This window comes from Pleurodeles waltl, chromosome 9, assembly GCF_031143425.1.
Source record: "Pleurodeles waltl isolate 20211129_DDA chromosome 9, aPleWal1.hap1.20221129, whole genome shotgun sequence".
NCBI lineage: Eukaryota > Metazoa > Chordata > Amphibia > Caudata > Salamandridae > Pleurodeles > Pleurodeles waltl.
In genome coordinates, this window is record NC_090448.1 from 39,052,402 (window position 1) to 39,629,117 (window position 576,716).

General features: G+C 45.5%; 2 protein-coding genes across 2 annotated transcripts; both read left to right on the forward strand.

Moving 5' to 3' along the window:
• Positions 1–112,933: 112,933 nt before the first annotated feature.
• LOC138258905 (solute carrier family 26 member 6-like) lies at positions 112,934–382,525 on the forward strand. The gene is made up of 21 exons (XM_069206227.1): positions 112,934–113,117; positions 189,936–190,136; positions 203,669–203,808; positions 220,254–220,364; positions 222,736–222,902; positions 241,079–241,243; positions 249,422–249,574; positions 269,329–269,411; positions 276,027–276,174; positions 295,736–295,849; positions 309,042–309,119; positions 312,909–313,004; positions 317,389–317,495; positions 320,516–320,585; positions 321,290–321,382; positions 332,744–332,875; positions 347,429–347,497; positions 355,101–355,283; positions 359,345–359,399; positions 369,947–370,077; positions 377,129–382,525. Exons 2-21 carry the CDS (start codon positions 189,991–189,993, stop codon positions 377,141–377,143), a joined length of 2,256 nt encoding a protein of 751 aa, XP_069062328.1. The 5' UTR covers positions 112,934–113,117; positions 189,936–189,990; the 3' UTR covers positions 377,144–382,525.
• Positions 382,526–419,380: 36,855 nt separating this feature from the next.
• Positions 419,381–462,925, forward strand: UQCRC1 (ubiquinol-cytochrome c reductase core protein 1). The gene is made up of 13 exons (XM_069206228.1): positions 419,381–419,521; positions 434,011–434,151; positions 434,808–434,894; positions 435,671–435,800; positions 436,214–436,412; positions 443,920–443,999; positions 447,167–447,282; positions 448,273–448,416; positions 453,018–453,178; positions 454,672–454,757; positions 455,254–455,342; positions 455,790–455,865; positions 462,664–462,925. Exons 1-13 carry the CDS (start codon positions 419,459–419,461, stop codon positions 462,726–462,728), a joined length of 1,437 nt encoding a protein of 478 aa, XP_069062329.1. The 5' UTR covers positions 419,381–419,458; the 3' UTR covers positions 462,729–462,925.
• Positions 462,926–576,716: the final 113,791 nt, after the last annotated feature.

The window sequence follows — 576,716 nt, forward strand, 5'->3', positions numbered from 1 at the left end:
GGAGCACGGGACCCACGTTTGGGCATACCCTTCCCACTTGGGGCAGCAAATGCACAAAGAACAAGTGATGGACAGAATGCTGAACAATGTCAAACATTCACCCTCAGTACATAGATCTGGGCCTAAATCCATTGTTTTTTTGCTACCCATGCCGTTCCAGTTTGGACCCAGCCATATGCAAATCAGTCTTGACCCTGCTCCCCATGGGAACAGTCCAGCCCGAACTGCCAAGCCAGGTCCTCCTTGGGAATGTGTCCTTTGGATTGTGAGTGTGGAGTTTCCAAACAAAGTCTAGCTCAACTTGCTGGTAGAACCATGCTGAGTGTCCCAATTATCCTTCGGAGCCTGGTACAGTACTTCTGGGACTCTCTCTGGTTCACTTTGGCACCATTTTCAGCGTGACCTACAATTGTTTAGCAATGCTATTGTTAGAGTTGGTTGAAACATTTTTGTATAAACACACGAAATCCGCCCGCGGAGGACTTTCATGCTGTGTGTTTCTGCAACCTCTTCTGCATTGCAGCATTCTGCAGCTCTGTCGTTTCAAGGGAGCTTTCTGAACGCTTTGACAATTCATGGTGGTTCAAGAGGTTGTAATCACCATGACACACTGAAGCACTTCAGAAATGTTGTGCCTCGTGGCATGGCTTTGGTGCATCTTTTCCTTTAAAAAATCTATATTTCGCAAACATGACTGTTTCAGTAACATATGTAGTAAGGAACAAAGTAGTCCAAGCCGGGGCCAGGGTGGTAGGGTCCTCTGGTGTCTGAAAACCAGGTATTCAGGAAACTCCAAAACAACAAGATGATGGACGGAGTGCTGAAACTTTTCAAAAACACCCCAGTCACAGATATCGGTTGAATCCATCGTTCTTTTGCTCACCGTTCCACTCCAGTTTGGACCCAGTCATATGGAAATCAGTCTTGTTCCTGTTTCCCATGGGAACAGTCCAGCCCTAACTGTCAGGCCAGGACCTCCCTGGACCAGAAACAAGCATCCTGTGACCGATTTTAGGGTATCACTCCTCATCAGCCAAGCTAGCTTGACTCCAGTGGCACAGTGAGCAAGGAACCCACGTCTGGGCATATCCTTGCCACTTAGGGCGAACAAAGCAACACAACAAGATGATGGATGGAGTGCTGAAGCTTCTCAAACAACCACCACCAGTCACAGATCTGGTTTGAAGCCAATGTTCTTTTGCTCACCATGCCACTCAGTTTGGACCCAGCCATATGCAAATCAGTCTTGACCCTGTTCCCCATGCAAGCAGTCCAGCCCAAACTGCCAGGCCAGGTCCTCCCTGGACTGGAAACAAGCATCCTGGGACCATTCAAGAAACTGCTTTAAGTCCTAGCTGTTGTAGGGGGGCCGTTGTATGACTTAAAAAAGTTTAGTATAACATATGTCTGAATGGGACCAAAATGACCCTTCTGCTGCAATACTCAGCATTGGAACAACCTCAGGAAATCTGAGGTTTTTACCTGTTCCCATCGCCAAATGCTGACCAGTAGCATTAGGGCCAGAGAAGTCCACCCTGACCCCTTCCTACACCTCCTTTCGCAGAAGGAACATTCGAATGGGCTCTTAGGCACTCTCCCTTCCTTAACTCTGACACACTTGACAGCTCCATAGGATGCTTTCAAAACTTCACACAGGAAGAGGAACCAATCTTGTCTGTGTCCTTCGCTGGCCAGTTAAACAATCCTTTTGCTAAACGCCTTGGAGTCAATGAAATGGTTGCCTCCCAGGAGTAGTCCTTTCCAATGTTGTGTTAAAATCACACTATATTTGTGGTCCATTATGATAGATTAAGATTTCTCCACTGCTGTGATTTAAAGTGTTTGATGACTGCAATGAGAATAGAATCTTCCTTGAGTAGCTTCTCAAAATTCATGTTGGGTGAATGTAAAACTCTTCGTCAGTTACTATTATATAAATTTACATAGCACAGGTCTAGCCACATGGACAGCATAGTGCTCTACAGTAAACAGAAAATACGATTGAGAACAAGCAAGGGTGAATTGACAATACTAAAATAAAAACAAAAAGGGTGAGATATGACCAGGTAAGGAAGATAGTGGAAGAGCTATTAAAAAGGGTTTTGAAGAGTTCCTATAGTCTTAGAGATAATTGTGAATATGTAGATCTTCAGGTTTCGCCTGAATGAGAGTAGGGATTTGTTTGATCTGAAATCTCCAACTAGTTTGTGATTTCCTAATAGTCAATCGGAAACATTCGCTATTAGGAAATCTTGAACTGCTTTTCTTGTACATCGGGCTCCAAGGGAACTAATACAAAGACAAACAAACAGATACAATCAAGCAAGGTGGTCAAGTGGAACCCAGAGTTTGATTAATTCTTTTGTCAAAGTAACTATTAGATCAGATCTCTTTAGGAATAGTATGGAATGGAATGTTAATGTCTGCATGTGGATGGTGAGTGGTGATGCCCATAGAGTTTGTATGAGATCACAACAAAGGGATGTTATGCGATGATCCCTCCAGAGGTGGTATGTGATCTCCGTGGAACCATAGCCCTCACAGAGATGGTGTCTACAGCTGTGTCAAAAGTATCTACAGATGTAGAGTGTGAAGCCCCCACAGAGACAGTGAATAAATATAAGAATGTTCAAGTTCTTACAGAAATGGTGGCTGAAGTTAATTATGGTCAAGTCCCCACAAAGATATTGTGCTATTATGGTGATATTCATGTCTCTGTAGAAACGGGGTGTGGGTATTGGGATGTTGAAGTTCAGACAGACAGAGTATGTTACAATGATTATGTTCAAGTCCCCACTGAAATAGTGTGTAATGGCAGTAGTGGAGACTCCACAAAGCTAAAATGAAGATAATGATGCTAGTTACGTTATAGTCTGTGATTATAGTAGTGTTCAAGTCCCCACAGAGATTGTGTGTGATTGTGGTGCTTTTCAAGTGCCCACATAGATAGTCTGTGAATATAGTGGCATTCTAGTCCCGCAGAGATAGTGTGTAATGATAATGGTGTTCAAGTCCCCACAGAGATAATGTGTGATTATAATGGTGTTCCAGTCCCCACAAAGATAGTCTGTGAATATAGTAGTGTTCAAGGGCCGGATGTATCAAGCCTTTTTGCATTCGCAAACGGTGCGAATGCCCGTTTGCGAATGCAAAACGGCCTTTCAGAATGTATGAAAGGCATTCTGAACGCCATTTAAAGGAATCGCTAAAATAGCGATACCTTAAAATTGCGACCCCGTTTAGAGAATCGCAATTTGCGATTCTCTAAATGCGACATTGCAAATAAGGAATCCTTATTTGCGATTCCTGAGGCACATGTATGAAGCAATTCCTTAATGCGAATTGGGCATTAAGGAATCGCTATTACCACCAAGTTGAACTTGGTGGTAACCATGTGCAAATTTTTAAAATGCATTAAAAATGCATTTTTAAAATTGACATGTAAGGCACACATGCCCTTTTGGCATGTGTGCACCTTATATGTCTTCCAAAATTGTTTTGGGGTGCAGCAGAGGGGGCCTTAGGCCCCCAGCACCCTGGAGTTTGCATTTCCCAAATTGCGAATTCCAGTTAGGAATTCGCAATTTGGGAAATGCAAAAAATTTGCACTTATGGGCCGACAGGCCCATAGGTGTGAATGGGGGCTGTATCGCAATTTGCGATTCGGTAATAGCATTTGCGATTTTTAAGAAATCGCTATTACCGAATCGCAAATATGATACATAGCATATTGCGACTCAGAAATAGCGAATTCTTAAAAATCGCTATTCCCGAATCGCAAAAGGCTTTTTTCATACATCTGGCCCCAGGTCCCCACATAGATAGTGTGTGATCATAGCGGTATTCTAGTCCCCACAGAGATAGTGTGTGATGATAATCATGTTGAGGTCACTACTGATCATGTGTGACGATAATCCCCTCATAAATAGTATGTAATTATAGTGATGTTCAAGGCTCCACAGAAATACTGTGAATATAGGACTAATGGAACTTCATAGAGATGGTGTTAACGTTAATCTTTTTCAAGTCCCCACAAAGGGAATGTTTACGATAATCTCAACTGCCCACTGAAATAGTGTGAAAGGCAATTTTCAAGTCTCCACACATGTACAAAGTGAACATAAGAATGTTCATTTCTAAACAGATATTGTGTAAAGGTAATTATGCTCAAGTCCCCTTAAGATAACATATTATTATAGTGATGTTCAACTCTCCAAGAAATTCTGGGGATGATAACTGTGTTCAAGGCCACTGAGATAGTGCATTAACATAATGTTCAAGTTCCCAGATAGCCACTGTGTGTGAAGATAACAAACTTCTAGTCCAAACAGAGATTGTGTGTGATCATATAAATGTTATAGTCCCTTGTATAGATAGTGTGTGATTATACTGGTGTTCAAGTCCCCACAGAGATAGTGCGTGATTATAATGGTGTTCAAGTCCTCACAGAGATAGTGTGTGATTTTAGTGGTGTACAAATCCCCACAGACATTAACAAGTTACTTACCTTCAGTAACGCATTATCTTGTAGAGACAGGATCTAGATGCAGATTCCTTACTTTAGAATCCTACCCTGGCGTGAGACTGGATTGGGAAACGTTTTTCCATATCATGTCTGTGCGTTGGAAGAGGGTGTTGCATGACTCCGTGTCAACGTCGTTCATCGGATGCGAAGTCAACGGAGTCCATATAACCTCCTCTCTGTCTCGCCAGTGTCAGTTTCTTTTGTAACTTTTGTAACTGTTTTCTGCACTCAGAACATGGAGCCATACATACAAACTACCTATCAAAACAGCATGCTAGAACAAAAGACACCCTTGTCTCAAATAATCACTGAACTCTTAATTCAAGGTGTAGACTTCCATAACAAAATCTCTGAGACCAAAGAGGACTCAGTTTGCAGAGCTGGGAGGATGGAAGGGTCATTGAGGAATCTGCAGGTAGATCCTGTCTCTACCAAATAATGCATTACCAAAGGTAAGTAACTTGTTCATATGATAGAGATAGCTGTTACAGGTTCCTTGCTGTAGAATCAGATGCCAAAGACAGGAGGGTCTGCAAACTGATTCCATTGAGAATCTCTAACCAGAAGAAACCCAGTCTAGAACAAAAGAAATAGACTGTGCATTCATAAGAATATATATGAGTAACCACATACTCTTTACTAAAAGAACTGTGTAAAGGACCACAGTAAGAAAAATCATAAAGACATTCAAATGGAAATAACATCATTCATTACTGAGACCAATAAAAGTCTCTCACTAGAACAAAACCAGTCTAGAACAAGATAACAAGACCACACATTTCTACAATGTAAAACTTAAGGAAGGTGCCAGAGGTAAATAAAGTCCTAAGACATCACAAATCGATGGAAATAAAATGATCCATGTTAGTATGACCCACCTGTGTCAGCAGCCAACCAACAATATGAATACAAAACTATTCGCACCCATAATGGGATCTGAACCCATGCATGATCATCCCATAAGAATTGTGGAAAGGGCCACAGTAATGAAAGATAAAGATAATTAATAGATTTGGAAAACAATGCTATCCATGACAGATAGACAATTTTGCCAAATGACCTAATGAAGAGAAATGTATTTGGTCTCATATCCAGACCCGAACTGCATGTGTGATACTCCTGGAACACAGAGCAGCAGGTCCTGCCATGGAGCAATACCTCTTTGTCATATAAAGGTATACTCTAACCAGACCTACTCCACAAACACAGAGAATATCCATCTCCTGTGGAGAAAGCATAAAAATACTCACTTTAAAAAGAAGTTGAAGACAATAAGAGCAACCATTAGCATATAAGCAGTCTTTTCCCTAGGAAAAATAACTAGAGATAATACAAATACCTTTAGGATATCATTAATATATATACTGACATAAGAGTAAACTAAATAAACGCCTATGCACTTACCAAAAGATATAAAGAAACCTCAGAGTAATTAGTCAGACAATAGTGACATAATAGAATGCTACCTATAGTGGGTATCACCCCAATAAGGAAACCAACAGCCCCCCAAACCATCAGAGTAGTGCAATTTGCTTGAGATACCATCCTCAAGCAATAGTAGTATAAGGTTGAATAAGATGGTAGGGATGTAAAAGACTTGATATTCCGGCGAAGGCCAAGGTTAGTATGTCACCCCACTATATGAATAGAGACCCATCTAAAGAAGAGCTAACAAAGGTCTCCATACTTAAACCAGAAAATGTAAGGGGTTCTGTAGGAAAAATAATCAAACTGATTTTATATATTCCCTCTCAGGACAACACTTCACAAAGTGTGAACCCAAACTACAACAACTAGGGTCAGTCAAATGATGAAAACAGTTGTCACCTAGAAGAGCAATGATCCTTTATAAAGAAATGAAAGTCTTCTTCAAAACACAGACATGATGAGGCAAACCCATATGCTGTCATGTACAATGAATATGAATATCCTCGTAGAAAAGAAAAAAGTACCCCGTAAAATAGTTAATCCTTCAGAAAGAAGGAATTCTTCAATAATAACGCAGAAGCATTGGAACATCCTAAAGAGTGAGGAATAGTAAATACTCTATACACAAGAGTGAATGGACTCTGCCGAGAGACTATTGGGCAGATTTAAGAAACGTGCCGCTGCACCCAGTGCAGTCCTTGCGCCCCTTAGCTGCCCACTACTGCCACCATGCGTGCACTGTATTTAAAATACGGCGCACCGTGGCGCAGGGTAAGGAGCAATAGCGTCAGACTTTTTTGACCCTATTGATGTACTGTTCAGGGTTAGCGTCAAAATTTTGGTGCTAACCCCGAACAGTACATAGGGGTCCATTATAAACAATGGCATGCCCCCTTTTAACACCTGCTCTGAGCAGGCATTAAAAGTACTGAAAAAATGAACTTTTAGATTTCTTTGCACCGTTTTTTCAGCCCCCCTAATGGGGGAACACCCCTCTTGCATGCATTATGCCTGGTGCAGGCATAATGTGGTGCACAGGGTTATGCATTGTGCCACTTTGTAAATCTGGCACAGAATAATTGCCATAATATCGTCACATTAGTGTAAAACAAATGATGCTAATGTGGCATATTATGGCGTAAGGGGCTCTTAAATGTGCCCCTATGTCTCAATGGAGACCTATGATAACATGACGTAATGCCAGGAAATTCAAAGAACAATGTTCAATGAACATGTCGAAACTATACAAAATGTCTACACAAAAGTGTAGAATATACACAAAACTGGGATGGCTTAGGAAAGAAAACCCTTAAAACCAAAACAAATAAAGCCTCAAAGTCCACAGAATGTTACCTTCTGGTTTAGAATGAATCAAAGCTAGTAAAAGTAGAAAAACCTTTTACAAGTATCAAAAGTATCAGGAGCAAAAGTAGAACACACATAAACAAACAATATAAACAAAAGCTACCTTGTTTGAAAGTTCAAGAAGGACTTAGTAGACATACCTCTTTTATTGATGTGTAATCCCATCATTGGGATATTATCTACTAATGAATTCTCATAAAAGAAGCATAAGGTCACCAACTGCCACACAAGAACAATAAAATCTTTCTAGTAAAAACCATGATCTATAAGAGGATTATCTGAAATACTCTTAACAGAAATTCAATAATATACTGACACTCCCACGGAGCTGCCAATATCAGACGTTCCCTATAAGGGATACTAAATCTCATAATTTTATGTATATAAATGCCCACCAGGCATACAATAACCAATGCTCCACTTAGAGTACGTGTTAGAAATGGGGTCTTTGGCTGGCAGTCAGGTTCCCCTGTCCAAGCAAGGACCCTCACTCTAGTCAGGGTAAGTCACACACAATCCAAATTATCCTGTGCCACCCTCTGGTAGCTTGGCACTGAGCAGTCAGGCTTAACTTAGAAGGCAATGTGTAAAGTATTTGCGCAATAAATCATACAATAACACCATATAACACCACAAAAATACACCACACAGTGTTTAGAAAAATGTATAATCTTTATCTGATAAGATGCAGGTCAAAACGATTAAAATGCAATAAGTAGATGTTGAGATATCATTGTAAAGTGATATTAAAGTGTCTTAAGTCTTTCAAAAGCAAACAAAGTCTCTTTCAAGCACAAAGTACCGGGCCGCAGAGGAGGAGATGCGTGAAAACAAAGGGGTGTGCGTTGATTTCTCGGGTTGCACACGGCGATGCATCATTTAGTTTCCACGCAGGGATGGCTGTGCGTTGATTTCCGCCGCTCGGTCTTGTATCCTCTTCGGGTTGTGGGGTTTTCAGACGCCTCGGGGACGGTGCGTGGATTTCCTGCACTGGCAGGATGAAGTCACAGGAGCTGCGTCGATCCAGTGAGTGTTGCGTCGAATTTTCTACTGCACGGAAGGTGATACATTGATTCCTTTCTGGAAGTCGGACTGCATCGTTCTGGCTCGGCTGTGCGTCGATCCAGTGGGCCGTGCGTTGAATTTCCGGTCGCTACGCTGGCACTGCGTCGATCTTCTCGTAGTGAAGTCGGGCTGCGTCATTCCGGTTCGGTGTGCAGTGAAATTTTCACCGCAGTGCATGCTGTGCATCGTTTCTGGCAGGCTGTGCGTCGCATTTTGCCGCACAAGGATTCCTTCTTGAAGAGATGAAGTCTTTTTAGTCCTGAGACTTCAGGGAACAGGAGGCAAGCTCTATCCAAGCCCTTGGAGAGCACTTCTTCACCTCAGCCAGAGAGCAGCAAGGCAGCAGGGCAACAGCAAGGCAGCGGTCCTTCACAGAAAGCAGTCAGGTGAGTCCTTTGGGCAGCCAGGCAGTTCTTCTTGGCAGGATGCAGGTTCTGGTTACAAGTTTCTTCTCCAGGAAGTGTCTGAGTTGGTAGGGGCAGAGGCCCTATTTATATACCCAAATGTCCCTTTGAAGTGGGGGAGACTTCAAAGAGTGGCTTAGAAGTGCACCAGGTCCCCTTTCAGTTCAATCCTGTCTGCCAGGTTCCCAGTAGGAGGTGTGGCAGTCCTTTGTGTGAGAGCAGGCCCTCCACCCTCCCAGCCCAGGAAGACCCATTCAAAATGCAGATGTATGCAAGTGAGGCTGAGTATCCTGTGTTTGGGGTGTGTCTGAGTGAATGCACAAGGAGCTGTCATCTAAACCCAGCCAGACATGGATTGTAAGGCACATAAAGATTTAAGTGCAGAGAAATGCTCACTTTCTAAAAGTCGCATTTCTAAAATAGTAATATTAAATCCAACTTCACCAGTCAGCAGGATTTTATATCACCATTCTGGCCTCACTGAATATGACATTCCTACTCCTTTCAGATCAGCAGCTACCACTCACACAATGTATGAGGGCAGCCCCAATGTTAGCCTATGAAGGGAGCAGGCCTCACAGCAGTGTAAAAACGAATTTAGGAGTTTTACACTGCCAGGACATGTAAACTACATAGGTACATGTCCTGCCTTTTGCCTAGACAGCACCCTGCCCTATGGGATAGCTAGGGCATACCTTAGGGGTGTCTTAGATGTAGAAAAAGGGGAGTTTTAGGCTTGGCAAGTACTTTTAAATGCCAAGTCGAATTGGCAGTGAAACTGGCAGGCCTGAGACAAGGTTAAGGGGCTACTTAAGTGTGTGGCACAATCAGTGCTGCAGGCCCACTAGTAGCATTTAATCTACAGGCCCTGGGCACATATAGTGCACTGTACTAGAAACTTATAACAGCCACATTGGAGGCCTTCCCCTAGTGACTACAGCCTGGGATTCAGGTGTTGCTCTTGGATGGCTTTCTGCTGTGTAGATAGGGATGGTCAAGCGCTCAGCCCTTTGTTATGTTGAACCTGGGATAGAGCACATTGACACCTGATGGTCACCCATTGTCATGACAACAGAGGTTGACAAAAGAAGCTCCAAGGTAACAGAAGTATGGGGGAGGGCTGCCACAAGGGATGGGACACTGAAGATGTTCTGTTAAGAAGAGGAAACGCTGTGTTCATCTCATTCACAGTGGTTTACATTCAATGCATGTTCAATTGTTAGCAGAGACAGGAAAAAGGGAACTTCCATACTCAGGCCGGTAAAAAATATAAATGGGCATTGCAGCATCTTGAGGTCTTTGAAAATGTTAAAATCGGCTCCAACCATACGACACTTTTGGAAATTAAATTCGCATTACTACATGAAACACACATCCCTGGTAAAAGTAAATGTTTAACTTCAAGTCCCCAAAAGTGCCCCAATGGTTATTTGAAAATAACCCTCTTTTTGCATTATGGAATAGGTAAGATTGAAATCTGCACAATGTGAACTAGTTTTTAAAAGCTTGCATTTTTTTCCTTAACTTAAGTTTTACAGGTACAGTGTTTCCTGACAGCTCCACATCTGGTCCTAGGAACAGTACACAAACCTCCCGGTTGTCTGTCAAGTTAGGATTTTATTTGTTGCATTCTGCAAACTGTAGCTTTGCTTTCCTGGCACAATCACAGGACTAAAAGCACTTGTGAGCGACAACTTTTGATAACTTTGGAACTGTATGTGGATGTTGGTATTTATATAGCACCCACCTAGCCAGTGGCAACGGAGGGAAGTACAAGACAAAAGGAAAATAATGTAATCAGTGCTTTAAATGGAATGAATGAATGTTTATTTTATTAGTTAATTAAAACCACAAAAAATATTCCTTCAACATAAAATTTAACAGAACAATGTTGGTGCAATAAGACATTTATGCTACAATAAAAGTTATGAGATAAAAATAGTATAATACATTCTACAGATTTGGTTAGCCCCTACTTAATTCTGATTGTTGGTACAAAACGTTGTTACCGCGCTGGCTGTATCCCCTGCGATGTTTCCTAAGAACCTTCCATTCTTTGATGCCTTCATACTGGGTCGAAGGATTTTGTTGCCATTTTCGCCCTCCCTATCACTGGGTTGTTTCGGCAGAGGAAATTTTGAGGGAAAAAATTTCCAGCAGTCGAACCAGCCCAATATTCAATATGGTGTATTGTGGATTGAATGCTTCGGTTAGTGCTTGTCTACAGGATCTTATCCCTAAGCCGTTTAGTTCTTTTTTCAGTAAACGTCTTCTTTCAGCAGCCAAAGCTGGGCAAATGCAGACCACATGCGCCAAGTTTTCTTCTGCCAGATGACATAGGCGGCACTCGGGGAGCCTACTCGCGGCCCCTTTTTCCATTTTGGCATGAGGTCCAGCATTGGGACTTCACCCGACCTGAGCCTTAGAAAGCGTTGCTTGATTTTCCGTGAGTAGGGGGCAGCCATAAGCGGTGATTCTTTCAGAGTTTTATATGTGTTAAGAATCAACCAACCATGCAACCTTTCATCCAGAACCTCCCTGTCTTCTAGCCAGCTCTGAAATTTACTTGATTTATTCACTGCTTTCTTAAAAGCCGGGGTGGGAAGCGACTGGTCCCATACCTCACCTAGGTTCAAAAGACTTTTTCTCTTTTCCAGATACCTTTTGTAATTGCTGTTCCCTCTTTCTAAGATAATTTCCTGCCAGACAAGATTAGCTAATGACCCTTTTGGAGCGCGGCTCAGTTTGTAACAGCATTTGTTATATGCCGGAGGACGGGCTAGCGACTGCTTAACCAACATAAATTCCAGTCTGACCTAGACTGGGGAGGCATGCCCTGGTAACCGAAACACACGCTTATATGTGTTTATCAAATGCTTATCCAGGAGAGCTACCTCCATCCCCCTCATAATTTCGGCCCCATAGGTAAGGGTTGGCAGTCATTTTGCTTTCATTATGGCTGTCAGTGGGGTCAGAGCATGACCACAGATTGAGTTTGAGAGCTTGCCAAAGGTGTGAGCAAGTGCCTGCGCCTTATTTTTTATTGCTTCTTTTTGTAGCGCTTAATTAAATCTGGCATCGACCACAACTCCTAGGTATCTGTATGAGCTTACTTCCTCTAGGGTCTTTCCGTTCAAGTACCATTTACGCTGGCTAGTGGGTCTGCGATTAAGAGTGATTATTTTAGATTTATTATGGTTGATTTCTAATTCGTTTGTTCTTGCATACTCTTCTAATTTGTTAAGCAGTTTTTCCATGCCTACTCTGGTGTTATTAATTAGTAATAGGTCGTCTGTGTATAACATATTAAATAGTTGTCAGCCATCCAGGGAGGGAAAATGGGATGATTGATCATTTAATTTGGAAGAAAGATCTGCTATGTACACATTAAAGAGTGTTGGGGCCAATACACAGCCTTGTTTAACACCAACTGTTGTTTTAACTGCCATAGATAGGTGAGAGCCTCCCCCCAGTTTAACCTTCACCCATGTATCGGAATAAATAATTTCGATGGCATTTAAAATATTTGGTGGTAGCCTCCAAAGTTGTAGTTTGGCCCACAGTTTGCCACGACGGACACAATCAAAAGCAGCTTTAAAGTCAACAAAGCACAAAAAGGTGGGAGTCCCAGTTGCTTTTGCTCTGTTGGTGATCAGCCCCAGTGCCATAAGGTTTGTTAGCGTTCCTTGGTGCTTGGTGAAGCCGCTTTGATTTAAGGGCAAAATGTTTTTATCTGCAATCCAGGTCTCTAAGTGGTTTAGCACACAGGATGAGAAATACTTGAGGTCAACGTCTAAGAGAGCAATTAATCTGTAATTGTTTGGGGGGGGGCGCGTTCCCACCCTTGTATATGGGGTGGACTATACAGCCTCTCTAGGTGGCCGGGACAGTACCTGTTGTGAGCACACGGTTGAACATTGCAGCCAGGAAATTGGCCCATCTTTCCGTTTCCTGTTTAAACAGTGCTTGTGGTAAACTGTTTGGGCCAGGTGCACAGTCAGTTCGCAACTTCCCGATGATTTTTATTATTTCTGATGCCGTGAACTTCAAAACTTCCGGACCATCGGGTTCCTGGTTATTAATGCACCCCTCGATTTGCGGTCCTTCTTCGATGGGCAAATCTTTTAGATGGGACTTTAGATGGCATACCCATGCTTCCTCTGTTATGTTTGCATTATTAGCTGCCTTTGGACCCTTATCCATTGTATTAATGATTTTCCAAAAACTTTTGGAGTCAGATGTTTTGGACATAAAGTGTAGTTTGGCCCAAAGCGTCTCCTGCTGATGTTTTTTAACGGTCCATAGTTCCTTTTTAAGCAGTGTCCTTTGTTCTTGCAAGGCGGCCCGTAATGATCCATTGTCTGGGAATTTACGCACTTCCTTAGTAGTTTACCTACAGCTGCTTTCCTTCTGCGGACTGGCTTCGGTAAGTGTGAACGTTGGTGATAATTCAATAGTTCACCCTTTCTTGAGTTTCCTGAAGAGTCTTTGTTTATGAGATTGGTGGCAAAGTTCTCCCAGACCGTTGTAAAATTTGCCCCCGCTCGTGGCCATTGATTCTAGCTTTCGTAGAGCCTCTTCTGCTTGGCTTTCAATAGTGTTGGAAGACCATTTGAGTCACTTTAGATTTTCGTTGCCAATCACCCCATCCAGGGCTACCGCTTCCTCTGGCTTATATGGTGATGAACTAATCCCAATTGCCTGCGGCTTGTGATCACTTTCCGCGTGGTCCATGGTGCTGAAGTCACTCACTAACGTGTACAGAGCAGGAGTCACCAGTGTGTAATCTAGGTGGGAGACCATTTTCCCAGAGGATCTTGTCCATGCTAGAGGGATGTCGGGCGTCTTCCGACCATTTAGCACAAAGAGGCCTACCGATTCACAGGTGCGTATAAAACTCTCTCCTGACTTGTCTTTCCTGGTTTTTATTGGGAGGGTTTGACTGGGCACCATTGCCACTGTCTGGATGTGATTCCTTGTGGAATAGGTAGACATTTGAAATCAACCAAAATTAGCCAGTATGCTGATTGTACTGTGCTTTTTATCCTTATCATTTGGTTTAGTAACTTATTTACTTCAACTGTTTTATTTTTTGGATTAATATATTTATTGACTAGGATCAGTGGTTCCTGGATAGTCTTTCCCCATCCATCAAGCCTGACTAGTTGAAAAGGTAGATCTTCCTCCTTGTGCTCTACGATCTTTACTAAGATGCTCGTACTAACATAGATTGCTAGGTCTCCCTTCGACCTGCCAGACCGGTTGGTTTTTGTGGCTGGACTGAGATATTCTGTGAATCCTATTAACGGTGTTGATTCCATTGCCCAGGATTCCTGTAGGAGTATAATATCACATGAACTAAAAAAAATTGTTACTGCAGGATCCTCCATCTTTGCACGCAGGCCACCCATGTTCCATAAACAGATGTTTAATACTCCTTGGGAGGGTTGTTTTTAACTATTCAGCTGTTGCCCATCGGTCCTGGGGGTGATGCCATTGCTGCCCATTCCCTTTCAGGATGCAGTCGCTGACCTAAAACCACTTTTTTCCTCCCTTCTTCTTTCCATATTTGAACTCTCAAAGGGGCCTTGGGTGGTCTCCTCGCGCTAGTTGTTTCTTCAGTGGCTTTGTTGTGATGGGTGGCAGCGTGTGCTCCTTGCAAAACAGACCACATGCCTTGGGGCTTTTCCAGGTGTTGAGAGCCTAGTAGCGGGGTTGGATATCGCTCGTCTTTGTAGATGACCACCTCAATACCCCAGGCTTTCAATAGGTCCTTCCTCTCCATAATTTGTTTGGGGACGTCCGGTGCTGAAAAGATAGTGAGTGTTGGGTCCATATGTTGGTTGCCTCTTGCTTGAATAAATTTTATTGCAGCAATGTCATCTGAGGCTCCATGCTGTAGGTCCGGGAGTGCTTTTATGAGACTTAGAATAGTAGAACGATTGAGAACATCTGTGGAGGACCTTGAGGTGAATTCTGGAATCCAAAGCAGCTGGTGAATAGGTTCGTAAGTGTTTGTGCCTGTTTGAAAGGACTGGTTTTGCCCAGCGTGCCTGTTTTGTTCCTTGTAGCCACCTTCACACTGTCTAGTACCAAGTTTGTTTCTCTTGCTGCTTAAATTAACCTGTGATAGTTGGCTAAGCTGCCCAGGCATAGTGGATTTTAGCTTTGTACTCTGGTGACCCCTTAGGGAGCTTGCTCTTATGTCTGTATATTTGCCAACTGCTGCGGACAGCCTTGAAGGTGACCTTGATGACTGAGCGGCACCTGCTAAATCAGGGAGGGTTTTTACGTCTGCTATTATATCGGTACTTGTACTTGCATGGACAGCAATGTCTCTGTTGTACCTTCCACTTGATGCCGTGTGGTCCTTGCTTGGTTCGTTTGGGATAATTTTCGGTGGCTTTTATAATAGCTAGTTGAGGAGATTGTGTGGACTTCCTTCCTTTTCTTTCCCGTTTTCATTCTCTTTTTGATAAAACCTGAGTTATGGGTTTCTCAGGGTTCCCAGGCTTGTTGGTGGCTTGTGACGGAAAATGATTCTCCAGGGATTCCATACTGAGGCTTGCTGAAGTGTTGCTTTCAGCCAAAATTATTTTTTCACTTATAGTTGACGATGAGGGCATTAGAGGGGGGTGGTACATCTCCTCTTGTTTCTGCGCAAGCGGTACAGATGTTGGCATAGTAGCGAGAGGGTTGATGTATGTGTGTTCATCCTTTGGAGTGGAGCAAATTTCTTTTAGTATTCTTTCTAGGATTAGCGGCAGTTGAGATATTTTATCTACCACCTCCTTGCAGGAGCAGATAGTAAAGTCATTAGAAAGTTTAGCTTGCGCCCTTGTTATTAAGGCATTAAGGCCCTCATTACAACATTGGCGGTAAATCCCGCATACCGCCGTGCAGAAGACCATCAACACACCGCCGCGGCCGTGGAATTCCGCTACAGCTATTACGACCCACAGCTCAGAATCCGCCAAAATCTAGACACCCACACAAGTCCCCCACACCAAAGGTCAGTGATAAACTGGCGATAACAAAACCAACACCGTCACGACAACAGGAATACGCCCACACTATCACGACCCACGAATCCACGTGGGGTTCTTTCAACCGCGGTATTCCATTGGTGGTACACACCGCTGCGCTCAAAATACACACACTTTTACAAAACACAACCACATTGGACACATCCAAATACACACACCTGATACACATACACACACCACTCCCACACACACAATACAATATAAAACACACACCCACATTACCCACAAACACTTACTACCAAAAATTTGGAAGAAGCAGAGAGACAGCAAAGCAAAGACCACACCAGCATACAGAGGCACACAACACCATCACTCATACACATCCACGCACAAAACACTACACACCCCTAAACATCACCCCACACATCACAACACACACCACCTCACACATCACCCACACCACCCCATGGCACCGCAAAGACACCCCAGGTTTTCTGAGGAGGAGCTCAGGGTCATGGTGGAGGAAATCATTCGGGTAGAGCCACAGATATTCGGATCACAGGTGCAGCACACCTCCATAGCTAGGAAGATGGAGCTATGGCGCAGAATCGTGGACAGGGTCAACGCAGTGGGACAGCACCCAAGAACACGGGATGACATCAGGAAGAGGTGGAACGACCTACGGGGGAAGGTGCGTTCCGTGGTCTCAAGACACCACATTGCGGTTCAGAGGACTGGCGGCGGACCCCCACCTCCTCCCCCACAACTAACAACATGGTAGGAGCAGGTCTTGGCTATACTGCATCCTGAGGGCCTCGCAGGAGTAGCTGGAGGAATGGACTCTGGTAAGTCAAATCTTCAGCTACTTCATCCCCCACCCTACCTGCATGCTATCACATACCCCCACCCTCGCCCTCACCCCCATCACTCCAACTCCTCACATATGTCCCACTATCACAAACCACACATCCCAACACCAAGCCCTGCATGCAACAAAGCATGGACATCCATCACCAATGCATGTCCACTACACATACCCACACAGACCCCTAAACAATTATCACACAAGGTCCTACACAAGAATGTAAGCACTGGGGTACAGGGTCACCCACCCATTGCACACCATGGCACACACAGATGCAATAATCATGCCTTTATACCCCTGCAGGACCCCTACCCAACGTCACCAGACAGGAGGTTCCAGACATGTCCACTTCCCCCACAGAAGAGGCCCAAAGTGATGACAGCAGCTCTGTCCAACTGGATCAAGATGACCAGCCCGGCCCATCTGGGACCTCGGGACAGTCGGTTCCCCTCACACAGTCACAGGCCACCACAGAGCCTCCCCCCTCAGGAAACACCAGCACAGTACCCACCCAGCGGGCCCATACCTCTGTCCCCAGGACACGTCAAGCAGCAGTGTGTCCACCACTACAAGGAACACAGGCGGACCCACCACCCCAAGAACAGCAGGGACCTGGGGACAGTGGCAGTGGGCACACGGTTCAGGGGACAGAGGCCCAGGAAAACAGGGGAACTGGGAGGTCTGCTGTGTGACAGCGGGAGGACAGGCCCAGGGAACCCACTCTCCACGAGGCCCTCTCCAACATCATGGGAGCGTACCATCATTCCCAGGAGACGATGGCAACGGTACTGGCCAAGTTTCAGGAGACCCAGCGGCTGCAGGAGGAACAGTATTTGGGGTTCAGGGAGGAACTCAAGTCGATCAACACCACCCTGGGCACCATTGTAGGGGTGCTGAAGGACCTCGTGAGCACCAGGAGGGACACTGTGGCACAAAAAGGGGCCCCTGACACTAGCCTGGACGATGAACTGCCCACCACCTCCGCCGGCGCTAGTGGACAGGAGGCACCGCCACAGGAACACGACACCAGCACCTCACCCCCTGCAGATGGAGAACCACCCTGCAAGCGGTCCCTGAGATCCAGGACAAACACAGAGAACAATGCCAAGACCCCCGCCAAGAAATGAGACCACCCTGAATGTCATCCCTCTGTCCCACTTTTTCACCCTGTCCATCCTTAAACTGCCCTAGCTCCACTTCCTATGCCCCTTTGGACAATGGACCTGTGAGACAAATAGACTGGACTCTGCCATGGACATTCCTCCACAATCACCCCTGACCATTTTACAACCCCCTCCACTATTTAGCACTTAAATAAACACCCTTGAATCACAAAACAATCTGGAGTCAGTCTGTGCTTTCATAAATGTGTATTTGCAATAACTGAGGGAAATAGCTATGTCCATTGTATTGTCAACATACCTATGTCACACAGCTCTAGTCCATGAGGTAACATAGCAGAGGTCACACAGTAGGACCCACATCTGTGAAATCGAAAGGGTAAGTGACAAATTAGGGTCCATACACTGGGTGAATGTGACAGACAGATGATAGGTCGAACAATTTTATCAGATGTAGGAGGCAGTGATGTCTTCTTACCTGTGTCTCACTGGAAGTATTGCTGGATCACTGTGTTTCTGTTGTCTATGTCCTCTTCTTCTGCCTCCTCTTCTTCACTGTCCACAGGCTCCACAGCTGCCACAAGACCTCCTTCTGGACCATCCTCCTGCAGAAAAGTCACCTGTCATCGCAAAGCCAATTTGTGCAGCATACAGCAGGCCACGATGATCTGGCACACCTTCTTCGGTGAGTAGTAGAGAGAACCACCTGTCATATGGAGGCACCGGAACCTGGCCTTCAGGAGGCCGAAGGTCCTCTGTATAACCCTCCTAGTTCACCCATGTGCCTCATTGTACCGTTCCTCTGCCCTTGTCCTGGGATTCCTCACTGGGGTCAGTAGCCATGACAGGTTGGGGTAGCCAGAGTCACCTGCAAATGTCGAGGGACAACTGTTAGACACAGACTAACCCTTAGGGACAACCCCAGACCCAGACAACTATTCACACTGTATAGGGTCCTTGTCCTCACCTATTAGCCACACAGGGTGCCTTTGGAGTTGCCCCATCACATAAGTGATGCTGCTATTCCTCAGAATGTAAGCGTCATGCACTGAGCCAGGAAACTTGGCGTTCACATGGGAGATGTACTGGTCTACCAAACACACTATCTGCACATTCATAGAATGGTAGCTCTTCCGGTTTCTGTACACCTCTTCACTCCTGCGGGGGGTACCTAGGCCACATGTGTCCCATCAATGGCACCTATGATGTTGGGGATTTGTCCCAGGGCATAGAAGTCACCTTTCACTGTAGGCAAATCCTCCACCTGAGGGAAAACGATGTAGCTGCGCATGTGTTTCAGCAGGGCAGACAACACTCTGGACAACACGTTTGAGAACATAGGCTGGGACATCCCTGATGCTATGGCCACTGTATTTTTAAAAGACCCACTTGCCAGGAAATGGAGTACTGACAGGACCTGCGCTAGAGGGGGGATTCCTGTGGGATGGCGGATAGCTGACATCAGGTCTGGGTCCAACTGGGCACCCAGTTCATGGATTGTGGCACGATCAAGTCTGTAGGTGACAATTACTTGTCGCTTTTCCATTGTCGACAGGCCCACCAGCGGTCTGTACACCGGAGGATGCCGCCATCTCATCACCTGCCCCAGCGGACGTGCTCTATGGATGAGAACAGCGATCAGAGGGTCAGCCAACACTGAGGTACTAAAACAACAACTTTATTGCAGACATTTGTCAATCCGCTATGTGCCTGTCTTAGTGTGTATGCAAGGCCTAGAAATATGTGACGCATTTCAAATTAATGCCATGTGGCCCCCTGAAATGGCGGCTGCCTGACCTGTAATGTGGGACAAGGGGATATAAGGTAACTGCACTGGCGTTGTACACCGTCGCGGTAGGCGGTCGAAGACCACGGCGCAATCCTGCATTGGTTAACATTGGACCCTATGGGTCCCAGGAGCCAATGACGATGTACGCTGGCGGTGATGGTACGCACCGCCGCGGACGTGACCGCCATTTTCTCTCTGTTCACTCACTTGATACCTGATCTTCAACAGGAGAGGACCTACACTGCAAGTGCTGCTGTGACCTCAGTTTGGAAGCGACGATGGCTCATGTGTCTGGGGAAAGGGCCACTGCCTTCACATCGAAGGAGTTGGATAAACTAGTGGATGGAGTCCTCCCCTAGGATACGCTACTATACGGTCCTCCAGACAAACAGGTGAGTACACTGTGAGCATGCTGTATGGACAATGCCTGTTTGGAGTGGTGTGGATGGCAGATAGGAGGGGGGGTGATGCGTGCATGATCCGACGGTGAGTGTATGTGCGTCAGGGCAAGGGTGGGAACGTGGGCCAATGACTGTGACGGTCCAGATGGTTAATGTTGTACCTTTTCCCCTGTACTATTCCTGTAGGTCAGCGCCCACCAGAAGAAGAATATTTGGCGTGCCATCACCAAGGACGTCCGGGCCCTGGAGGTCCACCACAGACGGAGCACCCACTGCCGTAAAAGATGGGAGGACATTCGCCACTGGAGCAAGAAGACGGCGGAGGCCCAGCTGGGGATGGCCTCCCAACGTGGGAGGGGTGCCTGTCGCACCATGACCCACCTGATGTTCCAGATCCTGGCGGCGGCGTATCCGGAGTTGGATGGGCACTTGAGGGCATCACAGCAGCCACAAGGGGGTGAGTACAGTCACATCCATCTGACTCTGCGCGCATTGGAGGTGTCTGGGTGGGGGAGGTGGGCTGTGGGTTCCCCTAGGCTAGGGCGAGCCTTGTAGGCAAGGACCCTTTGTGAGGCAGGCTAAGTGGCACCCCAACCCCACCAGTAGTAAGAGCCATCTAAACCTAGTCAGGCTCCTGTGACTTCCATGTGTGCAGCAATCGGGCATAGGCCATGTACCCCATGTCCCTGTGAGGAATTAGGGAACTCTAAGTGCATGGCGTTGTGCAGAGGGCTGCTGTGTCTGTAGTGACCGCCAACGGTAGCGGTATTGCATGTACTGAACATGTCTTTCTACTTTCTTCCCCCCCCTTTTTGTGGTCTCCCTGTTCTTGTGTGAATTAGCATCATCAGGCGGAGGAGCTGTGCCACCGGAGCTGGAGGGAGCTGCATCCCACATGGCCCTGGAGGGCGAGACTACGGAGTCAGAATTCACCAGTGGGACGGAGGGCGAGGGGAGCTCCACGGCGCGGACTGGAGCAGAGACCACCGACTCCTCCTGTGATGGGGCCCTCTCTATGCCCCCGCATCTACAGGTACAGCCGCCACCCCCCTACCAGCACCGCCCTCCCAGCAGCCCCTCAGCGTGTGCCCCGTGGCCGCTCACCCAGGAGGGTGGCATCTCCTTCACCCCAGGCACCTCAGGCCCTGCCCCAGTCAGCCCTGCTGCCCTCAGTGAGGAGGCCATTGACCTCCTGAGATCCCTCACTGTTGGGCAGTCTACCATTCTGAATGCCATCCAGGGTGTAGAGAGGCAGTTGCAACAGACAAATGCATACCTGGAGGGCATTCATTCTGGCCAGGCAGCCTAACAGCGAGCATTTCAGACTCTGGCCTCAGCACTGATGGCAGCCATTGTCCCTGTGTCCAACGTCCCCCCTCCAACTTCCTCCACCCAGACCCAATCCCCAGTACCTCAGCCTATCCCAAGCACACCATCAGACCAGCATGCGCACACCTCAACACACAAGGGTAGCTCTGGCAAACATAAGCACCACACATCCCACAGGCACTCACACAAGCATCATACCCATGCACACATACCAACATCCACTGCCTCTACTGTGTCCCCCTCCTCCACATCTCCATCCTCCCTCCCTGTCACGTCTCCACTCACACCTGCATGCACTACATCCTTAGCCACTACCTCCATCACCAGCACGCCCATCACCACACACTGCTCACGTGCAATCACCACCCCCACTACCATTCACACATTCCCTGTGTCCTCTACCAGTGTGTCTGTGAGCCCTCCTCCCAAAGTACACAAACGCAGTGACACACCCACCCAACAGCCATCCACCTCACAACAGCCTCCAGCCCATGCACCTTCACCTAAAGTCAGCAAACGAACACCTCCTACAACCACTACCTCTTCCTCCACTCCCAAACCCCCTCCATCTACCCGTCCCAGTGTGTCTAAAAAACTTTTCCTGGCAAACCTTGACCTCTTCCCTTCACCTCCCCAACCCCTTTCGTCCCCTAGGGCCTGCCTTTCCAGGTCCCAACCCAGCACCTCAGCCACCACATCACCGGGCACAGTGGTGCCAGTAGTAACTGGATTCTGGAGTGTGCCAGGCAGCAGGGCTGCCAGTGTCCCAAGGAGCGAGCCAAGGACATTCCCCCACCCCCAAAACAGAAGAAGTTGCCCACATTCCGGAGGGAAAAGGCCAAAACACCTGCCACCAAGGGCTCAGCCAAGACAACAGTTGGGAGTGGCAAGACAGCGGCGCCACCATCCAAGGTGGGGAAGGGCCTGAAAAAGAAAGGCAAGTCAACGTCGCCGCCAACCTGCACGGCGGACAAGACCGCCACCGCCACATGCACCGCCACCACGGGCACCGCCGCCAGCACCCAAGATACTGAGGCCTTCAGCAGCACTGCAGACACTGTGCCCTTCAGCAGCACCGCGGTCAGTGAGCCCCCCACCAGCACCTGCGCTCATGACACCGCCGCCAGCACTGAGGTCAGTGAGCCCCCCACCAGCACTGCCGCTCATGACACCGCCGCCAGCACCGAGGTCAGTGAGCCCCCCACCAGCACCGCCGCTCATGACACCGCCGCCAGCACCGAGGTCAGTGAGCCCCCCACCAGCACCGCCGCTCATGACACCGCCGCCAGCACCGAGGTCAGTGAGCCCCCCACCAGCACCGCTGCCCAATGACTGCCGCAAGCACCGCCGCTACTGAGCCCGCCTCCAGCACCACCACCGGCCACGCCACATCCTGAGCCAGTGGCACCACCGAAGTCATGGCTGCCATCCCCAGTGGTCATTCGTACGAGGCTGGTGGTCAGTTCCAGGGGCCTGGGCAGCTTCCATGTTGCCAGTGGAGAATGACATCCGCTACGTCAGTCCTTGGCAGGACGAAGCACTCTGGGCACCAAGCCCCCTCCAGAACCAGTGGAGAATGACATCCACTACCTCAGTCCTTGGCAGGACGAAGCACTCTGGGCACCAGGCCCCCTCCAGAACCAGTGGAGAATGACATCCACTACCTCAGTCCTTGGCAGGATGTAGCACTCTGGGCACCAAGCCCCCTCCAGAACCAGTGGAGAAAGGCATCTACTACCTCAGTCCTTGGCAGGATGTAGCACTCTGGGCACCAGGCCCCCTCCAGAACCAGTGGAGGAAGACATCCACTTGAGAGACTGTGGCTTTGCACTCCCCAGGATATAGCAGTGGGCAAATCACCCACTTGAGAGACTTGAGAGACTGTGGCTTTGCACTCCCCAGGATGCAGCAGTGGGCAAACCACCCACTTGAGAGACTTGAGAGACTGTGGCTTTGCAATCCCCAGAATGCAGCAGTGGGCAAACCACCCACTTGAGAGACTTGAGAGACTGTGGCTTTGCACTCCCCAGGATGCAGCAGTGGGCAAACCACCCACTTGAGGGACTTGAGAGACTGTGGCTTTGCACTCCCCAGGATGCAGCAGTGGGCAAACCACCCACTTGAGAGACTGTGGCTTTGCACTCCCCAGGATACATCAATGGGCATGGAGCACCCTCGTGGAGCTGGCATCGTGCACTCATCTGGCTGAGGTTCCCCCCCTTCCCTTCCCCCTGAGGTGCCTGTTTTTTTTTAATCTGATGCCCCTGCAGTGTTCTCTCCGTTTCGATCGGGTATCTTGTGTGGGCCTCGCCCATGCATTTTGGGCCCAGTGGTCCACGGACTATATTGGTGGAGTACCTTGACTTGAATTCTTGGTGTACATATTTGTTTATAGTGTATATACATTTTTGATTAATGGATTTTACATGATTACAATTGTTCAACTCATTTCCTTTTGTCATTGTGTTCTTCCAGGGGGGGTTAGGGGGTGTAAATGTAATGTTTCAGCATATATTGGTGTGTGTGTTGTTGTGGGTGAGGGTGGGGGTGGGGGTGTTGCGTGTTGAGTGTGTGTGTGTCACTCTCTTTTCCCTCCCCCCTCCCCTGTGTTGTAGGTGCAGTACTCACCGTGGTCGTCGCCGCCGTCGGTCGTGCTCCTGGTAGAGGAGCAGGAAGACAATCGCAGGGAGTATTTGGAGTTCAGGCTCCATGGCGTCCTGGTTCCTCGTGAGTTGTGTAGAGGTGAATGTTTCCCCTTCCAAGTTCTGTTTCCGCCGTGTTTTTGTTCGCGTTGAATCCCCCCCGGAAAAGGTGGCAGATTGGCCTGTCATTATAGTGTGGGTGGTACATTGTCTTCCGCCTGACTGTTGGCGGTGACCGCCATGCTGTTTGTCTGTACTGCCGTGGCGGTCAGAGTGTTAAAGTGGCTGTCTATGTTGGCGGTTTCCGCCGTGGTCGTAATCCCATTTTTTTTCTGACGGCCTGTTGGCGGTCTTACCGCCGCTTTAACACCGACCGCCAGGGTTGTAATGAGGGTCTAAGTTTTTCCAGCTTTCTGTCAATTCTGGAAACAAATACTGCCATTGTATTTAACAAGTCTACTTGGATGTCCATTTTGTTTGAGTGGAACTGCAGCGCCATGACCGTTGCTTGCATTGAGTTCAGGATTGCAGCCCACATTTCGTCTGCCCTTCTTACCGCTGGGGGTTGTGACTGTGAGTTGGACTCTTGGTCGCCTCTTGAAGCTCCTTCAATTGTCTTTACTTTATAGAGGTCATTCTGCGAGGCTATCACTGTTTCTACCTTTGAAGTTCTATTTGGAAAAACCGGTTCCGAATCCCAGAGCTCTTGTTCCTCGCTTTCACAGCTGTACATCGGGAAGTAGTGGAGTTTGTGGCTTTGACAAAATGGGCCACCTTGCTGGGAAACTTGTTCTAGGTTTTCCGCAATTGCTACCATCTCTGAGTCCAGAATAGGTAGCTTAGCTGGGCTGGATGTCCGGTGGTACTTGGTGGGACCTGAGTAAGTGTTCCCTAGATTTCCTCTTTTCTGATAATATGGGGGCTTCTGTTGGAGAGTAGAGGCTGCCTCGGCTACCTCGGCTACCTGGGCTGTGCTCGGTGCGTCTACTTTCAGAGGCTGCTTTCTGATAATCACTACTGTTGGAGATAGAGGAGGGGGAACGGGTAAATTCACTCTGATTTTCTTTTCGGCGCTTCCTTGATTTTGAAATCATGTATAGGTGATGTGTCCTCCCCTGAGTTTAGTTGGATTGGAGCCGGCGATTCAATCCTTCTTTTGGCGGCTTGCGTTCTTACAGCAGTGAAGTAGTCAGTTATCTTACGATGATTGAGTGTGGCAGTGGAGCCTAGTGCCCCATCTAGAGAGATCCCAGTTTTCCAAAAGTCTGGCGCTCCCCAGTTCGTTTCTTCCATGCTGGAGTTTTGCTCAGCCGCTCCCCTGTCTGTTCCGTTGGTTAAGCTCTTCCTCCTGCACGGTGAGGGGTGGTCCAGGTCGCTACTTGCTCTCCTTTTTGCTACTGCTTCATCCAGAGTCAGTTCTCTTTTCCTTTTCCTCTTTGTTTTTCGGGTTGGTTGGTGATGTTGCTTCTTGCTTTACCTGATCTCATGCTCCTTTCCTGGTTGGTCAGTCTGTTACCTTAGAATGGGGTAGTCTGCTCGAAGGGGCCTTCAGTCTGAACTGGCTGCGGGTCGGCAGGTAAGCAGTGGAGATGCTCACTGAGTCTTTTAGATACTGATAACTTGCCCCCAAGGTGCTCTCCTACTGCTAGCTTGCAGAACCTGCTTCGATTGTAAATGTTGTGGCACTTTATTTCCTTGTGTTATTGAGGGATAAGCAGGTGTGGAGACCGGTAAGCAGGCTTGCCAAAGTGCCTGCTATTCTGTGATTTGCACTGGCCTATGGTGGTCTGTGGTAGAGTAGTATTTTGGTTCCGGTGCTGGTGCTCGACAGAGTTAGCAGGGTTACCTCTTACCACTTTCTGTTTCTGGGTAGCATGGAGTTATGTCCGTGGTTCATCTGTGCTCCGTCCCATAACGTTCCTGCTGCTTTCTGCTGCTGATGCTGTTCACTGAAAAGGCACCCTACCACACGCTGCACATCAGGCCTCTTAGGGCTCTTGGGGCTCTTGGGGCTCGCGGAGCTGGGACTAAAGGACAGCACGGCCCCCAGTTGCCGCTCCTGTCCAGACCTGCCCAGTCCTGTACAACGCCCCACTGGCTCTAAGCATCCTGAGGAGGATTGTGGGCGCGATGTGGGCCAAGTCCAATTGGGCAGGGGTTAGGGTCAAGGCCTGCCTTGGTAGGCAGGCAAGGCGATGGCAAGGGAGTTGGCGTGCTGGGCGGCAATCAAGGCAGTGTGGTCAAGAACCTGAAAACGACTCCTTTCCCCCCTTGCTACTTACTGCCTGTGGGGTCAACTGAGGGTTGGCAGCTTGTGGTTTATGCCTTTATGCCTTGGGCACGGGCTTGGGCTGCAGCAGATGGCCCCCGCACTGCGTTGCGTCTGCACCTCCAGCCACCTCCGGCCACTCCCAGGTTGAGTAGGGAAGGGGTGTTCTTTGTACCTATGCCTGTAGATGTATCCCCTCTCAAGCTGAGTTGAGGAGGGAAAGGGAGTTCTTATCCCCCCTTGCCCCTTTGCCCCTCCCCGCAAGCCGCACCCATGATTGGGCCGCTTCCGCAGGGCTCTGCAGAGGAGCCCGCTGCCGCTCCTGCTGTGGGGGCGGTACTCTAGGGCTCCGGCAGGCGTAACCACTCACCACTCACCCGGGGGAAGGCTGCTGCTGCAGCGGGCTCTCCGCAGGTTCCCCTGGCGTAGTTTAGGGCATAGGTTGAGACCGCTCGGCTCGGCCGCTCTCAGACTGCTCACTCTGCTTGTACTTCTGCCGGTAGCAGTATTGGGAAGTGCTGGTACGCACCCATTAAATGTATTCCAGCAGCGCTGAGAAGTGCCAGTACTCTCCCATTAAATGTATTGCAGCAGTACTGAGAAGTTCTGGCACGCCCCCATTAAATATACTGCAGCGTTACTACGAAGTGCAGGTACTCTCCCATTAAATGTACTGCAGCAGTAGTGCAAAGTGCTGGCACTTTCCCATTAAATGTATTGCAGCAGTACTAAGAAGTGCAGGTACTCTCCCATTAAATGTATTGCAGCAGTACTGAGAAGTGCCAGTACTTTCCCATTAAATGTACTGTAGCAGTACTGAGAAGTGCCGGTACTTTCCCTTTAAATGTACTGCAGCAGCACTAAGAAGTGCAGGTACTCTCCCATTAAATGTATTGCAGCAGTGCTGAAAAGTGCTGGTACTCTACCATTAAATGTATTGCAGCAGTACTGAGAAGGGCCGGTACTCCACCATTAAATGTATTGCAGCAGTATTGAGAAGTACGGGTACGCTCCCATTAAATGTATTGCAGCTGTACTAAGAAGTGCAGGTACTCTCCCATTAAATGTATTGCAGCAGTACTGAGAAGTGCCGGTACTTTCCCACTAAATGTACTGCAGCAGAACTAAGAAGTGAGGGTACTCTCCCATTAAATGTATTGCAGCAGTACTGAGAAGTGCTGGTACGCTCCCATTAAATGTATTGCAACAGTACTGAGAAGTGCCGGTACTCTCCCTTTCAAATTAAATAAGTGCAGACACTCAGTACCAGACAGGAGCTGCCCATTTAAATCACTGAATTTAATCAGAGGTTGCTTACAAGGTGATAGCATTGGAATCTGAGTTCAGAAAGAGGAAGGAGACTTTCAAAAGGTTGTGAGATACAGTGTCATCTATGTGCTGTCAAATCTGTATAGTAAAAAAGAGGCTCGTGCTGTTGCACTTGCATACTGAGTGTGGGGCTAAATAGTCTTGTAAGGGTTTGGTGCAATGTTGCATTGTTTTGAATAACATTCTGCTTGTGTTTGGCTACCTCATTGATGGTACTGCTGTGGCATGCATGGATTTTAGAAATATGAAGTCGTCAGTAGATTGGCTGTTCTTCCAAGTCCTTCCTTATTGATCAAGGGCACAAGTGTTGTCTTCACCATACTAGAGTGCCATTGGTTTAGGAATATATTACACATGGATTTTAGTGGGGTAGGTTGTACCATGTCTGACATCCAGCAATAATTAATAACAAACATTGGCAAAGCCAATAGGTTTCTCTATACAAAACTATTGGCTTTGGCAATGTGTTTTTGCTATGTTGTACATCAGTGTGGCTACTGTTCAGCATGGCTAAAAGTTAGCAACATGGAGTGTCATTGAGGGGAGTGGGGGAGTAGAGATTTTGAAGACTGTATTTGTTGGAGTAGAGTGTTGTAGAGTGAAGTAGGGGGAGTAGAGTATCATAGAGTTGAGTAGAGTTCAGTGGCAGAGAGCGTCATAGAGTGCAGTGTCGTAGAGTGGAGTGACAGAGCGGAACGCCATAGAGGGGAGTTGGGTGGAATAGAGGGGAGTGGGTTGTAGTGGACTGAGGTCTTGTGGTGGATTGGATTGGAATAGATTAGGGAGGATTAGATTGGGGTAGCTTTGGTTGGATTGTGTGAATTGGAGTGGATTGGAGTGGGTGGGGTGGATTGGAGTGGATGGGCTGGATGGGGTGGAGGTGATTGGAGTGGGGTGGAATGGAATGGAGTGGGGTAAATTGGATTGGCGGGAAATAGATTGAATTGCAGTGGGGTGAACTGAATTGCAGTGGATTGGATTGGAGTGAGGTGGATTGGGGTGGATTGAATTGATCCAGTCCACCTAAATAGTCCCCACCCCAGTTCAAACAATCTGCCCCACTCTAATGGATTGGGTTGGGGTTGGATGGATTGTATTGAATTGGACTGGATTGGTGTGGGAGTGATTGGAGTGGGGTGAGGTGTGTTGTGGTATGGATGATTGAAGTAGGGTAGACTAGATTTGGCTATATTGGGGTGGATTGGAATGGGCTGGGTTGGGGTGAGGTGGATTGGATTTGAGTGACGTAGATTGGGCTGGAGTTGGGTGGAATATTTTTGATTGGAGTGGGAAAGATTATTTTGGATTGGAGTTGATTGGATTATGGCAGATTGGAGTGGGACAGTTTGTCACCGTTGTGACGGAATAACCCGTCTGTCAAAATCTAAATCAGGATAGCTGTCCACCGTATTACAATCCCATTAGATCCAATGGGAATCGTAATACGGCCGAAGGGATATCCGTCATGTTTGTGATGGAGTAACCCGTCCCCCAAACTCTAAATCAGGTCCTAAGTGTGCACGGTAGCAAGTGCCAGACATTAAGTAAATACGTGCGGGCCTATGCTGATAGGGCTGTATCCACAGCAACCAGTGAATTCTCCAGGAACTGGGCCCAGCCAAGGTATGTAACCTTTACCACGTGTTTTTACCCTTCATGACCTTTATTTGTCAGTCTTTACCATGCAGTAAGTAATATGCAGGTATATGATGCTAATGGGTTTTTACTTTTACCTTGCAGGCTTTAGCATTATGTTAATGTTATTTTTAAGAAAATATGGGGTAAAGGTGAAGTAGAAATAAACGGCTAAAGGTGATTTTAGGGTTAGAAGGTGGGTACATGTAAAGGAGGATAAGGGTCTTTTTTCGGTTGAGGGGTGGCTAGAGGTAATGAAGATAAGGGTGATTTTAGAGTGAAGGGTGGGTAGTGCTAAACTGAGGTAAGGGTAGGTTTAGGGTGAGAGTTGGAAAAGGTAAAGGGATGTAAGGGTGATTTTAGGGTTAAGGGGTGGATAGAGGTAAAGGGGGAAAGGGCTTTTCTCTAAAAAAGAGAAAAAAGGGGGGAAGGTCCTACCTCCAATATGTATGTGTATGTATATATATATATATATATATATATATATATATATATATTTATAAATATATATATATATTTATAAATATATATATATATATCATGAGAAGCCAGAATCGATGGCTGCAATAAGTAGAAAAGATGCGAGATCCGAGTGTCTCACTCATTTAGCAGAACTTAGGTTGTCTGCAGAATTGCAGAAACTTGGGGCCAGATTTACGACCCTGAGTTTTGCGGGCCGCAAAACCTTATGTACAACAGTGTACTTTACACTGTTTGCGATTCGCAACGGGGTCGCAAATGACCTACCTTATGAATATTCATGAGGTAGGTTGCTATTTGCGACCCCATTGGAAATGGCCGCCCTCACAGGGATGGTGGCCTGCTGGAGACAGCAGACCACCATGTCTGTGACTGCTTTTAAATAAAGCTGTATATATATATTTTTTTTAAATGCAGCCCGTTTTCCTTAAAGGAAAACGATATGCAATTCAAAAACAAAAATGGAAAGCTTTCTTTTCATTTTTTCAGAGCAGGCAGTGGTCCGTGGGACCACTGCCTGCTCTGAAAAAATATTTTCGCTGTCATTCACAAAGGGGAACGTGCCCCGTGGGGTCCCCTTCCCGTTTGCGAATGGGTTAGCACCAGTTTGAGACTGGTGCTAACTGCAATTGTTTTGTGACCGCATTCACGGTCACAAAACAATGGTACATCACGCTGCGACTCGCAATTAGGAAGGGAACGCCCCTTCCTGATTGCGACTCGCAAACCTATTTTGCGATTCGGTAAATAGATTACTGAATCGCAAAATAGGGTCTGTACATACCAAAATGTTTTTTCCTGTCGCAAATGGTCAAATTCTGTGAATTGGGCCATTTGTGACAGGACAAATAGTACGTGCATGTGCCCCTTAGTGTCTTAACAAATCAACTTATGTTGACTACGGACGGCATGCAGCCCTACTTAAAGTTTGTAATGAATGCCAGGCACCGGTTTGTTCTTGCTCGCCTGAGATTGGACACTTTCCATCGCTTGATTAGCTTCCCTGATATGAATGACTGGTCTGACACTAATGAATTGTCCCTGTGATTCTGTTTCACTACAAAGAACAATGCATGTTGTTTTCTTTTGTAAGCTGTATGGCAGCCAGAGGAAGCTTTATGTAATGCCTTTATTAAGCTCTCTCAATATACACCAATGCCGCCCAGCCTTTTTATATCCACAAACTCTTCCGACCATCGAAGTATGCTGTGGTCTGTCAAATGCTCTACGCACTGTACTTAATGCTAGAAAGAGATTCAAATAATTAAATGTGCATATAACCAGAATAGATGATCAACTGCAAGATGAAGAACGAACAATGATTTGTAAATAATATGCTTTTGCATTGCATTTTAGGATCTGTTTTTCTGGGTATATTTAAATGAATTTTATGAAAAAAAATTATGTTTGTGTTTTTATGATTTTTTGAAAATAATTGAATAAAGCTTCAAATATATCTATATCTCTCTCTATATAGATATAGATATATCAGACTTCACAACATCGGGTAAACACCCATGTTGGTACAGCTGATATTCCTGGCTCACACATGACTCACTGCTTTGGCCAGCACAGCAAGCAGTGCGCTGTACCAGCATGGCTCTAGTGCAACAACTCCCCACAGACTTTGAGCCCTTCAATTATTATGCGTGGCATTCCATTTTAGTACAGTGATGCACAGTTCCTCCCCAAGTCTTAGAAACATGTGTCTATTTATTATCTATTGCATACACTGCAGACATGAATTGCTTCTAGGTGCAGGCTAGGGAAAAGCCGTGAGAAGAGGGAGAAGAGGGAGAGGAGTGAACATTGGAAGCAAATTGTTTTTCATCTGTTTTCTGAAAGAGAGGAAACTGTTGGAATGTCAAAGGGAAGGTGTAAGACATTCCACCAACAGGACTCTGCAGTGGATTAGCATCTGCCTTCTCAAGATTAGCACTGGATTTGGGAGTGTTAAGGAGGATGAATTTGGCGAAAGACAAGGGTCTAGCTAGGCCATATGTTTGTATTTTGTGCTGTGGGTAAGAGCGAGGTGAGTCATTTATGCCTTTGAAGGAAAGGCTTGGAGAATCACAAAGTTATGTTAAGGTCGATGATGATAACATCTGTAAGGAGAGAGAGTTCTGTATCTGTTCAGTGTAATAGGATAGTTAGGGAGGTACACGTCCATCTGTAAACCCAGATGGATGGGATATTTGGAAATGCAGAAGGTTGATCTCCAGCTCTTCAAGCACTGCTCGCACGTTTACTATGTGCTTTTTCACATGAAAGGGAACACAGATGTTTTGGAAAGACTCCAGATGTACTTATGGATCATTGTGGGGTTTCATCTTCTTGTCCTTCAGATAGCCCATACCAGGAATAACTGTTGGAAGATGTCGAGGGTGCCTTTGATGGCAAAGACACTGATGTCAAGGGTGTGGTATAAAACGCAGAGCTCCTCTGCAGTAAGTAAGTCTATGAGGATACTAGTTTATGTGTGAATGTTTTATTTTTTGTACTTTCCACTTTCTCATTATGGGACGATTTTGGCCCCAGGGACCCCATCCCCCAGGTCCCAGCCAGGACCGCAGGGAAAGCCTGAAGGGCCCCACGGCCTCAGCCGGCTCCCCGCCTCCTGTTGCTTTTGAACACAGGGAACTGCTAAACATGTGGCTCCCTGCATGCAAAAGCATTTGTTTCCATTGTTTCCCTGTGCGCATCTCTATGGGCAGGGAAACAGAGGAAACCTCTGCTTCCAGTGGGTGCGAGCTGTTTGACACCTCTCATCCACAGGAGTGTTTGCTTTGACTTTGCTGGAGCTGTCAAAGCTCCTGCCAAGTCAGAGCAAACAGCTATGTCTTCAAAATTATTTTTAAGTAAGTCCAGATTCACACGAGATTTAATTTTGGAATATTATTTCAGTTATGGTTGTTTATTATAAACACATAATTATTATAAAATTGTTTGAAAATTGAGGATGAAACTAATGGTAGCATAAAAGTAATTGAATTAATTGTGAGAATAACAGAAGTTGAATTGTAAATGAAAAATGAAGTGAATTTGTTATTTGGTTATTTCTTTATACAATGTTAGAATTCTAATATGACTGTATTCTCCCTTAGAGAAATTAATATTGGTGAAATTCTGCTTTAAAATGATTCATTTATGTTTGAACTATAATTCCCAGCATGCATCATTATGGTACAAAAGTTTTCACTATAAAAGAGATCTGCAGTGTGAACTGGATGTTTGAACTCGAGAAAGACCTTACGGTCGAAACGCGTTGTTCTGTTCCCTTGTTTCAAATTAAATCAAGAATTACTCGTACCTTGATGGAGTGCACTGCTAATTTTGGGATGTAATAGTTGTTTATGGGTTTAGTTCACCCAGAGCGGTTGCACCGGTATTTTTGAGTGCAGCGCCATTCACATTGAACCGCTTTGCTCTTCAATATATATATATATATATATATATATATATATATATTTTACCTACTGGAGGTCGCCAGTAAGTAGAAGTAGTTACAGTTACAACCATATATATATATATATGTTCCCAGAGATAGGAATTCCTCAGATTTCTGCTTGCTAATAACTCTGCCACTGTTTGACCAATCTTCAGGAAACTATGCAGACCTGTTGCTTTTTCTTCATTGGCTGATGATTTGTTGTGATCATTTACAGGGGTGCAAAGCAAACAGAAGGGCCTAAAACACATTTTTCCACCAATGGATTTTCCATAGACTTTTTTTTATCAGAGGTAACGATAAAACTGCTGAACAGATTTTAATGAAATTTGACAGGAATATAGATTATGGTATGGAAAGGTTTCCTGCTGGTATTTCATGAAGATTGGTGCAGGAGGTTTGTAGTAATAAGGGACAGAAACTTGATATATTGTGCCAAGGTATTTCACAGTATACCGCAATACAAGCAATGACAAAACACAATATTATTGCCTAAATAAAACTGGAAAATGAAAAAGGAGCCATATTGTTGAGACCACACTTTGACTGTGTTGTGGGCTTTTACATCAGATATAACTTAGTACTATGTTTTTATGCCACTGAACTCTGCCACTGCACTCTACAGCTGTTCCATTCTACGGTACACCACTGCACTCTATGCCACTCTACTCTATTGTACACCACTACATGCCACTGTACTCTATGCCATTCTACCCTACTTTGCACCACTCTACTTTATGCCACTGCACTCTACATCAATCTATTCTACTGTGCACCACTGCACACCACTGCACCTCTCTAGTCTATGCCACTGCACTCTATGCCACTGTAGCCTACATCGCAACAGTATTCCCCCCCTACTGTGCACAACTCTATTGTACATCACTGTACTCTACACCACTGCACTCTACACTATTGCACTCTACATTATGGCACTGCACTCCACACCACTCTATTTCCATTTGCACCGCTCTAGTGTACGCTACTGCAATGTATGCTACTGCACTATAAGTCACTACACTGTTAATCACTCTACTCTATGCCATTGCATTCTAGGCCACACTACTCTATTCTGCACCACTCTACCTCACTGCACTGTACGCCAGGGCAGTATATGCCACTCTACTGTAGTCTGCACCACCACACTCTGCCACTCTACTCTAATGCGCACCACTCCCCTGTATGCCACTGCATTCAATGTCACTGCACTCTAAACCACTTTACTCTACTCTACTATATGCTACTTCACTCTACCTAATGCCACCGTACGCCACTCCACATCACTCTGTCACTCCTCTATGCTTCTCCACTCTATTGTACACCATGCTACTCCACGCCACACAGTGCCACTCTACGCATCTCTACCTCACTCCACTCCACACAATGCCAATTCACTGTATGCCTCTTTACCTCACTTCACTCTAACCCACTTCACTCTACCTCACTGTACTCTATGTCTATGCACTGCACTCTACTCTGCACCCATCTATGCCTCTGCACTCTTTGCCAATGTACTCTGTTCTGCACCACTGTACAGTACACCACTGTTCTCTACTCTGCACCATTCTAGTGTAGGCCATTGCACTCTACTTTGCACCACTGCACTCTGTACAATTGCACTGTATGCCATTGCACTCTATTCAGCGCCACAACAGTGTACCTCTGTACTCTGCTTTGCACCTCTGTACTCTCTGCCACTGCACTGTACACCTTTCTACTTTATGCCACTACACTCTTTGGTACCATATTGTACTCTGTATCAGTGCACTCTACACCGCTCTATCTACTCAGCTCCACTGCATTGTATGCCACTGCACTATACGTCACTCTAATCTACTCTGCACCACTCTACTTTATGCCACTGCATTCTTTGCCATTCTACTGCGCACCACTGTACTCTATGCCAGTCATTCTATACCTTTCTGCTCTTCTCTGCACCACTGTACTGTGTACCACTGTACTCTACACCATTGTACTATACACTGCTCCAGTGTACTCCAGGCCACTGCACTGTACTCCATTACACTCTATGCCATTGCACTCTAAGCAATTGCACTCTAATCCACTGCACACTGTGCCACTGCACTCTACTATGCGCACCTCTATGCCACTGCACTCTACACCACTGTACTCTACACAGTGCCACTCTACCCCACTCCACTCAGTGCCAAAATACTACCCCACTTCATTGTGCCCCGCTTAATTCTACCCTCTTTACTCTATGCCACTCTACTCTATGCCACTGCACTGTACACCACTCTATTCCATGCCACTGCACTCTATGCCACTCTTCTTGACTATGCACCTGTTAACTCCACTGCACTTTACACCACTGTAGTCCAGTCTAATATACTCAATTCTTCACCACTGTACGCTAAGCCACTCCATCAGAAATGTCAGTGCTTAATTTGAGCTGGTGGTTGCAGTGGGGGACACAGCACTTATGTTGGAGGGCAGGCACTTATTTTTCCTCTATCAGATATTTACCAAGAGCAAGAGAGGGGAAAACACACCGATCCAAAAAATGGGGGAAGAAAAGGACCGCAAAACTATCAAAAACAGAATGCAGGAACCTGCAAACGTGAGAAAAAAGGGGCACGGAATGTCTGGTAGTGGATTAAATACTACCGGCATTGGTATTAGGCATGCCAACATTTAATTGCACCAGCCACCGGCTTCTGAGCAGAGCCTCAGGCACTGACACTCTTTTTTTTACAAATTAAGTACTGGTGCCATTCCCTCTCTAATTCATTTCTTCTTCTGCAAAACATGTATTTCAAGTTTTGAGCTCTCAAATCTCAAAACGGGTCAGAGAAAAGCATGATTTGTCCTTCATTTTTTAAGAGGCCAATTGAGTGAGATTGTCATGTGTTATATCTTTGTCACTGATATTTACACTGTGGCCTCAATGGTTTGAGAGCTTGGTGTCTTGGGGACATGGGCTAATGCAGTATATGCCTTCTGCTTAGAGACAAAGAATGGAAAGCCCAGGTTTGTTTTTGGAAATTGCTTCAAGGATATTTACAATGATGAACCCTCAACCAGCTCTGAAAAGCCAATAAATCTGCGTTATTTTGCCTGGACCTACCTTTAGCCTCTTATACTTTCATTTCCAGCATCATCTGCCTTGACACGTTAAGGCGCTCTGAGTGGCACCAACACTCTGAATGAATGATGCCACAGCAATCTCTGCTTCAAAGTCCTGTCCGAAAATGAGCATGTAAAGCTTATTTCCTAGTCTTGTGTGTATAAATTGTTTCTGAGTGTTGCATTGGAATTTTGGGTGGCCTTAAGCTAGTCTGAACCAGGGCGTTTGATGGCCTCATCTTGTTCATGGAGACTTGTTGCCTTATTTACCACTCCCAGAATCAGCTATTTACCCTGTACTCACCCTGGTATGTTGCAATGTTTACAGTTCAGCAAATGAGTACTGGATTGTGAGAGCTCCATGAGCTCAATATAACTCTCATGGTAATGTGGATCACTTCTTAGGTATCAGGCGTCTTTGTGGAGTGCACCGAAAATGGAAAATCACAGGTTTAAATGGTGGGATTATTCTCTCAGCAGGGAATTGTATTTTACAAGGCCATCATTTTGTTGCCTAGGTCAGTGCACAAGGGTCAGGAGTGATGGGACATTGAAGGATTCAGTGCCTTCCACAGTCTCAAAAGTAGAACAGGGTCATATTTGCACAAGCAAATTTAGAGCAATTTCACGGCCGCAAAAAAAAAAAACTGTTTTAGGTTGCATCAACCACCTCCTTCAGGGTCATTGCTAAGCATGGTTTGGAATGTGGGGATAATGAGTAACATGCATCAACCAGAGTCATGTTAATTACAATGGAAGGGTGATGCAGGTCAAGTTGCTCCTTTGCCTTACATGCTCTCTCATCCAGTCAGGTTGCAGGTGTTCACTGTCTCTTTGGTTTCATGGCAACAGGACCTCAGCTGGTCCACACTTTGAAAGAACATGAACGAAGACAGTCACCAACCAGAGAACCTGAACCAAGCAAGGTCCCCTGCTATATACCCCTGCAATATTTTATTAAAAAACTATAGCCCTCATTATGACATCAGTGGTGAATTCCGAATACCGCCATGGTGACAGCCGGCAACATATCGTCGCGGAGGCAAACATCCATCTGCCAGATTATGACATACACAAACAAAACCAATAGAAACCAGCCACAACCTCAAATCCGCCAGACCAAACGAATGCGATAAACCATTGGAACTAGCACCCATACTGTTATACCAGCAAAACAACTCCCTCCAAATAATGAACAAGGAATCACCACAGCAGTCATTTAAAGGCAGTTTACTATAGGTGGTGCACATTGCCGCGGTGGAACTGGCCACCCAAAAACAAAACAAGACAATATTGGCCAGTCCAAAAAACCCACACTTGACACAAATATACACATCCGACACACCCACCAACAGTACCATAAAAAACACCTCCACATCACCCACAATCCTTTGCACACGAGAAGCCCGCCACACCTTGCCAGGCCAATCCCAGAGATAACTACACACACATACCACAACTACCCATCCATCCGACACGCACCACACACGCCACCACATCACTCAACACCCTCTGCACAAAACACACACACCACACAACATCCATGTCCCCATAAAGGCACCCATGTTTCAGTGATGAGGAGTTGCAGGTGATAGTGGATGAAATAGTCAGGGTCGAGCCACAGCTGTTTGGAGCACAGGTACAGCAGATCTCCATTGCCAGGTAGATGAAGCTATGACAAAGGATCGTGGACAGGGTGAACGCCGTGGGAACAAACCCACGAACAAGGGACGACATAAGGAAGAGGTGGAACGACCTATGGGGGAAGGTGCGTTCCATTGCAGCATGGCACTAGCTCGCCATCAGGAGGACTGGCGGTGGACCTCCACCTCTCCCCCACAGTTGACAGCATGGGAGGAGAAAGTCCTGGCAATACTGCATCCTGAGGGCCTCACTGGAGTACCCGGAGGACACTGGTGAGTCACCATTACCAACCTACCACTACCCATACCTGCATGCCATGTCACCCCCTCACCCTTACTCCCTACACCCCACTCCATCCCACACAGTGCACCAGCCTGATAACCAAACCTAAATGTCTACCCCTGCATGCTATACCCACTGGAAGCACATCCCTCCCAGCTCTGCATGCACACCCGCCAGCAATGCATGGACGGCATGTAGAACTACCAATCCCACAATCCATCACGATACATTACCAAAGTTGGGAGGACAACACCAATATCATTGGGAAAGGCAGAAATGCGGAATATGTGACACACTAACAAATCACTCACATCCCCACAGGTGCACCAGCCAATGTCAGCAGCGAGGAGGTGCCACGGCAAGGTAGTCCACCACCAGACGATGCCCTCAGTGATGACAGCAACTCTGGAGCACTTGAACTGGATGAATTCCCTGGCCCATCTGGGACCACAGGTCAGTCGGCTACCACATCCCACAGCCAGTACACCACAGGACCTTACCCCTCAGACTCAAACACCACAGCATCCAGCCAACACCCCCAAAACCCTGTCCCCAGGATACTTCAATCAGTAGTGTGCCCACCTGTACAGGGATCTGAGTCGACACCACACAGGCAGGATGATGAGGGTCCAGGTGTAAGTGGGCACACCATTCATGGGACACAGGCACAGGGGGCCACGGACAGTCGGAGGACAGCTGTGCGCCAGGGGGAGGCCAGGCCCAGGGAACCGACTGCCCAGGAGGCACTCACCAGTGTCCTGGGGGAATACCAACAATCCCAGGACAGGAGGGGTCATGTGATCAACTTCATGCAGGAGAGCCAGCGGCTGCAGTGGGAACAACACCAGAAGGTCATGCAACAATTGCAGTTATTGAATACCACCATTGTCTCCATTGCAGGAGTGCTGAGTGACATGGCGAACATCATGTGTGAATACACAACACACCAGCGGGCCCCTCCCACCAGCCGCTGTACTGACCAGCCCTCCACATCTGTTGCAGCTAGAGGCCAGGAGGCCCTGCCACAGGACTCACAGGCCACCAGCACCTCTCCGCCTGCAAAAGGTGAGCCACCCCGCAAACGTTCCCTGCGATCCAGACAGACAACAGAGACTGTTGCCAAGACCAAGACCACAGCCCCCTAGAAAGTCCCATTTGTGTTCCACAGATTCACCTTGTTCACTTTGGACTGCCATTGCTTCTCTACCTATGGCCCCAGGGACACTCAACCTGTGCAACAAACAGACTGGGCCACTACACTGGACTTTTCCCACCCATCACCCCACTCAATAGCACTATCCATTGTTAATGTCAATCTCAAATAAACACCCTTGAACACAACTAGAGTAATAGTGCTTTATCATTAAGAAATGTGCAATGTATAGGACTGTATTGAACTGCATAATCCTGTGCAAATATCCTGTAATCTGTGGATACATCCAACAAATGTGTTCCAGCAGTCTTTAGACATCACATCAGTACACTGTTCTGACCACACCAACATCTGCAATAAGGGAAGGCATGGGTGACAGTCAGTCGGGATGCAAAGGTAGTGACTGGCACAACACAACAGCCACACTGCACTTTACAAAAATGGAGACATGCATAGATCAACAGTGTTACCTGAGTGCCATTGGAGGTACTACTGAATGATACGTTTCCTGTTGTCCACATCCTCCTCCTCCTCCTCCTCCTCCTCCTCTTCCTCCTCCTCACTGTCCTCCGTGTCCAATGCTGCCCCAGGTGCATTGTCAACCCCCTCCTCCTGCAGCTAGGGCACATGGCATCTGAGGGCCAAATTGTGCAGCATGCAGCACACCACCACAAAATTGAAGACCTTCTCAGGGGAGAAGCATATAGATCCACTTGTCAAATGGAGGCACCTGAACCTGGTTTTCAGGAGGCTGAAAGTGCATTTCACAATCCTTCTGGTACGGCCATGTCCCTCATTGTACCGATTTCCAGCCCCTGTAATCGGATTCCTAACAGGGTCAGGACAGGTTTGGGTAGCCGAAGTCACCTGGAAGAAGTGAGGGACACACATTAGCCATGCACAGTGGCATGGGTATGACTTCAATAAGGATAAATGACATACATTGGGTGGGGACTCAGGTTCACCTATGAGCTACACTCTGCAGTCGTGCCATCACCTGTGGGACACTGCTATTCCTCAAGACATAGGCATCATGCACAGATCCAGGAAATTTGGCAGTCACATGGGAGATGTACTGGTCAGCAAACCAAACCATCTGGACATTGAGAGAGTGGAAAGTCTTCCTATTCCTGTACACCTGTTCATTTGCCCTGGGAGGGACTAAGGTAATATGAGTCCCGTCAATGGCCCCAATCACATGTGGTATGCATTCCATGGCGTAGAATCCAGCCTTTACAGTGGGCAAATCATCAACCTGGGGGAACACAATGTAGCTGCTCATGTGTTTGAGCAAGGCAGCCAAAACTCTTCCAAGCACAATCGAGAATATTGGCTGTGACATTCCTGCAGCCAAGCCCACAGTCACCTGGAAAGAACCAGTTGCCAGGAAATGGAGCACTGACAGTACCTGCACAAGAGGGTGTAAAGCTGTGGGGCTATGGATAGCAGGTATCAGATCAGGCTCCAATTGTGCACACAGCTCTGTGATTGTAGACCAGTCCAGATGATAGGTGAGTATGATGTGCCGGTTCTCCAGTGTAGCCAGGTCCACAAGGGGTCTGTACACAGGTGCCTGCCTCCTCCTCCTAGTCCTCTGCAGTGGTTGGTATCTAAGTGAGCCAAAAGTAAAATGGGTGTGACTACAGGACCAATGGAGATACAACAACATAGTCCACAGTACATGTATATACGTTGGACATCAGATTTCTCTCGGTGTGTACAATCGACTCCAATGAAGCACATATATTTTCTAATAATATGTACCAGCTGTAGGAAAGGGCAACTGCCTGTCCTGTATGCAGAGACAGGTGGAAGTGACCTCACTCCGCCGGCTTTAGGCATCATGGCGGTATGCGGTTTGCACCGCAGTGCAATTCTTCATCAGCTAACATGGGGCTCTATGGAGTACAGGAACCAATGCTGATCAACACCGGTGGTAACGGTGTTCACCGCTGTGGACGTGGCCGCCATTTTCCTATCCACTACTTCACTTGATTCCTGACTTTCCACAGTGACACATCTCCACTGCGTGCACTGCTGTGACCTGTGTCTGGAACCGGCCATGGCCTGTGCCACAGGGGAGAGGGCCCCAGCCTTCACGTCAGAGGAGTTGGAGAGGCTGGTAGATGGGGTTTTACCCCTGTATGGGCAATTGTATGGGCTTCCAGACCAACAGGTAAGTGCATCATGGGTACGTTGTTTGAGACATGGATGCATGTGGATGTCTGTGTGTGCTAGCCGTGTGTCATTTGGGGGGGGGGGTATGGCTGCAGGCAGTGTGAATGCAGAGGAACAGGTCATGTGTGTGCTTGATGAGGGGCAAATGCTGTATGTAAGCCATTTGTGTGACAGGCTGGATTGTCAGGTTCATGGTACCCTTCTGTCTGTGTTTCCTCTGCAGGTCAGCTCCCATCAGAAGAAGAGATTGTGGTGTGCCATCGCCAACGACGTGCGGACCCTGGGGGTCCAAAGCCGGCAGAGCACCCACTGCAGGAAACGGTGGGAGGACCTCAGACGCTAGGACCAGAAGATCGCAGAGGTCTAGCTGGGGACAGCCTCCCAACATGGGAGGGGTGCCCGTCGGAGACTGACCCCCCTAATGGCCCACATACTGGCGGTGGCCAATCCTGAGTTGGATGGGTGCTTGAGTGCAGCACAGCAGCCACAAGGGGGTGAGTCCAGACTGTGTGGTGTTTAGTTTCTTTCCCTGTCATGGGGTTTAGGTGCAAGGTCCTAGTCAGTGGATGGCCCAAAATGCCTTGTTAGCTCATTCTGTGTGGTCCTGCTTTACGTTGTAGGGTGGTTTGTACACTTGATAATGGTATGTAGCTTGCATTCCTTGCCTGACAGGGCTTAGTGAGTCCCAGTAGGTGTGCAGATGGTAGTGTTTGGGTTCTTACTGCTGTTGCACCCAGGTATAGGTTCCTAATTGTGGTCCATACTGCACAGTGCTAGTCCCAGCGAGTGATAGTGATGTATATGCCATGTGTGCTGTTGGTGCTATGATTGACCCCGTGCTCCCTTTCTTTCTCCCCGACCCTCTCTCCTTTTCTCATCCTGTCCTTGTGTGCATTAGCATCATCTGTTGAAGGAGCAGGGGCACCTGTGAGTGGGAGAGCTGCTGCCCCTGGGACCCAGGAAGCAGAGAGCACGGACGCCGAGGGGACCAGTTGGATGGAGGGCAAGGGGAGTACCACGGGGAGATAGGAACGACAACATCTGACTCTGATTCCTCCTCCAATAGAAGTTCCTTGGTGGTGGCGGACCCCTCTGGGACCACCCCAACTACAACATCTTCCACCACCCTCCGTACCAAGACCGCCCTCCCAGTAGCCCCCCACCCAGTTGCCCGTGCCTGCTCACCCAGGAGGGGGACGTCTCCTTTGCCCGAGGCACCTCAGGCCCTGTCCCAGTCAGCCCTGCTGCACTCAGTGAGGAGGCTATTGACCTCCAGAGATCCATCTCTGTATGGCAATCAACCATAGTGAATGCTATCTAGAGGCTGGCATCCCAGATGTAGCAGTTCAAAGCCTACCTGGAGGGCATTCACAGTGGCTTGTCTGCCCTACAGAGCTCGTTTCAGGCTCTGGCCTCCTCTCTTGCAGCAGCCAGTGTCCCTGGTCCTTCTGTACCCCCTCCAACTACCTGTTCCCAGTCCCAAAGCCCTCTCCTCCCACCCATCCCATGCATACATTCTGACAAACGTGCACACAAAACAACAGACAGGAGTTGCACACACAAACACAGGCACCACACTTCACACCACAAGCACACACACAGCCAACACACAGATGCACATACTCCAACAGACATTTCCTCCACTGTCTCCCCCGCCTTCTTCTTCCTCTCCCTCACAGTCACAGCAGCACTCATACCTGCATGCACTGCATCAACACTCCCGGATCCTGCCACCTGTACACCCTTGCCCACAGTCACCACAACAGCAGACATGCAGTCATGCACCCCACACACCACTTGCACAATCACCACCACCACAATCATCACCTCATGCAGCACACCCACCTCAACTGCAGACACCAACACAACATACATCCACACGTCCTGTTTGTCCTCCCCCACCCTGTCTGCCCCCCCCAAAGACACATAAGCGCTCTCACACAGACACCCAAAAGCCATCCACCTCACACATGCACACTGTCCATGCACCTGCACCCAAGTCTGGCATATCTCACCCTCCTACAACCACTCCCTCAATCTCCACTCCCATTCCTCCTCCCCCACCTTGCCCCACTGCTCCTAAGAAGCTTTTCCTTACCCGCCTTGACCTCTTCCCTGCCCCAGCCCCCAGCCTGCCCGTAAGAGAAAAGTCCCCTCCCGCAGCCCAGTCCCTCCACCTCTCATTCCACTCCTGTTCCTCCCCCTAACAGTTCCCTCACCACTAAAGGGAAGAAGAGTGGGACTCCGGTCCCCTGTTCCAAGGCCAGTCCTCCCCCTCCTAGCCAGAAGGGCAAGGATCCGCCCCCTCCCAAGTCAAGGACCCCATTCCCAAGAGGAAACGCCCCCACCCCATCATTCCCCTTGAGGTTCCTGCCTGCCATCTCCATGATGCCCCTGCCCAGTGGAGTACCCAGGTTGTCAGGAGTAAGGTTGGGCCTTAGACGTTGGCCTGTGGGCCTTTGCAGCCTTTAGACTGGCCAATTGCCCTGCATGCACAAACATATATAGTTATTTATTTGCATTTTCTATCATAATCCAACAAATTACAGTGGTTGGACCAGAGGTTTGGGTCCTAGCATTCTTTGCTCCTGGGTTCTGTTGCCATCGATTTACTCTGCAGATTGTTCTGTGTGTGTGGTGTTTGTGTATGGTGTGTTGTCTGCTGTGTGTGTCACTCTCCCCTCCCTCCCTTGTGTGCTAGGCGGCTGTACTCACTGTCGTCGGCGGCGTTGGTACTCCTGGAAGGCCATCGTGTGGTACAGCATCGGGATGACTTCAAGTTCTGGTTCCATGGTGGCCGCGGAGTCCTCTGTGTCCCTGGCAGTGAGTGTCTCCTTTTATATGATGCGTTTCCGCCAGGGTTTTGGTGGCGGTGCTAATGCCACGGAAATCCTGTCAGTCTGCTGTGTAGTAATATGGTGGGCTCATACTCGTCTTCCGCCTGCCTGTAGGTGGCTACTGCCGTGGTCAGTGGTGTTAGCACACTGGCAGTTGGGGTGGTACACTGGCTGTATATGAAAGGGATCACTGCCATGGTCATAATTTGGTGGTCGTTACCGCCAGCCTGACGACGGTAATACCGCCATCGCCGGTGTGGCGGCCAGCTGACCGCCAATGCCATAATGAGGGCCTATGTGTTGTCTTGAACGTTTTGAAGAACCTATCCTCATTGTTTCCCCTCAGTTGTAGAATGCAGCCTTGATACCTATCCATCATTATTAGTCTTTAATGTTGACTACTCCTCAATGGGTGAGAAGTGTGCACTGTTCTTCCCTGCACTGCATTTATTCTGTGAGTGAAGAATGCTTACATCGTAATAGTCATGGCTGTGTCCATATTGTGCGTATGAGTTAACACTGCTAACACTCGTGCTGTACCTGTTCTAGAGTGAGCGAAGCTTGGACTGCTTCAGCTAGGGTTCTGTTCATCTTTATGGTAAAGCTGTAATTGTCTGTCTTTTAAGCAACCAGACTGTACTTATCTGGCATGTGAGTTAAGCTTGCTCTTTATGCTGTACCCATTCTATGTATAAAGGACACTTCTTGCACCGCTGCAGTTCCTGTTCTGAGTTATGCATGTCTGTTTGGTGACAAAAAACCTGTAAAGCCTGCCCTTTTTTTGTCCCATATGTGTAAAAAAGCAGAAAGCTCACCCTGCTGCTGCACATGAGTTTTACTCATGCTCTGTGTGAAGAGAGCATTCAGTTCTGTTACACTGTGCTTGCTCTGTGTGTCATGGGCAGACATACACTGCTCGGGCAGTGAAATACCTGTGCAGTATGCAAGGGAATTGTTTAATGTTTATTTCTGTATGATACCTGTTCAATGTGAAAGTGAAGCTGCTGCTGGTGCTTTCCTTGCAATACCTTCTCAGTGTGTGTATTGAGGCTTGCATTGCTGCTGCTAATATTATGTACTAAGGCCCCTATTAGAGGGCCTAGTTCCATATATCGCCACATTAACAATATTTTTTCGACGCAAATGTGGCGATATTATGGCAGAAACGCTGCTCCATACCTTCAAAGTGGCGCAATGCATGCATTGCGTCACTTTGTAACCCCTTGTGCCACATTGTGCCTGCACCAGGCATAATGTATGCAGAGGGTGTTTCCCCGTTAGGGGGGCCAAACAAATGGCGCAATGAAATGTAAAAGATTTCTTTGCGCAATTTTTAGCAGCATTTTTAATGCCTGCACAGAGTAGGCATTTAAAGGAGGTACACCATTGTTTTCAATGGGCCTCAATGTGCTTTGCATGATTAGCGTTTTGGCACTAATCCTGCAAAGCGCCAAATTAGCGTCAAAAATTGACGCTAGTTCGGTCACTACTGCCATGGTGCATTGTATGTTAAAATATGGCGCACACGTGGTGGCGTTAGGTGGGCACTAAGGGGCGCAGGAAAAGTGGCGCTACATTGGATGCAGGGCCACTTTTCTTAAATCAGGCCCTTAATCTTTGTCAGAGGTAAGCATGCAATGCAGTTACCTTTGCTATACACTTCCTATAGGAGTTAGTAAGATTGATCCTGTATCAGCTACATGTATGAGAAAAGCATGCAGTGATGCTGGCAATGCTGCATTTGTTCTGTTCTGAGGTATATTTTAAACTTCTGCATTTTGTGTGGTTTTAGTGTATGGAAGGAGAACAGCTTGGGAGGATTAATATTCCACTGTGTCTACACTGGCTGTAAAGGAGCCTTTACTGTACTCCACAGCCTGTTTCAGCTAGGACAGAAGGATGCATTGCTAGTTAATCTGTTATATCTGTTCTGTATTTGTGTGTGACAGATGTTGTTGCTGTTGCATGTGCTATACCTATTCTGTATGTACAAAGGAAGCATGCACTATTACTGCGTACGGGCTATCTGCCTGCTCAGTGTAGGGGGAGCTTGCAGTCCTCAGCCCTGAGTTGTACCTGTTCTATGCAGGTGAGGGAGGTTTGCTCTCATCTGCACGTACTGCGCCTATTTGGGGCATGTCAAGGAAGGTGAAAGGATGTGCTGACAGCTAAGTTGTACTTATACTGTACATATAAGTTGTGGTACTGCTGCTGCCTCAATTACGCAAAAGGGAGTCTTGCACTGCTGATGACAAACTCTACTTTGTGTGTTTTTTCAGCAATATTTGCTTTATCAATAGTTATTTTATTTATTTTTGGTACAACCATTTGTGGAATATTAGAAGGGGACAAGAAGGAAAGGGTTTGCATGAATTTCGCAACAGGTAATGCATAAAGGTGTTATTGCAAAGTACATTTGTGATGTTTGCGTGCATCGTTTTGTTAGTTTAATTGATACAAGAAGGCATTAGTCTCCACTGTATCCCAAACACAAACATGTTTTAAAGGAATACTACGACCACCACTACTACTACTAACAATAATAATTGTAATACGGTTCAACAATCACCCATTCAAATTTCCAGGACTTACACCTGCGCGACATCCAAGTATCTGGGCAAGCATTCAGCTCACTCAGTGATCTCATCTGGAAACTTCAAGCGTAGGGGAAACTAAATTATTTGCAACATGTCTGTCAATCAATCAAGCAATTATGGAATTTGTAAAGCACACTACTCACCGCGAGGGTCTCAAGGCGCTGAGTGGGAGGTGGGGCTGCTACTGCTTGAACAGCCATGTCTTGAGAAGTCTCCTGAAGGTAAGAGGTCCTTGGTCTGATGCAGGTGGGTGGGAAGAGTGTTCCACATCTTGGCGGTGAGGTGGGAGAACCATCTTCCGCCGGTGGTTGTTCTGCGGATGCGTGGGACGGTTGCTAGGGCGAGGTCGGCGGAGCAGAGATGCCGGGTCGGGGTGTAGAAGAAGAGCCGTCTGTTGAGGTATTCTGGTCTGGGGTTGTGCAGTGCCTTGTGAGCGTGGGTGAGGAGTTTGAACGTGATTCTCTTGTTTACGGGAAGCCAGTTTAGGTCTCTCAGGTGGGCTGTGATGTGGCAGTGGCGGGGATGTCTGTGCTATGTAATTAATATTTTTTTCAAACTGCTCGGTCCCATATGTCCGTGTATCATTTTAAAGCTGCATCATTCACTTTTGTTACATGACTAAAGTAATCAGTTTGTTGCAGAACTCCTCTATCTTGTCCTGCCACAAACATCTTGGGGGCATTTACAAGTCCCTTCTTAGGACTTGAAATGTGCACCTTTATCCCTGTGTGAGGCAGAAGCTTTGCTCCGTACACTTCAGTGGAGTATGATGGTCATCAGAGAATCTGCACTATAACTTTTAAAGATTCGGTCTTTTCCTGATATCTCTTTCCCTGTCTTAAAATACTAGAAAGGTTGTAGGTTGAAGCCTCTGAGACATTGAACATTCAATTAATTGAGGACTGTACGTTTTCTCTTTCACCATTTAATTATTTAAACACAACAATCGGCACAAATGTGGCAAAAAGTGCTGAGTAAAATCAAGTTAATATTATGGCAGCAAAAGACGAGGTGTGCCCTGCAAAGAAGCCCTCAAGAAATGAGGAAAAGAAACCTGCCACTTCTTGGGAAGCGAGCACTGTATTAACAGCACAATGCTTTCTAGTGCAGTGGTTCCCAACCTGTGGTCCAGGTACCACCGGGGGGGGTCCACGAAGCCTCCGCAGGGGGTCCACGACTGCTTAGAAAATTAAATAATATTAACAGATTAGGTCCCCAGCTTTCAGTAATGACTCAGTAGGGGGTCCCCGTATTCCAATAATGGTTCAATGGGGGTCCCCCGGTTCCAGTAATGATAAAGTGGGGGTCCACAGATGTCAAAAGGTTGGGAAACATTGTTCTAGGGTATGCAGTGATGGGCAGTCCACGTGTTAACGTATGCAGATTGAGGCCTTTGTGTTTTATCTTCCCAGCCTGGCAACAGAAGTCAAAGTCAAGGAAGCTAATGATGAAATCCGAGCTGATGATTCAATGAAAAGAACACTCTCCCTCCCCCAGCCCTCCCCAACACGTTTTGGTTGCAGTGGAAAATACCCTTTAGAAGCAGCATTGGGCACACCCCAGAGATAAATGTTGCTGCCCAGGGCTTATAAAAGCTAACAAGAAGTTACATTTAAAAAACCATGAATGCTTTAACTTGCAATAGTCGATTCATTTGGCATCCAGTAAATAGCAGTGCCTATGATTTTGAACAGTACAGAGCTACTTTAATTGAGATCTACCATGTTTCCTAGAAAGTCCAGCGTTCTTACCTTTGACGGGCCAAGCACTTTAACTTGTTCAACCTAAAAGTGTTTTTAGACATGCACTTCGGCAAAAAAGCGAAAATGCAGACGGTACAATATTCTTCTCTCTGCTGCAGTATCACGAGTCATGTTTAGTTTCCGAGGCTCAACAAGACTGGCCGGAGCGCAGTGACGTGTGTTGAAGGGCTGCTCCTGCTTCTATTCCAGCGCTTAGAACTAACTAGGTTTGTAACTCGGCACTATATAAAAGCTATCGTTTGGCGGCTATTGGCACACTCATTGATCTGTGTATTTTACCAATCCTTTCACACGATGGCGACGTTTTTAATTTAAAGCGTGTTCTTTGGCACGAACATTGGAAATGCAACAGACTTCAAACATTAGATGAGAATTTGTGTATGTTTTTGACAGGATTGCTGAAACGCGAAATGCTTCTCCTGTTTGCAAACTAAAGGAGCACCTCAGGAGAGTTCTCAAGTATGCAGAAAAAGCATGCATACAACTGCACTGCCTGTCAGCTGGTGCACACTCACACACACTTCACACACAAAATCTATCCTACATTCCAGTGCTTTAAATGGGCCGGTACTGAGTACCGGCACTTTTTATGGCCGAGCACAAAGCGCTCCGTCCATTCTGTAATCTCTCTTTGGGCTTCAAACCAAGCCCATGTCACGTCAGTCACTTTCATTGGTCCGTGGGCTTGCCTTTTAAAATCCGCTTGCTTTCATTTGTGAAAGGCATGCATACGTCATGCCTTTTCCGGTGTTTAGCCCACCTACACAGCACCGGTAAACGACTGAAAACATACAAGGCTACATGTTTTCAGCCTGGGGACCGGACTACTTTATCTGTTTATTTTCCATGCAGCGCGATCGCGCTGCGTTTTTTTTCTTTACAACGCTAATAGCTCTAACTCGAGCAAATGCGAGTCCCGTTTCATTGAAAATACTTGTTTATTTTGAGATGGAGAGTACCTGCACTTCTCAAGAAAAAAGTTATTCTATTCATTGGAGAGTACCAGCACTCCTCAGAAACAAGCAGGTACTCTGATACAGAGCACCCCACTTCTATCTTTCCATTTCAAGCACTGACTGCAGACCCTGATGTAATTAAGGTAGAAAACAGTTATGGGGATTGGACGGACATTAACAACCTTTAGGTAGTCTTCCCAAAGGGAAACAAGTGAAAAAAGCCAATGGCAATGGACTAGAATCATGCTCTGACCATCATCACCCCTACAATTGCATTTATGAAATCATTCCATATTGCTTGATAGTATTTAAAAAAAAGTTATGACAAAAGAAAGTGTCCAGATTCATCATATTAGCCTCTAAATGCAAAGATGGACGGTTAAACTTTCTATTTAACAAAAAAAAAAAAAAATATCAGGTAAGGAGTTAAGCGTTGTGCACTTAAGTACTTTCAATGAGAACCTGTCACAGAAGCTAATGATTCAACTGTAAGGCAAAGCTGAAATGGAGAACGTATCACGTAATGACATGTAAGATGCATGAACAAATTGTTTATAGATCTGCTTTTAATATATGCATTCACATAATACAAAATGTGCCAAATTTGATGTAAATCCACTCAGCAGTTCAGGCTGTAGTCCTTTTCAAAAAATGATAAAACGTGTAGGCATTGCATGGGGAAAAATAATTTTAGGACCCGCCCTTTTTTCTAGGCCCCCGGTTAACAAATGTCCCCTAAACTTTCCAGACAACAGCTGAACTAACTAGCATACAAGTTTTAAAAATCACAAGATTCATCAAAGGGTACCAAAGTTATTAGCAAAACAAAAAAATGTTTTGTTTGTGGGAAAAGTTGATTCTAATCATAGCTACCTACTGGCTATCGAGAGTAGGTTATATATATATAGGCCCATATTTATGAAAAATGATGTGCAACTGCACTAGCGCAGTTGTGTGTCAAAATATTTAACGCAAGCTACCGTCATTCCCTAGCGCCACCAATGCGCCATATTTAAAAAATTACCCACAATAGCACTAAGGAATGGTTAGCGTAATAGAAAATGTCGCTAGCAGGTGATGGATGGCATTAGGACAATTAGCACTAGTTGGCCAAAAATTACACTAGACTGATTAGTGGCAAATAATCTGCCACTAGTCAGCCTAGCTTCATTTTTGGCCACACAAGCAGCCAAAAAATGACACCTGTTTAAGAATAGACAGGAGGCAGTACAACAACCACAGTGTCCAACACAGGAGACAAGTGTCCCAGGACAACCCCAACAGAACCAGTGCCAGCCAGGGGGCCTCATGTAAGGAATATGTGACAGAACAACTAGGTCCTAAACAACTATAGCCTAAACCACTACTGCTAAACAACTAAAAAGTCTCTACAACTAAGTACTGAACAACTACTGTCTGAACAACTACTGTGTCTGAATAACAATTGCCTGAACAACTAATATATATATACATATTCTAAACAACTAATAAACCATAAAAACCAAAAGGAAAACCTTACCTTAAAATTAGTTGTTCAGGCAATTGTTATTCAGACACAGTAGTTGTTCAGACAGTAGTTGTTCAGTACTTAGTTGTAGAGACTTTTTAGTTGTTTAGCAGTAGTGGTTCAGGCAAGTAGTGGTTTAGACCTAGTTGTTCAGGATGTTTCCCTCATGTAAGTGTCTCCCAGTGGCACACAACAGTTAAGCATGTGTACTTACCTAGGATGGGCTCCCTTAACTTGTAGTGTCCCTGTGGTGTGGGTGGTGGTGATGCTGGGGTTGGATTGAGCCCCTATGTGCCCAAAATAGTAACATCATGGTGGACTCCATGTTGTTTCCCTATAGAAATGTGCCTAACATCACTTTAACACCTGGTCTGACCAAGCGATAAATTTTGACGCTAATCAGCCTTAGCGTCATTTTTTGGGTCACTTTCCTTAGTGTGCGCCGTTTGTGCACCAGGAGGTAAATATGGATCGTGAAGGCTAGCATCATTTTTTTGGGAGGGAACGCCTACCTAGCATATCATTGTCGCAATTCAACGCAAGGTGGGTTGCTGCTCCCCAAAAATTACGCTAACTCTGATATTTTGACGCTAAACCGGTCTAGCGTCAAAATATAAATATGGAGTTAAGTTAGCGCCGCTTTTACGTACAAAAAATGGCGCTAAGACGGAGCAATCTTTCCATAAATATGGATCATAATGTTTTAATATACTCTAAACCTTCCTTTACTACTACCCCCCTAAACCCTAAAATTACCCCAAGTGTCATTTACCACTACCTACTCCATAACCGTGAACTACCCTTCCCACCCTTTACCACTACCCACACCTAAACCTACCCATACTAGCCACCCCATAATCCTTAAATTACTATTAAAACCCTTTCCCACTACCCACACCTAACCCCTAAAAGCGCTTACAACCCCTAAACCCTAAAATTGCCCTTACCAGTTTTTACCACTATATATATATATATATATAGATTTATAGATATATATAGACATATGCACACACATACCATCCATGGATGATAATGGCAGGTGTGGTTAAGGTACAGAACTTTGCCTGCGTGGTAAAGGTATGCATGGTAAATGTTTTGTTCTAAAAGCATTGTGTCGTAAAGGCATCGTTGTAAAGGCTGTTTGCCATCTAACCATCATCTAAAAGAACAATTCCATAAGGCATATTAGAATGTAAACAAAGCAAAATAAGACTTTGAATTTCAGGTACAGACATTCAAATGTAGCAATAAGCGGTGATGCCTTTAACTTTTTTGCCAAAAATCATAAAACTAGTTTACGTTGTATCGCAACATAGTGCACCATCTTTCTTTAATTGCAGTTAAGAATCAAACAGCAATAGTGAAGTATTTTGGGATTCGAAATGGACTTGAGTAGCTTTTACCAATAGTTATAAAACCAATAACAATCTTCAGGCACAAAAAGTCTAAAGGCCCATATTTATACTTTTTTAACGCTGCATTTGGTAATTTTTTTACGCAAAAGTGGCGCAAACTTGCAAAATATAATTGTATTTTGTATGTTTGCGCTGTTTTTGCGTCAAAACGCAGCGCAAATGCGGTGCTAAAAAGTATAAATATGGGCCTAAATTCAATACTTCATGTAATTAAAGTTTTATTTTAATAAATAGAGAAAAAGTTAATTTGCATGAAAAATGTTTGAATAAACACAGGGTTATGCAGCATTTCCTTTGAAACGTCTGTCCTTTCTGCTGCTAGTGTGTTTCTGGTAAGCAAAGTGTGTTTAAATGCTAAGTGTTTAAGACTGCAGTACTGCCTCCTGTCTTCAGGGGCAGAGCTGAGCAAAAATGTAAACACAGTTGGTGAAACACAGGTCCCCACAAGGCAGTTTTTAAACAAAGTTGTAAAAATCGACACAGATGTTCCTGAAACCATTTTTTACCATTTAGAAAACATTGCCTTATGGGGACCTGGGTTCAGGTCACCACAATGCAATCAAGTCCCCAAAGCATGAGTGTGTTATCACACCCAAGTCCCCACAAGGATAGTAAAAAAAAGAAAAAACACACACACACACACACCACACCAGACCACACACACACACACTCTCTCTCTCTCTGTCTCTGTCATGGTGGCTTGTCGGTACACAGACACACAGATTTATACTGGGCTACAGAGCAGAAAATTTGACATCATTGTGCACAAGGGAGTGGCAAGATAATCTTATTTTAAGTGAGTGGTAAAAAGTTCTTACCTATTTTAAATACCTTACCTTTTACACATTTAGTAATCTTCAAATCCCAATAATTTTGTCAGCAGTGTCTGAAGGTAATAGATTCTTTTTGGCAGTATGGGCTTGATTCAAGAGGGTGAGGCAGTAGGATTTTAGCCCAAAAATGGTAGGTACCTCATCCTCACGACTCTCAGTTCCTCCACTTGATTTTGAGGGATTGCAGTATTTGCAATGGTTGTACCTCTGCTATTTATTTTGAAATCCCTTGTGGTGGATTCTACACTGGTGGAAAGGGAATCAGTGGGACCCCCACATTATCATGGCCCTTCCAGGGCTGTTCTCACTAGTGTCCTTTCGATCCGGGTCCTTCTTGTATACCAAGGTGCTCCTGGACTGTAAAAGTCTACAAATGTTGGCTGGTCCCCCTGTTCAGCATAGATGCTGCCACGACTTTTCCCATGAATCTGCCCTCAGCAATAATATATATTTTCATAGTCATTTTCACATTTCTCATTCATTCAAAATAGCTTTATTTCGACCACTAGGGCCATAAAAGCACACCTAAGAACACAATAAATCATTAAAACTGCACTTTTAGCATTAAAAAGATGTTTCGAATACATCAAATCTTAAAAGATCTGAATTTAACAATATAAATCAAATGGACAGCATGGCATCACATTACATTAGGAATCATTCTGTGAAGTCGCCACGTAAATATGTAAGGCGACACGGTGCCTGGGCACACCCAAACTCCTACAGATAGGGGCTAGCCATAGGCCACTTGGGCCGGCATGGGTCGGGCAGGCAAAGAAGACATAAGCAACACTCTCTGCTGAGCAAGTGCAAACTGGGCAAACATCCTGGAGCCAGTGGCCCACCTTGCTGTAAAGGATCTCAGTGGGAGGGTACCCACAGGAAAATGGAAGTATAGGTTGTGATCTGGAGGGACAGTAAGCAGATCCCAAAACGCTTGTACATAATGACAGGCTTAAAATAAAAAATAAAAAAGTAATTAGGTAGCCTGGCGGAGACACCCTTCCTGGAGTCGTTCACTGCCACGGTCTCCCATCAGAGTGACTTCAGTGCATCCTTAGTTGGGAAGACGAAGAAGCAGGGTGTCCCCAGAGGTCTATCAGCCCAAGAGAATTGAGTGATTCTTTGATGTATGAGAGCCACAGCATTTTATGAAATTGGTCAGCTTCAATAGTGACTTTTAAAGCTAATGCATAGTGGGCTAGCTATGGAGTGCCCCACAACCACTTCCAGAATAGCAAAGGGCATAACCTGGCATTGACCACATGACTTTTCAGGCCCAAATCATGACACAGGGGGTTCAGGAAGGGTACTCAGGGGAGGAGAAGAAAGATTATGAATGAACTTATTCTCCACGCTACTGAGTGGGCCGAGGTTGGAAAAAGCCCTACAGATCTGTCCCATCAAGGGCAGAGGCTAGGGCCTTGGCCGCATAAATGCAAAGGGCCAGAGAGATTTGTCTGGTGTGAGAAGAACAACATTATTTTAGAAGGGCACCCACACTTCTCATCTTTCACTCCGTGTGGATATTTCCTGTAGATTTTTACATATTTTACCCATGAGTTGAACTTCTCCCTGCTCATTTAATAGACTGCTCAGCCCCGCCAATGAGCATATTTTTTTTATTCTTGATTACAAAGTACATTCTGAAGTACTGGTGCATATTGTCCACAACCTGTGCCAGAATTATGAGCAAAGTGTTCTAGGAAAAGCCACTCTGCTGTTCAAATATTACACAAATCTTCTGAACTGACCTGGAGTCAGGATCAGGGAGAAGAGAGCAACAAGGACGTGTGAGACCAGTGTGCACCCCTTTCCCAAGTCACCGGAGGAGACCCTGGGCTGGGAGGATTTGCAAGAGGCTTGATGGAAGGAACACAACAACGTAAGGAGCTGAAAAAGTTGTAAATCTTCCTCGCCGTGGGTGGCATCCGCTAGCCCTCTCCAGCTCCATTACTTCTGTTCTGGGTGGAGATGACGTGCCGGGGAATGGTGCTAGATTACTGTTGCTTAGGTATTATCCAGGCTCCTTCAAGGCACCTGCACCCCTAAAAGTGGGGGAAGCAACAGATGGGATTTTTAGGGTTCTTGGTGGCACCATGTTTTGGTTCTTCTCAGTTTACCGCATTCATGGTCATAGCGCTTACGTGTCTGGAGGCGGGACTTTATGAGCTCCTGTGGCGGAAAATTGATCACCGACCACGACACTGCAGCTCCTACCTGGTTGTGTCCATCTGACAAGCTAAGCCAGTTGTCCACATTCACACCACAATGTTTCGTGATTGGTTGCTTTGGTGATGCCTCGAGCGCCTTCTGCCCCGCTGACCCAGTTGGTTGCCCACAAGCCATTGCCTGAGGACAGAAAGACCCTCCCTTGCTTGTCCCCCTACAGGAGCCTGGTAAGTCTCTTCATATCGCTTTTGAAAAAGAACAGTATTTTAAATGTATTTTTTTATGTATTCTGACGGTAATACATTAATTAGCATGGTTCTCGTAACTGCCAAATTCTACAGAAAATTCAGTTTTGTTTATAAAAAAAATAAAGATAATTTTTTAAGTGATAACGTAATTTCAAATGCGGGGGTGATCGTCCTGCCTTCTACTCCTCCCAAAAAGTGGGCATTCTTTCATTAAATCAAAGGAATGAAAAGCAACCCCAGGCTGACCTGTCCCTCCTGTGATTAAAACGGAAGTGTAAAACACAAGTTCACATCATCACAAAGAGAAGGTTGAAACGGGGGAGAGTAAAAGTGTGTTTGTCAAAGTCAGGTATGACAGAGTCAGTGGAGACAAATTAATGGGGCTGCCAGTGCCAGGGGGAGCAAGGAGAAGGGGGCATGCAGTTTGTTCAGATGCCTCATTCTTTGCTGCTATGTGATGTGCTTTCGCGGGACGAAGCTGCTGTGATCACCAAGACATCGGCTCCGGGGGGTCAGGGCAGCTGACATTTTTATAGGAGGGAAATGCTGGCTATTTGGTGAGAGATTTTGGTGTGGTCAAGGACTGCATTTGAGTAACAATGGGATCAAATACCCCTGATACACATCTTTAATGTATACTTGCTCCTAGTGGGGCATCATATAGATGTATACTTGTTGCTGGTGGAGTATCCTAGGAGGATACTTCCTCCTGGTGGGTGTCCTACAGATTTATACTTACTCCTGAATGTATACTTGTCCCTGGTGGGTATCCTGCAGATTCATACTTACTCCTGAATGTATACTTCCTCCTGGTGGGTATCCTGCAGATTCATACTTACTCCTGAATGTATATTTGCTCCTGGTGGGTATCCTACAGATTCATACTTACTCCTCAATGTATATTTATCCCTCCCTGGTGGGTATCCTGCAGATTCATACTTACTCCTGAATGTATACTTGCTCCTGGTGGGTATCCTGCAGATTCATACTAACTCCTGAATGTATATGTTAGACTTGGCATCATTGACATCCCCTAACCTTTTGCCTCTACTTCCCAGGTTGTTTTCTGTGTGTTGGACTCTGTTTTTGCTGTTTTGTTTCCTCTGTCCACTTTACCACTGCTGAACAGTGTGCCCTGTATAAAGTATATGTGTACATTGGCTTATCCATGATTGGCATATTTGATTTACTATAAGTCCCTAGTAAAGTGCACTAGAGGTGCTCGGGGCCTGTAAATCAAATGCTACTAGTGGGCCTGCAACACTGGTTGTGCCACCCTCATTAGTAGCCCTGTAAACATGGCTCAGATTTGCCACTGCAATGTCTGTGAGTGCAGTGTTAAACTGCCAATTTGTACCCACTTGCCAGGCCTACACCTTTCCTTTTTATACATGTAAGGCACCCCTAAGGTAGGCCATAGGTAGCCCCATGGACAGGGTGCAGTGTATGTTAATGGTGGGACATGTACTTATGTGTTTTACATGTCCTGACAGTGAAATACTGCCAAATTCGTTTTTTACTGTTGCAAGGCCTATCTCTCTCATAGGTTAACATGAGGGCTGCCTTTAAATATTCTTAAAACGCAGATTCCCTTTGGGAGCAGATGGACATGTAGAGTTTGGGGTCTCTGAACTCACAATTTAAAAATACATCTTTTAGTGGTTTTTAGACTGTGTATTTGAAAATGTCACTTGTAGAAAGTAGGCATTTTCTTGCTTAAATCATTCTGGGCTCTGCTTGTTTGTGGGTTCCCTGTCTGGGTCAGTTTGACAGTTGGGCTGTTTGCACCTCCCATCTAGACAGTGACACAAAGGGAGCTGGGGAGTAGCCTGCATGTCCTGATGGGCCATCTGGGCTGAGGGGAGGAGTAGTCACTCACACCTGAAAGGACTGTGCCTGTCCTCACACAATGCAGTCTCCGACCCCCTGGTGTGTGCTTGGGGCCTGGCCTCGGCAAGGCAGGATCTTGAAAACAACAGAGACTTCTCTTTGAAGTAGGCCTACTTCAAAGGCAGAAAGGGGTATAAGAAGAGCACCCAAAACCCCTGAAAATCAGATTACTTCTGGAACCAAGAGGAACCTCTGCCAAGGAGAAGAGCTGGAGAGCTGGAGAGCTGGAGGAGGAATACTGCCCCTTTGCTTGTGACTGTGCTTTGCTGGGTTGGCCTGCAGTAGCTGCTTCTGCCTGAGAGAAGACGAAGATGGACTTTAGTGTGACTTCCCACTGGTGAAGAATCTCCAAGGACTTGAACTGAGCTTGCTTCCTGTTGTTGAAGCCTCATGGACATCAAAGACTTCTCTCTACCAGCACCTGGACTTTCCTCTGAGACTCCTGCCCTGCCAAGTGGTGCCCTAACCTGTCTCTGGGCCCTTGAAAGGTGAAGCTGGTGGAAAAGGACAGAAATCCACAAACAGACTGCTGTGCGGGGAAACTTTCTACGCACCATCCGCAACGCTGCTGATAAACGACGCACCGCTAGCCTTGTGGCTGAAATCGATGCTTCATCTGCATCTCGGTTGGGAGATTGACGCATTGCAGCTGGAGAAACGACACACAACACCCGCTTGCGGTTGCTGATAACTACGCAAACCCCACGCAGCACGGTTTCCTGACACCATGCAACTGGATTCCAAATGCAACATCGCTGCGCGTGAAAAGTCAATGCAAAGCCTGCCTGGACCTTGGGTGCCCATCTGGAAATCGATGCATCGCTTTCTTGCAAGGGAGAAAAATGATGCATCGCCGACCTGACCGGAAAAGAAACGATGCACGGCCTCACTTGCGAGTAAGGAATTGACACATCGCTGACTTTTCCAATGCACGCTCACCCGTGCAGCTTTATTGTTGATGCAAACCAGGTACTTTTGTGTAACAACAGCATTGTCACTGTTTTCTATGGATTAAGACTCTTATTCTTTTTCAAATTCATATCTGGGCTTGTTTATGTTGTATTTTTGTCGTTTTGGTCTTGTTTGATTTAGGTAAATATTACCTACTCTAAATTAGTGTTGCGTCCATCAGTAGGAGGTTACTTCTCAGGAAACGTAACTGGAGTGCAATTGAGCGGGAAGCTTTTGCTGTGGTCTGGGCACTGAAGAAGCTAAGACCCTACTTGTTTGGGACTCACTTCCGGGTTTAGACAGACCACAGGCCCCTCAGATGGTTAATGTAGATGAGAGGTGAGAATCCCAAATTGTTGTGGTGGTCCATCTCCCTATAGGGAGTGGACTTTACGGTGGAACACCACCCTGGCACAGAACACGCCAATGCTGATGGTCTGTCCAGATTCTTCTGCCTTAGTGATGAGAACTCCCATGAGGTTGGGTAGTTTCTCCCCGCTTTCAGCATGGGTGGGACACATGCTAGACTTGTCACCCTTGGCGTGGTCTCCCCTAACTTTTTGCCTCTGCTTCCCATGTTGTTTCTGTGTGTTGGACTCTGATTTTGCTGTTTGGTTTGCTTTGGACACTTTACCAATGCTGACCAGTGCTAAAGTGTAAGTGTTCCCTGTGTAAATTACATGTATAATTGGTTTTCCATGATTGGCCTATTTGATTTACTAGTAAGTCCCTAGTAAATTGCACTAGAGGTACCTAGGGCCTGTAAATCAAATTCTGCTAGTGGACCTGCAGCACTGGTTGTGCCACTGACATGCATAGCCCTGTACACGTGGCTCAGACCTGCCACTGCAGCATCTGTGTGTACAGTTTTAAACTGCCAATTTGACCTGGCAAGTGTACCCACTTGCCAGGCATAAACCTTCCCTTTTTCTCCATGTAAAGAACCCCTAAGGTAGGCCCTAGGTAGCCCTATGGGCAGGGTGTAGTGTATGTTAAAAGTGGGACATGTACTGATGTGTTTTACATGTCCTAACATTGAAATACTGCCAAATTCAGTTTTTACTGTTGCAAGGCCTATCCCTCTTATAGATTAACATGAGGGCTGCCTTTAAATAAAGTGCAGATGCCATTTGGGAGCAGATAGAAATATGGAGTTTGGGGTCTCTGAATTCACAATTCAAAAATACATATTTTGGTGAAGGTGGTTTTTAAATTGTTAGTTTGAAAATACCACTTTTAGAAAGTGGGCATTTTCTTGCTTAAACAATTCTGTGACTCTCCCTGTTTGTGGATTGCCTGTCTGGGTCAGACTGACAGTTGGGTTGTTTGTGAATCTCCTCTAGGCAGTGACACAAAGAGAGCTGGGGCCTGCATACCCTGATGAGCCATCTGGGCTGGAGGGGAAGGGAGGAGTGGTCACTTACACCTGAATGGGCTGTGTCTGTCCTCATACAATACAGTCTCCAACCCCCTGGTGTGAGTCTGGAGCCTGGCCTGGGCAAGGCAGGATCTTGCCAACAAGAGAGACTTCCCTTTGAAGTTTGCCAACTTGAAAGGCATAAAAGAGTATAAGTATTGGACCCAAAACCCCTGAAAATCAAATTACTTCTGGAACCAAGAGGAACCTCTGCCAAGGAGAAGAGCTGGAGGAGGAGTACTGCCCCTTTTCCTGTGACTGTGCTTTGCTGGGTTGGCCTGCAGTAGCTGCTTCTGCCTGAGAGAGGACAACAACTGACTTAGTGTGACTTCCCACTGGTGAAGAATCTCCAAGGACGTGAACTGAGCTTTCCTCCTGTTGTTGAATTCTCAGGGACATCAAAGACTTCTTTCTGCCAGCACCTGGACTCTCTGCTGAGACTCCTGCACTGCCAAGTGGTGCCCTAACCTGTCTCTGGGCCCTTGAAAGGTGAAGCTGGTGGAAAAGGACAGAAATCCACACATAGATATGTAGGCAACAGAATCTAGCCTTCAGGAGGCCTATTGTGCGCTCTATCACCATCCTAGTCCGTCCATGGGCCTCATTGTAATTCCACTCTGCATCTGTCCTATGATTCCTCATTGGCCAGAATCACCTGAGAAAGGGGGCAAAACAGGACTGTCAATGACAACCCTCAGTGGCAGGCAGCCTGGCTGTCTGCTATGTGCCAAAAAGTGTCAGACCCACCTACCTATGATCCATTCTCTGTCCTATTGTAGTTGTTCCATCTTGTGTGGCACACTACTGTTCCTCAGCACAAAGGAATCATGGACTGATCCAGGGAACATGGAATTCACATGTGAGATGTACTGTTCTGCAGTACACACCAATTGAATGTTCATGGAGTGAAAGTTCTTCCTGTTTCTGTACACCTGTTCACTGACTCTTGGGGGGGATGAGAGCAATGTGGGTTCCATCAATGGCACCTATCACATGGGGTATGTTGGCAAAGGCATAGAAGTCCGACTTGATGGCAGGGAGGTCAGCCCTTTGGGAAAACCTCACAATGGACTGCATGTGTCGTGCAAATGCATTCAGGAATCTGGACAGTATAATGCTAAACATTGGCTTGAAAAACCTGCACCCATGCCCACAAATTTCACTTGAAATGAGCCCGTGGCCAAAAAATGGAGTGCAGAGAGCACCTGCATTTCAGTAGGGATGGCATGCTGATTATGATTAGCCGTTCTCAGTGCTTGGTCCAGTAATGCACAAAGTACATGAATAGTAGCACAAGTGAGTCTGTAATTGATAATGTGACGCTCCACCATGGTCCGCAAATCAACAAGTGGTCTGTACACTGATGGGGCCCTCACTCGCCACAAGGGTTTGTACCTAGGAGGAGTATAGAACACAAGTGAGGAACACACATACATCTGCCCACAATGTTTCCTATTCAGCACAGCTGGCATGATTGTCGACAACACATATGCATAGTAGGTGTGACACTGAAGTAACATGTCCTCAATGATACATCAGGACTGTTCAGGTGAGTAACTTCCTATGAGTGTTTGGGGACAATAGGGCCTTCACGGGGCAGATGAGGATTTAACAACTGCGTAGTTAGGGCCAAAAGGTCTGCCCCCTGTAATCCAGAAATGTTGTAGTGGATGTGACCTCATACCACTAGCGGTTGACGTAATAGCGTAAGGCGGTGTTTACCACCGTGCCCCAATTCATTGGTTAACATGGTTGTCATTGGGGATTATTAGCATATCATAATCGCCGGTGACAGTGCACACCGCCACGTGCGTATGCTAACTCGTCACCCCAACTTCACTTGACTCCCGGATCTCGTGCATGGAGGTGCTCCACTGAGTGTGCTGCTGTGTCCTGCCTCTGGTCATGGAAATGGCACATGTGGCAGGGGAAAGGGCCCTAGCCTTCACCAATGAGGAATTGGAGAAGCTCGTGGACGGGGTCCTTCCCTTGTACGCCAAGCTCTATGGTCGACCTGAGGTACAGGTGAGTAGGAGGATTGGGGGGCATGGATGTGTGCAATGGTGGTAGATGGCTGTAAACATGTCTGCATGTTTGACACTGTATAGTCCAGGGTTCCGTACATGCTGCGTGTGTGTGTGCTGTTATGCTGTTATAAATGTCCATCCCACAGTGGACGTTTAGCCAGCTGTACGTAATGGCCATTGTCTCACCTCTGTGTTCCTTTTTCTGTGTGTGCCATATAGGTCAGCGCCCATCAGAAGAGGGGACTATGGCAGGCCATCCCCAGGGAGGTGCGGACCCTGGGAGGTCTACAACCGGTGGAGCACCCATTGCAGGAAGCGGTGGGAGGACCTGCGGCGCTGGGCGAGGAAGATCTGCGAGGCGCAGCTGGGGAAGTCCTCCCAACGAGGAAGGGGTGCCCGTCGGGCACTGACCCCCTCATGTTACGCATTCTGGTGGTGGCGTACCCGGACCTGGATGGGCGCTTGAACGTTGCACAGCAGTCACAAGGGGGTGAGTACAGAAACCATAGTATGGCTCCTTGATGGATGTGTGAGTGTGCAGTGGTATGTATGCTGTCTAGTGGCAGGTACTCTGACTGATCTCCATCTACATAATTTCCCCCATGGGGTGTAGGGTTGTAAGGGTCAGGTCTGCAGTACTTCAGGCCCTTCAGTGCTGTGGGGGATGGCTGTAGAGCAGGGTGGTGGCCACTAGTCAGGGGCATAGCCATGTGTATAGTGGCAGGTGCTGCATGGTCTAAAAGTTGAAGGGTGGGTGTATGTGTGAAGCTCTTCTGTACCTCCATTCAGCTATTTACGATTGTCTCTCCTGTTTTGTCTCCCCATCCCTGTTCTCTTGTGTTGTCTGTGTACATCAGCATCATCTGGCGAGGGAGCTGAGGCACCGGTGAGTGGGGATGCAGCGTCCCACGGCTCCACGGAGGCTGACGCTAAAGGGACGAGTGGGTTGGAGGGCGAGGGTAGTACCACGGGGGAGGCAACTACCACTGGAGGTAGTGACTATGATACCTCCTCCGATGGGAGCTCCCTGGCGGTGGCGGACCCTAGTGGGCCCACCCATTCTGTGTCATCTTCCGCCACCCCCATAGCATCACCGCCCTCCCATTTGCTCCCCACCGAGTTGCCCGTGCCTGCTCACCCAGAAGGGTGGGCGTCTCCTTCGCCCCAGGCACCTCCTCCCCTGCCCCAGTCAGCCCTGCTGCCCTCACGGAGGAGGCTATTGACCTCCTGAGAACCATCTCTGGAGGGCAGACAACCATCGTCAATGCCATCCATGGGCTAGCATCAGAGGTGCAGCAGACCAATGCCTATCTGGATGGCATTCACTGTGCCGTGTCTGGCCTACAGATATCTTTTCAGGCTCTGGCCTCCTCTTTGACGGCAGCCATTGTCCCTGGTCATTCCATCCCCCCTCCAACCTCCTCTACCCCTTCCAGCACCCCACTCCCTTCACCCGTCCAAAGCACACATTCTGACATGCAGGCACACACCTCATCACACAAGAAGCACACTTCAAAACACAAACACCACACCTCCCACCACAGGCATACACACACAGCCAAAATACACAGGCACACACATCAACATCCACTTCCCCCAGTGTGTCCGCATCTTCCGCCTCCCTGTCTGTCCCCTCTACATGCACACCCACAGGCACTGCACCCTCATTCAATGTTGCTGACCCTATTCTTGCAGTCACCACAAAATCTGACATCCATTCATGCGCCCCAGACACCACACATGCACTCACCACAACAACTTTAGTTGACCCGTCCAGCACACTCACCAAACTTGCAGACACACAGACAACATACATTTACACTGCCAGCCTGTCTTGTCCCACTGTGTCCACCCCCTCCTCCCAAGACACTCAAACACACCAAAACACCCACCCATCACACATCCACCACACCTCAGCATACTGTCCAGTCACCTGCACCCACATCACACACACCTACACCTGTCACGACCACTCCCTCTACCTCCACTCCCACGCCTTCCTCCAGGTCCACCCCAATTGCCCCTAAAAAACGTTTCCTATCCCGTGTTGACCTATTCGAACCCACTGGCCCATCCCGTCTCGTCCCTAAACGTGCCCACCTCCTTGCCCTGTCCACTCCTCCCATGTCACAGCTCGCCCCTGTCCCCCCTTCCCATTCCCGTGCTACCTCCCCTGTGAGCAAGAGACCCCGTGCTGGCCCTGGAACATCTGCTGCACCCCAGGCCACGTCCGCTACACCTGCCTCAAGGTCCAGATCCAAGCCCCCTCCACCTTCCAAACGTAAGGACAAGCCCCCCCCAGTCGTAAGTCCCCACCCCCACCACACCCTGCCCCTGTTCCCTGAGGTGCCTGGATACCCCATTGTTGCCCCTATGAGGTGGAGTACCTTTGCACTTGTGGGAGTCAAGTTGGGGCCAATTTGGCTCATCGGACTACGTGCTCTGTACTGGCCATTGGCCTTAGGTTGCACTTATGTTGCTCATTGAGCTTAAATAAAAATCATGTGTGGCCAGTGTTGTTTATGGCACACTCAGGATCCGTGGTTCATTGTTTCTTTGTTTGGGGGTGTTGGGCACATGTGTGTACTTTGGGCAGCTTGGATTTGCTTTGTGTCGGGTAAGTACCTCTTGCTGTGGAGTGTATGGCTTGTGCTGTTGTGAGGGGTTGTGGGTGGGTATGTAACTGTGCCCTTTCTTCCCTTGTTTAGTAGGTTACAGTACTTACCATTGTTGTCTTCGTTGGCGGTCTCGGTCGTGGAAGTGTATGGTAAGGAGCAGGGCTGGCATGATCTGCAACTCTCTATGCATGTCTGCTTCGGCATGTTGTGTGTGCCTCCAGTGAGTGTTTCCTTTTATTTGGTTTGTTTCCTCCTGGCTCTGCGTGGGGATGCTTCCCGCTCCGGAACTGACGGCGGTCTAGTGCTTCATTATTTGATGGGCGGGTAGGGCCTTTCCGTCGGGCTGTGGGCGGGCTCTGCCGTCGTTGTCGGCACTCCTCTGCTGGCGGTGAGTGGTTTTCTGGCTGCCTGTTTTTAAGGTGGTTCACAATTTGGCGGTCCAGACCGCACGACTGTTGGCGGTTGTTACCGCCACCGCCGCCGGTGTGGTGTTTACCGCCGTGTTCATAATGAAGGCCTATGGGGGTGACTGTTGCATGTGTGTGTTGAGTGATAAATCTCAGGTGATGTATCCTTCCCAGGTGAACCTGATTCAGGTTAAACATGTGCCATGGTCTAAGTTGGCGTTTGATATCTCAGGACCATTTGGGGTAATTGGAAGAACAGTAAAGTATGCCCTGGTAAAGGTGGACTACATTACCAAATGGCCTGAAGTGAAATTTGTGGATCACGTAAACACTGATTCTGTCATAATTTTTTTTAAAGAAGTAATTCCTGAGGGAAGGTTTCCCAGAAGTAACTGATAATGGGACACATCTAGTTTCAAGAGAGATGGCAGATTTCTTAGCTGTCTTGGGAATAACGCACATTCAAACATCCCTTTATCATCCTCATAGCAACGGGTTGGTGGAAAGGTTGAACGGCATCATAAAAGACAATTTGCAGTTGGCACTTGTCAGTGGGCTACAGTGGAAAGAAGCTGTTGAAGACTTACTGTGGGGGATTAGGAGAACACCCCATATTAGCACAGAGATATCCCCATTAACATTACTAAGATGAAGAATAGCTGGTTCAAAGTTAAATAAGGAATGGATGGCTAGGAAGAATTTTGATATGGATATGTTGGGAAGTGTGGTGGATGTGAGATTTGGGGTGCAGGAGAAATTCAAAACGAAGGAGAAACAACACAAAGGTCTGGTTGTTCAGGAAGGAGATTGGGAGAGAATTAAGAAACCGGGTTTTGTGCGAAAGGGGTTGTCTAGGTTTTCTTATCCTGCAGAGGTGAGCAAGGTTCTAGATCACATAGTTGTGTTAGAAAATGGGAAAAATTGAACAAATGTTTTCTTTTCAATGTACCACAATCTAAAATGGACTATGTCGGCTGAAGGATGGGTGTAGAAACAAGAGAATATTACATGGATGGTAGTGTGGACAGGAGAGTGTCAGGAAGAGAGAAGTCATGTCCTATGAAATTCAAAGACTACAACGTGTATTAATGGGTATTAGCCAATTACGTGTGTCATTGTGTAAAAGCTATTTTTGTTGTTCACAGTTTTCATTCGATTATTGTGACGGAAGGGGGATGTGATGGGATGTCATTTGTAGAATGGTGGGGATGTGTGGGTCCACTTCCCTGTGTGGAATGTGGAACCATGGGGGGCGGTGGAATAATGGCAGTTATTGCCAAGACGGGTGACAAAGAAGAATAAAGAGGAAACTCTCCTACCTGCTGTCATCTTCCTTTCAATATTTAGACAAACTTGAGGGAAACACAGTTATTAAACTTATCATTCAAAATCAGGTAGAATATAGAGTTTTTGCATATGCAAATGATGTGGCTGTGGTCATGTTAGATCTTGATACCACCTCACCTGAAATAGAGAACCTGGCTAAGTAATTTGAGGCATATTCAGGATATAAAATGTACAAGGCTAAAACCCAGATAATATGTACGGACCAAAATGATACCAGAGATCAATGGGCTATCTCTAATGCAGTGTTTCTTGAGATTAGAATAACAGCTGCATTACATCAACTGATAGAGAACAATATGGCTCCATTGCTGGAAGAGGTCAGGCATAAGCTGGATAGAATAGATCATTTACATCTTTCATTGAGGGGTAGATGTAATGTACTGAAGATGAATATACTACCAAAAGCGCTATGTGGCATATTTACAAGCCCATTGTGTCACCTTGTGCTGCCCTAGAATAATTTTTTTTATGCTAAGGCGGTGTTAAGAAGGCCTTTCTCCCGCACCATATTTACAAAGTGGTGCAGTGCATGCATTGTGCCACTTTCTAAACCCTTCTACCACATTATGCCAGCGGCAGGCATAATGTATGCAAAAGGAGGTGTTCTGACGCAGGGAGGTCCGAAAAAATGGCACAGTGAAATTTGCAGCATTTCACTGCATCATTTTTTCTGTCATTCTTAGCACCTGCTCAGAGCAGTTTTAAAATGAAGCACCCATATTAACCTATGGGCCTCCCTGTGCTTTGCTGCATTAGCTTCAACATTTTGTAGAAGTTAGAATTACTTTGCGTCAGCTTCTTCTATCAATAACCAAGAACAGCAGTTACATTTATGACGCAGCCATGATCACAAAGTGGATTGTCTGTTCCAAATTTTACCCTATATTATTGGGCGTGTGTTTTACTACATATGGCCATTTTAATATTATATGGGACTCATGGAGTAGGTACGGGACAAGTACCAATGATATCTGAGATGGTGCTGGGAAGTAAAGCCAAGGGTAACCTTCTGAGGATTATAGAGCCCAAAAAATTAGATTTAAAGTATCCAAAGAAGTGTATAAGGTATGGACTCTGATTAAACACAGTCTAGAGATTTGTAAGATTTATTTGTATACACCTATTTCCCCCTCTGTCTTGTTAACCTCTATCTTTCAAGGGGTGGTAATGGAAAGATGGAGGCAGAAAGGCATCAAGGCAATAGGTGTTTTTTCTATTGACTCCCAACTCTGGTCTTTCGCTGAACTACAAGATTCTTTTGGTTTACTGAAAGGTGATTTTGTTTAAGTTTTTAGAAATTTGAGATTTTATTCTTAAAATTAGAAAGGACTTAAAGGCAATGATTAAGATTCCCTTAATTGAGGCCGTTAGACAAAGGCATAGAATTGGTCCTATATATGATTTACTCGCATAGGCTCAGAAAGCTGATTTAGAACTTCAGAATTTCAAATGGGGTCTCAGGCTGGACATTTACAGAAGTCCTTGGATCTTAGCGATAAGGTCTTATTAACAGCAAGTCTTAGGATCCAACATTTTAAGACAGATTTTAATCTCTATTACACTCCTGCTAACATTTTTAAGGGGGGAGGTGATTGCAAATACAAATGCTGTAGCGAAGAACAGGTGGAAATTATCCAAAAGTTATTTGCGTGTCCAAAGTTAGAGCCTCTGTTATGAGGGATTGGTGGGTCTTTGAGCGCTATCATCAAAGGGCAGGTCTCTGCGACCCCATTGATGACCATGTTAGGTTTGGTGGATGACATAGAAGGCAATGACATATTAAAAAGAGAATCCCATTTAGTATTTATTGTTATGGCAGTGGCTTGGCTCTGTATTGCTTCAGATTGGCTGAATCCAGAGCCTCCAACATTTGCTATGTATAATACGGAATTAAGGCCCTCATTCTAAGTCTGGCGGGCGGCGGAGGCCGCCCGCCAGACTTCCCCCCTCCAAAGTACCGCTCCGCGGTCCAGAGACCGCGGAGGGTATTCCAAGTTTTCCCCTGGACTGGCGGGCGGCCGCCAAAAGGCCGCCCGCCAGCCCAGGGGAAAACGACCTTCCCACCATGAAGCCGGCTCGTAATCGAGCCGGCGGTGTGGGAAGGTGCGACGGGTGCTACTGCACCCGTCGCGTATTTCACTGTCTGCTACGCAGACAGTGAAATACTAGCGGGGCCCTCTTACGGGGGCCCCTGCAGTGCCCATGCCATTGGCATGGGCACTGCAGGGGCCCCCAGGGGCCCCACGACAATCCTTACCGCCATCCTGTTCCTGGCGGGCGAGCCGCCAGGAACAGGATGGCGGTAAGGATTGTCAGAATCCCCTCGGCGGCGCAGCAAGCTGCGCCGCCTTGGAGGATTCTTAGGGGCAGTGGAAAACCGGCAGGAGACCGCCGGTTTTCCCTTTCTGACCGCGGCCAAAGCGCCGCGGTCAGAATGCCCAAGGGAGCACCGCCGGCCTGTCGGCGGTGCTCCCGCCCCCGTTGGCCCTGGCGGTTCTCTACCGCCAGGGTCATAATGAGGCCCTAAGTCTGTATAGACTTAAGGGACATAGGAAGTGACACTGGAGTGACAGTAAATAGTCTTCAGTTACCGGATGGTTGGAGGACAGTCAGAAGCACAGTAGATCTAATCTTTGTTTATGCACTTTATCACATTATAATTGATCTGTATTTTATTAGGCACTGGAACGTTCTTGGTCTTGCACATTATGAACTGTTTAGATATCTTTAATTTGGCTGATGCAATCAAGTCATTATTCATCCGAAATTAGGACCTGACTATTATATATTTTGCTATAGGACACCGCCTGTATTTTGTTGTTTCTTGATGAACAAATAAAATTAATTAAAAAAATAAAAACAACACAGTTTGTGGAAATTTACAAACTCACATTCCCTATGGCACCCTGGAAAGGATTGGATTTTCAGTCTAGAACCAAGCTCAAATAAATCCTTTCAGGTTCTGAAGGAGAATGAAACACCCCCAGATTTGGAGGCCGTGAAGGCGAAGAGGTTTCTCTATGGGGAAAATATTTTTCAGGGGGAGTAAAACAGTATTAAAAATGTATTTGCACAGGGTCTGCTATTACCCTGTGCGGAGTTCTCTTCCACGAAGACCTCCACACAGAGCCGGCTTTAGAGTTAGAGGTGCCTGGTGGGGCAATCTTTTTTGGCGCCCCCCCCAAGACCTCCTTCTTCACAGATTCCTTCACTACCACCTTCCAAATAGTGCCCCTCACCTCTCTACAGCCCCTCGTACCTGCATTTCATTTGTTTTATAGCTCTACTCATACCAACCCTAGGGTGTCAGAGCACTTTACATCATACACGTTATACAGATGCAATGGATCAGGCGTGTGTAAATCAGTCTATAGGAAATGTTACACAAAACAGTGAGGATTACTGTTCTATGATCTGTGTGTACACATTCTTGGCAGCAGGCATATTAACCCTCTGTGCTACTTTAGGATGAGTCAAAGTTGCCACTAGACAAAACTTGCATCTCCCTCCAGCAGAAACATTAATTGACTGGTTAGCTTGACATTTGTATTGTTGCCTGAAAACTGCTGGACACAAAGGAAACAGCAGGAGCTTTTAAAACCAGAAGTTATTTCTGAACACCGACCCCCCTGAGGTCAGCGCAAGGTGCGGCTGCACCCGTCGCACCGCCCTAACTCTGCATGGCAGGACTGGGATCCCGATTAGAAAATCACATGACTTCTTAGATAGCCTCATGGAATCCTGTGCCTGGCAGAGCTTTTAGTGTAGAATCATGGGAATTTCTGTAAATTTCAGAAAGGAGTAAATGTAACTGGACTGTAGGTGTAAATCTTCACTGTAGATTTACTACTTTCTTTCTGGCTCGAGCTCATAGTGCACATAATGGAAAAGCTCTATTTTTATTTCAAAATGTTAGTTGGGCATTGTGTATTCAGAAAATCTGAATTATGTAACATCCTAGGTACTCTTGCACATGGATTGGTGCATTGTAGTGCACACACAGAAGCTGTACTTCCGCAATGACACATCTGGGAACCCCATTCACACATTTTCACCAAAGTGCGTAAACTCTGACAATGTACAATTCTGACTGCACCCTTCAGGTTTAATGTTCTTGGACACCTCACATTGACTTGCCATAACATTTTCACTTACATTAAAAGACCTAAGTAACTCGGTGTACTAGTTATGCTTCACAGGAGTCTTTGTTTCTCTCGAGCAGATGGACATGGGCCAGCATACACGGTGTAAATGAACGCCAGGTAGCCCTGAATGACTTCTCATCTAGAAACGTAATTAAAACGTACACACACTTTCTCTCTCTCTCTCTCTCTGTCTCGAAGGCCCAGATTTAGGAGGGCCTAGCGCCTCCTTGCACCACATTAGCGTAATTTGTTTTTACACTAATCTGGCCCAAGGTCAAAACCACTGCACCAGATTTACAAAATGGTGCAATGCATGCATTGTTCCACTTTGTAACTCATGCGCCAGGCATAATGTATGCAAGGTGGGTGTTCCCCCGTTAGGAGGCCCGAAAAAATGGTGCAGTGAAATTTAAAAGATTTCACTGCGCCATTTTTTCGGTCACTTTTAATGCTTGCTTAGAGCAATTGTTAACAGTTATGCATCCATTTAAATCAATGGGCCTCCTTTCACTTTGCTAAACTAGCATAACATTTGTTGACGCTATTTTTCTAACTACTTCCACGGTGCCCCACATCATAAATATGGCACACACATGGTGGCGTTAGGGTGGTGCAGGGAGACGCAAGAAAAGTAACGCTCCATTGGATGCAACGCCACTTTTCCTAAATCTGGCCCTATGTTTCTCTATGTTTTTATCTCTGTCTCTATTCCCTCTTCCCCCTGTCCCCCCAGGAATGATTTGAATAAAATAGGACCAAATTATTTATTCCATGGCATTGTCTTTAGAAGAAATTTAAATAAAAAGCCATTCGGCTGGGAAGGGATAATCTCCATGTAGCATTCGTAGACCTCAGGTTGGCATTTGACCTGGTGCCTGGAGCAGTGTTGTGGTCAGTACTAAAGCAGATGTGTTGAGGAAAACCCATTGGCCATTCTAAAGAGTTGCATGAAAAGTCTTTTGCAAGAGTAAGATGGGGCCCTATGGGGGAATTGACTAAACAAATACCTATTGGGAAGAGGGTGCAGTAGGGCTGTGTCCTTTTCCCTACCTTGTTGACATTGTCCATCAATGGAGTGGTGGATTCTCTGAGCTTTTGTTGCAGTTATTCACCAAAATTGTGGCAGAAGGTGATACCAGCCATTCTGTTTTACACTACTGATCTGTAGGACGCCCAGGTGCCTGCAGAACTTGTTGGATCAGTTTGATGTCTTCTACCAGCAGAGTGAACTGGAGCATAACACTGCAGCACCCAAAAACATGAATTCCAACCCTCATAGATGCTATTGAGGTACTCCACTTTAAATGGGGTGAATTTGAAGAGGCAGGGGACCTTTGATTACCTGGGTGTCAAACTGACTGCCAAATTATCATGGAGTGCACAGACTGAGAAATGTATCTTAAAAATGTCAGAATACAACTCGGGTATATTAGGATTTCTGCGATCATCCTCGGGCAGGGCTGCCTCACCTGCATTATAAATTTATACCTCCCTTCACTGTTATTACTGCTATATATTGTTTTCTGCCGCTGCTGCCTGCATCTCAGTGAAGGCCTGCTCCCTGGCACGGGACCACATACCCCCGGGTACTGCTGGGCCCTAGGAGGGGCTGCCTGTGTTTACGCATTTATAGCGCTTCCAGCGCCCCATGGCGTGGGACATTGTTTTCTGCAGCTGCTGTCGCATCTCAGTGAAGGACTGCTCCCTCCAGTGGGAAAAGCAAAGGCCACCCCCAAAGGGGGCATAACAGTCCGGTGCCAAAACGGCTGCCTTGGACCCGGAAGGAACCGGTCAAACCGTTTTTTGGGTAATGTTGCACCTGCACATTGATGACGCCCTCCCCCCCCGAGCGGCAAGTTGGGGGGAAGGTGTGAAAAAATAGAAAGGCCAATGGGGGGGGGGGGAATTAATGCCTCACCACAACAAATGATTTTAAATACTTATGTCCAATCGCATATATGTCTTTTAATAAAGCGGCCAAGTTATATCCACTAAAAAATGTTGCACAGTGCCGGTTTTGTCTTTGAACGCCATTGGTGGGTGAAAGCATGGGTAAGATAAAGTACTGGAGTGAGACAAGTGCAGGAGTTATACATTCCCCAGGTTAATGCTGGGGACTAGGAGGGGCCCCCTATGTTCATGTGCTTATATCGCTTCCAGCTCCCCGTGGCATGGGACATTGTTTCCTGCTGCTGCTGCCCACATCTCAGTGAAGGACTGCTCCCTGGGATACGGCTACATCCTCCAGGTAGCTGCTGGGTGCTGGGAGAGGCCACCTGTGTTCACAAGCTTCTACTGCTTCCAGCTCCCCGCGGGATCGGACCTGCCTCCAGAGAAGACCGGGAAAAGATGGGGCCCAGCTACGCCCGTCCGCAGCCGGACGAGGCTGGGCTGGCCCCAGTCTCTTAAACCTAATGTTAGCCCAGATTTTCCCCAGAGGAATATAGAGGCTCCGGAGAAGAGGAAAGCTGCAGGGGATAAGGCTGGTGTGTCTAGCATTCAGCCTAATGGTACAACTTTGGACTCCTTTTTTAGCCCGAGCTGTGAATGTTATTCCTAAAGAGATAAAACTAGATGAGAGGCGGTTGTCTCGGGATTTTGAATTTGCCCCCGATGCTCCTCTAGTCGTGCCAGAATATTTACTTGAGGGCCCAAGCCACTACAGCTCTGCCCCGTGTTGTGGCTGAGGTACAGGTCATGGCTGTGCCAGTTAGCTCTTCTCCCTGTGGATCTGATGCCATGCTTCTTAGCGATATTGGTAACTGTGCCAAGAAAAAGTGTGAAGCAAGGAAAGGGGGTTGTGCTAGGCTATGGGTGAAAAAGGTGGTAGATCTGGTGGACTCACCGTTGGTACAGATCAATCCTTTATGTACTGTTGATTGAGATAATGTTTTGGCCCAATCTGAAGTGCTGCTTCGGGCATGTTTGTCGCCCCTGGCAGAAAAACTACATTCACTTGAGCTTATGGTGAAGCAGCTAGTTATACCAGCAAATCCCCCCCCACACATTTGCCCAGCAGGTTGCTGCACCTGTACAAGTTCAAACAACCACACCTGAGGTCGGCTCTGCTTGAGAGGTGGCCTCCCATCGTTGTGTAGCCATTTTTATCTATAGTTTTATACTCGTTATTTTAGCAAACTAGGCCTGCCGCTGTGCACTTTAACCTAGATATGTTTTATTTTAGCTTTGTTATATTATTTTAACGGTAGCCACATTTGCAGTCTTGTTTTATTTTCTAACTGTTCTTCGCCTAGGTCAGCATTGCGTTCTTAAACAAGACATTCCTTTCACTCTGTGCTTTCTCAGGGATGCAGTAAGATAGGTTGCCGGCAAAAGTGGTACGCTTTGTCTCCAGTGTTCACAGAAACATACACACTCCTAGGTGGGGACGTGGAACATCAGCTGTTTTATTATAAAAACACTAATTTGACCCATGTACATTAGAGGGAGATTCCATCCAGGTGACCACGACTGTATGATGATTGCTGATTATTTAGTTGTAGCTGCTTATGTAGACTACAGGCCTCTTGCTCAGGTATGAGGGATGATATCCTCCCAGGGGGGAACCTGAAGGGCAGAATTAGAGCTTAACATGCTGTGCTCTAACATAGCTTAGGTAGGAACTACCCTTAAGGACCTTAGTGACAATATGGTAGCGTTATTCTTGTGTTTTACTCTCCTTGTCACAATTTTAAACTTGTTGTGCTTCATTGTCCTAGTTATTGCAATGCATGCCTTGTTATCTAAGATGCGGTTATTTCAATAAAAATTTATTGAACTTTACTTTTCCTCTGATTGTCCTTGCATATGTGAGGCTCATGTAACTGAGAGAAACGGATGAGATCTGAGTGACCACGATTCCCCTGAGGAGTCATTTATGTCATGCGCTTGGTTGCCCCAATCATCCCTACACTTGGGTGGAGATGAGGCACTGCTAGTTAGCCGGAACAAAACCCAGAATAGGCCGACAGGTGTCAAATGGTGGGGGTTCAGACTCAGTCTCCCGCAGTACAGGTGATTCTGCCGCCCACATCCAGTAGTCTCATTAGGATAATGAGAACCTATGCGACACCATAGGCCTTCCAACAGTAAACGGCGTGTCTGGCCTTGCAGAGGCCTTTAAAACAATGACAGGCCATGTCCGGCTTCTGGAAGGTCATTGTGTTTGCCCCACTTGCAGATGGCTACCGACGTGGCAGGGAATTTGGGGGGGGCAGGCTTCAAACAATAGTGTAGAGTCTGGGGTACGCTGCCACCAGCAGGCTAAAGCAACTAATACATGGTCCCAGCTTCAACTGAATCTTCCCCCAACCTGCAGTCCTTATGTGGTAGTGCTTACTGGAATCCCCCCACCCCCTAGTCTCCAATGTACATTATACAGATGATATACTCTACCACCCAGAAATGATAGGGAAATACATTTAGGGCCAGATGTATCTAAGGATTTTGCATTCGCAAACGGTGCAGATCGGTAAGTTCCACCGTTTGCGAATGCAAAATCGCCTTTCACGATGTATGAAAGCCATTCGCAGTGCAATTTTAAGGAATCGCTAAAATAGCAACGAGATATTGCAAATCGCATACTGCGATTCGCAAATAGCGATGTGAATTTGCGAATCGCAGTATGCGATCCACAAAATCCGAATCGCCATGCAATGCTTCAACAAGTCGCAAATTGCGATTATTCGCAGAATGTGTTTTTGAACGTGCAATTTACCACAAATTGAGATCAGATGGTAAACAGATGCAACCTATATAAAGAGGCCCAGAATGACTCAGCCTCTTTTCCACAATGGCTGCACTCTACGTCATGGCGAGGAGGATGAGGATCCTAGCAGATTTGAGGACAGGGAGGAGGAGACAGGAGCGCATTTTCAGATTGCACATGATTCATTTTGACCAGTCAGAGGAGGCGATATATGATAAGTACAGGTTAAACTCAGCCATGATACTTGACCTGATAGCTGATCTACAACCCCTACAGCAGTGAAACACACACAGGACCAGTAGCATACCCACCCATGTGCAGGTATTATGCTCCCTGCACCTACTAGCCTCAGGGAGCTATCAAGGGGTCATAGCAGCAGCTGGAGGTGTCTCACAGAGTGCGCTTTCACACTTCTTCAATGTTTTCCTCAATGCCATGCTTCGCAAAATCCATCTGCACATAAGATTCCCCAACACCCCACAGGATTTGCAACAAACCAAATACAATTTCTACCAGATTGCCCAATTCCCATGTCATTGGCTGCATCGATGGGATACATGTAGCTATATGTCCACCATCTGCCACAGAATATGTTTATCGGAACAGAAAGAGTACACATTCCATGAACATACAAGTCATAAGCAATGCCACTAACATTATAACGGATCTTGTGGCCAGGTACCCAGGTAGCACACATGACTCCTACATCTTCAGGCACAGTGGAATACACACAAGACTACTTGCTGGGGAGTTTGGCGAAGGATACCTACTTGGTAATGTAACAGTTGACAATTTCGCCTTGATGTAAATGTGATGTCATGGATAACAATTACTCATTTTACTCTCCTGTCATTCTAGGAGACAGTACCTATGCAGTGCGGTCCTTCATACTAACTCCCTATCTGAATCCTGCCACGCCAGACGAAAGGAGGTACAATGCAGCACACAGAACGACATGCAGCGTTGTAGAGAGGACCTTCGGCCTGCTGAAGAGCTGTTTCCAATGCCTGCACAAGAGTGGTGGTGCACTGCAATACAACCCCGAAAATACCTGCAAAATCGTGGCTACATGTGCTATGTTGCACAGTATCGCAACAATGAGGGGCATACCAGTGGAACCCACAGAGCCTGACTCCGATGAGGATGACGATCCCTTGCCACCCCTTCAGCCAGCAGACAGGAGCAGTGCAGCAGAGGGCCGACAAAGACGTGCTGAGATCATGTGCAACAATTTCTGATGTAAGTAATGACAACACCACGTCAACCTTTATGTATTGCTGTTGGTAGCATCTTTATTGCCTTGACTTCAGGTAATATATGTGTAATTAGGACATAGGTAAGCACTATACACAATCAAGTCCTAGTGACAGTGACACTCTATTAGCATCAAAGTATCACTGTATTGCTACATGATATGCAAGTCCCCTGTACCTCTCAACATTACTTTCTACGTCCACCCACGCAGTGACACCTCTTGTTGCAGGTTCCTAGACAGTCCTGTGTCTGGTACTGCGACGCCTAGGATCCATCAAAGGGGCTGGGAGACTGCTGAGGCTAGAGAGCTCCTCACTATCCCAGCCACCCAGTTTGCTGTTTGTAGCACTCCGTGCTGTCTGCATTGTCTCCAAAACATTGGTGATTTGCACCAATCCTCGTGCAACGTCCCGACTGCAATGTGCCATTTCCACTTGCATGCCCACAGCACGTCATGGCACCAAAGCAGTTGTGGTAGTGAGTCGATTGACAGATCTGCAGAACCCATCCAACTTGCCCATCAATTGGTGATGGCGCCTACGGTGGCTGACATGCTCCTGCTGCATCACAGTGCAGAGTTCCCTAATGGCATTTGTCATCTCCTTTGTGTGTTCTGCTGCTGTTTGCTGTCCCTCATGCAGCTTGCACATGTTTTCATTGAGAGACTCCAACTGCTTGTGCATTGATCCCATGTTGTCATTGAGAGACTCAAACTGCCTGTGCATTGCTCCCATTTTATGATCGATTGACACCAGCTGCCTGTGCATTGACCTCATGTGTTTACATTGCAGGCGCTGCACTTTCAGCATGGAAGCCTCAAGGCCACCAAACAGTGATGGGCCCTCACCTTCCTCTGTGCACTGTCTGCCTTCTTTGCGACACCTCCTGAGGGGAGGGGAGTGGACTGACGCTGGGGCAGGGACTGCTGTCGGTGCTTCTAGCCTCTGGGGGTGGTGTGTGTACTTCATCCAGCATTTCATCTGAGTCCAGGTTATACCCAGGGAGGGCTAGCACTCTTTCCCTGCGTCTAGTTGGTGCTTGTATGAAAGACTCACTGGTGTTTGAGTTGAACTGTGGCTGACTTTAGCAATCCCCCACATTTCCACCTTCTTCTGCGTCAGGGCCTGGTACATACTGCAACAACAATGCGCAGCATGTCATTCTTGGAAATGTACTCTCCCAGTTGCGTAATAGGATTAAATATATCCTGGCATAGAATCTCTGAACGTCTTTTGTGTTGTGTATCTGTTTGGTTTTACACTATCTCGCTATTTATGTGGTAGATGCCCTTCAGGGGTGTGGACTACCACTCGCATAATACATTGTTGTGTTGTATGTAAAATGTGGCATGGACTACTTATCACACTGCATAGTGCCATAGCTATCTTCTAAGGGCCATTTGTACATGCACATATGGGGAAACACATTACTGCACTTACCTTTGCTGGTGCTGGGTGTGCCTGAGGTGTCAATGTCAGTGACACCACTGACAGCTTCAGGAAGCAGTGTTGACTCCAACATTTCTTCCATTGGTGTAGACGGTGTCTGGGTGGGTGGTCCTCTTCCAGTGCTCCTTGCCTCCTTCAGCCTGCTTGCTACCCTCTCTTTGGCATGTGAACGCAAGTCGTACCAGCGCTTGCGTATCTCCTGGATGGAGTGCTGCGCAACACCCACTGTGCATATTTTTGTCTGGAGGTCTGACCAAATTTTTCTCTTCTCACTTTCTGGTACCTGTAGTGAGTGTTTTACAAATAACTTGTCATGGTTCCTGACCACCTCCTCTGTGAGCACCTCCAATTCCTGCTCACTGAACTTAAGTTTGCGCTTCCTCTCGCCTTTCTCCTTCACATTCCCATCAGTAGCCATTGTTGTTTTTTTTGGTCCTGGCTCACTCTCAAGACTGCCTCACTGGTGCTTGGCTGGGTCTCTCTGCCTGCTCCTGTGGCTGGGGCTTCTGGAAACAGCATGCACTGACTCACTTCCTGGTTGTGATGTCATCAGGCTGTTCCAGATTGCAGGTATCGCAATTTGCAATTTGCAAATATCGAATCGCTATTTTTGCGATTAGGTATTTGGAACTCGCAAATTGCGATTGCAATTTTAAAGAAATCGATATTACTGAATCCCAATTTTCATGCATCCCATTTTGCATTTCTTAAATAGCGATTTCTTAAAATTCGCTATTTAAGAAATGCAAACCATGAGCTTGCTACATGTGACCCTTGCTATCTAGGCTGCCCAAATTAACAACCTTAAGCGATGAGCTGCAAATGATTGATTTGATCAGTGGACATCTGTCTGCCCAGAATAGTGATTTTTTCAAGTTAGTGGCAGGTGCCTTTAATTACAAATTTGAACCTTTGGCTGCCCTCCACGGGAACCCTTGTAATGGTGAGGATAATATCTGTGAAGTTCCTGGAGTTTCTCTCTCTCAAGAGAAAAGGTGGTCAGCTGCTGCTTTGCAGCTAAATGCATTTGTCCTTAACAATGGCCTGAGGGCGTGCAACGGGAGAACAAAGTCTGGGGCACAAAAAGGGGGGGGGGCACAAGCTTAATCACCTGCAATGCTCTAGTTTAATTGATTATATTCTTCTGGATGCTAAGCTATGGCCGATATTGGTTGATATGGAAGTAATTTCAAGTGAGGATAGTGATCACAATGCTTTGGGTCTGACATTAGTAGCCCTAGGAGACTCTTTCCAAGCACCCCCAAGTGGGATCCTAGATCTAAGGCTTTTCCCCGCTATAAATCGGCTCAGACTTAAGTGGAGTGTGGTGGCTGAAACAGAAAAAACCTTGACAAAAGTGCTAGGGGTTGTAACAGCTGGATTAGATGCTGTGGTTGCAGAAAAGGTGCCAAATCATTGCCTGGATTCTCTGATGAAACTATGCAATCCATAACTCTATGTTTGATTTTCTTAGGGATCTGCTTACGAAAGAGACCAAGGGCACCTTGAAAAAATCACAGAGTGGCCTCATGGTATACTACATCCTATGGGGTCCCTCAATGAGACTTACTAGAGCCAATTAAAATATGGTCTAGAGAGGCTATTCGGGCAGCCAGGTCACTCTACAAAGCATCCATTTCAAAGGCTAAAAGAGATTGGGAGTATGCGAAATGGGTCTCAATGTCATCAAATGTAAAGATATTAGTAGCTTTTGGCGATCAGTTGTGGGAGGGGGTTCAGGACGCCATGCTCCGCTTGATAGTAACATCGCTGTGGATGCTTGGGTGGAACATTTTTCCCAGTTGTATTCTGGTGGTGGTGCACCGGAGTCAACAGTGGCATTAATGGTTGATGCTGAACAGGTATTGGTCTGGGCTCGCCCCATGCTCAGGGATCCAGGGTAGACCCTAGAGATATAGCTAGGGAGTCATCAGTGGTACCTATGGTTGGCATAGCACAGGAATCACCTGGGGGTTGATAGCAGTACTCCTTCTCCTGTAGCCTCTGATGATTTTCCTGGTGAGGATTATTCTCAGGCTTCGCATGGTGGTGACAGACACCTTTTGAAGGGTGTTAAACCTGTTGATCCGATGCCTGCTGAGACCACCATTGAACCAGTCTCGCAGCAGGCACCTTTAAATATCCAGTTTGGAGATTCTCAAAGCTGCGACAAAGCACCAGGACTGCATAAAGTGCCTGGCGATTCATTTAAGATGTTCAAGGATATATGGTTCCCCTATTTTGTCCTGTTTTTTAATGCAATACTAGCTGGTGCACCAATGCCTCCTTCTTGGGTGGAGGAAGAGATTATCCCAATCTTAAAGAAAGGCTGCCGATCCTCATCTGCCAACTACAGGCCAATTAGTCTTATAGATAGTTCACAAAATTATTTTGTTCATATAATACTGGATAGGTTGAGCAAATGGATGGTTGAGACAGAAGTTCTGACCCCATTGCAACCTGGGTTTAGAGAGTGGGTTGGAACGATCAATCAGGTATTTTGATTGCAGTTGTTGCTTTGAAGTATGTTTCTTTGAGCGGGGTTGACTGTATGTAATCTTTATGGATCTTTAATCGCGTTTGACCCTAGAGAGTCTATGGAGGGTGTTGTGGGAGATGGAGGTTCCTGCCTACTTAGTAAAAACTATTGTTAGATTACACACCAAGATTTATGCCCGGGTCAGATGTGGGCCTCAGAGTGAGCTCACTGACCCAATCCTCGTAAATCAGGGAGTGAGGCAAGGCTGTGTGTTGGCGACAACCCTTTTTCTTCTTTATATTAATGATCTAGTGTCCCAATTGGAAAAGTGCGAGGGTGATGCTCCATTCTTGGCTGGGGTAAAGGTCCCAGCCCTGCTGTTCGCGGGTGATACTCCGCTGCTTGCCAATTCCCCTATGGAAAAACAAAAACTTTTGGATTGCTCAGGGCCTTCTGCAAGTAACCAGGGCTGTAGATCAACCTTAGCAAGGATAAATACATGGTGTTTAACCCTGACCAACATCTCGTTCCAACCCAATGCTTAATGGTGAAAGGCTGGAGTGTGTACTGGGCTTTGAGTATTTGGGGGTTACCCTTAATGAACACTTTGATTGGTCAGCTCCCCTCCAGAAATGAAGGCTTAAGCTTGAGCAATAATGTAGTGGCATTTTGAGAGCACAGCGTAATTCTTCCTTCCATCCAAAATTCTCCGTCCTTGAGATATAAAAGTGTCAGACCCTGGGGGCTTCTATATATGGTGGAGAATTGTGGGGTTATTTAGACACTAGGACTGTCATACAAGTGGGAAATCGATTTAAGAGGAGTGTGAGTAACCTCCCATCATGTACTTCACTGTCCCCATTGCGCCTATACTATGGCCTAAAACAAATTAGTGATGGTGTTGGTCTGAAACCACTCCTGTACTGGTGGAGGTTATGGTCAGCCCCTGAGCTCACACTTTTTTGTAGTGCTCTAGAGGAGGTTATAGGGATGGCTGGGGTAAATAAGATCCCATGGCTTAGGATGATAAAGGTTAGACTAAGGCAGATTGGCTTTGGGAACCTGTGGTCTTCACCAGCTGATTCTACACTAGTCTTGAAGCAGGAGTTAAATGTGCCTTCTGGCAGTATATTGACAATCATATCTTAAGATGCTGTAGGCAAGGACATTTAACTGTCTCTTTTCTGGAGTTCAAAAGTGATCACAACCTGGAACCCTTTCTGGATGAGGTTGAACCACCCTTTGTGAAAACTCTTCATATCAAATTTCGTATAGGCATTCTCCCCATCCGATCGTTTACTGCTGTCTGGAAACACTGAGACTCCAACTCTAGCAGATCTTGCCCTCTCTGCCCTGGGAGGTAGAAACATCAGTTATTCTTTTTTGTGAAACCTATTTGAGTTATAGGAAAAGGTGTATCCTTCCCGTTTGTCGTAATTTGGGTCTCAGGAACGTTAGGCCAGCTTTGAGAATTTTAAGAAGCGACACCAGGCAATGTGTAGTCTTAGCAGTCTCTGGGTTTCTGATGTATATATATATATAGACTCAGACAGAAGAAGCTGTCCACTTGAGCGATTGGGGTGGGTATCTCTGCTGTTTGATTTTAAACTAACTTTTGATTTCAAAACTATATTTTGTATGTGTATTCTATCCTGCTTTTAAGTGATCACTTACCTCCCAGTGGTTCAATAAATGTTACTTATATGTATTTATTTATTTTGTATGAATTGCAATTTTTAACTGTTGGGCTATTGATGAATTGAATGTATTGTATTTTTTTATGGCTAATTTGGCTGAAATAAAGACTTGGATTGATTGATATTACTAATATATATGGATATGGGGACTAAAAATGTCTCTCATCTGGCTAACTTAAGACTGGTCCATTACTGGAGAAGACTGTGGCAAATGGAGGAAATGCCCATATATAGAAATGCATGAATTGGGGGCCAAGTGGGTATACTGTGGTTGAAATATTTTTGCACACAACTCCATCATTTTGGTTTAGATCATTTACACCACATTCGGCAAGAAGATAGATCTTGGTTCGCTTTTTGTAATTTCATGCAAATCCGTTTAGAAGTTTTTGAAAAATTAAAGGTAAAAAATAATTGTATGTTAGATAGTCGGGCTTGCAAGAGTCCCACAAGCCTCCTGTGTGAGCACGGATTTAAAAATGGAGGCCTGTGATTGGTCAGGAGGCCAAGTTTTCCTGTGAGGCTTCACGCTCTCGTGGGAGCAAGAGGCTCCTATGAGCCTCGAGAGAGCAAGCACTCTGAATGTCTGGCTGTTGCAATGTTAAATATGAAATGGTGACCATTACTGTTTACTTTGAAAAATTTGAGGGGTTGTGGAAAAAAAGTATACAAAGGGACAGCAGAAAGGCATACCTTCCCCTTAGATTAATAGAGGAGTTTTCTATGGGACAACTACTGTGATAAGAATAAATGTATATTGTTTTTAACTAATTTTTATGATCTTCCTGAACTCTCGAGGGATTGTGAATAGTAAACACGGGGCAGATGAGTTCTGAACACACTCCATTAGTACAAATGCATATTGTGGTCATTGTATTTGAGAACAAGTGTGTAAGAGATAAATACTGTGATGAGTAGATGGTTAACTCCTATTTAAAAAAAAAAAGTTAGGATCTCGCAAGACTCTTGTGGGATCGTGAACAGTAGAAAAGAGTAGGTGATCTTTTAATAGACTGCACTAAGCACACTTGCTACTGCAGGAAAGAGTATTACTCGAGATGGTGTTTGTCAGAGTGTACTATTTAAGCTCATCGGCTTCAAAAGAGTTGTGAGGAGGGTATAATCTCTTTTCAGACCCTATTATGCACACCCATTATCAGAGAGACAGTCCTTGGACAGAGCATACTATACACACCTGTCATCCAAGAGAGAGATCTCACTGGAGAGTCATAGCTGTCATCTGAGACAGAGTTGTAACAGAAGAGGTTACTTCATGTACACAGCCTTGTATGCACGCCTGTCATCTGAAAGAGATGGCGGACAGCAGAGGCTAGTTTATGTAAATGCCCTATTATGCACAGCCATCATCTGAGACAGAGGTCTCACTGGCTAGATCATTCTTTCTCCACACACCCTACTATGCACACCCGTCATCTGAGAGAGAGGCCTGGAAGAAGAGGCTAGTCAATGTATAAACCCTACCACACACAGCCATTATATGAGACAGAGATCTGACAGGAGACTAGTCCATGTGCACACCCTAATAAATAGGGTCTGAGAGAGAGAACTTAGTGGAGAAGCAGTCTCTCGCCATACAGCCTACAATGCGAATCCATCATCTGAGAGAGAGGTCTGGAAGGAGAGGGCAGACCATGTACACACATTCCTGTGCACTCCTGTTATCTGAGAAAGAGATGAGGAAAGAGGCCAGTCTATGCAGACACTCTACTATGCACAGCTCTCATGTAAGAGAGTTGTCTGAGGGAAGAGGCCAGTCTCTTCTCACACCATACTACACACACCCATCATCCAAGAGAGGGGTCTCAGTGAAGAGGCTAGTCCCGCCATACACACTACGTACACCTGTCATCTGAGATAGAGGTCTGCTTGGAAAGGCCAGTCTCTCCGCACACCCTACTAGACACACCCATCATCCAAGAGAGGGTTCTCAAAGAAGAGGCTAGTCCCTCCATCCACACTACATCTGAATGGAAAGGCCAGTCTCTCCCCACACCCTACTACACACACCCCCATCATCTAAGAGAGGGGTCTCACAGAAGCGGCTAGTCCCTCCATACACACTCCGTACACCTGTCATCTGAGATAGAGGTCTGCGTGGAAAGGCCAGTCTCTTCCCAACACCCTACTACACACAGCCATCATCCAAGAGAGAGGTCTCAGAGAAGAGGCTAGTCCCTCCATACACACTATGTACACCTGTCATCTGAGATAGAGTTCTGCATGGAAAGGCCAGTCTCTCTGCACACCCTACTAGACACACTCATCATCCAAAAGAGGGTTCTCAGAGAAAAGGCTAGTCCCTCCATACACACTATGTCTGCGTGAAAAGGCCAGTCTCTCCCCACACCCTACTACACACACCCCCATCATCCAAGAGAGGGGTCTCAGAGAAGAGGCTAGTCCCTCCATACACACTCCGTACACCTGTCATCTGAGATAGAGGTCTGCGTGGAAAGGCCAGTCTCTCCCCACACCCTACTACACACCCCCATCATCCAAGAGAGGGGTCTCAGTGAAGAGGCTAGTCCCTCCATACACACTATGTACACCTGTCATCTGAGGTAGAGGTCTGCATGGAAAGGCCAGTCTCTCCCCACACCCTACAACACACCCCCATCATCCAAGAGAGGGGTCTCAGTGAAGAGGCTAGTCCCTCCATACACACTACGTACACCTGTCATCTGAGATAGAGTTCTACATGGAAAGGCCAGTCTCTCCCCACACCCTACAACACACACCCATCATCCAAGAGAGGGGTCTCAGAGAAGAGGCTAGTCCCTCCATACACACTACGTACATCCGTCATCTGAGATAGAGGTCTGCATGGAAAGGCCAGTCTCTCCTCACACCATACTATGCACACCCATCATCCAAGAGAGGGGTCTCAGAGAAGAGGCTAGTCCCTCCATACACACTACGTCTGCGTGGAAAGGCCCATCTCTCCGCACACCCTACTACACACACCCCTATCATGTCAGAGATAGGTCTCAGTGGAGAGGATACTCTGTCTCACATACTGCTATTTCACTACAATTTTGTTGCAATTCCATGAGACTTTATTTTTGAAAGATTTATTAAGGTAAAATATTTGTATTTACTTATTATCGATTAAAAACTAACACGTCCCCATCTGCCAAAACAAAAAAGAAAAGCTTTCATGCCATGCACCAATCCTTCCAGCCCATTATTGTTGTTGCTTCCTTCAATCCCTTTGTTATTGCACGCACCAATATTTAAAAAAAGCACTTTGATGCAGACACAGCTGTGCACATCAAACTGCAGCTATTCAAACTTAACAGAATATACAAATCATCATAAAAAAAGCTAAATAAAAGCTACTATTCAGACAGAATACAAAATACTAAATCTGCAACCAAAGAATTTTATAAAATTCTCAATGAATTTCAAAAACCTAAATGTATGGAAGGAAGTCATTCCACTACTCAAGATTTCACAAACAAACTGGCAACTCATTACACAACCAAGGCAGACACATTGGACTCCTATTTAAAGCAGAAGAAAACCATCAGTGACAACCCCTTTCCTAAAATAACCTCTAAGAATTAACCAACCCAGCCTCTACACTCTTTCAAACAAATATCACAAGGTGAATTTATGGATTTGGCCAAAGCAAGCAGGCCTTCCGGTTGCCCTTCTGACCCTTGTCCCCCACACATATTCAAGAACATTCTTTTATCTACTTCTGCTGCCACACCTGTAAGAAGAATTATCAACAACTCTTCAACTACAGGAATTTTCCCTGAAGACCTGAAAAAGGCATACATACGACCTTTATTAAAGAAAACAAACCTAGACCCGCAGGACCCCAACAACTACAGACCAATCACAAATGGACCTTTCATGGGCAAACCGATAGAAAGAGCAGCATTCGCCCAGATGTCACAATTCATTGAAGACAATTCTATACTCTCAGACTTCCAAACTGGATTCCGCCCAGGAAGAAGCACTGTTGTTTCTTGATGAACAAATACAATAAAAAAAATAAAAACAACGCAGTAGAAAGAAGAAGAATCATCAATAACTCTTTAACTTCAGGAACTTTTCCTGTAGACCTGAAAAAGGCATACATACGACCATTATTAAAGAAAACAAACCTAGACCTGCAAGACCCCAACAACTAAAGACCAATCACAAATGGACCTTTCCTGGGCAAATTGATAGAAAGAGCAGCATTCGCCCAGATGTCACATATCATTGAAGACAACTCCATACTTTCAGACTACCAAACTGGATTCCGCCCAGGATGAGGCACGGAATCAGCACTCATAGCAATCTGGGATGATCTTAAAAGCACAGTCGACCGCAATGGAGTTGCTGCACTACTTCTCTTGGACCTCTCAGCTGCCTTTGATACGGTTGACCATGACACCCTCATTCAAAGACTCCATGAAGCCGGCATAGAAGGGACTGCTCTCGACTGGATTACATCCTACCTTCAAAACAGAACTAATATTATCTATTCTCCCCCTTTCTCATCCAAACCCTATCTCACAAAAGCAAAAAGCAAGGGCTCCCTAAGGATCAATCATCCCACCTTAGCTTTTCAACATCTACATGATATCATTACTAGAACTGATCAATGATTTTCTACATACATGCTACAACTATGCAGATGACACACAAATACTACTTAAATTGGAATGTCCCAAATACATTGAAAACTCACAAATCTTCAGTTGCCTCAGAGCTGTTGATCAGTGAATGAGTTGGAGCCATCTCTAACTAAATGCCTCCAAAATGGAAATACTCACATGTGGTGACAGGAAAAAGTATGACCCACTCTGCTCCTGGCCTGACAATCTCGGACCACCTCCTCAATTATCCAAGGAAGTTAAAAACCTCGGAATTACCATGGACTCCAAGTTAACTATGAATGCCCAAGTGGACAAATTAGCACGAACAAGCTTCATCACCTTGAAGACTCTGCGATGCATCTTCCCCCACCTCGGAATTCCACACAAGGTGCAAGCTACTATCTCTCTTGTACTATCCAAACTGGATTATGCCGATGGCCTCTACCATTGATAATCTCTATCTATTATGAAAAAATTGCAACATATTCAAAACTCCGTTGCCAGATTACTATTACACGTAAAGCCACAAGCCCACATCTCCCCTGCCTTGAGAGCACTACACTGGTTACCTGTTGCCAGAAGATCCGCCTTCAAGCTGCTTTGTATCACCCACTAAGCTATACATGGAACAGGACCACTTTTTTATCAGAAACAAAATAACCAAATACATTCAACAAAGAAACCTCCGCTCAGGATTGGCACCCCGCCTTAGAACACCACCATAGAAGAAAAAGACTATAGGTGGTACATCCTTCTCCATTCAAGCAGCCAAACTATGGAATTCATTACACCCAAATATAAGATCCATGGATAACTATCTTGTCTTCAGAAGACTACTCAAGAGTTGGCTCTTTCCTTCATAACCACCATACTCAAACAGCAATGGACTGTGTATGCCTGTGTTGATAAATATTTTTAATCTGAATATGGGTATATTCTAGATATGTATAGTTCTTTAGGAAATATGTATCACAACTTTGTCATAACAAAAAATTACACACATACTCTTTGAACCTGTTTACCAAATGTATATTTACTCACAATTAAATGTGTATATGTATGTGAATATATATATATGTATATATATATGTGTGTGTGTATAAATAAAAATACATACATTAAAATATATAAATAAAACTCAAATTATAAATAAGTAAATTAAGGTAAAAGAGAAATAAAATAATAATAATAATGAATAAACAAAAATAAAATAATGATTAAGAAAAGTATATGTATATATATATATACATTATACATAAATAAATAAACATAATATCAATTTACTCTCTTGTAAGTTTTACTGTGTCTACCCATCACCATATGTCATGTCTCTATCAGTCTATCCTCCATCCCCACTCTGACTCATCCCAAACCCATTCTACTACTTTCATCTCCAAAATAACCCTGCCTAAGCTCTTCCCTCCTCTTCCACATGTAGCTCACCCAAACCTCACTTTACTACCATGATCTCCCAAACAACCCTAAAAACTACTCCCTCATTTATCTCACCTTGACTCATCCAAAACCCCTCCTGCTACTATGATCTCCCCAACCCTTTCCACAGACTCTTCCCTCCTCTATCTCTCTTTTACTCATCCCAAGCCTCATCCTATTACTGTAAGCTCCCAATTAACACTTCTGGATTCTTCCCTCCTCTATCCCTCCATTACTCTAGTCAATCCAACTAATAAACTCACATATCCTCTGCTCAAATTAACTCATAAAAATACTAAAACTGAACTCATATTTCCCTATACTAATCCACCACTAATTCCTCTTGGGCTCCGGAGTAGCGTGCTACTCGCCGAAAAGCGCTTCGACGCCTTGTCAGGGGTAGTAAGCGCTATATGAATACTATTACAATACAATACAGTAGTGCTTTTTTCACCACACCCTCTGTGTTGCATGCCTCCCCTCCCTCTGAGATGCCTCCCATTCCGCCCACTCAACAGCAACAATAAAATGCCATGGCGGTGTCATAGCACTTTTTAATTTTTTTTTACTTTCAGTCATTCTGTACAGCAAACACACTCTCCCCAGATCTCAAAATGAGGGCCATAAGCTCTTCTGAGTGGTGAGTTGCAGTCTACTTGAGCTAAAGGCAGTACATTCTAACTCCTCCTTGGTGGTCCTGCCAATATTTCTTTGTAGTTTCATTGAATAGTTCAATGATTTCCTCCCTGCAGTGACTGATGGAAGAGATGAGCAGACCATACTATTTTTGCCTAGCAGTTTATATTTCCCAATGCGGTGCACCACATTGTATTGGCTTTGGAAAATTGAAAGGCAGTCTGACTAGATACAACCCTAGTTTCCCTATAACAACAAAAATTTGGTGATCTTGGATAACTGTTTTTTCTTTATCTCCCAGTGCCTCAAACATATATGTAAATATATATGGTGTGGCAAAAAACTGCATTTATTTAAATATGCAGTATTTATTCATTTATTAGTATTTGTATAGTGCAACAATCACTGTGAGGTACCTTAGCACTAGCAGAAATTCCTATCTTCATCCCTGCAAGGCTTCATAGTAAGTGTGTGAACAACCAGGTCTTCAGTCATTTCCTAAAGTTGGAAACCACCCTACTTACATGTTCCCACCCCATTTCTCATCATACCCTGGTGCTAGTAGTCCAGGGTGACCAGAGCACCCATCCGTAATTTTCACAGATTGTGCATAAATTAGCCCTAACATCCAAAGTGGAAGGGAGGGAGTCACCTGTGCTGCATTCCGGGGAAAGAGGCAGAAGGCTTAAAATAAATGAGCCTTCTTGGAAGGGTGTCTGCTTCCCCAAAGAAATGCAAATGTGTGCAATTGGTTAATCTGCAAAAAGGCTGCTTGTCAGGTGTTCTTTGATGGAGTCACTAGAAACTTCCTGACAAGATATTTTCTTTTTGAGAGGGTACTGTAAGGGTGTTTCAAGATGAACTATGGAGTGCATGCTTTTAATGGTCAGTTATAAAAAATGTGTGCACTAGGTATAATCTGCATATTACTGAAATTTATACTTTAGAAGCACTTTTTAATCTTTAACCTAGAGTTATATGCGCATTTAGTGGCAGCCTATATTATACGGTGTATAGAGCACATTTAAAATAATGACTTAAACATTCAAAGTGCTTCCAGGGATCTCCAAGGACTAAAAATACACAATTCACTTTTCCCTGCTGTGCCAAACAGGAGTCAGTTCTGTAGGCCTCTGGTTGCACACATACGCATCTGTAGTGATCCCATTAACCAATAGAGGATTCATAACATAAAATAGTGAATTTTCTACTAATTAGTTTAACTTTTATTTATTTTTCAGTTGAGGTCTGCATTATTTTATATGTATTTACCTGAAAGTGAGAGAGCAACACAATAGTTACAGAATATTTTGCTCTTTTTAGCCACCTCCGTGCTCACTCATCCCATCCCCATGGCAGTATCCATACTTTTTTTAAATGCCCTTTAACCACTGCATTAAATAGCTTTAAGGCAATGAGCCAACAAATTAACAAACAGAGCTGAGCCAAGAGTCTGGCTCGGATCTTAGTATGTGCAAGAGCCAAACTCTGATGTGTTTGTTATGTATATAACATAACAAACATGTAAAATATTAGAATATTCAAGGGAAGTGTATTTCTTTAACATGTGAAGCATTGTCGTTAATATGTCATATTAAAGACTATTAAAACAAATACAATAAGTTTTTGTACAACTGGTATTCAGAACTCACATATTTGTAAGTGCTTTCTTATGCATGAATGAAGAAAAAAGACTTTTGTTGAAGTAAACATTTTCCTAAAATCACACAATTTAAGCAGGGAAGCCACGATTTATCCTGGTACAAATTGGGGTGTGGCCTGGCAACATGGCTGGTCGGCAGCGTTAAGGCTGAGCTTTGAAGCCCCATAAGTAAATGCTACATAATCCTGCCCAAAATACTTTTTCAACTGCTCAGTGCCCAGTGTACCCCCTCTGCGATGGAATGAGCAGTGGCTGACTGGGCCTGGGAGCTGCAAAGAGTGCGGTGAGGCGACGTGGCCAACGCAGGACTTTAGTGTGGGAGCACTGGTCGCGGCGGCTGGCTTGGGTGACGCCTCAGCGGAGAAGGGCCCCCCTCTGGAGACAATGGTGATTGGAGGTGTACCGCCTGGGGCCCGAGGATCTCTGCTCTGGGCCTGGTACAGCTGACGCCTGGCTGGGCGTGGCGGGTGGGTGGCGCAGCTAGGCCTGACTCACAGGTGGGGCTATGCCCACCACCGACCTAAAGAACGGCTGCCAGTGCTGTGGAGACTGAGTCGGGGCAGCCACCTGCACCCTCTGTGGTGGTGACTGGAAGACATCCCATCATGGCCCCAGGGAGGAGCGTGTAAGGAGCCAGGACTTGTGGCTGGATCATCCACCTACTGGTGAAAGGAGAGATCTCCTGAAGTGCTTGGCCCTGAAAACTGGGTTGGATGGGGCAGAGGAGCCCCAGAGGCTTGAGCAGTCAGTCCTGGTGCCCAGTGAATGCCCCCCTCCACACATATGTGCAGGACCGGAGAGGACTGTGGTGCCTACCCTGATAGATAGACCATGGTGGCTATGGTGTGTGGGTACCACACATTATATTTCACTGCCCCCTCGGAGACTGCAGCTGATTGCCCAAGAGGATACCTGGGCCCCATTTGGAGTGAAGAGATCCCTGGACCCTGATGAATGGAAAGTGGGGAAGGTGGGTTGACATAATGCTTTGGGCCCCGTACTTTCAGGCTGCACCTTGCTAGCAGGGCGTGCACAATTGGAGAACCAGCTAGTAATCAGTTTAGCTGAGCTGTCCAGGATGGGGCAGCTTGGGCTGACTGGATCCACCCAAACAGCATGCTGCACGCCCTCAGTGGTTGGAACATGGAGAAAGATAAAATCTCCAAGGGCAAGCAAGCCAATACAATCACCCAATATGCTTTACAGCAGGGTACCTCGGCATCCAGTATGTGCCACACTGGAGCGCAGACAAAAGAAATGGAGGGTAAGCCCTCATGCATGACCCTGCTGGAGGCGATTCAAGGACGCTGTGCTACATTGGAGAGGAAGATAGATGTGGTGTCGATCGAGGTGGGCCTCCTGTGCGTGGATCTCCGCAAAGTGCAAGAAAGGGTAACAACTATAGAACAAACGCTTGATGGACTAACTACAGATACAGTCACTCTCAAGGAACAGGTCACATGACAAATCACTGACACCAAGGCATTGGAAAACAGGTCTGAAGACACTGAGAAAATGTCTTGGTGCAATAAACTTCACCTGGTAGGGTTTCCGGAGAGTGCTGACTGCACTACGACAGAAGTCTTCATAGAACAGTGGATACTTAACACTCTCAAACTGTGGAGGAACTCTCTGCGGTGTTTGTGGTGGAATGAGCACATAGACCCCTCATGGCATGCCCCCTCCCAGGGCAGTCATTGCGTGGATCCTCATATATCGCAACAGGGACTGTATCCTCAGAGTGGCAAGAGAGAAGGAACCCTTAAAATAAAAAAATCACACCATTGCTGTAATCTCGGACTACACATGCAAAGTACAAATTTAAAGACAATTTTTTTATTGAGGTCAAACAAAAACTACATGTAGTGGGACTCACTTACATGCTGCAGTTTCTGGTTAGACTGAGAGTGATTGCCAATGGAAAGACACACTTTTTTGAATGGCCTGAAGATGTGTGAGGGTGGTTGAAACAATGGGATAGAGTACCAGGCTCGGCTCGCAGGACCCAGCAGACAAGATTTGGAGGTGGACCTGGGCAAACAAATGCCCACTCACTGGAAAGGGGAAGATCGACCTGCAGGATACTGGTACAAGATGATGGTACTGGCAGATGTGACGATGGGCAGTGGGGGCAGCACTGCGCACCAGAGTGATGCTGAGGAAGTTGTTGCCCGGACACCTTCAGATGTTGGTGGGGTGAACCCTGACTGAGAAGCTAAGTATCAGGAGTGGGGACAGGTGGTGGGGGGATGTGTAGAGAAAAGAAGACACTCCACAGACTGCTGCAACTGAACCTGGGAGTGCTGGTAAGGACATCCTTAAAGGGATGATGGGAGGGGGGCACCCTAAGAAAACTCAGACTCAGTGATGGATACTTGGGACGGTGTAAGAAATATGTATGCACATTATGGGAACACATGTAGGGCAGGGTAGGATGGCTGGTGCAAGACCTGATGTGGGACACTGCCCGGTATAGGGTGGAGAAAGCACTAGATTGACTCGCTCCTGCACATTGGGACTTAGTAATGAGTTTTTGCCTCTTATATTGGGGATGGTAAACAACACACAATAAGAGACAAATCTACCAGTTATAACACAGGGTAAAGGGATGGGGTACCTGTGCTACCACAGCGCAGGAGGGTGGGCACTCACTGTTCCTTTATTTGTTGTTGGCTGGTGGCTGCTCAGCGAGGGAACTGATTGGGGGGAGATGTTACTTGTTGGGGGAAAGGGATTTATTGGTACATTGTTTGCCCACACAGTTGAACAGGATCCCACAGGATGGGTGCCCACACCCACTAGGGGGTGGAGAATGGACAAACACTACCAGGTGATATGGCACATGTACACAGAATAGTCTCATGGAATGTTAGAGGGTTGGGTGGCTACGTGAAAAGACACAGAGTTTTATCATTTCTGTGGCGGCACAAAATTGGTATCACCTGCCTGCAGGAAACTCACCTCACAGAGGACAAGGCAAACAAGCTTAGCCGAGAATGGAGGGGACTGCTGATATCATCCATAAACTCCTCTTATGCTCGAAGGGTGGCAATCTGGGTGGTGCCTGGTGTGCCGTTTCGGCTGATATACTCTGAGTCAGATCAGTGTGGCCGGTATGTATTGGGGCAGGGGACACTGGACAGTGTGGACTTGACGTTACTTAACATCTATGTTCCCAACACAGACTACAGGGACTTTTATCTGTGACTGCAGACATTAGTGACAGAGAATTTCACTGAAAGCCCCTTCTAGTTTTGAGACTTTAACTGGGTCCTTGATGCCTCAATGGATAGGATGCCCCAGATCCGCTTACCAAGCTGGGTATGGCGGACAGACTAACCACAGTTATGCACAAGTTGGCGGTGCACGGATCTTTGGAGAAAGTTTACCCAACCAAAAGGAAATTTTCCTAATACTCAGACACACATAATACTCACAGCAGACTAGACCACACACTGGGTAATGCCCGAAGACTGAATTGGGCCAGCTGGCGCCTCAGAGCGGACGCCCTCCTGGATCCACCATTTCAGAAAATGATTGGTGAGCTGAACATGGTGTATATGGTGGGCAACTGGGGCACCAAGGAGAGATGGGGAACTGAATGGTAGGCGTTGAAGGTGGTGATACGGAGTGAATGCCTTCACAAGGTGTGTGGTCTGTGTCAGCAGCTAGAGGGTGAGCTCACAAAACTGGAGAGCTGAGGCTTAAGGGTGGGGGGAGGACCTGGGCGACGATGGGCAGACAACAGTAGCACTGTGAAGGCACATGGGGGATACGTGGGCAAGGCTGAACAGACTGAAGTGGAAAGACTACAGGCAGCACCTCCACCGGGAAGGGGACAAACCAGGCAAATGCTGGCATGGATGCTCCGGTGGGAGACAGCCTGGGGGTACACTTGCGGGCACTTTATATGGGCAGATCAGCAGCTTAACTAAATCAGTGAATGCCTACCTGAACAGTGCAGATCTACTGGTCCTGACTGCCCCACAGTGAGAGGAAGTTGAAGCAGATATTATACTTGAAGAGCTGAGGGGGGCACTGAGCAAAACGAACAGTAGTAAGGCTCCGGGGAGGAAAGCTTCCTGGCAGAGTTTTGTCAGGCTTATGCAGCGCAGCTGATGGAAACACTGTTGCCTGTCTTCTGTGAGGTGGGGGAGAAGGGGCTTCTGCCGAGTCTCTAAAAGAAGGGGTGATATGCATGATTCTGAAACCAGGGGGTGACACAACATTCCTGGCAGCATATTGCCCTCTCACAATGCTCAACACAGATGCCAGGATTCTCTGCAAGGTGCTAGCGAAGCGACTGCAGGAGGTGGTAGTGTCCCTAGTACACGAAGATCTGTGTGGGTTCATGCGGGGTGCAGTACTGCTTTCAACTTATGATGCTTGGCACACGAAATGCACTAGGTGGCTGCCTGTGAGGAGTACCTGGCACTGGTGTCAGTGGATATCACTAAAGCGTTTGACACCCTTGCATGGACATACCACTTATCAGTACTCCAAAAACTGGGATTCAGCCCCAAGTTCACCTGGTGGATCTTTTTATGATTGTTATGTCTTTTATGACTTGGTAAAAGTCGAATAAAGATTTTGTACTACTACTACTACCTGGTGGATCAAGCTCATGTATACGGCCCTCACCACTTGTGTGTGGATTGGACACATATGCCCTCATTATAACTCTGGCGGTTGGTGTAAAAGTGGCGGTAATACCACCAACAGACTGGCAGTAATTAATGCCAAATTATGACCATGATGGAAAGATCTCAGAGAGACAGCCAGTTTACCACACCGACCGCCAGGGTGGAAATAAAAGGCACCACGGCAGTAGCCGCCTACAACCAGGAGGAAGTCAATGTTCTGCCCACCGTAATAAGACATGCCCATCCACCACCTTTTCCGGGGCGGTACCAACGACATCAAAAGCCTGGCGGAAACACTGCACAGAAGTGAAAGGACTCACCATTGGAGACACAGGGAACAACCACGCCGCCATGGAGCCCGAGCTGCATGTCTTTCCCATGATCTTCTATGTGCTGCTCCACTACAAACACCAGTGATGGCAAAGCACACAAAGGAGGGAGGGAGGAAAAAGAAAGTGACACTCACATGCACCACACACACCTGACATACACACACCATACACAAAACCAGATGCACAGGAAAACAAGTTATTTACCCTAAATCGGCTGAATAATGCAAGGACAAAATGAATTTACTAAAGTGAGTGTAATAATATCAACACAGTGTAAAAATAACTCAGTCAGTGTTACAGATATATACAATTGTACAGTTCAATGGACACTGCCCAGTCCACAAGTTGCGTGGGCCAATGGCCACAACTCAATGTCCAGGGCCCCACTTGTCACCTGCATCAACACAGAAAGAACACTGCAGGGGCATCAGTTGGTAAATAGGCAGGCACCTCAGCGGGATGACGGGGGGCACCTCAGCCGGAAGTTGAAACAATACCACTGGTTCTGGAGGAGGCAACATGCCCTGTGCTTGGTCCTGGGGAGTGCAAGGCCACAGTCTCTCAAGTGGGTGGCTTGTCCACTTGCCCTGGAGGGGGCAACATGCCCTGTGCTTGGTCCTGGGGAGTGCAAGGCCACAGTCTCTCGAGTGGGTGACATGCCCACTGGTTCTGGAGGGGGCATCATGCCCTGTGCTCTTGATCCTGGGGACGCTGGGGTTGGTGGGTGTCTTACCCACTGGTTCTGGAGGGGACATTGTGCCCTGTGCTCTTGATCCTGGGGAGTGCAAGGTCAAAGTCTCTCAGGTGGGTGTCATACCCACTGGATTTGCAGTGGGCAGGCAGCACACCAGCCCATGGAGGCAGGACTACATACCGTCTGCCCGCAGTGACGGCTGCTCAGTGGTGGTGGTGGTGCTGTTGCAGCCGCTAGTGGGAGGAGGCTCCTGCCTATCCCCTGCAGCCTTAGATGGCTGCCCACTGGAGGTGGCGGTGCTGCTGGTGGGGAGAGGCTCCTGCCCATCCCCTGCAGCCTTGGATGGCTGCCCACTGGAGGTGGAGGTGCTGCTGGTGGGGGAGGCTTCTGCCCATCCCCTGCAGCCTTGGATGGCTGCCCACTGGACGTGGCGGTGCTCATGGTGGGGGGAGGCTCCTGCCCATCCATGGTTGGTGGCGGGCGCTCCGTCAGAGTTCCTGCCCCAGGCCCCTTGCCCTTCCTGCCTGCTGGTGCTGGCTCCTTGGTCTTCCTTGCAGCAGCTGGGGCAGGCTCCTTGGTCTTCCTTGCAGCAGCTGGGGTAGGCTCCATTCCCTTGAGGCTGCCTGGTGCAGGCTCCTTCACCCTCAGGACATGTGCCCTGGATCCTTTCCCACCACGAGTGGGTGTGGTGACTACTGGGTCCGTGGACTGGGTGGCTGAGGTGCTTGGCTGGGTTTCTGCCACCCTGGCCAGACGTGCAGGCCGGAGGGGGGGTAGGGAAGAGGCCAATGGTGGAGAGGAAAAGCTTTTTAGGGACATTAGGGGGGGAAGAGGGAGAAGGTTTGGGAGTGGAGGAAGAGGGAGTGGTTGTAGGAGGGGTCTGACTGCTGATTTTGGGAGCAGGTGCATGGGCTGGATGCTGTTGTGAGGTGGATGGCTGTTGGGTGTCTTAGTGCTTGCGTTTGTGTACTTTAGGAGCGGGGACAGACACAGTGGGAGAGGACACAGGGCACGTGTGCATTGCTGTTGTGGAGGTGTCTGCCAGTGAGGTGTGTGTTCTGCTAGGTGTGGTGGTGATGCTGATAGTGGATGAGGATGTAGTGCATGCAGGTGTGAGTGTAGACGGAACTGGGAAGGACGTGGAGGAGGATGGGGAGACAGTGGAAATTGTGTTTGTTGGTATGTCTGCATCTGGATGATGTTTGTGTGAGTGCCTGTGGGATGATATGTGGTGCTTGTGTTTGCCAGTGCCACTATTGTGTGTTGTCTTGTGTGCATGCTCGTCTGCCTGTGTGCTTGGGATAGGTTGGGGGGAATGGGATTGGAAAGAGGAAGTTGGATGGGGGAGGGTGGAAACAGGGACAATGGCTGCCATCAGAGAGGAAGTCAGAGCCTGGATTGATCTCTGTTGGGATGCCAAGCCAGTGTAAATGCCCTCCAGAAATGCATTAGTCTGTTGCATCTGGGCTGCCAGCCCTTGGATGGCATTCACAATGGTTGACTCCCCTACAGAGATGGATCTCAGGAGGTCAATAGCCTCCTCACTCAGGGCAGCAGGGCTAACTGGGGCAGGGCATGAGGTGCCTGGGGCGAAGGAGATGCCCACCCTCCTGGGTGAGCGGGCACGGGCAACTCACTGAGGGGCTGCTGGGAGGGCAGTGCTGGTACGGGGGTGGTGGCTGTACCTGTGGCTGGGGTAGTCACGGAGGTGTCCGCCACCACCAGGGAGCTACCATCGGAGGAGGTATCTGTGTCAGAACTGTCCCCTCCAGTCTCCGCCATGGTGCTCCCCTCGCCCTCTGTCCCACTAGTGTCCTCACCGTTGGTGGACTCTGCCTCCTGGGTCCTGTGGGATGCAGCTCCCTCTGTCGCCGGTGCCTCTGCTCCTCTGCCAGATGATGCTAATGCACATAAGGACAGGGAGACAAAACACAAGGGGGGGGGGGAGAAACAAAGGATACACTTGGTCAGTGGCTGCACCAACACCATGTTGGTGTACACAGCACCCTTACACAGAGGGTACAGGCCTACGCACAATGCATTGCACTACCAGTGATATTGCTATCCACCAAGGCATGGGGAGGGGCACACACCTGCAAATCCAGCACACCAGGGACCCACGCAGCCTTGACCAGTAGTGGATGCCTGCGAGCTAGGTAGCAGGATTATCCCTTCTGGACCCTTGCCACCAGGGGACATATGCTGCAATGTCAGGCCTGGCCTAGGGGCACCCACTGACACTCACCCCCCACCCGGATACCACCCTACCATGCGTAAGTTGTAATGATGGCACTTGTGGCTGTTGTGACACCCTCAAGCGCGCATCCAGCTCTGGATAGGCCACCGCCAGTATGCAGGCCATCAGGGGGGTCAGGGTTCGACGGACACCCCTTCCTCATTGGGAGGCCATCCCCAGCTGGGCCTCCGCCGCCTTCCGTGGCCAGCGTCTCAGGTCCTCCCACCGCTTGCGACAGTGGGTGCTCCGTCTGCCATAGACCCCCAGGGTCCGCACGTCCTTGATGACGGCATGCCATATACCCTTCTTTTGATGGGCGCTGACCTGCAGAAGCAATACACACAGGAAAATAGTATTTGTCACACAGTCCTGCCTGTTAGACTTATGGCCCACCATACCCCTTCACATCACCATTTACACACAGGTAGCCCAGCACACATCCTGTACGCCACCCAGGGGACATTCACCCACCCCCCTTACATGAGGCCTTCACACACCACTCCATGCATTCATGCCACATGCATCGTGCCCACAGTGTACTCACCTGTTGGTCTGGAGGCCCATACAGCAGTTCGTACTGGGGTAGGACCCCATCCACCAGTCGCTCCAACTCAGCCGAAGCAAAGGCAGGGGCCCTTTCCCCAGTCACACGGGCCATGGTAGGTTCCAGACACAGGTCACAGCAGCACATGCAGTGTAGGTCCTTTCCTGTTGAAGGTCAGGTAGCAAGTGAGGAATCGGATAGAAAATGGCGGTCACGTCCGCGGCAGTGCATACCGTCACCACCGGCGTACATCACCGTTTGCCTCTGTAACCCATAGGGCCCAATGTTAACCAATGAGGAGTTGCACGGAGGTTCCCGACTGCCTCCCGCAACGGCGCACAACGTCAGCGGAATTACCTCACTTCCACCTGTCCCTCCACACAGGACAGGTAGATGCCATTTTGGGGGGCGGGGCAGGCCCTGGATAATTACTGCGTCACTGTTTAAATTTGGACATACAGGACAAATCTCACTGATCCATTACAATTTGACAGCATGCATCGTACTGTTGTTGCCGCATTGTTCAGTTTGTGACTGGCTCCTCACTCTTTTTTCCCTTAGATTGCTACCACTGTGGATGAATAGGAGATGAAGACATACCCCTGTGTACAGATCCCTGATGGATTTGGCAACAAAGGAGGACAGGCACATAATTCTCACCCATAGACTTGACAGGGCCAGACTCACAGAGCTGTGTACCCAATTGGAGCCTGACCTGATATCTGCTATCCGTCACCCCACTGGGATCCCCCCTCTTGTGCAAATTCTATCAGTGCTCCATCCCCTGGCAATGGGTTCTTTCCAAGTGACAGTGGGTTTGGCAGCAGGAATGTCACAGCCAATGTTCTCAATAGTGCTGACAAGAGTGTTGTCTGCCCTGATTAAACACATGTGCAGCTACATTGTTTTTCCCGGTGGAAGATTTGGCCACAGTGAAGGCTGACTTCTATGCAATGGGACATATCCCCAACATAATTGGGGCGATTGATGGAACACATATTGCATTTGTACCCCGCCGTCAAAATGAACAGGTGTACAGAAATCGTAAGAGTTTCCACTCAACGAATGTACAAACGGTATGCTTTGCAGACCATTACATCTCTCATGTCAGTGCTAAGTATCCTGGGTCTGTGCATGATGCCTTTGACCTGAGGAAGAGCAGCATCCCAAATGTGATGACTCAACTACAGAGGCACAGGGTGTGGCTAATAGGTGAGCCCTAGTCCCCACCCAGTATATGTTGGTGTATGGGTATGGTGTGGGTCATATGGGATAGTGTGTGGCTAAATGTTGTCCCTCAATATTTGCAGGTGACTCTGGTTACCCCAACCTATCATGGCTACTGACCCCTGTGAGGAATGCCAGGACAAGGGCAGAAGAACGTTATAATGAGGCACATGGGCGAACCAGAAGGATCATAGTAAGAACCTTTGGCCTCCTGAAGGCCAGGTTTCGGTGCTTCCGTCTAACAGGTGGATCCCTGTGCTACTCACCCAAGAAGGTCTGCCAGATAATAGTGGCATGCTGCATGCTGCATGTTGCACAACCTTGCAACCTTGCCCTGAGACACCATGTGCCTTTTCTGCAGGAGGAGGAGGAGGCTGGAGATGCCCCTGTGGACAGTGAGGATGAGGAGGCAGAGGATGAGGACAACAGAACAGCAGTGATGAGACAATATTTCCAATGACACACAGGTAAGACAGTGTTACTTCACATTTCATTGTCATTATTTTGAAATTCTTTGGCACTGGCATGCTGTTATTTCCCACGCCTATGCCCACTGACTGTACCCTTTGGTAATTCATTTTCCAGATGTTGGTGCCTCACAATAGCTCCTGGTGTGATCACTGCAGCCAACTACAGGTCTTTCATATGTGCTCATTTACTGTACAGTTGAATTGCAATGTTTGTACATGGTTAAACGTATACATACTTAAAAAATGTGACATACTCCATACCTCTATTTTTCCAAGGGTTTTTATTGAAATGCTCATATATTGAGGGGCATATGCATTGGGATGGGGTGATGATGGAGGAAAATCCAGGGTATAGTTCCAGTCTGTAGCACAGGTGCATTGTCCATGGGGACATATGAAGGGGAGCAATGGCAGTTCAAGGTGGACAGGGTGACAGAGTGGGACACAAAGGTGACAATCAGGAGAGTCTCATTTCCTGGCGGGAGTCTTGGCAATAGTCTCTGGCTCCTGCCTGGATCGCAGGGAATGTTTGTGGGGTGGTTCTCCTTCTGCAGGGGGAGGGGTGCTGGTGGCTTGTGAGACCTGTGGCGGGGCCTCCTGGCCCCTAGCGGCAGTGGAGGTGGAAGGCAGTTCAGATGTCTGGCTAGTGGCAGGGGCCTGCTGGTGGGATACTGCCTCCCTCATAGTATTGGCCATGTCTGCCAGCACCCCTGCTATGGAGACCCTGGGTGGTGTTAATGGCCTGCAAGTCCTCCCTGATCCCCTGGTACTGTCCCTCCTGCAGACGCCTGTTCTCCTGCACATTGTCCAGGATCTGGCCCATCATGTCCTGGGAATGTTGGTATGCTCCAGGATCTCTGCAAGTGCCTCCTGGAGAGTCGGTTCTCTGGGCCTGTCCTCCCTCTGGCGCACAGCAGTCCTCCTAGTTTCCCTGTTGTCCTGTGCCTCTGTCCCCTGAACCGTGTGTCCACTGCCACTGATCCCAGGTCCCTGATTGTCTTGGGTATGAGATGTGCCCTGGGGTCCCTGTAGAGGTGGACACACTGCTGATTGACATGTCCTGGGGTCAGAGGTGTGGGTACGCTGGGTGGGTGCTGTGGTGGTGTTTCCAGGCTTTGTGGTTTTCTGTGACTGGGCTTGCGTAACCGACTGTTCAGAGGTCCCTGATGGGCCAGGCTGGGGTTCCCGATCCAGGTGACCAGAGTTGCTTTCATCACTGTGGGCCTCTTCAGTTGGGAGACTGGATATTGCTGGCACCTTCTCTCCTGTGACATTGGCTGGGAAACCTGTGGGGATGTAAATGATGTGTTATTGTTTCTGTGTCTGACATATTGTGCATCTGTGGCTTGCCCTCTTTGGTTGCATTTGCCCTGGCAAGCTTTCACTTGTGTAAGTTGATATGTGGTAGGCTAGCTGATTCTCCTAAGTGTGCATGCTTTAGTGCTAGGTGTCCATGCAGGGCTGTGTGTGATGTCCATGCATTGGTAGGGCATGGAGGGCTTGGCACTGGGATGAGTGAAATGTGATGGTGGGGTGTGTGGGGAGTGGTGGAGTGATGGGAATGAGGGTGAGGGTGGGGGTATATGATGTAATGCTGGTAGGAGGGTGATAGAAGTAGAGAGTTGACTTACCAGAGTCCAGTACTCCTCCTACTCTGCCCAGGCCCTCAGGATGCATGATTGCCAAGACTTGCTCCTCCCATGCTGTTAGTTGTGAGGAGGATAAGAACACAAAGGCCAGGGCACACCAAACGTATGATGTTCATGTAGTATATCCAAGTGGTGATTCAAGAATTCAGTCGAAGTCCAGGTAAGTAGGTGACACAAAAAATGTATTGAAGGTGAAAGCAAATGGTCACAGTTCCAGTCAGATGACCATGTATGATTAAGTCCAAGACAGCAAAACAGCCGACACGTGTTTCGTCTTCCAGGCTTTGTCAAGGCTTTAGCTATGTGGACACGTTAGGATGAAGATAAATGCATTGGAGTCCCGAAGGTTCATATGCAAGAAGAATGGCTCCTGATGAGCCAATCAAGTGCAAGTACAGGTAGCAACAAGGGCTATGATAATCCTTGGAAGTAATGTAATAATGCTGTGCTGATCGCGTCGGTGCTATGTATAAGTTGTGGGGAGGAGGTGGGGGTCCACCGCCAGTCTTCTGTACAGCGAGTTGGTGTCTTGCTGTAGTGGAACGTACCGTCCCCTGTAGGTCGTTCCACCTCTTCCTGATGTCATCCCTAGTTCTTGGGTGCTCACGGCGTTGACCCTGTCCATGATTCTCCACCATAGCTCCATCTTCCTAGCTATCGATATCTGCTGCACCTGTGCTCCAAATAGCTGAGGCTCTACCCTGATGATTTCCTCCACCATGACCCTTAGCTCCTCCTCTGAGACTCAGGGTGTCTTTGTGGTGCCATGGGTGTTGTGTGAGGTGTGTAGGTGAGGGTGTGTAGGGTAATATGTTGGGGTGTGTGATGCAGGGTACCTGAGTGGTGTATAGTTTTGAGTAGTGTGTGGCTCTGGTTTTGTCTGTGGTCGTGGTGTCTGTCTCGTGCCAATGGTTTGTAGTCGTAAAGGGTTGTGGGTAATGTGGGTGTGTGTTTTATAGTGGTGTGGGTGTGGTGTGTGTATGGGTGTCAGGTGTGTGTTGTTTGAATTGTCCAATGTGGTGGTGTTTTGTTTGTGTGTGTGTATTTTGAGCGCAGCGTTATGTACCACCAATGGTTTACTGCAGTTGAATGTCCGCTGTGGTGATTCGTGGGTCATAATGTGATGAGCATTGTTCTGTTGGCATAATGGTGTGGGTTTGGATACCGCCAGTTTATCACTGACCTTTGGTGTGGCGGACTTGTGTCTGTGGCTGAATAGTGACGGATAGGTGTGTGTGTGTCATAATATGGTGAACAGATATCCGCCGCAGTCATCGTGGCGGTAAGTGGGATTTACCGCCAATGTCATAATGAGGGCCATAGTGTCTGCGGACTGGGAGGTGAGGAGGGGCAGGAGACAGAGTTCACCCCTCAACTCTCTACTGAAGAAACCCACCGCCGACCCATCAGACCTCAAGAACTACCGACCCATCTCCCTGCTCCCCTTTCTGGCCAAAGTCACCAAGAAGGCAGTCAACAAACAACTACCCACCTTCCTAGAAGCCAACAACATCCCGGACCCCTCTCAGTCAGGATTCAGAAGCAACCATAGCACCGAGACGGCCTTCCTCGCCGCCACAGACAACATACGCACCCTCCTTGACTGAGGCGAGACCGTCGCCCTCATCCTCCTGGACCTCTGCCACCTTTGACACAGTCTCACATGACACGCTACGCACCCGTCTCCACGATGACAGCATCAGAGACTCAGCACTACAATGGCTCTCCTCATTCCTCACTGGCAGAACACAGAAGGCCCGACTCCCCCTTTCTCTCGGAAGCCACCAAGATCAGCTGCGGCGTCCCCCAAGGATCCTCGCTGAGTCCCACCCTCTTCAACCTCTACATGATCCCACTGGCTGCCATCTTCAGAAGCCACACACTGAACATCGTCTCCTACGCCGACGACACCCAACTAATAGTCTCCCTCACCAACAACCCGACCAGGAGCAAGAACAATTTCCACAAAGGAATGAAAGCAGTTACCCGCCGCCTGGATGAAAGACAGTTGTCTGAAACTGAACTCGGACAAAACAGAAGTCCTTATCCTCGGCTCCACATCCTCCAGCTGGAACGATTCCTGGTGGCCCACTGCCCTCGGAAACGCCCCCACCCCCACCGACCACGCCTGCAACCTCAGCATCATCTTAGACTCATCGCTCTCAATGGACCGACAGGTGAGCGCCGTCTCATCGGGCTGCTTCCACACCCTGCACATGCTTCAAAAAATCTATAAGTGGATCCCTACTGAAGCCAGAAGGACAGACACCCAGGCCCTCATCAGCAGCTGCCTCAAGTACGGCAATGCACTCTATGCCGGAACCACCATCAAGACCCGGAAAAGACTACAACGCATCCAGAATGCCTCCGCCCGTCTCATCAAGAACACCCCACGACACAGCCACACCTCTGCCCTTCTGAGAGACCTACAATGGCTGCCTGTCGACAAACAAATCAGCTTCAAGCACCTGACCTACACCTACAAGGCCCTACACGGCACCCGACCAGCCTACCTCAACCACAGACTCTTCTTCTACACTCAGGCCAGACAACTCCACTCCGCCGACCAGGCTCTCGCCAACGTCCCCCGCATCCGGAAACCCAAAGCGAGAGGAAGATCCTTCTCCCACATTGACGACAAGACTTGGAACACCCTTCCCATCCACCTCAGGTAGCCTCCGACCCTGTAACAGTTCAGGAAGGACCTCAGGACCTGGCTCTTCGACTGATCCTCAGCACCTCCCACATTACCTCCCCAGCGCCTTGAGAGCCTCAGGGGTGAGTAGCCGCCCTTTGCATATCCCAGATTGGTTGACCCCTCTCCCCCTTGCTGTTTGCCCTGGCACTTGAGCCTTTGGCGGTGATGCTGCATGATGACATGGATGAGTTTGGCATCCGAGTAGGAGAGATTACCCATTTAATTTTACTGTATGCAGATGATGCCCTATTTTACCTAGAGAGACCGACAGAGTCGGTCTTGCTCCTACTGATGCGGCTGGAGACCTTTGACGTGGTGTCCGGGCTACCTCTGAACAGGCAGAAGTCTCTGATTTTTCCAAAAAGGTCACTTCATAGGAAGGCAAGTGGGGAACTACCACCAAGACAGTGGTCTTTCGATATCTGGGAGTCGTGGTTGGACACTTGCTGGAGAGGCAGCAGGAATATGGTATTGACCCACTAGTAACTGGACTGAAGAACTCGGTAGGATTTTGTTACACACTGCCCCCGTCAGTGATGGGGAGAATCGTGGTGGTGAAAATGGTGCTCTTGCCCCAGTGCTTATATATCATACAGAACACTTTGCATACACTCCCTTGCAGTCTGATTAAAACCCCTGATCAGTTATTGGTTTCACTGATATGGGCAGGGAGGAGAAGCCAAGTGGCACTGTCTTTGCTCAAACGAGACATGATGGAAGAGGGCATGGGTCTCCCAGATCTGAAAATGTATTATTATGTATCTAAGCTACAATATACTGTACATTAGTTTGCTGAATACAATAACCGGGACAGGAGACTCATACAAGGCACATAAGGTACACACTCATTGTTGACGCTACTTAGGGGCAGCTCCCGACAGGCTCCTAATGTACCCTATGAAGTACGGCAGGTTGCAGAGCTATGGGAGCGGACAGTCACTAGAGTCTTTGAAAAGTCACCCTTCCACAGTAAACTTAATATCTGGGAGCTCAAGCCTTTCAGCTGCACCAGTGCCAACATGATTGTCGCGCGCTGGAGGGAGGGAGGGTGCAAGACACTGGTGGATCTCCACCCTGGGAAGACATTCCGCACCTTCACGGAGGCCCGGGAAGCATTTGCAGTATGGGGTGGACAATTTTTGCAATACGCTAAACTGACAAAGATGGCATGGGAAATATGGAGAACTTTCCCCAACACACCCAAACAAAATGAAACTCTACACCTCTTATTGACAGTGGAGGTGGCACGCCACATGGTAACATTGTTGTACAAGACACTTAAGGAAGACAGACCTGGGAATGTATCAAAGGCATGCACAGAAGGGTGGAGGATCTGGCGTGCCCCTGACAGACCTGGAATCGAAACAGACATGTGTACTAGCTAAGGAGGTCTCCTGCAACCCAAGGTTTAAAATTTCACACTTTAACTATGTTCATCGCACATAACCAGTCAAGCTTAGCTGGATGTATGAGGATGGGGGGGCGAACAGCCCCAGGTGTGAGGTAGGGGGTGTGTCCTTCCTCCACCTGGCACGGGAGTGCCCCAGTGTTCAGGCATGCGGTTACAGGTGATGACATGACTGCGAGTGATTATGAAGCTCCAATTGGATGAGCCGCCCAGAGGCGCCTTGCTGGGACTGGTCAGTAGGCCCAAGAGAGGCAAAAGGGCATAGAAGTTCTTGCAACTGGCTCTGGTGCTGGCCAAGAGACGAGTGGCTATGGGTTGTCTGGGAACCCAGCACCATTGCTGGTGTTGTGGAAGACGGATGTCGTGGAGTGTGTGGTGGCAGAAGACGCTCATCTGAAACTACCCCGACAAGACGATGCACTATGGGGTGATCTGAAGGCCTGGGCAGGGCTCCTAGACAGATTTCAGCGGGAACAAGATAGGAATGGGGACGTAGGAACACAGACAGACTGATGTGAATGCAACTCCACTGGGGCAAAGGGCAGGAGGGAACGAGGATAACAGCGACAGCCACCCACATGGCGGAATCCACGATTTACTACAAGAGGACTTGGAGGCAGAATGGGACCGACAAGAAGGGAGGGAGGAAGGAACGATACCCAGGTCGCGAGACTGATGACACATTGTGAGCATAGGTCTACGGGTCCTGCAGGGGACCTGCACTGAAGACTAGTGGGATTGGGTGGGTTAATACTCAACATCGCCCCCAGCCCCACAGGTGGGAACTCTATATGCAACATACTTATGAGCTTTAATGGAGCTCCTATACCTCTTATCGCTGTGGGAAGAAAAGTAATATGACACATGCTCATTGATGATGCCCTGACACTATATGGATCGTACTTTGATATTTAATTTTGATCCCACAATGGTGAGATAGTTGTTTAAAAAAACAATGTAAATATTGTTGTTGTTTTTTTAACTTTGTACAAATTGGTATTTGTCTTTCCTTTTGTTAAGGCTTTGTTTTTACTACTTTGTGCTTTTTTCTGTAGTTTTCATATAGCGTGAACTCGACCCAAGGGTACTGGAGCACTTTACATGAGCACCACTTACATTACACAGGGGCACATTCATTGTTTGTAGGCAGGGGGAGATTAAGAGGTTCTACCAGAATCACAGGATGTTGAGCCAATGTCGAGAATGGAACCTGGTTCCCCAGTTCCAAAGTCAGAAGCCCTGGCCCTAATGGCACATCGTGGGTAGAGGGAAGGAAACAGGCAGAAGCTACTTGAAAGCTCGACTCGTTATGGGCTTGAGGTTGCAACAGGACTTCGAGCTGAGCCAGAGCCAAGCTTCAGGCTCAATCCTGGCTCAACCTTTCAGCGGCTCGTCCACCTCGGGAATAGGTATGTAGGGCCGGATAACGACCTTGGCGGATGGGATATTCCATGACGGATATCCCGCCCGCTGTTTTACAAGTTCCATACAATATAATGAAACTTCAGTATGGCGGACAGGATATCCGTCACATTTGTGACAGAGTATCCATCCGCCAAGGTTGTAATCAGGCCCATAATGTCTAAAAATTCAGTGAAATTAGCATATGGTGTCCTACCTTCCCTTACCTTTATTATGGGCCTTTTTTAAATATTGTGTCAGATTAACCTGTGATCTGTATTTATTTAACACAGTATACCATTCCTATTACAGAATTGTACAAAAACACTGTCTTCTAGTTTTAAAGGGGGTTGAGAGAAATAAACTAATCTAGTCAGTGACTTAGGTGCACTATGTGTGTCAGGGAAGTCTGGCTTCAAATCTTGGACCCCCTGCATGGCTAAATGGTGTGATCTTAGTCAAATCAATTAACTTCATGTGTCTTATTTATTTGATAGTGACATTTGAGAGCACAAATTGACTTGATTAACATCACACAATTTAGCCAAGCAGGAAATCCAGGATCTGAACCTAGGCTTCCTGGTCACACACAGCACACTTAAACCACTGACTAGATTACATTTACTTTATGTGTCTAATTTATTTGATAGGGACATTTGAAAGCACTTTCAAGTAATTCAGCTTCAGATTGTCTGTGTGCAAAAAAAGTGTAAGTTTTATGAGCCTGGAATGCTCACCTATCCATAAAAATAACATTGACCTGGATGTATGGGACACCTGAAAATTGGTATACTTTGTTGAGTCCTGGGGTTGTCAAGAGGAAGGTTTAATGCATGTTTAAAGTCTATGTTTAGAAACTTTTACTGCGAATAAATGTCAATGCAATGTTGTGATCTAATCCGCGAAACAGAAGCACTACCATATTTTTGTTCAAAAGATGTTATTGTTGTGTGCCTGAAGAGGTTACACAGCATGATGGTAGGCAGGTATTTAGCACTAGATTCCATCAGACAGTTATAGAAGAACAGTGCTGGGCAGTTAGGACACAGCTTTTAAATGATTCTGTGTAACAAACGTGCCCATAGTAAACTGTCTGTCCCACACTACCCTGCCCAGTTGCCTCTGATTTAACTATCAGTGTAGGGAAGCAGAGCAATGAACTATCTGGTGCTTAGAAGAAAGTGTTCTAGAGAGGAAATCATAGCAATATGTCAGAGATAGGTGCCCTTAAACCACTGCCTTGAGGTGTTGCCTAGGTGTGGCAAGAACAGCTACTATATAGAAACCGAGAGTATGGCCCTCATTATGTCATTGCCCCAAAAAGACCGTCACTGCGGCTACCATCCGCCCACCATACTATGATCACTGCCAGACTTCCGCCACAAGAAGGGCGAAAATCCGGCAGTGTTTATACTGGCGGATAGTAGTAAGGTGGCGCTGCTACCACCAGCACTGCCACACCAGTAGAAAGCCGCCAGCTGTACAATGACCTGTGATACAGCCTGGCGGTGTTCTGCTGGTGGGCGCTGGAGGAAGGTAAGTTGGGCTTCCGAAAGGGGAGAGGGGTGGAGGGTGTTGTGTGTGTGTGTGGGGGGGGGGTTGTGTGAATGAATGTGTGAGTGTGTGCGTGAATGCGTCTGTGTGTGTAGTGTTGTTTGCGTGGGTGTATGCGTGTGTGTGAATGCGTGTAAGAATGGTAATGTGAGTGCGTGTTTGCATGTCAGTGTGAATGTGTGTACAAATGTGTGCGAGCGTGACTGGATGTATTCGTGTATGAAAGCGTGTATGCCAGTGTGAGTGGGTGTATGCCTTGTGCGTGTCTGTGGGTGTGTGCGTGTATGGGGGGTGAGAGGATCGGAAGGGGGGGGGTGTGAATGGAGGTGGGGTGGGGGGCGTCTGGGGAATGTTGGGTGGGTGGGTGAGCCGCCTACCAGTGACAGGGAGGGAATTCCTGTCACCGGTAGGGCCTACCTCCATGGTTTTCGTGGTGTTGCTAACGCCACGAAAACCATGGTGGTAGGCTGCCCCAAAATGCCACTGACGGTACTATAGTGGCTGCCGGGCTAGAGATTGACATCTCTGGCCCGGCGGCTCCTACAGCTATGGCGGTCTGAGTGGAGAAGTGGTGAGTTGGCTGCAGCCAACCCACCATTCTCATAATGTGGGGGTATGTACTGCCAGCCTGTTGGAGGTACTGCTGCCACATTACCACTCACCGCTGGGGTCATAATGACCCCCTGTATGTGTTAGGGGTGGATAATGGGGAGAGTATCATCCTTGGTGCTTTTTTTAAAGCCCTCCACCAAAATATCCTGTGCCTGTGCAATAAAATAATTTATCAGATCGGTTCCTTCCTCTGTGTAGCAGGAGCTCTCAGATGGAAACCCAGAGAGCGAAACCTTGGTCCTGCTTATGATAACTGGAGGAAGTGAATCATCCAGAGCACTGAAATATTATGTTTTGCTAGAAAAAGAACTTTTCGACAGTCCTGTCCAGAATTTGCCTCCATGTCAGGTGGTCACCTTATGGCAGAGGTCTTTAATCTATGGTTTGCGACCCCCAGGTGTCATCGGAAGGGGGTCGCGCATTCAGCTGCCTCACTTCTGCCACAAATCCAAAACGTCTTACTTTTGGAAAAGAGTGACTTCAGCTGAAATTTCCTTCAATGAGTCTCCTGTTAAGTGAAACTAAGGGGGGGGGCAGACATGTAAATAAACATTTTTTTCAGAGTGCCTGCTTTACCTGAAAGAAATGCAAATATGTATTACAAATTAATCTGCAAGTGTAAAGGGAAATCTACAAATGTAAAGGATGCTTGGGAGCCTTGCTGGCTATAACTGATCGAATCACTAGAACCTTTGTGATGACAAAGATGTATTCTTTTTGAGTGGTAGTAAAAAGAGTTAACAACTGAACTCTGAAGTGCATGCTTTTAATTGTATTTGTATTTACAATTGTGTTTACCCCTCAGAAGGTGTTGAAGGAACAGTTATTTTAAAACAAATTGTATTACTATGGTCTGGGTATCACTAAAATCTATATTTTGGAATCACCATTTTATGGTAAAACATTTTGCATATTTTATAGTAGCCTATTTTATACTGTGTGTAATGTGAATATAAAATAATGACTTACATATTCACTTTGCTTTCTGTCACAGGCTGTGCCTCGTAGCACTAAACATACTCAAGTCACTATTCTCCACTGCACCAACCTAGATTTAATTATGTGGTACTCTGGTTACACACAGACCTCTGCAGTGTATTAACTAATAGAGATTTCATAATGTACTATAGTGCATTTCCCACAGAGTAACAACTTTTTTTATATGTTTTTCATTTAAGTTGCCCGTTATTTTATATGTAGCTACCTGGTAGTGAAAGACTAAAAAACTGAAGTCAACAACAGCTGCAAACTGATATAACTAGGAGTCAGTTTTTGTTAAAATAGAAGTGTTTGTTTTCATTTAGTTAAAAATAAAAACCTTTTTAGAAAAAAATTGAAAGAAGATTAAGGGACCACTTCCTCCCCTACAATTAAAGAAAGCATCCTCCTTTGACCTTACAGTTCATCACTAATGACTGTAAATAGTATGTTTTAATTTTTGATGAATGATGTTAGGCAACCTCCAGTTCCATGCAGTTGTAAAAGCCAAGCCGTCAGCATCCCATGAAATATAGTATGGCTGACCTCAAATGTAGTGCACTAAAGTTGCAGCCCGTGCATTACAGCCATTATACCCAGTGCTACTGGGATTATGTGATTGTGCAGTGATTTTCACATAAATACAGATTTGCCACATAATCCATCATCTGCCGCATAATCTGATGATTTTAACAAAAAATTAATTTGTGTATAGCTCAAACGGTTCAAAAGTCACTAAAAAGCAGCAACACATGTTGCCACACAATAGAAGGTCCTTTGCAAAGCTGGACACCTTTTTGTTGCTTATTGCTATGTTTAGGTGTTAAACTAGTGTTAATGAGGTTCAACCACAGACTGACCATCTCTTTGGAGAAAAACAGGCACATTCATCACATTAGTTCAGAAAGATGTTGTCATCTATATAACTTTTGCGAAATTATGTTTTTTTTGTGGAAAAAGTGCCATTGTGCATTTTGGGGTCATTGTTTTTGGAGACTTTTTGTTTGAGGTGTGTGTTAATCCTCCGACACTGAACCACAGTCACCCACTAACATTTGGTTTGCTAAACACTGTTTAATATTATTTTCCCACCGTAAAAATGATTTGCGGTGGGAATTGGAGGCGTTTATGGTTGTCGATAATGAGGAGTACCAGGTTTTAGACATTTTTGTCAGGAGGGGGCCCCTACACCTAAAAAAAATTGACAGGGGGGGGGTCTTGCATCGAAAAGTTTGAAGACCTCTGCCTTACGGTAATCTAGTTTGAAAATAACTCTTCCCACTCCCCAAAAGCACACTTGTCTGAGATTCTCCTAACCCACTAAAATGTTTTCGGGGGCATTAGTGCTAGATCCCAGCCGCAGGCGCTTGGACCACTGAGCTATCTGGGCCCCAAGCTGTATGTAAAGGTTGACTGTGGTGGACCAGGTTTCTGCCACCCTCTGGCCTGAGTAAAGCTAACTTCTCCTCGGCACGAGCCTCTAGTCTGCGTCATATTAGTGCGACTCTTCCCGATGTGGAACCAGAGATGCTCTGTGATGGGCCTCCCAGGTCCCTGCTCTCCAAGCAGTGTTTTTCCATTAAACAGCAAGTGTCTGCAGGGCACTGTACCAACCCGACACCTGTTGTGTGACAGCACGCGCCACCAGGTGACAGAGGGAACACACACAAGCGCCGGGTGATAATCTGACTTGTTTCGTAATATTTTGAGGGCTTTGAAGCGTCTGGCTCCCAAGCGCAGGCTACTCAGCTCTGTATAATGATAGCTCTTTATCTCTGCCTCACGAGGGGGAGGTGTAGTTAGAAAAACGGATCTGTAAACAAGCAACTGATCAAATATTTGTGTAGTTCACGTCCAAAAAATATGAAACCATACACACAAACAAGGTGTATTTTTGTAGCGGCCTCTGATTGCGAGAGTTTGAGGGCTGCGTCTCTGGGACCGGTGCAGCTCTGTTCCTGAGGTGATGCCCTGGTCCATGAGGAGATCGTGTTACACAACTTGACGTGGCCCTGGGGTGGGTATAAAGGGCCTGAGAGGCAGAGGAACGCGAAAGCCTGGAGACAAGGCTGGAAGCGAGGGTTCAGGTGTTGGAAGTCTCAGCAGTCAACTGGTTGCCCTCCCCAGCAGAGCCAAGGGGTGGAACTGGGGCTCGGCCAGGGCAATCGGAGTGTGCCCGAGGTGAGTGTCAATTGGGAGGAATTGGAATTAAATAGCGCTTACTACCCCTAATGAGGCGTCTAAGCGCTTTTCGAGATGTGGGGTCAAATGTACTTCAAGGGCCATTTATTTACTCCTTGCTTCTCTCTCCGCCTCAGCGCTTGTGAATGAGGCCGGGCCATGCAAGCTGTTGGCACTTTACAGATTTTAACAAAAGGGACAGCAGTAGTTCAAGTCCTACACTCACTCCACTATTTATTTACCTATGTATCAGTCTTTGTATAGCGCAACATCCACCACGAGCCACCTTGGCAATAGTGGAAATCCCTGTCTTCATCCCTGCCAGCCTATGCAGTTAATGCGTGGTCAACCAGGGCTTCATTCGTTGCCTAAAGTTGGAAAGGTCGCTTCCTTCCTTAATTCCAGAGGGAGGCTGTTCCACAAGGTGGCCGCCAAGAGAAGGACATTCAGCAAGAGCATATTGGACGAGTACAAATTTCTTTTGTCCTCCTAACTTGAAAATCTTTTGGATGAAGTGTTGGATTTTTTGCAGTTGCAAAAACCTTTGTGAGATTGAATCATTCCTTTGAATTCTCAACACCAGTCTTGCTGTGGCATTGTTCAAAGATCCAACTGGTAAGTCTAGGTAGATGGCACCGCACAAATATAGTCTGGATGACACAATCGCATTCACAAGCTGCAGTTTTTGATGCCGGATTAGTGAGTCATATACTGTAAGCGTAGTGTTGCTTTCTTCGTAGTAAAGTCTTAGGGGCTTATTTTCAAGCACCCATGTGCCACGGAGTGTCACTTTTTGTGACGCACCTGCAGGGCATTGTGCAGACCCAAATCTACAAGGCCACACAAAGCCACCCTGCGTGCCTTTACATGGCCTTATAGAGATGTTGTAAGGCAACGCAGCGCCAGTCGCAGCGTTGACTCGCACTGCGTCGGGGAGGCGTTCCATGGGCGTAGCTGTGGGTATTCCCACTCAACACCCGTGCTTTTTCACACTGCCTCAGATTTACAACATAGCGTAAATCTGAGGCAGCATGAAAAACCGTACGCCTCCCAGAGCAGGCGTAAGGAGGAAAGATGTTTACATTCCCACTCAACACCCGTGTTTTTTCACACTGCCTCAGATTTACAACATAGCGTAAATCTGAGGCAGCATGAAAAACCGTACGCCTCCCAGAGCAGGCGTAAGGAGGAAAGATGTTTACATTCCCACTCAACACCCGTGTTTTTTCACACTGCCTCAGATTTACAACATAGCGTAAATCTGAGGCAGCATGAAAAACCGTACGCCTCCCCAGAGCAGGCGTAAGGAAGAGAGATGTTTACATTCCCACTCAACACCCGTGCTTTTTCACACTGCCTCAGATTTACAACATAGCGTAAATCTGAGGTAGCATCAAAACCGTACGCCTCCCCAGAGCAGGCGTAAGGAAGAGAGATGTTTACATTCCCACTCAACACCCGTGCTTTTTCACACTGCCTCAGATTTACAACATAGCGTAAATCTGAGGTAGCATCAAAACCGTACGCCTCCCAGAGCAGGCGTAAGGAGGAAAGATGTTTACACTTCTCTTCGCTTTTATCTCTGCCCACGTGTGCTGCATTCTGCAGCACACACAGAACGAGGAAAACACCTCTTGTGATTGTTTTTGTGCAGGACGGTGCCCCTGCCTGCACAAAAACAATCATGCTAACAACACAGACATCCTTTCATCATGACGCAAGGGTGCCTTTGCTAGCGCTCCGCTGCTATTTTGTGCACGTGCGCTGGCTGAAAAGACGGGAATGCACCGTATTTTGTAGATACAGTGCATTCCTGCCCTTTCGAATTGGCGTAGAGCAGTGCAGCAAATTGACTCGCAGCGCTGCCCTACGCCAATTCTTTGTAGATAAGGCCCTTGGGCCCATATTTATACTTTTTTAGTGCCGCATGTGTGTCATTTTTTGACACAAAAGCGGCGCAAACTTACAAAATACAACTGTATTTTGTAAGTTTGCGCCGCTTTTGCGCCAAAAAGCGGCGCAAATGCGGCACTAAAAAAGTATAAATATGGGCCTTAATGTTTCAGTCTGGCTTACGTCACAGTTTCTATCTGGTTACAGCTCTTCAAAAAATAGTGTTTAAATTAGTTTCCCAAAAACTGAAACTAGTGCCTCTTTTCAAAAATATCACTTTTGAAATCTGGGGCTAGCCAAGATCTTTTGATCTAATTACAGTTGTATACATAATATATTTCCGCATAAAGACTTGTACCAGCCCTCTTCATCCATTGGCCTTTTTACGTGTCATTCACATTATTGTTCTGCCTACTAAAACATAACAGCATTGGACAGTGGATCAGCCCACTTTAGCCATAGGCTAACTTCACTCTGAGTGACACCATTCTGCTTTTCCTCTACTACATGTTTACACGCCAAGTAGTCCCTTAAATACTTGAGCAATATGCACTTTCTGAGACTAAATGCATATTTTTGCATTTAGCCAAATATACTTTTTAGTATTGACAAATGCCTGGCATCTCTCACAACATTAATGTTTTACATCAAACAATGATGTTTTACGAAACAATGACCAAACGGAAGAAGCACTCACAAAGCCCAAAGAAATACCTATTGGCTTTGCCAGTGCTTGTTTTACTGTGTCTAAGGTCATGATTGAATGGCGTCCTGAGTACTTGCAGCCTGGGATAGTCGAACTGTCACACTTGTAGAAGTGTGATGGTTAGTAGTTGTGTTGGTACTGTCACAGGCAGCCCTGGCAGTGGCAATGGATGGCCCAGGCTGCAGTGACCTCCGGACAAGCCTTGGTGCTTAATTTGCCTTTACAAATTAAGCACTGGTTCCTTTCTAGGACTAAAGTTGCTTGTGTTTATAGGGAGTGACAATCTATTGAGAGTGGTATGTTGTTACCTTACGTTTTGTTTGTATAGTCAATGTGTAGCCAAACTTTCCACTTTCTCAAGCAAAATGCCAAAATATTGCCCAAGGTACATATTGTGCTCCTTTGACAGATAGTGACTGCCCAGCCGGGGGAATAGGAGATTTCCCAACAGTTAATTATTTCTGAGAGTCCGTTAAGACTTTGGCAACGTCAGACTTGTTTGACATATCATTGACTTTGCCCAACCCTGGCGGCTTCTGAGAAGCACTGGCCTGTTTTGAAATCTCAGCACTTCACTACAAAGAAAACACTTATGGAGCTGAGAGAAAGTTAGAGATGCCAAACCATCATCTCTGAAAGACCATCATGTGCAGGGCCAAGTCAAACACGACAGGGTGGGCCTCACCCTGTCTGAGATGTGACTGACCCTGCCCCAGCCCTACCAGCCTTTTCATGCACCGACTTGCCTGGAAACCTCCTAGCTTGTTTCCCTACGTCCCACAGACAGGCTCATATGAGTAATATGATTTAATGGCCGCATTATTTTATGCACATGTATGGGTTTGCTCACATGTATGCACGTTACGAAAATGCTGCTTGTAGAGTGTGTGATCGGTGTTCCTCCCAGTTATCCAGTTTTTTATATTAACCTGCACTTTCATGTAATCCAGAAGGCCCATCGCCGGCATGTCGTCTACATCCATAGAAGTGAAATTAAGAGTAAATCCATACTCAGTGCTTAATTTGTGCTTGTTGTTTCCGGTGCTGAGCACCTGCACTTATTTTTGAGGACCGGGGCTTATTCTTCTGCCTCAAGCATTTGCTGCGAGCAAAAGACACACATGGGAAAGACGGAAGAAGGAAAAACTAAAAAGCGTCATAAAGGGAGAAAGTAAAAAGTTGCATGATGAGCTGAAGGGGCAGGGAGTGGCTGTAAATGGATTGAACAGCCCCGAGATGGCTTCTGGAATAGCTGCCTCAGTATTCAGTGCTGGCAGATTTAATTACAGCAGCCTCATGTTTAAGAGGAGGGCTTTGTGCACCGGCACCTCTTTATTTACAAATTAAGCACTCTCCATACTTCTTTAGATATGCCTAGCTTGATGATATCTTGGCAGTCCATGTTGTACGCTGGTAGTCCACATTGTATGCTGCTATTCCATACTGTATGTTGTTAGTCCATATTGTATGCTGGTAGTCAAAATGTATGCTGATAGTCCATACTGTACGCTGGTAGTCCATATTGTATGTTCCTACTCCATACTGTATGTTGGTAGTATGTTGGTAGTCCATATTGCATGCTGGTAGTCCACATTGTATGTTGGTAGTCCATATTGTATGCTGATAGTCCAAATTGTATGTTGGTAATCCATACGGTATGCTGGTAGTCTATAGTGTATGCTGGCAGTCCATATTGTATACTGATAGTCCAGACTGTATAATTGGTAGTACGTTGGTAGTCCATATTGTATGCTGGTAGCCCATATTGTATGCTGATAGTCCACATTGTACGTTGATAGTCCATATTGTATGGTGATAGTCCATATTGTATGTTGGTAGTCCATGTGGTATGCTGGTAGTCCATCATGTATGCTGGTAGTCCATATTGTACACTGATAGTCCATATTGTATGGTTAGTAGTACGTTGGTAGTCCATATTGTATGCTGGTAGTTCATATTGTATGCTGGTGGTTCACATTGTTTCGAGTAGTCCATATTGTATGCTGGTAGTTCATATTGTATGCTGGTAGTTCACATTGTATGTTAGTAGTCCATATTGTTTCTGCTAGCCCATATTGTATGCTGGTACTTCATATTGTATGCTGGTAGCTCACATTGTTTATTAGTAGTTCATATTGTATGCTGGTAGTCCATATTGTATATTGATAGTCCATATTGTATGGTTGGTAGTATGTTGGTAGTCCATATTGTATGTTGGTAGTTCACATTGTATGTTGGTAGTCCATATTGTATGGTTGGTAGTATGTTGGTAGTCCACATTGTATGTTGGTAGTTCACATTGTATGTTGGTAGTCCATATTGTATGTTGGAAGTCCACCCTGTATGTTGGTAGTCCATATTGTATGCTGGTAGTCCATATTGCATGCTGGTAGTTCAAATTGTATGTTGGTAGTCTAAATTGTATACTGATAGTTCATATTGCATGACTGGTAGTCCGTATTGTATGCTGGTAGTCCATATTGTCTGCTGGTAGTCCATATTGTCTGCTGGTAGTCCGTATTATGTATTGATAGTCCATATTGTATGTTTTTTTAAAAAAATTGTTCATTAAGGTTTTTTATCCACGAGCAAACATTACTCAGAAAAACTGTTCCAGTGAAACATCTTGACAATATGTTCTGCCCAGCCACTGGCTGGTGTTTCCCACAGGATTACAATAGAACTACAAAAACAAAATCCCCAATCACATCCCATTCCCCTCTCCTCTGCAACCTCCCCCTCCTGCCTTCTCTCCTGAAAGCATTTCACCACCTGATTGCCACATAAACCCCTGAAGTCCAATAAATTCGCTAGTCTAGTTTATACTCAGAAACTTAGATATGTACCAGATCAGGATTTCCCTGCTCATCCTCTGAAGAGTCTACATGCACCTTGGCACAGTTTGCCCATCAAGATCCGAACCCAGCAGCTCCTGTATCATCAGTCCCCATACAAGCAATAACTCAGGCAATTTAGCATCTTTTCTCGTTTGTCTCATGTGGTCCTCCGCCACACACGCCCACTCTCGCAGGTCTCTCACCCAGCTCTCTTTAGTTGTGGTCCAGTCTCCCATCCAATGTATTGCAATTCTTGGCTTAGCCACCATGAGGCCCAAAACTGCAAATCGCCTGCTAAACTTTTGCTTCTGGTCACGAGGCAGTAATCCCAGGAGACAGCCATTGACGGTCAGGGATATATCCTACCTAGTGGTTGTCTTAATCTGTCCCACTGCTTTACCCCAATACTTCTTTATCACTGGGCACTGATAAATCAAGTGCAGAATGTCGGCCTCTATAGCCAGGCATTTAGGACACCTGGGGTCCCGGGCCGGCTAAAATGTGTGGAGTCTTTTGGGAGAGAGATAAGTCATATGAATGACATTGTATTGTATTTGCTTGAATATAGTGCAGACCATCAGTCTCCGGACCACCGCAGGGATTTGAGACCAATCATCTTGGGAGAGTGGCTCATCACTAAAGGCCACCCATTTCTCCTCTACTTTCAGTCGTTTAACTGGTCTATCAGGTCATAATGCCCGATACATATGAGTCACCAGCCTACGTCCCCCCGCCATTGACAACATGCAGAGTAACTTGTGAGTAGTATCCAGGGCTTCAGGGAACATCGGCCACAACTGTCTTGCTGTGGCCGGACTTTTGGCATTTTGGAGAAACTGTCCCTTGCCCAGTGCAAAGGTGTCTATTGCGTCTTGGAGTGTTATAAATCTCCCATCCAGATATAGATCGGATAACCTCAAGCAACCTCCCTCCTACCATTTCTCAACTGACTTTGATTTCTGTATCCGTGTAAAGGGGGTTTGACCCAAATATCCAGATCGGGTGCATAAGGCGCTCTCTTTATCACTGTGTGCACCGTCCTTTCCCATATTTTGGCCATTAAGCGTATTAGGTATGGGTAGGTGCCCGGGAGAGCACTCCCTCTCATCAAGAGTGTCCCCAGTGACTGTGTTGAAAAGTGCTTGTCCATAGGGATTGCTCCAAGCTAGGGTCTGTATCTAACCAATATATGCCATGCTGGAGTTGTGACGCTAGATAGTAAAATTCTAGATCTGGGATCTCTAGACCCCCTCGCTCCCACTCCCTCTACAATATGGCAAGACTCACCCTACACCCTCTGCCATTCCACAATAGTTCCACCAGGAGCGAGTCTAAATCACAGAAGGTTTCATCGGTATCTCAAAAAAAGTGCCTTGCATGATGTAGAGGCATCTCAGCAACACGACCATTTTAATTAGGGCTATCTTACCCATCAAAGACAATTTGAATGTATTGCAAAGCTGGATGGATTGCCGAAACCCCCTTAGCACCGGTCCCATGTTCAGCTTGTAACTTGTGCTTTCTTCCAGCATTATGAACATTCCAAGGTATCGTATTTTGTCTATCGCCCAGGATAACCCAACCTGTGGGAGACACCCCAGCTGGGATCCAGTCAGCCCCTCTAATGAGAATAGGAGAGATTTCGCCCTATTCACTCGGAGCCCAGAGACCCTTGCGAACTTCGCCAGTTCTATCAGCATCAATGGGACCGATTCAGCTGCTCTCTGCAGATAAAGCAACACATAATCCGCATAAAGAGAGATGATGTGCTCCATCGTACCCACTCGAATCCCCCATCCCTGAAGCTCTTGTCTCATACAACATGGCATGGGTTCCATAGCCAAAGCGAAGATCAGATGCAACAAGGGACATCCCTGTTGGGTACCACACTAGAGTTCTATAGCGGCCAGGACTGTACACCCTGTGCGTATCCTGGCCTGTGGATTTATGTAAAGCAGTTTTATCCATTTAATATATTGCGGGCTCAGTCCCACCTTATCAAGCTCCTGGCAGACATAGGGCCTGATTCTAACTTTGGAGGACGGTGTTAAACCGTCCCAAAAGTGGCGGATATACCACCTACCGTATTACGAGTTCCATAGGATATAATGGACTCGTAATACGGTAGGTGGTATATCCGCCACTTTTGGGACGGTTTAACACCGTCCTCCAAAGTTAGAATCAGGCCCATAGTCCCATCGGGCCATATCAAACGCCTGCAGTATATCAAGGAAGGCCAGCGCATAATCCCTAACCTCCCCCGTTGCCAGCCGGCAGATACTACGGAGGGTGTTCCTACGCGGTATGATTCCTGACTGGTCCTCGTGCATTAATTGTGAGAGGAAGGGCAGCAATCTTGCCGCCAAAACATGGCTAAGTACCTTGAGATCCACATTCAGCATGGATATGGGCTTATGTGAGCCTGGTTCAGTCGGGTCCTTTTCAGGCTTTGGGATCACCACAATAAGAGGCTTTTTCATGGATCGTGGCAGGTCACCTCCATCAAGGGCCTCAGCATAAACCTCAAGTAATTTGTCTACCAGTACGTCTAGAAATTGGCAATAAAAGTTCTCCGGGAGGCCATCGGCCCCACGGGATTTAGCTGGTTTCAGAGTCCGTATCACCTCCAGGAGCACCGTTCTGCTTACCGGGGCCGCTAGGGTCTTGCAGCTCTCTGGGGTCAGACACGGGAAAGTAATTTCCCTCAAGTATGTGAGTATTCCCCTGGTTGTCCACTGCTCCCTGTTCCTCCGCGTAGACCCCTCTCAGATGTGTTGCTAAGGTATTGTTGATTGCTTGTTGTGTGTGCGTCAGGGTTCCGTTTGCGTTGCGAATCTCCAAAATTGGGGGGATTGGTTCTCCACTTTTATAGGACGCTCTAATAGGCATCTGGATTTGTTGCCATCTAAGTACCACTGCCTACGATTGACTGATCTAATATACTTATCTAGTCTGTCCCACACCTCCACCATCTTCTGTCGCTGGGCATTCTTTTGTGCCACCTCTGCATTCCCCACAGTGAGAGACCGCTCAAGTATCAATAACTCTTTTTCTCGTGTGGATAGAGCCTCTTCTAGTGCCTTCCCTATGTCGCCAAGATCCAGGCCCCTCTCACTACCACCTTCATTGCGTCCCATTCCGTGGCCCGCCTATTTGTGGACCAGCAGTTGTGTTCAAAGTAAATTAGTAAGCTTTGCGCAATTTGATCTCTAAATATCGGGTCTGTATCTGATTGGGCATTCAATTGCCACAATGGAATCCGGGACTGCGGGCTAGACTGCGAGTAGGTAATAAGTAATGGGGAGTGGTCAGATAAATAACGTGGCAGGTATTGTGTGTCAGTAATGTTTTGTGCCTCTGACGCCTGTGCGAACACATAGCCCAAGAGGCTATGGGCCTCATTACAACCCTGGCAGTCACCGTCCTCCAGGGTTAAAGTGGCGTTCGTACCGCCAACAGGCTGGCGGTACGAATTGCCATATTATGACCGTGGCGGTACCACCGCGGTCACACTGCTGAGACCGGCGGTTTACCGCCATGGATGTCCTGCCGGTCAGAATCCACCAGATACCAAAAGCATTGAGCCCGACTCGACCGTCAAACTTTTTCTCAATTGAGCGGGCACATAGGACACTGGCTCCTGCCCCTAGGCCTGGAATGCCTCAATGGGCCATTGTAGCATGAGTGTTCAACCATATGGACAGAGATGCAATTCTCCAACATGTTCAGGTGCATGGCCCTCCCTGCTTTGACGACAAACAAATTCACATCTACCCGGACTATAACTACAAAAGTTCAGGACCTCCGTAATGGTTTTCTGGGGGTCAAACGTCGGCTGTGTGACCATGATATCCGATACAGTCTGGTGTTTCCAGCCAAGCTCAAGGTACAACATGATGGAAAGGCTCTCTTTTTTTAGACCCCTGGTGAAGCAATAGAATGGATGGACACAATAGGCGTGAAGCAAGCTTCATAAGACCTGGAATGGAAGGAAAGACAAAGGAAAGATTGGAGGTGCCCTGCTCACCAGAGGGCGTCTTTGTTGAATTTGGACCTCAATTCGGAGAATCGACCCACGGGACGAATAGTGGTCACAGAAGATGTCATTCTAAGAGCTGAACCCGGCCCCCTGGGGACGAGAAACTCTTTTTCACCACTCTCTCTGGCACAGAACACTCAGGAGGAGGAGAGACTGCTAACGGATAGCCATGGATACTTGCCAGCAGGAGATGAGAGTGTGTCCACAGGAGGCGCAGGATGACAAAAAAAAGGGGGAGCTGAGGGACAGTTCCGCGATGAGGAGGTAACTGTGTGATACACATAAGAGTGCTCCTAGTGCTATGACATGGCAGTGGACCCACCAGTCATGCCCTGCCCTGGGGGCACCAGCGCTGCCCTGGGGATTTTGACTTCCCTTACCGCCAGCCTGTCCATGTCGGTAGACACCGCCATGGAAAGGCTGGCAGTAAGGGGACTAGCGGGGGCCCTGGGGGCCTGTGCACTGTCCATGAACTTGGCATGGGCAGTGCAGTGGCCCCCAGGCACAGCCCCGTCATGATTTTCACTGTCTGCTTGGCAGACAGTGAAAAGCACGATGGGTGCTGCTGCACCCGCCGCACCGCCACATTGCCGCCGGCTCCATTAGGAGCCGGCTGCAATGTTACGGCCGACATCCCAACTGGGCCAGCGGGCATAAACTCTGTTTCCGCCCGCCGGCCCAGCAGGGAGGTCCAAATGCGGCCGGCGGATTTCCGGCCGTATGGGCGATCGACTGGCGGTTCAGCCTTGGCGGTTGGCCTCGTCCGACCGCCAAAGTTGAAATGAGGGCCTATAAGTTTCTGTCACTGGGGAGTAGCAGGAATAAGTTTGAGCTATTGTGTTTCAACTCCTCCAAATGTCTATCCAGCCTAAACTATCCTGCACCAGTCTCACAGCTGCTACTGAGTTAGGTTTGGTCCCTCTGCGGAGTGGGGTTCTATCCATCTTGCCATTTAAAACACAATTAAAGTCTCCAGCCATTATAATCCCTGTGCCAGGGGAGGGGTGGACTTTCCCCAGCATTGCTCCCAGGAAACCCCCATCATCTACATTCGGAGCACACACATTTAGTAGACTGATAGGATGGGCATCAAGTGTTCCTTCTATCGTTACATAACGACCCTTATCATCAGTACATTTTCTGACAGGCTTAAAGGGGACAGTAGGGGAAAGCAGATTAAAGTACCCCATGCATAGCCCAAGTGAGAGGTAGCATATAGTTGCCCCCTCCATCGTCTCCTTACATATTTAATACAGTCCCCCCACAGATGCGTTTCCTGAAGAAATGCGATTGAGACCCTGTATCTCCTCAAGTAGGCATAAATCCGATTACGTTTAACATAATTATTTAGTCCACGTACATTCCATGTAATGATTTTATAATCGTTCCCAGTTCCTTTCATATGTCAGTGTTATTGGTATAATCACCCTTCAGACGGCAATCAGTCTAAGTTCCCCAGCACAGTAGTCCCTCCCCCCAAAAAAACTCTCTAACTAAAGCATCTCAACAAAGAAAACTGTTTCCCTTTCTGAAAACCCCAACTAGAACTTCACCCATCCCACCTTTCCCTACCTGCACCCTTTAAGCCTAATCTAAAAACATGTTAGTAACTGCTAAACGTACAGTCTGACCAGTACACCTGAACCCAAGTCCAGCGCGAATCCTCTCTAGAGGACCTTAGCCGTGCACATAATATCCTGCTATAATTACTCAAACCTGACTGGTGGGTCCACTGCCATGTCATAGCACTAGGAGCACTCTTATGTGTATCACACAGTTACCTCCTCATCGCGGAACTGTCCCTCAGCTCCCCCTTTTTTTTGTCATCCTGCGCCTCCTGTGGACACACTCTCATCTCCTGCCGGCAAGTATCCATGGCTATCCGTTAGCAGTCTCTCCTCCTCCTGAGTGTTCTGTGCCAGAGAGAGTGGTGAAAAAGAGTTTCTCGTCCCCAGGGGGCCGGGTTCAGCTCTTAGAATGACATCTTCTGTGACCACTATTCGTCCCGTGGGTCGATTCTCCGAATTGAGGTCCAAATTCAACAAAGACGCCCTCTGGTGAGCAGGGCACCTCCAATCTTTCCTTTGTCTTTCCTTCCATTCCAGGTCTTATGAAGCTTGCTTCACGCCTATTGTGTCCATCCATTCTATTGCTTCACCAGGGGTCTAAAAAAAGAGAGCCTTTCCATCATGTTGTACCTTGAGCTTGGCTGGAAACACCAGACTGTATCGGATATCATGGTCACACAGCCGACGTTTGACCCCCAGAAAACCATTACGGAGGTCCTGAACTTTTGTAGTTATAGTCCGGGTAGATGTGAATTTGTTTGTCGTCAAAGCAGGGAGGGCCATGCACCTGAACATGTTGGAGAATTGCATCTCTGTCCATATGGTTGAACACTCATGCTACAATGGCCCATTGAGGCATTCCAGGCCTAGGGGCAGGAGCCAGTGTCCTATGTGCCCGCTCAATTGAGAAAAAGTTTGACGGTCGAGTCGGGCTCAATGCTTTTGGTATCCATTCCTCTAAAAATAATTTGGCAGCAGGGCTCTCTGCCTTCTCCAGGAAGCCAAGAATACGCAAATTATTTCTGCTGGATAGGCCCTCTGTGTCCTCAACATGCATTTCCATTTGGGTTGTCTCAGTTTGGAGCCTTACCACTGTATCCTGAAGTGTCTGTACTTTTTTCTGAGTTCTACGGCCTCTCCCTTAGTTGATGTGACTCTCTCCACACCCTTGCGGAGATTGCGTCGTAGATGATTAATGTCCATTGCCATAATGTCCATTTTATTTTCAAGAGCTACACAAGTTCCTCGTATGGCCCCCAGTATTTTGTGAGTGTCTTGTGCCTGTGTTTGTTTGCTGTGACTGCGCTGTCTCCCATCTTCTCGGTCACCCGCACCCTGGCCAGTGACATTGTACTGCACTATTTTGTTAGATTGCACCCCTCTCTGGAGTTTATCCTTCCCTATCTCCTTTCCCTGTTGTAACGTTCGCCGTCGAACTGTGGCTACTGTATTTGGGCTATGACCGTGGCGCCCTTCTCTTTCTCAAAATCGCCTCATGCATCAAGACCAATTCTTCTCGGTGGCACATAGGGACCATTCTATGTGTCTCATAGTGCTCCCTCCACCCGCTACTCAACTGGAGCTTCCCACCTCGGACAAGGGCCCCCAGATTATGCCCACACCTCCACCGGGATCACTGGTGTTATCATCATAGGGCTCGCCCTCTACCTCCAGAATCACTGACCTCGTCATCTCCTCGTCTGTACTGTTGGAAGCTCTTCCAGCCAGATCTCGCAGCGGTTCCAGGCACATCTACTCACCCATCTTTCCAGGCCATGCCCCGTCCATATTGTATGTTGGTATTATGTTGGTAATCCATATTGCATGCTGGTAGTCCATATGGTATGTTGGTAGTCCGTATTATGTTGATAGTCCATATTGTATGCTGGTAGTCCATATTGTATGCTGGTTGTTCATATGATGTGACGTTAACTGATCACTTTGCACCTCTTGCTTGCTATATTCGGTAGCTTAAGATGGGTGGATTTCACTCAGCTGGCGTTAATAGCCCTAAAGGATGGACTAGAAGAAGTAGTTTTGTTTATTGTAGGAACCAAAACCCCCTACATATTTTCATATAATTCAGAGTAGAACAAATATTTTTTTCTCTAGCATGAACACAGTCATCATTATTACTGTTTATTTCAGATTCAAGCACCGTAAACATAATTAAATAACATACAATAACATCAGATACTTATTGAGCACAGCCAGATTTCTTACACTCTAAAATTCAACGTATAAAATTACATTCGGATTATATAATATGAAACACATAAAAAAATGAATAGCCAAGGTACATTATGCAAAGACACCGATATACCAACAATTCCAACGATAGAAATGGCTGTGCAAGTAAGCAGGAACATGCTTTCTTTAGGGACGTTTTGAGGCATAAACCATACGTAGGAGTATAATGCGACGAAGATTTTTAAGGTCCTACTAATTTGATAATACCAAGAACTGGGCCAGCAATCATTTTTAAAAAGTGATCAACATCACAATCTAAAAAATTCTAATATATAACCCATGCCGAGTATTAAAATTTGGCAACATTAATGACGATTGTTTCATTGGTATCAGATGTCAAAATTCTTAATTCACATTGTCTAATTCCCTTAAAATGACACACAGGTTTGATCCATGTGAGATTGCATACCCATTGAGAGAAAAAAAAGAGAGATGATGCAGCATTTCAATATGTGAACTACATGACGGACACGAAGTGCTAGTGCAGTACTACTCTCCCCTGCAAATACAGAAGCTATTCATGGGTAAGATCCCATATCAAAACCTGATATACAGCTGCTTGGGGACGAGGGATCTTATCAAAGGATGGTTCATACAGGGGATTCTCTTCATCATCTATAAATCTATCTCTCAGGCTACCTGGCTTTCATCTCTGAATTTCCTGAAATGAATGAAATTAAAATTATTTTTATATAGAGCAGCTACTAACCGAGGGCTTCTAGGCACTTACTGCTACGGAGGTTGATCAACGGAGACAGTGTGGAATAAGCAGAAGTCAAACCAAGGGTGGAGAGTAGGAGCTATTGAATAAAAAGCCAAGTTTTCAGGGCTTTCCTGAAAGCACGAAGATCTATACAAGTCTTCAAATGAAATGGGAGGGAGTTCCATTTCCTGGCAGTACAGTAGATGAAGCTCCTACCTTCCCAGTGGCTTCTTTTGATCTTGGGAACAATTACATGTAGTCCTGAGGAAGACCGCAAGGTTCTAGAAGGCCGATACCAAACAAAGTTCTCTTTCAAATATTCTGGGCCGTGGCCAGTCAACGCCTTAAATGCAATGGAAAGTGCCTTGAAATCAACTTGCTTACGGACAGGTAACCTATGAAGCCGAGCCAGGGCTTGAGATACTGAATGGAACTTTGTAATCTTAAGTAGCATGTGTGCTGCAGAATTCTGCAAGACTTGTAGTTTTATTAATGAGTCCTTGTTGTAAATTATCATATAGTGCATTACAATAGTCGAATTTTGAAAGCACTAGAGCGATAATCACCAGATCCCTGCATATCTTGTGGGATAAAAGGACAGATCTTCCTCAAGATTTTGAGCACAAGGAAAGCTGAGGAAGCCACTGTGTTGATATTTTTGTCAAAGGACAATTTGTCGTCAAAGATGACACCCAGATTTGTAACTGAGGCAATGGGCGAAGGCAGAACACCAAGATCCTGAGGCCACCAAAAAGGGCACCAAAAGGAAGGACTACTGCCAAACAAGAGCACCTCAGTTTTGCCGAAATGTAATTTTAAGCAATTGTTGGACAACCAGTTGCTAATTTCCTGCATGTAGCTGTAAAATCTCCTAGCCGTATCTTCTGGATTACCAGCCACAGATACCATCATCTGAGTGCCATTGGCTAACTGATGACTGAGAATCTGAGCTTTTTAATAAGCTTGACCAGGGGAGTAACATAAAGATTAAAGAGAGAAGGGCTCAAAGAAGAGCCCTGATGGACTTCACATAGAAGTGAAAAGGTGCTGGAGGAAAATTCATCCAGAGCCCCAAATTGCTGTTTCTCTGAGAGAAATGATTTAAAAATAGCCAGAGCAGAACGCCTAATGCCTAGAGAATAGAGCTGGACAATCAGTATGGCATGACTGATTTATCAAAGGCAGCCGAGAGATCCAACTGGATCAAGGCTGCCCTTGATCCTTAGTCCAAAGCAGTCCGCAGCTCTTCCGAAGCCACTATCAAAGCTGATTCAGTGCTATGCTCGGCCTTAAAACCAAATTGTGAGTGGTCCAACAAATGATTAGATTCAAGGACTGTTACCAGTTCTTTATTAAGTGCCTTCTCTGATCTTGATGGGAAAGGAAAGGCGAGATATTGGCCAATAATTGTTTGAGTCTAAAGGAGGCAGATTTAACTTTACTTTAATTACTAATTTTGTTACTGAACTTGCTTTGACTGGAGACTCCCAGAGAGAGGGAAGGTCTAATCTTTGTAACGTAGATTTAATATAGGCTAACCAGGGAACTTTCAGATGATTGTTTGAGCGTAATATCTCCATTAGTGGCAATCTATAAGGCACTAATTCAACAGTGAACCACAATCAATGCCAATGCAATAGAGGTTTCCATTATAGATTTGAAGCAATCAGATACACACCTAGATCAATTAACTCGGGAGGATGTGAAGTACTCTGGGGGGGGGTTAGTAAAGACCTAATTAACATATTTTCAACCACAGCGAGCCTCTTATCTTTAACATACCCAATAGTTCTGAGCCATATAAGGCTGTCCCTCTTCGCTTTGATGTTGCATATTTCTACAGCTGGGGAGAGCTCTGGCTTTGGTTTTCTTGACTAGCTTAGTACTGCCCCGGATTCCTGCTGTAACTTTAATGCACTCTTGTTAATTTGCAACAGCCAAATACTTTTGTTGGTCAATCTAATTCCTAAATAGTCAAAGTCTTGGACTTGCTCAAGCAGTTCATTCTGTGCTTTAATGCAACTCTTTACAGCTTAAAAAAGGTTGAATGCCATAAACCTGGTTTTCCTGATGTTGAATTCTAGGCCCCTCTCTGTACAAAAGATTAAACAATGATCCACCAAGGCCTGTAAACCAGCAGACGTTTTGGAAATAAGGTGTGTGTCATCTCTGCAAACAAAAGTGTTGGAATTTTTAAAGCACCCATTTTCTGGGCCTCGGTTCCCGGTGAAGTCTAAAAATGTCATCAGATCATTTATATATAGCTTAAAAGGAACTGAGGCCAGAACGCAACCCTGGCAAACTTCCTTCTCAATTCTAAAGGAAATGGACAGCTCGCCCATTTTACCATATCTAACATTGCTTCATGCAGTCATATTAAGACGCATAGAATATTATCTGGATCCCCCATGTGGGCTAAAACACAGCAGAGCTTATGGCGGGGATTAAATCAAAAGCTGGTTTTACGTTGACAAAGACCACACACAAATGGCCTGTTTTAAGGTGGATTATTATGACGGGCAGGTAGATACCTCCACTTAGTAATAAGGCCTCAATCACACATAAGGTCCAGTCAAGGTCTAAATAAATTAACCCTTGCTCAAACCTTGGGAGCTTAGCTCATTAGCAGTCAGGCTTAACTTAGGAGACAGGTGTGTAAAGCATTTAAAACACTAATACATTAAATAAGTAAGACACAACACACAATAAAAACCCAACACCAATTTATATAAATAGGAAATATTTTTATGATTAAAATGACACCAAAATTACAAAAATCCAATGTATGGAACCAGATATATGCTAGCTCTTAGAAGCAAATAATGCTCAAAGGGTTAAAAAAGGTCACGCTGGACTGGAACAAAGTCAAGAGTTCTGGCTGCCCCTGAAGTAACACTTTTCCACTTGCTTCCAGAAGTGTTTCCGAATGCAGGAAAGTGGTCCACAGAACCAGCCAAGAGTTTAGAAGCTCTGGTTTGCCCCCTGGAGTCTAGGCTTCAACTCCCACAATGCACCTGGTCAATCCAAGTAAATTTCAGGTGATGCTTGTCAATTGGAGTTGTCCTTGTTGTTGACATTAAAGATAGCCCTTCAGCACTTTTCTACCTGTTGTTGATCAGGGGGTTCACTCCTTATCCTTGAAGACAGGCAAAGTCCTTTTGTTGTGAAGCCTTGTGAGAGCAGCAGGTGCAGTCCCTGTGAGAGCAATCCTCTCTTGTGCAGTCCACAGGTCCATCAGGGCAGTCCTTCTTGTCTAGTTGAGTCTTTTGGGTCTTTAGGAGTCCACAGCACCAATCCAAGGTTCCAGAATCTCTGAGTTGCTCCTTGGGATGCTGGGACTACAACTCCTACAATGCACCTGGCTAGATTCTTAGAGGTCCACTGAATGCTGTCCAGCTGGACTTTTCTGGCAGGAATTGATGCAGGTGACTCTTGGTGGCTCCTTGATACATGTCACTTACAGGAAGCCCACTCCTGAATCCTTTAGAAGCCAGGCAAAGTCTTCTTTTGTGAAACCCAGTGTGTGCAGAAGGTGCAGTCTTTGTGAGTGCAATCCTTCTTGGTGCAGACCAGGGGCTCATCAGGGCAGTCTTTCTTTTTGTTGTTGTTACAGGCAGGAGTCTGAGTTGCTGGGCGGCTTTCCCATATTTATCCAGTGTTCCTGGGCGACAAGCAAGGGGGCACCCCTGACCAAAGGGGAGCAGGGTGACACTCGGAAGTATTACAACTTCTTCCAAAGTGTGGCATATTCTTGCCCCAGAAAGCACTATTCCTTTAAAATGCCAAATGGAGAAACTCTCTCCTGGAGGTTAAGATATGGCTAAGCCATCCCACTGGTGTGGCTAAGTTTTCTTAACACTCCCCTTCCAGCTCCTCTGCTAATTCAATTACTGGGGCTCCGATCTGGCTGGGGGTGCAGGAATTGGGGGTGAGCCTGTGTCCTGTCCTGTCAATCCTTCTTTGAAGACCAGTTTGGCTACCCAGCCCCCTTCCTGCCTTTTGCTCTGCAACTTGCAGATCTCCACCCACTAGATTCCCTTTTGTCTATGGAGGCCACTTCAGAACTCATTAAAACAACTTGGTTTAGCCTGGCAGAGGCTGGCCAATCAGAGAATGGCTTCTGGAAGGCTGAATTTTGGCTCATCAGAACTGAGGAATATATATATATATATATATATATATATATATATATATATATATATATACAACCAGAGTCAGAAAACCAGTATCTAGTAGCCAAAAAGGGGGCAAAAAAGTTGGGGGACACTGCAAAAAAACTCTGGTTTCACACATGGCCCTTCTCCATTACTACCATATCCCAATATATTGTACAGAAACGGAAACTTTGATCTATTTTACTTGTCTTCTGGCTGAAATCTGCATGGGGACCTGTTAAGATATTTTTTGGGTGTCCCATTTAGTCAGCTTGCCCAGAATATGTTAGCAAAAGAGTTTATGCAGTCCATCAATCAGGTTAATGGGCCTGCAGTTACGAGGACCTTTTTGATTACCCTTTTTGTAAATTGGGGTAATCTCAACATATTGCCAGGACTGTGGGAGAGGCGCACTTTCCAATACAGACTTTGAAAGCTGAATGAGATATGGACCCCATATACATGGTTCTGCTGCAAACAGGTCTCCTGAAAGGCAGACAGGTCCAGGGACCATCCCTGGGGCTATGGCCGACGACTTGTCAAGAGACTCTTTAAGAGATATTTCAAGGGAAGGTATTATTTCCTTTGATATTGTGAGTCCCTGGTTTGATGTTTCGCCTAGAGTCTTTCCACTATCTGATGACATGGCACTGTCACTTCATAGGGGGGCACCACGGAAGGGGGTTCACAAGCTGTCTCAATTCGAGGAGGCTCCTGAAAAACACAGCCATTTGTAAGAATGGAGGGCTTGCTGGCCTGAAGGCCGTGAGGCTTACAAGGGTTACTGACCTTTTAGTGAACATTTTAGCTAGAGGTTTCCGATTCTCCTTAGATCCAGGGGGTGAAGTGAAAGTAGAAGAGGCAGGTTTTAGAATTGTTTCTACCTTCTCAATCAAGTCATTAATTTCTGTCAGCATACTTCAGCTACTAGGCTGCCTAACCCTTTTCTTTGAAGAAGCCCCCGTAGGTAGGAAGTGCTTAATTTGTGCTTGTTGTTTCCGGTGCTGAGCACCGGCACTTATTTTTTAAAGCCGGGGCTTATTCTTCTGCCTCAAGCATTTGCTGCGAGCAAAAGACAGAGATGGGAAAGACGGAGGAAGAGAAAAACGAAAAAGTGCCACAATGGGAGAAAGCTGCAAGAGTGAGCTGAAGGGGCAGGAAGTGGCTGTAAATGGAGTGAAGAGGCCTAAGATGGCTTCATGGTTACGCTGCCTCTGTATTCCGTGTTCGCACATTCAATTGCAGCAGCCGCATGTTTTAGAGGAGGGCTTTCAGCACCGGCACCTTTTTATTTTCAAATTAAGCACTGTAGGTAGGGTGACCAGATTTTGAGGAGCAAAAAACCTGAACAGGTCAGACATAAAAGAAGGACTAACAACTTTACACTCACTTTTATATGTGGCCTGTCCCGTTTTTTGCATAGCTTTGAGAATGTGTGCCTATATATATATATATATGTATATACATACACACACACACACACACACATTTACAAGACTACACATATAAAATATGGCCTGAACTCCCACCCTGCTCCCGCAACCTGCCCCCACCCACACCTCTCTGCTCCCCACTCTTCTCCCCGCTGGGAGCAGACAGTAACATATACATTACTTTAATTATTGCATACTTTGTAGGCCTCTGTTAAGGGAGAGCATACCTTGAATTTATGCTTCCCTAGATAATCTGACATTTGTCCTCAAAACCGGGACATTTATGTAATGATCTGACCTTTGTCCCCAAGACCGGAACATTTTATTAAAATCAAGAGATGCGTCGGGACACCGGGACAGTCCTCTAAAAACCGTGACTTTCCGGGGAAATCCAGGACGTCTGGTCACCCTACCCATAGGAGTCTCTAGCTTCTTTCCTTTCCCCATTCTGGAGGTACAGGGGAGACTTAAGGCGCTTGCTTCAGCCCTGGGGTGACCAGTGATCACTGATAGTAGTTGAGCAGCCGGGGTTTAAAGAGATTGAATATGAAATCCTAGCCCAAAGTACCTTCTCGCTGGCCAGTGATGTCAATTGAAGCCAGTGCGCATAGGTTTTTGAAAGCTGCCAACAGCCAGGGGGTGGCCCAGCCTCTTCCAGGTGATGATGGGGGAAGATGTGCCCGCTCTTGGCCCGGGCGCATTGCTGGACGTGGTCCGTGCGCAGCCCACACAGAGGGTTTGTTAGCTGCGGTAAATAGCTCCGTGGAGCTAGTGTTGGCGTCTCTCTGGCGCTGAGGGTTATGGGACTTGGAGTCCCCCAGCAGAGTCCTGGCGCCCCACACAGCTGGGTTTGCTAGCAGCACTAAATAGCGCTGTGGAGCTGGCGTTGGCACCTCCCTGGCGCTGAGAGTTGTGGGGCTTGCAGGCCCCCAACAGAGTCCTGGTGACATGAAAACTGTTTCATTACCGATGACACTACGTGCTTACACTGCAGTATTCTCAAATCAGCAGCTGTTTCAAGGCACTAAGAACTGCAGACACTGCGAACATTTCTAATCTCTGGTCTGATGGCTTTAGTCTTAAAGTGCCTCCTCGTGAGATATGTACATGATTCACCGGAAGCGTGCAGTGCTGTTCCATAGACCTGTTTCTTCTTGGACCGGGGTGCTTCCAGAAGTCCAATATTGTGAACACAGAATAAACCAGCAGCCCAGCTCCGGGAGATAGAATTTAACACATAGCTGGGATGTGCAGAATAAAATCTGTACCTCTGACAAGTGTGTAGACGTCGGTCTGTTTTGTGCTGAGTGCAGCTCTATCTGATAAACTCAAAGTGTTTTACTCTGGAATGGATTTTGCTAATAAAATAGTGAATTCCACTTCCATTCAATGCAAAGCCACGACGAATAACATTTTGGATAGTATCTATAAAATGTGTGTAGTTTTCACTCTTAAGAAATAGGTGTACTTACTATTTTCAATAATATTGGAAACCGTTTTATATTAATCCTAAAGTATGTTAAGATGTCAAGAGTAGTGCCAGATAAACTGCTGTGCATCCCTTAGTATGCTGCATAATTTACATTTCCTCACCGCATAATTCATTTAACTTTGCCACATAATTTGGACCTTCATTGCAGCATTATTGCAGAGACCGTGCCTGTGGATTACTCTTCCCCTGGGTAATGTCTGCACTTGATGAAGGCTGTGACTGCCCAGCTTTGTACACAGCCTGACCGGAGCAGCTGCACAGGCCCCAGGCTTGTGTCTGAGCGGCAGTCTGAGCCACTCAGACCAATCCTGACGTTGCTTTCATGCTAGTTTGAGCATGAAAGCAGCGCCAGGATTGCAGAGGAGCCTTTTCTGCTGTCCCAGAATAGGAAAGGATGACGAGCGAGGCGGCAGGAGAGGACAGCCGCAGCGCTGAGCAGTAAGTCTTTTTTTAAAAATGTTTTCCCTCCCCCATCCCTAACCTAACCCACCTCCTCCCACCCCTCCCCTTGATATTTGCGGCAGCTACCACTGCCAGTAAGTGTGAGTTGGAGAGCAGGGAACATTATGCTGAGTAACACGATTGAAGCATTCCAAAAACTTCATCCCAGAATCCCGACTGGAAAGGGCAGGCCCAGACCATATGATACATTTTTGCCTTTACTTTGTCACATCTAGGGCCGGTGGCCCCGGCAGTACGGTAAAACCTGTTCACCCTGCCCGGTATAAAGTAGGCCCTGTGAAGGACATAAAATGTAATTAACTGAAACCAAGTGTTTCTAGGCACCTTCACGATTTGTTCCAGACTTTCCACCTCTCTTTGGTCAGGGTCACTTGATCTTCCTCCCATTTCTCCCAGAGGCCAGTCAGGGGTGCACTGATATCCGCCCGAGAGCCCCATAAAAGCTTGTAACTGCTTTATGAGGGCTTGTGGCTGTGCAGATAAAATGACAGCTCTGATGGGTGGGGTTCAGCCATCCCAGGCCGCCATTGCTTCCTAATCGCCACCACTACAACCTCAAGTAGCAAGAAAAGACTCCCTGGGAATTCATACTCCAGCTCCAGGTCCTCAAACGGGATCAGCACAACCGTACGAAACAGGCCGCCCAACCAGGGAATACTAGAGGTTGTCCACTCTTCAGCCCTCACCAATCACCACCGCGGGACAGCACCTCCAGCGGCTGCAACGGTATATCAGGAGAGTGCGGGAGCTGAGTCTGTCTTCTGCAAACAGCACGTCCAATATTGCCTCATAACCTTGAGCCCACTAGGACCCTGCCGGGACAACCGTTAGGGAGTCAGAGGTTGTACTAACGAATGGGGCGTGGGAACGAAGGGAGGCATCTCCCTATCAGTCTACCCACTGAATGAACCACTGCATCTGTGCCACCAAATATTAAGCCTCAAAATCCAAGGTCACCAGACCACAATCCATGACCGACGCTAGAACTTTCCCATCACCGCCCTAAGTCAACCCCAACCCCACACAAAATCAATCATGAGACTCAAGCTCCCAAAACATACATCGAACACCAGTAGTGGCAGAACCATGAAGAAGTAAAGCAGTTGGGGAAGTGCTACCATCTTGGAAATGGCAATACTGCCAGTCACCAACATTGACAATGACTTCCAAAACTCCACGCTAGACTGAAGGCCCAGATAGCCGCGCCTACATTACTATCCAAGAGATCCCACGTGTCAAGGTTTATTTGACCCTCAAGTATCTCAAGCAGGTGAGCTCCCGCACCAATCCCCTCGGAGCCGGGTCCAGCTGCAGTCCCACACACATAGGGAACAAGCTAACTTTTGCTAGCTCATACTGAGCACTGCAACTGCCCCAAAGTGATTCAGTAATCCAGCTGCTCCTGCCGTATCAGTGGCCGCATTATTTTAGCATATAGCATATCATCAGCATATATATCAGTGTGATGCGTGGAGCCCCTGCAGGGGGTCCCGGACCTCGTGCTGCAGGCAAAGGCTCAACCACAAGCATGAAGAGCAATGGCGATAGTAGACATCCTGCCAGGTTTTCCCCTCCCACTGCCTACTACTCAGATATCACACTGTCCATCTTCACACAGACGGTAGAGCTGGAGTACAGAAGCCTAGTCCAGTTCACAAGACCACCCCCAACCCATTTTCACCACCGCTTTGTAGAGGAACCCCCCCCTCCTATCGAAGGTCTTCTCAATATCTTCTGCCATACCCACTGCAAACCACGTCTCATAAGAGTCATCCCCCATCAGTTCCAAATGCCTTTGGATATCAAGTGCAGTATTCCGGCCCGGAAATAATCCTGCCTGGTCCGTGTGCACCAGCCAAGAGATAAAGGATAACAGCCAGGACACTGCTCAGAATTTTATAATCAACATTAAGCATCATTAAAGGCTTATAGGCTTTTGTATCTTGGAAGGGACAGTTAGGTTTCAATAACGAAATCACCAGCACCTCACAAATAGAGTTCGGTAAGTAGGTGAGGGTTTGCTCCGCTCTATAAACATCTACCAGTTGTGGGGTCAACTAAATCAATAAATACGTAGCATAAAACTCGACCGGGAGCCATCCGTTCCTGGCATCTTCTCACGGACCATATATTTCACCGCAGCTTTGACCTCTAACCACGTAATGTCCCCGCCTAAGACTGTAGCCTCCTCCCAAGTAAGGATCAGGAGGATGAGCTGGTCGAGAAAAGCACCAATTCTCTGCATCATTTGGTCAGAACACTCTCATAGATGGATGTATAATACTCCTGACAACTTTCATTTATGTTGTCCTGCCTATAAATCCTCTCCCACCGTGTCTCAAGCTCCATGATCCTAGAGCCTCTCTTACTAGGGTTAGCCAGTCACGCCAATAGGGATTCAGATTTGTCCCGCTCATCATGCACCCAGACCAGATATATAGTGTCCTTGACCTCTAAGAGCGCCTGCTGCAAAGCAGGGTTACTCACCTTAATCCTCTCCACATCATGTACCACTGCCTCAACTTCCCACAGTAGTGTTTGCCGCACTTCCACAGCTTCTGCGGTACATTGCCCCAGGATCACCACTTTAAAGTTGTCCCACTCAAGCTGCTGCATAGATGCCATAGATTAAATGATCTCAAAGTACTGCCTGATTCCCGCCCCAATCGAATGCTGGAACACTGGGTCTTTTAACGCCTAAACCTGTAAATACCAAGCAGGGATGCGGAGGGTGGCAACTCTCAGTTCAAGGATAACAGAACCAGATTGTAATCCAAGAGCTTTCAGGACAGTTATTCAACATCGTGCACTGCCACATGCACCAAAGCAGAGCAAAGTAAAGTGTCAGGGTGGACTTGCAGCTTGTATAAACCTAAGGAGAAGGAATAGTCCATGGCCATCAGGTGGGTGCGCCGCCATGAGTCAAGAAGTCTCTGATGGAGCTCCCAACCCTCAAACTTCCAAGTTAGTCTGGTAACAAGAGAGTTGTGCAAGGGCAGATGGACCCTATCCAAAGCAGTGTATGTAACACTGTTAAAGTCAACCCCAAGAAGTACACAGTGCACCCCTGGTCCACATTCAGAGCATATTTACTGACACAGTTAGGTGAGTTTCCTGCAAAAGGACAATATGAACACCTCATCCCTTAAAATAGGAATACACTTTATAACGTTTGGACATATTATGAAGCCCCTGATCATTCCCAGACTTAAATTTGTAATTCAAGAAGGCAGACATAGGTAATCAAATGACAAGGAGCATAACAACCAGATGGCGGGGTCTTCTCCACATCAAGTCACACATGCCGAGGAACACAATAAAGAAGAAGCCCAACGTAGGGCACGGCTCAATCAAGAAAAACATACCCATCTCTCCAACCCCAGGGCAAGAAGGTAATGTCCCCCCATCCAAACCAGCATTTCAACCATATGTGCAATCAACACACATGAAGCAACTAAAGGGGCGAACACCTAAATGGGCATCTTCATGCCTCACACCACCCATTCATGACTAGTCAGAACACTCTCAGGGTCAAGGGGTTCTAGCACACATCCACTCTTCAACCCCCCCAGCTTAGTGCCACTCATCAGCATTGCAGGGCAGAACAGCGTTCGAGCCCAATGTAGAAATCAAGGCTCGGTCAGAGTCAGTATCCTTGGATCCATCGTCACCTACCATCAATGGGGGGCTCGCCACCACCACACTCAGTGTTGCCACCACAGCTCTCAGTTGTTCATCATTGGCTTGAGATTTAGAGGGTATCACCCTGCTACCACTTTGCACCCTCCTCCTAGATGATTTCCAGGAGGCTCTGCGCCTGGAGCCTGAGGAACCGGTGAGACTGGCAGAATGTGGTTGTCTGTCAATTCAATCCCACGCTACTTGTGGCGAGGGAAAAAACTGATCTTCATCCTCAGTCACCTCTCGCAGCCTGGCTAGGAAAAATATTGCATACTGAACCCCCATCTGGCAGAAGCATTTTTCAGCATCCAACAACGTGGCTCTTGCTTCTGCACATCTCTTGTAATGACCCTATGATTGTCCACCATCAGGTCCCCCCCTGTACCCTGGCCCGGCACAGAATGTGACCACTGTCTTTGTAGCGGAGTAATTTGGCCACCAGAGGTGGTGGAGCTGCACCAGGCGGGGGGCCTAGTCCGGACTCAATACGCTCTCTGGGACAAAGGGGGAGAGGCCCTCAGGTTCCATTTTCAACCATGTCTACAAACAATTCAGCATATTGGGTCCATCAGCCTGCTCCGGCAGACCAATCACCCTAATGTTGTTTCTTCTGGACCTTTTCTCTGCATCTTCAGTCCTATTTTCTAGAGTTTTAACTCTCCCCTCCATGGATGCCAGATGACCCCTCAAGGACTCTACTTCCGGGTATAGATCAGTTAAGGTGCCTTCAGTGGTCGTGATCCGCTCCACCAGGCGCCAGTGATCATCTCGCAAGGCCCCTATATCTGCCACCACGTTGTCCATTTTCATCTCAAGGGCCTCAGTGATAGCCTGCAGGATAGTGTCCAAAGTGGCCCCTGTGTGGCCCACATGTGAGGCAGGCGGTGTGGGCTGCCAGCAGGGATGCACCCCCTCTTCTTTGAAGCCTTGCCCATAGTGGTGTCTGCCAGGAGTGATGGGGCCCCCCCTCAGCGGGTACACTGTCAGGGCCAGGTAGCTCCACAGCTAGATTTCATGGCCAACAGGGACCCCAAGATGCCTGGGAGACCAGCAGCAGCACCAACCATGAATCATACCCCCCTGGGGACCAGGCAATTAGTAGAGATCCTGCAAGAGGGTCCTCCCCTCTATCCCTCACATATCTGGAGCCAGCAGGGGCTACACAATCAAGGCACCTCCAGGCCTGACTCCCTTCTACAGAAGTCAAATACGGGACAATCCCCCAACTGCTACTCAACTCAGGCAGCACCACATCGCAGCAAAGTCACTAGGGCCCCGAAGTTAGCCGCTTTTATAAAGTCCATAGCAGGCCACACTTCCAGGGAGCACAGTATCAAAGTTCCAGCCCCCCCCAGCTTACCTCTATGTGCCCGAGGGAGCAAGAGGGCTGATCGGCAAGAGTGGGGGCTGCAGCATCCATGGCAGTCACAGAGTGCCGCCTCTGCCCCTCCACACTCCTACCTCATCTCCAGCCTCACGGGATACCTGGGTTAAACTCCTGCTGTCAAAATAGTCCTATCTCCTCCACAGCACCATCGTCACTGGAGGGCAACATGCCCATTGGTTCCACTCCCCTCGCTCAAGACTGCCACACCCGTGCTCCGTTGCCATCTTAAGAGTGAGGTGAACCTACCCATACTATTGGTCCGTAGGATGGTCTTGCGTGCTTATGACCTAGGAGGCTGAAACGTCGATATCGTTCTACGTCTCACTTATGAACTATGAATGTCTGGACTGAGGAACATATATTATATATATATATATATATATATATATATATATATACATACACAAACTGGCAGGGTCATCCCCAATCTTTTTACCTCCTGCCTCCACTTTTTTCTGATCTTTTGCTGTTGGCCTTTGAACTCTGAGTACTTTACCACTGCTAACCAGTGCTAAAGTGCATATGCTCTCTGTGTAAATTGGATGTAAGTGGTTTATCCATGATTGGCATATTTCATTTACTAGTAAGTCCCTAGTAAAGTGCACTAGAGGTGACAGGGCCTGTAAATCAAATGCTACTAGTGGGCCTGCAGCACTGGTTGTGCCACCCACATAAGTAGCTCTGTATTCATGTCTCAGACCTGCCACTGCAGTGTCTGTGTGTGCAGTTTTAACTGTAAATTCGACTTGGCAAGTGTACCCACTTGCCAGGCCTAAGCCTTCCCTTTTCTTACATGTCAGACACCCCTAAGTTAGGCCCTAGGTAGCCCCAAGGGTAGGGTGCAGTGTATGGTTAAGGTAGGACATGTAGGCCCTCATTACAACCCTGGTGGTCGGTGTTAAAGCGGCGGTAATACAGCCAACAGGCCGGCGGGGAAAAAAATGGAATCACGACCATGGCGGAAACCGCCAACACAGATAGCCACTTTAACATTCCGACCACCACGGCGGTAGAAACAAACACCGCAGCGGTAACCGCCAACAGACAGGCGGAAGACAATGTACCGTCCACCCTATCTGCCACCTTTTCCGGGGCGGAACCAACGCTATCAAAAGCACAGCGGAAACAGTACACAGAAGGGAAACCACTCACCTCTCGACACCCAACGAGGATCCAGGATGCCATAGAGCCCGAACTACAGGTCCTGCCTTTGCTGCTCTTCCTCCTGCTCTATCAGGAGCAGGACAGATGCCGTCGACGACCACAGTGAGTACTGCACCTACAACACAGGGGAGGGGGGAGGGAAAAGAGAGTGACACACACACACAACACGCAATACCCCCACCCTCACCCACAACAACATACACACAAATACATGCAGCAACATTACATATACACCCCGACCCCCCGAAGAATGCAAGGACAAAATTAAATGATTGTAATGATTGTAATCATGAAAAATCTGATAGTCAAAATTCAGTATATACAAATATGTACACCAACTACACAAGTCCGGATAGTGTAATAGTCATTGTCCGAGGACCACTGGTCCCACAATGCATGGGCAAAGCCCACACAAGATACCTGACTGGAAACAGAGAGAACACTGCTCGGGCATCAGATAGAAAATAAACAGGCACCTCAGGGGAAGGGGGAGAGGGGGCACCTCAGCCAGATGAACGCACAATGCCACTGCTGCACGAGGGGGCTCCATGCCCATTGCTGTATCCTGGGGAGTGCAAAGCCACAGTCTCTCAAGTCTCTCCAGTGGGTGGTTTGCCCACTGCTTTATCCTGGGGAGTGCAAAGCCACTGTCTCTCAAGTGGATAACAGTCTCCACTGGTTCTGGAGGGAGCCTGGTGCCCAGAGTGCTTCATCCTGTCAAGGACTGAGGTAGTGGATGTCATTCTCCACAGTTTCTGGAGGGGGCATGGTGCCCAGAGTGCTTCATCCTGCCTAGGACTGAGGTAGTGGATGTCATTCTCCACTGGTTCTGGAGGGGGCCTGGTGCTCAGAGTGCTTCATCCTGCCAAGGACTGAGGTAGTGGATGTCATTCTCCACTGGTTCTGGAGGGGGCACCGTAACCAGAGTGCTCCACGTGCAGTGTGGCCGGTACCATTCCCTCACCTGGGTGTGTGTGCAACGAGATTGCCGAGGAATAGGCAGCATGATACGCAATGGAGGCAGTGACACACCCCACACTGCTGCGGCTTCGCCTTCCACCTGCAGGTGCAAACAGTGATGGAAGTCATGCCTCATGGAAGCTGGGCAGGGTCCAGGAAGTCTCCTCCAGCCTCGGACAACTGACCGCTGGGGATGGTAGCCATGTCAGCGGTGGTGCCACTGTCCGAGCACGTCGAGGGGCTGGTGGCGGTGCTTGCGGCGGTGTCTGTGGCGGCGGTGCTGGTGGTGGTGCATGGGTCAGCACCTGCTAAGGGACACAGCAGGCCGTCTCCTGCAGCCTCGGATGGCTGCCCACTGGGGAAGATGCTGGGTACTGTCACTGAGGCTGCAGACGTGGCGGTGGCGGTGCAGGTGGCGGTGCATGTGGCGGTGCAGGTGGCAGTGCTGGTGGTGGTGCAGCTTGCGGTGTTTGCCGCCGTACAGGTTGGTGTTGTCGTGGACAGAAGGGGTGACACTGGTCCCTCAGTCGGTGCCACCGTGCCCTGTCCTGACCTGCTCTTCTGCTTTTGTCCCTTCCCCATCTTTGATGGTGCCGCAGGTGTCTTGCCACTATCTCCTTTTGTTTTTGCAGAGCCCTTGGTGGCTGGTAGGTGCGGCTTCTCCCTCCGGGATGTGGGCACCTTCTTCACCTTGGCAGGTGGCGGAATGTCCTTGCCCTCGCTGCGTGGCACACTGGCAGCTCTGATGGGTGGCGCACTCGATGACCCCGCAGTTGCTGGCACCACTGTGCCTGGGGATTTGGTGGCTGAGGTGCTGGGACCTGGAAAGCCTGGCCCTAGGGGAAGGACGGGGGGAGGTGAAGGTAAGAGGTCAAGGTTTGCCAGGAAAAGTTTTTTAGATACACTGGGATGGGAAGATGGAGTGGGTTTGGGAGTGGAAGAAGAGGTAGTGGTTGTTGGAGGTGTTCGTTTGCTGAATTTGGGTGAAGGTGAATGGGCCGGAGGATGTTGTGAGGTGGATGGCTGTTGGGTGGGTGGGTGCCTGCATTTGTGTACTTTGGGAGGAGGGCTCACAGACACACTGGGAGAGGACACAGGGGATGTGTGCATGGTAATGGGGGTGGTGAATGCACGTGAGCGGTGTGTGGTGGTGGGCGTGCTGGTGATGGAGGCAGTGGATGAAGATGTAGTGCATGCAGTTGTGAGTGGAGATGAGACTGGGAGGGAGGAGGAGGACGTGGAGGAGGGGGACACCGTGGAGGCAGTGGATGTTGCTCTGCCTGCATGGGGATGGTGCTTGTGTGAGTGCCTGTGGGATGTGTGGTGCTTATGTTTGCTATGTCCACTCTTGTGTGTTGATGAGTGTGCATGCTGGTCTGATGGTGTGCTTGTGATAGGCGGAGGTACAGGGGATTGGGGGGGGTAGGCTGGACACAGGGACAATGGCTGCCATCAGTGCTGAGGCCAGACCCTGAAATGCTCTCTGTTGGGCCGCCTGCCCAGAATGAATGCCCTCCAGGTATGCATTTGTTTGTTGCAAAAGCCTCTTAACACCCTCGATGGCATTCAAAATGGTAGATTGCCCAGCAGTGAGGGATCTCAGGAGATCAATAGCCTCCTCACTAAGGGCAGCAGGGCTGACTGGGTCAGGGCCTGGGGCGAAGGAGATGCCTACCCTCCTGGGTGACCGGGCGCGGGAAACACGCTGAGGGGCTGCTGGGAGGGCGGTGCTGGTAGGGGGGGTGGCGGCTATACCTGTTGATGGTGCCTGCCACCGCAAGGGAGCTCCCATCAGAGGAGGAGTCGCTGTCACTGGTGTATGTTCCTGTCCCCATCGTGGAGCTGCCCTCGCCCTCCGTCCCACTGGTGGCTTCAGACTCCGTTGCTCCACCCTCCAGGGCCAAGTGGGTTGCAGCTTCCTCCTGCTCCGGTGCCACTGCTCCTCAGCCTGATGATGCTATTGCACACAAGAACAGGTAGACAACAAAAAGGATGGGGAAATACAGAAGAAAAACATGTTCACTGCATGCAACACCCTACTGTTGGCGGACACAACACACAGGGAGCAGCCCTCAGCACTACGCCATGCACTAACAGTTCCTAGAAAATTCACATGCCCATGGGGTACGAGGCCTAAGCCCAATTGCTGCACACCTGTAAGTCACAGGAGCCTGACTAGCTGTAGATGGCTCTTACCACTAGTGGGGTTGGGGTGCCAGAGAGCCTGCCTCACAAGGGACCTTGCCTACCAAATTCGCCCTGGCCTAGGGCAACCCAATGCCCACCTCCCCCACCCAGACCCCTTGTAATGCGCACAGAGTCAACTAAATGAGTGTACTCACCCCCTTGTGGCTGCTGTGATGCCCTCAGGCGCCCATCCAACTCCGGATAGGCCACCGCCAGGATCCGGTACATCAGGGGGGTCATGGTGCGACGGGCACCCTTTCCACGTTGGGAGGCCATCCCCAGCTGGGCCTCCGCCGTCTTCTTGCTCCAGTGGCACAGGTCCTCCCATCTTTTACGGCAGTGGGTGCTCCGTCTGTGGTAGACCCCCAGGGTCTGGACGTCCTTGGCCATGGCACGCCAAATACCCTTCTTCTGGTGAGCGCTGGCCTAGAGGAATGGTACAAGGGGAAAGGAAATTACTCAACCGTCCAGATCGTCATAGTCATTGCCCACCAGTTCCCACCCATGCCCTGACGCACATACACTCACCATCCGCACATGCAGGCCTCAGCCCCCCATGTATCTTCCATCCACACCACTCAAAACAGGCATTGCCCACACAGCATGCTCACAGTGTACTCACCTGTTTGTCTGGAGGACCGTACAGTTGTGTGTACTGGGGGAGGACCCCAACCACTATTTTCTCCAACTCCTCAGATGTGAAGGCAGGGGCCCTTTCCCCAGACACTGTAGCCATCGTCGCTTCTAGACAGAGGTCACAGCAGCACTTGCAGTGTAGGTCCTCTCCTGTTGAAGGGCAGGTATCAAGTGAGTGAACAGACAGGAAATGGCGGTCACGTCCGCGGCAGTGCATACCGTCACCGCCGGTGTACATCGTCATTGGCTCCTGGGACCCATAGGGCCAAATGTTAACCAATGCAGAATTGCGCAGTGGTCTTTGACCGCCCACCGCAACCGTGTAAAACGCCAGCTCAGTTACCTCATTTCCCCTTGTCCCACCTTACAGGTCAGACAGCCGCCATTTCAGGGGGCCACATAGGATGGATAAAAACTGCGTCACACCTATCTAGGCCGGGAATACAGACAGATACCGGTACATTGTGAATTACAAACTTTTCTGCAAATAACACATTGTGATACCTCAGTGTTGGATGACTCTCTGCCTGCTGTTCTCCTCCATAGGGCATGTCTGCTGGGGCAGGTGATGAGATGGCGGCATCCTCCAGTGTACAGACCCCTGGTGGACCTGTTGACAATGGAAGAGAGACACATCATAATCACATACAGACTTGATCGTGCAACAATCCTGGAACTGACATCAGGTCTGGCTCCAACTGGAGCCAGACCTGATGTCAGCTGTCCGCCATCCCACAGGAATCCCCCCTCTAGTGCAGGTCCTGTCTGTACTCCATTTCCTGGCCAATGGGTCTTTTCAAACAACAGTGGCCATGGCATCAGGGATGTCCCAGCCAATGTTCTCTAACGTGTTGTCCAGAGTGTTATCTGCCCTGCTGAAACACATGCGCAGCTCCATTGTTTTCCCTCAGGTGGAGGATTTGCCCACAGTGAAAGGTGACTTCTATGCCCTGGGACATATCACCAACATCATTGATGCTATTGATGGAACACATGTGGCAATTGAACCCCCTGCAGGAATGAACAGGTGTACAGAAACCGCAAAAGCTACCATTTGATGAATGTGCAGATGGTGTGTTTGGCCGACCAGTACATCTCCCATGTCAATGCCAAGTATCTTGGCTCAGTGCATGACGCTTACATCTTGAGGAGTAGCAGCATCCCTTATGTGATGGGGCAACTCCAGAGGCACTGGGTGTGGCTAATAGGTGAGGCCAAGGTCCCAATACAGTTGACATAGGTGTATGGGTATGGGGTTGACCCTAAGGCTTAGTGTGTGTCTAACAGTTGTCCCTTGACATTTGCAGGTGACTCTGGTTACCCCAACCTGTCATGGCTACTGACCCCAGTGAGGAATCCCAGGACAAGGGCAGGGGAACGCTACAATGAGGCACATGAGTGAACTAGGAGGATTATAGAATGCACCTTCGGCCTCCTGAAGGCCAGATTCCGGTGCCTCCATCTGACAGGTGGATCCCTATACTACTCACTGAAGAAGGTGTGCCAGATAATCGTGGCCTGCTGTATGCTGCACAACCTGGCTTTGCGACGGCAGGTGCCTTTTCTGCAGGAGGATGGGCCAGGTGGTTGTCTTGTGGCAGCTGTGGAGCCTGTGGACAGTGAAGAAGAGGAGGCAGAAGAAGAGGATGTCGACAACCGAAACAACATCATCATGCAATACTTCCAGTGAGACACAGGTAAGAAGATGTAACTGCTTCCCACATCTAATACTATTGTTGGAGCTATCATAAGTCTGTCATTTTCACTCAGTGTATGGACACTGACTTGTCACTTTGACTTTCCATTTCACAGATCTGGGTCCCACTTTGTACCCTCTTCTATGCTTACTGCTGGCCTACAGCTGTGTTACATTGGTATGTGAACAAGTACGTTGACATTGCTATATTCCATAGATATTGCAATTACACATTTGTGAAAGCACAGACTGTCTCCAGATTGTTTTGTTATTGAAGTATGTCTGTTTCTGTGCAAATAAGTGGAGGGGGTTGTAAAATGGGCTGGGGTGATGTTGGAGGAATGTCCATTGCAGAGTCCAGTCTATTTGTTTCACATGTGCATTGTCCCAAGGGGCATAGGAAGTGGAGCAATGGCAGTTTAAGGTGGAGAGGGTGACAAAGTGGGACAGAAGGGTGACATTCAGGGGGGTCTTATTTCCTGGCAGGGGTCTTGGCAATGTTCTCTGTCTTGTTCCTGGATCTCAGGGACAGTTTGTGGGGTGGTTCTCCATCTGCAGGGGATGGGGTGCTGGTGGCCGTTGGTCCTGTGGCGTGCCTCCTGTCCACTAGCACCGGCGGAGGTGGAGGGCTGTTCATCATCCAGGCTAGTGTCAGGGGCCCATTGGTGTACCACTGTGTCCCTCCTGGTGTTGAGAAGGTCTGCCAGCACTCCTACAATGATAACCAGGGTGGTGTTGATGGACTTCAAGTCCTCCCTGAAACCCAGGTAGTGTTCCTCCTGCAGCCGCTGGGTGTACTGAAACTTGGCCAGTGCCGTGCCCATGGTCTCCTGGGCATGGTGGTAAGCTCCCATGATGTTGGAGAGTGCCTCGTGGAGTGTCGGTTCCCTGGGCCTGTCCACCCCCTGTCGCACAGCAGTCCTCCCAACTTCCCTGTTATCCTGTGCCTCTGTCCCCTGAACCGTGAGCTCACTGCCACTGCCCCCAGGTCCCTGATCGTCCTGTGTTAATGGGGTTGCCTGGGTTCCCTGTAGTGGTGGACACACTGCTGATTGACATGTCCTGGGGACAGAGGGATGGGCCCGCTGGGTGGGTGCTGTGGTGGTGTTTCCTGAGGGGGAGGTTCAGTGGTGGTTTGTGACTATGTCAGGGGAACCGACTGTCCTGAGGTTCCTGATGGGCCGACAACCACTGGTTGCACTTCACACTAGACAGTGACACAAAGGGAGCTGGGGTGTAGTCTGCATTTCCTGATGAGCCATCTGTGCTAGGAGGGAGGGGAGGAGTGGTCACTCATACCTGAAAGGGCTGTGCCTGCCCTCACACAATGCAGTCTCCAATCCCCTGGTGAGTGTCTGGGGCCTGGCCTGGGCAAGGTAGGATTTCACATTCAAAAGAGGCATTACTTTGAAGTAGGCCTACTTCAAAGGAGAAATTGGGTATACGAAGGGCACCCAAAACTACAGACCTTAGAACACGTCTGGAAACAAGAGGAACCTCTGCCTGGAGAAGAGCTGAAGAACTGAGGAAGAAGAGCTGCCCTGCCTGTGACTGTGCTTTGTGGAGCTATCCTGCAGTTACTGCTTCTGCCAGAGTAAGAGGGCAAAGACTGGACTTTGTGTGCCTTCCATCTTGAGAAGAAATCTCCAAGGGCTTGATTTAGAGCTTGCCTCCTGTTGTTTGAAGTCTAAAGGAAAGCAAAGACGTCTTCCTTACCAGCACCTGGACTCTCTGCTAAGACTCCTGCCTTGACAAGTGGTGCCCTATCCAGTCCCTGGGCCCTTGAAAGGAAAAGCTGGTGAAAATCCAAGGAAATCGTCTTCGGACGACTCCGGACCAACACCGCTGCTGAAGCTAGTGACGCCGCTTGCAACCGACTTTGTGATCTTCGCTGGTACGCGAAGACCTTCGCAGGCCCTACACTGCTGCAGCCCCGCCGAAGTCCGCGACTCCGTGGAAGTCGCCACACCACGTCGTGATCGATGCCGCTCGAAGTGCGCAGATTCAACGTTTCGCACAGACGCTGCGATCCCCGACCGCACATTGGCTTGTTTTCACTCTTCACCAAAGGTACTGTACCTGGGGGACTACGCGACTCCGTGTCCAGCGCCATTGGTGTCGGATTGTTAGAAACGACTCTGTCACGATGCCGTGTTGACACCTCATCGAAGCATTTTGCGTTTCTAAGCGCTATTTTTGAGTTTAATCTTTAAAAATTCATAACTTGACTTGTGTATGTCGGATTTTTGACGTTTTGGTCTTGCTATGTTGAGATAAATATTTCCTATTTTTCTAAACTGGTGTTGTATCATTTTGTAGTGTTTTCATTGAGTTACTGTGTGTGTTGGTACAAATACTTTACACATAGCACTCTGAAGTTAAGCCTACTGCTCTGCCAAGCTACCAAGGGGGTAAGTAGGGGTTAGCTGAGGGTGATTCTCTTTTACCCTGACTAGAGTGAGGGTCCTTGCTTGAACAGGGGGTAACCTGACTGCCAATCAAAGACCCCATTTGTAACACAAACGGATTCCAACTAATCAGAGAGTGCACTTCATGCATTAATCCATGAGATTTTCCCAGGAACTGTAATCCAATACACAAGATTAAGGTATGTTGGGTTTTCTTTTTGTTGTACCCTAAATAATGCACATGCATGGTAATATTTTTTTTTAATTACTGACATGATTTTGTGCATGCCTGTTTCTCTTGGTTTGCCAAATTAATATTCCTCTTGATTGAATTTCTTTCTTTTTCATAAGTAATCCCCTTGTTAGCACCATACCTTATACTTGCAAATACCCTGGCTTCAGAGAGGTTATTGGGTTGCACATCCTATTGACATTTCAAATTGGTCGCAGCTGATGTCAACATGCCTATAGCCCATTCACATTCACCAAACATCCCACTTGAATAGTGTGCCCCAAGCTCTAAATGGGGTCTATTCAATGTCTCCAGGCTCCTTACACTATCTGTCCATATGTTACAAGTTTGTTAACACTGCCCTTTGTGTCCTCTGAGCTACCTCGTGCAATCTAGCTATGCACTTTAACTCAAGCTTGTAATGCTTTCAGTGTCTCCTGGGACCTAAGGGTGATTGGAAGCCACAACTCTCTTAAACATGACTTCTTAAGACATATATATATATATATATATATCACATGGGTAATTCCTCTTACTGAAGGTTTGCCAGTGGCTTCAAAGTTCATATTTCACAGAAAAGAAGTCTTCACTGTGAAATAGTTTCCATAATTCACCAGGCTGACTTAATTTGCAAGAAATTCAGCTTCCCTGAGCAAATTAAAGAAGGTTAAATAGTTGGTTTGTAGAGCATTTCCTCTTTCTTTCACTGCTGGTCAAACAAATGCTGTCCCAATGGCAGGGCTGCTCTCAGAGCATTAATCCAAAACATGCACCAGAAGGTCAAACTTCAGATTTTACAACACTGCAGCAGGATCCAATACAGAACCCAAGGGGCTCCTCTGGTTGAAAAGTTCACTAAGATGGGTCATTCTGCTGAGAGTCTGAAGTGGTTATCTGTAGCGTAAATCATGACTAACCCAAGAAGTGGGAACTTTTGAGTGTTCTGAATATGAGAGGATGCAAGTGGATCCACTTGTTGGACACTGTTGACAGAGGACTGAATGAGTTGAGGAAATAGCCAAGCAAGCTGCTGTGTTTAATAGTGGTTGAGACAGATTGCACTTACCTTGGTTTTTTGTAACATCAACCATGTTTGCACTAAGTCCAATGTTTCTCATTCTGTGGTGTTAATGAATACTGTATTTCTAAATGTTTGTTATACAATAATTTTGATTCTATGTGGCTATTAACGTGGACGGTGTCTATAGGCCCATGTCGGCGGTACATTCTGGAGTATTGCAAAATTTTATAGATTTCATTGGTTCACCATTGGATTCAGTTTTCTAAAAATATATGGAACCCGACCGAGAGGCTACCCTCAGGTACTTGTATGTATTGCATCATACCACACAAATTTCCTGTCCTGTTATCTGTCTCTCTTCTTGGTGAATTATCAAGATTTTCCCTAAGACTTTGAGTTTTGGCAAAGCTTGCCTATGATTAGGCTACTATGTTTCCATTTCAGGTAACACCAGTGCACTTACTTTTCAACCTGCAACATTGTTTTGGTACGATGAGCACCCTTGCGTATGTAGGACGCCAACCTACTAGTTGCCTAGGAGGTTTTATGCCCAGCAGGAAGTGTGCACGCGTACGTCAGCATCCCTCTTCATTATCCATTTGACTGAAGCTGCCCTACAACATTTTCTGATTCCCACTGAGCGGAGCATGTCCAGTGATCACTAGGTAGGTCACTATGAGACCTTCATCACCTTTTCAATCTAATCATGCAGATTAATTTCTTAGCCATTAATATATTTCTCATTCACTTTCATTCAGCAGATTTAATCCGGGATGCAACAGAATTAAGCAACGCGCATCCAACAGTTGATGTGGGTGAGTTAAGCAGTCATTTTGACCCCCATCCAAATACTTAAAAAACATAGGGGGTCATTACAACCCTGGCGGACGGTGTTAAAGCGGCGGTAAGACCGCCAACAGGCTGGCGGTCTTTTTTTTTGTATTATGACCATGGCGGTTACTGCCATGGTCATCCGCCGCTTCACCGTTCTGCCCGCGAGAGCGGAGACGACCACTGGGCTGGAGACCTGGGTCTCCAGCCCGCCGGCCGTCACAATACCGCCGCCGGTATTTCGACCCGGTTTACCGCCGTGGATTTCCAGCGGTAGGAACCGCAATGTAATCCATGGCGGCAAGCCCTATCAGTGCCAGGGAATGCCTTCACTGGCACTGATAGGGGTCTCCCCCACCCCTCACCCCCACCCCGACTCCCTCCCCTACACCCCCCACCACCCCTGCCACCCCCCCAAAGGTGGCAGGGCCCCCCTCCCCACCCCGACCCCCAACATCACATAACTCACACACACACAACACGCACGCAGGCACCACCAACACACATACACGCACACACACCAACATACATGTCTACATCCACACACTCAGTCAGACACGCACACCCATATACAGACATACACGCACACATCCATACAGACATACATACAGACATACACGCACTCATTCCCAACACATGCAACACACCCGCAAGCATACACGCACTCACCCCCCTCTACATACACAGACGCACACCCCCATGCACCCACACAACACCCCCCCACCCCCCTCCCCTAACGGGCGATCGAGTTACCTTGTCAGTCGATCCTCCGGGAGGGGACGGGAGCCATGGGGGCTGCTCTGCCGACACCACACCGCCAACAGAACACCGCTGCGCCGAATCACAGGACGTGATTCGGTGGGCGGTGTTCTGTTGGCGTGGTGGTGGAGGTGGAGCAACCTCCACTTCCCCGCCGCCCACCAGTATGGCTGTTGGTGGCTCTCCGTCGTAAAAAGGATGGAGAGCAGCCAACAGTCATAATACGCCGAGCGGCAAACCGCCACTACTGGCGGTCTTCCGCACGGCGGTCACACAGCGGTCTTGTTAAAAGACCGCAAGGTTGTAATGACCACCATAATTTTTTGGTTTGATACTATTGGCAAACTGGTTCCATTATTCCATTAGGAGACTTCATTGCGGGGGATTGTTTCTAGAGACAAGCATATTTAGAGGTCACTTTTGGACACCGAGTTCAGTACCCAATACTTTAGAGCAGGGGTCATCAAACTTGGGGGCAGCCCCCCTGGGGCCCTCAAATGATCCCAGGGGGGTGTGTAGGCTCAGTCTAAAAGAAGCAATATGCTGATAACAGTGTTTTAAGCAGAAAAAAATGAGTTGTATGCCGCTCTCTAATGGACCATCACCAACATCTTTTGTCATTTCTATCGTAAGTGGGAGTATGTGTCAAAAAGGCAAAGGGCACAAAATATTCTTCAAAACCCCCAAATCAATTTCCAATAATCACAATGTGGAAACTTTTACATCTTAGTGAGACCTGCCTTTCCAGAATAGTATGGAATCATGTATTTGATTGCATTTTTAAGATGACAGCATAACTGCAATGTTTAAACAAGTCTAGACATATTTAAACATTGTCAACTTATTAGAATAATTGTGAAAAATTCTGATGCTCCCCCCAAGTGATTTTCTTTTCACAGGAGTGTGGGTGGGGGGGGTGCAGCATTAAAAAGTTAAAGACCACTGCCCTAGATGGACAGGCTGTGGCTTCTGAAGGTCTTAAAGGTATTTTTAGACTCTAAGGCCCATATTTATACTTTTTTTGTGCTGCATTTGCGTAATTTTTTTACGCAAAAGCAGCGCAAACTTAGAAAATGCAATTATATTTTGTAAGTTTGTGCCGCTTTTGCATCAAAATATGACGCAAATGCGGCGCCAAAAAAGTATAAATATGGGCCTAAGTGAGTCACACGGATGAATAATGTTTCAATACGATAAAGGCCCACTCATGAGGCCTTTTAAGAGGGTCAGAACATCAGTTATTGTTGTTGTTGTCTACACTGTCATTTCTCCTTGCCGGGCATCTATGAACATATGATTAGTAGCCCACTGAAGACAGAATACGAATTGTGCCACAAGGGGCATGCTTACTGAAGAGAATTGCAATGTTATGATTTTATGTAGATGCATTGTCCCTTTCTGATGCACCGCATGAGCACTTTCACACGTAGCGCTTATGGAGAACATTATGTTTACGTTGAATGATTCATTGTCATTCTATTATTACTGAAATATAGCTTTGATTTAAGAATTGCCGGGTTCAGGGCCTACACATTTTTTTCGATTCATTTCCATGTTTAAGCTTATTTTTTTGTGAGAATTTGTGCAATTATAAGATTTTTTTTTTATGAAACATACATTTTAATCCAACAAGACCATTGTTTTATGTATCATACATTACCCAGGTCCTGTGGTTACCCCATTGTCAGTTAGTGCTCATAGCATTAATCGGGATTCCTGACAACTTCTTCCTTGCAGGGTGATTCTGCATACAAGCATCTAACGTAGATCCTCCATCACCCTCCTCCGCCCCCAGTGTGTGAAAATAAACATTGTAATGCAGAGCACTGTCAGCAAAAAGTTAACTACACTATCTCTCACTATAGTTATTTACCTATTTTCAATCTTGTTAAGCCTAATCTATACTGCTAGTGTGCTGGAAACGAAAACCATATTTTAGAATAGATGTTGTTAATTCCCTTACAATTCTGCTTTAAATTTACAGTTTGACTCACAATACACATTGTAGCATGGGAACTTATTTTAAATGTTAACACATTGTCTATTCCACCAACAAACAACAATCATTACTTCAAATATTGCCAGGTATATCTGCAAACAACGATTGGCAATACTTTACCCCATTATAAGCCCCTCATAAATGGTACCCAGGGCATCCAGGACATAGGTGGTAAAGGGGTCCTGCAGGGCTGTAGGACGAGTTTGTGCCACTCTGGGGACCCACACAAAATGCTCTTGGCAGGCCTGCCATTGTAAACTGCCAGAGTGGTGGAAAATGCTTGAGTTTGACTGTGCCCTCACCAGGACGGGCACAGGCCCATGCACTGCCTTACTTGTATGTCAGACATCCCTAAGGTAGGCCCCTGCAAACCAGGAAGCAGGGTGCATTGTATTTAAGGTGCAAACATATATGCACAAGCTTCTATGTCTCTATAGCGCCCTTTCCATTGAGGTACACTATAACTGCAGGTCAGTCCATAGACTAACATGGGACTTAAGCTGCTAGCTCCATTATGGTACCACCTAGATATGTTGAGTGCGGTATCAAGCAACTTGCTTTCTGTCTCCCAATATGAATATCGTGTCAAGGGACAGCTGGCATGCACCCAGATGGCACACTAGAAATTGCCCATCTGTGTGCCATCCTTCTTTGTGCTCTGGCTGAGCATCCCACACTTTTATGCCCATGTGCTGCTGCCAAGACAAGTTTCTGGCCTCCTGCCAGGCATCCTGGGTGCTTCCAGGATTCAGGAACAAAGACTGAGGCAAGAAGGAGGTCACACCTCCCACCCCCAGCCAGGCTACTGAATAGAGCCATCAGGGCGGTGAGCTTCAAAGGATTCACTGCCCTTGTCCCTCAGTGCAGGAAACAGTCGTCCTCCTGCCCCAGGCACATCTCCTCAAGGACAGGTGGGAGATTAGGTATAAAGGACTGTGCACACCCTCAGCAGGCTGATCACAACTCTAATATGAGCAGCCCAGCCTGTGCACTAACTTTGATTTCTGCCATCTTAGAAGTGGCAGCAACAAGGGTTCTGGGTAGCTAAAGGTGACCTGCCCCACCGGATGTGGTCACCTCAGGGTAGATTAGCTGTAGGAGCTATCTGCCCATTGGCCACTAGTCTCCACACCCCAAACTCCCCTAAATCTAGGATTCAAGGGAGACCCCGGATACCAGAACCTTAGATATGATCAGCTAACTTTGAAGAGGGACCAAGAGTAGCTCTGCATCACCGACAACCGTACTTTGCCCACTGCACCAAGGCAAAAGAAGGAACTCTGTGCCTGAGGCAACAGACTGTGAATTGTTTGAACGACCCTCATCCTTGGCTGAAACTTGTCGCGCCCAACCAGTGGGACCACTGTGGAAGCCAGATGCACCTTCAGTCTCCTTTGGACTAGTGGCACTCGTCTCTGTTGGAAACTGCAGGTTAAAACACCTGCAGATTCAAAATCTTCACCAGCCATCGGTCCAGCCAGGGGATCATCAAAGACCAAGCGGGCCAGTGTCTTCTGGGAGTTGTAATCCAGCCTTCCTCCAAGTTTCAGGACGCTACACCACTCCCTCAGACTGGGAAGTTCCTAAATGATTTCTGTACCCTTACTCCTGCCAAGGCTGGTTGGTTGCCCATCCGGTAACTAACCCCCACACTCGACGATGCAGGTGCAGAGCAGAGCATGCAACCTGCATTAGACATCTGCAACTCAGCCCCAGCTGAGATTTTGCATACATTTGTCAGTGATGACTTTTAAGTGGTAAGATCAGCACCAGCGTGAGACCCGTTCGGCACACAGACAGCCAGGGAAACTTTGCACCCTTATGCCACGGACTAGGTAGAAATGAACTGTCTGCTGTGGCCTAGTCCTAGGGGTTCCCCGCAGCTTTACCTCCGAGTGGTTGTTTGTCAACAGTGGTTTCCTGCCTTTGACTTCAACCTGAGTCCTGTTCAATACCACGGACAGACTGGTCCACTCTGCACCTGGATGCCACGGGTCAGGTAAAACTGAACTGGTTGTCGTGGCATGGTCCTAGGGGTTGCATAACCTTAACCCGGTAAGGGTTCCACGCAACTTACTTTCTAAGTATGTTTTGCAACTAGTGATATTTCTCGCATAGACTTCAATGCAATGTTTAAATGCCTGTAATGCTATGATTTAATATTGCTTCAAACGTCTCAATTTATGTGAAAATAGATTTCTTTTCAGTCATGTCAATTAATTATTGTCCATGTTGGTACTCTGAAATGCTTAACACATGTTCTTCTAATTAAAGCCTGAATGCTCTTTGCCACACGACCAGGACTGAGCTAAGGATTTTTTAGTGTGAATCCAAGGACCATCTTTGGGGTATTGTGAGAGTGTTACATGGAAAGGACAAATCTCCCACACCATATAATACTCCACTTTCCTACAATAATGTACTATAGTGCCATCTCAGGGTTAAGGTGATGTTTATAAACTATTGTGTCTTTGGCCCGTGGTTTAAGATGTCACCAGAACACAACATATAGATTTATATTACACAGTTACCTGTTATGTAGTCTCTCTCTCTATATATCTATCTATATAAATATATATATATATATTCTACCAATACGATACTGCCGGAATCCCGAAGCACAACTCCATGGCAGTCTGAGCGTGGACCTGGAAATCCACATATGCAAAACTCAAATCCCTGGTTTCAAAGGAGATGCCTGGACAACGTCTGTAAATGCATGCATTATTTTAATAAATAGCAAAAAGCCTCCTTACAACGCGTTTCATCTGTAGCCTTGATCACAGGCTACGGCTGAAATGCGTTGTAAGTAGGCTTTTACAGTTGTCCAGTCATCTCCTTTGAACCCAGGGATGTGAGGTCATCTCCTTTGAACCCAGGGATGTGATTTTATATATATATAAATATATTTTATATTATTATTATATATATACTCAATATATTATTGAGCTAACTATGGCTTGCTTCCCTGCCAAGCACTATTTATGACCTCACATATTACATTAAACATACATGGTGTTTATGTAGAAGAATACAGTTGTATCATCTGAATTTTACCTTCCAATCTCTCTTACCCCACCATCTTCCTTTACCGCCCTGTTTTTTTTTTAACAGAGGGAGATGTATTTTGTTCTCTAAATTTCATCTCCTAGTCTCTCTTATCCTAGCATCTTCCTTACCAACCTTGGTACTTCCCGTCCTACCCGCACACCCCTCCCCTCTTCTATCCCATTGGTTGATCCCTTGGAATGTTTACAGCTATTGGTTTGTCTAAATAGGAAGTTGCTCTTGACAGTTGGTGGTATATTGCTCTGACAATAAATCTTACCTGAGACTTCATAGAAGAGAATATCTTGATTACAACAAGCACAAGGACCTCTAAATACCTATGGTGCTTTTGATAAATGTTTGCACCTTCCCTAAATGTACTTTTGCATTTTATCAATAATAATAGCCCTGACTTGGTTTTCTTCAATAAGACTGGATTGAAACCATGGTCTGATCCACGCTAACAAAGATAACACCCTGACCAAACAAGAGGCGGAGTGGGTGTTGTCTTTGCAATGGTTGTATTTGTCATGTTGCAGAGACTCTAAACCCTGCAGGCGCAGAATGAATAATATTTAACATTAAAAACTCACCTTTTTTTATATGAGTTTGTAAATGTAGAACCCTCTCCCGTCCTGCACCACCCCCCAACTACCACCCTAGCCTTCGCCACAGTGCTGCGTCTAGTCTGGAACTGGCAGCAATAGTAGCTCCATATGTGCTTTCAGCCTCCTATCTCAGGTTATTAGGGATCTTAATTATCATCTGAATGACACACTGAACCCTCATGCACACGTACTTACTTAGGACTAAGCCATTCTTCGTCTGAATATGGTAGTGTCGGAGCCTGTGCACATTGCAGGGCATCTCCTAGACTCTATTTTCACCAATTTAACTAATATCTCAACAGAGGTTCCCAGTCCTCTAACATGGATGGGCCATTCGGCTCACCCAATGATGGCTTCTATTTTTCCAATATATTGGATCTCTCACACTGAGTTCTGTGAGACTTCCTGAAATGCTCATTGGGCTCTAAATGAGGATATAGCATTACCCACTGCTAATTTCAGGAGCTGGATTAATGATTCCTTGGACTGCTATACCCCTCAGAGAAATGTTTGCCTTTACAAGGTACGACCATCAGCTCCCTAATATTCTGAAGAGCTTCATGGGTCCAAAAGCAAAGTTAAGGCATTAGAACTCTAATGGAGACCTAGTTATGAAGTAGAAGACAAGATCAGATATAAATTCTCAATTTAGGATAGTCTAGTAAGGACTATCAGAAATTGATTGGCTCTGCACACAGGCATTATTTCTCTATTACGTATGCAGGTCATTTTCAGTGAGAATTTTTTAGGAATGTCAGAAACGTATTGTAACACAAAATGATGATGGACACAGTGCTGAACAATGCAAACATTCATCCCCAGTTAAAGATCTTGGTTTAATCCATCATTGTTTTGCTCACCATGCCACCCCAGTTTGAACCCAGCCATATGCAAATCAGTCTTGACACTGTTTCTCATGGGAACAGTCCATCCTGAACTGCCAGGCCAGGTCCTCCCTGGACCGGAAACAAGCATCCTGGGACCGGTTTCAGGGTATCACCCTTCATCAGCCAGGCTAGCTTGAATCCAGTGGCACAGTGAGCACTGGACCCACGTCTGGGCATACCCTTCTGACTTAGGGCAACTTTAGCAACACAAAAGGATGATGGACAGAGTGCTGAACAATGCAAACACTCAACCCCAGCCACAGATCTGGGTTTAATCCATCGTTCTTTTGCTCACCATGCCACCCCAGTTTGGACCCACCCATATGCAAATCAGTCTTGACCCTGTTCCTCATGGGACAACGTCTTGTATCCTGAAATATGCAAGCAAGGGATCTCACCATCACTAGAGCTCTGTGAAAAATAATGTGTGTTCTTTCATGAAAAAAATCATTAAAATGTTTAACAACTTTGATGAACAGCTTACTTGTGTCTCCTTAAGTTGCTGGAGATTCCTTAGCCCCAAAATGGGGTCACTTTGGCAGCTACTGAATGAAGGTGGAAAAAATATTCTTCTATCCATAAAATGTGGCTCTCCACTTGATCATTGCCCTGCTCGATTTTTTACATTAGCGGCACAGGTGCTGTTTGCACCTTACTATACGCGGATGACCAAGTCCTTGTTGCCAGGACTGCAAATGTTATACAAATCCTGATGGATGCCTTTTTTGATTTCATGAGTGATCTTGAGTTGAACCTAAATTGTTCCAAGACGTTTACCATGATTAGTGGCACATATTCTCGACTGTCTTCAAAGTACTATTCCCAAATAGATTTAAATGCCAGTTTTGCTGTCCTGGAGTCCACTGATCAACCATATCTAATCTTTGGGTGACCCCTAAACAAACCACCCCTATTGAGACTTGTCACCCATCGCGAACAGTGAAGCCTCTTGAACAATGAAACTGCTGGCCCTTCGCGTCTGATGACCATTCGTGGATGCTACCCACTTGTCTGGATTAATGAATTACCTCCAAAGCTTTACCTTAATGCACGGTATACCCTGACCATGACCTACTAGACTACCCCAAAAGGCGTGGTACAGATCCAGCTGCCCTCTTCCCACCATGCACCCCCCTTTTAGACATTTTCTGTTGTCTGTGTCCTTCTCTCTGGCATATATCATCTTCTTCTATATGGTACTGTATGCACTGCTGTTATCATATGTGTTCCCTTTACCACTGATGGAGATAGTCCCACTGCCTGACATCGTTGTTCAAGCCAGAACTGTAACCTGTTCAAAACTGTACAGTTCTCAGCTGTTTATTTATTGTGTTTTTGTGTCAGTCATTCAATTGCAGACATTTTGTACAACAACACTTTAGTTCTCAGGATAGTTTTTGGGTATGACTCCTATTTACAATTTTGTAATGATATGCTTTTCTGTAAGATGTCTCGATGGCATCCTGGATGGCAATGGCACGTGCAATACTTTCCTTCCCTGTACGAATAAAATTATTTAAACATGAAGTTAGAAGCATTCCCTCTCCTGCTTTTACAACTTCTATGCAACAGGAGTTCACTGAACAGATTATTTGTTCGCTGGCAAGTTGGAGAACCACCGCAGATATCCTGTATTGCAATCGTAACTCTCTCTTTGGTGGGCTTCTAGATTCTGACGATACTGCTGCTTTGTGACTACTGGGCACTGCAATATTAAATATGTATTGGCACCAATCGTGGGATATGTAGGGAATTTTATCCTACTGAAATCAAAACACCGAAGCACTTCCTACCCCAGTCCATCAGTAGACCTGGTACATTAGGGAGGATAATAAATAAAGATTCACTTCCCCTAAATGACTGAATACAACAAACAACAGACAGAAGGTATAAGGGTTATACCTGTAAGGTTTAAAAAGCTGAACTTTATTTCAGAGGCGGTATTCTTGTTACGCGTTTGACTATTATTGCTGAAATCTGCAGATTATGCGTACACCTTGGATAGGGGACAAGGTATGGTACTTTCCAGCGGCGGCCACCACAAATGTCAATGGGAGGTCAGGGGGATGACGGGGACGGGGGAAACAGCAGAATTAAAAACAACAAAAAAACACTTACCTTTCCTGCCATTCCAGCCACCGACGACTCCTGCCACCTCGCTCCTCTTGTGGTGTCCCATCATTCACTGGGACACCAACACAGGCTCCCCGGCAATCCTGGTGCTACTTTCATGCTAAACCTAGCATTAAAGCAGCGCCAGGACTGGTCTGAGCGGCTCGGACTCTTTCTCAGACACAGCCCTGGGGTCTGTGCAGTTTCTCCAGTCCCGCTGTTCAACACAGCTGGGCTGGAGAAACCTAAGTGCGCATGTGTGTTTTCCCAGCCTGAGACAGCCGGCAAAACACACATGGGCACTTAGGGACACTCTCTCCTCCTTCTCTCTCCCACCTCCCATGACCCAGCCCCACCCCTCCCTGCACCGCTGGCTGAGGCAGCAGATGAAAAATAAAACAATAGTAAGCTATTGTTTTATTTTTCATCTCCTGGCTTTTGGCAAGGGGGAGGTGTGACACTCCTCGTGCCATTGTGGAGGAGCCACCCCTGGTAATTTCTCTCCCAGACAAAGCCTGAGATTCCCGTCTTAAACTAGGAGAGCGCACCAATGGCATAAGAAAACTTGAGCCCCCCCCCCCACTAAGTACACAGAGGTGCCCCCTCTGGACTTATTCAGGACCTCTAAGGCCCGGCTATTGTGCTGAGCAGGCCCCCCTGGATCTCAGGGCCGCCCTACACCGTAGGGCCTGTGGTGGCCTCTGTATTGCCAGTGCAGTGCACCAAACCTGGATGGATTGTTACTTATGGCTGCTGAGGTATATGTTCCATCAATAACTGTTGTTTGAACTCCTTAAATATTTGCAAAGAGATAAAATGACCATAATAAATGGTGTGGGAGGGTGTATATTGCCTTGGACCATAGACTTAGATTGCTTGTGCTTATACTTGAGTTTGAATTTAGCCTTATAGCCCGCCGTAGCAGGCTATACTGGCCATTAAAGGCCTGCTCCAGCATTAAAAGGCCGAGGAGATAGTGATGGCCTTTAACAAGGGAGCAGGCCTTTAATGGCTGCTATATACCGCTACAGAAGGCTATAAAACTATTAGAACATTCTGCCCCTAGAGGTCAGAATGTTCTAATTAGCAAAATCAATGTCTCATGAAGCCTGAGAGGGTTGAAATCACCTTGGGCTCCGTGAGGCCTTTGTTCACATGAATAGCTTTGAAAGGCAAACATTGGAATGTTGATGCTCTGGGCTTCTCCCGCCATTAGAAGCCCGGAACACTACATTGTCTTTAAAGGAACGCTCAACATTCCAATGTTCTGATATACTTTGACTTCTAGTGTTTCTTTAACCACCACATATTGTCCGTTGTGCTGCTAAGCATGCAAAGGACACTGCTGTCGGCTTTGTGGCGATGAACCGGAGCTTGAAAATGATGAGGTTTGCAGGAACAGCCTGCACAGGTCGATCAAGGTAAGCATGATGTGATGGAATTATCACTGACCATAGGTGGGCTAGCTGAGAGCAGGTAGATGCTCTTCAAGGATGCCAGGGTGGAACCAGAGATGCCCACAAGGAAGGTATTGTCACTGTCTAGATATGAGAGGACCACAGCTTGGTCCGGTGTTTGGAAGTCTAAATCCAACATGGCTTTGCTTTGTGGATCTTGGCAACCTGATAATAGGAAGCACCAAAGGGTTTTTTCGTGACTACAGTGAATCATTTACCAGTTGCAGGATACCCGGACTGGACTGACTTTGATGATGAATTTGACTTTGATGATGAATTTCATGACTTTGATCATGAATTGTCTGGATGAATGATTTTGGTGATGCATTGCTTAGTTGAAATGAATTTGACTTTGATTTGTATGGCTTGGTTTGATTTGGATTGCTTGGTTGAAATGAATTTGACTTTGATGACTTTGATGATGAATTGTGTGGATTGATGACTTTGATGATGAATTGCTTGGTTGAATTGCACTTGACTTTGATGATGAATTGTTTGGTCCCCAATCCATCTATCTATGGGAGTATTGATTATTTCAATGTCTTGATTTTGTGCGTTATACCTTTCACTTTAGTGACAGTAAATGTACTTGAAGGCCGTGAAAGGATAATGTGGGGATTGAGGGGTTCCCTGTGGTCACTTATGTTTTCACTCATTTATCAATGTTCACTTCATTGCGAGTCATGTATCCAATAACAGTGACGGCCGGTGCTTTAAACTGATATATTGAAGTACAGGTAGTCACTATTTAGATCGCTTGTTTCCACTTAAGAGGTGCAGGTACTCTCCCAAAAAATGTTTTGCAGCAGTGCTGAGAAGTGTATGTACTCTCCCTTTCAAATTGAAGAAGTGCACATACTCAGTACTGGACAGTGCCGGGCCATTTAAAGCACTGGTGACAGCAAAAGTAAAGTTGATGACTTAAAAAGACAATCTCACACTTACTAAAGCGTGCAAGGGGCCCTGGTGCAAACTAGCGGTATTCACTATTGCGCATGTATGCCTTTGAAATAGTAAATTGGCTTTGTTTCGCATTGTGAGAACTCCTGCATTAAACATAGTTAATGAGGGCCAGCGTTTCCTGGCAACACGCTTCTGGCAGAGGGACCTTGGAAACCTCGGGAGACCCTGGGCTGAGAAGGTGATGGTCCTGTTGCTGGTGGAGCTTAGCATAGATGCTTATCGTGGGCTTTATGGAAGGAGCTTTTCCTTCCTCTTCAGTTGTTCCCATTATTTTTTTCACAAAGCCCCTACACCAGTGATGTTTAGAGGCATGGGCAAAGTGGCCTCTGGCCCAGGGCCCCAGCCATTCAGGCCCCCCTCATAGAGCTAGCTTTGTTCTGCAGTGAATCTTGCCCTGATGACCTTGAATATTTTTTTTAATAGATTGTTTGAAATACAATTTTCTAAGTTATTTTTTAATTTGGGTGATTGGGTGATGCGTGAGAGTCTATTGAAGACATTCTGTAGAGAAATGTGTTTATGTTTCATGCAACAGCTATAAAAAGTTTCTTTTAAATCAAAACAAGGCCTCACATATGAGAAACAGGAGGGTTTCACAGAGATTATTTGCAATAATATTAGTGAGCTGCTGCTGTGTTACAATATTGAAAACACAAATCACTGTTCCTGAATATTAAATGTAAATACATTTAGAATTTGGCCCAGTTCATTGCCAGTGACTTCACCAAAGAGGGCCTGAATAAGGCTGACACTGGAACATACATTCAAAGCTGTTCCCAACAGGGACCCCCAAAGTACTCCTGGCCCAGGGCCCCAGAATCCTTAAGATGTCGGTGGCCTACACTGGAGGGCCTGTTGATGCTAGGAGCTATAGGTGTACCCTTCACAATATGCAATGAATGCCTGGGTGAGAAGTCTGAGTCCAGTCCCCACCTCTGCCCGCTGTCTTCAGGTTGCCTCATGGGGTGCTGAGCCTCACACACCGGGAGCCACTGCCACGCGATCTCCACAACAGAAGGGACACCGCCGGCACACCTGATCCTGGGAACCAAACCAAAGGCTCAAATCTATCTCCATTAATAATGCAGAGTACACAGTGCTCCTTGGCGCAAGCATCACTCCAGTCAGGTGCCTAAGGTGCAAGAAGTCATGGGTTATTTGTCAGCTGCATCCACTCACACTGGAGCAGCGTAATTTTGGCAGCACCCCCTACGTTACAGAAGTAAAACAAAAATGTAACTGATATCATACACTTTGTGTGCCTTAACGTTATTAATGTGAAGTGAAGCATCAAAACTTATTATTGAAGCTGTATTCACTGTAGACGTTTTATACAGACATATTTCAGCTTGAACTGGATGGAGTTGGTCTGCTGAAGCTCAGATTAACCATGAAGCGCTCTTAGACGATGCTTTGCATTACTATGTGCCAGGAAGGCGTTACACGGGGGGATGTGTGGGAACACCAAGACTGGTAAACCTGGGAATGTGTCAAAATCGTACCCTTCTCGATAAAGGCGCATTCTGGAGCACACTTGGAAAGAGGAAAACCTCTAAGGGTTGTTTTTATGCAGGAAGGTGCACCTTCCTGCACACAAATAATCGTGCTTGTAACACAGGCACCCTTGCAGCATGATGCAAGGGTGCCTGGGGTGTCGCTAGGCAGCGCACAGTTGCCAGTGCAGGGACAGAGCAGGAATGTGGCATATCTGTGCAGATATGGCACCTGCCTTGATTTTTAACCACGGAGTGTGCGACAAAAAGGAGGCCACCAAGCTGAACGATGTCTGGAGTCCAAAGCAAGGAGAGAGAGAGGGTATCGCAGCAGTGAGAGAGGCAGCATGTTCTTCATCTATTTGTGAGATGTTTTCTGGTCGGTCTCTGGAATATTTTTTAAACTTACTTCTCAATAGAGCTGTATCTTAGAGCTTTTGTCATGGAGGCTGATTCACCAGAATGCCAGGTGACATCACATGACTTTTCACCTCTTAGGCGCTATATCAAAGCTTTAATGTCTTGTCCCACCCACAGCCCCATACCAAGCATCTATTGGCTGCTGTACGGTTATAGGAAAGACATGGAATACAAATCACAGGAAGTACACTGAGATTTGAGTGGCCCTCTTTGAGAAGAGGAAGAAAGGGCAATGCCAAAGTTTCCAATAGTTGACATCCATGGCCTAGTTTAGTGTTCTGTAAAGTGTAATATGTCACAACATCTACTTATATGTGCTGTGGGTGGCAGCACCTGTGTCATTACAGGCTTGGTCGTATCCCTACAGCACACAGAACTGGGTAGGGTCTGCTGAGCCAGTGAAACAATGTGACCTGAGCTGCTGCATAGTGCAACCTCCATGTTGCATCAGCAGTAGGTCCTGAGCTGCTGCACAGTGTAACAAAATATCTTGATGTTGTAGCAGCAGCAGGTCTTGCCCTGCGGCACAGTTCAACATGACACCTCCAGGGTGCAGCAGCAGTGAGTTGAGACCTGCTGCACAGTGGAAAAGGACACATGCATGGTGCAGCCAGTTCTGACTTTCTGCTTAGTGCAACAAAACACCTCAATGTTGCAGCTGCAGCAGGTCCTGACCTTCTGCAGAGTTCAACATGATACCTCCATGTTCCGCTGGCAGCAAGTCGCACAGTGTAACACGACACTTCTGTGCTCCATCAGCATCAGGTCCTAACCTTCTGCACAATGCAACAAGAAACCTCCATGCTTTAGCCACAGCAGGCCATATCCAGGGTGTAGCAGCAGACTATGACCTGCAGCAGTGCAACAAGACACCTCTATGTTGTAGCTGCAGAAGGACATATCCAGGGTGCAGCAGCAGACCATGGCCTGCTGCAATGCAACAAGACACCTCTATGCTGTAGCTGAAGAAAACATACCCAGGTTGCAGCAGCAGGCCATGACCTGCTGTAGTGCAACAAAATACCTCAATGTTGTTGCAGCAGCAGGTCTTGCCCTGCGGCACAGTTCAACATGACACCTCCATGGTGCAGCAGCAGTGAGTTCCCTGCTGCACAGTGGAAAAGGACACCTGCATCGTGCAGCCAGTTCTGACTTTCTGCTTAGTGCAACAAAACACCTCAGTGTTGCAGCTGCAGCAAGTCCTGACCTTCTGCACAGTTCAACATGATACCTCCATGTTCCGGTAGCAGCAAGTCGCACAGTGTAACACAACACTTCTGTGCTCCAGCAGCATCAGCTCCTAACCGTCTGCACAATGTAACAAGACACCTCCATGCTTTAGCCACAGCAGGCCATATCCAGGGTGCAGCAGCAGACCATGACCTGCTTCAGTGCAACAAGACACCTCTATGTTGTAGCTGCAGTAGGACATACCCAGGTTGCAGCAGCAGGCCATGACCTACTGTAGTGCAACAAGACACCTCCATGTTGCAGCAGCAGGTTCTGACCTTGCTTACTGCACAGGACATCTCTATGGTGAAGCAGGTCGGGCCTGCTTCACAATACACTAGGACACATCCATATTGCAGCAGCAGGTCAAGTTAGATTTGGCTCACCAGAGATGCCTGTTCCATGTCTACCACACTGCACTCATTCAGCCAGTTCTTGACACGGACAGTGCTGCAGGCTTCCTCCATGGTGAAGAAGCAGCAGGTCCTGACCTACTGCACAATGCAGCAGGACACACCCATGTTGCAGCAGCAGCACAGCAGGTAAGATTCCATCACTGGTTGAGCAGAGTCTCCTTTCCCAAGTCCACCACACTGCACTCACTCAGCCAGACCTTGACACCTGCAATGCAGTAGGACATCTCATGGTGCAGCCTCAGTAGATCCTAAACTACTGCAGTGCAGAATGACACCTCCATGTTGCAGCAACAGCTTGTCTCAATCAACTGTATGCTTTAGTTGGAGGGCTCAGTCTCCATACGTCTGGAGTCACTCAGGTAGGAGGTAAGTTCTTTAACACGTGAGGTTCTTTGATTACAACAACAGCAGGTAGGTCCTGCAGGATTCCATTCCCCCTCTAACGGTTTCTATTACTCCACACCACACACCAACATTCTATTACATCATTCGCTCTCAGTGTTTGAGACAGCCGCTCACCTCCCTTTCTTACAAACAGCAAAACAATTAACAGCCATTGTCTTGCGTACAAAGTACAGGCACAGTTGTTCACAATCACTCAGTCTGCAGCATGTCTAACTCACACATTCAGCCAGCAACAACCTATCAAACTCTCCAGTGCCCTGCAAACACACAAAGACAACAAATAGCAGTCCCAGAAACGCTACGACGGGTGAAGGCATGAGGCTCCCTACAACTAATATCAAGCAAAGAACACAACAACTAGGTTGTGAGGGTGAATACCACCTCCACAAATGCAAGGTTTAAACTACTCCAGTATAATGTGGTACATCAGATTTGTCCAGTCGCGGCTCACGGGGGGGGGCTAGCGTGGCACATGGCTGGGGAGGAGGGAGAAAAATGGCAAACAAAAAAACCCTAATAATAAAAAAAAAACGTACCTTTCTCGCCTCCTCCTCTTCGCCGCTTCTCTCCTCGGTCCTCATTACGGGCAAAGGCTCCCATCCTGCCCTGTGGCCAATCCTAATGCTCCTTTCATGCTGCTGGCAGCATGAAAGCAGCATTAGGATTGGACAGAGCACCCAGCCAAGGCGCTCCAAGGCAGAGTGGGAGCTTCTGCCTGCTGTCTCCAAGCCCGCAACACAGTGCCGAGTCGGCCGGCCAAACCTACATGCACACTGAGAGGGAGTGCTGTGGACCCCCCCCCCCCACTCTGTCACGCCCCATGGCCCTCCCCCTTTTACAATAAAACAATAATAAACACTGTTTTTTATCGTTTAATTGTCAAAGTTTTGCAGCTGCTGGCGTGGGGCAACGATCCTCCGCCATAGCGGAGGAGCCGCTGCTGGATTTATCTTACCCCATGTTCACTACTCACTGTACATCCGGCGCACCCTCTTCATGCCTCTGCTGGTCCGGGTAGGAGGCTGACTTCCTGCAGATGTTTTGGGTGTGTCCAAAGCTGGTTGTTTTTTTGGGATGCTGTCCTTTAGTCCCTGAATGTGGCCGCTGGGTAGTTTGTTCCTAGAGACGTAGGGCAATGTTTTCTGGGACTGATCCCGGTTAAGAAAAAGAGGATATTTAGTAGGAGATTCCTTCTTCTGGGACTTGTCCTGGCAAAGCCAAGAGTTGCCAATCACAGGATTACCCCAATTGCACCCAAGACACCAGATTGGATGAGCGATATGTCCGAAGGGGATAATGCTGAAGAGAGTCATATGCACAAAACGTGCAAAGATAATAAACTTGCAGATGACTTAAAGGCCTGGGCGGGATTGCTCACCGAGCTGTTGGAGCTTCCGGAAGCACTACTTTCTTAGATACGTATGCTGATAGAGATTGCTGAGACTGCTCTGACAGACTGAAGATGGGCAGATGGTATGCGTGAAGTAGGATTCAGGATATGTTTAGATAAAGTCCACCTGATCCCTCACAGTGCATGAAGATCATTATACAGTGCATAGTCATAAAACTGTGATATATTAGAACCGGAAGTGGGGGTGGGGGGTTGCAGTTGAAGCTAATTGTCGAACCATACTGTGTTTTCTTATTATGGAAGCATTGTACTGTTGACTATGACAAAACAAAACACAGACAGAAAGTTGAACCGTACACCACCTCTACTTAAAATTCCCTTTAACAGACTTCAGTCCAAAACCTTTCCTCATAGACAACACTCATAGACAAAGTCCCCAGACTTCCTCATAACACTTTCTCCATCTTCCACAAGCAACGCACACATTCCTTTGAGGACAATACACTGCACCACACATTCACTTATTAAAGTGCAATGCAGCACCCCAACACACCTCACCCTTAGACACAGTAGCTGACCAAACCAACATGAGTCCGCACACCACAGGGTATTTAACTCCACATTTTCACTCCTGGGGGTACCCTGTCACTGCATGATAACTCTCTTCTCCCACATTGCACCATGGGGTACTCCCACAGGCAACTTCACACAACAAGGTTTTATTACCCAACATAGCACACTACAAGGTACTCCCCTGTGCAACCTCTCACGAGAGGGTACTACACGTCCCCAACTTTGCTTACCAAGGAGTGCTTTCCACAAACAATCTCTAGCACCAGAACACTGCTTTTTCCCCAGTTCGTGCCAACAGACACACAAGTGTACTACACTTTAATCTCTTGTGATGGACTATTCCCCACATCCGCTACACTTGGACATTCTATTCCATATGGAGTCGAAAGTGAATGCTCAAAATGTGCTCCCAAAACACCCTGCATGTGGATCATTTAATCTTCCATCCATCATTAACATAAACTGCAATTTCCAAACAACAAAAGTCAATTTACAGAGAAACTTACTAACCTGACATGCTTTACCAATATATGGCGCATGTCAATACCAGTGAATCACCAAGCACCCTGTTCCTCAAGCTAATAAACATCACGGTTAGTTGGAAACAAGACATATTCCTTAACAGAAGACATATAATAATACAAACCCCATGAGTTCCAAATAATCCCACTGATTAATAACTGAATGTCATATTTTAACATCAGAAGTGGACAATGCCAGGTAGCCAATGTCTTGACTTCAGGACACACTCTCATTTCCATCACCTATTTCTATTTACCTCCTCCATGACATCAAAGTCTACATAGCCAACGGATCCACTCTCAAGCCCAAATCTTGTATCCAAGACACTGGTGAAGCTTTCTCATGAGGGAATTGCACTGCAAATGCCTCCATACACCACACCCTCTTCTTCCAGTGCCAAGTGACCGGCGAGGAAAGTCCTCAATCAACTGGCACTGCACATTGTCACAATAATGTTGTCCACTGCCTTGACCGCAGTGCTAGCAGGAGCGGAGCCATCTCCTCTGGCTGCTTTAAAATAGGAGGTATGCATACAGGACCCAATAAATGAATGGACCAGCCTGAGCCACAGTCATCTTGAGAAATCATATTGCACACTCACCATTGCTGCTTCTTATGATGCCACTGAATGTATTACTGCCTGAAGTTGAATATATTACTATTTGGAGTCATTTCACAGTTACATTTATTGCAAAGTAGAGTCCCTTCCTCTTTTCACTGTTTCCTCAGCACTGTCCTTACAACATTGTCTCCATAGCATTGCCTTTAGGCTTAGAACTATTCATCAGAACCCATCACAGTTTATTACTCCCCTAAGCTGGTTACTTGTGCTTGCCAGACCTTGTCTACCAGGGCCGGCTTTAGTGCTGGTGGCGCCTGGAGCAACAATCTTTTTCGGCATCTCCCCCATGACCTCCTCTTTGGATTCCCTCAAGTGACCCTCATCTCTCCATAGCTCCTCTCTCACATACATTTCATTTGTTTTAAAGCACTAGTAAAGGCTGGCTTTACTAATCCACTCAGCTATCCACATAGCATGCAGATCTGTTCTTTGCAGCAGGGATATTAACCCTCTTCGCTACTTTATGACGAGTCAAAACTGCCACTAGACAAAACGCCAGATCTCTTTCTCTCTCTACCAGGATGGGCAGCACCAGACTAGTCTTCCATGGTCACAGGGTGTATTGTTTGACTTCCTTCTGCACATATTCTTGTTACTGTTGTATGGGTTGTTATTCCCATATTGCTTCCTTGTGGTCTTACCTCATTCCCTTCCTCCTCATGTGTGGAGTGTGCGTGAGAAACCTGCAGGCTTAGAACACTTAGGGGTTTTATAGCGGCTGACAGCCATTGCGCCGTTCGGTGGCGGGCTGCTACGTGTAAAGTGATACATTTGTTGTGCTCTTTACCTGAGCCTGTCCCATTACTACAGGCTGAAGTGTCAAAGAGGACAGGAATATGAACCGGCCCCATCGGTCCTCCACACCTGCGGTGGAGAGTTCATCGGGCCTCCATACCCCGCTTCCCTGGTCAACGATGACTTTGGTCTTTCTGTGCATCGTCACTCGTGTGAGGCGTCCTCAGTCTCTGCCCTCCACTGTTTTCACCAGGGCATAGGTGCCAAGCTTTCATATTGCTTAAGTGTGTCATTTCCATGTTTTCAGAGCACTTAGGCGGTCATTCTGACTGCGGCGGGTGGCGGTCGCCGCCCGCCATGCGGTCACCGCCAAATGGCCGCTCCGTGGTCAGGAGACCGCGGATGCCATTCTGGCATTCCCGCTGGGCCAGCGGACGACCGCCAAAAGGCCGCCCGCCGGCCCAGTGGGAAAGCCCCTGCAACATAGAAGCCGGCTCCGAATGGAGCCGGCGGTGTTGCAGGGGTGCGACGGGTGCAGTGGCACCCGTCGCGATTTTCACTGTCTGCAAAGCAGACAGTGAAAATCTTCATGGGGCCCTGTTAGGGGGCCCCTGCACTGCCCATGCCAGTGGCATGGGCAGTGCAGGGGCCCCTAGGGGCCCCACGACATCCGTTCCCGCCATCCTGGTTCTGGCTGTGTAAACCGCCAGAAACAGGCTGGCGGGAAGGGGGTCGGAATCCCCATGGTGGCGCTGCAAGCAGCGCCGCCATGGAGGATTCCCTGGGCCAGGGGAAAACCGGCGGGAAACCGCTGGTTCCCCTTTTCTGACCGCGGCTTTACCGCTGCGGTCAGAATGGCCCTGGAAGCACCGCCAGCCTGTTGGCGGTGCTTCCGTGGTCCCCGGCCCTCCAGGGTCGGAATGACCCCCTTATTCTCTTCACAATACATAAACTTGATGACATCTTTGCAATATGGGGCTTACCAGCCATTGTGAAGTCTGACAATGGTTCACCCTTCAACAGTAAAGAATTAAAAGAATTCCGGGAGCATCTGAACATAAAGCATTAGAAGATCACACCCTTATGGCCACAGGCCAACGGACTTGTTGCGCGTTTTATGAGTATGCTAGAGAAAGCATTGCAGGGTACAACTCTTAAGAAGCACAGTTTAAAAACAGTACTGAATAGTACTTTACAAGCTTATCGTTTGACAGCCCCCTTGACACCGGTGAAAGTCCTGCTACTTTGATGTTTAGGAGAGCAATGGCAAATGAGTTACCTCAATGGACCACTGAAAGAAAGAAATGTGATGACATGATTTGTACAAGGGACTTGGGGCCAGATTTACTAAAAAGTGGCGCAGTGCTGTGCCAGAGCTTGCAGTGCAGCGCTTCACCACTTTAGAAACACAGGGATGCGCAGTATTTACTAAAATACAGCACATCCCTGTGTTCCCCCCTGCGTTAAACTTAGCTGCCAATGCAGGCATCTTTGCACCATAGTACAAGGGTGTCTGCGTTTAGGGGATTGATTGTTTATGTGCCGGAAGGTGGACCTTCCTGCACATAAACAATCTACAATGGCAATTTGGCACTTCTATGTGGGCTGCAGAATGCAGCCCACATAGAAGTACCAAATTGTCATTTTGCAATGATTGATAATGTGCAGAAAGGTGTCCCTTTCTGCACGCAAACAATCGTTCATGGCCTTTTGCTCTTTCCGTGTGTGCTGTGCAATGCAGCACACATGGAAAAAGTAAAAACAAGGAGGAATAAAAGTATTCTTCCTTGTTGTGCCATGCTAACGCCACCCCTGGGGTGGCGTTAGTTTTTGGCGCTGCCACAGATTTCAGACTTGTTGTAAATCTGAGGCAGCGTCAAAAGAAATGGGCGTTGTGGTGGAACGCCCACAGCAACACACATTGCAAATCCCTCTGACGGAGAAAACTGCATCAGAGGGGACCATTTTAACAAGGTGGCTTTAAGCCACAAAAAGTGGCTTAGTGCCACCTTGTAAATGTGGCGCACTGCACAGCACCAACGGAGTGTCACAAAAAGTGACGTTCCGGTGGCACAAGGGCCTTGTAAATCTGGCTCTTGGTTCCTAAACAGAGGATGAGTGTCTATGCAGGCAAAAGGCGACATGCAAAACATCTCCTGCATTTCATCGGTCTTCAACTCTGTATGGTAATAGAAAGACTGTTTCTGAAAACTCAATGACTATTGCTGATTCCTTGCATCATTGGCAATCTCCGACAAAGAGGACAAAAGTTTACAGCTTCCAGTGACCAGATCAGGTTGACAGATCAAATCGGCAGGAAGATTAATTGAAGAGATATAGTTGTCCATAAATATATACGGGAGTGCAGAATTATTAGGCAAGTTGTATTTTTGAGGATTAATTTTATTACTGAACAACAACCATGTTCTCAATGAACCCAAAAAACTCATTAATATCAAAGCTGAATATTTTTGGAAGTAGTTTTTAGTTTGTTTTTAGTTTTAGCTATGTTAGGGGGATATCTGTGTGTGCAGGTGACTATTACTGTGCATAATTATTAGGCAACTTAACAAAAAACAAATATATACCCATTTCAATTATTTATTATTACCAGTGAAACCAATATAACATCTCAACATTCACAAATATACATGTCTGACATTCAAAAACAAAACAAAAACAAATCAGTGACCAATATAGCCACCTTTCTTTGCAAGGACACTCAAAAGCCTGCCATCCATGGATTCTGTCAGTGTTTTGATCTGTTCACCATCAACATTGCGTGCAGCAGCAACCACAGCCTCCCAGACACTGTTCAGAGAGGTGTACTGTTTTCCCTCCTTGTAAATCTCACATTTGATGATGGACCACAGGTTCTCAATGGGGTTCAGATCAGGTGAACAAGGAGGCCATGTCATTAGATTTCCTTCTTTTATACCCTTTCTTGCCAGCCACGCTGTGGAGTACTTGGACGCGTGTGATGGAGCATTGTCCTGCATGAAAATCATGTTTTTCTTGAAGGATGCAGACTTCTTCCTGTACCACTGCTTGAAGAAGGTGTCTACCAGGAACTGGCAGTAGGACTGGGAGTTGAGCTTGACTCCATCCTCAACCCGAAAAGGCCCCACAAGCTCATCTTTGATGATACCAGCCCAAACCAGTACTCCACCTCCACCTTGCTGGCGTCTGAGTCGGACTGGAGCTCTCTGCCCTTTACCAATCCAGCCACGGGCCCATCCATCTGGCCCATCAAGACTCACTCTCATTTCATCAGTCCATAAAACCTTAGAAAATCAGTCTTGAGATATTTCTTGGCCCAGTCTTGACGTTTCAGCTTGTGTGTCTTGTTCAGTGGTGGTCGTCTTTCAGCCTTTCTTACCTTGGCCATGTCTCTGAGTATTGCACACCTTGTGCTTTTGGGCACTCCAGTGATGTTGCAGCTCTGAAATATGGCCAAACTGGTGGCAAGTGGCATCGTGGCAGCTACACGCTTGACTTTTCTCAGTTCATGGGCAGTTATTTTGCGCCTTGGTTTTTCCACACGCTTCTTGCGACCCTGTTGACTATTTTGAATGAAACGCTTGATTGTTCGATGATCACGCTTCAGAAGCTTTGCAATTTTAAGAGTGCTGCATCCCTCTGCAAGATATCTCACTATTTTTGACTTTTCTGAGCCTGTCAAGTCCTTCTTTTGACCCATTTTGCCAAAGGAAAGGAAGTTGCCTAATAATTATGCACACCTGATATAGGGTGGTGATGTCATTAGACCACACCCCTTCTCATTACAGAGATGCACATCACCTAATATGCTTAATTGGTAGTAGGCTTTCGAGCCTATACAGCTTGGAGTAAGACAACATGCATAAAGAGGATGATGTGGTCAAAATACTCATTTTCCTAATAATTCTGCACTCCCTGTATATATATATATATATATATATATATATATATATATATATATAACAAGGTGGCTTATATATATATATATATATATATATATGTCTCGTGATTTTGCAATTTTTCGTTTAACAGAGGGGGAGATGTAGGGGGTCATTCCGACCCTGGCGGTCAAAGACCGCCAGGGCCGCCAATGACGGAAGCACCGCCAACAGGCTGGCGGTGCTTCCTAGCCCATTCTAACCGCGGCGGTAAAGCAGCGGTCAGAAAACCGGGGCCGGCGGTTTCCCGCCGGTTTACCCGCGGCTGGGCGAATCCGCCAGGGCAGCGCTGCCTTGGGGATTCTGACCCCCTTCCCGCCAGCCTGTTTCTGGCGGTTTTCACCGCCAGGAAGAGGCTGGCGGGAACGGGTGTCCTGGGGCCCCTGGGGGCCCCTGCACTGCCCATGCCACTGGCATGGGCAGTGCAGGGGTCCCCTAACAGGGCCCAGGGCGGCTTTTCACTGTCTGCTTAGCAGACAGTGAAAAGCACGACGGGTGGAACTGCACCCGCCGCACCGCCGGCTCCATTCGGAGCCGGCTCCTGTGTTGCGGCCCTCATTCCCGCTGGGCCGGCGGGCGCTAACTTGCTTAGCGCCCAGCAGGAATGTCAGAATGCGGGAAGCGGTATTTTGGCCGCGTGGCGGCCAAATGGCGCTTCTCGCCTGGCGGGCGGCAGAGTTAGAATGAGGGCCGTAGTGTCTTGCATGATTTAAAACAGAACCTTTCTGGCGTCCTGAGGACACCGTATCAGTGTGATGTAATCACTAGAATAGAATGTAATAAAAGCTTGGTTTAGAATGCTGGAGTTCACCGTTACACGCAGAGGAATAAAGTCGTGTGATTTACAGCTCTGTGTGTGGACTAGCCATTCAGCGGATACCCAGCTGGGGAAGACGCTACAAGCACCTGCCTGCATCTTCATGTATGATAGCTTTCAGGAACAATGCTTTATTTCAGTCGAGCAGTGCACTACAGTCTGGTGACTGTAGTATTGGTTTTCATAGGGGCTGTTAGCTAAAAAGCCAGAATTAGCAGAGTGTGTGAGACATTTACACTGGCATATGTAAACTACACTTTACAGTGAATGAACAAGGGTGAAGGATGCAGGGAGTGTGCCAGCGCTGTCATAAACAAGTGCATTTCTCCTCTGTAAAACTACATCATTACATATGCATCTCTTTTTATTATAAAACATGTTTATCAAATGTATAATCTACTTTTGTGGGAGCATTTACATGCAGCTAACATTTTTAGTTCCCACAGGTGGGGGTGTCTCACAGGCTGTCAGCGTGCTGTTTACATGATGCCCATAAGTGCTTGCCCCACCATGCCCACGAGTGCCCAACAGCAGAGCTCAGCAGGAGCAAGACGACCTGTGTGCTTTTGCATCTGTGACGTGTGTAACAAATGTCGGACCCTGCGGGATGAGAAGGAAGGAACCAACTACAGACAACAATTGCACTAGTGGACTAAGAGATAAGGGTGCAGTTAAGCTTCTGCATCAGGGGCATCATCATCCTCCCACCACCCTCCCTGTTTTAGCAGCTACTGTGGGGGTGGAGTTCTTGACGTACCTCTTCTGTCTGCAGCTCAGCAGACAAAAGCTCATGATGAACTTGAGAGGATGAGTGAGTGAAAGGAAGGATGGGGGATGGGTGGATGGATGGATGAAATTGTGGATGTATAGATGCATGGATGAATGAGTGAAAGAATGAATGAAAGAATGGAAGAGTGAAAGGGAGGGAGGGTGTAGGAGTGAAAAGGAGGATAGATGGATGATGGAGGGAATGAAAGGATGGGTTGATAGATGATGAGGAAAAGGATGGATGAATGATAGAATGTGTAAAAGGATGGATGGATGAGTGGAAGTGGAAAAGGATGGATGAGTGGATGGAGTGAAAATATGGATCAATGAGCGAAAGGATGGATGAGTGAAAGGATGTATGTAAAAAGGGATGAGTAAAACAATGGATGGATGAGTGAAAGGCAGGGTAGATGGATGTTTGGATAAAAGTATGGATGGATGAGTAAAAGCCTTAATTGATAGATGAATGAATAGATGGATGAGTGAGTGTAAGGATGGACGCTGAGTGAAAGGGTAAAAGGAGGGATGGATGGATAGATGGATGAATGGGACGAAGGGTGGATGGATGGGTGTAAGGATGGATGGCTGAGTGAAAGGGTGGAAAAATGGATAAACCTAAGGGAGGATGATGGATGGATGGAGTGATAGGATGAATACATGGAGCGAATGATTGAAAGGATGGATGAATGGATGGATGAAAGAGGTGGATAAGTTGAAGGGTGAATGATTAAGTGGATGGATAGGTTTGATGAATAGGTGTCCTGGACCAGTGGCGGCTCTACTATATCCACCTTGTTTTGTGCACCATTTTTGTTGTATCAAGAGTGACTTGGTACAATAAAAGTAAAATTCAGACCTACTTTGGGTTCAGCAACCCACTGAGGCAGCTAGTGACATTGCTTGATTGATGACAGAGGTGCGTGAAGGTGACTGTGCCATTCCAGCAGTGTGAGCATGTCTGTTTGACTATGTGTGTGAGTTAAAGTGGGAGAGGGTCAGTGAAGGAATGAGTCAAAGTGGGTGAGAATGAGTGACAGTAAGGACAGAATGAGGGAGAATGACAGTGAGTGTAATTGAGTGTTACTGTGTGTGGGACACAGGCAGACGAAGTAATTCAGAATGGGTGAGAATGAGTGGGACTGAGTAAGACAGAATTGGTCAGAGTAGAATGAGTGAGACTGCGCGAATTAGTGAGACAGACTGAGAGTGAGTGAGTCAAAGTTAGACAGTAAACTTAGGGAGTTATCCACAAGAGGCCTGCGCCGCGGGAGCATCACATTTTGTAGACGCTTCGGTGGCGCAGGCCTCTCATACATACCTATGACGTGATGCAAAGCCACCCTGCGTGGCTTTGCCTTACTCTGTGTCAAGGAGGCGTTCCATGGGCGTTGCGGTGGGTGTTCCCACTCAACACCCGTGGATTTTAACGGTGCTGCAGATTTCCCAAGTCACGTAAACTTGGGTCAGCGCCAAAACCTTACGCCTCCCCACAGCAGGCGTAACGAGGAGAAATGTTTTCATTTCTCCTCGTTTTTCCTCTTTTGTGCAGGAAGGTGTCCATCCCTGCACAGAAACATTCCTGCCAACAATGCAGAACAAGGGTGCCTGCTGAAAGGACAGGAATGCATTGTATCTCCTAAATACAGTGCATTCCTGCCTTTCGATTTGGCGTAGGGCAGCGCAGCAAAAAGACTTGCGGTGCTGCCCTAAGCCAAATCTTTGTAAATGAGGCCCTTAGTGCAAGAAAGTGTGAGAGAACCCTTCAAGAAAAAGCTCACTGGAATCAGAACCAAGGATCACGCCCCACCACTTTTAAAGGTCATTAGCCGTGATTGCAGAGCAGCATTTAATATTGGGCGCTATCAGTACATGCAAGTCACTCCTAAAGTAGGCCCTAGGTAGGCCCATGGGCAGGGTGCAGTGTATTTAAAAGGTAGAACGTGTACTGGTGTGTTTTACATGTCCTGATAGCAAAATACTGCCAAACTCACTACTGCAAAGCCCATCTCTCCCATAGGTTAACATGAGGATTTGCCTTGAAATATCTTTTAAGTGTAGTTGGGAGCAGATAGAGATGTGGAGTTTGGGGTCTCTGAACTCACAATTTAAAAATACACCTGTAGGTAAAGTTAGATTGTAGATTGTCTGCTTGAAAATGCCACTTTTAGAAAATGTGCATTTTCTTGCTTAACCATTCTGTGCCTCTTCTTGGCTGCTGAATCCACGTCTGGGTCAGACTGACAGGCTGTTTGTGAATTCTCTCTAGACAGTGACACAAAGGGAGCAGAGGTGTGTCCTACATATCCCGATGAGTCGTCCCGGGCAGGAGTAGGAGGGAGGAGCTGACACCTGCACTTGAAAGAGCTGTGCCGGACCCTACACAATACAGTCTTCAACCCCCTAGAGTGTGGCTGGGGCAGGGCAAGGAAGAGGCAAGGTCGTGTGCAGAAATGAGTATAAGTATTGGACTGCTGACCCCACAATTTTAGAACACTTCTGGATCAAGAGGACCACTGCCAAGGAGAAGAACTGAACAGCTCTGAGGAGGAGTACTGCCCCTTTGCTCTGTGTTTGCTTTGCTGGGTTTGCCTGCAGTTGCTGCTTCTGCTTTAACGAGAACAAAGACTGTACGTTCCAGTGTATCCTGCTTGTGAAGTTTCTCCAAGGGCTTGGACTGAGCGTGCCTCCTGTTAAGATCTGCCAGCACATGAGTTCTCTTGCTGAGACCCCCTGACTTGCCAAGTGGTGCCACATCCAGTCCCTGGGCCCCTGGAAGGAGAAGCTGGAAGAACCAAAGTGAAAATCCACACATTGGAGTCGAGAGGCAGAAAAATCAACCCAGCACCCCCCTGGCGGCTGTAAAATCGAAGCAGCGTCTGCCTTGCGGTTGCAGAAATTGATGCATCATCAGCTCAGTGCGACTTAATTGTTGCTGTGCATCCAGATTTTCCACGCTTCGTCCCTGGGCCTCAATGTTCAACATCACTGCTTGGAAATCAACGCATTCCTTCTCTTCAAGGAAAGAATCGATGCATTGCTTACCTGGTGAGGAAAGAATCGACGCACACCCTCACTTATGAGTAAGGAATTGATGCATCACTTGCTTTTCTGACCCACCCCCGCCCCTGCAGCTTTTATTTTGACGCATACTAGGTACTTTGTGCTAAAACAATGCATCCACTGATTCTTATGGATTAAGACTCATTTTACCTAACAATTTGATATCTTTACTTGTGTATGTTGGATTTTTGTTGTTTTGGTCTTGTTTTACTCAGATTAATATTGTCTATTTTTCTAAACTTGTGTGGTGTTTTCACTGTGTTACTGTGTGTGTTTGTACAAATACTTTACACATTGCCTCTGAGATAAACCTGTCTGCTTGTGCCAAGCTTCCCAGGGGGTGAGCAGGAGTTATCTGAGCTGTGTATCTCCCTTGCCCTGACTAGAGTGAGGGTCTCTACTTGGACAGGGTGTAAACTGACTGCCAACTGGAGACCCCATTTCTATCACTAGGTATTTCAAGAGAGCAATGGAACAAGTGGATTAGGAGTTTTGAAATGCATTTGTTTGGCATTGATGGAACACAGTTTAGTTTCAGATGCAAACAAGCTTTATTGTGTAGGTGTCAAGGGTAGGCATTTGCTCATTAATATATCACCTGTCAAGAAACCAGAATGGGAAGCTGAGGATTGGGATGTATATAGAAAAGCAAGAAAGATAATGGAGGAATACTTTGATACTAGCAAGGGCACAGTGAAGCACCTTCTTTATCAGCTTAAGAGGGGGTGCTACTCGGGTAGAATAAATTGTTTTATGGCCCTTCCTAATTTTGATCTGTGTCTCAATAATTACAATGAAAAATATTTGGGGATGTATACCATAGAGTGCTAAAGTAGCTGAAAACGATGAGAGACAGAAAGACAAATTATGTGAATGGTTATTAAATATAAGTGAGAGGAACATGGAGTGTGAAGGAAGTAAGGGGGGAAGGAAGGAGAATAGAATGCAAATTGGGAGAAAAAGACCTAAAGCAAAAAGAATGGAGAATGGAAAAAGGCACAAAAGAAGAATTGAAATAGGGAAAGAAGCGAAAAGGTAGGAAGAAATAAAATGAAGACTGGCAAGAAGAGCAGCAAGAAGAAAATATGTAAGGAACACATAAATCTAATGAAAAATGGAAGGAGAGAAAGAAATATAGGCAGCAGGAAAAAAGAGTAAAATAATGGAAAGGAAAAATGAGAGGCAGAAGGAAAGGCAATGAAAAGAAAGAAGAGAAAGAATTAACAAATGGAAGTAATCTAAAAAATTAGGAATGAAGGAGAGAAGCAAGAGGATAAGAAGAAAGGAAGGAACAGTAAAAGAATAAAATAATTGGAAGAAGGATGCATTATTTTGAATTGTTTGTGTAAAATGTCCTTGCACTAACAATTCTCACTGGCATTTGTAGGAAAATTTGGGATTGCTCACTTTGCTCCCTTACTTAATGCCATAGGCCCTGATTATGACAATGTCAGTAAAAAACGCCTACCACTGCGGTGACGGCCGCCAACATACTGTCACCACAACTACGATCCGTCGGCCATATTATGATCACTGCCGGACGTCCGCCACAAGAAGGGCAGAAATCCGTCAGTGATCATACTGGCGGACGGTGGTAAGCTGGCGCTGCTACCACCTGCACCGCCCACCAGTAGAACGCCGCCAGCCGAATCATGACCTGTATACGGCCTGCCAGTGTTCTGCTGGTGGGGCGCTGCTGGTGGTAGCAGTGCACCTTCCAGTTCCCTGCCGGAAGACCTCCTCGACAGACAAAGGTAAGTCGGGCTTCTGACAGGGGAGGGGGCTGGGAGGATGGGGGTGTTGTGTGTGTGTGCCTGAGTGTTTGTGTGTGAATGCGTCTGTGTGTTGTGTTGTTTGGTGGTTGTATGCAGGTGAGTGAATGCGTGTAAGAATTGTGAAGTGAATGCGAGTCTGCATGTCAGTGTGAATGTATGCAAGAATGTGTGCGAGCATGTCTGGAAGTATGCTTGTATGAATGCGTGTATTGCAGTGTGAGTGATTGGCTGTATGCGTGGTGCGTGTCTGCGGGTGTGTGCCTGTATAGGGTGTGGGAGAGTGAGTGAGAGAATCAGAGGGGGTGGGGGTAGTTTGATGGAGAGGAGGTGGGGGTGTCAAATGTGTGTTGGAGGGGGTGTGGGAGCCGCCTACTGGTAACAGGGAAGGAATTCCCTGTCACCGATAGGACCTACTGCCATGGTTTTTGTGGCGTTGCTAACGCCACGAAAACTATGGTGGTTGGCAGGCTCATAATGCCGCCGGCTGTACTATGCCGGCCGCCTTGCTGCAGATTGACATCTCCGGCCCGGCAGCTGATACCACCATGGCGGTCTGAGTGGAGAAGTGGCAGCACGTACCGCCAGCCTGTTGGTGGTACTAATGCCACATTTCCACTCACCACCGGGGTCATAATGACCCCCATAGTGCTCAAAGTGGGTGGGATTTTATTTTACTGGCTAATCCCTTGTTTACTAGTATCTGTATCATCAGAAAGCACCACAATTTCTGCTATAGGTACCAAGCACCAGGCAAGACTGTGGAAGAATATGTCACAAATGTTGGCATCTGCCTGTGCATTCAGCAATACTGATGAGATTGTCCGTGAATAGGTTGCAATGCACATGTGTCAAGGCGCAGGAGAAGTTGCGATGCTGTAAGAGTCCTAGGGCTATATTTACAAGGCCCATGGCCCAGGGCCTGCACCACTGAGGAAGGGCAGAAATGCACCTTATCTACAAGATAAGGCACATTCTGTCCTCTCCCCCTGTGCTGGTGCACAAATTGCTGCCATGCACCAACACAGGCACCCTTGCACCATGGAGCAAGGGTGCCTGTGCTGTAGGGATGATTGTTTTTGTGCAGGAAGGGGCACGTTCCTGCACAGAAATAATCAATGTAGGCAATTTTCTCCTTCTATTTGTACTGCATTCCTCTCCGTTGTGTCACTCTTATGCCACCCCTGGGGAGGCGTAGGCTTTTGACGCATTCCCAGGTTAATGAAACCTTGTAAATCTGTGAATGCATCAAAATCCACGGGTGTTGCATGGGAACACCCACGAAACACCCATGGAAATGCCTCCCTGATGCAAAGTAAGGCAACGCATTGACTTGTTCTGCGTTGCCTTACTCCAGATCTACAAGGCCATGTCAACCGACACAAAGTGGCTTCGCGTGGCCTTCTAAAGATGGGTGTGAAGCCTGCGCCACTTTTGCATCACAAAAAGTGATGCTCCGGAGGAGCAGGCCGCTTGTAAATATGGGCCCTAGTCTTAAAATGGTAATTAGCACCATCAAAAGCTGTGAACATTCAGCAGAGGATGTGACACTTTTCAAAAAAGCAAAAGGGCGAGACAATGAAGTAAATCTTGTGCATGCCAATTCACAATCCAGGCGTGACAATGTCACAATAGGGAATACAGCCATTGGTCGCAGACAGGGTGAAGGAATCTGTAATGAATGCTACAGTTGTGGTTCTAGTAGCCTCCTAGCTTCTTTCAAACACTGTCTGGAGCGGGGTAATAAGTGTTACAAATGCAGAACATTATGCCATTTCCCCAAAGTTTGTTGTGCCAACAGCCAAAGTAAGAAGTTGTTTGAAGTGAAAAATTATGACAATGACAGCACAAAAACTGAGGAGAACATGAAAGATCTTGCTTTTTGATCACCATACTTGATAAATGCAATTCTCTTGACCAACGTAAATTTACTATTCAAGTGAACCAACATGGTGTCACAACCCTAGTGGACACTGGGTCATGGATTACCATAATTTCAAAGGACGAGTATGCCAGGTCCTTATGGTGGGCACAAAATCGCCTTGAAGGGCATGTTAATGGCTGAACTGGCATTTGAGGGGATCTCTGCAACTGCTAAGGTATATGTAGTTGATCAGGGTGTCAACATTTTAGGTTGGATAGAGCAACAGGACTTGTGTATGTTAATCAATATGTACATGGAAAGTACATCTTCAGCATTTCAGACAGTAACTTAAATGATGCCTTGCAAGAGTACGAATCTGTTTTCAAAGGAAAATTGGGTCTGTTGAAGGGATTCCAGCATCCCATGAAATTTAAGGACCATGCTGTACAGATGAAGCAGAAGGTTCCCACCATCAAAAAGACAAGAGGTGTTTGGCACAGCGGCCGGGAGAGCGCAGTACAGAGTCGGGGTCGGATGACTGTCTCTCAAAGTTACAGAGTTCAGAGCGCCCTTATATACAATTCTTGAAGGGTTATAAAACAATTCTATACATTCTTTGCAGAAAGAAATCAGGGCCAAGTCACGAAGTCCTAAATCTGAACATCTGATAAAGTGCTCAGGTGGGTCTCGACCTTGCGTGGACAAAATGCTGTCACGATTCACCCTTGGCTTACCGCCTGGATCAGAGAGGGATGGTGTGCCGCCCCGGTTTCTGCAAGTCCTACTCTGACCGAGGTAGGGGTGACCCCTTCTGGTAGCCACGGTGCTGTTGACAATAGTACGCCACCACAGTCCGTGCCCTCCAGAAGGTGTCCCAAAGGAAAAACCCCAAGGGGAAAAAACCTCCAACAGGAACTCCCTGGAACAGAAGGAGGACACAAGGAATTAGCACTCAGAAGCCTGGAAATACTGGAAAGCAGAGGAAAAAACAGGAACAACTGGAGTCCAAGCGAAGACCAGCCGGAGCGTGACCACCACAGCAGAAGTGTAGCAACGCAATGAGAAGAAGAATTGATTCCCCTTATATACCCCTAGACAGGAAGTGATAGACAGGAAGAAGTAACACCACCATTTTGGATTGGGAAGGGGCTATAGCAATATATAGGAACAGACACCATAGCAAAAAGGGAATAGATGCATGCAGGGAAAAAGAGAGGTGCAAGGTGTGCTGGGAAGGAGACGGCATGGCTCCATTAATCATAAGGAGGAAAGGAAGGCCCTGAAATGGGGCACCCGGTAAGTGTGTGATGTGAGGGGGGGGCGCAGACACCTCACAACAAGACCCGCGTCACGTGCTGTGCGCGGCAAGGACCGACACCCAATCCTGGGCCCCAGGCCTCGCTGCGGCAAAAAGAACAGCGCGCGGCCAGAGAAAAGGGCCACCGCAGGCCCCGCGACCCTTAACACGGGCTGCGGCTCCCACCGCAGCGCGCGGCCGGAAAAAAGGCCCGCCGCGGGTTCCGCGACCGCTATCACGGCGCGACAAATGCAGGCCAGTAGGTAACATGTCGAGATAGCCAGCATGAAGCGCATGTGATCACTGCGTGTTGTGTATGTGTTGTGTTCTGATTGGCTCAGTGTTCCTAGCTTCTTGTAGCATCTAACTTTTATGGTGTTTTGGGAACGCGTGCCCCTCTGGCCAAATGTGCTTTATTGGGGGCCAGTCTCCTATGACGATTGTGGTGTTGCTACCTATCTGAGGGATGGATCTGGGTTCTTCTTGTTCAAGCATTTGTGTACAGGCTAAGTGTCACCCCACCTGTGATCTGTAAATCAGTTGCTTCAGGCCTAGGTCGCAGGGATTTCCTGACAACGTATTTCTGACTCAAGGTGGATAAGGAGGTCACATACTTGATAAATGCAATATATCCACATCGGGTGGAATCGACAATCGCAAGGTGAGTTTGTTGTTATGCACACACATATCATGGTGTACATTGACATTGTTTTTATCTCTATAACAACTTTTAACATTATTACAGGGTTCATAGAAAGAAGATTCATGATCTTCATTTTTACAGCACCAATTATTACAGGGTAAAGGGCCAGATGTATGTAGATTTGGATTTGCTGTTTCCTAATAGCAAATTCTGAGATTCGCTAATAGGAAATAGCAAACAGCTATGTACAACAGTGTGTTTTACACTGTTTGTGATTCCCAGTGGATCGCAAATGGACATACCTCATCAATATTCATGAGGTGGGTTGCAATTTGTGATCCATTGGGAATGATCAGAAATGACAGGGATGGTGGTCTGCGGGGGTCACCAGATCACCATGTCTGTGATTGCTTTTTAAATGAAGCATTTTTTTTAAATGCAGCCTGTTTTCATAAACGGAAAATGGGATGCATTTCGAAAAACGAAAATGAAAAGTTTTCTTTTTCTTTTTTGAGTAGGCAGTGGTCTGTGGGACCACTGCCTGCTCTTAAAAATGTTTACACCCACAATCACAAAGAGGAAGAGATCGATTGTGATTGGGCTATCACCAACTTGAAGGTGGTGGTAAACTGTAAATGGTTTGCAACTGTATTTCAGTTGTCAAATATTCATACATACCACTGTGAGTCGCTATTAGGAAGGGTTGCCCTTCCTAATACCGAATCACTAAAGCATTTTACGATTCGGTAATATGTTACAGAATCGCAAAATAGTGTTTGGTACATAGGAAAATGCTTTTTTCTGGTCGCAAACGGCCCAATTCTGCAAATCTGGCTGATTGTGAGCTGAAAAAAGCTTCGTACATCTGGCCCAAAGTGTTTTTTTTGGGTGGGGGGAGGCACAAGAAAACAAAAATTGATCCACCATCCTGCAGCACACATAGAAAGAGGAAAATGCCTTCCAAGATTGTTTTTGTGTGTAGGAAGCTGTCCTGGTGTGTGGTGGGTACCTAGGGTACTTACACCTTACACCAGGTCCAGGTATCCCCTGTTAGTGTTGTGTAGGCAGTGTCTAGAAGCCAGGCTCTCTATAGGTAGCTGTGAATGAGCAGCCAATGCTTATCTAGGAGACATGCAAAGCTCATGCAAAACCACTGTAGTCACACAACACTTACACACATGAAAGAAAACACTCAGGGGGTCATTACGATCCTGGCGGTTGACGGAGAAGTGGCGGTTTTACCGCCAACAGGCTGGCGGTAAAAAAAATTGAATTATGACCATGGCGGTTACCGCCATGGTCATCCGCCACTTCTCCGATCAGACCGCCATGGCGGAGACGACCGCTGGGCTGGAGACTTGGGTCTCCAGCCCGGCGGCCGTCACAAGACCGCCAGCGGTATCATGACCCGGCTTACCGCCATGGATATCATAGGGTTTGGAACCGCCATGAAATCCATGGCGGTAAGCACTATCAGTGCCAGGAAATTCCTTCCCTGGCACTGATAGGGGTCCCTGCCACCCCCACCCCCTCCCCCGAGTCCGTCCCCAACACCCCCCTGCCACCCCCTGAAAGGTGGCAGGACCCCCCTCCCCACCCCTACCCCCGACATCACAACACAGACACACACCCGACACGCATGCAGACACCACCAACACACATTCCCGCACACACACGAACAAACATGCCAACAGACACACACAGTCATACACGCACACCCTCATTCACACATACAGGCACACATCCATACAGACATACATACAGACAGACACGCACACATTTCCATTCACACTACACCCCCGCATGCATACACGCACTCACACACCCCCTCTACATACTCACACCCCCATGCACCCACACATTACACAACACCCCCCACCCCCTCCCCTAACGGACGATCAACTTACCTTGTCCGTTGATCTTCCGGGAGGGGACGGGATCCATGGGGGCTGCTCCGCTGCCAGCACACCGTCAACAGAACACCGCCACGCCGAATCACAGAACGTGATTCGGTGGGCGGTGTTCTGTTGACGTGGCGGTGGAGGTGGAGCAACCTCCACTTCCTCGCCACCCGCCAGTAGGGCTGCTGGCGGCTCCGCATCCGGAAAAGGACGGAGGGCTGCCAGCAGTCATAATACGCCGAGCGGAAAACCGCCACCACTGGCGGTCTTCAGCCCAGCGGTCCCTCGGCGGTCTTGTGAAAAGACCGCCGAGGTCGAAATGACACCCTCTGTGTTACAAAAATAAAGATACTTTATTTTAATGACACAATACCAAAAAGTACTAGGGAGGCAACCCTCCAATAGGAGGTAAGTAACACACTAAATATACACACTAGTAATCAACAGTAGGCAAAGAAAATGAAAGAAAACAGTGCAAATAAAGTTAGACAATCTTGACCCTAGGGGAGCCCAAACCATATACTAAAAAAATGGAATGTGAACACAGGACCTCTACCTAGGTAAGTGGAATGTGTATAGGGGAGCTGGGGATACTAGGAAACCCCAAAGGTAAGTATCACAGTGCACCCTAGCGACCAGGAGGAAAGGGGTAAATTACAAGATTTTCCCCAACCACCCAAAAGAAAGGAAAATAAGAAAATGTAACACCCAGACAAGACTGCAAGAAACCAGCGGTGGATTCCAGAAGAGATGTGTGACCTGTGGAAGAAGGGGACCAAGTCCAGAAGTCACAGAAGAGTCTAGGATGAGTAGGAGCTACTACCCACTCAGCTGTGGATGCAGGAGTTGGTCGACGGTGATGTGAAGATGGTCAGCACTGCACCACTGGAGTCGGTGAAGAGTTCCTGAGGGATGCAGACGACGTCCCACGCTGGAAGGAGGATTGCAGTCAGGTGTTGGTGCAGGAATTCCACCAACAAGCCTTGGCAAAGGCAAATGTCACAATTGGTGGGAAGCGGAGCTGCCAAGTACCAGCAAGGCCCAGGAGGACTCAACCCAGGAGGGGGAGTCAGAGGGACCCTCAGTGGCACAGAGAGCCCACAGGAACAAAGGCAGCACCTACAGGAGTCTCTCAGGATGGGGACACAGGAGTCGCAGAAGAGCCCACGCAGCACAACTGGAGAAGGGTCCCATGCCGCTGGAGAACCACGCAGAGGACTGTGCATGGGGGCTGGAGCTACACGGAGCCTGAAGATCCCATAAAGGAGATGCAAACAAGCCTTGGAAGCTGCAAGAGACGCATGCACGGGGGTACTGTCTTGCATGGGAAGGCAAGGGCTTACCTTCACCAAAGTTGGACAGCTGGCAGAGAGGACCAAGAGAACTACTCCGGACCAGCAACCGTGATGCAGGATCCTCACAGCTCAGGATGAGAGGAGATCCATGCAGCCGGTCGTTGTTGCAGTTGGTGCCTGCGGATGCAGGGAAGTGACTTCTTCACTCCATGGCAGATTCCTTCCCTCAGAGGATGCACAGCTGGGGAAATGTTGCAGAAGCTGAAAGGAGCTGTGGAAGCAATGTTGCAAGCAGAGTCTTTGTCGTGGATGCAGATTGTCAGTTCATGGAGGGTCCAGTCACGGTTCCAGTGGCTAGAAGTCAAAGTGAGGTTGCAGAGGAATCCTGCTGGAATCTTGCAGGCCGAATATGAGGACCCACCAAAGAGAGAGACCCTATATAGCCCTAAAAGGGGGATTGGTCACTTAGCCAGGTGACCACCTATCAGGAGTGGACTCTGATGTCACCTGCCTGGTCTGGCCACTCAGATGCCCCCAAAGGTCCCTGCCAACCTTGGATTCAAGATGGCAGAACCAAAGGACCCTCTGGAGGAGCTCTGGGCACCACCCCTGGGGTGGTCACTCAACTTTCTATTGTCCAGTTCGGCGCTAGAGCAGGGACTGGAGGTTCCTGAACCGGTGTAGACTGGTTTATGCACAGAGCGCACAAAATGTGCCCTTCAAAGAATACCAGTGGCTTGGGGAGGCTACCCCTCCCAAGCCATATAACACCTATTTCCATAGGGAGAGGGTGTTACCCCCCCTCTCCCAAAGGAAATCCTTTGTTTGGCCTTCCTGGGCTTGAGCTGTTCAAGCAGCAGGAGGGCAGAAACCTGTCTGAGAGGTCGCAGCAGCTTGGGCTGCCTGGAAAACCCCAGAAGGCTGGTAGGAGCAATGCTGGGGGTCCTCTAAGGAGCCTGCAGAGTGCATGGAATCATACTTCCAATTCTGGCAACAGTATTGGGGTATGATTCCAACATGTTTGATACCATTATGTAGTGACCTATGTCCAGTACACGCGTAAAATGGCGTCCCCGCACTCACAAAGTCCATGAAAATGGCACTGGAGTTCGTGGGGGCACCTCTGCTAGTGCAGGGGTGCCCTCATACACAGGTACTTTCACCCTGCTCTCTCTGCTAGGAGGGCCTGCCATAGGGGTGACTTTTAGTGACCTGGTGCAATGACCCATGGTAAAAATGGGTGAATACATCCTTTCACGCAGGCTGCAATGGGAGGCCTACAGAACATTCCATATATACATTATCCAACATAATACATGCTGCAGCCCATGTGGATGGTATCCCAATGCCCTGGGTACCTGTGTACCAAATACTAGGGACTTACATGGGGGCAGCAGTATGCCAAATGTGGGTTGAAAATGGTACAAGTTACCAAGTTAGATGGGAGAGAGCATAATCACTGGGGTCCTGGTTAACAGGGTCCCAGTGAACAAATTCAAACACACTGACAACAGGCAAAAAATGGAGGTAACCATGCCATGAAAGAGGGTACTTTCCTACATTCTGCAGGAAGGTGCACCATCCTGCATGCAATGCAGTCACCCTTGCACCATGGTGCACCGGTGCCTGCGTTGGTGCTAGGCAGCCGAAATGACTGGGTTGGGCCGCATTGTTTAAATAGGGCGCATTCCTGCCCTTTCTCTGTGAGACAGGGCAGCACAGCAAGTTAACTTGGTGCCCCACGCTTGCTGTGGTGCACATCACACATACAATGTGTAGAGTGTTTCAAAATGTTTCAATTAATAGGATTTTGTATTGGGAGCCAATGCTTTCAATACAAATCCTATGTTAGTCAGCCGCATACACCTTTGCACATGATTCAAAGGTTGTGTTGTGCTAAGTGGCCTTTGTAGTGCACAAGAGCCGGTGATGTCGGTGGCAGCAGGACATTTTTAAAAACGGTGGCTCTAATCTGCTTCCTCCCTCCTGTGCAACTTTAATTGCGCTACAAAATAATAAATCCGCCCCTATGTTTCAATGTTGTGTACCAGAGGAATTTGAGAGGTGGAGATCACTCAATCCTGTTTTTATGTTGCTTAGTAAATTCTGCTTGTTTATTTCAGATTGAGGAAGCCAGTTTGGGAAACCCTAGTCTTGCCTGAGCTGATCCAGCTCAACATGAGGGAAGAACCCAGCCTCCATCACCATCCGGCGGGCATCTGTTCGAGGCGTCATGTGTTGAGCGAGGCGGACCTGGAGGAGTTTGCACCAAGGTGCCAACAGAGGAGACTTTCTCTGAAGAGCCGAGTGAAGGTGAAGCTAAGGTGGGGTTTAACATCATGACTCAGCAATAATAATGATACCAGTAACTTTTTGTATCCTGGGCTTGGTGCTGCTGATTGTTGTCTTTTGGTTGGTGTTAGTAGAAGGTGTCACTATAAGGAAGGATATGGCTGTGGAGTAGTGTTTGCTAATGCTACCAGCTGGTCCTGGAAGGCTCCCAAGGCCAGCCCTCTGGTACTTGCATCTATAGAACTAGGTAGCCCATGGGTTTCCTCTTGCCCAGTTACATACGTAAAGCTGCACTTAGTGAATTCCTGGGGTTCCCCTTTCCAGGGCAGGGGGTACATTGTGGGTATGGAAAAGAGGGTCTACTGCCAACGTTGAGGCTTCAACGGCAGATGTTGAGCTGTCAAAATGGTGGAGTGTCATACTGGGGGTGTAAGGGTTGTTTCCCTATAGAAGATTGGGCAAAACTGGGGTCAAATAGTGCATTTTTAAGCACAATTTACAATTTTCACATAGCTTTGCTAAAAAGACAGTCAATCAAACATGGAGATATTTGCAGCTCACCCACAGTTTAATCTCAATCTTAAAGCACCCATACATGTTCTTTTTACCTCGCCCAGAGAGACATTTTTGCACAAGTGGAGTCAATATAAAGGCGTACTATCAGTTTATACAAGACAAGTATATATCATATGTTCTCTAAACCTACATCTGAAGGCCTGAGACAACAAAGGCAAAGGAAGAATGGGACACCTTATTAGACCGTCAAGGAGAAGGACTAGAGAAGTTAGACTTAAATAAGTGTATTCAAAGTTATTCAGGGGTAGCATTGGACACCGCAGGGACTACTTAGATTCAGCCTGAGTACTAATTCCAACTGTTGGGCAGGAACTGGGCAGAGCTTTATTTGTAAGCCTAAAAAGCCTAAAGCTCCCAGAGCCACCTTCAGCTGCAGTGCTGCAGCGCATCACAAATGGAGATGCACTGAGGTGCGTCAGGGCTCTGAGGCCAGGGCTGGGATACCTTTACTAATGGAGATGCACTGAGGTGCGGCAGGGCTCTGAGGCCAGGGCTGGGATACCTTCTGCTTCGGTGCTGCAGCGCATCACAAATGGAGATGCACTGAGGTGCGGCAGGTCTCTGAGGTAAGGGCTGGGATACCTTTACTAATGGAGATGCACTGAGGTGCGGCAGGGCTCTGAGGCAAGGGCTGGGATACCTTTACTAATGGAGATGCACTGAGGTGCGGCAGGGCTCTGAGGCAAGGGCTGGGATACCTTCAGCTGAGGTGCTGCAGCACATCACAAACGGAGATGCACTGAGGTGCGGCAGGGCTCTGAGGCCAGGGCTGGGATACCTTCAGCTGCGGTGCTGCAGCGCATAACAAAGAAAGATGCACTGAAGGGCGGCAGGGCTCTGAGGCCAGGGCTGGGATACCTTTACTAATGGAGATGCACTGAGGTGCGGCAGGGCTCTGAGGCCAGGGCTGGGATACCTTCAGCTCCGGTGCTGCAGCGCATCACAAACAGAGAAGCACTGAGGTGCGGCAGGGCTCTGAGGCCAGGGCTGGGATACCTTCAGCTGCGGTGCTGCAGCGTACCACAAATGGAGATGCACTGAGGTGCGGCAGGGCTCTGAGGCCAGGGCTGGGATACCTTCAGCTGCGGTGCTGCAGGGCATCACAAATGGAGATGCACTGAGGTGCGGCAGGGCTCGGAGGCAAGGGCTGGGATACCTTCAGCTGCGGTGCTGCAGGGCATCACAAATGGAGATGCACTGAGGTGCGGCAGGGCTCTGAGGCAAGGGCTGGGATACCTTTACTAATGGAGAAGACTGAGGTGCGGCAGGGCTCTGAGGCCAGGCCTGGGATACCTTCAGCTGTGGTGCTGCAGCGCATCACAAATGGAGATGCACTGAGGTGTGGAAGGGCTCTGAGGCCAGGGCTGGGATACCTTCAGCTGCGGTGCTGCAGCGCATCACAAACGGAGATGCACTGAGGTGCAGCAGGGTTCTGAGGCCAGAGCTGGGATACCTTCAGCTGTGGTGCTGCAGCGCATCACAAACGGAGAAGCACTGAGGTGCGGCAGGGCTCTGAGGCCAGGGCTTGGATACCTTCAGCTGCGCTGCTGCAGCGCATCACAAATAGAGATGCACTGAGGTGCGGCAGGGCTCTGAGGCCAGGGCTGGGATATCTTCGGCTGCGGTGCTTCAGCACATCACAAACGGAGATGCACTGAGGTGCGGCAGGGCTCTGATGCCAGGGATGGGATACCATTGGCTGCGGTGCTGCAGCGCATCACAAACGGAGAAGAACTGAGGTGCGGCAGGGCTCTAAGGCCAGGGCTGGGATACCTTCAGCTGCGGTGCTGCAGCGCATCACAAACGGAGATGCACTGAGGTGCGGCGGAGCTCTGAGGCCAGGGCTGGGATACCTTCAGCTGCGGTGCTTAAGCGCATCACAAACGGAGATGCACTGAGGTGCGGCAGGGCTCTGAGGCCAGGGCTGGTATACCTTCGGCTGCGGTGCTGCAGCGCATCACAAACAGAGATGCACTGAGGTGCGGCAGAGCTCTGAGGCCAGGGCTGGGATACTTTCAGCTGCGGTGCTTCAGCTCATCACAAACGGAGATGCACTGAGTTGCGGCAGGGTTCTGAGGACAGGGCTGGGATACCATCAGCTGCGGTGCTGCAGTGCATCACAAATGGAGATGCACTGAGGTGGTGCAGGGCTCTGAGGCCAGGGCTGGGATACCTTCGGCTGCGGTGCTTCAGCGCATCACAAACGGAGATGCACTGAGGTGCGGCAGGGCTCTGAGGATAGGGCTGGCATACCATCGGCTGCGGTGCTGCAGCGCATCACAAACGGAGAAGCACTGAGGTGCGGCAGGGCTCTGAGGCCAGGGCTGGGATACCTTCAGCTGCGGTGCTGCAGCGCATCACAAACGGAGATGCACTGAGGTGCGGCAGGGCTCTGAGGCCAGGGCTGGGATACCTTCAGCTGCGGTGCTGCAGCGCATCACAAATGGAGATGCACTGAGGTGCGGCAGGGCTCTGAGGCTGGAGCTGGGATACCATCACCTGCGGTGCTGCAGCGCATCACAAACGGAGATGCACTGAGGTGCGGCAGGGCTCTGAGGCCAGGGCTGGGATACCTTCAGCTGCGGTGCTGCAGCGCATCACAAACGGAGATGCACTGAGGTGCGGCAGGGCTCTGAGGCAAGGGCTGGGATACCATCACCTGCGGTGCTGCAGCGCATCACAAATGGAGATGCACTGAGGTGCGGCAGGGCTCTAAGGCCAGGGCTGGGATACCTTCAGCTGCGGTGCTGCAGCGCATTACAAACGGAGATGCACTGAGGTGCGGCAGGGCTCTGAGGCCAGGGCTGGGATACCTTAAGTTGCGATGCTGCAGCGCATCACAAATAGAGATGCACTGAGGTGCGGCAGGGCTCTGAGGCCAGGGCATGGGCTTATCCAACCCAAACACACTGTATGATGGCTTTCATGCATTTGTGCCAGCCATCACCCAGATATCCTTGCCTCAGGCTGCTGCTTGACCTGAGAGACAGCCTACTTTGTATTATACTAACAGTGAATAAAAGTATGTTATTCACTACTGGCATAATATTAAATGGTCAGGAAAGTAAGAGAGTGGAGCCCCAGTGCCTGTAAGGACGAACTGCCAATAGTAGTAGCCCTCTTATTGCCAAGTGGTGGGCCTTCTCACCCACCTCTGGATGTGCTGTTTAATTCAGGAGTAGAAAGGAGGAGAAAAGAGGTGAATTGGGACAGAAAAAAAGGAATTAAATTAAGATGTGTCAATGCCACTGATATTTGGTTATGAAATCAGTGCAAACTTTGCAGTCACCAGAATATTGTTAATTAGGTGAAAAGGAGCAAATACAACCCTATGCAAGCTCTGCTGAATGTCTGTATCCCTACTACTGGACCCTCTTTAGGAGTTTATTCAAAAAATATAGAATGCAAAAGAGCTTTGGTGAGTGGGTGCATCAAACATGGCACGTGCCCTGGAAAGCTTCATTGCCTTCATGGGAACTGTCACACCAGTAGCCCCAGTGAAGGCATAGAGATCCCTTCCCGCCTCCATGGTGACCAGCCTTCCAGTAGGAAGGTGGAAGAGAAGGCCTGTGCCAACCTGGTGGCATGGCAGGACATCCTCCGTACTTTAAATGACTCCCCAAAGCCCTACAACTGTTATGCCTATTGCGGACAGATCAACATCGATTCACCCATATTGGCCTATTGAGGTCCATTCTTCTGTCAGTCACCTGTGGTGAGGTTCAGGGCTCCTTCCTCTCACCCATCATCCTCAGTGTTTGCACAGAACACTCTAAGGGCCTGATCTATGAAAAGTTTGTGCCGCCTTTTTGTCATTTTTTGACAAAAAAGTGGCGCAAACTTGCAAAATATAATAGTAACTTGTACGTTTGCGCCACTTTTCCATCAAAAAATGACGCAAAGACAATGCAAACGTTTCATAAATCAGGCCCTAGGGCCCATATTTATACATTTTTAGGGCCGCATTTGTGTAATTTTTTTACGCAAAAGCAGCGCAAACTTACAAAATACTATTGCTTTTAAATGCTTTTGTGTTAAAAAGCGGTGCAAATGTGGTGCAAAAAAGTATAAATATGGGCCTAAGTTCCTCCACTGTCCCTGTGGTAGGTGACTAACTGCACTGCCTCCCCAGTAACTAACCTCTGTCCATTATACTCATCCAATCAAGGCTCACAGTAATGGACCTGAAAGGTTTCACCTGACCGTCGAGCCCTGTTGCTATTGTGCTTGAATTAAACATTGACAGACCCTGTTCTGTTCACAGGTCGTCTAGAGGCAATATTCACAAATGCCACCCACTGGGAACCTAATTAGGGCAGCCAGCACTTTCTTTGGGGCGACTGAGGTCCATAGGATTATTTCATATAAGTGAATTATTTTACAGAAGATGCCTCTTTTAAAGTAAATGTAATGATGGGTGAGTAGCCTAAGAGCTCATCCATTTGTCTACCATGACACATTCCACTTCAGTGCAACAGCCCTTGAAGCACTCGGACGACTCTGGTCCTTACTTTGGTAATACATTACTAAGGAAAACAAACAGGTGATTAGTGACATGACTGAAATAATTTCAGCCACTGGTCATTACTCAGGGCCGAATTCCTGTGCATCTATTTTTGCCCACTATGCCACTCTAGACAGAGATCAGAAACCCAGCCAGTAGAAATGTCAATTCCCACTGCCAGGCCAGATCCCATCCACATAGGACCACAGGCAACTTCAGACAAGTTTCAGTCCAGTTAGTCCTGGTCAGTGTGGTACAGCTGGATTCTTATGGAACAGTGAATACAGGACTCAGATCTCCGCACAGTGATGGAAGGAATGCTTGAATGAATGACACCAATGCTGATCACTCCGGACTGAGCTCCAGACCATTGTGTTTCACCCAGTGGCAGCCTTAGGTAAATCAGCCTGGCTCCTCCTCCAAAGGGAACCGTTCAGCTTGAACTGCCAGGTCCCCTGCAGATGGGAACACAGGCAACTCCAGACCAGTTTCGGCCTACCTAGACATCGTCAGTGAGGACCTTATGTCAGATTTTTGAAAAATGGACAGACACTTTGCGTGGCTTTCAATGGCTACAAAAATCTTGAGTAATGCAACGCAGTGCAAATCGTTGAGTTGCGTTACTCTGCGGCAGGGAGGCATTCCATGGGCATTCTGTGGGTGTTCCCACACAACTCCAATGGTTTTTGACGCATTTCCAGATTTATGAAAACTTGTACACATGGCAATGCACCAAAAAGATACGCCTCCCCAGGAGAGGCGTAACGAGGAGAAATCTCTTTATTTCTCCTAATTTTTTCCTCTTAATGCGCCATATCGGATAAATACGGTACATTCCTGCCCTTTCCCTGTGACGCAGGACAGCGCAGCAAGGTGGCTTGGTGCTTTGCCCTGCACCACATAAGCCATAAATGTGCCCCTTAACGTGTCTCACTGTGGAAAAAAAGATGATAGGTAAAATGCTTGGATTAACCTCAGCACTGGTAATCTCTTGGGACTGGGATGTAATGAAATGGGGAGAAACTTTAAAGCATAGTTGCACATGTTTCACATTTGGAATGTGGATTACTTGGCAGCAACGTCATCACCACTAAGTTCCGGAAGACCATCTGTGATTTAATTCATTCAAAGCCTTTAGTAACCACGCCCTTTATCTACTGTTGATTTTTAATATGCATTTTATGTAACCATTATAACAAAGTGTTATGCTCTAGTGTTCTGCTCTTCAGTAAGCCATCTTTTTTGCAAACTTGCTTTCACTTTCAGCAAATGGGAAGATCACACGCACCTGGGCAATAAATTCTAATTAGTAGGGGGTTTGCACTGGCTTTGAACACACACATTTAGAAAGAACACAAAGATCTGAACAGAGAAAGTACAGTAATAAAAACACATGATGGAAGAGTGGTGAACCTGTTGTCAGTACTTAATTGGATCTGAGTAATTTTGGCAGGCAACACTGAAATGACTGGGTAGCAGTGAGGGTGTGGGAGAGACCATGGGGAATATTTACAAGGAAGTGGCGGAGCGGTCCAAATGCGCCACTTTTCTTGCATCCCCTTAAGGCCCCCTAAAGACACCATAGTTACGCCGTATTTACCATACAGTGCCCCATGGCAGTCGTTAGCACAAAAGCATCAACATTATTGATGATATTGCGGCACTTTGCTGAACTAGCGTCAACAATTTTGACGCTAGTCCAGCAAAGAACAGGGTGGCCCAGAGGTTAATATAGTTGTGTCATTTTAACACCTGCCCTAAGCAGGTGTTAAAAATGATGGGAAAATGGTGCAGTGAAATCTTGTAAATTTCACTGTCCATTTTTTCTGCCCTCCCTCCGTGGGAATGCTCCCTTTGCATACATTATGTCTAGTCTAGTACAAGCATAATGTGGCGCAAGGGGTTGCAAAGTGGTGCAATGCATGCATCGCGCCATTTTGTAAATATGGAACGGGGGAATGGCCACCTTAACACTGTCTTAGCATCAAAAAATGTTGCTAAGGCAGCGCAAGGGGCTTGTAAATATGCCCCCATGTATGTAACACACGCAAAAAAATTAGCTCAGTAGACTCAGTTACTGAGTAAAAACAAAGAGCAAATTTGCGCCCGTTTAAAACGGTTGGTTCATTTTAGGCATTCACAAAGGTTAAAAAGGTTATGCTTGGAAACCAGCAACAGTTGCAGATTTTCCAAGATACTTCAGGAACAATTCTGCAAATCCTACTTCTGCTTCAGCAAAGAACAATTTAGTATATATATTGAGTAAAATATCTGACAAGCGCACTTAGATTTTCTTCTCTTTTTTTCTCCCCTGGGTAACTATGCTCTCCCTGTGGAAAACCCTAACCTGAACCCCGCCTAGGTATGGAGTGTTCCCTTCCCACTATGGAAAGTTGTTCACTCCTGCCCATGCTAGAGGCATGTTTTCTCTCTAGAGTGGGAAGGGGGTTGAAGATGAGTTTGTGAATACCCACAAACGAGTAAATCTGGGGGCAGTGCTTAATTTGTAAATGTAATTTGCTGGCACCCAAAGCTCCCCTCTGAAACATGCAGCTGCTGCAATTAAAAGTTTGAGCACAGAAGACTGAGGCAGTATAATCCTAAAGCTATCTCCGGCTCTTAAATCCATTTACAGCCACTCCCTGCCCCTTCAGCTCATTCTTACAGCTTTATGCTTTCTCCCTTTGTGCCTATTTTCCATCTTTCTCCTCTTCCATCTTTCCTATATATCTTTAGCATGCAGTAAATGCCTGATGCAAAACAATAAGTGACAGCCCCCAATAATAAGTGCCAGTGCCTCCATCGGCACCCACGGGCTTAAATTAAGCACTGTCTGGGATCTGCACAATCTCACAGGATCTTCTCATCCTGGAACACTATTCCCATCATTAAGCACCTAGTTTTGACAGAAATAAATGCTCACTGTATGTAGGTCTAGGCACCACCTAGGCGGGATAAACAAAGATAGGAATGTTAATTTCAAAGTATCCCAAGTATATAAATATCAATCTTAAACTTGGAAGTATTATCCAGCCTCCCTTTTTGGCCCCCTTTTGCCACTGCTATACAGCCTCTTTGGTGTCCTCTTTCAATTTTGTAAGGTTGTGTGGAAATGAACATTATATTTAAATTTTCCACTAAGAGCAGTCAGGGTTTCACTACCAATAGCAGCTTTTAGTTCACCCGTATTTGTTAAGGGATGCAAGAGAGTAGCTGAGGACATCAGAGACCTCGCCCCTCTCAACCTGTTTACATTATTACGCTTTTGGGCTTAGTCTCTGTTGAATGGCAAAAAACACGTCTAGTACCAGCATTCTCCCCTTCTGTTTTCAGAATTGTGTTTTTGTTGGCACTGTGCCACCCTTTAGCCTATTAAAACATGTATCAGGCTATTGCAGCCCGCAGTGCATTTTCTAAACTACCATTTTGACCTGGTAAAATAGACCTTTTACCAGGCCCAAACCCTACTTTCTAATATGTAAAATTCAGCCTTATGTAAGCCTTAAACAGACCATGTGGCAGGGTGCATTGTATTTAAAACGTATGACATGGTTTTATGTTTTACATGTCCTGGTAGTGAAAAATGTCTAAATTCATTTTTTCCTGCTGTAAGGACTATCTCTCCCATAGGGTAACATTGTGTTACCTTATTACATTTAATAAGTGCTAACGTTTGATTGGAAACAGGTAGAAATGTCATGTTTGGTCTCAAATGACTTTTAATCTAAAAACCTCTTTAAAGGTAAAGTCTGATTTGAAGTCACAGTTCTGAAAATGCCACTTTTAGAAATTTTACATTTTCTTATCCTATCCATTTGGTGCCTATTGCCAGTTTCTTGGGTCACATGACCCTGCTGTTAGGCTTTGTTCACTCCTCTTGGATATGAGACAGTAGGGCTTAGGTGTGCGCAGCGATGAATCTTGTTAGTATATTTGACATATGCTCCATCACAGCAGCGTCAAATTTCACCAAGGTCCTGTTCTACCACAACCACTGACTATCATTGGCACTATGGGCTTCTTGGCTACCTAAAACTTTATAAGTTCCTTTCTTCTGTTTGCCTTATTGGGTTTTTTGTAATTTTGGTTTTATTATCTTTATTAAATCCTACTTTTGGGTTGCATTTCAACTTTGTTATGCTATACCGTTCCCACAAAAATGTAGCACTGCGTATTAGACAACAGAAACTTCAGGATGTAGGGACAATGGCCCTCATTACTACCTAGGCGGTCTTCTCAGAAGACCGCTGAGGCAGCGGGCGCCAGAATACCGTCAGTGCTGGTGGTATTTCTGGCTCCCTATTTCGACTTTTCCGCTGGGCCAGCGGAAAAGTCACATGAACATTGCTGCCGGCTCGTAACAGAGCCGACGGCAATGCTGATGTGCAGCGGGTGCAGTGAAATGCACGATGGGGCTATGCCTAGGTGCCCCTGCACTGCCTATGCCAAGTGCATGGGCAGGGGCCCCTAGGGGTACCCCAAGTCCCCCTTAACACCAGCCTTTCCATGGCAGTGTTTACCGCTGTGGCCAGGCTGGCGGTCGGGGACTCATAATGCCCAGGGCAGTGGTGCATGCACTGCTGCCCTGGGGATCATTCTGCCTGGCGGTATATTGGAGGGGCCAGCGGTATGGCACCACGGTCATAATAGCTGGCGGAACACCGCCAGGCTGTTGGCGATGTTATTGCCAGCTTACCGCCGGCTGCCAGGGTCGTAATGAGGCCCTAAGTCTGTCTACGCCATCAGGAAATGTTGGTCTAATTCCTAGCTAGCTCACAATGCCTTACCTTAACCTGTAATCTTCCCAGGGTAGCAGATGATTTGGCAACGTCGACCATGACCACTCTGATTCCCAAAGAAATCGCAGAAACAGATCTACTCTGTCGCTATTTACTTATGCATGCCCAAGGAAAAACACAAGAAAGATACGAAGAAAGGTTTTCAAATTTTTATTGAACTAATCATACTCTTGCAGAGAGAGAATAAGCTGCGATTATTAAGCAGATGAAACAAAGCGTTGTTACTAGCATTGCTAACATGATGAATAGGATAAACAATCCCACCATGGCAGTGTTAGAGGTTTATATTTCTGTAGACTCCTATATAATACTACCTACACTACCTACACTCTGAGAGCATAGTAGGAGTACCCTCTGCCATCTCTAGAAGGGTAGCCCACCCCCAATACCTGGATAGATGTGCCAGGGAGCCGTTCTGATGTACAGTAGGCTATCATCCTCTGAAGGGTGAGAGGTCAGCATCAACAGTGTTGCATCTCAAACACAGCATCCGTTCCAGGACAGGCTTGGCCAAAGTGCTCCTCTGATCCATTGAGGGCAGCACACCGTTTATATATAAAATTCATACTGTGCTAGAGGAGTAGCTCTGATACGATGATATGTCTAGGTTTTAGGAGCGGTGTCCAAACGGACAACACAAGCACTAGGATATCTTGTTCTTAGCCTTGAACAGAGTGTACATGGCGAGAAAGGCTTACTGGAAATAAACTACATATAGAGCATATGCTCAGTACATTATCATGCAAGCATAAAAACAGTTAAAACATCTCTATTAGAAAAACTATGTCAAACTAAAATGTGCAACTAAATTGGAGAACCAACTCAGGACCAGGAAGGCCTCATAACAGTTACTTCTTTAGTACCACATAAATACTTTACACATTGCCTCTAACTTAATTACGTCTGCTCTGTGACTGTGATTATTACTGGAGGTGAATACTTACCCCCCCCCACCTAATAACCCAATTTCTTACCAAAGACAGTAATTCTAATGTATGTTCTAAGTACCCAAACAGTTTAAGCAATGATAAGTCTTGCCAGAAAAATGTCTTAAGTGACTTGAGAAGGAAATACTAAGCATAGATGTACATCTAGGAAACAAGGTAGACATTATATTCTGGGACTTTACCAAAACAGCTGAAACAAGGCCAAATGTGTCATATGGAAATAATTTAACACTGGAGTCAAAAGTTGGCTACAAATAGGGAATGATTGCAGTGTTTCTGGCTGGCTTAAGGTTTGTGGTGAGATGTCCTTGAGACTCTTTATCAGATCCAGTTCTTTTCAGCCCATTCATAAACTGCATAGTGATGCTGCATGGGTTCATATTGCTCTTTTGCTGTTTGTACGGATGCAGTTTCAGTCTTAATGCTCGTCAAAAAACAATGGGACCTATTCACAAACTGGGTTTTGAAGTGTGTTTAATTCTACTACAAAAGTACTACTCGTGTACTACAAAATGGTGCTCACTAACCTATGTGTGAGGTCTCTGCCTCCACCTGTCACATCTTTTGGGGAAGTTACACCAGAGTCAATCTGCACATGGAAATTTACTTTAGCACTTTATTGTACATTTTGGCTTCTCAACATTTCCGAGTGTAAATGTACTACCAGACTTCTCTGTCTCTGCCCCAGAAACAAAGGGGTGGAGCCAAATTTACGAGTGCAAAGTTACTACAAGTAACCTTTTCACACATACACTAAGTTTTCTACTGCTGGGGTGAAGATCTCCTTATGGCAACTTATACACAAATTTATAAATGTTTATTACACTTAAAAAAAAAATGCTATATTTTTATGTTATATACTAATGTAAATACATTTCATACATTTATTTTAACTGTAGAACAATATAAAAAAGATATGCTTACACCTTATTTATAAATTACATATTTAATTCAGATATATTCAAATATATTAAAATTATTTTTTTTAAGGTTTATTAAAACACCAGTTACATTTATTTTATATTAAAAAGGTTATTAAAATATGTTATGGTAAACTGAAATTAGTTTTTTAATTATAGATAATTTTTAATATTTAAGTCAATTTATATAATATTTTCAAAAAGTCGATATAAATTACATTATTTAAACACGGTTTCCAATGTGGTGTTGTTTTAAGTCCATGCCTCCATTATTTTCAACGAAAGAGTATTTCAGAATAAGTGGTTGGTCTTGTACTGTATAGAGGTGGACTAACTCCTGGTCTCAGCTGGAGTACATGTATGACTGAGCTGGGTCCTTTCTGGATGTAGCTACTTTATAAATGCTACAGAAGTAAATTGGGAAAGATTCAAAGACAGGTGGCAAAATTAAGGAATCAAAGATCTGAGTCATGGGAAAGGTGCAACTATTGAATGCTAATTTGTTTAGAAAAGGGGGTACTGATTGTGGATTTAATAAGCATGCAAACCTGTTTACAACTGTAATATCAGGAGTAAGCAGGGAACATGTATATGTGCTAACAGTTGTAATGACATGACTACATGCAAGTTTGTATTAGTAAAAGCAGGACTAAACTGGGAATGTATACACGTGTTTACATTTGTAATAGCAGGGGTAAACAGGGAATCTGAATGCATGTTTGTATTTGCAATATCAGGGCTAAACAGGGGACTGTACACATGTCTACATTTGTAATACCAGGAGTAAACAAGGAATCTTTAATATCAGGAGTAAGCAGGGAACCTGTATGCCATTTTACTTTTGTAATAATAGGAGTACACAGGGAACATGTAAATATGATTACATTTCCAGCTTTAGGAGTAAACAGAGAACTATACATATGTTCACTGCTGTAATACAAGGAGTAAACAGGGAACTTGTACATATGTTTATATGTGTAATACAAGGAGTAAGCACAGTACCTGTACACATGTTAACATTTACAACACCAGTAGTAAACAGGAAACATGCAAGCCTGGTTATATTTGTAATATTCTAATAACTTTTACAGTTGTTAATATTAGTAATATGAGGAGTAAACAAGAAACCTGTACACAGGGTTACATTTGTAATTCTAGGAAGAAACCGAGAACCTGAACATGTGAGTTACATTTATAGTACCAGGAGTAAACATAGAATCTGTATGCTTCTTTATATTTATAATAATATCAGTAGTAAACAGGGAGCCTATAAGTGTATTTGCATTTGTAACAGTGTATGCATGGGTGTTAATCCATTCTATAATTTCTGAAAAATTAAGGTACATATTTTATTGATATCTGGCCCCTTGGGTTAAAAATCAAAATTTTAAGCCTTCTGATTGACTGAGGGATCTTTTTTGAAGTGACCACTCTGATTGTCTGGCAGCAATATTTAAAAAAATGTTGCGGCAGCCATTACAGGATTCAAAGACCTGGTCCCCTCTCTTGAAAAGGTTTTTGAAAAGGGACATAAGGGAGCAGGGTAGAGATACACTGCCCTCCTAGCCCTTCTGAGTAAGAAAGTAAACTTGATGGACCTTATTTCTCTTTTCATATTACAGAAGTAGATATTCAAATTATCGAAAGAAAGTATGTTCTAATACATCTGGTCAGAGGTGGTCGGCACATATGGTGGTTAGTAGATTTCTTGGTCTGGAGTACTAGCACTCACTCTACACAGTCCAGTCAGAACCTACCCTCAAACCTGGGCATAGGACACTTTCAAGTACTCACTGTTACACCTTCTTCTTCTTCTAGATGTTCCGGCTCCTCTGTCAAGGTTTTTTTGCTGAAGTTCATCCCTCTGCTCCGCTGGTTGCCACGGTATCCTGCCAAGCAGTGGCTTGTAGGAGACATCCTTTCAGGGATTAGCGTGGGCATAATGCAGCTCCCCCAGGGTAAGTGTCCTTTTACTCACTCATTTCTTGTGATAAGGATTAATGCCAGATTAGTAGATCTCATATAGGACTAGTATAAGGTTTTAGTGCCCATTTTGCACCCAAGCTTGCACCACAACGTAGTTGTAAATACCTTAGTTAATTCCAATATGGACTACTCTAATCCACTGGTACTTGCTTCTCATAGATTATTAGGTAATACATCTAGGAGCTGTTAAATTTGCAGCAGCCAGGTAGATTAATGGGTACAAGAAAAGAGATTTACAGGCTTGTTTATAGCCTGTCGAGTGCCCCGCCATTGACCAGATCTATACAGACTACGGCTTTCACTTCTCTTAGTGGGAGTGGGGTAGATTAAAGTGGATTGAAATAGAGTTGGTTAGACTGGGTTAGATAGGAGCAAAGTGTGGTAGATTTGAGTGGAGGGGGGTAAATTGGAGTTGTAGATTGGGGTGGAGTGGGTTAGATTGGAGTCGGTGGGGTTGATTGGGTTAAATTGAGTGGTGTGGGGTAGACTTGACTGGAGTGGAGTAGTTTTGCATGGAGTGGGGTAGATTGGGGTGGAGTGGAGTGAGGTAGATTGGGGTGAGGTAGATTGTAGTAAAGTAGATTAGATCACAGTGAGTGGACTAGAGTAGATAAGGTTGTAGTGGGGTAGATTGGGGGTCTGGGAAGATTGGGTTAAATTGGGATAGATTGAAGTGAAGTAGATTAAAGTGGGGTGGGTTAGATTGGGTAGGGTGGGTAACTTGGGATGGGGTAGATTGGAGTGGAGTGGGGTAGATTGGGGTACAGTGTAGCAAAGTGGAGTGAGGTGGGGTTTATTGGAGTGGAGTGGGATAGAGTGGAGTGGGGTACAGTGGAGTAGGTTTAGTAGTTTGGAGCAGAGGGGTGTAAATGGAGTGTCGTGGAGTGCATGGTGTACATTGGACTAGAGTGGAATCGGGTGGCGTGTCGCAAAGTGTCTTAGAGTAGAGGGGCGTAGAGTCGAGTGGCATGTCGTAGAGTGGAGTGTCGTAGAGTGGAGTGTCGTAGAATGGAGTGATGTGGCATAGAGTGGATTGGACTGGCGTTGTGTGGAGTATGCATGGTGTGGTGGCGCACTGCCAATACACGAACACATTTCAATTGAAATGACCATTACATTTGCACCGAAGTACAGTTTTTCTGCACACAAACGATAATGTGTGCAAATGTCATCACCTACAGTATTGATGTGTTTTGATCATATTCAAATATTTGTTTCCACCACACTTTAGAATTACAAACAATGTGCTTAATTTGTACTAATTCTGATATATTCTGAAACATCAGCAAAGTTCATTCTTTTTTTATGTGTGCTAGTAAAAAAGAAAATCCCTTCTTGTCCTCAATAGGTACTCAGCAGGATTGTCGCATAAATTCTCTCATTTTGAAGAAAGAAAAATAAACACTAAGGTTCGATTTATTGAAAGTGGCGCTGTACACAGTGCAGCACCACTTTTCTTGCGCCCCTTAGCGCCCCCCTACCGCCACCATGTCTGCACCGTATTTAAAATACAGCGCACCATGGTGCAGGGTGGGAGGCAATAATGTAATTTATTTATGCTATTAATGTACTCTGCAGGAATAGCGCCAACATTTTGGCGCTATTCCTGCAGAGTACACTCAGGCCGATTATAAACAATGTTATGCCCCCTGCTCTGAGCAGGCGTTAAAAGTGCAGAAACAAATTGGTGCAAGGAAATCTCTTAGATTTCCTTGCGCCGTTTTTTTGGCCCTTCTAATGGGGGAACGTTCCCCTTGCATACATTATGCCTGCCGCAAGCATAATGTGGCAAAGGGTTTCCAAAGTGGCACAATGCATGCATTGCACCACTTTGTAAATATGCTGTGGGGAAAATGGCACTTTAGAGCCACCTTAACTTAAAAACAATGATGCTACGGCGGCCCTAAGGTGGCGCTAGGGGCTCTAAAATATGCCTCCAAGTTACCTGGAAGGGAGAACCTGACCTTTGACCTTTGTCTTTGAATGTAAAGCAAATATGACAAGCAGTGTTGGCTGGTGACCGTTAAAAGTGGTGGGGCGAAATCCTTGACTCGAATTCCAGTGAGCTTCTTCTTGAAGGGTTCTCTCACCCTTTTTTGCACTAATGGCCTCATTTACAGAGATGTGGATTAGGGCAGTGCCACAAGTCTTTTTGTTGCACTGCCCTATGCCAAATCGAAAGGGCAGGAATGCACCGTTTCTATGAGATATGATGCATTCCTGTACTTTCAGCCAGCGCACAATTTGGTGCCTAGCGCCATCACAGGCATCATTGCACCACAGCTGGCAGGATTATTTTTGCGCAGGAAGGGACACAAAAACAATCCAGGGAAGGCGTTTTCCTCGTTCTGTGTGCTGCAGAATGCAGTGCACATGGAAAGCTGAAAAAACAAGAAGAAATGAAAACATTTCTCTTCGTTATGCCTCCTCTCGGGAGGGGCAAGTTTCTGGCGCTGCCCCAGGTTTATGTGACTGATTAAATCTGGGCAGGGTTAGAATTCATAGGTGTTGCGTGGGAACACCCACCGCAACACCCATGGAACGCCTCCTTGACAAAGAGTAATGCAAAGCAGTGCCTTGCATTGCCTTACCTTACTCCACATCTATGAGACCATGCAAAGCAGCACAAGTGACACTCCAGCGATGCAGGCCTCTTGTAAATCACCCCCTAATTTTACTGCCTCACTTTGACTCACTCAAGCTCACTCAGTTTTATTAATTCACACAATTTCTCTCATCCTACTGTGACCCACTCTGTCTCACTCAGTCCCACTCATTTTGACTAATTCTGAATTTCCCAGTCTTACTGTGTCTCCCACACAGTAATACTCAGTTACACTCACTGTCATTCTCCCTCACTCACTAACACTCATTCTAATACATACTTGTCCTTACTGTCACTCATTCTCACTCACACCTTCAATGACTCTCTCTCCCACTTTAACTCACACACATACTCACACAGGCATGCTCACAGTGCTGAGATTTCACCAGCTCTGAACGGTATCTCTGAGGGCTGACAAAGGCACCTTCATGCACCTGTGTCAGCAATCAAACAAGGTCACTAGCTGCCTCACTTTGTTGCTGGACCCGAAGCAGGTCTGCATTTTATTTTTATTATACTATACTTGATACAATACAAATGGACCACAAAACAAGGAGGGTGTAGTGTAGCTGTGGAGCCCATAAAGTAAAGCTACCACTGGTCCAGGGACACCTATCCATCAAACCTATCCCTCCACTCAATCATCCATCCTTTCAGTTATCCACCCCCTTTTCATCCATTCATTCATCCATCCTTTCAATCATCCGCCCATTCTTTTGCTTATCCATCCACTCTTTCACTCCATCCATCCTTCATCCTCCTTCTGGCTCATCCATCTATCTACCCTTTCACTCAGCCATCAATCCTTACACCCATCCATCCACCCTTTGTCCCATCCTTAAACCAACCCATTCATCCATCCATCCACTCATACACCCCTGAATTTACCCATTCACTCAGCTATCCCTCACTCATCCATCTATACATCCATCCATCCATTCACCATTTAAATCATCCATCTGTCCATCCTTTCAACCAGACGTCCATCTACCCTGCCTTTCACTCATCCAGCCATTGTTTTACTCATCCATCTTTACACCTATCTTTTCACTCATCCATCCTTTCGCTCATCCATCCATTTTTCACTCTATCCATTCATCTACTTATCCATCCTTTCACACTTCCACTCATTCATCCATCCTTTCACTCATTCTTCCATCCATTTATCCTTTCTCTCATCATCCATCCATCCATCCACCCACCCTTTCACTCCTCTATCCATTCACCCTTTCATCCATCCATCCTCTCTTTCACTCACACCCTCTCTTCCTGTCACTCTTGCATTCTTACAACCATCCTTTGACTCATTCATCTGTGCATCTATCTATCCACCCTTTCATCCATCTTTCCTCACACTCACTCACCCTCCCAAGTTCATTATGAGCCTTTGTCTGCCAAGCTGCAGACAGGAGAGGCACATCAAGAACCCCCACTGCCTATGTAGCTGCTAAAGCAGGGAGGGGGTTACGGTAGTGGTGGTGGTGGTGGTTGGGGGGAGGGGTGATGATGCCCTTAATGCAGAAGCTTAACTGCACACTTACCTCTTAGTCCACTAGTGCAATGTTTGTCTGCAGCTGGTTTTTATCTTCTCTTGGGCCTCTACGGAGTCCAAATACGGACCACTATGTGTGCTCAGCTCCATAATGTGGTTTTCAAAGTGAAACCAAATGAAGTACTTAACGTGTTACTGCAAGGAGAGCAGCCCCCTGCAGCCTGCCCCTTTGTGATAATCAACAAATTGTTGGCACCCACTACCTCCTTGTCCTCATCGGCCTACCTCACCCCTAGTCATTGAAGTGAATGGAGCCCTGCTAACTCCTCCCAGGGCCACTGATTATGTGCCCCAAAAGCAGCCGGATCCATGGCTTTCTAATTCAGCACTCCCTCTCCTATGATGCAGCGTCGGCTCCTCCGTTATTGCGGAGGAGTGTCACCCTCTTGCCAGCGGAGACAAATGAAAAATGAAATGAAAACAGGTTTATTATCATTTTATTTTTCATTAGGACCCGAGTCTTGGGGGCGGGCCATAGGAAGTAATTGGAGGAGTGGTGGGCACTGCTGTCAGTGCGCATGTCGGTTTGGCCAGCTGTCTTAGGACAGCCAAACCAACATGCGCATTGACATCTCTCCAACCCAGCTGCATTGCTAGGTGGAGAACAACAGTAGGCACAGGCTCCCAGTCCCCTGGGAGCACAAAAGCATCCCGCTGTGCCCAATCCCAATGCTGCCCTCATGGGTATTACCTGCCTGAGAGCAGTGTCTGAATTGGCCATAGGGGAGTCTGGGAGCCTCAGCCTGTGCACATACAGCAGAAGAGCGGCGAACAACGAGCAGCACGTACGTTCTTTTTTTTGTTTTATTATTGCTCCCCCCTGCGCTGCCACACTATCTTTCCCTGACCCCAGCCGTTACTGCAATGATCTCACTGCTGTAGTTTGTGCCTGCAGGTGGAAGAAAACCTCGCTGGGCTAGCTCTTGTGCAGTAGGACATCTGCAAAGTTCACTAAAGTTCACCAAGAAGGTTCAGCACACTGTTTCCAAGTAGTAATTTCTTGTCAGCTGCTCTGTGTTTATTTTCCCTGTTCTTGCCTCTCCTCAGAGAGTGGAAGGGCAACTCCCCTCGTGCCCATGAACACCAGTCGCCCCTGGTGACAAGATAAGAACAAGATTTAAAGTTCTGTTTACAGAAAGCAAGTTCATGGAAGAATACAGTAAACCAGGCTTGGGTAACGGTAGGGACGAACTCAAGCTTCACAGCCTAAAGCAAAAGAAGCCAGAAAATAGAAAGCCAGAAAATATGAGTTGCAGACCACAAAGCCAAATTGTAAGCAATGGGTGAAATGTATTCCTAGGTCAGTTTTCTAAATGTTCCCAAGATGGCTACGACCTAACAAACGAAAAAGGGTCTGACAAGGAATGAGAGGGGGTTTAATTGTGTTGCCAGCATGGCCCGTGGAAAGGAAGAGGATTCCCACACTGCCAAAAGGTTTGCATCTCCCACAGGTATCTTCTTAGCTTCCAGGGTGTCCAAGAGTCAAGGGAGTAGAAAGTATTTGGTCCAACCTAGTTTCTAGGACTGATTTGTTATGTAATTGATCAGGATTTTCTGAAAAAACCTGAAAGTGAAAAACATATAGACACCTTGACACAGCATAGTTACAGCTCTGTTAGCGATTTTGAGGTTCCATGAGATAAAATTCTGATTGATTGAAGAGAGCGCCCTTTGTACCTGTGTAAGCTTTTCCAGCACATAAACAATCATTCCCTTCAAGGCAGAAACCCTTGCACCATGGTGCAAGGATGCCTGCGTTGGCATTGGCAGTTAAATTTAACACCAGCGCTAGGGGAAACACAGGGATGCGAGGAGTATTTTTGTAAATACAGTGCATTCCTGTGTTTCAGTACTGATGCAGCGCGGTGCTGGCAATTTTGGTGCAGCTCTGCACCAGTTCCTTGTAAATATGCCCCTTTGTGTTTGCAATGCAATGCCCGTCCCAACATCTACAGTGGTGGCAAGGACAGACCCAGGTGGCATTCACACATTCAATACCCACATTAGGAAGTCGCCACAAGACAATTGACAAGAAAAACTCCAGCCAGCATCTCCCCTTCAATTCTTGTAGTCCATCTGTCCCCTTTGAAACAGCCCAAATGCACAGTGTATCAACACTGAGCACCATGGAAAGAAGGAGTTCTGCCTGACATCAGAGCCCGTGTTTATCACTGCTACCAGGTAGAGAGAGTGGGGCAACATGAGCATGGAGCTGAAAGAAGCGCTCCGACACCCCCTAGCAGTTTCTCGTCACCACCACAGATCTTCTAGGAAGAAAAGATTTTCACAAGAAGTAAGACACTGAATCCTCTCAAATGAAAGGGCGAGTGGAGTGACACAAAAGACAAGGTGAGAAAAAGGGAGGTGTACCCTACCCGGAAGCCAGTGAAGAGGAAAACAAAAGGAAAGTAGAAGAAGAAACAAGACCTATGAGAAAAAGGACTTAGCCAAAAAAAGAATGAGAGCATCCCATCAAGCAAACACCACAGACCATGTAGGGTTAGAAACAAACGAAAGTGGATATTACAGGATCCAAACTCCAAAGAGGGAGTTGCGGCACCACACCCACAGCAACAGCTCAAATGCTCAAATGCTAGGTGTAGGAAAGTACCATCTTGCCTGGCATGTTACCCCCATATTTCACTGTATATATGTTGTTTTAGTCTATGTGTCACTTGGACCCTGCCAGGCAGGGCCCCAGTGCTCATAGTATGTGCCCTGTATGATGCCTAACTGTCTCACTGAGGCTCTGCTAACCAGAACCTCAGTGGTTATGCTCTCTCTGCTTTCCAAATTTGTCACTAACAGGCTAGTGACTACATTTACCAATTCACATTGGCATACTGGTACACCCATATAATTCCATAGTATATGGTACTAAGGTACCCAGGGTATTGGGGTTCCAGGAGATCCCCATGGGCTGCAGCATTTCTTTTGCCACCCATAGGGAGCTCTGACAATTCTTACACAGGCCTGCTAGTGCAGCCTGAGTGAAATAACGTCCATGTTATTTCACAGCCATTTACCACTGCACTTAAGTACTTATAAGTCACCTATATGTCTAACCTTCACCTGGTGAAGGTTGGGTGCAAAGTTACTTAGTGTGTGGGCACCCTGGCACTAGCCAAGGTGCCCCCACATCGTTCAGGGCAAATTCCCCGGACTTTGTGAGTGCGGGGACACCATTACACGCGTGCACTGTACATAGGTCACTACCTATGTACAGCGTTACAATGGTAACTCCGAACATGGCCATGTAACATGTCTAAGATCATGGAATTGTCACCCCAATGCCGTTCTGATCCCCCGGGTCTCTAGCACCGAACCCGGGTACTGCCAAACTGCCTTTCCGGGGTCTCCACTGCAGCTGCTGCTGCTGCCAACCCCTCAGACAGGTTTCTGCCCTCCTGGGGTCCAGGCAGCCTTGGCCCAGGAAGGCAGAACAAAGGACTTCCTCTGAGAGAGGGTGTAACACCCTCTCCCTTTGGAAATAGGTGTGAAGGCTGGGGAGGAGTAGCCTCCCCCAGCCTCTGAAAATGCTTTGATGGGCACAGATGGTGCCCATCTCTGCATAAGCCAGTCTACACCAGTTCAGGGAACCCCCAGCCCTGCTCTGGCACGAAACTGGACAAAGAAAAGGGGAGTGACCACTCCCCTGACCTGCACCTCCACAGGGTGCTGTGCTGGTGTTTCCAGAGGGGGGAAGGTCTGTGGTGGCCTGTGACTGGGTGAGGGGAACCGACTGTCCCGAGGTCCTCGATGGGCCGGGCTGGTCATCTAGATCCAGTTGGACAGAGCTGCTGTCATCACTGTGGGCCTCTTCTGTTGGTGGTGTGGACATGTGTGTACCCTCCTGTCTGGTGACGTTGGTTAGGGGTCCTGCAGGGGTATAAAAGGATGGTTATTACATCTGTGTGTGTCATGGTGTGCAATGGGTGGGTGACCGTGTACCCCAGTGCTTGCATCCCTGTGTGGGACCTTGTGTGATGATGGTTTAGGGGGTTGTATGTGTATGTGCAGTGGGCATGCTTTAGTGATTGGTGTCCATGCTTTGTTGTTGCATGCAGGGCTTGGTGTTGGGATGGGTGGTTTGTGATGTTGGGACATATGTGAGGAGTTTGAGTGCTGGGGGTGAGGGTGAGGGTGGGGGTATGTGCTGGCATGCAGGTAGGGTGGGGGATATAATAGTTAAGATTTGTCTTACCAGAGTCCATTCCTCCACCTACTCCTGCGAGGCCCTCAGGATGCAGAATCGCCAAGACCTGCTCCTCCCATGTTGTTAGTTGTGGGGGGGAGGTGGCGGTGGTGAGACCACGGAACGCACCTTCCCCCGTAGGTCGTTCCACCTCTTCCTGATGTCCTCCCCATTTCTTGGCTGCTGTCCCACTGCGTTGACCCTGTCCACTATTCTTCGCCATAGCTCCATCTTCCTTGCAATTGAGGTGTGCTGCACCTGTGATCCAAATAGCTGTGGCTCTACCTGGACGATTTCCTCCACCATCAACCAATCAATCAATCAAGAAATTTGTATAGCGCGCTACTCACCCGGAGGGTCCACCATGACCCTGAACTCCTCCTCTGAGAACCTGGGGTGTCTTTGCCGTGTCATGGGGTGGTGTAGGTGATGTGTGGGGTGGAGTGTGTGGTGATAAGTGTGCTGATATGTAGTGGTGTGTTGTGTGAGGTGCGTGGAAGTTCTGTGGGTGATGGTGTTGTGTGTCTGTGGATGCTGTTGTTCTTGCTGGTGCTGTCTCTCTCTGGCCTTCTTTCTGAATTTTTGGTAGTAGGGTTTTGTGGGCGATGTGGGTGTGTGTTTTATATTGTAGTGGGTTTGTGGGAGTGGTGTGTGTATGTGTATCAGGTGTGTGTATTTCGAATTGTCCAATGTGGCTGTGTTTTGTAGAAGTGTGTGTATTTTGAGCGCGGCGGTGTGTACCGCCAATGGAATACCGCGGTTGAAAGACGGCCGCATGGATTCGTGTGTCGTGATAGTGTGGGTGTATTTCTGTTGGCGTGACGGTGGAGGTTTTGTTTTCGGCAGTTTATCACTGACCTTTGGTGTGGCGGACTTGTGTGGGTGTCTGAATTTTGGTGGATTCTGAAATGTGGGTCATAATAGCTGTGGCGGAATTCCGCGGCGGTGTGTTGGCGGTCTTCTGCACGGCGGTAAGTGGCTTTTGCAGCCAATGTTGTAATGAGGGCCTTTGTCTTTTCTGAGTTCTGTGATCGGCACGCCTAAATAGTGCTGATTCATTTCGATCAATCAACAGAAGGATTGAAGGGTCCTTATCTAACACTTGGGGATTGGCGAGTTTGTGCTGATTTACAGCGATTGGCACACCTAAAGGATATTAATTTAAAATAACTCATACTCACATATTGTTTTTCAGTATTAAGTCTAGTTTTTTATCATGGAAAATCTGTCCTTTACATGCATAATAGCCTAAAAAAACTGTAAATCATCTGTTGTATTTCATATAATATCATTCAAAAGATCATGGCCACACATAGTACAATTACTCCACGTCCGACTTTCCTAAGTCAACCAGGAGTTCCTGTAATAAACTGGAAGGGCTGGATAGAAATGTTTGAAATTATATTCTCGCATTGGATGGTCAGGATTACTCTCTGATCAGGAAAAAGGCACTCTTATTGAGTACCCTGGGTAGTGAAGGTCAGCGAATATTTAAATATTTACCTGTAGCATTAGGACCGAATGGACAACCTCTGGATAATGCATATAAAGAAGCCTTGAAAAGACTAGAAGTTAGGTTTGCTAAGGAAACTAACTTAGCCATGGCTCGGTTCAAATTTTACACGCAATCACAAGCTAAGCATGAGAATATTAAGGAATTTGTTTCCAGACTTAGAGAGTTGTCAGTCAAATGCCATTTTGGTGTTATGAAAGATGAGTTAATCTGTGATCAACTCATAGAACAATGTAAAGATAAAAAGATACAAGAAAGATTATGGGCAGATAAGAACCCCTCACTAAAAAGTGCAGTAAAAATGGCCAAAGTGATTGAGCAGTCACAACGATGCATGAAAGAACTCAGCAGGAGAGCCAAACTCACTGGTGAGGTTGCGGCTCTGAGGAGCCATAGTGGTAGCCTTGAGAGGGGCATAAATGTTGTCACAAAAAATAGCTTAAAAAAAGCAGCTCAAATATGAAGAGTTATGTTTAGGGTAAAGGCAAAGAGTGTAGTCGGTGTGGGAGCATCTATCATAATTCTGACTTCAAGAAGTGTTATGCATTAAATAAAGAATGCAGGAGATGTGAGTGCAGAGGACACATTGCAAGGATGTGCTAGGAGGGGAGTAAGCAACATAAAGGAAGTTTTAAGCCTAGAGTAGGAACTGTGGATATGGCAGTTTCAAATATGGGTGCAGATAGAATCTTAGTAGTGGAGGATGACAATGCAGTCATGGTAGATCACGTTGATCACAGTTACAAGAGACTTTTAACAAGACCAATGGCAAATTTCGAAATTTGTGGAAGCAGGGATAAACTAATGATAGATTCGGTGTCAATGTACACCATAATCCTAGACGGTCTTTTCAAAACTATTTGGGGTGGCAAGAAACTAATCCCTAAAGACATCAATCCAGGAGGCTATCAGGATGAAACCGTTAAAATATTAGGGTATTTTGAAGGGGCCATTAAGTTTGGCTCACAAGAAGTTACAGGGAAAGTTTATGTGTCAACTGATGGTCCGGCTATTTTGGGCTGGGTACATCAATACGATTTAAACATAGTGGTCATTCTAAGAGCTTCTGCCCAGGTCACAGTGGTGGAGGACATGTCCTTAGATGATGTGGTGGGGAGTGCAGATGGACTATTTAAGGAAAGTCTAGGATGTTTGAGAGGTTATGTGCATAAGATAATTCTAAAGAAAGATGCCGTTCCTGTGCAGCATAAGGTGAAGCGTATGCCTATAGCTGTGCATGGAAAGGTAAAAGAACTGTTGGGGGATATGCTTAAGTCAGGAGTGATCGAACCCGTAGTAACATCTCCCTGGATTTCTCCGGTAGTGATCACACAAAAATCAGATAGACGTTTGAGATTTTGTGTGGACTTGAGATCATTGAACCACAATGTAGTAGTTGATATATTTCCACTATCCAGTATCAATGAGTTAATGACAACTATAAAAGGTGGGAAGTACTTTTCCAAATTAGATCTTAAAAGCACTTATCACTAGATTCCGTTTCATGAAAGTTCAAAGCCACTTACTGCTTTTATTACTACAGAAGGCACATATCAATTCCTTGCATGCCATTTCGTTTGGTATCCGCAGCAAGTATTCCAACGTATGATGGCAAGACTTTTTAATGTGATCGAGAACGTTGTCTATTTTCAAGATGATATTCTGGTTTTTGGGGATACGGTGTGTCAACATCATTATGTTTTTATGGAGGTTTTGAGACTATCAGAGGAAGCAAGTTTAGTGCTGAGCAAAGACAAGTGTGTATTCATGACCACATGTGTAGGCTATTTAGGTTACTCAGTCACTGAAGGAGGTATTAAACCCAAACAGAATTTACTTCATGCCATCAAGTTATCATCATGTCCTAAAGAAAAAGATGAATTGAGATCATTTTTAGGGTTAATAGAATATTCTGCTAAATTCATAGAAAATTTTGCTGATAAGACTGAAGTTCTCAAAGTTTTGTTGAGAAAAGGAAACAAATATGTATGGAGTGAAAGTCAACAGATGTGTTTTGAGAATATGAAGAAAGAAATATGTGAAGCGAATACCTTAAGAGCATATGACACACATCTTAAATCTATTATAACAGTAGATGCGAGGGCTTCTGAAATAGGAGCAGTCTTGACACAGATTCATGGAAAGTCAGAAAAGATGGTCGCGTTTGCTTCTCGCTCTCTCACGCAATCTGAACAGAATTATTTGGTTATCGAAAGGGAAGCCCTTGCTGTTGCTTGGGGAGTTGAATACTTCTGGATGTATTTGTGGGGTACAAAATTTATCTTAAGGACAGACCATAAGCCTTTGTTGAAGATATTATTACCTGGAGGAGCAGGTAAAAGCTCAGCGAGACTTGCAAGATTGGCTGCTAGGTTGAAAGAATATATGTATATGGTGGAGTTCATTCAGGGTTGGAAAAACATTCAGGCTGATTGCCTATCAAGGATGTCCGTGGATTGGGAAAAATTGGGAGATGCTAGTGATTTGGTTGAAGATGAGCGAGACGGTACAGTAGCTTGGGTTAAGGACGCTGTACTTTGTGCTTCAGGTGCCTTTACTATATGGGACTGGACAGAAGAGATGGATGGAGATGCAGTACTATCAGTAGTGATAAAGATGATACGTGATGGGGCCACAAGGGAAAGTGTGGTTCCATTAGCTGCAAGACCATATTTCAAGATTTTGGATGAACTCAGTGTGGTTGTAGACTGTGTGATTATTAGAGGGGATTTTTTGTACTACCTAGGGGGTTAAGAGTGGAATTGATTAAAATGTGTCTTAAATGTCATTTGGGACAGACTTTGACAAGGAAAAAATTAAAGTGTGAGTTTTGGTGGCCTGGTTTCGATAATCAAGTGGTAGAATGAGTAGAGAAGTGCGTGGTCTGTAAGGAGAGTGAGAAAAGGCTGAAGGCTGGAAGCGAATCTGTAGAGGGACATATCGTTGATCTGGGCAAACCATGGCACACCATTTGTTTAGACTTCATTAGTCCTATGTATGAGTTATCTGGAGATATGCGTTATGCTCTTGTTGTAGTGGATGTATACTCCAAATGGATTATTTTGAGGTTTGAGGTTTACCACGAAAACAACCATTCAAAAATTAGAAAATATTTTTCGTGATGAAGGAATTCCAGTAAGATTAATCACTGATAATGGTACGCAGTTGACATCTATTGAGATGGTTCGTTTTCTTGAACAATGTGGAGTCAAACTGTTGTGTAGCCATTTTAGTTATGGCTTCATACACGTTATTTTAGCAAACTAGGCCTGTCCCTGTGCACTTTAACCTAGACATATTTTATTCAGCTTTGTTTTAATATTTTAACAATAGCCACATTTGTGGTCTTGTTTTATTTTCTCTACCTAGCTGTTCTTTGCCTACGCCAGCACTGTATTTTTAAACAAGACATTTCTTTCACTATGTGCTTTTCTCAAGGCTGCAGTAAGATAGGTTTCCGGCAAACGTGGTACGCTCTCTAATGTTCACAGAAACATACACACTCTTACGGGGGAATCCTTTCTTGGAACACCAGCTGTTTAATTATAAAAACACTACTTTGACCCATGTATGTTAGAGGGAGATTCCAGCCAGATGACCACAACTGAATGCTGATTGCTGAGTGCTTCGCTGCAGCTGCTTAAGTAGACTACAGGCCTCTTGCTCAGGTATGAGGGATGATGTCTTCCCAGGGGAACCTGAAGGGCAGAATTAGAGCTTAACATGCTGTGCTCTAACATAGCCTAGGAAGGAGCTATTTGAATAATTCTAGTGACAATATAGTAGAGTTATTTTTATGCTTCACTCTCCTTGTCACAATTTTAATCCTGTCATGCTTCATCATCCGAATTACTGCAGTACATTCTTTATTATCTAAGATGCAGTTACCTCAAAAAAACCTTATTGAAATATATTCTGCCTCTGATTGTCCTTGTATATGTGAGACTAATGTAACTGAGAGAAACGGATGAGATCTGAGTGACCACAATTTCCCTGAGGAGTCAATTGTGTCATGCGCTCAGTTGCCCAATCATCCCTGCTCTTGGGTGGAGATGAGGCACTGCTAGTTAGCCGGAACAAAACCTGTATTAGGTCGACAGGAATCATTTGTAGTGGGTTCAGACTCAGTACCCCACAGTGCAAGTGATTCTGCAGCCCATATCCTCATTAGGATAATGTAGCCTACGCGACAAAACATTCCTGTACTTCTCTCTATAATCCACAAGAAAATGGAATGGTAGAGAGAGCAAATTCGTTGATAAAAGGTACTATCCAAATGGCACTAGTTAGCAATCTTGACATCAGGGAAATGATGAATGACTGATATGGGCCTATTGTACAACTGTACACAATGTTTCTCAAAAATGTCCTTTTCAGGAGATGAGAGGGAGAGTTCCAGGAACCAAATTAGCACCTACATGGTTGAAGGAGTGGGTGAGCTTGAGTGGTAGAAGGTTAGAAAAGTGTGTTGATGGACCCAATCACAAAATAGAGAAAGGTGACTGAGTAAAAGTCAAATCTGGGTGAGTGAAAGGTGGCTTATCGAAGTTTACCAGCCCGTTGCAAGTTATTAGAGTAAGCAGATATTCCGTTGTTCTTGAAGGAGGGGAAAGGTGGAATTTGAGGAAAGTGTCTTTCTTTCAGAAAGGTGGTGAGTGTAATGTGGAAAGGGGAAAGTTGTTCAAGTGCTATGTTCATGAACGATGAGGAAATGAGAGTGAGGAGTGACAATGAGGTAGGTGGCGAGTCTGAGTTAAGGGTAGGAGCAGATGAGTCAAATGCCAGAGTATGGAGGCTTCACAAACCACCTGCATATCTTAAGGATTATGTGAGGTCATAAGGTATGAGGATTGTACCTCAAAGCATTTTAGGGGTACATTTTACAAACTCAAATGATTTCCTGTGTTTGATTATTGTAGGGCTATCAACAATTTTATGTATGATTTTCATTATTTAGGAATGCTTAAATTTTATTTTATTATCATAATTATATGTTCCTATATGTGACTCTGTTTAATTTTAATATTTGTGAAGGGGAGGAGATGTGTTATGATGTGACATGTTTAACATTCTTTGTGATGTGGGGGTTCTAGAAGGTGGGAGGCGAGGATGGCAGTTACGAGGAGAGATGGCGGAGAGGGTGGAGGCTGGTGAGTGGGTTGGTGTCAGGTTGTTTGTTACAATAAACCCTCAGCTTATACTTCTCAAGGATGGAGTATTTATTGGTGACCTTAGTACTACACATACACCACAATAACAAGAGGGCGTGGATACATTAGACCTCTGATTGGAAAAGTTATACAGAAAATATAAATGCTCAACACTCTGTAAACAGCCCGGACCACAAATGGGTACGAAGGTGCTGTAAATGCTGCGATTACCCAAAGAACTTCTGCTTGGTGTATTGATCTATGAAAGATGCAATGTGAGCCAGCCCTGCACTAGAGCAAACTGCTGAACTTCAGGCTGCCTGCATTACAGATCTTTGCAGCAGGTGCAATGACTAGCTGAGCTGCTTTGCTGTCTTCTTTTAAGTCAGGGGTCTCCAGCCTTTTCTGTGGCGAGAGCTACTTCTGATCACTGAAAATTATCGTGAGCTACTGAAGGCTAAACAGCTTGTTCATTATTAACAAACACCCCCACGCCAAACTTCCTTGACTTCCTTGACTTTAAGCCTAATGTTCATAGAGCCAGATACTATGGTTTGAACAAAATACTTTGACTGGGGCACTATGACAGGGCTGCCATGTGTGTCAGTGAGCATGGTATTGGGGATGTATGAACACGTGTGCCGGTGTCAAGGTACTTGTGGCACAGGGCATACCTTTCACCATATGTGGCACCGTTACAGGTATAGCACAAACTTAAAGCCATGTTTTTAAATGGGAGAAATTAAAAGTTCAAAAAAGTTCATAATGTGGAACATTTTTTTACACTTTAAATTTCTCCCATTTTAAAAATGATTGTATTTTTCACTGATAGATATTGCACAATGCTGTACTGGCCACTGGGAGCAAGAGGCCTGTGGTTTGTAAATGCAAAACTTTAATAAAATAATTTGAGAAAATGAAAATGAAAAGTTAACTGAATTATAAGGTACTTTTCATTTTCATTTTCTTTGATTTAAAGGCATTGAGAAACATCATTCTGTTCTGACTTCCAATACTGAGCTGACAAGGACTTTTATTCAAGTGTTAAATACCCTTCTGCATCAATTCTTAACCTCTGTGCCCTGGGTCATAAATCTGACTCCAGGACTGCTGATTATCTGGCCCTGCTATCTGCAGTTTGGTGATAATAATGTAAAATAAAAACAGCCTTCCCTTAACTTTAAATGGAAAGATGTGACCCTGTTCTTATTTAAAAATTAACTCCAGGTTGTGAGCTACTCTGAAGGGGTGTGGGAGCTACTGGTAGCTCACGATCGACTGGTTGGAGACACCTGTTTAAGTGAATTACTCGTTGTAAACCTCAATGCACAATGCCCCCGATTGTTCGATTTTCCCTTAAAGTCTTCCTTAGAGTAAACTTGTCTCTTTCTTGTCATTGCAGGCTTAGCGTACGCTCTCCTGGCTGGACTACCCCCTGTTTTCGGATTATATACCTCTTTTTATCCGGTCCTAATTTATTTTATTTTTGGGACATCGAGACACACCTCTGCAGGTGAGCTGAAGACTGTAAGGTGATTCACAGGGAGAAAGGTCTGTCCCAGAGGCAGAGGGGTAACTAGTTGGTGAGGGGGGTCAGTGGAAGAGTGAAACAGAAAACACTTCACTAACTGTTCGTCCTTTTTAGTCATAGCGAGTATTATTGAATAAATCAGATATGAATTGATGTCGGCTATAGGGGGTCGTTATTTAGATGTGTAAAGAAAAACAAACTGCCTAAAAAACAGATTGAGAGTGTCTTTTGGCAGAGGCAGCTTGTCTTCTAGTTTCTCTTGTCCATTCCTCATCTTTATTTTGTTTTTTCTTCTTGTTCATTTTCTGTTTCCTATAGAGAACTATTTCCTACCTGGTCAGTAAACCTTTGAATATTCATTTGTCATTGGGCACAGATGTTTTCTTCATCTAGCCTTAGTACAGTACAAGTACTGTATAAAAAAACTGAGGTTCACTCGGGAAAATCCAGATATTGCAGAAGCAACCTCGGTAAGCCAAAAATGTTCATATACAAAAAAAAGTTCATACGCAAAAATTGTGTTCCCATGTCAAATGACTGCCAACAGATAACAGTAAGTTTCAAGCAGAAAATTATTAAAATACACATAATCATTAGGATTTTACAAAATAAATTTGAAACAAAGAAGCAACACAGTAATCCGAACAGTTAAGGAATTCTGATGCAATCAAAATTAACTGAAATAAAATACAGAACAGTAGGCTGCAATGAAGGAATAAGACATGATGATGTCCAATATTCAATTGAAAATGTGACATAGCCAATTATACCTCAAACAAATCCATACAGTCCATACTATATGAAAAAAGGCTTCTGTTGCAGCCCAGTGGTGAAATTGACCAGGGCCATCATCAGGACAGTTTATTAAAAAGACATTTAAAAGAGAGCATCCTAAGGAGTTTGACTAAAGATAAAAGAAAATAAAGTAACAGGCCAAGTATTAGTCCTGAGACAGCGGCAATAGAATATCGCAATAGGAAGCATCCATCTAACGGAGATGCCGCGATTAGGAAGTAAATCCGTAAAGATCCCCACCCAACCATACAGGTTGTGGGCCCATTTTTTAAAAAGATTTGCACATTTGCCCCAGAGTTCCTTGATTGTCTGGATTATTGTTTTGCTTCATTGTTTCAAATTTTGTAAAATCCTCATGATTCAGTGAATGTAAATACTTTTCTCCTTGAAATTTAGTATCATGTGTTGGCAGTAATTTGATATGGGAACACAATGTTTGCTATTAAAATTTCTTGTATATGAACACTTTCTGGCTTACCTAGGTTGCCTCTCCAATCAGGACTTTCCAGAGTGAACCTCTGTTTTTGATATAGTGTAACTACCTTGGATATTAGGGTTATTGGGTTGACCCCACATATTGTTACAGTCAACTTGGTACATTAGTAAGGCATTGTGATATTATGTGTGTTAGGGGGTTATATTGTGACTTAAGAAGCAATGGCTGGTCGCTTGTATTTTATTGGATAGTCCCATCATAAGGAGGCTAATTGATTGGCTAAGGTGATTGTTATGGCCATTTGATGTCAGGGGCTTGGATCTGGAAGGATTTTATTCCATGTGAGGTCAGATAGTGGGAGCGTATTGGTCTGACCAGATAATGCTATGTTGCCAGTGGAAGCCTAAGGGTTACCTTTAAGCACCTCAGTTATCCCTGTTGGGCTGCCCATGGACAGAATCTAAGTTTTTAGGGAATAGAATTATAAACCTCCACCTTGCTAGGACTTCACTGTCAGCTGAGGGTCAACACTTAAGGCTACTGTGAAAATAAAGTCGTCCACAAAGGAAAGTGAGTGTGTGCTTTGTCTTTGACCCAGTTCCGTCTGGGAGAAAGATGTGGTGACACCAGTTTGGACAAGGTAACGATGAAGACCATTGAGTGTAACGGTGGATCATCGAAACACATCATTAGGTTGCTTTTAAATTCCATGGATTTCTGTTCTTCCTGCTTCCAGTATTTTGATGTACATTTATTTTACTCCAGTGGTTACAGAACAAAAACATATAGCATATAAACAGAGGCAGCCAGAAAAAGAGGCAGGTTGACACATAAGTATATTGATACACAAATCTGCCAAAAAATATCTTTCAGGTACCCATCTGTGATGTAGTGGCCTTGTTGGGTGGCATTAAATCCAGTGTGCGGTTCCAGAAATGGGTCATTCGGCTGTCTTATTCTTTCCTTCTTCTCTCTTCTTTGATATCATTAATTCCACAAAGCCTGATCTATACCTCAGTGTTCTTCTGCCCCTGGAAGCGTTGATGGGTGTGTGTTACCACCTAAGCTGCTGGAACTTCAGACTACTTTGCGTTAGCCATTAACCAACATTTCTTCTTTCAGGAACCTTTGCTGTTATTTCCGTCATGATTGGCGGTCTGACAGAGTCACTGGTGCCCAATGAGAACTTCCTGCTGCCTGGAAATGGGACAGTCTTTGACACGGTGGCCAGAGACAAGGCCCGGGTGGAGCTGGCGGTTGCCATGACTTTTCTGGTGGGAATTATCCAAGTAAGTGTTAGAAAGACCTGGCCAGAGGTGGTATATCTGGTGCAGGAGTACTGAGGAGGGGATGAAGATGAATAATGAGGTGGACTTGGAGTTGGTGCTGAGGCTGAGAGCTAAGGGCCATATGTATGAAAACTGGGGTCTGCGAATCGCGAGTAGCGATTTTTAAGAAATCGCTATTTCCGAGTCACAATTGGCTATGTAACAAAATTGCGATTCGGAATTAGCAATTTCTTAAAAATCACTATTTGTGGTTTGCGAGGCCCATTTACCAAATCGCAATTTGCATTCTCGCAATTTGCGATTTTTTTGCGATTCGGTAAAAAATCGCGAAATGCGAGAAAGTTTGAGAATGCACACCTGGAGGAGCCTGATGACATCACCAGCAGGAAATGAGTCATCCCAGGCAGTTTCAGGTGCCACACCCAAACCAGCATGCTGAGAGAGAGCAGACCAGCCACACAGAGCACAACTCAGCAGGAGCAGAAACACCTGAGCCAGGATGGAGACCCCAGGAACATCACAGGAGAAGCAAGAGAGGAAGCGCAAGCTCAAGTTCAGTGAACAGGAGCTGGAGGTACTGACTGAAGAGGTAGTGAGGAGCCATGACCGCCTGTTTGGGAAATCATTACTCCAGGTTCCTGAGAGCAAGAAGAGAAGGCTATGGCTTGAGATCCAGGGTAAAATCTGCGCCATTGGAGTGGCACAGCGCTCCATAGAGGAGATTAAGAAAAGGTGGTACGACCTGCGCTCCCGGGCAAAGGAGAGGGTGGCAAGGAGACTTGCAGAGGCCAGGGGCACAGGTGGCGGACCACCAGCCGAACCACCTTCCACACCACTGGAGGACCTGGTGGAATCAACACTCCTCCCTGAAGCTGTGACAGGGGTCACAGATATCGACACCTCCGGTCAACCGAGTACCAGCCAAGGTAAGTGCAATGTTGTGTGTGAACCCAATATGTGTATGCACAAAAGCCCCTTAGGAATTAGCATGTAATGTGAAGTAGTGTGTGAAGTAGTCCAGTCCACATCTTAGAAGCAGCACAACAATGCATTATGGGAGTTGCGGTCCACAAACTAGTACAGACAGTAGCATGACAATGTAATGAAGCATAGTGACACCTAAGGTAACACAACACACACAACACCATGTAGAGCAGTACCTGTACCTTTATTGCCATTTTCAGACAGATAATGTAACATACAGAACTGACATGCCGCATATTGTTGTTGCAGGTGGGCCTGGCCCAGCAGCCACACACAGTCCATGTGTAGGGGAGACGGACACCCAGCAGCCCTCTGACACCAACACCAGTGGGTCCCTCCACATCTCCACTGTGCACCGCAGGCCCAGGGCACTACCACTGCCAGACTTCAGTGGCGACTCGGATGTGCAGCAGGAGGGGCCAAGCACACCGTCTGCACCAGACAGGCGCAGCCATATACTGGAGAACAGGGGTCAGGCAGCACAATGCAGGAGTGCCACAGTGTCCCAGCAGCAACCGCATGAGGCAGGTGAGGGTCCATCCTTGTTCGGGGGCCTTGAGGCTGCTATGTTGCAGCAACAGCGTCTGCAAAACAAGAGAATACTAAGTTTGGACCGGAACCTGAGAGTCCACAATAGACACATGATGGGCCTGCATCGGCAACTTGATACACTGAACCGCAACATCACACAGCTGCGTGAGGGACAGGTGCAGGCTTCTGAGGACACTAGGGACCTTACTAGTGCAGTGCGTGACCTCTACCAGGAGCTGCGCCATGAGAGGGTTAGCCGGCGCAGACATGAACACCGATTCAGGACAATGTTTGCAAGCTACTGCAGGTACTCCAACAGGATGGCGAACTCCACAGCACTCATCGCCCGTCGCGCTGTGGCGGCACAAGTGGAGGCTGCAAACACCAGCAGGGACGTGGTACAGGGCCTTGTGCACATCACTAATGTGATTGAACTTGTCATGGGACAGAGATCTGCCACTCCCAGTGAGGTAGCCTTGGGGGACACTGAGGACAGTTCTAGCCTCAGTAGTGTGGCCGTACCTGCAGCAGACACCAGACGGCGCAGTGCCAGGCGCAGCACTGCCACAGAAGGTGACATTCAGGGTGCCAGTGAGTTAACTGGGCACCCGAGTGGTGTGCGTGGGAGGAGAAAGTGACTCTTGCTGCATTAACACTGGTGTTGCCACTATGACGTAATAGTGCGTGACTCAGTTCTTTTGTTAATTTGAGTTTTTGCAATCACCTGTTTACTTCATTTATCACCATTCATTACTTGACGTAAGGTAATAAATTTCTATCACTTCAGGTACAGTTGTCAGTGGAGTTTTGTCATTCATACTCACGTCTGAAATGGTTGTGTGTGATGTCGGCACGCCTTTGCCTTCCCTCTGCTGCACTGGTCTGTCTGCTGGCTGTAGAGGTGGTATGGAATCGTCATCCTCATCTGATTCAGTGTCACTGATTTCAATAGGTATGCCCCTGGTTGTAGCTATATTGTGCAGGATTGCACAAGTAGCCACTATTCTACATGTCGTCTCTGGACTGTACTGTAGTGCCCCTCCACTTTTGTGGAGGCAACGGAAGCAACTCTTCAGAAGGCCAAATGTGCGCTCCACCACGTTGCGGGTTGCCCTGTGTGCTGCATTGTATTTACGTTCTGCTGGTGTTGTGGGATTGAGGTAGGGCGTCATCATGTAGGTGCGCACTGTGTAGGCACTGTCTCCTGGAAGGGACAGAAGGTGTGATGAGTAACTCTGCCATCTGACATGGGTTTGTCATCTATGCGCCAGTGTACAGTGCCCCTCCACTTTTGTGGAGGCAACGGAAGCGACTCTTCAGAAGGCCAAATGTGCGCTTCACCACGTTGCGGGTTGCCCTGTGTGCTGCATTGTATCTCCGTTCTGCTGGTGTTGCAGGAATGAGGTAGGGCGTCATCATGTAGGTGCGCACTGCGTAGGCACTGTCTCCTGGAAGGGACAGAAGGTGTGATGAGTAACTCTGCCATCTGACATGGGTTTGTCATCTATGCGCCAGTGTACAGAGTGACATTATCTAGTAGATATCCTTCACCAAACTCCCCAGCTAGCAGTCTTGTGTGAATGCCGCTGTGACGAAAGATGTATGAATCATGTGTGCTCCCTGGGTACCTGGCCACGAGATCAGTTATGATATAGGAGGCATTGCATATCACCTGTATATTCATGGAATGTTGGTGTTTACGGTTTCGGTACACATACTCTGTGACTGATGGTGGACATATTGCCACATGTGTGCCATCTATGGCACCTAGGACGTGGGGGAACTGTGCTATCTGATATAACTCTATTTTTGTCTGCTGTATTTCCTGTGGGGTGTGGGGGAATCTGATGTACTGTTGGAGTTTGCTTAGCATTGCGTTGATAAATGCATTGAAAAATCTGGAGAGGGTACTCTGTGACACCCCCCCAGCCGCTGCTATGACCCCTTGATAGCTCCCTGAGGCGAGTAGGTGTAAGGAGCATAATACCTGCACATGGGTGGGGATACTATGTGTCCTTAGTGTTCTGTGCTGCAGTAGGGGTTGTAGCTCAGCTATCAGATCAAGTATCATGGCTGAGCTTAACCTATACCTCTCAAATATTTCCTCCTCTGTCAGGTCAAATAGTGTAATGCGCACTCTGAAAATGTGCTCCTGTCTCCTCCTCCCTCTCCTCAAACCTGCCAAGATCCTCCTCGCCATGACGTAGAGTGCAGCCATTGTGGAAAAGAGTCTGAGGCATTCTGGGCCTCTTTATATAGGTTGCACCTGGTTACCACCTGGTTTCACTTAGTGGTATTTTGCATGTGCAAAATGCATCTATTTGCGATTTGGATTTTGCGAATCGCATTTTGCACCTCGCAATTTCCTACTGGAAATACTGACTCGCAAAATGCGACTCGCAAAACCAGGTCGCACTGCAAAAAATCGCAAATTTTGCGATTTCTTAGTTTTGGTCAGCGAATGCCTTTCATGCATCGCAGACCACGTTTTTGCACTCGCAAACGGCCGATTTTTGCGATTCGCACCGTTTGCGAGTGCAAAAACTTTTCATACATCTGGCCCTAAGTGTTCTGCAGGACTGGAGAGCGCCTTGTTGGCAAATTTGTCATGACTCCTTTTATCATGAAAGGTGCCATCCCTGGAAATTAGAGCATACATCCTAGGGGATATGACTGAGGAAGACTCGATGCCTGATTGAGCAAAGAGTAAATTGCCAATAGAGTTTCTGTAGAAAATCGGGTTATTAGTTGAGAGGGATGAGAGCCTCACTCAAGTAATAAACACAATCCTTGTCAGGCCACAAAAGTCGCTAAATAAACCTGTGTTTAGTCCTCTGGTAGCTTGGCACAAACGCAGTCAGGCTTAACTTGGAGGCAATGTGTAAAGGTTTTATGTAGCACTCATACAGTATTAAAGTGAAAACTCAACACAAGAGAAATCGCAGACCAATTTTAGACAAATAGAGTACATTCTCATAAAAGAAAAGATACCAAAATGACAAAAATCCAATAATTAGAACCGGAGTCATGAATTTCTAAAGTTTCAGGTAAAAATAGCACCAATAAGCACACAAAGCGCCACTTGTGTTTATCTGGTCGCAATGGACCGGGTCAAAGTCACAAGTTCAGGCCGATGTGATGGAGCACTGGATGCCTACAAGGAGAGTTTACCTTCTCACACAGTCAAATTCCATGCAAGGAGCCTCAGTCTGAGGTTTGCGTTGGTGGGAGATTGCTGACGCAAAGAGCAAGTTGTTGTTAGAGCTTTGCGTTGGCATGAGACACAGACCGTCATTTGTGGTTGTGAAGAGCCCAACACTTATGGATTTTCACCTGGAGTCCAGTTCTTGCAGATTGCAGGATGGGGAAGTACACTCTGACACCAGCCAAACGTTAAGGACATGGGAGGCACCTCTTGGGGGTCAGGACTCACACTAGCAGATTCCAGCAGTAGGGTTCAGGCAGGTCCAGTTAGCACTGGTCACTTAGGCAGTTGCAGGGAAGGCTCTGGAGGTTTGTTGGTCTTTGTAGCTGAAACAGGAGGTCAGCCAACTGACCCTTGGATTCATTTCTAGGGATCCCAGGTTCAAGGCAAACTGATCTAGCCTCCCTTCTTCAGTCATTAGGACAGTCCATCTTCTCTATCTTCCACAGTCTGGTAGTATTCTGATGAGAGATTATGAGGGTGCTCACGTAGTGCCAGCCTCTGTCTGGGGGGTCCCTCTCTTTGTCTACCCCTAAATTGTTTCTTGTAGGTTCTGCCCCTTCTCCTCGGTCTGGCTCCAAACTGTCTAGGGTAACAAAGGGCAGGCAGGCCCAGGTGTCAGCTGCATTTGCCAGTGACAGGACAGACAGCTTCAGAAGACAGAAAGTGGAGGCACAGCCCTGAGGCTACCACTGATGCTCAGGAAGGGCTGAGTACAACACCCCCGGGCATCCTGCTCAGGAGAGGAAAACCCTTACTGACACCCTAAGCCCTTTTGTTCCCTGTCTAGAAGGAATAAGCACCACACCACAGGAGAGCCATTATCACCCATGTGACCCTGGACACTGGCAGAAAGTCACATTTGGGAATCTAAGGATCATCATCAACAGCAAACTGGACATGACCGCACAGGTCAAAGGTGTCACTACATCCTTCTTTTTCATCCTGAAGATGCTGAGGAAGATCTCAAAATGTCTCCCAAGCAACACATGGAAAACAGTCATGCACAACTTTGTCACTAGCAAGTTGAACTACGGAAGCACCTTCTTCACCGGAATCACCAAGCAACTCATCAGAAGAATACAAACCATCCAGGACTCAGCAGCCAGACTCATCCTTGACCTTCTACACAGAAATCACATCACACTATACCTTAGGGAGCTCCATTGGCTCCCAATACACAAACATGGTCATTTCAAACTCCTCACGCACACATCCAGGGTACTACACAACATAGGTCCCACCTACCTGAAAAGGCTCATCTGCTTCCACCAACCACCCAGATACCTCCACTCTGCTGGATCTCTACTAGTACACATTCCACAGGCATACAGAAGTAAATCCAGTGGCCAGGACATATCGTACATCACTCCTGAAGCATAGAACAATCTCCCACTTCACATCAGAGCCTCCTCCTCTCCTCTTGAATTCCACTGGAAGATGAATACCTGGCTATTCGACTATCCTGCCCTAGGCTAGGCACCAGGATAACCTCGCAGGTGAAAGCACACTCTACAAGTACACATAATGTAACGTAACGTAACGTAACATAAAATATAACAACAAACCAAGCAGCTTCAAACCTATGAAGCTTCACACCTGGGACACAACCATTGGCCTCCTGCTCTTCATCAGGCTTCATGTTACCCCCAGAAAATACCTCCTGTTGTCATGGCCACAAAGCAAAAACTCAATCATGGGATACAAGGTTGAGTGGCAAGATGCTGATGCACAAAAACTCCTTACAGTGCACATCAACATAATTCTACCAGAAGCGTAGACAGATTTCCAGGGCATCCATGGCTTGCCCTTTTCCATAGCATCCACCATCACAGCAGGTGGCATACCCCACTGTCTCATGGGCCCTAGTTTAAGGAAGCAAATAAGCCCCCATGGCTAAGGCTTCAACTTAGAAATATAGCAATAATCTAGGTTCAGTGGGCACATCAGGCATGTGGGCCCTGGTGCCACTGCACCAGCTGCACTATTAGGAGTTACAACCCCATAGCTATGAAGATGCCCCACAGGCACCTGTTCCTCTACTTCATCCACACCAAACACAAATGATCCACTATCCTCAATATATGATTGGCATGCACTGCTATACTACACTTCACCTCTTACTGAAACCAGTCCCAGTGGTTACAGCATGATGCAGTGAAGCAGACATGTTTTAGGAACTGAGCCTAAATACTCAAAAGCCTATCTGAATGAGGAAGCCCACGCACCAAGACCCAGCAGCCTACAGAAGAGTGCAGCAACTGCTGACCACCAAACCCAGAGCATTCAACTGAAATAATGCAGTGCACATGAGTAAATAAGGACCCATGGAAATGCAAAGAACTTTGAACCAAGAGCTAACTACTACATACAGCCATCCTGAACCCCTGCCCCAGCAACAATGCAATGAACCACTCCTCACTACATGAGGCCCCTACACAGCTAAAAACCCCTCGGCACTTTCGAACAGTACTCCACCCATTCATAGCTCCCACAGTTGTTGGTGGATAACACATGAAGGACAGGGGCAGTACAACAGTCACATGTCCTACTACAGAGCACCATTGAATGAGCCAGTAGGATGCCTGCTGCAAGGATTTATGGTCAGTGTCATTTTCAGGCATGGGCAAAGTGGCCAATTGCCCAAGACTCTCCCTTACCAGGGCCCCCTGGTAAAGTGATAACTATGTGCATTAAAATCAGATTCGTTTTGAATTTGAAAACTGGGCATACTAGTCATTCCCAGCCTTAACAATCACCCTCTCAGGCAATTGGTGGCAATTAAAGTACACAATTCTTTTTGTCTTTTGTTTCTTCTCTTCACCGCTTCCACAGACGCTTTCTTTGCCTCTCTCTCCCTAGCACTATATCTCTATGTACCTACCCTCTATATATCTTTTTCTCAACTCTCTTCCTTAACTATGTCTACTTCACATATTTGTCAATAGACCTGTATACCCAACCGCTCTACCGCTCCCTCAAGACCTCACCCCTCTCTCTTTCTACCTCTCTGCACCCACTTACCTCCACATCTCTACACCTCTCTCTACATCAGTTCTCTCTACCACATGCCCCTGACTGTACCACACAGCTACTTCCATTTCATCTCCCTGTATCTTTACTCCATATAGTTTACTTCTCTCTGTCTCACCTGTATCTTACCTCACCTCACTTCCTCTCTCCACCGCTCTATGCTTCACCTCTCTCTACCTCTGTCAGCCCTCCATCAAATCCATCTATGCCTCAGTGCCATTTTTAGGATTTTGGGGCTCAGGTCAAGGGGTATTTTGAGGCCCTTTGTTCAGTACAAGTCTGATTTTTTTGCAAATGTTCAGCTAATTGAACCTAATTAATGCCAAACAATGTTGAATTATGGCGCTCAAAAACACCTAAAGGTCCAAGCTTCCTGGTGCCCGCTAGCCAAAAAGTACCAAAAGTATGCTTGAGTAAGCATTGATAGAGCCATTTCTTGTTGAGCTTGTGTCTTGAGTTATTTTGAAATGCAATATTTTATATGGAATTCAATGTCTAGCCAGTCTGTTCCTCCACTTGTAAGAAAGACACTGTAAGGAGATTTGGCGGATTGTTAGTGGTTCTAGTGCACAATATTAAAAAAAGACATATGTATTTAGCATCTGATGTTGCAGTTTTTGGTACTAGGAAATTGTAATCTTTGTACTTACATGTCAATCCCACTTAAAAAATGTATATTTTTGCGGCTACAGTAAAATTCAAAGTGCTGTTCTGAGAATGTTTACCATTCCATCTGGTAACATCTTACTTGACAATTTTCTCCTTCATTTTCCCCCCGGTGTTATCCTTCCTCTCTTCTTTTTATATGTACACCTCTCTCTACCTCTGTCAGCCCTCCATCAAATCCATCTATGCCTCAGTGCCATTTTGAGGATTTTGGGGCTCAGGTCAAGGGATATTTTGGGGCCCTTTGTTCAGTACAACTCAGATTTTTTTGCTAATGTTCAGCTAATTGAACCTAATTAATGCCAAACAATGTTGAATTATGGCGCTCAAAAACACCTAAAGGTCCAAGCTTCCTGGTGCCCGCTAGCCAAAAAGTACCAAAAGTATGCTTGAGTAAGCATTGATAGAGCCATTTCTTGTTGAGCTTGTGTCTTGAGTTATTTTGAAATGAAATATTTTATATGGAATTCAATGTCTAGCCAGTCTGTTCCTCCACTTGTAAGAAAGACACTGTAAGGAGATTTGGCGGATTGTTAGTGGTTCTAGTGCACAATATTAAAAAAAGACATATGTATTTAGCATCTGATGTTGCAGTTTTTGGTACTAGGAAATTGTAATCTTTGTACTTACATGTCAATCCCACTTAAAAAATGTATATTTTTGCGGCTACAGTAAAATTCAAAGTGCTGTTCTGAGAATGTTTACCATTCCATCTGGTAACATCTTACTTGACAATTTTCTCCTTCATGCTCCCCCCGGTGTTATCCTTCCTCTCTTCTTTTTATATGTACACCTCTCTCTACCTCTGTCAGCCCTCCATCAAATCCATCTATGCCTCAGTGCCATTTTGAGGGTTTTGGGGCTCAGGTCAAGGGGTATTTTGGGGCCCTTTGTTCAGTACAACTCTGATTTTTTTGCAAATGTTCAGCTAATTGAACCTAATTAATGCCAAACAATGTTGAATTATGGCGCTCAAAAACACCTAAAGGTCCAAGCTTCCTGGTGCCCGCTAGCCAAAAAGTACCAAAAGTATGCTTGAGTAAGCATTGATAGAGCCATTTCTTGTTGAGCTTGTGTCTTGAGTTATTTTGAAATGCAATATTTTATATGGAATTCAATGTCTAGCCAGTCTGTTCCTCCACTTGTAAGAAAGACACTGTAAGGAGATTTGGTGGATTGTTAGTGGTTCTAGTGCACAATATTAAAAAAAGACATATGTATTTAGCATCTGATGTTGCAGTTTTTGGTACTAGGAAATTGTAATCTTTGTACTTACATGTCAATCCCACTTAAAAAATGTATATTTTTGCGGCTACAGTAAAATTCAAAGTGCTGTTCTGAGAATGTTTACCATTCCATCTGGTAACATCTTACTTGACAATTTTCTCCTTCATTTTCCCCCCGGTGTTATCCTTCCTCTCTTCTTTTTATATGTACACTCCTCTAAGTAGAAAGTGACCTCTCACTCTGCAGTAGAAGACAAATGGAAGGGGACAGACACTGCCACATATGCTATATATTCAGTCTCATGGTGAGGTGGACAGTGACGGTTCCTCCCTGGGAGTGGAGGAGCACCACCCGGTGTTTGGCAGCAGTGAGGAGAGGCCACTTAAGTTTGAAGTGCGCATGTTGGTTTGGCTACCTTGCTACAGCCAATCCGACATGCGCAATTTAAACTTTTCCAATCCGGCTGTCTTGGACAGCTGGGTTGGAGGGCAGGCACAGGTCTACAGTGCCTTTTGGAGCGTGGTGCCGGCCCACTCCAGCCAATTAAGACGCTTTACTCATGCTGCTTAACAGCATGAGAACAACGTCTTGATTGGATGAGAGAGTTGGCTGTGGGCTTCGTGCTCGGAGGACGTGCTGCAGAACAATGAGGACATGTTGCAGAACATCGAGCGACAGTGTAAGCGAAATGCTTTTTTATGTTTATATTTATATGTATATTAGTATTTGTAGTTTTTTATGTGTATATTTTTTGCGCCCCTCCAACGTGATTTGTCACCAACTGCCAATGGAGGTGGATCCCTATTAACACACAATGGCCCTCATTACAACCCTGGCGGTCGGTGATAAAGTGGCGGTAATACCGCCAACAGGCCGGCGGTAATAACAGCGAAATTATGACCACAGCGGAAACAGCTCAGACAGACAGCCACTTTAACACTCCGACCGTCAGGGCGGAATCAACAGGCACCACGGTGGTAACCGCCTACAGCCAGGCGGAAGACAATGTTCTGCCCACTGTATAATGATACAGGAAACCGCCACCTTTTCCAGGGCGGTACCAGCGACATCAAAAGCCTGGCAGAAACACCACACAGAAGGGAAACAACTCACCTGTGGAGGCTCAGGGAACAACCACGCTGCCATGGAGCTTGAGTTGCATGTCTTCCCCATGCTCTTCTACGTGCTGCTCCACTACGAACACCAATGACGGCGAAGACGACCATGGTGAGTACTGCCGCCTAGCACACGGGGGGTGGGAAGAGAGTGACACACACACGCAACACTTTCAACACCATACACACAAGCAGATGCAGTAACATAACATATTTACCCCCTACCCTTCATGAATAATGCAAGGACAACTACAATGGAGTAAAAAGAGTGTAATAAGATAAATACATGCATCCAAATAAAAAAGTACATGCATATTTATAAATCAAGGGACACTGCCCAGTCCTCAATGTTCGTGGGCCACAGGGCCACATCACAAAGTCCACAGCCCAATATCACTCCTGCAACAACACGGAGAGAAGACTGCAGGGGCATCAGGTCGAAAATAGCCAGGCACCTCAGGGGGACAGGGAACAGGGGGCACCTCAGCTGGAAGATGGTACTACACCACTGGTCCTGGTGGGGGCAACATGCCCATCACTCTGTCCTGGGGAGTGCAAGGCCACAGTCTCTCAAGTGGGTGACTTGCCTACATGCTCTGGAGGGGGCAACATGCCCTGTGCTTGGTCCCGGGGAGTGCAAGGCCGCAGTGTCTCAAGTTGGTGACTTGCCACTGGCTCTGGAGGGGGCAACATGCCCTGTGCTTGGTCCTGGGGAGTTCAAGGCCACAGTCTCTCAAGTGGGTGACTTGCCCACATGCTCTGGAGGGGGCAACATGCCCTGTGCTTGGTCCTGGGGAGTGCAAGGCCACAGTCTCTCAAGTGGGTGACTTGCCCACTGGTTCTGGAGGGGGCAACATGCCCTGAGCTCTTCATCCTGGGGAGGATGAGGTGAGTGGATGGCTTCTCACTGGTTCTGGAGGGGGCATTGTGCCCTGAGATCTTCATCCTGCATTCACAGCCCATGCATCATACTCACGGTGTACTCACCTGTTGGTTTGGAGGCCCATACAGCAGTCGGTACTGGGGTAGGACCCCATCCACCAGTTGCTCAAACTCCGCCGAGGTGAAGGCAGGAGCCCTTTCCCCAGTAACACGAGCCCTGGTCGGTTCCATACACAGGTCACAGCAGCACATGCTGTGTAGGTCCTCTCCTCTTTAAGGTCAGGTAGTAAGTGAGTGAACAGATAGAAAATGGCAGTTACGTCCGCGGCGGTGCGTACCGTCACCGCCGGCGTACATCACCATTGGCCACTGTACCCTATAGGGCCCAATGATAACCAATTAGGAGTTGCATGGCGGTTCTCGACCGCCTCCAGCAACGGTGCACAACGTCAGCGGAATTACCTCATTTCCACCTGTCCCTCCATACAGGACAGGCGGACTCCATTTCAGGGGGCGTTGGAGGCCATGGATCCTAACTGTGTCACAGTACACAAATTCACATTTTGGACATATCCCACCTAAATAATGTTACAGTCACAATATGCATTGAACTGTAGGGGTTAGAATGTACAGATAATGACCAGCTGATCACTCTTTTGCCCCATAAGTTGCAACCGCTGCAGATGAGTAGGAGATGGAGACATCCCCTGTGTACAGACCCCTGGTGGACTTGGCAACACTGGAGAACAGGCACATTATCCTCATCTATAGAACTGACAGGGCCACAATCACTGAGCTGTGTGACCAATTGGAGCCTGACCTAATATCTGCTATCTGTCACCCCACCGGGATCCCCCTATTGTGCAAGTGCTATCAGTGCTCCATTTCCTGGCAACTGGTTCTTTCCAAGTGACAATGGGCTTGGCAGCAGGAATGTCACAGCCTTAGTTCTCAATAGTGCTGACCAGAGTGTTGTCTGCCCTGATTAAACACATGTGCAGCTACATAGTTTTCCCCCAGGTGGAGGATTTGGCCACAGTGAAAGCTGACTTCTATGCAATGGTACATATCCTCAACATCATTGGTGCAATAGATGGAACACATATTGCATTTATACCCCCACGTCCCCCCCTGCCGAAATGAACAGGTGTTCAGAAATCGAAAGAGTTTTCACTCCATGAATGTCCAGATAGTGTGCCTGGTGGACCAGTACATATCCCATGTCAATGCAAAGTATTCTGGGTCTGTGCATGATACCTTTATCCTGAGGAATAGCAGCATCCCAAATGTGATGGCCCAACTCCAGAGGCACAGGGTGTGGCTAATAGGTGAGCCCTGGTTCCCACCCAGTGGATGTATGGGTATGTTGTTGGCCCTTGGGGTGAGTTTGTGGTTAACAGTTGTCCCTCGATATTTACAGGTGACTCTGGTTACCCCAACCTCTCATGGCTACTGACCCCTGTGAGGAATGCCAGGACAAGGGCAGAGGAACGTTACAATGAGGCACATGGGCGAACAAGAAGGATTATAGAAAGGACCTTCAGCCTCCTGAAGGCCAGGTTTCGGTGCCTCGATCTAACAGGTGGATCCCTGTGCTACTCACCCATGAAGGTCTGCCAGATCATTTTGGCATGCTCTATGTTGCACAACCTTGCCTTGCGACGCCATGTGCCTTTTCTGCAGGAGGAGGAGGCTGGAGATGGCCATGTGGCAGCAGTGGACCCTGTGGACAGTGAAGATGAGGAGGCAGAGGATGAGGACAACAGAAGTGCAGTTATTCGTCAATACTTCCAATGAGACACCCGCAAGACAGTGTTATTTCACATATAATTGACAGTTTGATGTGTGACATTGTCACTGGCAGGCTGTGAATTCCTACTTCTATGCCCTCGTTCTGTACCCTTTGGCATCTCTTTTTGCAGATGTTGGTGCCCCACTATTGCGCCTGGTGTGTTCAGTGCAGCCAACTACAGGTCTTTCCTATGTAAACATCAATGTACAGTTGAATTGTAATGTTTTGTTTGAACCTGGTTAAACGAATACATTTTTAATACATTTGACACACACCATACTTGTATTTTATCAAAGTGTGTTTATTGCAGTGCTCTGAAGAAGAGGGGCAAGTGCAATGGGTTAGGGTGGTGATGGAGGAAAGTCCAGGGTATAGTTCCAGTCTATTTGTAGCAGAGGTGCATTGTCCAAGGGGACATAGGAAGGGGAACAATGACAGTTCAAGGGGGACAGGGTGACAGAGTGAGACACAAGGGTGACAATCAGGAGAGTCTCATTTCCTGGTGTGGGTCTTGGCAATAGTCTCTGACTTCTGCCTGGATCACAGGGAATGTTTGCGGGATGGTTCTCCTTCTAAAGGGGGAGGGGTGCTGGTGGCCTGTTGGTCCTATGGCGGGGCCTCCTATCTACTAGCGGCAGCAGAGGTGGAGGGCTGTTCAGTAGTCTGGCTAGTGTCAGGGGCCTGCTGGTGTGCCACTGCCTCCCTCATACTGTTGGCCATGTCTGCCAGCACCCCTGCAATGGAGACCAGGGTGGTGTTGATGTCCTTCAAGTCCTCCCTGATCCCCAGCTACTGTCCCTCTTGCAGCCGCATGTTCTCCTTCATCTTGTCCATGATCTGGCCCAGCGTAACCTGGGAATGTTGGTATGCTCCCAGGATTGCGGTGAGTGCCTCCTGGAATGTCGTTTCCCTGGGCCTGTCCTCCCCCTGTCACACAGCAGTCCTCCCAGCTTCCCTGTTGTCCTGTGCCTCTGTCCCCTGAACCGTGTGCCCACTGCCACTGACCCCAGGTCCCTGATTGTCCTATGTTTGTGGGGTGGCCTGGGGTCCCTGTAGTGGTGGACAAACTGCTTATTGATGTGTCCTGGGGACAGAGGTCTGGGCCTGCTGGGTGGGTGCTGTGGTGGTGTTTCCTGAGGGGGGAGGCTCCGTGGTGGTGTGAGAGTGTGGCTGGGTAAACGACTGTCCGGAGGTCCCTGAAGGGCCAGGTTGCTTATCCAGATCCAGGCGACCAGAGCTGCTGTCATCACTGTGGGCCTCTTCTGTGGGGGGACTGGATGTTGCTGGTACCTCTTCGCCGGTGACATTGGCTGGGTTACCTGTGGGGATGTAAATGCAGTGTTATTGTTTCTACGTGTGACATATTGTGCATGGGTGTGTTCCCCTCTATGGTTGTTATTGCCTTGGCAGCTTTGGCTTGTGTGAGTTATTTGGTGGGCTAGGCGATTCTCTCTAGTGTGCATGCTGTGGTGATAGGTGTCCATGCAGGTCTGTGAGGGGTGTCCATGCATTGGTGTTGCATGCAGGGCTTGGCATTGGGATGAGTGGGTTGTGATGGTGGGGTGTGTGTGAGGTGGTGGAGTGATGGGAGTGAGGGTGAGGGTGGGGGTATGTGTTGGCATGCAGGTAGGGAGGTGACAGTAATAGAGAATTGACTTTCCAGAGTCCAGTCCTCCTGCTACTCCTGCCAGGCCCTCAGGATGCAGTATTACCAAGACTTGCTCCTCCCATGTTGTTAGTTGTGGGGGAGGAGGGGGGTCAACCGCCAGTCCTCTGTATAGTGAGTTGGTGTCTTGCTGCAATGGAACACACCTTCCCCCGTAGGTCATTCCACCTCTTCCTGATGTCATCCCTTGTTCTTGGATACTGTCCCACGGCGTTGACCCTGTCCACGATTCTCCGCCATAGCTCCATCTTCCTAGCAATGGACATCTGCTGCACCTGTGCTCCAAATAGCTGTGGCTCTACACTGATGATTTCCTCCACCATAACCCTTAGCTCCTCCTCAGAGAACCTGGGGTGTTGTTGTGGTGCCATGAGTGTGGTGTGAGTGTTGTGGGTGAGGGTGTGTAGGGTGACGTGTTGGAGTGTGTGATGTGGGGTGTGTGGGTGGTGTATAGGTGTAGGTGGTGTGTGGCTCTGGTCTTGTCTGTGGTCGTGGTGTCTGTCTTGTGCCAATGGTTTGTGATGTGGGTGTGTGTTTTATAGTGGTGTGGGTGTGGTGTGTGTCTGGGTGTCAGGTGTGTGTTGTTTGAATTGTCCAATGTCATGTTGTTTTGTTGGTGTGTGTGTATTTTGAGCACGACGGCATGTACCGCCAATGGTTTGCCGCCGCTGAATGTCCGCCTTGGTGATTCGTGGGTCATAATGTTGTGGGCGTAGTTCTGTTGGCGTAACAGTGTGGGTTTTGATACCGCCAGTTTATCACTGACCTTTGGGCTGACAGACTTGTGTGTGTGGCTGTATAGTGACGGATTAGTGTGTGTGTCATAATATGGTTAGAGGATATCCGCCGCGGCGGTGGTATGTTGGCGGCAGTCGGCATGGTGGTAAGTGGGATTTACCGCCAGTGTCATATTGAGGGCCAATATATGTTTAGGCCGGCTCATGAATACACAATGTGGCTGTATAGGATTACTGCTCACAATGCACCATAATAAATATGCTGTCAACTGTAAGTAAGAACTCTAAAGAAAGATTTCAACGTTGTGATCTTTTGAATGGCAGACCTAACAGCAGCATTTCTTGGCTGCTTCATGAGGGGCTTGTGATAATATAATGGCTAGAGCAGTATTTGTTTTGATATTTAACACACCATTTGCTCGGATTCCAGTATACTGGGCACACAAAAATATTTTCAATAAAGCGCTGTATTTTGTTAGTTTGTGAAATGTGTCCAGTAAGAAGAGAATCTATTAGATGTTTGAATGAAGTTAACTTTTATTATAGCAACAGGAACAGTATTTTCAAGAGAACTAGCCTAGCTTGAGTAGCACCAACATTTTTAAAGAGAAATAGTTCTTAACGTGAATACAAAGTTTTTCTTTGTGAGGTAAAGACAAATTGGATTATAGGCTCCTTAAAAGGAGTATCCTTTGATTCTGCTCCTTCTGGCAAGTGAGCTGCAAGAATTAACTTTTTGAAAAATCTCTCTTTGAATTAAATAAGAAGGGCATTATATAAGAAGGGAACAACTTCAGAAAGCTGAGTGTAGTCAGCAGCAAATGTCCTTTTAATATAGCATTGATAACAGGAAGCATCTGCCACATGAAACTGTGCACTTCATTTTTAACTATTTTCAATATTGTGTAAGCTAATCAGCAGCTGAAGCATCATTACATGTAAGGCTCTTAAAGGTCATGCTGTTGAGCCCACTGTTTCTGAAGGCAGCATCTTTTAGGCGTCAGATAACATGTTGCCTAATTTGTATCATTTAAGAAAGTAAAATAAACATATAGTGATTTATTTAAAACCTTTTCCTTCAATGTTTGAGACAGGGAAAGAAATGTTCTATCATCTACAAACCTATACAATCTGGGCGCATGTGAGCTCCTTTAAGTAGACATTTTTAAGTTTAATATTTGTCCTGGCATGAAGTAGAAGAAACAAAAAACATTTACTGATGACATCTCATCATTTCACATGTGTGCCTTTACATGAGAATAAAAATGACCCTTTTGCAGAACAGACTCTGTTAGTAGTGGTAAACTGTAATCTCAAAAACTAAGGTGTGATAAGGAGTCAGAAGAAGGCGTTTGCAATGACAGTGGGGAACCTACAACACAGCACAATATTGCATAGTAGATACTTTTCACAAAGGGTCACTATTTGCATTACCTCTTAAGGAAAGCTTATGAGCAGGAACAGCTTTACTTTATGAACAAGAGACACTGTAAATCCAAAAACATGTTATCACAACAGCAAAAACACATGATCACTAAAGGCTGATTTGTGAATACAATATATAGTTAAGACAGGCTAAGGCATCCAAGCACCACAAGATTTGTAAACAAAACAGCAAAAATCATCAATTAGAATATATTGTCAGCCAAAACAACACACAAAGCAGAGGGATGCTTGATTATTAGCTACATGCCATGTTACATTTGCAGTCTAACAAATAATATCATATAATCAACACCTAGCATGAACACAAATGGGACATTGTAACCATCCTTTAGTTGCCATAGCCTACAAGGGAAGCCCCCCCAAGGAATCACAAATCAGGAAAAAAACAATCTGTGACTAATTGGGGCTAACTAAAAGCCCACACTCTCTCTGTACTTACCAGTATAATTTATTTGAGAATTGATAACATAGGCCCCGATAGCCATCCCCAAAATGCATATGTTGGAACACTGTTTACAAATGATTTATTCCAAATATGAGATTTTTTAAACAGGAGAGAGTCTCAAGAAAACAACAATGGAGTGTGTAAAGCTATCTGCAGCCAGATTTAAAAAAACATGTTTGAAACTGTTTACACATGTTTTCTTCTAAATAAGAGCTTTGGAAAACTGCACAGGGGATGTCAGCCCTGGAAACAAAATTGGAGTGTATTTTGAAGAAAAGAAGAAAAAAGTTTATACTGATGCCACCGTAGCCCTTATGTAACTAAAAAGTCTTGCACGAGCAAAAATGCCATTTAAATGCCCTTTTGTGAGAGTTCACTTCTATATAACTTGGTAAATATTCTGTTAGTGTCTGTGAGTGTGAAATATTTTCTGTTTTCTCTTCTCAGATAATCCTGGGCGTGGCACAGTTTGGTTTTGTGGTAACTTATCTTTCTGATCCACTGGTGTGTGGCTACACAACTGCATCTGCCGTTCATGTGTGTGTGTCCCAGCTGAAGTACCTGTTTGGGTTACAGCTTAGCCAACAAACCCAGCCATTGTCTCTCATCTACGTAAGTTCAAAGAAAATCACACCTTTCTTAATGAAATATTAATGCAGTCAACTGATTGAGTGGGTGTTAGAAATGGCGTCTCTGGTTGGCAGTCAGTTTGCACTCTGTCCAACCTGGGGCCTTCACTCTAGTCAGGGCAGGGGATATACACTTAACATCACCCCTGCTCACCCCCTTGGTTGCTTGGCAGAAGCAGTCAGGCTTATCTCAAAGGCAATGTGTAAAGTATTTGTACCAACACACACAGTAATACAGTGAAAACACTACAAAATTGACACCACTCCAGTTTACAAAAATAGGCAATATTTATTTAAACCAAACAAGACAAAAATGACAAAAATCCAATATACACAAGTCAAGATATGAATTTCTAAAATAATAAGAGTCTTACTCCATAGAAAACAATGGAAACGTTGTTAAACAAGGTACCTGGTTTGCGTAAAAAATAAAGATGAAAGGGGTGTGTCAAAAAAGTCAGCGATTAGTCGATTTCTCACTCACAAGCAAGACTGCATGTCGTTTCTTCTCCGGTCGGGTCAGAGATGCGTTGTTACCTGGATGGGGCACCTCGGATCCGAGGAGGCATGTGTTGTTTTGTGATGCCCACCAATGATGCATGAGAAATCCAGTCGCACAGTGTCGGAAAACTGCACTGTGTGGGATTTGCGTCATTATCAGCAGCTGCAAACGGGTGTTGCGTTGTTTCTACAGCTGCGAGGCGTCGATCTCCCAGTTGCAATGCAGGTGGAGCGTCGATTTTAGCCACAAAGCAGGTTGCGCATCGTTTTTCAGCCACATTGCAGGTGGTGCGACAAAATATTCCCTGCACGGTGTTCTGTGTGGATTTCAGTCCTTGTTTAGCCAACTTCACCTTTTCTAGCGTCTAGGGACTGAATGGTGCACCACTTGGCATGGCAGGAGTCTCAGCAGAAAGTCCAGTCTTTGTCCTCTTTCAGGCAGAAGCAGCAGCTGTAGGCCAACCCGGCAAAGCACAGTCACTGGCAAAGGGGCACCACTCCTCCTCCAGCTCTTCAGCTGTACTCCTTGGAAGAGGTTCCTCCTGATTTCATAAGTAATTTAAAAATCTGGGGTTTTGGGTCCACTATTTATACCCCTTTCTGCCTTTGAAGTAGGCAAACTTCAAAGGAAAATCTCTGACTCACACCAGGGGGTTGGAGACTGCATGTGTGAGGGCAGGCACAGCCCATTCAGGTGTAAGTGACTACTCATCCCTCCACTCTAGCTCAGATGGGCGATCGGAATATGCAGGCTATACCCCAGCTTCCTTTGTGTCACTATCTAGAGGGGATTAACAGACAGCCCAACTGTCAGTCTGACTCAGACAGGAATACACAAGCAGGCAGTGTCACAGAATGGTTTAAGCAAGAAAATGCCCACGTTCTAAAAGTGGCATTTTTAAACTAACAATTTTAAAACAAACTTTACAGAAAGATGTATTTTTAAATTGTGAGCTCAGATACACCAAACTCAAGATTTATATCTGCTCTCAAAGGGAAACTACACTTAAAAGATATTTAAAGGCAGCCCCCATGTTAACCAATGAGAGAGATAGGCCTTGCAACAGTGAAAACCGAATTTGGCAGTATTTCACTGTTAGGACATGTAAAACACATCAGTACATGGCCCACCTTTAACATACACTGCACCCTGCTTATGGGGCTACCTAGGGCCTACCTTAGAGGTGCCTTACATGTACCAAAAGGGAAGATTTGGGCCTGGCAAATGGGTACACTGGCTAGGTCGAATTGGCAGTTTAAAACTGCGCAGACAGACACTGCTGTGGCAGGTCTGAGCCATGTTTACAGGGCTACTTATGTGGGTGGCACAACCAGTGCTGCAGGCCCACTAGTAGCATTTGATTTACAGGCCCTGGGCACCTCTAGTGCACTTTACTAGGGACTTGCTAGTAAATCAAATATGCCAGTCATGGAAAAGCCAATTACATTTACATTTTACACTGGGAGCATTTGCACTGTACCACTGGTCAGCAGTGGTAAAGTGCCCAGAGTACCAAAAACAGCAAAGACAGAGTCCAGCACACAGTCAAAACATGGGAAGCAGAGGCAAAAAAGACAGGGGAGACCACGCCAGGGATGCACCCCCCGCTGAAAGTGGAGAGAACTACCCAACCTCATGAGAGTTCTCATCACTAAGACGGAAGAATCTGGACAGACCATTGCATTGGCATGTTCTGTTCCAGAGCGGTGTTCCACCCTAAAATCCATTCCCTGTAAGGAGATAGTCTACCTCAACAGTTTTGGGTTCTCACCCTTCATCTGTATTAACCATGTGAGGGGCCTGGGGTCTGTCTGAACCCAGAAGTGAGTCCCAAACAAGTAGGGTCTTAGCTTCTTCAGCACCCTGACCACAGCAAAAGATTCACGCTCAATTGCACTCCACCTTCGTTCCCGGAGAAGTAACCTCTTACTAATGAAGGCTACAGGCTGGTCTAGGCCCTCTCCATTTAGCTGTGACAACACTGCGCCCAGACCATGCTCTGAAGCATCAGTTTGCACGACAAATTCCTTAGAGAAGTCAGGTGCCTTTAGCACGGGTGCTGTGCACATGGCTGGCAGGTCTAACAGTGGGTCACATGCTGCTGGTAGATACTACACATTTATCAAGGTGGTTAAGGAGTAGTTACTGCAGTAGAACAAACTGTCCAACCATGATAGAAATGTTGAGCAGTGTTTATATCAAGGGGTACAAGAAAGGCAATTAAATCAATTACTTTCAGCCCTTTTAATATTTAAATTGTAATTGTCTCCCCAAACTTCACTGCCACTTACAAGGGCTGGAGAACCAGGCAGTCAGGGTATCTTTAACCATACCTACCTACTAACTTCCAGTAGAAACAGAAACGAAGTTCCTGATCCTCTACATGCTTTATAAAGGCTATTAGTACACAGGCTATGAATACTTGCAGAAAACAGCACAGCCCTATCCCTCAACTAGAAACCTCTCTTCAGGGTCAGCTAAGTTGATAAAGCAATTATCTTTCAAGAAACTGAAACAGAGAAGGAGATCCCTGGTAGTGAAATGCCACAGATTGAGGAATGTGTGTCCTAACCCCAGACTTGAGAACTGAACCCAATCACTCGTGGATAAGGAAATGCCTGAAAACTGAGCTTGTTTAGAGTTAGACTTGCCTTTAACTGGACTTCATACAGAAGACTGGAAAGAATTGGACATGGTTTCTCACCTTATACACGTTAACATTACATTTTCCTTTCTCCTCACCTTTGCACCATGAATTAAACGAAAGGTGCCACAAGACACTTTACAAAATATTTACATTCAGATTTCTAATTTATTCAGTAGGAGTAATCATGATTGCTCTGTCCCGTTGTGTATTAATGCTCAGTACAATCATGGCTTTAAAATACAACATCACAATCTCTCTTAACGTAAGCGTAGAGAAGAGTAGCTTATCTAGAGATATCTGAAATAGGAGCTTGATGGCAGAAGTTATGATAATAATGTGTTATCAAGCCACCTCAAACAAACCAAAAGGGAGGAGAAGGTCATATTCCACAAGGGAAGACTGTTGCTTCAACACATAGAAGCACAAATCCTAAAAAGAAATGGGCTTACTAAAGGCCTGTTTTCTTTCTCCTCAACATCTGATGCCCAGCTAGGCCAAAGTGTAGCAAAATAAACTGCACCTCATAGATGACGGGGATTTAAAAAACAAATATTATTTTGTAAGATGAATGAAAAGAGCATTGGTCTCCCTTTCAGAACCAAGCTTGATGAATCCTATATAACTCAGAGATAAAGAACACAGGGCTGTACGTCATCATAAAATGTAAGAATAACATCTGAGTCAGATGCAGAGGAGCTCACTGGTGTATCTAAAGTGCTTTCCATCCTATCTTCCCAGCATGAAAGCATTTTAAATAGGTCTTAAAGTCATGTCAAGTCAACTGGACTCTTGCATCTAGAACCCAAGTTTGACCTGAGGTTTATATGCAGCTCTAAATGGCATTTGGTCATCCAACCTAGCTAATATCTCAGTTTTCTGATGGCAGTATAACACACATGTAACTAAAAGCATTCCTAGTGAAATGTAGCTATAGCTACACATCATCGATTTGTAATGTTTTCAGCCCAAATAGTGCTCTTATGCTAAATGTTCAACCTGGATGAAATAAGACAGACTTGCTCCACATGTGTTAGGAATTAAAGTGAGATCCAGTATTGCATGGAGATTATCTCAGGAACATGCTTACTTGTCATGAGAGGACATGCCAGAGATATACTCCTGTTATTGTAGGTGTCACCAACCAGGCAGCCAGGCCTTGGTAAACTTAGACTCTGATATCAGAAAGTTCACTCCACTTCATTACAGGTTACAGAACTACACAATGTTTTGTTTAATTATAAATATGCAAGAAAGACATCTGAGGACAACAGCAAAGAAATGTCTATCATCAGTGGAGTGAGTGCTGGCTGTGGTAACTCAGTGCCTGAGACCAAATCACTAACAGCATGAGAGAACATTTCTCCTGCTGACCAAGAAAGCATTAAAGCCTCAAGAGGGAAAGATGCATCCTTGTGTGTCACGGCGATCGTATTAATAATAAATTATTTTTTCAGATATCATTTCATACCATATTCCAGTGAAAGGCCCACCTTGATACAAAAATAATTAACAAAATAAATTTGTTTGTCTGTGGATGCACAAGAGTACTCTAAAAGCATAACCTCTCTACAGACCACACAAAATAATGAAAAAAACAGAAAAAAACTAAACCAAGAAAGAATATCCAGTGTCCAATGAAGAGTCTACATTGGGGAATTCGACAAAGAGGGGACCTGGGTGAGAGCTCAAGTATGTACACCCTCAGTGTGAGCGAAGGACTTCAAAAGTATTGTTTAAGGAGTGAGTGCATTTGTCTGTTTCCACAACTATCTTAAGACTCTGACAAGGAATAAAAAGGTCAAGTCATCAAGTGATGGAACAGCAGGCGCCCCCATATTAATGGGGGACAAAAAAAAAATGGAGAAACTAGACTGCATTGTGTTGTGTGCCTCAGTATCAGTGTTAATATCCTGAGGTGTCAGACTCATGGTTCCTCTTCAGGGAAGCCAAAACTTCACTGCTTATTCGTCTTGCCCACCTTGCTGTTTAGAGTTTGCTTTTTAAGAAAACATCCAAGGATATAGGCGGAGAGAGGAATCGGAACAGACACACGTGGTGAGTAGCACCATTGATACGACCTGGCAATGGATTCTTCTTCTGATATGCAAGTATGATATGCAAGTATGATAAATCTGGTCCTACAAGACAAACGCAGACACAGCAGTAGGAAACTCTTGACAGATATCACATGAGAAGCCTAGTAATAATATACCTCACAAATGGACAGTAACTCTTCAGAAACATCGTCAAACACACATTTTTGACCTGTAGCATCTAATGCACTTTACAACTATGGGCCAGATGTATGAAAATATTTTGCACTCGCAAACGGTAAAATCGGCCGTTTGCGAGTGCAAAATAGTGGTCTGCAATGCATGAAAGGCATTCGCAGACCACAAAGTAGAAATCGCTTAAATTGCGATTTTTAGCACTGCGACCTGGATTTTGCGAATCGCAATTCGCAAAATCCAGGTCGCAAGGCAATGCTGCAAAAAATCGCAAATTGCGATTTTTCTCAGAATGGCATTTTGCAAGTGCAAAATACCATGATCTGAAACCAGGTAGTAACCTGGTGCAAAATTAAAAAATGCAGTAAAACTGCATTTTTAAATTGAACATGTAAAGCACACATGCCCTTTTGGCATGTGTGTACCTTACATGTTAAAAAAAAAAGAAATTTGGGGTGCAGGAGAGGGGGCCTTAGGCCCCCACCGCCCTGGCCTTTTGCATTTCTAAAATTGCGATTTCTGGTTCAGAAATCGCAATTTTGGAAATGCAAAAAATTCGCAGCTATGGGCCAACAGGTGATACATGGCCCTTTGCGAGTCAGTAATAGCGATTTCCTAAAAATCGCTATTACCGAATCGCAATGGCCCGTGATGGTACATCTGGCCCTATATCTCTTAAAACACAATGGGTCCATGACCGCCATGGCGGAGGGCAGCGGAAGCACCGCCAACAGGCTGGCGGTGCTTCCTGGGCGATTCTGACCGCAGCGGTAAAGCCGCGGTCAGAAAAGGGGAGCCGGCGGTTTCCCGCCGGTTTCCCGCTGGCCCAGGGAATCCGCCATGGCGGCGCTGCTTGCTGCACCGCCATGGGGATTCCAACCCCCTTCCCGCCAGCCTGTTTCTGGCGGTGTCCACCGCCAGAACCAGGATGGCGGGAACGGGTGCCGTGGGGCCCCTGGGGGCGCCTGCACTGCCCATGCCACTGGCATGGGCAGTGCAGGGGCCCCCTAACAAGGCCCCACAAAGATTTTCACTGTCTGCAAAGCAGACAGTGAAAATCGCGACGGGTGCCACTGCACCCATCGCACCTCTGCAACTCCTCCGGCTCCATTCGGAGCCGGCTTCATTGTTGAAGGGGCTTTCCCGCTGGGCCGGCCGGCGGTCTTCTGGCAGTCGCCCGCCGGCCCAGCGGGAAAGCCGGAATGGCCGCCGCGGTCGTTTGACCGCGGAGCGGTCTTTCGGCGGGAACCGCTTGGCGGGCGGCAACCGCCGACCGCCGCGGTCAGAATGACCGCCAATATGCTCTTCAATATATTCCCTAATGCATATGGTGTATATGCACCTTACTACTTGATGATATGTGAAGGATATCTGTGAGTTGACTTTCTCCGCCAAAAAACATAAAATATATTGAAAGATTATTTCACCATAACCAATTGCATGAAGTCAAAAGTCCTTCATGAAAAAGATTGTTGTTTTTACATTTTTACAACCTTTCCATCTAAATCAGTCAAGCAATAAGAAGGTTAGAACATTCATAGCAAAATAAAAAAAATCACAAAAATATCCATAGAGACAACGATGATTCTGTGGCAAACTACAGCAACACACTTGAGTAAGGTTGGCTTTATACCTGACAAGATGTGAGAAGAGTGGAAGAAAACAGTTAGGAAGCATGGAGGTTCACCATGAGCGTACTGAAATGCTAAAGATTCAAGGTGGCTGGTACAATCAAAGTCACTTCCAATTCTTGCAGGACCTTCACTGTTATGTGGAAATGTCCACCATCTGAGATTGGGGAGTAAAATTCTCATTAATCTACATCCATGCCCTTCATTGGTTGATTGGGCAGTCAGAATATTATTGTCAGCAATGTTCAATGATGAAGATTGTCATTTAAGTGTGCCTGGTGTAAAACAATTCTGGAGAAGCATGAAGTTAAAAGAAATAATTATATATGATCTTGGCCTAACCCTGTGCCAGCTAATACCCTTCTATTTCAGTTAGCACAGTGACAAATCCTAGTGTTAATATTCCTGACATGAGTTCATCACTACTGGAATGTGAACAAGGGTGGGTGGGAACTTCCATCTTCTTCAGGCAAGAATACCCTCAACACAATCCTAATATTTTCCCTTGGGAGGAAGAAATTACAGTGCAGAAAAATGATTGCATTTAAAGGTCATTTTCTCTCAGATGGAAAAATATTTCTTTTTTTACTTCTTAATTGAAACTTTTCATACCGAAAATATTATTAGGATCCAAATGAAATCTTTATTTCTAATTAATTTTCTAAACACATTTTACAATTTTTTCCTCCAATATTTTACTCTAAATGTATGCATGTTTAATTATTTTTTGAAAATCAACACCCATTCTATTATTTTATGTTCAGATCATTTTCTTTAATCCCAAATGTAATACCAATATGTTTTGCACCCAAATATGTGCTTATTAAAAATCACAAAGGATTCTACAGTGTACATAAGGTGCTTTAGTTTTTGTTTTGTGTATGTTTTATCATTGAGGGAGGCAGGAGTGGACAAAAAGTATTTTTCAAGAGGCAGCTTTTATGAAGAAAAACTTCCATCCACTCCTCTATGCAAGGGCTACCAGAAAGAGGTGGTGTTTGCTCTAAGAAACCTAATCTTCTCCGGTCTTTCCTTTCCTATCACTATTGAAATGGTCATTGCAGACTGGCATTTTCACTGTAATGTTTTCAATATGACTAGTAGCTTTCTGTGCATCCCTAAAAATGTATTCTTTCTGCCATTTTGTCTATAGACCTTGATAAAGCTCATCATCAAGCTGCCGGAGTCAAACGTAGGTGCGGTGGTGACCAGCGCTGTGTGCATGGTGGTTCTCCTCCTGGTGAAGTCACTGAATAAAAAGTTCAACAAATGTCTCCCCATCCCAATCCCCGTTGAGCTTTTACTAGTAAGTGTTCTGAGGTTTTGTGTCTGAAAATATGCTATATCCATTGTGGGTTATTGAGTAATCCTTTCCACGTTGTGTTGATTTGCAACATCTTCTTTTATAGTGTTTTTTATATGGCACCAATACATTTTCCCTTTTTTTTTGTAATATACATCAAGGAAGGGGGACTGACCTATCAGAGAGAATGTTGTATCACAGTCCCCCTGTAATAACCATGCTAATTGTCTGTTGTCGTAAAGATATGAGGGTGGGTATAGAACCCCACAAACCTATAAGGGTGGAGTCAAACAGAACATAAGTGGGTGGAGTCCATCAATGATATCACTTTATAAACAAGAATAATGTGTGATGGAGAGTGCATGCATATCAAGTGAGCACAAGAAATTATTTAAGACCCCAGTACATTCATCTACTAAATATAGAGCAAGCACATGCCTATCTGCTGTACAGAGTCTTCTAATCAGTGCAAGATGTTTTTGAAGGCTAGTGTTTAAGCTAGCCAAGGATAGGTATGTGGATATGTCAACGTAGACCATCTTTTGTGTATGTTTACTGCGTGCTTTGCACATTTGGTAGCAGTAATGAGTTGTGTGAAAGAATAAAAGCTCTCAAACTATGCCTTCACACAATTCTATGTTGATGTTATTGTGCAACCATTTTGTGATGTAAGTGTCTACAACTTCAATGTTTTTGGTGAGGTGACTTGTGATCGCATCAGTAATGTTACCAGTGATGTAATTTGAAATATAAGCTGTAAGGTCATGGGTGATGTCATTCGAAATTGAAACAGTAAGGTCATGATGATGTAATTTGAGGTATAAACTGTGAGGTCAAGGATGACGTTATTTGAGATATGAACTGTGAGGTCATGGATGATGGCATTTGAGCTATAAACTGTGGGTTCAGGGATGGTCTCATTTGTGATTCAAACTCTGAGCTCATGGATGATGTCATTTGAACTATAAACTGTGAGGTCATGGATAATGTTTTTGAGCTATAAACTGGGAGGACATGGATGATGACATTAGAGCTAACTGCGAAGTCAGGGATGATGTCATTTGAGCTATAAACTGTGAGGTCATGGACGATGTCATTTGAGATATAAACTGTGCGATCATGGATGATGTTATTTGTGCTATAAACTGTGAGGTAATGGACAATGTCATTTGAGATATAGACTGTGAGGTCATGAATGATGTAATTTGAGTATGGATGATGTTATTTGAGATATAAACTGTGAGGTCATCGATGATGTCATTTGAGCTATATACTCTGGGTTCAGAGATAGTATAATTTGTGATATAAACTGTGAGGTTATGGATGATGTAATTTGAACTATAAACTGTGAGGCCATGGATGATGTTATTTGAGCTATAAATTGTGAGGACATGGATGATGTCATTCGAACTATAAACTGTGAAGTCATGCATGATGTCATTTGAGATATAAATTGTGAGGTCATGGATGATACTATTTGAGAAATAAACTGTGAGGTCATGGATGATGTAATTTGAGATATAAACTGTGAGATCATAGATGGTGTTATTTGAGATATAAACTGTGAGGTCATGGATGATGTAATTTGAGATATAAACTGTGAGATCATAGATGGTGTTATTTGAGATATAAACTTTGAGATCATGGATGATGCCATTTGAGATATAAACTGTGAGGTCATGGATGATGTTATCTTAGATAAAAACTGTGAGGTCATTAATGATTGCATGTTATGTTGTGTTAAATCATTTTATAAAGTGCAGCGTTTACCCGTAGGCATCGTGATGCTCGATTAAATGACATTGCAAGGGTGGTCCCTCCCTGTATTAACATGGAGCCCGATGAGGGAGGAATCCTACTCGCTATTGAACAACCAGGTTTTCATGGCTTTCCTTAAAGCCAGTAAGTTAGGGAATGATTTAATGGAAATTGGCAAAGCGTTCTACGCATTTGTTGCTCCGCAAACAAAGCTTCTGCCTCCCCAGGCAGCACGTTTGAATCTGGAGACAATGACAAACTCAGATGAAGCAGACCGGAGCGCCCTTCCCGGTGTGTAGTAATTAAAGCTGTCTTTGAGAAAGGATGGACCTAGATCATTTAAAGCTCTAAAGGCAATGCAGAGTGCCTTGAAAACAACTCTCTGTCTCATGGGGAGCCAGTGCAGTTTCTTGATGTGCTTAGAAACAGAAAGATGTAACAAACGGGCTGCAGCCTTCTGCAGAGTTTGCAGTTTGTTTGGCACATACTGATGGGAGCTAAGGAATAAGCCACTGCTGTAGTCTAACTTGGCCATCACTAAAGAGGTAACACATAATTTCTGTAGATGTACTGGAATGTAGGGAAAGATCTTTTTAGTGACCTGAGAGTGAAAAATGCAGAAGAGGTCACGGTGACATGATCCATAAATAACAGTCTGTCTTCAATTAAAACTCCAAGATTGCAAGTTTTAGATACAGGGACTGGAAGCGAACCCAATTCCTGCAGCCACCAAGAAGGGGATCAAAAAGAAGTCTGGGATCCAAACAGCAGCACTCCAGTCTTACTGAGTTAAGCATAAGGCAGTTCTTATTCATCCATGCATTACCTGCCCGCATACAATCGCAGAATCTAAGCCATGTGTCGGTGTCCCTGCTAACAGAGATTTGAGATATAGACTGTGAGGTCATGTATGATGTCATTTGAGCTATGGATGATGTTATTTGAGCTATAAACTTTGAGGTCTTGGGTGATGTCATTCGAGATTTAAACTGTGAGGTCATGGATGATGTAATTCAAGATAAACTCTGAAGTTATGAATGGTCTCATTTGAGCAATAAACTGCGAGGTCAGACATGATGTTATTTGAGCTATACTCTGTGAGGTCGTGGATGATGTCATTCGATATTTAAACTCTGAGGTCAATGGATGATGTCATTTGAGCTATAAACTGTGAGGTCAGGCATGATGTCACTTGAGATATAGACTGTGAGGTCATGAATGATGTAATTTGAGTATGGATGATGTAATTTGAGATATAAACTGTGAGGTCATGGATGATATCATTTGAGATTTAAACTGTGAGGTCCTGGATGATGTCATTTGAGATATAAACTTTGAGGTCATGGATGATGTCATTTGAGCTATAAACTGTGAGGTCATGGACAATGTCATTTTAGATATAAACTGTGAGGTCATGGATGATGTCATTTGAGATATAAACTGTGGATTCAGAGATGATCTAATTTGAGATACAAACTGTGAGGTCATGGATGATGTAATTTGAGATACAAACTGTGAGGTCATGGATGATGTAATTTGAGATACAAACTGTGAGGTCATGGATGATGTCATCTGAGGTACAAACTGTGAGGCCATGGATGATGGTATTTTAAATTTCATCTGTGATGTCATATATGAGACCATGAGCAAAACATGCATTGGCGGGATTGTGAGTTACAGCTTGCACAGCTTGCACAGTTTGCACAGCTTGCAGTCGCTGGGGAATTCCAGTGCTATTTAGATTTAGTATTGTAGCTATAATCAATTGAGGAAAAACATGAAAAAACCTTTAGAAAGGGTAACACGAAAAACACTACAGGAAGATGAAAGAAATGTATCACGGTGATGAAAAAAGGCAACATGTAGGGCACTTGTGTTAGGCACAGGTAAGTGAAAGAATCAGATTCAAAACTTAATGGCAGCGAGTGCTCTGCCAAACAGGAAGAGGACGCTTTCGAGAATAAAAAGAAGCTATCCCAATTCAAACCATGAGGGTTATAGATAATCATTCCTAAATCCTAAAACACTCCAGCAGTAGTTCCCTTCACTGCAATGCAGGTTTGATGAGGGGGTTCCAAATTTAAAGAGCCTGCTCGCCAAACATTTTTGGATTTAGAAAAAAACTCCTAAAGCAGATTTAGTTTCATCGGTATGAAAAGAATTGGCCCTGACAAAGGGAGTTTTCTCCCTGCATGTGTGACCCACTGTCCATTTCCCTGCCCACCTCTGCCATGCCTGCACTGCAGTAAGTACATTGTATACTGCAGTGCTTCCATTCCCTGACTGCACTGGTTTTAAATGATCCCCTGGCAGTACCAGCGAGTGGCTGGGTGTGGGGTGTGGCTTCTTCTCGAATGTGCTGGAGTTGGTTTGAGCCTCTTTGTGTAGTTGTACAGCTTGATAAGATGTGGAGATGACTCTAGTCTGGTGAATTGCATCTGATTTAACCATTTGTAGTCATATTCGCATGGCCCCGCTCCTTTATTTTTCCTTTGCTGATCCCACTTTGGAGAAGGTATCCCCCAGATATTTGCAATCTCTTTAATGCCATTCCCACATTTACACCTATGTGCCAGGTTTGCTGGTGCAGTTTTCGACGCCCACAGATAATGGATAGCATGACCTTAGGACTTCCAGTGAGTCAAACTGCACAGGTATTTCAAAATATTCACATATTGCACGTTACTTGCATTGCAAGTGTTTGCACAAGATAAATGATGTTCGAATAATGTCTCTCACCAGTTGAGTGCCACAAAGAAGTCACCAAAACAATGGAGCACTCACGAGGAGAACGTTTACTGGGCTAATCAAATCCTCTGACTTTGATTGGCCCATGTTGCTAGGCAGCGGGGACAGCCTTATGCTTTCCAGGGAAGAAAACAGTCAGCACTAAATACTGCTGTAAAAAGACAATATTTTCTGTTAGATACGCCTAATTCATCCAGGCTAAACCCAGGCATTTAGAACCACACAACGGGTCTTGTTCCAGACTGAAGTTAACATCAATGAATGTAGATTCGGTCCAATAAATGTATCTATAGGTTAATGAAAACAGAAAAAATATCCATGTATCAAAGGCATAGTGAAAAATTCCTTAGTGACTCCTAGACATAAAAGATATCTTTCATGAAATAAAAACTTATTTTTCAGCATTTGAGAACGCAATTGAGATTTGCCAACCAAGAAAAAACATTGTAGATTTTTACTCCACAATAATTCGTGTGCAGCATGAAATATATCCATTAGCAACCCCATTTTGCATCCGAATTTCCACTACCATTGTAAAGTTAGTGATTGTCAATGTCTAGAAAATGCATGCAGATTTTTACATATTTTTCGGTCTTCACGTTCGAATAGCTGCATTTTCTGGCGATCTCATACATTGGTGGATGTGTGCAGAGCCGGAGAATAAGCACCGGACGGTTACTTTTTTCTTATGTTTCCAGCGACGACAGCTGAAAATTCACTGGAACATGGAGACACTGACTGACAGAAAGACTGCTGTGTCATCAAAAACAGCGTGGACCTTCGTTCAGTAGCTTCAGAACTATGCATGGAGGAACTTTCTTGTGGGAAAACCTGTAGTTTGTGAAAGTTGCCTGGTTGGGGATCCCCTTTTTAACTTTCTGATTTAAAATGCACCAAATTTGATAAGTTCAGAAAATGATCTCTATGTCTGATGACAAACTCCAGGTTTGTTGTCAATTCCTCGGGGTGGGGTGTTTATTTAAGTGTGCAAAAGGGTAAGTTTTCATGAACTGAGGAGTGAGCCTCAACTACTTATGTAGTATATATTGCTTCTAGGCTCTTTGGTGACATTTATGAATCAGAAGGCTGAGTGGTTTGTAAATGTTACCAAAATCCAAGATGGCAATATAGGACCATATTACACATGCAAACCATTATGCATTTTAGGTCTACCATACAGGCAGCTATAGCTGTTGCCGTTGAAGACTTATTGTCACTAATACATAACTATGCATAACTACAGTGGGTATTTGGTCAGTCAAATTCTTTGTTTGTCCAGGTTCTGGAACATTTCTTCTTTACTGTTTTCTGATTGGTTGACTTATGTCACTCCACCGCTTGCACTCAGAGAATTACTTTTCTCTTTCATTGCAGCACTCCTTAGAAGTGCATGTGTTTTCTTTCTTTATTCTTTGAGTGTGGTTTCCCTGCCCTCAAATACTTATCGACTGCTCCCACGTTCTGCGTTGCTCCTTTCTCCTACCTCTATCCAACTGGTCTGTTGCTTTCCCATCCCTCCTTTCCAGTTTTTCTTGTTGTTGTGACTTTTTTCACCCTCCAATCCTGCCTCAAGCTCCTTCTTGGCTCCCATCCGCCCAAACCCCATACTCATTGATCCTCCCTTTCTTTACTTCTGCCCCCACTAATGAACCACCCTCTTTTCAAAATGAGCTTTTTTACTTCCTTCTTTCTTGCTTGTGTCTCTTGCCTTCTTTCTTTCTTTCTTGTTTTCTTTCTCAAAGGCAAGAGGATGGCAGCCAATGCCAGCTCAATAGGCCTTTTTAGGTCAGTGTTAGCCAATACCTTTTGATTTTACCAAAATTATGTGTATAACATGTTTGCCTATAAGGATTGTCATTAGTCTGTGATTACATAATTAACTTTTTTATTCTGTCCACTCTAGCATCCATCAAAGTACAATGCATTAGACGACTTCAGCCATTGGCTGACTTCTCTAAGGCTCATGGTATACCATCCTTTCAGAAGGAGAACATTCACCCACAAAATAGTTTCCTTTTGTAATGTCTGCTTTTTTGAGATCTTTAGCTGATGTTATTGAAATTGATGAGGGCCCGGAAGCTTCTTTAACAATTAAAGTTTACAAAAACTGTGACAAAATAAAACAAGAATTGCCAAAAGGCTGACGGCCAACACCAGGGCTATTGACTTTGCCAGTGCTTATTTTAAGTCTGTTGATCTTGTCGAGTGGGCTCTCATTATTCTAATGGGACTACTGGATTTTGAGCGGCAGAATCGCCTGCATTGTAGGAGACTGAGTGTGACCCACTACAGGTGACACCTGTCGCCCTAATCCGGGTTTTGCTCCGGCTAACTAGCAGTGCCTCATCTCTACCCAAGAGCAGGGATGATTGGGCAGCCGAGCGCATGACATAACTGATTTCTCAGGGAAACCATGGTCACTCAGGTCTCATCCATTTCTCTCAGTTACATTAGCCTCACATACACAATGACAATCAGAGGCAGTATATGTTTCAATAATGTTTTAATGAAGCTACTGCATCTTCGATAGCAAAGCATGGGCTGCAATAACTAAGACGATACAGCATGACAAGATTAAAATTGTGACAAGCAAAGTAAAGCATAGAAATAACGCAACCATATTGTCACTATAGTCAATAGACTAATTCCTACCTAGGCTATAATAGAGTACAGCGTGTTAAGCTCTAATTCTGCCCTTCAGGTTCCCCTGGGAAGACATCATCCCCCATACCTGAGCAAAGGCCTGAAGTCTACATTAGCATCTTTAGCGAAGCTTTAATCAATCAGCATACAGTTGTGGTTCTGTGGCTGGAATCTCCCTCTAACGTGTAAGGGACAGGGAAGTGTTTTTATAATAAAACAGCTGATGTTCTGAGAAAATGTCCCTACATAAGGATGTGTGTTTTCTATGAATTTCAGAGACAAAACTTTATACCACGTTCACCAGCAACCTATCTTACTGCAGCCTAGGCAAAAACAGTTAGATAGAGAAAATAAAACAAGACTGCGAAAGTGGCTACTGTTAAAATAATAAATGCAGCTGAACAAGATAGATCTAGGTTAAAGTGCATAGCGGCAAGCCTAGTATGCTACAATAACATGCATGGGGCTATAACTAAAATGGCTACACAACAATCTGTTTGAATCATACATGCCCCACAATCCATCTTATATGTGTTTGTATAGCCCAGTTCAATTGGTGTTTGGAAGTAAGGCACATAAATCATAGGCAGTTCTCCTGCCCACATCTATTTTGCCTGCTTTTCCTGCTGTTGGTGAGGCCTTGCTGGGGTGGGGCTTCGTCCCCCAACATTCCCTTGAGGCAAGACGGGGCCTCAGATTCCGGACCCTGACATGCTAGAAAAGTGCCGCTTGACTCCCGCAGGGCGGGACACAAACGTAGGCAGTTTCCCTGACCGCATTCACCTCAACCGCATTTCCTGCTGCTGGTGAGGCCCTGCTGGGGTTCGACTTCATCCTCCAGCATTCCCCTGAAGCAAGGAGGGTCCTCAGATTGCGGCTATTGATGCACTAGAAAAGCACCGCTTGACTCCTGCAACATGGGACACAAACTTAGGCAGTTTTCCTGTCTACATCCATTTCACCCGCATTTCCTGCTGCTGGTGAGGCCCTCCTGGGGTGGGATTTCACCTCCCAGCATTCCCTTGAGGCAAGGAGGGGCCTCAGATTCCAGACGCTGACACGCTACAAAAGTGCTGCTCAACTCCTGCAGCACAGGTCACAAACTTAGGCAGTTTTCCTGCCGGTATCCATTTCGCCCCATTTCCTGCTGCTGGTGAGGCCCTGGCGGGATAGGACTTCCTCCCACCACCTAGCATTTCCCTGAGGCAGGGAGGGGCCTTAGATTCTGAACACTCCCGCACAAAAAAAGCACCGGTTGACTCCCGCAGAGCGAGACACACCCAGGCTTGCGCTCAGACGAAGACCGGGCCAAGAGCTGGCCCTTCATTGGCTGGAAGAGGCGGGGTGGCGCAACCCCGCTTGGCAAGAGGTTTGAGGTTTAACTGGAGACACAGTGTTAACTCTGAAGAAGTAAGGTTATTTTGAAACCGCTTGTAATTATGGGGTAAAGAAAAATGTAACGTTCTGCAGGCAATGGTAGCACCAAACCCCCTTCCCAGCCAAGAATAACAAATTATCTGTCAGCGGTTATGGGAATAATAACATCAGAGCTGGAACAAGTACAGGAAGGAATCGATGCAGCCCAGAAACAGGCAAAACAACCACCTTTAGAGCCCATTGTGGTTAGCGATAGGGCGTACCATCAGCCGTAGCTTTCACGGCAGCCCATATGTCTTTGTCCGGTTTCGCACTTAAGCGGGTTACTGCAGCAACAGTGGCCATGGCTACTGCTGACTTTGCGGCCTCATCAGCCAGTGTATTCCCAGCAACGTGTATTCCAACGCACTGGTGTCCAAGTGTATGTACAGCATGGACATTTGGTAGCGTTTCCTTCAGATCCGCTACTTTCCACCACAGAAGTCTGGTGTTGCCTTTAGAATCTCTGAACTCGTTCTGGCGCCAGTAATGCGGGTATTCATTGAAAGACTGGACACAATAGTACGAATCACAAACAATCAGCGTTAGCTGTGCAGGATCCGTATGTACCAGTGCCATCACCAGAGCTTTTAGCTCTGCTAGTTGTGCTGTGCAATCCCCTAGAGCTTGTGTGAATGTATGTTGGGGACAACATTTATTATCCTCTATGTAGCCACTTAGGACTGCGCAAGCAGCAGAGTATTGATGCTTTGTGCCAATTGCAGGTTGTGCAGAGCTATCAGTGTACATGACTCTTTGATATTGATCAATAGGCAGTGTGTTTGCTGGAAGTGGGTATTCTAGTTCATATTTAAAAAATTCTTGAGTTTGTAATTTAGGGTCAAAAATGTAGTCTACATCAGTGGCTGTCAAAGATGTGGCCCACTGTATCCAACATGGATGTAATGCTTTAGCGCTAGGAACGCTGGCTTTTGTGACAGCACCAAGGGCTGGAATAGGAGAGACGACAATGACGCGTTTGCCTTGGGCCAGAGGCCTTTCTGTAATGACAGCCATCTGAACAGCAGTGAGAATTTTCTCAGTGGGAGCAAAGCGTTGTTCTGCTGCTGAGTACAAATGTGATTTGTATGCAATTGGGACGGTCTCACCCACATTAAAAGTTACATAGGTGAAACCAATGGCACCAGAAATTACTCTGATGATCAAATGTGGTTTGTTGTCCCTTGTGTGTAAATGTTGTGCCGCAAGCATGTCCGTTTGCAGGTCTCTGAGAATGCATGTGTGTTCGACTGTCCAAGATTTACTTGAAAAGTCAGGACGTATTAAGTCATATAAGGGTTTTATGCGTGACGCATAGTCTGGAATGTAAGTTCTGCCAAAATTTAGGAAACCCAATAGAGATTGGAGTTTTTTATCGTATTTGGAGGTTGTAATTGTGCGCTTTTTTCTAAGAATTGTGGCACTAGGCTCTTTCCTTTGCTCGATAGCTCATATCTAGGAAACAGGACGCTGAGGAAGGCTATTTAAGTTTTTTTTAAGTTGAATTTGTAGCCAAATTCAGCAAATCCCACAACAATGCAGGCAACCCATCTTAAATGTTGTAGCAATTCATCATCCGTTAGATAGATATCTTCTACATAGGACAATGCTTCAGGGTCGATGTCGTGCAAGATTGAAGTCACATGAGCCACAAACAGTCCTGGACTGTTCTTGTACCCCTGGGGTAAACAACCGAATTTTCTGGGAGCCTAGTGCGCTGAAACTTGTTAAGTCTCTACTCTCAGGTGCTATATTCTGGCAGAAGAAACCATTGGAAATGTCCAGTGTTGTTTTGTATTTTTTGCGCACTATGTTGTTCATCGGTGCTGTGCTATGTGAGTTTTGTATAGCATATGTGCATGTATGACTGTTTAGGGGCCAGATGTAGCAAGCATCTTGCATGGTGCAAACTGCGAAAATCACAATTTGCGCCATGCAAAATGCACATCGCGATGCACATTCACAATTTGCGAGTCGGTACCGACTCGCAAATTGTGAATGCGACACGCAAATAGGAAGGGTGTCCCCTTCCTATTTGCGACTCGCATCACGATGCTAAATTGCTTTGTGACCGCGAATGCGGTCGCAAACCAATTCGCAGTTACCACCAGGGGTCCCCATGGGACCCCTTCCCCTTTGTGAATGTTACCCTAACTGTTTTTTCAGAGCAGGCAGTGGTCCAATGGACCACTGCCTGCTCTGAAAAAACAAAACAAAATGGTTTCGTTATTTTTTGTATTTTGCAACTCGTTTTCCTTTAAGGAAAACGGGCTGCAAAATAAAAATAAAAAACTGCTTATTTAAAAAGCAGTCACAGACATGGAGGTCTGCTGTCTTCAGCAGGCCACCATCCCTGTGAGTGCAGGGACTCGCTATGGGGTCGCAAAATGCGACCCACCTCATTAACATTAATGAGGTGGGTCTTTGCGACCCCAAAGCGAATCGCAGACGGTGTCTGAGACACCGTTCTGCATCCGATTTTACGAATCGGAACTACCTACATCTGGCCCTAGGTGTCTGTAGTCTAAGGCTATTCTGTATGAATGGTCCGGTTTAGCTACTGGGAATAAAGGATTCTTCATTGAGGAGACAGAGGGTTTGATTACGCCCTGGTACTCTAGTTGTGGGAGGATTTCTCTCACGGGTGCTTTTGCATCATGTTTTATTGGATACTGAGGTTGAGGTTGATGTTGATTTTTAATAGGAATTACATGGTAGGGGGATTCTTTATCTCATCCTACGTGATTGCGATATAAGGCAGGTGCCTGCGCCAATGCCCAATCGATGGCATAGGATTCAGCGAGTTCCTCTGGAACAAGGGGCGAGAAAGAAGGTTTAATAACATCTTCCCCATATGGGCAGGTATGGACAAATTCAGGTGGCCAATCTTTTTCAGCCAACAAAACATCATATATGTTTACAACGCGGTCCAAAAACATTGCTTCTATTGTGCGTTCAATGTCTCCTTCTAACTGTAGTGTTACTTTGTACACCCTATCAGGTGTGGAGACACGCATGTCTGCAGTTTATACTTGTAGAAAGTCATCAGTTGCTTTCACCTCCAGATGCTCTAGAAGACTCCAGCAAACTATTGTGACCTCTGCCGCGCTGTCTAGCAGCGCTAGTGCCCACTTCCTGTTCTTCAAGAGGACCCTCTTCTTGAGTGGCATGTCGAACTGCAACTGCTGCCACCTTTTTCTTTTTAAATTGGGGTTTTTGTTGTTCCATTTTAACAGCAACCTCTGTTGAGCGTTGTGATTCCTGCCTCGGTTTCATGTACTCTGTTCTTCGCTCTGATCGCCCACCTCTCTCACTGCGTTTTTCCGATGAGTCCTGAAAGGAACGAGATTGGCGTGTATCAGTATATTGATATCTGTCAGGCATTTTATATTATCTCTATTTCTGAGATTATATCTATTCTGTGGGGTCTCCGTACACGGAGATTCTCCCCTTTCTTTTATAGGAGTTTGTTGTTTTTGTATCCCAGCGTTGTTTGTTACCCTCAGGAGCTTGCTTGGAAAAATCCTTATTAGATTTGCCCTGAAATTGTGGTTTAGTTGGTCTGGCCCCTAGACTATCTGGACCAATACTAAAATAGGTCTATGCGATAATCTTTAGCAACTCACGTTCTTGATCCTGTTGAGGAACATCCCGGAGCCGCATGCGCACTGCTAGTGCAACCGCTTTCCCTTTAAGGTTACTCAAAATAATTGAGGATACTGTGGCAAAGTTGCCCATTAATTTGCATCCCCAAGTCTAGGGTCGGGGCAGCCCTGTATTCATCTTGAATTTGTTTCAACACTTCCCGCAAGTTGGCACGTGTCGGTGTACCGTGTGCGGTGGTGTAGAGCGTGGCAAATACCGTGCGCAATGTATTACAGTTATATCCTGTGGGGACCATCCCAAATGGCAAGCACATCGTAGAATTCTATGTGTATCCTGAGGTCCCGTATGGGGAAATACTGCTTCCAGTGCATTTATTTTTTGAGCTAGCCAAAACTAAATTTCTTCTAGTTTGGCAGGTACCTTACCCACAATCGAATGTACACTTGCAGGGTTAATACCTGATGTCACTGCATGTGGTTGAGCTGGAGTAGCATTACAGTTTTGCATTACAAACTGTACTAATCGTCTATATATTGCCATCAGCTCAGTATATAAGCAAAGGACTTCAGCTACTGCTAAGTTTGCCACCGCAGGGTGAGGTGTATAAGTGGCCAATAAAGGCCAGGTAGGACCATCATTACTTAGAGGACCTAACCTAACTGGTAAATCCGTGTGGGGTAGGGTGCCATCAAGCCAATTATTATGTTTTGATAAGATGAAGGTATTTCTAAATATGCATATGCTCTTTATTGTCCAGGTACGTTCGCAAGTGTATAGTGATGAAATGTGTTTGTGTTCCCATCACCTGCTGCAAATGTGACCCAGGAATAAAAAAGTTCCGTTCTATAAGCTGCATGTGCATCCACCACAAATGTGACTGGACCCCCCTGGGCCATTAAGCCATTTGCCAGTAAATGTGCAGTCAGGGGTTGTCTCGTATTGACTGCACTTGCTACCTGCTGCGGATTCACCATAATGAATAGTAAGTTTGTTCAGAGATAAGCACACCAAATGGGGATTATCCTTTTAGAGTTCAAGCTTGGACAACCTCCAGCATCAGATAGGTGTTCCCTACTTAGCTGAGGAGGAAATCCTCAATTCCACGGACGTCTCCGTATATAGTACTGAGGTGTCTTTGTATATAGTGAGACAGAGATACTCAGGAGGAACCGAAAATTAGAGCCTGACCAAACGTTGGCGGTGCCATGTCGCGTAGGCTCTCATTATTCTAATGAAACTACTGGATTTTGAGTGGCAGAATCGCCTGTGGTGTGGGAGACTGAGTCTGACCCACTGCAGGTAACACCTGTCGCCCTAATCTGGGTTTTGCTCTGGCTAACTAGCAGTGCCTCATCTCTACCCAGGGATGATTGGGCCGCCGAGCGCATGACATAACTGATTTCTTAGGGAAACCGTGGTCACTCAGGTCTCATCCATTTCTCTCAGTTACATTAGTCTAACATACACAATCAGAGGCAGTATATTTTTCATTAATGTTTTAATGAAGCAACTGCATCTTAGATAACAAAGCATGGGCTGCAATAACCAAGACGATACAGCATGACAAGATTAAAATTGTGACAAGGAGAGTAAAGCATAGAAATAACGCTACCATATTATCACTAGAGTCAATAGACTAATTCCTACCTATGCTATAATAGAGTAGAGCGTGTTAAACTGTAATTCTTCCCTTCAGGTTCCCCTGGGAAGACATCATCCCCCATACCTGAGCAAAGGCCTGGAGTCTGCATAAGCAGCTGTAGCGAAGCGTTCAGCAATCAGCATACAGTCGTGGTTATCTGGCTGGAATCTCCCTCTAACGTGTAAGGGACAGGGAAGTGTTTTTATAATAAAACAGCTGATATTCTGAGAAAATGTCCCTACATAAGGATGTGTGTTTTCTATGAATGTCAGAGACAAAACTTTATACCACGTTCACCGGCAACCTATCTTACTACAGCCTTGGAAGAAGCACAGAGTGAGCAAGAATGCCTTGTTTGAGAACAGAGTGCTGGCCTCGGCAAAAACAGTTCGAGAAAATAAAACAAGACCTCGAAAGTGGCTATTGGTAAAATAATAAATTAAGCTGAATAAAATATATCTAGATTAAAGTGCACAGCAGCAAGCCTAGTATGCTACAATAACATGCATGGGGCTATAACTAAAATGGCTACACAACAATCTGTTTGAATCATACATGCCCAATAAACCATCTTATATGTGTTTGTATAGCTCAGTCCAATTGGTGTTTGGAAGTAAGGCACATAAATCATAGGCAGTTCTCCTGCCCACATCCATTTTGCCTGCATTTCCTGCTGTTGGTGAGGCCATGTTGGGGTGGGGCTTCGTCCCCCAGCATTCCCTTCAGGCAAGAAGGGGCCTCAGATTCCAGACCCTGACATGCTAGAAAAGTGCTGCTTGACTCCCGCAGGGCGGGACACAAACATAGGCAGTTTCCCTGACTGCATCCACCTCAACTGCATTTCCTGCTGCTGGTGAGGCCCTGCTGGGGTTCGACTTCATCCTCCAGCATTCCCCTGAGGCCAGGAGGGTCCTCAGATTGCAGCTATTGGTGCACTAGAAAAGCACAGCTCGACTACCGCAACGTGGGACACAAACTTAGGCGGTTTTCGTGTCTACATCCATTTCGCCCCTTTTCCTGCTGCTGGTGAGGTCCTGCCGGGATGGGACTTCCCCCACCCCCAAGCATTCCCCTGAGTCAGGGATGGGCCTTAGATTCTGGACACTCCCACACTAAAAAAGCACTGCTCGACTCCCGCAGAGCGGGACGCACCCCGGCTTGCGCTCAGGCGAAGACTGGGCCAAGAGCTGTCCCTTCGTTGGCTGGGAGAGGCAGGGCGGGGCAACCCCGCTTGGCAAGAGGTTTGAGGTTTAACTGGGGATACAGTGTTAACCCTGAAGAGGTAAGGTTATTTTGAAACCGTTTGTAATTATGGGGTAAAGGAAAATGTAACATTCTGCAGGCAATGCTAGCACCAAACCCCCTTACCAGCCAACAATTAGAAATTATCTATCAGCGGTTATGGGAATAATAACATCAGAGCTGGAACAAGAAGAAGAAAGAATCGATGCAGCCCAGAAACGGGCACAACAACCACCTTTAGAGCCCATTGTGGTTAATAACAAGAAGAAATCTTATTCAACTCCTTCAATTGCTTTATCTTTACCAGATTTCTTAAGCTTCTATTGTACGGAGTCACCGTCTCTTCGTCTGATGGCGCCAAGCAAAGATCTTTATTCCCTTAATCGGTCAAAAGACGATACTGATGATCTACCAATCAGAAAGTCCTCTTTGCTATTAAACCCCCCCACACCTAAAAAGGGGAAGTAAAGACTAGAATAAAAATAACTGCAGGGCAGAAAAAAGACTAAAACCAATCTATCGGAAGGCTCGAAGCAAAGTCAAGTAAAATCCCAAAACAATACAAAGTCATTCAGTTTTGGGAAAAGACCATTGGAGGACTTTCTTCCTAAAATGGACTCCCTGTTAAATAACTTTTGTAAGAAATTTGTAGGGTAAGATAATAGCCTTGATTGAAGACAAGATGGACCAATCTAATGCTAACTGCGCCCATACGAAGCAAGTTACAGTGCCTTCCTGCCAGGGTGCTGCAGACAGGAGCTACCTCAGGCCCCCACAGACAAAATAACATATCCCAAGGATGGTTTAGCTCCAGCTGGGAGATCACAGGATATGGAAAATCTGTTAATCAACAAAAAATCAGGGATAAAGTTTGTGGATACTTCAGAGGACAAGACCATGGATCATAATTTAGTCGGCACACGAGAAGGATGCGCCTGTTGCCACTGGAGAGCGTGCATTAATCTCCAGAAAATGTCCCACTTTTACCTCACGTGAGTGGGGGGAAGATAGAGAGGCATTAATACGTAAATCTACCCACTGGCTACGAACAAAATCTAAATTTCAGGGTGATTTGAACTATAAAATGTTGTATACTAGAAGGGTGAGCTGGGCAGGGTGCTCAAGAAAAAGCACAAAAGGTGACTGTATAGTTTTGGAATTTAAAGACCCAGGTTTTGTTCAATATATTTTGCAGCAGCTGAACCATTTGGCAGGAAATCAAGAAGGAATTCGAGCTCTGCCGCTCGATTACTTTTGTAAACCACCACCGACCAGCCACCTGATGCCTCAAATGACTCAAGACCCCCAATTTCTTCCAACATAGGCTCAATATCTCCCAATTGTGTCAGTTTCAAATCGATTTGAACCCCTAAGTGACCTGGCTATGATTGATTGATTCCCCACTACTACTGATCCTAAATTGATGGAAGGGAACTTAAAGGTTGTGCCTATTGTAGACATCACTACCAATCATGTCACAAAATAAGCAATATATCCTCTGATGCACCTGTGATCTTTAATGAGCACCTAAAAGGACTGTCCTTAGTCTCTTGAAACATTGCAGGTGCCCGTAAAAAGATAGAAAATCCTGACTGGTTACGTTTTGTGTCCTCTTTCTATATAATTTGTGCCCAAGAAACTTGATTGACTGAACCTTCCTATACAGACAGCTGTCTTGCATTGTTCCAATCAGCACTTTCATCTACGGCATGGAGGGCCAGGGGTGGCATTGCCATCTTTGTTTCCATTCAAATACCCACTGCCCAAGTTACACTCAAATTGTCCTTGCCGTTTCCCTGGTCTCCCTAATATCAATGGTTGGGGTGTCCGATATTTTACTGATCAACTTTTATTATAATGTTTTTAATCAACAATCTTGTGATATGATTGATGATTTGGCTTCTTTTTTAGAGAATTTTTATTTGAGTTTAAATAAAGAGGTTGCTTCACTTTGGGTGAAGGATTATATTACATCATGCCCTATGGGTGAAAACCTTCTGCGTGGTTTCCCATTAGAAAAATGCATTAACAGGTCACATTATAAACACTCTGTCCCAGGTGAAGCATTGAACACCTTAATTTAAAAATATGATTTACTACTCACTTTTGAGATATTGGCATCAAAATGTCAATCACCCACTACTTACACAGTAAATTCCTTAGGTAGCACTATATATTTTATACTGATATCCGCAGAAGCCACCTCCCTTGTTTTGGATTTCAAAATTGTCCCAAAATGTGTTAATGACCACAACCTGTTGACAGTCACATTAAAAAGTAAATTAAAGACAAATCCTGAAGATAAAGGTTGCATGAAGGCATAATCAAAGAATAAAGAGGTGAGAGTCAAATGAGACAAAATTCACCCAAACAATAATTAAGGAAAACATGAATTCCAAATTAGCTTGAAAATGTATCACCACAGGACAGTATTAATGGAGTTTGATCATTTATTTAGTGCAATTGCCGGTGATGTAACTACAAATAGTGTAGAACGTGAGACTTCACTACATCATTAGCTTTGCTCGGCTTGCACTGCTGCCCATAAGCATTTGAAAGCCGCGCTTAAATAAACCCCTATATTGTTAGTTGATGTGCGCAACACTAGATCCCATTATAAGTTTACATTAGAAGATAGGAAAAGAGAGATAAAGATAAAGGCTTGGGATGATTTCTTCTTTGCTGCAACGCTAAGGGATAGCGTTAAGTTCTGGGAGGTAGTAAATCACTCATTTTCTTCCAACTATGCCTGCCCCAAGGTGGAATATCTGATTCCAGAATATGCATGGGTGAAACATTTTACTGAGATCTTCCAGCCAGCTGAAAGACGTTCAAAACCCAGTAGCAACTTAAGCAGGACTTACACATTAGATTTAGTTTCTCATAACTTTACTGTACCCATTGAATTAAATTAGGTTGTTCTGGCCTTTAATCGATATGCCCCAGGGAAAGCACCAGGACCTCATGGGATTCTGGTTGATCTATTCAAGTATAATGTTCAACTATGGGCCCCTGTGCTAACAAATGTGCTATGGAGCGCAGTAACAGGTATTATTCCTGAGGCTTGGAGAACGGCCAACATAGTCCCTATTTTTAAAAGGGGAGGCAAGTTATCAACAGCTTGCTATAGACCAATCTCCCTTATCTACTCAACTGTAAAAATCCTGGGGTGGGTAATTTTGATCCGATTAGACTCTTGAGCAGAAACTAACAATGTTCTATCAACAGTTCAATTTGACGTTAGGCCTGGTATAGGTAGAATAGAACAAGCTTTCAATCTCAAACTTATTATAAGTAAATATGTAAAGGCAAAAAAGGGGGCCTTCTAATACTAAATCAAAGCACTTTAAAAGGAGGGGGCACCACTGGAAAAGACTACAAATTGTAATTACTTAGGGATAACATTTAACTCATCCCTCCTGTAGAAACCCCTCCTCCCATTAAAAACCCAACAACCTGATAGGAATATTGAAGCCATTTTCCGCTTGACACGCAAACTAAAACATAAAGCAACGGCTGAATTAATAACTCTTTACAAAACAAAATGTATTTCAGCGGTTCTATATGGAGCTGGTGTTTTGGGGTTTTATAAAACAGATTCACTCCAACATTTGGAAAATGGCTTCACACTCAGGTTGCTTGCTGTCCCAAAAAATTCAGCAAACTTTATAAGCCATGAAGAATTGGGCCTGCCCTTTCTAGAAGATCGGATAGGTGTGGCACCCCTTCTCCTATGGATTAAATGCTGGCAGAATCGAGAGGCAGGGTTGGTAAGAACTTGCATGTCTGACTACCTTGTCTTGGATGATGTAAATAGACTACCCTGGCTAGTATATCTAAAAACGACTTTCCAAAAATTAGACCTAACTGAAAAGTACACTAATCCACAAAATGTTGGGGTAAACTCTAAAGAAACTGTGAAGTGGTGCTTTTTTGAGCACGGTTTGGATCAAAGATTACTGAGAGCACAGAAAATTGAGTCTATTTAGAGATACTTGAATATTTCTACTGTCACAAATCTAGACCCATACTTATTATGGATTGATAACTGTATTTACCACTCTTATCTCATGCTCATCAGACTGAATTTGATTCATTTTAAAGTTGCTTTTCCAACACAATGTACATGGCAGAATGAATTACCTCCTTGTCATTGCAGTAATGCAGTGAAACAGAGCACATGCCAATTTATGTTGTTTTGCCTATATACTCTGACCCAAGATCTTTGTTTTTATTTCCTGTTTTTGTAAGGCAAATATTAGGCAATTTCTGATAGCAATGGAATACTTGCAACAGTTATCCTCATTAGAAATATGCCATGCAGTTCTTAATTTTATCAAAAGAGCACTTGTGGTTAGAAAATGTCACAAATTACTGTTCCTAAAATGAATGGATGAAATGAGTTTTCAGGTTTTAAATTTCTGCAGCAGACATTTTATATTTTACAATATTAGTTTTTTTTTTATTTAGGAAAATGTCTTGTAGTTTTGTTCTACAACTTCTGAATGTGTGCTATTCTGCTTGCTTGCTGAGGACCCTTAAACCTTAAATTATTGCAAACAACACATTATGTATTATGTATGGTTGTGTTTGCCTTTTTAAATTGCTTTTATGGCACATGTTGAATAATGATGATGTTGAAGTTGATTTATACTAACAGAGTCTCTATAACGCGGATCTATGTTTTTTAAAATCCTTTCAGCTTATTGCCTCCACCGGAATATCATATGGAGTAAATCTGAATGAAAAGTTTGGCATTGAAACTGTGGGTGATATCCCTGTTGGGTGAGTGAGTTCATTTAATGAGCACCACTGATTTGCGTTGGCTTTGGGCATGCACCCCTTTGTCCACATTAACAGATGCTAAACCCAGGGATGAGTGGATTTGCAAAGTTTTTTTTTCTGAGAAGGGTTATCTAAAAGTTTGCAATTTTTTTGTTTTGCCACAGGCCTGTGAATATTTTGATTTTTGCAACTGTTCATGCCTCAAAATGTTAACAGTTGTGCCCTGATAATGACTGCCTTAAGAGGGGTTGGAATAATTATTATTGCTCTCCTTAGAGTCTTCTGGGTTGGAATTTTTTGAGGTCCAATAATGTTGTCCTATCACAAGTTTAGGCCTTCAAAATAGGTCTTAAAGAGCAGATTTTGGCGCCTTCCCCAATAAAAATCCCCATGTCCCGGTATCTACTGGGCATTTCCCTTCAATACCTGGGCAAATATACATTATGACACCAGGTAATAACTGGGTGTGATAAAATCTACCCATCTCACACTTCTGGAACATGCATTATCAAGGGTTTGTGCAAGGGTGGGTATTATGGAGCCTTTTTGTAATCAGCGTCTCGGTGGTCTTCTCGTGTGCATTCTTCTTTTACAATATTGTGCACTGATTTCAATTGGTTTTTCACATGCTGCTGAATGAATTGCTCAGGAAGATTTACAGAGCAAGAAATCCATTCTTAAGTGCCTGATCATGGTCTGTGTGCAGGTAAATAAAACACAAAGAAAACATGAAGATATTGTTTGTTTTTCATGTCTGGGCAAATGTCTACTTGCAATTTTCTCTCAGACAAAGGCTATATATTTCGAAAGATTTATGACAACCCGATGTGCATTTGTTTTCATTACAATCATTATTGCAGATTTGTGGATTGCAGTTTAATTCCCACTGTTATTAATTGATGTTGGATAGTTCAGTCCTTCATTTTCAGAAAACGCTCCTCAGATGATGCTGTGTCTTTAGGACAGCCTTGGAGAACAGCCATTGATCTAGCTTTCTTGGCTGATTGAGCCGATCAGCAGATGAGCCAAATGAATGGGAAATCAGATCATGCATGGGAGCCGGAGATCTGTCACAGAGGACAGAAGATCCAGTAACAGCAGGCCTATGATAAGGATTTACATTTCAAGAGCCTTATCCTGGTGATTAAGGAGAAGCAGGGTATCCTGGTGATAAAGAAGAAGCAGGGTATCCTGGTGATAAAGGAGAAGCAGGATATCCTGGTGATAAATAAGAATTATGGTATCCTGGTGATAAAGGAGAAGCTGGGTATCCTGGTAATAAATAAGAATCATGGTATCCTGGTGATAAAGGAGAAACAGGGTATCCTAGAGATAAGCAGATGGAGGGTATCCTGGTGCTAAATAAGAATCATGGTATCCTGGTGATAAAGGAGAAGCTGTGTATCTTGGTGATAAGGAGACACATGGGGGGTGATTCTGAGACTGGCGGGCGGCGGAGGCCGCCCGCCAGTCTTCCCCCGACAAAATACCGCTCCGCGGTCGCAAGACCGCTGAGGGTATTTTGAGATTTGCCCTGGGCTGGCGGGCGGCTGCCAAAAGGCCGCCCGCCAGCCCAGGGCAAATCTACCTTCCCACGAGGACGCCGGCGCCTGTTGGCGGTGCTCCCGTGGTCGGTGACCCTGGCGGTCACCGACCGCCAGGGTCAGAATGACCCCCATAGTATCCTGGTTATAAAGGAGAAGCTGGGTATCTTGGTGATAAAGAAGAAGCTGGGTCTCCTGGTAATAAAGAAGAAGCTGGGTATCATGGTGATAACAAATAAGCTGGGCATCCTGGTGATAAAGGAGAAGCTGGGTGTCCAGCTGATAAAGGAGAAGCTGGGTATCCTGGTGATAAAGGAGAAGCTGGGTACTCAGCCGATAAAGGAGAAGCTGGGTATCCTGGTGATAAAGGAGAAGCTGGGTATCCTGGTGATAAAGAAGAAGAAGCTGGGTGTCCAGGTGATAAAGGAGAAGCTGGATGCCTCAGTGATAAAGGAGAAGCTGGATATCCTGGTGATAAAGGAGCAGCAGGGTGTCCTGGTGATAAAGGAGAAGCTGGGTATCCTGGTGATAAAGGAGAAGCTGGGTACTCAGCCAATAAAGGAGAAGCTGGATATCCTGGTGATAAAGAAGAAGGTGATAAAGAAGAAGAAGCTGGGTGTCCAGGTGATAAAGGAGACGCTGGATGCCTCAGTGATAAAGGAGAAGCTGGATATCCTGGTGATAAAGGAGCAGCAGGGTGTCCTGGTGATAAAGGAGAAGCTGGGTATCCTGGTGATAAAGGAGAAGCTGGATATCCTGGTGGTAAAGGAGAAGCAGAGTATCCTAGTGATAAATGAGAAGATGGGTAACCTGGTGATAAAGGAGCAGCAGGGTGTCCTGGTGATAAAGGAGACGCTGGATATCCTGGTGGTAAGGGAGAAGCAGGGCTTCCTAGTGATAAAGGAGAAGATGGGTATCCTGGTGATAAAGGAGCAGCAGGGTGTCCTGGTAATAAAGAAGAAGCTGGGTATCCTGGTGATAAAAAGTAAGCTGGGCATCCTGGTGATAAAGGAGAAGCTGGGTGTCCAGCTGATAAAGGAGAAGCTGGGTATTCTGGTGATAAAGGAGAAGCTGGGTACCCAGCCGATAAAGGAGAAGCTGGGTATCCTGGTGATAAAGGAGAAGCTGGGTATCCTGGTGATAAAGAAGAAGAATCTGGGTGTCCAGGTGATAAAGGAGAAGCTGGATGTCCCAGTGATAAAGGAGAAGCTGGATATCCTGGTGGTAAAGGAGAAGCAGGTTATTCTAGTGATAAAGGAGAAGCTGGGTATCCTGGCGATAAATGAGAAGCAGGGTATCCCAGGGATAAAGAGACAGGGTGTATCCTGGTGATAAAGGAAAAGCAGGGTATCATGGTAAAAAAGCAGAAGCAGGGTATCTTGGTGACAAAGGAGATGCTGATCGAAGAATAGCAGAACTTTAAGTATGGAGTAAAAAGCTGAGCTTTTGGAACTGTTCTGCTTAGAAGGTGGTCATCAACGAGGTGTAGCAATAGAAGGAGCAAGGTTCCTTGGTAGGAAAAGATGCGACTGCCTGTCCTGGATCTTCTGATCTTTAGAAAGCAAAGGCGTCAGAGAGGACAATCGTAAGACTCACTACAAGGTGAATGGAACAATTTTGGCTTGAAGCAAAAGACTGCCAGTCTTGTGAAAAGGTCTGCCAAGTAGACAAAAGGCTTTGAACCAGATGTGAGCATGGACAAGGCACCAATGAAACTAAAAAAAAAATAGCAGGACTTAGGGTGAACTGGGGCAAATCCTGTGTATTTCCATTACGCAGGATTGAGCTAGAGCATCGAGAGGTACCAGAGGTAGGGCGCTTCCCCTGGAAGTTTGAGACCTTTCGCTATCTCGGCATAAATATATACCACACAGACAAGGACTTGCTTGATGGTAATCATGGCAAGGCCTTAACATCAATTCGCCAATCCATGCACTTCTGGACTTGACTACCCCTTTAACCTATGAGCAGGGCATCAGTGCCAAAGATGCTGGTTCTTCCCAGGCTCTTATATTTCTTTGTGGCCTAGCCAGTGATGCCAACCAGATTCTTCTTCAAGACCCTGAGGAGCCTGGAATCTGATCTCATTTGGGATCCTGCTTGGAAGCGGGTATCGATCCCCAAACTTCAACGCTCCATGTTTGAAGGGGAACTTGGGGTCCCGGACCTAGAGCTGTATTTTGCAGCAGCACAATTGCAATGACCAGTGCACAGGCTGGCAGGGGACAAAACAATGGAGGGTGACTTGGTTGGGGGGGCCTGGGAGGCAGCAATGTACTGGAATTGTTGCTCTCCTCGGGTGGGCCGACTAGAGGATTTGGCAGGCCAACACAAGTAGCCAAACTTGCCTGAACTAGATATATCCAGCCCACACATGCACCGACCCCCAACATAATGCAGCTGCCCCTCTGGAGCCTGCCAGGCATGAAAAATCTTCTAAGGGTTTCGGCTAATGGGGACATATGGGCACAAGGATCACATGATGCGCAATTGCACTTGGGGCTGCAGTACACATGGACTAGGCCATTGGGCGGTCTATGTAATGTATGTGGCACTAAAAGGAGGGGGGTGCAGTAAACTTTTGACCCGAAGCAAGCCCAGATGCGATGACTGATTGGGCAGGGAACTGACCACCAAACAGTGGACCATGGCTGTAGAGCAAGTGAAGTGAGTTTCGCGTAATGCCCATTTATAATTCATGCAATCCAATTACCTGCATCAAACTTACCTTACACCACACCACCAAATGTTTCTGGAGGTGTCCCTGACATACCCAAGATGTGGCCACAAGGATGCCACATGTATTCATATGGTTTGGGAATGTCCACCATTGATGCACACATGGTCTTAAGTGATGGAGCATGTGTCGACGATGATCGATATCCAGCTGTCACCAGACCTGCTTCTTTGTCTCTTGGGGATCACCAAATGATCTAAACATACTAAACCATCCCTAAAGCTAGTTGATCTGGCACTGGTCCTCTTTAAGAGTTTAGTAGTGATATAATGGAAGGCCCCTCTGATGCTCACAATTGAGTGTTGGGTTTGAGTGACTCACAAATGGGCTCTGGCTGAAGCGGATGCCATGACACATGATCGTAGACTACGAGGAGGAGGTGGAGCAGTTACACTGTGGGACACTTATGTTCTTAAGCTGCTAGACAGACTGAATCCACCCCCTCCCAGGTCATAGTATCTCTATCGTCAAATTGGATGATTGGCCTGCTTCGTGCTATTGGGTAGCCGACTCACTTATATGCATACACACGACTATCGAACACTATTGAGTGATCTTGCGCTCTTTGGGGTGGCTTCCAAAGGGGCTCATTACATTCCTTCTGCTGCCTCTCTCACCCTTTTGCACTTTAGCACCATCACTAACCCATAATCCCTACGTTGTGTAGTGTCATTGTACTGCTCATGTAGATGCATTACCAAGGGGATGCAATGAGCAGTACCAGACAGAAAGGCTTTATAAATTACTGTTTTGCTTTGTTTCACTCTGTTTTTTTCTCTGTTCTGTGAATTGGCTATTTTCTTCTGCAGGACATGGTGTATTATGTTGTTCAATATTGACATAATACTCTTTTCTATCACTCTGGGTCTCAATCACTCTCAAATTAGCATTATATGACCTGCGACCAATTTATTGCTGAGTCTGGAATATTGGGAGATGTCTGTCCGCTCTAGCCATTAACCTATTGATTGTTGAATAATGTTTCCCATACAATGTGTTGTGACTCCACATTAAGGGCCTGATTACAGCTTTGGCAGAGGGGGTTAATCCTTCCCAAATGTGACGGATATCCCGCCCGCCGTATTACGAGTCCATTATATCCTATGGAACTCATAATACGGTGGGTGGGATATCCGTCACATTTGGGATGGATTAACCCCCTCTTCCAAAGTTGTAATCAGGTTCATAATGCCAATAAAGAAATTTAGAAACCAAAAAATGGAGATTACCACTGTGTTTATTCTATGTGATATTCAGGTTCCAATTATGGACAAAAAGGGTTGGGCTCTGTGTATCTTTCTGCTTTAACAGTCGGGCAGTTCTAGAGCACTAAGAACCAAAAGTAATCTTCTTGAGACACCCTCGTTAATAACTGCTCATACTCGGCATCAGAACTTATATGGTGCTGCTTCAGTCTTATGGAACTTACTACCAGTGGACTTTAGAGTAAAACTCACCTGGATGTCCTTCCACAAACACCTAGGAGCTAATCTCTTCTGCTGGTTTAAGACTCACTGACTTCCACATCTTGCTTTTTCCAATTGCCTGTATTATCTGGTACATTCTTCTTGTGGGTCAACCTTCTGTCCTTTCTTCTTAATGTTATTTTCCATGCTCTATGCCCTGCTTTTTTCTCTTACAACCTCTCCACCCTCAAAGCTCCCTGCTTCTTCAGTGCTCACTCACACTGCCTTCCTTACACTTCCCTTTGTCATTCCTCTCCTCCATCTCCCTCTCCACCCGTGTCCTTTCTTCAACTCTTCATCCTCTTCCCTCCACTCCCTCACTCTACTTCAGGTGTCTACTCCCTTCCCAGCTCTCCTCTCTCCTTCACTATCTTCAACCCCTTTCTGTTTCCTCGTGTTGTCACCTGCCGCCTCCCTCCTCTCCATCCCTACCATCCTTTTGCCCACTTTCTTCATCTTTTTTTCCCCTCCTTTACTCTCTACCATGTGCAAACTTCATCCCCAGCCCACCTCCACACACCGTCTCTCTCACTTTTGTACCTGTCACCCTCCATTCCTACTTCATCCCCTGTCCTCCACCTCTGGAACTCACCCACTCTGTCCTCATTCTGCCTCCCCTGAAGTTCCCTTCCACCGCTTGTATCATGCCTCCTCCGAACCCTCAACCACACACTTCCTTTTTCCTCTCAACACCCTTTTTGTTATGTTATGTTAACTGCTCAGATTCTTCTAGGTTGTCTTCTCTGTATGACCACCGTGTCACTGATGTTCTATGTAAAGTGCTTTCACACCTATCGGTCCTGGCGCTATATAAAACTACTAAATATTTAAATAATAGCTCTTTGTGTTGTGTTCCTGTTCCCCCCAGCTTGCAAAGCCCATCACTGCCCAATGTTGATCTCTTCGACAAAGTAGTGGGCAACGCATTCGCCATCGCTATCGTGGGCTACGCCATCACCATTTCCTTGGGAAAAATGTTTGCTTCAAAACATGGCTACAAGGTGGACAGCAATCAGGTAAGTGAGAGGTCACAATAAATATCTTTTACATGTTTCATTTTTGTTTAATTCTAGGGGCACTTACAGACTTCAAGAACCTGTCGTGTGGCGCTGTCCAAAGATCTTTGTCACTAGTATTAATGGTTCATCATGGAAATATCCTGATGGTTCATTTTTAAGAGTGCCCTGTTGGAAACTTTGACAAATACTTTTTACTCCATCTGCACTCATGTTGCCCATTTTCCTCTTTAAGGGTTTTAAGCTGTTGGAGCAAGTTTGCTTCACAGCTACTTTTTGGGCCTGAGTAGAGTACAATATTATTACACATTTTGCTGAAATCCTTAATTCTTGAAAAAGAGAAGAGAAGTTTTCCTGAATAAAGATTTTGCAGTCACCTCCAACAACACATTTTCTAGCTGCCCATTGATGGGAGGGATGGGTGGGGTCAGACGGTCAAAGATGCCATCAGGAATCTGAATCATACCCCAGGGGCGGTAGAGTACACTACCTTGCCGTATTTTTTGTAAAAAATGTAAAGATACCCTTACGGAATTTGATCTGGTCTGTTAGAGAAATCTCACATCACTACGGACCATTCCTCCTCTGGGAAGTAACTATGGGCCAATCATAGACCAGGATGTCCCTGACCTGACAGTAGCATCCTTGTATTCATTTAAGAAAGGTGTGGCTAGTGCCAATTAGTTGATTGAGGAATATATGTTTACATGGCCATGCATCTATAAGACAGCCTCTGTCCGCACTCTTTTGCAGCGGGTCTAAAGTTTGGCTTTAGACAAAAAGCAAAACAATGAAAGCAAAGGAGTAAATTTGCTTAGATGGTTCCTTACAGAGTAGAGATTTCAGCCATAAAATCTCATAGTCAGGGCGCTTATCTGATTACAGAAAGTTCAGCTTGGTAAATTGTAAGTTCACTAAATAAGCTGGCTGCTATAGCAGCTGTCTATGCAATAACTGTGAATTCATATGTAGATATAGTGAAGAACTTGGCGGCACACTGGATATACACAAAGCTCCTAATTTAGAGTCCTATGGCACTTGTAATAAAACAGACAGCAGATCTATCAAATTTGTGATGGAATAACCCGTCTTCCAAACTCTAAATCAAGCCCATGGTGTTCCTATGAAGATTTGTGACTTCCTGGATTATATCATAAACTATGTTACGTTATATTGATTTTTCTGAAGGATACACCTACTGTGGATTCCTCACCTTTTGAATCTCCCAATACGCAGCATTGAATGATGGAATCTTTTCCATAGCTCTCCACATCGATGAGGACATCACAATCAATAGGCTCTACACGCGGCTTCGTCTGATGTCACCGGAGCCAAAAGAAGTCCTCGCCGGCGTGCTGACATCAGTTCAGTTTTTTCCGTGCCTTCAACGCATAACGTTTTTCTTAACTCTCCGTTGGTGATACTCTGTATCGAAGGAAATAACAAATATTTGACCTGTTAGAGACAATGTCTCCTCTAACGAAATTGAGCTTTAAGCCATGCAGGGAATACTAGGGTCAGATATTGGTGACTGACTCGCATGTGGACTGTCATTGGTGCTTGTGCTCTGACCATGACATTGGGGAGTGTCCATTGATAGAGAAACAAAGCTTTTCTTGGCAAAGGCAAAGAAGAGGAGACAATGGAGTTGCAGAAGGTCCTGGCCTCATTTAGAGTCCATCTCTTTTGAGATCATCCAGGAAGGAACATAAAAAGTGACGTGCCATAGCCCTCGGCACCAGTCCCCCAGAGATGTGACTTCTCATCTGCGTATGTCTTCTCCAAAGTTAGCCAAAGGTTCTCCAATGCCGTCATTGGTGGAGATTCTGGTGCAGCAGTTTTCCCTGGTGTCTCCCCCGGATCCAGAGCCAGAAGTAGTACCACCAATGTTAGGCCCTTCTCAGCCTCAACAGCATAAGTGAAAATGTCTTGCCTTTCGAGCTCCTGGAACAGACCCATCTAAGTTTCTTAAGGCCATGTATGGCATATTCAGCAGAGCCATGGCTCCCTCAGATGTGCCGGCTGGCCCTTGAGGTCCAATGTCCTTTTCTTTGGGAGGATTCCCAGCGCCATACCAGCAGGCTCAATTCCTGCCCTTCTTCCCAATGGCCCAGTTGCCCTGGCCCTCTTTGGCACCATGGAAGATGACTCCTTCACCAACTGACACTCGGCAGGAATAATCGGCGTCTGAGAGATCTCAGCCGAGGTAACGTCACTCGACTCCAGCCAGAGTTTGTTCTACATCTCCAGTTCCATCATCGCTGATCCCAGTCTATGCTCTTCCACGCCGTTTCTGGAGTCGAGACTTAGGTTCAGGAGAGAAGCTCTAAGGTGGCTAGAGGAGGAACAATCAAGATTCGGACCTCAAAGAAGGGGAGATTATTTTCCCGAGTCAGGACATTGAGGGAATAGAGGTGGCTAGTGTTTTAGAAACTTCCCCGGAGTGGGAGTTATTGTCCTCACAGAGGTTGCCTCCACCTGAAGTGACTTTGTGCAACACAGTCATTCATAAAGCAGCTGATATGTTGGACTTGTCTCTTCCAACAAAGGAGATGGGATCCAAATTATTGATGAAGGTCCTTCATTCTTCGGTTTCATCCTCAGATCCCTTACTACCATTTAACAAGGCTTTGACTGAACCAGTATTGGAAGTTTGTCAGAAAGCTATGTTGACTCCAGGGGTATGAAGGGAGATATAATACTGCACCGGGTGATCCTTAATTCTTGAGTTGTCATCTGACACCAGAGAGTTTGGTGGTGCAGGTTTCATGCTCTTCCAAGTCTACACCTGGATCCTTTCCATTGGCCCTGGCTGAAAGAGAGTTGAAAAGGATGGAACAGACTGCAAAGAAGGTCCTTTCGCCTGGTAGTATGCCACTGAAATCAGTGTTTGCTGGGGCGTTACATACATGCCTTTATGGACTCAGCCAGATCGGACCTTCCGAACCTGTCAGAGGATTTACAAAAGCATTTTTCAGAACTGTTAAATGACAGGCAGGCTGAGGCAAAACAGGTCATTCAGTTGGGCCTGGATATGGCCGACTGTGCAGCAAGGGCGATGGGTACATCAGTTGCCAAGAGAAGACATGCCTGGTTAAGGGGTTCTAGTTTTTCCACCGATGTGCGGAATACGCTGATGGATTTGCCTTTTGATGGGTCCAAGCTGTGTGGGGCAAATGCGGATTCAGCCTTGGAATGGTTTAAGGAGAGCAAAGCCACTGTTAAATTGTTTGGCCTTCAGTCTCTCTCCTCAGCGTACAGACCGCTGGGTAGATTCCAGGGGTTTGGATGATCTTACTCCTTTCGAGGGAGGGAACAGCAGCAGTCACCCAGTCCTCTGTATAGGCCTACAGAGGGTGTGGCAAAGCAAGACAGAGAGGTGCAGCCCATCAACCTTCCACCTCCTCCTCTTCTACCTCCACAACCAATGTCACAGGAAAGCAGCCCTAGTTCCACCATCACGGAGCATGCTTTGCCTGTGGGGTGACGGCTAATTCATTTTTGACAACAGTGGAAGTCCATAACATTGGACAATTAGGTGATGACCGTTGTCTAAAATGGATATGCTCTACCCTTCCATGAGTTTCCCCCTCCTTTTCTGCCACAACACAGTTGTTGTTTGCTCCAGCAGACGGTCCACACCCTACTTTTAAAGGGAGCACTACACTTAGTTCCAGAGTAGGAAATGGGTCTGGGCTGTTAACCTAGATATTTCCTGATTCCCAAAAAAGAAAGGGCGTTTCCATCTAATCCTGGACCTAGGGATTTTGAATTTATTCCTCAAGCAAGAAATATTCAAAATGCTGACCCTGGCTCAGGTTCTTCTTGCACTGGACAAAGAAGACTGGATGGTTTCCAACGAGTTGTGTATTTTCACATCCCTATTCTGTCGTCGCACATGAAGTATCTCTGGTTCATGGTGGGGACGCAACACTACCAGTTTGTGGTCCTTCCATTTGGACGTACTTTTGCACCTTGGGTCTTCACGAAGGTGGTTGCAGCACATCTCAGAAGGTGGGAAATACCAGTATTTCCTTACCTGAATGATTCGCTGCTCAAAGCCAAGTCTCCAGAGTTGGTGCGGCACCATTTGCAGTTGACAACCCAGTTGTTGCACAACCTGGGCTTTAAGTTAAACATGCCCAAATCTCACCTGGAGCCCTCTCAGTGCCTCCTGTACCTCCTGTTCATAGAGGCAGTACTGGACACAACAGTGAATCGTGCCTGCCCTACTCCTCAGAGGGTCAGGGACATTCAGACTATGATTCCGATGTTTGAGGATGGTGCGGTCGTTCCAGTCCTAAAGGTCTTACACCTGCTTTGTCTGTTTGCTTCCTGTATTCTGTTGGTCACTCACACACATTGGCACGAGGGCCCTTCAGTGGTGCTTCCACAGGCAGTGGTTTCAACACAATAGAGATCTCAAGGAGTCAATAATGATATCCAGGGACACTGCAGTGGATCTTCAGTGGTGGAGTGTGGACGGCAACCTGACACAAGGGAAGCCGTTTTGCCCTCCAACTTCGGTGGCCACAGTGATTACGGATGCCTCCACTCTAGGGTGAGGACTACATCTGAAGGATCTGGAGATCAAGGGGTTTTGGGGCTTCACATCAGTCTGTTAGAATTGCTGGTGATACATCTGGCTCCTAAGGCCTTCCTCCCTTCCATTCACTGTCAGTCAGTACAGGTCTTGACAGACAACACTGATGTGATGTGGTACATAAACAAGCAGGGACGGGTAGGGTCGTACCTTCTCTGCAGAGAGGCTCTGTAACTCTGGTCTTGGGCTCAGGACCTCAGATTGGCATAGTAGCAAACCATTAGGAGGTGGTACTCCACATCTTGGATCTGTGGGGGGATTTCACAAATAGACCTGTTTGGCACTTGTGAGAATTCACACTGCCCGTCGTTCTGCAGCCTCTAGTATCCAATGCAGGGAGCACTGGGGATGCGTTTCAATTGGACTAAAGCACCCAGCTGCTTTATGCATTTTCCCCCATACCCTTGATTCATCGGGTTCTGAGGAAGATTCGCCAAGACAGGGCCCAACTCATATTACTTGCCCCGAATTGGCCAAGAAGGTTGTGGTACACAGACCTTCTTCAACTCTCTCTGTGCCCTCCGCTCCATCTCCCTCACAGGGAACACCTCCTCTCACAGCGGCAGGTTCTTCTCCCCCACATTCAGAGCCTGCACCTACATGCCTGGAGATTGTACGGGGCAACCTGAATTCCTTTTCTCTTCCTGCTGATGTGGTGGATGTTATTCTATCAGCCAGGCTACATTCCACCAAAACTGTCAATGCTGGTAGATGTGCCAAGTTTGTCAAATCATGTGAAGAGCAACATATAGACACTTTAAAGGTCCAGTTATCCAGTGTTTTGAAGTTTGCTCTTTCCTTCGCACAACAGGTTGTGCAGTAGAGACAGTGAAGGGCTATTTGTCTGGACTGTCGGTGTTTATTCCATTCATCATGCTGTTGCGTGGGCTCTCATTGTCCTAAATGAGACTACTGGATTTCTGGGTAGCAGGATCGTTCACAGTGTGGGGGACTGAGTTGGACCCACTTGGAAGGAACTCTGTCACCTTAAATCCGGTTTTGCTCCGGCTAACTAGCAGTGCCTCATTTCTCCAAAAGGGAAGAGATGATTAGGCAGCCGAGCGCATGACATCTTTGAAACTTCTCAGGGAAATCGTGGTCACTCAGATCCAAACCAACTCTCTCATTTACAGTATGATCTCATATACAAATGACAAAGGCAGTGTAAGTTTTATATAATGTTTTAATAAAACGACTGCATTTTAGATATTAAGGCGTGAGCCGCAATAACCAGAACCATACAACACAGTAGGATTGAAATAGTCACGAGGAGAGTGAAAAATAAGAACAACGCTATCATGGTGTTTAACAATTTCTACTCTCCCTTAGCTAGTTCTATTTCGAGCACAGCATGTTAAGCTTCTAACTTGCCTTTCTGAATCCCTGGGGAGACATCAGCCCTCATACCTGAGCAAAGGCCTGTGATCTGGTTCAGCATCTGCAACGAGGCAGTCAGCGTCTAGTTGTGGTTCCCTGGTCGGAATCTCCCTCTCCCGTGTATTGGGACAAGGAAGTGTTTTTATAACTAACATGTCAGCGTGATCACAAAATGTCCCTACGCAGGAATGCCAAAGACTAAACTCCTACCACGTCTATTGGCAATGTACCAGACTGTATCCTTGACTGAAGCACAGAGTGAATGTGTTATGGAGAACTTCAGTGCTGAAGTAGGCTAAACAGTGTGATATGAAATATAAAACAAGACCATAGAACTGGCTATTTGAAAAATAACAGTACGAAGCCGAATAAAAGCATTTAGAGCAAAGTGCACAGAGGCTCTAGGCTGCGAGCAAAGGAATAAAATACATCCATTGCAAAATGCACAAAGGCCTAAAACCCGAAGCTAATGCGCAAAGGATACATAAAACTGACCACACTACACCCTCCCCTTGTCGGTAGCAAGTGGTTCTAATAATATAAAAGTATTCCCCAGATATAAACAAGACATAATATACATTTCGACAAGGTCAGAGGACAACAAAGTCATAAATTTGGGAAGCATGTGACAATAAAGCCAAATTCAATATAATGTCAATTTCCCTTTTATGTTTAAAAAAAAAAAAAATCCAATCGTCAGACAGGAGCAACAGAAAGCAGGAGTTCCTCCACTTCGATATATGTCAATATCGGAAGATCCACGCCAAAAAGTACCATGGAGCAGGTGTGTTCCAAAGCCCCAAAATCATTTAGGGCGGCACCCCGTGCAGGGCCTATGAGTGAGACAATACCATCTTCCTCCAGGAAGGGAATCTCATAAACCGCCTCACGAAGCAAACGCAACCGCAGTGCACAAGTCTGGGAATGAGCCCTAATTGGGAACATCAACAGATCAGCATCGACCACCGGGGGGCGCTGCAGTGAGAGACAAAGAGCCAGTGCATGTTCAAACGAGCACCAGAGGCACCGAAACACGGGTTGCACACAATCCAAAACCGCCCGGAATGTCAGAGACCAGTCACACTCCAATTGTCCCAGGAGTGTCGCTCCAAAATGCTGCATCATGCGTTCACGACACAGCTGCGCCGACGGGAGCGCCAATATAGGACCTCGTCGCGGCGGGACAGCCATTGCAGAAGAACAGCAGTAACAGCAAAACCCCAGCCAATAAAGCCAAAGTAATCGGGAAACCCCCAAAAATGCTTCCGAAAATAGAGTGAATAGCCAAAGGTATTAAACCGAATATGGAAGAGAAGGTGTGAGCAAAACCAACACCAACGGCTTTGAAAAAATGTGCAATTCCAGCAGTGCTGGACGCATTAAATATACGTCCCACGAGTTCACCAAAGTGACTCGGAAAGTTAGTATTTAAAAGGACTGTATTTCCGCCGATGACCTTGCCACCTGAAGTGCGTAGGTCTCGCTAGCAGATGTAAGGGCCACATGCTTTGAAACAATAGAGCCTTTAGTCGACTCAACTTGTCGAAATTTACTTTGGAAGTAGCAATATGAGGCCAGATGTCTGCTACCTCCCTAATTTGAGTGGGGGGAAACAACACATTCCCGCAGCATGTAACGGCCTTGTTGACAACGACTATGTAAACTATTCCGGCACGCATGCCACAACAGGGTTCATTCTTAAGAAGGACGTAACTGCCGTTTGAAAGCACCTGGAAAGTGTTTTTAATTACTGGAACTCCCTTCAGATAACAAGCTAAGTTAGCAATCGATGCATTACATGCCCGTGCAAGGACAGCTGTTTACAAACCATGGAATGGCTGACAGAAGTTTCGCATTCGCTACCGCTAAGAAAAACCTCCCTCAAACCATTAATACATCTGTATCGAAAGGGAAGCTCCCACACCTCGTGTATGTAACTGTCTCCCAACCGTTCATATCTACCCACCGGAATGTGCTTTAAACAAGAAGTAAATTGCAGAGTGGAGATAGACAGATTAATAACCCCATGAATCAACCACTCAGCTGACGGAATCTCAGCAACCGTAAAAGGCAGTTTCTCCAATTTTTCAATATTTAACATAACATATGTTGCTTCCTTTTTAGCCATCAGCTGTTGTTGACGAGTCAAATTAAAGGAAATAAAAATCTCCCTGGCACGAATGTGCTGCCATGGAACGCGACCTGCCTTCAAGGTCTGTAGAGTCCAACCCAGCTGCATGATGGACCGCGTCTGACTCTGCCCATGATATAAAGAAGACATATCCGATTTAATAATGTCTATAGCAGAGGAAACGATGTTGTCAATTGTATAAACACGGTCTGAAAGGGTATGCATCCCATTATCCACAACAGACAAAGCCTGTATCAAATTTTCCTGATCAATTTGTCTCAACCGGGCCGCTGCCTCCTGTTGTGAAAGTTTCCAAACTTCATTATATACCTCATATAGAAAACGCTTCTTCCGCGGCATTCGTGGTCCTGACAAAAAATCTTGTAAGTCAGTATCATTAGACAGTAACGTGAGATGTGACTTAACTGCATCCAGCGTGGATGATTTCAACCATTGCTGAAAAAGCTTCCCCACGCTGTATGTAGCGAGGGTCTGCCCTACTAGTCCTGAACCCCCCTGAAGAGGTGACAAAACGCTGATGACACCCATTAGTGTCTATGGACCATAATAACCACCCGCCCGGATGTATCAATGAAGTGTTAAGCGTACCGTTCTGGACCCAGTGTGTAAGCTCACTAAATGTGGCATTAACATATCGCTGCCAATTGTTCAATTTGGAAGGGACAGGAATACCAGGCAAATTCAAATTCCCAATCGTTGCTAAGCCCAAACAACTAGTCTGTTGCAGTGTCATTGAGGAAAATCATTTGGACAGGAATAATACATGCCCTAAATAAAGTGTCCCTGCCTCGCATTTGCCAATTTTTCGTTCCCCAGACACTTTTCAAGTCAACAGTCTTGGACCAATATTCATACCCCTCAACTGAAAGTTTAGATACAAACAAATTTGAATACAGTAATTTAGTATCGGTCAACAACATTTGCTTATTAGCATACGGAGTAACTTTAAAATAGTAAGACTTAGCATTATGTTGATTATGCCCAGAAAAATATGCAAATTTATCATAATACGTTTTAGAACTCCCCTGTGGAGGAGTCGGGCAATGTTCCCATTGCACATATTCAAATATCGATTTAGGGCTACTCGCTTTATGAATAAAGTGGTGTCCATAATAATTGTAGCAAAACATGTCACCATGATTATCTCTAAATAGGTAAGCATCTTCATCGTCATAGACAGTATAATATTGTAATTCTGTCAGCATAGAATCTACTGTCTTCACATCCCAATCATCAGAAACAATGCCTGGTATAACAATATCATTCATTGATAATTTGAGAACATACGGTATTTGAATCAATTCAGTGGGACCATATATATCAAACATCACTTTATCCCACACAATCCCATCCGGAATCGGTATTGCAGAAATGTTCACATAGGAATCTACTGTCTTCACATCCCAATCATCAGAAACAATGCCTGGTATAACGATATCATTCATTGATAATTTGAGAACATACGGTATTTGAATCAATTCAGTGGGACCATATATATCAAACATCACTTTATCCCACACAATCCCATCCGGAATCAGTATTGCAGAAATGTTCACATAGGACAAGTCTCTTCGAACCATATGAGACGAAAAATGTGGTCTCAACACCGTCTCCACGTGCTCAATGTCAGATCGTTCAGGAAGAAAATTACCATGTATTACCAAAAAAAAGGTAACCACAAATCCCAACCACAAGAAAATAGTCATTACAGTCATAGAAAGCCACAAATAGTTCCAAGGAAAAACAAAATATGTTTGTTTAAGCCAACACAGCAGCTTACGTGGACCGTGGGCTGAAGATAGAGAGGACGTGGAGTCAGACCCGATAACATCAGTGTCGTTGAAGTAGCCAGAGGCAGTTCGTGCAAAAGGTGCAACCGTGAACAAAGAAGCAGATGGTGGCTCTCGCCTTGGCACGCTATAAACCACATGTTCAGACATATCATTAGAACGTACTGCCACTTGATCAAAAGATTCCAAATTAATCGTCGTCTGTGGAACAATCGCAAGATCAGCTTCCACCCTCCCCAAGCTCGGAGAGGAAACAGCATTGGTGCAAATCACCTGCAGCGGGACGTCTTCCCCAGTAGTGAGAGGGATTCCGGAACTACTGGGTGTCCCTCTTGGTCTGCTGTGCAGAATCGGCCACATGTTGTAACTTGACATTATCAATGGAAACAAAGCGATTTCCTTTGGCCCCGTGCAGCGGCGGTAAAATTACAGTTCTCGTGCCGCTAACCCCTAATACAGGGACTGGTGCTCGATAAGAAGGACCAAATTCTTTCTTAACTGCGACCTTTTCACGCACAAGATCCCCAATCCTGGGTATCCAACCAGTAGGCGTTACTGGCTCATCCTTAATTCCTGTGGAGGCAGCACTTGCAGAAGAGTTATCTTCACGGAATTGTTGTAAATCCTGCAAAACAGTGACACAATCATTTATGTCAAAGGGCGTATCTGCCGTCTCCACACCAGGACCATCTAGATCAAGAACATACATTTGTGTTCCAAACAGGCACTCATATGAAGTACGACCCCCCCAGGGACCTTCTATGCAAGTTATTAAGTGCTTTCCGTACTCCATACAGGTGGGCTAGGCAACTACGACTCGTACCTATAACTCTGGCCGTTAAGGATTGCTTTAAATCACGATTTAAACGCTCCACGACAGAATTTCCCTCGGGATGAAATGGAGACGAGAATTGGAGTTGGACCCCCAACGAAGCCATGGTGTCCCTGAATGCCTTAGAGGCAAAAGCAGGGCCCTGGTCCGAATGAAAAGCCGCAACTGCAAATGTATCGACAAAGATGCGCAAATCTTTAATAACAGTCTGAGCGTCAGCCGAGCGCTGTGGCCAGACCCACACAAATCTGGAGCACGAATCTACAGCAACCAATATATATTTGTATGCACTATCTGGCATCAGTGGACCACAATGATCCAAGTACACACACTGTAAAGGTTTATTTGAAATCAGAAGGGGCGTCTGCTGCGGGCGTCTAGCCGTCAAAACTTTAATTTGTTGACAGACGTCACAACAAAGGACATACTGCTTCGTCTCTTTATAGAGACCAGGCCACCAGTAACGAGCCTGTAAGAGCGAAATCGTGGCAGCCACACCAGCATGTGCAGATGCCGCCCCCTCATGTGCTGCAGATATTAATCGAGGTCTCTCAACTTTATTGGGCACTTCAGGTACACCAACGCCTGGGATTTTAACTACAGCGTTTAGCATACTACCCATGCAGTAACTATATTTAGAAGGGAATCCTTTAGGAAATGGCGTGCCATCAGCCGTAGACTTTATGGCAGCTGAAATCTCTGCGTCTGGTTTGGAACTCGAACGAGTCACTGTTGCCACAGTGGCAACCACCACTGCCTATTTCGCAGCTTCATCAGCCAAAGTATTTCCAGCAACGTGTATCCCAACGCGCTGGTGTCCAAGTGTATGTACAACATGGACCTTAGGAAGCGTTTCTTTCAGATTCGCAACCTTCCCCCACAGCAATTTGTGTTTAATGGTGTTTCCTTTATAATCTCTGAACCCATTCAACCTCCAGTAGTGTAACTATTCATTGTAAGACTGAACACAGTAGTAGGAGTCACAGACCAGCAAGGTTAGTATCGCCAGATCCGCGTGTTCCAAGGCTAACAATAGAGCTTTGAGCTCAGCCAACTGCGCTGTACAATCACCCAAGGTCTGCTTATAAGTATGTCGGGCAGAACACTTCCCCCTCCATAGTGCCGCTCACCACCACACATGCAGCAGAATACTGTTGTTTAGTCCCAACCGCTGGTTGCGCAGAGCCATCGGTGTACATGACCACCTGATATTGATAAATAGGCAATGTGCCAGCGGGAACTGGGTACTCCATTTCATATTGAAGAAATTCTTGAGTCTGTAGTTTAGGGTCAAAGATGTAATCTACATCAGTGGCTGTCAAAGACGTAGCCCATTGTATCCATCGCGGGTGTAAAGCTTTCGAATTAGGAACACTCGCTTTAGTAACAGCCTGTAAGGCTGGAATCGGGGAAACGACAATGATCCGTTGGCCCTGGGCCAGAGGTCTTTCTTTAATCACAGCCATCTGTACAGCAGTGAGTATTTTCTCAGTTTGTGCAAATCGATGTTCTGCAGCAGAATACAAGTGGGACTTGTATGCTATCGGGACTGTCTCACCCTCATTAAAGGTGACATATGTAAACCCAACGGCACCAGGTATTACCCTGATGACCAGATGCGTTTTATTGTCCCTAGTGTGTAAATGTTTAACTGCTAAGAGATCAGTTTGTAGATCTCGAAGAATATGTGTATGCTCAATCGTCCAAAATCTACTCGAAAAATTAGGGCGAATCAACTCGTATAAGGGTTTTATACGCGTAGCATAATCAGGAATGTAAGTTCTGCCACAATTCAGAAACCCCAACAATGACTGGAGCTTCCGAACCGTATTAGAAGGCTGCAATTGAGCACATTTCTCCAAAAAATGTGGCGCTAAGCTCTTGCCCTCATTCGACAACTCATATCCCAGGAAAATGACACTGAGGAAGGCAATCTTCGATTTCTTAAAATTAAACTTATACCCAATTTCAGCAAACCCCACAACAATGCGCGCTACATGCCTTAGATGTTGCAGAATTTCATCGTCTGTCAAATATATGTCATCAACATATGATAACGCTTCAGGGTCCAACTCGTGCAGAATTTCAGTTACACGAGCCGAAAATAGTCCTGGGCTATTCTTATACCCCTGAGGCAAACAACAAAACTTTTTCTGAGAGCCAAACGCACAGAAACTGGTATAGTCCTGACTTTCGGGCGCTATATTTTGGCAGAAAAATCCATTTGAGATATCTAATGTTGTTTTGTATTTTTTACGCACAATATTATTCATAAGCGCTGCGCTGTGTGAATTCTGTATTGCATATGTGCGTGTATGTCCATTTAAGTGTCTGTAATCCACCACTATCCTATATGAATGGTCCGGTTTAGCAACTGGAAATAAGGGATTATTCATCGCGAGACACAGGGTTCAATTACACCCTGGTACTCCAATTGTGTAAGAATTTTCCTAACCGATGCCCTTGCCTCAAATTTGATAGGATACTGCGGCTGCGGCTGAGGTTTGCCTTTTATTGGAATTAAATGATAAGGTGATTGTCTATCCCACCCCACATTATTTCTATATAGGGCGGGGGCCTGTGCTAGAGCCCATTATTTACTATAGGACTCCGCTAGTTCTCTCGGAACAAGTGGTGAGAACGAAGGTGTAATAACCTCCTCCCCAACCGGACAGTCGCGAACAAAGTCAGGTGGCCAGTCTTGTTCGGCCAGCAGAACGTCATACAATTGTACCATATGGTCCCAAAGGATGGCCTGTACAATGCGGTCAATGTCCCCTTCTAATTGCAAAGTTACTTTATATACTCTATCAGGATCAGAGACACGCATATCTGCCGTTTCGACTTGTATGAAGTCATCAGTTGCTTTCACCTCCAGATGCTCTAGAACAGTGTTCCCCAACCCCCGGGCCGCGGACCGGTGCCGGTCCGTGGATCAATCGGCACCGGGCCGCCCCACTGTGGCGGGCGGTAAATGTTTGATCATTTTTCCGTGGCCCGCTTGTCACACAATGGGACAAGCGGGCCACGGAAAAATTATCAAACATTTACCGGTCCGCGGCGATAAAAAGGTTGGACAACACTGCTCTAGAAGACTCCGGCGAACTATTGTGACCTCTGCCGCTCTGTCTAACAGTGCTAATGCCCATGTCTTGTTCGTCAAGAGAACTCTCTTCTTGAGCGGCATGTCTAACTGGGACTGCTGCCACTTTCTTCTTTTTAAATTGTTGCTTTTGTTGGAGCGGTTTCTCTTCCTGTTTAACAGAAACCTCCGTTAAGCAATGTGACTCCTGTCTCGGTTTCACGTACTCAGTTTTCCGCTCTGACCGCCCACCTCTCTCACTTCTTTTGTCCGAGGAGTCCTGAAAGGAACGAGATTGGCGTGTATCAGTATTTTTATATCTATCAGGCGTTTTCAAATTATCCCTATTCCTGAGATTATACCTATTCTGCGGGGTCTCCGGCTGCAGAGACTGCCCCCCATCTTTCTTAGGTGTCTGTTGCTTTTTTTCCCAGCGCTTCTTAGTACCCTCAGGCTGCAGATTTTTAGCATTATCTTTACTATTTTTACCCTGTAATTGGGGTTTTTGTGGTCTAGCCCCTAGGCTATCACGACCAATACTGGAATATGTTTCTGCTATTATTCTCGGGAGTTCCCGCTCCTGATTAAGTTGCGGAACGTCTCGAAGACGCATACGCACGGCTAACGCCACTGCTTCTCCCTTGAGATTACTCAAAATAATAGAAGAAACTGCGGTAAAATTGCCCATCAGCTGCATGCCTAAATCTAAGGCTGGGGCAGCCCCATATTCATCTTTAATTTGTTTAAGCACTTCCGGTAGATTAGCCAATGTTGGTGTACCGTGTGCTGTAGTGTAGAGCGCGGCAAATACCGTGCCCCAGGTATTACAATGGTCCACTGTGGGAACCATTCCATACGGCAAACACATCGTCAATATTCTATGTTTATCCTGAGGTCCCATATGAGGAAACACTGCTTCCAGCGTATTAATTTTTTGTGCCAGCCAAAATGGAGTGTCCTCACGTTTAGCTGGTACCTTACCCATAACTGAGTGTACAGTGACCGGACATCTTTGGAACTTCTCAGGGAAATCGTGGTCACTCAGATCCAAACCAACTCTCTCATTTACAGTATGATCTCATATACAAATGACAAAGGCAGTGTAAGTTTTATATAATGTTTTAATAAAACAACTGCATTTTAGATATTAAGGCGTGAGCCGCAATAACCAGAACCATACAACACAGTAGGATTGAAATAGTCACGAGGAGAGTGAAAAATAAGAACAACGCTATCATGGTGTTTAACAATTTCTACTCTCCCATAGCTAGTTCTATTTCGAGCACAGCATGTTAAGCTTCTAACTTGCCTTTCTGAATCCCTGGGGAGACATCAGCCCTCATACCTGAGCAAAGGCCTGTGATCTGGTTCAGCATCTGCAACGAGGCAGTCAGCGTCTAGTTGTGGTTCCCTGGTCGGAATCTCCCTCTCCCGTGTATTGGGACAAGGAAGTGTTTTTATAACTAACATGTCAGCGTGATCACAAAATGTCCCTACGCAGGAATGCCAAAGACTAAACTCCTACCACGTCTATCGGCAATGTACCAGACTGTATCCTTGACTGAAGCACAGAGTGAATGTGTTATGGAGAACTTCAGTGCTGAAGTAGGCTAAACAGTGTGATATGAAATATAAAACAAGACCGTAGAACTGGCTATTTGAAAAATAACAGTACGAAGCCGAATAAAAGCATTTAGAGCAAAGTTCACAGAGGCTCTAGGCTGCGAGCAAAGGAATAAAATACATCCAGGGCATAATGCACAAAGGCCTAAAACCTGAAGCTAATGCGCAAAGGATACATAAAACTGACCACACTACAATGCCTCAGTGGGATTTAAATTTGGCTCTGCCGTACCTAATGGGTACTTCGTTTGAGCCTTTACATAGTTGTCCCCCGACAATGGAGTTGTCCATTGAGTCTCCTCACGTTAAAAACAGTATTTCTAGTGGCCATTACGTTGGCTAGACGTGTTAGCAAGCTGGAAGCTCTGAGTGGGAAACCCCCATTTACCACTTTTAATCCGAACAAGGTGGATCTGAGAACTAGAGTGGCTTTCCTGCCAAAAGACAGTGACTCCTTTTCATTTAGGGCAGTCCATTACTCTCCCGACTTTTTATCCTCCACCCCATCCCTCTAAGGGGGAGGAAAGGCTGCATCATTTGGATCCAAAGAGAGCGTTGCGCTTCTACATGGACAGGACGAGTGAATTTAGGGTGGAAGATCAGCTGTTCATTGGCTATGTCAGCAAAATGAAGGGCAAAGCCATCCATAAAAGAATGTTGTCAAGGTGGGTCATCCATTGCATCAAAATATGTTATGCTTTGGCGAAGATAGAACCTCCTGATGGTATAAGAACTCATTCTACCAAAGCTGAGTCTGCTACATCGGCCTTGTCTAGGGGTGTCCCTGTTGCTGATATTTGCAAGGCGATGATTTGGGCTTCCTTTCACAATTTCGCAAAACATTACTGTTTAAACTCAGAAGTGAGGAGCCCATTGTGTGTTACAGGATTTCTTGGTATAGGCAGACACCCACCTCTGAGTGCGGGACTGCCTTGGGATTCTATTCAAAAGGTGAGGAATCCACAGGTAGATGTATCCATCAGAAGAACAATTAACTTACCTTTGGTAACGCTTTTTCCGGTGGATACAGTAGCTACCTGTGGATTCCTCACTAACCCACCCACCTCCCTGTTGCCTGTCTGAATATACCAAGAAGAAAACTGTTTGTATGTAATGTATGGGGTTGATAAGACATATACATTGTGATGTGTATAATTATGTAATGTTCTACATTAATTGGCAACATGTTGTTGTACTTGTGTCGGTGTTCACCCATTCGCCTCGAAGGCATTCAAAAACAAAAAGTGGTTGAAACTGACTTCAGCACGCCGACAAGGACTTCTTATGGTTGTGGTGACATCAGAGTCGCTTGTGGAGCCGATCCATTGTGACGTTCTCGTCAACGTGGAGAGCTATGGAAACGTTTCCATCCTCAAATGCTGTGCATTAGGATATTCAAAAGGTGAGGAATCCACAGGTAGATACTGTATCCACCAGAAAAAGCATTACCAAAGGTAAGTAACTTGTTTGTATAGTGCACTAATCACCTGAGAGGGTATCTAGGTGCTTGGGCACGTGTGTAGGTGTGTGGTCCCCAACGTGCTTATACGAAGAGCCAGGTCTTCAGATTCTTGAGGAACTCAAGAAGGGAGGAGGAGGCTTTGGTGTGTTGAGGGAGGTTGTTCCATGTCCTGGGTGTGATGTAGAAGAATGAGCGACCTCAAGTTTTCTTTTGTGGATGCGCAGAAAGTTTGCGATTGAGAGTGAGGAAGAGCATAGGTGGCTGGTCAAAGAGTATGCGGCTGTTCAGGTATTCTAGTCCTGTGTTGTGTAGGGCTTTGTATGTGTACATGAGAAGTTTGAATTTGCTGTGCTTGTGAATGGGGAGCTAGTGAAGCTTCTTGCGGTGCGGTGTGATGTGGGTGCAACAAGAGGTAGGGTGTGAGTAGGATTTTCATTCTACCCGCAGAATTGAGAGAACTTTGGTAACTTCACAATACTCTTGTTTCACGGAGTTCCAGCCAAACTCCGCCACTCTGCACAATTTTTTCTTGCACGAGGCTCCGGAAAGGTAAGTTAGCGAGTCCGAGTGAGCTTTGGCATCCCCTAGTATGTTATCCAGTTGCTAGGAGGCCATCCGGTGATATTTTTCTAACCCGAGCGCTCACGGGCTTTTGCAGGGGGTCATGGCTGTCCGCGGTCAGTTGGGTGCCACTCGAGTAGAAAATCTACTTGAATGGCAATAAAGTCATCTTGAGTAGCTGCGCCCTCTGCCACACCAAATGGTGCCATTCGGAACTCGCTACTGGTGCAAAATCACAGCACAAGCAGTGTGAAGTGCCTATTTCGGCCCATTGCCGGAACTCCATGGAATCTCGTGGAGTTTTTAGGTAACTCTGTGGAATTCCGCGGAGTAAAATTCTGTGCGTTCCATTCACCCTTACTGAGAGGTCGAGTTTGAGTCTTCCTGCAATGTTCTGGATGATCTGGAGTCTGTGGATGTGCTGTTTGGAGATTCTGCTGTAGAGAGTGTTGCCAAGGTCCAGCCTGGTGGTGACAAGTGCATGCGTGACAGTCTGTTTTTCATTCTGAGGCAAACATTTGAAGATTTTGTGTACCATGCGTAGGATGTAGAAGCAGGAGATGCACACTGCATTGACATAAGCCATCATGTTGAGCTTGTCATTTAGGATGATCCCTAGATTTTCTGCATGGTCGGTGTGTGTGTTGGTCTTAGCTCTGATGGCTGCCAGGTGAAGACCCATGGGGAGGTCTTGTTGCCGAAGATCAGTACTTCTGTCTTCTTTGAGTTGAGCTGCAGTCAGTTGATCTGCATCCAGCCTCCTACCACAGTCATGCAGTTGGTGAAGTTCATTCTGGTGGTGGTTGTCTTGTTTGACAGGAAGAGGATGAGTTAGGTGTCGTCTGCACAGGAGATGACGGTGATGCCTTCTGATTGGATGATGTTGGTGAGTGGTGTCACATATATGTTGTAAAGATTGGGAAGGAACGATTCCTGTGGGACTCACCATATCATTTTCTTGGTCTCTGATGTGAAGGGTGGCAGCCTGACCCTTTGGGTCCTTCCCGTGAGGAAGGAACAGATCAATTTGAGGGTGGCTCCTTGTATGTAGAGTATTCTGATGACAGTGTTATGTAAGACAGTGTTGAAGGTCACAGAGAGATCGAGCAGGATGTGGGCCGCTGTTTTTCTTTGGTCCAGTATAATTTGGATTTGTTGATGACCACGATGAGTGCTGTTTCGGTGCTGTGGTTCTTTATGAATCCTGATTGTGTGTTGTCTTGAAGATGGTGAAGTTCGAGCTGGAAAGGAGTGCGGGGATATGGGTCAGAAGTGGCTCAGTGGATTCGGGTTGTGTGTGGGCTCCTTGAGGAGTGCATTGACTTCTGCAGGTTTCCATTCATCCGGAAAAGTGGTGGACATGATGAAGGTGTTGATGACATCGTTCAAGGTGGTGCTAACTGCTGATGTTCGCAGGTTGTAGATGTAGTGGGTACATGAGTCCCCTTACTGGATGGTCCACATGATTGCTTCTGTGTTGTCTCTGGTAAAACTATGGGAAATGTAATTTGTAATAAGACCCTAAAGTGCAGAAGTGCAAGTCCTTCTGAAATGTCCTACACCTGGAAATGTGATGCAACGTTTTTCACCACAGAAGTCAAGAAAATGTGCCAGGACTTTTCCCCGCATTGGAGCATTAATTCACCTGTCTTTCCTCCTGTATTTTAGATTTTCAATCTTCAGAAATATTGAAGTTCTTATAACTAATATAACTCTGCTGTATGTAGGATTAAACAACCCATTTTCATTATTCCCTAAATGTGTACAGTTTAGAGCATTACTGTGTAATATAAGTTGTGAGGTGGCACTTTAAATTTCTATGAAAAAGTGATGCAGAGAATGACTGCTTGAATGACTATGGAGCTTCTGCATTAAATGTAAATGGTTAATGTCTAAGGAACTGGCTCTGTAAATATTAAACAGTCTAAAATAAAGTTTGATGTTCCTGCCATGTCCATAGGAATGTAACTCACAAACAGTTATGAGCTCCTGGGAATGTGTCCATGTATTCTTCCAAGATGCTTTACCTTCTACGTGCACCAGTCTATTTCATTTCCTTCTATTTGTATTCCTTTATAGGAGCTGATAGCACTGGGTCTCAGCAACTTTGTGGGCAGCTTTTTCCATTGTTTTGCCATGTGCAGCTCATTGTCAAGGAGCATGGTGCAAGAGAGCACAGGAGGAAATACCCAGGTGAGAGCAATGCAGCGGACTAGAGTAACTTGACTGGAGTGAGTCAACACTGTATATGGCATGCACACAAGGAGTAGCTTGTTCAAGCATGATTTGGACTGAAGGAAATGGAACTGCTAATGGAAGCACTGAAACTATCAACAAGGCAAAACTGTATAGCAAGGTTACAGTGAAATGGAATTGGGACCTAACAAAGTAGATCATGACTTGGACAACACATAATTTATTTTGTTGGTAGTAGTTACAGTCATGCCATGGATAGCCTTGTGAGAAAGGCAAACCACAACAAAATGAATCCTGCTCCTCAATGAAGTTACTTTTGCTGCCAGACCATAACGTTTGCCTGGCAGATGACTGGTGGATGAGTTACCCTTCTAGCCTAGTTAGGAGTAGGCAACATAAGTGGAGGTGGGATGAAAGGTGAGTTACGTAAACTTCCTACTTGAGTTTTGATCATGTTTCTCTGCCCTGATGTGGAGATCAACATATGTGTGTGTGCTACCCCATAGTCAGCGGTTTTAGTTCACAAGATAGAAAACAGTGACTGAGTCCAGGCCCAGCACCTGCAGGTAGGGAGGAAATGTGCAACCTGACACTAATGCAAAACAAGTGGCAAACCTACTCTTCTTGCTTCCATGCCTCAATCAAGAAGCTCATTTGATATTATCATTGGTCATTCAGCACTTGGATATTGACATCCATCAGTAGTTTAGCCTCCTCAAAGAGCTTGCACGGGTGCCATCATAGACCCGTGGACATGTGGTATGCAGCTGAACTTACTCTCCACAAACACCAGTGCAAAGCTATTGAACGAATGACAGCTTGATGACTGTGCCACCGCCAAACCTAACTACTGCACCCCCTTCAAAGAGTTCAAGTCCCAAGTTAGCTCCACCTGCTCCTCATTTTCTGCTGAATTTATAGGATCATCCAATAACTTTTCAAAAGAAATCTTTTATCAAAATATTTTCCTTCCAACTCCCTTTCTTGGGGGGCTAGTCCTCCTACCTGCTATGAACCTCAAATGCATTTATTCCCCCTCTCTGACTCTGCATTAGAGTTAAGTCTAACTATCTAATCAAACTCTCCCATTGATCCCTTCCATTTGTCTATTTTTATCCAGAGCATAAATTCATACTTATAAAGTGTTCACAGATTTCTGCTGCCACTTTGTTGCTGAAGCCTATATTCTCACAACTTGGAAGCAGGCTCTGGTAGTTTTTCACCTAGGGCAACCCTCAGGTCCATTGATCCCTAGTAATTATCATTTTGTGTCCTTGCTTACTTTCAACTCTAATTTACTTGGAAAACTTTTAAATGTTAATCTCATACAGCTAAAAAATCCTTGAGTCCCACCCAGTCTGGATTTTGCACATCTGACCATTGTGATCCGAATGAAAGTGGATAGGGGGTAGTGCTGACTTAGCCCCACAAATCTCTCACTGTGGCTTTTGATATAGTTTCCCACTCCCACATTCTCAATCTCATCAGATTCAAGGATCTAGACATTCCAGGCATGGAGTAGTTTAAATCTTTTTTTGCACATCACTCTCAAGCTGTGTCTATGCCTCTTTTCAATTTTTCTTTCAGTGCTTTAAACTGTAGGGTCCACCGGGGCTCGTGACTGATCCTCAAATTATTCAATCTTTATGTTACCTCGCTCATGGTTCTCATTCAATCTGTTGAATTTATCATTATGATATATGCAGGGAATACTTAGATCATCCACAGATTGGATGATAACATGGATATAGCATATTTCAGCTTCTGGCTGTGTGTCTGTAGCATTGCCCAGTGGAAGAATGACAAAGGTTTTAAACTAACACAGACAAGGCAGAGGTTCTCATCATTGGGCAACCAGTCTCTGTTTCCAAGTTGGTGGGCTCCTGATTTGTTTAATCCTTTTCTCCTGCCTTTCCAAGGATGCAGAATGTTCTGGCACAAATCCCTGTCTATGAACATTTGGAAATAGGGTTTTTGCATCACAACCAATGATGGAAAGCAGGGGGTGTCCATGAACCACCCATGGATCTTCCCCATGATTCAAGTAATGGAAAGCAGCCCACAGAACAACTTTGAATTACTTTGGGAAACTATCCAACTCAAATCCAGATTTGCGCCAGATAGTAAATTCCAGCATAACATTTTGCATCTGGTTTGCATTACAAAAGTCATACAAACCTGGTGCAAAATCTGAACTCGGGTTTCCTGTTTGACAGTACTCTCAAATCAATCAAATGTCTACTAATTCCCTTTTCCATCTAAGGATGCTATGCACATTCATCCTGAATCCAAGCTGTGATAGTATCCTGTCTTGATTATGGCAATTCCCTTTACTTGAGACTTCCACACCATTTACTTCTATACTTCCACTCATCCAGAATGCAACCACATGCTTTATTCTAGGCATTCTACCTTATGCTTCGGTATTCAGCAGTCAGACCTCACTCCATTGGATCTCGATATCCCATGGGATCATGGTCAGTGCCCTCTGTCTGGTCCAAAGAGCCATACATTAAACTGGACCTCTCTAATCACTGAAGCTCTTTCAGCCCTACATACCTTCTGTGTTCTCCAGTTTCCCTCCCACTTCCATCCCAAACTGTCTGCCATTCTGGAAGTTTGGAAGGGCAGATGGTTATTCTTCTCCATGGGAGCCAAACACTGGAATTATCTTCCTTGGAAATACTTATTTCTCTCTGCCTCATGATGATGTTTGTTTACTGACCTCAGCGCACATGATAATTGTGTGTACGCTAAGGGCCTGGCCCCCTGGGACAGTAATGAGATCTAGAGCCTGGCTTTTAGTTCTGGAGGAACAAATCACATGCACCAGCCTCTGAAAGACTTACTTTCGTAGGCAGCAACTGATTCTAGTGGCATGGCAGGCCTTTTTACTGGCTGCTTGCTTAGAAAAGTTTCCTACTGAACTGTCCTCTTTTTAATACTGGTCTGTCATTTCCCAGAAATGGTGTTATTTGCTCCTTCCATAAGGGAAGCGGATGAGCCACGTATAATTATGCATGTGCAGTGAGGTGTACATGCAGTGTATGTGCTGAGCATGACTATGGCTGCCCATTTTAATTTTCCTGTATATGAGGGGCACGATGGTGATTGGAGAGAGGCTGGAGGTAACAACAGCGTCCGCTAGTTTGGGGCCAAGTCAGCACTGCCTCTCCTGGTGGGCCTTCTAAGAGCTCACACAAGTGAGAGTGGTGCAGCCCGAGACTTGGCTACCAGAAATTGGCCTGACCTGCCAAAGTCTCAGTGCTAGAGTGCAACATTGCAGAAAGAAGTAACTAACTTCAGGACAATATTCCTACTGCAACAACATAGCAATACTTTCATTTGTATGGTAGATGCTGAACCCAGAGGTGTGACAGGAGGTTCCTATCCACCATTTTTCCAGTGGGTGGAGGGGGTGGGGAGGTGCTCAGGGGGTGGTTGGGTGGGGATGGGTCAATTTGTCCTGCACTGTCTGAGTGTATCTTTATGGTAACTTACCGAGCGGATGAGCTTAATCCAATTACAGCTGGTTCTTGCAAGCAGTGATTACTCACTCTATAACTGTGTACAGTATTGTTGCTCTCTGTTATGTTTAGTATTGCACTGTGTGTTGAAGGTAGAATACTTGCTGGACAATGATATATTGATTTCTATTATATGCTTCATTGAGTTCTGAGTTTCAACCTCACACCACCTGAATGAGTAATCCTTGGACTGCTCAACTTCTAAAGTCAACTGCTAAGCGGGTAAACAGTAACAGTAACATTAACCACAGGGCACCAGTTGTAAAAGGCTCCCTTTATTACACTTTGACCCAGTGACCCCTCATAGCCTTGTGACTTGTGAAAAAGTTCCCACACTGGGCAATGATTCATAGAGGGTGAAATGAATTGCTTCTGAGTTTCTAGCACCACCCTAACTCTGACTGCTGTGATTCTCTAAGATTCTCTAAGAGCTAAAAGGGGTGTTAGGTCGAAAGTTTGAGGGTCCACAGTATGGGGTCCTCAAAACACGAGAGGCAAAAGACGCCAGTTGACACATTTGGGGCCCAATAACTTGCCTGGGAAACACATACCTGGAATTTACACTTCTATTTATTAGTTGATTGAAGCCACTTGTATAGTGCATAATACCCTGGGAGGCACTCTATTTGATGATGACTTGCATGCCTCTTCAGAAGAGATGTTCTTTTAGCAGATTTCTAGAGATTACAAGATTCATTGAAACATGAGTACTCAAGATAGAGCTTTACAATAAAAGACTCACTCAGAAGCAAGTTTAAAAATCTGCTCACGGCCTAATCCTCAGACAGTGAGCAGGGTTTCCCTTTTAGGAAGAATGACCCTTTCTCCCTTGGGCAGAAACCGAGTTCCCTCTTGGCTCCATGGAAGGAGTTTAGGAAAGATCTCCCCAGCGACTATTAGACTGGCTTGTGGGAAAAAAGTCTGATGAGTGACCTGATGTTGGGAGGACAAGCGCTCAGTAGCCACAAACTCTTCTACTGCAGATCTTCTCACTTGAAGGTGGTCCTCCCAAAGTGAGTGGAGTGCATTCCCTTCGAGGCTGGATGGATTATTCTCAGTCAGGCAAAATATGATGCTCTCTTAAGCCCAAAAGGAGGGAAAATATAAACATCCCTCATTAGCACCCCTCAGGTATCTTAAAAACGATTCAGGCATGATGCTGGCAGGAGAAGAGCTCAGTAGCAAAAAACTCACTTTCCCCACAAATGCACAAGTCCCTGATTCTGGGCTTTTTTATTCACTCACATCCACAGGATGATTGGTGGGATGCAGAAACTGTCAGTAAATCAATGTTGAAGAATGGCAGTTTAGACCAACTGGTACCAAACTCACACCAGGGAGTGTTTGTTTACAGATGGAGTATTGACATGATGTCCCAGTGCCACCTTACAAAAGGGACCATTAATGGCATTACATCCAGTCTCAATTCCTTTCCCAGTGTCAAAAGATGGCACTTATCTTGATATTGGGGATTTTCAAACTAGGACCTAAATTTGAAGGGGTTAATTTGGTAGGTTGTTGAGACTTTTCCTCCAAATAAGATTAGAGCTCTACCTAAGCCCTGGTGGTACCTCCCACATGTCCTACATTGGAGCGGGACATACTCACAAATATGGTGAGCCCTGAGGTACAGCAACCTGTCTTGAACAACAGACATGGTGACAGCCTTGGTTCCAAGTCAATGAAAAGCCTATGGAGACTCCATTTATGTATAGTTTATAGTCTCATGCACTTCTCATCTGCCTCTAACCAGCCCCAAAGTAGCATGAACCTCAATGGGGGTCGCTCCTCTTTCTGTTTATGGCCTATTTGCTCTAGATACAGAAGCCAGAGCTGCTCAGGAACAAATTGGCAGATGTGGTGAACTTTCCAAACCACTTTGACCCTAATACAACCCCCAAACAGAGGATGTGGTCTTGAGAACTTCAAAACAGGCCAGTAAATGGCTCCATATTTTTAGAAGCAAACAAGACTACCTCCAGCATCCTAGCCCCTTTCATCTCGCCTAACCATTTTCTGATGGTTTCTTATTGCTACATGCCTGACTAAATGTGAAAAATAGTATCGTGATATGAAAACCTCCTGATCCGTTAATGCAAAACAACCCAGATCAGTGTACATCCATGCACTGCAGTTGGAAAGGCTCTGGGGAAGTCAGGGCACCATACTATATAATGGTTTATATGGAAGACTGGAAATACTATGGGCTGGGTTGTGTTTAAGAACAACCTCGTCAGGGTAAATAGGCAAAGGTGTCTCATAATATAAAAGAGCATCAAGTTCCCATGTTATATAAACTGATGGTTACCAAGAAGGCCACATTATTGTCTGAAGAGCCAAGGACAGGACAGCCTTTGCAAGGGTACAAATGATTGAAAGCATGGATAAACAATGATAAATCCACTGAAGAGAAGGAGTGTGAACCAACACCTTGTGATTCATAAAGTCATTAGCAGACACATTGCAAATGAGGGAATCAGGCACACATCCCATCAAATTTACCCAGTCGGACTCTTTAATGGTAGGCACAGAGGAATACTATCAAATATTAGCTATGGGCGGTTCTGACCATTACCCAATTGTCCTCTGTGGAAAACTACAAATCGGAATGATATGCTCCCAACCTATTGTGGTTCTAAAACAAGAGATAATTCATAAAAAAATCAACTAGACTGATGTCATCATTGATAAACCTAAACAATTAATTACCAGAGGTCTGCAGATGCTCTAGGCTGATAGAAATCAATTTACTGAGAGAGTGTATTAAAGATTATCTCAATGTATTTTCAATAAATTAAACCAGAGGAAATGTACATAACAGACTTTGGTACAATGCAGATTGTTCCTTATCAAGTGAGCACTTTGTAGCTCACACAAAATATGCTGAAAAGCAAAGTGTACCTCTGAGCTGCAAAACACATAAAAAAATATAATTCTTTGCTTAGAAGAAGAAGTACAACTAGAAGTAGAAAGGTTGGATTGAATTGCAGAAGGCATTAAAAAAGAATGATTCAAGAAAGATTTGGTCCCTGGTTGTGAGGGGAACTAAACACACTGATCCCTCAAACCTTTTCTACCTGAGGCATATTCAGCTGAGCACTTAAACAAATTATTCAAGACTGATAAATAGAGTGTAAGATTCCTACAATATAATCTTGGTGTTGGTGCTTGAACCTTCTGTAACCATAGACGAAATGGAGCTGGACCTCAGAACTATTCAGTTATATTTAATAATCCAGTGAGGGGCCCAGGGTACTACCCTGTCTTTAGCCATGTAGTTGAAATCAGAAATTTCCCAAGATAGTAGTGTGGCTCACTCATAAGACCAGTCACGAATATTGGGAACCTGCTTCTTATAGGTTAGTGTGGCTTCTCAATAGTTTTAGTTATTTATTTAGGGCTTTTCCTAAGTGCTGCAAACCACTATGGTAGACTGCACGCTTTGGTTTAGTTTCAAAAGATCAGAGGTGGGTCTACAAAAGTGAAAGGTAACAGAAGTCCTAAACAAAGTGATGACATAACTAATGATCAGCTGATCGCAAAGTCTGAGAAGGGGAAAACAGTAATCAGGTGGCCATATAAAGTGGTGGGGCTGGTTTTAGGCTCCTAACCAGTCCCGGTCAAGCTCATAAGAGGCAGCAAAGAGGTTAACCATATGATAGTTTGAATAGCTGAGTTTTAAACAGTCTTCTGATGAAGTTATTTTCATGTGTTAGATGCATTGGGGGGAGATCCATGGCGATGATCCCTGTATGTGAAGAATCCGGCCTCCAAACGTCTTCTATCGGTATGATTGAATGAACAGTAGGTCGTGCTTGGCAGATCTTAGCCTTCTGGATGGGAGATAAGAGACAAATAATCTTGTGCAGTGCCTTGTGGATGCAGAATAGAGATTTGAAGTTCTCTCTTTCCTTCACCATGAGCCGGTGGAGGGCCTATAGCACAGCTAAGATATGGTCCTTGCAATTCAGATCAAAAAGGAGATAACTGCATGATTCTGGACCTGATAGACCTTAAGTATGGATTTATTTGGGAGTCTGATCTAGAGGTTGTTGAAATACCTGCTGCAGGATGTCACCATTGTGAGTATGGATGCAGTGAAGGAGAGGAGGGACACATTGAAGTAGAACAATTGTGGAAAGGCACATTTAGAGAAAGTGTTCATATGAGGTTTGAAGGAAAGATGGCTGTCAAACAGTCTGCCTAGACTGCAGATTTTTTCCACTGGCTAGGGGTAGAGTGGGATGGCCTAAAGACTTTGGTCAAGGGAAAGGAAAATGGATCAGAGTGATGTATCCCATCAGCAGTATTTTGTTTTAGTCATCATTCAGGCACACAGTTTTTCTGCATTCAAACAAGAACCTAAGGTAAGCAGTAAATGACTTTCAGAGTGACGCACCAGAGTTGTCGTCAAGCTTGGTATGTAGCTGAGTATCTTCAGGTACATGTGATATCCTAGGCCATACGAGCCTAGAATCCTGGAGAAGGGGGCATGTAGAAGTTGAACAGCACAAGTGATAAGGTGAAGTCCTGTGGGACTCCACAGGTGATTTGCAGCAGATTTGGAAAGGGAAGGGCCCAGTTTGGTTTGATAAGTGTGGTTTAAAAGAAAGGAGGGAAACCAAGAGAGTGCATTTATATTGATACCAACTGACAGGCTCAAACCATCGCAGGGCACATAGGGGATCATTCCGACCCTGGCGGTCATAGACCGCCAGGGCCGGGGACCGCGGATGCACCGCCAACAGGCTGGCGGTGCATCCAGGCCAATTCTGACCGCGGTGGTAAAGCCGCGGTCAGAAAAGGGAAACCGGCGGTTTCCCGCCGGTTTTCCCCTGGCCTGAAGAATCCTCCATGGCGGCGCATTCCGACCCCCTTCCCGCCAGCCTGGTTCTGGCGGTTTTGACCGCCAGAACCTGGCTGGCGGGAACAGGTGTCGTGGGGCCCCTGGGGGCCCCTGCAGTGCCCATGCCAATGGCATGGGCACTGCAGGGGCCCCCTAACAGGGCCCCACAAAGATTTTCAGTGTCTGCATAGCAGACACTGAAAATCGCGACGGGTGCAACTGCACCCGTCGCACCCTTTCCACTCCGCCGGCTCCATTCGGAGCCGGCATCCTCGTGGAAGGGGGTTTCCCGCTGGGCGGGCGGGCGGCCTTCTGGCGGTCGCCCGCCAGCCCAGCGGGAAACTCAGAATGACCGCTGCGGTCTTTTGACCGCGGTACAGTCTTCTGGCGGTTCCCGCTTGGCGGGCCAAGTTTAGTATGACCCCCATAATGGTCAAAGGTATTTGAGTGTTGTGGAGTGGCCCAGGAGGCACAGTTTAAGTCTTTTTCTGGGGAGCTGAGAAGTTCTTCTTTGAAGGTTAGAAGCATTGATTACCCCTCCGAGGTCTGAAATTGTATTGAAATTCACCGATGAGCTTCTACATGAGAGGAGAGCCTGTGTGTGACCACTGCTTCATGGGGACTAGCAACACACAGTACGGGCACATTGACTACAAAGGGAAGAAATGTTGATTAAAAATAAAGCTGCAAGTTTAAGCAAGTGGTTAGGTCATGGAAACAATTTTGGGTTGCTTATGCTCAAAAGAAGTTACCATTCTGAAAGAGATAATGTTGAAGGGACAAGTTGGAAAGTAGTAGCAATGTAAATAATGTTTTGTTCCCGTTAGAGTGATGTGGCCTGTACAGTTTGGTTGCCTAGTTAAGATGTGAATACGTATATCCACGGATAGATCAAAGGTTACTGGGGCATTATAGTTAGGTGAAGATGTCAGTTAAATCAAAATGCTTTAAACTGGCAAAACCACTGAAAATCACCAGTTACTGTTACCTCAAGTAACCAGAACTTGTGCCTTCGCCATGCACAGCTTTGTTATCAATCGTGTCATTTCAAATGTAATTAGACATGTTCTCAATGCAGTCATTAAATATGTCATGAGTTATGTAATGAATGAGGGTACAATGAGTGCGTAGTAGGGTGTGTGGATGGACTGGCCACTCCTTTCAGACCTCTGTCTTGAATGACGGGTGTGCGTAGTAGGGTGTGTGGATGGAATGGCCTCTTATTTCAGACCTCTCTCTCGGATGACGTGTGTGTAGTACGGTATGTGGGTGGACTGGCCACTCCTTTCAGACCTCTCTCTCAAATGACGGGTGTGCGTAGTAGGGTGTGTGGATGGAATGGCCTCTTCTTTCAGACCTCTCTCTCGGATGACGTGTGTGTAGTACGGTATGTGGGTGGACTGGCCACTCCTTTCAGACCTCTCTCTCAAATGACGGGTGTGCGTAGTAGGGTGTGTGGATGGAATGGCCTCTTCTTTCAGAACTCTCTCTCGGATGACGTGTGTGTAGTACGGTATGTGGGTGGACTGGCCACTCCTTTCAGACCTCTCTCTCAAATGACGAGTGTGCATAGTAGGGGGTGTGGCTGTGGATGGACTGGCCTCTCCTTTCAGTCCTCTCCTGGACAACAGATGCATAGTAGAGTATATGGATGGTCTGGCCTCTCTGCTGAGATCTCTCTCTAATATGACAGGTGTCCATTGTAGAGTGTCCAGAGGGACTTGTCTCTCTGCTACGACCCCTCTATTGTGTGATGGCTGTACGTAGTAGGGTGTAAGAGAGTCTTAACTCTCTACTCTGAACTCTTCCAAAGCTAGTGGGTGTAAATAGTAGACTCCAGTAAATACCATCTGTAGTCAGATTCTTTCCTACAGTAACAAGTGTGTATTCCAGAATGTATTCAAAAATCACCTACTTCTTCCTGTTTTTCACGATCCAACAAGAGTCTCGCAAGATTGTAACACTTTTTAAGGATGAAGTAACATTCTATTCATTACAGTACTTATGTATTACACACCTGATCCTAATAATAAGGTGAACAATACGCATTTCTCCTACTAGAGTGTATTGACAACTCATCTACTCCTTTTTACTATTCCTGATACTGTGAGATAATATTTTAAATAAAAACAATGTACATTTACTTTCATCATGTACGTATACCTTCCAGGCCTCCTCTCAAAATCTAGGGGGCCTTTCTCCTGGCTCCTTATATAGATTTTTTACTTCATTTCCACAACACCAGCAATTTGTCTCTGTAAAAAGCAATGGCATCCATTTCATTTCTGAAATTCCAAAAGCCAGCCAATCAAAGTGCTTGCTCTCTTGAGACTCGCGAGAGTACCTCGCACCTGCAAGAACCTGAAGGCTCACAGGAAAAACAGGCCTCTTGCCCAATCACAGGGCTCCATTTTTTTATTTGTGCTCTTGCAGGACTCTGGCGAGCCCAACCATCCAAATATCTATGTATTTTTTTACCCTTAATATCTCAAAAACTATTGAATGGATTTACACCAAATCACAATCTGCGGACCAAGATCGAGCATCCCAACAAATCTGGTGTAATTCCGTTCAGCTGTTTTTGCTGAAGCCTGTCTGAAAGAAGTCTATGGAAATGCAATGGGATAATGCATTTTGGGACCCCTTTTTTTCTCTGCCCCCGCTTGAGAGATCACCCCGAAACTCTCTGAGAAGGAGCTGAGGTGAATAAATTTCTTTGGGGAAAGTTTTGTGAAAATTTGTCAAATGGGTCCAAAGTTATTAGCAAACCAAAAAACGCTCTACCTATGGCCACTAGGTAATATATATACATATATATTCACTGAAAAAAACTAAGGTTAAAGTGATGTTATAGTTAGGTGAACATGTCAGAGCCAACATAATGTTTTGAACTCAAAACCACAGAAATTCAAATTATAACTTGGGCCCCTGCCATGCACTGTTTATGACTCACATTTTACATCACTCATGATGTTCTATGACATTATTTATGACATCACTGATGACATCTCAAATGTGCGACCCCCCCCTCCCTTTAAGGTTCATTTTGGCCACAGGGGATGGAGTCTGTGGGACGTATGACCCTCTCCCCTTTTTACCACAATTCGGCCGTGGGAGATATGGACATGACCTTATGTGGCAGGATATCCCTACTTTGCCCCTCATATTATTTTTTTTAAAAGCATTGCAGGACAGGGAACCAGGTCTTTAAGTCCTGTTACGGATGTCAGCAACATTTTCCTCATGTTGCTGACAGCCAATCATAGTGCTCACTCCCTCAGGAGTCAGAACAAACTTGTCCAAGAGAAAAAAGCACCTTGGGCCAGTCAGAAGACTGTATTCTTTTTAATTGGTTTTGAGGGACACTCACAAGAGTCCTTCAAACCCACCTGTCCAGATATTCAAAGATTTTTGAACCTTAATTTCTCTAAAACTACTGAACAGATATACACCCAATCACAAAAGGCACATTCTATGGACCATGATCTAGCTTCCTGCAAAATTTGGTGTAATTCCATTCAGCAGTTTTTGCCAAACTTTTTCTGACAAAAGTCTATGGAAAATGCATGGGGAAAATAGTTTTTGGGATGCCCCTTTTTCTCAGCCCCGCTTTGAAAGATCCCCCCGAAACGTTCCAGGAAGGAACCAAGGTGATTTTTTTTTTTTAAATGCTTTGTGGAGATTTGTCAAAGGACACAAAAGTTATTCACAGACCAAAAAACGCTCTGTCTATTGAAAAGCAATGCTAATCATAACTATCTGGTGGCAACCAGGCGACCACCACTGGCAGTCACCAGTAGGTAGTTATAGTTACAACAAGAATCACTGTGACATTTTTTGGAAAATTTAGTTAAGATTCGTCAAACGGTGCCAAAGATATAGGCAAGTCAAAAACTATTTTCTTATGGAAACGAAGTTGTCTAGTGGGTAATATACATATAAATATATGTGTATATATATATATATATATATATATATATATATATATATATATATATATATATATATGTATATATGTATATATATATATACATATATACATATATAGAACAGGCGCACTTAGAGGCTGCATGTGCACCATAACTTTATTCAGCTACAAAAGGCCATTATGCATGATGAGTTCATATATAAACTCCAGGTAAGTAACTCTGGATGAAGAATACGAAATGTATGCATTTTCTATATATACTTACCTTCACAATATTTTGGTTGGCAATACTCTGGCATAAAATTGTGTTGATCCGTAACTCAGCAGGAGAATGCTCTTGCGCTCCTGGGCATCAGCAGTATAAACTAGTTCCATCTTGTAACAGCTATCCTGTTTTTCCCTCTTACTTTACAAGAAAAGATACACAAGGTTAGAATAGGGCGGAGGAGCGTCTGCCCCCCACCCCCACTCCCACCAGCAGCAGAAGCTGCAAAACTTTCACAAGGAGGGGATAATAAACTATGTTTTGGGGCACCTGCCCCACTCCTTATGAGCAAAGCAAACTGGGACTGCAGAGAGGATCCAGCTGTACAAAAACGAGCCTTGGCCCACACGAGCTTCAGTCAGTGTTAAGAGAACAACTTGTTTTGAATGGTATTGGGTGAACCACATTCCAAACTGAACATTATTGCATCTAAGATTGTTTCTCAGCAGCCTACTTGCATCATGCTTAAATCTATAAGTTATCAAAGTCATCAGTTCACAAAATTCAGCTTCCTCTTGATGTTGAGCATTCAGACATTTGCACACAACAGTACCCACTCTGCTGTTTCAAACTTTGTGCGATTGTTGCTCTGATGGGGCCCTGGATCTTCTTGTCATCTTCAGGTGGCCAGTGCTGTGTCTGCCTTGATCATCTTGGCCATCATCCTTCGAGCTGGGGAATTGTTTCAAGACCTTCCCAAGGTAGGATCTATTGGCTGTTTTCTTTGTCTTCACCTATGCATATCTGCCATGAGGTATTGTGTCACTGAGTGGTGGGAGAACTTTTCCAAAAGAGACAGAAGAAAAAAACAACAATTTTTGGTATTGTGTCCCGTCCTCCAAATCCTCAGAAGGAAATTGTGAGACTAGATTTAGCCAGAAATATCTTTTTAGCTCACTTATTGATTGATGACATTTTTCAAAGGAATAAACCGAGGAAAGAGTTTGCTCCTATTTAATTGATGATTAAACTATGGCTGCTGCCTCTAATTCTGTCATACTCCTGGGAGCATGACAATACTGAAAGCTAAAAACACAAAAGGCCTCCCGGCCTCCATAATGTTTCCATGAAGCGTGTGCATCTACTCACCTAGAGGGCTTTTGGATAAACCAGCGCGAGGAGCTCAGGTGTGGTGTTTGTCTGTACATTGTGTAGAAGAAGATGGGTAATTGTGCTCTGGCAAGGCTCTGTGCTGGAATGTGCCATACAGTGGTTCTTCTGTGGAAGACTGTGTAGGATGAACTAAAACATGATGTTACTAACAGGTAGATGAGTGTTTGCTTATGAGCTTAGTCTGCGCATTGGCATTGGGTTTAAAAGAACGCTTATGCATGTGTTGCTTGGTGGAACAAGCACTGCACATGAGTTATAGAGAGACACTGATACAGTATGAATCACTTTGCATCTAAGTCCAATACACACAGGATGTGCCTTAATGCACAGGCTATCGACTTGGCATGAATAATGACACTTTTGTTGCAGTGGAGATGACCTGATGGACTTTCCATAAATTGCAATAGCTTGTGTGGAAAGGGCACTTTATTACAAAAGGGCTTCATTCAAGCAGTCTATGTGTTGGGTTACAACTAGGGCCAACTCAGTGCATTAAATCAGCTTCCTGAGAAGCTGCAGGGATTCTCCTGTTCTTGGTCACACTAGATAATATATGTTTCATGTTTGGAGCTAACGACTATGGGTCTGATTTACAGGAGAATAACTTACAAAATCTGCTAATTTTGGTGGGAGTGAAATCGTGCAAACTCCAAAATTATGCAAGGACCAGTGGCATTCTGAGCGAACAGAGCTACCAATTTATATGCTGGTAGATCTTGCTGTATCCAGAGCTAAACATCCTCCAAGATATTGGTGAATTAACTGTCTAAAATCAACAAAGTTGGAGCATGGTAGAAAAAAAATATATATATAAACCCCCAAAATTATCTCTCGGTTTGAAGATCGATAGATCTAGGTACTTGAGTACTCCCAGTGCAACTCCTCATTAGAGGCATATTCAAAGTGCCTGGACAATTTGGTGGAAATTCTGCAGTGGACATCAGCCATTACCAGATAATCAGTGACACAACTGCTCATTAGTTGCAACTTTGCCGCTGGCTGCTTTAGGTTTATCAGCAACCTACCACAAGGGAAAGAAGGCTAACTATAGCAAATGTTTATTTAGTAAAGTCATTAAACAGAAAAATCCACAGAAAGCTGAAGCTGTTTGTTTCAGCCAAGCTCTATAAGAGGTCCCATTACAGGAAATTTTTCTTTTTGTATCTAGAAACAAGAACCTAGACAGGATCTGCACCCAAATCTGTTCCCCTTCAGCAAACGTTATTATTCTTGGCTATTATTCATGGATGGCTGGTCATCCATTATTTTTTAAAGAGTTAAAGCATAATAAATCCCTAGTTTTGTGATTTGCTTAGGAGGCTTTGCACAGGACTGATGTTTTAGCATACCCATCCCACTTAGGATGACACACTAAAGTATACAAAAATGTGATGGATGGAATAGTTGAATTAATGTCATCCACTGGTAATTATTAGGGTTGCATCCCAGTCCATCGTTATTTTGTACTCCATGCCTCCTCAGTTTGGACCCAGCTATTTGCAAACCAGTTTTGACCCTTCTCCATTGGGAACAGTTCAGCCCGAAATACTGAGCCAGGTCCTCCCTGAACTGGAACACGAGCAAACCAGGTCCGGTTTTGCCCTCGTTCCCCACATCTTTGCATACAATTCCCACTTAGAGTGGCGCATTAAAATATACACAAAGTGATGGATGGAATGCTTGAATTAATCTCATTGTTCCCATTGGAGCAGGGTCAAGAATGATTTGCATGTGTCTGAGTCAAAACTGAGGTGGCGTGTTGGTCAAAACATATTGGAATGGGATGCAGCCCTGGCCAATTGCCAGTGGCTGGGATGAAGTCAAACATTCCATCCATCACCTTCTTGCTTTTGCAGTTAACACGCTAAATAGAAAGTTGAAAATAAGTTTAATTTAGATCTGCTTCCTTGGTTGTATTCCAAGTATTTTCAAAAATAGTCAGGACTGGACCCATATAATTGATGTTTAAGTGTTTTTTGTGTTCAAGGACCAATAGGAGAAATTAATTAATAAATAATTGAAAGAATGAGTGTTGAATAAAGGACTTGAATAATTTGATCTGAATCCGCTCTCCACACTGCCTGTTAGATATGATGAAGGTGGATTCAAAATAGGTGTTTTAAGACTTTTTCTGAGGAGGAGTGTATTGATCTTGTTATGGAGGCTCATATACATACGTGTTGGGTCGTAAGGAACAAGGTGATGTGGGTGCCCAGGGTGTTTAAGAAGAGCAAGTGTAGGAAGTAGAAGTTATTGAACAATGTAATAGAATTCTGCATAATGAACATAACAGATCACAGTTGTTAATTTGACACCCTTATTAATAATCAGAACAGTGCTGGTTTATATACTTCCATTCATGATATTGTGATAGCCAATATTCTGGACACAATATTTTGAAAGAATGATATTTAAAACTCGATATTGTGATAGAACATCATTTCAGAATAATCTGTACAACAGCCAAGGACACAGATTCATTCTTTAGATGGAGCACATCATATTAACAAAACCTGGAGGGAGAAACGGTGTGTTCAGTAATTGTCAGTCTATGTACACAATCCATTTTCGAATCAATAATTCAGGAAAACCATTACAAACATGTGCTTGAGTCCACGGTTCAAGGTGTTCTGAGGTGTGAGCCTGTACTAGAGGCAGATTTGCTGAGGACTTCCATGGCTCTGTAGGGTGTAGTGCTGGCTTATTAAAGGCCACTGCTCACACCTGCTTCGCACAGATAGAATATAAACACCCACCAAGATCAAGGAACCAACTATGAATTGAATTTAGGTGATAAGACACTTAGAAAACGACTATTTTCACATTTCCAGCCTGCTATAGATCCATTCCAGCACATAGCCTTCCAGCACAAGTTGGCACTGTTAGAAATGCAATGTATGTACCAACATGCCCAACATCAACATGAACTGCTTCTTGTTTGTGAAGTCTCAAACCTCTGCAGAACACTTTTTAGGCCTGGAAAAACGAATGCAAACCTTGATGCCACTGACTGACAAGGTGGGGGACAGTCAGACTGTTGCAATAATCAACCGTGCTTGGATGTGTGACAGGAAAAAGCCTGGAATGTTGGCCCATTGCTCAATGTTGCACAGATTCAAATGCCTTTTGCATGTTCATTTTATCTACATTTCAAACTGTTCCATTGTATGCAATATGTATGCTACAGATTTGCTTTATTTATAGTTTGCTTTCCTTGTGATGGAGTTATCTTTTCATGATAGTCCCCTGTCTTGCTTTCAGACACCCAAACTGAATGTGTCTGTTCCATTATTGAATTACCTTCTCAGAGTTTACCATCATTAAATGCATACACTAATATTTCACTACTTAATGCCCTCCAATTGTTTCCCTTCCAGGCGGTATTGGCGGCTGTTGTGATTGTGAACCTAAGGGGTTTGTTCAGGCAATTTCGAGAGATCCCTGTTCTTTGGAGAACCAACAGAATCGACCTGGTAAGAAAGGTGCAGCAGCCAGAGAGACCTCTGATAAAAAAAATGTTTAGATTCAGAAGAACAGTGGCAGCATTGCAGCAAAGGAGCTAAACCATCTAGAAATCTCTGCCATGGGGTCTGAATGATACTGAGGAATTAGCGGAGCAAAGGTACTGAGGCTTTTTTAATCAAACATAGACAAGGCATAATATATGTGGAAAAGTTCTTAGCCATGAAAAGAAAAGAAATGATTTGCCTTTGACATGCACAGCGGGAAATGAGCAAGAACACACAGGAAAAGGTCACACCAGTGATTCTTGTGCTAAAACTCAGTTCCTTCTCAGTATCTTGCATGAAACTGATGCTGTGTCTTGGAGTCTCTATGCCAAGTGATAACAGGTGTGATGTAGGCAGTACAGAATTTGAAAAAATATTGCACATCTGAAATGAATTGATGTGTGGTAGGCCACCAGCTGCCTGTCACTGACACTGGTTTTATTTAGACTTATTGTTATATACTGCCTGTCACTGACACTGCTTTTAGACTTATTGCTAATATACTGCAACCCTCTGTATCACACCCCATGCTCTTTTGACATTCCCCAGTTGATGGGCTTTCAGAGAAAATGGTTTCTGTTTAAAAAGTTTCCCAGCCGCTGCTTATATCACCAACTGTGACTGTTGTTGTGACATAGTCATTATCCCGCTCGGCTTAGGATATATTTAGAGATGAAGATAATTTCTCTGCTTTGAAGACACTGCATAGGTTTTTGTTTACCATCTGCATCAATGGACTTGACCACCATTGATTATGCCCTTTAGGTGAAAAACGCACAGCGTTACGTTGCTATTCTGGCTTGGTTTATAATATGTTCATGATTATGAGTTGCACAGTGCAAGGGGTGTTAAAATTACTGGGTCCAGAATCACTCATTCCAGTAGATAAATGGTCCCCTGCACCATGTAATTACAAGTTCTTTGGCCCTGGATTTGGAAATAAGCACACAAATCCAGATTACCAACTCATTTTCTGTATCATTATTTATCAGTTCCAGGGACAATTTTGCTCCCATTTACCACTTGCTATAAGCAAGTGGTAAATGGGAGAGGGGGAGGAGGTTACTGTTAGTCAAGGGCAAGAGCAGGGTACTGAGTGTGTGTGTGATGAGAGGGCAGACTCTGGACCAGCTGGAGTTAGTGTGCTATGCCCCCTTGGTGTTGGTGTGGGGTGGGGGTAGGATAGGCTGTGCAATTGACTGCATGATGTGGGAACATCCGGCCACTCGTGCCCTGCAGAAGTGGTACTCCACTAGGATTGCTGTAACTGACTTACAAGTGGAGTCTCCATGAAATCACCCACGCACCCATACATGTGCATGCACACACAGCCAATAGTACACATTAGACACAGCAACCCACATACATCCAGCACAGGGCCCACTTTAATATAGTGAGATACTGTGTAGATCCCAGCAGCACTTGCCTCCACGACAGACCACATACAAACATCAATACAGCCAGCAACACCAGGCTTAGATTGCCTTTAATTGTCAGATAAAGGAAATGTTACCCATCTAAGAGATGCTTAAGCAACTGGTAAAGGCCACCTGGCAGACTGGAGAAAAGAATGCAGGGAGTCTAATGGATTGCCCCACATAGAAATGTGACACCACTTTTGGAAGAAAAGATGCATCAATGCTAGGCACCAGTTTGTCAGATAGAATATGTCGGATGGATTGACAATTCCTGCAACACAGTGAGGCGATGCACATACGTGATTGCAATGAGGAATACAGGCTTCAAAATTAACAAAAAGTAGGTTACAGCTGTGTAGAAGCTGCATGGTAAGACAGGAATGTCAGGATCAAATTAAGGTCCCACTGATAACGGGAATCCAGGAAAGCAAATATGAGAGGTCTTCTTAAAACACATCACATCTGCTGATCTGAATAATGAGGGCTGATCAGGCAAACAAGAAAAAGGACCATGATTTCTGATAAGTTACCTTTCACTGTACCCAGAGCAAGGTGTGCTGGCCAAAGACAAAACAAATAGGAGAACATCAGATGCCTTTACATGTAAAGGATTGACTTCCTTCTTCTCCTCCAGATGGCCAGCCAGAAAGACACTCACTACCTCTGACAGGAGATCAGAATCCCTCTGGTGTTTCTGCTGAGTCTACCCGCATTGAGGCGTAGAAGGTTGAGGTGTGAATGGAACACAGGTCCCTCTCTAAAAGGTAGCATAACGAGAGGACAAGTGCTCATAGTCAACAGTTCAGAGTACAACACATTCCAAGCCTAATCCAGTGTCACAGGATCATCAACACTTTTTCCCGTCTGACTTTTTCCAGGATCCACCAGATCATCATTAGAGGAGGAAATGCGTATAAGAGGCTGGAATGTGCCTCCCAGAGACCAACAAGATAGGGGAGGAATCTCTAGAGTGCAAAAGGCTAGACATTTGGTGGTATTGGAGATGGCAAAAAGGTCTACCAAGGATGCATGCAGTCAGGCAAGGATACCCTGTGCGACATATGATAGACAGGATGACATCTGTTAAGTTAGTCTGTACTGTTTTTGAAAGATCTCACCAGGCGATTGGCCACCAGGGAGATCTCTTCAAGGTTTAGCCAGTGCCATAGCCTCAGAGCCTCCAGACAGAGGCCATGCGCTGTCCCAGCATCAATGTAATGAGGAGTAAGTACCCCCCCTAATCGTCATCATCTTCATTATGCAAAATGTCCTCAAGGCCTGGAAGAGCATCGTAATCCGAGCCAAAGAAATCCTCCATCCTCCTGAATGATTGCCTCCGAGGCAAGGGGACCGGAGGAGAGTCTTCCTCAAACTGAAGTTGGGCTTTATTAATTGTGTGGCATGACATCGGATGTGTTCTAGCTGAAGATGGATCTGGATCCGAAGTCAGTGCCGGAGAGGGGCCCACTGTCAGTGTCTCCAGAACTGGGGCCAGCAGTGACAAGGGAAGAACAAGCAGAGCATGCAGCAAGGGAGTCGAAGCACAGCTTGCCGCAAGAGGAGGCATAGGCTTTCTTCATCTTTCCAGAAGTGACTGGAAATTCCTGCCTCTCCTCTGCCCTGGTCCCAGGCTGTCTACCGTCACAATGGGCTAGTGTGAAGTTTGTGTGTGAGCTGAGGAGGTGTCCTTGAAGTGCAAATTGGAATGCTTGGATGGCCCACATTGCCAGCAGATAGTCCCTCTACTGAGTGGCTACACCTAGTCATGTGACCCAGGAAATATGCTGCAGGCACCAAATGGTTAAGACAAGAAAATGCCAACTATCAAAATTGTTGCATTAACAGAATTGTGACCTAAAATCCGACTTTACGATTAAATAGGATTTTAAATTACAATTCCTTAGACACCAAACATTACTTTTCTACTTGGTCACAAAGTTATTACTAATTAAATGTAATAAGGTATCCTAATGTTTTCCTAATGGGGAAGTATGCCTCACTCTAGTGAAACACGAATTTGGTCGTTTTTCAGCACCAGGACATGTAAAATTTAAAAGTAAATGTCCGACTTTTTAAATACAATACACTCTGGCCTATGGGCTGTCTAGGGCCTATCTTAGGGTTGGCATATATAATAAAAAGGGAGTTTTATGCATGGAAAGGTGTTTGATTTTGCAAACTCGAATTGGCAATTTAAAACTGCTTACAAGCTGCAGTGGCACACCTGAGGCATGTTTTAAGGGGCTACTTAAGTGGATGGCACAATAAGTGCGGCAGGCCCACTAGTAGCATGAAATTTCCCTGCCCTGGGTATACCACTTTACTAAGGACTTATAAGTAAATGAAATATGCCAATTAGGTGTGTGCCAATTGTACCATGATTTAGGGAGTGAACTCAAGCACCTTAGCACTGGTTAGAACTGGTAAAGTGCACAGAGTCCTAAAGCAAAAAAAAACATGAATTAAGCAAAAATAGGACAGGAGCAGGCAAAACAGTTTGGGGGACGGCCACCCTAAGGCTGACAGGTCTAACAATTGAGCTATTGACTTATTATGTAGCTCAACCTAATCTAATTTGCCTTACCTTGTAGTGGCTCCTAATTTAAGTGTAAGCTCCATTATTTAAACTAAAAATTGCATAAAGAAATGCCTTCTTTGTGTGCCTTCTGTGAGACTCAAATGCTGCCTCTCGTATTTTACATACATTTATCATAAAAAAAGAGTACTGGTGGCTGAATAGTTCTGAACACTCTCTTAACATTCATGCTCCATATTTAAATAGGCTTTATTAATGACTACTTCGGCCAGCTAAGGTTGGAGCACACTTCTCTTGCACTGAATTTCAGAGGTAGGTGTTGGGGAACTGAAGGAAATGCTACACCACCACCACTTTAGTTTGCATAACTAATTCCTTTCTCCTTGTCTTTCAGCTGATCTGGGTGGTGACCTTTGCCTGTACCATCCTCCTCAACATGGACATGGGCCTGGCTGTCTCCATACTGTTTGAGCTGCTGACCGTCATTTTCCGCACCCAGTTGTAAGTAGAGTGAACTCGGTAGGTAGCTTGGTAGGGCACTTTTGCAGGAGAAAGGTGGAAGGTTTCTTCCAGTGTCATCCACTGAGTGGCAGAGTGTGAGCCTTCTGCAGCAGAGGTAATCATAATTGCTTAATGTGTTTTTCCTAGCCATGCTGTCTGACTTCTTGTTTGGAGTGGGTGAGAAACGAGGAATGAATGCCATCAAAATTGCTTGTGGGCATGAAAACTACCACCCATAAAGTGCTTTGTTCTCAAATATTTACTAATGCCTCCAGAGCTTGTCATCAATGTTAGTCTATATTGCTGTTTTGTCATTTTAGCTCTGTCAATGTCTAGAAGTAGTGGGACAAACGTTCAGCTCTTCTAAAAGGCTCTGAGGAAAGCGTGACCCTTTCTGGAACCCACACTGTCTGTCCCAGATGTAACAGCGGTTACAGAGAGGATGCCCTCTGAAATTTAGTGACAAGCAACACCAGGAGGAATATGGCCAAGAGAATGAGGTCGTAATCCGCAGGGCTGCATTCGCTGCTGCCCTGGCAGATTAGGATCTCCATCACCGCCAGGATCCATGATTCTAGCAGAGCTGGCGGTGAGACTGCCAGGGTTGTTATGGGGCAGTCGGAACGCTGCATCCGCGGCAGTCCACACCGCCACCGCAAGTGTGGCAGTTGTAAGGCGTCACACTCGTAATGAGGCCTCTAATCTTGGTGCAAATAAAATGAGCAATTAAAGGCCCATCTCCCTTCTCCCATTCACAAGAAAGGTCTTAGAGAACACTGTTTGTGATCAGCTGCATGATTATTTGGAGGAAATAATCTTTCAGATCATCACCGACATGGCTATCGGCCAGGATGGACTATTGACCTGGTTTTTGATATTAGAAGATTGGCTGATAATGGACAGTGTCAGGACTTTTTAGTTTTCCTTGACCTCCCAAAGCATTAAACAATATAGATTATTCTATTTTGGTCTCAAGACTCATGGAAATTGCTTTCCGCAGCACCCATTTGAAGTGGCTAAAAACGTTTTCTAGACAATTAGAGGCAGTAGGTGGACCTCCAACCATTTCAGGTCAATCTCAAAACATTGAAGTATAGCATTCCACAGGATCTATTTTATTTCTCCTTCTTATAACATCTGTAAGGGCCCTTTGACAATTGCCCTCCACTTTTATACGTATGCTGATGATACAGTTTCTCTTGAGCCTTAATTAAGCTTGATTTTTCTCTAGAATGGACTGAGACTGTGTCCTGCCCCTTAGAATGCAGTGCACAATTTAGGTATTATAATTTAACCAAATCTTTCCCTCAAAGATCAGATTATCATATGTCATTAGAAACATGTTACTGGCAATCAAGATCTTTAAAAATTGTATTTACTTTCCTGAAGGATTTCCTTCATACCTCAGTAACAAATGCACTTATTCAGGCTCAGTTGTTGTAATGCCATATATCTTAACCTCACTAGCCTACCTAATTGATGAACTGCAGCTAACTCACAATGCTGCAGCAGGTCTGATTACCAAGGATTCAAGGAAAGTGCACATAATTTGAGTGCTGCGTAAAGTACATTGGCTTCCACTTAAGCAAAGGATACCCCTTTAAGCAGCAATATTTGTGCAAAAACTCTCTTTCTCTGAAGACTCTGAAATCTTTGTCATAAACTCTCAATTGGTTCCATCCCAAGAACTAGATCTGGTAAGGTGGGCAACAGAGTTATCCCAGTGGCAGCTGAGCTATGGAATATTGTTCCATCTCATTTGCATGCTGAGTCAATTTACTACACTTCTGGAAATTGTTAAAAACCTACCACTTCAACTGGTAGACAACAGTCAGTCATTGTGCTCTTGTCTGACACAAGCACCGTGAAGTTTCAGCGAATGCTGCATTTTACAAGATCTGCACCACAGATGATTATTTCCATGCCTCAGATGGCAGTCAGGAGCAGGGAAATCCATTTGCAATTGTTGTACATTGTGATAACTGGTGGCATGGTGTTGCTGATGTGGATGGGCTGCCAGGCCTAGGGTTTTCTCTTGCAGGGCCAACTGCGGCTCTGGTGTTAAAAACCATGCTGTTCCCCCACCTCTAAATGATGTGGGTGAACCACAGGATTGGTGGAGCGGGTGAAAAGAACATTTATGGAAGTTGACACACTCCACAAAACTGTAAACGACCCCAACAAAAAGGAAGTGAAGGCCGGCCAAGTCAGCAGTGCCTATGGTCTCCCATCTCCAGGTGAAGGACCACTCACCATATTGAGAGATCTCACCAGCCTTTTGTGCATCCATCAGTGCAGCAGATACACAGAAAGTCTGTTGACCAGGCACCATGTTTCTTTGCCCTGATGGGTAATTTGTTTTGTTTTTCACAAATAAATCCCAAAGCTGGATTGGTTTCAGAAAAACAACATACAAATGACACACGTTCTCCCTACATACATGTGGGGCTCATTTCCATAGTTTCTTTTTTAGGCAAACCAGACCACTGGCCAAAGGCTAAACGTGGCAGAGCCCAGCTGGGACCGAGGACACCTGGTGCTTTGGCCACTTCTAAATGAAGTGGGTAAACTCAGTTTGGCAGGCCACCTTCTTTGTCAAACTCTAACTGATGTCCACAGATTACCTAAAATACCGGTTGAAGAAAGTTGGCCCATATTTTACTTTGGATATTTCCAGGACAGACTGGTGCTACTGAAAAGCTTGGGCTGGATCGGTCACACGGAAGGAATTGCGGGCCTGATTTAGAGTTTGGCAGATGGGTCACTCCATCACAAATGGTACAGATACCCGTGCACAGTATTACAATCTCCATGGGCTATAAAGGGATCGTAACACAGCGGACGGGATATCCGTCACACCTGTGATGAAGTAATCACCTCCGCAAACTCAAAATCAGGCCCTAAGTCAATGAAAGCATACTAAACCCTGCAGACCCCCTTGAGAATATATGCCTGCAGGTGCCACCCTGCAACTTTAGTGCACGAGTCGTAGATTTAATGGTGTTCCTTTTCTTTTCCAGATCCCACTTCACGTTTCTGGGGCAGGTTTCTGATTTGGGTGTCTACAGAGACATTGATAAGTTTGAGAAGGTAAGCCATGTCTCCTAAAAGACCCCTAGAAGCATTATTCACATAAACACCATGCAACACAATATACAAACAGTACGATTAATTGGGGCTGATTTAAAGTTCAGAGAACGGATTCTACTCCATCAGGGCGATGAGGTGCTCGTACTCCGCATTTGGAGGTGTCCGTGGCTTCAGCAGACATCTGTTACATTGGCAGGGACCACCCTCACAGAGGTTCCTGCCAGTGCATTGAAAGTATGCCATGTGGTTCCGTCAACACAAAAGTGCCATATGGCACACTGTCAATATCTTTTTTTTCACACCAAAAAATCCAAAAGGAAATTTTCTTCCACAGCGAGGTCATTAAAATGTTTTCACTTTCACTTACTGCCACGTTTTGAATGGTGGTGTGTGAAAGTAAAACCTGGCCATTTGTCTTCTCACACTCAATAGGGCGTCAGGCTGTCGGAGATGTATGTCAGTAGCAGAGATGGGGTAGTCTCCTTTGCTAACATATGTATCTTCCGCCTGTCCGTAAATGAGGCAGGCAGAACTTCAGTTTGGCATAGAGGGGACTCCATCATCTTTGCAACACGGTACCCTCTCCACCAAACTCTAAATCATGTACTATATTGTCTATTCCAAGCTTTCTCTCACTATCTCCATTGTTAGCACCTCAGGTTGCTCTTATCCCTTCATGATGACTTTTCTTGGTTTATTTACAGACCAGACAGATCCCAGGGCTGATGATTTTCCACTCGTCATCCACAGTCTATTTTGCAAATGCAGAGATGTATTCAGAGGCACTGAAGGGAAAGGTGAGTGTTGCAGGTGACCATATTGTGGTGCGACAGAAGGAGGCAGCCTCAGTTTTACCCCATGGTTGACTGGGATGTGCAAAGTTCCTTCACATGTATTAAGGGTTTGCCTACTTTCCTTTTGGTGGATGGGACAGACCACACATGGGTGGTGAAGTGAGAACACACAGGATGAGACTCACTCCTTTTACACTCCTGACATATTTGACCCATCCTAACTTAGAAAGACTTGATATGCTGAGGTAGAAAGCTGTAGCGAGGCAGATAGGTTTGAAAGAAGTCTTCTGGTTTTTAGTATGGGGAGGATGTGCTTTGGATAATGAGGAAATGACTGTTAGGATTCTACAGATTTGCGTAAATGCGGGCAGATTAGCCAGGTCACCAAAGGGCAAAATTAGGGCAAATAGCTTTAGCTGGCAAGCAAGAGGTGGAGCATAAGGCCAAGAGGTTCTGGGAAGCAGATTGATGTCCAAAGATGGGGTAATTGTTATCTCTTCAGGGACAGCAGTTATGTTCGGGCATGTTGATGTTAGCCCAATGAAAGAGGAGATGTTTGCAGTTTGTCCACCCCTATATTAGACACATTATTTTATCAGGTGATTGGGACATAAGGCGAAATTTTTGCTATAAGTTCAGTCCTATCTATAATAAAAATAGCATTTCCCAACTCACATATTGTTTAGAGTATGACGGGCTAGTTGGCAATAGCTGAAGGCAGTGGAGTAACCACCATCAGTCTCCCAACCATTGCTGGCATGCCACTGAGTTGGCTGCTTTTTTTGCCTAAACTGTGTCTGCAAAATAGCATGAGCAACCTGGCAGTATGGAATGTACTGTTACCGTAAGGAGCTGCTTTGAATGAGGTACCCTTCTGCTGGAATGGCATTGTGGGAGAAAAATGTTGGGTTGGTATGCTACCACGAGTGATTGCCAGTGGTTTGGACTATATGCAAGCATTCCTATGACCACCTTTTGTGTGTTTGATTTTACACCCTAAACGGCAAAAAGTATGCCCAGATGCGGGTCCCTTGCTCACTGTGCCATAGGTACAACATCCATTTTAGGGATGATGTATGATGGATGAGAAGTAGGGATGATGGATGAGAGGCAGGGATTATGTATGAGAAGTAGGAATGATGTATGATGGATGAGAAGTAGGGATGATGGATGAGAAGTAGGGGTTATGTATGGTGGATGAAAAGTAGGTTTGATGGATGAGAAGCAGGGATGATGGATGAGAAGTAGGGATAATGGATGATGGAGGAGAAGTAGGGATGATGTATGATAGATGAGGAGTAGGGATGATGGATGAGCAGTAAGGATGATGTATGATGGATGAGAAGTAGGGATGATGGATGGGACGTAGGGATGATGGGCAAGAAGCCGGGATGAGGAGTGAGGAATGAGGATGTCCTAAAATGGATGCTGAACATAAGATCCAAGCCATAGCTCAATGACGAGGTCTAATAAGACAGAAACCGGTCTGAGTTGCATGTGCTTCCTTATGGCAGGCCTCCGTCTAAAATGGCAGAGTGTGCAAAATACAGTGAGTTGGAAAGCTACCCCAAGCAATTTCCTGTGGTTTAGACAACTGATAAGCATTCCATCCATCAGCTTTTATGGGTTTGGTTCACCATGGAATAAGAGTAAGGGAACCTGTCAGCATTTCCTTCAATTTCATTTCCCTCCAGAGTTGGGTTTGTTGTTGGAGATTGATACGGGGCAACCTTCCCCACAGTGTGTAGGGGGCATTGATTGTTTTTCATTTAAGGAAAAGCATGGCTACCTGGCATCAGAAGGCCTTGCCCAATGAGGGTAGGGGATTCTAATGCTATTATGTCAGGTGAAGAGGGTTTTATCCCCGGCAGAACCAGTGGCAGCTGTGCAGTCAAGAAACTGGCATTCCCAAATCTCCTAATGAGGTTGGGATGCTGAAGGTTGGCAAATGGGTAATCTGCCATTTTTTCCTAAATGTCCCTATGCCACCAACCTTTAAATAACCTCCTGTGACCTTATTTGTGTTACTTTGCCAGCCTAAAACAGCTGGGTTTCACTCTACCCTGACCAAGGGACTGATTACAAGGCTGGCGGTCTTGAGACCACCAGCCTTGTGGCGGTGGTCGGACCACCGCACTCCAGGCGGTCCAACCACCGCATTATGACCCTGGTGGTCCCGCCGTGCTCACCAGGAACATAGTTCCCGAAGGGCTGATGACGGTTGGAGTCGTGGTCAGCCACGCACGGTTTCCACTGGGCTGATCGGCAAAACCTTGAGCAAGGCCTATACTGAAGTTGTACTGCAGCCCCAGCTTCCTGCATGCCAATAACAGCATGCCCATGCTTGGAACGTCATTGTCTAGATTCACAATGGAATCTTAACATGCCTAAAATTGCCACTGAAACATTTCTGCCTCAAAAACAATAAACAGACTAAGCAAATGCTAGAATACACTACCTAGAGATAGAGGAAATGCCCAGAAAAAGTTGAAGAAAATATTATGATGAATGAGCCTTGCCATGGTTTGCCACACTAAGGCAATACTCGAAAACAACCTTGGGTCCACCATCAAGAGTGCACCTTTTTGCATTACAAACATCAAATAGGGCTCTATTACCAGGGGAGTGGGACACCAAGGTGTTACTTTGTTAAGGGTCCCAAAACTTCCTGCACCTACCCAGATCATAAAGCATAATCTTTCTCCACAACAAGAGCATCAAGAAGTAGTTTTTGAATGTAGGAAAGGAAAGAGTTGCTGGTGTAAGTAGTGAGGGACACATTTTCAGTATGGAAAGTGGCCTGCCGCCTGTCAGGGTGGCAAAGATCATTACCTCCACCACCCTGCCTATGCTACTATCCACTATATTTAAAGATCTCTGCCGGCCCTTCTGAGCAGCACCTCTAAATGCACTGAAATTGGGTGAGCAGCCACCGTGTTTCAGGTAGCCGACGACCAAACATTTTTGTTTCACAGCAATATTCTTGCACAGTGTAGGGGTAGTTTTTTTTGTTTGTGGCTGACCAGGGTATCCCTGGCAGACTCAAACTGAAAAAAGTACATCAGACCATCAGCTCTAAGTAGGGCAGATGTTCTACCGAGAAATTAGAATTGCAACAACTTTGCTGGGTTGTCGGTGTAGACTTCTACCAGCTGAGCCACCAGGAGCACAGCCATCAGAAACGTGACAGCCTGCCTGAATCTAAACAGAGCAGACAGAGGCCCTCATTTGGACCCCAGCGGTCTTTTTGGAAGACCACCGAGGTTCCGCCAGGCCGAAGACCGCCAGTGCAGGCGGTCTCCCACCAAGCGTATTATGACTGCTAGCAGCTCTCTGCCCTTTTTTGGACGGAGAGCCGCCAGCAGCCATACTGGCGGTCGGTGGTGAAGTGGAGGCTGCTCCGCCGCCACATCATCACAACACCAACCACCGAATCACAACCCAGGATCCAGCGTCACGGTGTTCTGGTGACGGGGTGCTGGCGGCGGAGCAGACCCCATGGATCCCGTTCCCTCCCGGAGGATCAGGTAAGGTAATCGTCCTTTAGGGGAGGGGGGTGAGCGGGTGTTGTGTGTTGTGTGCGTGCATGGGGGTGTGCATAAGAGTGTGTAGAGGGGTTGTGTGAGTGCGTGTATGCATGCGGTGGGTGTATTGTGTGTATGGGAAATGGGACGAATATCTGTGTGCATGTGTGCATGTATGTGTGTGCGTGTATGTGTGCATGTATGTGTATGAGTGGTGTGAGCGTGCGTGTACGGTGGTGTGTGTGTATCTAGTGAGGGGTGCGGGAGGGGGTCCTACCACCTTTGCAGGGTGGTAGGGGGGTCGTGGGTGTTGACCCCAATCAGTGCCAGGGAACATGTTCCCTGGCACTGATCGTGCCTACCGCCATGGATTTCGTGGCAGTACAAAACCCCACGAAATCCATGGTGGTATGCAGGGTCCTGATACCGCCGGCGGTCTAGTGACGGCCGCCGGGCTGGAGACCAAAGTCTCCAGCCCAGCGGTCGTTACCACCCTGGCGGTCGGAGTGTAGAAGTGGTGGTTTGGCATGGCGGTAACCGCCATGGCCGTAATTCAAATTTTTTTTCTGCTGGCCTGTTGGCGGTATTAACGCCACTTTTACTCCTACCGCCAGGGTTGTAATGAGGGCCAGTTTGGTGGACAAGGTAATCCACCTAATTTGTGGCAGAGTACCCTGTCTGCCAAACTCAAAATCAAGCCCTACGTTCTTACTAGTAATGTGGAGCCTAGCCATCTGTATGGCTCTTCCTTCACCCAAGATGATTTAGCGTAAACATCTTTACAGGTATCTGAACACACAGAGACACACTCTGACAACTCAGACCTGCTAATGGGCAATATAAAGAGAGCTTTGGAGCAGGGTATAAAGGTGGTGAAGGACAGGTACTGAGTGAGCAAGACACTGGTGCTTAACATTAGCCATTAGTGAACTGACAAAGAAATAAGGGCCTGAGTGAATGGGAGGTCATATGTGTAGCTTCTGCTTTGCAGAAACAATACAAGTGAACCAGCAGCCTGTTTAAGTGATGGATGCACCTGCCCTGACATCTAGACTTGTCACTACCAGCAAAGCACCTACACCCATTAGAAAAGGCAACAATAGGTGCTCCAGTAGCCAGATTTCATGATTGTTCCAGGTTTAAGAGGCATGAGGGATTTACATCCAAGATAATATCATGCCTTGCTATAATCAAGTGTTTCCCAAACCAGAGGAAATTAGCTTCCATTCGCTTCCATCTTGTCTCCCGTTGACTGTGACCAAATGTAAGGAAACCACATCATAACAAGTATCCCATCCTCTTAGTTGTTAACCAGAGAGACTTTGTGAATTAATTGATGCTTTGCTTTCATTTATCATGCTTTTTAGTTAAACCCATGGCCAGTGGCACAAGCTCCAGGTGTGACAATGGTAACTTTTCGCAGCTCCATAGGAAATTATAGAGGCCTGGAAGGCTTTCAGCTTTGATGACCTTACCATTCATTCTAGCATTAAAGAAGTGCTAGAAAACACATTTCTAAATCTAGCCCAGGTGTCTTCAAACAGTCGATCGCAAGGTACCAGTACCACACCTGGTATGGCTTGTACCAGGTGTGTGGAACAGGTCGTAAACAGGCCAGCACTCACCACGACCACTGAAGGACCCCGGCTTACCACGGTGGCACACCAGGTGGAACCTCTATGCCAGCGCCTGCAGTCGAACCCTCCTTCCATCTCCTGACCTAAGCTGCTTGTCTGGCCTCATAGAGGGGAGGTGACCTCCCCCCTGGAAGGAAGTACTAAGGCCAGTTCACCGCCGTGACACACAGGAAGACCCACCCGAGGCTAGAGAGCCAGGGCTGTCTGTGGTGGCATCCCTCGCCCATCCTCCTTCATATTGGGCAGCAAACAGGTCAGGATTGCACGCTGACGGAAGCAGGGAGGCTGACACATCCCCAAAAGAAGAACACAGCCCCAGCCTGGGCAATGAGGCAGAAGAGGACAAAACCAGGTCATGCACGGTGAACGTGCTACCACTGCCCAGACTCTTGCGGAGCCGTGTTTTGGCCCGCTTATCTGCCAGAAACACAGCTCCTCCAAAGTGACGTCCTGATGCTCAACCCAGTGATCAGGTTTGAAGATGCCCAACGGCAAACCTGCCGGTAAATCCACCAGTAAGCCCGCCCGGCAACTCCTCTTTTCCGAAGCCCTTCAACACCCACACTCAATACCCTCCATCAAGGGACCGCCACAGACGGAAGCACTTACCACCTCAGCCAGCCCAGCGCAGGACACCAATATGGACCATATACTTCAGGAAATCACTGCTGTGGGTCGCAGACTGGAAGGAATGGACTCTACCATCTGCACGCTGGCAGCTGAGACCAAATCCATCTGTTTGGACATCACAGGCTTTCAGGCCCGGGTAACGGTGCTGGAACAACACGTCACATCGATGGAGGACCACCTTAATACCACACCGGATCAGGACCAAGAGCTCCTTAACCTGCGCAGTAAGCTCATCGACCTAGAGGACGGGAGCTGCAGAAACAACGTACATTTCCTCGGTTTTCCGGAACAACTGGAAGGGTTGGATCTCCAAGTCTTCCTACGTACTACCCTCCCCACAATTACAGGCCTCACTTTTGATGATGATCAATTTCATCTACAAACGACAGGGACCTCTATGGGTTTTTCAGGTGCTCCATCATATGAAAATATCTTCACAACTAAATTCGAGGAGGAATTAATTCTCTCTGATGCCACCTGGAGTCATAATTGGGTGATGTACGCTTTGTGCACGGGTGAAATTTTTCTGATGTGGCGTTGCACCAGAGCTAGTCTTGAGTACCTGATTGTTCAGCTGAACACTAGGAATCCTAGGCTCCAATTTACATATAACTTCAGCGACAGGAGTATCTCATTTTTGGATCTGTGGTTAAACCTTGATGAGTGTGGGCTCAGCGCCAGCATTTACAGAAAACCAACGGATCACAAGAATGGTTTTATTCCACTCAGACCTTTTTTTTTTGGACACACCTACACATGTGCACTTAAGTTGATGCATGGGGCACAGGTTATCACTGTTTTGGTACCGTGTGTCAGTTTCAGTAAGCTTAATTCTTTTCTGCATATTAACAGCACAGAAGGTACCATTGTGGTGCAGTAGTTTGTGTGCAGTTGTTAAATTGGCACATGGAGTCAGTCGACAATATTTATGTTCTCTATAACCAGTTGGGGTTATGGTGGTTGAGTGGTTTTAAATTTAGAGCCAAGGCATAGTCTGAGATGGTGGCTGGTGAGACTGGGACCGTAGGGAGGCACACATGCCTGCTCAAGGTAAGCTTACTAACATAAAGCTTGGTGCACATTTCATTGCTGCTTTAAAGGCAGTCCGGTTCGGCAGATCGCATGCTTTATTTTTAGGTCGAGCCTAGACAGCGCGCATGCGCTGTCTGCAAGACCTGTTGGAATGAGTAAAGGACTGCCACTGCTTGCTGCTTACCATAGGTTGAAGACAGTGTTGCACTTGTTTTGCTGCCTCCTAACTGGTTTGGCAGACAATACGTCACTTCCTGTTCTTGGTTGAGGCGCTTCGGCCAAGTACAGTTTAATTACACCTGGATTGTTTTTCTTTTGTTTGAACTGACTATTTTTTGTTTCCCCTTCCTCTCGTGTTTGTCAGTAAGTACTCCTGTTCACGCGTGCGGTTCGTTTTCCGTGTTTGCCCTTCACCTGGTCCTTACTTTACATAATCAGTAAATACATATAGTTGTGTCCTGTGTGTGTGTTGTGTACATGTTTTGTGGCTTTATATAACATGAAATCAACCCAGGTATTAAATCCTCAACAGCGGCTCTCCCTGCACAGCGGGAGAGCAGATACTACAATATTCACTGCACTCGGGGACACTCACCCCATAATGCTTTGCAGGCATTCCTTTAACAACACATTTTTGCCCATAACCGGGTCACACTAGGTTAGAGGGGGCCCAAAAAACATAACCTCTTCCACCATTTAATGTATATTTAAAGTCTCTTATAGTTGGAAATTTTGTTTTTACAGCTGAGAGAAGTTTGTGTTATAAGGGCATGTTTGTAATAATATTCTGACATCCCTGCTAGGCCTGGAAATGTGTAATGCACTATGTTCTCCAGGGGCTGAAGGATGATAATTTCCCCAAGGCGCAACTAACTCAGTCGGCTCCACAGGGCCATCTAGCCACGACCAGTGGTACTGCACCTTCATCTGTTGACTCTACAGGGACATCTAGCCACGACCAGTGGTACTGCTCTACAGGGACATCTAGCCACGACCAATGGTACTGCACCCTTGTGCCACTAACTCCACAGTTAAATGATATTTAAAAGACCTGCTAGTCCTGAAAATGTGTAATGCAGTATGCCCTTAAGGGGATGATTATATGGCTACACTGCAATGTTCTTTGTCTTTCTTTTTTCATGTGATTATGCCCTCCAGTGGCTGACTATATGGTTACATGACCATGTTTCTTCCAAATGCTATTTTTACTGTAGTGCTCTGTAGGGGCTTTTCAGACCATTACAGTCTAATGTCAAGTGTTTGAAGTAATGAACACACATAGTTTATTTCTGATAAAGGTTTAATGTGCTGCATGGCTAAATATTTATAAGGTCCCAAAGGTGAGTCTGTCATTATCATTTACAAAGCCAACAGCTCTAACTCTCACTAATATGAGACCTATTGCATTGCAAATGCTTGTTTGTTTTGGTATTCTGTTGTTTAGCATTTTCTGCACTGCAAATTTGTTTACACGGCGACAGCTTGCATCTAGATTGGTGGTCTATCAGGTATATTTCAATGCTTATAATTTCAGATAAATGCCTTATTTGAGTTAAAGTTTATATTCACTGGGCTTTGTTGTTTCTTTTATAATGCTCAGTCATTTGCCAGTTTGGCTGTTAAACGCTTGGAAGGCTGCTGATTCTCTCGTTAGAGTTCATGTCTGCCGCTTTGTGTATGCAGGTATGGGTTTATGGCGGTATCGGTTTAGGCATATCACGCATGGGTTCTAAGCATGTTGCCTTGGTTTTTGTCTTGTGTAGCATGTTGATCTGAGCACCTATAAACTTCCTTTTAATCACATTATAGTGTGTGGGTTCTCATGTACAGGGCATGCACAGTTCTTTTGGGTGTTGAGGATTTGGGGTTATTAAATGGTAGTTACCCTGTGGTTTTGCACAAACATGATAGTGATTCTTTGTGCATGTTTTGTGTTATGAGTGGGTCGGGTAAGGTCTTTCTGTTGGATAGATTACCTTGTGGTTAACATTTTTCTTGTCCTCTGTTTCTCTTCTTTTTTTTCTTCCTCTGTCCTTTGCCGTGTTTATATGTTGTGTAGCATTACCCTTAAAGAAGAGACACTTTGTCCTGAAATGCATCGGGTTACATCTATATCATGAATGCTGCTCTTCTGAAGAAATCTCCACTGTCGGACATTCAAGCATATTGCATTTTGTATTGCTATGATGTAACAACATTTGCACATTCCAGTGTATTTGTAAAAATGAATAAGCATTGTGTTGACACAAATATATATTTTTGATTTTAGGATTACATGGTGATGTTTCATTTATAAATGTTGTTAAAATTGAGTATTTTTCATTTCTGCAGTGCACACTGGGTCGTAACCACGTCTGTGGCATTGAATTTACTTCTCATACATGTAACGGTGCCACGTATGGCAAAAGGTAAACCCGGTGCCACAAGTACATACAACACAGGCCCTTGGTCACCCATACAGATATATCTCATTCATACTCACACATGTTCATACATCCCTAAAGACCATGTTCTCACTGACAAACATGGCAGCTGTGTCATAGTGCCCTAAACGAAGTATTTTGTTCAAACCATAGTATCTGGCTCTAAGGAAATTAGCCTTATTGTCAATGAAGCCGGGTGTGGAGGTTTCTGGTAACAATGCACACGTTGTTTAGCCTTCAGTAGCTCATGATGGTTTTCACTGATCATGAGAACTCTCACTACAGAAAAGGTTTGGGACCCCTGATCTACCCTATCCCCTTTGTGCTTGATGCTCAGGGCAAATGGCCCACCTGACTAACAATCCAGGGGTCCCTTGCATTGGTGCACAAGTGTAGAACATATGCCAAGATGGACAACTTTGTCCAATGAGTCAAACGTCAATGGGGGGCCTGACAAGTCAGGAATGCCATCCTCCTGATATGAGTTAGAAATGGATAGTCTTTGATTGAAATTATTGTCTTAATTTGCTAATAATGTTGGCACTGGTTGAGGTCTTAATTCTGTGATGGTTTGGATTCTAGGAACCAGTTTTCTCCACCAGCATCCAAGGTCTAAAGCTTGGTTTTTCTTTTGATGAGGATTCGACTGTGAGGGAAAAGGTGAACATAGTGGTTCTTCCTGCTTTTACCAAATGAGGTGGTTAAAAAAGGTCTTTCTTTATCTTCCACACCCGCTTGAGTCACCAGTTAAGATAAACATCTTGTATAGGATGGACTACTGCTAATGTCTTTTATCTTGCCTTGCCAGATGGAATGATTTGACTGAGAGGGAATTCACAGGCAAGCATAGGGGAAGGGTAGCTAGGTTATGTATTATGTAGGGATTTCCAAACGGACAAGATAGGACTAACTCTCAGGTATGCTCTGGTTAAAGGCTCCCTGGATGGAGCAGATCCATGCTATAAAACCAGGCAACTTACAAAGGAAGGGGACCAAAATATGGCGAGTCGCAAACCAAGGAAGCTGTGACTTAATGCCCAGCTCTTATGAATCATATTTGGCCCTTAATTTTCCCAATTAGCAGTGCTAGGCAGATTTCAATATTTCTTTGCTAGGGTAAATTTGAGAACAGAAGCCCTCGGGAAAACACTGATCGCACACAGCACTCTAGAGTCAACTGAGGAGCATCTTGAGGTGCAATATTCTTGATAGCCCCCTTATTAGAACTGCCCCCCAAACCTTGCTCTCTCTTCCTCCTACTTGCCTCTCTTCTTGCTTGCTTTTGCTTGCCTACGTGCCCAAGAAGACAGTTCAGTCTTATTGTACATGGAGTGACACAGCTTTGGCCCCCTTTCTTCTTCTATTGTTAGAGAAAATGAACCCTTGATGCACAGCCCCTCTCTTTAGGGTTGTTTTTCTCTGTTCATTAAGGCATTTATCAGCAACATTTTCACCAGTCACTTTTAGGTCAGTCCCATTTTGTTTATCAAAGGAAATTTATCAAAGCACAATAATGCCTTCTAGTTCTACTTTGGAGATGGGCTTATTGTTTACGATTGAAAAGGGGGCAAGAACTAATGCTGCTATTTTGCAAACGTTTCTGAGTTGCTCAGTTGAGACTGCTCCTTAGGATTTTGTTTTTTGATCCAAAGGGCCTCCATGCCTATACGGTGAAGGACAAACCAAACACCATGCAGTGGGTCTATGTACAAAGCTGCATAACAAACTCATTCACAACAAAATGAACCTGCCCAATGTGTGATAAGGGAACTACACCTTTTGTTAGATATTTTAAACATTCACAGTGTGCGTACAGGCACCCCCCATTTACAAATTAGACCACACATTTTCTTCTTAAGTGGGACGACTTTTTGCCATAATAGCATTTATTGTATACTTTGTTTCATTTTGACTCTTTCTTCTGTTGAATTGCTTGTTCTCTTTAATTATGGCGATACAACGGGCAGTGTCCCTGAGGCATTTACTCTGTTTCCTGGTTGTCTGCTACTGTGTGAGACCATGTGCTGCTTCATCACAGCCTAGGATGCTGAGATTCCATGACATGAAAACTACTTTCAAATCAAGCATGGGAATGTAACCTGTCTTACTCTTTTCCAGATTGGCCTAGATGTGGACAAGCTGATTGAGAAGAAAAGGAAAGCAATTAAAAAACAGAAGGAGATGTGGGAGAAAGAAGAGAAGAAAGCTAGAAAAATGCAGGCAGCTATGATAGAAGAGGAGAGGGCAAAGGCAAGCTGTCATTCCTTTACTTTTGGTTTCTTCGAAATCACTTTAAGGCACATAGGGCCTGATTATGATTTTGGCGGATGGAAAAGCCCGTCTGCTCAAATCCCGACGGGTAGGTTGCCGCCAGTGTAGCAGCCTCCCCACCGGGCCCATTACGAGTTTCCCAGTGGGTCAGCAGGCGGAACCTCAGTTTCCGCCCTATGGCCCTTGCAGAAAATGGCCTACAGCATTGTCTTCGGCTTGTAATAGTGCTGGCGGCAATGCTGTAGTGCGTAGGGTGCACCGGCATCCGTCGCAATGTTCACTGTCTGCAAAGCAGACCGCCGTGGTCATAATGTGGCGCTCGGACTGCCGCATTGGTGGCGGTCTGACTGCCACCGCAAGTCTGGCGGTCAGTAGACTGCCACACTCGTAATGATGCCCATAGTATTGTCCCTGTGAATCTATCTTCGCAAGAGGTTGACAGAGAATCCAGTTTAAGGGAAATGAATTATGAATGTTGGAATGTTATGAATGTCGGAAGCACAAACTTCACCTCGTGTAGTAGGAGGTGCAGTGTGCAGATGTGTGGATGCCTGTGAGTACAACCGTATGGACTAAGATGTGTAGGTCTTCAGTGGTACCAACCATGGGGGATGAAAGAGTTTAAAGGTCTAGGTTTACAGGTGAAAAGGATCATTTGTCAGGTGCTTCAGGTACAGAAAAATGTGGATTCAGCCAGGGTACATCATAAACAGCATAACTGCATTGTGATTGGGCGCTTAGTAACTGGCTGCTGTGTATGTTGCCTAGTTGTAATAAGTAATAATACGTTTATTGGGACAGTTGATCATTAAAACATTCTAGAAACAATTAATACAGACTGCTTAAAACAATGTAAAACAAGCAATGTCATAAACTCAGCTTAATTGAAAATAGACAATTTGCAATTCCCACTCCCATAAGAAAATATCTTTATTTGGACAAAAGTGCAATTGCATCAAGTTTGGATTGTATCAGATATTTCAGAAATATAGACTTTAAAAACTCGATGCGGTAAGACTTGTAGAAAGGATAATCCATAAAAACATGACATAATGAAAAATTCACATTTAAAAAACATAAACAAAAACATTTTTATGCCACACACCCATATGCCTTTCAGGTTTGGAGAAATTTGGATTGTCCCCAGTCTCATTTTCAAAATTTCTCTACGCAGCATGGGGTCAGGCAACTGGATAAACTATGGGATAAAGTCCTCATAAAGAGCTAAGGTACTCAATATGAACCTTATCAAAGTTTTTTCCAATAGATAAGCCATATCCAGCTCATGAACATCAAATCACCAAAATGCCATGGGTAGTGGAAGTGACATCACACGTCCTTTGACCTTCAGTTACACTTGCACACACACACACATTCACACTTAAACATGCTCTCTCTCTCTCACGTAAACACACATTCACCCCTAAGTACGTACACAACATTCAGTTAAAAGCATTTTTTCTTACCTCAACTGCCAGGGAAGGGCATATTCCAGCTAATTCAACTCCATTTTAATTACACTAATATTGAATATTATACTATTATTCACTATTAGTCTAATAAAAAATTGACAGAAAACAAAGAGATGAGCTGCCCTCTGTGTTCCTGACACTGAATTTGCGACATTTGAGAAGAGCCAGGGGTCACAAGGGGCAAGCCAAGGGTCGCAACTGCGACCTCTGGCGACTCCTAAATGACGTCCATGATCCAGTCCGGTGGTTGCCGGTGGGGGCTCCAGCACTTTGAGGGCCGGTACTTAGTTTTCTGCGTTAGGCATTTACTGCGAGCAAAAGACACTGATGGGAAAGACAGAGGAAGAGTAAGTCAGAAAATTGTTACAAAAGGAGAAAGCAGAAAGCTGCAGGAGTGAGTTGAAGGGGCAGGGAGTGGCTGTAAATGTATTAAAGAGGCAGGATTATTTTAGGATTACGCAGCCGCGGTATTCTGTGCTCGCACCTTTATTTGCAGCAGCCACAAGTTTAAAAGGAGAGCTTTAGGCACCAGTACGTTTTTATTTACAAATTAAACACTGCTCCGCCAGCACTTGTTTGTTGGGAAAAGGTCCCAATGTTCTTCTTGAACCCATCAAAGTGTGCATAGCTTTAATTTCATTGATTCTATCCAGCCCAGCCCTGGCCCACGTTCTTTGGCTAACAAGAATTTCACCCCAGCACAATTTCAAAATTTTGGTTGGTTCTTCATCATGGAATAATTTGTTCAGCAACCTGGGGTTGCGGAAGATGGCCATGAGATACCATGACGTGAGGTTTAATTCCCACCTTATACTTTGCACCATGGTTCCTATAGGGAGGATAAGTAAACATTTGAGAGCTGTGATCTCCGCTGGGTCCTAAATAAGTGTACGAACTAGACAAGAAACCTTTGGCCTATACAAGGCAAGAAGAGGGAGTTTGCCTTTCGATGCTTTCCTAATGGGAGGAAGTGAGAGCCCCCCTATACATCTCCTACATCTCACTGAATTTTACCAAACACCCCGGTTGTAGCAGAACACTGACCTTTACATTTTTCATGTGGGCATCCCATTTGAGGTTCCTAGTGTATGTCAGTCCTAGATATCTAAATGTGTTTGTCACCTGCACCAAGATAGAATCCAGCGTCCATTTGAAGTTGGTTACACTTTTCCTATAAATTATGATATTTTTAGGGTATGCTTCAAGAGTTTCTAATCTCCTTTGTAGGCCTAGTGGCGTATAGTCTAGGAGAATCAATTCATCTGCATATAAAAGACGTGGGATACTGGTGGACCCCGCCTTTGGCGAAAATAACGTAGATGATTTTAAAACTGTGGGTTGATCTGCCACAAACAAGCTAAAAAGGGTCAGGCCAGGACACAGCCCTGGCACAGACCATCTTGAATTTTAATTTTTATTTATTATTTATTTATTTTTATTTTTTGATAATAGCCTAGACTCTTCCAATTCTACCTGTGCCAAATTTTCATTATGTTGAGTCTCCATCATAAACAAAATATAAGGGCATATTTCAGGCACTCAATTTATCCCAGAGTTGCCCCTATCCACTATGTCGAATGTCATGCAGAAATCAATAAAACAACAGCACAGCCTCTGGCTTACTGCCAGAGATTTTTTATTGGTAGCCCAATAGGCAAAATAATGATCCATAGTAGATTCGACCTCTTGAATTCCTCCCTGCTCAATTGGGGTAAGATTATTGTCTCACACCCATTCTTCCAGATGGTTCAGTAAGACTTTTGAAGTAATGGGAGAAACCCCTGTTTTAATTATCCACTCAAACAGATGTGCCTAAATCCTGGCCCATCAATCACTATTTGTCTAAATCATTACTGCAGGTATATTCTCCAGCCCAGCTGCCCTACTTAACTTAAGGCATGCGATTATCAATTTAATCTCCCTAAGAGAGAACCAATTAGGTTTGGGACACGTAATAGGAGCGGACTTTATCCTACATGGCGTGGGATACAACACGTCCAGGTGTGCATGTGGGAACCGCCGAATGACAGTTACTGGAAGTGTTAACTTTTTGCCAAAATAACCTTTGAAGACTTGACTGAATTACCTCTGTCATGTTCCCTTAATGGAGTAATGAGGATGTTGCAGTTGGCGTATGTCAGTCATAGAGAAGCAAGTGTTGAAAGAGTTAAGGCTGTGCCGATCAAGCTGAAGTCTGATGGAAGGAATTGGAATTTTGAGCGCTGTTTATATGACAGAAAGTAATTTATTTTTTGGATGCTGTTAATTTCCAAAGGGGTCATTTGCTGCAGCTCTTGAGGACTGGGGAGAGATTAGCAAGGAAGAGGTATGTAATGAAGAGGAAGAGGGATGTGCATTGTTATATTTTTTAGTTTTGTTGTTTCAACTCAGGTTGAAAGTTGTATTAGGCAACATGTACAACGTGGTTCTGGAGAAACAAGTAGGTTCAGTCACTTGATTTCCCAGTTGCCCCAACCAAATTGTATAGGGCCCAGTTCACAAAAGTAAACTTTGATCAAAAGTCTAAGTTTACACCAAAAGTCTAAACTTAGACCGAAAGTCTAACTTTACTACCAGTAAAGTTAGACATTTGGTCTAAGTTTAGAATTTTGGTCTAAATTTAGACTTTTACTCTAAACTTAGACCAAAAGTCTAAACATAGATCGAAAAAGTAACTTTACTGCGAGTAAAGTTAGACTTTATTTCTAAACTTGGACTTTTGGTCTAAACTTAGGCGGTCATTCTGACCCTGGCGGTCAAAGACCGCCAGGGCGGAGGACCGCGGGAGCACCGCCGACAGGCCGGCGGTGCTCCAATGGGGATTCCGACCGCGGCGGTAAAGCCGCGGTCGGACCGGCAACACTGGCGGTCTCCCGCCAGTGTACCGCCGCCCCATTGAATCCTCCAAGGCGGCGCAGCTTGCTGCGCCGCCGAGGGGATTCCGACCCCCCCTACCGCCATCCAGATCCCGGCGGTCCGACCGCCGGGAACCGGATGGCGGTAGGGGGGGTCGCGGGGCCCCTGGGGGCCCCTGCAGTGCCCATGCCACTGGCATGGGCATTGCAGGGGCCCCCGTAAGAGGGCCCCTACAAGTATTTCACTGTCTGCTTGGCAGACAGTGAAATACGCGACGGGTGCCACTGCACCCGTCGCACAGCTTCCACTCCGCCGGCTCGATTCCGAGCCGGCTTCATCGTGGAAGCATCTTTCCCGCTGGGCTGGCGGGCGGCCTGAAGGCGGCCGCCCGCCAGCCCAGCGGGAAAGTCAGAATTACCGCGGCGGTCTTTTGACCGCGCAGCGGTATTCTGGCGGCCCCCGACAGGCCGGCGGCGACCGCCGCCGGTCAAAGTCGGAATGAGGGCCATAGACTCTTGGTCTAAGTTTACCTTCGTGAATCAGTCCCATAATAGTTCTAGTGGCGATGTGTTCCCTCCATCACAGGATGATTATATGAGGTACTGATAAATAATGGTGGTGTGACGTTAAAATTAAAACCAGTAATGATCTTGATAGATGTTAGTTGTAGCTACTTGAGGTTAGTGTTGGGATCATCTCAATGATCTTAATGAAAACAGGGAAGCCATTCAGATGGATCTTTCTCATTAGTTTGGAGATCAGTTGTAGGAATGCCTTTCTGACAATGACTTTGTTGAGGGAGAGGAGGGTGAAGAGAGGCTTGAAGTTGGGCATGCTTCACTTTGTTCATCTTGGTCAGAAGGCAAGAATAAATACGGAGATGTTGAATAGTAATCTGGACGTCTTCTCCACTGTGATCTTAGTGAGTAGGGAATGAAAGTTAGGTGTGAGATGCCTGAACGTCTCCTTCATATTGACTGATTATGGTGAGGAGGGGGAGGTTAGATAGGGGTTGGTCACTGGGATGTCCTCTTCACAATGCCCTTGGTTGGCAGAGGAGATTAGATATGCAATATTCATTTTGGTGCCTTGATCATAATTACTGATCTTGGTGACAAACGCGGAAGTTGGAGGGGGCATTAGTTGCAGTAATATTTTTGTCTTGTGATTTTTCCAAGAAATGGGATGGGACACACAGGTCCAAAGATTACAGTTATGCAGCATTTATGTTAATGTCTATAGCAATATAGAGGGTGTATCTTTTTATATTTTCACATTCCCGAAGCATGATCATTGGAAAAGCTGCCTGAGAAAACTGCAATTTCTTTAGCTGAACAACCTGTCTTTATTGGAGGGACCACGGGAGATGTAATTCCTTTGACTGTGAGCAACTCTATCCATTTTTATTAAGAAGATGGCCTTTGAGCTGAACAGCATCTAGCATTCATCTACTTGAGTTTTATTTAAACTACCTTCAAGAGATAATAACTAAATAAGGGCCAAATGTACAGTTCTCATTTGCAGACCAAGAATGTACAATTCTCACTCTGACTAGTTTACAATTGCGAACAGAATTTACTGTGTGACCTAAGTTGTATTAGATCGCATCAGAAATTGCAATCTGCAGTCGGTGCAAAATGACCAGCCTAATAATGACTAGTTAGGGAGATCGTAATATGTGACCCATTGCAATTGGATGAAAATGCATGGATCGGGACCAGCAAAGCACAGCAGGACCTCTGTTCTTGCACTTGCTTTCTAAACCAGGAAGAATTTTTTTTATATAAAAAGGAGCCCATGCCTATCCAGTGCTGCATTTGGAAAAGAAAATTACCCAGTTTCCGAAGACATGGGGAGAGCAAACACAATTCATAAATGCGAAAGTGTCACAAAGGTGTTCCTATGGGACACCTTTACCATTTCACCCTAATTTGGGGGTCGCTAACTGATCAGTGGTTTGCAACAGCATCTGCAGTCACCAGCCACTGAGTTCCCTGTATATGCTCCCTTCTGTTTGTGATTCAGAAAGGATCGTAAAAACTCTTTTACAAGTCACAATGAATTTTCCTACTCGTAAAATGTATCTTGTACATCGCGAAAAGCCCTTTTGCAGTCACAAAAACTGTGATTTAGCAAAAATACTTTACACATCTGGAGCTAAGACATTTGCCCATAGCAAGGCAAGGCATAAAATTCACAAACTACCTTCATCAGTGCTCTTGGCTAGGTTTTTACTAAACAACTAACACATGCATACATACGTAACAATTTATATTCAACTGATATGTAGCACTTAAGCATACCTACCTCCAATCCTGATTCACCAAATTTAGCAGTAGTTCTACCCTTCTTCTGGTTTTAAGTAAGTACTGGCAGGCGCAGATGTAGAACATTGGACTAAAAAGGGATGCTTCATTCCCTGCTGAATTCATTAATTGTATTTAAAATAAAACCAATTTGATTTTTTTTTCTCACACAAAATATAAACAATGCACCATTAATTGGATGAAGTTAACACTACCTATGTAGGGAATCATTCTGAGTGCCCCTGCAATACAACTTCAGGAATTCCATTGTGCTTGGATAGGATCACAAGACATGCGTAAGTCTCACACATAGAAACACAAATGTTCCCCACATATCATTTTGTTAGGTACCTGGTGAAATTTGTGCTAGGTTTAAAACCACAGGATTCTAACTTTTACACATCAGGATGATGTTATCATGTGATGTTACATTACAATCTCTGGAGCTTACAATGGAGATGTAATAACGCACCCAGGAAATATTGTGTAAAGCAAGGATTCACAAACTTTTTAGATCCACGACTCAATTTTTAGCTTTAATGGAAAGAAGGCAGATGATTTTTTTAAATGTTACTGAAACATTGTGTCGTAGTGCGCTGCCATAGACAGACAGCACATTTTGCATTGAAATTGCCACTAAATTTGCACAGACACACAGTTTACTGATAAAAGTATATTGCATGCAAATGATAATGTGTAGAAATCGGATTTCAGGGAAAATTTGTCATTCGAGAACCACCAAGTAAAGTGCCTTCATTGTTACGATCCTATCAAAATCCTTGTTTCCATCATACTTTAGAATTACAAAAAATTCTTTTTTTTGCTTTCCTAATTGCTGAATGCATACAGTTGATTTACAGGTATTTACATTTTGATAATGACATCCTACAGCCTTTCCTTTCACACACCTATACCCCATTCAGACTGTCACATAATTCACTTTACTTTTCTCACGCTGAGCGAGAGGCGTTTGTAAACATCAGTCCCCGTGCTGAAAAAAGTAGCGATTTGTCAGAAGTTATAATTTGTCAGAATAGGGCCTCATTACGAGGCTGGCGGTCTTGAGACTCCCAGCCTCGTGGTTATGGTCAGACTGATGCACTCCAGGTGGTGCAACCGCCACATTACAACCCAGGCGGTTGGACCTCCATCACATGAATCCCAGTGGCATGACGGTGATCAGAGTCATGCTCTGCCACAGTGGTGCTGAGTTCAGCACCGCAACGCTGATCATGAGTCCAGTTTCCACCAGCCATTCCATGAAAGGGATCCTCGCCATGCAAAGGCTGGCGGAAACACAGTGCTGGGGGCCTCCCTGCCCAGCACCCTCGGAATGCGCACTGTCTGCACAGAAGACAGTGTGCATTCCAAGGGTGCCAGAGGCCCCTCTGTGCAACGGCATAGGCCTCGACTCCATGTGGAGCCGAGGCCAATGCCGCTGTACTGTTTCTGCTGGGCTGAATGGCTGAAACCTCCAAATATGGAGATTTCCACCAGTCAGCCCAGTGGAAACGTCATACTGGGCTTGGGGGGGGAACCGTCAGCTCTGCGTCGGTCATCTCCCAGCAAGTTTGCCGATCGGCTCATCCAACAGCCAAACTTTTAATGAGCCCCATAAATTGACATTCGGCCTCTGTCTTGAAGCGTAGCTAATAGGACAAAATAAATACAGAATTAAAAGGCATCTTAATATATTGCTCAGACTTTCACAAACCACCAGTGGGTCACAATCTACAGTTTGGGAAAAAATGGTGTAAAGTATTACCACCACAAATACCCGGCCACTTGCAATGTCTATATGGGTTAAGAAATTACCAAAAATATTGTAAGACACAAATACTGTGTTAACAATTGGATGATGTAAAGAATACTATGGGAGAGAATATGCTGGTAAGAATAATGTTTTTTAAAGATTTATTATTCTGTAAATATGGATGCAATTATTATAGTTTTTTAAATTATTGTGTTAAGTTTCAGTACTTTTAGTGGGATAAATTGATATTATTTTAATATTAATTATGTTTAATAATGATCAATGTAGTTTATATTAACATATATTTTTTGTCTTTGTGATTTATTTCTTGGAATGTTGTTTGGCTAGTAAGGTGGGAAGTGTTTTAATATATGATCTATAATTGTTTATGTACAGTTTATTTTATATATTAAATAAATTAGTTAATATGAGAAATGATTTTAGACATTATTTACATTTTTTGATTATTTTCATATGTATTAATTGTATTATGTTTTAGTATTTTTGAATAATAATTGTATAACATTAAAATACTTAAAATGAATTGTGCACAATTAATTGTTTTTCTAGAATAATATTTATTTTGTTGTTGTTGGGTTATTAGGGTAGAAGGATGGAAAGTCCATAGTAAATATTCTTATTGTTAAATACTTTTTAATACTATTTTATTTACAGTCTTGGTTTTTAATGCAGTCTTGTTTTTTATTATTTATATAAACATAATGTCAAATCTATATTTTTTAGATATTTGCTGAAATATAGCTTATGTTTCTTTTTATCTAATTAGTTTTTTAGGAGTGGAAATAGTAAATCTGAACCCGTCAAAGTCCAACACTTTCCCTACTGTTGCTCAGAATGAAGTATGAATAGTAAATTACACCCCTCCAAAGTCCAGCTTTTCCCTATTGTTGCTTACGCTGGAGTGGGAGTAGTAAATCTGAGCCCTTCAATGTGTAACACTTTCCCTATTGTTGCTCTGGTGGATTAGCAATGGCAAATGTGACCCCTCCAATCATTAGCATGTCCCTTATTGTTTGCTTAGCTTAGAGTGGTTATAGCTAATCTGACTTCTCTTAAATCCAACACTTGCAACACCCCTTAAATCCAACTGTTGCTCAGGTTGGAGTGGGAATATCAAATCTGACCCCTCCAAAGTCCAACACTTTCACTACTGTTGCCCAGATGGATTGGAAATAGTAATTATAACCCCTCAAAAGTCCAACACGTTCCCTACTGTTGCTCAGGTTGGAGTGGGAATAGTAATTACTCCCCATCCAAAGTCCAACAATTTCCCTACTGTTGCTGAGGTTGGAGTGAGAAATACGCCCCTTCCAAACTCAAACATTTTCACTACTGCTGCTCAGGTTGGAGTGGTAATAGTAAATCTGACCCCTCCAAAGCCCAGCACTTTCCCTACTACGCCTACCCTTTTAGTGGGAATAGTGAATTTGACTCCTCTAAGTCTAATTATTTTATTTGCTTTTTTACTTTTTTGTACGTATATTTTTTGTGATGTTATTTTAGTTTCAGTATTGTTTTCTGCTGCATATATTTTTAGAATAATATTATCCTATTAAACTAAAGTTAATATGTTATAGTATATATATATATTTTTTTATTTGAATATATATAGTGTTTTTAATTATTCTTAACTATTAGTATGTTTTATTATTATGTATTCAGTAATTTTCATTTCCATATTATGTTTATTATTCTTTACATATATTATTAAAGTATATATTGTTATGCTTTTAGGTATTAAAATATATTTATATAGTGTCTATGATATATGTATATATTTTAAATGGAATATTTCTGTAAAGTTAGTATATTTTTAAAGAAAATATAATGAGTGCTTTATTTTGAAATATAGAAGTGCAGGTGCTCACAATTTAGACTACTTACTTGATCTTGAGAAGTGCAGGTGCTCTTCCATTAAATGTGCTGCAGCAGAGCTTGGTAACGCAGGTACTTTTTTTCTCAAATTAAAGAAGTGTGGGTACTCAGTACCGAACAGTACCTGCCTATTTAAAACACTGAATATAATGGTTATTATTTTAAATTAGTATAATAAATTGTTTAGTGACAATATTTTGGTCAACTATATTTTTGTCCTCAATATTTTTGCACTTTACATAGAAAGTATGTAAAGTAGATATTTATGTCTTTGATATTTTTTGGTGATATTTAGTATTGTTCTGTTTTGTTAGCGATATTATGTCATATAAGCACGGGAGGATATCTCTATGCCAAATAATACACTTGTTAAGACTGAACTCAGTTCTTCACATACTTCAGTCACAGATTTTCATGCAGTATATAAGTTAACGGTGAAGAGAGCTGCAAAATTTCTCTCCACAAACGTTGTCAAATTGACAAATATATATATTTGTCAAATCAAAATGCCAAGTTAACAGTTTTTGCACATGAAGATCCTTGCAAAAAAAAAATCTTATGAATGGACACCGGTCTCTCTCAAAAAAGATTTAGCAATAGGAACCGTATTCTGTAAAACATATTTTAGCTAGAATTTTGACACACATGAGCTATTTTTCGAAGTTCAAACTTCACTCGTTGCAAAGTGAATTGTTTCAACATTACAAAAGTTTCAGGTGAAATTGATAGCGCAAACACCTCTACTAAGGAAATGTCAAGATTTTCTGCAATTTATGGGTGCTGATTGAAGACTGTTATTGGTAGCTATCTTGGACACTAGAAAGATTTTGAAATTTTAGCCACAAACGGAAAATATACTTTTATACACTTTAGCTTCTCGAGTGAGTTTGACTCCACAAGTGACTTTCAAGCTTTTGGTTTGTCAGAGAAAAATCTGCTACTTGATAACAAGTGCTTAATCAATATTTCATCTTCCAGATATCATTCAATCAATCAATCAATCAGATAGACAAAGTAGCAAGACTTTATATGTTTTTTTGCCATATAGATATATCCAAGGTGCTGCTTCGCTCTACCTGGAGTCTATGGGCCTGATTTAGAGTTTGGTGGACAGGGTACTCCACCATAAAGGTCAGACAGGCTGTCATGCCCCCAGTGGAAACCTTTCACCAATGGCCGGAGGGACCTGGGGTTGTCTGGGTAAGTATATCAGACTGTCTATCCGCCCTGTCTCATGTACTTTTTTCTGTTTGGGATCACCAGGGAATGCCTGGCATTCCTGAACCGAAAAAACAAAAAATGAGGAAAATATACAGGGTGTCAGGGTTATTAGTATTCTGTTTCACAGAAACAAACTCCAACTTTGGGAATTGTTTTTTGGAAAACAAAAAAGTTTGCTCAACAGTAATATGGAACATGCAAACCGCTCAACAAACTGTAGGTGCCTTCAGGCCAGTAGAGATCTCTAAATATGGCAGGCAGTAGTCCTCCCTACTGTAAATTGGGCCCAATGTCTTTATACATCTGGGAGGGAGCTGAAGAGACTGACTGTTGATCATTCAAATTCAAGTTAAGGAGGAGTCTGGAGGTTCTCTTTCGGACTGGGACTCACTTACTCTGAGTGTTCTTTGGTTATTCATGATTGTTCATTACTAGTTCAATGTGCCAAGGAGATAATTTTGCTGATAGCTGGATGCCTTGTAAATATACAAATATGAAATATTAAATATATGTACCTGAAAACATTGCATACTCAAATACAAGCAAAATAATGCCATAATGAAAACACTTTTCTGGATGATACCATTATTTCAACACGAGCATAATTACAATGCTGAAACAGTTGCTTTTGCAACAGGGCATTGGAACAGGTTGGCTGAGGAGGTGAAAGGTAAATTGAGAATGTTCACCTCCCTAGCAACTTTCTTTATGGCTGCCAAAAATCATATTGTCATAATGCAAATACTTTCCAGCATTGCAGAGAGATTCCTTAAAGCTACATCAATTACAATCTGAGCAGGCCCTACTATTCAGAAATATTAAATGTTGTTAGTAAATGGCACATGAAGTATTATACCCAAATTGTTCAATAGATGATAATATATAGCTCACTCTTGTGAATGATGAACATTTATACAGACATGGTGTAATGAGAAACAAATGAAGGGCTTAACCAGTTACACTAGATAATGTCCGTAAAATATTATATATTGATATTAATGACTTGCATTTTAAAGCCGAAGAGGGCTATTCACAAGGGTAACTCACACCTGTGAGTAATTTACATGTATAATTTACTCTTACACTTTTGAGTAACTTTATTACTTTTGGTAATTCACTAAATCCGACTGTAAAGTTACCCAAAAGTGTAGAATTGCACGTCTCAAGCCCCTGAAAAAGGGGGTTGAGTGAACCTTTGAGTGTACACTACTACTGCCAAAAAAGAAACAGTAGTAAGCCCAGGAACCCACGTGGCCAACCACTGGTACAGTAACAACCTCCCATAGAAAGTAATGGTTGTATAAACGGAAAAAACCCGTAAGAACTAATGTTACACTTAATTAAAATAGTTAATAGCGCAGGGGGAGAGAGATATAGCAGCATATCTCAGTAGATATGCCACTGTTTTGCCCAATTCCATTCACGCAGCGTGCTGCTGCAACTTTCGTTGATGTACTGCGTTGCATCAAATGTTCATAAATCTGCAGCTATTTCTATTCAATATCTAGCATTTCTTAAGCGCGTTAAACCCGCAGGCATCAAATCGCTGTAGAGCGGGAGAGACCAGAAAGAAGAACTGCTAATAAGCTACATCATAAAGAGCCAGGTTTTAAGTTGCTTGCGGAATTGTAAGTACAACTTCAGACTCCTGATGTGAAGAGGAAGAGAATTCCATAGCCTGGCTGCCGCAGCTGTGAAAGCCCGGTCACCCCATCTTGCTTTCCTACAGCTCGATACAGTTACCTTAAAGAGTCCTGCAGATCTGAAGGGTTGGCTGGGGGTACCCCACTTCAAAGCAGACAGCAAATACCCACACCCCTGAGAATAGAGGGCTTTATAAGTCAGGCAGAGGGCCTTTAAAGATTCTTGTTTCTTTATTGGTAACCAGTGAAGATGTCTCAAACCTTCCTACTGAAGAATGCTTGGGTAGTCTTAAACCCAGTCGTGCAACAGGATTCTGAATAAGCCGGAGCTTATTCAAGGAAGATTGGATGATGTTCAAATACAATGCACTGCAGTAGTCCAATTTCGATGTAATACGGGCTAGAACCACCAGTACTCTGAGCTCTTTACGTACAAAAGGTAGAACTTTTTGTAAAATCCTGACCATCCAGAAACAGGTGCTAACTGTTCTGTGAACCTGAGTATCAAAAGTCAGAAAATTATCAAACAACGCCCCTAGGTTCTTGGCTGCATCTACTGGAGTAGGTAAAGTGCTGCACATCTCTGGCCAACATTGACCCGTCCAAATAGACCTGACTTCCCTTATACAGCCATGAAACCTGTCTGCTACTTCTTCCCAGTCATCCAAGATGGAAACGATGATCTGGGTATCCTCCTCGTACGAAGAAACCTGGAGCCCAAAAGAGCAAACCAGTTTTGCCAGAGGGGCAACCTACAGGTTAAAGACGGTTGGACTGAGGTAAGACCCCTGAGGGACAGATCTATCGCACAGAAAGGACTCCAGAAACCCAAGAGTGGCATCCTTCAGGCCCGCCTAATGCAGCCACTGGATCATCAAATGAGAAGAAATGGTGTGGGAGGCTGCAGATATATCCAACAACACCAGACTAGCCCCTCCCCCAATCCACCTGTCTGCGGATGGTATCTGAAGTGGCAATAAGTGCTGATTCTGTGCTGTGATAAGGTACAGGACCAGCTGTAACGCCCGCAACGGACGGGGGTCATCCACGGAGCCAGAAGTGATCCCAGCAAGGAGGGTCGTAATCTTCTCTCTAAGAGTGCTTAACTAGGAAGGGCAGCCTACAAGAAGTGAGTGGGTTGAGTGATGTAAAAGCACTGAAAGAACACTGAACAAACAGAAATTGTGCTGTGCGAGGGAAATGCAATGTACATATGGTGAACTGGGCAGAAATAATGTACTCTGTGGGTGGTTTCAGAAAGAGGGAGGAAAGCACCAGAAGATGCATGCACCCAAGCCCCATCAGATGGCGCTTTGTGCCTACACTGTACAGAATTAAAACCAAATGCTGTTTCTGACGTGTTCCTTCATCTTTTGAATTTATAGGGACTAGGAAAAGATAACAGTGGATTTGTGGACACAGAACTGGAGAACAGTCGAAAGATCTCAGCTCAGGTAAGACTGGTGGTAACCAGGAGTGACATTTAGCTCATGCTTATTGGCCCTTGATCAGCTATTGGATGAAATTTAGCTCAGCATCACTTGCCTCTTACATCTTCCTCATCCCAGTCTTTACTTACTTGAGCTCTGTGTAAACAAGGTACATACTTCACCCCTATTATTAACTTCCTGTCCAATGACCCATAAAGGCATAGATAAACAATGTCTCTTCCTGTTTTTCTCCGTTGCAAACTTGGCAGAACATCTTTTCATAGTAAGTCTAATCTTTTCTTATTTTATTATTATGTGTTGATATGGAAAGTTTGCTTCTAGACAAATATTAAGTGCAGATAGATCTGCACCAATGGCCTTCCTCTGCACCCCTTCTCTGCACCCCAGGAAATCACTGGGGATGTATGGATGGAATGAGCAGGCCAATCCTTATGCTGGGGTTATCTGTCACCAGAGTCACCTTCTCAGAGCGATTATAAGCACTGTGCGATGTTAGCAGTCTTAGTTTCCAGAGCTGGGACAGTGATGCCTGACCTAGTCATGGCAGCGGTACTCACTATGGGGCATGTTTAAGAAAAGTGTCGCTCTAGCGCCCCATACCGCCACCGTGTGTGCACCTTCTTTAATATACGGCGCACCATGGCACAGGGTAGGAGCAATAGTGTTTAACTTTTTCACGCTATTGATGTACTTTGCAGGACGAGAGCCAACATTTTTGGCACTAGTCCTGCAAAGTACAGAGGCCCATTTTAATAAATGGTGTACCTCATTTTAACACCTGCTCAGATCAGGCGTTAACAAATGCTGCAAAACAATTGCACAGTGGAATCTTTTAGATTCCACTGCTCCATTTTTGAGGGGCCCTCTAATAGGGAACGCCCCCTTTGCATACATTATGCACAGCGCATGCATAATGTGGCACAAAGGGTAGCAAAAATGACAGAATGCATGAATTGCAGCACTTTGTTAATATGGTGCAACTATTTCTGAAGCCTAACGCCAGTTAGCTGTGAAAGTGGATTCAGTGATGGCAGAGCTGTCCTTGCAGGGAACCACTGAATATGAAGAAGCATCTCTTTCGGATGCCACAGACAGAATGATTCAAGTAGTGAAGTAGTAGGTGGCAGGAAGATCTCATACAGCATCTACGTTTGCTTTGAGGGCAGGTACATGTACTACCTATTCTGTTCAGCCCCTGCTATATGACTTTCAGGCACTGACAGAAGTGCATTTTAGCAAGGACTGCACTTCACATCTTTCCATGTTGGAGCAAGTGAAGTTCCTGCCTGATGCCTCATATGAAAAACTATGTACAGCGGCATCAGCAGCAGGAACTGCAATAGCGGCTAGACCCATATCCGGATGAGACAGTGGAAAGCAGAGGAGTCCCAGAAGACTTTGCTAAGTCATCCCCTCTTCAGTGGGGTCAACCTGTTTGGTTTCCGCTTGAGGAACAAGTTAAAAAAAATTGCAGAAACCTGCAAGGACCAGTTCTTCAGCCAACTAAAAGAAAAGGGAGTGAATGTTAATGTGCTTTTTGACCTCTACCTTCTTCATCAAAGTGACCAGGTCAATCTTTTCATGGCAGGGGTCATTGCTAGGGAGGATTCCTCCATGATAAAGCTAGTTTCAGGTTGTGACTATGCTGAACAAGTGGGAGGGAGTCTTCTGCATTTGACTACTATAGAACATTTCTTACAGGTGACTACTACCCTTCACTGCCCAGATCTTAGGCAATGGTTTGAGAGCATTGAGGACTTGCTCAACAAAGGAGCAGTGGTACAGGTTGTGAGGGCAGAAAATTGACAGGGGTATTTTTCCTTGCTGTTTCTGGTTTAAATGCCTTCAGGGCATTTCTGTCCAGACTTGGACTTAAAGAAAGTGAACTCTTACATCCTGTTTCAGAAATTCAAAATAGTTACTCTCCAGGACATTATTCCTCCGGTGGCTCCAGGAATGTTTCTAGTTTCTCTGGATTTACTACTTATTTTCACATCCCTATTCATAAGGATTTACAAAGATACCTAAGGTTTTTTGCTCTGGAAATCAATTTCCACTCTAGAGTGCGTACATTTGGTCTTGCCTCGGCTCCAAGAGTGTTCGCCAAAGTACTCATTTCATTGGTGGGTATTTTTATATTTTCAAGGGTTGGCAGTGTTTACTTGCCTTGGTGGTTTGTTGATTTCTACTTCTTCTTCTAAGGGTGTGGAAGTAGCTCAGCAAGGTTGTGAAATGAAGTATGGATTGCTGTGGAACAAGGCAAAGTTGCATCTTTTTCCAGTGCAGAATCTTCTTATCCATTGTGACCTGTTCAGGATAAATCTTGGATACAGTCTTTTCCCTCCTATTTCAAGAGTCCCAGCAAGATACTGCAAGAGGACATAAGGGGATGTGTCTGCTGCCTTGCATCCAGTCTATTGGGCCTGCCTGCACTTTTGTCCATCGGTGAACCATCTGCTGCCCATTGGGATCTGAAATCAGGGTATTACGAAAAACTGGTTCCAATGCCCCAGACAATATCTCAAAATGTTCAATGGTGACTAAGCCATTCACATCTGGCCAGGGGTATCATTTTGTTTCCACCACAAACTCTAGTTGTGACAACAGGTATCAGTAGCAGCGGGAGGGAGCCACATTGGGGGAGGGAGTGGGCAGTCCAGTGTCATTGGTAAGTCAAGGAAAAGGACAAGGGCGTAATGAAACATGAGAGCCCCCCTGCACAGTACATGGAAGGCCCACTCTAGACTCACTCAGGAGCTCTCAGGCCAGAGCACTGTGCTGAGGGGGGCCCTGGAGCCTGGGCCCCCAGCATCACAGGGGCTGTGGTGGCCTGTGTTATTCCGCCTGGAAGGAATTGGTCATAGCATACCAATAGTCTTTTGCTCCTCTTCTTGGGAATAAGTTGGTCCAGGATTGGTCAGTCAGGTTACAAGGCCATAGACAAATCACTTGCACAGTTCCAGAATCCTCACACTGGCCATCTAGCTGAATAAATAGGGACCCTGGGAGCAAAGAAGAGTCCTTCAGCAGCCACAGTCTATCTCCTGGGGATGAAGAATGGGCATGTGGACAGGCTAAGGTGTGTTTTCCCTCCTCAATAATCATGTGTCTTTCTCTTCGACTGTGCGTAGAGCTTCCGAGGAGGTACAGGACACAATGGCAGGAACATTTTTGCATCCCAGAAAAAGTCATTAATCCCCCATTTTTGCTCTCTTCAGAGTTGTCCGCAAGCTGTGCAGTGGACGCAACACAGTGTTCAATGGCTCAGTGGCCTTTTCTATGCCTTCATACCATTTGCAGTGCTGAACAGAGTTCTTCACAAGATCAGGGATTAAAAAGTGGAGGTTCTCTTGATAGCCGTAGCCTGGTGTTGCAGGCATTGGTTCCCTCTTTTACAGCAGCTACCAATTCAGTCTCCTTGTATATTTCCAAACTGTCCATCCAGATTTACTTGTGTGTCAGAAAGAACTCTGCAGTGGGCATAGACTAGAAGCTTTGGGTAACAGGGGCAAGGTAGCACAGTCCTTTCAATATTCTAGAAGCCAAAGTACTTTAAAGTTGTAAGCTGGGCACTGGAAGCACTGAGGGTCAGATTTAAAGAAAAGTGTTTTAAGGGAATAAGGGAATATGGCGCACCCCTGCATTTCCCCCTGCGCTTGCGCTAAATTTAGCTGCCAGCACCAACGCAGGCATCCTTGCACCATCGTACCATCGTGCAATGATGTCTGTGTTGAAGGGTGTGATTGGTGTCCTTTCCTGCACATAAACAATTACTAATGACTCTTTGGCACTTCTGTGTGTGCTGCACAATGCAGCACACACAGAAGTGCCAAAGCGTCATTTTCAAATGATTGTTTATGTGCAGGAAGGGCAATCATTTCTGGCATTTTGCTTTTTCTAGGCATGCAGCAGAAAGTATTCCTCCTTGTTGCGCCTTGCTAACGCCACCCCTGGCTAAATCTGAGGCAGCGTCAAAATGCAATGGGTGTTGCTGTGGCACGCCCACAGCAACACCCATTGCATGCCCCTTCCACGACAGTGCTGCGTGGGAAGGGGTCATATTTACAAGGTGGCGCTAAGCCACAAAAAGTGGATTAACCCACCTTGTAAATATGGCAGTGTGCTTAGCGCCACAGGAGCATCACAAAAAGTGACGCTCCTGTGGCGCTAGGGGCCAATAAATACGGCCCTTAAATTCCTGGTGCTTGACAATGGGTTGGGGTGTAGTTTGCCCCATATTCTGACAGCAGTAGCTTCTTAGAGACATCTTTTTTTGCAGTCGATCCAATTATACCCAGCAATCTGAGCTATTTGGAATGAGTGTATTACTAAAAGTTTCTTTTTAAGGAGAGTTGCTTAGATATACCCCCAGTATTTAATGGTCTTCAGAAAGATCTGTGTGAATCTTACCAAATAGTTTCTTTAAAATTTCTCACATTAAAAGATTTTCTTTAGTGCCCATATCTTCTAGGTACAGATTAGGGGAACACTTGTGTCCTATGACCCTTTCATTAGGTTAATTTTTTTTTTTTTTAAACAATGTAGTTTCAAGATCTGGTACATCCTTTTGTACGTAAAGGTGCTTTGTCTTGTCATCTCTCTCAGGATTTGGTGCTCCCAGTTTCCTTTCCCTCTCCTTCATCAGAGCAAAAGATTCTGTGGCAAACTTTAGATGTGTGTATATATATTATAAATATGTATTGATGACATATTTATAATATGGAATGCAGGAAGCAGAACACTTGAGCAATTTACAGCTTTTATCAACAGTATCCATCCTACCATCAAATTCACTGGCAGCAATACTACACAGAAGAGTCATCTCCCTTTTCTGGATGTGTTACTCACCATTCATGAACAAAAAATTGTAACTGATCTCTACCACAAGCCTACAGATGCTCATTTGTATCTAAACTGGACTTCATGTCACCCACGCCACACCAAACTCAGCATCATCTACAGCCAAGCACTCAGAATAAGACGCACCTGCAGCAATGAAGACACTTGTAAAGGCCATCTACAGGAGCTTGTTAGATTATTTAAAAAGCGAGGCTATCCTCTGCATATCATTCTGCAACAAATTGACAAGTCTTTGCAGTTACCCAGGGAAGCACTTATTTGGAATAACAACAGAAGAAACAAAAGTGACAGAATCCCTTTTGTGGTTGACTATCATCCATCAGCTCCCAACTACAGAAATATAATACAAACAACTTTTCCCTTACTATCTACTTGTGAAAAATTGCAAAAGCTTTTTCCAAAACCGCCAGTCATTGCTTACCGCAGAGCTCCCAATTTACGATCACTTATTGTGAGAGATGAACTTAAGCAAGCTGTAACAAATGCAGGAGTTCATTGCTGTGATTCCAAAAGGTGCATCACATGTGAATACCTGTTACAAACATCATCAGTAACTAGCTCTGTTACAAAAAGGACCTATGGAATAAGACAGCATCTTACGTGTCGCTCTAGATGCATTATTTATGTGATTCAGTGCCAACGTCAAAGCTGTAAAAAACAATATGTAGGTCAAACTGTGAATGACCTCCGTACACGATTCAGGAACCACAAATCGGCAATAATTAACAAGAAACTTGACCAGCCTGTAGCCAACCATTTTAACCTTGTGGACCATTTACTATCAGATTTGAAGATTTTCCCTGTGGAACATGTTTTAAAGGAAAAACTACTGGACATCAGAGAAAATTTCTGGATGTACCGTTTAAAATCACTGCATCCAGATGGACTGAACATCACTGACAATACCACTTGATTTCTGCATATCTGAAGAGTTCTCAGGACTGCATTGATTCCACATTCCAATTGGAACCTTCCCTCATGATGCTTTTTGAAAATCCACCAGTGTCAGCTGTGCAGCCACTGAGCAAACCATCTTGTACTACCTGAGGAAGGCGGAAGCTGAAACGTTGTAGTAGAAATATATTTTTGTTCTTTAGTGAGATCATCTGTTTGAGTCACTTCTTTCTTTTATATATATATATATATATATATATATATATATATATATATATATATATACATATATATATATATATATATATATATATATGATAGTTCTACAAGGCAAACCCAGCCAAAAGGCAGTGGAGCGCTGTACATGGTCTACATTGTGCTTTTTCGATGTACCTCGACTTCCTGTTAAGTAAAATTGATTTTGTATTGTAACTTTTGAATTGTCCAATAAGAGTCATCATTCTATTATGTCCACCTTTGGGATATATGGCCTAGATAAAAGTAGCTCTACCTATTCCTTCTTCTCTACCTGCAGTGCTGCATCTTCAGGGTAGCTTTTATGGGAGCCTCTCCTAGGTGCATTTGTGTAGCAGCTACTTGGGCCCCTCTGCATACTCTCATATCATTATCAGTTGTGTATGGGAGACTTTCTGTTTCTTCATTTGGTGCAGTTATGTTGATGGTGATTCAATACCATGTTTCGGGTATCACACTTTTTGTTTAATACATTATCATTGGGTGAAGCTAAAAAATAGTTTTCCTTGCGCGTCCACCTATGCTGTTTAATTGCACTTTGTACTGTGCTTTAGTATATGCTTGTGTGATTGAGGACTGGGACGAGTAAGATGGATAAGGCAGGTAACGCTCGGATTACCTACTGTTAATCTTCTTACTCATCACAGTCCTAAATTGCCACTCGTGGAGGAGAAAACTTTCTATTCCTGTTAATATAAAAAAATTACAAAGAATTGCAATGTTCACAGTTTTCATTATGCTTGGTAATAAGAAAGTAATATGCTTTCGCCCTGCCTTTTAAGGGTCTTATTATAGGAAGTATCTAGAGCGGCCATCTTGGTATGGGCTAATTTTAAAATGTACTACATTGGGTGAGGCCTGTACCCTGTTTACACAGAGCTCATGTGGGTCAGGACTGGGAGGAGGAAGACTGTGACTCAGAGTAATGAAGACTACTGGTAAGTAATCCGAACATTACATTGCATCATGGCATCCAGGCCAAATCCACATTTCTTAATAGTGTATTTACTGAAATCTCCGAAGCTCTGTCAATGGTGTTTCCGAGTGTTGTACGGTGTGCAGAAATAGCAAGTAGTAAAGTGATAAAGGAAATTAAATGTTGGAGACAATTTAACAAACTGATCATAGGCAAGGTTCTGTAAAATTTGAAACAATGTATTGTTGATTTGCAATTTTAAATGGGGCTAACTTGGTCCAAGTGCATTAGGGTGCTTTTCATGAGTGCTAGACATTACATATCATATTTTTGGGCATAATGAGATTAAGTGATTTGTTCGGATTCACAGAATGTTGAACCAAGGCCAGGATTCAAACCTAGTTCCCCAGTTCTAATTTCACGAGCGTCAGCCCTTGGGCCACATCTCCTAACTATGTACATGTCAAACTAGTGGACGCCTACTGGAGTATAAGACTGATGTAGCCCTTCTTAATGAAGAACAGTGGTTGCCAAAGGCAAAGAGCACAACCCAAACTGGTCAATCCATGGTTCAGAGAATAACAACCTGTAGCTTGTCATTCTATTCTAATTATTGCTCATTGCTACAGAATGATCGTATGTGGATCTTCATCTGTATCGTGAATTGTTTCTCTTTTTCAGGAGAATGGATCTGGGATATCAGCAATAAGTCATAGCATGGGTCAAGACCTCAGCATCCAAAAGCAACCCAATGAGCCAACTCTGGAATCACTTGGACTGCCGAGGCCCCATTTCCACTCTCTCATCCTGGACTTCACAACTGTCAACTTTGTGGACACCGTCTGCATAAAAGTCTTAAAGAAAGTAAGAGAAGTAGAGATGGGAAATGACAAAGTGTTGTATCACTTTTTAAACTTAAGTCATCCAGTAGGTCCCACCTAGACGATCTCTGGGATAAGTCACATAGAGCATATTGTTCCTTCTTGGTGGAATATGTGATTCTCTATTTACAGAGGGCACCATAGAGGCACAGTTAATGTTGATATTTTGTGGGATAACTCAACATAGCTGGAGCCATTTTCAAGAATAAGATTTACATTTGGATTGGGAGGGAAGACACATCTTCCAAGCAAGGTACTTCAACGTGTAATTACAACAGAGCATCAGTGAGAGGCTAAACAAGAACTGCTTCAACCTCCGTTTTAGGCCTTGTTTTGAGTTATTTAAGTCCTGCTAATAGATTTGTCTTTTATGAACAGTCTGATCCCCATATTTAAAATGTGAGCATATCTATAACATCCCTGTAACCTTTGTTTTCTTAAGTGAATTTCTATGTTTTAAAAAAATTCTATTTCCCAACTATAACGTCACTGTAACCTTTGTTTTTTTCAGTGAATTTCTATGTTTTTTTTACGTATTGTAATTTTCATTACTATACGTTAATCCAACCACTGCTGTGGTTGGCCAAAGGCCAACCCCCTATAAGCACCCAACCTGGCACCGTGCACGTCCGTCGCCTGTGCGCAGGAGGGGTTGCTAACAAGGGCTGGCCTGCAGCCAGTCCCTGTGGCCAACCCCCCTAATCACCCAACCCCATGCTGTGCACAGCCCTTTGGCCGTGCATGACAGAATTTGCCCACTGCCTCACTGGGTGTCAGAATAGGTCTGAGACAGTGTATCTGGGGATGAGAGTGGCTGTGAGAGTGTCTGTCTGGGTGTGAGTGCGTACATCAGTGTTTTTGTGGGTGCGTCAGTGTGAGTGCGGGTCTGTGAGTGGGTGTATAAGGGTGTCAGTGGGTCTGTGAGTGGGTGTGTGAGAGTCTGAGAGGGTCTGTGAATGGGTGTGTGACTGCCTAAGTGGGTCTGTGAGGGTCTGACAGGGGCTGGGAGAGGGTGCACAAGGATCTCAGTGGGTCTGTGAATGGGTGTGTGAGTGTCTCAGTGGGTGTGTGAGTGGAAGAAAGAGATTGAAAGAGAGAGTGAGAGTGAGAGTGAGAGAGATAGAGATAGAGACTTTCTTAGGCTTTGATGTATGATATACTGAGAATGAGATATTTCTGTTAAATTTTTTATTAAAAATGTACTTGTTATTTAAAAAAAATAAAATCACCTTTAATTTTACCTGTAAACAATTGTAGTTTAAAAAAAAAAAAGAGAGTAACGAGTCCAGCTAGACTCGAGTGCTCAGTGTTCCTGTTTTTTTTTAGCCCTTTATTGGCTATCTGCGACCGGCAGCCCCACAGTCCCTCCATGTTTTTTTAATTTTTTAATATTTTCACTATACAAAATGCCCTTTACGAGCTATCTGGCACCGCTGGGTAAGCCTCAAGGCCTATCCTGCAGTGCCATTGCTTCAGCAAGCAAGGAGCTGCTTTTAACACCTGCTCCGTGCTTGTTGAAGCAAACCTTTCATCTCTGTTTCCTGCACGCATGCAGGGGACCGGGATGAAAGCTCCAGTGTTTGACAGCAGGACCTGTTTGACCGGTCCCGCTGTAAGAAACTGGAGTGTTTGCTGTGGTTTGGTTGCAGCTTCAAAGCTGCAGCTAAGCCACAGCAAATAGCTATATCCAGAGGGTGGGCACCCCAAGAAATAGCAGGAGCCGGCCCTGGGGATGGTGGTCCCCTGGGCCATAAGTGGCCCCCTCTAATGTGTAGATAGCCCTCGGGAGGTGGCGTTCCCCAGGGCTATGAGCGCCCCCCCCACACTCAAAAATATTAATGCCCCCGGGACCTGGCCCACCCAGGGGCCCATTGAAAAACAAGCCTGTGTTTGTTTTTTGTGCAGCGAATATCGCAAATCCGCAGCAAAAAATTTAAAAAATGCTTTTTTGCTATGTGGAGGTCCCTCTAGGACTCCACCACCAGAGCTAAGGTGTCAGGATGCCTGTACCCTGGCCCTTGTCTTTTTTTTAACTTTTTTACTGGTTCTTGGCTCAAGCCGAGTCCCAAGATGGCTGCCAGAACTTCCTGATTTGAAGTGTTGGCAGCCAATCAGAGCTGTGCATTTCCCTGCACAAGCTCATCTTTTTTTGTGAATACTTCGCGGCCAGAGATATACAAATTTGGATTTCCCTAAATTTTTCCCAAATTACTGAACGGATATACACCAAATAAGTGAAAGCATAATTTGCGTACCAACAACTAGCGTTCTGCCAAATTTGGTGTAATTCCATCTAGTGGTTTGGGCTGTAGAAATGTCTAAAGGTCCTATGAGAATTAACATGGGAAACGCAATGTTTTTCTTATGCCTCTTTTTCTTGACCCCTGCCTGACGGATCACCCTGAAACTTTTGTGCGCAGCGCTTTTTTTATGGAAACATGGTCCTAGCTATAACTATATATATATATATATATGTACATACATACTTTTTCTTGGAGGACACAACAATTTCTTCAACTTGCAGCACACCTACCTCTTAAAAGACTACTTAATGCTTTGATTACACAGGTGAGACACTCTCACTAGTTAATTAAATAAGTTGAGTTGACCAGGGTATATAAACTTTATTGATGCTATAAATTAAAACCAAATTCACTGTTTCAGTTGGTTTTGAAAGAACAATTCTGAGACACAGCAATGCTAAAAAAATATATATTAATGCGGAGTTCAAAACAGTAATGGCTATATTGAACATCCAAGTGTGTACATTGACAACTGCAACAGACCTCTATGAACCTGACTTATCGAAGAAAGGCTCGAAAGAAGGATGTCTTATGGATTGCAGTGAGTGTGTCAGAATCAGGGACAAAGATGAAAATTTAGGAAATGTACACCTTGCTACCTTGGAGGTGTTTGTGTAGTATCTGCTTCAAAGTGAACATATACAGTCGGATTGTTTTAGGTGAAACACATGCTCACTCCTCTCAGGCACCAGTAGTTCACCAGTCTACAAAACTGGAAGGACAAGGAATAATGATGCAATGCAGTGGGTTCTCGTGTGTAGATGGTCCAGCTTTCTGGTATCGGCTTGTTTACAGTGAGCGATTATCTCAAAGATTAACAGGTCCATTGGCTTAAAGTGGGAAGGAATAGGAGTTAGGCAGTCACTCAGCAATGACCTACATGCCTGCCTGTTTATAACGGTTCCACTGTGCATCACAGATAAGGGCCATCACATTGTTTCTCACATGGTCAGTATGACATTTTTAGTTGGATCTTACTCTTGTTGTTTTACAGCAGGACCTGTGTCAGTTACCTGAACACTCTGTTAGTCCAGGAACCACCTGTACATACAAACCCTGCATCTGATGTCTTAAGAGCAAACCTTTTTGTTGAATTCTCTTCAATAAATGTATCTTAGCCCCAAACAAGCACAGTTCAGATAATTAGTGTGATAATGAAAGACATGAAAAGGTGGTGGACTCAAAGAAATTGAAGTTCAAGAAGTTTCTGTCTCAGAAAGGAGAGGAAGGTTTGATGAATAGACAGTTGAAGTAAAGCCCAAGACTGAATCTCTCTGCTGTCATTATGTTGAATCCATGTAAATATGCGGCGTGTCTTGATACTAATGGTGCAAATCCTGAGCCTCCTGTCAAGCTTACAAACCTGGTGAATGATGAACATGGTGTCTCCAGCTAATGTCTTTGCTTCCTGAACTTTGCTGTTCTTGCATGCATTTCTACATTTTTGCACTATTTGGTGCTATGAAAAATGCCTAAATTGGATGAAATAAAATAATGAAATAATTATTAGGGAGATGTGCAAAATAAATGTGTTACAAGGTGTAATACACCAGTAAGTAGTGTCATGGGATTGATGTCTTATTATCACAAAATGGTATGAAATCTTAGTGATTACACCTGGAGAAGGGCAATCTTCCTGGGCCAGCCTCTTGATGGAATATAAAGTTGGTATTGTTCAAATGTATGTACAAATGAAGTGTATGAGTATATCCTAATTGTTTATTAATGTTTATCTATTTAGATTTTTAGAGAGTTCAATGAAATTGAAGTTGATGTCTACCTTGTTGGCTGCAATGGTAAGCAAATGTGCTCCACATTTATCTTGCTACTGGAAGATCTTAGGTTAGGCATTGATTTACATTGGTGGCAATCAGTCATGCTCTGGAGTACTGGCAAAGCAGAAGTAGCCAAAGAACAATCACATGTTAAGCATTTGTGTTGTAACACAACTTTTTTTTATTATTTAACAATTGGTGTGTATCATACTTATTGTGTTGCTGAGTTGTATCACAGCTAAATTGAGGGAGCAGCTGCATTTATTTGATGACTTAGAGCACATTTCACCACAGTGAGGTGCATACACTAGACCAATCAATCATAGTTTCTGGAGATTTTAATGCACATATTTAAGGTACTGCTGGAGAATAGGCAAATACATGTTTACAGTCCCCAGCAGTTTTCACTGTGCAAATCTTTTAAAGGAGGTTTTGTCATGATTTGATTAAGTTAAGGATTTGCAAAGGACATGCCTCTTTTTGGACCTTTTCTATGAGGAGCTATGACAAGCATATATGATTTAATATGAAATATAGATGGCTTGTGTTAAGAGCTCTACATTTTTGGTTCTCAGGAAGTGGAGACTAGGGGCCTGATTTAAGAAAAGTGGTGCTGCGTCCAGTGCAGTGCCACTTTTCTTGCACCCCTTAGTGCCCCCTACCGCCACCATGTGTGCGCCGTATGTAATATACGGTGCACTACTGCTCCGGGTAGGAGCAATAGCGTCTACATTTTTCACGCTATTGATGTACTGTGTAGGATTAGCACCAATCCTGCGCAGTACATAGGGTCCCATTGAAAGCAATGGTGTGCCCCCTTTTAACACCTGCTCTCTTAGATTCCACTGCTCCATTTTTTAGGTCCCTCTAACAGGAGAACAGCCCCTTGCATACATTATGCCTGGCGCAGGAATGATGTGGCACAAGGGGTTACAAAGTAGCGCAATGCATGTATTGTGCCACTTTGTAAATATGGCGCTGTGATTTTGGCTTCGCTGCGCCACATTAGTGTAAAAAATTGATGCTAATGTGGCACAAGGAGGTGCTAGGCCCTCTTAAATATGGGCCTAGGTTTGTAGAGCAATTGACCGGGTGGGGCAGCAGCTCTCGAAACCAGCACAGCTTGCTAGCGCTATGTTTGTTGTCATGGCATGCCAGAATGCTGCCACCTGACATCCTCTCTCCGTGGCTGTGTATCAGATGCCAGTCTAGCAGAGGATGTGGACAGATGTGCGAGTTATCCCGTCTTGTGGAGAGCACAGTTGAGCTTGTATGGGACAGAGTTACTTGGCAGCCATGTTAAAAAGATTGCATCCTTATATAGAGCTATTTCATTTCTAACATATTGATTGTGGTTCCGGGTCATGACCTCACTTCCTTTTTTCATCACTATAAAAACTATAAAAGCCAAGTTGAACCTTGTGGTAGATGAATTGCTCTATATCAGGGGGATGATTCACTCCCCCTCCCCCAGTTCAGGGTGCTAAATTGACGCTAATCTGGGAGGAGTTTAGGGATGTTATTGTATCCCTCCCTGTAGGTAAGGCCTCCAGGGCAAATGCTGTCCCTGAGGACCTGTTTAAGTCCCTTGTAGACCTCTGGACCCCTCTTACTCTTTATATCAATCCCACCATTAGCTGCTCCCTCCCTGCAGCATGGCATCATTCTATTATTGTACCTGTGTTTAAGAAGGAGAACAGGAATGACCCTTCCTGTTACAGGCCCATTTCCTTAATTGAGGTCAAGGTTAGGATCATAGGTAGTAGGGTCATATTGAATAGATTAACTCACTGGGCGGAAGAACAAAATACGTTGTCTGATATTCAGTACTGGTTCGCTAAGGGCAGAGCACGGTGGAGCAGAATCTTAATCTCCATCTTTCCTCAACAAATATATTCGGGCAAGGAAGGGTTCCTTGCATCTTGCCTTCATGAACCTCAGCTCTGCCTTTGATAAGGTTAATAGGGAGAAGCTCTGGACAGAGCTGAGCTCCATGGGGATGGATCAGAGTTTTGTTCATTTCCTAAGGGATCTTCATTGTGGGTTGACGCCCTCGGTTCGCTATGCTAGCAATGGAGAATGCACCAAGCGCCTTGCCCTTAGAAGCGGGGTACGTCAGGGATGTGTTTTGGCCCCCTTTCTTTTTATAATGTATGTTAATCATCTGGAGAATGTACTTCTTGAACCAGGCATCGATGTACCTAAAGCCAGGGGCAGGTTGCTCCCGGCATTCTTATACGCAGACGCCACTGTTTTTATTGTCTGCGCTGCCAGAAGTTGGCAGCAGCGCTTAGACCTTATTGTTGGCTTTATGGCCAGCTTGTATTTACTTACAATTTAAAAAAATCATATGTTATGGTTTTGGGGCCAAAAAGTGTTACCTTTTCAGTCCAAGCTCAGACTCTAAGCAAGGTAAAAAATGTCATGTATTTAGGAATCCACATAGATTCTAGACTTAGCTGGCAACCCCTAATAAAGAAGAATATTGGTAAGCTTAAAAGGGCTTACACCAGAGTAAGTGACTTTTCTTCTCGCTTGGGTCAAAATCCCCTGAGAACCATGCTGGAGGTCTATAAACCCAAGTGTATCCCCATTTCCACTTTTGGTAGTGAGATTTGGGGTTATGTGAATCTGGACTCTATTGGGGTGGCAGAGAATAATTTAGGGGTCTCCTGGGGGTTGGGCAATGTACCCCTACTGAGATAATAGATGAAGAGCTAGGAATGAGTTACATTGTGGACTATATCTGTCTGTGTCCCCTTCTGGTGTGGTGGGCCATCTGGCTGAAGGAAGAACTCAGCCTTAACAGGCTAGTTATCCTATATTGTATGAAGCTGGATAGTATGTCTCACATTTCCTGGTTGGTTTATATTAAATAAACTTTTAGAACACTTGGGAGATCTGAGTTATTTTTAAACCCTCAGACGATGATCAAACAAGATGTTGCTTGGTTAAGAGAGATCTTTTTCCACGAAGTATCAGCTGAGAGGGAAGCTTTATCTTTGGCAAAGCCATTATTTCAAAAAGTTGCCATGGCAAAAACAGTTCCCGGGATAGAGCCATACCTGCTTCTTGAAATTTCCATTCACCAGTGTCGTTTACTGACTTATTTCAGGTTAGGCCTGTTCCATCATTTGCTCTATCCCAAGGGAACTTGGTACAAGTTTTCTGGCCCACCTACATGTACCTGTGATACGATTTCTAAATGTGATACTTTGCACACTGTGTTAAAAATCTCTTCGGCACAAGTATTTAAAACCCCTTCTTTAACTCAGGACTTTTATCAGGCAGGTCTGCTCTTTTATATTTACAACTCCTACCAACATATAAATTAGTTTGTATGTATCAAAGTTTCTTATGGGTGTCCTTAGTGCCGTTCAATGGGAAATGTTTGTGTTGTTCCGAACTCCGATGTTACCTTTACACCAGTTTTGCTGAGCAATTTTATTATATATTTTTACAAGTATAACTATGTTGGGGGCTTATTTTATGACCCTTGTTTGATATTACTTGTGCTATTTTATTATAAAAATCGAATAAAGTACTTATTGAATTGCAAACACCTTTGGTACTCTCCTTCCGACAGCTTCTTCGCTTCTTTCTTTCACCTTTGTCGGTTCATCCATATGCCTTAATTCCTCTCTATTCGCACTCCCCTCCTTTTCTTTTCTATTCTCTTGTTACTATCCCTTCTTCAGCTGGTAGGTATTTTCAGTTTGCTAAAGTCTATTAGTCCTTGCCTGTTTATGCCTGTTGGACTTCAGCCTTAAAGGCCTTCATCCCTTAATTTCCAATATCCACTAGAAGGTTTTTATGCCAAGAGTTTTTTATCCTTAACTACTATTTCTTTTGGGGACACACTTCAGGTGGCGTGCACATTGTGGATATGGGAAGAATAACTTACTGGACTAATCAAAAAAAAGTCTCCTCGGCAAGCTTCTGTTTTCCTGTTCTTTGGTCTTTTTCATAGGCCAGATCCGGCCACCATATATTCTATTTATGATTCTAACTCAGCAGAATATAGTTTTTCAGTCACCCTAATTAACTGGGCCAGCTACTGGCCTGACTTTCCTACAGAGCTAGGCAAGCACTTTATTTCAAAGTATCTCCAGTATTTTAATTTGTGAATAAGTTATGAATGCAGGCCTAGATTACAATTTGACCATCTTCTCATTTGCTAGAATGTTTGCCATTAGAAGGTGGAATAGATTGTCAATAGGCGTCTTGCAGCTGCGCACTGGACTGAGTTAGATTGGTTCATATAATTTGGGACTCAGTTACTTGATGTTCATCTCTTTCCTAGCTTCTTCTGTAGTCTGTCAGTTTCCTTCTCCTGATTCTTCAACAAAGCCACCAGGTCCTCAAATGATGGGCAAGGTAGACTCACAGAAGCTGGGCTGACCTTCCATCTTTTGCATGTGCTGCTAGGACCTTGCGTCCAATGAGAGAAGTCGAACCCCCAGCAACAGTCATTGTTACTTCCTTGTCTGATTGATTCTGACACTCAAAGGGCTTGAATAATTCAGGTTTTCACTTTCTGGAAACCATCCTTTCTTTAGTTTCTTCTATACTCTTGTCTTCTAACACTTATATTCTCTGTTCTCTTGAAGACTGAAGAAGAAAAGTATAGGACCTCTCTTGGGTGGGTACTCACAATTAACTATAGGACCCTTGTATTCTCCTTTTTATGTAGGTGATTAGACGTAATGACTCCAGATCCCTCCCCATGTTGAACTAGCATTGGAAGTTCTTTGTAGTTACTAGTGACATCTGGTAATTTGCATCACAGGGAACAGTTCAGTAGAAGCATCTAGCGTCAGGGGTCCTGCACCCTCTCCAGAAATTGTATATATCACAGTGGACCACTATTAAGTGTGGGACAGTGAAACACTCTGACTTATAAGGTTCATAAAATGGCTAAGTATTTGTACGGACCAGTTGCTAATAATTGCGAAAGTGTATATGTGGCATTGGTTGAGTGATTTGGGGTAACCTTATGCCACATTTACTACCAGTCTACAACAAAATGTTCCTGGAGGAAATATTTATAGATTTCTTTATATTCTATGTTAGTCATAAGATCCAACATTCATCAATATTCATATTCCTTAAATACACAAAAACTTACTGTTGTCAAAATTGTTTTAGTCAGTTGCAAACAAACAACATGAACACTGTTATCCCCCCACAAGATCTTAAAACAATATAATATAATCAAATTACCCAGTTCCCTGGGGTAATACTGGGTAGCCCTCTATTTTGTAAGCACATTTACTATCAGGTGACCAACATTTGCACCATGCTTAGAAAGATGAGCACTTGGTAAGGGACAAATTTATGGATTTCAGGTTTATCTTACAGGTCTTCCTTCTTGCTGCTCACCCCCATATACCTTCTCATCTCACCCTCCCAGGCTAATAGAAGCCTTGACCTCCCATTTGCAGAATTGATGCCAAAAAACTCATATCCGCTGGTTGGGGAGGTCAGGACTTCCTGATCAGAGCTCTGGTCAATGCCCAATCATCGGCTGGCTGGAATGCCTGCTGGGTCATTAAAGACTGGGTCATTAAAGAACAGGGCAGGACAGCACAGCAGCAAGACGCGTCTGGCATTGGGTAGGCGCTCGAACGGTAAGGGTGCCTCTGTATCTGTAGGGCTGCTTCAAGAGTTTCAAGACTCTCCTGTATGTCTTTATCTCAGGGTTCAGTGTCTTGGAGTTTGCGACAAAAGCCAGTTCTTTACTACTAAATGTCCATGTGCCTCTGTGCCAATATTCCCAGTCCAATGTACTCATGTCACTGTGCCTGTGGCAATGTCTTATTCTTATGTGTCAGTGCCCCATAGTTAAAATATGTTTCAGTCCCAATGTCAGTGTCATCACATCTCTGTCCCCATAATAGTCCCCCAAATCTATGACAGTGTCCTGTTGTTAATAGCCCAGTGTCCAAGCCCTGTTCCTGTGCCAAGGGTCATATGTCAGTAATATCTGTTTTGATGGCAGACTCCACTGTCCATATCTGGGTCTCAGTGTTAACAGCAAGATCAGTATCCTAATGTCTGTCAGTGTGCCCTATCGATGCAGCATTGTTAGTGCCCCGGTGTCTGTCAGTGTGCCCCTATCAATGCAGCATTGTCATTGCCCCAGTGTCTGTCAGTGTGCCCCTATCAATGCAGCATTGTCAGTCCCCAGTGTCTGTCAGTGTGCCCCTATCGATGCAGCATTGTCAGTGCCCCAGTGTCCGTCAGTGTGCCCCTATCGGTGCAGCATTATCGGTGTCCCAGTGTCTGTCAGTGTGCCCCTGTCTGTGCCACATTGTCGGTGTCCCAATGTCTGTCAGTGTGCCCCTATCGATGCAGCATTGTCGGTGCCCCAGTGTCCATCAGTGTGCCCCTATCGATGCAGCATTGTCGGTGTCCCAATGTCTGTCAGTGTGCCCCTATCGGTGCAGCATTGTCGGTGTCCCAGTGTCTGTCAGTGTGCCCCTATCGATGCAGCATTGTCAGTATCCCAGTGTCTGTTTGTGTGCCCCTATCGATGCAGCATTGTCAGTGCCCCAGTGTCTGTCAGTGTGCCCATATCGATGCAGCATTGTCAGTGCCCCAGTGTCTGTCAGTGTGCCCCTATTGATGCAGCATTGACGGTGCTACAGTGTCTGTCAGTGTGCCCCTAGCGATGCAGCATTGTCGGTGTCCCAGTGTCTGACAGTGTGCCCCTAGCGATGCAGCATTGTTGGTGCCCCAGTATCTGTCAGTGTGCCCCTATCGATGCAGCATTGTCGGTGTCCCAGTGTCTGTCAGTGTGCCCCTATCGATGCAGCATTGTCAGTGCCCCAGTGTCTGTCAGTGTGCCCCTATCGATGCAGCATTGTGAGTGCCCCAGTGTCCGTCAGTGTGCCTCTATTGATGCAGCATTGTCAGTGCCCCAGTGTCTGTCTGTGTGCCCCTATCAATGCAGCATTGTCATTGCCCCATTGTCTGTCAGTGTGCCCCTATCAATGCAGCATTGTCAGTGCCCCAGTGTCTTTCAGTGTGCCCCTATCGATGCAGCATTGTCAGTGTTCTGTGTCTGTCAGTGTGCCCTTATCGATGCAACATTGTCGGTGTCCCAGTGTCTGTCAGTGTGCCCCTATCGATGCAGCATTGTCAGTGCCCCAGTGTCTGTCAGTGTGCCCCTATCGATGCAGCATTGTCAGTGCCCCAGTGTCTCTTCACAGTGCCCCTATCGATGCAGCATTGTCGGTGTCCCAGTGTCTGTCAGTGTGCCCCTATCGGAGCAGCATTGTCGGTGCCCCAGTGTCTGTCAGTGTGCCCCTATCGATGACTGTCAGTGCCCCAGTGTCTGTCAGTGTGCCCCTATCGATGCCGCATTGTCAGTGCCCCAGTGTCCGTCAGTGTGCCCCTATCAATGCAGCATTGTCAGTGCCCTAGTGTCTGTCTGTGTGCCCCTATCGATGCAGCACTGTCGGTGCCCCAGTGTCCGTCAGTGTGCCCCTATCGATGCAGCATTGTCGGTGTCCCAGTATCCGTCAGTGTGACCCTATCGATGCAGCATTGTCAGTGCCCCAGTGTCTATCCGTGTGGCCCTATCGATGCAGCATTGTCAGTGCCCCAGTGTCCATCAGTGTGCCCCTATCGATGCAGCATTGTCAGTGCCCCAGTGTCCGTCTGTGTGCCCCTATCAATGCAGCATTGTCATTGCTCCATTGTCTGTCAGTGTGCCCCTATCAATGCAGCATTGTCAGTGCCCCAGTGTCTGTCAGTGTGCCCCTATCGATCCAGCATTGTCGGTGCCCCTGTGTCTGTCAGTGTGCCCCTATCGATGCAGCATTGTCGGTGTCCCAGTGTCAGTCAATGTGCCCCTATCGATGCAGCATTGTCGGTGTCCCAGTATCCGTCAGTGTGCCCCTATCGATGCAGCATTGTCAGTGCCCCACTGTCTGTCAGTGTGCCCCTATCGATGCAGCATTGTCGGTGCCCCAGTGTCTGTCAGTGTGCCCCTATTGATGCAGCATTGTCAGTGTCCCAGTGTCTGTCTGTGTGCCCCTATCGATGCAGCATTGTCGGTGCCCCAGTGTCTGTCAGTGTGCCCCTATCAATGCAGCATAGTCAGTGCCCCAGTGTCTGTCAGTGTGCCCCTATCGATGCAGCATTGTCGGTGTACCAGTGTCTGTCAGTGTGCCCCTATCGATGCAGCACTGTCAGTGCCCCAGTGTCTGTCAGTGTGCCCCTATCGATGCAGCATTGTCGGTGCCTCAGTGTCCGTCAGTGTGCCCCTATCGATGCAGCATTGTCAGTGCCCCAGTGTCTGTCTGTGTGCCCCTATCGATGCAGCACTGTCGGTGCCTCAGTGTTCGTCAGTGTGCCCCTATCAATGCAGCATTGTCGGTGTCCCAGTGTCCGTCAGTGTGCCCCTATCGATGCAGCATTGTCAGTGCCCCAGTGTCTATCCGTGTGGCCCTATCAATGCAGCATTGTCAGTGCCCCAGTGTCCGTCAGTGTGCCCCTATCGATGCAGCATTGTCAGTGCCCCAGTGTCTGTCTGTGTGCCCCTATCAATGCAGCATTGTCATTGCCCCATTGTCTGTCAGTGTGCCCCTATCAATGCAGCATTGTCAGTGCCCCAGTGTCTGTCAGTGTGCCCCTATCGATCCAGCATTGTCGGTCTCCCAGTGTCCGTCAATGTGCCCCTATCGATGCAGCATTGTCGGTGTCCCAGTGTCCGTCAGTGTGCCCCTATCGATGCAGCATTGTCGGTGTCCCAGTGTCCGTCTGTGTGCCCCTATCGATGCAGCATTGTCGGTGCCCCAGTGTCTGTCAGTGTGCCCCTATCGATGCAGCATTGTCGGTGCCCCAGTGTCTGTCAGTGTGCCCCTATCGATGCAGCATTGTCGGTGCACCAGTGTCTGTCAGTGTGCCCCTATCGATTCAGCATTGTCAGTGCCCCAGTGTCTGTCAGTGTGCCCCTATCGATGCAGCATTGTCGGTGCCCCAGTGTCTGTCAGTGTGCCCCTATCGATACAGCATTGTCAGTGCCCCAGTGTCCGTCAGTGTGCCCCTATCGATGCAGCATTGTCGGTGCCCCAGTGTCTGTCAGTGTGCCCCTATCGATGCAGCATTGTCAGTGCCCCAGTGTCTGTCTGTGTGCCCCTATCGATGCAACATTGTCAGTGCCTCAGTGTCTGTCAGTGTGCCCCTATCGATGCAGCATTGTCGGTGTCCTAGCGTTCCCATACATCAGATAGTACCCTTGTTTTAGTGTAGGTGTCCATTGTTAGTCACAGTCAATGCTCTCCATGTCACTGTTCTACACTGACAGTATCCCCCTCCCAGTGCTGTGGTATCAGTGGCCCAATGTCACTGCCTCTCTGCCTTTCTCCACGTGTTAGTGTTTGTGCTGCAGATTTGGAGAGCTCTTGTTGTCATGGTGTTTGTGTTTATTGCATTTAAACAACCCTAAGGTTCTGCAAAGCCCTACTAGTGAAAAGAAAGGGAAAAGGGTACATGGGAAGAACGGAGGCGTAGAATGGCAATGGAAGGGAGGCCTGGAAACGACAGAGAAATGTTAAAAAGGGCAGTGATGGGATGCATTAAAAAGGATAAAGCAAGAAGTTTGAAAATTGAATATTTTTTAAAAATAATATATGACTTGGATCCAGGAGGAGGCTCTAGCAAATCCCTTTCTCCCTTCCACACCATCCACCCACCAGCAAACAATTTATTCTTGCTTAAATTACTTTTTGGCAGACATTATTCAGCTATCAGATTCATATATCAGGGCCTGATTTAGACTTTGGCAGGTCGGATGTCCCGTCCTCCGTATTACACATACATTATATCCTATGGCACTCGTAATAAGGCGGGCGGTGTATCCATCACGTTTGCAACGAAGTATCCATAAATCAGGCCCCAAGTATCCTTTTCCTTGTGATGTGCAATTGTGCAGGGCCTGTTTTGCTGACTATAGAGTGCATCAAAAGCAAAGTGAAAAAACATTTTCATTTTATAGACCTGTTCTACCATTTTCTTTATTTTCCTTGTTAACAGAAATGCAGTATAAAAGAGAAAGGAAACATTGGTTATTTTCAAATTGTTGCAGGACATTTTGCTCTCTAGCACACAAGCTTTATTTTTATCAGGTTAGGTATCGGTCAGATTTAATAAATGAGTGATATGTCAGATGCAACATATCAGTCAGATACGGTCTGACTGATGTGTCAGGTCATATGTAACCTTACATATCTACCAGGTTAGATATGTTGGAACATGAGCTAATCAGTTACTTTACTAGCACCATCTTTTAACCTACAAGCCCATGTGTATTCCTAGTGGCATTCAGGGCAGGGGGCAAACATTACTGAAGACTGGTGTAGCCCCTGCTGCCCCTGCCCATAAAGCTCCTGCCCTGTTTAAGTGCCAAGGTTCAGCTTATTCTGTGCTTGTTCTTTTCATGTGTTCCTTTTTGTTAATGCAATATCTATTGTTCCTGCTCAGTACTTTAGATCTCAGAAATCACCTCTATTTTCGCTGTTGCTCACTAAAGTGAACTAATGTTTATCCTTTGTTTACAGCTTATGTCATTCATGAGCTGGAGATGGGAAATTTCTTCAGTAAAACCATCACCAAGGGTCAGCTCTTTGTCTCCATTCATGATGCAGTCACTTACCTTTCAAGGACCCACAACCAGCTGCTAGAAACCAACGTAAGTATATTGAGATTCTCACCAACCTTGCCCCTTCCACGCCATTGGACTTTCCACAATGGCAGGAGCTAAAGAGACATTGGCATGGTACTGAGGCTGTTCTTCACCTTTCATCTGACCTCACTCGCTGATATGTCAAAGCCAAGAACACCTCCTGGTATAACTCTGTCCAATGTACATTAGTTTCTAAACCTTTGCTTCAAGTAGACCAGAGCAACCAATACGGCCACCTCGCTCAAGTACTAGCTGACTTTAGAGTATTGTGCCATAAGTGTTTTTTTTGTAAGGAAAAGTTGCATCTGATAACACTAAGGGGGTCATTACGACCTTGGCGGGCAGCTACCGCCGCCCGCCAGGCGGTAACCGCCGTGCGGTCGCCAATGCGGCCGCACTCACGCGCCCCCATTATGACATTCCCGCCGGGCCAGCGGGGATGAGGCCGGAACATAGGAGCCGGCTCCTAATGGAGCCGGCGGTGTTGCGGCCGTGCGACGGGTGCTGTTGCACCCGTCGCGCTTTTCACTGTCTGCTATGCAGACAGTGAAAAGCTGGCCGGGGCCCTGTTAGGGGGCCCCAGGACACCCCTTACCGCCAGCCTCTTCCTGGCGGTGCAAACCGCCAGAAACAGGCTGGCAGTAGGGGTGTCATAATCCCCAGGGCAGTGCTGCTTGCAGCGCTGCCCTGGCGGATTATCACTGCTGGGGCTAAAACGTCGGGAAACCGCCAGCCGCGGCGGTGCGACCGCGGCGCTACCGCCACGGTCGTAATAAGGACCTCCGTACCGCCAGCCTGTTGGCGGTACGGACGCCACATTACCCCTGGCGGTCTCTGACCGCCAGGGTCGTAATGACCACCTAAATCTTGTAACACGAAATCCTGACACACAGACACCAACATTCAATAATTTTTTTTGCTCTTAGCATACACACTGACATATCTTGTGGTTATGCATGCAAACCTTTTCAACAAGTGGAAGTTCCCTGAGTAACTTTTTCACTTGTGAGTATCCAGGTAAATATACGATCTGTATAGATTTTCAAGAGTATTCCTGAGACTTAACATGTAATGTGTTTGTCCAAATGTGGGAGAAGGTCCACGGGAGCACACTTCCAATCTTTAAATCCAGGGCTTTACAAATCAAGGCTGAAGTGTATACAAAGATTTGGAAGTGTGAAAATAAACTGATGGAAACTGCAGTTCAAAAGTATCAAATGGCAGCCTTAAGTCCAGGGACAAGGGGCAGACAGAAGGCGATAAGGTGGAATCCTTTCCATTCATACTCTAACTCTACCAGGCTATGAATGCACTTGGCGCCACTCTGAAAGAAATAACAAGTGAGGGGCTGGGCTATGAAGTATCTTTGGGATGACAAAGTTCCATACCCTTTGTGAGCGACAGCGGGTTTGTTGCAAACAGCAGTTACCAATTCTCCAAGAATTTGTATTTGTAGTGGTAATGTTATGTGAAAAGAATGCCTGTGAGTGTTTCAGCAGACGCAGCACAGTGTTATGTGTATTTGTACAGTGTGTAGTATATTGGCACTGAGTGGAGGTATAGAAACAATACAACAAAAGAGTACAATAACAAATCACACCTATACATTATAGTAACACAAAGCCACAATAAAATCATACACTTACAATATATTCTAAAGTATCTATATGCAGTGTGTTAGTTTAGATTCATTTAGACTCCTTAATATATCAGAGACTTTACTAAGTGCTATGTAATGCTTCAATCAAATAAATGAAGAAGTTTTTTAATGCTCAAAAGGACATGTATTAAGGACAAGACAATATTCAATAAATCAACAGAACAGTTTGACAATAGGTGCTCCAAGTGACGACGCAGTGCAAGCGCACAGTGAAAAAGTGATGAGTGCACAGGACAGATATATATTTGCACTCGTCACAATTATGGTTCATTTAGCACCCCAACATTCAATAAGTTAAAGGGCATCTTATCTGCAATTCATGTGTGACCAGGCAAAAAATGACAATGTTTCGGCCTACAATATGATTCAGAATGGGTCTTCCTAAGGAAAAAAGAACAGGTAGCAACCTATATTTGTCAGTACAAACATCAGACATTTCAGGCCATCATTCGTTGGTTTGATCAGCTGTCAATGGCAGGCATTTATCAAAGATTTAAATGGAAAGCAATTGGGAGCAAATCGCAGCTGGTTGTTATTTCAAGTGCCTGCCTTCATTATTTTCTATCAGAGTGTGTTGAGGTACTTGCGACTACCCATGTGTGATTAGCCATGTGTGGTGCTTGACTTACTCTAAGGCTGTGCTGCAGTACATTTACTACTGTTTTGCTACCTTTAGACTTTTAGGGCTGTAATACCTTTAGAAGTGCATTTGTGACGAGCAATGAGCTTATACTTTTCTGGGCAGCGTTTGTAATATAATTTCCTTCCCTAAGTCCATCTTTTCCCCTCCAATGTTGTAATACAAACTGCCTAGTTTCCAGCCATTCCCCCTTGTCCTGTCCACATTTACTACTAAAATGTAAGTTTGCTAGTGTGGAGATCTCTGTAAAGAATAGACATCAGATATCTCTGCCTGTAGGTTAATGAATAACATTTGGTAGTACTGCAGCACGTGAGCAATTCACTGTAAAAGTATTAACATACTAAAAACTTCAGTTTGTGAATAAGTCCCATAACGAGTGCCTTGGGAAAAAAATCTCCCACCAGATCCCTTGGAATGAAACTGACTTGTGTCTTAGATGGGTGAAATTATTATTATCCATGTGTGTCTGTGTTTGTGTCATATTACAGACTATGGGCCTGATTATGACCCTGGCGGACGGCGGAGGCCGTACGCCAAGGTACCGCCGCTGAATGACCGCACCGGCCATTTAGACATTTCCTCTGGGCCGGCGGGCGCTCTCCAAAAGAGCGCCCGCCGGCCCAGAGGAAATGCCCCTGCAACGAGGACGCCGGCTCAGAATTGAGCCGGCGGAGTTGCAGGGGTGCGACGGGTGCAGTTGCACCCGTCGCGTATTTCAGTGTCTGCTTAGCAGACACTGAAATACTTTTTGGGGCCCTCTTACGGGGGCCCCTGCCGTGCCCATGCCATTGGCATGGGCACGGCAGGGGCCCCCAGGGGCCCCGCGGCACCCCCTACCGCCATCCTGTTCCTGGCGGGCGAACCGCCAGGAACAGGATGGCGGTAGGGGGTGTCAGAATCCCCCATGGCGGCGCAGCAAGCTGCGCCGCCATGGGGGATTCTAAGGGCAGCGGTAAACCGGCGGGAGACCACCGGTTTGCCTCTTCTGACCGCGGCCGAACCGCCGCGGTCAGAATGCCCTGCGGGGCACCGCCGGCCTGTCGGCGGTGCTCCCGCCGACCCTGGCCCCGGCGGTCTTGTACCGCCGGGGTCAGAATCACCCCCTATGTGTGGGCAAATGTCTGAGTAGGAATGAGTCTGAAATCAGTCTGCTCTAAGCAGGCGTTAAAAGGAGGCGCACCATTATTCATAATGGGCCTCAATGGGCTTTGCAGGATTAGCATCACAATTTTTTACGCTAATCCTGCAAAGGTCCAAACTAGCATCAAAACTTTTGACGCTAGTTCCCTAACGCGTGCCATGGTGCTCTGTAAATTAGATACGGCGCACACATGGTGGCGTTATAGGGGCTCGAAGGGGCGCAAGAAAAGTGGTGCTGCATTGGATGCAGCACCACTTTCCCTAAATCAGGCCCTAAGTGTTTTGTTTGTATATCTGACAATGGACAGTGGGTGAATTGGAATGCTGGGGCACATGCAGAGATAGTACCTGTTTGTTAGCATTTGTGTGAATGTAAGTTTGCATGTGTGCTACAATACTTCTGGGTATAAATAGCTAGTGTATGTGTGTGTGGATGTGGTTGGCATCAGTATTTCAGCAGTAAATATTCATGTAAGGCTTGCTTGCCCGTTGGTGAAGCACAAGATCTCGGAGTATGGGAGTGTATTTTACCTAAAATATGATCTGTATGTAACAGGAAAGCTTATTGGTGCCAGCTTAACATCAGCTGACTTTGCCCCAGCCAAAGAGGAAAACTCAATTTCCTTTGAGACGCGTGAGTCTCTGATGGACACATCCCTTTCCTCCCTGCATGCTGACCCTGGGATTGCTATGATTTAAAAACAAATGACAGTTTTATATTTTACATGTAACACCTTACAATGCTGATTGATTTTAACCTGCCAGAAGCATTGATAAAGCGGATACAGAAGAACACTGCCCCAAATGCTCAATCCTGTGGTAAAGTGGAAGTCTACTAGGAGGAATTCTGTAGCTCCTGATGCTGTTATCTCACATTCTTCCTTAAGAGTTATCCTTACATCATGACGAGTCTCTTCAAAGAATAAATCTGGATAGGAACATTTTTATTTTGGCAGCCTTAAATGTAGCATGTAAGAAATTGGATTATTAGTAGAGAGGGGTGAGAGGCCTACTCAAATAAGTAGCGCAATTCTCGTCAGGGTGAACCACAAAAGTCACTAAAGAAACCAGCACTTATCCCTCTTGGAGCTTGGCGCAAAGCACTCAGGCTTAACTTAGAGGCAATATGTAAAATATTTATTCAGTGCTCAAACCATAATAGAGTGAAAACACAACATAAGAAAAACCCCAAACCAATTTAGAATAATAGATTAAATTTTAATAAATTAAAAGGCACCAAATTGACAAACATCTGGTCGCAGGTCAAAGTCACAAGTTCATGTCGACCGGCATGAAGCACAGGTCGGATACAGGGACCAGAGTCATTCCGGTGAGGAGTTTACATTCTCACATAGTCCAAGCCCACACAAAGAGCGTTAGGCGGAGATTTGAATTGGCGGGAGCCATTAGGGAGTCGTTGACAGAGCAAAATTCAGTTTGCCATTGGAGCTTTGCATAGGCGGGAGACAAGGGCAGTTGCTGTTGACACGAAGAGCTGGATGGGGCCCGAGCTTTGCGTTTGTGGGAGACCCAGGCAGTTGTTGGTGATGTGAAGAGTCTGCTTCTGGTCAAGAGGAGCCCAAAACGTCTGGATTTTCACTTGTAGTTCAGTCTTCGAAGTTGTGAGATAAGAGGAGTACACTCTGATGCCAGCCAAGGTCCAGGAACTGGTGGGGCACCAACTGGGGACCAGGACTCACTCCAACAGAGGCCAGCAGCAGGGCGTATGCAAGTGAATTTGGTGGTGGACAGCTGGGCAGTGGTAGGGGAGGCCTCTGGAAGCTTGTTGTGTCCCTCTAGTTCAAACAGCAAGTCAGTCAACTGACCCTTGGAGTCACTCCTGGGTTCAAGGCAAGGATGTCCAGTCTTCCTTCTTCAGACACAAGGGCACCCCTTCTTCTGAATCTTCCACAGGTCCATGGGTGTTCTCATGATATATTCTGAGGGTGGCAATTTTACATACAGTGACGGTCTGTGTGTAGGAGTCCCTTTCATTGTCTACCTCTAAACTGGCTCTGGTCATTTCTTTCTCTTCCCCTGGGTTTGGCTCCAAACTATCCGTGGTAACAAACGGCAGTAGGGCCCAGGTGTCAGCTGCATTTGCCAGGGACAGACCAGGCAGCTTTAGAAGTCGGGAAGGGGTGGGCACAGCCCTCAGGCTATCCTTTCAAGCTCCAGAAGAGCTGAGTACAACCACTCAGACCATCCCGCTCACAAGAGGAAAACCATTCCTCACAACCATGGCACTTTTGTTCTGTCTGGAAGGAATACACATCATACCACAGGAGAGCCATTCTGAGTCCTGTGACCCTGGGCACAAGCAGAAAAGCACATCTGATTTAGGTAGAAAATGCCAACTTTCTAAAAGTGGCATTTTCAGAGCAGTAACTCAAAATCAAACTTTAGCATTAAAGAGTTTTTTAAAATTACAATTCAAGTGAGTGAAAGAAGTATTTTTTTCTATCTGCTCCCAAACTGAAGTTATCACTTTTAATGATCACTTTTAAAGTGTATTAAGGTAAATCCTGTGTTAGTCTGTGGGAGAGCTAGTTTGTGGGATTTGTTCCACAGCCAGGACATGTAAAACTTAAGTAAACATTTTTAAAATACCATGCACCCTGCCCCATTATCTTAGAGGTGACATAGTAGTAACAAAAAGGAAAATTTTAGGCTTGGCAAACTGATTATTTTGCTGGGTCGAAATGGCAGTTTAAACTGCACTACAGGCTGCAGTGACAGGTATTATATATACTTTACAGTGTTATCTTAGTGGACGGCACAATGAGTGCTGCAACCCACTAGTAGCATTAAAGTTATAGGTCCTTGGTACATGCAGTACCATTTTCTGGGGACTTACAAGAAACATAAATTGACCAATCAGGTGTAAACCAATTTTACTATGTGTAGAAGGGAGAGCACAAGCACTTTACCACTGGTTAGCAGGAGTAACGTGTGCAGTGTCCTCAAAGCCAACAGGAACAGGATCAGCAAAGGGAGGCAATAATCTGGGGTGGCCCTGTAGAAAGGACCAGGTCCAACATAGCATAAAATGTTAGTTTGAAGAAATAGAAATCTTTTAGTAAGCATATGATTGAGGCCCGGGCAAAATATCCCAGCACCCAGCAGAAATGGGCAAACAATTAATCCACTTAATGTGCAAACCTAATTAAATAAAGGAAACTTTTGAGGACTGTTTAATTTAGAATATTCTTATGTTCTTGAAATGTTTATAGTTTACTGTAGATAGGTAAGTTACCCTCCTCTTACTTATGTTTGTGGTATCTTTAAATGTTGTCCTTCTCATCTCTTGTTTTATTTGACATTGTGGAGGTGTTTATGCGAGGGGTGGGGTGTGTTGGGTGACCTGTAGGAGCGCAGAAAAGTATAATTTTGGATTGGATGTGTTGATATGGTAAGGAGTGACCTTGATAATGCAAAGCATGCTTGTTCCATGTTATTGCTTGATTTAGCATATTTATTTTAAATTACTTTGGCAAAACTCTTAGCAGCATAATTGTATGTACTTTGCTTGATTGTGTCTTTAATAACTAACATTTCACAACCATTCAGTAATTTTCTCTTCTCGCTTTTTTTCTAACCCAAACTTCATTCAGGACACCAGTTTATAATAACCAGCAGAGGCAGAAGAACCAAGATGAAATGCATCATAAAAGGTTCTAAAGTTTGAAGCACAAATACCTTAACTAGTTGGATGTTGCAACCTGAAAAGATCAGCACAAAGGAAGAGTATTGCAACATCTTAAAGACAGTGAGTCAAGGATACCATGATAACAAGGATACCAGGATAACAACATTTGAGCATAAATATCTAGGACAACTTTGGATCGCATTCTCACAATATTTTCCTGCTAAGCTCCAAAAGCAGCGAAACAAAGTGTGAGAGTGGAATTTTACTTCTACAGCAGCACCAGCAACTGAATCTTCATAAGTACCGAGTATCTACAGAAGATACATGGAGAAAGCCTTTTGGACAAGTGTGTTTACTGAAACTGAAGCATTGATGTATGTAGAAGATGCATGATCATCTCACACAATATTCAAATTTTAGATTGAACTAAATTGAAATCCCACAAATCAGTGGTGTACAGACACAAACTACGATTGTCACAGCCAACAACTGTGTCTCAGGAAAACTCTGACTTAAAAGAAGAAGCAGGCCATCTCTTCCAAGCTGGTGGTCTTCATCATGAAACAAGAGTGTGCGGAGTTAAAAAAAAATATAGTCACAGCAGATAGGGACATCACACACAGTGTATTCTTTTTGTGTGTAAATATAACTTGGTTGCTTGAAACCGCTTAATTTGAAAACAACCAAGCCCTTCTGTGAGCCATAACCACTGCCTGAATGAAGTTCTATGCAGCTTTTTTTGAAACAAGATAGTAAAGGGAAATCATCTTGTTATTGAAGGAAATTCTAAAACTGGGGGAGAGCCGCTCATTTTAATTTAGTTAATCACAGTATTTCCATAGTAGAGGAAATTCCATCAGTTGATGAATGTCAGAACATCGAGGTCAAAAAAACAACTTTGAAGAATAGGGACTACAGATTATGGACTAATACCAGGGTCACTGCAATTTTGCGAATGTGCATTTGTGGCGATTTCCCCATATTTATAGATTTGCCGCATTTGCCACATAATCCATCATCTGCCGCATAATCAGCGTATTGTGACAAAAAAAATTGTTTCTAGCTCAAACAGTTCAAAAGTTACTAAAAATGCAACATCACGTTACTGAGCAGTGCAAGACCCTTTCAAAAGCTGGACTGGTCATCTTTCTGTTGATTGTTGCTATAGTTGAGTGTTAAACTGGTACTAAGGAGGTGCAACCAATGCCCATACAGTGTTACAAAGTTGAAAAAGTGATGAAATAATGAAGTGATACTATTACAAAATATGCTGTATCATGCTGCATATTTTGGCTTTTCTTGCCACATAATTTACTCAACCCTGCAGTATAATTTGGGCCTCTCCTGTAGCACAATTCCAGTGGCCCTATATCGTCAGGAAGTGTACATATGTTGGTATAGATTTTCCATTTTTAACGCCACATACAAATGCCAGTTAAGAATAGTAAATCCATAATGACCTGTATATACTTACCTTGATGAAAGAATAGTAGTCGATTTCTTGAATCCACATTTTCGTAGGTTGATGGGAAAATTTCGGTATTCCGGTAAAAACCTCAGTGGATCCTTCTCCAAATGTATCATTACAGATTTCCATCAAAATCCAAGTTTAAATTGCTTAGTGAAACACCTGCTAGGCCATGCATGTGATAGGGATATGCCCCAGCCAAGAAGATATTTGGCCTCATTCATAAACTTCATTTTGTAGTACATAAAATAGTACCAGAGTATTACTACTTACTACAAAATCCAATACAAACATTTCCACCTTCCCCTCTCCTATCTTTTCTGTGCCAAGATCTTTGCCAGGGTGATGAAAATAATGAAGGCAGGGAAATAAAATAACAACACAATGGAACTAATGTCACGTTAATTAAATCAGCTCTAATTTTAAATTATGTATGTATGTATTTATATTTAATGACTGTTAAAACAATAAGTATTTGATTAATTATTTTAACATTTCACAATAGCCTTAAAAAGATCAAATTAAATTCAACATTTAAACTTTTATTACATCAACCTTCCTGTTTAAGACTGTGTAAGAATTCACCCAAACAGCACACCAAAGTACCAACTGGGCCAATTTGATGACAACTTCAACAAACCCAAATCCAAGCTCCTGGTGGACAAGGTGGACAATGTAAGTGCACAGTCTGGAGGAACACCTAAGAGACGGTGTAGGACCCCGTCTCGTAGGCGGAAGTGTTAGAAGTCCCAAATACAAACCCCATAGGTAAGAATGGGGAGGCATTTGCTCCTAAATACCTTCAGCATGGGGGCCAGCGTTTTCTGCTGATGCGATATGCTTGGCTGTAAATATTGCCGACAGCACTGGCAAACCTTTGGGTGGCTTTATACTTCCATGATCCTCAGCTGCCCTTGGCATCAATGACCACCACCAGGTAGGAAAAATCCTGGGTAGAGGCAACCCGGTGGCCTTGAAGATACACACTCCTTGGTTTCATAGATTTAGGCCCACAGAGCATGGTCCTAAATCTATGAAACCAAGGTTTCATAGATTTAGGCCGGTTTTCAAACGGTTTGTAGTTCGACCCACAGACCCCATGAAACTGACAAATTTCTGAAAAAGGATGTTTAAGCTCTAGTGTGTTTTTTCCATTAGGACAGAGCCATCCGTGTAAAGTAACGCAGGGACGTTTTTCCTGCCCACCATCGGACCATCTGCATCACAGGGTCTCCTCAAGACCATTGACATACAACAAAAAAGAGGGTTGGGGCCAGCACCCACCCCTGACGGATGCCCTTCCCAAATGGAAAGCTAGAGGTGCATTTGCCAGCAGGACCATACCTAACTGATGCTGACAGGTCAAAATGTAAGGCTCACAAAAATTAGACAAGCCCGGGATCCACCCCTAGATCATTCAGCAAGGCCCACAGCTTAGACATAACCACGCTGTCAAAGGCGCCAGACAGGTCCATGTAGGCCAGGCAGATGGAGCACAGCTTAGCAATGGTGTACTTACTGATAAGCAGGTGTAAATTAAGACATTGCTCCACTGTGCCCAGCCCCCATGGAAACTATACTGCACCTCCAACAGTGTGTACGTCTCCGTAGCCCAGGATAGAAAACGCTCCAGTACAACCCTACCTGCGATTTTTACTGCAGAGTCCAACAGGGATATTGGACTGTATCAATTTGGAGACTGTGGGTCGCCCATCTTGAAGATGGACATGATGGTGTCAATATGCCATAAGTCTGGGAGGCCACAACAGGTAAAGGCATTAAAGCATTTGCAGAGTAATGTGCCCCACAGGTCCAGAGCGGATTTATTTAAGTCCATAGAGACCCCATCCAGTCCAGGAGCTTTATCTGAGGAGGACTTAAAAATGGCTTCCCAAACTTCTTCCAGGGTTAATTTCACGGCAACTGGGTAAACCACTTCAGGCTCTGGGATGTCCTGTAGTTTATCAGAGCAGTAAAGTGTACTGAAGTGGCTCACCAAGGCCTCTGGACTAATGGTAGTGATAAATGAAATGTTGCTGGACCCCAGGGCACTGATGTCCTTAACCACCCTCCAGAAAGTTGCGGAGTGCCTCCGCCTGCAAGACTGGACCAGCCTACACCAATACTCCATTTTAACCTCCATGCGCCTACTGCACAAGTCCCCTTCGTATGCAGCTCTATGCACTTTGATCTTCTGGCTGTCTCTGCGATTCTCCTTTAGGGTCCTATACAAGTACACAGAGGCCTTTCTACAGGAGGAGCCAAACCACTTTGCCCCCATGGCCTCTCTAGTTGGTTTCATAAGAAGGGTACTAATGGCTGACCCCAGTTGGACAAAGCTGTTGGCAATGGACCATGAGTCAACTGGATAGGTTAAGCTGTTAAACAATGTGTCAAGGTAGTTTGTGCACAAAATCTTCAACACAGCACCAAGGGTAGCATTCCTCCACGCTAGATGGAGCCCCTGAGACTTAACATTTATGGATGAAGAGGGGATGCCACTCGCCCTACTTGCCTTGCCTTGGGGATACTAAGGTCCAGTCATAGTGGGTTGTGATCGCTCAGAGCTGTAACAATGGTACCCCCACTAGTGGACCGTCTCATGAGAAACCTGGATACAAAGAAGTAATCGATGATTGGCCCATGTTCCCCCTAGCATAGGTAGCATTCATATGGTGGGCTGGATCAAAAGCATCACAAGTATTAATGAGATCAAACATGTTAACAATGTTCAAAAGAGCCCTGGCTTTCGGATACCCCCACTGGGGAACACCCCTCACACAGGGTTTTTCCACAATGGCTTACTCATTAACCAGGAGATTGGGGCCGAGTTTGAAGTTAAAGTCACCCCTGACCAACCCAGAGTTCTAATGGGCTACTTCAGAGTTAAGCCCAAGGATAAAGTTTGACAGGTTATAAATATTAGCACATCCCTCTGCAGCAACAAACCCATTATAATAATTAATGATGACAAAGTGAGTAACATTTGGCCAGGACAGCAGCAGTGCTTTGTTAGCAGGACTCTCGTAGATCAGCTGACAAATTGTACACTCCAGGGTGACGCGTAAGTAAGCCACGAGCCCTCCCTAGGTTCGCCCAGCTGGTAAAAGGGGTTGCCGGGACCATGTAGGCAGCGTGCCCATCCACACTTACAAGATCCGTAACCCACGTTTCCTGCAAAAATACCATGTCATGGCTGGAGATGAGTGCAGCCCAGTTATCGTCATCCTGTTTGCTAAGTAAACCGGCAATATTACAGATGAGTATTTTGACTTGATGTGACTTGAGCGTTGGACTTGTAATCAGGCCCTTAGTTTTGAGAATTAAACATTCTCAGGTGGTATTTATTTTCTAAAAGCCAAATGGATAACATTCCTCTCTGAAATTTCTCAAAATCATGGTTACGCACTGGTCTGGCCCTTCAAGCACTAGCCCCATGAAAATGTGATTTGGTCCCCGCAGATTTCCACTGGGGCACCTACTTAGAACTTGACAAGGTAAACTCAGTCAAAGCATGATGGATCTAGAGTGTTGATGCGCAACGTAACAATGAAAGGGTCAAGACTGCTTGGGCTCGAGAACCATATTTCAGTGCTTGTTTGATTAAGTAGAGGAACCCAATACTGAAGTTAGTTGCACTTCTAGATATGAGGCTGAATACCTAGACGACATACCTGAGTTCCTGTACAGATCAAATTAGTTCCTGCACATGCAGAGATTGGGACCCTTGTCATAAACAGACCCCATCCTCTTGTACAGCAGAGCTCATTCACAGATCGGGCTGATCTTTTGTCTGCATTTTTATATAGTACACACTTGACCTGAAGGTAATGGGCCACTTTACATAAGCATTACACAAGGTCACATACATTTTTAAAGCATAAGGAGATTAAGGGCCTGAATTAGACTACGATGGATGGGTTACTCCATCACAACGGTGACGGATATCCTGTCTACCCAAATATAAATCTCATGAATTCCAATGGGATTCATATTTTGGTGGGTGGGACATCTGCCACCATTGTGACAGAGTAACCCATCCGCTGAAATGTAAATCAGACCTTACATGATTTGTCCAGGATCACAGGAGGTTGGGATGATGCTAAGGCTTGAGCCTTGTTCCCTTGTTCCAAAGTCAGCATCTCTGGTTGTAGCGCCAGAACTGAGTCCCTGCATACATATTGCTGAACCCCTGCAGAAAGGGACCTGAGCTCCTACGGATATTCTGTTGAGTTTCTTTACAGACAGTTTATTTCTTGCAAGGAACCCCTTCAGAGTCACTGTACACATAGGGCTCATCCCCTGAACAGCATGAGTTTTGGTAATAGATTGTGTTGAGCCAGTTCACTGGCAGAGTTCAGCTCTTTCAAATATTCATTAATACACTAAAATATTCTGTGAGGAGTGAGGTACTGGTGTACAGCATCTAATTTGTTGGAGTACCACAGGCCTCACAACCAGGTTAGCCTCTGACATGGCCTGTTTCTGATAGGGAGTCTGGAGGAAAAGGGGGGGAGAGGATGGGAGTTGGAGAGAAGGGATTGAGATAAGATATTGTGGAGAAAGAGAGAGTGAGACAGGCCGACGAGATAGAGAGTAGTGCCACAGGGGAGAGAGCAAGTGTGAGAGAATATGGAGGAAAGAAAGAAAGGAAAATATAGGTGAACGTGACTGATATGGGAAAGAGGACAGAATGTGCGTCTAATGGGAGATGGCAGAACGAGTGATGTGTAAACAGCAGCTGGCAATGATTCTAAGGCAAACCTTACTGCACATTCTGCCTATTATTTTTGCTCTGTTTTTCACCAGACATCTGACTGTCACCAGTGGGCAATCCCACTGCTGGTGGTGAGGTACAAAGAAACATTTTGGATAACATCACTTAAGTTTTTTTCCCACAAACTACGCACTAGGCAGTGGTGAAGGTGTTTCACACAACAGTCACTTGTCAGCCATGTTTTAGATCTGTAGAAGGTGGTATAATTACTTTTGAAACTCTTTCACATGGGGCATCAAGCATTAACCTTTCACATATTTTGTGAGCTGAGTCTTTTATTAGGATCATGTATAAAAATAAACATCGACAAACCAATTTACTGGCTTCTGTAAAGGTAAATTATGTATTAGAATGATCACTATTGCCATCCACAGGACTTCATGACATTAGTAGCATCCCTAGCACAAATAATAGGTACTGGGCATGTGGCAGCAGGAGTAGAAGCAACACAAGGTGCTTTCAAAGACAGGAAGTACAAAAAAGGCAGCTGTTGTGAAAGCTTCCCTGCGGAACAGGTAGAAGACAAGCATGAGTAGAAACGAGTCCCTCTCTCGCAGAACAGGAGCAGATGGGACCGCACCAGTGTCGCTTTACTTGCTTCTAGGACAGGTGCAACTTAGGTGACAGCAGTGCAAGCTTCTCTTCCTTACAGAACATGCACGGCCTGGGCAGCAGCAATGTAAGCTTCACTACATATTAGGCCCCTACAGTGGAAGCTTTCTTTTCTCAGAGAACAGGTACTCCTTCACAGCACCTTTATGCTTCTCGCTCGCAGTAGGTAGTAGTAGTGCAATATCAACATCCATTTAGAAAAGACACAACTTGACAGCTGTAGTGCAAACTTAACCTATAAGGCAGAGGATGCAGGTTACACACAGTTCTTTGGAGCGGGTGCTAAATCCTCTGAAATGGGTATATTGGGGAAAGTGTGAGTGCTACTGCCCCTCTCGCTGCAGTGGCACTCCGACAGTAGTTGTGTAGGCACACTCATTTTGTTAAGATGCTCTTAGAGATGCTTCTAACATATATCCTAAAGCCTCTGAAGCAGTCTATTGAGTCCTGTTGTTACCACAACTTCTACTTTTTCATATCCTGGAGTCTTGCTTCCGGTGCCTGCAGGTCTTAATGCTTCCATGCCCTGCGACTCACGTTCTTGTCACTGCAAGCGAGTGCTGCTGCTATTATATACAGTCAGCTCCTGCTGCTTTCACTCGAATACTGCAGTCAATAGATATAACCCATACCAGTCCCCTACTTTTTCAGGCCGTTATGAACAATGCTGTCATCCACTAGTAATCCAGCTGTCAGTCTGTCTGTCATCACCTCTCCAGGCTTGGTTGCAGCAGGCAACCCCTAAATGGAGTGGATGGATGTGTAAAGAATAAAGCCTTTGAGAGCAGGTCCACTTCAAGGGTACAGAAGAAGGGATTTCCTCCAGCAGCCTCAGGCTTCAATCATGGTTCCCTCAGCAGATAAAAGATCTAAGAACTCCCCTAGACTGCTAGCTATACCCATGATCTTCATACGTGTGTTCAGGTGGAGGAACACCTGGTGGTGCTGGTGCTGTCCCCCGGCTGGAGCTACAGGATCCCAGTGTGAGGGAGAAGCAGGTTCATGGGCACTCTCACACCTTCCCACGTACATGGTCTATGCCCAGGTCTCCCTCTGGCTATTCTCAAATCTCTCAGTCTAATCCTGCAGCAGGGACTCACACAAGGGTGGAAATCCAACATGGTGCAAGGGTGTCTGCATTGGCACTAGGCTGCCAAAAGGGTGCCAGCACAGGGGAAAGGCAGCAATGCGCCATATTGACTTAAATACGGCACATTCCTGCCCTTTCCCTGACGCACAGTACAGTGCAGCAAGGTTACGCGCTGCGCTGCATTGCGTGACAATCTGGTAAATATGCCACCAAGTGTCTGAGTGGAAATTATTAGCACAGCCAGTAGATCTGGCTTTAATGTGTCCATGCTTGAAAATACAGTCGTTCATGAAGGCCGTCATATTGGCAATGTGTGCTCTGAGAATGGCTCATCCTGCATTGTGTGAACTGGTAGTCCCACCGTTGCCGCTTGATGTACTAGCATTCATCATTCACAATCGCCCCAACCCCCCCCACCCCCCAAAGTTCGGGTCCAATTGCGCCCCTGGTGGATTCAATGGGTAGATTTTAGAATTAGATCCTCAGTCGATTCTGTAACACCAGGTCAGGGTTGGCACATCAGCAAGCACAAAGCCGAAAGGGTAGGCTGCTGGTGGAAGATCGCATCCAGAAGAAAAACCCAAGGTCGGACTCAAAGGGGAGATGGTGGCGGGGATGTTATTATGAACGGGGGGCCCACTTGGAGACCCTGTGCCTGGCGAGCTGAGGCGACATGAGCAATAGCGTGGGATGTAGCAGGCACCTCAGCAGCAATGCCCTCAACCGGGGCCGAGGCCTCACTTGGGTCCCCGATCTTTGTTTAGCAGATCTCTTGCTGTTACCTTGGCGAAGCATTGTAAGCAGTTATACAGGACAAGCTAGGGCACCCTGGAACTTGGAATTGTATGTTAAGATAGTTTCACTTCAATAGACTCCAGAGGGTCAGACAAAACTTTCAGCTTGGTCTTCAAAATTATTTCATACATTTTGCCCAGTCAGTCCAACTTAACCTTAGTGCTGTCTACGAGGTAACCGCCACTGTGGGCCAAGTGGTATCTAGAGTTGTTTGATTTATGGGTGCTACCTTTTTTTTGTTTGGTGCTTGGAGGTTTGACAGATCTGAGAGAGAGCTTGGTTGGAAGGGGGACACGTGGAGGAGATGAGACAACAGCCGATGGGGCTTCTGCGCAAGGCTGAGCCCCCGCATTGATGGCCGTGGCTTCTTCTGGGTGGGTATAGGGCCAGAGGGAGAGTCACACAAAACGGCCTCACCATCGCTGGTAGAAATGGGAACAAGAGAGAGCCTTCTTTCAACGCTAAGTATTTCTTTGTTGATTTTTCCCACTACATTTTCAATATAGCCATGTAGCGTACTGGTCTTCCTTTTGGGCAGAGAGCCTCCCGTTTTAGATTGTAATTTCCATTTGGACATCTTTCCAAAACACGCTGACACAGGGCTTAGAGACAAAGGTAGCTAGTTAGATTGCTGTCAGGCCTCACTCACAAAAAGTCAGTTACCCAAATAATAGCTCCCAATCTTTGGCCAAGTAACCACTAAGCAAGGGACAGCCAAAAGGGAGAAGTAAGCCAAGGAAGGCCAAAAGCTTTCTCCAAGCAGCAGACGTTAGAGGGGTGGCTCAGCCCAGCACTGTCAGACCACAGACAGGTCCACTCTTGGCCCGGGCTATGCCCAGGTGCTTTCCCCATGCGTCCTGTGCAGCAGGCTTGCAGAAGCGCTTTTCAGCGTGTCAAGAAAGGAGTCTCCACCCCGCCTGGAGCAACACTCTGTAGCTGCGCCTCCTGGCATTATGTATGCTGGGGTGGAGTCCCCTCTGGCGGCAAAGGTCCGGGGTAGTCAGACACCTCAGTTCAGCCTTCCAAAATGTCCTGTGCAGTGGGCTTGCAGGAGCGCTTTTCAGCGCATCGGAATGGGAGGCCCCACCCCCGCTGGAGCAACACTCTGCAGCTGCGCTGCTTGGCGCTATGCATGATGGGAAATGGAGTCCAAGGCAAAGGTCCAAGGGGGTCAGACACCCCATAGCTACCTTCCAAAATGTCCTGCACATTTCACTGACATATTGGACTCGCTGGAGCACAGGCAACCTGCAATGGTAAACTTTGTTATGTTACATTGTGAACTGATGGAGCAAAAGATCCCTCTTTTTACGGTAGTAAGGCGGGGGGCATTATAAACACAGATTGTTTAAAAAAATGTGTTGATAAAAAATTTCCACTTTTAGTAGCTATAAAAAAGGGGAACACAGTTGAAATACAAGCAGGAAGGGGGCTCTACAAAACAATGCTAAGGAAAGCGAAAAGGGATTGGGAGACTGAGCAATAGGTGAGTTTAACTGATACCCTGCAAGAGAGGAATACTAAACTATTTTGGACATTGATGGCTGATGGTGCATCCACTGTTACTTACAGCTTTGATTCTATATTCCAGCCAGAGTCTTGAGTCAAGCACTTTCAGGAGCTTTCTATGGAATTGTCTAGTAAAATGGTGCAATCATTGCCTCATAAGCTCATAAGCGATCCTTCTCTCCTTGGTAACATGGAAAAGGGGGGTCTTAGAACTGCCATTGTTAGTTTTGCCCTAGAGGAACTTGCACATGCCCTACAACTATTGAAAAAAAAAGACCCCCAGACTTAATGGTATCCCTGGAGATCTGTTTCTATCGCACCCTGAGGTTTGGGCACCATATCTTAATGCTTTAAGCAATGCAGTTGTAAGGGGGTATGGAATTCCACCTACTTGGCAGGATGCAGTGATAGTGCTGATATTATAAAAAAAAAAGGGGGATAGGGGCTCGCCAGGTAACTATAGACCCATAAGTTTAATTGACATTAGTCAAAAGGTTGTCTGGAGCCAAGTACTGGACAGGCTGCACTTCAGGATCACTGAATATCAGATATTTGAAGATTGGCAGGCAGGATTCAGGCAAGAAGTCAGTACCATCAACCAAGTCTTAGGTTTAAAATCATGTCCTGGAAATATATAACTCTTAAGCGGGACCATCTATATTTCGCCTTCAGTGATTTGTTGGCAGCGTCTTTCTTGGTTCCGAGGGAGAATCTTTGGAGGGTCTGGGAATGTTATGGCCTTGATTATGATCTACTTTGGATCTTGAGATTCTTACACAAGGATACTTATGCAAGGGTGAGGTGAAACTGGAGGAGGGCTTTGGGGGGGATCTCATTGCACTGATTTCTATACATGGAGGGATTAGACAGGGATGTGTTTTGGCACCTGCCCTGTTTAGTCTCTAAATAGTTCAGTGGATTCACTAGTTAACTGCAAGCATGACGCCCCCAAATTAGCTGGAGAGCCAGTTCCCATTTTAATATTTGCAGATGACACCTTTCTTATTTCGAGAACATCAATGGGCCTCCAGACAGAACTAGACAACTTTGCAGCGTTTTATATGAGCAGGGGTTTAGAAATAATGGCTGTGAGTTTATGGCTCTACACCCACATAAATCATTACAGGGTAAAATGACCGTAGGGGGAGTCGTGATTGAGCAGGTTAAGCAGTTTGATTACATAGGGGTAATGTTGGCGGATATTATGATATGGGCACCACAAATTAAGAAAAGTAGTATCACCCTCAATCAACGAGCAGCAGTAATATGGAGGAGATATAAGACCTCAATGGGGGGTCCACTGTCACCGGTTTTTAGGGTGAATAACACCACAGCAGTGACAGCGCAACATAAAGTGCTGAGTTGTGGGGGTACTCTAACTCTCAGAGTTTAACTTTGATTGAAAACAAGATATTAGGGCTTTGTTAAATCTTCATGTAAGTATGCAACTTATACACCTAGATTCGATGTAGCCCTCAAGCAAATCCACTGCTTAATATCCTTAAAACCGTTACTCTATTGGGTATGCCTATGGACATCTGAGGATTTGCGCTCCTGTGGGAAAGCCTTGTTAGAGTTATATATGCTAGACAAAAATATCTCTACCCCATGGCTTGAATATGTTAAGAACTTGTGCCAGCTGATTAAGATGGGTGAGATATGGGCCTTTCCACAGAAAATAACTAAAGGTGCTATACAGGATATAAAGCAGGCATGCTGGGAAGTTGTATTAACTCAGACTTGGAGAGACCAGATGGGCAGTATAACTAGGCAATTTTTAAACCACAAGTGCTCACCTAAGTACAAGCAATATCTGGACAGAACTTACCCAGCCCAGGCTAAACATCTGTATATAAAATTCATACTGGGTATTTTACCGTTAAATTCTGTTACAGGAAAGTGGAACAACTGTGGTTGAGAAAGGAGCACCTGCCCAAATGGCCCATGGAACATTGAGACCATTGCAAATGTTGTCTTCTTTTGCCCCAAATATCGGATGCCCGGGAGAGAGTGGATTGTTGCCCTGTGTAGGCTTCTTGGTCTTCGGAACTACCAGGAGACGCTTAGGATTCTAATAAGCGACACAAGTGAAAAGATTGTGTTTGCAGTCTCCCAGTATTTATTATGGGCTTGGAATCTGAGAATGAAGGAGCTCTCTACCTAGGTACAAGTTTGGTATTAGACTTTGGTAATTAATTCCCCTTCTTTTTTAAATTGCTCTCATTGCTGCCCCCAGTGTTTAGCTGACGCCTGGTTGATTTAACTATTGAAGTGAATTTGTTTGGAAGGCTGCTTATACTATTTCTCAATTTTTTGTCTGCTAATATGTAATGTGTTTTATTTGTATTAGATTTTAAGCTACTTTTATATTCCTGATTGTATTTATTGTTTTATTCTAATGATTGTTTTTATAGCTTTCAGTCAAAATAAAAAGATATATGTATATATATATATATATATATATATATATATATATACTGAGCATTTTTCAGCACATCGGAGGTGGAGGCCCCGCTCCCTCTGGGGCACTATGTAATTGTTCTTCAAAAATAAAAATAAAAATAAAAAATAAAAACGAACATATTTAAAATAGTTATTATGTAAAATATATTTAATTTGATGAGTTAATGCGGTGTAACATTGTTTTTATTAGTTCTAGGTTGATATTAAATATTTGATATTTATTTACAGTTTATTATATATTCTAATATTAATCTTATATTGGTTGGCTGAGAACAGGTCCTCATATGCAGAAAATCTGGTTGTCTTGAAAAAATTATTTAAGAGAGGAATAAGTGAAGTGCACCAGTCAGAACAATAGGTCTTGTTTCCATAGTCCAAAGTCAAAGACACTGGTCAAGAATAAAGTGCTATATCCGTTCTGTGCGTCCTACTCTATAAACAAGCATTCTACAAGATAGATTCTAAATTCAGGGCCATAGATAGTGTTTCTATTCATTCCATATTTTAAGTGAAACTTACTGTTCTAACTTTGGTTTACACAGTTTCCTCATTGTGTCATAAAAGATGTTGTCATTCCATCATGCATTCCAAAATGACAGGGTCCTTTAACAGTGGGATGTATTATTCAAACCTTGGAATTAGAATTCCCTGCTGATAACTGAGCAACAAATAAATGGTATTGATAAAGAGTGAAGGTTCTCTTACATCATTAAATTGGGGACAAAAGCACATTTCTAAACAGAGACTAGTAAATATCTATGTATTAGAAAGAAAATCTCTCAATTCAGAAATTACAATTACATTACTATAGCCCACACAAAGCAGGTCTAATAACAACTGACATGAATTGTAAAATAAAGAGTAACCTTGTTGCGTAGCACCACAATAGAAACAACAATTGAGATAAAATCTTCCATTGTCTGTCAAAGATTGAATTGAAGTTTTGATGTTTGTCACTTTTAAAAACTTGTCCAGAGGGGAAACTATCTGTTCAAAAATATTTCTGTGTAAGATTTTCATATAAGCCTTTATTCCCCTGGATGTTTCACTCATAAATATGTTGCTAGCCCTGTAAACTTTGCAAAAAAATGTAATGTTGGCAAAATGTTGCATATGCCTACAAAAGTCTACATACATGAACAAAAATATGAATACATAAATAGGTTTTATTAATGGCGAAACCGTAACTTGAAATGCGAGACACATTTCAAGAGGGCCCAAATGTGGCACAGAGGATAACAACAAGAACTGATATGATCTGTGATTGGTCTCAAGAAAAAAAATCATTTATTAGAGGGGTTTTAGTTGTCTTCAGCTTAAACTATAACTCATGGTGAATGCAAAAACATTCAAATATTTATTTGTACAGTGCACAAGCTTATGGCCTAACAGTGTGAATAAATTAATGATATAATTTAGCCGGAACCAAAATTCACTCTTTGACTAACTACTTCTTTGTATCATTAGATGACATTTCAAGAAGCAGGATGTAGGGTATGCCACACACAGGCCCTCATTATGACATTTGCGGTAAAAACCGCCTACCGCCGTTGCGACGGCCGCCAAAAGACCGCCGCCGCGGCTACCATCCGTCCGCCATATTATGACCACAGCTGGATTTCTGCCACAAGAAGGGCAGAAATCCGGCTGTAGCCATACTGGCGGATGGCGGTAAGGTGGCGCTGCTACCACCAGCAGCGCCACGCCAGTAGACCACCGCCAGCCATATTATGACAAATAATACGGCCTGGTGGTGTTCCACTTGCGGGCGCTGCTGGCGGTAGCAGTGCCCCGTCCTGTCTCCTGCCAGAGGACCCCCTGGATCCAGGTAAGTCGGGTCTCGGACAGGGGAGGAGTGTGTTGTGTGTGTGTATGTGGGGGTGTGTGGTGTGCATGTATGTGTGAGTGTGTGCGTGAATGCGCGTGTGTTTATTGTTGATTGCGTGCATGTATGAATGTGTGTGAGTGCGTGTACGTATGGAAGTGTGAGTGTGTGTATGTATGGAAGTGTGAGTGCGTATATGTATGGAAATCAGAATGCGTGTATGTTTTGAAGTGTGTGCAGATGTGTGCGTGAATGGATGAATGCATGCATGTATGTATGTGTGAATAAGTGTGTCTGCGTGTGTGTGTGAATGGGGGTGTGGATGTGGGAGGGGTGGAGGGGTGTTTGGAGAGGTATGGGGGTGGGGGCCTCCTATCAGTGACAGGGAAGGAATTCCCTGTCACTGATAGGGCCTACCGTTATCTCCAGCCCTGCAGCTGCTACCGACATGGCGGTCGGAGTGGTACATTGGTGGGTTGGCTTCAGCCAACCCGCCAATGTCATAATGTGGCAGTAAGTACTGCCAGCCTGTTGGCGGTACTACCGCCACATTAACGCCAACCGCCGGGGTCATAATGACCCCCACAGTGCTTAATGTGTTAAGAAACAAGTGCAGGAGCTCAGAGCCTTTCTTAGGATCCCGCTGCCAGTGCTACAGAGTGTTATGTCTGCCAAACATCAAGCATCTGTAGATTTTGCCTCTTTTCTCCACCACCCAACACTTCCCATCTCTGTATATTGCCTTGGATATTCTTTTTCATGCCTGCTGTCTCTGTTTGTTACTCTTTTCCTATCTACTCTTATTCCTTCCGTCTCTCTTTTCTGCCTTTCTCTATCTTGCTCTGGGTCAAAGTCTCTTGAGGTAAAATGAGTCCCAGCGCCCACGACCTGCAACCACCTCCATAAATTAATCATTGACCACACAGCTCTCTGTGGGTTAACCCCCCCCTCCTCCCACCATTACTTAATCAAAGATTTCATGTCAATTAGAACTCATTAAAAATCATTCTGAACACATTTACTTTTACATTTTGGTATATGTCTTTCCATTTAGTACTTTCAGCTATTGATCCTTACAGGACACTTCTTAAATATGTAGAACAGTTGAGTTAGGAGAGCTGATATGTGGAAATGCAGTGTCTCCCTAGTTGTATATGTAAATGCCTAATATGAGCACATAATGAAACGTTTGCCACCACCCTGGCATAGAGGTCCAGATTCTTCAAACTTACAGCCACAACAATGTAATTTGTACTTGTTGCCAATGGCTGCAAACTAGAGTGCATGAATGGTATAACCTAATGGTTTCAGTCTATAACTCATTGACAAAGCAAGGTCCATTGGCTTCCACACTGGTACAACCTCAAATTGAAGACCACACTCCTTGCAAAGCAAAGGCCACTTGACATTGGCTGACCCTTACACAAGGTGAAGCAATTCCTGCCAGAAGCTGATTGCTGGGTGGTTCGTTGAGATATCCACTGGCTTCAACATACCCTACATCACATACAAGACCCGATGAATTGTCTTCTAAACAGTTACCACCAAGATCCAGACTTCTTGCGGAACGTGCACTATATACAGCAGCAGAAGACTGGAAATAAGAAAAAAGTAAGAAAAAGATTAAGTGCAAGGCCCTCTCCTGCTACACATCCAGAGGATAAAACTCAAAACTCAATTACATTCCATAGGCACCATCCCTTTTCTACTTACAGAAAAACCTAAAGTTTCAACTTTTTAATCAGCACCTTGTTGCAATACTAACCTTCCCATAGCCAAACTCTCCAAGGAGCACCCCCTTCACATCAACACCTTGTTGCAATATTAACCTTCCCATGGCCAAACTCTCCAAGGAACACACCCCTTCACATCAACACCTTATTGCAATATTAACCTTCCCATACTCAAACTCTCCAAGGAGCACCACCCTCAACCTAGCCGGTGACTTCTATACTCTGCCCACTCTTCACCTTCATAGCCCGTGTATTTTTTTATGTGACTTGTGGGGTTTCCTTTACATGAAGCAACTGCATGACCTTCTGAAGACTGTAAGTTTCTACCTATATATTAACAACACACACTTACTGATCCCCATAGAAGAAAATATTATAGCTGATACAGAGGCTTTCATCAGTTTTATAGAAGCCATCCAAGGCTGGTGAGAGAGAACTGGCTGCCACTTAACTCTAACAAAACTCTCCATTTAGGGCTACTCTTCGTTTTGAGAAGAGTGATACAAGAGTTTCCCAAGTTTTGCTGTAGCTAGCGGTTTTAGCACAAAATATAAAACAATCTACTAAAATGACAGTGAAGCTCAGAGAGATCGTAAAACAAAAGCAGACAAAGTACAGAAAAACATCTTTCTACACACATCCTTCTCATTCATGAAACATGGTTCAGGAACAATTGAGGGATTTAATAAACACCTTATTTGTGTTCTCAGCATATTTGACCTGTCACTAACACACATCCAATTAATATTAAATTGCATCAGTAAGGCATACAAGAAAGGAGTTGCTAACCTAATATGGGCAAAATGTGTACTTAGCTAGTTTCCAACAATGTGTTGAAAGTTGCAATAGCCTAAAGGTTTTTATGCTGCTAAAGCTAATCCATATTGACAGATGTTCCTGTACAAAGGTTCTGCTAATAATGTTGTGAAAAACTGTAAAATTCAAACACATCATAAAAAATATTAACATGAAAAATATATGTGTAATTAAAAAAACTAAAAACAATCAATTTACATAATAACTATTTAATAAATTATCAAGTAATAAATAGCTGTTATTCATTTATTAATTAACTTCCCACTCTATACCCCTGCAAACCTAGGAAACTGCACCTAAAATATAACAAAAAAATAAGCATTCTATAATTTACATATTTAAAAGCAATGAAATAATTAATTAACAATTAATAATTGTTAATTATTACTTAACTTCCCAGCCTAGACCCGTAGGCCCCTACAAACCCAGAAGTCCACAACTAAAATATAATTAAAATAAATTAATAGTCCATAATTTCAATATTTAAAATTCAATTCAAAATTAATTTATAATGAATAATACATTTCTAATTATAACTTAATCAACTTCCCACCCAATGCATCTACAAACCTAGCAGCTTGCAACTAAAATATAACTAAACTAAATAAGTATTCCATCAATTACATAATTAAAAGTCAATTGAATTAACAATTAATAAATGATTTTTCATTATTACTCAACTTCCCACGCTATACACCTACAAACCTAACAGCCTCCAAGTAACATATAACGTATAACATAACAAAAATATATCAGTATTATTTAATTTACGTAATCAATATAAATCATGTAATTAAATACATTCATTAAATAATTCATAATTAATTATAACCTATCACCCTCTATAAACGCAACAACTGGCTAAAACACCATAAATTACTATTATAAATTAAATAAAAAATTCTAAGGGCCTTATTACAAGGTTGGCTGGGCCGACTGCCGGCCCCCCAGCCTCGTGGAAGGAGACCGCAACGGAGTTGGTGGTCTCCCCCCTCCAGCCCTATTACGATGTTTCCACTGGAAACAGGCAGCATGTTTCATGCCCCTCCGATTTACATCTTACTCAGGTGGGCACTGAATTATTATGCCCCTTGATAGACAAGGTCATTGTGCCCTGGAGCAGTGTGCAAGAAATAAAGCGCCAGGGCATGATTGTGTGCCGGTTTACTTTTTTTTAACAATCCTGATTTGTGGACTCCTAAATTAACTGATGTACTAAGTTCTGCGGTTGTTATTGGCCCCCTCTAAGTCTTGGTCCAGCGCCATAATTGTGCCAATATATAAAAAAAGTTGACAGGGTAGATCCCCGCTGCTTTCATCTTATTTCGCTTATTGTCTCTACAAGTAAAATTCTGGAAAGAATTCTGTTGAGCCGGCTTGATTCCTGGGTGACAAACCAAAGCTGCCTTTCCAAGGTTCAATACGGTTTTAGGAAACGCCTAGGTATAGTGGAGGAGTGACTTAACCTCCACTTAATTATCAGTAAATATACTTTGGCCAAGAAAGGTCACCTCCATCTTGCCTTTATGGACCTGACTTCTGCTTTTGATTGGGTAAATGGGGGCAAGCTCTGGAACAAAATACTAGCTATGTGTATTGATGAAGCCCTAGTTTTTTATCTTGCAAAGTTAAACGAGGATGTCACAGTTCGCATTAGATATGGTGTGGAAGGGAAATGCCCATGCCCTAGTAAGATGTCCCATGGTGTGAGGCAAGGGTGTGTGCTGGCTCCATTTTTATTCCGTCTCTATATTAATGACCTAGACAGCTGTCTAAAAGAGATAGAAGCAGATTCCCCAAGGGCGAGCACTAAGAAATTACCTGCTCTTGTTTACGCAGATGATTGTGTACTGATGCCTAGGACAGGAGCTGGCCTTCAAAAGCTTGTACATACATGTGTTTCCTTCATAGATGATTTGGGCTTAAAGACAAATTCAACCAAGTCCCATGTGATGGTCATGGGTGATGCCCGCTTAGGTTTGAGGTCATACCATCTCCAGGGTGAAAAATTATTACAGGGCCAAACATTCAAGTATTTAGGTCTTCCCTTTACCTATAAAAGTAATTGGTCTCATCTCATCAATATCAGGTGTTTACAAATTATGGAGGCCCTTTTTAGATTTTCTAAAAAGTTAGGCTCTAAGCCCCTTGGATACTTTGACCGCCATCTATGAGGCACACTGCTGCTCTACAGTTATTTATGGTGCTGGTGTGTGGTGCTATAGGTATGTTTCAAACCTACAAATGAAAGAAAATGTTTTTTGAGAAGGCTTATCCCAGTCCCTAATAGCCTTCCAGGTTATTTGTGCCAGATGGAGCGAGGAATATGTCCTTTGGAAGATGGCATTAGGCTGGCTCCTATTATGTTACGGCATTCTGTATAGACCAAAGAGGAGACTTTTCTCAATCGGGAAATAATTCAAGATTTCTTGCTATTAGACCATGCTCAAATAATCCCATGGTTTAGTTGTGTGAAGGAACATCTTGTCACACTGGGCAGTGTAGATTGTTTTGATTTTCCCCAAAATTTGGCCACGGTCTCTAGACAACAGCTGAAACAAGATCTACTTGGCCTTTTTTGCAGCGGGTAAATTGACTGCTATAAAAGGCAAGAGGAGGGTGGAGGGGTATCTCCCCCTAGTTACTACGGATACTATTGAGCCATACTTGTTGTATCCACTGGAGCTTTATCAAATGTTCTACCTGGTGAAATTTAGGTTTGGCATTGCTCAGTTTTATTAGCTTATCCAAGTAATGCATACTCGGAGTCTGCCCTTGCCCCTTGCCCTTGCGATTCTTGCACCTCTCAGTCTATGTTTCTTTTCGTCTTTTTTTCACATTTTATATTCTGAACTCAGAAAAAGTTTTAACACTGTTGTTAAAAACATCAGGAGGTTTAGCCCTGCCTTGTTTTATCTTCAGCTTTTACAGACTGAATATATATGCCTGATGATTTACAAATTGATTTCTGCTGCTGTAAAACTCAGAGGCTTTGTAGGGAAGTAATTGCTATCACCACTGTATAGCTTGTACATGAAATGTATTTGTGTTTTAATGTTTTAACTGATCTTATAATTTTTAATGTTGTACTGTCTTTTATGGTTTATATTGAATAAAGAAAGATGGATTATGATAATGAAAACAATATAAAAAGCATTGATATTATTTAAAACAACCTCAAAAAAATTCTATTCTTTTCAACAATATTTATGCATCATGATATTTGTGTGTCAAGATTTTTAATTTCTGATATTCCTGTGTCCTGATATTTTTAAGTCAATATTTTGCCCAAACACCTTAACGTTTAAAGCATTCTATTATAAGCCTATTCCTAATGTGCAGTCAGTGGTGGTGAATCATTTTTAAACAAGCATAATCTGAGCCTCCAGTCCTGACATCGAATAAAACGTTTTCTAGCTAACGCGTCAAGAATTTTCAGTTCTATTAAGGGCACGGATGGAAGGATCATCCCACCTGAACTGATCTGAATTCTCTTTGAAGGCTTACCATTTATATTCTGAAATTTATTGCAGTTCTTTACGGTTATTGTATATTGCCATTTTCCTCCCACCCCGTCTGTGTATGGATCTTTTGAGTGAGATTGTTGTTACTGCTCCTCTTTAACATTTCAGGAAAGGATCAGAAGCAGGAGTGATGTTTGCCAGTTGATGTTACTCATCCTCAGTGGAATCTGTTTTGGGAATTGTAGTGTTTAATGTACTAGAATTCAAGCTTCTACTCAAATAAACCAATTTGTGCTTCCTTTTTTTTAATATGACATTGCGATACACCACGTAACCACCGCTGCTGTTGTTTTCCTTGCTGTATAAACAATTGTGGGCTTACATTGAAAAACTGAAGTGTTCCCAGTCACACTGAACATGATGTACCTAACCAAAGACAACCTGGCTCTCTCAGGCTGTATCACATAGTATGCATCAACTCATGTAACCTGAACAGACTCTAAGAACATGTGAATCTACTGTAATAATATTATGAGGGAATCTTCAATTGTATTCTGTAGTACAATGTTTCTTCTTGCTCGTTCTCCATTTGTGCATATCCTGGCAACCCTATTCTTTTATTGTGAATGCATGAAATTCTTTGTCTAAAGTTTTATAGAAGGACTTGCTTTTCACTGCTATGGACAGATCACTTGTTTCCCACTTGAGAAGGTGAATCTATGCTGGATTTTCTATTGAACTTTATTGAGTTCTTTGTATTTATGATTTATGTGCCATTATACTAACTGAATGATGGTCCAGCTTATGTATTTCTGTTTTTATATTCTTTAAGGAAACTTTTAAACTTTAGCCTGTTTTTGTCATTCTTGTTAGAAATGTTACAGCTTTATGTGTAAGATCTAACAAATGAGAGACAGGTCCAGTCGGAGAGCACCAAAGTCCGTATAGGGACTACACTGCTCCCGGTCCAAGCCGTTGGTGTGCACAGGTCAAGACGAAGAGAAACAGATCTGCACGATGACAGATCTGGTAGTAGAGCTGGTGGTTTCGGTCTGCACTGAATGGACCTACTTGGATGAAGTAAATTGAAAATAGCGCTGATTACTATACATTCATGGTTCAGGTCGTTTTGCCCTGAGGTTCAATTGCCAGCCCCAGCCCAATCATAATTCCTGAACAAGAGGTTATTGTCACGGTATCTTGGAGGGCTCGACGTAAGTATCACAACTGATTTATAAGCATGCAAAGAATGATTGAAAAGTGAGGTGCAAAGCGGGCTATATTAGGAGTTGTAGTCAGAATTGTGTGATAAATGCAGTGAACGAATTCTGAATGCAACTATTATGTGGCATTAGTTTCTTGCATTTGTAGGGCTGGGAGTTATTGTCCTTTTGGCTATGCGTTTCAACTTTTGAAAACAACAGAACGTGAATTGTCTATGTATACGGCATTAAGTTGAAGAGAGGTACCTCGGTTTGATTTGTTGAATCGTTGAATTTGTCTGCTAATCTGAGGATAGTGTGAGGCGCTATCAGTCACACCAAGATAAGGACTTAACAATTCTAACGTGTGAGTGTATTAAACAAGCGCAATGGTTGTTCATTCCTTACTATAGAGTGGTGAATATGGCGAGTATGTAATGCTCCTGCAGTTTGAGAGTCTGCTGTTATGTGAGAGCACGTATTACTCTTGGTTTACTGAAATTTCTGGTTAGAAGAAGCAAACAAGCATTAACCATATGAGAAATAATTCAGGATAACATGGCAATATATGAGTGCTTACGGAATAAGGTACTGGCAACAGGGCTGGCTGGCAAACACTGAAGCCACACTGCGATAGGATGACCTCTGACAGAGATGTGTTGGTATTGGCAGGCAGATTGTGAATTCAATAGTACGAAGAGTATGTGAGATTAGGACAAGGACTGACTGAGAACACAGACAAGCTGAATTTTGTGATGCAGGGAGCGCTTCCCCCAGTACCAAGACCCCCTGTGGTGACACCAAAGATCCCAAAACCAGGTTTATCACAGAATCCTCTTGTGCCCATGCAGATGCAAGGAGGGAATCCCCATTTCCAACCCAGCAACAGAGTTCCACACAACCCATTTACACCCCAGGCTGCCCCAATCCCATCATATTTGGGAGTTCCACAGAGTCTGAACAGGCCCAATGACAGTGACTGAAAGGAGAGGAGGAGTGCACGCTTGGCGCAGTTCTAGAAGTGGATCAGAGTAGCCCATTTGTTGCTGGAGAAGTTAGTGGACATCCTGTGTCCTTTCTGATAGACACTGGAGCCACTTGTTAAACTGTTAGAACAGATGAGGTCCTGAACCTATCCCTCTCGGGAAAGGAAATCCAGGTTGTTGGTATCACAAATCAGCAGTGTACAAATCAAGTTAGTGCCCAGGTTAGAATGAAAATTGGGGACATTAAATAGCACTTCCAGTGTGTTGTGTGTGATTCTAACCCCGTATATTTGTTGGGAAGGAACCTGCTCTGTAAACTCAATTGTGTCATATACTGTACACCAGACAGAGTGGGCTTGGAAACCCATGCAGCAGACGCTGAGTTCAAATTGAAGGATCCAGAATCTGTAGGCAGATTATACCCAGTTCTTCCCAAAGAAGACTTATAAGTCAATCTAAAAAAATCAGTCTGAGATGACACATGGGATTTCACAGGAACGCAGACTCTGTTGATTAAGGGTGCTAAACCCCTAAAAATAACCCTTTAGTCACACGCCATGCGTCCTCAAACACGTTCTTACAAAATGACCCCAGAAGCCATTGCGGGAATAACATCTGTCATTGAAAGCATGTTTGAGCTGGGCATTTTGAAAGAGGTAACTGAGAGTCCATGCAACTCTCTGATTATGGCTTTACAAAAAAAAAATGTAATGGAGGATAGTGCAGGATTTAAGAAAAACAAACCAAACAGTTATTCCATGCTATGCCGTGGTACCAAACCCTGCTGCAATCCTATTCCAAATTCCCCCAGAAGTGGAGTGGTTCATGGTCATTGAACTTTGTCAGGCATTCGTCTCTGTTCCCCTTCACAAAGAGAGTCAGTTTCTCTTCCCATTTTGGTTCCAAGAGATAACTCTTATGTGGTGTTGGACTCCTCTGGGGTACACAGAGTGCCCATCATATTTCAACTAGATACTCAAAAACAAATTAAGAGTCCTTGCAGTTCCATGCAGTTCGACCCTAAATCAGTACATTGATGATCTACTCATTGCATCAATGACAAAAGTAGCTTGTAGGTAAGACACCATTGCCCTGTTTAACCATTTAACTGAGAATGGGCACAAAGTTTCTCTCAAAAAGTTGCAGTATTGTCAAAGAGAAGTTAAAGTGTCTGGGACATCAAATTGAGAAGGGAGTCAGAAGAGTGTCCAATGAGCACATTGAAACAGTCCTTAAGATGAAGTTTCAGACCACACAGAGAGAAATACAAATATGTTTGGGCAAAGTTGGCTACTGCCAGCAATAGATCCCAAACTTTTCCTCTGCAGTGAAGCCTTTGTTGAGGATGACGCACACAAATGTCAATGATCTGGTACCAAAGGATGACGAGTGCATGGAAACCTTCCAGGAAGGAGATCAAAAACGTATTTTGAAGTGTGCCCGCTCTTGGAATGCCCTACTATACTACACCAAAGAGTTCATACTCTTTTGCCATGAATGAGATGGGTGTTCTTTATCTGTGTTGATGCGCTGCATGGAGAGATCAAACATCCAATTGGCTACTTTTCAGCAACCCTTGATCCTGCAGGTGCAGCACTACCTACTTGTCTCAAGGTAGTTGTAGCTGTTAGTCTAAGCATTCAGTAATCTGAGGGGATCATGATGGGTTATCTATTCATTGTGATGGTGCCACACTCCATTGAGATTCTCCTGATTCTTATACTCACACAGCATTTGACCATCAGCTTCTTGACCCGAGGCTGCAAACAATGCATCTATAAGAAGGTGCAAAACCCTAAGCCCTGCTTTTTTACTGCCCACCCCAGAAAGAGAAAAATAGGATGATTTTGACCATGATTGCGTAAGCATCATCGAGTTATGCACAAAGCCAAAACCAGACATACTGGATGTTCCCCGTCCTGAATCTGACCAATCCATATTTGGCAGTGGCTCTACTTTGGAGACCGACACAGCATCTTAAGAGCTGCAAGTGCTGTATGCACACTAAGTTATGTGGCACAGGTGGGAGCTTGTGCCACATAACTTAGTGCACAAGTAGTGGAATTGACTGCCCTTACTCAAGCCTGTTATACATCAGAAGGCACACAAACTACCATTTACACTGACATCCAGTATGGATTAGGTTTTGTGCATGACTTTGGCAGCTATGGTGACAGAGAGGATTCATGACCTCCGCTGGCTCACCAATAAAAATTGGACTGTATGTCTCCAACTTATTGGAAGCCCTTCAATTGCCAATTGCTGTGGTAAAGTGTGATGCACATGTGAGCAGAAATTATTTTGTTACCAGAGGCAACCATTAAGTTGATTAAATAGCTTGACATTGCGCTCTTGAGTCCAGCACCTTACACACCTTACAATGCTGATGGAGAAATTATTCCAAACAAGCTATTAAACACTGTACAGATTTTTTATGAGATGCGGGAATTGCAACACACCGTTCCAGAGATTGAAAAGGCAAAATGGGAAAGGATGGGATGTGTGAAGAATAAAAGTGACCGTTGGGTATCCAGTGACAAAAAGCCTGTGATTCTTGATTCCATGTTACCTGCTATGATAAGACATATGCATGGACCAACATATTTGGGATGAGACTGGTTGGTGTTGACATTTGGACAGTTCTGGTTTTATCCGCACTTTTGTGCAATGGCAGAAAATCTGTGTGAGCGTTGTGTGATTTGTCAAAAACAAAATGTGGGCGGGCACAAAGGTTGTAGTGACCATGAATCACATTGAAAATCTGATCGCCTCTTCAACCATCCCTAGATCAACCGTGTGGAGATGCCCTGATGTAACAAGTTAAGGTATCTCCTTGTGACTGTATGACTGATCTCCCGTTGAGTGGAGGCGTATCTTATCAGGAGATGTGACAGTCTGACAAGTTGCCAAACTATAGTTGTGGGAATTGATACTGCATTTTGGGAGGCCAGTTTATCTTGATTCAGCGTAAGGAGGTCACTTCAAGAACAAAGTGATCCAGTTGCTATGTGCGACCTTAGGAAAAAACAAAGACTCCATTGTAGTTGCAGATCAGAAGCTTCAGGCATTGTCGAAAGGCTAAATGGGACTATCAAGGCAAAACTGGCCAAAGCTTGTGTGTCCACATCACTTAAATGGCCTGATGCACTTCCTCAGAGATTGATGAGCATTTGAACCATGACATGCAATGAACAGAATTGTCTCTTCATGGGGTGCTGAAGGGGAGAGCCATGAGAATGGGGAGAGCCATGAGAATTGCTTCTGTTCCAGCTGCTGCTCTTTCAAATATCACAGAAGATCTGGTTCTCGAATACTGTAAGGGATTGGCTGATGTGCATTCTATCTCTCATCAGGCTGATATCGCTACTCCAGCTGGGTGAGAATCTCCGTGTTATGATTTGAACCCCGTCTGGGTGCACGTCAATGAGCATGTTTGCAAGTCGTGCTTGGAACAGCGTTGGAGAGGCCCATACCAGTTGATCCTGGTCACCAACACTGCTGTGAAGTGTACTGGACTGATAAACTGGATACATGCCTCAGACACCAAGAGGGTGAGATAAGAAAGGAAGAAGCAAAACCAACATCCACCAACTCCTCGTGTTCGCCTAGGTTTGAGATTTCTGAGGCATCGGAAGAGGGAGAGAAAGACCAGTCTGAAAATTTGCCGACCCCTATAGCAGAACTTCAACAGTGCTAAGAGCGGAGTGACGGTACAACCAAGATGCCAAACTCTTGACTAAGGTTGCATCATCGTCAAGAAAGCAACACTTTGTGCTGAATTGAACTGAATCAACCTGGATAAGTTGCACGAGAACCAGAGAATGATACTGAAAAGGAAAGTCCCACGTCCCACCTCTGAAAGTGAATCAGCTTCATCTGAGCCAGAAATCACAAGTACATCCCAGAATCATGACCTCACGGAAGAAGCTTGGCCAAAGAATAAGACCAGATAGAAAAGCCTGTTGATAGCTACTAAAAGACCAGAGATGATAAGAGAAGTTATTAAGTTAGAGGAACAAGAACCTCCTTAATGACAAGATACTGGCGATTAGAGCCTTGACTCGTTGGTTTCTAAAAGACCCAGGAGAGGAAAACAGACTGGACATACTTCACCAGAACTGCCATCGAACCTGGTGAATGTCGGACTGACACAGAAGAACCTACTTGAGTACAATACAAACAAACAGGGCTCAACTTGTGTGAACTGTTGATCATGTCAAGGAAGATAGATAGATAGATAGATAGATAGATAGATAGATAGATAGATAGATAGATAGATAGATAGATAGATAGATAGATAGATAAGGTGATGGTCAGATGACTACAGCACCTTAGGCCTCCAGCTGACGCAGAATAAAAATCACTATAGGTTCTGAAATAGTGGAGTGACAATAGGGTAGCTGTAGATGGACTAACCTCTACGATCAACATACCAATCCTGTTCTTTGATCTGAGCTAACATGGTGCAGCAATGCTGCAAAATTGTGCTTGTAGTTTTGGTAGTTGCTATTTCTGTTTCTAATATTTGGTGGATGTTAGATGTCCATCTACTGGAGGAGAATGTTTCCCATATGTTTACAAATCTAGCTGTTAAATCTTATGTTGGTAAGCAAATGCATGAAGGTAGAATCTCACATACCCCTCACTCTGAAAGTATCTATACTTATGATGGTTAGTTTCAGATGTTAGCCGAATATGCCAAAATAATGCAGGTAGAGAACTGTTTTGTATGTTCCTATCTTTGTGCCTCCACATGTGAAAGAACTGCATATTTCCATTTACTCTTGTCTTATTCTCTCATCCGTAGTGTCTTTCTGAATCCATTCAGTAGCAGTCTATTATATTGTTTTATACTGATTATGAAAAGCCTTTTTGAAGATGTACCTGCAAGCGTTACGAAGTGTGCATTATTTAACCTGCAAGATCAGTAAGGATGAGAGAATTTTTGTAGATGAGTTAAACAAAAGAATAAGGCAAGATGAAGCGAACAAAAGTGAAAGCATCAGAGCAGAACCTAGCAAGGGGAAAGATAAGGAGAATCAAGGAGGATCCACCCCCAAAGTTCAGTGTTGACGTTGCCAAGAAAGGAACTGTATGCATGATAAGAAAACAAGAAGGGAATGAGACTGTTAAGTAGCGGGTTCGAGCAAATTTGAGCACATTTACTTAGTTAAAGGGAGAATTTTTGGTGAATTAGAAGTAAGTGTTAGTATGTGTAGCATGTCAGCTTACTTTCAGCTGCTGCATAATTGAGTAAGTAGTTGCTACACAGCATTAGTCTTCCCCAGAATTTTCCACACTAATAAGATACATCTACAGCTCCACTGCTATATAAAAGAAAGCTAGCGCACTTCTAAGCAGTTACTTAGTGACATCTTTGGAGCATCAATACCATTGGTAGGAGTAACCTTAAATAATGTGCAGATTACAAAATCATCGAACTTAGTTGACAGACTTGCTACTAATACTGCAGGCACGCTAACCGTGATTAACAAAGAATTACTTGCTATGAGAGCTATGCTAATCCAAAATAGGCTAGCTTTAGACATGCTTCACACAAAGGAAGGCTGAGTCTGTAGGGTAATTCACAATAAAGAATTCTGCACTTACATTCCTACAGTAGATAATGACTTTAACAGCTATGTCGCAAACATTACAAACATTACTCATGAACTAACTGAGTTGGAAGAGACTGGTGCCTGGGAAGGAATAGGCTCCTTATTTGAGTCTACTGGAAAGGGGTTCACTAAAATATGAGAATGGTTAGGGAGCGTAGGTGGAGGAATGCTAAAATTGCTTTTGACTCCTCTTTCGGTTATAAAAATCACTATTGCATGCGTGCTTTGCTTCCTAAAAATCTGCTAAAGAATTTCATCAAATGGTGGGTCAAAATGTGGGCTCAAGAAGTTGTCAGCAACGAGGGGAAGAAGGAGAAAAATAATTTATGTAAAGGTTTAAGAAACGAAGAGCAAACTATATGATACTTGAAGGACTTGGAAGGATCCAAGGAAAATAATACAAAAATAATGCCAGCTGTATTGTAATAAAGAAGTAGATGTGATGATTTAGAATCATAATGGGGGTTGTGGAATCTGTTTCTTAATTATAGTGTTTAACATACTAGAAATCAAGCCTACGCTAACATAAGCCAATTTTGTGCTTACCTCCATTTTGAATATGACTTTGGGATACACCACGTGACTAACGCTGATGTTGTTTTCCTCACTGTAATAAAGAATTGTGGGCTCACACTGAAAGCCTGAAGCTTTCCTAGACATACTGAAAACGATGTATCTAACTAAGTACAAACTGGTTGCCTCAGGCTGTATCACATATTACGTACCAAATCATGTTACCTGAATAGGCTCTGAAAACATCTGAATCTATTGTAATAGTATAATGAGAGAATCTTTGAATGTATTCTGTAGTACAATCCTTCTTCTTGTCCACATACACCTTGGTCCAGGCACTCCTTCCTAGGCACTGTACTAAAGAAGTAGTGTAATGTCCTGATCTCCAAATGCCTTAGGATTGATATCCAGAACTTTCAAGTCTAAAAGCAGCTGGCCAATGTGAATAACATGTTTTGTCAGCTAAAACAGTGATGGGTGCCCCAGAGCAAGCCAATACCTCAAGACGTGTGCCGCCAATGACTGCTTGACGTATGGGACCTTTCAAGCAAACCTCAACATGTTCATTACCAATGGTAAGAAGTACATTAGACAATTTATTAGCACAATCTTGTACCTCCTGAGCATCTATTCTTGAGCTATCTATACTCCCTCGAAGCTCCACATTACGGATTCTCATTTTATTATTACTAAGATTCTTGCTCTACATACCACTTGAAAATGTCCTACTTTCTTACATTTCAAACAATATTTTCCCATAGCAGGACATGAAATTCTATTTCCAATGTGATTTCTAGACCCACATCGGTAACAAACCGTCCGTTTCTGTTTCTGATACTGACTCCAGAAATAGTACTATCTTCAGCAATATAAGAGATAGGTGAAAGACCCTCCTGTGTAGCCAATGCTTGTGTTGAAACAATGGATCTTTTGATGCCCTTAGCAATGCCAACTACTTTGCTCAAAGTTGGATTCCTACATGTCAATAGCCTCCCTTGCATTTTCTTGGAGAAGCAGTTAAAGACAAACTGATGCCTTGTGTAGGTGCCAACTAAAAACTCACATGTAGAGGCTAACACACATAATACTGCAATAAATTCCTCAACGGAATCTTCACTGTTTGGTCTTTCAAGAAGCACGCCAACTTGCTCATCGTACTGTTTATTCAATCTTGCCTTTGCCTCAATATAAACATTCCAAACACCATCTCCTCCTGCAGCCAGGACAATAGGAATATTGTCAAAAACATTGGGGGTCATTCTGACCCTGGCGGTCATGGACCGCCAGGGCCAACGACCGCGGGAGCACCGCCAACAGGCTGGCGGTGCTCCCATGGACATTCTGACCACGGCAGTACAGCCGCGGTCAGAAACGGGAAACCGGCGGTGTCCCGCCGGTTTCCCGCTGCCCAAGGGAGTCCTCCATGGCGGCGCTGGATTCCGACCCCCTTACCGCCAGCCTGGTTCTGGCGGTTTTGACCGCCAGAACCTGGCTGGTGGGAACGGGTGTCGTGGGGCCCCTGGAGTGCCCATGCCAATGGCATGGGCACTGCAGGAGGCCCCTAACAGGGCCCCACCAAGATTTTCAGTGTCTGCCAAGCAGACACTGAAAATCGCGACGGGTGCAACTGCACCCGTCGCACCCCTTCCACTCCGCCGGCTCCATTCGGAGCCGGCATCCTCATGGAAGGGGGTTTCCCGCTGGGCTGGTGGGCGGCCTTCTGGCGGTCGCCCGCCAGCCCAGCGGGAAACTCAGAATTACCGCGGCGGTCTTCTGACCGGGCAGCGGTATTCTGACGGCGGGACTTTGGCGGGCGGCGGAGAATGACCGCCATTATGCCCAGCTACTCCCAGATGATTAAATATAAGTGCTTATTTCCTGGATGGTACATAACTGTGAGCATCTATCGTAACTAAATAATTAAATTCAAAGATCTGTTCCCAATTGCGTCCATTTTATATCTGGTCTGCCTGGCCTCTATAAAAATGGTGGTGCTCAAACCACATTACTGCTGGAGGCCGTGATAAGAGCTGCTGACAGATTCAAGATGAAATAAAGTGCAGCTGTAAATAATTGTGAATAATTGTAGACTGATAATAGTTCACAAATTATTCTTTGCCGCACAGTATATGTTGACATAAAACAAAATGTGAAGATAAATATGAAGTCAACGACCACCATTAATTTCCAGATGCAGCAATAGCTTTTGAATTGAAGAAAAAAAGAAGGCAACTGAAGAAAACAAGGAAAACTATAATTATTCTATTGAAATTAAGGAGACGACGTTCGTAGGGTTTATTTCCCAATAGAAAATGGTCGCCATGCATCACGTTTCAATCCCAAAATGCTGTGAAAACTGACGTGCGGTCAGCGCTCTCCAAGACGAGAACTCTATGTCAGGATCAGAGGCTCTGATTATGCTTCTCTTTCCATGCTTTTTTTTATCAGCAGCCAATAAAAGAAAAGTTTATTAAACACTAGACTTCCCAAGAAACCCTTTCAGTCACATGACCAACCATGAAGCTGACCCTATAAATCTCACTGACTGTAGAAATGCTTTCTCTTTCTTTGCTGCTCCGCAAGTTAAGTAATTTTCCATTGCTAGCCTATAATTGTTGTTTCTTGATTTGCCATAAATGTTTATATTGATGTTGCATGATTTACTGTACTTGTTACTTTTCTGATCAGAAGTTTCAAAGCCTTGTGTAAAGGTAGAAAGCTCACACCAACATATGCCCAGGTTGACACGCATCTTATTTTGGTGTTACTATCCTGTTGTAGCGTATCAGATCATGAATTTTTTCCCTCCCAGCAGGGTGCCGCACCGCCTCTAAAAGTGTAATGTAAGGGAGTGAGGACGACGTGGCCCTTGGCCACACAGTCCTCTTTCTATTGCCATTTTCAGGAGCACAGCGTGCACGTGCGTCCCTGCTTTCAGCCTTTCCAGGTGCTTTCAATTTTCCCCCGATTAATCCTACTGGGGCATTTTATATATTGCTTACTCACAAGAGTGTTTCCAGCTGGAACACACTTATTCGCCCTAGTCCCATGAAAAAGACAGGGTGCACAATTAACAATGTATGAGGAATACCAGGAAGGGGGTGAAGATTATTATTAAGATGAAGATCCTTCTGGGTTCTTTGAACAAAACCTGGTCCATGCCCTAGACGCAGGAGTGCGCCAAACAGTTAATGACACTTTGATAAAGGTCATCACCCCCTAAAAGCACAATCTCTATGACTTCGCCCAGCAGCAAGGCTGGTTGGCCCCTTCTACCTCCATGATCAAGGACAGAGAAGAGAAGTCAAAATCCAAACAGAGTAAAGGGCCCCACGGGATGCTTTTGAAAAACTGGCAGCATCTTTGGTGAATGAGTATGCCCATAGTATCCCCTCAGGCTACCGTGTCGATACTGACACTGACACAGATGATTTCGACTACTCCTCAGCTCATGAGGACAATCCGGGCCCGAGCAAACATAAGAGAAAGACTCATCACTCTGCACCATGTAAGCAACCCAAAGTTCTTACTTTTGAACTGTGTGACATTATTCATCCCAAATCTACTACTTGGGTCCCACCACAGGAAGTGGCTGATTATGTGAAGGCCCACATTCGTCAGGATTTTGATAAGGAGGTATGTGCTCGTCTGCGGTCTGAGTGTCCCAGACCCAACTTATTAGAAAAGGTTGCGGACACCCCAAAGGTGGATCCCACCAGCGTAACTTATCTTAAGAAATACGATAAGGATCTAAAAAAGGGTCTGGAACGAGCGTGAAAATTCTGCTAGGACAAGCTTTTAGACATGACAGGAACTCTGACCAAGACCCTAGAAATGGTCTACCATTCGTAAGAATCGAAAACTCCTATTGATTCGCAGATTCTGATGGGATGGGCTCAACGGGCCATATGCCAGATGGGTAACACTAACTGCGCTATGTCTAGCAAGTGCCGCAGATCCATCCTAATGAAATTGGATCCTAAATTAACAGATTTTGGCCCTCATTACAACCCTGGCGGTCGGTGTTAAAGCAGTGGTAATACCGCCAACACGCCGGTGGTAAAAAAAATGGGATTTGGACCATGGCGGTTACCGTCATCCAAAACCGCCACTTTAACACACCGACCGCCAGGGTGGTAACGGCCGCTGGGCTGGAGACTTCAGTCTCCAGCCTGGCGGCCGCCACAATCCCACCCTCTGGATTACGACCCGGCCTACCGCCATGGTTTTCGTGCCAAACATACCGCTACGAAAACCATGGCGGTAGGCACTATCAGTGCCAGGGAATCCCTTCCCTGGCACTGATAGAGGTCCCCCCCGGCCTCCTCCCCCTCCCCAGAGTCCTTCTGCCCCCGCACATATACACACCCACACGCGCACCCACATACACACATGCACACAAGCATACCCACCACCACCCATGCATGCACACATACATACCCACACACCGCAACACACACCAACATACCTTGTCACACACATGCATTCACAACACTCTCAATAACTTATTCACGCATGCATCCTACGCGACTCGCACCCGCATGCACGCATACTACTACATACACACACACACACCCACATACATACAACACCCCCCGTCACCCTCTCCGGTCAGAGAACCCGACTTACCTGCTTGCAGGGGGTCCTCTGGCTGGAGACGGTCCGCGGCGCTGCTGTCAGCAGCAGCATCCGCCAGCAAAACACCGCCAGGCCGTATCCTTGCTCCTGATACGGTCGGCGGTGTTTTGCTGGTGTGGCGGTGCTGCCGTCTGCAGCGCCGCTTTGCCGCCTTACCGCCGTCCACCGCCATGACTGTCGGTGGTGTTCCGCCAGCATTCTGGTGGAATACCGTCGGCGGTCATGATACCGGTAGATGGCTGGTAGCCACAGCGGCGGTACGTTGGCGGCCGTCGCCGTGGCGGTAGGCGGTCGATACCGCCAATGTTGGAATGAGGGCCTTAGCCTCTTCGGAGTCAGGTCCATCTGCTCAGGGTTTCCTTTTTGGAGCCCCCTTCTTGAAGGACCTTTCACAATTTGTGGCAACATACTCCAATCTGGACAAGTCCCAAGGATCCATTAAAAAGGTCCTCCGACCACTTTTTGGAAGGGCTGGACGCTTTTGGGGGCGAGCGTTCAGCCGGGGATACCAACAAGGCCCACAAAGGGATTACCACCAAATAAGTAGAGGGGGTATCAGGATCAGGCCTCCACCTTCTACCTATCCAGAACACACAACTTTAGAGAGGTTTTCCGAAAAGGACGGTCCAGGGACTCCCAAGGCTCCTGTCAAGACTCTAACCCCACTGGTGAGAATCATACCTTTATCAGAGGTGTCTTTGGGGGGAAAGAACAAAACTGTTTATGCACAACTGGCAGAGAATATCACAAGATCCATGGGTTCTCGAGATTATTCAAGGTTGCCATTGCCCCCAAGGCACTAATAATGGGCGACCTCAAAATTCATCTCGAGGACACAAAGGATTTAGCAACAGGGGAGTTCCTAGATCTGATGGCGAGCCTGGACTGGGATGGTACAGGCACATCTCCTACGTATTATGCAGGACATACGCTAGATGCTATTTTTATTCGTCATGTTAATTTTTCTAGACTAGATAACACTCCCCTGGATTGGACAGATCACCATTTGCTGACCATCAAGGCTGCAAGCACTTTGGCCTCCACTAAGGTCTCTCCAACCCTTAAATTCTATAGACAATGGCACAAGATTGAGGAGCTGAGCTTGGCTAGTGCCCTTAAGGCTGGCTGGGATCAGGCAAGAGAAACCACCACCTCAGAGTGGGAGGGTTTCGAGTGGGGGCTCAGAGGGGCCATCAATAGGTTGGCCCCCCTGATTAAATTGGGCCCAAAGCCTGAGAGGACCATATCCTCCCCATGGTATTCAAAGGAACAAAAAAACTTACAGAGATTATACAGACGCCAGGAGAGGAGATGGAGGTTCCACCAGAACCCTGAGGAGAGAGCCAGGTTAAGGGCTTTGCTCGAGAATTATAAATCAGCAATCAAAAAAGCTAAATCAGATTTCTTTACCTGCAAAATTAAAGAAGAGGACAATGGGCCTAGAGAACTTTTTAAGGTGGTCCGCACCCTAACTTCTCCTCCCTCCTCCCCGGCGCTGGAGAACTCTCCGGACTTTTGCCAAATGGTCTCTGATTTTTTTAAGAATAAAATTATCCAGCTTTACGCAAACTTCAAGCAGCCCCCCGTGGAGCTGAGAGGGGAAGATCAAGGAACAGCTTTGGTCCTAGATTCTGGATCAAAGCTTACCTGTTTTTCACCCTTACAGGCGTTCAAAATTAAAGAATTATTGGGGGGAGTGAAATCAGGGTCGCCCATGGACCCTTGCCCTCCCAAGATCTAAAAATTAGCTCCTGATCTAGTTTCGACTGCCTTTGAACCGGTCTATCAAGAAATTCTGACAGAAGGGCGCTTTCCTCCAGCCTGGAAGGAATCCATTGTGATTCCTCTTACTAAGACACCGGGCGGTGAACCTAATGATTTAAAAAATCTACATCCTATTTCTCTACTCCCTGCCACGGTGAAAATTCTGGAGAAACACCTAAACACCGAATTGGCTGGTTTCCTTCAGGCCAGTGGGGGCCTGGACACGGGTTCCGCAAAGACCACAGCACGGACTCCGCTCTGGTCTCCTCTGCGGATATCATTCGGAGGAGAGTAGATCAGGGGGAAGGTGCCATCCTTGTACTTTTGGACCTCTCCGCGGCATTTGATACCATATCTCCACATTTGTTGTTACAACGTCTTTATCAAGCAGGTGTTAGAGATAAGGCCATTGATATACTAAAGTCTTTCCTGATGGACAGATCGATCACGGTCAGCTGCGGAGATTACAGGGCTCTTCCATTTCAACTCCCCTGTGGGGTTCCACAGGGATCCTCACTTAGCCCCATCTTGTTTAACTTGTATGTTGCCCCATTAGCCAGACTTGTCCGCTCATTTGGATTTCAAGTGGTGTCTTATGCCTATGACACCCAGTTGATTATACCGTTCAACCAGAACTGGGAGGAGGTAGCAGATAGATTTCACACATGCATGAGTGAAATTAACAGTTGGATGAGCAATAACTGGTTGAAACTGAAGTGAGAAAAGACGGAAATTCTCCTCTTCGGTCTGGACACCAATATATGGAGCTCTCGTTGGTGGCCAAAGTCTTGTAATGAATGCCAAGTATCAAGTTCCTCAGTAAGAAACCTTGGAGTTTTATTTGACAGGACTCTCTCCTTCGAGCATCAAATTAACCAAACGGCAAAATGCTGCTACTGGTGCCTGAAAATGCTAAAGAAAATGTTCCCCTTTCTTCAAAAAGAACTCAAAAATTTGGGAACTTTAGCACTAGTTATTTCTAAACTTGACTATTGCAATACGCTGATGCTTAATATCAAGGTCTCTCTCAACAGACTGCAATTGATTCAGAATGCTGTGGGTCTCTTAGTTTTGGATCTTCCGAGGTTTTCAATGGCTAGCAGTAGCCTAAGACAGTTGCACTGGCTACCGTGGAAAAACGGATTACGTTAAAAACATTCTGCCTTACTTATAAGGCTCTTCATCAGGAAGGCTGTAATTATCTAATCTTTGCCCTACGGCCGTACCAGCCAGGACGTCAGCTCAGATCTTCTGCTTTGGATCTCATATGTATCCCTCGCTGACGCAGGGTTAGATGGGGGGGAAAGCCTTCTCAGTTATAGCGGCAAGACTCTGAAATTCACTTCCACTTTCCATCAAGATGGAGGAGACGTATTTCTGTTTCCGGAAGCAGCTTAAAACTTGGCTGTTTTCAGACTAGGGTAGGCCTCCCTTTCTCTTCATGGCCCCACTTTGCCACTTTTCTTTTTGATAATATTGGCATCTGGCCTCTCTCTTTACTCTTGTAAGGGCCCCCTCTGACTTACTGTTAGTCCCTAGCGCTTCAATGCTACGGCCGCAATGCCCTCTATAAATACCCTACTATGCAATACAATACAAGGTTTCAAGCTAGAGTTTTACGAGACACCAGTACAATCAGGTCCCGCACACACAATGTATGTTTCCCATCTAGACCAGACTTTCATTGACTCAGAAATTCAGATGCTCTTACAGAAAGATGCAAAAGAAGCGACCGTCTGACACCAACACGGTTTCATCAGCTGCATTTTCCTTGTCAAAAAGAAAGGAGGAGGCGGCTCAAGATTGGTGCTCAATCTTCAAGGATTCAACCAATGGATACTCTACCATCATTTCAAGCTGCAAGGGATCCACCTTTTATGGGGCATCCTTCAGGAAGGGGACTGGATGGTTTGATTAGATCTAAAAGATACCCATCTGGCCATTACTATTTTACCCCAACACCAACGTTTCCTTAAGTTTTCTATGGAACAACGTTTCTAACGAGTTCAAGGTCCTCCCCTTCGGACTCTCCTCCGCACCTTGGTGCCTCACAAAGATCATGAAGCCGGTGGTGGAGTTTCTGAGGCCTCAAGGGGTTCGCCTCATCATTTACCTGCATGACATTATCATTATGTCCCAGTGTCCTTAGAGGACCATAACACATCTGGAGTGGACGATCGTCCTGCTCCAAGATCTAGGATTTGTTATCAATGTCCAGAAATCGATTCTGAATCCATCTCAATGCCTGGAGTTCCCGGGTTTTAAATTAAACTCTCAATCAAATCAACTGGTTCTCCCACCTCAGAAGGTGAGGAATATCAAGAAAGAGTTGAAGTCAATGTTTTTAAAGAAGACTACATTCTTGAGGTCCATAGCCTGCCTAGTGGGCCTACTAGCATCCTCAATCCAGGCAATATTCCTGGGTCCCCTCCATTATCGGACCCTTTAGCACCTAAAAACCCAGCATCTGAACAAGGGCCTTTCATATTCAAAACAGGTTTCGCTATTGGAGGATGCCAAGACAGAAATTTCTTAGTGGTTAGACCACATGGAGGCTTGGAATAGCAAAGCCATATTTGGCTTGACGCCAGAGATGTTCATAGAATCAGATGCCAGCCGTTGGGGCTGGGGAGCCCGTTGCGGACAGATCTCCCCGGGCAGTCATTGGTCCTCTAAAGAGTTGAATCTGCATATCAATTGCCTTGAACTTCTAGCAGGTTCCTTTGCAATCCGCAGTTTTTCTGCTGGGTAAGCAAACTGCTGCATTCTCCTCCGCAAGGACAACATTTCAGCGGTCCGCTATGAGAACAAACTGGGCAGGACTAGCAGAGGGGCTAGAGTGTCGGTGCATTCGGTGATCCATGCGTTGAGATTTTGCGCTGCTGTGTTGGTGTCGTCAGAGGGGGGAGGGAGGGAGGGATTTGGCAAGTGATGACGTGAGTTGCTTGTTGGTAATTTTGTTCCATTTCCTGTGGGGGGTCCTGGAGGTGTGGGTGCTGGGTGCGGTGATTGTGAAGTGTATGCAGCGGTGGTGGGTCCAATCTGGGGTGGTGATCCGGTTGTGTGAGGTGAAGATGGGGTCCAGTGTGTGTCCTGCGATGTGTGTGGAGACCAGCTGTCTGAGGCCGAGGGTGGCGAGGTTGTCGAGTAGATCGGTGGTGTTTGGGTCGGTGATGTCCTCGAGGTGGAAGTTCAGGTCACTGAGGATGAGGGAGTCGACTGATGCCAGGGCCTGGAGGGTAGCGATGTCTACAATGTTGTCTATGAAAGCTGAGCAGGGGCCGGGTAGCCTGTACACCAGGATGCCACGGATGGAGTTGTTGTGGCTGGAGTGGACAAGGAACTGAAGGGGTTCCATGGTGGTGCAGTGTTCTTCTTGGACTGCATTGACACATAGTGAGGACTTGTGTACGATGGCGAGTCCTCTGCCCATGCAGGAGGGCCAGTCCGTCCTTAGGATGCTGTAACCGCCAGGAACGGCGATGGCGATGTCTGGACCCGAGTTGGGGTTAGTCCAGGTCTCAGTTAGGAAGGCGATGTCCGGTTGGGTGGTATCAGTCAAGTCCCAGGGTTTGGTGGCATGTTTGTGGAGGGAGTGGATGTTCAGGAGCAGGCAGTTGATGGGGTTGTGGAGGTTGTTGGTATTTTTGTGTGCGAAGAGTACCTTCGGTTTTTTGAGGTTGGCGCTGAAGTTGCAGTTCTTGCAGGTGAAAGGTCCGTGGGTGTCCTTGGGGGAGATGGTGCAGCAGTTGTTGAGACATCCAGTGTTTAGGCAGAGGAGGGTCTCAGAATCGTAACTATGCAGTCCAGGGGGTGGTTTGATGGAGATCCAAAAGCTTCTCTGCAGATGGAGTCCCTGTGAGATAGATCTGTTCGCATTTCATCTGAACTGTCAACTCCTGAAGTACTTCAGCTGGCGTCCAGATCTGGAGACTCGGGCGACAGATGCATTCCTCCAGGACTGTCGTCCACTCTGGACCTATGCCTTTCCCCCATTTATGATAATACGCAGAGTAATGGCTCAACTGAGACGACAAGAAGCAGAAATAATCTTGGTGATCCCGCTATGGAGGGCACAGGCTTGGCTTCTGAATGTACTGGAATTAGCATGTCCCCCTCTGGTTCCTCTACCATGGCGCTGGAATCTCCTAATGGACCCGGGTGGTCTTCCTCATCCGTTGATCCAAACAGGTCAACTATCGTTGGTAGCATGGCGAGTTTCGGGAAAAGATGGAGTATCCCAGCCCTTTCGCGAGAGGCTCAGGACTACAGTAGTCAAGCATGGTTGTCAGGTACTCCAAAAGGTATGCATCAGCATGGAGACGTTAGTGTGATTGGTGCAGTGCACGGGTGCAGATCCCTCTAGAGCAGATTGCAGCATGATTTAACATTTTCTTCCATCCTTAGCAGTGGATGGCCTATCGGTCGGTAAACAATTTTCGATCAGCTATTTCAGCCGGTCACTCCTTTATAGATGGAAGACCAGCTGGGCAACTCCCCAATGTATGCAAATTGCTACAAGGCATTTGGATGTTAAATCCTCCTCAGCAAAAATATTCAAATTTATGGGCTGTGAATGTAGTCATAAGATGTTTAGATTATTGGCCAAGCAATAAATATCTACTAGGAAACAGTTGTCAGCCAAGTTGACCATGTTGCTATGTCTCATTTCGTGTGAAAGAGTGTCCGATGTGAGAACTTTAGATCTGACGGGACGTCATTTTTCTCCAGAAAGTATCTCATTTATGATGTCTAGAAGAACAAAGTGCAATTCCAGGTCAGTATCCTATCCAGCTGTTACGGATAAGCCTACACTTTGCTTGGTACAATGCCTGAAGGGATATGAGGTAAGTACAGCTAAATTCCGGACTGATATAAATGGTCAGTTATTGATAGCTCTGTAGAAGCCCTTTCGTTCGGTAACATTTGCTACCTTGGCGAGATGGATGAGATGGCTCCTAGCGGAAGCAGGTATCAACATTTCTAAATTTGGTGTGCACTTGGCTAGTGGTGTAATGGCATCAAAATCTTTCTTGTTAGGGTCTTGATCGGAGGACATTTTAAAATCTGCTGATTGGTCATCTGAATATACTTTTAAGACGTTCTATTACAAACCCACTGTAGATGTTGCTTCTGTGGTGGTGGGTCAGCTTTAAACAAACATAATCCGAGCCTCCGGACCAGACATAGAATAAAAAAAATTCTAGCATTTGTGACAAGAATTTTCAATTTTATTAAGGACACGGAGGCGAGGATTATCCCACCCAGTTATTGTAAGATTTGCTTACCCAACTATATATTTCAATGTAAAATAAAAAACTGTATATGTATTTTTGTATTCGTGTTCATCCAAAGCCCCCCCCCACCCACCCACCAATTTGTGGCTTGTGGAAATATTTGAGGAATGATTTTTGCTATATTTTCTTCTCTCTAGGACACGACGACAAATAAGCAGTCTTCCTTCTGTTCTCCTTGTTCATGAAGCTGTTTTCTGTAGGAAGTTGGTCTAAGCCTCCAGTTATTCAGGAGCAAGTCTACGTTCAGAGACTGGTTTGTCAGGGAGTCTCTCTGAGCTGATGTTGTTGGAAAGTGTAGTGTTTAATAAACTTTTCTTTTATTGGCTGTTGAGAAAATAAAGCATGGAAAGGGAAGCATAATCCTAGCCTCCGTGTCTGTAATAGAATTGAAAATTCTTGTCACGAATGCTAGAAAATTTTATATTCTTGTTGGAATGAGGAAGTGTGTCATGTAACCTGACATGAGCCGCAATGAGCGCGCCAGCAATGAACTTACCCTAGCAAACGACAACCCAGCTTCACGAGTTCAAATCCAAACTCGCTCGCGCCCGAAGCAGCAGAGGTAGGACTAGGAATATAAACTCCCAATGCGAAGTAGTTTGCTAGCTGGTAGAGGGAAGTCGTAGTTGCTTGAACAGGCGGGATGATTGAGAATTACAACCAGTGGCTCAGTGATCCACAGAGTCGTAAGCTGCACAGGCATAGAATGATAAGGCTACCCCACTCTTGGTACCAAATTGTAGTATTGGGTTTCATGCCATAAAGGAAGTCGCAGATGCAGTTTGTTGAGAGTATTTAAGTTTATTACATCTAAATGACCCACAGAAAAGTCAGGACTGCTATGTTCAAGGGCAAAACTCCAAGATTTTTTTTACCTAGCAACCCACAACACCAGGGCTCCACAATAAGAAATAAGGAACACAACATAACACTCCATGTTCTCAATGAACTCGACTGTAAATGTATGCTAAAACAAAATATAGGAATGTACTTACACAAACATAAGAATACACTCTTGAAGAGGATTCCTAGTTGTGCTTCTTATGGCTCGTTTAAAGACCCTCCCCTTTGTCATTTATTTTTGCGTTTTTCACAATTAAAGCTGTAGGGGTTCGCATTTGATACTTAAATAAGCTTCTCTGAACAAGAACATGACTCTTTCCCCTAGACTCTCACAACTAAGCAACTCGGCCCAATGGGCGACGGCGGCTACTTCACATCCAGTCCTCCTTCTAGCTCCATGACACTCGCTCCGTAAGCTGGCTGCACCGTCTCATCAAACGTCAACAATATACATACAGCCTGGCGCCCCTGTCACTCAAACAGCAAGAAAGCCATCTCACACCGTTTATCGTCATTTCTTTAACTTCAACAAAATTTCCAACAGCTTTGTCGCCTTAAATAAGGGCTCAAGAATGTGTTTACATATTGTCATAAAAAAAGAATGCATTTCCAAATTAACACATTACAGTGATGCATTTTTAACAGCAACGAAGAGTTAGTAGACCAGAGAGCAAACTTTCACATTTTATTGGAGACTTTTTAATTTAATGTAACATACCTCGATGGCAATAAATACGATACATGAATTAAAGATGGCCGCCGCCTCTCTCCGTGCTCCTGCGCGACCTCCTCCTCCCTGACGTGCGCGCTCCCGTCGCAGAAGCAGGGACACTCCGCAGTGCGCCTGCGCGTCTCCTCGTCCTCTCCTCTGTCAGGGAGAAAATGGCGGCCTCCGTGTGCAGAGCCGGCGGTTCCGCGGGGAGAGCGCTCCTACGGGCCAGGGCGGTGAGTATGCAGGCTCCTAGTGAATGGAAAGGTGTGGGCGGCCGCGGCGGACCTAATGTGTAGCCGTGGGCCAGGGGAAAGTCACTATGTGGAGGGGGCACGTACCTGCATCTGAGTGTAAGGTCATCTGGGTTATGGGACTCGGCGGGGACCGGATGAGTCCAGGGGAAGGTTGCTGGTTTCACTTTTGCAAAAAGTTATTTTCCAGTGTTTGTCAAAGTGAAGTGCACCAAGACGACAGTTTGTATTTGGTTATAGTGAAGTTCTAGACTTCTGTTACGTGGCACACCTATCAACTCATCTTTGTTTGCAGTCACCCTCTTTTCGTTCATCCCCCCCCCTATTAACAAAATGCCGCAATGGACCCTCTTTTGAAAACCTACATCACCCTGGCAAAATAGCCATAACTGTTCTGAAGTTGCCTATGTTTCCTTCTGGAGGGGGCCTTGTCTCGCAGTTCAGGATGGACTATTCCCTTGAGGGACAAGGGAGTACTGACTTGCACAAGGTTGTCCTTTGTTTAGAGTTTATGTGGGTGAAAAACAATGGTTGGAATGCTAACATGAGCTACTGCCAGTGGTTAGACTTAATGCATGTGTCCTCCTGCCACCTTTTGTGTGATTGATGTTCCGCTCTAAGTAGCCAAGGGTAAACCCAGACGTGGGTCTTTTGCTCACTGTGCCATAGGATCCAGGCTATACTACACAAGGCCGAAACCAGTCTGGGGCTGTTTGTGTTTACTTTTGTAGGGGGGCCTTATCTGTCGTGGATGGACGGTCCCCATGACGAGAAGGGTGAGTATTGATTTGCATAAGGCAGGACTATGTCTAGAGTGGCACTGGTGGTGAAAAATGATGGGTTGGAATGCTACTCGGTGCATTTTGCCAGTGAGTTAGACCTTTTGTAATGATTCCAACCAGCACTTTTTTGTGTACTGGGCATTCTCCATTCACCTTAATAAAATCCTCCTCCTAGGCCACTGGCTTCAGCTTCAGTTGGGCAGTCAGTAGGTTGACAAGTATAAACTTGGTGATATGCCCCATTTGGCAACGCAAACAGGGCCATGTGTTTGTGGCACTAGTGTATGCTGAGTTGGATGAAGTTGGGCACTACTCAAGCCATTTTAAACTCTGCCCCACCCTCTTAATCAAACAATATAGACTGCATGAACTAGAATATGCGTCGCTTTTGCTTTTGTAGGAGCTTAAATATGAAGTGATGTTTCTCATGTATTTGATTTAACTTGCTGCTTAATTTGTGTTAAAAAAAAAATACTAATAATCACTATTGTTCTCTAAAGCCTGTCACCAGCACTGCTGAATGTTGGGTTTGCTGAATACCAGCGTTGTTTAGTCTTCTTCACACCTCATGCCTCTTTTATCGCCCATAATACCCCACCTGTTCCTCCTTCTCACAGATGCAGGTTCTTTTTCATGCCTTCTTTATTCCTTTTGTCACTGTTTGTTTTTTGTCTCTTTCTTCTTCATCTGCCTTTCTCTCGTTTGGTATAGTTGATGAAAAATTATCCTTGGGTCCCAAAATGCATACCATTGGTTGAACACTTGCAAACTACAGCTCCAAATTAAGCGCTCATTCAACCTAGCCATTTTTTATTCAAGTATAGCAGCTTTGGTATCTATGTGGGCTTTTAACAGCACCAACCTCACGCCCATCACTTTCACTTGTTCGTGGGCTTGCTTTTCAAAAATCCTTTGACATTGGTAAATGCTTTACGTTTGTCCTTCCTTGGGGCGGTTTTGTTACCACCTTGGGGACTGACTTGTTACGTGGATAATTGCACGTTTGCCAATATGTTTGACTGCGAGCAAACGTATTTTTCCTTTTGTGTCTCTCTTTGCGCTCACGCTCATGGCGGCCGTGGCACTTTGAATTGACTTGTTTATGTCAACTGTTTTACTTTACATTTTAAATTTATGTGGCAAGAAAATTCCATTTAGGAATTTACAATGCTAATATCCTAACTCGAGCAAACGTGAGACCCCATTGTATTGCAAATGCTTGTTTAAGAACGTGACCACTGAAGTAGGTCGGGACTGATTGTATGTATGGGTATTTCTCTTGGTCAACCATAGCTAGGAAGCAAGAGAGCATTGAACAGTGGGTAATGTGCAGGGTTACACTTAATTGTTGTTTGCATAGAAGCACGTGAGCAGTGAGCTCCAGTTTTCTGGGTTTCTAGTGTTACTTGAAAACCAGCTTCTTTCTGTAGTGCAAGAGAATTGGAGCATTGCTCTGGAGAAGCTATTTCCTATTCTGGCAGCATACCTTGAAAATGTTTGTTGCTTTATTTTTTTATCTCCACATTTTTGTCTCCAAACTTGTAATGTCTTGCATTCTGGCATGATGTTGTCAGACAGCGTCATGTGTCACTTAAGATGTAACATTGAGGTGCTGTGCTTGTATGTTTCAAGCATTTAAGGAGATGTAGTGCACTGTATGTGGCCTGTCTGCCGTGAAGTTTATGGCTAAATGCACTGTGTATTTCCGCCTGAAACATGTTGTGCTGCGTCAATATGAAGGATATCATCTGTACATATCCTTATAGAGTCATTGATAACATTTGTGATAAATTTGTATTTTCATTTCATTAATATGGATCCGGTTCTTATGGTACTTTTTTTTTTTTCTGTCCGTATTCCCACGCATAATTAGAGGACTACAGGAAGAAAGAGATGAAAGACTTAATGTTCTATCTAAAGGCTATGCAGATCCTTGGGCAAGCTGTTGCACAAATTGGTGACATGATTTTTGTTTTCAACCAAATCGATTCTGCTTGGAGGGAGGCATCGCCAACAAGCTCTTGTATCTTGAAGCGTTAGTTATGGATCAGCTTGTGCCTTGGGTAACCAGTCAAGCCTGCATATAGGGCTTTTAGTCAGCAGCAGGATATTAGATACTTTTCTATTGCAACTCGGGTACTAAATGCAGATACTGGGTACACACTTGGTGAATACTATTTCCCGCAATATCAGTATTTACTAGAGTTCATCTTGACTATATTTGAGCCTTTAGAACAAACTTCTAGCCCTGTCCGGTTGTGTATGCAAGTCTAGAAGAGTCTGCCTCAAATTCTCTCAATCTGAAATAACTGATTTACATGAGAAAATGTCTATTTTACTGTGTTTATTAACATGGTTAGTCCCGTCCCCCCACGATTTAAGGCACAATGACCCTGAATTTAATCTACATTCATGTGGTCTTTATAAACTGATTTTTTTACCCATCTATGCATTACTCACATTATGATTGCTTTATCCATGTCAAGTACTGCAGAAGAGGCTGCGGTAGCCCTCCTGCTCAAAATGATAGGGTAGCTCCACAGAACTCGAGTATGCGACTCCCACCTTTCTTGGCCAGAAGATAACCAATCACAGTAGTACTAGACTCAAATGATTACAGGACAAGCGGGGAGGTTGATTTGAAATCCCAGAATTATTGATTTGATAAGGCAAGTGTACAGACCACCTTTAGCTTTCAAACCTAATAAATACGTTACTCATACAGTTGTATCCTTTTGCTCAAGGGACATAGCAAGTGGGTACAAATATTGGTTTGTTTGTAGATCCATCTGATACTTGATGGGACTGTATGTGGCTAAGTGGAGTGAGAGCATCTGGGCAAACAATAAAACCACTGGTCATGTTTTTGCACTACTGCCCCTCATATTCTTTTTCCCTTTTTTCATCTATTATAAACAAGATAGTAAAGAGATGTGTTTTTTTTTAAAAAAAAAAATATTTGGTAAGGGTTTAAAAGTGCTTCTATTTGCCTTAGATTAGATGTCTATTCAAGGAATTTTTGTATAACTGTATGTGTTGGTGGATGACAATCAGATGTTTACCGTTATGCAGTAGTGCAGTAAAACACATTTTTAAAGAATCTTTCTACACAGACCTGTTTACTCTGATTATTTACATTGATGGGATGTCCGATCCACCCTGGCGAAAGAACATCACTACTCTTAACTACACCTTGGTGGCCTTGCCAATGTATCAAATGGTGACACATTTTAAGGTTGAGACCCAACTCGAAAGCGACCATCAACCACAAGGGGTTTACCTAAATTCAGCTTATCGCTTTTATGACCAAGCTCCACTGGAAACTAGCACGGTTAGGACCATAAACTACATGATACTTAAATGGACAGTAAGCTCAGTTGCCCATATTGAAGCCTGAGCAAGATTGCTATGGGAGTACATAATTAAAGAAAAACGTAGACCCGATAGCTCAGTGGACCAAGTACCCTGCTGTACGTCTACTTGTGAAAACCCATAGCCAAAAATTGTCTCAACCATATGTCTATCCTAAGAAATCAGCAATAGTGTTGGCAGCTGTGTTTGGGGGAGTGGCAGAGGGTGGGGGGGAACTAAGCCATGCTTTGAGGATATCTTGTAGCAAGCATGCATCATTGGCACATATGTCCAACTTAAGTTATTTGAGATGCTTGTATAAGAAAATAATATGGATGAATCCTGAAAAAGAAAGGGTCCAGTACTGGCATGAACTGTTGGAGGCCACAAAGAGGAAAAAAAAATGTATGTTTTTGGAGGCTCGTGAACAACACTGTGGGAACCAGACCGTCGGTAGCCTCAACCAACATTGCAAAATGAGTATGGGTGGCCTGTCTGCAAGAAATGCTCGGAATGCCTAGGTGCTGCCGGCAAAGTCACATGTGCCACCAAAACAGTTATTCCCCACACACCACAGCCCCCTTTTGACTGGCAAAAATTTCTACTGAAGCAGTTACAAAAGTAGTTGTGGCAGAAGGTAGAGAAAGGGCATCTGGCCCCAACCTTTGCCAAAGGCCATTTATAAAGCAAATACGCAGTACTGGGGAAAGTTGCTTTGTCCACTATTCAATCATGTTCTTCTTTGCCAGCTGATCCCAGATAATTGGCGTGGCTCGATAATTACTCTAGTTTACAAAGCTGGGAACAAATCTTCACCATCTAACTATAGGCTGATTGCCTTGTTGGATGGTGAGACAGTGACGTTACTATCAGAACTTACCAAGTGGGCAGAGAAACATTCATTAGTGCCATCAAACCAGATTCATTAGGGACTCGGGAACAGTAACCAATATCCTAAGACTCTCCTTAATAATTGACAAAACAGGGAACCAGTGTCAGAACCTGCACCTGTGGTTTGTGGACTTCTGGTCCACCTTTGATGAGTTCCAACGCAGTTTACTGTGGCACAAACCCCAGCAGTGCAGCATCTTACCAGTGCTTTTAAAGGCCATACATCTTTTGCACTCTAACACCTCGATAATAATCAGGCTTGGGGCTGGAACAACACTTTAACCGAAACTATTCACCCAAGGCTGTCTCCTTGCTCCATTTCTTTTTAATCTGATCTTGGCAAAATTAACAGCAACACTAAACAAGGCTGACTCTCATTCTCCAAAGGTGGCATGTTTTAATGCTTCGAATAAGATGTATGCTGATGACGTTGTTTTGTTGGGTCACACAAAGGTAGGCCTGCAGAGGTTACTAAACACCATTGTGAATTTTTCATAAATGCACGCCATGGAAGTCAACCTATTTAAAAAAAAAAAAAAATGCAAACAATGTCTATCAGCACAGGAAGGTCCACGGTGCCCATATGTGACTTGAGTAACTACACGCTGGAATCAGTACTGGAGTATAAATACCTAGGTGTAATGTTTGATGTAAGAGGCACATATCTATTAAATGAACGGTCCATAATTAAAAAACAAAACAAAAAAAAGAGCAACACCTTGCTAGCAGCATTTAGTACTCTAAAGAACGTGTTAAAGGGCCCAACCCATGAACCTTTGGCCCAAGGCATCTCAGCGAAACTTGATCCTACCCTGGTGTATGGTTCTGAAGCCCTTAAGGGGTGGCGTTGGAAATATTGAAAATATGAGGGTCGCCATTTACCGGCGGGTCTACTGGTTGCAGTGCCATATATTGCTAGTGGAACTAAGGCTTGAATTTGGTCGGTATACAAGATCTGGCCAGCTTGGTTCTTGTATACAAGTGTGTTATAAATAGAAACCAGAGCAGGAAGTCACTCTAAACAACAATCTCCGGAAAGCCTTATCAGGTGTAGAAAAGAACCAACCAAAAGAATACATGAGTTCAGCAATACAATACAAAGCTTAGAACATTTAACAAAGCATGAACTCTGTGGTTAGAAAGACCTCCATGCTGGTAGATAAGGTGCTGTTTTCAAAAAGATCTCGCGCATGGAAGACTATTGGCACATATAAGTTCTTGAAACTTCAGAGCTACTTGGGAGAATACTACGTATAGGGTAAAACTGAAACTAATGGGCTATAAATTGGACAATTTCCCCATCCTAGATACTTGGTCCATAACGTTGCACCCAATTCTCTGGGGCTATCATTATGATTTTAACTGTAAAAGTTTTAACTAACTGATCTCATTAATAAATCCTATATACCGTTCTGAACAGCTTATTGATGTGGATAAATATTTGGCCCTGGCAACAGAAAATCCTCATTCCTACAACCATACAGAAGCAAGGTAGACAAAGGAGATGTGCTACAGGAAGTTGGACCTAACTGTGTTTATTTTGCCCACATGACAGTTAGGTCCAACTTCCTGCAGCATATCTCCTTTGTCTACCTTGCTTCTGTTGCCAGGGCCAAATATTCATCCACATCAATAAGCTGTTCAGAACGGTATATAGGATTCATTAATGAGAACCCTAAGATAAGAGCTCTAAGGAAATACTGTAATCGTGAATAAAACTTGCATTACTGAAGGTGGTTCCAAGGTGTATTTAAAAAAAAAAAAAAAAAAAAAATTGGGCTTTTCATAATGCCCCAAGAATGCTCTTTTTATTATTTGCATTAGCTGCTGATAAGAAGCCATATAGAGTGGCAGTTACTTGGTGTCAAAATCAAATGTATTCAGAAGTATTTGTAAGCGAAAAAGATGATCAGTTGAAAGTTGACACTGTTATGTCAATTATTGTGCAGTTTACTTTTTAAATAAAATGCACCTAAAATATTTGCAACTTGAATTAAGAATATTTATTGCCAGATTAAATCATTACAATATACACCAATGAATCAAAATCGATAAAATACATGTCATTTTTCGATATATATTTTCCACAAAATAAGGCACTGCTGATTTCCACCTCTGCTTCACAATAATGCAACATTTTGTCACTGAAGGCATGCATGGTATAAAAACACATTAAAAGGTTTGTAACCAACTTCCTATTGACTTGCCTTGACACTATTCTTTAGCTATTGTTATACTTTTATTTATTTATTTTGCAGCATAACCATGGTTTTGCCAGGAACCACTCAATCACTTTAATGGTTTAAGAGACACATAACCCTTGCATCATCTTTTTGAATCACTGGATGCTTTTCTGTTATTGTTAATAAACACCTGAACAAGGGGGTTTTAACTTCCTGAGAGATGTTTCGTGTATATGTAATGAATACTTTTAATTGCTGCCATTTTATAGACAAGCATTTTTCTTTATTTGGAGGGTTTACATTTTTCTCTACATGTGTAGGAAAGTTCCATCTTGCCTGACATGTTACTCCCATTTTTACTTGTGTGTCAGTTTGTTTTTGCCTGTCTCACTGGGATCCTGCTAGCCAGGACCCCAGTGCTCATAGTTGTGGCCTGAATGTGTGTTCCCTGTGTGGTGCCTAACTCTGTCACTGAGGCTCTGCTAACCAGAACCTCAGTGCTTATGCGCTCTCTGCCTTTAAAATTGTCACTGCAGGCTAGTGACCATTTTCCCTAATTCTAATTGGCACACTGGAACATCCTTATAATTCCCTAGTATATGGTACCCAGGGTATTGGGGTTCCAGGAGATCCCTATGGGCTGCAGCATTTCTTTTGCCACCCATAGGGAGCTCAGACAATTCTTACACAGGACTGCCACTGCAGCCTGAGTGAAATAACGCACACATTATTTCACAGCCATTTTACACTGCACTTAAGTAACTTATAAGTCACCTCTATGTCTAACCTTCATTTAGTGAAGGTTAGTTGCAAAGGTACTAAGTGTGAGGGCACCCTGGCACTAGCCCCCCACATAGTTCAGGGCAATTTCCCCGGACTTTGTGAGTGCAGGGACACGCTTGCACTACATATAGGTCAATACCTATATGTAGCTTCACAATGGTAATTCCGAATATGGCCATGTAACATGTCTAAGATCATGGAATTGTCCCCCAATGCCAAATCTGGTTTTGGGGTGCCAATCCCGTGCATCCCCGGCGCCCCAGCGTGGACCCTGGGTATTGCCAAACCAGCTCTCTGGGGTTTTCACAGCAGCTGCCGCTGCTGCTAACCCACAGACAGGCTTCTGCCCTCCTGGGATCTGGGCAGCCCAGTCCCAGGAAGGCAGAGCAAAGAATTTCCTCTGCGAGAGGGTGTTACACCCTCTCCCTTTGGAAATAGGTGTGAAGGGCTGGGGAGGAGTAGCCTCCCCCAGCCTCTGAAAATGCTTTGAAGGGCACAGATGGTGCCCTCCTTGCATAAGCCAGCCTACACCGGTTCAGAGATCCCCCAGCCCCTGCTCTGGCGTGAAACTGGACAAAGGAAAGGGGAGTGACCACTCCCCTGTCCATCACCACCCCAGGGCTGGTGCCCAGAGCTCCTCTAATGTGTCCCAGACCTCTGCCATCTTGGATGCAGAGGTGTGACGGCACAATGGAGACCTCTGAGTGGCCAGTGCCAGCAGGTGACGTCAGAGACCCCTCCTGATAGATGCTTACCTCTCTAGGTGGCCAATCCTCCTCTGAGGGCTATTTAGGGTCTCTCATGTGGGCTTCTCTTCAGATAACGAATGCAAGAGCTCACCAGAGTTCCTCTGCATCTCCCTCTTCGACTTCTACCAAGGATCGTCCGCTGACTGCTCCAGGATGCCTGCAAAACTGCAATGTAGGCGGCTGGCCTGGCTTGTAGTGGGTACTAAGGGGTACTTACACTTTGTACCAGGTCCAGTTATCCCTTATTAGTGTAGAAGAGGTGTCTAGCAGCTTAGGCTGATAGAAAAAGTAGCTTAGCAGAGCAGCTTAGGCTGAACTAGGAGACATGCAAAGCTCCTACTATACCACCAGTGTCATATGCACAATATCATAAGAAAACACAATACACAGATATACTAAAAATAAAGGTACTTTTTTTTTATGACAATATGCCAAAAGTATCTCAGTGAGTACCCTCAGTATGAGGATGCCAAATATACACAAGATATATGTACACAATACCAAAAATATGCAGTAATAGCAAAAGGAAGTAATGCAAGCAGTGTAAAGTTACAATGTATTGCAATAGGAGCACATAGGGATAGGGGCAACACAAACCATATACTCCAAATGTGGAATGCGAATAACGTATGGACCCCAAACCTATGTGAGCTTGTAGAGGGTCGCTGGGACTGTAAGAAAACAGTCAGGGTTAGAAAAATAGCCCACCCCAAGACCCTGAAAAGTAGGTGTAAAGTGCACCTATATTCCCCAGAGAGCACAGAAGTCGTGATAGGGGAATTCTGCAAGAAAGAACAACACCAGCAATGCAACCAAAGTGGATTTCCGGACTAGAGTACCTGTGGAACAAGGGGACCAAGTCCAAGAGTCGCGACAAAGTCGGGATTGGGCAGATGCCCAGGAAATGCCAGCTGAGGGTGCAAAGAAGCTGCCACTGGATAGTAGAAGCTGTGGATTCTGCAAGAATGAAGAGGGCTAGAAACTTCCCCTTTGGAGGATGGATGTCCCACGTCGGGTAGAAGCTTGCAAAGGTGTTCCCATGCAGAAAGACCGCAAACAAGCCTTGCTAGCTGCAAGGGTCGTGGTTAGGGTTTTTGGATGCTGCTGTGGCCCAGGAGGGACCAGGATGTCGCCAATTGCGTGAGGAGACAGAGGGGACGCCCAGCAAGACAAGGAGCCCACTCAGAAGCAGGCAGCACCCGCAGAAGTGCCGGAACAGGCACTACGAAGAAGAGTGAACCGGAGCTCACCCGAAGTCACAAAAGGAGATCCCACGATGCCGGAGGACAACTCAGAAGGTTGTGCACTGCAGGTTAGAGTGTCGGGGACCCAGGCTTGGCTGTGCACAAAGGAAATCCTGGAAGATTGCACAGGAGCTGGAGCAGCTGCAAATCACGCGGTACCCAGCAATGCAGTCTAGCGTGGGGAGGCAAGGACTTACCGCCACCAAACTTGGACTGAAGAGTCACTGGACTGTGGGAGTCACTTGGACAGAGTTGCTGAGTTCCAGGGACCACGCTCGTCGTGCTGAGAGGGGACCCAGAGGACCGGTGATGCAGTCTTTTGTTGCCTGCAGTTGCAGGGGGAAGATTCCGTCGACCCACTGGAGATTTCTTCAGAGCTTCTAGTGCAGAGAGGAGGCAGACTACCCCCACAGCATGCACCACCAGGAAAACAGTCGAGAAGGCGGCAGGATCAGCGATACAAGGTTGCAGTAGTCGTCTTTGCTACTTTGTTGCGGTTTTGCAGGAGTCCTGAGCAGTCAGCGGTCGATTCCGTGGCCGAAGGTGAAGAGAGAGATGCAGAGGAACTCTGATGAGCTCTTGCATTCGTTATCTAAAGAATTCCCCAAAGCAGAGACCCTAAATAGCCAGAAAAGGAGGTTTGGCTACCTAGGAAGGAGGATAGGCTAGCAACACAGGTAAGAGCCTATCAGGAGGAGTCTCTGACGTCACCTGCTGGCACTGGCCACTCAGAGCAGTCCAGTGTGCCAGCAGCACCTCTGTTTCCAAGATGGCAGAGGTCTGGAGCACACTGGAGGAGGTCTGGGCACCTCCCCTGGGAGGTGTAGGTCAGGGGAGTGGTCACTCCCCTTTACTTTGTCCAATTTTCGCGCCAGAGCAGGGCTGCGGGATCCCTGAACCGGTGTAGACTGGCTTATGCAGAGATGGGCACCATCTGTGCCCATCAAAGTATTTCCGGAGGCTACTCCTCCCCAGCCCTGACACCTTTTTCCAAAGGGAGAGGGTGTAACACCCTCTCTCTGAGGAAGTCCTTTGTTCTGCCTTCCTGGGCCAAGCCTGGCTGGACCCCAGGAGGGCAGAAACCTGTCTGAGGGGTTGGCAGCAGCTGCAGTGAAACCTGGGAAAGGTAGTTTGGCAGTACCCGGGTCTGTGCTCGAGACCCGGGGGATCATGGAATTGTCTCCCCAATGCCAGGATGGCATTGGGGTGACAATTCCATGATCTTAGACATGTTACATGGCCATGTTCGGAGTTACCATTGTGAAGCTATACATAGGTAGTGACCTATGTATAGTGCACGCTTGTAATGGTGTCCCCGCACTCACAAAGTCCGGGGAATTTGACCTGAACAATGTGGGGGCACCTTGGCTAGTGCCAGGGTGCCCACACACTAAGTAACTTAGCACCTACCCTTTACCAGGTAAAGATTAGACATATAGGTGACTTATAAGTTACTTAAGTGCAGTGGTAACTGGCTGTGAAATAATGTGGACGTTATTTCACTCAGGCTGCAGTGGCAGGCCTGTGTAAGAATTGTCAGAGCTCCCTATGGGTGGCAAAAGAAATGCTGCAGCCCATAGGGATCTCCTGGAACCCCAATACCCTGGGTACCCCAGTACCATATACTAGGGAATTATAAGGGTGTTCCAGTATGCCAATGTGAATTGGTGAAATGGGTCACTAGCCTGTTAGTGACAATTTGGAAAGCAAAGAGAGAGCATAACCACTGAGGTTCTGGTTAGCAGAGCCTCAGTGAGACAGTTAGTCATCACACAGGGAACACATACAGGGCACACTTATGAGCACTGGGGCCATGGCTGGCAGGGTCCCAGTGACACATACAACTAAAACAACATATATACAGTGAAATATGGGGGTAACATGCCAGGCAAGATGGTACTTTCCTACATGCAACAAAGTAGCAAGAAGACTACCAGCAACATTGTAGCACCTCATCCTGCCGGCTTTCTCGACTGTTTCCTGGTGGTGCATGCTCTGAGGGCTGTCTGCCTTCACCCTGCACTGAGTCTTCACCCTGCTACCGCAGGCACCAAACTTCTGCTTCACCGGTCCTCTGGGTCCCCTCTCATCGTGACGAGCGTGGTCCCTGGAACACAGGATCTGGATCCAAGTGACCCCGACAGTCCAGTGGTCCTTCTGTCCAAATTTGGTGGAGGTAAGTCCTTGCCTCCCCATGCCAGACAGTAATCCTGTGTACTGCGTGAACTGCAGCTGCTAGGGCTTCTGTGCACTCTTGCAAGGATTTCTTTGTGCACAGCACAACCCAGGTCCCCAGCACTCCGTCCTGCATTGCTCAACTTGCTGAGTTGATCTCCGGCTTCATGGGACCCTCCTTTGTAGTGTTGAGATGACCGCTGTGCTCAGTTTTCTTGAACCCGTGTTTAAGTACTTCTGCGGGTGCTGCCTGCTTCTGTGTGGGCTCTCTGTGTTGCTGCACGCCCCCTCTGTCTCCTCGTCCAATTGGCGACCTCCTGGTCCTTCCTGGGCCCGGGCGGCACCCTTTTTCTTCAACCGCGGCGTCTGCAGCTAGCAAGGCTTGTTTGTGGTCTTTCTGCGTGGAAACAACTCTGCATCCTCCAGCATGCTGTGGGACATCTTCTGTGCAAAGGAGAAGTTCCTGGCACCTTCCGTTGTTCCAGAATCTTCAGCTTCTTCCACCCGGAGGCAGCCATTTTGCACCTTCATCTGGGGTTTAGTGGGCTCCTGCCCCCCTGGACTCTTTCGTGTCTCTTGGACTTGGTCCTCTTCCTTTACAGGTGTTCAGGTCCAGGAATCCGTCTTCAGTGCTTTGCAGTCAGTTGTGGTCTTTGCAGAATCCCTTATCATGACTTTAATGTGTTTCTGGGGAAGTAGGGTAACTTCACTCCTACTTTTCAGGGTCTTGGGGTGGGATATCTTGGACACCCTTAGTGTTTTCTTACACTCCCAGTGACCCTCTACACACTACACTAGGCCTGGGGTCTCTTTGTGGTTCGCATTCCACTTCAGAGTATATGGTTTGTGTTGCCCCTAGTCCTATTGCATCCTATTGTGTTCTACAGTGTTTGCACTACTTTCTGACTGTTTTGCTTAACCTGATTTTGGTTTGTGTGTGGGGGGGGGGGGGGGAAATAAAAAAAACATTGTGGGGCCTGCTGTCAGAGTTCTATATCAGAGTCAGGCCCATTAAGTTTGCCAGTGCTTATCTTGGCGTTATTTCATCATCACATTTTAAAAGAAGAGACAATCCTTAGTATTTTTTGTGACCGTTTGAACATGCGCACAAAGCAGCATGTTTTGATGTCTGCTTTTGGACACATTCTTATTGCAGCTATGAAAATCAACCTTCCCCTTTAAACAAACCGTCGTATTAGTTACAATTGATTTTTCCATGTCATGCTTACAGCTTTTGAAAGCGTGGAGCACACTGCTGTTTTAGGTTCCGTGCCTGTATTGCTAATTGTTGCATTATTAAAGTAGCTGTTGTTTGCCTTTGTAAAGTAGATGCAAAGCCCCCTGAGAGCTTCACCATCGCCTAAAACAGATATTGCTGCTTCCCAGGTGGTTTCTTTTACAGCAGAAAAGAAAATGTACCTCTATCGCTAGTCTGTGTGTGTATGTGTGTGTGTGTGTGTATATATATATATATATATATATATATATATATATATATATAAAAAAAACCTTATTGCAACCATGTACCAGATACATAGACCAGAGGTCTTCAAGCAGAATTGAATATGAACCATCTTTGGTTTGAGACCGCACAAGTCCTGTATCTTCAGCAACTTGTTGGAGATCGTAAAGCAGTATTATGCATCAGCAAACAAGCATCAAGAAAAGCGATACTTCTTACAAAAATAAGCTGCACCCAATTGTATGAGAGCATCATAGTGGCATTATTTCTTGACCTGCTTCTCAAACAGGAACACGTGAGGAACTGCGCTAAAGATGACAGTGGCTGATCTGAGAACCAGAGCACCATTGAAGGAATTCATTTGAACTTGCCTGGGTTGCTGGCATCATGACCTGGATGCACAGGAGCCTGAGCCAGTATACTTTGCATGGGCAGTTCTGGGGGATAGGAACAAATATGTTGTGGAGATCAACTGTTATCGTGTTTAGTTATTGGAATTTATACAGAGTGAGCATGGCTGGACTGGAGTTGAAATCTGCACAGTAGTCGGCAGTGTTATCAAGTGGGGTTTACACATCGGAATTACTTCTCTTTTCACATACATGAATACTTAATGCTTATTTAACTAGATGTTTCTCAAAGCAAATGCAGTATTGACCCAGCATGTGGATCACCCTGAACTGTATTGTGGCCGAATTTGACAGTTAATTGATCTCTTATCCATTGGAGAATTTACTATGTTTTTTTTCCCGTGTTTGCTTTGAATGATCTTCTGACTGTGCTCTAAATGGAATTAGTTTGGTTGCCTTGCTCTTGTAGACGTACTCTGTTTATTCGTTTCTCTCAAATAGTCCTCATTGTTGAGCTTGAAGAAAAGCCAGAGTACTGCTTCCTATGCACAGACGCTACAAAATATTCCTGAGACCCAAGTGTCAACACTTGAGAATGGCTTGCGTGTTGCCTCAGAGGATTCTGCTCACCCAACCTGCACAGTAAGTTGTATATACATTTGTGTGCAGTTTGGATAGTTTAATTCTTACAGTTTAGTCTTAATCATACATAAGGAAGAACCACATCAGCGTGGTAAAACCGCTTTTGCATTTTTGGCTTTTCTCTTAACCATTCACCTTTATATCTATATATGTTTTTATTTAAAAAAAAATATTACATCTTTCTTCTATTTTCATTGCTCCCTTTTTTCATCTGAATCCAAAGAAAAAAGTTGATCGATTTAAGTCCCATTTTGGGATTCTTGACAATTGGGAGACTAATGGAGTTTAATGCGTTTTTTTCCTGTTCTTTTGTCTGGTTTGTTTTCTTTATCAGGCTACTCTGAAATGAAGAGTACATTTTAGTTGCCTATAAATGTTCTTGTTTGTTTGTTTTTGTTTTGTTTTAGTATGTTGTTGCCGAAGGCACACTGAACTGGAAAAATGTTAGTCTTTAAATCCCCCCCTTTTTCTGCATTAATAAAAAATATATATACCTGACATCTGTTATGATTTTGAAAAACCCTAGAACTTACTTTGAAGTTTAAACCTCATATGAAGAATCCAGAAACGTTCCTAGCGTTGCTTAATATTAGGAGCCATAATACCCTTCCTAGAAAGTTTTCCTTTTCTTCACATCTGATTTCCTTTGCCTTTAGGTGGGGGTTTGGATTGGAGCTGGCAGTCGATATGAGAATGAAAAAAACAACGGTGCTGGCTATTTCCTCGAGCACCTTGCATTTAAGGTATTTGTGTTATTTCTCAATCATGTCATACTGTTTGTTTTACAATTGTAAATGCATAGAAGAGTTATTGAACACTTGTACTGCCCATTCCTACTTCTGTCTTCAGTTCTTGACCTTTACTTGGGAATGGTTGGTGATGGAGACTGAGGAAAAGTAATATTTTGTACACTGATTTTTGCACCGTTGGAAAATAGCCATCCTATTGCATGCATGTGCAGTGTGAAAATCATCTTGGAAGGATCGAAAATAACTATCCAAGATGTATGCCCTTCACTATTTGTTTTGTTTTTGTGCCACCGTTCTACATTTACTGGCAAAACCAATATTGGTAGCCAAGCCCACTGACTTTGTCAGTGCTGGTTTAAAATGAGTGCAGTATAATACGACCACTTTACAAAGCCCTCAGCCTTTTTGCCGCTTTTCATGGTATTAGATGTTTTTGCCAATTTGGAAGAGCAAAACATATTCTGTGCCACTAGGTCTGTTTATATTGGGTAGCAGGGCGAGGCATATAACTCATTTACATTTGTGTTAGTATTGTGAGAAAGTAAGTATATCTATTGGAGGGAGTTCTCTGCAGTCCTATTAAATTCTTTGTGCCGTACCTTGTGAGCTTGCTCTCTAGAAAGGCTGTATTTTTACCATTACAACACGCTATGTGCACTTTAGGGAATTAAAATATCCAAGCTGTGAAATCATAGAGACTGGTATATTTGGACCACATTCAAATACTAAATTATCCTGTTTTGATATATCACTTATTAATTTATTTTCAGGGAACCAAGAAACGTCCCCAGGCAGCCTTGGAGCAAGAGATAGAGAGCATTGGTGCACACCTCAATTCTTACACATCCCGTGAGCAAACTGCAATTTATATTAAAGCTCTTTCCAAAGACCTGCCAAAAGGTATGTGCATCTACACGGAAGGGATGTTGAATTTACTGGCGAATGCCTGTACTGCTGGTTTGTTTGTTTGTTTACTATTCTGGTTGTAAGGAAAATTAAGAACATTCAAAATATAAGCATTTGACTACCAACTTAGTCCTTTATCTGTGGATTTGCCACATCCTGAAGTGTTGTGCACAGAAGCTGCCCCACTGCCTACAAGGCAGGCTTTGCGCATGTTTGACATCTTTTAGTTCTTTGGAGTTGTTTCTTAATGGTGCTTTTGAGCATCTTCAAATGGAGACTAGAATTATGTCCTTATATAAATGTTTTACGTCTGATTAATTGCTAGACTGCTGCTGGTTAAGAACAGAGAGATCTCTAGTACACATCTACTACATGCTCTTCAAAGGTCATGGTCTTCTTTTTTACAGCTGTGGAAATACTGGCCGATGTTGTGCAAAATGTCAGCCTGGAGGATTCTCAGATTGAGAAGGAACGCAGTGTTCTTCTCCGTGAAATGGAGGAGATTGATGCAAACTTAGAAGAGGTCGCCTTTGATTATCTCCATGCCACTGCTTATCAAGGAACCCCTCTGGGTCGCACTGTCATAGGACCGTCTCAGAATGCAAAGTAAGTAACAAAGGTGGCATTTGTACACTGTATACTATTACAAGTGTGCTTTGCAGCAGACCGTGGTGGCTCAACTCCGATAGATCTGTTTTGGCCTTTAACATCTGGAAGTACAGGCTGGTTTCCAATGTGTTATGTTCTTTCAGTGTAAGCATTTGGAGTGTTGTTCTTCACACAGACAATAATGGAAGTGTTTTAATTGTCATGATGATATGGTTAATTTAATTTCTAATAGATACTTCTGTTTTTCAGTCGTGTGTGTGTGTGTATATGTATATATATATCCACACACACACACACACGTTGGTCCTTGTTTGGGCAGAGGGTGCTCCATTACTAAGGTGGTGCGAACAAAGCAGTAGGACCAAGCCGCTCCAATTCTCTCCCAACACTTCCCCATATTTCACCTGTGAGAAAGCTCAATGGTGAGCGACACGCGTAGGATGCATGAAATAGCTGTTTTGTAATACCTGACTTTGGGAGCGTGACTTACTTTCCTTTGGGGGGAAGTGTTGGGAGAGAATTGTAGCGGCTTGGTCCTGAGCAAAATTGAAAAGGAAAATAACAACCATTGTATCCAACATGATGCTGCAAACTGCCAAAGGCTGTGCGCAACTTGGATTTGGGTGTATACAAGAGGGATGGCACCCAGCCCTGGCTTTAGGCCAGACCCCACAGCCAACTCCCACTGCCAAAGGCTGTACGCAGCTTGGGTTTCGGTGCATGCAGGAGGGTTGGCCGCGGGGATGGGTTATGGTTCTGTGTAAATCTGTACGCGGTAAAAAAAAACACACAAATTCAATGAAAAAAACAAAGGTTACAGGGACTATATAGTTAGGTTCTGAATTTGCTCGCACAAAATGAGAGAGATTCAGCAGTTACAGTTATGGTTAACTCAAGTAACTATAACTTGCGCAATAAGGTAGCTATGTCTTGCTCCTTTGCCATGCCCAGCTAGTTACTCCACATTACATCGTTGATGACCACTTCTATAGCATCATTGATATTATTACTGCAACATTTGCAGTAAAATTATTGATGAGAAAACTGTGCATGGCAGGGACGTGAGCACATTCATTGAAATACAGAGCAGTTGCTTCAAAGCTGTTCTGCTTCTCTGTGTAGGTAGCTATCCATCTGCACTTTAAAGAGGGGTTGGAGATTTCCCCTGCAGGTGGTGCAGTGAGATACTGCACCTGCCTGCAGGAGGAAGTCTTTGTGGGTTCTTAGGCTCTGGGCTACCTTAAGGAGGCTCAGTGAAGTGACAAATGTGTCCTCCCCTCCACCGCCTCTAAGTGCGTTTTTCTCCTGAGCACAGGAATGTTCAGAGGCACCTGATTTTGTGAATTTCCTCTCTTCAGGATCATAGTACGATTGATGCACTCAAGAGCATGGTATACACAAATAAGAATTGTTCACAAAATAGGAACACTATGGACACCGCTTCTGTCTCCTGCAAACAATATAGATGTGAAGCACAGTGATCTTCACAAGAATGACTGATTACACCTCTTCTCCCAGGCTCCATAAAGCAAATGCACCCAAGAGCACTGTGCTCTCATACTTGCCAAACTGCCCCATGTCTTGTGTTAAACTTTCAGACTCTTCTTTGTGTTTTTTAACCAGTAGAAATTTGTATGCTGGGATTTTTTAGTGTGTACTGACTGAGTGACATGCCTTAAAATATAATCTACTGTTGTTAAGTGGACTGACTGCGTTTCCTTTGATATGGAGTTGCTTGACAGCCTTTCTGTGCACAAATGGAAAATGACAGTCCGAAAGGTAATCGGTGAAATGGCAAAGCAACAAATCTTGTCCCAGAATGGTCCGTCATAAATCTGTGTGCAACTCAAACGTAATCATGAAACCTTACTTAGGATACTGAAGGCATAAAACGGGGATGGATTAAGGTCTGCTCCAAAATGTCTTTGCCTGATTTTAAAGGAATGATTTACTGCAGCCTCCTCTCCCATTGTTTATATATTTATTTTACTTCTCCTTCCTCCTTTCTCACACCATAAGCAAATAATATTATTTAATGAAAAAGGGTTATGAGGGAGAAGAGACCCAGCATCAAGTTAATCTGTAAAAGGCATTGCTGGAATACGTGTTTTGTATATTTTTAAAACACAGATGAAAAAAACAAGTGTAAATGATTTAGAAAAATAATAAAAAGCCAAAATACCAAAGAACAATATGAAGTGGCCAGCATAGAGCACATCACAGCACTTTTTAAAACATGTTTTTTTTAGTTTTAGCCATGCTCTACAATAGCTGTGTACAGCATGGCTACAAATATTGACAAAGCCCATAGAATGAGACCTATTAACTTTGCCAATGCCTGGTTTTACACCAGTCCAGCTCCAAAATTATCCATCCAACCCAAAAGATGCTCACAGCGTTTCGTAGGCACTTGTGCATACGTTATCGTGGATGCATCTACAAAATGCTGTGGCAGCATTATCATGCCCCCACCCCCCAAAAAAACAAACCCATCTATATCTAGTCATACTGCACAACATGGCCCATTGACCCTCCCAAAGTTTGTTTCTATCCTTGCCACCTGAATGCCTGTAAGTGTCATATTCTGCATCCTCACTGTTAACTTAGTATTTGGATAGATATTAAACATATTGTGAATCAGAATAATTTTTTTTACTACACGCTAATACATTTTTGCAATATAATGATGCATCACAATAAATATTTAAGCTTCTGCAGTCAACTTTGTGTGGCTACTTGCAGAGTGACTAGAAATAAGCACAGTTCCCTCTTCCAAGTTGAACCCCAGTTGTGCTGTGTCCAGAAGCGAAAGTACTTCAGTGTGTTATTTATACCATTGTTCACTGCTGCCTATTGGACAGCAATACGAGAGGAGTGAAGTGGTGGGGCAAGAATATGTGGTGGGGGTTGTTGCTTCCCTGTCTATTGCTAACTCTTCTTGACTCCAATGCAGACTCTTTCACCACGTATGAAACATAGCATGTCCTACATTTCCACAATAACGCTCCATAGTACAAAAGGCAACAAACATATGTAAGCATATTGCCACACAGTTGGATGCTGCCTTTTTCATGGAAACTAGATTCCATGTACGTTTTTGGTATTATTACACATAAGGTGGCAGGATATCTTGGTGCTTTTAATTTCACTTGGCCACACAAAGGCCAAGAATGTTTTGAATTGATAAATTTGAACACCTAACTTGTCACTTTTTATTGTTCGGAACTCTGTCCTAATCACCCTTTTCTGCAGATCCTTTAGACACAATTTGATTTTAGGCACTTAAATCTGATTTCATAATCTTCTCAATCAAGGACTCCTTAAACATCTTCCTCGTTAGCCTAATTCTTCTCTGACAAATCCACCAAGACCCTGATCTGCTGAACTTGACATACATCCGGAAGCATATTTCACTTTTAAATCTCTAATGCTACACTCTGTCCCTCCTACTGACATGGACGGCCACCCTCACCTGGATTGAGCAGATCACATTGGCAGCCTCATTCACTACAGTGTATTTCACCCAGCAGCACATCAGTGACGTGGAATTAAATGGCACCCCTACAATACTACCTTGCAATATGGCTATGTAGACTTGCTGCACTGTGCTTGCCCTTAATCTTTCATGCTTCCTCGCCTCCCTCAACACCACATCCTTCACAAATCATGCCACCATCATTGAATCATTTGTGAAGAAGCTGTTACTCTCATATTAGGAACCTTCAGCCTAACACCTAATATATAATTCCATTGAAGACCAGCTTCAACCCAGATGTCCTCTCCAGTTGCCACAAAATTTACTTACCAACCCCTCCTAGGCAAGATCATTGAAAAGTTAGGTTCTGACCAGCTACATCATTGAATCGCAATCACCACAAGTAACTTTATTATTGGGACACAATACCACAAAATACTAGGAAGGCAACCCTCCAATAGGAGGTAAGTAACACACTAAATCTATACACTAGCCATCAGAAATAGGCATAGAAAAGGTTATGCAACAATGCCAGTAGCAATAACCAATAGTGACCCTAGGGGGAGCCCAAACCATACACTAAAAAAAATGGAATGCGAACACAGGGCCCCCAACTAGGTAAGAGCAATGTGTAGAAGGAAGCTGGGGGTACTAGAAAACCAGAGGTAAGTAACAACACCCCTCAGCGACCAGGAAAGTAGTAGTAAATCACTGCATTTTCCCCAAACCACCCAAAAGAAGGAAAAGAGAAAAAGACAACACCCACACAAGACTGCAAGAAACCAGCGTTGGATTCCTCAAGAGGAAGACCTGTGGAGAGAGGGGACCAGACCCAAAAGTCACAGTGGAGTCCAGGAGTAGTAGGAGCTACTACCCACCCAGCTGTTCTTGCAGGAGTTGGTCGACAGGTGAGGAAGAACAGGTCAGCACTGCAGCCCTGGAGTCCATGAAGAGTTCCTGAGGGATGCAGACAACGTCCCACGCTGCAGTGAAGATTGCAGACGGGTGTTGGTGCAGGAATTCCACCAACAAGCCTTTGGAAAGGCAAACTCGCAGTTAGTAGAAAAGTGGTGCTGCAAGGGACCAGCAAGGCCCAAGAGGGGGAGTCACAGCGGACCCTCAGTGTCGCAGAGAGTCCACAGGAGCAGATGCAGCACTCACCGGAGTCCCACAGGACTGGGACACAGAAGTCGCAGAAGGATCCCATGCAGCACTACAGAAAGGGATCCCATGCCGCAGGAGAGCCACGCAGAGGGCTGAGCGTCGCAGGAAGGAGTGCTTGGAAGAGATGCAAACAAGCCTTGGCAGCTGCAAGAGACAAGCATGTGGGCACTGTCTTGCGGGGGAAGGCAAGGGCTTACCTCCACCAAAGTTGGACAGCTGGCAGGGAGGACCAAGAGGACTACTCTGGACCAGCACCTGCGATGCAGGGTCCACGCAGCTCGAGATGAGGGAAATCCACGCTGCCGGTCGTCATTTGCAGCAGGTACCTGTGGATGCAGGGGAGTGAATCCATCACTCCAAGGGAGATTCCTTTTTCATGTGCGGGCTGAAGAGTTGCTGTCTTCTGAGGGTGCACGGCGAGGGAAATGTTGCAAAGCTGGCAGGAGCTGTGGAAACAAAGTTGCAGAAGACTCGTCTTCATTGATTGCAGCGCTGTTGGTGCCTGGAGGATCCATTCGCGGTTCCAGTGGACAGAACTCGAAGTGGAGGTTGCAGAGGAATCCTGCTGGAGTCTTGCAAGCCGAATCTGAGGACCCACCCAAGAGAGACCCTAAATAGCCCTGAAAGAGGGATTGGTCACCTAACCAGGTAAGCACCTATGAGGAGGGGGCTCTGACGTCACCTGCCTGGACTAGCCACTCGGATGCTCCCAGAGTTCCTTGACAACCTTAGAAACAAGATGGTGAAACCTAGAGACCCTCTGGAGGTGCTCTGAGCACAGCCCCTGGGTTGGTGATGGACAGGGGAGGGGTCACTCCCCTTTCCATTGTCTTTTTGAACCAGTGTGGACTGGTTTATGCACGGAGGGCACCAAATGTGCCCTTCAAAGCATACCAGTGGCTTGGGGAGGCTACCCCTTCCAAGCCAGTCACACCTATTTCCAAAGGGAGAAGGTGTTACCTCCCTCTCCCAAAGGAAATCCTTTGTTCCGCCTTCCTGGGCTTAATCAGGTCAAGCAGCAGGAGAGAAGAAACCTGTCTGAGGGGTGGCAGCAGCTTGGGATGCCTGGAAAGCCCTGTAAGACTGGTGGTAGCAATGCTGGGGGTCCTGTAAAGAGCCCAAGAGTGCATGGAATCATACTTCCTATACTTGCAACAGTATTGCGGTATGATTCTGACATGTTTGCTACCAAACATGCCCAGGTTCGGTGTTACCATTATGTAGCTGGACATAGGTAGTGACCTATGCCCAGTACTTGAGTAAAATGGCATCCCCGCACTCACAAAGTCCAGGAAAATGGATCTGGAGTTTGTGGGGGCACCTCTGCTAGTGCAGGGCAGGAGCCCTCACACACAGGTACCTGCACCCCCAGAGGGCCTACCATAGGGGTGCCCTGGTGCAGTGACCTGTAGTGAAAACTGGTCCATGCACCCGTTCCATGGAGACTGCATGACAGGCCTGCAAGAACTCTTTGCTCACTATGGGGTGGCATAATAATTGCTGCAGCCCATGGGGAACCTCTGGTACCCCAATGGTCTGGGTACCATATACTTAGGACTTACATGGGAGGGCCAGTATGCCAATTGTGGGAAGAAAAGGGTGCAGTTACCAATTTAGAAGGGAGAGAGCATAACCACTGTGGGTCGTGGATAGCAAGATTCCAGTCGACACAGTCAACCACACTGACAACAGGCAGAAAATGTGGGTAACCATGCCAAGAAAGAGGGCACTTTCCTACAGGTGGGAATGCTTTGCTCGTCTGTATTCCAGGCTCCCACAGAGTACAACCACTGAAGAGCATACTTCATGTGGTTGCATCACTCATTGCACAACCAAGGATGTATGACCAGATAACATTCATGCTTCATGATTTCCACTGGCTCCCCTGCACTACCTGCATCATCTTTGAGATTCTGATCTTCAATGCAATTCCCTCTGTGCTTGGCAGATGAGCAAAATCAGCAGTGACCAGAGTAACACTTGCAACTTTCACGTTACTAGATTTAAAACCAATAAACCAAAATGGAAAAGATCAGAAGGCCGGTGTCCCTCTGTGCGTCAAAGATCTGGAACTTCACCCTGATTCAGATCCAGCAAGCATCCTCACTCCTCTTTAGGATTGTGATCAAGATGAAACTCTTAATGGAACATATAATCCACAAGTATCTTTTGCTGCATCCTGATTGGATGCCCTTCAAAGCATACCACCATTAACAGTAAGAAGGTTGTGTTTCTCCACCTGTCAAAATGTTCTTTCTGCTCTTGTTCTGCACTCTAATACGTTACAGATAGTTTTGCGCCACCTTAATGGCCATGCTGTACCGTGGTTTGAAATGCTCTTAATAACCCAGATCAATGGGCCACAGATTTTCTTGTGGTACAGTTGCTTGGAGGCCAGTCATTTTGAACTTGTTCAACGTATGTTGATATACAGACAGTTTATTTTTCTCAGTCTAAATTGTTCAGTTGTTTTGCTAAAGCAGAGTGCTAAATTGCCTAATATTTTATTATTTAGCCTACTGAAAGCATGTTTGGAAAATTACATGTTTTTATTTTTTGTGCATATTTCAACTTCACGGGAAATTCATGCACCTTTTCTAGATCTGCTAACCTACAGCAATAAAGCTTAAGACCAAAATGGGTAATGGAGGCGGGAGGAGTTAAAGTGCAGAACAGGACCCTTTCAATCTGTATTTAACAGGGAGTGTGTCTCTAGTTGAAAAGAGATCAGAAATTGGATGTCCCATGTATCTTAAGCTCTGCTTTGTTAACCCACGGTGACATTAATCCTTGGTGCCTGTGCTTGAAAGAATGTTTCCAAGTTTCCCTTTCTCTAAAGCGTTGTTTTCTTTTTTTTTTTTGTAGGACTTTAACACGGGCAGATCTTCTGGAGTACATGAACCTTCACTACAAGGCTCCCCGCATGGTGCTTGCTGCTGCTGGAGGTTAGTTTAAAAACCAACGGAGGGACTTTATTTTGTTACATCTACATACCCTTTTCTCATTTTCATATCACTTTTGGCTAAAAGTTAATATATGTGCTTTTTTAACTGCTGTCCTTTAAGTCTGCTGTCAGTTACTAATTCTATATGGATAACATTTTTAGACCTGGTGCATGAAATGAAGTGAACACTATGTTCTATGAAGTGTTGCCTTTATGTCCGTACTGGTGATGGAGATGAAGAATGGACCAGCCTCAGCCAAGTTAGATCTGTATCTGTATTCTAAGAAGTAATTCATTAAACTATTGACTGTGACTTGAAGTTCCTTTTTGCTTTTGGCTCCCATCTGTCGAGGGATGAAAAGCAGACCCAGTCACTAGCCTGCACTTTACGTTGGCTATACGTTTTTGCGTCCAAAAAAATACACTGCCAGGGGGAGCCAACCCGTTACAATTTTGGCTGTGACTCCGGAGGAACTTGTATGTTTCCTGTTTCAAAAGAAAAGAAAAGATCCAACACAAAAATGCCCACGCTTCTTTTTGAGGTAGAATGCAGTTTTTTTTCTTTGCCATAGTTTGATAACATTTTTCAAGGGGTACATCCTTGCCCATTCTTAATTTGGTTTTTGAACAAACACATTGTAACCCTCCTAGCTAATACAGAATTGTATCCTTATATTAATGACTGTTACTGTCATGAATTACTTTTCCTAGACCTTCATTTTTATTCTTGGAAGAAAGGCTGTCTACTGCTGAACAGAAAATCACAATCCTTTCAGATTACAGTAATGCTAATTGTGAAAAGTTTCTGTTGTTCTCTTTGTTATTCATGAGCGCCAACAAAATGAATTCGAGATTTCAAATTTGTTAAATCACTGTTATCATCTAGTAACAGTGAGAAACAACTTTTGTTTTTATTGATGTTGATGTATTGTTTCTACACCCTAAAGGAATTCCTGGCTGCTCTAACATGGACAGCTTTACTCTCATCTATTTGGTGTCACTCAACTCCTCGGTGAAAAACTTCCCTGTTATTCACTGTTACCCATCTGTAATTTTACATATCTTTGGCTTTTCTTCGCTATAATACCCTGCTCTAAAGTTCCAACTAGAAGTGTGCTGTAGCGTGCAGTGCCATGAGGAGCTTTAAGGTATACAGTGTTGGCCTTTAAGCAGTCACGTATGGGCTTTGGGATGGGAAGGTCAACCCAATACATGTCAATATCAAATGTAAGGCACCCCCCTCCACTGTGTGCCACTACACCACTCCTTCATCTGTATTTGTTGATGAATTGGCACAAGCTTTCATAAAAAAATAAGGCCTGTAGGTCAGTGGCAGACCCTCCCCTTGATCGTGCTGCCTGTTCCCATTAAATTCTCCCTCCTGTTGTCCATGTTGCTCCAACTTCACCTGCCATTAAAAAAAAAAAAAAAAAGGGGCATCAGGCAGCCAGCGCTGGTTGCATCGTGGCCTTTTTTCCCTAACTTTTGCAATGCTACTCAGAAGCACCCTGCTGTACAACTTGACAAAAAGACATTGTCATAGCCAATAGCTCTTGCATAGGTTCAACCTATTGCCTTTGCCAATGCTTGTTCTTGTTGGTAAGCACTCAAGGTGCTTGTATTTTCCTAGTGTCTCCCTTGTATACTACTTTTCCTGTCCCCTTCCCGCACCCATTCCACCCAGCTTTATTTTTTTTAATTCTCCCTGTCCACTTAGATTACTTTTTTGTTATTATTATTATTATTGTTACCACCAATCCTTTTTGGCAAAGGATTGTCTCAGCATGTAGGCGTGCTTCCTGTTGAAGCATGGACATCCTAGCTCGGTGATACATGTCTGCACCTTCGAAGTGATGCAACCGCATCATTGTGCCATTTGTTTTCTTTTATTTTAGCAAGGACCTTTTGATAAAGCCAGTAGATCTAAATTGCAAGACCTATTGGCTTTGGCAGTGCTTGTTTTGCTGCTGCTACGCCTGCTGAAAGTCGGTGTGGTTGGAAATAAAGTTGCAACTGATCTTCCCATTGCTGGAACCCTATGTTTGCTATTTAGCTTGGTCTTAAACATTTCAGTTATTTTTGGTGCTGGAGTTTAATGGCATCCTTCGTGATAATCCATCAGAGTCCTTATTTTTAAACTTGGGGTTGAGCCGCTGCTGAACCTACTGAGGTATTGCCTTTCTAACTCTGGCTATGTATCACTTTCTCTTAGGTTGCACTTACTCTGGTGATTTTAAACCTTTCTCAAGAACAATTTCAGCTTGCAGTGTGAACTTGCCACTGAGCGGTTGTGTTAGCAGGCTTTTTTGTGAGTGAGCAGATTGCCGACAGCCATAGGGAATTTGTGTGTGACAAATAGCAGAAGGGGATGATGGGGTGTGCTTGCCAGTGAACAGGAAACCAGAGCCTAGGGTCTGATCGCATCATGGGAAAACAGTCGACAGTGGCCACGTGGGTTGCAACAATTTACTTACTGGCTGCAGCATGCATTACAGCAAAATATCTCTCTGTAGGAGGGTTAGTGATGCACTTGTATGCTCAATCTTGAGTATTACTGGTGTTTACAGTGTTTCACTCTGTACTGCATCTGTAACACTAGTCACTGGCATTTCTCCATGGTGGTCACCTGCAGGAACTCCTCTCCCAGCTCCCCTCTTTGTCCTCCACCTTCCTGCGAGATCTCCTTGTGGCTCTAAAATGAAGTCTGCAGTCGGATCAGCATGCAAGGATAATGTATCTCATAGTATGCAAGCTGCATTAGTCAGACGTCATGCCTTTGCATTGCTCCAGTGCAGTGGTGCATGCTTCTGGTTTCTTCTGCATACACTGTAGTTCCAGAAGTAAGATTAATTGCTATCAGAGTAATCCTGCCTCCCTGAATCTCAATTTTGTTTTAAGACATTGTCATAGCCAATAGCTCTTGCATAGGAGGTACAAAAAAAAAATGTGGTTCACCAAAATAATGTGCCTAATTGCTTTAAACGTTATAGCTGCTTAAATGATGTATTGGATGTATTGAAAATGGGAGGTTCTGTGGATAATGGTGCATTCTGTGGCAGGTGTGCTTGATTTATTTATTCTCTTACTTTGAAATGAACTGATGTGCTCCTAGTTATTTCTTTGCAGCCTGGTTTGCATTACTAGTCCTCTTTCCCTTGTCTCCATCAGGAGTTGATCACAAGGAGCTTGCCAGCCTTGCCCAGCGGCATTTCGGAGGAGTTTCCTTTCAGTATGAGGGAGATGCTGTCCCCGTTCTAACACATTGTCGATTTACTGGCAGTGCGGTATGATGACCATTCATGCTTTTTCATGACAACTTTTCCATTTAACCGTAGTGTTTTTGGGAAAATAGTATAAGGTTTCCCTATCGCCTTTCAAAACAGGCCTTCTGTAATTCTGAAAATGTATAGTTTGATTTGGTAAATTGAGTTTAAAAACAAATGTTGTTTGGAAAAAATACCTACAAAACAATGTTTTTGTACTTTTGAATTCCAACTAAGCTCTTGCTCTTCTGATCAACCTTTGGTATTCACTCCTTTTTGGACCGTTTGATTTGCACCAGGTATTCTGTTTTTTGTTAAATGTCTGTTATCGTAACATAATAGATGAAGTTTAAAAACATAGTTTCTTTATCCTTTAGCTAGTTCATGAAGCCGGATTTTTTTTCATGTTCTGGTGGAACTAAATCCCGATGAGCCCACTTACACAATCTCTTTTCTCTCAGTGGATAGAGCATCAGCAACTGAATCATGCACCGTATGGCTTCCCACCTCATACCAAAATGTCGGGAAAGGGAGTTAAACATGGTGTGTCTGCTCCTGGGTCTCAAAAATAAAAATTAAAGTAATTAAAAAAAAAAAAAAAAAAGCTTTGGAGACTTTGCTGCTGATGGGAGGAGGAAACCATTTTCCTAGAGGTCCCATTACATCTACCAGGTATCGCAGTAATATCAGTTTGAAGCCACTCTAATACTGCAGTGCTGCAGAAAACATCTACTTTTTAAGTTTTGACATGAGTGCTAACAAAAAGTCCTTCTCCATCAATTCCACTGCCTGTGTACACTGTCATTGGCTTCCCTCCTAATGTGAATGCCAAAACCTTCTGCTTGACATGGAATAATTTGCAGGGCACTTTATACATCTGTATTAACTGGTGTAAAATCAGGTGCAGGGTGCTTCATGCCTTGGTTCCTGCATTTCACAGATTTGTTTACAAAAGGCTTTTGGGTATGTTGAAGTCCGGTGGTTTATTTCTCTCTATTCCTTCGGTTTCAGATCCAGTACAGAAATGATGATCTTCCTCTGGCTCACATTGCTGTTGCTGTTGAAGGACCTGGTTGGAACAACTCTGACAATGTAGCCCTCCTTGTTGCAAACTCCCTTATCGGCAATTACGACTGCACCTATGGTGGAGGAAAGGTAAGGGGCGAGGATGCAAGATAAATAGGCTACCAACATTTCAGAGAAAATTGATCCCTTCCGAAAAAAACCCTTCTTTGTGTTATATGATGCAAGTATGTTCTTGGCACTTTATTGCAATGAAGTGAACTGAAAATGCAAGTGTTTTTGCCCCATTCCCTTGTTCTGAAAGTCTTGTAAATAATGCAATTATCCTGCTGCCGTTTAGGCCACTTCCCGACAATTAGGAGGAACATTTATTTGGTTGATGTTTACTATACAAATAGTTTGAAAGATTATGGAGGCATGGACCAATAGGGACTTGTAAGAAGCTGCATGTTCTTAACATGTTAAATGGGCATAAATAACTTTCACTATGATGTTTCTCGCTTTCTAATAAGTTAGCAAGTTCCCAACATTTGAGCTGTGTACTTAAGAAGAGAGGTGATTGATCAACTTCTAGCTTCCTGGCTACATTTCTTTTTATTGTCTCCAAGATCTGTAGAACCCATCCATATACATTGGTTCTGTCATGTTCACCCGTGTAGGAGGCAGCAGTAGGAGGTTAGAATTGCGAGCTGGGGCGGGCATCGGCCCCATCTCTCGGCCCCATCTCTCGGCCCCATCTCTCGGGCCCGACAAAGCTTCGTCGACACCCTTTGATCTCACAACCACGGTTTTAATACCCCCAGTCTGTTTTGGATTCCATTAACAGTCATAAAAGCAAAATTTTATCCCAGTGGTTCCTTTTGGCACGAAGTCTACCTGCATAAATTTGGGTAAATTCTCAATATATCCGAATGTAAAACCTTTATTCCATTTTGCTTAGAACGCTACTGATGTACAAATAAGACTGGAGTTTGGCTAAATCGATCAACAGTTGGCCCAGCAAGCATCTCAAATATATATTTATATTCATACATGCGAAAGCAGCAGAGCTAAACGCTTTTATTTGGAAGGACATTTAGTGGAGGGGGAGTGGGGTTTGTGTGGGGGGGGGCAATGGTGGAGGCGACAAATGCTTGTGTACGATCCTTAACTGCTGCTATTCCAGTGCTGGAGGCTAAATCTCTCTGGGTGACAGATCTACTGTATATTGGCTTTTAAAAAATGCTGAACAAGTAAAATGGGTTTCCTTTACTAATGATACAAATTTAGCGAGAAGAGCCATGCTTTGCTAACACATGCAAATCCCTTCAGCCGTAAAATTATTTTGCCCAAGCATTCAAAGGCCATTTTAGAGTAAGTCTAGTTTTACATTTTGGGCCATTTTCCTGCTATGGTCTAATGGCAGAAAGGTCTGATCAGCTTCATTCAGGAGTATGTAGTGTGTATACAACAAATATAATTGCTAATGCATTTACACTTATCTGTTGAAGAAATACAGTGGTTTTAATTGATATTGTATTAAAATGTTTCATAAAGCAACAATTTTCTTTATGGGGAGAATTTGCTGCTGTGGCTGTAAGATTTATTAAATTTATAAATAGAGCAGATAAGTTATTAGCAGCAGTGAGCCACAATGAGGAGCCCTTACTTAAAATTGGCTAGTACATTTCAACAAGCAATTTGACTGTGCTTCGGGACTTGGCTGCTAGCAACATAAGATTTTAATGTTTTTGTGGCAAGAGCTGCACTTTGGCATATGGCTAAACTGCAGACGAACCTCAGACTAAACTCTCACCTAGAATATATTTCTAAAGAAAGATGTGTTAGTGCAGCGTTGTATAGAGACGGCACATTTTCCATTCAATTGGTCACAAACTTTGCTCCTGACCTAGTTGTGCTGATAAAATTAAATCGCTTACAAACAATGTATGGAAATTGGATTTCAGCAAATAATTACCATTCCTAGCAGCTAATAGAGTTTGAAATATTTGCATAGTTCATTTGCATGCTACATAAATGTTTGTTAGAAAAGAAATAACATCCAACACCCTTTCATTTCACACTCCTGATAGCCTCCCAGGTACCGAGGTCAGACAATTTACTTTATAAAATCCCCTACCTTTGCATTCAGAGAAAGGAATGTAAACCCCAATTTCCAGGATAAAATAAGCAGCAATTTGTGAGACATAATGTGACATTTGACATGTGCTTTGAACACAGAGCAATTGAGGCAGGATAAAAATACGATTTAAAAGGCATTTGTAGAAAGCTGGCTATCTATGAAGTGTATCAGGGTAGGGGTGCACTATGCAGATAGTACAGACCATGCCTATTGGTTGAAGAGGTTAAATTAATAACCCTAAATGATCTTTTTTGTTGTTGTGTGGCCGAGCAGTTGAGGCTTATCAGAGGGTAGTGTAAAGAATTTTTTGAACAGTCAATAAATGACACACACTTAAGAAGAAGTTCTAGACTAATTTAGAAAAATAACATAGATTTTATCTTCATGTAGACACCAAGCTCTTTAAGATCAGGTAAGTACTTTTCGAGATGGCGATTTATCAAAACTTAGAAAAATACAGCTGTCAGATTTGAGGCATGAGCCTCGAACGCAGTAATGTTATCCTATGGGGAGAACATACAATGCGCAGGGTCACTTGTCAGCGACTTACACAAGTGTTCTTCTGGACTTAAGGTAAGTAGGGGCCAGGGTCTTTGGAACAACCAGCAGTTTCAGGTCACCTGTCCTGGTGCGTCCAGGGGAAGAGGTAATCCTAGTGGTGATAGCCTCAGATGCTACATGTGTAAGAAATGGGTTGTAAGTGGGGACTGGGTAACTGTTGCAGCTGAACCCAAAGAAATGTGCAGTTTTTGAGGGTCTGAGGCTGGGGGCACAGTCGGTTGACTTGGGTTGTGGTGCTCGGGTGCAGAGGTTTTTTTGTCCAGCGGGTCACTGGTGTTGGAAGCTCTCACTTCTTGGGGTCGACCTGGTGATGGGGCGAACGTAGCATTAAGGCCACTCGCGATGCTGGCCTCAGTGATGCTGATGTCACTTGGTCGTTCTTGGTGCGGGTTACTCTCTGGCCTGGACACTAAACAAGCCTTGGTGCTTGCTGCAGACGAGTCTGGTCTTTGCAGTTATCTTGACAGGAGCAGGCAGGGTTTTGCAACAAGTCCTCATCTGGTACACAGTTCTTGCCTCTTGGGCACTTCTTTGTTCTCCTTCTCCTTCTCTTTGTGGCCAAGCGACTCTGAAGCCCTGATGCCATGGGGCTACCTAAATGCTTAGTTATGGGGCATTTAGGGGGGTGTAGAGTAGTAGCTAATGGGCTCCTCAACCCCCTGGGGTGTCTACACCCACTATATGACCAATTCCTGTGGGGAGTGGGCATACCCTGTCCCAGAATCCCTAATTCCACCAAAAACAAGATGGTGGAACCCTTCCTTCTTGGAGCACATCAAGCAGCCCACCTTGTGGGTGTGACTGGCCTGGTAGTGCAACATGCCTACTGCATAACTAATGTCCTGCCTGTCCTGGTGGGGGGTTGGGGGGGGTTAGAAACTGGTCTGACAGGCTGGTCAATACCAATCAGCTAGCACACGAAATAACTAGTAGGTTTTCAGGGGGCACCTTTAAGATGCCCCCTGGGTGCATGTGATAATAAATCCCATACTGACATGAGTATGTATTTTTTAAGATGAGGTGTTTGATACCAAATGCCACAGGTTTCAGTGACGCCATTATGTAGCTGGGTAACTCGTAATGACCAGTGCACAGTAAATACCTTAAGATGGCTTCCCTGTTCACTTATAATGTCTAGTAATACAACTAGACATCACAGGCATATCTGCTTATACAGATATTCCCTTACATAAAATGTAAGGACTTAGGGCTTTAAGGTCTGCTGCAAGTGTGACATATATATTCTATGTAGTGCCCTTGGCGTGGCACAGCGTGTATAATGTTGTATTTTCACTTCGAGTGTACACCCTGACATGTAGTCCAGGATGGCAGACTGAGTGCAATTTGTGTGTGGGTCCCTTTGGGTACAATAAGATATGCTGCAGCCCTTAGGGACCCTCTTTAGTACCCATCCCCTAGGTACCATAGTATCATTCACTAGGGGCTTAAGTGGGTGCTAAAATGCTTGCCAATTGGGTTGCATTTGGGTATTTTGTTTTTAGGGGGAAGAACATTGGCACTGGAGCCTGGTTAGCAGGCTTCAGTGCACTATTGGAGTTTATACCAGGATCTAGCAGTTCAAGTGGGTGCAAAAAGAAAGAATGATATATAGCGAGAGAGATGTAGAGATCTCTCAAAAAAGCCTGTCTTCCTACAGCATTTTCATTGCCCATTCTGACTGATCAGAACACCTGTTTTCTGCCAGCTTGAGGACTCTTCACAATGGGCCAGTAGGCTGACTTGTCATTGTGAGTTTACAAGGCCAGACTATGTACTTTTTGTTAAGCTGAATGGTTAGTTACTGAAATGAGGAATTCACTCACTTACTTTCACCCATCCAAAGGCGCTTTCACCCCTAATTTTTTTTATACTAAAATTAATCAGGAGAGTGCAAGACTTGTGTTGAAAGTGTCAGAATGGTATTTCTTGTGTGACTTCAGACACTACTTTTTAGATTTCAGTCAGGGATTGATATGGGAAAGCACAGCTTTGTATCATTATAAAATCTATTTTCCTTACAGTAATTGTCTTGTGCTTTCCATTTTCCCAGAACCTTTCGAGCTCTCTGGCTAGAACTTCTGCAGAGTTTAACCTCTGTCAAAGTTACCAGACCTTCAACATTCGCTACTCTGACACCGGTCTCTTCGGTATCCATTTTGTGACTGATAAACACAGTATCGAAGACATGCTCCATGTTGCCCAGGCTGAGTGGTGAGTGGGGAAGTTGTTTATTTTCTTTCTATGTAGTAAGACTTTACCTTTCATGTCAACTTATTATCTTTTGAAAGAGCCTCACCCCAATTCCTTTATTAAACCTGTTGGTTATTTCCATGGCTTTTACCGTCAGTGTTTAAATTTATATCTACTGCTATAATCTATATACTCCTTATCTCTCTAGGCATGCCTAACAGGAAACTGGTCATTTTTGGACCAATCTGATTGATGGCAGGCACAGTGTGAGCTGATCTTGAAAGGCTGGCAAAGCTCATAGGTGGCAATTGGAATGTGACTGATGTGTATTCTAATGAAGAAGTGGAGATCTATAAAGTAGATTCCAAAATGTATATGATGTAATGTATTTTTTGGAGGTGTGGGATGGGAGGACCCCTCACAACCTACAATAAGCTGTATAATATTGCTGCTTCACCCTTTATGCTACATGTTTATAGCTCCCTCAAAAAACAAAAAACTGAAGGCTTAATTAAACTTGCATGTATTCCAACCCCTTATGGTTGCTGCCCTAATCAAATTATTGACAAGCAGTTGGAGACCAAAAAGAGTTTTTCATAATGAAGCTTCAATAAACCATCCTTTAAATAGGTATCCCTGGTAAACAAATGGCATTTTATTGTCCACAGTGTTCAAATGTGTGCTTGAATTTATACGAATCTGCAAACAAGTGTGGGCTCAAAGCCTTGTCCTAACCTTAGAGTATACATGTCTGCACCCCTTGGAGTCTGATGTTTTAATCCAGTGGTTCCCAACCTGTGGTCCGGGGACCCCTAGAGGTCGGTGAAACCTTCACAGGGGGTCCGCGACCCCTTAGAAAATTAAATAATATCAACAGACCAGGTCCCCAGCTTTCAGTAATAACTCACTGGGGGTCCCCAGATTCCAATAATGACTCAGTGGGGGCCCCTGGTTTCCAGTAATAATAAAATGGTGGGTCCACACAAGTCAAAAGGTTGGGAACCACTGTTTTAATCTATAAGCAGTGTCCTACCCTGCAAGCCAAAACACTAGTTAGGCTTATTCATAAGCATAACTGCACGTCTCTGTGGATGAGGCAAGCTGACAGCTAGCTCTCTGGGTTAGATCAGGTAGTCGATAAGGTGGTTAGTTGGCTCTGTCGAAGTTGTAAGCAGCTGGTTGGCTCTGATTGGATCTGTAGGTGAGGAGGTGGTTTACTCGGAGACAGATAAATGGTTGGTTTATTCAGGAACTGTAACCCCAGGCACAACATTAATATTTTTTTTTTAATGGAGTGCGAGGGACGATTTGTAATGGGTACTGGACTGCACTTAATATTATTTCAGTGAGCTTGAATTCGGGGAAAAATTTGGAAAATATCTGAATCCGTTCAATGAATAATGGCAAAAATGTATTTTCCTGATTTGAATATGCAGAGTAAATGTTGAAAGTAAGCTTTCCTTTTCCTTTGTTAAATATTGGAGAATAAAGCCTGAACATGTTTATTCTTCCAGGATGCATCTCTGTACTGGTGTGACGGACAGTGAGGTGAACAGAGCGAAAATTGCCTTGAAAACAGCCCTGGTAGCGCAGCTGGATGGTCAGTTTTGGTAGAGGTTTAATTTACTCAAATTTGCTTACTATTTTAAAATATTTATCAAAGCATGTGTGTTTTGTTTTATGCTTTCACCTTTTTGGACTGGCACATATTTCATTGACACGTCTGCAACATTTCCAACATGCCCTTTTATTTGAGATTGTGTTTTGGGTGTTCTTGCTAATTATATCTCCTCCCCCACTTAGCCTGATCAGAATCTTACTTGCATAGTCTGTAACCCCATCTCGGAGACGGTGCATGCCAGCAATTGAAGTTCTCCTTTTTTTTTTTTAATCCTTTGTATTAAATCTCTTGGCCAATCGAATTTCCTAAAATACTGCTTTCCTGTATTTCTGCCCCCTTGTGGTTTGAAAATGTCATTTTGCCTTCTTAATGGCAATGGCTGGATAAGTCTCGCCTTTCCTACCATGCGCCATTAAAACTTGTCATTGAATTGGCATTTTTTTAAGTGACGTCACCTTTGTTTTAATTATTTTAGGAACAACCCCAGTGTGTGAGGATATCGGACGAGGCGTCCTAAATTACGGACATCGTATTTCTTTGAAAGAATGGAATGACAAGATTGATGTATGTATAGAGATGTAGGGGTCGTTATCCTATTTGTACCTTTTTGTGATGTAAAATATGAAGATAAGACATGGAGAAACTGACAGCTGGAGGTAGGTGATTGTCAGATCAGAGACTAGGGTCTTTCTGCTTGCATCCTTGGAGAGGGGCATCGTACTGGCCCTGTGCTATAACACCCAATGCAGCTGGCTAAAATGGAATATTATGTTTTCAGTATCGAACAAGAATGACAAACTATCCACTGCATGATATCAACACTACTCTGACATTTGTCAATTTGTCAATTTGGCTATTTTTACCAGCAAGTCTTTTTGGACCTTCAAATGTAAAGTAATTTGTTAATACTTTTTAATGGTTTTCAGGTGGGGGCAGACCACTGACATGTAGGTTTTAATGATTCGGTTACTTTGGAATTCCCTAACAAACCATGCTTTTGTCTTTTCCTAGGCTCTTGATGCAAAGAAAGTGAGAGAAGTCTGTATGAAATACATCTATGACAAGTGCCCTGCAGTGTCTGCTGTTGGTATGTATTAAACACGGCTACGGGAACCTTCTAAGCAGAAGCAGACAACTTTAAATGCCTCTGAGTCCATGCAGAAATAAATGATGGAATTGAGACTCCAGTTTGGCACATACCTGCCCAGCGTAGAAGTTCATACCTCTTGTAAGGAAGTGGTATTACTCCCAGACGTTTTAACCTGGGGGTGCACATTGCAGGAAGGGTTACCCTGGTATCCTTGTGGTCCATCTGTGTTGTCACCACGGTTACATATATATGGACTACTGCCTTTCAAAGCTGCAGTGGTGGTGCACAGAGGTGGAGCAGCTTGAGAAAGCGTTAAAGAAGTGGCATGCCTTCTACTTAAACCTCATAACTGAATGTTGAGCTTGCCCGTTTGCTGGTAGGTTTACTTTGAAATCATCTTTGCACATGGGAACTAGATCATTGGTATGCCTCTGCATTGAAGATATTTTACTGGATCTTTATGTAGGAACAAAAAGAGTGCAAGAGCGCTGCATTCCTTCAAGGCGTTCAGTGGCCTCCTGGGATCTCTTTATCGTATTACAGCTCTGCTAGTCAACCAGGCACATCAGGCAAACTTTCCTGAAAGTCTTAAAATGTTTGAAGGTCAGATCCCTTTACGTAAATGTCTCACCACTGTTGTGCCCTCTACACAGATCAGAGCTTAGCAGACTGTACAGTATTTAGGCTAGTCTTTAAAACCCATCTTTTTTGACTGGTCCGCAACTTGCTATGGAGCCATGGCCAAGCAGGTGCTATTCAGTGAAATCCTCCATGTATTTTCTGGCACTGAGATGCCCGAAACCTGTCCCAGTCATCTGTCTGGTGTATAATTTCCTCCAGCTCTTACTTCAACAGGGCTTTTCTTCCAAACCAGATAATGCGTGAGAAGATTCAGGAGGTTAACACTTCACTTTACTTAGACATACTCCTTGTTAATTCCCTTGTTCCAGGTGCCCTTATGAAATATCTCTCAGGCCAGTGCCTGACTCTATTTACACCTGCCCATGTTGTTACATGAGCACCCATACTTGTCTCCTCCCTCTTGCCTTTCCCACTATCACAAAGCTACCTATGTGGAGTACCCCTGCCATGTAGTGCTTTTCGTAAACCCAAAATAATTCCTGTATTACACTTTCCCGCCGCATGTGGACAGCCACATTAAAGTCTTCTTTCTATTATTTTGACAGTTCAGTCTTCCCACTGAGAGACTCACTTACACACATGCAAGTCCCTGGACACAGGAAGCTTTGGCAAATTGAATTTTCACAACCTAAATTCATTTTGAAATGGTTTTTCAATAATAAATGATTGTCTCATTGGTCCATGGTTTGCTGGTGTTTCTGTTTGTATGCTTGCCTCTTATGTGGATTAGGAAGCATGTTTTTCGTCAAGTGATTTTCTGCTCTGGTTGATTTACATGAGATTCTATAACTGATTTTATATAGCGCTGTTACCTATGCTTAGGGTCTACTGGTGCTGAAGAAAGGGTGGAATACAGATGAGGGGCTTGTCTAGGCAGCACAGAGGTAGTTATAGGAGGATAACCACGCAGGTCTATATCTAGCAAAGCATCCCCCACCCCCTCCGCTTGTGAATACATTCGGGTCAAGTTGGTCAGGGTCCACTACTGTGTCTAGGTTCAGGGTGAGGGAGGTACATGTGTTTGCTCTGTAGTCATTACATCGTCCCCATATTTTAGCTCATTTTTTCAGGCAGCCCCGGCTCTCATAAGTGACCTTCTCTGCCAGCATGCACCAGTCCATATCCTCTTTCCAGTCCTTCAGTTGCAGCGGTGCTGATGCCCCTCCCAGCCATGCAATGTTGGGCTTGGCAAGAGCCAACCTCAAGGTCTCCAAATTTTCCCCATTCAACCGAAATCAGTTTTGGCCCATATTTTCAGCAGGCGCCATTTCGCTCAGGCTCCCATCTTACTCCACACACCTCATTCATACAATCAACCTTTGAGGTCAAGTATCTCTGTCTGAGCAGTCCAGTATTATATGCAGGAAAGAGCCATCTTGACCACAACACTGTAGACAACGGGTATCGGTACCCCTACAAATTTTGTACCTTAATCACATGTGAGATATGATCTGTGAATTATTTTCAATTGCACCAATAATCAAAAGGAGTGAGCCCTTAAGTGTCCATAATCCAGGCCCTTTGGAGATATTATTCAAAAGAACGTAGGTAGCCTTTATAGACTGAAACATGTTGACCAGACATTCGGATGCGTAGGATTCATCACTTGTCCGCACTACATCACATGTTTTTAATCTTACCCCTATCCCTTTTTATTGGTTAGAATAAATGTATGTGGAGGGTGGAGGTAATTTAAATGGACCTTTTCACCTCCTCTAACTGAGACGACCGCCCTCCAGACAGGAGGTAAACTTTCACTTGAATTACAGGGCAGTCAAGTGAATGAAAAACCCTGTAATGATGCTACCTATGAAATCACCACACAGTGATCACATACACCGGTGAGGGTAGAATACATGGTTGAGGGTCTTTTGAGTAATATCTCCATGGCCACTAGGAAGTCAGCAAGAGGCCTACGGGTTGGGCTCACCAATTTAGGGGGGATTGGTCCATCTTCCCAGAGCATTGCGTTAAACTAACCTCCTATTAGGTCTTGATCGTGAAGTGTGAGCAACATCGTACTTAAGTCAGGAAACACAACGTCATGAGGATGGGAAGTACACAGAAATTAAGTTAATAGTCACCCCTTCCCACATGCATAATGTCCACGTGATCTGTCCACGTCTGTTGGATCAAGAGGGGGTGGGGGGGGGAGGTTAAGTCTCGGGCAATTTAGGTCATATGGTAGTTTGCCAGTTTCAGAATGGCCATCAGAAAAGAGAGCCATTCATTATTTTATTTTTATTTTTAAAAAGAATTCTTGGGCAGTGGTATTTTAAACTGAGAAAGCAGAAGCTCGAGCATTAGGAGACTGAAAAGATCGAATACATGTTTTTGTAGCTCTTGGCAAGATTTTTTTTTTTTTAGTCCAACTGCAATACTATTTCTTAAATACTGGCAATCTGTGGGAGGTATTGCTACAGCTTCCAACAACGGATGTCAAGACAAATGCCCTTGCAGGGGTCCGTTTTGTTCCAGGTGTCATGAGGGCTTTTTCAGAATTTGTTTAGGCTGGCCAGAATGCAGCCAGGTATATTATCAAGTCTGGTTTGGAAGCAGTGGACCTGGTGGCTTGGGCTATGGGCACTTCCATCTTTATCTGGAGACATGCCTGTCTGCAAACTCCTAATTTCTCACTGGGCATCTAAGTTATCCTGATGGATCTTATCCTTTTGATAGGGTTCAGTTAATTTGTGATAAGGCTGACTCGGTGCTGAAGCGGTTCAAGACTAGGCTACAGCTTGCTCCTTGGGACTGCACCCCCCCCCCCCGTCTTCACCAAACCACCTAGCCATACTGCAGCAAAAAGTAGCAGCACTTTATGCAGAACGTAGCTGTGGAACTGGTTCCAGAGCAGGAAAGGGTCAGAGTTGTTGCTTGGAGACTGGATGGTGTCACTCGTCCTGCACAATACATATTTCCATAGCCCTATCCTGTGGTCACATTGGAAGTACTTGAGATTTGTGGTGGGTTCTACTTACTACGAATTTGCAGTTCTTCCCTTTTGGCTTGATGTCAACACCAAGTTTTCACGAAGGTGACTGTGGTGATTTCAGGCCATTTCAGAAAGTCGTGCATCCCCATTTTCTTGTACCTGGATGACTGGCTAATCAAAGCCGGTTCGGCAGAGGTGCTATTGCACCATTTTCAGTCTATAGCATCCCTGCCGCCATCAGGGAGCCAAAACCTGATCTCCCAACAACTCCAGTTCATAGGACTGGTACTGGACACCAACCTTCTCCTTGCCTTTCCTCCACCTCAGAGGATTACTAACATCCAGAAAATGGTCTTATCCTTCCAGCAAGGCATGCAATTACCAGTCCTGAGAGTCCATAGATTCCTAGGACTACTAGCTTCCTGCATTCTCCTAGTCTCTCACACACCTTGGCGCATGAGGGCCCTGCAGTGTTGTCTTATCAGGCAGTGGCTATAGATTGGGTGGGAAACCTGCTGGACCCCATGGTGATTCCCTCCCCCCCCCCCCCCCAGCGCTTTGGCAAAAGTGGATTTGTGGGGGGAAACAAGACAAAAGCCGAGCTACTGGGTGTCCTTCGCTTCCCCTCTGACAGGGACTACTGTAGTGACCGAATCACCCACCTTTTGGGTAGCACATCCAAGGTCTCTGGAGATCTGAGGTCCAGGGTCTCCAGAAGAACAGATTCTTTACATCAACCTGCAAGTGATTTGGATGGTGTTCATGGCCTCTCTCCACCCCTCCAACCAAGGTTGTTCTTAACACAGCACAACAGTGGTATTACATCGGCAAGCAGGAGGGAGTAGGGTCTCACTTTCTTTGCCTGGAAGCATTGACACTATGGTCTTGAGCATACTGCCTAGGGATCTGACTCACTACCAGCCACCTACTGGGGTCTCTGGGTGTCCGAGCCGGCAGCCTGGAGGTATATTACGGGACCATAAGTAACATCTTTGTCCATTGGGGTACTCCTTAGGTGGACTTGTTTGCCTTCTTGTAAAAAGCTAAATGTCAGCAGTTCTGTGCCCTCCATTATCAGTTGAAGGAAGCATTGAGGGAGGCGGCTCAGTTGAGGTAGAACCTTCTGCTGCATTTCGTGTCCACACTCATACCCTTGATTCCTCGGGTACTGAGTAAGATCTGCAAAAACTGTGCACAAGTTATTTTGATTGCTCTAGATTGGCCAGGGACAGTGTGGTATGCAGATCTCCTGCACGCCTCCACATTTCCCCCACTGTGTCTCCTTTTCAGGTCAGACTTTGTTTCCCAGTTGGGTGGGTGAGGGGCTGGCTCTCCACCACGGTCCCAAAGCCTCCACCCACATGCTTGGAGACTGACTGCGGACAACTGAATTAATTAGAGCTGCCACGAGGTGTTGGACTTCATGTTGTCAGCACGTCGCCCCTCCCTCAAGTCCACATACTCTGGCAGATGGAGAAACTATGCTGCATGCTGTGTGGAAAATAATGTGGGCCCCTGGGAGGCCAAGCTGTCACAGGTCTTGCAGTATGCACTTTCCGTTGCTCAGAAGGGTTGTGCTCTAGGCACTGTCAAGTGGTGTTTAGTGGTGCTGTCTGCGTTCCTGTCTGTCAGACGGGTCGGACCTTTACAATTCCCCCATGGTTGTTTTCCTTGAAGATGTTGACAATTATCTATCCTCCAACCCCATTTCTTGTACCCTAGTGGGACCCTAATTAGTTTTAACCTTTCTTATGGGGACTTTGTTTGAGCCCCTGCATAGTTGTCCCTTGAGGCTATTTACCCTCATAACCATATTTTTGGTGCATGTTACTTCTCCCAGACTGATGAGTGAGTTACAGGCTCTTGGCTCTTGTCTCTCTCGCACCTCTTTTTACCCTGACAAATTGGTGTTGTGAACCAGGGCTGCATTTCTTCGAAAAGCCTTTATCCCCTTCTACCTGGATCAGTCATCTCACTTCCAAACCTTTTATTCTCTGCCCCATCTCACTAAGGAGGGGTTGCGTTGGTTGGATGTAGGTGGGCTGTTGACTACTATCTGGACCTGACCAAGGACATATGAGTGGATGAACAGCTCTTTGTTGGTTACTCTGGTACCGAAAAAGGTAAATCAAAGCAGTTACTAACTCCTGCGAGATTGATCATCCTCTTCATTAAGACCTGCTACGCTCCAGAGGGGATCAGAGCCCATTTCACCAGGCCATATCCCCATCTGCCCTCGCTAGAGGCATTCCTACTGCAGAGATCATCAAGGCACCAACGTGGGTGTCCATCCACACCTTCGCTAAGCACTACTGCCTGAAATCCGAGGTGTGTAGGGACTGTCACTTGGCAAGATCTTTGTTACAGTATTTCCTTGTCTAACCATCCATCATCCCTCCTCGAGGGCAGGGCATTGCTCTGAAATCTGTTTTTCAGGTGAGTAATCTGAAGGTAGGAGTATCCATTAGAAGAAAAAATGAGCCAGAAAGGAGTGCTGAATACTGAATCCAAATGGCATTGTTTACAACTACCCGGAGGAGCATTGTGCAGCAGAATCATGCACTGCCTTGCACAGGACTAGCGCAGCATAAGCTGAAGTCTGAACAGCTAGACAGCTGCAGGGCGTGTCTTGATCCCACTTCTGCAACCAGCACCGCTGTTATCGCATGAAATGCTGAAGTCCAAACTTCACTCACTAAAATGTACAATTTACCTCGAGACAGTGTCCACACTGGATTATTTTTTTTAATTTAGCCAGGTTTGCAAAGATTGAGGGGGGAAAAAAAAGGGCTGTATGTGACGTCCGTCCCTTCCGCGACTGCACCACTTGAGAGCTGCTTGTTGCAGTACTTAACTTCCTGCATGTGTCTGAAGTCACCCTGCCACAGTTCCCGTTGAGGGATGCCCGCAGGGAGGAATGGAAAGTGTTGGCTGTTAACCTAGAGAGCAAGGACGAAAGATGAATGCTTCCCAGGAGTCGTAGGCCATCATGTACCAAATGGGGATGTACTATTTTGAAACTTTATATGAAAGATGCCGAGATTTGAGTTATGGTCTCACAAAAGTTCAATATTTTGGCATCTGTAATAAATTACACACTCTTGTTTAACTTGTATCTGAAATTGTGTTTTTTTTTTTTTTCTCTTTTTTTGTAATACATTATGTAACTAGGCTTGTTACTATGTTTAATTAAATCCTTTTGTGCTCTCCAAATCCAGGTCCCGTCGAGCAGCTTCCAGACTACAACCGTATACGCAGCGCCATGTTCTGGCTCCGCTTCTAAGCTGTAAACTGAGAAATCCGTGAAAGGGGAACGAGGGATATTTAATCGAATTTAGCGCAGAAGTGGAAGAGCTTTCTTGCATTGTACACGCTGGATATTCTAGAGAGAAGCTGTGTGCAGAAGCACATACCCTACTATTTTCTGAACCGTTTCAAAAGTGTAACAATGTGATGAATAAATGTAAATTAAATGGAGAACTCAGTTCTAGGCAGTGACTGCTTATGAATGTCCTTTTGGCATGCACTCATTCGCCCTTCCAAACTGTCCCCATTATTAGACTAAAAATGTATTTGGGTTGTTGGTTAAAACTCCTGCAATGTGCTGTCTTGCACCAGGAAACTTACTTGGAAACATTTCAAAAAGCCAAGAACTTTCGGAAGGTCGTGAAAAAAAAACAACTAGAAATCTGTTATTTTGAATCATTACTGACAAGATTTCTGAATCTTATGAGAGATATTCACAATGGTAACTAAACCGATGGATTGAATGCCTTGCGTAGTATTGAAACAGGTTTTATTTGGGCACTGAAGTTATTCTTAGTAGGCATGTCAGCAGGCTGAATGCAAACCATATCAGCAAACCCTAGAGTCTGTCATGCCCTCAAGGGAGCACATCATGAGCCAGTGGTGGGATCCAGCTGTAGTAGATGTGTAAAAGCTGTACCCAGATGTGGTCTGCGAGCTTCTGTTAGAGAGCAGATTCCCATCTCCTGCTGCCACCATACAGAGGCTGTGGTGTCCAGTCAGGCCTCCAGAGCCTGGGGTGGAGCGGAGCGGAGCTCTCCCGATAGCCCCTTGCTGGCAGTAGCATGCGGAGCAATGCCGCCCCATCCAGATTACAGGTTCATAGTGATAGTGAAGATGGAGCAGTGAGTTCAGGACTTTCACATTTCTGGGATTTTCGTCCCAAGCAGCACCTACCTCGCTCACCCGTGTAGTGGTAAGACCTTTAAGGAGGCTCTGTAAAGAGGAAATGTTTTATAACACTTGGGCCAGTCTTCTCTTGCCCTGTGTCAAGCTTCCCTCTGCAGTATGTGCATATACATGTATATTTTATAGTTCACGCAGAATCAAAGGTAGCACTGAAAGTTGATGAAATTGCTCATTGGGTAATTAATTTGTCCATAAATATGCATGAAATCCACAGGTTCTAAGTAATCCATATTAATACAGTTGAATTGGTGACAAATTGAATAATATTAATACTTGCTATTTGCAGCCTCTAGAAAAGGATGACGCTACATTTGGGGAATATATATTTTTAATTGAAGAACATTCTTGTATATCATCGTTTGTGTGGCTGTGATATGCATTGTGTTTATTATAATAATCTGCATATCCCTTAGAGGATAGTTAATTCTTTCATACTGTCTCTAACGTAAATTGTTCCCACCACTTCCACACACTGTGAGCCCCACCATCTGTCTACACGTGGCAAAGCAGCGCCTCGACCAGCAGGCACATCTGACGGAGAATGTAGGCGTCCTCGTGGGTCGCTGCATCAGCAGTCTTGTTTTGGAAACTGACCGAGCCCTAAGGAAGAAGCTTGACTGCGTGAGGACTATGATATGCTTTTCCATTCAGGGAAGTAACAAGCCTTTGTGCCCCGCCACTTCCTATATTGATGAAACAGAGTTATGAACATATCTAGATTTAGCCACAAGAAGAAAACCACACGGATTAATGAAATCAAAAGAATGAAAATGCAACTGGATGTACTAATCAAATCATTAACATTTATAAAGCGCGCTACTCACCCGTGCGGGTCTCAAGGTGCTAGGGGAAAAAAGGGGGGGGGGGGGGGGGTTTATCGCTGTTCGAACAGCCAGGTCTTTAGGAGTCTCCGGAAAGCGGAGTGGTCCTGGGTGGTCCTGAGGCTGGTGGGGAGGGAGTTCCAGGTCTTGGCCGCCAGGAAGGAGAAAGATCTCCCACCCGCCGTGGAGCGGCGGATGCGAGGGACAGCAGCGAGTGCGAGGCCAGAGGAGTGGAGGAGGCGGGTGGGGACGTAGAAGCTGAGGCGTCTGTTGAGGTATTCCGGTCCCTTGTCGTAGAGGGCTTTGTGTGCGTGGGTGAGAAGTCGGAAGGTGATCCTTTTGCTGACAGGGAGCCAATGCAGGTGTCTCAGGTGTGCGGAGATGTGGCTGCTGCGGGGTATGTCGAGGATGAGGCGGGCCGAGGCGTTTTGAATGCGTTGCAGGCGATTTTGAAGTTTGGCTGTGGTCCCGGCGTAGAGGGTGTTGCCGTAGTCCAGAAGGCTCGTGACGAGGGCGTGGGTCACGGTTTTTCTGGTGTCGGCGGGGATCCAGCGGAAGATCTTGCGGAGGGTGAGGAAGCAGGCGGAGGACACGGCGTTGACTTGCTTGGTCATGGTGAGAAGAGGGTCCAAGATGAAGCCGAGGTTGCGGGCGTGGTCTGTGGGGGTCGGTGCGGTGCCGAGGGCCGTGGGCCACCAGGAGTCGTCCCAGGCGGACGGGGTGTTGCCGAGGATGAGGACTTCCGTTTTTTCAGAGTTCAGCTTTAGGCGGCTGAGCCTCATCCAATCTGCGACGTCCTTCATACCCTCTTGTAGGTTGGTCTTGGCGCTGGCGGGGTCCTTGGTGAGGGAGAGTATAAGTTGGGTGTCGTCGGCGTAGGAGGTGTTGATGATGTCGTGCTTGCGTACGATGTTGGCGAGGGGGCTCATGTAGACATTGAAGAGTGTCGGGCTGAGTGATGAGCCTTGGGGTACGCCGCAGATGAACTCGGTGGGTTCTGAGCGAAACGGAGGGAGGTAAACTCTTTGGGAACGGTTTGAGAGGAAGGAGGCGATCCAGTCCAGGGCTTGGCCTTGGATCCCGGTGGAGCGGAGGCGGGTGATTAGGGTGCGGTGACAGATGGTGTCAAAGGCAGTCGAGCAGAATGAGGGCGACTGTTTCACCGTTGTCCATCAGGGTTCTGATGTCGTCAGTGACTGAGATGAGGGCGGTTTCAGTGCTGTGGTTGGTTCGGAATCCGGTTTGTGAGGGGTCGAGCAGGTTGTTGTCTTCCAGGAAGGTGGTCAGCTGTTTGTTGACAGTCTTCTCTATTACTTTGGCTGGGAAAGGCAGAAGAGAGATGGGGCGGAAGTTTTTTAGGTCGCTCGGGTCAGCCGTAGGTTTCTTTAGTAGGGCGTTGACTTCGGCGTGTTTCCAGCATTCGGGGAAGGTAGCAGAAGAAAAAGAAGAGTTGATGACGGTCGGGAGGTGCGGGCGATGATGTCGTCAGCTTTGTTAAAGATGAAGTGCGGGCAGGGGTCCGAAGGGGCGCCGGAGTGGATAGAGTTCATGATGGATTTGGTTTCTTCCGTGTTGATGTGGGTGATGGCCGTGGATGCCGGTTCGGTGGTGTATGGATGGGTCTGGTGTCCGAAGCTGTCGTGGAGGTCGCTAATCTTGCGATGGAAGAAAGTGGCGAGGGATTCGCACAGATCCTGTGAGGGCGTGATGGCGTTGGCGCTGGGGTTGGAGAACTCCTTGACGATGCTGAAGAGTTCTCTGCTGTTGTCTGTTTTTGTCCAGTCTGTCGGTGAAAAAGTTCCTTTTGGCAGCGCGGATCAGGTGGTGGTGTTCGCGGGTAGCGTTCTTGAGGGCGGTCATGTTGTCAGCGGTGCGGTCATTGCGCCAGGCTTTCTCAAGGGCGCGACAAGTTTTCTTTGATTCTTTGAGGGTGTCAGAGAACCAGAGAGGTTTTTTGGTGTTGGTCTGTCGATGCGTGCGTTTGAGGGGAGCAAGGATGTCTGCGCAGTTGGAGATCCAGTTTGTGAGGTTGAGGGCTGCGTCGTTGGGGTCGGTGGTGAGGGTGGGTTGGTTGGCGGCGAGTGCGGAGAAAAGTTGCTCTTCGGGGATCTTGTTCCACTGTTGACGAGGGATGGGTTGGGTGCGGAGGTGGCGGGTCTCGCGTCGGAATGTGAAGTGGACGCAGCTGTGGTCGGTCCAGTGTAGGGCGGAGGCGTGGCTGAAGAAGACGTGTTTGCTGGCGGAGAAGATGGGGTCAAGCGTGTGTCCGGCGGTGTTCACCAGTTGTTTGAGGCCGAGTTTGGCAAGGTTGTCGAGCAGGGTGGTGGTGTTGGGGTCGTTGTTTTGTTCCAGATGGAAGTTGAGGTCACCTAGGAGGATGTAGTCCGGCGAGGCGAGGGCGTGCGGGGAGATGAAGTCGGCGATGGCGTCGCTGAAAGGGGCGTGTGGCCCGGGAGGACGGTAGACGAGGGATCCTCTGAGGGTGGTCCTCGGATCGGTGCGAATCTGAAAATGCAGGTGTTCAGCGGCGAGAGGGGTGTCTTCGGTGGAGGTGGTGACGCTGATGGAGTCTTTGAAGACGATGGCGATACCTCCTCCTACCTGGTTGGTGCGGTCTTTTCTGGAGATCTTGTAGCCTTCGGGGATGGCAGTGGTGATGTCAGGTGTACTACAACACAAGTGGAGGAAATCCAGGGATGAAAAAGACAAACTTATAAACTACGCCAGTATAAACGAAAGTAGAAAACTGATGTACCACAAAAGACAATACTTAAACCTGATTGATCGAAGCAGACTGCTGATATAAGTAGCTCCTCAAAATTCTGCAATCCAGAATGCCAAAACGCAGCAACATCTCAATTGCAAGCCCTCTTTAATGACAGTCTCCATGGAATTGACCTCAAAGTAGAAAATTACTTTAAGGAGAGCACAGCTAACATTTCCATTAAACATGACCGAAGCACCTAGAGGGCCAACACCTATACTGCTTAATAATTTCAGTACACACTCAGAAAAAAATGATTACATGGCAGAATTGCACACAGACAGGATCACCTTCAAATCCTGAACCTCCAAAACCCTTTCAAGATCTCGTTCAGACAACCTGTGCAGAAGAGGAAGCTAGAAACGTACTCAAGTCTCTGGTACTAGGTTCATTCTCGGCGAAGTTGAATATCTACATTTGACCACTCTCCAAGAACTGCCAAGACATAGCAAACTACAAGTCAGTATCGAACACCCCCGATCTATATAAAATGTTTGAAAGAGCAGTTTTTTTTATTCAACTTCAGAAGTTTACTGAGGAAAACGACTAACCAGCCAGGTAAATGCAGTCGACCATTTAATCAATATGTGAATTCCTAAAACTCAGATGACAAGATTGAAGTAGCTGCACGATTGCTTCTGGACCTACCAACGTCATTTGGCACTACCATCATACACTGCTATAAAGATTGCGTCATCTGGAATATGTGAAGATGCCCAGTAATGGATTGCCTCACCTCAAAAAGACTGACGAAGCTTGATGTACCTACCAACTGACATGTCAGATCCTCACCCAGCATTACGCATTCCGTTAGAAGTTCATCATATTACCTCTGTTAGCATCTATCGAACCGCCTTGCTTGACCGAACTAACTAGTTCAACATGCATGTTAAAATGATGCCAAATATATGGAAATCATTTCAAAATGGTTTATGGAAAAATATCTACAATTCAAGACGTGGTGACTGCCTCTGTGCACTAAATGCATGTGTGATGAGTAACCACCCAATGCCTAGAACCTCAAACAGACATCATAACCTGCAAACAGTGCACAAACACCAGCCTACCGCCATATGGTCCAAGGAACTTGAGGTCAAGTACATTAAGAGAAGTAAGAAACCTAGGTGTGGGTGTGAGCCCAGGTGTATCATTGATAACACGTTAACAAGCTGACATAGAGCACCTACACAATGAAAACCATGCAAAATACTTTCCATACCTTGGATACCTACAAAAGCTCCTATCTATCCTTTCACAATCTCCAAGCTCAGCTATGCCAACAGTTTATACCTTGATGCCCTCAGTTTCATCATGCTCGAATTACAACAAATCCAAAATACTGCTGAAGGTGACCACTTTGCATCCACCCCACAGAATGCATAAGAACTGTCCTGCAATCACTCCACTGGCTTCTCGTAACTAGAACTATATTCAAGACACTTTAAATTGTCCACAAATCTTATTAAGGACATGGATCGATACACCTGAAAATGTAATGTAAGCAATGCAAACAAAATAGGACACCCCTCTGGGCTTGTACCGTGGATTATCACACCACTGTACTATATGTAATCCATAGGCAACACGAGTTTCTGGAACTCACTGTCGGCCAAGATTCAAATTGTGGTTTAAACAGGTTGCTTAATATTTTCTCTTTAGTGCTTAGCTCACACGAGACAGAACCGCAATAGGCCAAGCTTATCACCCAATATTGTACCAGTGGACACCAACAAACCCCTCCTCAACTGAACATGCCTGGAATAATTAAAGAGATGACCACATACCGTGGGCCCCCAGTGGACTCTAGCTTTATCCACCACTGCAGGTCCGAACTAGCTACATATTACAACCACTTCTCAACATCTCACAATGACCACCATAAGGGATGATGGCAACAAAGTCCTTCCTAGCAGAGGTCCTCGCCATCTTTCCCTCTGGATTATGCCTGCTGGGGACCATAAACATAATCTCAGAATAGCCAGCCGTGTGCGACAACCAGTTGAGTGGACTGAGATCATAATGAATACCATCAAGGGACCGGCAGCAGTGTTTAAAGCTGCTAGCTTACTGAAACCCATAAGCTCCACGCCTGACACACTACAAAGTGCTGCGCCGTAAGACATGATAACCACCCCTTGGTGGTCCTCGTGCATGACATGGAAACACTGCCTACATAGGAACAAAACAAAGAGCACACGCCCTACACTGTCTAGCATGTTGGCAAGCGCTTTAGTGTCCCAGATAGGAGCAGTACGCATTATATCAATATTACAATATAAAGTGTAGTGTATTGTTAAAGCCAACTAGTGGAAAGAGTTGCACTGCTCCCAGCTGAGCATGGAAAGCGAGGTTGGGACCGGGGCCTCAAGTGGAACAAAAAAAATCACAGTGCTACCAAAGGTGTGACCATTTCCCAAAATCCCTCATTTGAAATCCTTCTTCACCATTCAAGTCCATTGTAAATATTTGAATTACCATGCTTATATGCACAACATATAGAATAACATGGAGGGTACCCTTACTATAGGATCTCCTCTGATTGATGGGTCAATGACACCATAATATGCTTCTGTTGTGAAGCTATATGACATGAATGATAGTTGCAATCAGTTAATGGCAGGTGAAAGTGGGCTTGTCGATATTTTAATCTCTTTAACAAAACAATAGCTAAGTAGGTCTGAATTTTTGCTTCTCTCAGAGTAGAGATTTAATTATTGTTTCTGAGATGGGTAAGAGTGAGGCCAGGAGAGGTCAGGTCTATTACACCAGTGGTTCCCACTCTGTGGTCCGATGACCCCTGGGGGTCTGTGAAGCCTCCTCAGGGGGTCCACGACTGCTTAGAAAATTAAACAATAACAGATTAGGACCCCAGCTTTCAGTAATGACTCAGTGGAGGGGTCCCCATATCCAATAATGTTTCAGTGGGGGTCCCGGGGTTCCAGTAATGATAAAATGGGGGGGGGGGGGGGGTTCCCAGAAAACAAAAGGTTGGGAACCATTGTACTACACTGTACAAGTCTTGAGTGCCAATCAGCTGTAAACCTATCTTTGTGCCTCAGGTCACAAGTGTGGTGAGAAGTGTTTCTTGAGTAATACACCCTATTTTCCTCCTTACTGACCTTTCAGCACCACTTGTAAACACGCTGTATAGATCAGTTTAATCCAAACTGCTTATAACCAGGGATCCAGTTCTATCTCCTGTATAGGTTGCAGAATTACAAAATGTGACCATAAATGGTACGAACATGGCTCCTGGGCCTCGATGGCCACTGGCCCGTGCCATGGGCTACTGAATCAGAGCATTGGTACCCATCGGTGAGAGAACCAACCAAGATTGCAAGATGCCCTTTCTATCAATTAAAGCAAATGCAACAGATACAAAAATATTTGCGTGATTAATTTTTATTAGTATTTCTCATTCATCCTTGTGCATAAAAAGAAGAAATTGTCCATTGTGTGTCGATCAATAAAAACACAACCGTAGAATATAGTGCTAGTTCTTTAGTGACTCCCATGTTACAGTCATAGTAATAGGCTTTGGAAAAAGTGCTTGAAATTTAGTGGGCGGAAGGGCTTAGAGCATGTTCTCCAATTGCACCTGCTGCCATGACGATAATATTTAATGACCCGATGGAGGCTTTTGTCTCCGTTCTGTCATGGCCTCTTTGATGAATGTCAGCTAGCTGGAGGTCACTGACACATCATATCACCACCTCATTGCAAGTTCTTATGGTCATTTTGCAGAATATTGGTTGTAGCCAGAATTTCCCCAGTGGAAGTGATTTCTTGCAGATACACATAACTTGTTTCCGGGGCAGCATGGCATAACTTGCATTGCTTGTCCAAGCTTCTGTGTAGGCTCCCTTACCAGTGCCCACTCAGCAGTACAACTCCTAGCCGCAGCTTAATCGGCTGATGTTTTGATTTGAGCTGTAGGGGCTGCTCTAAATATGCCAGCCAGTTTGGGAGCATCGTAGTTTAGCCAAGAGAGCTGCGTTTGCTTTAATGCTCAATTCTTTTTGGCCTAATGCAGTAGAAAGTAGTGGTTTTCGCTTTGTGGGCACTTTTACCAGGCCTTTGCTAGAAGATTGGATTCCCAAAGTTCTTTTGATCTGAAAGACTTCTAGCTGCAGATTCCTTACCTTAGAATTATTCCAGGCGGCAGATTGGATCTGGAAATTCTTCGTGAGCAGTACCACTGTGCGCCGGTAGGTGGTGTCGATCCGCTCCGTGTAGGGACTGTGCCGGAAGTGACATGCGCTGTACCTATATAGGCACAACCACAGCACTCTGACACCTGTTATTCTGTTTCAGTGCCAGTCAGCGAAGATCCGGAGAGGGCCCTAGTTTTCCACACCAGTGGACAGTGTTTTTCCTAGCTCCGCATGGAAAATTGCAAAAAGAAACTGATTTCAGTGTGTTCGGTGCACCTATATAAGCACTGCGCATGTCACTTCTGGCATGGATCTGCCAAGCGGAGCGCATTGACGCTACTTACTGCCATCCAGATCATGCGGATCATGTCTGAAGCCTGGAGATAATTCTAAAATAAGGAATCTGCATCTGGATAGTATCTATCGGATAAGGCGTTTAAGCAACTTATTCTTTCAAGAGTTTGAGGTGACAGTTTAAGGTGTTTATTGCATGTGTTTTATTTTTTTAATATTACCTGCCGCAGTATGAATTTCAGTGACTCTGGATCTGCTTTCTCTAATTTTGCACAGTGGGAAAAGAACTTGGTGTGCAAAAATAGCTCTTTCCTTGTTATATTAAGTTCAAGCGGATTTGTGTTTGGTCTGTGGAGTCTGGCAAGTGAGCGGTATCAGTAGCAACTGCAAGAGGCCCTTTCCAGCCAACTGCTAAACTGGTCCTAAATGCAGTCATTCCATAGGCAGGCATCAGCATTAGTTGGATCCGGATGACGTTTGACAGTAGTGTGTGCCCGGGCCTCTCCTATTTATCTGATTTGTTTTTTTTGGAAAGCGTAGTTCAGTGCCGAAGCCGAGTTCTTCACTGCTTCCAGATGTGCCTCTGCCATTTTTTCATTAATCCGTAGTCCTAGATAGCTACAGGAAGTAACTGCTTCTTGCAAAAACCAAGCACCACTTTTTGCTCAGCCTCTGATCAAAGGTTATAATCATTAAGGGGCAGATTTATGAAAAGTGGTGCCCCACATAGTGCAGTGCCACTTTTCTTGTGCCCCTCTAACACCACGATTACTGCCGTTATGACGCTAGTCACCCTAGCTACCTCCATGGCGGTAGTTAAGGTGACTAGCGTCATACTTTTTTACACTAGTCTGGTGCTTTGCAGGATTAGCGTTAAAAATTATAGCGCAACTCCTGCAAAGTGCCCAACGCCTGCACTTAGCAGCCATTAAAAAATGCTGATAAAAATGGTGGAAAGGAATCTCATAGATTCCTCTGTGCCGTTTTTACAGCCCGCCCTAGCGCCGGAACGCCCCCCTTACACACATTATGCCTGGCGCAGGCGTAATGTGTCACAAGTGTTTACAAAGGGGTGCAATGCAAGCATTGTGCCACTTTGTAAATAAGGCGAAGTGATTTTGGCCTCGGACCACATTTGCGCTAAAAAAATAACGCAAATGTGGCGCTAGGGGCTTTTAAATATGCCCCTAAATTTGCACAGAAATCTGAGCCTAGTTTGCCACCGTACTTTCTTGATGGGATTCAGGCCAGCTTGGTTGCGGAGTAGTTTATGCTGTTTCAGCAGAGCGGTGTTCAAGTGCACCGAACCGCTGAGCTTAGCTTGAAACACAGCAGATGTCCTAACACTTGTGGACTCGAGCGGCTTCTTCAAGGTTTCTCCTGGAGGAGTTGTGAAGATCTCTGTTTCATACCCAGTGTCCACCACTTGCAAAAGAAACCTAAGAATACACTGCAACCTTTCTACCACTGGATGGCACTATAACTCTGCTGAACAGCCTAAGCTTGTTTAATAGGGCAGAGAGTGATCGTTCTTAGCTGGCTGTCCATTACAAGACTGTAGTTTCTTATGCTTTTCTCAATTCGAACGTCAACTCCTTTAAAGTTCACCCACAGAACGTACTTTCTCTATTTACTGTCTGAAATCCGTTTCTTCTGAAAGCAACGATGAGCCCCACTCAAGCTAGTTCAGAGCACTAAGGGATTCCACGACACCCATCCTTAGTACTACTGTTGTGAAGTAACTGCAACACGAGATATTTCCACTGGGTGTCGCCAGATGCACAGTTTTACACAATATTGCCGAGTAAAAAAATAAAAAAATCTTGTTTGGTGTTCTGTGACTCTTGAAAGTGGCCTAAGAGCATTATAGCGCTTTACAAGAGCAAAAATTTACACCGAACTTCAATCGAAGGGTAAAGCTTATTGTTTGGTAAATGTGCAAATAAGTTGTTCATTCTGCAGATTCTCCTCTCTAAGGTCCCTTAGTAGATACAAATAAAACAATTTAGAGGCTTTTGTTTCTTATTAAAACCGTGTCAGCGCTCATAGAAATCTTTTTAACTGTCATGTAGCGAGGCTCTTAGCAGGAACTTTGCCTTCTGTGATACGGGTTTCATGTCCCTTGAAATGCACTGCCAAGTTCTAAAACGTTACTGCCACCGGGTGACAGGAAGGGGAAACTGCATCTTAAAGTTATCCTAGATCTTGGGTACTCGTAATTTCCCAGGGTCCTAAAAGTATGGTCTGTGGTGTGACCGAGGGACACAAAGGTGAGGTGGGTGAAATGGTTGGGGATGGGGGCGAAGCATGTATATGGTGTGGATAGTGAGTCATGGAATTATTTTAAGGGGTTCATTCCATACGGCCCTCTAACTTAAGCCCATAGTCTCTAGAGTCATAACTGCCTAAGCTGTACATGAGTTTTGTAAAATGGGTTATTGGTAAGGGCAGGTAAGTACCTACACTTAGCAATAGGCCACTAACCCCTACTTGGGTCCAGTCAGGTCTCAGTAAATTAAACCTAGCTCAACCCTTGGTAGCTTGGCAACGAGCGACAAGGCTTAATTTAGGAGACAAAGCAAAATCCAAAATCAACTTATAAAAATAGATTATATTTTTATCTTTAAAATGGCATCAAAATGAATAAAATCGGATAAGGGGAACCAGAGAGATGAATTTTAAAAAAATTAATGCTTTCTAGCGTATAGAAACAACTAGCGCTCAAAGGGTTAAAAAAGGTCACACTGGAAAGGAACAAAGTCCAGAGTTCAGGCCCCCCATGAGGTTACACTGTCACACTTACTTTCAGAAGTGTTTGATTCAGGAAAGTGGTCCACAGCACCAGCCAGGGGTTCAGAGGCTCTGGTGTGCCTCTTGGGGAACGGGACTACAACTCCCACAATGCACCTCTTCAACTTATGGAATTGCTCCAAACGTCTCCACACTTCTGGATCTTCTTCCAGAGGTCCTTTTTGTGTCCTTGAAGTGTCCACAACTTGATCCAAGGTCCCAGAAGCTCTGAGTTGCTCCTTGGGAGTTGGGACTACAATTCCCAGAATGCACCTGGTCAGAATCCTCGAATGGCCACCGGACGCTGGTCAGCTGGGCTCTGCTTGCAGGACTTGATGCAGGGGACTCCGGGCAGCTCCTTTGTACCTGTAGCAAACAGGGAGTCCCTTCTTGAAGCAGTAGAAGACAGGTAAAGTCCTTTTAGTGGTGAAGCCCAAGTGTGCAGCTGGTGGAGTCCTCCAGAGTGCAGTGTCCAGGTGCAGGTCAGGGGTCCAGCAGGGCTGTCCTTCTCCTGTAGTTCTTCCTTGTTGGAATCTGATAGGGATCTGGTAAGGAATCAAGGTGTGGGTGCAGGTCTGCCAGTTTTATCCTTGCTCCTGGGTGAAAAACAGGGGGGGTCCTGGTTCTCCAATCAGGTGCAGGGTCCTTCCCCCTGTGATGACCACTTCCTGGGAAGTGTGGCAAAAATCAATCCCAGGGAGCAACATTCCTCAAAAATCCATCATGGCTGAAAGTGATTTTTGGAGGTTACATCTGGCTGAGCCCACCCACTGGTGTGGCTAAAAATCCTAACACACCCCTCTCCTGTCCTCTCCTAATCTAATCAAGGGGGCACCTAATTGTCTGGATTTGCAGGATGTGAGGGTGTTGCTGGGTTGCTCCAAATGTCCTTCTCTGCCTTTGAAGGCCAGTTTGGCAGCCCTCCCCCTTCCTGCTTCACCATATACCGAGGGGGAGATCTCCTCCCCAAGGCACATCTCTTTGTGTGGAGCCAGGCCACTTCACACCTCATCAAGGCAGCCTGGCCAGGCTGCCAGAGGCTGGCCAATCAGAACACAGCAGCAAAAACACTACAGGGCTGAAGTTGGCAACTTTTCAGGTAAAGTTTAAAACACTCTACCTGGGCAACTTATATTAAATCCAACAACTGGAAGCTGTGGGGTTTATTATAACAATTAATTTGATACCAAACTTCTGGTATCTGTTACTTAAGGGGACTTTTAAAATTAAAATAAAGTCTCCCCATTCTAGCCTATGGAGGCCATTCACTACAATGAGGAAAAAACGAATTTGGCTGTTTTACCTCACCATGGCTTCTAAAACTATTTTTATAAGGTCCCTGCTTAGAGTTACATGGCACCCAGCCCTAGGGGCACATCGGGCACACCTTAGGGGTGACTTGTATGTAAAAATAAGGTAGTTTAAGACTTTGGAACTACTTTTAATTCCAAAGTCGAATTTGCATGTAACTTTAATTTAAAAGCAGCCAGCAAGGCAGGCCTGCCTTTAAAATGACACTGGGCACCTCAGCAGTGCACCTATGGGGGCACTACCTATGCTGGGGTCCCTAAACCTCCATGCCCTACCATATACTAGGGAGTCATAGGTAGGCTGACTTAGCCAATTATAATTAGCCTAATTTGCATACTGATTTTACACAGAGCACAGGCCGTGGGAATGGTTAGCAGTACCCAGGGCACCATCAGAGTCAGGAAAACACCAGCAAAAAGAGGAAAATGGGGGCAAAAAGTTAGGGGTCTCCGCAATCAGCCCTGTTCTCTCACAGTGAGTCACTATCCCTCTATGACATCGTGGGGTAAGTCTTCTTTGCTTGAGTGTTGAATTGGAATGAAATAGAATTATGCAATGTGAAACCAGAAAACATGGGCTCAATCCCGGCTTCACCACTTAATATATTATGTGATCCTGGGCCATTGTTTTATTTCATTTTGTCTCCTTTTTCTATGTTATCAAATAAAAGAGCACCTTGAAATGCATGAGTTCAGGACGTCAGCTGCACAAAACCTTCACTTATGCTTGATTTAATAAACTATAATGTTCAGGTATAATCACAGCTCAGGCCACCCAGAGATGTTCACGCAACAACTTGCCTGTTAGTTCACTATGAGCACTGTTGTCAGGGCAGGGGAGGTATGAATATTTCTATGGTCAAGTTTGAAAACTATCACTGAAAAATGCACTGATATTATCTGATGTACTGGGGTTAAACACTTCTGCATGTTATTTTGAATTTTGAAGGGAATCTATCCTTTTTTTACTCGCTTGTTGAAAGATGCCTTTAAAAATGAAGGTGGACTTAAACTCTGCAGGATACCTTTTTTGCTTCTTTTCTTTTACTTCAGTTTCCCTCTCAATAAAAACGTTCCAGTTAGTTTAACATCTTTCTGAATTTTAGTTCTTTGTCCAGTACAACAGCAGGCCAGTGCTGTTGTCCACCAGAGGGCAGCAAGGTCATGAGGGCCGCAACCTGCCACCGGCCCGTACTCTGACGATCACTATTCCACACAGTGTGGCGGTAGTACCACACATGCGCCACGCTTGAAAATAGCCAGCCTTGCATGAGCTGTACCTTTTCTTCAGTTCTGTTTTGTCGTTGGTGTACCCTGGAATCTGCGATAGTCACCACTCAGAATACCTTTGTAGGGTGTCTGGCGCAGTGCATCAGGTTTTTGTGGGAGATCTCAGTCTTATCCTTTGTTTGAGCATTGATGGTAAGGCATTTTACTCCTGACGTCACAGGGCCCAACCTTCTATGGATTCTGAACAACTGGGCCAAGTACCCCTTCTGCACTTGACTCTCAGTAGTAACGTAGTTGAGCAGTCCTAGGCTCCCTCGGTGGGGAGCTGTGGGTACAGATTAGTGGACACAGGCTCACAACTCAAAATGTGGGCAGAAGCAACAGAAAATCATTGTCCAGCCAAATATTCACTTTCATGAAAGAGACATATTTTAGTTCTACTGCTAACAACACAAAGGAGAAATAGGAGGTTAGGGCTCGCATGTTTCTTTAGGTGGTTTCCTAGGTCCCACTCCCTTCTCACTCCCAGTGATGGTGGTTATTCCACATTCACTATAGGTAACATCCAGGGCAATCCTCCTTAGTAAATAAGGGAGGGAACGGGGAGATTACTGGTCCAGTGTACACTCTCCCAAATGTAACCAATAACAATTGTAAAGTACACTGTTCCACGAAAAGAACTACCATAACCATCACATTTAATAATTCAGAAAGTGGTTCAGGCCAAGATAAAAAAAGTTATGGGGAGTGCTAGTGACCTAGTATTATAGGAATTTGGATAGTGTTCATCTTCCCCTACACACATGGAATGTGAGTGCGGCTGAGCATTTTCTCCACAAGCATTCCCCATAACTTTTTTAATCTTGCCATGAACCACTTTCTGAATTATTAAATGTGATGGTTATGGTTTAGAGCCAATTTTAGGTTTCACCTTCTTTTCTCTCCTGTACGCCCCTATAGTTTCTGTTCATTACAGGCAAATCTATCCTTGGTAGTAAGATCTCTGGTTAGGAACTACCTCCTTTTCTTAAAGGGGTGGCCCGTCAGACATTGCAGTGCCGGTCTGATGAGGAGCTTGCCCAGTGATGAAGCTTGACATCCTATTGGATGTGTGAGGGCTGTTACGCTCCTAGCCATCAAGTTCCCCTGTATATTAGTTGTCTCTTTTTTCATAATTCTTGTTGTGGAACGGTGTACTTTACAATTGTTATTAATCCTCCTTAGTAGTCAGTCTCAAGAGGTCACTTTGACTCCACTTTAAAGTCAGCAGTGTTCCAGTGCTAACTAGCAAACACGTTTTCCTTGGGCCAAGTGGCCCGAAATGATTCTTACACGCACCTGGAGACTTGGTGCGTCTGGAGTTCCTGAGCGCACCCCGGCGCAGCGTCTTAAGCGGCAGTAGCTGAAATAGGTAAGATTGCCGCACATGGCCCAGGCAGGCTGAACTCAGTGGGCACAGAATTCCTCACATGCATTTGCGCCATCAAAGTAACCAGAGGTTATTTGCAGCTCCTCCTTGCAAGGTAAATGTGTGATCCATCTGACGGTGTGTGTGTGATGGGGGGTGATGCGACAATCCTGAAGCACGTCCTTGGACTTGGTGATGGTGCTTGAATGGCAGCCTCACTTTTCTGGTACGGGTTGTATGTCAGATTGCATGCCTTGTTACTCCCAGTTCCCACTCTGGTGTACGGAATCACTCTATCTCTCCTGTCCACAGGCTCCGGCCCACTTGGCAGAGCGAAGTCCTTAGCAACAGCCCCTCCTGGCATACAGGTTAATGGCTCACCACGGCTCATAGCGCAGGGATCTTCATGCCGGGGCCCCTTCTGGCATACAGGGTCACAGCTCACCAGGGCTCAAAGGCTGTGGCCCTCACAGCATGGCAATCTTGGCACAGTGGCCCCTCCTAGTCCCTGCTCCACTGACAGAACCGGAAGTGATGTTTGGCCAGCACTTGCCAATTAAGAAGGCCACTGAGAAGAGGCACGCTGCAGCCGACAAATGGTAAGCCACAGGTCGGCCCCAAGCCCTTTTCTAACTACAACAGCATCTAGCAAGCAATACGCACGTGCTAGCGCATGCCATCGCAGGCTCGACCCTAAAAAGAGGAGCAGTTTAGGGCATCTGGGCTTGAAGGCTGAGGCGGTGCACTAACAAGAAAGGGGTGCCCTTTTCTATGGCAGCCTGTGTGGGTGTTAGGAAGAGGATAAAGGATGCCATGAAGAGTGAGTGCAAGTTGGGCAAATGGTGGGGCTACTGTGGTGAAAGAAAGGAAAAAGCAAGAAGGAAAGAAAGAATGGTGCATATGGGGAAAGGTTCAGGGAAAGATGGCTGGGGTAGAGTGTTTACAGTGATCGGAAAAACCATCAGGGTTGAAAGACGGGAAAAAGAAAGAGAGTTGGTGGAAGTTGGTAAGTGCCAGGATGCAGAAGGGAAGAGGGGTTGCTATTACAGCTGTCTTGGATAGGACAGTAGGTAGTGGCGAGGACATGGGGTTTGCAAAGATATAGGGTGTAGGGGGTAAGCAGATGGTATAGACTGTGGTACAAAAGGAAAACTGGGGGAGAATGTCCATGACAGGGAGAAAGAATAGGAAGTGAAAGTTCACAAGATGTTAAAGCAGAGGACAAGAAAAAAAGTAAAGATTTCAGAAAAGGGTTGTCTCACATAGGCTAGCTATGTCTTTGGCCTGGCGGCCAAGACGTGGAACTCCCTCCCCACCATCCTCAGGACCACCCAGGACCACTCCGCTTTCCGGAGACTACTCAAGACCTGGCTCTTCGAGCAGCAGTAACCCCTTCCCCCTAGCGCCTTGAGACCCGCACAGGTGAGTAGCGCGCTTTATAAATATTTATGATTTGATTTGATTTGGGGCCACATCTGTTGAAGAGGTTAAAAAAATATTTGTATATTGCAGGAGTCTCCAACCTTTTGCCTAATAAGATCCACTTACATTACTCGAAAATCATTGTGAGCTACCAATAGTATTAGTGTTGTGATAGTGCCATCAGACGAGATTACATTAGTAACCACCAAGATTAGGATTACCAGCAGTGGTCACCTCTGCATCAGGAGGGTTGCCAGCAGTAATGTAAAAATGTCTGTCTCTATTTGAACTGCCAACACGTAGGTAATGCATGCCAGCTGCAGTGCCCATGGCACTAAAGTAATCATATTAGTAATAAGTCTCCACACGATTTAGCACTAAAAAATCACCTTAAAATATATTTTGGAAGTTTTGCCATTTTTCTCCAAACATCAAGTTATGCATTCCAAGAATACACATTTTCATCTTGGAATCCACAGGTTTGTCATACAATTTTTAATTTAATCAAGCAAAATGTTCCTATTTAGAAGGTTGAGATGCACACAGGAAAGCTTGCAGTAGCTCACGAGCTACTGGTTGGAGAAACCTGGTGTATGGGAATTCATCGATATTCACAAGTTGCTTCATAGAGAGATATGGGCAAAAGAGGGGGGGGCAAAGAAGGGGAGTTGGAGTTGGGACGATTCCCCATCCCCCCACGTGTCTACTACTATTGAAACTTGAATGCCAGCATTTTTGATTTATGCTAGTGTATGCTGCATTAATGATCTCAAGAGATCTCTGGCCTTTTTTTTAAGTACATTGATGTTATTAGAAAGGCCCAGATAAATTGTGGGGCCTGGCTTTGTTTGGGTATGATAGAGTTTAGAGCTAGAATGAGTGTTTATCCAGAAAATACCCGGAGAGAAGCAGTTTCCTTGGATGGTCCTGACTACACCTGCTCCCACTTTGCGTATTGCGAGTGGCTTACCAATTGCATTTAAGCTCATTCTGGGGCCTCCCACCCTTAGTTGGGTGGTGGAGGTTTGGCAGGAGGGCAGTTTTCAGGAGCATGTTGGGACATCAAGAGTTTTTTTTTTTTTTTTTTTTTGCAAAAGGGCACTACGCAAGTTCAAACATGAGTGTTCAGAATGAGGGGTAAGTGTCTCATCACTCAGTGCTTGGGACAGGTGGAAAATGTGGGGCAGTGGCCACAAAAAAGGGGGTGCCAGAAAAATCAGTTTGCTGAGTTGTACTTGCACCAGTTAAATGTGAGGCATCGGATCTGTGCCTGCATTTCCACCCAGATAGGCAAGCAGCAAACTCGCTGCCTTAGGACTTTCAGGAGAGTTTTACACAGGGTTCCAGGACCTGAACTTCAACTGTTTGCATAGATTTTCAAGTTGCCGGCGGATAGATTGCAAGTGCTCAGAGGAAAGTTGGTGAAAGAAGTTCTGATGGGAGGATGGCAGGCTCCTTTGATGATTGTTCTTTTCCAGACTTAATGGTTTCACACCTCAGATGAGGCAAAAAAAATCTGAATAACCCCGGCCTGATGATTGCTCCATGGATTACTCTTTGGTTGAGAAAGAAAGTGACTCTGGATAGCGCGTCACTGCCTTTTTGTGTAGGTTTGTGCCATAGAAGTACACACACATACAAGGTTCTGTGCAGTTTACATCAGTTGATGAATTTTGATGGATCTGATCATGTGGCTTTGAACAATGCAGGCCGACAGGACTTTAATCCCACCGTGCATGTCCCTGGTGGGCTGGAGCCCTTCAAGTCCGCCTTTCCAAGCCCAGATCTGCTCCTGGTGCCTCTGTCGCTTTCCCCAGCTCCCTGAGGTTAATTGCAGCAGACATGGGAAGGTTTCAAGAGAGAGCAGGAGGGGGGTAGAAGGTAGAGATAAAGCGATCAGGGAGGGAGGGAGAAGAGAGAGAGGAGAAGGAAACCGAGAAAATGATGGATGGGAAGAGAGCAAGAGTGCTAGAAGACGAGGGGAGCGTCGCTAGTTGGTGCATGTTCTTGGTACCCTAGTCCTGCCCTGGAAGTATGTGACATTAAGTCTGCGTTCCACTGTCTTCTCCCCTGAAGATGTCCCTTTAGGACTATCACTCCCATCGTCGGCCATTGTTGGCCTCTACTTGCCGAGCTGCACCATGCGCACTCCTCTGTGCTCCAATATCCGCCAGTCCTGCTCTGAAAGGCCCAGAGCTGCACTCTGATTTTGGGAGTATCTCTCACAGGCCTAGAACTGTCAGAAGGCCTTAGCCCTGGAAGCTTTTCCAGCCATTCTGCTTCCCACTTAAAAATATGATAACTTGAGATACAGGGTGCAGTCTGAGGCCTGAGGATGAGTGTGTGCCAAGGCCAGCCAGCTGGTGACTGCACATTCCTGCCCTTACTGCTCCCTTGGTACCCTGCCACTGTCTCCTGGTCACCACAGAGCTGCAAAGCTGGCTTTTCATCCATGCAGCAAGAAATGGCAACTTTACCAAAAGAAACAGCATTGTGTGGTTTGAGAACCGCCTTGTTCTTTCTCTTAGAAGTAGCGAATGAGCTCTGCGTGAGAGCAAAGACAGAGCTGGGAGTAAGTTTATTGTGAGCAAAGGCAGGGCTGGAAATGAGCTCCCTTCAGAACAAAGGGAAAGCTGTGAATGAGCTCAGCGTACACACAAAGACAGAGCTGGACATGACCTCAGTGTGAGAGCAAAGCCAGAGCTGGCAACAAGCTCTCTGTGAAAGCTCTCACAGGGAAAGCTGTGAATGAGCTCAGTGTACGACCAAAGGCAAAGCTTGCAATGATCTCAGTGAGAGCAAAGCATGAGCAGGGCATGAACGAAGGGTGAAAGCAAAGGCAGAGCTGGGAATGAGCTCAGAATGAGAGCAAAGACAGAGCTGGGCATGACCTCAGTGTGACTGCAAACACAGGGCTGGGAATGAGATCAGTATGAAGCTTGACGTGGGCAATGAGTCTGTATCAGGACCCAGGACTGGGGCCTAATGAAATTGGTGCAGAGCCTTATGTTGTGTTGCTTGCATTACAACATTGGTTTGGGGCCAAATGCATTCTATGTACTTATAATAATATCGCTGACACTTTATCTCGTTCACAGTGGCAGAGATTCTGTGGGCAGGTGCCAAGAGCAGATACAGAGAGGACTGAGGTTCCTCTGGACATGTGCTCATCATCACCTTGGAGATCATTTAGAAAAGCCTGGAAGGTTTTCGGCTACTGAGGTGGTAAGATGGGGTTGTGAGAGTAGAAACTTACTAGAGAGCAGGGAGGATATTGTGCATGTCATTGAGCTTAATAGACCGAAACATGTCGGCAGGTACCATAGCGGCAAAGCTGGCTGGGATAGCCTTTTATGGTAAGTGATTTTGGGACCTATGAGTTATCGGCAGAATTGGGTAGAAGGCTTTAGGCTGGTTGGTCATTACAAGTCTGTGAGAGTGCAGATGAGGCCTATAAAGGTGGATTTGTTCTTAAGCAGGCTTCGGCATTTAAGGCTGGTGTGTCGTGCGGTATGAGTTGGAATTGTTTGAGTTATCCATGAGTTGGCTGTTTTTGAGGGCATTTTGAGTATCAGAATTACCTGGTGGTAAAATGAGGAAAGGCATTTAGTTTAGTGGGGTGTTCAAGGGTGTGCATTGTGTCTGGTTACGGCATGGAGACAGTTTGGGGAGCAGCCAGGCACTTGAGTCAGAGAGGTCTTCTGCAGTGGAGATGGGACCTTTCAACAGCAAGCATTAATGAGAAAGGTGTTGGATAGGTTAGGCTCAGTGATGTAGTATTGTGGCTTTTGCTAATTTCTTATAGGGTCAGCTACAGAAACTGATTGGGATTACCTAGGACAGATATTAGGAGACTTGATAGGTGGGAGAGAAAAGCTAAACCGGTTAGAATTGTTAATGTTTTTATGTGTTTGTTTACTTGCAGGTTGTGTTGTTGGTTCTTGCAGCAGTTTTCATTGTTGGTCACTCACTGGTCAAGTGAGCAGCCCAGAAAGTGCAAACATGGGCGATCACCTGGATGGAGAGCTGATGTTTTCACTGTGCAGGGGTGGGCACAGAGTGGCATGAGCGGTGGGCAGTTATTGCCTAGGCTACCTGAGTTATCAACAGTCAGGTACTTACCGGACTTGATGTTGGCGTAACTTAGTACAGCATTTGAGGTTCTCATTTCTAAAGTTCATGAAGGCTGATTTGATGAGACTGTGCCATTTCTGATTGGGTAAGGGTGAGTATGATTTTTTGGTATGAGTGGGATTGTGCAGAGGTGTGTTTGGTGAGATGCTTCTGAACACCACTCCATTGAGACAGCGAGAAAGAAAGTTACCAGGGACATGTGTACAGTCTATAAATCCCAGAGTTTTGGCGGGCTGCAGCCTGGTAACATTGTCCAGGATGCTTTTCACTTGTTTGGCGGGAGTGGGGCAGGGTGTATTTGTTTCAGATAAGGGAGTTCTTGGTAAAGACGTTTGCTGTTGCACTGTGGTGTTGGAATTCAGCTGGCAGGCTGCTGGAGCGCCAGCCTGTTACCAGCTTTAGGTGGGTGGGCAGGAAAACACCAGGCTAGGATTTCCTGGTTAACAGCAATGCTTTGAGAGGGCTGAGCATTGCGGCTTTGGTTGAAAGAAAGGTCATGCATGCCAACATTTTAACATTTTTAAAAAGTAGGTTTTGAAAAGAAAATCGGTAGAATGTATTTTCCCCTTTGACATATTTAAGCAGTAGCGTTGTTAGGCAGAAGGCAGCTAAAACACAGCCATTTGTTGTCTCACAGATCAGTCTTCCTACTGAATGGGGTCTGTTGGCTTGAATGCAAGGTGGGCAAGGGCGTGGTGATGGCGCGCCAGAGGTTGGTAGGTTGGTAACTTGGTGCATGACTAGATGAATGTGGGTTTGAATCCTGAAGTCGGGTCTCGGTTGGCTTTGGTTGGCTTTGGTGATTTGAGTGGTTTAAATGTAGTCTGTGGTCAGGTATTCATTTTGCATTTGTGATTATGTTTTTCTTTGATTTACATTTGCTACGAGAAGTTTGGTTCATGAACTTTTTCTAAGAGAGAAGCCGTTTCAAGTATTTTGAAGCAATAAGGACAAAACATTCCAGAAAAAAGTATATGTAGAGAGTTGCAAGAACTAACAACTCTGCACATTACCCCACCTCCTCTTGCTCACCTGCTGTCTTGATCCCACTCTCACTTCCTGTTTTACAAGGATTGCTTCCGGGTTGTTAGAGTGCATACCTCACTATGGTTACTAGCAGGGTGGTGCATACAGGAGGGCCTGCACTACCCAAGTGCTAGAGCGCTCTGTCGTGTGATGCATGAGTGTGCGTACATGCGCGTGCATGCATATGCATACTGAGAGAGCATTCTTTTTAGGTTTCGCCTGCACAGTGCTTGCAGTGGAAGAGACACATGCCCCCCCGACCAGCATTCTAATAGGGTGTCCCCTGGGTTTCACCACTCAGAGGGTTATTGCTCACATGTGACCAGACGTGCCTCGCTATGCTTTGCCCGTAGAGCCTGAGAGAATGGGTCCCCAGTACAGAGAAACACCCTCAATGCCCCCCCTTGCTTTGACTGCAGTGCCAGATGGAATATGTAGGGTTAGGGCACTGCAATAACTGCCTGTCCAGCAGGCAGGGCCATCTCCTCCGCCTGATTAGACGTACCCCGGCTTCATCTCATGGAGGCAGGATACATTTCTTTGGAGAGAAAGCCGGGGCGGGATTGGTAGTGATCAGTGACTGGAGTTCTCCTTAAATTATATTTGACATTCAACACCATGCATTGAGGCACTTTCACCCTGCACTTAGACACTTATCAACCTTCATTCATGCATCACTCACCCTGCACCGAGAGCACTCTCACCATTCTCCATGCACTCATGCACAGCTCCCACACGTCTTACTATTAATCCCATAGGCAAAATCTAATACATTTACCAATGCTTGTTATGTCATGTCAAAGGTTATCTCTGGTGCACATTGAATGCCACAAGTGGCATTTGTTTTTGGTGTGACCGCACACAGCACTAGTGACATGGTTGTAAGCTACTGATGTCATAAGTGTTTACTGAAGGATCAGTATCCATCTCTAACATGCACTTGAAATGACAGAGTGTTCCACAAAGAGCTCACCCACCCAAAGGAGGGGCGGCCATTTACTCTCACATGCTGATTACATGTGACCCGGGGAAGTTACAAAGTTTAGGGAGTTTGGCAGATAACCAGACAGGGGCACCTCTTGCCCTGTAAATAAGGGTGCACATCCTTTGTGGATACGTGTGAGCACCCAAAGACCTTAAATACCATATGTTACATACATCAAGTGACAGCAGTACAGCTCTCTCGGCACAGCAGACATGCACATGATATACACAAGCACATATGTATTTTAATAATCATCAATTTCAAGATAAATCTATCAGGAGGGTTTTTAGCACATGAAGCCCATATTTTACCATACATGTCTCAATGTGAACAGCTGGACAGCCTCATCAATTTGCACTTTGACCTTTTTGGGCATCCTACCAAAAGAGAGCCATCTGCCATGTATTTAAAGTAGCCCAGATGAACAACATGCTCCTATATGTACAAGCAACTAATACATTCATCTCTTAGCTGTCATTCCATCCAGTTTTGGCTAATAAGATATCCATAAGTGGAATATAAAACTTTTTCCTCCTAGCTAAATTTGTGTTTGGTGTGCTCACCAGCTGGTGCCAGTGCTTCATGTTTTTTAGGCTGTTGCATTCTCATTTTGATCAAATAGGTCCATGTAGCTATCGGGGGAGTGAGCTCAGACCCCTGAATCTGGTTTCTATATTTGGGGTGACTTCTACTTTTCTTCCACACTTTTCTCACCAGGATATGATGAATGCTTCAGGTTTGGTATCTTCTACTTCTGAGGAGTGGCGCTCGCCAGGGGCTCCCTCTACCTGTCTGCACTGCTTGGAATTTGATTGAACGTTCCTTTAAGCTTTGGAAGACATTTTGCCTGGAGCCAATTGCTAGAGACTGAGTTTTCCACAATGGAACCAGATGTTCCTCTTCGCTGTACAAGGTCAGTTATTTGGCAAGCCGCGACCTATAGGTGTGACCCATTCTTACCTTTTCCTATTCCAGGACTTGAACTTCTGACGACTGCAATTTGGATATTAACTTGGCCGGAATTGAGATCACTAAACCTTTTGATGTCCTCGCCCCAATGACAGGAGAAGGTTGGACTTTTGTCAACTCTTAGCCATTAAGGAGCCTTCCCATTGGTGCAAAGTACCTACAGGGCAGGCGACAGTACCACTGTTAGACAACAGCACACATTGCTAATGCTGTCTAGAAGATGCAGACAGACTCAGGATCCAGAGAAAGTGGCTCCCACCACACAACAGCAGCATTATGGCCATGGGAGGCCCCCACATTGACTAGGAAACCATCCATGTTGACTATGGAATATCCACAGGGATTCTGGGTTGTTCCATTTGGATTGCCGCGTCACATTGTGACAGTGGCGTATCCTCTAGAGACCATGGAATGTCCAATACTGACTGCGGAATGTTATGGCTTAACCATTGATGGTGTCATGTTGACCTATGGTCTTTGTGACTAAATTAACCATTGTGCGCATTCATATTATTCAGGAAATGACCAATGCGAATAATGGAAACTTTTATTTTGAACATGGAATCCCCGTTTTCAGCACGGAATGAGCCAGTCATGTCTAGTCATGAACATGAAATGTCTTTATATTGGGAAAGACATGTCCAGCATGGATTAACCAATCTCCCGCTTTGATCATTGAATGTACAAAAAGGGCTACAGAATGGCCCACATTAACAAGGAGGGTCTCATGAGGACTACGGAATGTCCCCTTTTGCCTACAGATTTTCTGACAGGCACTATAGGATATACAAATGTCAACCACAAAATGCTCCCACAATGAACGTTGAATGTCCGATATTGACCAAGGAATGCTGAACATGGAAAATCCATACATTTATCATGGAATGGTGCAATATTGACAATGGAATGTTAATATTTACGACTGAATATCCCACGTTCACCACGGAACGTCCTCATATTGAGTCCATCCATACTGACATTTCTGAAAAGTTGAAGAGGGATAAAGAAAATAAATCTGTACAATTTAATTCTCCTATTGACTTGCATTGGAGCAGAGGAAATTTTAAGCAGGAGAAAGGGAAAATACTTTTTTTGAGATAAAAAAATAGGAGTCTCTTATAGGAGTCCGACGCCTAAATAGAGTTTGTTGCTATTAGCAGGCCTGGGCAGAGTTTCGGTTACGCTAGAGTAATAGGAATAATTTCGGTAACTCTGCGTTACTCTGACGCGGAATTGCCAAAAAGTACGCATTTACTTCTGCTCGGGTAATTAAGAGTACTTTGGGGGAAAAAGTAATACCTTGAGAGCACATTCAGCGAGCGTCAGTGGCGGCTAAGAAAATAGCACTAAATGCTGGTAGTAAGTTGGGGGAGAATCCTACCACAAGAGCACATTTATGGAGCATGGGCAGCTACTCGCTACTCATATTCTTTTGGATTTAGTGGTATTTCATAAAACAAAGTGCATTCTCAGACTATTTTGGGCGCGAGTGGGCATTTTTCTGCTGAGAAATAGTGCTAAATGCAGAATTAAACTTCTTGCATAATCTTGCAGAATTCTTAGGTAGTTCTGTGTGCTTTCACTACAGAGCATTACAACAGTTACCCCAGCACCTAGGTTGGCTAAATGTGCTCTCTGGGTAGGATTTTCTCCAACTTACTACTGACAGTGAGCTATTTCCGTGGTGCAAAATGCACCTGAGGCATCTTGTGCTAAGAAACAGCCCTAAATGCAGCAGAACGTGAGTAACAAGTGGGCACTCGCTCTCTCTCTAAATGTGCCCTCACAGTACTATTTTTCCTCACCCAAATTATTCTTAATTAAACAAGGAGTAATCACATAATTATTGGTAATTCCATGTCAAAGAGTAATGTGTAATTACCAAAATTACTCTGATTACGCCGGTGTAATTGAAATTCTGCCCAGGCCTAATTGTTATGTATTTGGGAGTAGAGGCTCTTACGATAGCCATGGAAGGTCACGCATTGACATTGAAAGTTGGGTTGTGGCCCTGAAACAACCACTTAGCATCACCCATTGACTCTGTAAGGGTATTCTGCCCTCCCGAACTGGCAGGCAGGAGTTGCATCAGATGCCTCTTTGCTTGGGTTTGACTGACCAGGCGGGAAACCAAAGTCATAGGCTCAGTTCTTCTGGCTACTTCGGGCCCCTTACCTCTATCAGCCAGACAGAGCGGTTCTACCCCTTAGGTCAAAGGTGCGCAAAAGAACCTCGCTTGAGGCCCAATCCATGACTCCTCCCCTCAGAAGACTTCAGACTATGGCGGGCAGGTCCCAATTGCGAGGCGGGATTTAGCGGCATGAGACGTGCAGACCAGAATCTATGTACATCTGCCAGCCTCCTCTTTGTGGGTTTGACAAATTAAAGCTACAGCTTTGGCCTAGTACAGCCTGTACTCGGGCTGCTTTTATCACAGCCACACAAGATTAATATGTGTCACCTTTGTACTGAGATGTCTGCAGACATTGACCACAATTTTAGCAACAGGAGTGGCTCAGAAAACAGGGAACTCATGAGTAAGTACATGAGGGTATGTACTAAGGTTTACACAGGGGCACAGGTGCTTGTGTGGTGCAGTGACACAAAGCATTGCATCGGTTTACTCACCATTAAAAAGGCCCTTCCGTGCACCCTCGCAGCCATTCATAAATCCTGACCTTATTCCAAATTTAAATAAAGCACCATGGCTAGGTAGAACTGTCTGGATGTTCACCACTTCATCCATTCTCACCCACACTCTCTGATCTGCATTAACTAATTTACCTATGAACATTCCCAAGAATCAGACCCTACTCTAGTTTGTACTGATATTCATGTAAATGTGAGACTAGTGCTGCCCATCTAGGCGATACTTTGCATCTCCAGGTTCCAAAACTTTCAGTAGGGACATGTGATCAGCCCTAAAGACAAAAGTTCTGCCCCAAAGATATATCCATAAGTAAGAGGTGACCCACACGCGTGCCAATGTCTCCAGCTTTGTGCATGCATTGCTCCTTCCGGTCGCTGTAGGGGCAGGGCCAGACTGGCAAAGCAAAAGCAACCATGCCTAAAACTCTGAAACTAGCCCACTCTCTTTGTCTCCTCGCACTATCGCCCTCTTTTCACCCATCTATTCTCTTTTTCTCCTTCACTCCTTCCTCTCTTCTCCCACTCTGATCACTTTCTCTCTACTTTCTCCCTCCCTCCTCCTTTCTTTCTTTCTCTCTTGAAGCCCCCCTTGCCTGCTGCATTAATCGTGGGAAGCTGGGGAAAGTGACAGAGGCAGCAGGAGTGGCCCGGACTTTAAAATCCACCCTCCATGGGCTTAGCTCCAGCCTACCAGGGAATTGCCTGGTGGAATAGAAGGCCTGTCTGGCCCAGAGTAAGAGACTGTAAAGCAATACCTATGGTCTCTTCTCAGGTTAACTCTAAGAATGGCAGGCCTTCTCCTCTACACATGCTTGCAATCTACAGCGCAAATGTTTAAAACCCACATTGGCATCTCAGTACCCCACCAGTCCATCAAGGCAAGTTCACTTATCTTGAGAACCCTACCTGGTCTCCATGCTTTGTATACACAAGCTTAAATCAACTCCTAATTTAAAAAATGTATTGTCTATTTTAATGAGGTATTGCAGTTCCCTTTCCTCACCCTCTTCTATATGAATTGCCATGTTTTGCTTCTGGAAGAAACAGTCATCATCTTCTTCCTCCTCATAGGCCACCGTAGTGTTTCCTTTGCCGCTGTCTCTACACATTCTCCCAAAAGAGATACCCACATATATTATTAAAGGAAGTGGAGGCGTTGCTGTTATCATGAGTGGCAACGTTGAACTAGCCGTGTGACCACTGCTCTTCCAGGCTGCAGCGACAGACTGGGAGCCATTTTGTACTTTGTCGCACAGAGGTTGCAGGGGCTGCTCCTTCGCTATGGAGGACAAGCGTCACACCGACCGCCAGCAGCAGCACCACGAGCTGCAAACCTTTAAAAGGTGTTTATTATTGTTTTATTTTTTTAAAGGGGTGGGCCATGGGGGTGACGAGCAGTGAGGAGAGTGCACCGAGCACTCCCGTCGGTGCGCATGTATGTTTGGCCGGCCGTCTCGGGCCGGCCAAACACACATGCGCACAAGGGCACACTGTGTTGCTGAGTTGGAGAGAGCCATGCCAGGCTCCCAGACTGCATTGGAGCACCCAACCAAGGTGCTCCAGCCAATCATAACGCTGCTCTGAGCAGCGTCATGATTGGCGCAGGGCAGGCTGGGAGCCTGTGCCTGGAGTGCAGTGGTGGTGGTGGTGCAGCGGCGACCGGTAAGTTTCATTTTTTATTTTTATATATATATTTTTTTCATTTTGTTTTGCTGCCTCCGGCACTTTGTCCAGTTGCCAGCCGCGGCTGACAGGTTGGCACAATCACTGAGGTGGCCCCAGCTGGACACCCTGTCTTACATGCACTTGGTACCCTGGGTACCACATACTAGGGACTTATAAGTAAGTTAGTACTTGCCAATTGGGTATAGTCAATTCCACATACATTTTGTAAGGGTTAGAACACTCCCACTGAGGTCTGGTTTCCAGGCCCCAGTGCACTCTCAGAGTCGAAAAACCAGCAGCATCATCCCAAACGGTGGGACTGATTATGCTAAAAGAGGTATTTCCTTACGCTACTTGTTTTTTCTTTAAATATATTCCCACTGCTCTGCTACTTCCCACTCCTTCCCACCCATCAGCCCAAACGTTGTCCCTCTCGCTTTTTTCTTTATTTACTTACTTTTATGCCCACCAGCCACGCTATCAGCTAGCGTCCATCTTAAAATGGGTTTTTAACCCATTGCACGCTAGCCGCCTTCAAGTGGGGACACAAAGAAATGGACTTGCAGTACTTGAAAATAAGCTATTCCAAAATACCCACAGTGTATGCGTGCACTCTGAAAATGTTATCTTAGGAGAAACTCTTGGCTCAGATAATAGGTTTTACTGTAAATACTTGTAATGCTTGTTGCTTACTATATGTACGTTTTTACATGCCTCTACTTCTTGACTCATTCTTGAGATATTGCATTGATTCTGTCAAGTCTTACAATAGTGGTTGTTTGTGGAAACATAGAATTTCTGCTTAAAATACTCTTTCGTACTTTCTTATCTCTGAATGGTACAATGAGCTACTAATCAAGTCAACAAATTTACAAAGTGCAGCAAGTTATTTATTAGTATCACAAGCAGATCAATAATTTTGTTTTCTTAAAATGGATATTTATAAATCCTAAATTTTTGTGCTTCTCCATTTCAAACACAATTCAAATATACTTCCTACTTTTCATTCTCTAATGTAACTTTTCCTAAAGACTGATTTACAGCTGTATGGTTCATTGTCTCTATATAAATTGCGTGATGTAAAGTGCCCTGCCACCTTAAACTGGTTAGGTAGCACTTTAAAACAAACGAATGCATGTGAATGAGAGCCTATGGAGAGAGGGGGGCACTGTTGCAGGGTGGTAGTGAGGGAAACCATGCAGCTGGAGGTCATGGGAGAGGGGGCACCAAAAAAGAGTTTTGCATTGGGCACCAGAAGTGCTAAAGCTGGCACTGGGTGAACATGGCGTGACCAGATGTCCATTTCGGCAAACGCCCTTGCAGCCTGCAGTTTGCTGCTCAGCTGGAATAGGTAGAAGAGTCTGACATTGCCTCCCATCTTTTCCTACCTGATACAGTTGAGTATGCACAATGCAGCATCCCATGACTGTGTACCCCACTGCAGTGTTAGTGGGGGCTCCGGGACTGTGTTTTTTTTGCCCCTCTGAAGCTGAGAGTGATGTGACACTGAAGTGAGGTTTCGGGGGGAGATCAGAACAATGTGCATGCGAATAAAGGTGCTAAATTCCCAGCCAAGAGCAGGACCTTACGTCTTTATGGTGCTGCATGCGGTACCCTCTCCTTAATTACATCTGCACGTAGCCATAAGGATGTGACCGAATGCAGAACTCTCAAGTTTCCAAGGACCATGCCTGAGCAGTTCATCCAGGTCAGGTTTTCTACTTGCATTCTTGAACTTGTAGTCTTATAAGTTAGCTCATTATAAAATTTGGACTACAAGTCCCAGAATGCTAAGTAAATATTTGGTCTTGATACGCTGCCCGCGCACGGGACAGCTGTGCTCCCTCATGGAAGCAAATTTAGGCCCTCATTATGAACACGGTGGTAAACACTGCCGTGTTCATGCTGGCGGTCTTTCTATAGACCGCCAGCCCCCTTGAAACCCCGCTGGCCGCATAAAGAACATTCCGCTGGGCCAGCGGGCAGAAACAGTGTTTCCGCCTGCTGGCCCAGCAGAATGCAGGGCCGGGACATTGCCGACGGCTTCACATGGAGCCGCCGTCAATGCCTCAGTGCGGCGGGTGCAGCAGCACCCGTCGCACAGATCATTGCCTGTAAATCGGGCAGTGACCTGTGTGACGGGGCACTGCACGGGGGCCCCTGCACTGCCCAAGCCAAGTGCAGGGGCCCCGGAGCACCCCTTCTGCGAGCCTTTCCCTGATGGAAGGGGAAACCCGCCAGGGAAAGGCTGGGGGAAACAGGGTACATTTTCCGGAGGGCAGCGCTGCTGTCGGATAATGTAATCCGCCATCGTCAGGCTGCCTGTCGGCGGTAGCAAAGGGCCGCCACAGGCGGCCCTCCCTGTGTTAATAATATGGCGGTTCAGACCGCCATGCCGGTGGCAGTCTTTTCTGCCGTCGCTGGCATGGTCGTCTGAACTGCCAAGAATGTAATGAGCCCCTTAGTGTTTGATTTTACGCCCCACTCTCTTTGAAGTCCACCAGCCGCCACTGGTTTAGGGGTGTTTGTGTACAGAAGAGACAGCCTGCCTTTTCCTGTACTTCTGTAGAGAGACCCCTACAGGGCAAACAGAGTGTAGTCTCAAGAGGCAAAAGTAAAATACAATTATTGAACATTATATCTCAAAACTATTATGACTGAAATATACTACCTTTAAATGCTTTTTCTGAAAATATCGCATTTTTCACACAATAGTAATTCTAAAAATGTTTTGGCGTATAGTCGGTTGCATTTTCCTTGTTTTCCAGCCTGGAATCGTGTAATTTTCTTTGTATTTTGATTCACATAGAAACTTGAATAGTTTTGTTGTTGTTGTTTTGTTGAAAGTTAAGTAGGGATGCTTGTGTGTAGCTCCAAAGCAATATTGGCAAAACATTCCAAAAAGACAACTGATGGAAGGTCAGAAGAACCTCTCCGGCCTCCAGTCTGATTTCCTGTTTTCCATGGATTGCTTCTGGGTTGTTAGAACGAGTGCTTCACTAGTAGCGGCCAGGGGGCAGTGCTTAAAGAAGGGCCTGATTGACCGGTCAGTGACGGCTGAAAGCGGTGCTCGGACAATGCCTGCAGAGTTAAAATAAAGCTTTACAAGTAAATAGCACGGGCCTAGGTAGGTATTTTTGTGGTAGCAAACAACTGTAGAGTCATATTGGTACGGGTTAAAAGGTCAAGCCACCGTTGCACTGTCAAGCCAGACCTAAAAATCCATGTATGTTAATGACTGCCCTCCTCCTATCTGAGCTGCTGCCAGAGGACAAAACACATTAATAATCTAGTTATCAAAGATACTTTAATTTCATTCCAGTGTGGTGTGTGCTCCTCAAATTTCAAGCTCGAGCATCTGTATGAATAAACAAAATCACAGCTGCATGAAGTGCAAGCACTTTTATGTGGAAGCATGCAACTTCTGCCCAATCAACACATGTACTCCTGGAGCCTCAAAATGTGGGAGGAGTCAACAGCCCCTCTAGTGATAATCACATAATTGTATGGTGACAGCCGCACTATCAACATGGTCTGGAATGTGGGTATGTGTTCGGGTGAAAAAAAAAGTTTTTCAAGAAAGTCAGTCCAGTTATTTTGGGCATTTTCTGGTCAAAGAAGTACATATGAATGTGGTTGTGGTTGAAAATTGAGATCTTTGGAGTATGTCATATTGGCTAAAAGAAGTGTGTTGAATTCCCCTGCTGCACTCCAGAACACTCCAGAAGCCTTATTTTTCCTTCCGGGATGTGTATTTATCTTGTGGGGTTCCTCCCATTTGTTAATGTTTCCCCACTGTATTTCCTTATGTTTTGTTATTTAGTTACAGAGTTTTTTGTACAATGAGGGATGTGTTGTGGCCTGGCGCTCCTACGTACTCCTAGGACATAGAACTTTGCGAGGAACGTGGGGGAAGCACTTATGTGCAGTGGAATGTAGTTTTGTTTTTTTGCAGTTTTAACTAACACTAACTCGACCCGAATGTACTTGAGCACTTTACATGAGGACCAGTTACATTACACAAGGACATGTTCACGTTTGTAGGCATGAGGAGATTTAGCGATTTTCCCAGATTCACAGGATGTTGAGCTGACTCCGAGTCGAACCTGGTTCCCCAGTTTCAAGGTCAGCAGCTCAGGCTGTATCGCCACTTATTAAACTCACCTGTTGCTGCCTCATAAATCAAAAGGAAACCTAGATCTTACAGCCTCCCTTTCTTGACAGTTGATATGTCTTCCTATGGTGCAGTGCTTAAATTGAGCCTGTGGTTGCAGGCGGGGGGCACCGGCTCTTATTTTTCTGCATTAGGCAGTTACTTTGAGCAAAATACACATATGGATAAGATGGAGGAAGAGAAAGACGTAAAAGCATCACAAAGGGAGAAAGCAGAAATCTGCAAGAGTGAGTTGAAGGGGCAGGGAGTGGCTGTAAATGGATTAAAGAGGCCTGAGATGATTTTAGGATTACACTGCCTAAGTATTCTGTGCTTGCATTTATTTGCAGCAGCCGCAAGTTTCAAAGGAGAGCTTTGGGCACCGGTACGTTTTTATTTACAAATTAAGCACTGCTATGGTGACATTCCTAAACCTTCCTTGACTAGACATTCCATGCCCTCTTCAGATGATTCTCACTTCTCCCTCTTCAGACACTCCACGCCCCTCCTTCTTTTGACACTCCATGCATTCTTCTGATGCTCTTCACGCCTCCAGGTCCATGCACTCTAGGCCCACCTTATCTCGACAAGCCATGCTCTGTTCTGACACCCCTCACTCCTCCCTCTTGTAATGTAGTGATGAGAGCCGCAACATAAGGGCACCAGGACCTCGCGGACTGCAAGGTGTCCAGCGAGGGCCAAGGACAGGAGGAAGCAGCTAAGGTTGGGGACAGATGGAGCTCTGTGTGTTGTCTGCCTGTAATAAAGAATGTGTGTGGCATCTTCCTGCAGACACAACTGGCAACGAGAGGGTGAACCCAGGAGCCCACCCCGACTACACAGAAGTCCGGAGTCATACGTGACATCAGGAGCCAACCCCAGTCACATCTGCTTACTGCCCGTGGTTCACAGTATGTCACTGCAGGGACAACTGCTGAATGTAGCCTGGAAGTGGGAGCCCACCCTGATTGCGCTGAAGATGCCCTGCATCTGGAGAGGTGCTGGGAGTCCATCCCAGCTGCCTCCACTCACAACGGTCCATGGCAGCAGCTTTCGGCAGGAGGTACGAGGAGCCTCGGCTGTCCACAGCTCTCTGGACAAACTTTCTGCAAGTCCAGCGACAAGTCCCGTAAGACTACAGCCCTTCCCAGCAGCCATCTTGGGGTCAGGCACAATGCATTGTGAGAACCAGAGGGTGGCCATTTAAAGGTCAGGCGTTCATACAAATGCCCACAGAAGCACTTTGGGGACCTACAGACGTGCCCAGCCCCTGGCACTTGCAAGTCTAGTACCACAGGAACCTTTTGCCCTTCTAGGCTTCAAGCCCACCCTGACGCTGCCAGTGCAACACTGCGAACACCAAGCTGCCCGCAGGTCGTGAGCCATCCGTGCAACCTTCCGCATGACATACCTTGCTCATCAACACCTGGCTGACGCAACCCACTGGAAAGCACACCATGTCCACGTCACCAGACTACATGTGATGCAAGGGGTGCAACACGGATGGGGCCACGTTGGTGTCGACTAGCTCTCCACCTCATGCCATGCGTCGACCAGCCGTACTGGGGGGTTCCATTTCCGCACCCGCCAGAACCCCTCACCCTCGTATCTGGAGAGGGCATGGGTCTCTGCTGGCAAGACTGCCTGGAAGATTTCGAAGACTTCATGAAAGAGTCACAAGACACTGACCCTGCGCAGCAGTTCATTGCTCTACATAACCTCATTGGAAAGGAGGTTGGGCAGATCATCAAGGAACTGCTGACAGACCCTGCGTCGTCCTATCAAGAGGTCTGCGAGGCACTTAACAGGAAATTTCTTCACTAAAGGAACAGCCTAGGAACACTACAGCTTCAAGTTAGCGTCCCAGGAGAGGGATGAATCCATGGGGGGGGGGTTCATCGCGTGACTAAAACGCCTAGCCCGCTACTGAGCTTTTGACACATTCACGACTGAAGATGCTGCGATCATTGAAGGATGTCAGTCTGAGTCCCAGAAGAGGAAGCCAAAATGAAGGAATACGCAGACAGGCTTCAGAGGGCCCAGTCGTCGACAGTCCAGGAAAGAGACTGGGTACTCGTCAGACAAAAACAAAAGAGAAAATCGGACAGTTGGTACCATGAGCACCCACTGCAAGTAACAAATCGAAAAGGCATCATGGTCACTGCTGTTTTGGACGATAAGAGGATAACTCAGAACATCACCCAGTTCAGGAAAAGTAACCCACTGCCCAAAAAGGCGACATCAGGAGTGTACGGTGATTTCCCTGACGATACTCCCACGTCAGTCACGAGATTGAGTCCACCCCAACCTACACCTCCCACCTCATCAAGTCGGCCACAACAGGTACATCGCAGGCCTGCACGTCTCATAGAAGAAATATAATGGACACCTCACGGAACTAAGCTCATCTGTGCGGGGGGGGGGTAGATGTAATGTCGTGATGAGAGCCGCGGCATGAGGGCACTAGATCCTCGGGGACCACAAGGTGTCTAGCGAGGGCCGAGGACAGGAGGAAGCAGCTAAGGTTGGGGTCAGATGGAGCTGTGTGTTGTCTGCCTGTAATAAAGAAGTACAAACCCCTCTACTGCGTGCGGCATCTTCCTGCAGGCACGACACCTCTCAGGACACTCTATGCCTTTCCTTCTCTTGGCACTCCATGCCCTCTTCCGATGCCCCTCAATCCTCCATCTCCAGGCACTCCATGCCCTCTTCTGATGCCCCTTAGTCCTCCATCTCCAGGCACTCCATGCCCTCTTCTGATGCCCCTCAGTCCTCCATCTCCAGGCACTGCATGCCCTCTTCTGACGTCCCTCAGTCCTCCATCTCCAGGCACTCCATGCCCTCTTCTGATGCCCCTCAGTCCTCCATCTCCAGGCACTCCCTCCATCTCCAGGCACTCCATGCCCTCTTCTGATGCCCCTCAGTCCTCCATCTCCAGGAACTCAGGCCCATATTTATACTTTTTGACGCTAAACTGCGCTAACGCAGTTTAGCGTCAAAAAATTTAGCGCCGTCTAACGCCATTCTGAAGCGCCATGCGGGCGCCGTATTTATGGAATGGCGTTAGCCGGCGCTAGCAGACCGGCGCTGCCTGGTGTGCGTGGAAAAAAACCACGTAGACCAGGCAGCGCCGGCGTAGGGGGAAAATGGCGTTAGGGCGTCTTAAAATGGGGCAAGTCAGGTTGAGGCAAAAAAATCGCCTCAACCCGATTTGCGCCATTATTTTCGACGCCCAGACGCCATTTAAATGACTCCTGTCTTAGTAAAGACAGGAGTCATGCCCCCTTGCCCAATGGCCATGCCCAGGGGACTTATGTCCCCTGGGCATGGTCATTGGGCATTGTGGCATGTAGGGGGACACAAATAAGGCCCCCCTATGCCACCAAAAAAAATTAAAAAATATAAAAAATTATACTTACCTGAACTTACCTGAATGTCCCTGGGGTGGGTCCCTCCATCCTTGGGTGTCCTCCTGGGGTGGGCAGGGGTGGCAGGGGGGGGTCCCTGGGGGCAGGGGAGGGCACCTGTGGGCTCATTTTGAGCCCACAGGCCCCTTAACGCCTACCCTGACCCAGGCGTTAAAAAGTGGCGCAAATGCGGGGTTTTTTGACCCGCCACCTCCCGGGCGTGATTTTTGCCCGGGAGTATAAATACGACGCATTTGCGTCGCCGTCATTTTTTTAGACGGGAACGCCTTCCTTGCATCTCATTAACGCAAGGAAGGCGTTCACGCAAAAAAATGACGCTATTTGCCCATACTTTGGCGCTAGACGCGTCTAACGCCAAAGTATAAATATGGCGTTCGTTTTGCGCCGAATTTGCGTAAAAAAAAACGACGCTAATTCGGCGCAAACGGAGTATAAATACGGGCCTCAATGCCCTCTTCTGACGCCCCTCACTCCTACTTCTGTGGGCACTAAACACCCTTAATTTTCCCTCTATGCCCTCTGGCACCCGTCACTCTTCCCTCTCCAGACACTCCTATACCATCCCCCATGTAACACTCTATACACTTACCTCTTCTGAGACTTTACACCCTCTGACACTCCTCACTCCTTGATGCTATCTTCTGGCACTCATAACACTCCCCACTGCTTCCTCTCCTGACACTCCTTGTCCCTCCCTCTCCTGACACTCCTTGTCCCTGCCTCTCCAGACAATCCATGCCTCTGGCACCCGTCACACCTCCCTCTCCAGACACTTCATAGCTCCATGCCCCTCTCTACCCTGATACTCCCTGCCCCCTGGCACCCCTCACTAATCCCTCTCCAGACACTTCATGCCCTCTGACACTCCTCACTCCTCCCTCTCCAGACACTCCCTGACCCCTGGCACCCCTCACTCCTCCCTCTCCAGAGGCTCCATGCCTCTGGCACCCCTCACTTTTCCCTCTCCAAACACTCCATGCCTCTGGCACCCCTCACTAATCCCTCTCCAGACACTCCCTGCCCCCTGGCACCCCTCACTAATCCCTCTCCAGACGCTCCCTGCCCTCTGGCACCCCTCACTAATCCCTCTCCAGACACTCCATGTCCGTGGCACCCCTCACTTTTCCCTCTCCAGACACTCCCTTACCCCTGGCACCCCTCACTCCTCCCTCTCTAGACACTCCCTGCCCCCTGGCAACCCTCACTAATCCCTCTCCAGACACTACATGCCTCTGGCACCCCTCACTAATCCCTCTCCAGACACTCCATGACTCTGGCACCCCTCACTAATCCCTCTCCAGACATTCCATGCCTCTGGCACCCTCACTAATCCCTCTCCAGACACTCCCTGCCCCCCTCACTCCTCCCTCTACAGACACTCCCTGCCCCCTGGCACCCCTCACTAATCCCTCTCCAGACACTCCATGTCCGTGGCACCCCTCACTTTTCCCTCTCCAGACACTCCCTTCCCCCTGGCACCCCTCACTCCTCCCTCTCCAGACACTCCCTTCCCCCTGGCACCCCTCACTCCTCCCTCTCCAGACACTCCCTGCCCCCTGGCAACCCTCACTAATCCCTCTCCAGACACTCCATGCCTCTGGCACCCCCACGTTTCCCTCTCCAGACACTCCCTGCCCCCTGGCACCTCTCACTCCTCCCTCTCCAGACACTCCTTGCCCCTGGCACCCCTCACTCCTCCCTCTCCAGACACTTATTAGCTCTCTGCCCCTCCCTACCCTGACACTCCTCACTCCTCCCTCTCCAGACACTTCCTACCCTCTTCTGACGCCCCTCACATCCACCTCCTGACACTGCAGTGCACCCTCCTCTCCACTCCTGCTACTTCACCCCCCAGACATTCCACCTCCTCCCTCTAAATGAGACAAGCTCGACCCCCTCCCCCCCACCCTTCCACTGTTCACATCTCCTGACCAACTACACCTCTACCTCTCCCTATCCCTCTAGGCTCCTGTGACACCCTGTGACCATCCCTGGCCTGACATTCAATGGCCTGCCCTCTCCTGACATCACGTGACATTCTAACACCCTCTGTCATGTCCTACCTCTCTTTCAGCTGAATACCACAGACAGCTTTGTTATAACAGCCCCCTTCTCCATGAAATACTCCGCACGTGACGTCTCTCCTCCGACCTGGGTGTCCCAAGCTCCGTTATTCATCTGTGATGTCACTCCCTTAGGCCGCATATCATGCCCCTTTCGTCTCTGGTGTCACTCCCCCCAGACCAGCTGATGCTGTTCCCCTTCCCTCCTATGTGATATTACTCCCTCTCCAGCCCCCCCTCCTCTGGGAAGTCACTCACTAGGCCTGCTTATCCTGCCTCCCACCCCTCCTCTGCGAGGTCACTCTCTCAGGCCTGTTATCCTTACTACCCCTCCTATGTATGTCACTCCTCAAGGCCTGTACATCTCAACCTTCTACTCTGTGATGTCACTCCTCCAGTCCTGCACATCCTGGACCCCCTTTCTGATCTCACTTCTCCTGGCCTGAATATCCTGCCCCTCTCTTTAGTGGTGTCACTCCTCCAGGTCTGCAAATCCTGCCTCCACCTCCGCTGTAATGCCACTCCTCCAGGCCTGAACATCCTGCCTTCCTCTGTAGTCACTCATCCAGGCCTGCACATCATGCCCCCCTTCTCTGTTATATCACTCCTCCAGGCCTGCCTATCCTGCCCCCACCCTTCACTGTTATGTCACTCATCCAGGCCTGCACGTCCTGCCCCCGCCTCCTCTGTGATGTCACTCCTCCTGTCCTGCATATCCTACCCCCCTTTTCTGATCTCACTTCTCCAGGCCTGAATATCCTGCCCCCTCTTTTGTGATGTCACTCCTCAAGGACTGCACATCTCAACCTTCTACTCTGTATTTTTGCACCTCCAGACCTGCAAATCCCACCCCTCTACTCTGTGATGTCACTCTATGAGGGCTGCACATCCTGCCTCCACCTCCGCTGTAATGTCACTCCTCCAGGACTGCACATCCTGCCCTCCTCTGTAGTCACTCCTCCAGGCCTGAACATCCTGCCCCCCTTCTCTGCTATGTCACTCATCCAGGCTTGCCTATCCTGCCCCCACCCTTCACTGTTATGTCACTCATCCAGGCCTGCACATGCTGCCCCCATCTTTTCTGTGATGTCATTCCTCCAGTCCTGCACACCCTGGCCCCCTGTCTGATCTGCACATCTTGCCCCCTCCCCCCCTCCTTTGTGATGTCATTCCTCCAGCCCTGCAGTCCTGTCCTCCCCTTTGTGATGTCACTCCTCCAGGTCTGCACATCCTGTCCCCCTCCTTTGTGATGTCACTCCTCTAGGCCTGCACATCCTAACCCCGCCACCCCCCTTTCTGCTGTAACTCCTCCAGGCCTGCACATCCTGCCCCCCTCCCCCTTTGTGATGTCACTCCTCCAGGCCTGCACGTCATAATCCACCCTTGTGATGTCACTGCTCCAGCCTGCACATCCTACCCCCCTTGTGATGCCACTCCTCCAGGCCCGCACATCCTGCTCCCCCTCCTTTGTGATGTCACTCCTCCAGGCCTGCACATCCCCCCCCCCCCTTCGTGATGTCACTCCTCCACCACTATATATCCTGAGGAGAACTGTGAACCCCTCAGTGATGGGCAGGGAGGGAGGCTGACTGTGAAAGGATTTGACTGAAAACGGAACACATACTTATCAGCCGATCCCCTTCCCCCCACCCCAAGGGGGACAGGCAGGACCCTCTCCTCGCGGCCTGCTGCCCTGTCCTCGATCGGTCCCTCCTCGGGGATACAGTCAACCTCTCGGACCTGCCTCCCTAGGGGTCCTGCCATCATACGCATGAGTGAGTGGCATGGGCTATGATGACTGGTGTGAGTCTGGGGACTTTAAGTAGGCTCCGCCCACACACGTGATGACGCGGTGTGGATCTGAACATCCATGACGTTTGGCTCTGGATGGGAACTTCCATGACCTTTGCCTCTTGGACCTGGTGTTTATATTGGGGGGTCAGAGAACTCCAGAGGTAAACAAGGCCGCCTCAGTCGGTCCTGCTGGGCACCGGTGTCTCCCTTTGTGGGCAGAGCTGACAGTGAGTAGCCTGGTCAGGGCATTGACTTGGTACCACTGCTCACCAGCCGCGAGAGCTGGTACTAATCTCACCTGTGCTCACCTGTGCATGTGGGTGTGAGTGCTGACATGAGAGGGTGGTGTGTCCAGAGGTGAGTGAGGTCTGCATCAGAGGTGAGTGTAAGATGTGCGACCAGAATTGAGTGAGGTCTGAATCCAGTACCTAGGAGTTCACCTGAGATGGATGGGGCAGTACATTAGGCCATGGGACACAAACATTAAAAGAGGATGGGCGGCTCCCATTACCACCTGCTGCTGCACGACAAAGGGAAAGAACCTGACAATCACCTGCCCTTAATCCCTTTGTTGGACGCACATGGCAGAAATGTTCATTTAAGGCAGTGATGCTACAAAACACATTGACAGGACCCCCAAAAAAGCTGGGTAGCGATCACCCCCCTCCCATCCAACTAGCTGTAGTTCAGTCTGCTGGGCTTCACCATGGGTTTATTAAATTGTGTTCAATTCTGGCCTTAACCTCTTTGCCAAAATATGCTGTTGATAAATACAGTCAAAGGTCTGTCTGGGCAGGTACCCCAAGACATTGGCAGTCCCTGAGCTTCACCTCTAGAACCTCCCAACCCAAACTGTAGAGCAGCACTTGGGCAACTGGACCAAGGATCCATGGTTTTCAATTTCTGTTGCATCGTCCCACCAACCCACCCTCATTCAGTGACCAGCCTTGGCACCACACGTGGCTGAGCGAGCCTCATGCCGCCTGTTGGGTGATACCAGTTACTAGTGCTTGGAGAAGATGTTCGTAGATGTCTGTCCCAGTCCTCTGCCCGCTGCGGGAGGGCTGACAGACCCTGGAGGTGTATGTTCTTGCAAACCCACGACATCTGCCTAAGAGACTCATTGACTGCTCTACACGACTTTACCTGTTATTCACTGACACTGCTGGACCTTTAGGTGAATTGAGTGCACCCAGGGCTTAATTTGTAAATAAAAAGGTGCCGGTGCCCAAAGCTCTCCTCTTAAACTTGCGGCTGCTGCAATTAAGTGTGCGCACAGAATACTGAGCCAGTGTAATCCTGAAGCCATCTCGGGCCTCATTTATCCATATAAAGCCACTCCCTGCCCCTTCAGCTCACTCTTGCAGCTTTCTCCCTTTGTGACGCTTTTTCGTATTTCCCTTCCTCCTTCTTTCCCATATGGGTCTTTTGCTCACAGCAAATGCTTGAGGCTGAAGAATAAGCCCCGGGCCCTCAAAAATAAGTGCCGGTGCTCAGCACCGGAAACAAGCACAAATTAAGCACTGAGTGCACCCAATCTGATCCTCCTATTAAAATGGATGTCTTGGCCTCCAGTGCTTAATTTGTAAATAAAAAGGTGCAGGTGCCAAAAGGCCTCCTCTTAAACACGCGGCTGCTGCAATTAAATGTGTGAACACGGAATACTGAGGCAGCATAATCCCGAAGCCATCTCGGACCTCTATAATCCATTTAAAGCCACTCCCTGCCCCTTCAGCTCACACCTGCAGCTTGATGCTTTCCCTCTTTGTGACGCTTTTTTGTTTTCTCTTCCTCCGTCTTTCCCATATGTGTCTTTTGCTCGCAGCAAATGCTTGAGGCAGAAGATTAAGCGCCGGCCCTCAAAAATAAGTGCCGGTGCTCAGCACCGGAAATAACAAGCACAAATTAAGCACTGTTGGCCTCCCATAACAAGGGACATGACACTATCAATCGGTGTCAAGTAGCTCTGCACCTGTGTAAGGAAGGTGAGGGTAGGGAGACAGAATTCTTTACTCTCTACTTTTGTGGGGCATAGCCCCGGACTGCTACATAACAAGCAAAAAGAAGGTGGACTGGCTCTGAGCAGGCGTTAAAAATGCGGAAAAAAACAAAAAAAACTTTTAGATTTCTTTGCACCATTTTTTCGCCCACCTAACAGAGGAACGCCCCCATGCATACATTATGCCTGGCTCACGTGTAATGTGGCACAAGGAGTTAAAATGCATGCATTGCACCACCTTGTAAATCTGGTGTGCGATTTTGACCTCGTTGGGCCACATAAGCGTAAAAAAATGACGCTATTGTGGCACAAGGAGGCGCTAGGGGCTCTCAAATATATACGCCTTTATCTTTTCCCTCCTACCTACATTCCATAGTGGAAGTAATCCACACTCCAATGATTCAACCATCAAAAAACTGAAAAATATAAATTTGATAAGACAGGAAATGCTCCACATAATGTGGGCATTAATGTATGAGGGTGCAGTGACCCAGGGCCATATTTATCAAAGTGTTGAGTTGCCCTTGCCTCACAGAAGGGCAATGCAACACTAAAGTCAGATTTACCAAGCCACGTAAGGCCACCTTGTGTGGCCCTGTGGTGCTTGGCAAATTTGGAGCAACACAAGGCAGCGCAAGTCGCTGCCTTGCGTTACTCTGTCCCAGGGAAGCATTTCATGGATGAAGCGTGAGTGTTCCCATGCATCCACCCATGGATTTTATCTCACTCCCAGATTTACCATGAGTGGTAGACCTGGGAATGCGTAAAACTGCTACATCTTCCCATTCTGCAGCAGACGTAGGAAGCGGAAAACAGCCTTAGAGGATTGTTTTTGTGCAGATAAGCATCCCTTCCTGCACAAAAACAACCTTGCACCATATATTGACTATGACACAAGGGTGCCCGTGTTGATGCTAGGCAGCCAAAGGTGCGAATGAACAAGGAGAGGACAGGAATGTGCCACATAATGTTAAATATGGTGCATTCCTGCCCTCTCCCCTTCACGTAGCGCATTGCAGCAAGGTGTCTCGCTGTATTGCGTTGCGTAAAATATTGATAAATCTGCTCCCAGATACTTAAAATTCCAGGTTAGATATGTCAGTTCTTTGATAATTTCGAAAGTAGACTCTTGGAATAACAGAGTCAAGATTACATCCAAATGCATTCCATTGTCAATGCCTTTGAAAACCCAATAAAAAAAATCTAGTGTTACTACAGAAACAAATGGAGGGCGGAAAATCTTTCAAGTGTAACACCAAGCACCGCCCTATAATTAAAAGCCAAGCACCAAAAATGCATTAGGGTACTCAATTGAAAGTCAAATTAAATGTTGCAATGAAAAAGAATAGTCTAAAAAACAAAAAAATGAGTAGCAGTACCTCAAGGATAAAAACTCCCTTACTCAATTACTAACTTTTTTTTTTAAAGAAACCTGAAAACACGTGCCCCAGCATTGACAGACCCTGGGAACCTGCATAGAAAAAAAACATACCTGAAACAATACATTTTTCCTACCTTAGGCTAAAGTATCTTTTCCTAAATTAAACATACCTTAAATAAATACTAATGTGTAAAAAAAATAAGGCGCATATTTATGAAATATTCATGCAATGAATGCGCAAGGGAGAGGCCCAGAATGCACCATATTTAACATACGGCAGTTTCCTTCTCGTGTCTGCACTGGCACACAAACTGAAACCTAGTGCCAACGCAGGTACCCTGGCACCATTGTGCATGTGTGCCTGCGTTGTAGATAGGATATGTTCTGTGCAGGAAGGGATATCTTCCTGCAGAAAAACAATCCTCTGGGGGGTTTTCTTCTTTTTGTGTGTGCTGCATTGTGCAGCACAAGTAGAAAGAGGAAAAAACAGGAGAAATAGGCATATTCCTCCTTGTTACGCCTCCATTCTGGTGCATTCTCACGTCTACCGCTAATGGTAAATCTGGGAATGTCCCAAAATCCATGGGTGGATGCGTGAGAACACCCATGCTCCACCCATGGAACGCCTTCCTGGGGCAGAGTAATTCAAGACAGTGACTTGAGCTGCCTTGTGTTACTCCACACTTACCAAGCGACACAGGGCCACACAAGGTGGCCTTGCGTGGCTTGGTAAATGTCCTTCTAGGATCTGGGTCCCCTTTGTGCCCCCTTGCATGGCGCAAGGGCTACGCAAAACCATGATAAATATGCCCCTAAGTCTCAGACCTGACTGCAGCTGCCACACCCCTCGGACCTTCATGCGAAGCTCACTGACTGAAGAAACACCTTTAGCAAAGGAGAGCATCCAAAAAAATGGAAGCAGTAAAAATGAAAAATGACAGCTTTCGCCATAGACGTTAATGGAAGACCATGGGAAAACGGATCATGCGTGCCTTGTCTGTGTACTGTTTGTTCCATGGCTATGCCACAGCCTGAAACTTTGGACGCAACCTGCTAGCGTTCCAAGTCAGAGGCCGAAGTGCATCAGAATATATAGGAACTATGACACTGAGGACAAAGGGAGGTCAAGGGGGCGTGGTCAGTGAGTGAGGGGAGGAGACAGAAGTGTTCCAAAGAGCAAAATAGTCAGTGACTATTTCTTTGGCCTTTCATCTCCAAGGAATTGAATGTATTGAAAGTATTTGCCCAACTACTCCTAAAAATATTTTCATTTGATTTCTAAAGCACAGATTGTCACCATTTTAAACACATCAACAAAATATAAGAAAACTAAATTTTTTATTCACTGGTCACAAAATGTCCTGTACTTTTGATGCCGTTATCTTACCGAGATCTGAACTGTAACATACGAGATACGCACAGACCTTTGCATTAACCCACTGATCTCCTTCACTATTGTAAATAAAAGTATTAAGCACAAGTCTCTGCGGTAGGTGCATCAACCTGCTGAACTTTGTCTTCAGAATTAGGGTATCTGGCCTGTGGTATACATGCAGAGCCCTGCAGCAGGTGCAGGCACCCACTGAGTTTTCCGACCAGGATTAGAATCTTCCTGCAGACTGCACAAAGTTCTCTGAACTAACTCACAAGGATTGTAACCTCCGACTGCTGGAATCGACAGACCTTAACAGAGACGGACTGGGAACTCAAAGCAGCCCTGGCAAATTTTCAGACCAGCTCCTGTAGGGTGCATAGTGAGCGACCCTGACCACTAGTGGGGCTTGGAGGGTTCTCTAGAAACTGTGCATTTTACAATACATTTCAAATCAAATCAAATCATTAACATTTATAAAGCGCGCTACTCACCCGTGCGGGTCTCAAGGCGCTGGGGGAAAAAAGGGGGGGTTAACGCTGCTCGAACAGCCAGGTCTTTAGGAGTCTCCGGAAAGCGGAGTGGTCCTGGGTGGTCCTGAGGCTGGTGGGGAGGGAGTTCCAGGTCTTGGCCGCCAGGAAGGAGAAAGATCTCCCACCCGCCGTGGAGCGGCGGATGCGAGGGACAGCAGCAAGTGCGAGGCCAGAGGAGCGCAGGTGGCGGGTGGGGACGTAGAAGCTGAGGCGTCTGTTGAGGTATTCCGGTCCCTTGTCGTAGAGGGCTTTGTGTGCGTGGGTGAGAAGTCAGAAGGTGATCCTTTTGCTGACTGGGAGCCAATGCAGGTGTCTCAGGAGTGCGGAGATGTGGCTGCTGCGGGGTACGTCTAGGATGAGGCGGGCCGAGGCATTTTGAATGCGTTGCAGGCGATTTTGGAGTTTGGCTGTGGTCCCGGCGTAGAGGGTGTTGCCGTAGTCCAGGCGGCTCGTGACGAGGGCGTGGGTCACGGTTTTTCTGGTGTCAGCGGGGATCCAGCGGAAGATCTTACGGAGCATGCGGAGGGTGAGGAAGCAGGCGGAGGACACGGCGTTGACTTGCTTAGTCATGGTGAGAAGAGGGTCCAAGATGAAGCCGAGGTTACGGGCGTGGTCTGTGGGGGTCGGTGCGGTGCCGAGGGCCGTGGGCCACCAGGAGTCGTCCCAGGCGGACGGGGTGTTGCCGAGGATGAGGACTTCCGTTTTTTCAGAGTTCAGCTTTAGGCGGCTGAGCTTCATCCAATCTGCGACGTCCTTCATACCCTCTTGTAGGTTGGTCTTGGCGCTGGCGGGGTCCTTGGTGAGAGAGAGTATAAGTTGGGTGTCGTCGGCGTAGGAGGTGATGATGATGTCGTGCTTGCGTACGATGTTGGCGAGGGGGCTCATGTAGACATTGAAGAGTGTCGGGCTGAGTGATGAGCCTTGAGGTACGCCACAGATGATCTCAGTGGGTTCTGAGCGAAACGGAGGGAGGTAAACTCTTTGTGAATGGTTTGCGAGGAAGGAGGCGATCCAGTCCAGGGCCTGGCCTTGGATCCCGGTGGAGCGGAGGCGGGTGATTAGGGTGCGGTGACAGACGGTGTCAAAGGCAGCCGAGAGGTCGAGGAGAATGAGGGCGACTGTTTCACCGTTGTCCATCAGGGTTCTGATGTCGTCTGTGACTGAGATGAGGGCGGTTTCAGTGCTGTGGTTGGTTCGGAATCCGGTTTGTGAGGGGTCGAGCAGGTTTTTGTCTTCCAGGAAGGTGGTCAGCTGTTTGTTGACGGTCTTCTCTATTACTTTGGCTGGGAAAGGCAGAAGAGAGATGGGGCGGAAGTTTTTCAGGTCGCTCGGGTCAGCCGTAGGTTTCTTTAGTAGGGCGTTGACTTCGGCGTGTTTCCAGCATTCGGGTAAGGTAGCAGAAGAAAAAGAAGAGTTGATGACGGTCTGGAGGTGCGGGGCGATGATGTCGTTGGCTTTGTTAAAGATGAAGTGCGGGCAAGGGTCCAAAGGGGCGCCGGAGTGGATAGAGTTCATGATGGATTTGGTTTCTTCCGTGTTGATGTGGGTCCAGTTGTTGAGGGTGATGGTGCGGGTTCGGTGGTGTTTGGTTGGGTCTGGTGTCCGAAGCTGTCGTGGAGGTCGCTGATCTTGCGATGGAAGAAAGTGGCGAGGGATTCGCACAGATCCTGTGAGGGTGTGACGGCGTTGGCGCTGGGGTTGGAGAACTCCTTGACGATGCTGAAGAGTTCTCTGCTGTTGTGGCTGTTTTTGTCCAGTCTGTCGGTGAAGAAGTTCCTTTTGGCAGCGCGGATCAGGTGGTGGTGTTCGCGGGTAGCGTTCTTGAAGGCGTTCATGTTGTCAGCGGTGTGGTCCTTGCGCCAGGCTTTCTCAAGGGCGCGACAAGTTTTCTTTGATTCTTTGAGGGTGTCAGAGAACCAGAGAGGTTTTTTGGTGTTGGTCTGTCGATGCGTGCGTTTGAGGGGAGCAAGGTTGTCTGCGCAGTTGGAGATCCAGTTTGTGAGTTTGAGGGCTGCGTCGTTGGGGTCGGTGGTGAGGGTGGGTTGGTTGGCGGCTAGTGCGGAGAAGAGTTGCTCTTCAGGGATCTTGTTCCACTGTCGACGAGGGATGGGTTGAGTGCGGAGGTGGCGGGTCTCGCGTCGGAATGTGAAGTGGACGCAGCTGTGGTCGGTCCAGTGTAGGGCGGAGGCGTGGCTGAAGAAGACGTGTTTGCTGGCGGAGAAGATGGGGTCAAGCGTGTGTCCGGCGATGTGGGTGGCGGTGTTCACCAGTTATATTATTATATATTCAATTGTATTAGTTTTTAAAGCAAAGTAATTGATGATCTTACACTGCACCAAGATACAGCAATCTTTTTGGGGTCTTTTAATGATTTCCTCACCATCACCCTCTAAAAGTGCCTCTGCTCTCCATAGCCCCTCTCCCACATGTATTTCATTTGTGTAATAGCACCTCTCTTACAGCGTAGGGTGTTTACGCCACACACACATGCAGCGACAATGGGGCGTATTTACAAGCCCCTTGTGCCACCTTACCACCTCCACAGCATCATTTTTGTTTACGCTAATGCGGCCCTAAGGTGGCTTTTCTGCTGCGCCATATTTACAAAGTGATGCAATGCTTGCATTGTGCCACTTTGTAAACCCTTGTGCCACATTATTCCTGCGTCAGGCATAATGTATGCAAGGGGGGCATTCACGTGCATGGAGGCCTGAAAAAATGGCTCATTGAAATTTACAACATTTCACTGCTCCATTTTTTCTGTCATTTTAACGCCTGGTCAGAGCAGGCGTTAAATGACGCACCCATTATATTCAATGGGCCTCCCTGTGCTATGCTGCACTGGCATCAAAATCTGTGACCCCAGTGTAGCAAAGCGCCACAATAGCCTAAAAAATTTTGACGCTTTTGTGCTAATGACCGCCATGGTGCGCCGTATTCTAAATAAGGTGCAACCATGGTGTTAGATGCAGATGTGTCGCATCATCTATGATGCGCAACTCTCTTGTAAATATGCCCCTATGAATCATACATGTGTAAATTCATGTATAGGAAATGTTGATAAAGGCGACTACAAGGTGTAGGATTTACGTCATCCATACTGGTAGGCATTTTTTAAGAGTGTTTGGTCTTGGGAAGACTAAACTCAGGATTCAGAACATAACACAGTGGTTAGGGTTGACTTTACTAATAACAATTAATTTCTATCCAAACAAACCATTTTTAGCAAAATTAGGATAATCAAAAGACTGGGAAAAAGCATAACTTTCTAACCTGGGCCATGCAGTTTGCATGCAGCTCTTTGATGGCAGTTCATAGCTCTCTGTGCTAGATGATGATTGTAGCTTATGAACTGCACAGCAACAAAATGACCTCCATGACAAAAGCAGTATTCGACCGAGCTTTGCACATAAAATACTGTTCTATGATCTGCATAGAAACCTTTGCATCAGACATTAACCCTCTGCGCTACCTTAGATGAGTCGAAACTGTCATTAGACAATACTTAGATCTCTCTCCAGCAGGTACATTAATGACCAGAGTTATCTTGGCACTTTTATTGTTGCCTGAAAACTGTTTGATATATAAGGAATCCTTCAGTTCTTTTAAAACTGCTGCACTGCTACAAATCCAGCCCCCAGAAACAAAATAAACACCCTACCCTTCCAGCCACCCGGTAAATGCTTGATGCCTGTTACGGCCAGTTCGGCCTTGGACTTTAATCAGATGTTGCCTTAGGTGGGACAGAAGAGGAGATGGCAGCAGCCACCGCAAATCTCAAGTGGGTGGGGTGGGAGGGTGGGGCAGGGGATTAGGGAAATCATTTTTTAAAAACCATACCTGTCCTGCCACCGATGCTGCCGACCACCTCACTCCTCTTCTCTCCGTCTCCTGATGGTGTCCCAGCAGTCCCTGGGACACCAGCACAGTCTCCCCATGCAATCCTGACGCTGCTCTCATGCTATAGCAGCGTCAGGATTGCATGGGGAGCAGCGCTAGGATTGGTCTAAGTGGCTTGATCTGCCGCTCAGACAGTGCATTGGAGTCTGTGCTGTTTTTCCAACCCGGCTGTGCAACACAGCTGGGTTGGAGAAACCTAAGTGTGAAGGTCTGTTTGGACGGCCAAACTAACATGCACACTTTTAAGTGCACTCCAGTGAAACCACTTCTCCTCCCCCTTCCTGGCCTGGCCCGCTCCTCCCTGCACACGCTGGCTCAGCCAGGATTTATTTTTCAGCTGCTGGCTCTGAGCCAGTGGGGCGACGCTCCTCCTCCATTGCGGAGGGGCAACGCTCCTCCTCCATTGCGGAGGAGCCGCCACTAGATGGCGGTTTCCTTTCACTATAACACACAGCACACACCGCAGTGTCCCTAAAGCGGCCCTGCAACAAACAAACACCTCTGGCTCAGAAACAAAAGGAGACTAGCGCTTAGAACTTCTGATTTTGGTACTGCAGAAACATGTTCAAGTCCAGCGTCGGTTCAACATCCTCTAATTCGGGCAAATCTCTTTAAACTTTAAATAAAAAAAAAACACAAATCTGACCTTGTGTTATGTAACCTGGTGGTGATGTAAGGTGCTCCAATGCCCTTGGGCCTACTTCGTGCTAAATACAACTGCAAAAATAGAATAAATAGGGGGACAGAAAGTGAAAACCTCTGCACTTCTCCAGAACTTGCAAGGGGAGAGTTTGGTACCTTGCCCTTGAAACTGGTGCATCACCTGCTGGCCTGTGTTCTAATATCTTTTTTGTCAGTCTTGATTCTCTAATCCTCAGCGTATGAGACCTGCTGGAGAATGCAAATAAGGCCAAGCGACCTACCCCAGGCTCCCGAAATATTTCAGAATTTTATAGTCCATATTGGAGTCTCTCTTTTGGCACCTTCTTTTCCTATAGGATGAAATCCAAAACTCTTTATAGTCCCATTTAGTGTTTCATAGCCAGTGAATAAACATGCAAATACAGTGATGCCAGGAACATCTCGTTTCTGTCTCAATGTATGGCAATGCTCAGTCTGAGGCTTCACCATGCTTTCCACTGCCCTGCAGGAGGGGGACTCTACGATTGGTTGAGTGAAAGAGAAAGGAATTGAGGGGCACAGCAGAAGCATTACAGCTCAATCACAAGAACCAACAGGCCTGCACCTCCGGGGTTTCACGAACTGATACAACACACAGGCAGGGCCACATGCCCATGACAACCCATGGACCTAGGTACTAGTGCCAGGCTCCAACACGGTAGGGGAGAAAAGGCAAGAAAGTCACCAAGCACCCTTACAACCAGGCTACCTGGTGCCACCCGGTTGACCCCAGCAGCACACGGAGCTAGCTATGAACATATGTGCACAGACATCATCTGCCAAAACAGATGCATTCTCCAGCAGGTCTCATATGCTGAGGATTAGAGAATCAAGACAGACCACAGGAGTCCTTTGCTTCACCAGACCTAGCGAAAGCTCTACTCAAACATTCAAAGGAAGCCTGACTAAAACATGCCACATGAAGCCTCTACCCAACGGGACACACAGGAAGCCTCTATGCAAGTGGGAGGCCTCCACTCATCCAGATCCTCATGACACATCCACTCAACAGGAACCACCGGAGGCCTCAGCAAGAGGCACGGAAGGTCTCTATTCATTCAGAATCCTAGACAACCTCTACTCAACCAGACCCACATGAAGTCTCTACTCAAACATGTCCAAAGGATGCTTGACTCAAACATGCCCACGTGAAGCCTTTACTCAAAGAGACCCACACAAAGCCTTCACGAAACTGGATCCATAGGAGGCTTCCACTCAACAAGTCCACAGAACTCTACTCCACTAAATCCACAGGAAGCCTCTATGCAACTGGACCCACAGGTGGCCTCCACTCAACCAAACCCAAATGATACATCTACTCATGGCCACAACTTTTACTCAACCAGATGCATAGGAAGCCCCCACTGAACATGAACCACCAGGACCCTCAACCAGAGACAAACAAAAGGCATTCACTTAACCAGACCCACAGGAAGTCTCTACTAAACTGGACCTACAGGAGGCCTCTACTCAACCAGAACCATATGAAGCCTTTACCCAACCATACCTATAAAATGGCTCTACTCAAATATACCACAGCTTCTACTCAAGTGGCCCATAGGAAGGCTCCACCCAACCACAACCACAGTCATGCTCAACTTCACCAGAGACTCAGAATGTCTCTACTCAATCAGACCCTAGAAGGTCTCTACTCTCCCAGATTCAAAGAAGTCTCTGCTCGTTCAAACTCAAATAAAGCCTCTACTAAACTAGACCCACAGGAAGCTTCCGCTCAACCAGGTCCACGGGATGTCTCTACTCAACCAGGCCCACCGGATGCCTCTACTTGGCAAGACCAATAGAAATCCTCTACTCAACAGGGCACATAGTTACCTCCACTCAACCAGACCAGAAGAAGCCTCTACTCAAACATGTCAACAGGAAGCCTTTACTCAACCGTACTCACGGATTGTCTCTCCTGAACCAGACCCATAATAAACCTCTCCTCATCCAGACCAAGAGAGATGGCATCTCAACCAGATCTATAGGAGGCCTCTACTCGACCAGATCCATGAGAGATCTTTATTCAATCAGATCCATATAAATCTTGTGCTCAGCGATGCCCACAGGTTCGAGAAGGCCCACAGTCAGCACCCACACAGCACAACTTGTAATCCAAGTAAGTGAATGCACAGCCAGTGTGGTAGTTGGTCTGCAATCAACCCATGGACAAGTCCTGCAGTCTTCAGAAAACTGAAGCACTGTAGGCCAGTAGGCTGAGGTGGTCAATGTATCTGCCAGCTGAATGGCCTCGAGCAAAACATCAGCAGGATGACTGCCAGCACCATGCAAGAACCTAGCTACAGAGGCTCCATTCTAAATGTTAAAACCCTTTTCCGAAATATAATTTCCTGACATTTATTTTCCAAAACATATTTTAAAACTGGTTGTTGTTCTATGTACTCCATTATTTTGACCAAAACTTTGCCAAAATCATTGCCAGCAGGTGTGGTGAGGGGTTGTGTATGGCAACAACATGACTGACTGCCTCCCCTCCCTGACTGCCATTGGCCATCATGCAAACATCATTCACCTGTTCTAAGCAGTCAGAAAATGTCAGAGGGTGTGTCCTTTGAATCAAGGGAAAACACTGAAAAAGGACTTTATTTGTGGTTATTCCTCATTTCAGAGACAAATGTTGTAGCTGTCACATTTTGGTGACGGAAATAATAGTGAAAGGAACATTATGCCCTTACAAGGGAATCACCACATCAATATACAGCAAACTTGTGATAAAAGCAGTGGTGGTCCCATCCTCAAGGGAGGCAGGGCCTCACCCCTCCTTTTCCAAACATGAAGAGCGTCTGTCAGGCTGAGTTAAATGTACAGGCGACTGTCTGCCTGAGCTGAATTTTGCTGGACTGACGATGTCACAGCCCTCTGGGTGTGACCTCATCAGCCTGGCAAAGAGCTTGGTGGTCCTCCTCTCATGTCAAGAGGGAGAATCACTGATAGCATCTGACCTGGGTGCTTCAATTTTAAGCCCTGAAGTGCCTATGGGTTGGGGTCAGCAACTCTCACTGACCCCATCCCATTCAGTGACAAGTAGGGGACTGCAGTCACTTCTCATTATTTTGCCCATAATAAATTCTGCCACTGAGTGGAAGGGGGGAACCCAATTTTCATGAATCACCAATGTTTCCTTCCTGCCACCAGAAATTACCGCTTCATCTGGTAAGATTTATTTGTTTAATGTTTGGGTGGCGCAAGCGTGCATGCAGCTATGAATGTATGTATATTTGTGAGTGCGAGTTATGAATGGGTGCATGTGTGCATGTGAATGCATGGGTGTGAGTGTGGCCTGCCCACCCCTCCCCCTCCCCCCCCCCTGCTTAAATTACTAGTTCCCAAAAGTTTGGGGATGACCCTGCAAAAAGGGGCCATTGTTTGACCTGGCTCTTTTTGCAGGGTCATCCCCAAACTTTTCACCTATTTTTTCTGGCCTGTTTTTGTTACCTTTTGGTAATCTGGGCACTTTACCACTGCTGATCAGTGCTACCGTTCAAGTGCTCCCTGTGTAAATGGTGATTATGATTGGTTATCCATGATTGGCATATTTGATTTACTAGTAATTCCCTAATATTGTGCACCATGTGTGCCCAAGGCCTGTAAATCAGATGCTACTATGCCATTGCAGTTTCTGTGTGGGCAGTTTGGAACTGCCAGTTCGACCTGGCCCAAACCTCCCCTTTTACTACACATAATTCACCCTTAAGGTAGGCCCAAGGCAGCCCTAATGGGCAGGGTGCAGTGTATTTAAAAGGTAGGACATATACTGGTGTGTTTTACATGTCCTGATACTAAAATACTGCTAAAATCAGTTTTCACTATTGCAAAGCCTATCTCTTCCACAGGTCAACATGGGGATTGGTTTGAAATATCTTTTAAGTGTAATTTCCCATTGGCAGCAGATAGAGATATGGAGTTTCGGGTTTCTGAACTCACAGTTTAAAAATACATATTTTGGTGAAGTTGATTTTTAACTTGTGTGTTTGAAAAGGCCACTTTTAGAAAGTGGACATTTTTTTGCTTAACCATACTTTGCCTCTGCCGGGACGTGGAATACACATCTGGGTCAGGATGATAGTTGGGCTGGTTGTGAATTCACTCTAGGCAGTCATACAAAGGGACCTGAGGTATGCCCTGCATTTCCTGATGGGTCTTCCTGAGCTAGAGTGGTGGGAGGATCTGATACTTGCACCTGAATAGGGCTATGGCTGTCCTTACATAAAGCAGTATCCAACCCCCTGAAGTGTGTCTGGGGCCAGGGCATGGAAAGGCAGGTTCTTGTGGACTACAAAGACTTCTCTTTGAAGTCTGCCTACTTCAAAGACAGAAATAGGTATAAGTACTAGACCTGTGGCCCCACAAAGTTAGAACACTTCTGGACTGAGGGCATTCTGCCAGGAAGAAGAGCTGGATTCTGTAGGAGGGACTGCCTGTTGCTTTGTTGTGCTGGCCCGCTGCTTGCTGCTTCTGTCCTGGGCGTGAAAGGACTGGACTTTGCTTTCTACATCCTGCTTCCAAAGGTTCTCCAAAGGTTTGAACTGAGCTTTCCTCCTGTTAAGAAGGCTCAGGGCCATCAAAGACTTCACCTGCCAGTGCCTGGGCCCTCTTGCTGAGAGTCCTGACTTGCCAAATCCAGTTCCTGGGCCCTTGGAAGTGAGCTCTGGTGTAACTAACAAGAAATCATGCACAATGACTCTAGAGTGACTTCGGAACTGGCGCCGCTGTCCGACTCTGTGCTGCTGGCTGCACCGGAGCCGTGGCCCCGCTGGCTGCAATGACCGTGACCTGCAACCCAGGCCCGACCCCACCGCAGTGCCTCTGAAGTCCTGCCACAACATGAGTCCTGAGTGCCATGTCACTGACACCCGTGACACCTGACTCCGCCGCAGCACCTGTGGCCCTGTGGTATGATTGCAACACAGTGAAGTCGACGCCTCGCATCTTGACCTGTTGGATTCATCAACCCCACCAGTTCGTAAGAAACAGATGTCTCGCCACCAACACCGCATCACCTCCCCTGAAACTGTGAGGAACCAACGCCTCTCCTCTCCTGCCTAGCACTAAGGATCCGACGCCTCACCTCCCTGGTAGTGGTAAGGAACCAACGCTGCACCGGCTCCAGCAACACCTCACCTCCCCAACTCCATGCGGCGCCCTTGTTTCCTCATCGTTTTCCAAGGTACTGTACCTGGGGTCCGTGTGACTCTGTGACTGGCCCGCACGCCCTCATGAGTGGCGTCAGACTGTTGGGAATGACTCTGTCAAGACGCTGTGATAGCCCCAATTTGGGGCTACTGGGTTTCTAAGCGCTTTACTAAGATTTAATCTTTGACATTTTTAATTTTTACTTGAGTATGTTGGATTTTGGGCAGTTTGGTCTTGTTTTACTCAGATAAATATTATTTTTCTAAACTGGTGTGGAGTACTTTTGTGGAGTTTTCACTTTGTTACTGTGTGAGTGTACAAATACTTCACACATTGCCTCCGGGATAAGTCTGACTGCTCATGCCAAACTACCAAGGGGTTAAGCAGGGGTTATCTTAGCCGTATGACTCCCTTACCCTGACTAGAGTGAGGGTCCCTGCTTGGACACGGTACAGACCACTGCCAACTAGAGACCTGTAGGAAGTTGGCCCTGTATGTGCTATTTCAAAGTAAGGAATAGCATGCACAGAGTCCAAGGGTTCCCCTTAGAGGTAAAATAGTGGTAAAAAGATATAATACTAATGCTCTATTTTGTGGTAGTGTGGTCGAGCAGTAGGCTTATCCAAGGAGTAGTGTTAAGCATTTGTTGCACATACACATAGACAATAAATGAGGTACACACACTCGGAGACAAATCCAGCCAATAGGTTTTGTATAGAAAAATATCTTTTCTTAGTTTATTTTAAGAACCACAGGTTCAACTTTAACATGTAATATCTTGTTTGAAAGGTATTGCAGGTAAGTACATTAGGAACTTTGAATCATTTCAATTGCATGTATACTTTTCAAGTTATTGACAAATAGCTACTTTAAAAGTGGACACAGTGCAATTTTCACAGTTCCTGGGGGAGGTAAGTTTTTGTTAGTTTTACCAGGTAAGTAAGACACTTACAGGGTTCAGTTCTTGGTCCAAGGTAGCCCACCGTTGGGGGTTCAGAGCAACCCCAAAGTCACCACACCAGCAGCTCAGGGCCGGTCAGGTGCAGAGTTCAAAGTGGTGCCCAAAACACATAGGCTAGAATGGAGAGAAGGGGGTGCCCCGGTTCCGGTCTGCTTGCAGGTAAGTACCCGCGTCTTCGGAGGGCAGACCAGGGGGGTTTTGTAGGGCACCGGGGGGGACACAAGCCCACACAGAAATTTCACCCTCAGCAGCGCGGGGGCGGCCAGGTGCAGTGTAGAAACAAGCGTCGGGTTTGCAATGTTAGTCTATGAGAGATCAACGGATCTCTTCAGCGCTGCAGGCAGGCAAGGGGGGGCTTCCTCGGGGAAACCTCCACTTGGGCAAGGGAGAGGGACTCCTGGGGGTCACTTCTCCAGTGAAAGTCCGGTCCTTCAGGTCCTGGGGGCTGCGGGTGCAGGGTCTTTTCCAGGCGTCGGGACTTAGGTTTCAGAGAGTCGCGGTCAGGGGAAGCCTCGGGATTCCCTCTGCAGGCGGCGCTGTGGGGGCTCAGGGGGGACAGGTTTTGGTACTCACAGTCGTAGAGTAGTCCGGGGGTCCTCCCTGAGGTGTTGGTTCTCCACCAGCCGAGTCGGGGTCGCCGGGTGCAGTGTTGCAAGTCTCACGCTTCTTGCGGGGAGTTGCAGTGTTCTTTAAAGCTGCTTCTGGAAACAAAGTTGCAGTCTTTTTGGAGCAGGTCCGCTGTCCTCGGGAGTTTCTTGTCTTTTTCGAAGCAGGGCAGTCCTCAGAGGAGTCAGAGGTCGCTGGTCCCTTGGAAGGCGTCGCTGGAGCAGAGTTCTTTGGAAGGCAGGAGACAGGCCGGTGAGTTTCTGGAGCCAAGGCAGTTGTTGTCTTCTGGTCTTCCTCTGCAGGGGTTTTCAGCTAGGCAGTCCTTCTTCTTGTAGTTGCAGGAATCTAATTTTCTAGGGTTCAGGGTAGCCCTTAAATACTAAATTTAAGGGCGTGTTTAGGTCTGGGGGGTTAGTAGCCAATGGCTACTAGCCCTGAGGGTTGGTACACCCTCTTTGTGCCTCCTCCCAAGGGGAGGGGGTCACATTCCTATCCCTATTGGGGGAATCCTCCTTCTACAAGATGGAGGATTTCTAAAAGTCAGAGTCATCTCAGCTCAGGACACCTTAGGGGCTGTCCTGACTGGCCAGTGACTCCTCCTTGTTTTTCTCATTATCTCTCCTGGACTTGCCGCCAAAAGTGGGGGCTGGGTCCAGGAGGCGGGCATCTCCACTAGCTGGAGTGCCCTGGGGCATTGTAACACGAAGCTTGAGCCTTTGAAGCTCACTGCTAGGTGTTACAGTTCCTGCAGGGGGGAGGTGTGAAGCACCTCCACCCAGAGCAGGCTTTGTTTCTGTCCTCAGAGAGCACAAAGGCTCTCACCGCATGAGGTCAGACACTCGTCTCTCAGCAGCAGGCTGGCACAGACCAGTCAGTCCTGCACTGAACAATTGGGTAAAATATAGGGGGTATCTCTAAGATGCCCTCTGTGTGTATTTTTTTAAAAAATCCAACACTGGCATCAGTGTGGGTTTATTATTCTGAGAAGTTTGATACTAAACTTCCCAGTATTCAGTGTAGCCATTCTGGAGCTGTGGAGTTCGTTTTTGACAGACTCCCAGACCATATACTCTTATGGCTACCCTGCACTTACAATGTCTAAGGTTTTGCTTAGACACTGTAGGGTCATAGTGCTCATGCACATATGCCCTCACCTGTGGTATAGTGCACCCTGCCTTAGGGCTGTAAGGCCTACTAGAGGGGTGACTTACCTATGCCACAGGCAGTGGGAGGTTGGCATGGCACCCTGAGGGGAGTGCCATGTCGACTTAGTCATTTTCTCCCCATCAGCACACACAAGCTGGCAAGCAGTGTGTCTGTGCTGAGTGAGGGGTCCCTAGGGTGGCATAAGACATGCTGCAGCCCTTAGAGATCTTCCCTGGCATCAGGGCCCTTGGTACCAGGGGTACCAGTTACAAGGGACTTACCTAGGTGCCAGGGTTGTGCCAATTGTGGAAACAATGGTACATTTTAGGTGAAAGAACACTGGTGCTGGGGCCTGTTTAGCAGGGTCCCAGCACACTTCTCAGTCAAGTCAGCATCAGTATCAGGCAAAAAGTGGGGGGTAACTGCAACAGGGAGCCATTTCTTTACACAAGCCCCCCCCCAGCCCACAGGCCAGGAGACTCAGCCAAGGCTGGGAGAGTCTTCCTAGTCTGTCAGGCGAGGAAGAGTAGAGGAAATAGGCTGGTTTGTTGCAGGGCCTACTCTGCCTTACATCCTCCTGTTCAGGTCATTCCCTCTGGGGAACTGACCCACTTCCACAGTGATAGGACCTAGTCTGAACTGCCTCTTGTCTGTGCTTTTTATGTCTTCACCCATTCTCTCTATTTTGGGGTTAGAGGTATCCACCTCTGCTAATCTTATCTTAGCCAGGGTCACCCCTAGCTTACCCAAAGAGGTTACCCAGAGCTGGAGTAACCCCACCATGACCAAGAGGTTCAGGGGGCCTAACTTGCTATTTGGCATGGGGTCTGACCACCATGCCAAGGATAGTGCAGCCATAAAGGCTAACACCCAGCAGAGGCCACTGACAGCTGTCAGTGCCCAGAACCACACCTTTAGCTCTTCACCTACAAGGGAAGGGGCTAAGTTACAGGCTTCTTTGGGTTCAGGGTGCCTGTCTGCTGTATTAGAGTGGGGGGTTACCACATGTTGTAGTAAACACCCTTCTTCCACTCTTTCTTCTGTTAGCTGAGGAGCCACCCACTCAGGCTTAACAGTTGCCTGACTAGCCAGGACTTCTTGTGGGTCAGGTTGGACTTTATCAGAGCCACTTTTGGAGTTCTCCTCTACTGGTGCAGAATCTCCTTGGCTTGCTGGAACCTTGGCTAAAGGTTGTCCACCTTTCCTACTCTGTTTCCTTTTCTTTTTCTTCTGGGGCCTACTTGCATTTACTGCAGAGGCAGGCACTCCAGAATCCTTGGGAGAGGACTGGCCCTGGACCAGTTCTTCTCTTAGGCTCTGACTAACCTCTGGGTAGTCATTTCCAAGGAGACAATCAAGGGGGAGGTCTGTACTGACTACCACCCTTCTCCAGCTAAAAGTTCCACCCACTTCTATGGGCACAAGAGCCACAGGCCTATTAGTGACCCTGTCTGGGCTAACTCTTACTCTGGCCATCTCACCTGGGATGTACTGGTTTGAGAGCACCAGCCTGTCATGCACAATAGTGTGACTGGCACAAGTGTCTCTCAGGGCAGTGGCTGGGATTCCATTCACCTGTAGGTGGTGGAAGTGTCTACTTCCCTCTGGAATCTCCAACTCACCTGTTGGGCCCTTTTTCCAGTTGAAGGCTATGAAGACCTCCTCATCTGAGGAGTCATCCCCAATGGCTACACTGGTCACCCCTGGGATTTTGCTAGGGGGTTTGTTTTTGGGACAAGAAGTGTCCTTGGTGTGGTGCCCTGTCTGTTTACAGTTATGGCACCATGCCTTAGTGGCATCCCAGCTCTTACCCTGGTACCCACCTTTGTTTTGGGTTGTGTCTCTGGGCCCACCCACCTGGTCTGGTTTTTGGGGGCCTACAGGGGACTCTTTTTCTTTGTTTCTAGTGTCACCCACTTTCTCCTGGGGAGGCTTTGTAACCCCTTTCTTTTGGTCACCCCCAGTGGAAGTTTTGGTTACCCTAGTCTTGACCCAGTGGTCTGCCTTCTTTCCCAATTCTTGGGGAGAAATTGGACCTAGGTCTACCAGATACTGATGCAACTTTTGATTGAAGCAGTTACTTAAAATGTGTTCTTTCATAAACAAATTATAAAGCCCAACATAGTCATACACTTCATTTCCAGTTACCCAACCATCCAGTGTTTTCACTGAGTAGTCAACATAATCAACCCAGGTCTGGCTCGAGGATTTTTGAGCCCCCCTGAATCTAATTCTATACTCCTCAGTGGAGAATCCAAAGCCCTCAATCAGGGTACCCTTCATGAGGTCATAAGATTCTGCATCTTTTCCAGAGAGTGTGAGGAGTCTATCCCTACACTTTCCTGTGAACATTTCCCAAAGGAGAGCACCCCAGTGAGATTTGTTCACTTTTCTGGTTACACAAGCCCTCTCAAAAGCTGTGAACCATTTGGTGATGTCATCACCATCTTCATATTTTGTTACAATCCCTTTGGGGATTTTCAACATGTCAGGAGAATCTCTGACCCTATTTATGTTGCTGCCACCATTGATGGGTCCTAGGCCCATCTCTTTTCTTTCCCTTTCTATGGCTAGGATCTGTCTTTCCAAAGCCAATCTTTTGGCCATCCTGGCTAACTGGATGTCCTCTTCACTGGAGTTATCCTCAGTGATTTCAGAGTTGTTGGTCCCTCCTGTGAGGGAACCAGCATCTCTGACTATTATTTGTGGAGTCAGGGCTTGAGAGGCCCTGCTCTCCCTAAATAGGACTGGTAGGGGGGAATTTTCCTCCAAGTCACTATCTTCATCCTCTGTGTTGCCATCCTCAGAGGGGTTGGCCTTTGCAAACTCTGCCAACAGCTCCTGGAGCTGTAGTTTGGAAGGTCTGGGGCCCATTGTTATTTTCTTTATTTTACAGAGTGACCTTAGCTCCCTCATCTTAAGATGGAGGTAAGGTGTGGTGTTGAGTTCCACCACATTCACATCTGTACTAGACATTATGCTTCTAAAAGTTGGAATACTTTTTAAGAAACTAAAACTAGTTCTAGAATCTAATTCAAACTTTTAACAAACTTTTAAACTCTAAAAGAAATGCTAACAGGGACCAACACAAGGCCCTAGCAGGACTTTAAAGAATTTAGAAAACTTTTCAAATTGCAAAAATCAATTTCTAATGACAATTTTGGAATTTGTCGTGTGATCAGGTATTGGCTGAGTAGTCCAGCAAATGCAAAGTCTTGTACCCCACCGCTGATCCACCAATGTAGGAAGTTGGCCCCGTATGTGCTATTTCAAAGTAAGGAATAGCATGCACAGAGTCCAAGGGTTCCCCTTAGAGGTAAAATAGTGGTAAAAAGATATAATACTAATGCTCTATTTTGTGGTAGTGTGGTCGAGCAGTAGGCTTATCCAAGGAGTAGTGTTAAGCATTTGTTGCACATACACATAGACAATAAATGAGGTACAAACACTCGGAGACAAATCCAGCCAATAGGTTTTGTATAGAAAAATATCTTTTCTTAGTTTATTTTAAGAACCACAGGTTCAAATTTAACATGTAATATCTTGTTTGAAAGGTATTGCAGGTAAGTACATTAGGAACTTTGAATCATTTCAATTGCATGTATACTTTTCAAGTTATTGACAAATAGCTACTTTAAAAGTGGACACAGTGCAATTTTCACAGTTCCTGGGGGAGGTAAGTTTTTGTTAGTTTTACCAGGTAAGTAAGACACTTACAGGGTTCAGTTCTTGGTCCAAGGTAGCCCACCGTTGGGGGTTCAGAGCAACCCCAAAGTCACCACACCAGCAGCTCAGGGCCGGTCAGGTGCAGAGTTCAAAGTGGTGCCCAAAACACATAGGCTAGAATGGAGAGAAGGGGGTGCCCCGGTTCCGGTCTGCTTGCAGGTAAGTACCCGCGTCTTCGGAGGGCAGACCAGGGGGGTTTTGTAGGGCACCGGGGGGGACACAAGCCCACACAGAAATTTCACCCTCAGCAGCGCGGGGGCGGCCGGGTGCAGTGTAGAAACAAGCGTCGGGTTTGCAATGTTAGTCTATGAGAGATCAACGGATCTCTTCAGCGCTGCAGGCAGGCAAGGGGGGGCTTCCTCGGGGAAACCTCCACTTGGGCAAGGGAGAGGGACTCCTGGGGGTCACTTCTCCAGTGAAAGTCCGGTCCTTCAGGTCCTGGGGGCTGCGGGTGCAGGGTCTTTTCCAGGCGTCGGGACTTAGGTTTCAGAGAGTCGCGGTCAGGGGAAGCCTCGGGATTCCCTCTGCAGGCGGCGCTGTGGGGGCTCAGGGGGGACAGGTTTTGGTACTCACAGTCGTAGAGTAGTCCGGGGGTCCTCCCTGAGGTGTTGGTTCTCCACCAGCCGAGTCGGGGTCGCCGGGTGCAGTGTTGCAAGTCTCACGCTTCTTGCGGGGAGTTGCAGTGTTCTTTAAAGCTGCTTCTGGAAACAAAGTTGCAGTCTTTTTGGAGCAGGTCCGCTGTCCTCGGGAGTTTCTTGTCTTTTTCGAAGCAGGGCAGTCCTCAGAGGAGTCAGAGGTCGCTGGTCCCTTGGAAGGCGTCGCTGGAGCAGAGTTCTTTGGAAGGCAGGAGACAGGCCGGTGAGTTTCTGGAGCCAAGGCAGTTGTTGTCTTCTGGTCTTCCTCTGCAGGGGTTTTCAGCTAGGCAGTCCTTCTTCTTGTAGTTGCAGGAATCTAATTTTCTAGGGTTCAGGGTAGCCCTTAAATACTAAATTTAAGGGCGTGTTTAGGTCTGGGGGGTTAGTAGCCAATGGCTACTAGCCCTGAGGGTTGGTACACCCTCTTTGTGCCTCCTCCCAAGGGGAGGGGGTCACATTCCTATCCCTATTGGGGGAATCCTCCTTCTACAAGATGGAGGATTTCTAAAAGTCAGAGTCATCTCAGCTCAGGACACCTTAGGGGCTGTCCTGACTGGCCAGTGACTCCTCCTTGTTTTTCTCATTATCTCTCCTGGACTTGCCGCCAAAAGTGGGGGCTGGGTCCAGGAGGCGGGCATCTCCACTAGCTGGAGTGCCCTGGGGCATTGTAACACGAAGCTTGAGCCTTTGAAGCTCACTGCTAGGTGTTACAGTTCCTGCAGGGGGGAGGTGTGAAGCACCTCCACCCAGAGCAGGCTTTGTTTCTGTCCTCAGAGAGCACAAAGGCTCTCACCGCATGAGGTCAGACACTCGTCTCTCAGCAGCAGGCTGGCACAGACCAGTCAGTCCTGCACTGAACAATTGGGTAAAATATAGGGGGTATCTCTAAGATGCCCTCTGTGTGTATTTTTTTAAAAAATCCAACACTGGCATCAGTGTGGGTTTATTATTCTGAGAAGTTTGATACTAAACTTCCCAGTATTCAGTGTAGCCATTCTGGAGCTGTGGAGTTCGTTTTTGACAGACTCCCAGACCATATACTCTTATGGCTACCCTGCACTTACAATGTCTAAGGTTTTGCTTAGACACTGTAGGGGCATAGTGCTCATGCACATATGCCCTCACCTGTGGTATAGTGCACCCTGCCTTAGGGCTGTAAGGCCTACTAGAGGGGTGACTTACCTATGCCACAGGCAGTGGGAGGTTGGCATGGCACCCTGAGGGGAGTGCCATGTCGACTTAGTCATTTTCTCCCCATCAGCACACACAAGCTGGCAAGCAGTGTGTCTGTGCTGAGTGAGGGGTCCCTAGGGTGGCATAAGACATGCTGCAGCCCTTAGAGATCTTCCCTGGCATCAGGGCCCTTGGTACCAGGGGTACCAGTTACAAGGGACTTACCTAGGTGCCAGGGTTGTGCCAATTGTGGAAACAATGGTACATTTTAGGTGAAAGAACACTGGTGCTGGGGCCTGTTTAGCAGGGTCCCAGCACACTTCTCAGTCAAGTCAGCATCAGTATCAGGCAAAAAGTGGGGGGTAACTGCAACAGGGAGCCATTTCTTTACAAGACCCCATTTCTGACAGGTGTCAAACAAACACTCAGCCATGCAGTACTAGTGCTCTTCCCACATAAACAGATGCCACTCCTTTCTGGACCTCCCTTGACAGTGTTCACCCGAGAGAAGATAAGCCACAAATAAGTCATCAGTTCCAGTCTCCCAACCCTCAACCTAAACATGGCACCCATCACCAAGCACCCAGAGCCAGGGAAACCCCACACTCCACACTCCTGCCCACCACAAGCACCCAGAAGGCACCCAAGGCCCAAGTTGTCACCACAGTGGCTCTCTGTGCTCCGAGCCCTGCAGTGTAAAGACATTTCTGCAACTTTCTTTAGCCTTTATCCTCTGCAGCTGTGGGTTGTGCTTGCTACCATGGGCTTGAAGAGCAGAGTATCAGTGAGGAGTCCGTCCCAACGGTCTTTGTTGCCACATTTGCCCATAAACCTTATAGGGAATAGGCCCACTTTTGTATAGTGAAACGGTTTCTTCAAGCTTTGCTAAGGTACACAGTTCAAGTACATAAGGGGCACTAGCACTTCCAGCATCTCTCACACACAGGACCGTGCAACAGTAATGCAAGCTTCTTGTCACACAAATGACACAACATACCCAAAAGATTGTTTTCAACTTGCTAACAGTGCCACTCAACAAATGATGTCATAATAAATCTCAGTGCCCCTGCCGACCTCATCTCACAAAGCAACATTCTGGAAGGTCTGTTCTTGGTGAATGCTAGACATAGAGGTCTGGGAAAGAGATAGGGCCTGATCTAGAGTTTGGCAGATGGGTTGCTCTATCCAAAACGTGACGGCTGTCCCGTCCACCATATTACAATTACCATAGGTTATAATGGGATTGTAACCCAGCGGATGGGATATACGTCACATTCGTAATGCAGTATCCCTATCATGAAACTCGAAATCAGGCCGATAGTTGTTTTTTTATACATACAATGCATGGCCACAGTCATTTTACAACTAAGAGTAGGAGATGTGGCCTAGCAGCTCGAGCTGGCACCTTTAGAACCTGGGGACCCAGGCTAGAATACTGACCTCAGCGCTAGGCTCAATAAGCTGTGATTCTTGGCATATCATTTCACGCTCTCTCCACCCCGTGCCTAAATGTGTGTAAAATGTACTTGTGTAGCTTCCCTTGAGTTCTCCTCTTTCCCCCATCCACCTCCCTGTTGTATTTCCCTCCTTCTCCGGTGTGCTCTTTGTTCCTTCCAGCCACCTCCCTCTTGTATTTCCCTTCTCCTGTGTGCACCTTGTTCCCTCCACCCTCTTGTATCCCCCAGTGCTCCTTGTTTCTTCCACCCACCTCCCTCTTGTATATCCCTCCCCCGTGTGCTCTTCATGCCTCCACCCACCTCCCTCTTCTATTTCCCTCTTTCTCGTGGGTGCTTCTTGTTCCCTTCGTCCACCTCCCTCTTGTATTTCCCTCCCTCCCCTGTGTCCACCTTGTCCCCTCCACTCACCTCCCTCTTTTATTTCCCTCCCCTGTGTGGTCTGTGTTCCCTTCACTCACCTCCCTCTAGAATTTCCCCTCTTCCCTTGAGTGCTACTTGTGCCTCCACCCACCTCCCTCTTGTATTTCCCTCCCTGCTCTGTGTGCTCCTTGTTTTCTCCACCCACCTCCCTCTTGTATTTCCCTCCCTCCCTTGTGTGCTCCTTGTACTTCCGCCAACCTCTCTCTTGTATTTCCTGACCTCCCCTGTGTGCTCCTTGTTCCCTCCACCTACCTCCCTTTTGTATTTTCCTCCCACCACTGTGTGCTCCTCGTGCCTCCACCTACCTCCCTCTTGTATTTCCCTCCCTCCCTTATGTGCTCCTTGTTCCCTCCACCCACCACCCTCTTGTATTTCCCTCCTACCCCTGTGTGCTCCTCGTGCTCTCCGCCCACCTCCTTCTTGTAATTCCCTCCCTTCCTTGTGTGCTCTTTGTTACCTCCACCCACCTCCCTCTTGTATTTCCCTCCCTTCCGTGTGTGCTCCTTCTTACCTCTGTGCACCTCCCTCTTGTATTTCCCTCTCTTCCCTGTGTGCTCTTTGTGACTCCACCCACTTCCCACTTGTATATCCCTCCCTCCCATGAGGGCTCCTTTTTCTCTCTGCCCACCTCCCTCTTGTTTTTCCCCTCCCTCCCCTGTGTACTCCTTGTTCCCTACACCCACCTCTCTCTTGTATTTCCCTCCCTCCCCTGCGTGCTCCTTGTTCTCTCCGCCCACCTCCCTCTTGTATTTCCCTCCCTCCCTCCCTCCCTCGTGTGCTCCTGGTTCCCTCCATCCACCTACCTCTTGTATTTCCCTCCCTCCCCTGTGTGCTCCTCGTGCTTCTGCCCACCTCCCTCTTGTATTTCCCTCGCTCCCCTGTGTGCTCTAGGTTTCCTCCGCCCACCTCCCTCTTGTATTTCCCGCCCTCCCTTGTGTGCTCCTTGTTCCATCCGCCAACCTCCCTCTTGTATTTCCCTCCCTCCCCTGAGGGCTCCTTGTTCCCTCCACCCACCTCCCTCTTGTATTTCCCTCCTACCCCTATGTGCTCCTAGCTCCCTCTGCCCACCTCCCTCTTGTATTTCCCTCCTACCCCTGTGTGCTTCTCGTGCCTCCACCTACCTCCCTCATGAATTTCTCTCACTCCCCTGTGTGCTCCTTGTTCTCTCCACTCACCTCCCTCCTACCCCTGTTTCGTGCCTTCGCCCACCTCCCTCTTGTATTTCCCTCCGTCCCTTGTGTGCTCCTTGTTCCCTCCGCCCACCTCCTTCTTGTATTCCCTCCCTCCCGTGTGTGCTCCTTTTCCCCTCCGCCCACCTCCCTCTTGTATTTCCCTCCCTCCCGTGTGTGCTCCTTGTTCCCTCCGTCCACTTCCCTCTTGTATTTCCTCCCTCCCTTGTGTGCTTCTTGTTCCCTCCGTCCACCTCCCTCTTGTATTTCCCTCCTACCCCTGTGTGCTCCTCGTGCCTCCGCCCACCTCCCTCTTGTATTTCCCTCCCTCCCCTGGGTGCTCCTTGTTCCCTCCACTCATCTCCCTCTTGTATTTCCCTCCTACCCTGTGTGCTCCTCGTGCCCTCTGCCCACCTCCCTCTTGTATTTCCCTCCCTCCCCTGTGTGCTCCTTGGTCCCTCCGCCCACCTCCTTCTTGTATTTCCCTCCTTCCCTTGTGTGCTCCTCGTGCTTCCGCCCACCTCCCTCTTGTATTTCCCTTGCTCCCCTGTGTGCTCTAGATTTCCTCCGCCCACCTCCCTCCTGTATTTCCCGCCCTCCCTTGTGTGCTCCTTGTTCTATCCGCCCACCTCCCTCTTGTATTTCCTTCCCTCCCCTGAGGGCTCCTTGTTCCCTCCACCCACCTCCCTCTTGTATTTCCCTCCTACCCCTATGTGCTCCTAGCTCCCTCTGCCCACCTCCCTCTTGTATTTCCCTCCTACCCCTGTGTGCTTCTCGTGCCTCCACCCACCTCCCTCTTGTATTTCTCTCACTCCCCTGTGTGCTCCTTGTTCCCTCTACTCACCTCCCTCCTACCCGTTTTGTGCCTCCGCCCACCTCCCTCTTGTATTTCCCTCCTTCCCTTGTGTGCTCCTTGTTCCCTCCTTCGACCTCCCTCTTGTATTTCCCTCCTTCCCTTGTGTGCTCCTTGTTCCCTCCACCCACCTCCTTCTTGTATTCCCTCCCTCCCGTGTGTGCTCCTTTTTCCCTCCGCCCACCTCCCTCTTGTATTTCCCTCCCTCCCCTGTGTGCTCCTTGTTCCCTCCGTCCACCTCCCTCTTGTATTTCCCTCCCTCCCCTGTGTGCTCCTGGTTCCCTCTGCCCACCTCCCTCTTGTATTTCTCTCCCTCCCCTGTGTGCTCCTTGTTCCCTCCACTCATCTCCCTCTTGTATTTCCCTCCTACCCTGTGTGCTCCTTGTGCCCTCTGCCCACCTCCCTCTTGTATTTCTCTCCCTCCCCTGTGTGCTCCTTGGTCCCTCCGCCCACCTCCTTCTTGTATTTCCCTCCTTCCCTTGTGTGCGGGTCGTGTCTCCGTCCACCTCCCTCTTGTATTTCCCTCCCTCCCGTGTGCTCCTTGTTTCCTCCACTCACCTCCTTCTTGTATTTCCCTCCTTCCCGTGTGTGCTGGTCGCGCCTCCACCCTCCTCCCTCTTGTATTTCCCTCCCTCCCATGTGTGCTCCTTCTTACGTCCGTCCACCTGCCTGTTTCATAGAAAAGAAAGGCGGACAATGCTGAAGCCTTTCTTGCCTGAAATACCATCCTTTTTTGTCCTATGTTCTGTTTTGTGGAACGAGAGTGTTCATTATAGTTCTTTCTTTCCTTGTTTTAGAAACTAAAGGACAGTTGTAGAGTAAGCTCCCTTGCCCCCCAAACTTTATTTGTAAAAGAGACAAAAACAGGACTGTCTGGGAGGTAGGGAAGCCTCCATTGCTGTCTGCCTTTCGTTTCTTGTCCGGCTTTTATTGTGTTATAGTACATTAAACCCAGATAAACTGGCTTACCAACGCTTGGGAAATAAATGAGTGTTAGTGAATGGAATCTTCAAGGTGAGGGGAACATTTGCCAAATTTTAGGTTTGGAGATCTGATGCAGCAGCACAGACCTCATTTTCAAGGTACAGAGTTCACAAAATAATTGATATTAGATTTGCAGGGACATTTTAATTTTTTGAAAATTCACAAAATCTTTGGGAGTTCGCCTCTGAAATATGCTGAAGTGTTTGATTTTCTGGTTTAATTTACTCCCATACAGTGCTTAATTTGAGCCGGTGGTTTCCGGCGCGGGGCACCGGCACTTATTGTAGAAGGCGGCACTTATGTTTTTGGCTCAAGCATTTGCTGCGAGCAAAAGAGAGATATGGGAAAGACAGAGGAAGAGAAAACGAAAAAGCGTCACAAAGTGAGAAAGGAGAAAGCTGCAAGAGTGAGCTGAAGGGACAGGGAGTGGCTGTAAATGGATTAAAGAGACCTGGGATGGCTTCAGGATAACGCTGCCTCAGTATTCTGTGCTCGCACGTTTATTGCAGCAGTTGCGCGTTTCAGAGGAGAGCTTTGGGCACCGGCACGAATTAAGCATTGCTCCCATACTTACTTGTGCTGGATGGTCAAGCTGTATTAATAAGTACAGTGCACATTACCCCGTTTTTTGATGCAACGGCGATTAGATTGTTCTACGTTGAGTACATCTATGCTGTGAAAATATGAAAAGTATTTCACATCCTATTTTCATACTTATTGCGAAGCGTGTTACCACTTAAGTAACGTGTAAATAAGGACTGGAAAGAAGAAATTTGCAATTTTCATGGATGCTCACAGAGTTACGACTTTGTGTATATTCTTCCGTTTTCAGTGGCCCACCCGCTGAGAACATTCATGCCCCCACCCCTGTTAAACCTACGACTTTGTAGACTGTAACACTGGCTGATTTACCACAGTAGCGAGTAATGTTTCTGGTCACAAATTCTGCGAATCCTTACCTGTCACTCAGGGGTCAGGTACTAAAACAGTAATTTCCACTGTTTCACAGTCGTAGGTTGGTACCTAAAGAGTTAACTGAAGGAAGCCAGGAATGGTTATCTTGAAACGTGTAAGGGCAGATTCAGTTCACTTTCTGTAGTTTTTGCCTTCCCGTGGCTTGGAAAAGCCCCAGCGGTGGGGGGCCGGGTGACCCCGCTGAGGGAACCCTGACACACATTCCTAAGGCTGAAAGGTAACACCTGCCTCCAGGCCTTTAGCTGTTCAGAGGCTGGCCTTGCAGGTAAGCATCTAAACACATCTAACCTTTCACCCAGGACCCCCCAACAATGCCTCTAATGAGATGACTGTCGTGGGTCATTGGGGGGTCACGCATTCACCTGAGGGCTGCGCTGTACAGAAATGAAATGCCCCAAAGATAGCCAGTCATGACGCTGCAAAGTGTACTGGGAGCGCGCGCGCACCCACACACACACACACACAGCATAGTGCCTGGAGGAGGAAGCGCCTGCAGGCGCGCGTGCATGACGGCGGAAGAAGAAAGGTAATTCGGTACTTGGGCTACCGGCAGGATCAGTGCTTTAAATGAGCAGGCACTGCCTGGTACTGAGTACCTCCACTCCTTTAATTTAAGAAGAAGCGTACCTGCACTTCTCACCAATACGTGTATGGGAAGGTACTGGTACTTCCCTGGAGCCAACAGGTACTGTGGCTAGTGAGTACCAGCACTTCTGTGTTTCCATTTCAAGCACTGGGCAGGATCTAGGTTCCTTCATGTGTTGTAGTGCCAAGAAGCCTGGCTTCTCAGAGCACGGCTGGTAAAACCAAAGAAAAGCGCGAGCGCACGTGAAAGATAGGAAAATGCGTTTCTATTTAGTGTTACTCGAGGCGAAATTTCATGCATAGTTTTTTCCTACCAAAGTTAACCAAAAATGATGAATGAAATGCTTAAATTAATCTCAGCCACCGGTAATCGCTCAGGGACGCATCCCAGTTCATTGTTATTTTGCAAAGCAGGCCACCTCACTGTGGACACAGCCACATCAGTGGCGTAATAAAACTTTAAGGGGGGGCATGCAAAGTACTCGGAGGGCCCCAAACAAGCTACCAGTACTGGTGTCCCCTAGTTAGGACTGATTAGCCAGGTATAGCTTGGTTCCAGTGATACAGTGTGTGGCCCACGTCTGGGCATACCCTCCACTTAAGGCGACACACTAAAGTGTGCCTAGACCTGGGTCCCTTGCGTATTGTGCCATTGGAAACAAGGTGTACCTGGCGATGAGCTCTCTCCTACACCCCTACAAAGTTTGAGGGTGATTGAACCCCGAAGGAGAGTTACTACATCGCTTTCTTGTGGTAAACCTCCGACCATCTCTATGGTGGCAAAAGGTTTCTCTAGAAGCAAAATGCTGGTATAGACATCTCAGAGATTACTGGGAGGTGAAATCACAGTAGCACACTCCATGTGGTTATACTGTTTTGACTCCCGAAAAGTAAGGAGATGTTCAGTTATAGGTGTGGAACAGAAAATTTCCAGTAACAAAACATTTTAGGGTGTAAATCAGTGCTTCATTTGTGCTTGTTGTTTCTGGTGCTGAGCACCAGCACTTATTTTTGAGGGCCGGCGCTTATTCTTCTGCCTCAAGCATTTGCTGCGAGCAAAAGACACATATGGGACAGACGGGGGAGAAAGCAGAATGCTGCAAGAGTGAGCTGAAGGGGCAGGGAGTGGCTTTAAATGGATTAAAGAGGCCTGAGATGGCTTCAGGATCACGCTGCCTCAGTATTCCGTGTTCCCACATTTAATTGCAACAGCCGCGTGTTTGAGAGGAGGGCTTTGGGCACCGGCATGTTTTTACTTACAAATTAAGCACTGGTGAAGGTGCTGCGCTTTATCCATGTCTCACTTCGGTGAGTAGAAGATCTGCAGTGGTAGCCTCATTAGGTTGACTCTTGACTATGTATCGCGTTCCTGGTGCACAGACCTGCTGAAAGCCCTGGCTGTTCCTGAACTACTGTGCAATGAACAATGCAGAACTACTCACCGGTGGTAACAATCTGGGGACCGCTGGCAATGGCGAAAGAAACACTGGACTGGAGTTCCCTCCTGCGTTGGATTGTGTGAGAGTAAGGGGGGGGGGGGTACTGAAGACCTCTCTAGTGTGAATTCAGGAATCTACTGGTGGAAAGAAAAGGAAAATCAGAGGTGAGTTTGGCAGAGTTTGGGTGGCAAACAGCAGTAGTTCAACCAAGACTCATGGTCAACCTTTGATTAAACACCACTCCAATGCACAACAAGACAAGACAATGCACCGGACGTCATGTTCCTCACAGAGACTTGGCTGATCCACTCCTCGGCCACAGAGCCCGCTTTAGCGCTCCTTCCCGGCTATTACCTTAAGGATCTCAATAGAACCAGTGTCAGAGGAGGTGTCATTGCCCTGATTTACAAAGACACATCCCCTTGCAGTCTGTCCCAATGCACCATCACAGATTGTGGAAGCCCCACTTCTTAAAGTTTCTTTGAACAGTCACTTTACTTTTTCAGGACTTCTCATGTACTGCCCGCTGCCCCTTCCAAAGCCTTCAGGGAATCACTGCCTAATGTTATTGCTACTTTGCCCATTAAGCTAGCAAATTGTAATATTTAGGAGATCTCAGCCTTCATTTGGACACGACTTGGGACAGCTATTACGCTAATTTTAATGATGACATCACTGCCATGCAGTTAATTTAATTTGTCCCGGGTGCCACACAATCTGCTGGCGTCCTTTTAGATATGTTTTTAGGGTCGAGCGCACAAGCACTCTGTCCCTGTTGTAATCTCTCTTTGGGCTTTTACCCACGACCATGTCACGCCTATCACTTTCATTGGTTTGTGGGATTGACTTTTAAAATCCACTTGATTTCATTAGTGGAAGGCATGCATACGTCATGCCTTTTCCGGTGTTTTGCCTTCCTCGAGCGCACCGGCCAACTACTGAAAACATACGAGGCTGCATGTTTTCAGCCTGGTTTCTGCACTACTTTATCTTTTTATTTTCCACGCAGCGCGATCATGATGGGTTTTACGCAGCACGATCTTGCTTGGTTTTCAATTTCACTGCGATCACGCTGGGTTTTACATAGCACAATCACGTTTGTTTTCTTTCTTTCAATTTATGTGGCAAGAAAAGTCCGGTTAGGAGTTTACAACACTAATAGCTCTAACTCGAGCAAATGCGAGACTCGTTGCATTGCAAATGCTTGTTTTTCTAATGTCTGCTCCTTACTGGTCGCCACACCTTTACTCATGTTCTGGACTGATCATTTCATGATCCCTCTAGCCTTACGCCTACCCCTTCAGATGTATAGTATGGCTGCCAAGCCAATCCTCAAATGCCATTCGAATAAACAAAGTTTAAAATGTGCCCAGTTTATTTAAACTATCTGGCTCCAGTTGGCCCCCAATGCAGAGATTGAAAATAACACCTTGCACTCTGGCTTACTTCTGCCTTAGATGTTTTTCTCTCAGTTAGACAGGTCTCGGTGAAAAAGAAACATGCTGCCCCTTGGTTTACTGAGGCCCTTATCTTGGCTAAAAAACACTTCAAGGCCTTAGAACATTCCTGGAGGAAAGTATATGACCGTCTACCAAAAATTCAAAAAAGAGCCGCTATTAAAACCAAGTATAAGGTCATCATGAAATCCGAGGCTTGTTGGCATCTTCTCCAAGGGATCTTCAGGCTCTGTGTAGCCCCAGCCCCCAGCACTCTTCCCTGCGACGCACAGTCCTTTGCGTGCTTCTCCTATGGCGTGGGACCCTTCTCCAGTTGTGCTGCGTGGGCTCCTCTGGGACTCCTATTCCTCTTCCAGTGGGTCTCATGTGGGGGCTGCCTTTTCTTCTGTGGACTCTCTGCCTTGCTGAGGGCCCCCATCAGGACTCCTCCCATGGGTTGAGTCCTCCTGGACCTTGCTGGTCCCTGGCAGCTCCACTTTTCATTCACTGTGACTTCTGCCTTTGCCAAGGCTTGTTGGTGGCTTTTCCATGCCACAGACAGACTGCAATCTTCCATCCGGTGTGGGACATCGACTGCATCCTCCAGGAACTCTTCACCGACTCCAGGGCTGCTTTGCTGACCATTTTCGTCTTACTGTCGACCAACTCCTGCAACCACAGATGGGTGGGTAGTGGCTCTTGCCACCACCGGACACTTCTGTGACTTCTGCACTTGGTCCCATTCTTTTTCAGGTCTTCCTCTTCAGGAATCCACCGCTGGTTTCTAGCAGTCTTGTCTGGGTGTTGCAATATCCCTATTTTCCCTCCTTTTGTGGTTTGGGGAAAATCCAGTAACTTACTCTTTTCTTCCTGGTTGCCGGGGGGCACTGTGGTACTTACCTTTGGGGTTTCCTAGTTCCCTCAGCTCCCCTGTACAGATTCGACGTACCTAGGTGGGGGGTTGGGGGGGCATTCGCATTCCATTGTTTAGTATATGGTTTGGGGCCCCCCTAGGGTCACTATTGACTATTTGCTATTGCACTGTTTGCTACTGCTACTTATGCCTATTCCTGATTACTAGTGTACATATTTGGTGTGTTTACTTACCTCCTGTTGGAGAATTGCCTATCTAGTATTTTGGTACTGTGTTACTGTAATAAAGAACCTTTATTTTCGTAACACTAAGTGTTTTCTTTCATGTGTGTTAGTGCGGTGTGACTACAGTGGTATTGCATGAGTTTTGCATGTCTCCTAGATAAGCCTTGGCTGCTCATCCACAGCTCCTCTAGAGAGCCTGGCTTCTAGATGCTGCCTAGACTTCACTAAGAGGGGATACCTGGACCTGGTATATGGTGCAAGTACCTTAGGTACCGACTTCACACGAGGCCAGCTTCCTACAGGATACACTGGCTCCCTGTGGACAAACACATTCACTTCCAGACTCTCTGAATTGCCCATAAGATTCTTCTCTCCCAGGGTCCCCAGTCCTGAGCAAACTGATCTCCTCTTAGCAGCCCACGCGATCTATGTGCTTTGCCCAACTGAACTTGAGCATTGTCCCCCGAGTCAGGATAGTCAGAGTGGGGGGACGATCCTTTCGGTCTCAGGCCCACTCTCTCTGGAATTCCCTTCCTCTCTTTATTAGGATCATTCAAAGCCATCTGCTGCTCAGGAAATCCCTTAAGATGTGGCTCTTTTCCAGCTAGTTCCTCTCCCCTCTTTTTTCAGGGTGCTGGCAGCTGCAGTTGATTGTTATCTGAGTGCAGCACTGGGAAGCCCGATTGTTGGGGCAGCTACGTACTTTAGAAATCTCATAACATACCATAACAGTTTAACGGTTTCAGTGGCAGATAATGCCATCATGAACCCTGTACAGCAGGGCCAGTTTTAGGGTGGTGCGACCGGTGCAGCTGCACCTGGAGTTGACTTTGGTGGGGGCTCTGTGTTTAAGAATAACTTACAGGTTTAAAGGCATGTGAACTTTGGTAACTTCCTTGTGGGTCCTGCCGTTTTCAGGCAGCAATACAAATGTCAAAGTAATTCTGGAGATTAATTTTCCCACAGGTGAGGGATCGAATTTTGACTAGTGGCAGTTTTGACTCATCATAAAGTAGGGCAGAGGATTAATGTGCCTGCTGCAAAGAACATGTGCCATGCAGATCACAGAACTGAGGGCCTCATTTACAAGCCCTTTGCGCCACTGCTGCATCATTTCTTTTGACGCAGCGGTAGTGCTCCAAATTTACAAACTGATGTAATGCGTCAGTTTGTAAAGCCTTGCGTCAGATTATACCTGCGCCAGGTATAATGTATGCAGTGTAAGCATTCCAAGGCAAACAAAACCGCAGAACTGACATTTCACTGCATCATTCTGCATCTTCATTGCATCAGAATTTTACTGCCTGCTCAAAGCAGGCGTAAAATTGACGCAGGGCTTTTTCCAATGGGAGCCTCCTCGCATTGCTGTAGTAGCGTCATTTTTATGACACTACTCCAGCAATGCATGAATTTAGTGCGGACCGATTTGTCAGAATTTCTGACTTATCTGTGAAAACGTGCGCCATGGGACTCTATATTGTAAGTACAGTGCATCCATGGGATCGTTAGGGGATCTTAGGGAAGTGTAAGACATTCTTGCAAATGAGGCCTTGAGTGTTAGTGAACTATGAGTAGCGCTATAAAAAATGAACTAAGTGTCAGAGAGGGGCTTTGGAGGTATGAGGTGCACTGTTGAAGAGTGCTAGTTAGGGGATTCGTGGAGAAGGAGGTCATGGGGGAGGCACCAAAAAGAGAGTTACACCGGGTGCCACCACCACTAAAGCCGGCCTTACTGACAGAGCAGGATACCAGGACGGGTTCGCTGGACACCATCGCAAACAGTGGTTATTTGTAAATAAAAACGTGCCGGTGCTCCGAGCTTTCCTCTGAAACTTGCGGCTGCTGCAATTAAATGTGTGAGCACAGAATACTAAAGAGGAGTAATCCTAAAGACATCTTGGGCCTCTTTAATACATTTACAGCCACTTCCTGCCCCTTCGGGTCACTCTTGCAGCTTTCTGATTTCTCCCTTAGTGATGCTTTTCCGTCTTTCTTATCCTCTGTTTTTCCCAAATGTGTCTTTTGCTCTCAGTAAATGCCTGATGTGGAAAAATAAGGGCCAACCCCCAAAAATAAGTGCTGGTGCCCCGCACCGGCAACCACTGGCTCAAATTTAGCACTGATCTCAAACTAGAGGGGACAGGAGCTAAGGAAGCAAGCAGGAGATAGGGGATACCCACAACCATATAGACAGCAAGCAGTAGGGTGGAGTTCTGCAGCCAAGGGACACGAGGGAACTGAAAAGGTGAAGAACAACAAACATGTAGTATGCAATAACAGGTACAAAGTAGCACGTGTCAGGCATCATCTCTGTGGTTTCTTAGGGCCAGATGTAGCAAAGGGTTTTTCCCATTCTGTGTCAACGGGAAAATGTGTTCGTACATATGGCCCTTAGTCCCTAAAGTAATGTCTCTCCCTCTTCTGCCTCAGTAGTGTTTTGAAACCAGAAAGTGGGTAAACCTGTTGACCAGCACCAAGTTAACGGTGTAGTGTTCTGGCTTTCAAAGTTTCCTTTGTGCTTTTTCGAAAAACTCTCCATCACTGACCTGTCCTACGCCTGATCCCAGCCTCCTATGGAATGGAATTCTGACCCTCTAGCAATGCAGCCTGGAATATTCACCCTGCAGAGCTACAACAGATCCAAAGATGGGATCTAATCTGATCCTCATTAACCGAAGGGCAAATCTACTTGACTGTGCAAGAAAGCCACATGTGTTACACCCAGCTGCAGACTCCAGCTCGCATTCCTCTGGTCCCCTAATAAAGATGTCTGCCGTGATGTTCAGGGAACCATCTCATGTTTCCTCCATGGCCACAGGCCTACCACTGCTGACATTTCCACCCTTATCGGAGAGCGCTACTGCAGCCGCTCGTGTCTTTTAGTGGCCACAGGCAGGGAAGCCCTTCCTAGCATGGGGGCAAGTGACAGGTGCCATAGTGGAGTGCTGGCCCTGGGCTTTCCTGCATCTGACGATGGACTCAGTTAGCCCTTTCAAACTCATCGTGTCCTCCATGGGACTTGTCATTTGTTAATGAAACCAAACCAATATGGAGGACTTTTCCGTTTCCTCTGAGTTTAGTCTCCCAATCCAAGATGGGAGATTGTAATTCTTGGGTTCATATGTTTCATGTTTCTGTTTACTCTTTCCTTTGAGTATTTAAGGTCACCAGTTCCTTGAAGGCCTCACATTACAGTTCTTACACTTTTTTGGAGGTGGAGTCTTGTATTTTTGTCTCGAGGTTTTTCTTCTAGAATTCCTCTTTCGTTTTTTTCTGCCACAGGTCACATCGCATTACTAATTGTTAAATCCCATGTTGAGCCAGTAAAACAGGAGGCAAAGCCGTTCTGGCCCTCCAGGTGCAAAGAAGAGTAGATGCGATTACAATACAATTACAATACATTTGTAGAAATCTCCATCACAGAGGAAGAGGCAGGAGCGCAGATTGTTAGAGATGTAATGTGGAAGGGAAAAGGGGGGGGCGACGGACGGTAAATATACCATAAGCAAGGATGCTGGGGCGAACGAAATGGGGGAGGAGTGTGGATTGTGGTGGTGGCAAAAAGTGACATCACAGGGGTAAAGTGAGGTTTACCATCCCATAGAAAAGGAAAAAAGACACCTATCAAATGTGGGTGAAAACTTATGAATTTCCTCGAAGTTCCATAAATATCATGCAATTTCAAAATACTTTTTTTCGAGATTTTTCATACATATTTAGCAAACGGCCCTTTAAAGGTACTTTGTCGAAGATTGTGAAGTTATTCCAATCCTTTTTGTGGGACTTTAAAGCTAAAACGTAGGAGCATTTCAATAAAAATAAGCATACGACTACTTTCAAGTTATGCATTGATTCTAGAGAAAGTCCCTTGGATATGGTCTAAATGGCCTGATTATTTTGAATAATTCCTTGTTGGTGCACAAGAGTCATGGAGCGCATCATGTTTGAGACACAACAGACTGGGTGCTCTTGCCTTTCGCCAGCAGGAAGACTTGGCTGGAGCGTGAAGTTCATCTGCTAAGCCACAGGTGTGATTTGTAGGTGCCAAGGTGCCTGGTGGTAGGACCAGCACAGGGATGTACAACCCACAGATAGGTCAGTCCACTTCTGACATTGTTTCTTGGGGCTGAAATTGAAAGACCTTTCAGTTGGAACATAAGAGGCAAGCCGGGTGAGTGCTCTGGTAAGTAGGTACACTGGTGGTTTTAGGACCCTTGAGGACAGGGACAAACCTCCCTCCGCACCCCGCAGGGCTTGATTATTACACCCGTACAGGTACCACTCATAAAGTGTTTCCAGTATTAGGCTCTGAAAAGGCGAGCACACACTCATCTCGCATGTCAAGATATGTGCATGCCACAAGTGATTAGACACCAATAGATTATCACCGGGGAAGAGATAGTTTTTTCCGTCCTGATGAATGCCCTGGACCAGACTTGGCCATCAGAGTAGGGCAGAAACATGTTGACAAACTGAGGATCATAGGACCATAGTATTCCTCGAGTGCCCCGCCTTATAATTACTATTATTATTGTGTCCATCCACCCTGCTAATAAAAGGATGCCAGGAAGTGGACGGCTCATTTTTAGGTCGAGCATGCAAGCGCTTTGACCTGCTAGTATTGTGGGCATTTAACCACGTCCACTGCACATCCATCACTTTCACTTGTTCGTGGGTTTGCCTTTCAAAAATCCTTTATCATTGGCAAATGCTTTACGTTTGTCTCTTCTTGGGGCAGTTTTGTTACTGCCTTGCAGACTGACCCTGTTACATGGATGACTGCACGAGTGCCGATATGTTTGACTGCGAGCGTACTTCTTTTTCTTTTGTGTCTCTCCTTGGCGCTCAAGCTCATGGCGGCCGTGGCGCTTTGAATCGGCTCATTTATGACAACTGTTTTACTTTTCATTTTCAATTTATGTGGCAAGAAAAGTCCAGTTAGGAATTTACAACACTAATAGCTCTGACTCAAGCAAATGTGAGACCCATTGCATTGCAAATGCTTGTTAGATTCTACCCCCTACCCCAAAAAGAGCTGCCTGGAATACTTTCGATTTTATTGTGATCTTTAGTGGACAGGATGAACCCAATGAAGAAGCATGTCACTATTAAAGTGAGGGTTATGTATAAAAAAGAGAAAGACTCCCTCATAGCTTGCATCATTCCATATGGTAATCATCCTACATGTGCACTGGATGTGTTTTCCTGTAGGCAGACGGGTACCATATTTGGTTTGTAGAAGCATCAGGGGCTACATTCTTGCAGTACAAGCTAGACAGCTATCAAGCTGAGGGATGACTGATGATTGAAACACTTCTTTTGCACTGTTCTGGGCAAGGGTGGGATGCTCTTTGATGCATTTAATGCGAAACGACCAAAAGGAGAAACAGCGGATATACTGAGCGCTTCTCTGGCCATGTCTTCAGAAAGTGTTTGGAATTCACTTGGTAGGGCAATGAAACAGAGTTAAATAGCACTGAGTGGCCAGATAGAAGGTCATTCCCATTCACTCGCTACTGTGCCTACACTGGTAGGAATCCTGCGCTAGAAACCTTTCTTGGGTTAGCACGTTAGACAAGTGCTAAAACATAAAAGGTGTTTTCTCCATCCTTTGGTGTATACAGTAGGGCATATGAGCTTGTCCACACTACAGTCTAAATTAACATGGAGATTCAGGGAAACCCCTATGGCCCTAAGCTTACATAGTCCTCGGAGCATGTGAGGGAAGCTTTTCTGGAACACTCTTTATACAACTTTTTAAGACTCAGCAATGTAGTCACACTGGGGTTTTGTAATTGGTGCCATTGTTAAATTAGGGTAATATTAATCACACTAGATAAAATGTGACTTTGCAAGGTCCAGATTTATCGGGTGCAATATATACCACCAAGTTGAGAGTTTTTGGGTAATAACATGCAGATTTCGGTGCTTACACCCCAAAATCTACCCATTAAATACCAGCCATGTTTTCCCCAAATACCTATCAGCAGGTTTGACTTGCCAATATTTAGCACAATACTAACAAGTGCAGTATGTGCGGTAAGAGCAATTGATAAAGTCGAACTGCCGACGTGTTTCATGGAGTAGTATGTTACCAGTTTTTAAAGTCTTAGGGCCTGATTTAGGCCCCGGCAGTCTTACTGTCGAACTGCAGTGGCGGCGGACCCGAGAAGAACGCCAAGGCGACGGTGTATCACCCACGGTATTTAGATGTATTGGTGCCTGAGCTGCCGATCGCCATGACGGAGTGCTCTTCCTAGCCGTAAGGCTGGCAGCTTCCCGCCTCTCATACTTAGATGTTACAGTCCTGCAGGCAGTGTACTGGCGACGGTTTTCTGATGGAGGGAGGTTAGCGCTGTACCCAATGGACATCGAACAACGGAGGTGGCTCTGGAATAGAGGTAAGTTGCACTATTGATGCTGCACCTACACTCCACACAACCACAACAACCAACACAACTACACACTCATCTTCACAAACATAAGCACAACTACACACATCATGACAGTGACCGCCACACAACAACATGCACCTGTATGTTGCACGGAACACACACACAACATACACAAAAACATCCACGCCATATGCAAGTGGCACACATACTGACACAACCACATCCCCACTACCCCTTCCTGCACCTCACCTAGCCAATCGCATTGTGCACACACATACACACACTGACTCACACACAACTCGATACGCAACATGACAGGTAGAAGTGTACCATGTGCACACATGGGCACAGTTGACAACTGTGATTGTACCATCATTGTGGTGCCAACATTCATTTGGCAATGAATACTGGTACCATAATGACAGTTGTGTATGTGTGTTATATGTGTTGTGTACCTGTGTGTCCCCATCCGTGTCTGTCCCACTTGCGTCCCCAACATATGCATGTCACAGTAATTGAAAAAATGACTGTGACATGTATATGTCTGCACTGGTCCCATGCTCATGTGCAGTGAAGCCCCAACATACTTAGCCAGTGCGGGTTCCCTACCTTCATGTCCAATGAGGGGGGGGGGGAGTTTTCTCTGGGTTCCCGGGGCAGCAGAGATTGAGGGTCCTGTCCTGTCCAGTCATGTCCATTCAGAAACGTAAGTGGAATTGGGAGAAAAGGTTAGTTTTCCCCCTTTTGCCCACCTATCCGCCAAGTCAGAAGTGGAGGTTGAAACACCACTTTTTGCTAGGCGGTAAGGCACATCCAAATCTGCATGGTGACAAGTGTGGCTGGAGTCCCGGCGTCAGCTACTCTTTCCTATGGCGCCGATGCGGTGGATTGGAATCCATGGTGGGGTCGGCAGGACGCGGACAGCTTAAGTCTATGGACAGCCAGCATCTAGATCAGGCGGGTGGAACGCCAAGGCAGCGGGCAGATTTTCATCGCAAAAGCAACGGCGGGACAGTTATCGCTAAGATCTAAATCAGGCCCTAAATCTGCATTCAGAATAACTTTGGATTCTTTTCAACTATAAAGAAATGACAGTGATGTGCATATATCCAATTATTTTTTCTCTTTTAGTTTCTTACTGGATACGTTTGGGCACTTCTTTTGAAAAGAGCATCTCAGAAATGGTACACACATTGTGATAAATTGTCCACTACTTGATACATAAGCTGTATGAAACCTTGTGCGCCACTTTTAACAGAAGCTGTATGTAATTTTGTGCACTACTTGTTACACAAGCTGTATGTAATCTTGTGTGTTACTTGTTACGTAAACTGTATGAAACATTGTGCACTACTTGTTACACAAGCTGTATACCATCTTTTGGCCTACTTGTTACGTATGCAGCATGAAACCTTGTGAACTACTTATTATAAAGCTCTATGTAATCGTATGCACTACCTGCTGTGTAAACTGTATGAAACCTTCTGCGCTGCTTGTTACACAAGTTGTATGAGACCTTCTGCGCTGCTTGTTACACAAGCTGTATGAGACCTTCTGCAATGCTTGTTACAGAAGATGCATGAAAGCTTCTGCATGAAAGCTTCTGCGCTGCTTGTTACAGAAGATGTATGAGACCTTCCTCGCTGCTTGCTACACAAGATGTATGAAAGCTTCTGCGCTGCTTGTTACACAAGTTGTATGAGACCTTCTGCGCTGCTTGTTACACAAGTTGTAAGAGACCTTCTGCGCTGCTTGTTACACAAGATGAATGAGACCTTCTGCGCTGCTTGTTACACAAGATGTATGAAAGCTTCTGCGCTGCTTGTTACACAAGTTGTATGAGACCTTCTGCGCTGCTTGTTACACAAGTTGTATGAGACCTTCTGCGCTGCTTGTTACACAAGTTGTATGAGACCTTCTGCGCTGCTTGTTACACAAGATGTATGAGACCTTCTGCGCTGCTTGTTACACAAGATGTATGAAAGCTTCTGCGCTGCTTGTTACACAAGTTGTATGAGACCTTCTGCGCTGCTTGTTACACAAGTTGTATGAGACCTGCGCTGCTTGTTACACAAGATGTATGAAAGCTTCTGCGCTGCTTGTTACACAAGATGTATGAGACCTTCTGCGCTAATTGTTAAATAAGCTGTTTGAAATCTTGTGTGCTACTTGTTACACGAGCTGTATAAAATCTTGTCGCTACTTGTTACATAAGCTGCATGGACTCCTGTGCATAACTTGTTAGATAAACTGTATGGACTCTTGTGTGTTACTTGTTACACAAGCTGTATGTAATCTTGTGTGTTACTTGTTATCTAATCTGTATGAAACATTGTGCACTACTTGTTACACAAGCTGCATGCAATCTTTTGTCCTACTTGTTACGTACGCAGCATGAAACCTTGTGAACTACTTATTATAAAGCTCTATGCAATCTTATGCGCTACCTGCTATGTAAACTGTATGAAACCTTCTGCGCTGCTTGTTACACAAGATGCATGAAAGCTTCTGCGCTAATTGTTAAATAAGATGTTTGAAATCTTGTGTGCGACTTGTTACATAAGCTGTATGGACTCCTGTGTGTTACTTGTTAGATAAACTGTATAGATTCTTGTGTGCGACTTGTTACGCGAGCTGTATGAAATCTTGTGTGCTACTTGTTACGCAAACTATATAAAATCTTGTCGCTACTTGTTACATAAGCTGCATGGACTCCTGTGCGTAACTTGTTAGATAAACTGTACGGACTCTTGTGTGTTACTTGTTACACAAGCTGTATGTAATCTTACATGCTTCTTGTTAGGACACCGTTGTTGCTCGTTTAAACCCCTGAAAGTAAAAGAGAAGAAAACACACCTCTCTGGTGGACTATTACTGAAGGTCTGATTGTTGGAGAAGGTATGTGACTGGCCTGCTCATGAGATTCTTTACCTGAAGGCACATGGACTCAATTGGTGTTCTGCGGATAAGGTGACGCATAGGGTAACCTCAGTGCACCAGAGACGCTACTTACCAGTGTCCTCAGGTCCTGATGAACTGGCCACTACCTCAGAGGCAGCAAAACCATCGACCTTGGCATAATAGTGATCCACACGTGTGATGCTATCACTGTTTTAACGTGCTAGTCCACACCACAATAAAGCCGCATGGTGCAACCTAGAAACATTTTAACTCATTTTCACTTATGAGTCTCGGCCAACCCAGATTGAGGACACACACACATTCCTACACAAATGTACCAACCCTGGGTCAGCTTGTTGTAGACCTTAAAAGATGATAGGTTTGAATTGAATTGAATTGAATTACGTTCTTATAAAGCGCGCTGCCACTCCCAGAGGAGCATCCTGGCGCTATGTGGAAGAAGTCACTCATCCACATGAAACTAAACTCAGGAAACGCACTAAATCAAAGAATCAAGCAGTAACAGAGCGAATCAGGAATTGATAAAAGGATTTTGAAAAGCACCCATATATGTACTGGCGGCCAGTGTAGGGCCCTCAACGCAACTGAGGCAGATGAGCGTCTCTTGAGTCTTAATACCCAACTGGCGGCTGCATGCTGCACAACTTGGAGTTTCTGGACAGTCTATTTAGAAGAACCAACATTCAGACTGTTACAGTAGTCCAATCTGGACATTATCAGTGCACAAGCCACCGTCTTTCTGGCCGCCAGTGGAAGATAGTCAAAAAATGTCTTCAATAATTTTGTTAAATTAAAACACATCTCTTCCATTGCAAGGGCTTTTGGATGGAAAAACAGGGAGGCATCAAATTTTACTCCTACACTTCTAACTGTCTAAACAGTAGCAAGGGGAGTGGGTGCCAGAATAGACCACCATTGGACCGGGGCGAAAAAAATCGAAGTGCCAAGCAGCATGATCTCAGTTTTATCCATGGTACACCTTAAATGGTTGGAATGCATCCATCGGATAACTGCAGTGAAGCAGTTTTTAAAATTGAGTTCTGAACCAAAGGATGTCTTTTCCAAGGATAGGATCAGCTGCGTATCGTCCACATAAGAGATGGTTTCAATCCCAAAGGAAGTGATCATGGAGTTCAGCGGGGTCATGTGGATATTGAAAAGAACAGGGCTCAAAGATGAGCAAACCCTGATGTCACTGCTGTTTCTGCAGATGAGAAAGGTCCTAACCAGACCATTTGTCTGTGATCTGTGAGAAATGATTTGATTCAAGACAAAGCCGGTCCAGAAATCCTGCAGTCTTAGATAGGATGGAGCAAATATGTCAATGTCATGTCAGGCAGGTTGAAGATGGGTTGGCTTTCCAGATAAAAGGAGTACACTGATGATGAGGACCCCAGGACTCTGCAAACCATTCCTTTGGAGGTCCTGAGAGTGAATCCAGGGAGGTGTTGTCTCCATTTGTATTTACAGAAGTGCAGTTTTTTTCATGGTAGGGTTCCAGTCTAGCTGTATTCTTTACAAGTTTACATGGTGCTAGCCCAGATGTCAGTCGTCTCCTGGATCAAAGAATCAATCAAAGCAGTATGAAAGATTGTTTCCCCAAAGAAGACACACCCAAAGGCAAACATGCACATCTTCACATTACTAGAGCTTGTAATTGAAATGGTCTACTGGAAAGAAGGTGCCTATGTTTTTTCCCTCCCACTTGTTTTTCGTTCTTCTCTACACAGCACATTCACTGTCTGCTGCGAGATGTAGTTAGATCACAGTGGGCCTAGAGCCCACCCATTGCTTACCATTCTTTGACTTCATTGTCACTCTCATTTGCTTGCTTCTTATTTGTTAGCATGTGTAAACTTCCCTTTCTCTTCTTGTGTTTGTCCTTCCCCTGGAGCATGGATGCATTACTATGTCCTTACACTGATTTTTTCAATTTTTCAAGCATCACATTTTTCTTCTTCTTTAAGCACTCTATGAAAGTGTATATGTTTTTCAGCTGTCTTCCTGGGTGTGCTTCTCTTTCCATTTCCGTACTTCTCTCTTTCACCCGTGTGCTTCTTCCCGCACTCCCTCTAAAGCGATCGATGTTATGTGCTCGACCGCCTATGTTGCTTTCTCGACGGCGTACTTCTACCCCCTCACAGCTCTAAATGCTCTCTCTCTCTCGTTGGTTTGCTTTTCTCCCCTGCCCAACGAGCTCCAATTTGCTCTCCCGTTTGCTCCCTCCACACCCTCCATGTTGCATCCCCACACCCTCTGGAACCCTGTGTTGCTACAACCCTCCCCCCCATGACCCCTGTGTTGCTTGCGCGCTACCACCTATGATTGTGTTGGTTCCTCTAACACGTTTTGCCTCATGTTCTTTCCACGCTCCCTGTCCGTGTTGCTTCCTTCCACGTTTTTAAAACAAAGAAAAACATGTTTTCATGTAGTAAATGACGATCCGTGTTCGCTTGTCAAATCAAAAGAAAAAGCAGAGCACCAGTTTTTTAGGCTCATGCATGCATGGTGCACTCAAGTACAAGGTAATGCAATAGGCTTTTTTTTTTTAAATGTATCTAAGCTACATAGCCCTGGGATGCTGCACAGTATGGATAAACACAATTGACAAAGCCAATAGGCCCCAACAGTTAGAATGATTGCCTTTGCCAACACCTGTTGTATTAGTGTATGGAAAGAGGTCAACGCCAGTTGGTATGTCCTACATATTAAATGGGACATTGACCTCTCCTAGCTGGCTTGTTTGCACCTAGGATTTGTGTGTTGTTGTTGACTTCTGTGAGTGTGTTGCTACTGATGTCAGCCTGCTTTCTCTACACACAATTTAAGGCCTGCTGTCTCTGTGATATCATATTTACCATTAATATTTGCCAAGGCCTTATGTCAGGAACCATTCTTATCTTGGTGTACAGGCCGTGCACCAACAGCAAGGCCTCCAGTTGCCAGAAAGAGAACAACTGGGGCTAAAACCGTACAGTTCCATAAAAAGTGCCTGTAGACATTTAGAAACAGGTCAGGCCAGATTCTCCTACCTGCCAACATTGAGAGCACCTCAAACAGGATGTTATCTCAGCGGGTCAAACACCCTGCTGCACAGATCTGTGTGCCTGCAAGGCCAATCCCGTCGCTCCTTCTTCTGTGGCAGATATATAGGGTTGTTTTAGTTCGGTATTAATATTACTTTTTACATAGCGCCAAAAGTCAATCTATTTTGCATTGTGAGCTATAAAGTAGTCAGAATATAACATATTAAGCTGCATACACTAACATTATGAAGATGTATATTCCTGTGCAAGGGAGGGACCTACCTGACCAGACCAAGCATTTGCCAAGGTTTATTTCCCGGCGTTGAAGTGGTCTGACGATCACCACTTTTTAATGCCCCAGATCCAGAGCTTCCTGACCTCACGTCTCCCAAAAGCAGTTACACATCAGTAAAAACTTTTACCCATCAGCAGTCGAGGTTAGAGATAATAGGAGGGGTCACCTTACACCTCTCAGAGGTCATAGGTCAGAGGGCAAGAGTTTCAATCTTAGGTAGAGGGGGTTTGCTGAAGAAAGATGTCTGCACCTGTGGTGAAAGTCCCTTGATAGGGTTTCAGCTATAATCTGTAGTTTTCTTACCAGGACGGTTTAGGCAGGCACTCAACAGCGCCAAATCCCAGCGTTTCCGATTACACCTGTAATCCTCGACCCCTGAGCCTCACAGGTAAACTCCCCTCAATTGGATTTCAGACAATTTCAGGAGCTACAGCTGTTCCTTCTAGTTTACATACCGAACACTCTGGTTCCCACACACCAGAGCCAATTTTATTTATAATTCTTGCTTTGACACAAACCTGTGTTATTAGGTTTGGCTAAAGAGAGCTTCAGCTATCTGATACCAGAGTAGGGTGACCAGATTTGAAGGAGCAAAAACCGGGACAGGTCAGACATAAAAGAAGGACTAAATACTTTACTGTCACTTTTATATATGGCCTGTCCCGTTGTTTTGCGTAGCTTTGTGAATGTTTGTCTATACGTGTGTGTATATATATATTTATATATATACACACGCATACACACATTTACAAGACTACGTATATAAAATGAGCTATGGCTTGACCTCCCACCCTGCACCCCCCAAACCCACCCCCACCAACCTCTCTCTGCTCCCCACTCCGTCGCTCTGCTGAAAGCAGACAGGGGACTGTGTTGCCTGACAATAACAGATACATTACTTTAATTATTTCATACTTTGTAAGCTTATTTAACTTATGGGTCCCTAGTTATCTGAATTTTGTCCCAAAAACCAGGACATTTATTTAATAATCTGTCCTTTGTCCCAAAAACCGGAACATTTATTTAATGATCAGACCTTTGTCCCAAAAAACGGGACACATATTTAAAATGAAGAGAAGCTTCGGTGCACCGGGACAGTCCTCTAAAAACCGGGACTGTCCGGGAAACCCGGGACGTCTGGTCACCGTAACCAGAGGACTATTGATCTTAGAGCCGCGCAAGGAACGTGTTATAACCTGTGCTTTACATGGGCATGTACTGACCGGTATTTGTATCTGTACTCATTTGATTTGAAAGGGAGAGTACATGCACGTCTTAACACCGCTGCAATACACTTCCATGAAATGTACCAGCACTTCTTAGGAGCGAACAATACTCTGAATGAGTCAGTACCCGCACTTCTATGTTTTGTTTTGAAGTACTGGTTATAACCAGTGCTTAATTTGTGCTTGTTGTTTCCGGTGCTGAGCACCGGCACTTATTTTTAAGGGCCAGTGCTTATTCTTCTGCCTCAAGCATTTGCTGCAAGCAAAAGACACATATGGGAAAGACGGATGAAGGGAAAAACGAAAAAGCGTCACAAAGGGAGAAAGCAGAAAGTTGCATGAGTGAGCTGAAAGCGCAGGGAGTGGCTGTAAATGGATTAAAGAGGCCCGAGATGGCTTCAGGATTACGCCACCTCAGTATTCCATGTTCACACATTTAATTGCAGCAGCCGCGTGTTTGAGAGGAGGGCTTTGAGCACCGGCACCTTTTTATTTACAAATTAAGCACTGGTTGTAACTATGTTGAAAGCTCCTTATCAACAAGTTTCTGTCCATCAGATGTGTCACCTTTCGCTACTGATCTGTGTCCATGCTCGAAGAAAGGTCATTTGCTGAGCCCGAAACTTTGAAAGAGAAAAAATGACTTCCTTTTTTCTTTTATTAAAAAAAAAAACCCCGAGGCAGCTGTTGGCTTTGAAAGGGGAAGTCATAAAAAAACAGATAACCCAGAGGGGAGCTGCGGGCCGACGCTGTGTTTTGGGAAGGTATTCTTTATTTATAGTGCACATTACCATGACAATCTACACACGCAACCCAACCCGCCATTGCAGCATTTGGGACCAAAATCAAGCCGAGACAGAAGCCGTAAAATGAATATTATCACTAGTAAACCTACTGTCTAAATTACATCATACTTACGAAGAACAGAACGGTTTGAACGTTTAAAAAACATGTGTGTGGGTATGTATATATAGTTTGATGAATATCTAAATAGATATTGATGGCCGCTGGAGGCCTTCGGGCTGTTTAAAAATATATTTTTATTGATGTTTTACACGAGGCCCTGGGTCGGAGGCAACAGAGGGATGTCAAGTAGATAAAAACAATATGGCAGACTAAAACAATTTACATTGAGGCAAAACAGTTTACATTAGACCATTTTAGTCTCCTTCTCTGTCTACCCGGGCAACCCCTTAGACACCGCGTAGTACCTCGTGTAACCACAAGAGGCCGCTGCTCTGCCTGAGATGGAACTAGCAATGTTAGGCTTTCTGTCACAGAGCCAGGTGCTGTGCATCTCGGCTCTTTCGGAGAATTAATGTAAACTATGGGACATATGTTGGAACCCTTGCGCCGCCATTGCGTCACCTCTTGTGATGCAACGGCGTGCAAACCTTGGCTTTTCATGGCCTCATAGATATGGAGTAAGGCAAGGCTGGTGAATGGCTGCTTTGCCTTACACTCCCCATACGGAGGCGTTCCATGGGGGTTATGGTGGGTGTTCCCACGCAACACCCGGTTATGGTGGGTGTTCCCAAGCAACACCAATTGATTTTGACGCATCCTCAGTTTTACAAGACCTTGTAAACCTGGGGATGCGCCAAAACCTTACGCCTCCCAGGGGAGATACAATGAGCAGAAATATCTTCGCTGTTCCTCTTTCTATGTGTGCTGCATTTTGCAGTTTACATACCAAGAGGGAAAAGACTCCCAGGATTGTTTTTTTGTGCAGGAAGGTGCCCATTCTTGCACAAAAACAATCCTGCATGCAATGCAGACACCCTTGCAACATGGTGCGAGGGTGCCTGCGTTGCCTCTAGGCTGCCTAAATGGCACCAGCGCAGTGGGAAAGGACTGGAATGCTTCGCATGCCATCGAAACCATGCATTTCTGCCCTTTCCCTTCTATGCAGGGCAGCGCAGCAGGGTGATTTTCTGCCCTGCATCAAAAGCCTATAAATGTGGGCCTATGTCTCCACTGGACACAAATAACCTTTGTAAAGACTGTGATTAAAATGTCTTTGGCAAATGTTACCTGTTTTAAAAAACACTTCTTGATCATGGGAGCTTCGTTAAATTGCACACTTAGGCCGTAGTTACTCAAAGTCGTTCAAGCAACCATTCGCCTTGTTTAATTAGCTTTTTAGCAACATATGATTCTCACTTACACATAGATAACTTGTTTATTTCTGGAAAATAGTTCTACAGTATTCTGACACCGAAAGTTCTATCCATTAACCAAAGCAATTTATTTTAAAAATAAGATCATAAAAATGCATAAGTACATAGAGGAGCTTTCAGTCAGTCCTTTTCATCCATTGGTTTACTGTAGTGTCATTCAAATTTTGTTTCTGAGCACAGCAGCATCCATAAAGCACAGGGCAGTGGGTCAGCCTACTTCATCTATTGTCTTAAGTGAGTGACGTGGCTTGTGTACATGTGCACAGCCACACACAAAATAATCCCCTCTAGCATCATGGCTGGTTTACCAATGAGTTTGTTTTTGAATTTTTTTTTTTTTTAAATGTTGAACACTTGTAATGTTGTTTTAGTTTTGCAAGGGCCCAGCACTTCCACACACTGCTACTGTGCAACTCACTGTCACTAGCAGTGGACTACATCTCCGTGGGCTCTGCCCAGGGCAGACATTTTTGAATGGGATGTCCCATTCTTTATTATAAACAGGTATTTAAAAACCATTCAAAGATGGCCTCTGTGCATGCATAGGCAGCTATCTTTGAATATGTTTTCTTCTATAATTAAAATGTATTCGAAAACCATTGAAAGATGGCTATCCATACATGTTCAGGCACATGCATGTGAGCACACACATATATAGTCACCACTGAATGGCTTTTGTTGTACTTTGACAAAAAACATTGGCGACCGATGCATAAACATGTGCATCTGTGTGGTTGCATGGATAGCAGGCTTACAATGGTAAACCTATGGAAAATCATGGTAGAATACAGTTTTTACCTGATGTGAATATTTTTGGGGTGTGCAGTGTCGGGTAGCTTTCAGTGGCGGCTCTCTAGCAGGGGCTGCAGGGCATAGCCCTGCCTCCTGTGAGACGCCACTTACTGCCCCATTGCCATAACTCCTAATTATCTCACTGAACATGTAAACACAACTTCTTAACTTTTATGTTTTCATGAACACTGCCAGTGCACAGGTCAGCCGTTTCAACCTCTGCTCCAAGCTCCTGATGACAGGAGGAGGACCTGGAGGGGCTGAGGGATGCACCGTCTCCAGAGTGTGGTTTAAAGATGCAGCACTCTGTGAGGGGTGAGGATCAACTATGCTCCCCTCACACAGGCACAATCCATTTATTTAGCAAGTGTACTGCGCATGTCTGGGGCATCACAGTGTATCTGCTAAAATGCGGCTGTCAGGGCGCATGTTAGTGCATCCTTTTGGGCAATGAGTAGTCGCATGGCGCAGCAGGTGCAGGAGCCCAGGCACTGTCCCAGCTTCTTATAGGGCTGTGTTTTCAGGCCAATCAAAAAACTGGGAGCAGGACTGAGATGGATTTATCCCTTTCCAAACCTGGCCCTGCCTCTCTGCCAGGTCCCTCTTTGGAAATCATGGCTTGCTGGTGCCAATCTTCAGCACTAGACTCCAGCTCTGCTGCAGCCATGAAGCCTTCAAGTTGCCAGAACACGGCGCAAGGTATGTACAAAAAAGTTGTTTCTTTGTGCATATGTGAGTGTGTTTGTGAATGATTGAGAGTGAATGAGATTGAGTGTATGTGAGTATGTGTAACAGTGTCAATGAGAGTGAAAGTGAGTGAGAATCTCAGTTTGAGAGTGTGCATGAATAAGTGAAAGTGAGTGCGAGGGACTGAGTGAACGATTGTGGTGCTTTAGGAGTGAGTCAATCAAGATTGTAAAGGGAGTGGAAGTGAGTCAGGGCTGTAGCTATCCATGGAGTAGAAATTACAGTTGCACCAGCGGACAGTGCCAGTGAGTGTGAAAGGGTGACTATGTTTAAGTGTTTGTAAGTGAGAGTGATAACCAGTAAGTATGAGTATGGTTGTGCGTGAATAACAGTGAGAAGGAGAGAAAAATAACAAAATAACCTTTGAGACATTTGTTTTTCCCAAAACTTTTTCTGCAAACCAGCTTTACAAGGAAAATTATAACTCCTATTCTGGGGTCAACTTCACCCATTGTCGGAAGTCTCCAAAATTTACAGATTGTGTAGCTTCACAAAGTTGCAAATCTGTGAACTTCAAACAATTCCAGCAGTAGAACGAAAAGTCCACACAAACCTAGGCCCATACTTATACTTTTTTTCTGCAAAACTGTGCAAACGCAGTTTTGCGGCAAAAAGTATAGCGCGGCTTGCGCCATTCCACAGCACCAGCTGGGTGCCATATTTAGTTAGCTGGAGCTAAACTTGGGATAGCGTTTACAAAAAAGACACTAGCCGGGCAGGGTGGCAGTAGGGAAGGAGGGGGTGGTGCGCTAAGAAATGGCGCTAGCCTGGTTTGAGGCAAAAAAATGCCTCTAACCAGACTAGCGCCATTTCCTGGTGCACAACCACCAACTACATGAGTCCTGTCTTAGGAAAGACAGGAGTCATGCCCACCACCCCAATGGCCAGCACAGCGGAGAAGTGTCCTCTGGGCATGGCCATCGTACCCTGTGCAATGCAGGGGGTCCCAAGTTAGGGCCCTCAATGGCACTTTAATAAAAAATAAAAAAATACTTACCAATACTTACCCTACTTACCTGGGATGGGGTCCCCCATCTTCCTGTGTCCCCTTGGTGGGGAGGGCACCTGTGGACCCATTCCATGGTGTTCAACCATGGAAATGGGTCCACAGATCCCCTAACGCCTGGTCTGACTCAGGCCTTAAATAATGGTGCAAAGCAAGCTGTTGTGTAGTATACAACGCTTACAATTAACAGCACATACTATCTCTGGGCTCCACTGAGAAGCATGCTATCCATCTGGAAAGCGCTTCAATGCATCATTGGGCATAGTAACTACTATAAATATCTATGCAATGTAATAACATAACCTGCTTCAGTTTTCCTTCAAGGCTGAGACAGATGTACTGAGATTCAGACCTGGCTCTTTCCTGGTGTATAATAATGATTATTAGTAGTTGAAGCATGAGTCCGTACTTGACCTGGTTTTGGTGCCAAGATACTCCAGTTGGGTGATAGGTGCGCTTTACAAGATAACAAAAACATAAAAGTAAACAAACAATACAATGCAATACACTATTCCTCGAGTCAATAAAAAATTCCAAGTGGTTAAAATAGCAAAACTTTCCAAGACCTTCCTCATAATTCATAGCAAATATAATTAGATCATCACCTCTTGATTTCAGTTACTCATGAGATAATTGTTACTGTCTTGAGACAGTTTCCTTGTGTGCACTTCTATGATATCATTTAGCATTCTATGTATCAAGAGTGGTCTTGAATCAGGAAGAGAGATGTTACCTGAGATAATACACCCATCCCACACTCAATTGTTTTATAATTTGTTGACTGGATTAACATTTTATGCAAAATAAAACAGAAAACAACGGTGTTTCTGGAGGTTTAAAACTCTATTACAAGTTTGGTGGGAATGTGTGTTACTACATTTTGTAATCACATTATATATGTATGCGATATACCAAAACATAATTTTTTGACTGCTAAAGGGCAGTACGGAAAATCAGTTATACTGTTTGATAAAAAATTGCTTAAATGTTCTTTAAGATGTTTGTCAGTACTCTGTTGATACGTTGTCTATTTATAAAATGAAACCCAATATCCGTACCTGTTTGTTGCTTTTTAAAACGTTTCAGCCTTGCAATAGTATTCAAACAAATTATGATTTTTTTCATACAAATGACCATTAAAATATACATGTACATGTGTTGTATTCCAGCCTCACAGTAATGTGTATCATTTTTAAATATAAAGCTGATTACTCCTAAAAGTAATAGTTAGTATTTTAACATTACTAAAAGCAGATTTTTCCTGATATCTATCACTGCAAGACTATTTTTTATTATTACTGCAGTTGTAATTGCTCTTACTGTTTTCTGTTACTTCCATTTGTTGATTTGTTGAGATTTGTGAGTCCTTTGATCAAAAGTGTTGTACATAGTAATAAAACAGAAGATAAGTTCACATACAGAATTTGACCGCTCAACATAAATTAGTGGATAGCAAATGTGTCAGCAATAGGGGTGGAAATGGGAATGCAGAATTTGAAGTTTTTCATTTTTAAATCTAGGGCCAAAGAGTGTCACCAGGGGAGATAGGCAAGAGCCATGCCAAGGATGAGTAATTTGCAGTGAGCTTGATGTCTGGTGAAGAGCCAACCTGAATAGCATGTGTGGTTTTTTTTTTTTTTTTTTTTTTTATCTGTTTATTGAGAAGTACATGTCAATATACAAACTGTGTTAAATAGAGAAACAATAAATCAAATTATGGCCATATATGAAAAATATTATGAAATATTAACTTCTCAGATTTCTAAACCCAAAAAACCCAACATTATACATATATCAATAAATGCAATATATGAGATTATTTATAAGGCACCCAACTGTGCATTAACTCTTAGAAGTAGACCTATAAAAGAAAATCTGGAAAGAAAGAATTATGCAATATGTGTTAAACCATATATTATAGGTTGTTAGAAGATAGTCGAGATAGTAATATCATACAAATCCACATATATAACATTTCAAATAGAGATATTCCTGCCAATTCAACAATGTTCAATTGGTGAGCAGTAAGTCCTACTTAAAATACCAGTGTTAATGGGTGAAGTCTCAATTGTCATGTGTGGGGTTTGGTAGATTGTACAGAATTCTACCTGTGGAGTTAATGTAGAGGAAAGCAGGAGCTTTCAAGAAGACCTGTTAGCAGGTTGCAACAATAACCAATTACAACTGGGTGACAGTGCTCTACAAAGCCCCACTCACAGTTGATATAGATAATATTTGTATACAACCCTATCACTGAAGAAGATGGCTATAGGTGAGGCGCCTGACACAATCGTACCCAAGACTCGTCTAGCAGCATTGTCCAAAATAAAAAACAAAGTTGTACCCTACCTCCCGCAGTATAAATGCAACTGCAATAGTACCATTGTACTATTGTACAGGACAAGATGATGTCAAAACATTTACAAAGCATCCCAAAATGTACCACTGAGCATAAATTGTTCTTTGACAACAATGAATGATGTGTAGCTCAATAGTCCAAAATTCAGCATGTAATGAACTGTGATAAGAGGTCATAAAACAGTTCTTGACTGTATGATACAAAGACTACAGAATAGAGTATATGGAATCGGCACGATGAACATTGCACTGTGAACGTTTGCAATAGATGTTTAGCTGACACATGTTTCTTTCAAGGCTGAACTTTTTTAAGGCTAAAAATGTTTATATTCAAGGCTCCCAGTTACCCATTTTTACTGATTTTTACAGATAACTACACACAAAAAACAGTGTGTTTCCTGTCAGCATTTAATTTTAAAAGCAGAAAAATACAGATAATCTGTCATTCTATTACAGGTTCAATAGCTGTACAGATTGACAGCATTGGGAGTTTCAAAACAGGATAAGATTTAATTAAACAACTCGATATTTAACATGTTTGTGGTATACTGATAATATTTTCATGTGGGTGTACTGTTTTATTATATTTGGCTTTTAACTTTGCTAATACCAGTGCTTAATTTGTAAAAAAAAAAAATAGTGCCAGGGCCCTCATCAGAGGCCACTGTAGCTTGCACCACACACTGACCCCGGAAGTGCTGCCAATGATAAAATTAACACAACTACTAACGATGACACTCCGACAAGTGTGACTTTTCAGACTTTTCAGTCTATTGCAGCCCTCTAAGCAATGAGAATGGCTTGGGCTGTTGGTAATAGTCATTTTTAATGTATTAATGTATATTGAATTAATTAACAACTGTTATTCTGCTCATTTCTAAATTAGACAAGCCCCGGTGTTGGCAATTAAGTGCCAGTGCTGAGCACCAGAAAACACTGGCTCAAATTAGGCACCGACTAATACCCAACAGGCATGAAAATCCCAGTGTACATTTATCAGTTACATAAATGTGGAACTATGCAAGTTACAACTATAATTCTTAAAAAAACTCGAAATAAATATGGATAAAACAATTAATATTGATAAAAACAGTTGGAAATGTTTAAAAATATATCATGTAAAACCAGGAGCCCTATTTGTAATCTATATGTACCAAATTAAACCAAACTAATATCTACGGAGCAAAATCATGTGAAAGAATAGTTGAAGAAGAGGTGGTAATTATAACAAAATCTACCATGAACCATAAGAACCATAGTATTAACCTAAAGTCTGAAAAAGAAAGAGTTTGTATAACCTTTGTGCATTATGAGACAGGAAAAGAAGGTAAATGTAAGAGGTTAGTCACTTATGAACTAGTCACATTGTGTACAAAGGAGAGCTGAGGATATTCTTGTGGCTGTGGAAATAAAAATATGATTATTGACTCATATTCATATCAGGACATAACATAGTAGGACATGACGTAACGCACAAAGTTACAAATACCGTCCAGTATGTCGACAAACATATAAGCAGCTTAAAGTGTGGTGGCTGGTAGTCGATGAATAGTAGGCCAACAACACTAGAGCCACTATTAGAAGAGATGGGGTATGAAATCAAATAGTGATACAGGGGACAAACAAAATTGGTGAATAACAAGTAGGTTGTTAAAATAATCAGACCTGGCATTCACTAGAGTTTTCATCAGGGACCTGGCCACTAAGATGATCAGAAGTAGGGTTGCGCAAAATCCGCAAATTTCTTTTTGCATAATTACGTGAACATTCAGAAACATTATGCATAACTACGTTAAATGCACATTTTGAAGTTAGCGCTATATTTTAGCATGCAATGTGACACGCTTTTTGCAAAAATAGTGCAAAAAGCAATAAGTGTCATGAACTTCAGCCACTTCAGTTGTGTTGACTCACATTATTCCTGTCTCCTGCAATAGGATTTTTACCTGATCAGACTTGAAAACGCATTACATGGTGTAATGGCGTATTTTTGTAAATTTTACGTGATGTGCACAAAGATGTATTACTCTCACCTTTGTTACTGAAATTGAGTGCTCAGGGTGTCTGGTTGAAATAGGGTGGGGGAAGTAAGTGCGGTTAGGACAGATGGGGCAGGAAAAGTTACGTTAGCTATTTAAAGTTTTTTTTTAACCTTTTTAAAGTTATTGGTGTAATTTTTTGGTCTGCTCTACATACAGTCCATTGTTGAAGTCCTATCATAAAAAATACCAGCACTTACAGTGGGCTTTGGGTCAGTTCATTGATTGTCATTGGTTGGCTTCTTGTCAATCTCATTTGCTTGCATCTTATTGGATGACTTTCCTTCCACTTGTTGTTTGATTAGACGATTTGTATCCTTCCACACCTGAACATCAGGGAACTACTTTTACCATTTTCTACAGCACTCCATCGGAGTGCATATGTCTTTTTTCTATTCTCACTGTCCCCTATGTGCTGCTTCGCTCTTTATACGCTCACCCCTACTCTTTCTGTGTTGCTCACAAAAGCTTATGTGTTGCTTCCCCCAACCTCTCCAACCTTTTTAACCTTTTATTGTTTAAAAAAAAATAATTTAAATCCCCCTTTACCTTCTTTTCTATTGCTCCACCCACTGCTCTTGCTACCTATCAGCATTTACTTCCCCTGCCCCCATTATGTTCTTTTTATTTAACATTTTTTTATTTTTCTGAGGGGTCCAAAGTGACAATTAACTGCCAGGCCCTGCTGCCAACCTCAGCTGCACGCGGCGATGGTTGGATTGACGCATAGTAAAAAAAATTACTACAAGTTAAAAAAACCATAGAAATTCACTGGCCATGCACTGCTAATTACCCCACAAATTACAGCACTCATGACATCTTTGATAACATCATTGATAATATCAATGTAATACTTGCAGTAAAAAAAATACACGAAAGAACTGTGCATGGCGGGGGCACAGGTTATAGTTACCTTAGGGCATGAGTTATAGTTACTTGACATAACGCTAACTGTAACAGCTTAATTTTTACGGTTTTGTACGTTTAAGATATGAGCCTAACTATAACGTCCCTGTAACCTTTGTTTTTTTCAGTAAATATATAAATATAAACTTACTTACTTGTAGGGGCTTAAAGCAGCCCTCTTCATCCCTTGGTCTGTGGTGTCAGTCATATTTTCCTTTCACCCACTACAGTATACATCAAGGGGCAATGGGTCAGCCAAGTTTAGCTACTGGCTACATTCACAGTGACTGGCGGCTTTCTGTTCTTTCACAAAGAGCACATCTGCACATGAAGTAGTTCCTTTCAGTGTCAGGTTCTATGATGGCCATGTGTGTTTTTGGAGAAAAAAATGTATGCCCTTCGGCAATGTTTTAAAAAAAGTCAGTTGTGGCTCAGCAGCTCTTCCAAAGTTTTCCCCCTAAAAAATTACTGAACAAAACAAGCACTGACAAAGTCAAAATTCTGGCAGCTTACGCCGGATGTATTGGCTTAGCAAATGGTTGTATTCTTTTTGTGGCTTAATCGTGTGGTGACAAGTGTGTTAAATATTTGCAATACATTACTAACAAAGGCCTATTTATATAACAAAATGAGTTGCCTGGACATTCATCTGCAGATGTGTAATCCAGCTCATTTATCTCTGGAACCATCTCAAGGACACATATAGCCCTGGAAGACCATGTGGGGAGAAGTCCAGCTGTTTTCGTCGTCATGACCCCAAGGCATCTTAAATAAAACACTTAATGAGTCGATTAATATCAACAAAGGAAGTCCTTGAAGTGAGTGAGTGTAGTGGAACTGGAACAAAGACATGCAGAGAAGTAGACTTTCTATTATTAAGGATAGTTAAAACGTTTATCAGATAGGTTGCGTGCCCAGTTTGTAGAATGGAACGGACTTGCTCATTAGTTATACAACCAGAAATAGAAAATCACTACAGCTAAAGTTAGGAGCGAGAGGGGGCTCAAAGCACCATTCTTCAATGTAAACAATATATACAATATGAAATAATGTGTACAGCTTTGTCAACAGAGTCCTGTGTCCTGATGGAAGGTCCAGGTCACCACTTGTAGATGCCTCTGGCTAGGGTCCTTTGGGAGATAGAGGTTTTTAAACATTGTTCAGCAAAATAAAAATACAAAAATGAGCTGCACTAGTTTATAAATGTCAACAGAAACCAATAAGCATCCTCAGACACCCACACACAAGTTCAAGATGCCAGTTCAGCCTACTGGAGTTTTCTCCATAGCAGGCCAGTGGGCAACCAGGAATCTAGACTTCAGCCACATGTTTCCAATAAATTCTATTTGCAAATGGTCAGCTGGAATTTGCTCAAGAGTGGTGTCCTGGAAGGTCTTTCAACCTGGAACACCAATCAAATCAAAAATAAAGCAAATGGTTTGGTAGTGGACACGATGAACAATTGACCTGAATGTCATTGCTAAAGGCATCACAGGAGTGCTGCGATAAGTCTAAAATGTGGCGCAAAGATGTTTGCGGGTTGATTTGCTCTTTGTACACAACACGAGTTTCACACAAATTGTGGTTACCCAGTCCTGGGCTTATCACATGCAATTTTTTCCAGGTACCCGCTAGAGGAAATTGCAGGGATATATGCAACAGAGGTCAAAATGTTTATATTGTGCGTGTTATTCCCCATTGCACAGCACAAAACATGGAATCAGATACAAAATTGCCTTGCTACTATTTACAAACGATATTCCAAGGGGGTGTTTTTGTACTCGCTCTGACCTCAGGACACAGATTAAGGCCACTGGTGTAAAAATAAAAGGAAACTTTGAATTAAGAAACCTAACCTCACTTACTACAGTCGTAAAGGATTCAAAAACATACCTCTTTAGATACTTCCTAAACTGCCCCTTTTGGAGCAGTCCTACTCACAACCCTGATTACCACCTTGTTGAAGTGTTTTTAAGTATTGTTAACTACTAATACCTATATGTTTATCTTTGTGTTTTTTGTTTCCTGGGATGCGCCATAGTATCATATAGTCCATGCGCTATACAAATATTAAATAAATCAGTAAATATTGTTGGTTTTAAGTGCTACAAAATAAACAATATATAAGTACCAAATACATTATTTTTAAATTGCCTTTCAAATTAATAAGGCGCGACTCACAAAATATATTTCCTTTTAAGTTTTAAATTTAAGTGTAGAATTTTGTTAAAGTGAAAGGTTTACCTGTTTTGGGAATTCACAGAAATCGCTAACCCTGCAGGCCTAAATCTGGGGAAACTCGTTTTTGTATGTACATCTAATCCTACACATGCAGTTTTTATAGCAGCAGAATATTAGGCCTTTTATGAAAGTAGTTACCTAATGTTTCCTTGACCTGTCAGTGTATTGATATGCACAAAGGTCCTACATTTGTATATGGAAAACCACAGGTACTGCAACACCCTTCCAAAAAAAAAATACACAGGTAGGGACTTACTACAAAGGTGTAAGTTACTACAGCACTACATATGGGCAACCACTGGAACTGCAACACCCTCTCACAGAAAGTATTGGAGGTAGTGACTTACAACAAAAGTATAACTTACTACAAAAGTGCAGCAAGTGAATACTGAAAAGTAGCAGACATACTCAAAAGTATAACTTACTACAAAAGTGCAGCATGTGAATACTGTAAGGTAGTAGACTTACTCAAAAGTATAACTTACTACAAAAGTGCAGATTGTGAATCACACTTTGTAGTAAGTCTTTTAGTACTACAAAGTGCAGCTTGTGATTCAGGCCCATAATGTTTACTTAAGTAATCTGATGATGTCTAAACAAGTGGTATGTTCCATTGCTTCCAAATCCCCTGGAAGATGTCCCTCTGGATATTTTCTCTTCAGTTTGAAATTATTTTCAGGCCAGCACCTAAATAGCTGATAGAAAAAATGTGCCTCTAAGGAGCAGGAACAAACCTTAGATATTAGATATTTTGTTTGTTTTCACTTTTGTGTTATGTGTGGAACTTGACAAAAAATTACTGTCACCAGGTGGAAATCCTTGGAAATGATTTGCATGTATGCAACAAATACATAGATCCAAGGGATAAAGTCTGACTGAAGTTTTGAATTTAAGGGAGCCATCACAGTTTAAACAGATTTATAGTAAATGCCACCTTAATGTGGCATAATATTGCAGCTGTATTAATATGGCAAACTAATACCAACCCAGGTTTTTATAACAGTCTTGAAAAATATTTACGAATGATTGTCCACCACCACCGTTCTAGATTATTCTTTATCGCCAACATTTAGATTATTCTTTACAGCCAACATTCTGGATTATTGTTTACCACCACTGTTCTGGATTATTGTTTACCACCAGTATTCTAGATTATTGTTTACCACCACTGTTTTAGATTACTGTTTACCACCACCAATCTAGAATATTGTTTACCACCACGATTCTAGATTGTTTACCACAACTGTTCTAGATTATTCTTTACCGTCAACATTCTTGATTATGTTTAACACAACCGCTCTAGATTATTGTTTACCACCACTGTTCTGGATTATTGTTTACCACCACTGTACTGGATTATGGTTTACCACAATGTTCTAGATTATTCTTTATCACTAACATTCTAGTTTATTGTTTACCACCACTGTTCTAGATTATTGTTTCCCCACCACCATTCTGGATTATTGTTCACCGCCACCGTTCTAGATTATTGTGTACTGCCACCATATTAGATTATTGTTTACTGCCACTGTTCTGGATTATTGTTTACCACCACAGTTCTGGATTATTGTTTATCATCACAATTCTAGATTATTGTTTCCCCACCACCATTCTAGATTATTGTTTACCACCACCGTTCTAGATTATTGTGTACTGCCACCGTTCTGGATTATTGTTTACGGCCACCACTCTGGATTATTGTTTACTGCCACTGTTCTGGATTATTGTTTAACATCACCATTCTAGATTATTGTTTACCACCACCGTTCTAGAATATTGTTTACCACCACCATTATAGATTGTTTACCACCATTGTCCTAGATTATTCTTTACCGCCAATATTCTTGATTATTGTTTACTACAACCGTTCTATATTATTTTCTATATTATTGTTTACCACCACTGTTCTAGATTATTGTTTTTCACCACTGTTCTAGATTTTTCTTTACCTCCACCATTCTAGATTATTGTTTCCCTTCCACCGGTCTGTATTGGTGTTTACCACCAACACATGTACATGGTTATTTTTAGTGCGTTTTACAAATATCTGTTAAGTATCGGTGTCAACGCTGTGGCAAATGTATTATTTATCGCAATGTAGTGCAACAATCAAAGTTGCGGCGTTGCAAGAAAGGGAGAAGGTAGAACAGTGCCATATCTAGTGAGGTATGCGCAGCTTCTCTTTTCCCAAGCGCTTGCACACAATCAATCTGCCTCATGGCACACACACATCTTTGCACCATAGTGCGAGTTTAGCATAGGTTTTGTACTGGAAGATTACTCATCCATTGCAAAACACCATTCATAGACTAACTTTAAAAAGTTTTACACTTTGCAGTGGGCTGTACAGTGCAATTAACATGCAAATTTAGAACAATTAGGAGAAATAAAAACATTTTCCCTTCTTTGTGCCTGCCTTGAGAAGGCATACATTTAGGGCGTTAAGCCCCATCTACCATTGTTAGTAGATAGGCGTTACGTAAAAAACCATGGTTGGTAGAGTGAGAACGCCCATGTACCATTCATAGGATGCCCCCTTGAGGCAAAGTAACGCAAAGCAACTTTTAGCAAATTTACAGTGCAATACTCATTTTGTGCTGTAAAACAAATAATATATCAATGCATTCCGCTGGTTTACGTCACTTTTATTCACTTAGCATCAAGGTCAAGTATTGATGCTGGTATTTGAACGGTTTGCGCAGGCGTAGTTTAGAGGTGACTCTTGGAGGTAGGTCGGAATAGCAGTTGCTAATCCTATGGGACTGCTCTGCATCCGCTGCCTGCAATTCACAAACCTGTGTGCCATCTGTAACACAGACTCACAGATGCATCCGCCCTTGTTTACTAGTGCAAAAACATTTTTCGAATTCACAAAAGGTGGTTTGCACTCATAAAAGGATTTACTCACACGGGGATTGTCATGTGTGCATATCTAATTACACGGATAGTCAGTGGGGGTTCCAGGGATAAAATGTGGAGATGTCACACTGAGCCTCTTGGCCCCACAATGCATGAGGCCCCCGGGCCCGGTCCTTGAGGGGGCCGTCTAAGCCACCTGCCATGTTCAACCTGAAAGTCAGCCTGGGTGTGCGGGTGGGGCACACCACATACTCACAAAGGGTTTCCCAGGTTTTATTTCGACCCTACTTGATTGCCCTGGGAGTTTGTGCACACTCAAAAAATTACACTTTCAGGGTATTCCAAAACTCTTCAGCAATCTTTTCTTAACGAATTTCCAGGTAAATGCCGGAAGACAGCTCAATGGGTTGAATGTTGCAGCTGGAAAAAGCAGTGACCAGAAGGTCTCATGCAGCCTCCTATTCTCTCGAAGTTCATCAAAATGAGTACTATTAATTGAGTAAAAGAAACAGCTGTTATTTACAGCGCTTAGAAATAGAGAGTGGAATCAGTGCTTAATTTGAACTGGTTGTTGCCGGTTTAGGGGTTCGGGGGGGGGGGGGGGGTAGGGGATGGGGCTCCTGCACTTATTTTTGGGTGCCGGGATTTATTATCTGCATCAGGCATTCAATGTGAGCAAAAGACAAACATGAGAAAGACGGAGGAAGAGAAAGACGGAAACACTTCACAAAGGAAGAAAGCAGAAAGCTGCAAGAGTTTGCTGAAGGGGCAGGGGGTGCCTGTAAATGGATTAACGAGGCCCAAGATGGCATCAGGGTTACGCTGCCTCAGGATTTTGTGCTGGCACATTTATATGCAGCAACGCACTGTTTCTGAGGAGATCTTTGGACACTGGCATGTTTTATTTACAAATTAACCACTGAGTGGAATAAAGCAGAGTGTATGAAAAAGTTGTGTAATCGGATTTCTTTGTAATATACTGTAAACGCACTTAACCGAATATGTAAATAAAAACATCAGTACCTTATACTTTAAATTAAAAACTTTATAGGTTTTTAATCTTTTCAAATTGTTTTTGAACTGTAAGCATTGTTTTTTTTTTACATTGTAGTAAAAGCAGAGGAGACTTGAACAGTGTCTACGGCAAACTTAAGTGTCTCTTGGCCGCAATAAAAGTTGTTACTGTTAAGCAGCTCCATGGTATCCATTATTTCGTCATTGGTAGGATAAAAGTCTGAATCGACCAACTAGAATTTTACCTTGTGGCTGGTTACACACAACTCTGTGCATTAGGTGCATTGACAGACTGAGATAACTGAGGCCCTCATTACGAGGCTAGTGGTCACGAGAACGCCAACCTCGCCGCGGTGGTCCTACCTCTGCAGAGCAGGCGGTAAGGACCGCCACATTTTGAGTTTTGAGGCTTGGCAGACGCCAAGCCTCCACAACTCCGCCTGGCCTGCCGGTGCGGTCGCACCGTCTCCGGATTACGAGGCTGCAAACCACCAGGCTTTCCGTGGTGGTCACCCCGCCACAAAAAACCCTGGTGGTCACGCACCTGGTGACTGGAATCTCCATTCATGTCGCCAACACACACATGCACACATGTCACCACACATGCACACATCCCCTCCACCCGTCCACACACTCACAAACACCCCTCACCCCTTCACGCTAGCATGCATTCACATACACACCCATTCAGCATACGCATACATGCACTCAGACACCCCACTCACATTCATCAACACAGACACCCCCATTCACTCACATTCATGTACAGACACCTCCATACACGCGCATATACGCATGCATTCAGCACCCCCCTCCGCAAACATGCACACACGCACCTAAACACACAGACCCCTTACCCCCTCCCTTTTAATTGCCCACTTACCTCCTCAGTCGAGGGGGGAGTCCGGAAGGGGATGGGTCCTGGCAGTCTTCCCTCGCTGCCACCACCACGCCAGCAGGACTCTGCCAAGCCGTATTACGGCTTGTAATACAGTGGGCGGAGTCCTGCTGGCGTGCCGGTGCCGGTGAGGGACCCGCCTCTGCAGCGCCGACCTCTAGCATGACTGCTGGCTGCTTTCCACCTCAAGGATGGTGGAAAGCAGCCAGCACTCGTAATATAGTGGTCTGCTGACCGCCAGCACTGGCGGTCGTCTGGCGGGTTGGGCTTTGGGGTTCAGGGAAATTGACTGTCAAAGTCGAAATGAGGGCTAGAGTAAGCTTTGAACGAGGAAATAGTGAGAACAAGTTCAAGTTATATCAATCAGCTTGAAGTAGAAAAATCAAGTTTGACATTAAGCGTATTGTAACTCGTATTTACTTGTCTACGTAGTTTCGCATTCTATGTTAACGTCCTTATTTCCAGAGTAATACAACTAATACAGGTTCACTGTGACCTGCATAGGTCTAAATCCCACTCTAAATGGGACACAATCACTCCCATTTTATTAGGTCTCACACTTGCACTTGTGAAAACTTTAGTAAGCAAAAAAAAATGAAAATGACCTAGAGCCCATCAATTACTTAGCATTGGTTGGCTTTATCATCACTCTTATTTCCTTGCTTCTCATTGGTCAGTCCATGCTGATTTAACTTTCTCTTTGTGTGTTTGACACTTCAGTGGAGCATAGACCAAGTACAACTTCCTGACCCCGACCAGTGCCATTCCACCGGTCTTACCTTCCTGGAGGCACTTTGGCCCATAGTTATACTTTTTTTAGTGCCACATTTGCATCATTTTTTGACGCAAAAGCGGCGCAAACTTACAAAATACAATTATATTTTGTACGTTTGTGCTGCTTTTGCATAAAAAAATGACGCAAATGCAGCACTATAAAAGTAGAAACATGGGCCAATATTTTTTATTTCAGTTGTAACATTGCATATCAACACATGTGTTTGCAGGCCGCCTCCCTTCCTCCTCTATGCCCTTCGTGTGTTGTTGCTTGCACCCGGGCCCCCTCCCCGCTTCGCTCCTGTGTTGCTTCTTGCACTTGGTCTCCCTCCCACATTGTTGCTGCTTGCATCCCTTCTTAAACCCTCCTGTCTCATTGCTACTTCATAGCGCTGTTTTCCCTAAACATTGGCAAGGCCAATAGGTCTCGCCTATGTAAGATCATTTGGTTTTGACAAAGTTTTTTTTCCTCATGTTGTACAGCAGTTTGTGTGCTGTGCAGCATGGTTGAATAAAAAATAAAAAAGCACTATGACAAAGCCCGCATTGACTGCATCATAGCACTTTTTTTACTCTCAGCCATGCTGCTCAGCAGCTGCGCTGCTGTCCAACATGGCTAAAAAATACATTGACAAAGTCAATAGATCGCATAAAGGAAAAACGTATTGACTTTGCCAATGCTTGTTTTACAGTGGCTGTAATTTGAAAATCACTCCATTACAATGAATAGGCAGTGTATAACAATAAAATGTGGCATACTGAACTCTGGATGACCACCTATGTGTCAGAGCTAGGATGAATTTTGTCTTTTTTTGTAAGTTTGAGTGCTGTGTTTTCAGTGCTGTGAAGTTCTTTGAAGCGCTTCCAGGGAAGTGCTCTGTAAATAGACTTGGCTGCTTCCGTATGCAGGAGACCATGTTCTGCTCAGCCACAAGACTCAGGCTAGCGGAAATACCACATACTCCAATGTTTTACCAACACGGCTGCAGTGCGGACCAGCTGCGCCTTGAGCATCTGTGAGGTTTGAAGCACATGCTTCCCATATGAGTACAGGACAGTCTCACACCGCAGAAGAGGGCCAGGGGGCAGATGTAGCAAAGGTTTTTACCCATTCTGTGTCTATGGGAAAATGTGCTCGTACATATGGCTCCAGATGCACAAAAGAAAAGAACACATGCACCTAAAGACAAACACCTATGAATGGGTGCAGAGTTTCTACTTTTGGAATTCATTGTCAGCAGAATGCCATGCACTTACAAGTTCCCAGCTGTTCTACTTTGACCTTTTGGAGATGGCTATTCCACGATGCAGAATTTTACACCAAGTATGATTCTGAAGCAAGGAGCCCAGATATCCAATGACATGTGTTTTTATTTTTTTCTGCACATTTTTCCTTCTGGATAAACCTCTTCACATGTACCCTTTAAAGAGTGGTGGGTTTCCGTTCCACTTTTCCACTTCCCGTCCAGGATGATGATTTACTCCAGGTCCTTGCAGAACAAAATCTCTGACCATTGAGAGGGTGGGGAATAGAAAGGAGTTTGTGAATACCCATAAGCTTCTGATTTTGTGGGAATTCAAAAACTCTCCACTCAAGCCATGCCTTCGTCTGCCATTGCCCCACCCCTTGACTAGGGGTTTCCTAATTCTAGATAACCTACAGGGTGTTTGAAAGATTTCCCATGGTAGAGGATAGTGGTGGTTGACTCTTTTTTTGCCACTGGGTCGGATGAATGATTTTCCCAAAGCTGGAGCCGGCATCAGCACCAGAATAACAAACCCACCACCTCAGCTCTCTGCGTGAGGCAGCAGAGGAGAGATGTGGGTGGGTGGCACAATCAGGGGCTGGTTCACAAAGACCCCCCGCATTTGTGGTGGAGGATCCGCAGTCATGGCGGCATCTCTGCATTCAAGGTGGGCTCTCCGCACTGCAGTTTCTCATTGTGGAGATCTTTCTTGAGTGTGGAGATCCCGCCAAAATTGCGAAGTCTCTGCAAACTGTCCCTCAGTGTTTGTCTGTTGTCTCACTACCACCCACACCTATATTAGAAGTTAGGGACTCACTTTATTTGTGACAGCGGTTCCTTTCAATGTATAAAGATGACCCCAGGGCAGTCGGTCATCTCTAAATTTGGTAGGATGGTATTGTCTTTCCCCATCCTGATGGACACTTCTCCACCTGACACACTTTAAAGCCGGATCTAAGTCTTTCCCTGGGATTTTTCACCTTATGTTAGGTTCTGTTAATTTGGAATTCTGCCTAAAGAAATGTTAATAAGTTGTTCCCAGATGTCAAGTTACACAGAATGCCTGAGTTAGCACCACAAGCAATGTCTCAAGTTCAGCTAGTATTACACCCACTAGGCACAATGCCTGTAAATATGCCCACTAGCAAGGTGGACCTTGCTTGCTAGGTATGGCTCTGTCCTGGGACTGCAAGCGTCTCCAGCGGCCTCAGCTACATAGCTCCTCATATTAGGACCTCAGGCAGGGGGCGGGACCCATGTCGGGGCATACCCGTCCCACTTGCGGGAGTATACTTTAAATTCTTGCCCTTTTGCACAGTGTGTCGCCAGTCAAGCTTTACCTAGCAATTGAGCCTTAACTAGGGCGAAACCAGTCCCGGGCTGTTTTTATTCTGGTTCACAAAGGACATGGGCTGGCAGTTTGGGTTGGACTGTTCCCACCAGAGCAGAGTTGAGACCAGTTTGCATATCGCTTGACCCAAACTGAGGTGGCATGTGTGCAAAATAATGATGAACTGGCCCGAGTAATTACCAGTGGCTGAGATTAGTTTTAGTCCACCCATCACTTTTTTGTATATGTTAGCACAGAAAAAAACATGATTGCTCATTTTCTAGATTTTGCATCTTTCCCTCTGCCTTCAATTATAGAGAAGGTTGCAAACAATACCATTCACTGTGAAGTTTCAGTTTCAGTTCCTTTTAGGGGCAAGGAATGGAAGAAGCTTAAGTTCTAAAGGCCTGTATCTTTAGGTTGTCTCCTGCCTCAGGAGAGGACATGGATAACTGGGGACCACCCAGAAGGTTGGGGACAGGGATTCTAGAGCAAATTTCTTGGTGTCGACGGAGATCACATAATAGGGATCTAGGGCCAGATGTAGCAAAGGATTTGCGCCTCGCAAACGGCGAAAATCGACGTTTACGAGGCGCAAATGCCTCTTTGCTATGCAGAAATGCATATTGCGAGTCGGGACCGACTCGCAATATGCATTTCAGAATCGCAAATAGGAAGGGGTTTTCCCTTCCCATTTGCGAGTCTTAGTGGTATGCAATACCATTTGCGACCGCGTACGCGGTCGCAAATGGTATCGCAGTTACCATCCACTTCAAGTGGATGGTAACCCACTCGCAATTTGGAAGGGGTCCCCATGGGACCCCTTCCACTTTGTGAATGGACCCCAAAATATTTTTTCAGGGCAGGGAGTGGTCCAAGGGACCACTCCCTGCCCTGAAAAAATACCGAAACGAAAGGTTTCGGTTTTTTTAAAAGTGCAGCTCGTTTTCCTTTAAGGAAAACGGGCTACACTTTTAAAAAAAAAACTACTTTATTGAAAGCAGTCACGAACATGGAGGTCTGCTGACGACAGCAGGCCTCCATGTTTGCGAGTGCCTATACTCGCTATGGGGCCGCAATTTGCGACCCACCTCATGAATATTGATGAGGTGGGTCATTGCGACCCCATAGCGAGTTGCAGTCGGTTTCTGAGACACCGTACTGCATACCAATTTGCGAGTTGCAAATTGCGAGTCGCATGGACTCGCACTTTGCAACTCGCAAATTTTTTATTTGCTACATCTGGCCCCTAGTGCTTAATGTGTGACTTCGGCATCAGGTGATGGGCACCCGCATCTCCATCATCAGACTTAGGTCAAAAACAGAGATCGCAATTCAGAAAGGAAGGGTGGGGAAGGAAAGATAGTAGAAAGCGACAAAGGAAGAAAGTGGGGACGGAAAAGAGCCAAAAAAGGCTAAAAAGACAGGCAGTGGTGGAGAAAAGAGGCACGAACTGCGAATTGAACACAGGCAGCCCTGGTAGTCAGAAGCTCTGATATTCGAACGGTGGAGTCCTAAAATGTGGGATCTTTGCACTTTTTTTTTTTAATGAAGCTGTTATTTTACAAAACATGCACTTGTGGGTAATGTGGTTTGGACACATCATCTACTGCAATGAGACTGTTTTCATAAGAGTACCAAACGTTGGAATCAAATTTCAATTGCAGGAAATAATTAAAAACTAACACAGATTTTACGTTCAAATCGAAATTGTATTTCCAATAAACAAATTGCATTGAATTGACCATAATATGATAAGAATGTGACAGAGCTGTGAACAAGACTCCATGCAAAAATACCAGAAACTAAATTGAAGTCCCTTTTCTGTGTTCTTTAGGGTGGCTCCTACCGAGGTTGGAGTATTTAACAAAGGCCTTTCAATAAGGGAATGGAAATGGCAAAGAAATTATGGATCATGAATTTGTGACTTTTGTCCTGGAAACATATTTTGAGATTATTTACGTATATTATGGGAGACAGTAGTGTGATTTTCTTTTAATATTTCGATTATTTTTTAATGCATACATTTGTCAGCAATTGCTATATTTTTATTGTAGCTTAAAAAAGGTGTACAGAAGTTGGAAAACAGACATCAGTATAAAATTGTTAAATATTCATGTGTAAAATAGGACTGTCCAGGGTGATTCCAGGATGACACAGGCCTAACCCAATTATCCAAATAAAACTGCAAAAGAGAACTGTACATACTATGGAAACGATAAATGAAAAAAACACAATTAAAGTCCAGAGATTTACATCTTGCACCTGTGCTCGATGTAGGTGTCCAGGGTCTTTACTGGGAATGTCATGTGATATCTCCTATGGGCTACTATGGGGCTTATTACGAGTTCAGCAGACGGCTTAGGCCATCCGCCGAACTTCTGACAGGGAGGTTGCCGCCAGGGTGGCTACATCCCCGCCGGGCCCATTACAAGTTCCCCACTAGGTCAGCGGGCGGAAACCTGAGTTTCTGCTTGCCAGCCTAGCGGGAAACACCCTACAGCTTTGTCTCCAGCTCGTAATCGAGCCGACAGCAATGCTGTAGGATGCAGGATGCACCCTCGCAATGTGGACATTGCGAGGGTGCCGGCCATAGGGACCCCTGCACTACCAATGCCAAGTGCATGAGCAGTTCAGGGGCCCCCTTGGGGACACCTGCACCTATTCTCCACCAGCCTTTTCATGGCAGTCCTACCACCATGAAATTGCTGGCATAGAATGAGGTCGTAATCCCCAGGGCAGCGGTGCTTGCAGCACTGCCCTGGCGGATTAGGACCGCCGCAACCGCCAGACGGCGGTGCTGGCGGTCTGACCACTGCACAACCGCCGTGGTCATAATATGGTGCTTGGACTGCCACATTGGCGGTGGTCCAACTGCCACCGCGAGTCTGGCGGTCTAGTGACAGTCAGACTCGTAATCAGGCCTTATGTCTCCTGTGTGGAAATCTACATAGGCCTCAATTACGTGTAGCTCGTGGAAGTCCGACACATGTAAAAGTCCCTGTTTGCATGTGTGTCAGAATTATGTCCGTTGATAAAATGCGAAAGTCACATTTTTCCCCTAATAAATTTGGGCAGATCATACTCGTGAAATGTACCAGGATGGTTGTATTTTGAAGTTGCAAGCACCAAAATCCATATATTATGACCCATTTTCTCCTTCCTGGGCTGGAGAACATTTCTGATCGTTTTTAGGGTGGTACAAGTCAGATTGGAGTTTGTGTTTGTGGTCAAACACACTTGTTTTCGTTCACAAAGGTTTACCCCTCTTCTAGGTCTATGATCAGATCTGCTGATTGGTCGTCACTGATGCACAATATGCTGCTAGTGCTGGCGCAGAGCAGCACGAGGTGCTCAGACCTGTGTGTGACACTTCGCCCCGCGATGCTTGTCATTACTTCCGGGTCAGACATGTGGGCCGGGAGCGCGGGTGGTCCTCACTGGTCTTGGTTCGAGGAGATGGGAGCAGACGTGCTGCTAGGGCTGTGTGCACAGCTGCCTTATGTCTGTTGAGGAAACAGGCACAAATCGTATGTATACACTGAAAACATTTACATAGCGCCGGAGGCCTCAGTGAGTGGCTTCAATGCAATAAACCACATGAGCAGAAATTCAGATATTGGCATTATGCCAACCAGGGACAGAATGTAAAGGCACCTACCGGGGCCATCTTGTGGGCCCATGTCCCGGTTAACTTTTCCCATCCTCGGGGTGTGCCAAGTTGCAAAGACTGACTTTTGCAAAGTTTGCAAAGTTTCACACTTCATTTCATTTGCATAAAAAATCCCGAATTGTGCGACAATTTGTATTGCAAAAGCTAACTAAACCTGCAGGGAAAAACTCAGCATATTTTTGCAATTGTGAATAGAAACATTCTAAAGAAGGTAAATGAGAAAAATGCCTGCATACACTTTATAGTAAAATCTATCTCTTAATATCTTCTCTCACAAAGAGTAGACACTTTCGAAGGCCAGATTAAACCAAAAACATGACAACCTACACAAAGGTAAATATTTGTATTATTTCCCAATGAGGCTGTTTTTGCCACAGTTTTCGAGAATGACGTTCTCTGTTTTTATCATTGATTTTGATTTGACAATTAAAATGCAGCGGTATCTGTATAATCAGCTCAGCGCTCTATCCCACATCAATTTTCACAAGAAAGGGTTTTTGCTTATCCAACTGTAAAAGTCCGGGGTCTTGCACCTGAGTAGAAGAAGGAGTTGTCGGTTGTGTGGTTATCCCAAAGAAAATCATTTGCACATTATTTATATTTTAGAGGATAATGCAATGATTTTAAGTAGCTGATTGCAAGATATTTGACTATGAATCTGCTAAAATATACCACACTGGTTTTATATTTATACAGATGAATGTTCAGTTATAATTCTTACATTTTTAGGGCAGCTCTCTTCACGCATTGCGTGCTTTCTCTACTGAAAGCAACACATTCTGAGTGATACACAAACGATTACTTAAAGTAAGTATACAAACATGCTATCATTTTTTCCAGATGTTGCTGCTCTGCCTTACACTGGGTGAGGGAGGCGTACCATGGCCGTTGTGGTGGATGTTCCCATGCAATACCCATGAGTTTTGACGCATTCCCAGAGTTACAAGAATCTGTAGACATGGAAATGTGTCAGAACTGTACACCTCCCCAGGGCAGGCATAATGAGTAGAAATAGCTATATTTCTCCTCGTTTTCTCCTCTTTCCATGTGTGCTGCATTCTGCAGCACACCCAGAAACAGGATTAGCCTCTCTGGATTGTTTTTGTGCAGGAAGGTGCCCCTTCCTGCTTCATAACAATCCTACTGACAGTGCAGACACACTTGCACCATGGTGCAAAGATCCTTGCTTGGAGCTAGGTAGCAATTTGTGCGCCAACGCAGGGGGGGGCAGAAATGCACTGTATCATGTAAATAGGGTGCATTTCTCCCCTTTCCCTGTGGCGCAGGGCAGCACAGCAAGCTTACTTGCTGCACTATCCTGCAGCATGGGGCTGGTCGGCCACCTCTGTGCTACGAGATAGCACTCGGCTCCTTAATGGGAGCCGAGTGGCATCTCGTAGCACTGTTCCCGCCGGTCAGACCTGTGGGAACTCTCTATTACAGTGTTCCACCGGGTGAGACCGGTGGGAACCTTGTAATAGGGTAGGGGGACGCCACCGCCATGGCAGTGGCGTCCTCCCCGCGAGTTTCATGGTCCCGCATCGGGACTGCAAAACTCATAATGAGGCCGTATGTGTGCTGTGTGTCTTCGCAACCTGGCTCGTCCCTGGAGCCTCATGTCTGTACCCTATGATTAGTTCCCAAGATTGCAGTGTTTCTATTTTTATTCTCTAAGCTGATGGTGCCATGCCACACAAAAGCTTGAAGAATTAAATAAGTGTAAGGACACCGGAGGCTTGTGAAGAGATAGGTTTCTGAGAGACTTAGCTCCATTAGCCTTTGCACTGGTGCATGTTTTTTCCATGTGGCGAGTGCATTGAGAATGCTTATGAATACCACAACGTTCTGAATTTTGGGTCTTTCCCTTGTTTCCAATGTTTACCACCGCCCCTTTCCTGGGAACGCCATTTTCCCCTCTTCATTAAATTTACAGGTGAAGAAAACCTAACTACTTTTGCAAAGTTTTGACTTCCAACTATAACAAAATCTGAATCTATAATTTGTGCCCACAGATAAAATATTCAATGTTGATTACTACATGAGGGCGATTCTACATAAAGTGACGCTTAGTGGATTTATTCAAAGCAACGGTTAAAGAATAATAATAAAATATGTGTGGGTCAAAGGGACAAAAGGCTTTCTAAAAAAATCTCCACATATTGACAAAAAGGTTATTGAAAGCAATTAGTCCAAGTGACTATACCTTATTTTAGAGAGTCTACACATCTCATAAACATCACTGAGAATAAGCACACCAGACCCAAATCCTAGTCACCATGGATACCTAATGATTGTATACCAACATTCCACAAAATGATGCACTAGCAGCCGTAGAGCACATCCTGGATTATAGGCATAATCTCATGTATGTTTCCATTCATGTATG

What these genes read in the sequence shown, in the direction of transcription:
- LOC138258905 (XM_069206227.1), top strand. Translation starts at nt 189,991, where the DNA reads ATGAGGGAAGAACCCAGCCTCCATCACCATCCGGCGGGCATCTGTTCG. An exon ending in AGCCATTGTCTCTCATCTAC is followed by an intron (nt 241,244 to 249,421) that starts GTAAGTTCAAAG and finishes TTTTGTCTATAG; the next exon opens with ACCTTGATAAAGCTCATCAT. An exon ending in ACATTGATAAGTTTGAGAAG is followed by an intron (nt 320,586 to 321,289) that starts GTAAGCCATGTC and finishes GTTTATTTACAG; the next exon opens with ACCAGACAGATCCCAGGGCT.
- UQCRC1 (XM_069206228.1), top strand. Translation starts at nt 419,459, where the DNA reads ATGGCGGCCTCCGTGTGCAGAGCCGGCGGTTCCGCGGGGAGAGCGCTC. An exon ending in GGACCGTCTCAGAATGCAAA is followed by an intron (nt 436,413 to 443,919) that starts GTAAGTAACAAA and finishes TTTTTTTTGTAG; the next exon opens with GACTTTAACACGGGCAGATC. An exon ending in CCCTGCAGTGTCTGCTGTTG is followed by an intron (nt 455,866 to 462,663) that starts GTATGTATTAAA and finishes CTCCAAATCCAG; the next exon opens with GTCCCGTCGAGCAGCTTCCA.